This window comes from Pongo pygmaeus, chromosome 22, assembly GCF_028885625.2.
Source record: "Pongo pygmaeus isolate AG05252 chromosome 22, NHGRI_mPonPyg2-v2.0_pri, whole genome shotgun sequence".
In the NCBI taxonomy this organism is placed as follows: domain Eukaryota; kingdom Metazoa; phylum Chordata; class Mammalia; order Primates; family Hominidae; genus Pongo; species Pongo pygmaeus.
Window position 1 is genome coordinate 48,215,362 of NC_072395.2, and position 576,716 is coordinate 48,792,077.

At 40.7% G+C, this 576,716-nt stretch overlaps 1 long non-coding RNA gene and 2 pseudogenes across 1 annotated transcript; 1 reads left to right on the forward strand and 2 right to left on the reverse strand.

The window, feature by feature from the left end:
• Positions 1 to 121,585: 121,585 nt before the first annotated feature.
• LOC134738942 (uncharacterized) lies at positions 121,586 to 470,065 on the reverse strand. Its single transcript, XR_010125231.1, has 4 exons — positions 469,879 to 470,065; positions 307,933 to 307,988; positions 234,179 to 234,448; positions 121,586 to 121,673 (listed from the first exon to the last, which is right to left on the reverse strand). It is a non-coding gene; the product is annotated as an uncharacterized LOC134738942 (long non-coding RNA).
• LOC134738983 (small ribosomal subunit protein uS10-like) lies at positions 377,520 to 377,878 on the reverse strand (annotated as a pseudogene).
• A 71,095-nt stretch (positions 470,066 to 541,160) lies between the features above and the next one.
• On the forward strand, positions 541,161 to 542,286 carry LOC129022617 (protein phosphatase inhibitor 2-like; annotated as a pseudogene).
• Positions 542,287 to 576,716: the final 34,430 nt, after the last annotated feature.

The following is a 576,716-nucleotide window of genomic DNA, read 5'->3' on the forward strand; positions in this document are numbered from 1 at the left end:
AGCTTCTGTGGTTCTGGCGTCCTTGGCTTGTAGCTGCATCACTCCAGTCTCTGCCTCTGTCTCTTCGTGTGTCTGATCTTCCTCAGTCTCTCTCTTATAAGGACCCTTTGTGCTTGGATTTAATACCCACCGGGAAAATCCCTCATGTCAAAATCATTAACTTCATCACATCTGTAAGTCGCTTTTACATTGTAAGGTCACATTTATAGGTTTCAAGGACTCAGACCTGTTATTTTTGGAGCATCATTATTTCATCTGCTGTTTTCCTAATCATTAAAAGATATTTTTTTCTTATGTCTTTTTTGTTCTTTCTTAGAGTAAGTATTGGATAACTTTAGTAAGGGGGATTTATTTTAAGTAGATTATACCAGACGAAGTATGAATTTCTACTTCGTACATGACCTCGTGAGTATTTCTGCCTAAGAGCCAAAAAAGAAATAAACAAAAGTACCAACATGAAAATTGTATTTTCCCTTTAGAGTATTAAAAACCTTGTTCAATATTCAAGACTTTATGTTTAAAAAATAGAGGCATACGATATGATTGATTTTATCAAATACTAGGTTGGATATTATAGAACAAATATATAATTTAGAAAAATCCAAGAAAAAAACAGAGATGAAGATGCCCTAACAGATGACTCCACCTGCAAAAAAAAGGAGCAGAGACGTGTATAATGTGCAAGAAAAAAAGTATCTATTTGCTAGGTAAGTGTGCTTTCAAATTCTGAAAGGTCTTTAATATTAGGAAAAAGATTTTTACCAAAAATGGAATTTTCCATTAAAAAACAGGAACTAAAATAAGTATCCGTTTCAATTCTGAAAAGTGAATGATGAAGAAGGCAAGTCAGAAATTCATTTTAGATGACGAATATGTTACATTTCCAAAAAGAAGGTAAGACACTAGAACAGAGGAAGGTAAAACAGGAAGTCCCCACTTGTTTCCTTATTACTTGTTAGTTTCTGAGTTAGATGTAAGCGGAGATATATGTTTTGGACAGGTTTCTTGTCCTCAAAAACGTGTAGTTCAGTAAGAAAGATATGATTAAGCCGTGTTGAGGTGAAGCGCTATGCAATCAATGACAGGAGAGGCACAAACCAGTTCCTCCAGAACTGGGGGTGGCCAAGCTTCCCCTTGAAACGCAGGGTTTGCAGGATAGACGAAGCTGAGTGAAGAAGACAGGTGAGTAGTCCATTTCTGAAAACACTGGAAGGAATTGAGATGGAAAAGTAGTAGTGTAATACCTAACATTTATCCAGTCATATGCTAGATACGGGGCTAAGATTTTTTTTTTTAATCCATTATCAGGGAGAAAAAACGTTTCCTCTACTCTCTTAAATTTGGTAACTGAGAGCCTGTGAATTAAACTAACAAAAAATAGATTAACAGGGGGGAAGGATACACAATTTTTCTTAATATTTACATGCACAAGAGTTCCCAGAAAAATAGTGAAACTCAAAGAAGCAGACTCAGGGGCTTATACATCCTTTCAACAAAGGGAGAAGAGTTTGGGTTTCAAGGTATGATAAATAGTGGGGAAGTGACTAGGAAATCCAGTGACTCAGGGAAGATAAGGGTTACTTTAGTAAGGTCTGCTTGTGCAAACACATCTTGGCATCAACTCCCTTTCTTCAATGAAAAGAGTCACTCTTCCCTCCTTGTGTAGGAGGTGGGGTCCTCCTCAAAGAGAAACTAAAAATGTATGCCTTGTCCTTAGGCTGTTAATGGTGGGTCGAGGAACTCTTCCTGCACCTGCTGATTCTCAACTGCCTTTAGCCCCAAATAATCTTTATGCCAAAGTGGCACAGTTTAGAGTGGCATCTTCTGATCCCCATCACAATAAATAGGTGTAATACTGATACCACTATGAGACAGGCATAATTGTTGCCTCTTTTCTTAGGTGGGGAAACTGAGGATCTTATGTCCTAGCCAGCATGCCTGACAAAGAAGTAGGTGCTAATGTTGTCAGAAGAGGAGGGCAAGTGGTGTTGGTGTCGCCCAGGCAATTTCAATATGACAAACTGGAAAACTTCTAAATGCACCATCCCCACTTGTTTCAAGTTTCAGAGGAACCAGGTGGATCCCCCATTCTTTAACTGGTTCCTTTTTCCTTTCAAGTTCAAAAACACTCAAGGAATATTTTAATAAATCAATAAAGTGAACACAGCAAGTGAGGAATAGCAAGAAACAAGAGAAAATATTCAAAAGGACCATAACGATGAGAGGAAATTAAAGTTCACGCAGATGCTTTCATGTAACCACACTTATCAAAAAAAGAAAAAAAAAGTCTTATAAAGTTGTATAAAAATAGAGTAGCAGAATAATAATAGTCCTAACTATAATTTCTGATACTATGTAGACTGGGGAAAAACATAACCCAACAGCCTAAGAAGAAAAGAAAGAAAATGTGTTTGCTCAAAGAAAACAAACACAGACATATAAACCTACACCCCTGACGGCTGAACTTCATAGAACTAAGAAGTCAATAGGAAGAAAGTGCAGACAAGCAGGAAGCTCGTTAGATTAGAAATCAAGTTCATGTTCTAGCACTGATGGCCAGCTGACCAGGGCAGTTCACAAGCAGTTCAAGTTCAGGGACCAAAGCGCCCCTGAGTGCCCACTGGATTCTGCACAGCCAAAAAGACACTTGAAAACATCAAGCCCTGTCACCAGTACCTTCTATCAGCCTTGAGAGAGGTGTGATGATATAATAGGGAATCAGAGAAGCCTAAATCTGTACCTGCTTTGGGAAACCCATGTAATGCCTTCACCTGATTCATTAGTATTTGAGAACCTACAAGGCCCCTGTGTTCACAACTCTAGGAAGATGCAAGACTCTAGGTGTCACAGCTCTTGCCTTTAGAAGCATCTTGCTAGTTTTCTATTGCTCTGTAGCACGCTTCCACACACTCAGCAGCTTTAAACAATCCCTTTATCTGTTCACAGCTCTGTGGATTAGAAGTCTGTGGCTGGGTTCTCTATAGTGTCTCAGGAGGCTGACATTAAGGTGTTAGCCAACTGGGTTCTCCTCTGGAGACTGGGGGAAAATCTGCTTTCACACTCATTCAGAGTGTTGTCAGAATTCATTTCTTTGAGGCTGTAGGACGGACATTCCCACTGCCTTTCTTGTTGTCAGCTGTGGGCCACCCTCAGCCCGTAGAGGCCACCCACCTTCCTTACTACACAGCCCCCTCCATTTCTAAAACAAGCAATCAAGAAGTCTCCCTCATGTTGAATGTCTGTCACGCTGTGAATCTCTCTCATGAGGAAGATCCCAGCAGCTTATCTGAGACCTGAATTACATCTACAGCATCCCTCGGCAGAAGCGGCTAGATATGTACTGGGCCACACACCAGCAGGCAGAAATTGTGGGAGCCGTATTGAAATTCTGCTTGCCATAAGCATCGGAAAACTATTTACTAAGTGTTGAATAAATGAGAAAAGAAATGAAAACTTCTGGCCCCTCACTGGAATTATCTCCTCAAGTGAGAGGCAGCATAGCTTTGTTGTAATCCTGTCCATCGCCTGCAAAGAGCCCGTCCTCATGTTAATCACTTCTTCGTTGCTCACGGCAACTCTGTAAGGCAAGTCCACGGGCAAGGCTTATGATTCCTGCTCTCCAGAACTCTGATCCCTTAACTTCTTGCCCAGTGCTCTTTTCACGACAAGAAATTACAGTTTCTTTAAGATTTCCTTGGACAAACTCTTTGGTGACATTGTAACAACGTGAAGAAGAGACACAGGAGAGCATGGAACCCCGCAGAAGACCCGTGAACCAGGGCCGCTTGGGGCTGTGGGCACTGGCTCCTCTGCTGTAACTGAGTCCTTGCCAAGAACCCACTTCTGTGATCTGGCAAGGGGTGGGAGACCTCAGCAGAAGATTTAAAACCAGATGAATCATATCACTGGTAGTCACACAGCGGCCAGTTGTCACTGTTGAGATGACTCCGTAGGTGGCCACAGCCCAATTATCTGCCGGGTATGGAGGTTGCACCCCAAATCCTGTATGGAGTGGCAGTCCTGAAATGAGTGGCTGGTCCTTTGCCATTTTCCCATCACTTGAAGCTGATCGAGGCATCAGTGAATGAAGAGGAGGGTGGGAAAGCAGAGCCTTCCAGGGTCCAAGTCTGAGGATTGATGGGGGAGGCTGGGCTGGGTGACAGAATCTTGATGGCAGACCTCAGTATCACAAAGGGTAAGGTGCTTGGAGGTGAAATGGCCTGAAGTGGGAAAAGAGGCAGATGCTGAGAGGAGGAGAGTCCATGCAAAATTGACAGGGGCTCTTCTGATGGGTCTCACTGCTCCAGGAATCCTGGGTGTTCATGCTTTCTAGGCATCCTGTTGAGTCCTGAAAGAGGAGCCCAGACCAACCAGGAGCTCATTCACCCTGGTTTGAGTCTGGGTACCTCTTTCTCTTAACCAGCTGGGCACTCTTGGCTTAGCTACTTAACATCTAGCGCCTTGTTTTCCTCATCAGTTGAATGCTGAAAGTTGAGCTCTCTGATTTATGGAGCCCCTTCTGGCTATAAATTCTTATCTCATGAGGACATTTTGTGATCTGGACTATATTAAAGAGCCACTCTCTAGGATTAATAACAGTACACAGCAGCCTTTTCATATTCTTTTCTTTTTCTACAGTTACTGCCCAATCAGCACTATAAAATATTCGAATCTTAAAAAATAATTCATTGAATATGTCTTCTTTTAGCACCAGCTGTAACAAAACTACATACATCAGTAGTTAGCTGCTTGCATGTGAAGCAACAGCTACATGCACATGGGAATAAGCTACAGAATGTTATTTTAATAAGATGCTGTCCATCCAAACAAACTGAATTTGAAATGTGGCACCAAACTTGCTATCTGGCTCATTCAAAAATATTTTATGGTCAACCATGTAAATGATAACCTTCAAAAAACATTTATGAAGTAATCAACATGGGAAGACAGAAAGTCAGGCTAGAACTTTATCATCTGTGTTTTGTTGGGAGTATCTAACTGTTCATAGTTCACTGTGAATTCTTTGGATTAGATAGTTCTTTGGAAGAGGAAGATAGTCCGCTCCCAAACAGTTAGATAGTCCTTTGGAAAAGGAATCTTTGGAGGGTGATTTGTCACATTATTTGAAAAGAGCATTGTGGCTGATTCAGACCCACCATTTCCTTAGGTATCAGCTGAATGAATGACATTTTTCAGCTTAATCAGGCTAAAACTCTTGGAGTCATCTTTGACTCTTTTCTTCAACTTCCTGCATTCTTCTTGGTGCTGTCTTCAAAAGATAACCACAATCCAACCACCTCTCACCACCTCCCGCTCCAGCCATGGTCTGAGCCAACAAGGTCTCTCCCTGATGAACATGAGCCCCCCAAAAGATCTCCCTGCCTCTAATTTGGCTCCCCACAGTCTATTCCCAACACATCAGCTACAGTGTTGATCACTTATGTCGGCTCATGTCACTCTTCTGCCTAGATCCTTTGGTGGTTCTCCTTTTTACACAGAATAGCAGTCAAAGTTTACAGAGAGTCCCTCCTTTCTTCTACAACATTCTCTGTCCTCTCTCCCACTGGACACCAGTTGAGCCTGTGCAGTCCAGCCAAGCTCCTGGGTGCTGGGGTGTCCCCTCGTCTTGGAATGCTCTTCTTTGATGCTCTCTTGGCCAACTACTTCACTCCTTCAAGTGTTTGCTCCAATTTCATCTTTCTTAAATTTGCATAGATTTAGGGGGTACAGTGAAGGTTAGTTCATGGATATATTGCTTAGTGGAGAAGTCTGGGCTTTCTGTGTAGCCATCCCCTTAAGAGTGTACAATAAGTGTCCATTGTACCCATTGAGTAACTTATCATCCCTCACCCCCCTCTCAGCCCCTCACCTTTCTGAATCCCCGATGTCTATTATTCCATTCTCTTTGTCATCTCTGTAAGGCTTCACCTGATCTTTCTGTGTAATACTGCAACTTGTCCCTCATCCCCCAGAAACCCGAACCCTCCTTATCCTGATCTTCTCTTATTCATAGCATTTAGCAACTTCAGTATGATGCATTCAGTGATAATGAATGTTTAATTTCTATCTTCTGCTAGAATGCAAGCTCTGTAAGGGAAGGGATCTATATTTTGTTTTCTGATGCATCCTAAACACCTAGAAGAATGCCAGATAAATGAAAGCATCCAAATGAAACTTCATCTCACACTCATGTCAGTTGAAAAAGTCAAATTGAACAATAAATCTTGATTGACTATGATAAACTAAAATGTGTTCATTTAGGCTTTTTTTCCATGATTCATCTTCTAAATTGCCTGGCAACGATCGAGGAATGCCCTCAGTCAAGAAAATGGGATTCTAGCTAATCTCTGAAATATATTTGTACTGATTGCATCAAAAATGCACATATGCTACCTCTCACATTTTAAAAATATAGTAGCCTCCCTATCACCAGATGAGCACTTTATAGACCACAATGATCCCTTACCTCTTCCCTATAATTTAGATGTAAAAATATTTTGGATACAACCCATATACTACTACAATTTAAGGCTACCTCACTGATTCGTCCCAATTCTAGAAGAAACAGACGACCTATTCAAACTAAGATGATCTAAGGATGAAATGGGATGGGCAATGTATATTTCTCAAAGGAGAAACACAGCTTGCTTCAAGTGACTCCACAGAATGGGAGCTGAAGAAATGAAGCCTGACTTCACTTTCCACCCCCTCTCCATTTCCTGCTGGGCCCAACTGAGGACCAGATAACAGGAGGGCCCATTGAGGCAGTCCTCAGAGATTATCCCCCTAGGGCAGAGAGCAGCATGGAGAAGGATGGAGAAGCAGGCTGCAGGGGCAAGGGAAGATAAACACCCCAAAAAAGCTCTGATCTATAGTAAGGGACTATGTGTATCAACCCTACAGGTGGATTTCAGAATTTTAAATATATTTTCCATTGCAACACAGTGGACATATACTTAAGTGTTTTTAATAATCCACTTCTAAAAACCGCCACTTGCCACTTGCAAAAAGCAAATGAATAAAGTATTCTATTCTATTCTATTCTATTCTATTCTATTCTATTCTATTCTTTTCTTCTTTATCTTTCAATGCTGGTTGCAACCCATTAAATTGATTTCACAACCCACAGTTTAAACATCTCTGGCTAAGGCCAATCCCTCCATTTAAAAGATAAGATCACTTAGATCTTACAGGGTTAACTGGCTTGTCCAAATTTAAAGTATATGTAATCATTGCAATGATGTGGGTGTGTACACTCATTGTAAAGAAAAAACTTATTTCATCCACCCAAATGTTCGCTTCCAAACCACATGCATATCAGCATGTTTTGAAAGAAGGATTTTGGTACTGTAGGTGTCAAGAAAGCCTCTATTTAACCATCAGTAAAATAAACAGTCCTCGCCATACTGTGAAAGGGGGACAACTTCAGTACAGTGGAGAGCTGAGGTCATGGCATCCCATACAGGAAGAACTCTTTGGAATCTAGGGCTCACTTATTCAGGAAGGATGGCCTCCTGTGTGTATGTCTTTCACCCCCAGGTAACACAGGTATTTATGATGCCTCATGAAGCATACTTGCTGGACACTAGGATGGTGGCTAATGACAGTCTCTCTGTGCACCAAGGTAGAGAACTATGAGACAGCCAAGGTCCCAGCCTGGCATATACATTGCACAGTCGCACAGGAAGGCACTCTGCTCTGAAATATTTCATCCTGGAGAAGTTGGCTTTGATGATTTTGAAAAGTAGCAGAACTCACCGGTTCTCTCTTTGGCAGGAGTTTGTGCATTTCACTCATTTCAAGTCAGGACTAATAGTTCTAATGATTTTGAAGGGAACCTAAATGATTCCTTTATGCCTGGCTGGGATTGGCCAGGGTTCCGCTTACAACCCACAACATGCTCACACATTCCATAGAAAAATAAATACTGCTGTAACCACGTTGGTGCCACGCCAGTGCAAATGGCCATTTTCTTAAGTACTCATTTTAAAAGCAACTTTATTATTTCAGCATGTGCTTTGAAAGCTGGCTTTTCTATCTCTGGTGTGATGTTTTCATTGCAGGGACAAAAGTAAAACATCAACTCTTTCAACAGTTTGAGGGAGGGTGGATATTTAATACAAAAAACAAAAAAAAATGTAATTGGGGGAAAATGCATCACTCCTGCTTTCTTGGATCTCTGCTGGAGTTTCCACTTGGGTGTGACTCCTTCACCTTCCACCAACCACCCCTTCGGTTAGACTGGGTTGTGGTTCCTTCAAATGTCTTGCCGAAACTTCTGGACAGCTATCAACTGAAGAACTCTGTCCTGGTCAGAAGCTTCAACATCCTCTGCCCGTGATGCTTTTCTGGGTCCAACTACCCTGCCATAATTTTCTTCCTGTGTACCAGAGTTTACGAAGTCCTCCTGCATGTGAGGCCCTGGGCGCAGGTGTGGGCATGTGCAGGTGTGTTCATGTAAACTGCAGAGATCCTGAGGGCAAGACGAAGAAAACACAGCCAGCCCTTTCAGGAATTTATAATTCAGATGCTGAGGTGGGACAGAACAGATGAAAAGCAAAAGCACAATGGAGGGCAGTTACGATTAAATGGATTTCAGAGGGTCATGATGGTGCCAGGCTATCTTGGGTCTCCTCACACTCAATATCAGGCCTCTCCACCTCCTGTTAACTTTCACGCATCAGTGTTAGACTAACATGAGAGATGCTTACAATTTTGCTTCATGATCACTGTAGAAATGAGCATGGTTGTTAGCAACAGCTGCTGTGGGTGTGCAGGTCATGGCGTCTCTCATAGCTGGGAATGCCCAATGAATGCACTTCCCTCTTTCACCTGACCACGGAGGGTCACCTGATGGCATCTGGAAAGTAATGAGAGATCTTTCCACCACGACGTTTTGTGATAAATGGTTTATTTACTTTTTCAAATGTTATTGTTTAATCTTCGAAGAGCTTTAGATTTACAGGGAAGTTGAAAAGATGGTATAAAAGAGTTCCTATAGGTTTCATATTCAGTTTTCCCTAGTGTTAACATCTTACATTGCTATGTACATGTGTTACAGCTAATGAACCAATATTAATACACTATTATGAGTGGAAGGAGTGGAAGTCCATACTTCACATTTCCCTGGAGTTACCTCTTGTCCTTTTTCTGGCATCCCTTCAGGACACCACTTCACATTCAGTCATCACATCTCCTTAAGCTCCTCTTGGCCATGATGCCATGACAGTTTCCTAGACCCTGTACTAAGTTTCCTAGACTGAGTACTGGTCAGATATTTTGTAAAATGCCCCTCAATTTGGATTTGTCCAATCTTTTTTCTTGTAGCTAGACTGGATGACGTATTCACATTTGGGAATGTAAGCATAAATGTTTCCTACATAGGCCAAACGTGTTGTTTTGAAAGCTATGTATGCTCTATGATGTTTGGGCATTGAAAACCAATAGATGCTCCACAGGGAACACATTGATTACATGGGACATATTCATGCAAAGAGTGACTCACAGTAAATTACACTGTATGTGGTTTCTCAGACTCAGATGGAAAGCAGACTTCAGTTACCCTAGGTACATCTCAAAGTTTCCCTGTTTTAGTACACTAAATAAATAAGCATAGTGTTAGCTGTATATATTTTTCAGTTATAGGTTAGTTATCTGCTGTAATTAACAACCTAAAACATTCAGTGACTTAATAAAATGAAAATATATTTCTCTCTCATACCATAAACACAGGATTTCTAGGTGGGGGTATTCTCTTTACAGTGGTGTCATGGCATTCCATCTTTTTCTAAATCTATTATCTCTCAAAGCTTTCTGGTTCTCATCTGTATTAGTTAGGGGACAAGAGAATAAAGCAGGCATGAAGAGCTCAGTTGGAGATTTTTCAGGTCAGATCTAGAAGTGGCATGAATTACTTCTGCCCATGTTTCATTGGCCAATACTCAGTCACTTGACCCACCCAGTTGCAAGAGAGACTGGGAAATGTGGTCTAGCTATTGTAGGAGAAAGAGAAAGAAAGAGACTTTGCGAACACATAGCAGCCTCTGCCACTCTATGAATTTATGTCATACCAAGTTTCCAGTAGATTAAAAACATGATAAAATGACTTGGAAGATGCATGCTATTCTTTTTGCACACATACCCCCTGTTTAGATTTTGCTAGTCTTCTCTAAGGATGCTGCAGAGGGTAGCCTCTACATAGGCACTTCCACAACACTGGTATTTCTTTAAAAGCGAAAGTCTGTCCTTTAAAGCAATGTAGAGGGAGAAGGATAAAGAGGTAGAAACTGGGGAGAATTATCCCAGCAAACAAAATATGCCTTGCACCAAATATATTTACAATTATTAAACCAGATGATTAGAAGTAATAGCTTATCACCTTCACCAATGGGAACACGGACCAACCAACCGGAGACTCATAAAAGGAAGGGGAACATGAAAGCATAATCTCAATCCAGAGTCAAATTCCAATATACACCTTTCTAGAGAAAAATGAACAGACTCTTTCTTTCTCAAATAGGACTACTCTTTCATTTTCTAAATAACCTTCCCCAATCTGAGCTATAGTATGTCTGGATGCTAATTGTCTAGTAGTCTAGACAGTGATGATATTATGACCAAGTTATGCACAGATAACCACTGTGTCACTGTTTCCAAAGCTGCCTACACATATTGCTTCACTGGACACACTTGGCATGTGTGATTATTCTCCTGATATTTATTTTCACCGTGTAAGTAGAGAATGCTTAGAGAATGCTTACTTAATCAAACCATCCAGTGAACTGAGCAGATTTTTTACAATTCAAATGCAATATGAGAGTCTCGAAGCTAAGAAAAAAATTATGTTAATGTAGCCCATACTTTTCTGTATTCTGGGGCAATGAACCCTGTGGCATTTTGCTTGCTTCATTCGCTAGGGATACATCTTGCCCAAGTCCCTCCAGTATTTCCTCTGCAAATCATTCCTACCCAGATGGGTTGGCTTAACCAAAACCATTCTGATCAAGGAGTTCCAGGAATCTCTCCGGAGAGGTCTTTTCTGCAGCCTGGTCCAATGCACAGGTTACAACAAAATGGATGACTATACGGTTCTCTGGCTTTTTCAAAATGACACAATTTGTTTTTAAAAACCACCATCTTAACAAAGTATATGGGCAATGATGTCATGACACCCTTAACCCCACCTGAAGGAGGGAGACTGAAATCAATGCAGAAATGATAAACAATATGGTTTGGAAAGTAGGAGGATATTCCAGACACAGTGGATAACAAAGTTTATTTCTGGCGTGGAAAGAGAAAATGATCAAAGGGATCTGGAAGAAGTTTATTTGGCCAAGGAAAAGGCATAGACGGGAGTAACAGGCAGACAATCGAGCTTGGCAAAAGGGTGGGTGTTGATACAGCACGCCTTTAAGGACAGTTTCAAGGCTCTAGTGTACATTTTATATACTATTTCCACTATTATAATGACCCCTGGAATCACTGTACTACCTAAGGAGACTTGTTAAATCACAATCTATGGCTGGAGGGGTGAAAAATGGAATCTTCCATCACTCCTGTGATATCAGTCTCCTTGGTCTCTCACCAGACATGGAAATGAGACACAACAGATGAATTTAAAATTCACCTGTGCAGCTTCTAAGCTCAGGTGTCTTCCAGAACAGGTGAAGCAGGCCCAAAGGGGAAGGCGGTCAAGTAAGGAGACCGGAAGAGGATTTTATGAACCTACTGGAAGGTGTGGGTGCAGTTCACCAGTAAGAAGTTTGCTTTGCTTTATAATTCTGAGTAAAGCCAGTTCTTCCCAAAGGGGGTGGGTTGAATTGCGGCCACCTCTAAAAGATACGTGGCCTCAGAGCCTGTAAATGTGACCTTATCTGGAAGAAGAAACTTTGCGCATGTAATTAAGTTAACGATATCAAGATAACGTCATCCTGGATTTAGGGTGGGCCTTAAATCCAATGCTAGGTGTCCTTATAAGAAGACGGCAGACAGAGATTTGACACCCAGAGATTCAGGGATACGTGACATGGGAGGCAGGGAATGGGGTGATGCATCTTCAAGCCAAAGTATGGCAATGATTGCCAACAGCCACCCAAAGCCAGGAAGGGGCAAGGAACAGATTCTTCAGCACCTCCAGAAGGAAACAACTGGCACCTGGATTTTGGTGATCTCCAGAACTGTAAGAATATTAACTTCTGTTGTTAGAAGCCACCAAATGCATAGTAATTTGTTACAGAACCAGAGCTAGAAAACTAATACACCAAACAAGAAACACTGAATCATGATCCTATCCCTGTGCTCATCCTGGCCTTTACTCAGAGTATTTTAATTGTAGTAAAATATATATAACATAAAACTTACCATCTTGGCTATTTTAAAGCCTACAGTTCAGTGGCATTAAGTCTACTAACACTGCTGTACAACCATCACTACCATCCATCTCCAGAACTTTATCATCTTCCCAAACAGAAACTTTGTCCCCATGAAACACTAACTCCCCACTTTCCTTCCCCTCAGCCCCTGGGCATCCACAGTTCTATTTTCTGTCTTATAAATTTGACTAATCTAGATGCCTCATATAAGTGGTGAATTCACTATTTGTCCTTGTGCATCTGGCTTCTTTTTTCCACTTGGGCAACGTGTCCTCAAGTCTCAGCCATGTGGTAACATGTGCCAGCACTTCATTCCTTTCTATGGCTGAATAATACTCCATTGTATAGATAGACCACATTTTACTTATCCATTCCTCTGTCAGCGGATGCTAGGGTTCCTTCCATCTTTTGGCTTTTATGGATAATGCTGCTATAACATGGGTATACAGATATCTCCTCATTCTCAAAATATTTATTGGTGACATCTCTTGAACTGCTTCATCTCTTCCTTCCCTCTAGCTAGAATGATCCCTGGTCCAGGTTCCCTCTTATCTTCCTACAACCTCCACCGTTTCACCCTTTTTTATACTTTCCACCCTCAGCAATGCCCTTTTCAGGATAGTTCTTGGCAGTGAGGACTGCAGAGTGTCTGTGTCAATATTTGAGTGGGATTTGGGGACAGAAGCCAATGGCTGGTGGAGGCAGGCAGTGAGCAGGGGCTAGGGGATTTTGTTGATGATGAATTTACACAGCAAACACAATGTTTCTGCTAATAAATGAAATTACAGATCAATAAAAATAGCTAAGTCTTTTAAAGGGGGCTAGTCCTCACATTTTATATAAGACCCTGTTATGGTCTGTCTGCATCCCCACCCAAATCTCATCTTGAATTGTAGCTATCATGACTCCCATGTGTAGTTGGAGGGATGTGGTGGGAGATAATTGAATCATGGGGTGGTTTCCCCCATACTATTCTCATGGTAGTGAGTAAGTCTCCCAAGATCTGATGTTTTTGTATAAGGGGTTTCCCCTTTTGCTTGGCTCTCATTCTCTCTCCTGTCACCCTGTGAATAGATGCCTTCCACCATGATTGTGAGACCTCCCCAGCCATATGAAACTATGAGTCCATTAAATCTCTTGTTCTTTATAATTACTCAGTCTTGGGTATGTCTTTATTAGCAGTGTGAAAACAGACTAAAACAGACCCAGAAAGCATCAACTGCCCATGTCAAAGACTATTACCACTGCCTTTCCTGGAGGAGGCCTGAGTGGTCTTACAGTGTTACAAGAGGCTTAAGCTTGATGCTTCCCCTCCATCCATCATGTGTATCCCAAGTCAAAGATAACCATAAAATGTATCATCCAATAAATGAGGATACTTTTGAGAGTGAGACGGGAGAGGTGTACAGTTACCCCCAAAGACAACTAGCCCAAATTGGGGATTGTCTGGGCAAAGAGATGTGTGCTCACCTGCCAAGGCTCACTTCTACACCTCACCCCGAGACCCTTGTCCCTGCCTGAAGGACTCATGCAGCATTTAGGTTTCCTCCACCTGGGAATTCACAAATAGGATATCATATCTCCAAACATGTATTTAGTGACATAAAATCCCAAGCTACTGAGTAACATGAGATAAACATTGTGCCGAAGCTAAGGATGTATAATGTGAAATGTACTCTAATTATGCATTCTTCCTGGCTTTTTTCCTATGAAAATGACAGAAATAGTTAATGTGAGTCAACATACCTATAAAAAATAATATTGTTTATTATATTACTTGTCAAGAATCAAAAATTGTTTTATTAGCCTATTGTATGTTCTTCTCCTTATTTTTATTTTGGGAGAAACTAGTTTTTCCTGGGCTGAAGAACAATTTCACACAAATAGTACAAGTATTCTCTGCTAGGAATAGCAAACACTTACCTCTGAAGGGGAAAAATTCTAGCTTCTATTTATTTATATTTGTCTTTTCCCCTCAACAATTGCTGTTCTCTATAATTTAAATGTCTGCAAAAATAGTAGTTATATAAACATTAATGCATTAAAAACTATCATTTCAATGTAGCGTGCAAATCCTGGAAGCTGAACATTAAGGAATCATGAGATTTTCCCTCTAAGCAAGGGGAGGGACTTCACAATCTTTTTATCCCTAAAATGTATCCTTCGAAGCTTCTCAAGTTCACATTGTTAAGCAGGCCTGAATTATCATCAGTATTGCATTTTAGTAAATGCTCATTTTCCATCTGCCTCTGCTTAGATGCACCTTTCCTTACCTGTGACAGACTTGATGCTTTTATTTCTATATTTTATTTCAGTGTTAAGTATAGAATCTTTCTTTCCCTTTTAACACAAATATTTCTTTTTCTAACCATAATATAATACATACATGTAACCCAGCAAGCCTGGCTTTGAAAGAAATCACTCAATTATCCCATTGGCTTTCATAAAATCATAGCTATGTGTCCACAGTGGGGGAAAAAAAACTCCCAGGAAAGCTCATTAAATTATGATAAGACTGATATAATTCCAAAAGATGTTGGCCCAACAGAAGAAAACGACAACTGGAGATGTAGGGGTTGGGGTGGTAAGGAAATTGCAAAAGCCAACGAACAGCTAAGATTGGTACCTGTGAGCATCAGGACCCCCACCTGGAGCAGAGATCTCTCATATGTCTGCCTGAATCTAGAATTAGCAACAGCTCACAGGCTGGCCTTGCACTGAAGAATGAAATTTCAGGGATTTCCTCCCTGAAATCCTTGGACTTACATGAAACTTCAAATCTTTAGGATGGGGTCTTCTGAGAATTCCAAATGCTCTCATCTCCTATTCCCCAAGAGCTGCAATGTATTTAAGTAACTTTTTACCTCCTGCATAGTAAGCCCTTGAAACCACGTGACTGAACCCATGGCCCTTGTAACTATAACAATTATAGTAACCATTCATGCCACCTGCATTCATTGAGCTCCTACCATGTGTAAGACACTGTGCTAGACACAATCCTTTACATGTTGAAGACATGCCAACAATAACCAGAGAACCTAACGATAGAGGGGAGAATGAGGCAGCATGTGGAATGAGTGGCAGGGAGGGCTAGTTTTGCTCAGAGAGGTGGAAAGAGCTTCGTAGAAAAGCTACCCTTTGAGTTGGACCTTAAAGGATGAGCAACAAAGCAGCTGGCATAGAAGGCAAGTGGGCAAAGGAATGTGAAGAACACCCCACCCATCCTGGTGGAAAGCCTGAAGGTCTAATCCTTGAACTACTCAAAGACAAGGAAATACTCTTTTGAGACTGGAGCTAAGGGTGCAGTGAACAGGCAGAAACATAATTAGTTCCAGAAAAGATAGGTTGGAGGAAGCAAATGGTAATTTAGACATTTTGCAAGTAAATTAATAAATACTTTTTTAAGAAGATTCTTCCTTCTTGGAAGTATTTAGAAAGGAATGTTTAGTGGTATAAAAGAGATGGCTAATTATTCTGGTGAGTGTTGAGGGTGTTATGTCTCCCCAAAATTCTGATGTTGAAATCCTAACCCCCAGTGTGATGGTATTTGGAGACAGGGCCTTGGGAGATAATTTGTGTTAGATGAGATCATAAGGATGGGGCTCCCAAAAAAGGGATGAATGCCCTTGTAAGACGAGACGCTGTGGGATGTGCTCTCCCTCTTTTTCTTTCTAACATGAGGACACAGCAAGAAGGTGGCTGTCTACAAGACAGGAAAAGAGCCCTCACCAGGAACTGATTCTGCCAGTGCCTTGATCTTCGACGTCCCAGCCTCTGGAACTGTGAGAAAATTTTTGTTGTTTCAGCTACCCAATATATGATATTTTGTCCATGGCAGCTCGAGCAGACTAAGACAGTAGCATTATTTTGTTAACCATATTTTGAAATTGATAATAGTGATTTTGTACTGACAATGTGGGGAGGAAAGTTGCCAAACAGCTATAATATTTCAACAATGAAACAATAGCTTTTCTGAAGATCATAGGATAAGAGATCATATTGCTTGATAGCTTGGAAAACCATTTACAGGAAGAATAAACTTGCTAAAAGAGAACACCAATTTTTGTTTAACTATAAAGTAGATGCTTGAGACATGTGGCTAAATAAATGGACCAAAATATATAAAGAAACAATGACCCATGTTTCTTAGAACATAGCTGTAATTTTCCAATAGACAGTAAAAGGGAAGTGATGAAACTTCACTCAGTATTGGGTTGAATCATATTAAAAGTAACATTTTGGTAGGCAAAGCTGATCTCATAAGAGCCGTTTCATACAGTTTAAGCTAATACTAAATAGTGACGTTGCGGTAATTAATTCTTAACATATGAGTTTTACATAATTTATCACGTTATAGTGTTAGAAAAATAAGTTCTTAACTGAACACAAATTAGTACTTAAAGTAGCTTCTTAGAATTTGTTTTCTTAAGACTGTGATAAACCAGATCACTAGTAATAAAACTGATAATTATGAAATTAACAGAATTTGATCTTTGGCTATATTTTAGGGAACACTTTCTCATAAAAGATAATTAAATATTAGTTGAAATAATGTATTTAATTTCAAGGTTATTGCTTTGTAATTGATTTCCTTTTAAGAGGAAAGTAAACTGAATTTATATTAAAAGTAGACAATTGTATTTTTATGCCCCTTGAAAAAAAATTGTTGTTTTAAATAACCACAGGATCATTAAGTTACATCCTTTGTGGAAGAAGGGTCCCAGGCCAGGATTTTAAAACTCTGTGTACTGGCTGTCTCTTAATACAAGATATTTTGGGAATGTATTTTTATTTTTCCCACAAAAATATTATTTATTTCTCTAACTGAAAATTTATAAAAGCTACACTTTCCTTGGTATATTGGGAGACTAAGGCCCTGAGCCAATCAAATCTAATTCTGTCCATAAGAGAATATTTTAAATACACATACCCTGGCATGAACACCCACACGCACACATACACACACACACACTCAGTAGCAACAACAAATAGCATGCCCTGATAGCCCTTTTTCTGAACAGGAAAAAAAAAAAGAAAAGGAAATCTTTCCTATTAACAAATAACGCTAATTTAACTGCAGTGTTTTCTGTAAGAATTTCTTTTATTTTGATTTTTATTATTTTAAATATTTTATTTTTAAATAGGTAATATGTGCATGTAGGGAAAAAAAAGTAAAAGGCACAAGAGAATAAATGGTAAAAGTTGAATCTCTCTCTCACCCTCCTCAAGTCTCCCAGTTTCTTTCTCCAGAGTTAACTCCTGTGAACTTGTTTTGAAAATCATCCCAGACATATTTGATGACAGCTGAACAGCTATTACAGCACAGCCCAGTGGAACGAAAATGCAATCCACGTAAGCAAGTGAAAATTTTCTAGTAGCTACATTTTAAAAGTAAAAAGAAACAAGTAAAATTAAATGTAATATTTTATTTTATTTAAAGTAATAGAGGCAAGATGTTATTTTGAAATGTAAACAAGACCAAAATATTAATGAGATATTTTACATTCTTTTTCTCTACTAAGATTTTGAAATCCTATGTGCATCTCAATTCAGACCAGCCACATTTCAATGTGAAAAGTGGTCACTGTAGTAGACAGCATGGTTCTATAAAGTTCTATAAAGTATAAGAATCTTTAAAAAGAAAAAAAGTACAAAGAATCTCTTTAAAAATCCTTTCACACAAAATACATTGTTCTTCATCTTCTTACTGTTCCATTGTTTGAGTCATATACCTGTAAGTTCACATATTATAAAAAGATAGAAAATACAGAGAAAAAGTTTTAATCATCTATAGTCCTATTTTAGTGCAAAGCTAGTTCTGAACCTCAAGGAATAAGTATATAATATAAATACATTTCAGTCAAAACACATAGGTCTTTAGTAAGTTGTGTACACCAAACATGTACAGCATTTGTATGTTAATTAGACCTCAATAAAGTGGTTGGTTTTTTTCTTTAAAAAAATGAAATAATTAAAACCACCATTTCCCAAGCAAAAGCAAACAACCCCAAAACTCCTAAGAATGCTGCCCAAGATATCATTCAGTTAAAATTCTTATTGTGAAGTAAGGGACTTCACTAACCAATAATACATGTGTATATTTTTGTTTGAAATGTGAAATCAATCTGTTTCTCTCTCTCTCTCTTGCTCTCTCTCTCTCTCTCTCTTCTCCTGCAAAGAGAGGGCCAATGGCGGGTATCGTCAACAGCAGTTTTGGGGTTTGGATTTATTGTTTTATTCTAGTTGGGGTGGGGGCCCTGTAGTACATTTGATTGAACAAATAGCACGCCTTGCTTTGAAACAAGGGTGAGCAGGCTTATTCTTTGCCTGGAGCCAGTTTGTGCCTTCATACAGCTGTGTTTGGATATGTAGATATGGTACAGAAACTTGGAAAATTACCACGTGAAATTATTGTTTATCTTTTCTTCTCAGGGGAACAAAGTTTTGAATAAGCTTTTCATTGACGAATAAAAATCTCAGTGTCTAGTTAACTACAAAGTATGCAATATAAAATCATGTGATTCTGTGCCATGGAAAGAACACCAGGCCTGGATTCAGGAATGTTCCGTGTCAGTCCTCACTCTCACCTGGGGCAAACTTCTAGTGGGACCTCTAGGAGCCCACTCAGCGGGCAGGCCCCCATCTCCCTGTTCCCTGGATTAGGAGGCGGGACCAGGGATTTGTATAACAATCCTACAATTCTTCTTGCCATAGATCTGCACAATGTTTTCAAAACTTTCCTTTCAAAATAATGATTCTAAATCCTAGTTACAAGAAAATGTGTTATTCACAAAAGTACTATTGGATAAAATTTTTCTAACATCTCCTTATGGTTTACAGCAGGTAATGGCAAACTGCAACCTCCAGAGCTAACTGTTTCTGTATGGCCGTTGAGCTAATAATGGTTTTTATATTTGTAAATGGCTGGAAAAAATCGGAAGAAGAAGAACAAGATGTCATGACACATGAAAATTATATGAAATTCTAATGTTAGTGTCAATAAAGTTTTACTGAAAGCCAGCTACACTTATTCATTAATGTATTAACAGTACTGAGTTAATTAACAGCAACAGAGACTAAAATATTTACCGTGTGACCCTGTACAGAAAAAGTTTGTTGCCTCTTGATTTACAGTGTTTGAAAACAAATGGTAATCTGCAGAAAGAATAGGTAACTTATAGTAAGGCACTTAGAATATGGCAGGCACTGTACTAAGTGATATGGGTGATTTTTAAAAATATGACCATCTTATGAAGAAGGCAGGAGTATCAGCCCCAATTTCATGCATGAGGAAATTCAGGCTTGCCCATATCAGGTACCCTCAGGCTTGCCACATTGCAAAAAAGTGGCAGAACCTGAATTTCACTCCAGGTCAAGCTGCAGAGCCCTTGTCTTCTACCTCTGCTCCAGAGCATGGACCTTCCTCCCCCTCTCACTCAAAAGACAGAGCTGTTTTGGCAATGCAGAAAGGACCAATCTGCCTCGGAACTCCCTGCCAACAAAGGTATTGGTGTCTTTAGGACTATTAAAATGAACTTAAAATTATATATTTCACTTAAATCCATCCATCTACAGAATGTGTAACAACGCAAAAGTAGAAAGTTAAAGTTGTATCTTCAAAATGCATTGCAATATTTCAGAGTGTCCTACTCAGTGTTACCAAAGTGCCAACTAATGGGCTGCTACCATTCCTGATCAAATTGTCACTGATACAAAGTAAAATAATAAAAAGAATAAAGACAATGTACTGAGTTTTTCATGGAACTAACTATTCAGCTTAAAGATAGTCCTGTATTGTGAGATTATATCCTTTCAAATTTTTGGTGTAAAATATAGTCTCCATTATGAATAATCATGCCATACCTTAGGCTTTTTTCTTTAGTGTACTTGCTTGACAAAAGTAAAGCATAAATAACACTATTTTGGGCCTTTATTTGTTTTATTTTATTTGGAAATTTCTTGGTCTGTGGAATCCTAAAGTCTGGGAACCTCTGGTTTGAATGTCTTTCGACCCAGTAATTCAATTTCTAGGAAATTATCCTCTGGAAATAATAAGTGGCATAAAAAACAATCTATAAGCAAAAACATACACTGCCCCATTATTTGCAAACAGCAAAATTTCAAAATAAGATTGTGCAATCCTCAAATTATGATACAGTCATATCATAAAATAACATGTGGCCATTACAAGTCTTTTGTGTAATGTATCTAGTGCCATGGAAAATGCTCACAATGTAATGCTAAGGGGGGTTAAAAAAAGCAACACAATTCTATAGATAAAATATGATTGCAACTTTATGAAAATTAAATGTATAATCATAATATCTTATTAAATGTCTAAATGTAGGCACAGTTACTTTTTTTTTTTCAGATCAAGAATTTTTTTTCAACTTCTTTTCCAATCAGTCTGGGTTTTTTTTTATAAGCAGCCATAATTGCATATGAAATCTGTTTTTTTTTTTTTTGGTGCTTTTGCCTTCCATTTTTTCTCCCATTATTCTCATCTTATTGTCTTTTACTTCTGTGTCCTGGGAGAGCTCTAAATGTTGATGCTATTGTCTGTGGCGTCCATTCCACAGCCAAGGTGTGGAATGAAGCCTTTGATTCTATTTGACATTTGGTTTCTTTTTGATCCTTCTTCTTCCAATCATCATTGTCATCTCTTCACAGTTTCTGCAGCTGTTCCAGAGAGATCATATGTATTTGCATCCTTATTGTCAAATTATTTTCTTCTTGTTACCTTGGTAAATAATGTTTAGAAGGCTTCCACTGAACGGCATTCCTCAGAAGGACATTTCTTTCCTCTTGACCTAGAGCAATTTTTAGTAGGTTGTGTTTGATCTTGTTTATTCTTAATTGAAGAGAGATCTCAGCAGATCCAGTATTTGCTGACAGGGGAGGTAGCCTCCTGCTCCTCTCCTTTCTCCCTGCCTGCATGGGGATGGTCCAACCCCTCTCAGACCCATAGCTGGAGAGTTGGTGGACTTCAAGATCCCTCCCACTGTTCTGCAGTGTGCATCCACTGGACTGAAGCAGGGTTTTCCCCAACACCTTTGGGGTTTCTGCCACTGTGAACAAATAGGGACAACAAGCTCCCCAGGCTGTAGGGTTGTGAGGCCTCTTAGCATCCCTTTTGAACCTCCACCACCCATCCCCACTGTTATGGTTGAATTATATCCCCAGAAATTCTTACTGAAGTCCTAACTTCCAGGACCTCAGAATGTGACCTTGTTTGGGAATAGAGTGTTGCAGTTATAATTTTGTTAAGATGAGGTCATCATGGAGTAGGGTGGGCCCCTGATCAGGTATAACTGGTATCCTTATGAAAAGGGGAAATTTGGGCACAGAAACCCACACGAGGAGAATGCCATGTGAAGACACAGGCAGGGATGGGGGTGATGCCTTTCCACACCAAGGAAGCCCAAGGATGGCCTACAACCACTAAAACCCAGGGGAGAAGCATGGCACAGTTTCTCACAACCTGAAGAAGAAACCAACCCTGCCAGCACCTTGATCTTGGACTTCTGGCCTCAAGAACTGTGAGATAATAAACGTCTGTTCTTAAAGCTGCCCAGTTTGTGGTGCTTTGTTACAGCATCTCTCACAATCTGATACACCTTGCCCTGCTAAAGGATAAGAACTCATCTCTTCTGGCTCCATTCAAGTCAACTAGTGCTCAAGTGACATTAGAGCTGTCTCATGGTTCTTCACACACACTGTGTTTTTTCTCTATCAAGGCAGTTTCCTCTGCCTGGAATTTCCCCCTCATTCCCACCCTAACGATCCATACATACAACCTGCCAACCCACCCTTGCCAACTACCCTTACCCACTCACTTTTACCAACCTATCTTACCCACCCACCCTTACCACCTACCCTTACCCACCCACCCTTGCCAACCTATCTCTTACCTCCAAACCCCTTCAAGCCCACCTCCTTTTTTTTTTTTTTTTTGAGACGAAGTCTAGCTCTGTTGCCAGGCTGGAGCGCAATGGCGCAATCTCAGCTCACTGCAACCTCCGCCTCCTGTGTTCAAGCGATTCTCCTGCTTCAGCCTCCCGAGTAGCTGGGATTACAGACACACACTGCCATGCCCAGCTAATTTTTGTATTTTTAGTACAGACTTTGGCCAAGATGGTCTCAATCTCCTGACCTCGTGATCTGCCCACCTCAGCCTCCCAAAGTGCTGGGATTACAGGCGTGAGCCACCGCGCCCAGCCCCAAGCCCTTCTTGACTTGGAGACTGAGTTCAGAAGTCCAGACTGATCTCCTCCAGAAAGCCCTTTCTGGGTTAGACGGCCTTTCTAGGGTGACGAACTATCTTGGTTTGTCTGGAACTGAGGGGGTTTCTGGGATGCAGGATTTTCCATTCTAAATAAAACCAAGAAAGTCTTAGGCAAGTGGGGACAAATTAGTTGCCCCATCTTTCTCAATCTTCCTGTAACTCCTTGCACATATCTTTCTAAAATTGTTCTTCCTAAATGTATAATAGGATGATCTGATTTGTATTAGGATAATCTGGTTTGATCAGACTCACACTAGACCAGGAGCTCCTTCAGAACAATATTTTTTCCTACCTGTATCTCAACCCTTCCTACATAGTAGGTGCTTACTTAATGTCTTTACTTTTTCTTTTTTGAGATGGAGTTTCACTCTTGTTGCCCAGGCTGGAGTGCAACGGTTCAATCTTGGCTCATTGCAACCTCTGCTCCCTGAGTTCAAGCGATTCTCCTGCCTCAGCCTCCTGAGTAGCTGGGATTACAGGTGCTCACCACCATGCCCAGCTGATTTTTTGTATTTTTAGTAGAAATGGAATTTCACCATGTTGGCCAGGCTGGTCTCGAACTCCTGACCTCAGGTGATCCAAATGAATGAATGATAAGAGCACTGTCAAATTTCTTAAGGGTTACCTTTGCATAAATGCCTTCATCTACTCCACATTCATTCCTGGCCAGCTACATTCTGGGTACTTTGCTCCAATTAATAGCTTTCACGTCCTCTCATCTTAGGAACCAGAAGCCTCAAAGTAACATTACTCTAGAACTGTTGTATGTAATACCTACTGTATTTCACAAACACACCAAAAGTAAACCATAACTGCTCAGCATGCCAACAAAGTAGTTTTCCAAGAATCAAAATTTGACATTCATCAAGTCTCTTGGAAAAATAAATTTCACCTGAAAGTGGTTTGGTTGTTGATTTTTAAAAAATACAGCCTTCATATCAGAAGCTGCTATAAGTCCCCCTTCTTAATTGATAGCATGTAAATAGAAAAGTGATCCATTTAAAGAATACTAAAAAAATTATTTCAAATCCTTCCTAAAAAAATGATTCAAGAGCATCTTGGAGTAACTCTGTATTAAGTGAACAGTGTCAATCTAGTTCTCACGGCTTTTTGAAAACAATGAGATACCTGCTCAGAAAAATATTATTCTGATAAATTTTTAAAAATATATTCTGGATTATATAAATTATATATGTTTAATATTTTTGTTTGTTTGTTTGAGACAGAGTCTCTCTCTGTTGCCCAGGCTGGAATGCTTGGCACAATCTTAGCTCACTGCAACCTCCACCTCCCAGGTTCAAGCAATCCTCCTGCCTCAGCCTCCCAAGTAGCTCGGATTACAGGTGCCCACCACCACACCCAACTAATTTTTGTATTTCTAGTAGAAACGGAGCTTCACTATGTTGGACAGGCTGGTCTCGAACTCCTGACCTCAAGTGATCCACTGGCCTTGGCCTACCAAAGTGCTGGGATTACAGGCATGAGTCACCATGCTTGGCCTGTTTAATTTTTAAAATAAGAAAATATTAATGATTAGAAAGGAAAGAAAAACTAACCCACAATTATACCACTCTTAACACAGTTAAATGAACATCTTTACAATATATAACTATAATTATCCAAAAGAATATTAATATCTATAGTATTTACTGTATAAAAAACAGTTTTCATTATTATTAACAATTCTGTAAGGAATATCATGTTAACCAAATATTTGGTATATCTTTATCCGTTCCCTTAGAATAAATCCTTAAAGGTGGATTTTCAGGTCAAGTTATATTTTGAAATTCTTTTGTTTTAAATGTTTCATATGTTTTTCCTAGTCATATATTTTTGATGTCAATGAAAATACTTATTAGCTATGATCATTTTGTACGGACTTGTATGGCTATTTTTCATTCTTTTCTAATTTTTACAATTCAATTAGAAAGATAATCTTATTGTAGATCAAGAATCTTTTTGATGGCAAAATGTTTACTTTTACCTAAAAGAGAATTATGATGAAGTTATTGCATCTTAAGTTAGGTATAAAAATTATCTCTATATTTACACTGCCTAGGAGAAAAGTAATTTGAAAATGTAGGGTGGAGATGAGTGAGTTAAATGTACCAACAGTATTTTAGCTGTCTCACTGCAGAGACATTCCAAAATCTTGCAGCACAAGAAATACTTTGAAAGTCGGCCTTAAACTTAATCCCATAGGAGTGGGGCTTGGCAAACGAGTCAGCATCTTTCTTGTAACCCTGAGAAGTTCACAGATTCCAGTAAGCTTCCATGCATTTTGCAATCCAGATTCTACTCCATGAATCTTTCTTTTGAGTTTATGAAATTTCCTAATTTTCCTAATACATCCTACAAATGCTCTCACTGCCGTCTGTCTCTCAATCATAGAAGTGCCATATCGATTTATAGTCTCCAAAAGTCAATAAAGCCTCCCCTCCCCAAGTAATGGGGAGAAGGATCCGGAATCACTTTATGAAGTGTACTTAATAATAACATGACAACAACATGCCACGTTATCATAGCTCAAACTAAGCTGAGACAGCCTGGTCAGTACTTGGCTATCTTTGAAACAAAATCACATTCTTCAGGAAGTGGTGTTGGTAACTCAATAAGCAGCAGCTGTTCCTGGGTCTTTGAAAAAAAGTCTCATCATTTGACCAGTATTCAGTATCCAGCATTATGTCCCATTATAACTGATGGCCAACATGGAAAACCTCTGGGCAAATAAATACATGAAAATAAAAATTGCTCTTAATCTGAGGATCCCATCTCAATTTAAATGTACTCTGTTCACATTAATTTCTCTGCAATGTTAATTTGCACTTATTACCCAGAAATTCCATACACATAAAATGATTGCTTCATTCCTTCCAATCTTTATAATGAGCACTCCATCCCTATGCCATTTAAAAGCTTTCTAAAGACCCTTTTAAAAGGAAAGGTGATATCACCGAATGTAATGTTTATTTACAAGATAGTATGATCCCAGACTTCCAGATGCTCAGTATAAATAACCCAGAAACATGCGCTGCATTTAATAGAAATTTGAGCCCATCAATTTTACATGATCCTACCAAGAAGAGTGTAGAATGCTAATGAGAACTTGATGTTGACAGAAGATTCATTTATAAATAAAAATGTCCAGAAAGATTATTACATCAGACAATGGTTTGTCAATACCCACCCCACAGTAGGCCTACCAAGATGATCAACCGCAGTTTCAATAACAATAATAAAAACAATTATGATTCTCTGTACTTATGTAGCACTTTTCATCAGTGGACCGAAAAAGATCTGTATTAAATGATCTTCAGAGCCCTTGACCGCCTGGGCTTGAAGTATCCCCTTGGAGGAAGACTCTAAATCAACATTGTGTTCATTATTATGCTGAAATGGCTTTAGCAATCCTTGCTCAGCCAGTGGCATCTCACACTGTGTGCACCCACACCCACATGACAAACAGAAGAGGCCTCTGGAAAGGAGAGAGGGTGGCAAAATCCAGCTTGTGCTTCCAGTCCGATTCTTTCCTATGTCTTACTTCCCCCAAGGTACCTATGGAGCTGAGACGTTCAGGGTTTATACAGTCCATATATAACTATTAAAATGTATACATTATGCTTTAAAGTTAGTAGGGGTCTCTACTCATTCTTAAGGAAAAACAAAAAGCTATTTTTTTTTAATCGAGCTTGAGTAGTAGAAATACACATGGAAGGACAATTCATAAACTACTGTGTATTCTCTTCTATTTTGACAGGTTACGACTGTCACAAACTTTGGTATGATATTAGAAAAAATTTAATTTATTGCCGCTTGTCATAAAGATGCCAACTCTGCCAGCCTCTGATACAATTTGGATGTAAATATTTAGTGACAGATGAGGAAACTCACTCAGAGAGCTTCCTAGGTCAGATTTTCACCATTCTCCTTTAACAAAGGCAGAGAGGATCTTGGGCAGGCTGATAGGACAGCAAGTAATCCTCTGGCAAGAATGGAAATGAAGACAAGTATGAGGCATGGTTGAAGAAAATGAATAAATAGGGAAAAGGGGACTCAAAGACATAATAACTGCTTCAGGTGTGCAGAGGGCCATGATATGAAAGAAGGAGATGCTTGATCATTACCATCCTGAAGAGGCAGAGCCAAGGCCAGTATGAGGACACCCACTGGTGGACGTTTCACTTCCCAGTGACGAAGCAAAAGTCATGACTATTCAACAAAGTTGAATCATCAGGAACAAGAAAGGAGAGAAGGTATAGGTGTGCTCACTATGTACTCACTAATTCCACAAACATTTGCTAAGCATGTATTCAGTGTTGGGCACCATGCAAGACGCTGTAGATACAATGGTGAGGAAAGACAAATATGGCATGTCTTATCTTGGATCTGGTGGTCTGGTGAGGATTCTGGGCATCACACACATCAATGCAGAGCCCCAGCTTCAGCACATCCTGTTGAGGGGCAGTGGGTGGACTGTGGGGCTGTGAGGCTGACCTAGTGTTGAGTTCAGAGAAGCTTCCCTAAGACAGAAACACTTGATATGAGATCAAACTAAGAGGAGAAATAAGACAAGTTAAAAAGCACAGGGAACAAAAAGGATTCCAGAGAGAGTTAGAAATTCCAGTTGGAGAAAACGGAAGAAACAGGAAGGGGTAAAAGAGCCCTTTCAGGTCACATTTGGGAATTTTGTCTTATTTTAGGAAAAAACATAAAGTCATTAAAGATGGTGCTGTGGTTTGACGGTGTACCCCACAAAGAATGTATTGGAAATGTAATCCCCGATGCAACCATGTTGGGAGATGGGGCCTAGTGGGAGGTGTTTAGGTCGTGAGAACTCCACCCTCATGAATGTATCAAAGCTGAATATACCAGGGCTCAGGGCTGGGAGTTCAATCTCTTGCTATCTCTGGTCACTGTCTTGCCCATCCACCTCCCTCCACGGGATGACAGCACCAAAGCTGGGGAGGCATCTTTTTGAGAAGTAAAGGGGTGGTGACCTGGTCACATTGCTACTTTGAAAAAGTCAAATTAGGTATAGGATGGAAAGTGGATGGAATGGGCCAAGGTCTATCCAAGGAGGCAGAAGGGGTCTGCCCTAATGTCAGATGCTCCTGGATCTAGAATAACTTTTGCTTCATGCACTTACTAATTTAGTCAGTGTTCAACATGTTAAATGATATTTTGAAAGTAGAAATTAGATTTTATGTCATCAAAATAACTTGTTAGTGTCTCTGATATTACTGCTGTGGTTGCCAACAATATTTCCTTTAGACTTCAGGAATATTATTCTGTGTTCTTAGCAATGTCAAGATAATGTAATTGAAATATGTCATAAGTTATTCTATTAATTATCAAAATAATCACAAGGAAAGACAGCATTTATTGATACCATTTATTGTCTTATCCAGTTGTATGCCAGATTTCAGAAAACAGCAGAATGAAGTTAACCTGAAGAATTAGTTGTTTGAAAAACCTGCAAAACTTAGCATGAATTTAAATTTTCTCACCTCTGTAAGTTACATTATTTCTTGTGATGACACGTACTTAATACACAAATGAAGCAAGCCCATGATAGCTTTTACATAGAGTCATGTTACAAATAAATGTGTTTATAAAGATTTTATGGAACAGTGTGGAGAAGTAAAGGAGTTGCTATAACTCAAAGGTATTTTCTATAAGTGTCCAGAAAGCAATGTCAATAATTTCCTAGGGCTGGTTGCTAAATCAGTGTGAGCGAATGTTATTATTCCCTCGTAGAAATATGTTATTCTTTCTACAAAGAACATGTATGCGAAGCTATTCCTAATTATTTATTTATTTTTTAACAGTGGTTTATTTTTTGGCTTAACCCAGTCACTTACAACAAACTAAACAAGCTAAGGATGAGTTTTTGTTTTATATATCCATGTATGTTTACGTGTAGGTTAAGCCTTTGTCGTGGGTGGCGGGTGGGGATATGTGGGAGGAAACTAAAGTAAAGGAACATGATGAATCCCACTTAGAATCAGAAGAAAGGGATGTAAACTTTTAAAGAGGGCTATGGTCAAACAGAATAATACAATGCAGTGTTCTCGTTTTGCATGCGCTTTGCCGTGGTATGAGTCTAGTTTGACATCTGATATTTTGACAAAATGAAAAACAAAAACAAAAATATTAGCCAACAACAAAAACACATACATACGCTACTGGGATTATCCCGTTAGGGGATAAAGCTTTCAATTGTGCAATAGGGATCGAGTGCTTAAGAATGACAGACACACAAGAGCATGGGCATGTTTCCCACCTTCCATCCACACTGTGAGAACAGACACAGAAACACACCTGGAGGCCCCTGGGCTGCAGGGGGAACCCATGAAAGGAGGATACTGTCTTCCTTAGAGATCTCCAAATTGTGCGCTCAAATTCTTCAATCCATTCTCTCATACATTCATTCATCATTTATTTAACAAATATCTATCAATCATCTCCAACATGCCACGTGCTGTTTCAATGATTCTGACACATGCTACGGGGTGAATGAATGAAGCAGGTGGCACTGCGCCCATTTTACAGGTGTGGAAAGGGACAATAAAGGACTGAGGGGTGACAAAGTGGAAACTCAGGCCAGGGTCCTGGGTATCTTGCTCAATATTTGTTTGCTTTGGTTTAGTTTAGAACAGGGATATTTTAACCATGGGTGATTTTGGCTTCCGAGGGGCCGCGGTTTCTGCTACAGTACACAGAACAGCCCCAACAACAAAGAATGATCAAGAGCAAAATGTTGATAGTGCTGCTATTTAGAAACCCTGGTTCAGGGGGACCACTTGGAAACTTCAGTGGATGATCCAGAATTTATTTTTGCCTATCTGGGTAATAGGAAAAGTTAAAAAAAAAAAAAAAAAAGTGAATTTCTTCTAAGCTGTTGACACAGCCATGTGATTCTTTCATAAATGAGTTTCAATCTAAGTTCTAATTTTTGAAAAGAGGTGTTTACTTGGCAAACTTAACTCGCATTTAAAAAAAAATTCTACAGTGTGACTATCCATTGCCACCACAAGCAGCAGCACTTTTACCTGTCAGTGACGGCATTTCAGTGTGTAGTTACAGAATGCACAGAACAGAGGACGTCTCACTGCTGTATCAGGACATTCAATCCATGTGTGGTTTCCCAGGTGAAACTATAGCCCTCCTGCTGTAAAAGTCACCCACTTAATGAGGTGTATTTACCCTGTATTAGTAAGAATCTGTAGTTCAAAAATGCTGTATTTGGGTCAAAAATCAACATCTTTGAATTCAAGTAACCTCACCCCCTCTCTCAGCAAGAAGTTTGTGTGAAGAGACAGCTGGAAATTCTAGCCCTTAAGATGTTAAACAAAAATATAGATAAATTTACTGTGTTTACACGGCATCTTTACTTTCCAAATGTGTTTATTCTAATATCTCTGGGAGATAAACTGCGGCAAGACTTGACATCACTACTTACTGAACCGGGTACAGGGCAGGGTGCTTAGATGTAAAGACAAAGTGGCTTACCTCTACGGCTTCCTGGCCAGGACAACACTGGCTTTGTTATTTACCTCCCTATCAAAGTCATAGTCATGCCCTTAGATCATGACTGTAAGCATTTCAGAAGGCTGAATGGTTCTAAATCCTATAGTTATATAATTTTGAAAATCAGTTCTAGCTATGTTTTTGCTCTTCAAATCTCCTTCATTTAAGTAAAGGCCCCACTGGGAAAGTTTTAGGTTGCATGTTAAGAAAAACCTTGTCCAAGAACAACTGTTCTATCAAAAATCATGATATCAAAGAAAAGTGTAAACGAGAATGTCTTAATTTCTTTCAAGGCATCCAATCTAGTTTTCTCTAAACAACAAAATGGAAAACCTCAGTCTTCAAAAACCTCATGGACTTTTCTCAGCTTTTCCACCAACACACTGGACTCTATTCTCTCTGCTGTCTAATCGAGTCTGATAAACATATTTATGTAGGCAAAGAACGAGCCCATTTGAGTTTCTATCTTTGTTTTCCCACAGGGAGATGCACAAATGTTCGGTCCTTTCCTTCTGAAGGCTGGACAGTTCTGTGTGATGCACACACATATTTCTAAGCGTTTTGCAGCACGGTGACATTGCTTAATGCAACTCACAGTGGTGTGAAGGGCTGAAAAGACCTTTGAGGTGAGTACATGTGATGAAACATCACGGAGAAAAAGTGTAGCAGGCACTAATTTATTTACGGTAAAACAGTTCCTATTTCTTTACCTTCAGTCACTCTAATCATGTTGAAGTGAGGTTCAAAGAGAAAGAACTGGAACCTGGACCACACCATGAGAGCCTGGAAGGAAAGGTGTGGCCCTGAGCTCATCCCCTGCAGAGGGGAACAGGCTTCCCAGGTCAAGGTAGATGACAAGGAGAGCTGGCCTCCACCAGAAACTGCCAAAAGCTCTAAGAAGCTCATATCTGGCTCCAGGCCCTTCATAACCAGAGGTTGATTTAGACCCTAGGAAGAAGACAATGTGATAGGATTCATATAATTTATATAACTAATAATTATGTAATAATTATTATAATTCATGTTATATATTATATTTATACAAGCATATATTATAATTAACTATATATAATAAACTATATAATAATTTATATGATTAAGCATATTAAATATTCATATAAAAATGGGCTTTTAATATATTGAATACATATCAATATACCATTTTGATATCATATATAGATATAAATTATAAATTGCATTGTATAATTATATATTATACTTAATTATATAATTTATATAATTATATTAACTATTAATATAAAAATTGTGCTTTTAGTATATGGATTACATTATCAATATAGCATACTGATATAAAAATTAATCCCTCAATTTAATTCCATTCATTTATCACCCACAATCATTTACTGAGCACCTGCAAGCCTGAGTTGAGTACCTCCATGCACTTACGGAGCACTCAGTCTCTTCCTCGCACCATTCTGTATACTGAGGACATGGAGATGAAAATGCACAACCCCCCACCCCCTGTGCTCTCACAGAGGCTCACAGCCCGTTGCACAGACTGAAGCATAAACAAGTCGTTACAAGGTGAAGGGAGCCACAACACAGGTGTAGGCAGAACGAGACACAGCATAAACAAGGGCCTACAAACTCCACCAAGAAGTGATGGATGACGTTCTCAAGCATGACAATGAGTGCGATATTTGGCGAGGGTGGGTACTCTGGGTGAGCAGAGATAACTTGGAAAAAGGTATCTGAGTCAACTGCACAACAATTTACAAAGGGCCCTCCAGGAAGTATGCTATGCAAAGTATGGAACAAATGAAGAAAGATGTTGCCTCCAGGGGACTTTCTAGCTCCTATTTTTAAAAGGATGTGTGTTTTTAACTCCTTGAGATTAGCAGCATAAGAAATGCACACCAATTACCCATACTTTTGATTGATTGCCTTTAATCCTCCATTCCTCTTATATGTGGTTACAAATCCTGCAAAATATTGATGAAATCTCCTAAAATGATAAAGCAGTGATGCCAACAGATACATAGCCTAATGATATGCAGAAGCAGAAGATAACATAGAATTAGTGAACACAGAAATGGAAAAATCTCAATCTCACTATTAATTAAAAGTATGCATTTAAAAAAACAGTAACTTTCTGTTTATTGTATTATCACATATTTTGCACAGTGATCATGTCTAATCCTGGGAAGCATCGAGTGAATCTATATATTTACATGTGGCAATTGTACTATATGTCTTTAGACCACTGACCTCAAAGGAAAGGAAAAAAGAAAACCTCTATGCACAAAGATGTTCACATCAGTATTATTTATGAAATTAATAACAAAAATAGAGAAGCAAATGAAACTTCCAAAATTAATAAGAGTGTTAAATCACTGTACATTTTTAGACGAGTCATAGTATTATTCTTAATATTAACATTTATAATTATTAAAGCTCTTGTCACATGGAAACACTTTCAACATAATGATTATCAAAAAGTGTCAGAAAATGGCATGTATACTATGGTTTCAACTGTATATTTATTTACATAGATGGGAATCAGAAGGAAATATCAAAATAACAGTTAACATTACATAAACACTTTTTTGTTATCTTGAATACTCAAACTTTCTGCTAATACTTTCTAAGCAGTTCTAATAAGACTAGAATTTGGATCATTTAATAAACCCCATAGTAAGGAAACAATATACGTAGCACTTCTACAAAAGTCTTAGACACACATGCAGACCTTCATATTAAGGTGAAAAATGTACAAGCAAATGAAATTAAGAAAAAATTGTCTCATATGGATGGGAGTGAAGATTCATTCTAAATTTTGCCTTGAGTAGATTTGCAAGTTGTCATTACAGTGCCTTCTCTTATTTATCAGTCTGAGCACAATGGCAGAACATGGTCATCTAAATTATCCATTTACCTTGTATATGGAATTAAGAGCTCTGTGTTAGGGAGCTCCAAATGTCAAGAGGCAGAGTCATGCCGAGGATTGATTCTGTAGATTAGAACATCTCCACCAAGGCATTTGGCCTGTGAGATGTCTAAGTAGATTAATTGAAGTAGAAATGCATTATTTATTATTTAACACTTAGTGAAAGCAGTCAGCAAGCTAGGTTTAATAATGATTTCTTTTAGACACTCACCGATGCATAAGAATTAGGTAAACATGACCCAATCATTACTTGAGAGGTTTATCAGGTTTCAAATCAGAACTTCTTTTTTTTTTAAAGAGGCAATTAGCATTGTGATATTCCTCTTGCCTATTAGAAAAGATAGCTTTATGATATCTATGGGATCTCTAAGAATTAGGCCTATGTAGACAAGGAATGAGAGAGAGAGGACTTTACAATGTTGACAGAGGTCCATTCAGTCACGGCTATGTTTCTGATCCCTGTAGATAAATCTAGAAGACAGGAACACACTAACTGACCTCAACATTCCTAATGGTGACTACTAATTATTTCAGAATTGGAGGAAGACTTGCCTTCCTGTTACAGCTGCCTGGATTGCTGGAGTCTGATTCATACCTAGCCATGTAAGGGAAAGCTGATCTTCTGCCTGGACAGTGTCTTGTCACTCCTGGATGCCTGGCCCCTTGGTGTGTGCTCCCCATAATGCATAAGTTGCATCATATTTCTGGAGTTACTTCACCCAGCATAGACTGATCTGAATCTTCTTCTTTTTCAGTGGAGTCAGCCTTTGACCAGAGAATCCCTAACCCGTGGATTCTTTCTGGCTTTGGAAGATGGGACAGAAGATGTAGATGGTTAACCATCCCCCAAGGATGGAGGATCTCACTACCCTTCACACCCAAGGATGACCTCATCATTAGCTCTAATATGAAGTCTAATGCTTCCAGTTGCATAATTTGGGGTAAAGTACTTACTCTCTCTAGGGTTCACATTTTTCATGGTAAATGACATCTATGATAGAGGGGTTACTGCTGGGATTAAAGACAGAAAACAGGCCAATGGCATTCTCCAGTGGCTTATACACAAGCAGTGCCTGATGTATTTTGGGTCCTCCATATCACTTTTTAAAAAAATTATGGTAAGAACACTTAACATGAGATCTGCCCACTTAACAAATGTCTAAGTGTACAACATAGTATTGTTATCTATAGGTACAATGTTGTACCACAGATCTATAGAACTTACTCATCTTGCCTAACTGCAACTTTATGCCCGTTGAATAGCAACTCATCAATTTCCCCCGACTCCCAACCCCTGGCAACCACCTTTCTACTCTCGCTCCTGTGAGTTTGACTATTTTAGATGCCTCATGCTACATTTGTCTTTCTGTAACTGGCTTATTTCACTAAACACAGTGTCATCCAGGTTCATCCATTCTGCTGCATATTTCATGGCTGCCTTTTTTGTTCAGGCTGAACAATATTCTATTGTATGCATATACATTTTATCCTTTTTTTTTTTAATTTTTTTGTGAGACAGAGCCTCACTCTGTCACCCAGGCTGGAGAGTAGTGGTATGATCTTGGCTCACTGAAACCTCTGCCTCCTGGGTTCAAGCAATTCTCCTGCCTCAGCCTTCTGAGTAGCTGGAACTACAAGTGCACACCACCACATCCAGCTAATTTTTGTATTTTTAGTAGAGATCAGATTTCACCATGTTGGTCAGGCTAGTCTCGAACTCCTGACCTCAGGTGAGCCACCCACCTTGGCCTCCCAAAGTTCTGGAATTACAGGGATGAGCCACCACGCCTGGCTTCTTTCCACTCTTTCAGCAATGGACGTTTAGGTTATCTCTATGCCTTGGCTATTGTTAGGAGTGATGCAATGAACATGGGAAAGCAAATATCTCTCTGAGGTCTTGATTTAGATGATTTTGGATAAATACCCAGAAGTGGGATTGCTTCCATTGGTAGTTCTATTTTTAATTTTTTTCGTTATCCTCCATAGATTTCTCTAACACATGCGTCTAACTTCAAATTTCTTTACTCATAGCACGGATTCCAGTACCCATCCACTCTCGATGCTGCCCATTTCTGTATTTTTCTGACAATTTCCAAGTATTTTATGAATAAGTATCTCTTTTCTTGGCTAATGGATACAATTGAAATTGCTTTATAACTACCAGTGGTGACTTTGATGGGAAGGATGACAGCTGATGCTAAAAGATTAACACTGAACTTCAGAGTGGTAGCAAAAAAATGAAGGTTATTTCAGAAACCACAATTTATAAACAACAGATTTCCTAACAGGCTAGAACAATAAGAAAGTAAAATTGTGGATTCCCATCCTTTCAGTGTTGGTTTGTTTTGTTTCTGTTTTATTATAATTATATAATAAATACTACACTTTCATTTTATACACAGAAATTTGAATATTTAAATTTCATTATAATAGAATATTTAATAAAAGCAACAAATATAGTACACTGTAACAAATACACCTGTCTCAGAAAACACATTGATGGCAATCTCAGAAAGAATATTTACTTATAAGTGCAATCAGTGCCTTCAATTATAGTTGAGTTCCAAAGATATAAAATATAAAATGTAACTATATCATATGTGATGGTTTGATTCCTGTGAAATTCACTCATTAATACCTTAAAGGCCTTCCCGTGATCCTGTTTAATAATATATTCTTAAAAGGGTGTTATTCTCTGCAGCACACATTTTTAATTCTGGATATTTAAAAAGACAAATTCAACATTTTTCTTGGCATTTTTTTGCAAATGAATTGGAGTTCATTCAGACATTCAACTCAGTAAAAACAAAAAACACATACATTTCTGCAGAGTCACAGTTGAAGAGCATGGGATTAGGAGAGCAGACCCCCGGGTCTGGTCCCAGTTCTCCTGCCCCTCCCCAGCTTACTGTGTCACCTTGGCTGTCCCAAGATGTGAGTTCCTCCTTGGAGATGCAGTTCACAGCCAGAGTGATCACTAAGCTTCCTCCCTGCATTAAAATTCTATTATTCTAAGTCTTTCTCACTTCCCTGGAATTTCCCGTGATATGGATGCTTGCAATTATTACACCTCTGACAATTGATGACAATAAAAAAGCATCTACAACATTGGACAATGAATTTCTCATGTTTTTATTCCACACAAAATCATGTAGTTAGGTTCAGAAATAAAATATTCATCACACATTTTGTGGTAGGCTGGTCTTGCTTCATGGGGTGAAAACATATGTCACAAGAGGGAAAAGGTTTGCCTAAGGACCCATACGAACGAATTCTAAAAGAACCTAAACTCCCAACTATGCCTATCTCTCATACATGAGCTTTCTCTCAGTTACCAACCAACGTGAATATCAAAAGTTGGGTCAATGTAGAAGACTTTCACTACACATTGTTCCCACAAACTACTGTGACTCACATGCTTAGGACCCCAAATGCGGTGTTCTCACTTGCATCCACTGGGTACACACACTGGGGAAGTCTCTGGGACCAGGTGGCAAATAAGACTTTTGGAAGTCTTTTCCCTGGAAGAAAGTGATGGCAGGATAGTGGAAGGACTGGAGGCAGACAAAACAACCACAAAAGGCCAGAGAGTACTTGTAGCTTTACAGGCTGATCATTTTTATTATGTGTTATTATATTTAAGAAAGCTCTAAATATTTTTTCAAAAGACAATGTGCTTAAAAGGAGATACTTTTGTTATCCAATTGCTGGTTCTCTGCTCAAAGGACAAACAAATGAAAACATCAGAAATTCTCCAGTAGTGGGAAACAATGCATAAGCAGTCAAACCTCCAGGAAAACTTCTGAAAGTTGAAGTAGGTGTATGAAAAATCAGCTTCATTAAAGCAATCTATGGGAGCTACTTGTCTAGTAATAGCTACTGTATTTTGTGGCATGGACTTGATTCTTAGGGACTCCTGGAAGTTACACTCAAAGGTGCATTTCATACCAGTCACTCCCCCATATCCAATATCTTGTTTTACAGTTTTACAGTCTTGTGGCCGGGTGAGGGGGGGACAAATGAGAAGGAGAGCAAGAGGGAGCACATCAATGAGAAACAATGATGATGAGATAATTACAGTGAGCAATAAAGAATTCATCATAGGGACAGAGGACCAGACCAATGATCAGCAGCCGTATCTATTGCCTTGTCTTTGTTCTTCTCTTTTAGTAAGACCTGAGCATAGAATAGAGTGATGCAGTAGACCAGGATCTTACATGTCCATTCCTCTTCCTTAGGAGGGTCCTCAGATGATCCTCACACAGCGTGACTTATCCTTCAGGACAAGGTTAACTGTTTGGCTGGGGCTTCAGTCCCTGGTCATTTGTCATGAGATTCCAGGTCTTCACAAAGAGGCATAGAGAACCTGCTGAGTGTTTTCCCTTAGGCCTCAGTCTACAGATGAAAGGCTTCCTCCATTAAAAGCCAATTCTTCACCATTTGGGCACCCAAAGTAGACACAAGCTATGCCTAACTCCACCCATTCACTGTGTGATTCCATTCCTGGATACAAAGTACCCAGTATCAGGATCAGTTCTTACAGTGGGCCTGATGGTATGAAAGGCTGGATTATGTCATTGTAGAAGGAATTGAGAGGGTAGAAGTTACTGATTAGGAAAGAGAGAGTCTTCAAAACTTAATAAGCCATGTTTTCAGTAACAGAAAGAGGAAAAAGGATTGGGTTGGATGTTTGTTTTTTCAAAGCTTAACACAGACTATTTTTTAAAAATTTACTAAGCATCTACAATATAATGTAGAAATGGAGATAATGAAATTATAAGTATTCTTTTTTAAAAAAATATTTTTTATTTTAGTTAAATATTTTTAAAGACAGGATCTCGCTTTGTCACCCAGGCTGGAGTGCAGTGGTATAATCATAGCTCACTATAACCTCAAACTTCTGGGCTCAAGAGATCCTCCTGCCTTGGCCTCCCAAGTAGCTGGGACTGCAGTGCTCACTACCATGCCCTGTTAATTTTTTTTTATTTTTTGTAGAAATAGGATCTCACTATGTTTCCCAGGCTGGTACTGAACTCCTGGCCTCAAGCTCTCCTCCCAGCTCAGCCTCCCAAAGCATTGGATTACAGGTGTAAACCACCACACCTAGCCTATAAGCATTCTTAAAGAACTTGAAAGACAGGAGCTAACTAAAAAGCAGACAAAAATGGGGAAATATTCAGCTGAATGCTGAATTATTTTGAATATGCAAAATTTAGCATGGTCAACCCCCAGCAATCATTACAGAACTGGGAAATTGTTTTCCATTTACTTCAGAGATACCTCCATTGATTAAACACATAGTAAATGTGAAGACTTTTCTGGGCATTCTACTTGTATAACTTTATTTAATCCCCAAATCCTCTGAAGTAAATCCTGTTATCAAAGGTTGCCAGTTTTAGCGAATAAAAATACAAAATTCCCAGTTAAATTCGAATTTCAGATGAACAGTAAATATTTGTAATATAACTAGGTCCCATGAAATGTTTGAGACACCGCTACACAAAACATTATTTGCCATTTATCTGAAATACACATTTAACTGGGCATCCTATGTTTTACCTGGCAAAGATATTATTATTATTCCAGTTAAATGATACTTCATCTTCAGGCTACCATGTTGGTCAAACTCTTGTCAGGCATTACTTGGTGTTAGCCAAAGGGTACAATAACTGGATGAAGCCAAGCTTCGCAGAATCTTCAAGACATTTTTAAGGTGGCTTGCAGGCTTAAAAAATGTGGCACCTATACACCATGGAATACTATGCAGCCATAGAAAAGGATGAGTTCATGTCCTTTGCAGGGATATGGATAAAGCTGGAAACCATCATCTTCAGCAAACTAACATAGGAACAGAAAACCAAATACCACATATTCTCACTCATAAGTGGGAGTTGAACAATGAGAACACATGGACACAGGGAGGGGAACATCATACACCGGGACCTGTCACTGGGTGAGGGGCTAGGAGAGGGATAACATTAGGAGAAATGTAGATGACGGGTTGATGAGTGCAGCAAACCACCATGGCATGTGTATACCGATGTAATAAACCTGCACATTCTGCACATGTGTCCCAGAACTTAAAGTATTAAATATATATATTACTTTATTATATATATAAATTATATATGTATAATATATATTAATATACAATAATATATATTAATTTATATATATATAAAATCCTTTCCATTGTCTGTCTTCCCAACTCCCAAAGGTAGGCTGAACTGGGGGCTTGGAGAGAGCTTACATCACTTGCCCAAGACCTGTGCTAAGCTACCTCATGTACCCTTAAAATGAAATATGACATATTATTCTGAGTTTAATACATCTAAAGTCAGGCTACCCTAACAAAACTTCTTGCTTAAAAATTGACCTGTGAGCACAAAAACATGGCAGAGCTGAGACCTGGTTTAAAAGAGTGATGCCTGAGGAAAGCTAGGAGCAGCTAACATTAAACCCTAGGCCCCCAGCCCAACTCTCTCAGGCCTCTCAAGACAGATAATTTTTATTTAACTGATATTTTAGTGCATTTACTGTGCTGGGTGTGGCTCTGTATCTTTTATTCTTCTGAGCTTCATAAAACCCTATGACGTAGATCCTATTTTTATTCCAATGCTACAGAGGAGGAAACCGAGGAATAGAGGGGTTACATAATGTCCCAAGATCACACAGCTAGTAAATGATAAAGCCAGGATTCAAACCTGGGCAGGCACGCTCCAGAATTCATGCTCTGAACCACTAAGCAATGTCAACTTGAATTCTATCTATTATAAAATTTTGGAAACAGATCAAGAATTCTCTGCATGTATGAAAAAGCACATGATCTATTCATCATTTCCAAAACTATTTTACAAACATCATCTCCTTTGGATCTTAGAGCAACTGGATAAGGTGTAAATGACAGGTAATATAGGTATCATTATTGCTATTTTGCAGATGAGATTAAGAGAGAGAAGATTGTGAGCAGTGATGCATGACAGGCTCAACATTAGTAAATTAGTAAACACGGAGTCTTATCTAGACCAGATTCTCTATCCACTCTCCCTAGGCTCAATACAGTAAGCAAAAATGGAACCCAGAAAATGCTAAGAATGATTGTCTTGCTCTGATTTGAAAATCTGGATTTTGCAATGCAGGAATATCTTTAAGTTTGGGATTACAAGAAATCTGAGGCAGGGCTGGGCTTGGTGAAGCAGGATACAAGGAAATGAAAACCATCACTCTGAATTATTTGCTCAGTTGTCTTGGGGTAGCTTGGTAACTATGCCAGAATGGGAAGCTTAGGTGTCATTATAAAGGAAATCCCTACTTTGGAAAGTGACACCAAGTACAGTCATCAACAGAGAGCTAACACCTTTTTTCTGCCAACTGGAGGACTTCTACTACCAAAACTCTGATCTATGCTTAAAGTGCTTAACAGTGTGCCCGGCATGGTGGCTCACACCTGTAATCCCAGCGCTTTGGGAGACTGAGGCGGGTGGATCACCTGAGGTCAGTAGTTCAAGACCAGCCTGGCCAACATGGAGAAACCCCGTCTCTACTAAAAATACAAATAAATTAGCCAGGCGTGGTGGCGGGTGACTGTAATCCCAGCTACTCAGAGGCTGAGGCAGGAGAATCACTGGAACCCGGGAGGCAGAGGTTGCAGTGAGCCGAGATCATGCCAGCGTACTCCAGCCTGGGTGATGAGAGCGAAACTCTGCCTTAAAAAAAAAAAAAGGGCTTATCAGTGAAAAAGGTGATTATAGTTGAATGAACACAAAAGTTGAAATCTGGGTACCTCACTTCCCAAAAGTTAGTTTCCTAGGTACAAAGTTGTATTTCTGGGAAATCGCTGTGGCCTGGTATTAAGTAACAAAATGATGATGGATTCAGATCTAAAGCAAAAATGAGAGAGCTATTAAACAGAAAAAGACATTGGTGTTTATAACGTATATTTTGGAGAAAAAGCAGTCTAAAGCAAAAATGAGAGAGCTATTAAATAGAAAAAGACATTGGTGTTTATAACGCATATTTTGGAGAAAAAGCAATAATGTATGACTTTTCCAGTGGAAAGCAGAAATCAGTTGTGAAAATAGCTACCATTGTTGAACTCGAAGTGAGTCACTGTCTGCAGAACTCTTCTGAAAGAGAAGAATGTGGGCCGCCAGCATCCAGTCGCGGCTGTGATCTCAGAGATGTCAGAGCAGGCAACATGCCTGCTAATGAGACCTCAGAAGTGTCTGATCATCTTTTCTAATTGCCATAAATAATTGGAGAGCTGCATGGCCTGGCCTCTCCTTCCTGAAGACGGTCAGTTCAAATATGCAAATATAAAATTATTTGAATACTGCTCTAATTGGAGTCCAAGCTACCCATTATTTGCTAGAGAACAAAACAATATGACTAAAACATTGACTATCAAATCCTTCATTTTAAGCTTCACTGAGCTCCCCAAATTACCACAGGCAGTCCTGACAGGGACCACTTTACAAGGGAGTTGATGACCCCTAATTAAGACACAAGGCGCTTCTAGTTATGTTAATATTTGAAATTGAAATTGGTTTGACCTACGCAGTTCGATACAATACCACCAAGTGAAACTCAAATCCAGGCACCTTAAGTTGACAAAATGTCTGATAGCCCATTAAACGCATTGCAAATTCAAGTTCCATCCACCCTCCACATCTCCCAAGTTGATTGCATTACAGAACGACAAATCTAAAATATCATACCTGATCGCATGGTTTTCTGTAGAAACTTTATCCAACAGAAGACACTGGACAGGCATTACAAATTCTTTTTCCTACCAGGAGTTGGGATCCACCATGCACACATGTTTAGCCACTCTGCGCTGGAGTGGTCTCTCTCAGTCTCTCTCTACTTGTCTTCTCAGCAATCTCTTCTTTTTTAACACAAGTCTCATCTCTCCTCTCCCTATTCCAGTCTTCATCTTTCATTGTGTTCCAAGGTACCTTCCCCTTCACTGACAGCCCTGCTCACAACTTGAAAATTTGGGTTTTTTTTTTTTTTTTTTTTAACTTTCTAAACCTATTTCTGCATCTACCTCAGCAATATCCAATCCCATTCTACCATAATTTTCTAGATGAAGTTACAAAACACTGCCTTCTCTTTTAATTTGTGTTAATTCCATCTCTTCTTCCTATATCCCATTTCCTCATCCTCAGAAACAAAAGTAAAACTCTCAACTTTTCCCAACTGCACTCAAATTTACTCTCTCCACCCTTCCCATCCGGGCTGTATTTCTTGAAAGAGTAGTTGACACCTCCTGCCTTGACTTCCTCATCACCCAAGAGTTCCTTGTTGTTTTATAATCTGTTATCCAGCCCTACACTAGAGATAAGTTTTTGGAGTTCCTTAAATGTTAAGGAACTCTTGCTTTGGAGTCAGATCCCAAGAGCTGGATCCCCTATTCTCTCAAGGGCTAATGCCTAGCTAGCTACACAATTTGCTTTTCTTCCTTTTGAAATAGGATTCTAATAAATTTCAGTGTCTCACAGAGTTATTGTAATAAGTAAGTGACACAGGTGCTTGACACCACACTGGTCCAATTTTAAGTGGTCAGAAGTGCTGAATTTTGTGTGTTTTCCATTGTTTATGCTGTGAGGCCAAATCCCATGACATTCCTCAATTTTCATCTTCTTTATCTTCTCAGCATCATTTATTTCAAGATTGTTTAAAGTATTTAAATATTCTCCTTACCCATGACAATTACTCATCTAATTCTGCCCTTATCTCTGATGATTTTTCTCCTGTCTTCAGTGGATCCGATTCCTCCCCCACCAAACTCTACACTGTCTTTAGGAGCGTAATCAGCTGATCCTCACCTCCTCCTATTTTCCCTTGTGATCTCCCCATGACCAAAACTCCTATTATCCCTGTCTTATTTATGGGTAACTCCCAAATGTGGAAGGACAGGCTCAGCCTCTCCCACAAACTATCTGCTAAACAAATCCTGATATGCCATCATCTCACATCAGCAAGTTAAAACTAACAAATAAAAACCAAATATCTTTGCCCTCCCTCCTCCATAAGGCCTATTCCACTCTCCCTTATTTCTGCAAAAGTCATTAATTCCCAGGCCCCAGGCTATGAAACTGACAGCCATCTCTAACTCTTCTTCTCATTTGCTCCCAGACTCCAAGAATTACCTTTATCTCTTAGAGAGATACAGAGAATTGTTATGCTGAATCCAAGCAGATGGTTGGAGTAAGAAGAAAGGAAATCTTGGAAGAAAGTGTTGTTTTAGAAGTTGTAATGGCTGCAAAAGAATTAAGGAAAACAAAAGTTTCCTTTAACACCTACCATGTTTCAAAGACCATGTTAGGTCTTTCTTTCCTGATATAATAATGAAAAAGTCATTATTTCAAAAAGAAAGGGAAGTGTGCAAAAATTAATTTCTGATGACAAACTGGGAATATCTTTTATGAGGGAAATCAAGGAGCAATGTCTACAAGGATGAGATGCCCAAGGGTCATCCAGTGGGCTGGGGCTTCTCAAAGTCGAGGAGAGCAGAAGGAGAGAGGAACTCATAACCAGTAATATTATCTTGTAATTAGATTATTGGCAAAGTCTAGAAACATAAGTCTTTAAAAAAATCCCCAAGGCCAAGAAGGAAGGGGTGGATTTTAGTGTTTTACTGCACTGAGAAATAGGTCAATGTATGTCACAGACAATGGAAAGGAACTGAAACTACCTGAGTTCCTATTTGGATTCATCTTTTCTGTTGACAGTCCTCTTCGACCTAAAAAGACTTAGTGCTATGATAAAGCTGAGGCCTGAGTTAGGTGAGAGTTGACATTGATTGTCTAATTACTGTGTGTCATGGACACCTCATTTAATCTTCACAGCCACTCTCTGAATTAGAAAGTTAAGTTTCCAGATAAAGAAAATGAGACCCCACAGGCTGGGCGTGGTGGCTCACACTTGTAATCCCAGCACTTTGGGAGGTTGAGGCAGGTAGATCATGAGGTCAAGAGTTCAAGAACAGAATGGCCAACACAGTGAAACTCCATCTCTACTAAAAATACAAAAATTAGCTGGGTGTGGTGGGGGTACCTCTAATCCCAGCTACTGGAGAGGCTGAGGCAAGAGAATCGCTTGAACCCGGGAGGTGGAGTTTGCAATGAGCAGAGATCATGCCATTGCACTCCAGCCTGGGCGACAGAGCTAGACTCCGTTCCAAAAAAAAAATTAAAAAAATAGAAATTGAGACTGCATAGATGCTCACAGCACTCAGTTATTTAATGGCTGAGCCAAGATTTTTACACTGTGGACTCAGAAAGCCAATGAGTTAATGACTACATGATGCAACTCTTCACGTCTGTTATCTCTATAAAACTAACTTGGGGTCAGGAGATCGAGACCATCCTGGCTAACACGGTGAAACCCCATCTCCACTAAAAATACAAAAAATTAGCCAGGCGCCGTGGCGGGCACCTATAGTCCCAGCTACTCAGGAGGCTGAGGCAGGAGAATGGCGTGAACCCGGGAGGCGCAGCTTGCAGTGAGCCAAGATCGCGCCACTGCACTCCAGCTTGGGCGAAAAGGGCGAGACTCCGTCTCAAAAAAAAAAACAAAAACTAACTTGGGGACTGGGACACTTTATAGGGGTGATCACTGAATCATTGGCAACCTCTGAGGAGATATGGAGGACAGGAAATTTTCAAAAAGAACAACAAGGTCACCTCAGTTTTCAAAAAGAAGAAGGCCAATTCTGCAAAATAATAATTTCTAACATGACTCAATAATCAATTGTTACGTAGATGGTTTGTGAGGACTTAAACAGGACATGGTTAATACTATGGAGCAACGCAGATTCTTAAAAACAGACTAAGTCGGACTTATTGCATTTCCATTTTTTTCTGCTGTACGCTTACAAACGAGGGAGGGAGTCAGCAGATTGATGCATAAACACAGAGTTTCACATTGGTGACGAACTTCAGGGCTGGCTGGCTAATGTTTAAGTTCACATATAACATCCTCACCAAGATGTCACTTGGCCTTGTCAAATCTCTAGTGTATGGAACCCACTGCCTCACTACCTTGCATATTAACACATTTCATTTGTGAAGAGTTGAGACTATTTTGGATAGCTTGGATGAGTCAGCAAGTACTTTCCTATGTTAAGTTGAAATCTAGTGCCATGAAGGTTTCCACCACTTGGTTTTGCTTTAAACACTTGGAGGAAATTCAGCATAGATATGACTTTCTTTCCCCATGGAGAGTGGTTCATACATGAACACAAATAATAGGCCCCTTTCTCTCACCTCCTCACTCTGTTTCTTTAATCAATCTTCCTTGGAGAGGAGTTTTCTAATTACTTCAGTTTCCAATTTGCTACACAGCATGAGAACCACCTAGGGAGATTTTTGATATTTTTAAAGATCTTCTTCAACTGTGAAATCATTCCATCAATCAGACAAAACTACAGAAACTAATACTTGTCTTTAAGTCTATTTTGTTGATATTCATATAGCCACTTCTGTTTTCCTGTGATTACTATTTGCATGTTTTAGCTTGTCTATCCTTTTTGTTTAACCTAGCCATGCCTGTATATTTAAAGTGAATCTCTTGCAAACAACATATAGTTGAGTTTTTTTAAAAAAAAGTCTTATAATTTTTGTATTTTAAGTAAATGCCTTCATATTTAATAAAATGATGTATGGCTGAATCTCCTAACATTCTATTCGTTTTCTTTTGTCTCAGAAGTTCATTGTTTCTTTCTCTCTTTCACATCTCCTTTTGGATTCAATTTGTATTTTGTATTTTATAATATGCTCTTATCTTCCCTTTTGAATTTTTAGAACACCATATATTATTTTTCAGTAGTTGCCCTAAGGATTATGATATTTGTCTTTAGCACAATATAATCTATGTTGAATTAATAACACTTATCATATAAGAAACTAACAAAAGTATAATTTCATTTACCTTCTCCCATCCATTGTGTTACTATTGCCATATATTTTTCTACATAATGTTATAAACCATACAATACATTTTTATCATTTTTATTATTCTTGCTTAAAGAGAAATAAATAATTGAGAAAAGAGCATCTTTTATATTTTTCCACATATTTATAAGGTATGTCCCCCTTCATTTCTTCCTGAATATCCAGATTTCCATCTGGTAACATTTGTCTTCCACTGGCATAATTTCCTTTAACATTCTTTAAAGTGTAGGTCTACTATTGACAGGTTCTCTCAGTTTTGGTTACCTGAAAAATGTTCTCACCTTGCTTTTATTTTCACAGGCTATATCTGCTATATATACAATTCTATGTTAATCTTGTTGTTGCTTCTTCAGCATTGTAGAGATATTATTCCATTGTCTCCTGGTATACATTGTTTTTTCAAGAAGTCTAAAATAATTCTTATCATTCTTCCTATGTATCTAATTTGGTTTTTTTCCTCTGGATGCTTTAAATTTTCTCTTTAGTTTTTATCAATTTTATTATAATGCTCCTAAAAATGACTTTGTTTTGTATTTTTTTTGTCTGGGTTTATCTGAGCTTCCTGAATTTGCAGATTGACATTTTTAGTCAAATTTGGAAATGACTTGATCTTTTATCCTTCCTTTTTTTCTTATCTTCTCCAAACTCTCTCCTTATTTTTTAGGATTTCAATTATAAATATATTAGATCACTTGATATTGTCCCACAGGTCATGAAGCTCTCATCATATTTTTTCAGTCTCCTCCTCTCCTTCTCCTTCTCCTCCATCTCAGCATTTCAGTTTGTGTAGTTTCCATGGACCTCTATGTTAATTTACTCTTTTTTTTCTTACTGCATTTTCCAATCCACTGTTAAGGCCATCCTGGGAAATTTCTATTTCTGCTATTTTATTTTTAAGTTATAGAAATTTTATCTTGTTCTTTTTTTTTTTTTCTTTTATTGTAATTATTATTATTATACTTTAGGTTTTATGGTACATGTGCCCAATGTGCAGGTAAGTTACATATGTATACATGTGCCATGCTGGTGCACTGCACCCACCAACTCGTCATCTAGCATTAGGTATATCTCCCAATGTTATCCCTCCCCCCTCCCCCCAACCCACAACAGTCCCTGAAGTGTGATGTTCCCCTTCCTGTGTCCATGTGTTCTCATTGTTCAATTCCCACCTATGAGTGAGAATATGCGGTGTTTGGTTTTTTGTTCTTGCGATAGTTTACTGAGAATGATGATTTCCAATTTCATCCATGTCCCTACAAAGGACATGAACTCATCATTTCTTATGGCTGCATAGTATTCCATGGTGTAGATGTGCCACATTTTCTTAATCCAGTCTATCATTGTTGGACATTTGGGTTGGTTCCAAGTCTTTGCTATTGTGAATAATGCGGCAATAAACATACGCGTGCATGTGTCTTTATAGCAGCATGATTTATAGTCCTTTGGGTATATACCCAGTAATGGGATGGCTGGGTCGAATGGAATTTCTAGTTCTAGATCCCTGAGGAATCGCCACACTGACTTCCACAAGGGTTGAACTAGTTTACAGTCCCACCAACAGTGTAAAAGTGTTCCTATTTCTCCACATCCTCTCCAGCACCTGTTGTTTCCTGACTTTTTAATGATTGCCATTCTAACTGGTGTGAGATGGTATCTCATTGTGGTTTTGATTTGCATTTCTCTGATGGCCAGTGATGGTGAGCATTTTTTCATGTGTCTTTTGGCTGCATAAATGTCTTGATAGTTTTCATTTATCAGCTGGTAGTTCCCATCTGTTCATTCATTATGTTGATATTTTCCTTTAAAATTGGAACTTCAACTTTGGTTCATTAGCACCCCAACATCCCTTAATACTATGTGTCCTCAGGATTCTCCATTCTCACAGTCCCTAGCAACTATGTTCTGCTTGGCCTCATGGAGTCTTATCTGCCCATACAGAGCTTAGTATGTCACTCAAAACTCCAGGGAATCCCTATGCTGATATATAGAACTCCTTCTCTGTGAGGTTCCCCTCTATCTAGTGCCTCAACCAACAAACTCAGCTACTAACACTGCTCCAGCCTCTGGTCTGTTTCCTCTGCCCAGTGTTGGTTCTGCTTCCTTGTGTCACAGGTTGGAAAGCATACCCAGGCAAAAGACTGAGTTGAATGTGGGGTTCACTTGATGTGTCTCCCTTCTTTTGAGGAGCACAGCCTTGCATTAACTGTAGAGTTTAATATCTGAAAATAGTTGCCTCATGTATTTTCCTTACTTTCATTAATTGGCAACTATGTCTAAAACTCATTAATTCATCATGGCTGCAACTGGACATCTCATTTAGCATTTTATTAATAGTAGTGTAGCTAAAAGGGTATCTATAAATATTCTACTTCATTCAGCTTTTTATTGTAGTAGGTTTCTTTAATTTGGTATTCCAAAGACAATATGATCCTGAAGCTTTCAAATACCATTGTATAGAACAAATGTTTATCAAATGGTCATAAAATAAATTAATGAACAAAAGTAAATGTAATTTTGTTTTATTATTTCTAAAAGCTTTTCACTTTTCATTATTTCCCAAGTGAATTTGCACTTTTAGGTTTGCTTTCTCCTTAGCTTAATCTGTTTCTGTTCTGCTTCTCCTGGTGGAGGCTGGGATAAAGATGTAAGGTCAACACTCATAGAGTTTCCAGTCTAGAGACATAAAGGGACCAATTAAACAATAAGAATATAGTCTGTATCAGTTGGACCACTGAATGAGATCTTATCTCTAAACGATAATAATATTTTTTAAAGTATTTGTAAGATAATCTTATCACTTAGTGAACACTAAACATACAATGAACACTTAACAAATATATACAAGATTGGTCTTTTGCTCCTATTTTAGTTTTAAAACTCAGTTATTGGAAAAGGCATAAGTTCACTAAGGAAAATCAAAGCTTTGTTTTCCTTGTATTTTGCATGCTACATGGAAATTGTCACAATAAGAAATATTTATGAGATTAAATTGACTTAAGAGCAAAGATCCATTGTTTTTTAAGTACCCTATCAAATTATTTTCAGAATATAGACTGGGAATATGCCCTGGAAAAACATCCAACTATTTAAACCTACAGTAATTCATGTTGATTTCTGTTGCCAGCTATTGCTGCTCAATGCTCAACATTACATCCTGTGTTGAGGTGAGTAAGGTAATGAAGCATTAAGTCAGGCCTGGACAGAAGAACAGGCCCCATTTTGGCTGCATGCCCATGAATGAACATACGTTAGAGTGCAGCCAAACTGGCAGTGTCTGGCATTTCTTCCTGGCGGTTGCCACAGCTGACCTTCTTTTTTTTTTTTTTTTTTTTTTGTAATACTGTGAATGTGTGCATGTTCCAATAACTCAGCTTAAGTTATGCCTTGGAGATGCAAGACAGATCTTTGGCTTGTCTCTAGCTGAGCTTTCCTTTCAAAATTTCTGGCATGCTTTAGAATGAAGACTTAGACATAATTTGAGACACATCTTTTATTAGGACCCAACCATCAGTTGGTCAAATATAATAAACTTCCTTCTCCCACAGACAGTAAATGGATCTTCAAGTCTACTAGCACATTTACCAGTCTGATGAGACACGTTTTAAATTTTCCAGGAGAAGGGACCTCTATCTATCAGGCAGCTGTCCTGGGAGCTCTGCCCTGACTCATAAGTACCACGAAACTTACTAAACTCACAGCCTCTCAGAGAGGTTTCCATAAACTGACCTACTTTTTTCAGTCATTTCACAGAAATACTAATGTTTAGGTGGTGATTTTGTATTGTCATCTAGGTGGGCATTTATAAATATACTTTCAATTGTAGGATAAGACCAGGCTCAAGAATAAAGTTGATCAGCTTCCAGCATGTTCCTAAATGTCTAGACATTCACACTTCTTTGTGAAGAAACCCTATATATTAAAAAAAAGTAAGACATAGCAGCCCAATAGGCAGGAGAAGAGAATGATTCTTTTGGGAACCAAAGGATCCAGAAACTTTAATGTCTTCTTTTCTCCTCCACAGATGGCTACAAACACAATTGTAAAGAAAATTGATTTCCAGTGGCATCTGTCTCCTACTTCCAGGCCCTTTCCTCACGCATTGGTTCTGTTTCCCAACTACCTCCTCCATCTTCCCTTCAGCCAGCCTCTGTATTGCCATGCTCCCTTATCTTTTATCAAAACCTTTTCTTAGCCAATGTCATTATATCAGTCATTCACACCTTAGTATGAACTAAAGTAGATGTCTTATCTTGATAATTATATTGTACACCACCTTCCTCCACTAGAAGGAATTTCTAATATCAGAGTATAAAGAGTTATTTAAGATAAAGGAGGAATTTCTTAGCACCACTGAACCTGAAAACTTACTCTCCTAATATGTAAGACCATCTCTGGACTACCCTAACCATTTACTCTTGTATTCAATCTCTTGGCCAATACTTAGGATAAAATTAATTTCTGGGACAACAGTCTTGAGCATGATAAATACGGTATTTGCCATAGGGATTCAGAGGAGGAAGATAGCCCTTCTGGTTGAAAAAATCCTGGAATTCTTTAGGGAGGAATTCAGATTAGTACTGAACCTTGAAATGTACATCCTAGAATCTCCCTCTGTTTCTGCAGCTGTAAAATGTTTGTGGTGAGATTTGACTAGAACAAGGTGCCTAGAAGAACCTGACCAAGATGCTCTACTGGCTGACTGCTGGAGTTTGGAATTTGTAGAGAAGATAGAATCACAGGTCAATTTTGGCCTCACTGTGTCATTTTTAGAGGCCACCTTCAAAATATCCAGCTAAGTGCACTTTTTCTCCTGTTGTTCCATGTGCAGCAATCAACATTTCCTTTGGGGTAAATCCCCTTAAGGCTACCTCTGGGAACTGGGAGAGGCTGTGTAGCCCTCTCTCATTGATCCATCCCTAGACCTGATCCCATAGTTGATGGGCAGACAGTAGCCTGAGAGATGCTAAGAGTTGGGAAAGGTAAATAAATTAACAAAGAGACAGATGATGACAATGTAAAAGCCAGTGCAGACAACGTACGCACATCTATCTATTTATCACATTTTTATTGAGTGCCTCTATGCTGCATGCTGGTGCGATAGTATCTGCTGTGGGTTGAACTGTCATGGGTTCAACAAAATTCCTATGTTGAAAGTCTAACCCCCAGTACCTCAGAATGTGATTAATTTAGAAATGGGGCGATCACAGATGTAATTAGTCCAGATGAGGTCTTGCGACAGGCCCCTAATTCAGTATGACTGGTATCCTTATAAAATGGGGAAATTTGAACACAGAAACACACACACTCAGGGAGAATGCCACATGAAGATAAAGACAGAGATGGGGTGATATATCTAGAATCCAAGAAACACAAAAGATTGCCAGCAGCCTTCAGAAGCTAGGAAAGAGCCTGGAACACATTCTTCCTCACAGCCTTAGAAGAAATCAACCCTCTAATGCTTTAATATCAGACTTCTGACCTCAAGACAATACATTTCCTTTTTTAAGCCACCCAGTTTGTGGTGTGGCAGCCCCAGGAAACTAATCCAGCATCAAAATATAGTTCCTCTCTTGGGGCACTCATAGCCTGAAAAGAGCCAGGAGAACTTTGATAGGGGCTGGAGGAGAGCAGGGAGGTAACTCTACCATGTGGTGTGAGTGTGCCGGAGTTGGGAGGGGGTATCCTGAGGGCCATTTCTGGAAGGTATGGGGGAAGAGCACTGGATGAAGAGTGAAGAGGGCCAAGCTTAGTTCAAGCTTTGCCACTCTCTGGGTGACCTCGGGACGTCACTACTTCCTGGAACTACAGTCTCCTAAAGCAGTAGATAAAAGGTTCCTAAACTAGTGCATTAAAGGTTAGGATAAATGAGGTCATTTCTAAGTTCCTCCAGCTCCACTATTCACCTGGCTCTGTGTCTGTCCCAGGGACACTGCTAAATCTGAGGAGGTTCAAATGGAAGGCAAGAGTTTCCAAAATAATCTCGGAAGCCTTTTTAAAATTCACTGAGGGCTAGCTCTTGGCATATCTTGGGTATGAACATTTCATTGTCCATTGGCTTCATTTTATTACTCTGTTTTGTTGTCTCTGGCTGTGCACGGGACTGAAATTGCTCACTCTGTGAGGCTGGTCTATGGATGTAAAATTCTCTTTAAACAGCATGCAGCACAGCATGCCATGGAACTGGATGTCTTGGAAAGGCCTGTCTGTTGATTATTTTGAAGAATGGCTTCAGACTATCATCTGGTTGGTATTTCTTTTTTTTCTTCTTTTTTTTTTTTTTTTTTTGAGACAGATTCTCACTCTGTCACCCAGGCTGGAGTGCAGTGGCACGATCTCAGCTCACTGCAACCTCCAACTCCCTGGTTCAAGCGATTCTCCTGCCTCAGCCTCCCAAGTAACTGGGATTACAGGCATGTGCCACCACGCCCAGCTAACTTTTGTATTTTTAGTAGAGATGGGGTTTCACTATGTTGGCCAGAATGGTCTCGATCTCCTGATCTCGTGATCTGCCCGCCTCAGCCTCCTAAAGTGCTGGGATTACAGGCGTGAGCCACCGTGCCGGACCAACCTGGTTGGTATTTCTAAGACTTTTGTATTGCTCAAGATCACCCTTGAAAATTACAACTCTCCTTCTAGTCCACCATCCAGCACTCCTTCCCCAGAACATTATCACCCTCTGGCCCATTATATACTGTATCATGTGTGATATTTACTTTCTGTCTCCCTTGCTGATAATGTCAGCTCCAGAAAAGCAGGACTTTTTAGCTGCTTTGATCACTGGTATATCCTCAGTGAGAAATGACTGCTATGGTTTAAATGTCCCCCTCTAAAACTCCTGTTGAAACTTAATTTCCAATGTGGTAGTATTGAGAAATGGGGCCTTTAAGAGGTGATTGGGTCATGAAGGCTCTGCACTCATGAGTGGATTAATCCATCCATGGATTAATGGATTGATGGGTTAATGGATTAATGGCTTATTGTGGGAGTGTGACTGGTGGCCTTCTAAGAAGAGGAAGAGGGACCAAAGCAAGTAGGTGAGCACCCTCAGCTCCCTGGCCACATGAGGCTCTGTGCCACATCAGGACTCTACATAGGGTCCCCAACAGCAAGAAGGCCCTCACCAGATGTGGCCCCTTAACCTTAGACTTCTCAACCTCTATAACTGCAAAAAATAAATTCCTTTTCTTTATAAACTAGTTTCAGGTGTTCTGTTATAAGCAACAGAAAATGGACTAAGACAATGAAAAAGAGGATCTCTTAAACATGCATCTGCAGCTGGAAGAAGTCCCAGTCCCCTGGCACCCAGCCAAGGACTTGGCATTTGATAAATGCTCAGTGACTGTTGAGTGAACACATGATTGCCCGTCACTCCACACAGATTTAGTCTTCACTGAGAATTCCGTATGTACAGACATGGATTAAATAATTGAGAAAGTGAAAGGACTTAATCAAGTTCATGTTAATTAAAGGTGGGAACTTACATTCTCTGTCTTGGTAACCAACCTTCACAGTCTTAAAAAGCAGAACACTAGAAATGCCTTGGTAGAAATTAAGCACAGAAAGAACTACTAAAGAGCATTTGGGCTGAGGGATCTTGGCCCTAGTAGAATGTGGGGCCAGAATTCTAAGATGGTCCCCAAGATACCCTCTCTTGGTGTACGCAAGCCCTATAAAATCCCTTCTTCCAAGTATCAGCAGAACCTTCGAATATGATAAGGTATCAGCCCTGGAATTATATTACATTATATGCAAATGGCAGATTATTTGGGATGAGGCTAAGTCATCAAACAAGGTCTTTAAGAGTGTATACTCCAACTGGTTGCAGAGGAGAAAGTCAGAGAGATGTGCTCTTGTTGGCCTGAGAGAAGCAACTATCATGTGGTAAACCACCTACAGGGGCCACACAGCAAGGAAAAGCAGGCAGCCTCTAGAAGCCAAGAGCCTTCCTGGGCCAACATCTAGTAAGGAAATAAGGACCTCTGCCATACAACCAGAGAGAAATGAATCCCACTAACAGTGAACTTGGAAAAGGATCCTGAGCCTCAGATGAGAACCGTAGCACCTTCAGATGAGAACAGTATGGTAGTCTGTTCAACATCTTAACTGTGGTCTGTGAAACCATCAGCAGAAAGCCCTACCATACCCAGCCTGGACTTCATACCTACAGCAACTGTGAGACCACTGATATGGGTTGTTTACAGCCACTAAATTTGTGGTACTTTGTTATGAAGCAATAGAAAACCAATACACATAGTGAGCTAGCTGAGTTCACTTCTCAATGGTTAAAAAGATGAACAAATAAAGGTTACCAAGGGCTGTTGGGGGTAAGAGGAGCTTTTGTTTAATGTGTACAGAGTTTCTGTTGGCAGCAATGAAAAAGTTTTGGGTATAGATAGTGGTGATGGGTACACAGCACTGTCAATATACTTTAATGCCACTGGGCTATAAACTTATGAACAGTTAAAATGATAAATATTATTTTATACATACATATATATATATATATATATATATATGTTTTTGTTTTTGTTTTTTTTGAGAAGGAGTCTTGGTCTGTCGCCCAGGCTGGAGTGCAGTGACGCGATCTTGGCTCACTGCAAGCTCCGCCTCCCGGGTTCACACCATTCTCCTGCCTCAGCCTCCTGAGTAGCTGGGACTACAGGTGCCCGTATGCTATATATATATATTATCACATTTTTAAAGAGGGAAACATGAATAAATAAAAAGAATATTGGATCACTCTACTTCTTTGATTATGGCCAATGATATTCTTCTCAGGCCCCTAATCTCAGTCCTATTCAAAATTAATTCTAATTGACTCAAAATATCCTTCAACTTAAAAATAAATTTTTTAAAATATTTTAAAAGTATTTAAAAAAATAAGTTCTCTATCAAATGTTGAGTCTTGCTGACTCATGTAGAAGAGGGATTAGAGAAACCAATACAAATCAGTAAGAGTGAAAAATAGCTTGAATCCTATGAATCATCTTGAGCTTTGACAGACAGGAAAGGAAAAGACAGAGTTATATGCCCTGGCAAGATGAGAATGGGTTGGGTCAGAAGAGTAGCACCCATAAAGCAAGATGGAAAACCTTCTGGCATTTTACTTAAGCCCCATGGCTGCTCAGGGTTGACCTAAGCAGGACAAAGAGACCACCAAGTCAGGTGAAGGGCAGGACCCAGACAGGAGGTAGAGAACACCAGCCAAACTGAGGGAAGGGATCGGGGAGAACCCAGCAATGACCAGGAAGTTTTTTGTCTGGGGCCATGAACCTGGGACCCTACCCAGCAGTGACAGCCCAGGTGACCTGTCAGGGAGGAAGGTCCTAGGAATGGTGACAACATGATGCCATGGAGGGCTGGGATGCTCAGGACTGAGACATAAGGATTGCCTCAATGGCACCTTTCTAGAAGGGGAGGATTTTTAAGAGTTTGACTTCAGAATATAGTTCCCTAGACATGGATTGTTGGGCATGGTGAAACATGACCATCTCAGCACAGGCCTATAGTCTGATGAAAATAAGAACTGAGCACTCCTGGAAGGTAGACTTCATGGCTGTGGATTGTGGTCTGGTCAATGTGTCCTCAACAACTCCAGATGGAGCTTCTTGTTTGGTTTCCTAATCTCCCATCCGCACAATATTCACACCCATAAATAACCCTCTGCCCCTCAAACCATTCTGCCTTTTATTTTCTTCTCACATCTTGTACATCACCCTGCTTCTATGGAGGATCCTGCAATTTATTAATAATAATAGTAACAGTGGCAACAATACAAAACCAATATTGCTTATTGGCCATCCACAGTGCACTGAAGCCATGCTAAGCACTCAAGAGACCTTGTCTCCTTCAGTTCTCACAGTAGCTTTAAGAGATGGGGGAGGAAAGAGCTCAGCTCAGAGACAGTAATAACCTGTCCAGTGTCACACAGCCAGTGAGTGGGTTATGGGTTTTAACTTAGGCTCATCTGACTCCAAGACCTGTACTTTCAATTCAGGACGACCCAACTCTCCATTCATTATGATCCTATGAGAAGGAACTTCATAAGAGGTGGGCCATGGTTTCTTTTTTTTGAGACGGAGTCTCACTCTGTTGTCCAGGCTGGAGTGCAGTGGCACGATCTCGGCTCACTGCAAGCTCCGCCTCCCGGGTTCACACCATTCTCCTGCCTCAGCCTCTCGAGTAGCTGGGACTACAGGCGCCAGCCACCACACCCGATTAATTTTTTGTACTTTTAGTAGAGACGGGATTTTGCTATGTTAGCCAGGATGGTCTTGATCTCCTGACCTCGTGATCTGCCTGCCTCAGCCTCCCAAAGTGCTGGGGTTACAGGTGTGAGTCACCGCACCCGGCCGGCCACGGTTTCTTTACGTGGCCTTTCTTGCCAATAGTCTGGAAGCGGCACTCTATGTCAGAGGTAGAAAGGAAGCAGGCATCTGTCCATCAAAAGGAGAAACTGGGGGCAGACACTTGATGACCTATAGGAATTTAAGAAAAAGCATAACACTCATGCATACATTCTAATCAAGCAAAAGATGAAAGGCCTTATGGCAAACAGGATAGAAAATTTCAAAATAATAGAAAATTTGGTTGGTGTGAGGTCTTGTTTAGTGAGCGTCATTTACAACGTTCACTAAACATTAGGAAACAAAACCAACACACTACACAGTCGTCCACAGAAAACAGTCTGGGCAGAACACAGCATTGCTTCTCAAAACATTTGAGAGTATGCATTTTCGCCAGGTGCTCCCTTAACATTTTAAATCTTCTTTCACTGCAGTATCTCTTACTTAAAAAATAAAATAAAATAATGAAAGCTGTCTCTCACTTACACAACACTCCAAATATTTTGAGTACTCACAGTACCAAAAAATATATATATATATATATAATATATAAACACATTTGTAACCCTAGTTCTGCAAAGGTCCTTTATCTCTTGGATATTTTGCAATGGTTTCCATAACCTGGGATACTGCTTGTAAAATTTATCTTGACAAGCTAACAGATTTTCCCGAAGGCTGGCCAAGAATAATTTTAAAGAAATAAAGTGGCTTAACCCAGTTTTCTTGTGTATTCAGGAAAAGACAGGATATACATTTATATCCTTAAGAAGTAAGTAATCCAACTTTCTTTCCAACATGAGTTTAAACATGTTTGGAAGAAGAAAAATAATTAACTTATTAAGTATGCCATTTTATTTTGCTTTGATTGTTCCAGAATTACTTAAAGATAGGGAAGATAGCCCCCAAAATGTAAATTATCAAATAATCATAAAAGTAAAAATATTGTGCTAATTATTTCAAAAATAACAAATCTAATTGGGAATTGACATATTAAGAACAACACTTTCTATGTCTGGAATTTTTGAAGAAAAAGTTACTATAGATTAGATAATGTTTGAATAACTAAAGCCTGATTCTTAGCAGAAAAATCTCTTTTGCTTTGAAGTATTTTAACTTAAATGTTTCTAAAATCTGCCTTAAAAAAAGTATGTTCTATATATCAATTATTGTTCTGAGGTCCAATGAAAAATAAACCCCATGCTACTGACCCAAGTAGGACTTTAATTACCCATTCACAGAATGTTCCCTAAAGACCCCAGGTCTCAAGCTTATACTTGTCCAATTCGTATTCATAATTAACCTTTTCCTTTGTGTTCTCTGTTTATCATGAGAAGCAAGACTGTGGAATAAGTATTTCTTTACCTGAGAGGTAGTTAAGAGCTAAGAGGAGGCTGGCCGGGCACGGTGGCTCATGCCTGCTATCCCAGCACTTTGGGAGGCCGAGGCGGGCGGATCACGAGGTCAGGAGATCGAGACCATCCTGACTAACACGGTGAAACCCTGTGTCTACTAAAAATACAAAAATTTAGCCGGGTGTGGTGGTGGGCACCTGTAGTCCCAGCTACTTGGGAGGCTGAGGCAGGAGAATGGCGTGAACCTGGGAGGCGGAGCTTGCAGTGAGCCAAGATCGTGCCACTGCACTCTAGCCTGAGCGACAGAGTGAGACTCCATCTCAAAAAAAAAAAAAAAAAAAAAGAGCTAAGAGGAGGCCCTTCTGCAATTCTTTTGTTTGTTTGTTTGTTTGTTTGTCAAGAATGCTAGAGTTTTCACTTAGGTTGGGCCCACCTCCAAGTCTCAAGTCTCAGCTCCTCTGGGGTGGAGACTGCCATGCATTTGATGGCTGGCTAGAGAGGAAGAAGGAATAGGGCAGAATGAACATTTTCACTTTGCTCTTTAACAGAGGTTTATCTCCATTCATAGAAAAATGCTGCCTGTGACAAGCAGTTCCAAGAAAATTCCATCAAAAAGTGGTAAGACGGTCCACAGTCCTGGTAGAATAAACTTCATAGCTGCGTGGAAAGGTGCTGTAGACAGAGGGGAATCCAATCATTGACTTTCTGTGGAATGGAACGACTTTCTACAGGGATCAGGAGTAGAAAATAGGGAGGGAGAATGAAAGTCCAAGAAGAAAGGCTGTTCCCTGTAGCCAAAGGTGGGAAAGAAACCAGATTGTCCCCTACAACATTAGGCAGTGATTCAGTGCAAATCCTCTGAAGGCTTGAATTCATTTTGACTATTATGTGGATACTCAAATGGCTAAAATGAAAACACCTCCGTCCTTAGCAATATTTTCAATTTGAGATCTGATTAAAAAGCAATGATACAGTCAGCAAGGGCTGTGAAGACCTCTGAACAAGGTAATGCCGTCAGAAATAATCGGCTTTTTACAGAAATGGACCAAGGTTCCCCTACACACAGACTAAGTGTGTGTATGAGTCACAAGCCAATCAGAAAGAAAAAGAGCAGAAACAGAAGAAGTTGTTTAAGAACATAATACATACTTTCAAAAAATTAAAGTTGGCATGGAAAACAGCAGCAATTTGCTGGACATCCTTACACTTAGTTGGCAGGTCACTGGTGTTTTACTTTTGGATTACAAACAGGCATTACAGGGGCCATGATCATTTTTGTGTGAATGGCCTCTAGACATTTAAAGAACAGCTTGTTCAGAAAGCAGGGAGATAAAACTACGGGAGTGAGTAGACCAAAACCAGCAGCAGAATTAGGGTGAAGAGAGCCAGGCACTCTCCTTGGACACAAAATTTAAAGAGGCAACAAAACAATGGAGGAATCAAAATCAATCATGTTTTAATGTAGTATTTTTTAATAAGCCAAGATCAATGCTAAAAGTCATGATGAACAAAATATCAAAATTTTAAATAAAGATGGAATCAGCGTTCCTGAGCCTTAGGCATGAACAGGCTCAGCTCAGCACTGCTATAAATCCTGTCATTATTTAGACTTTGATAGTTTGTTCATCATAGATTTTTATGCATTAATTTTGATTTTAAAAATATATAGCATTAAAATATTATTTATCCTGATTACAGGCGTTTTTGTGTGTGTGTGTCCCCTTAAATGATATGCCTGACCTCACCCTAGAGAGATTTAGAGAAAGCTCCATGGATAACTGCTCAGGGCAGACAGAATGCCTGAGACATGGTAATTCGCCATCTGTAAAAGCCACCAAGACACCTGCGATGGTTTCTAAAGTCTTCCCACTTGAGTGTTCCTAAATTAGCTCTAAATACTTACTTTTTAATTCAGGAAAGAAAAACAAAAATCATTGGCAAAAGGCATAGAGTTAAAATAATATTGAGAAGGATTTCTAGGTTAATACCTTCACTTCCATTTCAGAGCAAAATTTTAAGTTTTCAAACAGATCCTTTCCATTTCTGAGATTCCTAAACTCTAGCATGTCTGTGAACTCATTAGATACTCAACTTTCTAAATTCACAGAGACTAAGTTTCACTACATATTCTGCTTGTAAATCAATGAAGAGTGATTATTTTAAAATAGCATAAACTAGCATTGTTTTTACTTTTGTTTCTACATGCCAAAAAAAGGAAATATCCTTTAAAATGAAAACAAATTTTCTAGCCACAGGAAGAAGGCAAAATTCAAGTAACTAAATTATACCTATAAATATTTTGGCTGATCGTTCTAGGGCTTGAAGTTTTAATTAATTGGAAATATTTTACACAACGTTCAGCAATAACATCTATAAACATATAAAATGTGCAAAACTTCTAAAATGGCCTGGTCATTAAAGTGTTAAAGTACGTGCTAATGGAAGCATAGCGAGGGAGCTCTGCTGAAGATTTCTCTATATGTCCTCACTTTGCAGCGTAGGAAAGATTGCTCTGCCACCTATTGGCCTTCCTTATGAAATAGATTTAATCTTACCTGGTAGCAAGCATTTACCTGGTCCTGGACTTGGAGAAAGCCTCAACTTAGCAAACTGCAAGCAACTCCATCTGGTCCTCTCTCAGGCTTTTGGTCAAGACTGGGTCCACCATGGAAAATAGCAGGACTCCCGCTGTCACCTCTGTGGACCCACTCTGAGAGGCAGCGGATTACTCCCCTCAACTGCACTTAAGAGAGCCACATATTCACAGCACAGTGGGCCAGAGGCTGTTCAACAAATGCTTGCTGGCCCCACCTGGACACAGCCAGGAATTTGGGCTGAATTAACCTCTCACTCTCTGTACATTGGCCTGAGCACATCAAAAAAGGATGTCCTCCCCCGAGGTGTTTGGTGGACCAGGATGGCAAAGAAATATAGTAATTTAGCTCATGACTGGGTCCCACCCAGGAAATTCTACGAATGTGCGTGAGTTTACTTTGACCAGGTATCTTGACCTGGAATTTCTTGAATTAACTAGAATGAGATGAACCTAGCTGGGATTGGAACATCTAGGACAAAGTGATAATTCTTTTTTATTTTGTTTTTTTTTTGAGACAGGATCTTGCTCTGTCACACAGACTGGAGTATAGTGGTGCAATCACAGCTCACTGCAGCCTCAAACTACTGGGCTCAAGAGATCCTCTCGCCTTGGCCTCTCAAAATGCTGGGATTACAGGCGTGAGCCACTGCACCCAGACAATGATAACTCTTGATTTTCTTTTCTTGTTGATTAAATAGCACCAACCACTAAACTTTAACAAGTTGGGTCAAGTAATCAATAATATTTGTGTTTTTAGCAGGGAAATGACTAACATGTAGCTCTAGGCAGTTGACACAGTCTTCTTGGGTCTGTCTACCTCCTGCCTACCCTCCCTATCCACAATGCCACCATATTTGACAGCTTCAATGACTTCTCCATTGAGCCTCTCTGTTTCTAGTCTCATTCCCCCACCCCAAGATCACCGATTCCTTCTCTAAGCTGCTTCCAGAGTGGTTTTCCAAGATGCAAATCTGGTGACATCATTCCTTTGTTTGAAATTCTTCAGCAGCTCCTCATCCCCCTTCAAAGGAACTTCAGATCTTTATCATGGAATATGTGACCTTCCAAGATTTTACCTTCCTTTCCAGAGTCCTTTCCCACCAATCCCTCATCAGCCTAATCAATAGTATGAGTGGGGTGGAAGGAAGATTAGAACTGGTATAGCAGGAATGCTAAGAGAAAGCATCTTTCACTTGAATATTAAAATGTTCAAGGGAGAATGAAGTTTTAAAGAATCTTTTCGAGTCCATTAACAAAGTTAACAAAACAGGAGAACATTAGATACATGAAAAGTCCATCCATGGTGTTGTGAATCCATCCTATATACTAGAACTACAGAAGGCAGCTGCCTGGCACGTCTTTCAGAATTTTTCAGGACATAGTAAAATTATCTTCATCCTTTTGGTAGCTTCTATTTAAAACACAATTTCAAAGGTCTAATATGACTAACTTCATTTAACAAATCTCTAAACAAGAAAAATAAGGTTTGCAGTACCCTTTTGCAATGGAGAAGTATACAGAAAGATCAAAGTATTTCCAAAAGTATTATGGAGAATTATTTATGTCTTCTAAAAGATTATATCCCTGTGCAGTTTCCTACGATAAGGACCTGGATTAACTTTGTTCTACAAAGAAAGAAAGCCTGATGTATTATATGCCTTTCCACTGCCTCCTTAAGTGGAGCCAAAGAACAAAGCGTTTTCCAGGAGGAATGAAGTTGTATCTGTCCTCAGAGCTGCCTAGAGATCAAAAGAATCTTTCTAGCAGTTTTATTGGAAATTTCAGAGGCCCTTAACTAATATTTAGCTTCATAAATGATGGGTGTTACAGGGTGGGAAAAAAATCCCACTTGTAAACTAATGGGTGGTTGTCAATCATAATTTTTGAAAAATGTTACTTAACTCAAATAAATATATTTCTGATTTCTCCTTGTTAGTATGATGGTTTTCAGTTTGTTTACAGGTAATCTCTCAAACCATTGCTTATTTCTTATCTGCCCAAAGGTAAATAAATTGTGGTAAAGCAGCATTCTATTTTTCAGATGGGAAAAATGTACAAATGAAACTCTGTGAGCCTATTCAACTCCTGGGGCTGCTATAACAAAGGTCCACAAACAGAGTGGCTTAAACAGCAGACATTCACTGTCTTAGAGTTCTGGAGGCTCCAAGTCCACGATCAAGGTGTCAGCAGAGTTGGTTCCCTCTAAGGCTGCGAGGGAGAATGGGTTCCAGCCTCTCCCTGGCTTCTGGAGACGCTGGTGATCCTTGTTCCTCGGCATCACCCCATCTCCGCCTTCGTCTTCTCATGGCACTCCGTGTGTGTGTGTGTGTGTGTGTGTGTGTGAAAATTTCTCCTTTTTATAAAGACACCAGATTAGGGCCCACCATAGTGACCTCATCTTAACAAATTACTCCTGCAACCACCCTATTTTCAAATGAGGTCACATTCTGGGACACTAGGGGTTAGGACTTCAGCATGTGAATGTGGGGGCCACATAATTCAATCCATAACATTCAGGTAACCATGTTTAAGGCCATGTCTAATTTTAAAAAATCAAGAATAATTGGTTGCAGCTGACGATTCCTCATGTGACTCTTGCCTCCTTCAGTTCTTAGAGGCCCATTTAGTCTGGGGTCATCCTGAAAACTGGTGCCAGGCAAGGGAGTCTGCAGCCACAGGAGTCTAACCTCACAGGGCCGCTTTATCTGAACAGTTCATGACACTGGGGCCTGGTGCTTCCTGGGCCTGCTCCTTCAATGGCATTGGCTCACGTGCTGGGGCCACCATCATCCCCTGGTGAGGCTGGCCAGCAATTTCTTCCCGCAGAGCAGCTGGAAGCATCCTGTCCCAGCCCTGCCCTCATTATCAGTCCTGGTCTCTTGGCCTGCAGGTCTTTGTTCAAACTCAAAAAGATGCTTCTGTCTTGAACCAGGTGAATATACACTCACATCAAATACACAGAGAAAAATATTTTGAAGAGTAATGTTACAAAATGTGTAATTCCTAAAGTATACACGTGTCCTTATTAATTGGCATGGTTTTGATCATCTCCACATTATTTTTCCAGGTATCCTCCCAACTTGATCGTATAAACCTCAACGTATTGGAGTTCTGAGCATGCCAGTGTCCTTTCTTCCCTGGAGAGACATTTCTGGCTCTTCCCTAAATGCAACAAGACCCTGTAACTCTACAGAGTTTTTCTTATTAAACTAGGATACGTGCCAGCTGCACTTGCTACTCCGCTAATAGCCACTTGAGTCCCTTTTAGCAACTATGTGATGATCAAGGAGTCACTATCTCACCTCCTCCTATTTCTTCTCAGTCTGTTGGGGTGTCCTGATCTGCCCCGGACTTTCCCATTTCAGCACTGGTGTCCATGTTCTGAGACCCCCTCAATCAGGCACACCTGGACAGTCCCCCTCTTGTTAATTTACTTTCCTATATTTGAATCAACACACAGCCCAAATATTCTTGGCTTGTAGTTAAGCAGAATTTAAACAGATACTATCCCTAAAACAAGCAAAAAAGTTTACACGGAAAATTAGTCACCCCTTCCTCATAATTTTTCTGGAATAATAGAGGGCATCAATAATACTCCAAACAGGTAGTTTCATCCTACCTGGGCCTTGATAGAGCTCCAGTCCTGATTCTGCAGCCGTCTTCTGCACGTCTCTGTTTGTGTATGCCATAGCCCTACTCAAACCCAGGCTGTTTCGACAGCCCCCAAACCTCCTGAGCTCCCTTTGTTTCCACCCGGGGCTCACCTCTTTTCTCCTGCTCTCAGTAAAAAGGCAGTTTCCTTTCTTCTCTCCTTCTCAGTCAGCAAATCATGCTGATTCTTCCTCTCTTAATAACAATAACTTAGTTTATGTGATGCTTCCTGGGTTTACAAAGGGCTCTTGTAACCATTCATTATTAGATCTTCATCGTGACTTAGTGCAGTGAGGTGGTGAATGAGAATTACCTTTATTTTCAGATACAAAGACCAACTCAGCAACACTGAGGCTGGTCAAACTCACATCATTAAGTAGTAAGTAGTAAATACTGTCTCTTGAATGTGGGTCCCCTTTCCTATGTTGTTTCTTCTTTTTGAAAGACTCTGATGTTCTCTGTGTGTGTGTGTGTGTGTGTGTGTTTTCTCACTGCTGACACCCTAGACGAAGCTGTCACCACCCACCACCCAGATCATTTGGCCCTCACTGGATTTCCTGGCTGGAGAGTGTCTTCCCTCCAGCAATCCTATATACTAGAACCATAAAACATGGGTCCCCCCATCATATCCCCTCTGTTATAAACCTCAGTCTCTCGTCACCACACACAGGAGGAAGTCTTCAATCCCTTTCTAGTGGCCAAATGCTTTCAAACCCTGCCCCACTTCCGTTTGGCTTTACCCACTCGGACCCTCAAATATGGACTCCCAATCCAGCCCACCACTGCAGTCTCCAGGAGTGGCACACATCCTCAACTGCACGTCTTTGCTCTCCTTTCGCTGGGACAATCCATGTCCCTTCTCTGAACAATCCAAGACCTTTTATTTCAATTCACGCACTGCTCTGCCTTAAGGTCTCCCTCAACCACTCCAGCCCCCATTTATTTCCACCTTCAACCAAGTCCTGCGGTCGGTTTGCAGACACAAGTGGACTCACTCCTTACCCACTATCATCCCTTCGGTTTGCAGACACAAGTGGACTCACTCCTTACCCACTATCATCCCTTATAGTGCACCTTTATCTGCAAATTTGGTGAAAACTATGTTTTCCATTCTCATTAGCAGCTCAGGTTCTCTCTGGTCAGTAGCTATGTTCTAGGCAGTCACCCAGGGCAGACTTGGAAGGGAGCTCCCTAGGAGCACCCAAGAAACACACACAGCTGTGGCAGGCATGAGGTTTTTCCTGTAATAGTTCCATGCTGTGGGTGGGTGTTCCTCCTGCTGTGTTGCACACAAGCATAGCTCTCTGAACCTCTTTGTATTTCCACAAACTGCCTGACACCCCATAGCTTACAGACCTTCAATGAGCTAGATTGAATTCTGTTGTCCAGAACTAAGAACTCCAAGGATACGCTATAATGCTCCTGCTAATTTTGGTACTCCGTCAAATACCACCTTACATTATACCTTTTTCATTTAAATCTCTAATTGGTCAGATACTCCAGCCCCTAGCAGAAATATGTAGCTCCTTCGGCCTTCAGGTCCACAAGAAGAAACACGGCAATTGTCCCTATTGGGCCACAGTGGCTGAGCAGAGATCTCGGAGGGGAAGGAGGAAGAGTAAACACTAGGACATGAACCTGCAGCACCCACCCCCCGGCCTGGCAATCTGCTTTTCAGTTTCACTGTTGGATTCCCTCCTGACTTGCCTTTCTTGGCAATCCATGTGTCTGGGTCGGAAGAAGATCCTGGAGGTGCCTTCCACTTGGAAGGGGTCTCCAGAATAAATCAAGAGTCAAGTGGCAAACGGAGAAGGGAAGCCAGGTAACCTGCCTCTGGCTTCAAGCCGTGTGCTGGCAAGACACAGATAGGTTTTACACCAGCATGTTAAAAAGCTGGCACAGATGGAAACAAAAACACTCTATTCTTCCATCACAGCAGGTGTTCATATAGAAATGCATTCACTTCTTTTAATCAAGGTAGAGGTATTGAGGGAGGAGGCGGGACATGGTACAGATCAATGTCTATTGTCCATACTGGTTTCTTAATTTACATGTATTTGTTTCTAAAATATAATAAAAATTGCTTTGTCATCCTTCCCCTGTTCCTCAACTGTCTTTTGCACCCATCATAAAACTTGAATCCACTGACTTGTTATCAGGTGACAAATACTTGCAGGCTGGGTCCTTTCCTTTGTTGTGTGTATAGTGTTCATGGCTGGATCAGGGCTTAGGACATATCAGGGCTTAGGACACAGCAGCCACCTGCGCTAAAAAAGAAATTCTCCAGTCCAGTTTAGTTTACCAAGGATTGAATTTCCTTAGAGAGGTTTAACACCAATGCTCTGGACATAATACAGCCCGTGATCTTGCCTGCTCCTGTTCAGTGAGTCTCTCTCTTTCTCTCTATCTTTCTCTCTCTCTCTCTGTCCCTGGAAGGGTTGCAGGAAGCAGAGCAGGGAGTCAAGGATTTGATCCATTCCTGGCTACACATGGTCATAACTAACATAACTAGCCCTTGCCTACAACTGCAGTATAAACCACAGAAGGGCAGGAAGCAGGCTCTGGGCTTCAGCCATCACTTTGTCTGCTATCTGCTAATTGTATAAATACTTGCTGAACAAATGCACTTAACACTTTACACCTTGAAAAATTCGCATGGAATCCATTTTTATTTCTTACTTGATGAGAAGACCCCTTCCAGAGTCATGACTTTAGAAATCTGGAAGTTCAATGTGGCACACATATGCTGAGATCCCAGCATAAGAGAACTAAAAACAAACTGGGGTGATTTTTTAAGTAATAAAAACAACAATAAGAAGTCTAAGCCATATATAAATAACTGATGGGGAAAAAAACTCTTTTTAACAAATTATATCACAGCCAAAAGTAAAATAAAGTAAAATTCAGTGTTATTTTATTATTTTTACTGAATTGTAATTGTGTAATTATTATAAATGGGAGTCACTGCAAAAAAAAAAGTCACTTTAGTCATAGTAGCCCATTGATTAATAAGTTCCACTGAATGTTTAACAATATATAGAACATTTTAAACAAAAAAGAGTTAAGAGTAAAGAATACATACTCCTTGATGTTGGTTTCACTTGTAGCTCTAAATACTGATGGAAAACCTGTTCCCTGTCATAGAAAACTACTTCTGTAAGCACTTGCACTGCACTAATTGATCTTTTAATTGGCTCAGTCAACACTCTAGTCTTTCTACACAACAAGTTCTAATTGCTACATGCAACTGCAGCAACACTCAGATTGTCAAGAAGACAGAGGCATCCTATCAACCTCTGCTTCAAGCAGTGTGCTGGCAAGACACAGATAGGTGTTACATCAGCATGTTAAAAAGCTGGCACAGATGAAAACAAACACACTTTATTCTCCCATCACAGCAAGTGTTCACATAGAAGTGCATTCGCTTCTTTTAATCCAATTAGAAGTATTGAGGGAGGGGGCAAATGGTATAGATCAATGTATATTGTCCAGACTGCTTTCTTAATTCACATGTATTTTTTTCTGAAATAAAATAAAAATGCCTTTGCCATTCTTCCCGTTCCTCAGCTGTCTTTTGCACCCATAAAACCTGAATTTATTTACTTGTTTCCAGGTGACAAGTACTTGCAGGATAAGTCCTTTCCTTTTTTTTGTATCTGTAATGCCCAAGGCTGGATCAGGGCTTAGGACATAGCAGTCACGAGTGCTATGAATGAGTTTACATCTAAAATTCACTCCTGTTTGATGAATGTCTTTTCTAATTAAGTAATAGCAAGCAATCAGTAAAATGTTATAATAAAGCAGGATTTCTTAACGCTGGCACTATTGACATTTGGGGCCAGATCATTCTTCTTTGCTGGGCTGTTCTGTGCACTGCAGGGTATGTGGCAGCATCCCCAGCCTCCACCCACTAGACACCAGTAGTACAGAGTACCCCCCCGCTAAAAATCATTGCTCCTGTTGAGAAGTTGTGGAATAAAGATGCCATATATACACAGATCAGATACTTTCCTACAAAACTACACAATTCAGGCTTATTCATTTCTTTTCGAGAAGTTGTTTTCACTAAAATAACACTCCCTGGATAGGCTCAGAAACGAAACAGAGAAGACGAAGGGAAAAAAGCTGATCTAAAGTGATCTCAAATCAAGCAACTTTAGTGGATTATTAAAAGCAGTCGCAACAAAAAACGAAAACGAAACAAATTAACAAAAAGCCCTTGTAATCCACATCTCTCTGAAGGAATTGTCTGGGGTTATTTAACCCTCCACCCAGCCTTTCTGTGTGTCATTCTCCACCCATCCTTGATGACTTGTGTCCTAAGGAGCTTGTTAGGAGTCCGAATGCAGCCAAGGAGGAGTCAGGTCTCTCACTGACAATGGATTATGCTGGTGTAAAGCATGCTTTCCAATTTACAGACAGAAGAAACTGAATGGAGAATGGTTCTTTAACTCATTGATTCATTTGTGTCCTTATTTCTTCCCTCACACCCTTCCTTCCTTTGTTCCTCTTTGTGTTTCTCGTCTTTCTACTTCTCCTTCTCCTTTTCCTCCTTCTTTTGACTTCTAGACTCTTTCATTTCTCTACATAAACATCAATGTTTTCTATCTAAATGCTGAAATTAACAAATCTTTTTAAAAATAGTTTTGGAATTCATGGCTTTAAAAAAACACATTCAAGGCAGCAATCTTTTTTTAATTATTATTATACTTTAAGTTCTGGGATACATGTGCAGAATGTGCAGATTTGTTACATAGGTATACACGTGCCATGATGGTTTGCTGTACCCATCAACCCATCATCTACATTAGGGATTTCTCCTAATGCCATCCCTCTCCTAGCCCCTCACCACCAACAGGCCCTGGTGTGTGATGTTCCCCTCCCTGTGTCCACCTGTTCTCCTTGTTCAACTCTGGCTTATGAGTGAGAACATGTGGTGTTTGGTTTTCTGTTCCTGTGTTAGTTTGCTGAAAATGATGGTTTCCAGCTTCATCCATGTCCCTACAAAGGACAGAAACTCATCATTTTTTATGGCTACATAGTATTCCATGGTGTATATGTGCCACATTTTCTTTATCCAGTCTGTCATTGATGGGTATTTGGGTTGGTTCCAAGTCTTTGCTATTGTGAATAATGCTGCAATAAACATACGTGTGCATGTGTCTTTACAATAGAATGATTTATAATCCTCTGGGTATATACCCAGTAATGAGGTTCCTGGGTCAAATGGTATTTCTAGTTCTAGATCCTTGAGGAATCAAGGCAGCAATCTTAATAGTGTAGAGTTAAACCTCTTCAATCACGTTTATAAAAATGCAATGCTTCTTCCAAAAAATGGATTTCCATTGTTGGCTCTTTAAATAACGAGATAAAGTCATACACTTACATGCACATACACACATGTGCGCACACACACACACAAGAAAAATGAACTCTGGCCCATCACAGTACTTTATATGTATTTTAAAATATTTTGAACCCAAGCACTAAACACCCTGAACCCTAACTTAGCATTCTGAACTTCACAGATACTGTGGAGTGCTTTCTGTGTAAAATTGATAGCCATTTTAACAGAGTTCCTCCTGAATCAACCCCACTGTGCCTTGCCCTTGTGCTAGCTTCCTGACTGGTGTCCAGCTGCATCTATTGTTAGGCTTCTAAGAAGCAGCACCTCTTTCCTGATCTAGGTGATCCACTTTGCAGACTTTGCTTGGTGAGAGTCCAACTCCGCTTGTGCAGCCTGATAAATTCTCCTGGGCTTCATTTCCCCACATAGAGGGGGGAACTCTCTGTGAACTGAATCCACTGTGCCTTCCCCACAGGATTCCTGGTGAAATTAAAACCAATAATGCATCAGAAGCACATAGCACAGGGCTGGGCACATGGCCGGTGCTCAGAAAATGTTACCTGCTACTGTGCCTTTACTTTCTTATGTTGCCTTCCATTGTTGATCAATTGGATTGTTAGCACCAATACCAGCGTTGTCATCCTGAACACTCAACACTTAACATTTTTGCCATTTAGTCACGCTCAGCCTCTGCCACCTTGCCTTGCTCTTTATACTTAGAGAGCATGCCTTGTGTCCCCAACTTTATCATAAGGTGTTGCAGGATAGAAAGGAAATCATGCCTGGTAGATGCAAAATAACCCTTATAACCAGCGCAGGACAGGGAGAGAGGGTTGCAGACACCTATGTTGTTTGGGTCTCTGTGAAGAGAAGCTTTGCTCACCCTGACATTTACAATGGACGGGAGCTCACTCTGTTTAAACACTGTGTGCAGGAGCTTTCCTGCCTGATCTTGTGTCATCCTCGCAGACCCATTTTATCTGTATTTTGCAGGGATCTGGGGCTGGCTGAGGAGAGGTGCCTGTAAGTGAGAGAGCTAGGGGTGGAAGTGTGCCTTGAACCTACTTCATCTCACTCACTCTTACCTAGTGCCAAGTGCTGCCCTAAATAATTCATATTTAAGTTAATGTCACAACTTAATAATTCATATTAATTAATTCAATCAATTATCTTAATTAATATAATTTAATTAATCAATTCAATTTAATTGATTTAATTGATTTATAATGAATATTAATTAATTAAATATGAATTATTTAAATCCATATTTAAGTTATGTAATGTCACAACTTAATAATTCATATTATGTTATTTTATGTCACAACTGCCACTGGTGGTGGGGCAGGGGGGTTACTGCTTTTATCCCATTTTAAGGATAAGGAAACACCTTCCTTTGTTTCCTTTTTTTTTTTTTTAATTATACTTTAAGTTTTAGGGTACATGTGTACAACGTGCAGGTTTGTTACATATGTATACATGTGCCATGTTGGTGTGTTGCACCCATTAACTCATCATTTAACATTAGGTATATCTCCTAATGCTATCCCTCCCCCCTCCCCCCACCCCACAACAGGCCCCGGTGTGTGATGTTCCCCTTCCTGTGTCCATGTGTTCTCGTTGTTCAATTCCCACCTATGAATGAGAACATGCGGTGTTTGGTTTTTTGTCCTTGCGATAGTTTGCTGAGAATGATGGTTTCCAGCTTCATCCATGTGCCTACAAAGGACATGAACTCATCATTTTTTATGGCTGAATAGTATTCCATGGTATCTTTGTTTCTAATGTCCATGAATTCTAAGTCTCTCCTGCTGGGAAGAACAAGGAAAAGAAGGATCCTGAGAAGAGAAGGAGACGTGGTGCAAATGTCAGGGACAGAGGGAAGGTTTTGGCATGGAGCCACCTGGGGAAAAAGAGAGGAAGCCTAGAGAGGAGGCTCCGAAGCTGAGCCCTGCACCCTCCATGGGAAGAACAGCGCCGCCGCACGTGTGTGGGACAGGGCAATGCCACCTGCGCTGGGTGTGTGTTGGGAATTCAAGAAACAACTGTCAGCTCTAATATAACATAATGATGAACTCAACATGGACTCAAGTCTGTTTTTCCTCCTCCTTTATTTTTAGTTAGGGTAAATGCAAGCTACTCTTGCTCTTTGGATCCATTGCTGAATCTGGAAACCAGTAGTGACCAGCTCTAGAGTAAAAAAATCAGGAAGGGGGCTGGCCACACTGGGTTGGTGAATCAGACTTGGGGATACCATGCTATGAGGTGTGTGGCCTCTGGGCAACAAAGCAACACCAGTTTAGACTCATCTCCTTGAAACAGAAGGAAAAGCCAGGCTTGAAAATGTGGGTTAGAACAAGGAATCTTGGGCTAGGCACGGTGGCTCAGGCCTGTAATCTCAGCACTTTGGGAGGCCGAGGTGGGCAGATCACTTGAGGTCAGAAGTTTGAGACCAGCCTGGCCAACATGGTGAAACCCCGTCTCTACTAAAAATACAAAAATCAGCTGGGTGCGTGGTGGCGCGTGCCGGTAAAACCAGCTACTGGGTAGGCTGAGGCAGAAGAATCACTTGAATTTGGGAGGCAGAGGCTGCAGTGAGCCAAGATCACACCACTGCACTGCAGCCTGGGTGACAGTCTAAAGAAAAACAAAACAAAACAAAAAAAAAAACAAGGAATCATGGATGAATAACTAACTTAGCATGCAGAAGACGTCAACAACACCGTGTCTAACATACCAGCTGTCTTGATTTAGGGCCTTCCAAGAGTTAATTCTCTTTCATTCTACATTCCCTGTGAGGTCTGCGTTTCTCAGGTGTGAGTTAGCTTTAAGGAGAATTCTTAGACACCTAAACCTCACAAAGGAGAGACACCATCCTACAGCCACACGCCATTTAAGCGAACTCATTTGATAGTGTTTCAGGCTTGCATGATTGGAGTGGGTGGGGTGTGGACCCTAGATTCTAAGACAGAACCTTGTGCTTAAGGAATTCAGGGCCAAATTACAAACTGGCTGGAGAAACACCTCAGGTAGCTCTAATAGGCCCACTCAGAAAGCAGAAGAAAGCCGTGTCCCAGGGTGAGCAGATCCTCTGTGGAGGAGGAGGCCCTTTGAGATGAAATGACAAAGGGTGACCAGGGCTGAGTGGAGTGTCTAGACATGGAAAGTGGTAGAAATGATTACGGTACTACAAAAGGATTTACCTCAGCCCTGGTTCAATCCTATCTCCTCCAAAATGTCTTATTTGAGGCTTTTTTTCCCCTCTGAATACACATTTCTAGCTTCATAATAGGAAAGAAGAAGAAAAGTGAATTTATTTCATGGCCAACTTTTTGTGGTGAGAGATAAGAAAAACACACTTTTTAAAAGGTTCACATTTAACATTTGAAGAAATCGAATTCTGAAAAACGTGAATTCCTTACCTAGGTTCACACAGCTCGTTTGGGAGGAAATATGGGTGAAAGTACAAGTCTCTGGCAAAGTTGGAATAATCCACCACTCTTTGTGTAGGAAGTAGGAAGAAGGCACAATAGGAAAACGTGCATATCGGCTTTTTTTTTTTTTTTTTTTTTTTTTGAGACAGTCTCGCTCTGTCACCCAGGCTTGAGTACAGTGGTGAGATCTTGGCTCACTGCAACCTCCACCTCCCGGGCTCAGACTATTCTTCTGCCTCAGCCTCCCAAGTAGCTGGGATTACAGGCATATGCCACAACAGCCAGCTAATTTTTATATTTTTAGTAGAGACAGAGTTTCACCATATTGGCCAGGCTGGTCTTGAACTCCTGACCTCAGGTGATCCACCCACCTCAGCCTCCCAAAGTTCTGGGATTACAGGCTTGAGCCACCACACCTGACCAGCTTACTTTTAAAAAAACAATAAAAATATAGAAAGAGGGAACACCAAAAACAGTAAAATCAGGTAACCTACAATGGGACGTAAGATGCCAGTGATGAGAACATGAAAAAGTGAAGCTTTTCTAAGTAAAACTGTAATATTTTGGTTTTTGAAGACATGTTTAGAGTCCACACATTTTTAGAAAAAAATTAGTAAGAATGAGGAGGAGAAAAAAAAAAAAAACTAAAACCAAAAGCAGACTGAAAAAAAAGAAGATAATTGTATTTCAAATGAGTATCAGACAATGATAAAGGGGAATAAAGAAAGTGAGAAAGCAGGAAAGAGGTACTGGAAAGAAGGGAAGGAGGGAAGAGGGAAGCAGGGGCGGGGAAAAGAAAATCCAAGTAACTTGAAGGAGGGAAAATCCAACAAATTTATGAACACAGTATCTGACTTTAGAACCTCTGTTTTAGGTAGAGTGGAATGGGAACAGGAGAATTGCAAACAAATCCTGACTACTTTTAATAAATAAATAATTAGGTAATAAATTGCATTAATAATCAGATGAATTAAAATTCATCTAATCAAAAGAATTTCTTGTAGTGTATGGGCAAAAAAAAAAAAAAAAAAATCCTGTGACTGTTTTGGATATATCGAAAGAGAAGCAAATATAAAAATGTGCTGATGTTTGAGAACCCTCAGGTTCTCAAACAGGCACTGCAGGGTTCTCACTGCAGAAAAAGGAATATACAAATACGTAATGGAAGAAAGCAAGAAGGGACTCTGTGGGGATAGATTTGAATTCGAGGTACTGGCATGAAGTCATGATTTCTAAAATATGTGTGCTTATATAGATATATTTTGTGTATATTTGCTTGCATGACTATATTGGAAATACACATATACATGTATATATTTCCTCTCTGCTCACTGAAAGGGCCAAGAAATTGTGAGAGGAAAATAAAATCTCAGAACCCCAAACTCCCTATGCCAAACGGAAAGTTAAGCTTAAGAAGTAAGCCTCTCAAAAACCACCTAGCTGTAATTTCACATGCTTACTTTGTCTTATGTAAAATGCAGATTTACTGAGCCCAAGATGAATGCACAATTGACTTTTCCTCCCACTCCTTTCTTTTCACATGTAAAATGTAGATCCACTGAGTGCCAATCAGAGCCTCACAAGCATGGAACCACTTGCCTCATTGCCTACCCTCCCCCTGGCCCTCCTGCTGGTTCTTTCCACTTTAAATATTGAAGCCCTCAAAACCCTCTGGAAAAAGCACAGATCCTACTGTGACTTGTGTTTCTTTTTCCTAGGTGCATCCTCAACGTTGGCAAAAGAAACCTTTGAATCTATTGAGATCTGCCTCGGTCATGTTTAACAAAAACAAAGACATTCAGTAGCTATGAGTACTCCTAGAGCTCAGCTCTTCACAGCAAATGCCATCCCCCACTAAAAGGAACAAGAGCTCTTCAGAGGAATAGCTAATTCCGGGGCTTGGGGCAGGGTAGGTCAGCATGAGCTGGAAAGAAGAAAGTAGCTCATAGAATGAGAGAGCTATGTTGGAAGGACACAGGAGCCACCAACAGAGCTCCCAGTGGCCAAATTGTGGGCAACTGGAATCCCAAAATAATGCAAGTAGAATAATGAACTATTGACAAATAGGAATTCATGAATACACAGGCATAAAAAGTAAGGAGAGAGGGATGGATCCTATAGTAGAATGCCAAAATGTGACTGATAGATGTGGAAAGCATGTTGGAGTTGGAAAATCAGCATTCTGCAATAATCATGGCAAAGACTGGATCAGGCAAGTATTGTCAATGCGTGCATTTAAATCTAAAGGGATTTTTTTTTATGAGAATCAGGATATTTTCAGAGTCTTAAAATGTCATCCCATTGACTGCTTATTCATTGCAAAGGAGAGAAAAATAGTAATTAAACAGTGAAGATATCAAACACCACTTTAACCAAGTGATCAGTATTAACATCACCAAAGAGGGCTGGATGGCCGTTGAGTGTCCCCAGATATGGTACTCTGAGAAGGACACGCCATTCCCTATGTAGTATTTCAGCATGGAGCACATGACCTGAATGTAATCACACACAGAAAAAAATCAGAGAAGTCCACAATGAGAAATGTTCTATTAAAATAAGCAGGGGCGTGGGCTGACTGTATTCTTCAAAATGTTAACATCTAAAACACAAAGAAAGCCTGTGGAAATATTCCTCATTCAACAGGGGAACTAAAAAGACAGGACAATTAAATGCACTACCTGATACCAGAGGGATCCTGTACTGCAGGAAAAACGCTCTAAAGGACATTATTGGGTCAACGGACACAATTGGAACATAAATGGTAGATTAGATAAAACATGTTATCAGTGTTAAAATACCAAAGCTGATAAGTGTACCATGATTACGTAAGAACATATCCTTATTCTTAGGAAATAGCCCAGGAAGAATTTAGGCATAAAAGGGCATGATATACGTAACTTACCCTGAAATAGTTCAGAAAAACAGGTACGTGTGTGTGAACACACGTGTATGCATGTGTGTGCACATGTACATTTGAATGGAGAGCGAAAAAACACAAAGACAAAGTGGTAAAAATGTGTGTGCTAAATGATTCGTGTCTGCTCTTCATGTTATTTTCATTTTTGTAACGTGCCTTTTAGTTAGAAATTATTTTCAAATAAGAAGTTTGAAAATGATGCTTGTACACATTGAATGTATCTACAAATGGCTGTTGTGAAACAGCCCAGCAAGTGTTGCTGAGAGGTCGTTATTAATCAATACATATATATTAATATGTCATTCCTGATGTTTTACATCACATTTTAATTGTCCACTAGAGCTTTGATTTCCAAACCTTGCCCTTTAATGGGTTGTATCTGAATCCCCTAGGATGCTTTTAAATAATACAAATTCCAGGAACCCGGAACCTGATATAGAAGGTCTGAGGGGGGCTCGGAATCTGTTTTTCAAACAACCACTGGAAAGAGAATACAACCATGCATATACTTATGAGCAACATGTTCTTTAAAATTCCACCCAATTTTTGTGTTTGTGAAGTGACATTCCAATCGTGTCAGTCCTTCACACTTGCACTGTACACTTAATCTCTTTTGATTCTTTCCTACAGACCATCACTTCACCCTGGACTGCCCAGGCATCATCCACTGAATATCCCCCGAGGCCAGGTTAAACTTTGGTTCAGGACATTCTATTCCCTACATCCCTCACTCAGTCCTCCTGCTTTCACTGTTCTACAGGCTACCACATGTATCAGCTCTATTCCCCTTCTGATCCTAATCACCCCTGGGATCAAATCTGAGCTATCATCACAACCTCCACGTTTCACCTATTAGAGAAATGATCCTCAGGTAGAAGGGCTTGTTATCCTTTCAGACGTCTCTGTGATTCTCAACCTGCCTGGTCACCTTTCCTGTTTGTGCCTTCTTTTTTATCAAAACATCTTTACATGTTACAGAGAGATATTACCTCGGTTTCAGCACAGCAATTTGTTCATCTGATCGCATCTAACTGAAGTATCTGTCAAGGATGAGATAAACGTGGTTTCACAATGGGGACTATCACCCAACCTGGCAGTCTCACCTCTCAACTGCCTTCTGGGCCTGCCTAGATAAAAGCTGTTGTTCAGTGCTGTAAAATAACAAAATAACGTTGGTGTGTTTTTCCTCCCCACCAAATAGCCCACAGCCATTCTCCTAAAATTGATGACGTTTTCTTTTTTTTGACACCTTCTTTAACTGGTTCAGTTACAAGCTTATCTGATTTTGATATCAATGTCTCAATTCCAGCTTAATCCTTAAATAAGTAATGAATGAAGCAATGACTCAAATGGCATCACCCCGTTTTATGGCCCTGAGCATGTTTCACACAGTGCGCCCACTGCTCGACCTCATGGGCACTGAGTTTTCTGTGTTGTAGTGAACAAGTTTTCAGCTAAAACTAATCAAGGAAAGATCAACAGGCTGCCCTACAAGAATATAAACTAAAAGGAAATTTTATGATGTGTGCATACACTTGTTATCTAAATACTTGTTTAAAAAATAATAGAAGGTTCACTTTTTACCTGCAGTCTCAACATCTTACTGAATCAATAAAAATTCAAAATGCCTGTGTTTTATGAGTGACCAGGAGTGACCTTTCCCCACCTCTTTACCCAAGGCTCCAGGGTAACTTGAAAATGACAGCTCTGGATATAGCAGTGGTTCTCCAGGTGTAGTCCCTGGACAAACAGCATCACCCAGGAACTTGTTAGAAAAGCAAGTTCTTCCTTCCACACGTCCACGTGTTCTCGTCATTTAGCTCCCACTTACAAGTGAGAACATTCGGTATTTGATTTTTCTGTTCCTGCATTAGTTTGCTAAGGATAATGACTTCCAGCTCTATCTATGTTCCTACAAAGAACATAATCTCATTCTTCATGGCTGCACAGTATTCCATGGTGTGTATGTACCACATTTTCTTTATCCAGTCTATCACCAATGGACATTTAGGTCAATTCCATGTCTTTTCTATTGTTACTAATGTTGCAATGAACATACACATGCTTGTGTCTTTATAATAGAATTATTTATATTCCTTTGAGTATATACCCAGTAATGGGATTGCTGGGGTCTATTGGACAGTAGAGGGTGGGAAAAGGGAGAGGACCAAGGAGAATAACTAATAGATCCTAAGCTTAATACATGGGTGATGAAATAATCTATACAACAGATCGCATGACACACGTTTACCTATGTAATGAACTTGCACATGTACCTCTGAACTTAAAAGTTAAAAAAAAAAAAAAGAAAAACAAGTACTCAGGCCCCACCCCTGACCTACTGAATGAAAAAAATCTATTATGAGGCCCAACAATGTTTTAACAAGCCCTCCTCCAAGAGCTACATCATTGTCCAGGTGCTGGAGATCTGAAGGCTGATACTAGCTTCAGGAATTCTTTGACCAAGTGAAATCAAATAGGAAAAGAGAATATACCTAAGTTTTCTAAAGTTTTTCTTAAGCCTAAACTATGTGTTTAACTATCCAATTAAAGTTGAATATTCATTATTTTTCCTGTTTTTTGAAGTTATTATGGAGAACATTTGCTGCATTCTTTATTTGGCTGGAGATGCTTATAGTAACCAAGGCTGAGTTATGGTGCTTGCCTGAGGTGCAAATTCAAAGGCGCAAAACTCATGAATCAAGATGAATATTAATGCAATATTTAAAAAGTCAAAACTAATCCAAAAAATTATGATGAACAAAATAACAAAATTGTAAATGGAGATTAGGCCAGCCCGGAACTTTTATGACTAACCCTCTTACATCACTCTAATCCTGGCCTTGTTAGTGATAACCTCATATTATCATCAATAAATTGTGATAACCTTGGAAGAGGAGTGTATCAGTTGTGCCTCATATATGCTCATTTTTTCCTGAGTGTTTTGCCAATAGCATGGTCATAGATGGCAGCGTACAATGGGAGCAGAGAGGACTGGGGACCAGCTGAGTGGAGCACAGGCAAAGTAATGTTCCAGAAGCCTGGGGAAGGTGCCATCCGGGGGGACCTAAGCCGGGATTTGAGGTAGATGTGGGAGACTAGAAAGACGTGGAAGACTGGAAACAGGTGGGAGTGATGGACATAACTATTTGCCAAATGCCATGATGGGACAGGGATTAAAACAAGTAAAAAGTCATGGTTAAGTCCACACAAATAGCAGGAGACAGAAAAAGCCTGTGAGCCATAAAATTAGGCAAAGCTGAAAGGAGGGAGTTGGCCGTGAGACCAGGAAAGAAAGTGGGCCTGCACTAGAAGAGACAGTCCCAGAAGGTAGCATGACATATATAAAAAGTCAACATGCCAGGCATAGTGGCTCATGCCTATAATTCCAGCACTTTGGGAGTCCGAGGTGGGAGGATCACTTGAGGACAGGAGTTCAAGATCAGCCTGAGCAACATAGCAAGATCTTGTTTCTACATAAAAAAAAAATTTTTTTAATTAGCTAGCTGTGGTGGCTCGGCTCTCACCTGTAGTCCCAGCTACTGGAGAGGCTGAGGCAGGAGGATTGCTTGAGCCCAGGAGTTCAAGGCTGCGGTGAGTTATAATCATGCCACTGTAGCCCAGCCTGGGCAACACAGCAAGAAAACACAAAAATACAAGTCAACAGCCAGGACATCATTGACAACTACGCATACGTATATAGATCTGCAACCAAATTTTTTCAATTAGCAATATATTCAGAGAAAAATTTTGTATCAGAAAATATGGCAGTGCTTCATTTTAAGGCGACGCCATGGTATCTGTATTAGTCAGGACTTTCCAGAGACAGAACCAGTAAGAATGGATGGATAGAGATTTGATACATAGACAACTGACTGATAGGTAGACAGATGATAGATAGATGGTAGATAGATAGATAGATAGGTAGATAGATAGATAGATAGATAGATAGATAGATAGATAGATAGATAGATAGATAATGTGATTTATTTTAAGGAATTTGCTCAGGGGATTGTAGAGCCTGGCAAGTCCTGATTCTACAAGCAGGTTGGCAAGCTGGGTCCCAAGGAAGAGCTGATGCTGTAGCTCTGGTCTGAGGGCAGTCTGGAAGTAGATTTTCTTCTTCCTCTGGGGATCTCAATCTTCTTCTCTTAAGGCCTTCAGCTGATTGGATGAGGCCCACCTATGTTATGGCAGGTAATATGCTTTACTAAAAGTCTACAATTTAAAGTTTAATCATAGCTAAAAAATAGCTTCAGAGTAACATGTAGACTGGTGTTCAAGCAAACACTGTGCACCATGGCCTACCCAGGGCAACACATGAAATTAACCAACATTAACCATGAAATTAACCGTAACCATTACAGTTTAGCCACAGTAATTTCTATAACCAGCTTCTGATTGATAGAGATTTTTCCTGATTTTTCCATTATGAATAACGATACATACAAATAAAAACATTATTTTATATGATAAATGATGATACAGATTTTATATCCATATATGACATGATACTGTTACATGATAATATTGTATTATTTTAACATGATAATATGGATATTTCTGTTGCATACATTCCTCAAAGCGGACCTGCTACTCAGAAGGTATGTGCACTTAAAAAATCATAATGGATACTGTCAAACTGCCTTCCACAAAGCTTCATTCCACAACAGCATGTGAGAAAGCTTGTTTCCCTATGTGCTCTTGGACACTGGGTATTTCCAAGAATCACAATATTTGCCAATACACTTTTCATGAGCATAGCCAAGGGAAGTGGGTGGAAACGGGAGCAAGAGCAGTAGTGGCTGCAGCAGGCAGGCCCTGGGACTTTCTCCACACAGCAAGCATGCTGCCCACCATGAGACATTAGAATGATTCACCAAGGCAGTCAATGTCTTAAAAACGAGAAGCATAAAAGAAAGGCGTTATGTCACTCAGGGAACATTGGCACAATTTTCTTTCTTGAGATCCCAGCTGATCCTGCCTCATCCTTCTGCAGAAATGACAAAAGGAGTCACCTCAGTGGGATTCTCCTTCAAAATGTTCTTTCAAGGACACTTTCCAAAGAGGAAGGGAACTGGATTAGACCACTCTTGCATTTCTATACAGACATACAAGATGGGCAATTTATCAAGAAAAAGAGGTTTAATTGGCTCAGGGTTCTGCAGGCTGTACAGGAAGCATGGTGCTGGCAGCTGCTTGGCTTCTGGGGAGACCCCAGGGAGCTTTTACTAATGGCGGAGGGCAAAGCGGGACACCTTGGTATCCTATGGCCAAAGAGGAAGCAAGAGAGAAAGGAGGGGGATCTAAGTTCCTTGAAACAACCAGCTCTCATGTGAACTAAGCGAGAACTCACTATCATCAAGAGGATGACGCTAAGCCATTCATGAGGGATCTACCCCCATGACCCAATCACCTCCCACCAAACCCCACCTCCAACATTGGGAATCATATTGCAACATGAGATCTGGAGAGGACAAACATTTAAGCCACATCAGGAACCTGCCTGAGCTGCTGGGAACTCACCCTCATCTACCCTCTAGCCAGAAGCTCCATGTGGCAGGCACTGTTCACACACTCTATGTGCATTGACCTAAATGAGTTAAGTAGAATGTTTCTAACATTTTAGAGATGAGGAAACCAAGGCACATGGTATTTAGGTATTGACTACGATCATACAATTGAAAAATTGAGGAGCCAGAATTCAAACCTATATGGATTGACCTGGGGCCTGTGTGAGAGGTTCCACTCACATCTATGTAAGGTTTCCACTGAAGAAAGGGCTCAATGGCCAGAAACATAAGCAAACTGCTGCTCTCAATGGGGCCAGAAGTGACACCCTTGGACTAGGAATTTGAAGAAAAGCTCCAGAGTAACATGCCAGGTACACACACATGCACATAGGTTCATGTTGGTTCATGAAAGCACCCACACTTTTCCCACTCAAACTGCCATAGCATCCAAAGTCTACCATTAGAAATTCATGCCTATTCTTCACTACCCTTTCTTCTTTTAAAATTCAAATTCCACACCATGTCAGATTACAGCAATCATCAGTTTATTTGATCCCTGTGAGAAGATGATCAGATTCAAACTTAGGAATAAAAAGCAGGAAGATGCTGGGTGAACTTAGAAGGGATGGTGCTAAGAGAAACATGGAGTGCTAAAAGAAGACCCACAGATGCATTCCACCACTTTCTGGAGTGTTCAGGCTTGTCTGAGGATGTCTGGCAGAATGGTGGGGTGCAGCTGCCTGGAGTCAATTTGCATGCAGGACCCAGGAACATTCTGGAAAAAAGCATGTGCAGATGCAATACAAAGGTAAGCAGATAAGGCTGGCTTGACCAAGTGCCTGCTTCCTCAACTTTCTGAATGTAGCAGGGTCTGTTTTCACTACAGATTTCCTAAGACATCTGTGCGTAGGTCCTGCCTTGATGATCCTCTCATGGCACACAGTGACCAAGTGGGAGAGAAGCTTCTCCACACTTAAGAAGGCACCTTGGGTGGAGAGGACTCCAGAAAACAGAGTAGCCTTATCACCCCAAGACCCAGAGATGCTGTAGAGTGCTGGTGTGCCAGTGGTCACGGGCAGAAGGAACCAGGGCACAAGTGCTGGTGCCCAGGAGAGCCAGGGTACCTAGCAGAAGAGGCAGAGATCCTCTGTGAACACGCTGGTGGTAACAGAAAGCAGTGTTTGATGGGTGTATTTGAGAGCACCATCATTCACTAGGAAGGTAATGTCATCTAGGGGAGGTGATAGCAAAATGTGGAAAATAATTTCCCTATTATTATGAGTGAATTGTGTCCCCCATCTCCCAAGGTTTGTAGGTTGAAGCTTAGTACCCCAGAATGTGGCCTTACTTTGAAATAAGATCACTGCAGATATAATTAGTTAAGATGAGATCATACTGGCTTAGATCTACTCCAAAATGACTAACGTCCTTATAAAAAGAGGAAATTTGGTGGATGCAGTGGCTCTTTCCTGTAATCCTAGCACTTTGGGAGGCCAAGGTAGGCAGACTGCTTGAGCCCAAGAGTTCAAGACCAGCCTGGGCAATATAGCAAGACCCTGTCTCTACGAAAAATACAAAAATTATCTGGGCATGATGGCACATGCCTGTAGTCCTAGCTACTTAGGAGGCTGAGGTGGGAGAATTGCTTGAGCCCAGAAGGTCAAGGCTGCATTGAGCCATGATTGTGCTACTGGCATTTCAGCCTGTGTGACAAAGCAAGACTGTGTCTTTTTAAAAAGAAAAAAAATGGAAACATAGACATGCACACAGGGAGAACACCATGTGAAGATGAAGGCAGATATCTGGGTGATGCTTCATAAGCCAAAGGAATGCCAGGTTGCCAGAAATCCACCAGAGTCTAGGAGAGAGGCACAGAAGATTCAGCCTACAGCCTCAGAAGAAACCTTCCCTGCTGACACCTTGATCTCAGTCTTCCAGCCTTCAGAGCTAAGAGATAATCAATTCATGTTGTTTAATGCGACCCAATTTGTGGGACTTTGTTACAGCAGCCCTAGGAAATGAACACAAGGAGGAATGTAGCTGCATTTGTACCCACAGGCCAATGTGACCTGGGTCGGCCAACATCTGCAACTAGAAGCTCACCTTGAAAATCGATGCTCCTTAAATTCATCACCAGGACCTAATAATGATACAGTCAGCCAACTAATTACTGCCAAGAATAAGAAATAAAAGTTTTCTGTTTTCACCAGAGTAAGAAGGTCCAGCTGTTCCATTAGGAGCAGTGATTAATCCAGTTTTCAAGAGCTGGGTATTTCCTGTTGAGCTAGGTCTTTCCTCTGGGGAAATTCTTATTTTTCACAACCAAGGAAGAAAGTCTTATTCACTATATGGCAGGAACTCAAGAAACATGGTATTGAGGATTTTGATGACAGAGATGATGGGAGTAATAGTGGTAAAAATAGAAATTAGCCATTTCTTCAATAATCTTCGCTATAAGAGTTGGATGGAGCACAACCATCTTCCATGGAAGTTGTTCCTGTTTCCTCATTTCACCTTCTGACATCACTTGTAAAATGTATATTAAGAGAGCAGCACACTATTTTTTGAAATGAGACACTTAAAATACCTTGAATCAAGTAAAAATATGAAAATCTTTAAATTAATAATAAGGACTTACTGGCCTTTAGAACATTCATTTGAGCTATTTTTGATATGTGAGAAAGTTGTGCAGTCTTGTCTCTTGTAATGTGACTTTCACTAGTGTATTAGAGAATATGTTATTCCAATTTGCAAAAATTACATAACCAAGAATTTATTTGCTGTCTTTCATATGCCAAGCAGTGTGTAATGGAGAATAAAGAAACTCAATACACGTGGTTTCCGCTCTGAAGGACCTTACTTGTTAAGCAGGGCAAGACCTTAAGACAAGAAGCAATAATAGGTGAATAAGGTGAGGTGTTGAATTTTTCAAGACTAAGAAAGCTCGAAGAAGGAAATATGCAGTCCTTGGAGAGACACGACCCAAAGCAACCTTACAAAACCAGTCCTGTTTTGACTGGAGAGTCTGTCTGGCTTAGACAATCCTTTTCATCTTTTGGTTTCTAGTTTGGTACAGGGAAATATGTCCTTGATACTCCAAAGCGTACTCATGAGAAATGTACCAAAATTTTTTAAATGTGCATTTATTTGACGATCAGCAAATGTTAGGTCAATTGTGGTAAAACTTTTTCTGGGTCGGGCAGGGTGGCTCACACCTGTAATCCCAGCACTTTGGGAGGCCAAGGCGGGTGGATCACAAGATCAGGAGATTGAGACCATCCTGGCTAACATGGTGAAACCCCGTCTCTACTAAAAATACAAAAAATTAGCCGGGTGTGGTGGCGGGCGCCTGTAGTCCCAGCTACTTGGGAGCTTGCAGTGAGCCGAGATCGCACCACTGCACTCCAGCCTGGGCGAAAGAGCGAGACTCTGTCTCAAAAAAAACAAACAAACAAACAAAAAAAAACTTTTTCTGACCGAATGGACACCTGTTGGTTTTGCCTACTCAGCACCCATTTCCCTGTTGTTGTTGTTGTTGTGGTTGTTATAATGCAAATATTTTCCTTTAGAAACCACCTCTCACCCACCCTCAGACCAACCACGTTGGCTGGGACTGATCCCACTTATCCCTATTTTCCTATGGGCCCTGACAGCAGCCTGGCCATTCAGAGCAGTCCATACCTCAGGCCAGACTTGGGCTCAAGAATTGGCTTAGCTTTATGTATATGGAGCCAAGACGTCCTTTGAAAAGTACAATGTTGTTTAATAAGTATTTAAGTGCCCTTTTCATCTGCCAATCAATTTATAATAAGGTATTGAATTACTAGTAAAGTCTAAATTGTCATAATATTAAAAATAAAACGAATATGATATTCAAAAATACATCAATGTCTTGAGAGGGTTTTAAACAAGCATTTTAGAAATACTTTAGAAACAATTATCTGGGCCAGACAGATATAGTGCTTTATGGACTGAGTTGTAGGTTTATGATCCTTACATTATCTGAAGCACCTGATAAATCATAGGGCTGTTTCAGCTCTTTCCAATGGTCACTGAAAACTTTGAGTAGATATAATTATCAATGTTATACACATTTTCTACATATTGAAAGCACTGGAAGCTCTTCCTATATAAAGTGTCAAAACATGAAATAGTTTGAAAAATGTGTCAGGCTTCATTTTATTTGATAAAATGCTGTATTTAAATATAATTAAAATAAAAAGTCAAAACCACATTAAAACTGTGTCAATATTTCAGCAAAAGGTGATTTTTTTTCCTCAAAACTCAGAAATCTATCCCATCTCAACTGATGTTCCACGGGCTATACAGTACATTTCATGTATGTAAACAAGTAAAAATAACACCAGCACTTCTCCAGGGCTTCTGTGTCAATATGTTGTCAGAAAATGTCACCTATCTCTCTCCCATCTTGGGCTTATTAAAATGAAATTTGGTAAGTTAAATCAATTAGATGAAAAAATACTTTTTTAAAAAGTTCAATTTTATATGTTAAAATTAGAAGTAAAAAAAATCAAATTGTACTTTTGCTATGTTGAAAGCATTGCTCATTTCTTGATAATGAAGAAAAGGGAAACGTTACATCCAGTTGAGAGGAAAAAAAAAGAGATGCTGATGGTGATGCCGACTTAAAATAAATAATCACAAATAGCCACGCATTTGTAGCCCTGCACTTCCAGACTTTCCCTTCATGAAAGCCCTTGGGATTGGGGCCATTTTTAAAGGCTTTGGAGTGACCAGAACATTAGCTAATTTCAGAGAGTACAAAATGAAATACTATCTATGAATTCCAATAAGTATCGTCTCTAAAGATGACTTCTCAGAACTGCGGAACTCTTTATGGAGATTTTAGCTGGGATGATGGTGCTTGTAAGTAATCTCACCCCAAAGCAGTTCATTTTCAAGAAGACACTTATATCACTAATTGTTCTCACTCAGAGAGCTATTTAATGCTCCCAGATCCTCCAGCCCCTCCCCACTGCTCTCTTGCGTTCCAATGCTGTCTTGTCTCCTAATGAGAGGCCTGCAGCATCTATCGGCTGATATCCTCCTGCATAGGAACGTGTAACTGCAGAAGGGGCTCTGAGTAACAAATGACTCTTCCTTAGTGAGGAACCAGATAGACTAAGAGTTCATGGTAAGAAAGCTCAGAAAGTGTAAACAGAGCACCTTAAAAAACAATGACCAGCAATTTAGTACAGATAAAAGTAACAGCGAGTTAGCAAGCTCTAAAGCAGAACTGTAAACCCCTATTCTTCAAACAGCATAGTACATTCTAAGGAAAAAACTGAATTATCTGAACACTAGAAATCTAAAAAAGACAACTCTAAACCAAACTAAATGTTTCTACCCCAAAGAAAAGACAAATGCTGATCTTGGAGAGTTTACATGCTCCTAGAGATCTTTGAGGTTAAAAATTCCCCAAATGATTCATTTTGACCACCTTGATTTTGGTGAGAAAGGAAGAAGACAGCTTACGATATTGAAATTAATGTGCATGGGGAGTATTCATCCTGCATGGAAATCACGTCAAAGAACACCTTAAGTTGTTAATTTCATAGACTTAAAATATTTTAAGCTTCTTAGCATTCATAGGAAAAATTACTACATTTCGTGATAAGCTGAAACTAAAAATTTTCAAGAATTTTCTTGTATGAAAAGAGGAGGAGATTAAAGGTATCTTTCTTGGGATCATGGAAAGTCATCAAATTGATACAAATTGAGTGTTAACTCTTTTTCTGTTCCTTTTATTGTATATCCCCCAGTCATTTATCCTCTTTGTGGTTCAGCGCCCTTCTTTGTGGAATCAAGCTGTTTTGAAAGTGCTAGATTCTCTACCCAGGAAGATAGTGTACATTCTAGGAATAAGTGAGCCCCCACTGAGAGATGTGTGAATTAGCCCTACTGTGGGGTGGCGGACAATGTGTAAACTCTCCTCCAGTACACATACACCTAGTAATTTAGATAATTCTATTAGCCATATGTTGCTAGAGATTTCCCTTTCCCATAAGCAAATCACAACGAAGGGAAAGGCTGTTTGAGCATCAGCCAAAAAAATAAAAATAAAAAATAAAAAATAAAGAATGTTTATTGATTGCTTTCATTGTGCTAGATTCTGAGACTCCGTGAGATAGGCCATTCCCCCTGGGTTTTACCCGCCGGCCCGGGAGCTACGACACAAAGTCCTGGAGATGAACAAAGCAGCTTCAGCTCAGTGTTGGCTGTGAAGGCGAGCGGCACATGCTCTAGGAATTCCAGAAAGGAGGTGATATGAGGGACCGGGCTGGACAGCAAATAGCATTCTGCAGAAATTATATGACTTTTTTTTAAAAGACCTTTTTATTTGGAAATAATTTCAAACTTACAAAAAATTACAAAATACCACAAAGGGCTCCTTTATGTCTTCACCAGATTTCTCAGTTATTAACATTTTGTTATTTTTGCTCTGTCATTTTCTACCTTATGAATCATTTGAGAGTAAATTACAGACAAGATGCCTCTCTACTAAACACTTCAGTGTGTATGTCCTAAGAAGGATATGCTCTTACATAAGCTCAGTGCAGTTATCACAGTCAGGAAATGATCACTGATACAATACTCTCATCTAACCTTGGAGATGACTTTTTAACTGCCCCTTTTGCACAGTTTCTCCTATTCCATGGGTTTCTGTGTATTCAAAACAATAAAAAACAACCCTCATTTTTATTTGGGTCTTAAGAGATTCCCAACAGGGAGAGACGTGGACCTCAAATCATCCAAACCTCAGTCCAAAGAGTCTCCAATAAGATGGCATTCAACTCTCAAAGGAAACACATTTTCAACTCATCATTTAGCCAGCTTCATTTCTCAAAATTCCCTCCGACAGCAAAAGTTTTAACAGTTAAGTTTCTGCCAGAAGAGTTGTCTAGCAGTTGTTCCCGTCCCCTGTTCCTCTGTGCCAGCTTCCTCCCCCTCCCTGTCTGCCCCATGTCTGACACCGAAGCCACATCAGACGCTGGGAGAAGAAGCAGACACACACCCTGTCAACACATCTTTGGCTGCCCGACTCTCAGCACAGTAGTGGCGGGGGGTCACCAGCAGACAGGATGCTTCCCACACGGGGATGATTTAATCCCCAGCGTTTTCATCCAGTGCAAGAGAGAAGCCCGCTGCTTGTGGGCCAGGTGATGGGAATTAGGCAGGAGCCGTGGTAAGAATAAAGGCGCTCCTGAGTGACAGGCATCACCCCTCCTTCACTGGGGTTTTGCCACAGTAAGGCTCAAAATACCCGACAACAAAAAACTTCAGAAATTAATCTGGGATTTTCATTTTAAAAAGACTTTTTGAGCCCTTTTAGGCAGATGCTGAAATCATTTCAACATGCTCTTCCATAACAAGGTTCAGTGTTATTTTAAAAAATTACTTGGAGCAGGGTGTTCATGCTTGGTAACAGATACATTTTAGGACTTGGCTCCTGGGATGGCCTGTTAACCAAATACAATCATGTGATTATTCTAATGACACGTCTGGGTCCTTCCAGAAATGTGAAAGAATGAACAATCTAATAACCAATTCCTGGAATAAATCACATGTGCTTTTCCAGAACTTTCTCACAACCTAATATAGTTTTCTTCCATTAACAAAAGACATAATATTTAGCATTTTCTCTGGCAAACTAAAAGCATAAAGAACCCACAAAAATTAAAAAAGTAAGTGTAGAGAAATATTTTTACGATCGTTTTATACTTTTATTTATGATTAGTTGAAATGAGAACTTGGGTCTTTTCTTTTTTTTTTTTTTTTTTTGAAACAGGAACTCACTCTCTTGCCCAAACTGCAGTACAGTGGCACAATCTCGGCTCACCGCAATCTCTGCCTCCCAGGTTCAAGCAATTCTCCTGCCTCAGCTTCCTGAGTAGCTGGGACTACAGGCATGCACTACCATGCCCAGCAAATTTTTGTATTTTTAGTAGAAACAAAGTTTTACCATGTTGGCCGGGCTGGTCTTGAACTCCTGACCTCAAGTGATCTGCCTGCCTCGGCCTTCCAAAGTGCTGGGATTACAGGCATGAGCCACCATGGCTGGCCAAAGACTTGGGTCTAGACACTTTGCTCAAAATGCGACCCAAAGATTAGCAACATCAGCATCACCTGGGATTTGTTAAAATTCAGACTCAGGTCCCACCCCAGGACCCCTGCATCAAAATTTGGATTTTAACAGGATGTCTGAGTGATTTGCACACATACTAAACTGCAAGAAGCCATTTTGTAAACAAGTGGGCCATCCAGGCAAGGCTAAAAGAAGTCACCAGAGAGTGAAGAAAATCCCAACAGAGTTCGCAGAAGAGGTGGGGGCCACAGTAAACTTAAGGAGTATGAGTATTTTCCAAAGAACCAAAAACCTAATATCCCACTTAATTTATCCAAAATAGAGTTACCAGATTTAGCAAATAAAAATACAGGGCACCCAGTCAAATTTAAATTTCAGAGCAGCAGTGGACAATTTTTTGGTATGTCCCAAGCAGCATTTGGACACATTTTTACCAAAAAATTATTTGTAGCTTATCAGAAATTCTAATTTAACTGCACATTCTATATTTTACCTAGTAATCCTATTTCAGAGACTCTAGATTAAAAAGCAAATTGCAAATATGTCCTTCTGAATGAAGGTTTCCCTAATAGACTTTGACAAGCTTTGCTAAAAGAACGATAGCCTTTTCTTTCCTTAGTTATTTGTATTTGTTTTTGTCTTTTTCCTTCCTTTCTCCTTCCTTCCTTCCCTTTCCTTTCTTTTCTTTCTTTCCTTTCTTTTCTCCCTTCCCTTCCTTCCTTTCTTTTCTTTTCTCTTTCACTCCTTCCTTCCTTCTTTTATACCTGAAGTTCATCTTATTTCTCATGTGTTCCTGAGACTGTAGCTAACCTATTTTATTCTCTTACCAGAACCCAGGCAAATAAGTGTTAATCTGGAATAGTTCTACTTGTTGTGGCATTAGAACTGCTCACAACTGGAAAAAAATGGTTTTTACTTACTGGGAGCATCCTCGCTAAATTCGTAAACGCGTCCCTCCGTTACCGATAATAAACGATGCAGAACTATACCATCCAAACAGCTACCTTCCAATATTTTAAAGTGCTTAATTATGAAATGACACTTATAAGTAAGAAAACTTAATAAAATGTAGAAAATATACAGTTCAAGAGCAAGATTTTACCTTCTAAGAACAGAATGAAAACAATCAAACAAAAATTGAGGCCCAGTGATTTCACTCAAATGAGAAACACAGAAAACAATGAGTAGGGCCAATGTGCAGTAAAAGGCACATTACATTCATGGAAAAGGAAAGAATTCAAGCGTGTGTTAAAAGGGCAATAAAATAAAAAGGAGAAAAAGATATAAAAGCCTATTAAGCCACAAGAATGTTTCTTTTGATGCTTATTTTTGTATTAAATAGCACAAGGATAATGCCATCAATTAACCATGATCTTCATAATAAAACAGAATATTTTACAGCCAAAAAAAAACTTGGAAAACCCAGCTTTTAGTTCCCATGCAACATCCTAAAATCACTAGAACAAGTGAGTTGCTAATTTTCTTCTCTGTTACAACAACAGAAATACAATCTGGCGAGAACAAAACAGTTACCATACCCACAACCAACATCTCTACGCATCTTTTTTTTTCCAGCTGCTATGCATATCAAGTTTAAGAAGCCACCCCATAAGTCTCCCAGAAGTCTCTGAAAAATAAAAACAGGCAGAAAAGGTGATTACTGAGGACTGTGAGTGGGAAAACCATGTACTCGATTTGTTCCCAAAGTTTTGCAAGAAAGGAAGATGATTGTAATAACATATTTGCACTGATTCCTCTAAAAGGACCACGCACCATAATGAATGCGGAGTAGTGGAGTTGGTGGTGACAGTTGGGGTGGCATTCTTAGACCCAGATGTTCTGAGCCAGCATCAGCCCTGATCTCCCTGACGACCTGCACACTCTTAAGATGCTGGTTTAGAAGATTTTTTGCAGAGTGTAAAATACTGGGGAAGGATGCACAGAGGAGTGCTGAAACCTAAATGCTGTCTTAGGTTGGTCAATTGTACCATCAAAGGAATTGAATTTCTCAGAGGTAAGAGTTTTGTGTACACTATAAGATGACCTTTTCCATTCCTGATCACTAGATGGTGTGAAGGAGTCCAGAATATGCCACCCCAAAATATGCCACTTTAGCATGAGTATTATTTTGAGCTGAAGGCAACTGTGAATCAACAGAAGCAGGGAAAGTTCTCTGCCCTCCCCTTATCTGCCTAAAAACAGGGCATAAATTTCCTCTTGTGAAAGGGTCATATATTCCCCGGTCCCCCTGGACCAGGATGAAAAGAATGACCTTTATCACTGAAGAGATATGATTGACACTGAGATGAGTCTGCAAAAACAAATTTTAAAATTATCCTTAACTTTTGTATTAGTCAGAGGGACAGAACGCTAGAGGGAAAGAACTAATGGAATAGATTAGATTAATAGAAAACTCCATTAATTACCTGACCTCCATAAGCCCCTCCTTTAACTGGAGGACCACAGTGACATCTAAGGTCCCCTGGGATGAACGTCAGTTCACAGCCAGTGTCCAGTAGTCCTCAAAAAGTCTGATCATTTCCCTTTTCCCAATGCACAGTTACCCTGGTAAAAGACTGGAGGTCTCCTTGGGGAAGGATGGGAGAAAGAGTCACTGTATAAATAGTTGGTAATGTAGTGGGGGTCCTTCCTCAAAAGGACCCAGACTCCCCTTCATTCAAGGGGTTCTGGGTCTGTAAACCATCTTAAGTCTGGAAATTGATTGAGGGGCTGTGATTCTCTGTTTTTAGAATTCAAATTAGACTTTCATCCATTTGACCTAGAAGTTTTCTGCTTGTATAAATTAAGTAGGAATGCAGTAGGCTTCCTATCAATTTCACTTCTAGGAACACCATGATTAATTACCCAATGCCAGAGCTCTACACGAGTCAGACTATTCTGATTGCTGCTTTGCCTCTGCTGTTCATTACGGTAGCTACACCCACCTTGTCTTTGGTGGTTGAGTGCTGCCACTTGGCCCCTGCCACCTAAAGATCCAATTATTGCCATTGTATTTAAATTTTGTAGTTGAGTGACTGTGGTTCTCCCTGTTAGATTTGACATACAGAAAAGAGCAATTACAGGCCTCTTCAAAGATGCAGGTGCTGCCCTCACAAATCCATTTTGCAAGGCATTGGTCAAGGGTATATTTTCTGGACCCTCCCAGCTGGGATGAGCAGGTCTAAAGTGACTAATTCACTCCACCATCCCAGTCTCCCTAAGCCTTTGGATCCCTTCCTCTACATTAAACCAAGGGAGATCAGGCAGTTCCACCTTGCTCACAGGGGTTGTTTTTTAATCCAAATTTTAGCTAACCAGGCAAATAAACTATTAGAACCTTTTTTAACTTCCGAGCTGCAGCATTAAATGCAGAGTCCCTACTTAGTGGGCCCAAATCAATAAATTCAGCCTGATCCAACTCTATGTTCCTTCCACCATTATCCCACATCCAGATTTCTGTTTATATAAATTAGAAAACTCAAGCAGTTATTTTTGAGCATAGTGCACCCCCTCATGGGTCACACTCTCAACCTCACCTCTAGGGGCCTGCTTGGACTTTAGTCTAGTTACAAATCTAGAAGCAAACAGGGGTGTTAGGGGTGGCTCCTGAGGAGAATCAACATTATTTTGCCTGGCAACTGCCTCAGAGGAGGCCATCACTGTTGCCTTAGGCAGTGCAGGGTTTATCTCCTCAGACAAAGGGGGAAAGGCTGATGGCCATGATGGCATGGGTTGGGGAGGGGATGTTGCCAACTAATCGGGATGAGGAAGCTGTTTGTTCTGGCAAAAAATGTTCATCCGAGTTTACAAACTCAGTGTCCCCAGCTTCATCAGGGTCCTCCCACACATCTCCATTCCGAGTTGCAGGTTTCCTTTCTTTCCCAATCAGTGCCCTCACTTTAACAGTAGACACCTGGCGAGGCTGTGCATGCACCTTTCATAGGTCAGACGCTCGCATGATAAAAGCTTGTATCTGTTTCTCCACAATTTCAGCTCTTTCTCTACAGGAGATAAGACTCTTACTCAGGGCGATCTTAGCAGATTTAAGGCTCAGTACCTGCTTCTGAAGTTGGGAAATAGAATCCCTGAGTTCATCATTTTATTTCATCACTTTGTCCAGCGAACTTCAGAGCAACCAACCAGCTTCATTATGTTCTTTGGTTCTCCACATATGATCAAATGCATTATGTATAGAGTCACTAAACTCCTTGCTTCTCATGAGTGATAAATCAGGAGTGTCAAATGCATTTATTTTGCATAATTCTCTAAACAGTTCTCACCAAGGACTATCAGTGTTCTCCATACTATTATAAGTAGAGTCCTTAGCATTTTTTGGTCTAATCATATTAAGCAGTCAGCTCCAGAAACCCCAAAACCAATGAAAGAACTCCATCCTTAATATTCTTTTCCTCTAGAACCACTCCTGGTGCCAAAATCTGTATTAGTCAGGGTTTTAGTCAGGGTTCTCTAGAGGGACAAAACTAATGGAATATATATATATTATATATGGAGTTTATTAAATATTAGCTCACATGATCACAAGGTCCCACAATAGGCCATCTGCAGGCTGAGGAGCAAGGAGAGCCAGTCTGAGTTCCAAAACCGAAGAACTTGGAGTATGATGTTCAAGGGCAGGAAGCATCCAGCACAGGAGAAAGATGTAGGCTGGAAGGCTAGGTCAGCCTCTCTTTTCACATTTTTCTGCCTGTTGTATTCTAGCCATGCTGGCAGCTGATTAAATGGTGCCCATGCAGATTAAGGGTGGGTCTACCCTTCCCAGCTCACTGACTCAAATGTTAATCTCCTTTGGCAACACCCTCACTGACATACCCAGGATCAATGCTTTGTATCCTTCAATCCAATCAAGTTGACAGGCAGTACTAACCATCACAACTTTCATTAGTTTTCCCTAGGAATTTCCTAGTTACTTTTCCACAAATTTTCAGTCCTGGAAGCCCAATTCCTCTTTCCTTTGTCCAGGTACTTCTTCACAATTTATTACTCTTTGTTAAAATGGTATATAAGCCCCAGAGTCTAATCACTTCTTTGTGTTGTCAACTCATGTGCACACAAAAATATTAACATCAATAAAATGTATATGCCATTTTCCCTGTTAATCTGTCTTTTGTCAGTTTAATTTCTATGCCCCAGTTACTAAACCTAAAATGGTAGAGGGAAAAGTGGTTTTTTTCCTCCCCTACACGTGGCACAGGGTTGTAAAATATGTTCAAGTTAATTTAATCTGTTTTAAGGTTTAATGAGACTGGTTTTATTTTACAGCACAATGAACTTTGGAACTCTTTCCTCTCAGTTGCCTAGATGCAGGTATGACACATCTGAGAAATTATTCAGGAATTAGCTTTATCACAAGAAGAAAAAGTCAACCACCCGTGATTGTTGCATTCCCAGAAACCAGGGGTGCATCTTAGAATTTCTGCACCTCTGACTTGGCAGAAGTCTCAGCTTCATGAATAGCTGCAGGAGGTAAGTTGATGCAATGGGATGCTGGGCAGGTCTCCCAAACCCAAATCTCCCGCCTCCCCATGTTCCCTGTAATTTCCATAATAGAAGACAACAGTTTTCATTTCACAATTATTGATAGCAATCACAAAACAATACCTGTGAGAAAGGTTACACTAACAATCCCACATTCAGTTTTCAACGGTTAAGAGACAACTTTTCCAGCAAAAGATGTGGATGAGACTGAAAAGGATATCACAGATGGAGGAGAAAAACACTTAAAATGGGGTTTAGCCATGATGGAAATAAATTTCACCTACTTCTGAGCTTGACAGGTCAACCCCTACTAGGCTTCATCCATTGACCCAAAGTAGCTACTCAGATGTTACTTTCCAAGCATTGCTTTTTTTTTTTTTTTTTTTGTAAAAACAAAATAAAACAAAAAAAACCCGAGTTCATCATTTATTTCATTTTTTTGGTAAAACAATTCATTTAATTCTTTCCTTCAAAGAGCTTTTCAACTGGAGGAGGATGTAAAGAAAAATGCATAATTATGTAGAGTAGAAACATAAATATATTCTAGCAATTTACAGTCCTTTAGAGCCTAAAGTTTAGAAATACATACATTTCAACTCATATTCCAAAAATACTTCTGCAAAGAGGCAGCCCTCTTCTACCAATAGCTACTAAAAGAGTCCACCATAATGTCTAGATATAAAAATACATAATCATACAATTAATGAAAACCTATTTTTCACTGTGTAAAATTTCAAATATCTATCAAGGTTGGTTCTATCATTGGTGTGCTTGAATTGGAGGGTGAGCAAGGCTCCTACGTTGCACCTGGGAATGCACCTCTTAAATCTGTTAATACATTATCCTTCTCTTTTTAATTTTCTTAAAATTTGTTTGTTGAAAAACCTAGAGCATATTTTCTACATTTTGCATGTTGCTGACTGTATCCCCATGGTGATTCTTGACAGATTTATTTTTCCCTTGTGTTTTCTACAGCCCTAGTAGTTAGATCTAGAGGCTGGCTAAGATTTAGCTTAGAAGGTTTGAGTGATAATATATCAGGAGATGTGCTGTGTCCTTCCCATTGCATCCAACCAGAGACACATAATATCTGGTTCTCTCTCTTTTTGTGATATTGGCATTGACCATTGGGAGTAGGTGAAGCTAGCTTCATCCAAAGCTTCCCTTCAGCATTTTGTCTAACAGTTTTAGCAGTCATTGATAATCCTTGCCTAGACTCATTGTTTCATTAGTGGTTACAAAGTGGTGGTATTCTAGCTCCTTCTAATGCCTCCTTTGTTTATAAATTCTTTTGAAAAAGAAAAAGTTTATCTCCTCAACTATTTTGGTTATCCCAAGGTACATCGCTTTCTGGAAATTGGGGATAAATGCTTGATTCTTTACCTTTATTTGCCAGTTTTCAGAACAATGAGTTGGTTCCTGGCATCCTACAAGGGGAGTGCAAAGCTTTTAAAATATCACTACAAATACTTGGATTTTGACATATCCTCTATGTTTCAATACATTGTGGATATTATTCTTTGTTTGTGTTGAAATAGGATCTTCTGCTGTTGCCCAGGCTGGAGTACAGTGCTGCAATCACAATTCACTGCAGCCTCGACTTCTTGGGCTCAAGTGATTCTCCCACCTCAGCCTCCTGAGTAGCTGGGACTATAGGCGTGCACCACCACACCCAGCTAATTTTTCATTTTTTATTTTTTGTAGAGACAGGGTATCACTATGTTGTCCAGGCTGGTCTTGAACTCCTGGATATTGTTCTTTTTAGATCCATCTTTGAATATAGTTTTTTCATCTTTGGCCACTAGGAGTCTTTGACCTGTTGGGTCCTGTGTGTTTTGAGTCTTTTGCCATTGCCTAAGCTGTCTTTGAAGGCTTCCTTGCTTTCTGGTATGACAAGATGTTACCAGCTCATCTTGAACATTTCTTGCCCCAGGCTGGAATTAACCTTTTTTTTTTTTTTTCTCAAGGACCCCTGGTTCCTTTCAATAAAAAAGGCATTTGGATACAAAAGCATGGATGCTTGGGAGCTCCTTGTTCTTGGGGGGTTAATCATCGGTTCTAGACCTTTTCAGTGGACACATCCAGAAAATGTTTTTAAATAGAAATACATCAGGAGTTTATACCGATATTTACAATTCAAGTTAAGAGCTACAGATTTTTAAATGTAGTGTCTTCGATTTTCTATTTAATTATCTTAAGTCAAAAAACTTGATTTCTTATGACATAAATATAATTATTTTGTGCTTTTCCTGGTTAATGTAAGAAAAATTTTTAAAAATCCATACCAACATATTATTAACAATATAACTACTGAAGCAATTTAATATTTTGTTGCAGTTCTTTTCGTCCTGAGGACATATCCCACTGCAGATATACAACCAAATAGATAAGAGTGTAAATCACTTCAAATAATTCCTTTCTATGTGGTTAATACTCCGACTGATTTATTTCATTTTGTTTTTGAATTAAGGGATTTTTTTTGTTTTATAATTTTGTCAAATATTTGTATATTTTCAAATGAAGAAAACAAAGCAAATTCAGGAAAACCTCGTTTCCAAATCTGTTGCTTTCACTGTTTCCTCCCTCCTCTAATGAATCACTTTTATTAATTTGTTGTTTACTATCCTACTGTCATTGAATGTGTTAAATATTAAATACACACTCACTTTTCTTAGGCAAAAGGTAGCATAATACACATTCTAATTTTCGTCTTGCTTTTTGCACTTAAGAATATATTCTAAAGATTACCCCTTGGCAGTATGTAAGTTAGTCTTTTATCTCTTTTAGTAGCTACATAGTAGTTCATTGTGTAGATGTAGCATAGTTTATTCAATCAGTCCCCTCCTGGTGAATATTTGGGCTATTGCCATTTCCTTCCACTGCCATCAGTGCCACAATAAATAGGCTTTTGCATTTTTTTTTTCATATTTGGTAGTCTATCTTTGGGATAGATTCCTAGAAGTGGGATTGTTTGGTTAAAAGATAAATAGAGCTATCATGTTGCTGAAATCCCTGCCTAGTGGCTGTACCACTTTGCATTTCCACCAACAATACATAAGAATGTGTGTTTTCCCAAGAGAATGTTTTCAAATTTCAAAGTATTCAATTAGAACACCCACCAAGAAAGATCTTTATTAGGAGAATCAAAATAAAGCTATTGGTACTTAAAATACACCTAATAACAACAATTTTTAAAGCTTTTGACAGGTGCTTTTCATGCATATAGACCTAAGAATTTGACTTAGAAATAACAGAGAAGTTGTACTGAAAAGATAGAACTAGAGAGAGGAGACCCAGTGGAAGAGTAGAAAAGTAGAGAGTCATTGGCTTAAAGAGTTGAAAAATAGATCCTTATCTCAGCCCTGCTGTGAGCTAGGTGTGTAATCTACACGAAATTGCCTGCCACTCTGGGTTTCAGTTGCCTCTGATGCATAAGCAGGAGGTGAGATTTCTTATCTCACCCTGCTGTCAGTTGCCTTCCAGATCTCTCATCTCCTGCCTGCATGCAGAAGGCGAAAGGAATGCTACAGGAAGCCATCAGACCAGGGTGGGAAAAACTGGGGGAAGCCCCGCTTCCACATTAGACCAAAATCAAATCAGAACCCCAGACACTCCCAAGCTGGGTGTTGTTTGCAAAACATTGTTCTCCTGGGACCAAGGCTGGGCAGAGGGTGGAGTCTTCAACATTTACCAAGTTCCTATTTTATGCTGGGCATGCTGTAGCCGCCCGGCATTCGTCAACTTGCTATTGTCCCTGTAATCTGTTTTGCAAATAAAGACACATGGTCTCAGAGAGATTAAGTGGTTTGTCCCAAATCACACAGCTGGCAGCAGAGCTGGGGTGAAAGTCTTCTTATTGCTTTGTACCTGTGAGCCCTACACTGCTGCAGAAATACTACAAACAATCGGTTCTCTCCTAGACGACAGAGGCCATGTACTGAACACAATTAGTTAAACCCTGTGTAAAACTGGAGCCTTCTGGGCATGATAGAGAACTTCCAGCTGTCTTTGAACTGTGTCCCAAGAAAGCTGTCAAATGACTCACTGCCTGATAAGGAATTAGAAAACCATAAAATAATCCTGTCAATCTATTCACTAAAAGTTAGAAGTTCATTTGTTACCAAACTCCTGGCCAAGCAAAAAGGTGTCAAAAGGGAAATTAACACTTAATTGATCCATAACTATGGAGAATGCATTATGTTGGGTAATTTACAGATGCTACTTAATTTAATTTTCATAATAATCCAATAAAATTAGAGTCATCTTTCCATTTTACAGATGAAGCAACTGAAGCTCAGAGAGATAAACTAAATGCTGTAAGTTCTCGCATTTAGTAGTGTTGGGACTACAATTTTACCATGTTTCTTTGTGATTTCAAAGCCCGCTCTCAATTCCCCAAGTTGTATTAAGCCAATGTGACAGGACCGAAGGAGCCCGGCAGTGGACACAGAGCAGGATTTGTTCTTCTCTGGTTTTCTTGGTAACCAGCTATGTGCACATCACATAAAGACTTCGGGGTTCAGTTAATTTTTGTCAACATCTCTTGTTCCCTTCAGGTCACAGCCCACACTCTTAGCATGGCCACTCTGCCCTATGGCCACCATGGCTTATATGACCTCATCCCTGCCTACCCAATAGAAGTCACTCCCACCTACCACACTCTAGCTCCCCTGGACCCACTGAGCTCCTTCAGAGTATCACATCATCCCACCTTGGAGGCTTTGGATACACTGTTCCTTCTGCCTAGGACTCAGTCCTCCTTCTCCCTCTCCCACTCCATCCCTTGGGTAACTCTTATCTATCCTTCAAGGATGAGTTTAGCCATGTTTTCCTCAAAGAAGTTCCTGATCATTCAATCACATAAGATCAGTCTGCTATTTGCCTCCCTAGTATCATAGCCTCCTTTCCCTTTTTCAAATAGCATTTGTTACTTTTAACATGATTTCTTCATTGTATTTTCTATTTCAAAGTTCATCTTCCTTGTAAGCTCTATGATGGTGACAAACACACTACCTGTCTCATTCACTGATATTTCCCCAGGGTCACACACAGCATCTGGCTCCATAAACACATGCTCCCGACTCCGTCCCTCCTGCTTGCCCCTTCCTGTAGCCTGGACAGGAGACTTGGGATTCTTCCAGGAGAGATGCTCTAGAGTGGACAGACTTCATCTATCATTGGCATTTTTTAAAAGACTTGATTAGAAACCAAAGTAACAAGTATGATTAAATGATGGAAATGCTAGATGTTAAAAACCAAGGTTAGAACTCCAGGTTGTGTCTTGTGACCTCAGTTGCCCATGAGTTTGGCAAACTGCAAAACCATGCATAGGAAGGGTTATTGCCTCAATTGTTGTTTTGGATCAGTTTAGTCAGACATGCATATGGCAGAATTTTTTTTTTTTTTTTTTGAGATGGAGTCTCGCTTTGTTGCCCAGGCTGGAGTGCAGTAGTGTGATCTCAGCTCACTGCAACCTCTACCTCCAGGTTTCAAGCGATTCTGCTACCTCAGCCTCCCAAGTAGCTGAGACTGCAGGCGACTGCCACCATGTCCAGCTAATTTTTGTATTTTTAGTAAAGATGGGGTTTCACCATGTTAGCCAGGGTGGTCTCAAACTCCCGACCTCAAGTGATCCATTCACCTGGGCCTACCAAAGTACTGGGATTACAGGCGTAAGCCACTGCGCCCAGCCCAGAAATTTAACATCAGGTATATGTCATCAATTATAAAGCCCTGAGTATGGAGAATTCATCTTTTGCAGAAGGTTCCCCTGTGGCCAATTTACTAGAAAAATACAAAGAAACCACATCAGGAACCAGGAGGTAACACTATCAGCAACATCTTTGCATAAGACAATATCTCCATCTAAACACACTCATTTTTATTTTTACTTAACTATAATTTGCTTGATAAAAATGCAAAATAATCTTCCGTGATAAATTGTAAATATTTTCACTCAATATTACAATTAACCTATATTCCTGAACCCCAAACCATGGCACACTGTCTAAGTGCCTTGTACACACTATTTTGATAAATTCCCACAGTGACTTGAAGGATGGTACTGGTGTTTTCCTTGCAGACAGCCAGGAAAGGGAAGAACAGAGAGATTGAATACTGGTCCCACACAGCATGGGCGGAATCCAAACCCAGGTGGGAAGCTTCTGAGCCCACTAGGAATCCTTCCTGTTTGTAAGCTTGCTTTGTATTAAATGATCAAGCACAGAAACACTTATCCTAAAATGGGGAATACATGCCCTGCTTTTTGATTGAACTTGAATTCTCAGAAGCATTATTTATGGGGGAAAAGTCTTACAAGAAGTCAGCTAGCTTCTCAGTCCAAAATCTACCTAGAGAAATCTTTTATTATTGTCCAATTAAGTTTGGCAAATTGCAAAACCACTCATAGGAAGGATTACTGCCTAAATTGTTGTTTTGGATCAATGTAATCATACATGCATATGGTCGAAATTTAACATTAGGTATGTGTCATCAATTATAAGGCCCTGAGTATAGAGAATTCATTGCATTTTTTATTGTGACAACATTTACCAAGCTGACCATTTTTAAGCATTTACCAAGTCAATCATTTAGCATTCTATAGTTCAAAGGTGATGGGTGTTACATTTAAAGGAAAGATGACATAGTCAACGATGCCACTAGCATAAAGCATCTAATTTCTAGCCTCTCCACTTCCAGTTCTCCTCTGTTAGGCTGGAAGTAACTGCCATGATCTCACCACTAGGAGGGAAAAAGAGAAATCTACCCATCTATGATAGTGAAGAGAAAGCTCAAAGCAAGTGGATCTATGGCACTTGTACTCAGACTTGAGCAGACATCAGAATCCCATGGAGGGCTTGTAAAGATCCAGATCGCAGGCCCACCCCTAGAAGTGGATCTGAGGTGGGGGGGCCCATGATTTTGCATTTCTAGCAAGTTCTCAGGTGATGCTGACACTGCTGGTGCAGGGACCACACTTGAGAACCACCTACCCATGACACTGGTGCACAATGTTTCAAACTCATGCCAACAGCAGACAGGATGCATCTACCCACATCTATACCTGACACACCTGCAACACACAGGAACACCACATACCTGCACAACGTATCACAGGCATACCCATCACACACATACACAACCTTTTTTGCATGTGTATGCCAGAAACACACTATACATCTGCACCACTCATAGGTAATACAAACTGGCATCACACACACAAACACCACATGCCTACATTACACACTGTCGTGCACACACAGCTGCACCACAGGTCTATAACTCACATCATACACATTCACCCCATATGCAGACAGGCACTCACATATACACTGCACATAAATGGTACATACCTACACCACACACTCCTCACACCTGCTCCACACACTCACATGCATGCATATCCCCAATCTACACATCATATGCGCTGTTCATCTGCACCACACATGTGCCCCACAGCTACACACACTCACCCTATTGCAGATTCCAAGCTACCTGCTGCTATTACCTTGCTCTTGAGACATTCCCTCAATCCTTCTCCTCCTTTCCCCCTGCCCTTTGGCCTCATCCTATTTTTCCCCCTGGGTGGCCCAAATACATTTCCTAAAGTGTCCATCCAAGAAGACTCCCACATTGTAGGCATCTCTGTATTTTCTTCCCACTCCCATTTGACTTAGCTACTCTTTGTGAACCAAGTTCTTTATGTTCAACTTCAGTCCAAAATACTTTCATTTCAACTTAAATAAATGCAGCAAATAGTTACAGATCTTTTTCTGTGCAAAGCCTTAAACTAAGCATGTTGAGGAGGAAAAGTGATGGACGAGATGATGCTGGCATTCATTCATTCATTCATTCAATGTATTAGCTAGGTATTGGTGAGCCATGGCCAGCATAGGTAGGAGGTACTTGATAAGTTTCTTCCCAGAACTCTTTAGATTCCAGGGAGTGGGCAGCAGGGTCCTCTTCCCTCTTCTGAGGTGACTTCTGGCCCCTATTATGACTCCAGATGGTTCTCTGAGTATGGAAGAACCATCCATACCAGCAGACAAAAATTAACATTTTTATAATATTAACAATAATACTAGCAGCAAAAAAAAAATTGCCACCTTTTAGTGAGGACAGTATGGATATGTAGGGCATATCTACATACTAAGATATGTAGCACTATGCACTACATATCTTAACTGGTAATTATTCCTCCAGATATTATCAATCCATTTTCCAGGTCAGAAAATAGAACTGTGGGATGAATCTTGCAGGTGGAGAATAGGAGTTTCAATCCAGGTAACTGACATGAGCCAGCAGCTGCTTCCTTTCCATTTCAGCACATGCAGCCCCTTCTCCAAATTCAGACAGAGCTCCCTTGATTGTGCAATCCGAGGCAGCATCAATGCAACTCACAGAAATGGTGGACATCTCTGTCTCACCTGCTCCGTGTCTGTTATCAGGGAGAGCAGTGTCATAAAGTCAAAGGCATTAAAGGTAAAAGCAGGCATTCAAGACAAGCAGATGAAACCACAGTGGGACTTTATTTCTTTTTATCAATTGAAACAAAGCCTTAACTTAGAGTAAACAGGCTTTGGCAAAGAGATGACTTCCACCATGCAAACCATGAATTCCATTCTTATGTTAGGATGGTCTCCCTGTTTGAATGGAGCCACATACCTTTGTGCGGCTGGTTACACAGTGGATATCCAGGTAGTAAGGACTGATTTAATTTCTCCGTGATTCAGGCTTGTCCAGACATTTGTCCTCAAGCTGTATTTGAGGGCAGCAAGGATAAAGAGTCTCTTGGCCAGAAGACACTCCCTCTTTCACCTCCCACTTGCCCTGTCTGCTGACCTCCAAGGAAATTCAGTCCTACAGTTAACATCTGTGGTCCCATCAGCTGGGTTGAAGTAAAAGGTACTTAACGCATGCAGCTCATTTTGCAAGGTTAGAAGGAATCAATAGGAGATGTGTTTAATGTGGTATCACTATCAGGGCTCATCACACTTTTAAAACTGAAATATCCACAGTGCTGTATAATCTTAGTCTCGCTGTAAAGAGAATGGGTTTAGTGTGCTTTAAGATAGATTTCATGCCTATTACAGATGCACACACAAAAAAAAATGGGTGAGTGTCCTCTGGAATTTCACTATTACATATCTTCTTACATATCTTTTTGTTTTCTTTTTTCCCTTTCTCCTTTTCTTCCTTTCAAGCATTCTCTTCTCTCTCTTTTCCCATCTCTCTCTTCTCTCTCTCTTTTTCCCTTGCTTCCTTCCCTCCTTTCTCCTCTCTTTCTTTGTTCTATCTTTCATTCTTCCCTTGAATTTTAGGTGTCTAATTCCCTCCCATGGAAATTTGCCAGAATTTCAGCAAACCACCAAAAAGAGCTAGCTAGGTGATTTCTCTTTGAGTTCCCCGGAGCACACAGGTCTCCTGTAAGATTGAGACTTGAAAACTCTCATCAAGGAGAGGAGCTGATTGGAACCCATAGCCTTGTAACAAACCCGACTTTTCCATAAGCTTTCGTGAAATTATTCTGAAAGAGAAGCCTGTCTGAACAGAGCATAATTAAAGATAGCACATTGCTCTTTTGCTAAGTAGATTGCAAGGTAAAAAATCTTTGTTGATTTTCACGCATCATACATAACACTAGTGGAAAATTAGAAATAGTAAGGTCAAGAGTGTATTATGTGTTTGCGGGGCAATGGAGGTTCTTTTCAATTTCATAATGACCTATGTAGGGAAATCATGGTCCATAACAAAGGGAAGTGTCAGAAGAGATGAAAGAAAGCAAACCTTGGTTAACCAGTCCCTATTAGCACTAGCACAAGGCAAACATATGGATATTCAGCTCTATGAGCATTTGTCTATGGCATTATTAGTACATAGTTCTGATTTAAGAGTAACTCAGCAGTGCAGTCTAATGCTATTCCCCCAGATGACTGTTTAGAGAAGTGATTCAACTGCTTGACTTGGAAACTTACTGATAACTATCACTGGTACAATTTTCAACCAAAATGGCTAAACTGGGAATTAACTTATATTGGTTTGCTAGAGCTGTCATAACAAGTACCACAAACTGGATGACTTCAACAACAGAAATATACATCATTTCTCTCACAGTTCTGGAACTCAGAAGGCCAAGATCAAGGTTGGTAAGGTTGGTTCCTCCCGACGGATGTGAGGAAGAATCTGTTCCAGGCCTCCCTCCTAGCTTCTGGAAGCTTCAGGAACTCTTCAGTTTGTTACATTCTCCCTATGTCTTTACATCACCTTCTATTTATGTGAGTCTGTCTCTGTGTCCAAATTTCCTCTTTTTTACTAGTTTTTCTTGTTTTGTGAGACAAACTTTCACTCTGTTGCCCAGGCTGGAGTGCAGTGGTGCGATCTCCACTCACTGCAACATCTGCCTCCTGGGTTCAAGCAATTATCGTGCCTCAGCCTCCTGAACAGCTGGGATTACAGGCGTGTGCTACCATGCCCAGCTAATTTTGGTATTTTTAGTAGAGATGGGGTTGTGCCATGTTGGCCAGGCTGATCTTGAACTCCTGGCCTCAAAGTGATCCATCCACTTCAGCCTCCCAAAGTGCTGGGATTACAGGCATGAGCCACTACACCTGGCTCAAATTTGCTGTTTTTTTTATAAGGACACCAGTCATATTGGATTAGGACTCACCCTAATGATGTCATTTTAATATGATCATCTACAAGGACCCTATTTCCAAATAAGGTCACATTCATAGCTGGGGGTTAGGACTTCAAATATATATATATACTTTTTTTCGAGATGGAGTTTCGCTCTTGTTGCCCAGGCTGGAGCGCGCAATCTCGGCTCACAGCAACCTCTGCCTCCCGGGTTCAAGCCATTCTCCTGCCTCAGCCTCCAGAGTAGCTGGGATTACAGGCATGCGCCACCAAGCCCAGCTAATTTTGTATTTTTAGTAGAGATAGGGTTTCTCCATGTTGGTCAGGCTGGTCTCGAACTCTGGACCTCAGATGATCCTCCCGCCTTGGCCTCCCAAAGTGCTGGGATTACAGGCATAAGCCATCGTGCCTGGCCAGGACTTCAAATCTTTAGAGGGACACAATCCAATGCATAACAACAGGCATTCGTTTTCATATCCACATGTTCATCACTTAATTATTATCCTTACTGAGTTGTAAATGCACACTGTATGTCACTTTACATATTCACACCAAATTCTCTTTCATATGCCCTACATACCTCTGAATAGAGGGGCTTACATGCCAAAAAGGAAACGAAATTTCACTTATTTTCCCTATTTGACCATCCAGAGAATGAGCCTTTCCAATGGCACAGGACAAAGATGCAACCCACGCCATATGGGAAGGGTTGAGGTCCCAGCCAATCCAAACAGAAGTGTCCATTGTGGAATGAGGGTACCCATTGTCATAGCCACTGTCCTTCCTCCAGCAATTCACCAAAAGTGAGGATGAGGCCTAACTAAGCTAGACTTGGTTATATGAGAGCAGTACTCTGTCTTTCAGGTAAGCAATAAAAACCAGTTCACGACATGGGTAAGCTACACATCAAATTGAGTCTTTTGGCAATATTACATAAAATCTGACATGACTTATGAGGTTGTCCATCCTGTCTCATTAATATCTAAATTACTAAATTTCTTTTGCTGATTTTCCTCCACATGTTTATAACATTAAATATGCAAAAAAGTACTTTTTTACTAATGCCCTTATACCAAGTTCTTCACAATTTATTTATTTTTTTTCTTTTTTGCGAGACAGTGTCTCATTCTGTCATACAGACTCTGATCCATCCATCTACTGCAGTGCTGCGATCTCAGCTCACTGCAACCTCCACCTCTGGAGTTCAAGCGATTCTCCCACCTCAGCCTCCTGAGTAGCTGAGATTACAGGCACGTGCCATCATGCCCATCTAACTTGATGGGGTTTCATCATGTCGGCCAGGCTGGTCTTGAACTCCTGACCTCAAGTGATCCTCCCACCTCAGCTTCCCAAAGTGCTGGGATTACTGGTGTGAGCCACTGGGCCTGGCCAGTCTCCATGGTTTAAATATAATTTCAGTATCAGTGTCAAAAATTTGGTGAACATATAAGTTCAAACAAGTCTACAAATCCTGTGATTATGGCCCCAGGAAGTAACAGGCGATTTCCCTTCAGAGAATCAGCATTTTGCCACTCCAGGCCCCCACTTGAGGAGTAGTATACCTAAAATAGCATAGCTAGAGGTTAGGGCTTCCTTAACTTGATTAACCCAATTTAGGGCCCTACTTGAAGCCACAGCAGATTATACTCAATCTTACTATTTTAAAATGAAGAGTGTATGTGCAAGGTTCCCAGTTTAATAATTTAATAAGCCCACTAAAAAGTGTCTCAGATCTGAGAAACAAGAACTTTTTACAAGAAAAAATTCAAAACTAAAGAACAATCACTTTTAAAGCACAAAAGAAGGACAACTGAAAAAAGGAACTGTGTGTTTGTAAAAGTAAGAATATTTTCCATCTCTTGGATTTATAGTATATTTCATTTTTCCTGAATAAATCACATAGACATTAATGTACCATTTAAGTTTATTTGCAAATCAAGAACTTAATGACCCCTTGAAACTGAAGGTAATTCTGATATCTATAATATTCATTCTTTTTTACCTTTGGTGGACACTGCAATGAAGCAAATGCACGTGATTATTTTCAGTCTCCTGATGTAGATGGATAAAAAGTACTAGATCCCTATGAATGTGTTTTCACATGATTCTCTACATGTAGTATGGCCACTGTCAAAACTTTGGGAAAATTCTGAATTTTGTTATACTCATATAATCTACATAAAGACAAAGACCAGTTATGTGCCTAACCAAGAGCACCTCATGGCCTGATACCGGCAGAGTGAAGAATTGCAGCTGGACCATTCATCCTCCTGACTCTAGCCTCACCCCACTTCCACTCACCTTCTGTGTCCTTTAGTTCTGAGCCACTGAACCTTATAATTCAGCACCTTCCTCTTTCAGGAGGTCATTCCGGCTTTCCTGGTCTGCTTGTGAACATTCTCACATTTACCCATTTATTTCTATCCTAGGAACCTCGTTTCCCATGCTCTCTATCCCAGATGGCTCATAGTCTTAATAATGCACCAAAGGTGAGGGTGGAAAAGCTGAGCAATGGAACATATTGACCTAGGTTCCCCGAGGAACCAGACACTCATGTGACTGGATGAAAACGAAGGCTCTGGAGCATTGGCTTTCTCATCTGTATAATGGATAAACTATTTCCAAAACTACGTTGTGATTGTGAGAGTCTAAGGATCTAGTGAACCTGGTCAGAGTAAGTGCTCAGCAAATGTTAACTATTTTATTATTAGTAATAATAACTAGTTATTATTGTTAATATTTTAGCATCTAGATAGGTATCAATACTTTACCATCTAGATTGTTGGTCAATACTTTACCATCTAGATAGATGTTATCTATTGTTTATCATCATATCATGAATATATTTATATTTTAACAGCAAATGAGACACTCACTGACTTTACCATTCTCATCTAACAGATGGAAGGGAAAGGTGATCTCTACAGCAGCTACTAGCAGAGCCAGGGCTAGGACTCAGCTGCCCCAATTCCCTAATTCCTAACTTGTCCTTGGCACTAGGAAGTTTCTCTCTTGAGTCCTGAGAATCAGAGAATTGATGTTCACCTTATCAAATAAGATCTTTTAAGATTATAAATTCAGCAAGAGAGGAGACTGTTTCATAGTTACAGTCCCAATTTCCTCTTCATTCTCTTCTGCATTTGGGGGAGTGGAATGCTTTGAGATATCCCTCTAAAGCTTCAAGATACTCTCCTGGGAATGCAAGAGCTTGCCCAGGGTCATTTGATGTCAATGACACACCAATGAAAACGATGCTAAAAATAGCATTAGTTAACATTTTCCAGAATCCACATCTTCCTTAATAGACATTAAAAATCTCTAAAAATGCAAAATTATTTTTTCTTCTGGTTGAGTAGACCCTCTCAACTCTATTCTTTCACTATTATGAGAAAAGCACACTGCTTCCCTACACTCTCACACACCACTTCGGATACCATATGTAAGAATAGTGTCACACTATCCACCCGGAGATAGTGCTAGATCCCAGAGCTTAAGAGCTCTGCCCCACAGAACTGCCCCCACTTCATATGCCAATCACAAGCCCCAGGTTGTGGCCTGTGCTTTTGACCCAACGGCTATAACTTAGTAGTTCCCATGACTCCCATCCTTGGGTTTTATAATTTGGTAAGACAGCTCATAGAATGCAGGGAAATACTTTACTATGTTTACCAGTTTGTTATAAAGGATATTACAAAGGCTGTACATGAAAAGCCAGATGAAGAGGTACCAGGAGCAAGATATTGGGTTGAGAGGGGAGAGGGTGGAGCACACAGTTTTCATGACATAAAGCTTTTTCCATGAAAAAGATAATAATATATGTGTATTGATTTCCTAGTACTACTGTAACAAATTACCACAAACCTAGTGGCTTAAAACAACACAAATGTCTCATATAATTCTTAAGGTCAGAAGTCTAAATAGGTGTATTAGGCCATTCTTGCATTGTGATAAAGAAATACCTGAAGCTGGGTAATTTATAAAGAAAAGAGATTGTATTGGCTCAGGGTTCTACAGGCCATGCAAGCATGGCACTGGCATATGCATCTGCCTGGCTTCTGGAGAGGGCTTCAGGGAGCTTTTACTCATGGCAGAAGACAAAGCAGGAGCAGGCAAGACACGTGGCAAAAACAGGAGTAAGAGAGAGCACAGAGGTGCCATGCACTTTTAAACAAGCAGACCTCATGTGAACTCAGAGAAAATCTCATTCACCACCAAGGGCATGGTGCTAAATCATTCATGAGGAATCTGCCCCCATGATCCAATCACCTCCCACTAAGACCCATCACCAGCATGGGGAATCACATTTCAACATGAGATTTGGAGGTGACAGACACTCAAACTATATCACTCAGCGCCATGGCCCCTAAAATGTCATGTCCTTCTCACATTGCAAAATACAATCATCTCTCCCAACAGTTCCCCGAAGACTTAACTCATTCTAGCCCCAATTCAAAAGTCCTAAAGTCCAAAGTCTCGTCTGGAGATGAGTTTCTTCCACCCATGAGCCTGTGAAATCAAAGACAAGTTTCTTACTTTCAAGATACAATGGGGGTACAGGCATTAAGTAAAAATTCTTGTTCCAGAAAAGAGAAATCAGCCAAAAGAAAGGGGCTACAGGCCAGCAGGGCAATCATTAAATCTTAAAGCTCCAAAATAATCTTCTTTGACCCCATGTCCCACATTCAGGGCACACTGGTACAAGGGATGGGCTCCCAAGGTCTTGGGCAGCTCTACCCCTGTGGCTTTGGAGGGTGCAACCCCTGTGGCTGCTCTCACAGGTTGTCGAGTTCCTGTAGCCTTTCCAGACCCCCACATTTCCCCTTGGCATTGCCCTAGTAGAGGTTCTCTGTGATGGCTCCATCCCTGCATCAGGTTCTCCCTGAGTACCCAGACTTTCACATACATCCTCTGAAATCTAGGTACAAGTTGTCAAGCATCCTTTACTCTTGCATTCTGAGCACCTACAGGCTTAACACCATGTGGAAGCCACTAAAGCTTATGGCTTGTGCCCTCCAGAGCCATGGCCCAAGCTACAGCTGGGACCCTTTGAGCCAAGGCTGGAGCCAGAGAAGTGAGGATGCAGGGATCAATTTCCTGGATGGCTTAGGCCATTGGCACCTCGGGCCTGGCCCACAAAACCATTCTTTCCTCCTAGGCCTCTGGACCTGTAATGGGAGGGGCTGCCTTGTAGATCCCTAAAATGCCTTCAGGGCCTTTTTCCAATCGTCTTGGCCATCGGCACTTGGCTCCTTTTTAGTCATGCAAATCTCTCTAGTAAGTTGCTGTTCTGCAGCCCACTTGGATGCTTCCTCTAAAACTGGGCTTTTCTTTTCTACCACATGGCCAGGTTGCAAATTTTTCAAATTTTTATGTTCTGCTTCCCCTTTAAATATAAGTTCCAATCTTAAGTCATTTCTTTGCCCCTATATCTGCCAGTCCACCTCTTAAAGGCTTTATGGCTAAGAAATTTTTTCTGCCAGATACCCTAAATCATCACTCTCAAGTTCAAAGTTCCACAAATCCTTAGGACATGAACACAATGCAGGCAAGTTCTTTGCTAAAGCAGAACAAGGGTGACCTTTGCTTTAGTTCCCAGTAAGTTCCTCATCTTCATCTAAGATCATATCAGCCTGGCCTTCACTGTTCATATCTCTATCAGCATTTTGGTCACAACAATATGACCAGTGTTTAAGAAGTTTCAAATTTTCCTCATCGTCCTGTCTTCTCCTGAGCCCTCCACACTCTTCCAACCTCTGTCTGTTACCCAGTTCCAAAGCTGCTTCCTCATCTACAGATATCTTTATAGCAATGCCCCACTCCTTGGTTCCAATTTTCTGTATTAGGCTGTTCTTGTGTTGTTATAAAGAAACATCTGAGACTGGGTAATTTATAAAGAAAAGAAGTTTAATTGACTCAAAGTTCTGCAGGCTGTGCAAGCACGGCACCAACATCTGCATTTGTTTGGCTTCGAATGAGGCCTCAGGGAGCTTTCACTCATGGTGGAAGGTGAAGTGGGAGCCAGCACATCACGGGAGAGTGGGAACAAAAGAGTGAGGTGGGAAGTGCCACACACTTTGGTGATAAGTGAGTTCTTGCTCAGAGTTTCACGGAAACTCACTGAATTTGCATGAAACTCTGAGCCAGAACTCCCTTATAACCAAGGAGATGGTGCCAAACCTTTCATGAAGAATCTGCCCCCAGAACCAATTACCTTCCACCAGGTCACACCTCTAACATTGGGAATCACATTTTAACTGAGATTTGGAGGGAACAAATATCCAAACCATATCAATGGGTCTCTAGGTTAAAAGCAAGGTGTCCGGAGGGCCGTGTGCCTCCTGAAGTCTTCCGTCTTCTAGAGACTGCTCACTTTCCTTGGCTTGAGGCTCCTTCTACTGTCTTCAAAGCCAGCAATGGTGCCTGGAGACCTTCTTGCACTACAGCTCTCTGACCTCTCCTGCCATGGTGCCTGGAGACCTTCTTGCACTACAGCTCTCTGACCTCTCCTGCCATGGTGCCTGGAGACCTTGCACTACAGCTCTCTGACCTCTCCTGCCTTCCTCTTCCACTTTTATGGACCCCTGTGATTACACTGGACCGAGCAGAATAATTTCAGATATTCTCCTTACTTTAAGGTCAGCTGATTAACAACCTTAATTCCATCTGTAACCTTCATTCTTCTTTGCCATGTGAGGTAATATGGGTTCTGGGGATTAGAATGTGGACATCTTTGGAGGAGCCATTATTCTGTTTTCCATAGGATGTAAAGTACCTGTTTAGTTCTAGTAGTTTTCTGTCATAGAGAATTTATTTTTTCAACTGAAAACACAGACACCCTAATTAAAACTTAATTTAATGCTAATACAGCAAATGAGTTTACCGCTTTGTGTTAAATTGCTTCACCAATTCTGGGCTTCCTGAGAAAATCTTCTCTAACACCCCCATTTCACAGATGAGCACCTGGGGCTCTTTGACTCACATGGCATTTAACAACCAAGACAAAATTGGAATCTGGTATACTGTGAAGTCGTTTCTCCTTATCACATTCCACCATCATGAAGCCCCTTGAAGTTACTGATCCAAAAAATGGTGACTCTCCCCTGATTCAACAGAGTGGACTGACCTACAAGGCAGCCTGCACTGGCTGATCAAAACACCCATGTATATTCCAGACAAAATTCGTGGAAAGCACAATTTTGTTTTAATGCTAGGACAGAAAAAAATTTCATCAGCATTCAGAGTATTTTTTTTTAATTCTGACATGTATACACAAGCATTTCATCCTTTGTATAATCAAAGGCCTTCATACAATAAAACTACTGGGTTGGTGCAAAAGTAATCACAGTTTTGCATCAACCTGATACATCTATCAAGTTTCGAAGGGAAAAGATTTTATTCAAGAATCTTGTCAGCTGAGCACAGTGGTTCATGCCTATAATCCCAACCCTTTCGGAGGCTGAGGCAGGTGGATTGCTTGAGCCCAGGGGTTCAAGACCAGCCTGGGCAACATGGCAAAACCCCGCCACTACAAAAAACACAAAAATTAGACAGGCCTAGTGGCACACACATGTAGTCCCAGTTACTTGGGAGTCTGAGGCAAGAGAATGCATACCCCAGGAAGTTGAGGGTGCAGTGAGCCATGATCATGCCACTGCACTCCAGCCTAGGTGACAGAGCAAGACTTGTCTCAAAAACAAAACAAAAATGCAAATTCTGTGGCCCAAAAAATTGTTGTCTATATGTGAAGGGACCTGAAAGAAGCTTTGAGAAAGCACATAGGCATCCCTGGGCATATTTGTTCAGGATCTACTTCAACTTACTAAGAGAAAAACCCTACAACATAATATGATAAAATTTCTATAACCCCACTCTAAAATCACAGGTGACACCAATAAAAACTGGGAAGTGGGCCTAGATACAATATGGAAACTAAAGACTACTAATCTTCTCACTTTACATAGATGCGAATCAGTATTTAGTGCTTTTATTTTTATGTAGGTAGTTTAATCAACATTAATGTGTTTAAAATACTAATATTATTAAAAGCATTTTGATAACAAAGTATATTACTAGTAGAATTTAAAATAAAATTGCTACAGAAAAGAGCAAAGAAAACATAGTTCATATTTTTTATAAACTTACTAGGGAAATAGCAGGAAAAAAATTTTTTTTAATGAAATAAGATAAAGAAAGGAAGCACAATTACATCAGTAATAATAACATAAACATCTACCCTAAACTGCAAGTAAAAGACAGCCACATGGTTTGATTTGGTTAGTTCAAGTGGTGAGTTAATCAAATTCAACCTAGTATTATTTAAAAGCCCTAACACTTAAAATAAATTGGCACATAAGTGTTATTAAGTGATTAGGCAAAGATGTAACAGCTAAAGGCAAGAAGAAATAAAATAAATATAAGAAGAGAAAATAGAAATTTTCATATTCTTATCAGGCAATGGAGCATTAAAAGAAAAAGCCATCTCCTGAAATGAAGAGAGTTATAGTATTTTGATAATAAAATCCAAAAGGAAAACATGAAAGTCATAAATCTTTATGCTCCAAATAATATTGTTCAAAATATAGTAATCACAAATCATTAGAGGAATAAAGATAAGTTAACAGTAGTGGGACCTTCCTCCATCTTTCACAGTTGAAGTATACAAACATATATACACCTGGGTGGGGTGTAGAGAAAGAAGTTCCAAATAACAATAAGATTTATTAGGTTTACAGAAAGTTTGGTGTCTTAGGAGAGAAAAGGATGATATATTTCCTATCAAGCTTACAAAGAATATTGGCAAATACTAATTATGTAGTATGCTAACTCTTATAAGCCCAAAAAATAGAAAAAAAGACAGTCCAAAATTATCACATCACAAATTATTCTCTACAAAAAAATTGCACCACAGTGGCTCAGGCCTGTAATCCCAGCACTTTGGGAGGCTGAGGTGGGTGGATCACCTGAGGTCGGGGGTTCAAGACCAGCCTGACCAACATGGAGAAATTCCGTCTCTACTAAAAATACAAAATTAGCCAGGCATGGTGGCACATGCCTGTAATCCCAGCTACTCAGGAGGCTGAGGCAGGAGAATTGCTTTAACCCAGGAGGTGGAGGTTACAGTGAGCTGAGATCACCCCATGGCACTCCAGCCTGGGCAACAACAGCAAAACTCCGTCTAAAAACAAAAAAACAAAAAAACAAAAAATAATTGCACTAAAAATCAAGCACACCATTAAGGATTATTTCAACACTAATAAAAGTGAAAACATAATTTATAAAAACGTCTGGAATGCTGAAACAGTTATATACCAAAGCAAATTTATAGCTTGTAAGCCTTTTATCAGGACATCAGAAAGAATGAAAATTACTAAAATAAGTGTTCAATTTTTAAAAATGGAAAAACAAGAACAAAGACAATTTAAGGAAAACAAAAACAGGGAAAAATAACAGCAGAAATTAATGAATTAGAAAATAAATTATAGATAAAATAAACAAATCTAAGAGTGGATTCTTTGTAGAAAAAAAATTTCTGATCAAACATTTAGCAGGCCTAATCAAATAGAAAAGAGAAAAAACACACATACGTAAAACTGGGAATAACAAAGAATATGACCACAGACATAAGTAAAAATTGTGTAATATCATATTCTGACAAATTAAAATTTTAAATTAAACAGATGATTGGTAAAGAAAACATAAAAGATGCCAAAAAGCTTAATGAATAAATAACTAGGGAAGAAAATTTCACAATTTTCTAAAATTTCTTGTAGAGAAAGATGGAAGAATTTTCCATTTTTTTATGCCAATCTCTACAAGAATATTTGAAAAAGTGAAAAACACCAGAAATATAAATCTACGGGCCAATCTTCCTCATAATTATAAATGAAAAAATTCTAAATCAAATATTGACAATTTAATTTGGAAATGAGCCTAAAAATATTATATCATGTTCAAGAATAATTTCCTCTAAGAATGAAAAAATTATTTACTATGGAAATTTCAAAAGAATTCACTGCATTAGGTCAAAAGAGAAGATGCTCAAGGGTATTAATTTATTAGAGACCAAAATGTATTTGACATGTATATAGCATCTGATACTGATTTTCTCAGTCTTTTAATAAAGGTAGACATCCATATGTCTTAAGATGATAAAGACCACTATTGCTCACTGTTAGCCAGTGGTCTTTAATGCTAAAACACTAGAGATATCCATATTAATATCTGAAAAATACATGATACCTTCTATAATCACTATTGTTAAAAATTGTTCTAAATGTTCTGGCATTGCAAAAATACTCTTTAGAGGCAAGTCACAGTCTATAAATATGGTGGAAAAAGAGGCAAGTTATTAGAAAAAGAAAATTACAAAACTTAACTGAGGGATGAAAAAGAACTGGATGAAAGAAGTGACAAATTATATTTTAGAAAAGAAATATATTAAAATTCTTCCCCCAAATAATTAATAGGCATAATTAATTTTGTTTAAATCCAGTAAGATTTTTGGAAACATGGTAATTAAAAGCTAAAGTACATCTGGGAGAATGGAATACTTAATAATTGACCATTCCGTTAGAAAAGCAAGAGATATAGCAGTTGATTTCAGAAAATATATGAAATTTATTAATATGTAGTATAATTATATGTAGAAGCATATATATTATAATATTAGTTAAAATGACAAAAATGAAAACAAATTTGAAGGTGCAATACAATACTCTAAACCTAGAATACTAGGTATAGAAATTATGAAATAACTATATAGAGATTTCAAGGCAGATGTTAAACATCATGCAGAAAAATATTATACCAGTAAGTCCATGTTCACATATTTAAAATGATCCCAATCCTACAAATATATATGCACATAAACTATATATGTAATACATAAAATATATTTGTGCTGTACCCAAAACATTTTTTACTTATTAAAAAAATGCTGCAGTGTGATATCAGCCATAACAATCCACATCAACGATGTGACATTGCTATGCTTATTCTCTCTAAATGACATGTTTTTGGATGACTATTATTTTCTTTTTGTGCTTTTCTGTATTTTTCATATTTTCTGAAAGGAATGTTATAATATCAGAAAAGATATTTTGTATGAATAACACCATACTAGTATTGTGCATAATGTTTTGCATAATTCTAATTTTTTAATCACAGAAATCTTTGAAAATCTTATAAAATTGTTAGCACTTTCTCCAGAAAAAATAAACACATTATATACAAGTAAGCCTCAAATTTTACATAACGTTACAGATTTTATAGGTCCACTGAAGCCCATTCAATGGCTCTAGGTGAGAAACAGACTGTGGAAAAGTTCAAAGAAATTCCTTACGCATTATCTCAATGGAGTCTCATCAAAACTTTGTAGACAGGAATAGCTACTACTTTTGCCAATTTAAGAATGAATAAATGATGTCTCCGAGAGGTAAAGAACACACAGTTGACAGGGACAGAATTCACACCAGTGGCCACGTCCTGTTGCCTTAGCACTGTGAGTTTCATGTCATAGCACAGGGTGGTTTATTATACACGGAACAGGATATTGTCAAATAACAAAACCAGACCTTCAATCCTGATTCACCCGTGAAATTTTGAAAAACCTCCTGACTTTACCATGCCTTGGTTTCATCATCAATAAAGTAGAGATAATAACACTTGCCCTGCATATCCCCCAGAGTTGTTATGGAGATAAAATGTAGGGGGAAGCACTTGCAAACATAATTTATCTTTATTATTATTAATACATAAACGTGTCTATTATGCATCTATTACAACTCAGGCCAGCACTGGGGTAAGTGCTGATGGGACCTAGGTGGGGGAGAAAAAGACAGAGCATCTTACTAAAAGGCAATTAAAATGCACCATTCTAGTTCAAAAAGTCTGTTTCCATGAGTAATTAGCAATCTATTATGCATCTGACAATGGTTTATTGGCTATTACATCAGTTCCGTGTGGCCATCCTGTGAAGTGAATCAACATAGCAGGGAGTTCCCAGCTTTAAAAAATGTTTGCTTTCACAGGTATCTGTCTAATTTATGTCTGTGATTTACTTTTAATGATTAAAATTTTAAGTTAATTTTGAAGTCTACTCTTTTTCCACTGCATTCACCACAGACTTGCTGAAGACTCCAGGACAATTAAGGCACATAAAAGCATAACAAAGCTCCCTCTCCCTATTTGACCCTATCAGGCTTCATATTCTTACTGTCAGAGGTAATTCACATGCCTTGATACCCCGGATACTTTGTTTGCATAAGTAGGCTAGGTCTTTCATAAATGTGAGTTGAGTTGCAGTGTGTGAATAAGATGCTGAGCTAGTGGTCTCTGAGGTGAGAACACTTCATGCAACTCAGTTTTCTCGTCAGTAATCTGGGTATCATGAAGCCTATTTTAATGGGAAAAGTCTCTGTAAATTACAATGGCCCATGAAAGTGGAATAAAACATGATTTTTTGCATTTAGAACTTCCCTGAGCCAGTTCCTTCCAATATCTTCTTCATCACAAATAGTCTATGACATCACCTAATGTACTTAACAGTCTGCCTCTAAAACTGAACTGAGACTCACGACCGATGTTCTTGTTTTGGGTTTTTGCTGCGGATTGCACTCACCTATTTCGATACCCCTTGTCCACTATTCACCAGGGGATGGGCCATCTGGATCCATTATCTGTTTTATTTCTTATGTACCCCACAGAACGGTAGTTAAAGTGAAAAACTTTATGAGCTGATCCTTTCATCCTTAGTCACAACCCTTCTAGAGTTGCTCCAGAGTGACAGTTACAGAGCCTGTAAGTGTGAGATCACTCCAGGCTGCTCTTCTAACCTCTAAATGGAGTCAGTCCTCAGGGATGGATGGAATTTCACTGCATTTTCCCATTTCATTTGTATAATGAAATCATTGTTTGGCCTTTCGTTCTGTACTTTTGCCCTTTTTGGTCTTAAGGTGGACCATTCAGTAGCCCCTTCCTATTTCTCTACGAAAACTAAGAATCATAAATGGATTCTCATCAAATCTCAACAATTTCATGTATTTGTAAAAATATCACATCAAATACATTCCGCCTTCACAGCAGTATCTATTTGTTATATACTTGCATGTATTTATATACACATAGAAGTGAATATGTATATAAATCTATAATGTGCGGACGTGGTAAAACTCAAACCGTCACCAGAAAAATCAGTCGCTTATCATCACTGACTGGGTCAGTTGTGTGATGATATGATCCATGTATGATCGGATTCAACTCCAAAGAGCAGCATGCAATGAAACATTAGCCTTCCCTGGAATCACCTGGGGTACTTGTTAAAATAGAGACAATCATACCTCGCCGCAGAATTACAGGTGGTTATGGAACAGAGATAAAGTTTTTAAAAAATGTATTTGTTGATTTATAGCCAAAATCTCCCCCAATGTTACATGGAGGGCAACAAAAGGGAGAGTTGTTGAGTAAATTACACAATATTCATTTAATGGGAACCCCGCAGTGATTAGCAAGAAGCCTATTAAACAGAAAAATGCATGTGGTATTATGATAAATAAAAAGCCAACATAATAATTGATGGATCAGAGAAAAAGGTCAGCAGTAAATCAACATACTTGGGAAGCTTTAGTTTTGAGCAAAGATGATCATTCAAATCAGTAGGGAAATAATGTATTATCTAAGAAATAGTGGTGAGGCATCTAAGTAGCTACCTAAAAAATTGTAACCTCCTTTACACGTACACCAGCACAAATTCCAGAATGAATGAAAGTAAAGCCATAAAAGCAATAAAGGAGAGCATAGAAAATATTACAATCTCAAAATAAGAGAGTTTTCCAACTATAATATAAAACCCAAAAGACAATAAAACATACTGATCAATCCAACTGTGTCAAGGCCTGTCTTTATATGCTCTTTCTCCCCAAATAAACACCATCAACAAAATAAAAAGACAACATACTGGAGAAAATATTTACAACTCTTAATGTACAGGGCTAATTAATACATGAGTCATTAAAAGTCAATATTTTTAAAATTCCATTAAAAATGGGTAGATGACAGAAAAACATATAGAAAATAAAATATGATAGCTTTTCATCATATACAAAGTTTCTCAACCTTATTCTCAGAAATAGACAACAAAACTTCAGGAAGATACTATATTTCACTTATCAGGTTAACAAAGATCAAAAGCTTGATGACACACTATGTTGTGGAGAAATGAGCACTGCCATTCATTGCTGGTGGGCATGCAAACTGGCAAATCTCTAGTCAATTAAAATATAAAACGCACACACTATTTGACCCAGCACTTCCATTTCCCATGAATTTCTCATGCAGTTGAGAATTTAAATTTTAAAGGAAAATGATAACTCTTTCTTGGTCATAGTCCTAAGGTACCAACAAGTCACTACCACAACTTGCTATAAAGACATCAAAATTGGCCGGGCACAGTGGCTCATGCCTGTAATCCCAGCATTTTGAGAGGCTGAGGCAGGCAGATCATGAGGTCAAGAGATGGAGACTGTCCTGGCCAACACGGTGAATACCTTCTCTACTAAACATACAAAATTAGCTGGGCGTGGTGGTGCACACCTGTAGTCCCAGCTACTCAGGAGGCTGAGGCAAGAGGATCACTTGAACCAGGAAGGCAGAGGTTGCCATGAGCCGAGATCGTGCCATTGCACTCCAGCCTGGCGACAGAGCAAGACTCCGTCTCACAAAAAAAAAAAAAAAAAAAAAGACATCAAAATTGATCTGTGACAATCCGCTTTCATAACATACTTCTGCAAGCTAGCCAAGCAGTCCCAGCCATACTTCCGAAATCCAACTATTAGCAACAGGCACACTCCAAATGCCAAGCTTTCATGGCTAAAGGTCAACTAATTTCTAAACACACTTTCCAGTGTTTTAATTCCTGAACTTAATACTTCCCAAACCCTATATATGATCAGCATTTGCTTTGTTTTGACAGAACTGTGTCCTACAAGCAGTGTTGTCTCTTGTTTAGCAAACAATAAAGTCAGGTTTTTGCTTTACATATTGAGTGGTGGCCTTTTCCTTCCATCCAAGAACTAGAATATAGGAGAGACAGCATATGCATAAAGATGTTCTACTCTTTTTCAAAGCATTGTTTAACATAGCAACAGGTTGCAAACAATGTAAATAATCTCGAAAGACCAGTAAATTAGAAAAACAGAAACATCAGATGTGTCCTGGAAAGGGAAGTAGCTGGCATGGGGCAAAGGAAGGAAGGAGAGACCAATACATTTCATATACACAATTTTGGAGTTCATAACATTTTGCCCCATAGGCAGATATTACATATTAAAAAGCAAGTTATTTAAAGTCAGAATTTTAAATTGTATGTGTAAAAGAAAAAAATACATATGAAGTCGGTAACAAACCAGTAACTGTTGCTATGCTAAATTATCGGTGGAATAGTTGTTTCAATGTCTCTTTCCCTAAACATTTCATAATGTTGTGACATAACTTGTAATTTTAAATGGAAATGATTTATAAATGTCATGCACAATATCAAACCAAAATGCAGCAAATGAGATTATTCCACTGCAAATGAGATATTCCAACTGCAAGTTGGCATATAACCACAATACTGTAGGAGCATAAAGCTAATTTCTCTCATTAGGAGAAATAACCAAGGAGAAAAGAGGAACTAGAGAAGTCCAATTACATTGCATGAGAGAAACTGACAGAACAAAATCTTCCTGTAACATTAAAAGGCTTCAAACAAAGCCCAAAACCTCTGTGAGACTTGGAGCTAACACTTCCATTCCCAACAGCTTGGAGAGCAACACTCTTGTTGCATTGGAACTCAGGTGCAACTACAGACACATGCATTACTTGTCTATTTTTGCAAGTAAATAGTTGCAAAATAGACAAGTAATGCATGTGTATTGCAAACTTTGCAATTACCTGTCTATTTTTAAAAGTTAACCTAGTAAAGAGTAGATACATATTTTGCTTTATTTTAAATTAGTTCTTTCTCCCTGATATGCAAGTCCAGGAAAGATCCCAGCAGCCTCTACTTCCAGAAGACAGCTACATGTACAGCACAATACCAATCAGAAATGACATCTCTCAATATCACATTTGCTGAGTCACTCAAGTACTCAAAAAGAAAAAAAAAATAGACCTTAATTTTCTTACCACTTTGCCGTGTGCTCTTGGAGTTCAGAAGCCAGGTTAAGCTTTCTTCTTTCAACTGGAGAACTCTAAAAGGGGAGAAATAGTAAAATAATTGAAATCATGTTGCTTAAAAGCTATCCTGAGCTGTTGAGCGGGGAATAAAATAGTACATTAAAATGATCCAAAGTATCAAACAGAACTATTTTCATCCATCATTGGATAGTGACACATTACTCAGACTGTGCCGACTTGCAGGGTGAGGTTAAGTTGCAGGGTTTCAGCCACCCATTTATCCTAAGGTAACTCACAAGGCCTATTTGTATTATTCCATCACTCAAGACAACTTTAATCCAGTCCCCCATTCCATTTTCATTTCTAGTCTTGAAATACTTAATACAGGGTAAATTGATTATAGAAAAAAGTAACACCCTTGGCATAGAATTTAATTTTGCAGTTTATTCATTTTAATTGGTGTCTACACTCAAAACGTTTGACAAACAAGAAATCTGAAAGCTCTGATAATTAAATAGTTAATCCAAACTTCCTCCTGTATGAAAAATTGTAATTTTTAGGACTAAAACCAAAAAGCAAACTTTGGATATATTTGTATTTCTTTTCATGTTTGAGAAATCACTTAAATGATCACTCATATCAGTCTTATACATAAAATTTATAGTTCTAAAAGTTTTTTTCAAAGGCTATCATTAGGCGATCTGGCACTATCTAATAAAATTAAAAATACGTAAGGCCAGGCACCATGGCTCATGCCTGTAATCCCAGCCCTTTGGAAGGCCAAGGTGGGGGCACTGCTTGAGCCTAGGAGTTCAAGACAAGCCTAGGCAACATAGAGAGAGACCTAGACTCTAGAAAAAATTTTAAAAATTAACCAGGCATGGGTGTGCATGCCTGTAGTCCCAACTACTTGTGAGGCTGAGGCAGGAAGATTGAGTTCACAAAGTTGAGGCTGAAGTGAGTGGTGATTATGCCACTGCACTCCAGCCTGAGTGACAGAGCAAAACCCTGTCCCAAAAAATAAAATAAAATTCTTATGCTACAATTCCATTTCTGGGGATCTGTAAAGGCACATGTACCATGATACTCATTACAGCATTGCTATTTGGAGGTCAAGAACTAGAAACCGTGTTAATGCCCATAGATGAAAGAATGGTGGGATAAACCCATGGAGCAATGTTATATCCACTGGACAGAACATGAAGCATTCATTAAAAGTAATTAAATAGCATTAATTATATGTTAAAGAATCTTGTCAATGATTTTGATTGGGAAAAGCAGTAGGTAGAAAGAAAACAAAATGGTTACTATACATATATATATATATATATATATACACACACATACATATATAAACAAATTGTAAAACTAAGCCTTCATATCAGTTATTCCCAATCAAGAGTGATATTGCCTGCCAGGGACATTTCGTGATGTCTGGAGACATCAAAGCTGTGGGGAGCATGCTCTTAGCATCTGGTGGGTGGAGGCCAGGGATGCTGCTGAACATGCCTCAGTGCACAGGACAGCCCCCACCACAAAGACTTATCTGGCCCACGTGTCAACAGCACTGAGGCTGAGACATTCCTGTATGTGGACATGATATGATTTTATAATTAAATTACATCAGTATAGAAAATGTGTGGAAGCTCACACACCAGGTTGTCCATGTAGCTCATCTAGCAAGAGATATGAGCAGGGATGAAGGCTGAGATGCTAGTGGAGAGGAAGAAGTAGTAGACGGAGGTGCCCAGGGTAGGGTCAGCTTTATAATACAATCTTATCTCTTATATCTTGTTATGCTTCAGCTCTGTGTCCCCACCCAACTCTCATCTTGTAGCTCTCATAATTCTCACGCACTGTGGGAGGGACCCAGTGGGAGATGATTGAATCATGGGGGCAGGTCTTTCCCATGCTGTTCTTGTGATAGTGAATGCGTTTCATGAAATCTGATGGTTTTAAAAAGGGAAGTTTCCCTGAACAAGCCCTCTCTTTGCCTGCCGTCATCCACATAAGATGTGACTTGCTTGCCTCCCGCCATGATTGTGAGGCCTCCCCATAAATGAAACTGTAAGTCCAATTAAACCTCTTTCTTTTGTAAATTGCCCGGTCTCGGCTATGTCTTTATCAGCAGTGTGAAACAGACTAATACATACCTGTATCAAACTACCCTGAAATAATTACTGTCATGTTTCTTTTTGTTCCTTAGATGCAGCAAAGTAAAGGCATAACTTTAAAATTTCACTAAACCACACTCTTCCCAGATAAAAGAAAAATAAACCCAACTTGGAAGGAAACCCCAACTTAAAGGCCATCAAAGGGAGAGAAATGATAACAGCCAGCCTGGCCTTTGGCCAATCTTTGTACAATATTGCTTCGATTCTCCTAAATAATCTTGTTGATTTCAATTAATTTGAACTGGCCTCACCCTCTTCCACTGTTCATATAAGTAGTTTGGTATTTTTATTACACAATAGTGAATTCAATTTTAAATAGAGCAGAGCACCAAAAATATGAAAAGTCACTCATTAACTTTGCATAGACGTGAGTATGGTTGGTGTCATCGTTCCACTTTTCCTCCTAGCAAATTCACAAGATACACTTCAAAATGAGTATTCTGCCTTATGTCAGATATGAACCACACCTAGTCAATGCCATTTATGAATTAAGAAGTAGTACTTTTTGTCATCTTTCCTAAACTGTTAGTCTTCAGGTGTTTTGTGTAGATTTTAGCAAAATCACAGAGCTTCATTGTATTCTGAGTAAACCCCTCTTTGATGTAAGCCCTTGTGAGGCTTGTATATGGCTATATGGCATTACTGTCAGACATCAGCACCACCAAGAAAAAGTACCTATTCTCACTAAATGCCACATGTCAGGTTACTGCATACACATAAAATGCCAGGATCACAGAGGGTGATATGGGAGGCCAAACCGATCCTCACCATTCAACAGAGGAAAAGAACATTTTTTTTGTACTCCTATTTCTACCTCTTCCCAGGCCCTTGCCCCTTGATTCCATTCATCCTGCTCTTACTGGGGTGATAAATTCTCCTTCTCCCATTTTTTGCTCCCATCAGTTCTTCTCTCACTCCTTCCCCATAATTTTATTTTATTGTGGAACATGTCCTTACTGGCCTGTAATGTTTTGTAATTCTCAGCATAAAGTATTTTTCCACCTGAAGTCTCCTTACCCAAATATCTATCCTCAAGCTATTGTCTGCTTGCACTTCCCATCTCATGAAGATGCTGTCACTAGTCCCGCCTACATATCCATACTCATTTGTGTGCACTAAGTGCTTGTTTTCTGATTACCCCTCTGAGGAGATGACACCACAACCCTTTGATGCCCACTCTGTTCTGATTCTCAAGGTCTATTTTAACTTTCTTGGTTATGTCACAAAACACAGATTATAAGACTATCAGAGTACAGCCGGGAGCACTGGCCCGCAGTAGCCAATAGGTTTCAATTCCCCTGCTAATGCCATTCATTGGAAAGTGTGTTTTTGCAGTGTCCAGAGGAATGCCCCGTGGGGGAGGCCATCATGATGCATCGGCAGTGTTGGCATCGGTAGAAGTGGGTAGTGGCAGTGGACATGGCCAGCATCTGTTCATTGCCCCAAAACCAGTCATAAGGGATCTTTCAATGACAGGGAAAATCTAGGGCATATGTGCCTGTTCTATGTACCTGAAGTGCATTTAAGAGTGTGGATATATACATAGATATGCACACAAACTACATGTGTGTGTCTCCAATGTGGAAAAGACCAAAGGTGTTTGTAAGCTGTAGACAAGATACTAGCAGAGATTTCTTCTTGTTTCTTCCATATTTTCCAGTAAAGTCCAAATTCCTTCCTGACATAAACTTCCTCCCTAGCCTTCTTTTGGGCAACGCTTTGAAGAGCCACCCAGAACATGCTTCTTGCCAGCTCTCATGACTGGTTCCTTCACTGTATGCAAGTGTCTGCTCAAAGGTCACTGTGATGGTTAATATTAGTGTCAACTTGATTGGATTTGAAGGATACCTAGATGGCTAGTATTGTTTTTGTATGTGTCTGTGTGAGTTTGCCAGAGGAGACCGACATTTGAGTAGGTGGAATGGGAGAGGAAGACCCACCCTCAGTATGGGTTGGCACCACCCAACTGGCTGCCAACATGGCTAGAACAAAGCAGACAGAAGGGATTTGCCTTGTCTCGGGTAAGACTTTGGACTTAAGACTTTTGAGTTAATGCTGGAATGAGTTAAGACTTTAAGGGACTGTTAGGAAGGCATGATTGTATTTTGTAATGTTAGAGGGACATGAGATTTGAAGGGGCCAGGGCCAGAATGATACAGTTTGAATCTGTGTCCCCACTAAATCTCACGTGGAATTGTAATCCTCAATGCTGGAGGAAGGACCTGGTGGAAGGTGGTTGGAATATGGAGGCGGAGTTTCCATGAATGGTTTATCACCATCCCCTTAGTGCTATTCTTGTGATAGTGAGTGAGTGAGTTATCACAAGACCTGGTTGTTATACAAGTGTGTGGCACCTCCCTACTGTCTCTTTTCCTCCTGCTCCAGCCATGTAAGACACCTGCTTCCCCATTACCTTCTGCCATGATTGTAAGTATCCTGAGGCCCCCCGCAGAAGCAGAAGCCACTTTGCTTCCTGTACAATCTGCAGAACCATGAGTCAATTAAACCACTTGATATGGTTTGGCTGTGTCCCCACCCAAATCTCATCTTGAATTGTATCTCCCATAATTCCCACATGTTGTGGGAGGGACCCAGTGGGAGATCACTGAATCATGGTGGTGGTTCCCCTATACTGTTCTCATCGTAGTGAATAAGTCTCATGAGATCGGATTGTTTGATAAGGGGAAACCCCTTTCGCTTGGCTCTCACTCTTCTCCTGTCTGCCACCACATGAGATGTGCCTTTCACCTTCCATCATGATTGTGAGGCCTCCCCAGCCATGTGGAACTGTCAGTCCATTAAACCTCTTTCTTTTGTATATTGCCCAGTCTTGGCTATGTCTTTATCAGTGGCATGAAAACAGACTGATACACTTCTTTTCTTACAAATTACCCAGTCTCAGTTATTTCCTTATAGCAGTGTGAGAATGGACTAATACAGTCACCTCCTCAGAGAAGCCATGTCTGACTACTGTATGAACAGGGCCTGGCCCTGCTTCCTGGCTGTTCAGCCCCAGCCTCACTCTATTCCATAAGCCAGCATCATTTTCTTCACAGCATGTGTTCCCTTCTGATGTAACACTATCGATGTTTGCTGGGTTATGTGAGTCTTAACCCTGTATTCATCCCCTGCCCACGCTCACTGTATTGTGATCACCACCATGGGAAGGGCTGGGCTGTCCTCTTGACCAGGCATCTACCACAGGGAAAGACATAAGGTGGACACTGGACAGAGGTTCATGCAATTTCTTAGTTGATCTGTTTTCTGTATAGATGAGGAAGAAAGGCCCAGAGAGGTGATGCGACCCAGCCAAGGTCACTCAGCAAATACTAATAACTGAACATTTCATTTGAGCCCAGAATCCTTTGTCCTCAAGCATTGGCTCAGATTTAATTTACTTTGTTTTGTCTTTCAGAAAAAACTATAAATAACTGATGCAGACTGTTTTTTCCCCAAGGGAAGCCCAGAAAAGTGACTATATTCTATGAAGAACATAAGTATGTTTCAGTCATGAGCCAGACATTTTCAAGTAATTCTCAGGAATTCTCAGTCCTGACCTTCCTCTTCCCATGGTGAACTCAGAGCCACAAAGTCTGCTGCACACAGAGCTTCTATAGATGCAAATCTGAGAACCTGTTGGCTCAAAGGTATCACTGCCGCTTATACTAAGTTGCTTTGCCTCAGCTCCCAAAAAACTCACTGAAAAAGCAGGCTCAAATTCTAATACCTCTTATCCTGAGTCCCTGAGACAAGTCACCTCCTACCCCCAAGGCCCCCATCATCTCCTTCTCCTTCTTCTTCCTCCTCCTCTGCCTCTTTTTCTTCCTCCTATTCTCTCATTTGGCTCTTCATTTGTGTTTTGATTGTTCCTTGTGCCTAGTTCTTTTACAACATCCATGGCACTTCTCACTGTTAGGTATTTGGTTATATACACGGCGAGCATCCTAGATTTTGGAACCAAGCATGTGCCAAGTGCCTTATATGTTACAAAGTTAATTTATTTAATCATCCCAATAAATTTATGCAGCCAATATTTGTATCCCAGTTATAAAGATTAAGGCAACTGGGTCTCAGAAAGATGAATTCACTTGCCCCCTAACAGAGCTCAGAGACAGCCTGTCCCAAAGTCCAGTTCATCTCTTTACATCATTGTAAGTCACTATAATCCCTTTGTGACTTACATGAAACGCAGAATGGGGAGAGACTGTAGGGAGAATGGGAGACAGGCAGGCAGTATAGAAGAGGTAAGAGCTTGGGCTTTGGAGTAGACTTTGTGTTTGAATCTTTATGAACTATGGACAAGTGATGTAACCATTCCAAGCTTCACAATTATCTTAAAAGCTTTGCAAATCTCTCTTTCAAAAAGTAAAGAGAGAATAATATTTTCCTCATAAAACCGATATATGGCCAGGCATGGTGGCTCACGCCTGTAATCCCAGCACTCTGGGAGGCCAAGGCGGGTGGATCACGAGGTCAGGAGATCAAGACCATCCTGGCTAACACAGTGAAACCCCGTCTCTACTAAAAATACAAAAAATTAGCCGGACATAGTGGCGGACACACCTGTAGTCCCAGCTATTCGGGAGGCTGAGGCGGGAGAATGGCCTGAACCCGGGAGGCAGAGCTTGCAGTGAGCTGAGATCACGCCACCACACTCCAGCCTGGACAACAGAGCGAGATTCCATCAAAAAAAAAAAAAGCTGATATAAGATTAAATAAGAAAATATATGAAATGTATATTTGCCCCCGAGTCTAAAGGATAAGTGATGTGTAAATATATTATCTAGGAAACTCCAGAGGGGCGCCAGTGTGTGCATCGGCAGGGCTGAGTATATGGAGGCCCTGGTGTTGGTCCCGGGTGCAGAACCTTAAGGTGTAACAAGATAGGAGTCCTGAGCTGTTCTGACCCTGGAGATGTGGGCTTAACTACAAGTGCATATTCCCATGTCTTTCCCAGCCACTGACAAGCTGGAATGTCTAAGATCGCCTGGCTGCCAGGAACAGCTGGAAGAACACCAGCATGTGATAGGGGACAGAGATCCAGAGCACTTCAGGAGAACCCGGGGAGCAGGCACCATCTTCCACTGAAGGGGAGGCTGTTACTAATCGTGGAAAATAATTGTTCTCAAAATCCTGGTTCTCTTAAAATGCAACTACCATATTTCATTTTTCTAGTGAGTAGAGTCACCAAATTTAGCAAAGAAAAATGCGGTATAGCTAGTTACATTTGAACTTTAGATAAGCAGTGAGTGAATTTTTATTGTATTTCTCATGGAATATTTGGTAACCCTAGCTCTGAGCAATGTTGATTTCTAGGTATCCTTTCTCTAGTTTAACCATCACAGATGTGACTGTGTTTGAAAACATTGGTTCCCAGATGTCATAGGAATGGTTGATAAGGGATGGCTCTTAGAACTCTGAATCAAGGAAAGGCCCAGGAACCCACAAGTATTCTACATCTTAACCACTATCCCAAAACAGCATTACTATTGCTATTGCTGTTCTTAACTCTCTCTGTAGTGGCAATGAAAATCCCACATTCTGCACATGTGAAGTGTCTCTCCACTGTACATTGTTTGTTTCCTTTTAATTTTCAAAATTCATATTCTTCCCATTAAAATACCAGACACTCACATTAAGACAGAGTCTCCGTCTGTGGCTCAGGCAGGAGTGCAGTGGTACAATCATAGCTCTCTGCAGCCTTGACTTTCTGAGCTCAAGCAGTCCTCCCAACTCAGCCTCTTCCCTTGTAGTTGGACTATAAATAAGCATGTGCCACAATGCTCAGCTACTTTTTAAATTTTTTGTACAGACAGGGTCTCGCTATGTTGCCCAGGCTGGCCTCAAACTCCTAAACTCAAGCAACCCACCTACCTCAGCCTCCCAGAATGTTGGAATTACACTGCGCCCAGCTCTTTTTTCTAAATAAATAAACAACACTTCGATTTCTGTTTTTAATCACCCCAGCCCCATACGAGATCACTATTAATCGTGGTTGAAATTTCCCACAAAGCCAGTGTTGTCTTGCTTTGCACTATCAAAAGTTACCCCCGTGACCTACAAAGAATTATCGGGTTGGTGCAAAACTCACTGCGATTTTTGCCATTACTTTCAATGGCAAAAACAGCAGTGACTTTTGTACCAACCTAATACAAATATTTAAAATTTTGATGTGAGTTCTTTAAAAGTTTGAATACCTCAAATGTGTATTTAAAAAACTACTTTGAAACGTTTTAGGTAAGTATCTATGAGTCAAAACATCTGCGAAGGAGGAAAATGACAATTTATCTGTATTTCAAAGATCTATCTCCAACTTTACTGAGGTACAACTCAACTCGCTAAGGGCAGTGAGAGACTGTCGCAGTTTTGAGTCTGGTTTCATGTCTCTATTCTATCCATATGTGGAGGTCATTTGATAAGCATGGGTCCCCCTCATGGCAGGAGCAGTTCCTTATCCATGCTCATGGCCCTAATAGTGATCTTTCACATCATTCCTTGGGCAGAAACACATTTAATTATTGTTATGCAAGAAATATATCCTTGCAAACCATCGAACTTGTCAAAAGGCGGTTTGTAAACATTTCTCATGCAAATAACCCTCTGGTGACTGAGAGCAGTCCCTTCCAGGGCCTCTTTCCTGCAATGCTCATTCAGTGGGGCAGGGGTGGCTGACTCTCAAGGAGGGCCCAGGATCCTGCATTTCTTTGTTTTTTGTTTTTTTATTATTATACTTTAAGTTCTAGGGTACATGTGCACAACGTGCAGGTTAGTTACATATGTACACATGTGCCATGTTGGTGTGCTGCACCCGTTAACTCGTCATTTAACATTAGGTATATCTCCTAATGCTATCCCTCCCCACTCCCCCAACCCCACAACAGGCCCCAGTATGTGATGTTCCCGTTCCTGTGTCCATGTGTTCTCATTGATCCTGCGTTTTTACCACTACCCCAATCTGACCCAAGTGCCGCTGGTTCTCTGAACACACTTCGAAGAATAATGCTGTCCCCTCTATAAACTGCTCACAGATGTAGGAAGATGCCAGCAAAGTGACAGAGAAGGCTTATAGGTTTAAGATCTCAAAAGAACTTCAACTCAGGGTTAAAGAGAAAAGCAAAACTAAAAGTTAAACATCAGAAGGATACCTCAGTCAAATGAGCTTTCCAGGGTTCCTCAATCTTCCCCAGTTCCTGAGCTTGATATTGACCTGGGAAAGGTCAAGCTTTAAAGTTAAATGCCGAACCTTTTAAAAGCTGCCTCTCTGGGGCCGAGGAGGGTACACATGTGGGGCAGGTACACATGTGGGGCAGGACCCAGAGGGCCATGCCATTCCTGTGGCCCCTGCACTCCTGGTCCTGCAGCACCTAGTAACCCAGCCTGGATCGGGCATGACATGTCATGCCACAAAACTCCCCTCTGCATTTGAACATAGTCTTTCTTTCTCAGATACCCTCCATGGCCACTATTTTTCTACCACTGCTCTCTTCTGACCTAAACTAGTAAGTACAGTTTTCCCTTTGTTATGCACTACAGGCATGATCTGCTTTTATCATTCAATGGCAACAATGTCTTGATATGGTTACTTAGTGTCCTGTGAAAATTATTTCTTCTGGGACACAGGTCGCGTTTTTGATACAAATAAAAAAAAAAACTGTTGTCAGGGACAATAAAAGTCTTGGCTTCCTACAAATAGCAAAATTGAGATAAGAAAGCAAAGTTCACGCAACATAGCTGAGTGGACAGGACTCAGCTCAGTGCCCGACCACTTAGGTTTCATAGCTCCATCTCCACCATCTGACTACCCTTGGGTAAGTTAATGAACCTCTCTGTGCCTCTGTGTCCTCATATTTATTGTTTTTTTATGTCTCTTAATTTTTATGACTCCTAAAAAGCTTTATTTTTAATTTAGCTTTCTGCCTCTGTGCTTGTTCCTTCAACACTTTTGACAACAATTTTCTGCTCCTCAATAAGGAAAGCGTGCTTGATCCCTTCACAAGCACATTTAACACACATGGAACCACCATAGGCCCTGCTGACATGTTTCAGTGTTTTGGACAAGCTCATAAGATTTTAGGTCTCACAGCATGAAACCCTTGAACACGCTGAATACAGATTTTGGTGCTTTCTGAAGCTTCTTGGTATAAAGGTAAACAATTTTACTACTTTGGGTTCTGTGGCAGCCGAGTTTAGTGAGAAGCTGTATTGCAGGAAAGCCTATGACGATTTGTCAAACACTGGACCATTCTGAGTGCCTCTAGACATCATCCCCAGAAGAGGAAAAAGCTCATCTATGAATCAAAGAAAACTCCAGCAACAATCTGGTGAGGAATGCTTTGAAGTTTAGATGTCAGTTGATATCAAGTGCATAGAATCCAGTATGCTCAGTAAATATGAGCTCTCATCATCACTAGAAGAGAATGTTCAGAGCATTGATGCCCCCATCGGCTCCATGGACAATCATCATAGTTCCTGTCTTTCTGAGACCTACTCAGTAAGAAACTATTACTGCCACTGGTTAGTTGCATCATTCCATTAGCCACGTTAAGTACATTCATCTCCCCTTTCTTACCTAGAGCATGAACATATATGCAGTCTCTGAGACTCTGTTATCCCTATACTTTTCAAACCTCTGTCAATTATAGATATGTGTGTGTGTGTGTGTGTATGTGTATGTGTATGTGTGTATAACTACAACTTTGAGAGCAATGTTTGTCCCCAAAATAAAACAAGGATTCATTCTCTCTGTCTACCCTTCTCTGATTCTTTCATCTTTCTCATTCTTTCCTCCATCCTGTCTCTCTCAGTCTCCCTCTTCCTCCCTCCATCTCCCTCTCCCTCTCTTTCTTTCTCTCTCTCTCACACACACTCTCCTAAAATAGAAGTATAGTATTAAGAAGAAAATAAGTAACTGCCTAATTTCCTAACATAAACATTTTCATTTTATTTCCTATGGTTCCCCCAGCTACCCGTGTGAACGGAATTGAGAAACTACCCTGGAAAATCAAATGACTAGAAATGAGCTTGCAACAGCCAATCTTTAAATCCCTTCATTCCTTCCCTACCCTTTCTCTTCCTTAGCTATGTACCATTTGCCTGTGAGGCTGGCGTCCTGGCAAATAAGTGAATACATAGATTTGCCCACAGAGAAGTCATGTTTTCTCTGCAACTCAATTGTTATTAAATACTTCAGAGCCAACATTTGGTAAGATGAGCTAATAACCACCCTTCATCCTAACTCCTTTAATTCTTTGCCCTTAAACTGCCAACAGGGAAGAAAAGTTGGAAAGCCCCAAATTCTTTCATTGGGGCTGTACCTGCAAGCATTACACTTCTAAATGAAGCCTCAAAGGCTCATACAATGGAATAGTGAGAAATGTTGCAGAAGAAGTCATCTAAATATGCCATGAGGAGTTGTACAGCTTCAGAATCCAGTGGACTTTTTTCAAAGGGAGAATGCAATTGGGGGAAGAGAAAGTGGAAGACAGAGGATCTGAGATCATGAAGTCTTATTCTGATGAGAACTAAAACATTTTCCTAGAAACCAGAATGGGAAGTCAGTTTTTACAGGTTCTAGCATTTCACAACTTCCGAAGATGTGCAGGTGGCTAAAACTGACTTTTTATTTCTTAAAAAAAAAAAAAAAAACCTACCTGGCATTGCATTTGCAAGAGGGCTCAGGCCTGCTGCTGCTTTGTGTCAGAATAATTAATAATAATAATTATTATTATTATAATTAATAATACCAGAAGTCCATGGTACCACTTTCTCATGAGAAGTACGCAATAGCCAAGCTTTCTGGAAACTTAAAACATCTCAAAATGCACGGTACACTTTTTTTTCACCAAAATTTCCCTAAAATATACTATTTTACAAGGTTAATTCCTAGAATTACACAGGAAAAAAACCCTGAAATTTTGAATTCATGCAGAAGAAATTAACTATAGTAGTTTGTACTTTCTGAAAGCACATTCTGTGACTTTGTTATAAGAGTTCCAGGCTAGGCATGGTGGCTCATGCCTGTAATTCCAACACTAAGGGAGGCTGAGGTGGGAGGATCATTTGAGGCCAGGAGTTTGAGACCAGCCTGGGCAACATATTAACACCTTGTCCCTATAAAAAATTAAAAAATAGCCAGCTGTGGTGGCACATGCTTGTAGTCTTAACTACTTGGAAGCTACAGGAGGATTGCTTGAGCCCAGAATTTCAAGGCTTCAGTGTGAGCTGTGATTGTGCCACTGCACTCCAGCCTGGACAACAGAGCAAGACTCTGTCTCAAAAACAAACAAACAAAAAAATCCAGCATATATAAAATACTTTCTTATTTTTCTGACCAGGGTTTCAAAAAGGAAACAACCCAAATGTGATGTTCTACCTAGTAAATCACAACCATATTCATATCTATAAACTCAAGTTGCTTAACAAAGGCAAATTAGGATTTTTTTCTGTTTAGGTGTTTGTTAACACCTGTAAAGAATGGGACACAGTGGAAACTTGATGCGATATATTTAGTCTAGTACCAATCTGAGTTAAAATGAAGGATGTAACTGAAAGAAAGAAATATGATGTAAAGAGAGATTTATTTGTATATTGTTTCCCTAAGACAGTTTCCTTCTAGACACTTCTAGAAGTTGAATGGCTGTGCAAAAGTATCTTCTTGTTTCTTAACTTGTATTGCCGGGATGCATTGCACTGAAAATGGTAAAGTGAAATGAGACCTCTGCTTTCCTTAGTTACTCTCAAATCAATGGCTGGTTAACAAAAGCCATCTTAGGTATTAGTAGCTCAAAAACCTCTTCTACGTATTACAAAGCCCTACAACAAGTGAGTCCAGGAGGTCAATGAAAATGCAATGTATGGACTTTTCCTATCCAGGCAGGGCTCATTTTCCATTGTTTTATTTCTGAAATGAAGAGCATTTCCAAAGCTGTTTGAGGAAGTTGGGCTGCTTGATGATTGAAGAGGCATGTGATGAACACCCAAGTTCTCCATCTTAGTCACCACATTAGCATCAGGGATGTGATAACAGCTGTACTGTCCTAAATGCATACTTTCCAAAGACTGGCCTTGCTTGTTGCTTTCTGGAAAGGAAGTATCCAATGCATGCCTTTCTTCTTTAGGAACATCCTCCTTTATATGCAGCTTCAGTAAACATCTCCCTTTGGTTTGATTTCCCACTCTTCAGACAATTAATTATACTCTTCAGGCTCCTAAGAGTAAAATCTAAATTCATTACTTTTTTTTTTAATTTATGACTTTAAACAGAAAATTAATGTTACTGGAGTAAACAGAACTTTAGAAATCAAGCCAGTAACTGTATCCCACCCACCCCCTACAAAACAAAACAAAACACAAAATTAAAATAGAAAGTCAAACAAAAATTAAATAGACAAAAATTAGACAAAAATTAAAAGCCAAAAGTGCCATGTGACTGTGTGTACAGTTTATCACCCTGTAAAGATCTAGATGAATTGGTGCAATGCAAATAAGACTTCAAATAAGTACATCAATTTTAAAAAGAAATGAATTCCTTTTCCCCCATAAAATTAGAAAGTGATAGTAGAGAAAATGAGAAAATGTTGAAAAGATAACAGATGTGTTGGGGTTATTCTGTTTCAGACTTTACCCAAGAGAAAGCGATTGGAGAGTTGCCTAATCCTGGTATCATGTTTCCGGCTATGACAGGAAGAGATAGATCATAATAGATAAAAATGGAAAATGTTGTGAAAAAATCAAATATTTCTAAGAAAGACAAAACGCAAGACTCAGCTGTGGTGAGTGTTAAAGGAAATGAGTGTCGCAACTAGATGTAGCTCAAGACATATATTTAAACATGTTCTAATGGTGGAACAGTGAGAAGAACAGTTAAGAATAATGGCCTAAGACAGTCTCAGAAACTCAGGGCTCCGCCCCTGACTCTTTACCCTCAGTGATTCTCCCCATCAAACCCCATGACCTGTCTGGGCAGTCTTATTCTCAACACTTCCCTTGATGGAAGTCTAATCTCAGCTTCTAGATATTCTAACCAGAGGTCTAAATCAATCCTTTCTGAAATTTAATTTCAATTCTTTTTTTAACCTGGCTCTCAAGAGAAAAATTCAGGTACTTTCTATTTCCAATTCCCTTCTCTAAACTGAAACATAATGTAACTTACTTACTCTTCTCCCCATGAAATAGCTTACAACTTTTTGACTTCTACCAATGGAATAACTCTCACACACATACTCCTATGATCAGGCCACTGATAAATATTCAATTATGTTTTCCACTTCTTCCGAGGGAGTTGCATGCAACAGAAACTGCAAATGGCATACGAAAGTTTCCTAATTAAAAAATAAACCATATGAGTGATCATCTGCTTAACGTCTTCCTCCTCACTGGAATACAGGGTTCATAACATCAGAGACCTGTCTCTCATTCTTAGCTGACCCATGGCAAGTACTGAATATGCATTTGCTGTATGTCTGGATCACTGAGCAAGGGAATGAATGGACCAACACAACTCAGGGCAGAATTTGTCTTTTCTCATAACCCCAGACTTTCCCATCTGTTTTGTTAACTTGAGACACAACACTTCCCAGAGAATTGAACAAGCTAGTACTGAGGTCTGGGGGGCCTTCACGGAGAATGCTGGTGTTCTTGGAAAAACACGATAGTGGTCGAAGGAAAAGGAAATGCAGCCATCATTTGTTCCAAGGGAACTAAGCCTAAATCAAACACGTTTGACGACTCAGATGGGCTCCAAAAACAAATACAGAAATATTTATTACCCGAGTCGTTAGGCAGATTTAGAACAAGCAGACTTGTTTAGATCTCCTTTTATAAATAGAGTTAAGTACAATATGCCTTTTCAAAAATATATTTTTTAATTGTAAAGACTCTTGAGATTGTCTGGTAGAAAAAAAATAAATAAACATAGCAACATTCCTTGAAACATACCTTTCTGATTACTCACGAATCTTCATGAAAACATTTTGGGGTAAAAGATATTAGTATTTAGTTTAAAAATAAAATTAGCAAATCCAGGAGAGAGCAGCTTCCCTGAAGATAACTCCCAACACTGATGCTGGGGTTAAAAGGGGTGTGGAATGTTCCATCACCTCACTGACACCCTGGACCACCTGGGAGCCAGCTGCCACTCTCATCTTTAACCCAGACACCAAGTTCACTGTCCTCATCAGGACCATGATCTTAACTTCAGATATGCATCAGAAGTAGAAGAAAAACAAAGCTGTATTCTATAAACAGTAGTAGTATCTTACATTTTGCATAGTACCTTGCCATTTACAATGAGCTTCTATGTATATTATTTCACTTAAAGACCAGGACAATCCTGTGAGGTAGACATGCTAGTACTATGAATCCCTGTTTAATAGATGAGAAAAAGGAATCTGAGAAGGTGAAGTGGGTTGCCCACCATCATGTGTTAGCCAAGTCTAGAGCCTAGGACATCTAAACCTCAAAGGAGTGGGAGTCTTACTACCAACTGGTGGTTAGATGACAGCTACCATTTGCCGTCTATTCAAGACAGATATCACAAATTAGATTCAGAGCCTAGAAAGTAAGCACTCATCTGTTAAAACTTTATTTTTCCATGGTAAAAAGCTAATTGAAAGGAAGCAGTAGAGAGGGAAGTCATGCTTAGTATCTCTGTGTCTCAGTTTTCTCATCTGTAAAATGGGTCTAACTATAGAATCAAATGCACAGAGTTGTTGTGAGATTGTAAAGACCCTGTAAAGTTGCTGACAATGGCTTCTGGATGGTAGCCAGTGCTCAATAAAGCTTAGCTATTACCATAAATGAGATTGTCCAGACAATTGCAATAGGAAACTTATTTTGCATCTCTTCTTTCACAGGATATCTGGCCTGAGGTGAATCCAAACTTTAAAAGGTGGATTAATTATGGCAGTAAGTTAATAAGTCACTATCATGTAGATTATAGGAGTGTTTTCTTTAAATTATAACTAAATTAAAGAGAGTCTGTGCTGGAAGGATAAGCACATGCTTGGAACCAAACAGATGAGGCAGCCCTGAAAATCAATCTCTGCTGCTTCTTTCTGGTGTTGGGTTCAGAGATACTCTGACCTTCTCGTTCTTGATCCATGTCCGCATCCACTGCTCATGCTTAGACATGAGCCTTTCTTACTTCCTTTTATACACAGAAGTGATGCTAAAGCAGGTGCCTTCCTCTTCTGAGAAATCCTGCAATACAGAAACTTGTTAAAATTAGTTTAACCCATCATTTTCCAAACTTATGTAAACACAAAATGTTTTTTTAAGTATTAATGTTCCACAAACATGATCTGGGAAACACTGCATTAGAGTACAGAATGAGCAAAAGTTGGGAACCTCTTGGATACCATTGAAAGTTGACAGTTGAGAGGTATTATCACCTATGAGTAATCCTGTGACGCAAACCCAGAGAATAACTTTTTGGCTGCCCCAGTGAGTTCCCGAGAACATGGATGAACCTCGGTCCCAAGCTTTATACAAAGTTAGTTTTAGAATCTTTCCAGATACTGCTGGTTCTGGCTACATAGTAGACTAAGTTATTATGGAAATCTTAATACTATAAAGCAATAACAATGTTGAGTAAAATAAGTTAAAAATATAACTGTGTACACAAGAAAGAAAGTAAAATCACAGATTCCAGAAATAAAGAGGGAACTGAAAGCAGTGTCTGTAAGCACTGGAACTGAAACTGGTGAGCCTAGGGAGGGAAGAAAAGAAAGGGTTTGGGAGGAAGGAGATTCTAATAGCTTGGGAAGTGAGAATCCCAGAGCTTGGAGACCAGGTTTTTGGCTCACTCAAGGTGGGATGTTGACACTGAGACATTTTCATAAACTCAGAATTTTCAAATGACCCCACCCCAATTCTTCTCTATCCAGCTAGTCAACATTGCAAAGATTTTCTATGCCCAGAGATCTTCATGGAGAAGGAAAAATCCCCATGAAAAATAAAAACCCTATACCAGCATGATGCATAGGTTGAGAGATTGCCATTGTACTATCTCTCTGGTATTCAAATCCTCAGAATGAGAATTTAACATAAAGTTTGCCCGGCCTGGTGAGATGCTGGAAGACTCACATTAGCAAATGCAAAACCACTTCAGAGAGACTCTCCTTAACTCAGGCCACAAAATGTATTTCTCACTGAAAATAAGTGCATAGTAAAAAATATTAAAATACACCAACAAATACTCCATTATCAATAAACTCAAAAACAGAAATACTTGAAATCTAAAGATATCAGGGGAAAAAAATCTGAAAAAAACTATCAATTCAAGATGTTAAAGATATGAAAGAAAGAATAAAGCTCAGTAGGTAAAAATAAGACTACATTTACGAAAAAGTATAAATTTTATAAGAATGAAATAAAACTTCTAGAAATTATAAAATAAGATACTAAAATTAAAACTCAGTAGATGAGTTAGTCAACAAATTAGACAAAGCTGAAGAAAGAAATAGTGAACTGAAAGTCAGTTCTGAGGAAATTATATAGAATGAACAGAAAGACAGAGATTTTAAAAATGGATAAGTTAAGATATGGTAGATAGAATGAGAACAGCTAGCATGAAGCCAATAGGAATTCCAGAAGGAGCAAATAGAATGTGAGAGAAGTAATACTTGAAGAGACAATGGTGAAGAATTTTTTAAAAATCGATGAAAGTTGTAAGTCCTTAGATTAATTGAATTAGTAAATTCTTAGCTGAATGAAAAATAAATTCACACAGACTAAATAAGTGGAACTTCAGAACACCTAAGACAAAGAGAACATGTCTGTAAAAGCTAGTTTAAAAAATTTACAATCTAACAGCCATTAGCTTGTGAAGAACTGATTAGCAACAGTAGAGTCAGGAAGAGAATGAAGTAATATCTTCAAATGGCTAAGGAATATTAGTAAATTAAGAAAAAAATGAGAGCATTTGTACTCTTAGACCTGTACTGAAATAATGATTAAAATATGATCTCTGTAAGGAAGGAAATTGAACTCAGAAAGACGTGGTGAGATTAGAAAAAACAAAAACAATAGTGAGTAGTGAGCGAAGGCATTTATAAACGTAGTTCTATCTCATAAACATGAGCTATAAATATAACAATAATGATGATTTTTATTTATATAAAAGCAAGGAAAAAATAAATATTAGACCACAACATGATAGACTATTTGGGTTTTTTTACAGTTACAAATACCTTCTAAGGTGTTTATATTGTGGAAAAGAAGAATAGAAAAGGGTAGAGATAAAATTGAGTGTTTTTTTTTTTTTAATGTTAAGTTTACTTGTTAACATAACGGTGGATACTGAAAATGGAAATAAAATGCATGCTTCCCAAAGCAGGGAAAAGGTAGGGTAGGGGTCAGGACATAAAGAAAACTCAATCAAATATGAGTATGAAAATCAAATTTTTAAAAAAGAAAGGAAAAGTATAACAAATGCCTCAGTTTTAACAACCAACTGTACATACGAAAAGAGAGAAAATTAACCCTCATCTTGCACTATGTGGAGAAATATGTTCCATATAAATAAATTAAAATCCTAAAAATAAAAAGATATAAGTATAATATACAGTATATATATATACATACATAGAATATTTTTATAAACACATACATCTTTATGTATGTAAATCATATATATATAGTGTATATATATATACATATATGTGTGTGTGTATATATATATATATAGAGCTCTATATATATATATATAGCTAAAATTGCAGGATAGGGTAATGATGTCTTAGAAAACCAACAAAAGCAGCACAAACCAAAAGGAAAATGATTGATACAACTGACTCTATTGTAATTAAAATGTCTGTGTATCAAGAGGGACCATTAAAAACTTGAAACAAGCAAAGACTTGGAGGAATTATTATTACTTTCTGTGGCTGAGAAAATGTTTCAAAGATGGCTGCAGTGATATATTCCATCACATCCCATATGTCTTTCTTACAGTGTGATGTTGACACTCTTCCTACAGAGTGGCAAAGTTCACATCCCATACCTTTGACCCTAGCTGAAACTTCCAGTCTGCCTTGATCAACAGAGTACATGGAAGGCAAGGCTAAGTCAGTTCTGAGGCTGAGCCACAAAAAACATCATGCACTTCTGCTTTGTCTCCTGTGAGGCTTGTTCTCGGAACCCACCACCATACTGCAAGGAAGCCCAGGGCACAGTGGAGAGGCCATGTGTAAATGTCCCAACTGATAGCCTCATCTGAGGTCGAGTCAACCTCCCGCAATAGCTACCAGGTGCATGAGTGAGTGAATGAGCATTTCATTAACCCAAGCCCCAGCCACTATCTGACTCAGCTGCACGAAAAACCCCATGTGAGCCTCCTGGTTAGGTCCAGTCAACCCACAGGACCATGAGAGATAATAATAAAGTTACTGGTATTGTTTGAAGCTACCTAGTTTGGGATAATTTATTGTATAGCAATGCATAACTGACACACTATTCAAAATCAAAAAGAAAACAATAACTCAATAAATAACATGGTGAAAAAAATATGAACAAGTAATTCACAAAAGAGGAAACATGGTTAGATGATAAAGATACAAAAAAAGACTCAACCTCATTTATATATACCAGAAATCAGGTAGATACAAATGAAAGCAACAGCCTAAGACCATTGTACACTTATCTTTTTGTCAAGAACTTAAAACTCTTAATAGCAAATATTGAGAGATGCAATCTACAGTCATGGTTAAGAGGGCAGGCTCAGGGGCCAGGCTGCCAGGCATCTAATTCTAGTTCCACTCACAAACTTTGTGGCCTGGAGCAAATAATATAAACTTTGTATGCCTCAATCTCCTCATCTGCAAAATGGGTTTCTGCCTAGGATTGTTGTGAGAGTTAAATGAGTTAATATGTACAAAGTGCTTAGACTGTGCCTGGCAGAGGAAGCAATGAATAAGTGCTTATAATGACAATAATGATGACAACAATGAGGAAAACCTAGAAGTCTTGGGCAGTTTTGGTAGGACTGGACTGTCAATTGGTATAACCAAGATTTAGAGAGCAATTTTTCAATTCTTTTGTTAAGGTGAAGATGTCAATACCCTTCAACTGAATCATTCCACTTGTAGAAATGTGGCATAGAGAACTGCTAGGACATGCACAGGCAGACACAGGCAAGGATCTTCACTGTGACCTCATTTTCTAATTGCAAATTCTGGAAACAACCTGAAAGTACTCAGAGTGACTAGAAAAAGTGTAGTAATGGGCATTAGCTTGGTTTCTAGGCAAAGGAGCCTCCAACACTGAGGATACCATCTCATTCCTGGGGCTGAAGGCTCAGTCTGATCCATGGAATAATAGTGTGGGAACAGTAGGAAACATTGTCTGCCATCCAGTGTTGGAGTAGAAACATCTCTTACAGTCAGGAGGAGGAGCATGAGGTTGATGGTAAGGGAACCCCCAAGAGCCAGTGTAGAAGGCAGAGCTGATGAGCCAGTTCAGGACAGGATTGATGGCATAGGACAATCGTTTCTGTCCTGTGGGTCTTACCCATCCCACCTTAGCCTTTCTGTGTTTTTTTACTTTGGTACAGAAAGATGAATAAATCACAAGTGTGAATCATCATGGAGGAGCACTTAGAAGCTCCAACTTTAATCCTGTTCCTCTACTCTAAGAGACATGGTGGGGCAGTCTCGGCCAGGGCAGTCAGTCCAATTCAGCTTTCATCAGTAACTAGCAGTGCAGTTGCATGGCCTCTGTGAGTGTAAGTGAAAGTCCTGAGTTCAAATCCCATCAGTGCCATTTAGGAGTTGAGTTTCCTGGAACAGGACACACAATCTTAATGAATCAGCATCTACATCTGTGAATTGGGACTAGTCATATCTCCTTCCAGGGACATTATGAGACTTAAGTGTTTGTTAAAACACCTTATAAGCTCTAACCTCAATGGCAAGATCGACTATTCTGCTTGTGAGTGAAAACTTGGATTTCTGTGATCCAGTAATTCCACACAGTGTAGCTTGGATATCAGAAGTAGCAACAAATCTGGAGATGATTTAATACAACCCTAGAGCTCCCATTATAAAATTTACATAGCCATTTTTTACACATTCCCATTTTTTTTGTACACATAATAAATCGTGGTGTTAGTCATTGGTCTTTTAGGACAAGCTATTAAAGCAATAGAATTCTTAATTAATTTAGTGCAGAGTTTATCAGTTCTGTGTACAAAGCCTACTCAGAGCCCACTACATCACCCAAGTGTGGGGTTGGATAAAGTCAGCTCCCATGGAATAAGCCTTATCTTGTGCCCTGCAGTTTCCAGAAGCAATTCTTCCTAAATTGGAGATTTGTTATCTGCTAGCCCTTTGGTAACGCATTTCCTGGAATAGGTCATGAGTAGTTGAGTCAAAACCTTCTATAGAATTAGCTCAGCACTAATAGAAAAGGGTCACTATGCTGCCATGAGACTCACAAATATCTGAATGTACATGTCAAAACTAGACTTCAAGTGCTCAGAAAGAGACAGAGAATGTTATAAGTAAAAGAAGTTTTCAAAGCATTTTTGATGTTTAAAAACTATAGAGCCAGCAGCATTATATGGTGTGTAACTACAGAAAATAATTTTTCTAAATAATAATCATTCCCATATAATTATTTTTCACCGTGCAGCTTTTCTTCTCAAGTTCATGTGCAAATCTAGTCATAGTAAGTTTAGAATGTACAATACATAAAAGCTTTGACACATCCTGTCATGCCATTTTAGGAAGCATAACGATGTCCCATCACTTTCTCTCTGCAAGGGAACCAGAGTGGGGGATCCTTAATTCATTTCAAACACTTTGACAAATTCTACATATGGAAAAACACCTGTGTCTCATTTTTTACTCGGCCTCTTCCCCTCTACCATCCTTAATTCCCACAACAGACTGTTCTTTGCAGAAAAAAGGGGAGCGAAGATTCTTAAGGGAAGGGTGTTCCCTATTGCTGATTTGTTCAGGAATAAATAAAAGGCAGACTATGATGCATTCATTGCTATATCTGCCCCACACCACCCTCTTCAGGCCCCATCCCACTCTCTCCATGGCCCCATGCTCCTCAGATGACCTCATCTCCCTCTTTACCCAAAACTAGGGGGTATCAAAGACAATTCCCTTGTTCACTTTCCCTCCACCTCTAAACTGATCTTAATCACCCTTCCCTCCCTACTACTCCTCCATAAGACATATCATTTTAGTAGATAACCCCTCCATCTGGGCCCTTGATTTTAACCCTCCCATCTCTTTTGGACTTTTCCCCAGCAATTACTGCCTTTTATCCTGTATCTCTATTCTATGCCTGATGCCTCTACTGGTTCCTTGTCTTTGAATTATAAGCACCAATGGTCTTGTCCATATTACATGTGTATTTTAGATGTATTGTATGTGTGTGTTTCTGCATGTTTGTCTATATTCAAACCCTAAAATTATCTTTTTTCTTGTTGTTGCTTCCACATTTTCCAAACAAGTGAAAATTCCTTCCTGCCTTCCTTAGCATCCTATTGAAGAAACTCTCTAAAAGGCCACCTGTAGCATGAATCCTACCAAATCTCCAGGCCTATTTTCAATCATCATTTGCCTGGAACTCTCTGAGACATTTTCTCCCCAGCATTGCAAAGCCATCGTCTTCCCACTACTCATTAGCTCCCGCTCTTGAAAGCATCTTTCCTAAGCTCAGAATCATCCAGCCTGTCCTCCTTTCTCTTTGACCACTGCTCCTGATTTTCTTTTGCTTGTTTCTCTTCTTTCCATTTTCAAAGTGTTCAAAGACCCTGCCCACCCTCTTCTTTTCTCTCTTCTCCCTCCTCTACAAGTGATATACACGTTTTTGGTTTCAGCTATTGCTGCCCTTTGGATAATGCCGAGGCTTATTTCTGAAGCCTTGACCTCTTCAATGAAGGGCAGGGGGACATTTTCAGCTGTCGTCTCCAGTGTTCACTAGCACTTCAGGCTTCTTTCCTTTCAAAATTGATTCTCTCCTTCCCTTAATCAGCTCCACCTTCTAATGTCCATCCTACTTTTGCTAATGGCAACCTGGCTGGCCAATTAGCCTGGCCTCAAACCGTGGAGAATTTTTTAACCCCTCCCCTTTTGCTTCCTAGATTCAATCAGATATCAGATCTTGATTCTACCTAAGTGGTGTGTATCCTCTTCTTGCCACATTACCTATGTCACCTTCTCTAGTCTCTTCTGTTCTAATCACATTTAAAATTACTCTAAAACTAACATTTGGATGCATGAATCATGTCTCTTCACTAAAATGTTCAATGACGCCTAACTGTTTATAAGAGTAAACTTTATCTCCTGAATTTAGCAAAGACCTTTGGGACTTGACTTCCAACTAAATCTTGAAATCCTATCTCCTATAATCCCCTTCACTACCATGAAACTCTTATCTGTGGCCACCCTGTGTTCCCCTGTAACCATGACTTATCCTATAGTCCTTCTGCTAGAAATGTTCGCCCTCCATCTCCACATGTATGGATCTGTGGTGCCTTTAAAGGTAAGGTCAAATAATTTCTTTTTCTGCAATGCATTTCCTAATCCTTTCAGCTGATTGTAATCTTCCCATCCTTTGCTGCCCAAATTATTTTCCTGCTGCCAATATTACATAATTTGGCCCAACTGCATCCAGTAGGGGGAAGAAACTAGATGCATAGATGAATACTACAATACCATGAATGCGCCTATTTTCTCCTCCATACTTGATTAGAAGGTCCTGGAAACAGAGATCATGCTTGCTTCTCCTCTGTGCACCTCCTTGCAGTGCCCTAGCACAGTACCTTGCACTTAGTAGATGCTCAATAAGTGTTGATGTATGATATGCTGTGGCAGCTAAGAGCCAGGTTTCAGAGTTGAAACCAGAGTCACGGGATTATGATCAAATTAACTCAAGCTCTCTAAGCTTCATTTTACGTATCTGCTAAATGCAAATGACAGCAATACTGCTTCGAAGAATGATTATTGAATTAAAGTGAAAATAATGCATAGAAAACCCTTAACATAGTGCCTGGCACATTTTATGTTGTACTATTAATGGTTATTGTGACAGTACAGAAATGCGGGGGTTTGTTGTTTAAGCGAGTATAAAATGTTGTCATTTTTCTCTGGGCAATTGGACAATGGGTATAATAGCTTTAAAAATTTGATCCTGCAATTCCATTTCTGGGAATGCATCTTAAGGAAATAGAGGCAGCTCAATGCAAAGACTATAATGAGACAGAAATGTGTATAATGCCTAATGAAGGAAAGCAGCACAAATTCCCAACAGGAGGACATTGGTAAACTTTGACACATCTGTAAGAAGAGACATGAGGCAGTTACTATACTTGCTTTGGGAAAAAATGTTTACAATATATTGTAAAGTGCAAAGTACCGGGGGTAAAATAGTTTGTAGAATAAAATTTTCTTCTGGTGAAAGAAGGTGCATGTGTCAGTAGAATTTGTGTATGTGTGAACATATGGGAATATAGGACACAAACAAAAATGTTTGACAGAGGCACTATATGGCATGAAATGATTTTTATTTCTTCCCTGCACTTTTTTTCCTTTTTAAAATTTTCTGTTTTATACTCTGAACGCGTATATTTTTGGTAGCCAGAAACAAATATTCCTATTTGTATGTCTATTTTTTTCCTTTTTCTCTTCAAGCATGCCTAAAAATAAATAATAAAACATTCTGAGTCCTGCAAAACAGAGCACCTCCTCCGCCTCAGCTGTTAAGTGTTCCTCATCTGGACTGAGGGTAAAACAAACTTAGAATGAATAAACCAAGGTTCATTCATGCATTCTTGACAAGGAATGTCAAGGCAAAAATCATGTAAAGAAACTCATCAGAGCCCTCTGTAAACCTTAACGTGTAGAAAGATAGGATGTTTTGTGTCCAGGCCAGGGTTGTGGAGGTGGTTGCAAGTGGCTCCCATTGGCGACTGGTTGTTCTGGGTGGTTCTGTCAAAAGCACAGCCCACTCCCTGTCATCACAGTGGCAGGAACACCGGGCTTTAGCCACACCAGAAGCATTCAACACCACAGGTATGTCCAGAAATGGAGAATTCTTGGAGCTTTTGCTAATTTCAGGAAGGCAGGGTAAAAGAGAGTGGGTAGGGAGGGCAGAAGGTTGCCCCTTCTATAAAACATTTATTGATATTGGTTATCAAATCAAATTGATTATTGGAACTTGAGTTAAAGAATAAAAAGATCTGAAAGTAGTTAAAAGAATTACACAAGGTATAGGTACAAATTATACTACTTTTAAAGTTTGAGCTATTATAAGTCCTAAAATGATAAGTAATTTAAACTGAAGCAGAGTTAAACCATCTCTACTGTGAAAATAAGTTAACTAGCAAATGGCCTGGAAGATGATAACATTTTGTACTCTCTTCCTGCCAATGAACAATAGACATAAATGCTTCTCTTCTTTCAAGATCTCTTCTGAAAAGAAAGCCTAATTCAAAGCAACAAGTTGAATAAAGCTTCTATGAAAATGCAAGCAAAACTCTTAGACTAAATGCAATTCAGGGACCGCCACAGTAATGGATAGTCAGTGCATCTTGCATCCTGTCTCCAGTGATAGTTAATGCATGCAGACTATGAGGGGGAAATACCTAAACCATATCACTTACAATAATGTAATTCTGATGTGAGAACTCATAGGCTTCCTTGACCTCAATGATGAGTATTTGTCATTTGTCAAGCATTAGATTTAATTACCCTTATTTATGTGCTTATCCAGGCTTCCTGGACATGATGGTCCCTTCTCAACACATAGCAAAAGCAGAATGACCAGTCATTGGGAAATATAACTGAAAACCCAACTTGGAGATGTATGTCTCTAGTTTGACAACATCATCTACAGCTGATCACCTGCTGTTCCAAGGGCAGGGTAGCTAGCTCTCCCTTTCAAAATGCACCCCACTATTTGGCTGCCTCTATGGAGGTCAGGAAAAGAAAGTCGTTGGAACATACAGTGGACAGGTGGGCTTCTATGGTTCCTACATATGTTGTCAGAGAGCTGGGGGGAATGGAGACTCCACTGCCCAAGTGCCTTGAGGGCAAAAAGAAGCCTGGCAGGAATAAGGGACCGAGGCAGCAGGCAGGGAGCACCGACATCATATTCTATGCAAGTGTTTTCTTGTTCCTCTTGAGCATTCGAAAATGAGAAAGGGGCATGTGGGTCGAACCCCTGAAAGATCGACTTTTAAGTGCTTTTTCCCCTGGAGAACGTGCGATGGAGAGGAAGAGAAAAGTGAGCTTGTGTTGGAAGCAGGAGCTATTTGAAAAATGATTGCTTGTCTCTGGGTATCTGATGATGTTAGGGAAACAAGAATAAAGGCTCAAGGGCAAATGGAACACTCAACCCCAAGCGAGGCCTCCATGTGGGGCTTTCTCATCTGTCAGAGGGAGGCTTTGGGGATGCTTAATTAAAGAATCAAAGTAGGATTCTAAAATTGCTTTTCTGTATCCACTTTGTCCTATTGGATTTTTTTTCTTATTCAACTATAAAATATACACATTTTTTGCTCTTTATTTGTTTTTTTGTTTGTTTTTTGAGACAGAATCTTGCTTTATCGCCCAGACTGAAGGGCAGTGGCACAATCTTGGGCTCACTGCAACCTCCGCCTCCCAGGTTCAAGCGATTCTCCTGCCTCAGCCTCCCAAGTAGCTGGGATTATAGGTGCCCACCACCACGCCTGGCTAACATTTTAATTACACTAAAATTAATAGATAACATTTCTACTGCTAAGTTTCCATTATTTTCTAGTCTAATTATTTTACCTCCAAACAAAACTAAAATAACTTCTTAAATTTCAAGTGACCTTAAAAACTGTGCTCATGGTTGATCTGGAGATTGACCTTTAATTTGGGAAAATAACCTTATTTATGTCAAGAACCTTTATTTTAAATGAACTTTACGACTCCCCACACAAGTGGACACACAGTGTAGCAACTGAATGCATGTTTGTTGAATGAGCCCGTGAACCAATGATCATGAAGGATGATGATTATTAAAGAAAAAGGTGGAAACCCAAACCATTGTCCAGACATGAAAATGATGGACAGTTTTTGCAAATCATTCCTAATGCAAAATTTCCCAAGGAATTTTCATGTGGTTCTTTCAGCTTTTCTTGTAGATTAAAATCAGCTCAGTCCTGATGTTTTAAATCCTTTCTATAGGAAAGGAGAATAGGAAAAGAAGAAAACCAAATATAACACATGCACAGAAGCAAAACTGCATTGTTGATGGAGTTTAGCTGAGAGGGTAGGGTGTGTTTAGTCCGTTAATAAATTGTTATCTTGTATTGTTGATTAAGGCAGGATACGAATGCCTTGTATTTGCTGCATTTTTGATATCCTTGATGTCCTAAGAGGACATCGCACCCTGGGAAAAAAGAGAGGCTGGCTGGAGCAGCAGGCAGCACACGCCATTAGAGGCAGCACTCGGTAGCAGTGGCCTTTCCGGCAGCTGGCGTCATTATAGGAAGAAATGGTTTCTAATTGTGCTATTGATTTTTCTCCCTCTTTAATGGATTATTCTCCCAACACACTCTAAGTTGAGACACTACCACATACCACAGGCATGTTGCCAGGGATGTATGTAAAACTATGCATTGCATGCACATGGAGCTTTTCCCTGTGTCTTACTCAGCAGGTGGAAAACCCCAGGAAAAGGGATCTGGACAGCCGTGGGTGAGCATGTGCTTACTCCAACTGCAGCCTGGGTGAGTGCTTCACATATCATTTCACTTAGTCCCGAGAATACCCTAATGACGTAGGGTCTACTCATTTTGTAGATGAACAACTGAAGCTCAGAAAGGTAAAGAAACATGACCAGGGGCACACAGCTAGTAAGACACGGACCAAGGATTCCATTCCAGAGGAGTCCAAGTCCCTTTATCTTGGAAGTGGGGACCAGAGGACAGGGTCCCCACAAACATGGGACCTGACAAGGCCCTGCCCTCAGAAGAGCCTGTGCTTGGTTCGATTCTCTGCAGTCACTGTCTTGAAATGCTCAATAATTTTTGGATTAGGAGTCCTACATTTTCATTTTGTATGTGGCACCTGTTATGGCCCCAGGATTCACATGTTGAAGCCCTAACCCCCATGTGATGGGATTTGGAGATAGAGTATTTTGGAGAAAATTAGGGTTACATAGGTCATGCAGATCGGACCCCCATGATAGGATTAGTGGCATTATAAGAAGAAGAAGATAGATTTCTCAATACTCTACTCATATCATGTAAGAACACAGTGGCCGTCTGCAAGCTAGAAAGAGAACCCTTAACAGAACCTGACCATGCCAGCACTCTGACTTTGGACCTCCAGCCTCCAGAACTGTGAGAAATAAATTTCTGCAGTTTAAGCCATCCAGTCTATGATATTTTTGTTATGGCAGCTTGACCTAACTAAGACTCATATCTAGATCAAGTTCACACACATCATAGGAATCCAGCATGGTCTCACCACAATGGTGGGTAACCTTTAACCCACCCACCACCCACACTTCACCTTGACTAACACATGATAGAGGCATTTCATTGGCATGCACTGTATATGGAGTGCAAGCTTTGAGCAAGGCAAAATCAAATCCAAGCAGAATAGATTCCTACTTTTCTGTTACACCAGCAAGAAGAAAATGCATGTAACGAATTGTTCTTACATTACACTTGAAAAAAAAAAAAGTAGACAAGTGATATACCATATTGAGAAACAAATTATTTGTGGCCACTACAGAGTATTTGTACCTGAATCATGTTCAATTGAAGTGAATTCCAATCCTTTGAAAATTGGGAAGCCTTATGGGAGCTATTCTACGGCTTTATTGACTGCAAGTAGTTTATTTGGAAGGTGCAGAAACGGGAGAATGAAACAGGGAAGGAGGAAACGCCAGTGAATGGATGTTACTGAGCTGGAAAGCAATGGAAATCCACTGAGAAACCTTTTAGAAAGTGCCTTGCATGTCCTCTGAAGGATGGGAAACAGGCATCTATCTACCTCTGGCTCCCATCCTCCAGTAATTAAAAAGTACCTTGGAAAGTGTATCTCCCTCACATTTATGGTCTGCTCTGTGATGGATCTTGGCACTCCTGCCTTCATAGAAAGGCCTGAAAGAAGGAAGTCAAGGGATATTGAGGGTTGCCCTTGAGGTGGGATTCTATCAGCCTGCCTGGGAGCTGTCCATTCCCATCACAGCTGAAATCAGAGGGGACTAGAACTTGCGCTGCATGGCACCAAAGCATTTGCTACACCTCTGATCTGTTGACCCAACAGATTCATCTCTCAATGCAATTATTGTTAAATGTGACTACTCTCCTCAAAACCCTTCAGTGGTTCTTTGCTGTCTCCTGCACAAAGAACAAATTCTTCAGCCCAGTTATCAAAGGCTTCAACATTCCAGATAAATTTTCATCCAAATTAGCCTAGTTCTCGTATTCACACACAAACTCTGCTCTAAGAAGCACAGTCTCATGTCCCCCTAAACACTTTCCTCACATCTTCATTCAATTCCTCTCACCTGAAAGAAACTCCTACATCTTACCTATCCTTCCAGAACTAGCTCAAATCTTCCCAACACTGTCCCTATATACCTCTCCACTCCCTGGGAGCTTAACCACACTGTGTGATGTGTATTGTCTGTTATCCCAACAAAATGTATATACCTTCTCAAGAAAATGAATTTTCTTACTCCTCCTTTATCTCCTACAATATCTATACCATTGCATAGTTACACATTACACCACATTAAATACTGTTAAAATGTGTATTCAGGAAACCAGAAAGATGTATGGCCCAGTAGTTGTGTTTTTCTGGTTAATTCTAATTAATTTCTCTCTATTTCAGAGAGTGAGGGTGTTGGGTGCCCAAAGTGGGTTATTATAAGAATAAAAAAATGATCTCATAGGTAGAGAGAGGAACCAAAAGCACAGCTGGTCCACACAACCGGGAAACTCTCAGGAAAAAAAGCCTCCTCATTACTCAACAGCCCTGTGGTCTTCCGTCTTCCTCTATTTCTCACTGTCTCTTGGGATTTTTCCTCTCTGCCTCTTCTGTCTATTCAATGAAGCCAGTGTAGACACCAGTCCTGAGTCTATTAGGTGCAACAGCCATCACCAATTGGAGAGGGTCTCTGTCTCTGTTTAAATTTGTAAGAGAGATACTGATTGGTCACTGGCCAACAAGCTGATTGGTTGGCATTGGGTCAGGTGTCCACTTCTGCTCCAATCGTTTATGGCAAACCTGGTGAGGTAAAGGAGCCAAGCATGGCCACCTGGGCCAACCTCCTCAGAAGGGATTATGAGAACAAGTCCTTAGAAAACAGGTCCAGGAGTCTAGCAGATGCGCTAAAGCATGCCAACAGGTGTGAATCATTAAGAACTTGTTACGACCTTGAAGTTGAATAATGTGTGTGAACTGGGCAGAGCTCATGAAACATGTAATAAGAGACACAATCAGGATTTGCTAAATACTGGTCCTAGGAGAGCACAGTGTGTATGCAGGAGCGTTTCTATACGAGCCGTGCTTTTTCATGCCTGTCCTTCCGTAACTGTGGTATGCCCTTTAGACATCACCCGTCATCAAAGGCCAATTCACTCATCAAAGGCTGGAACCAACGAAGAACTGCTCTGCTTCCCTCCCAGAAATAGTAGCTCCTACAGCAACATGTCTTCATTCATTTTTTTATTCATTCATTTATTCATTTATTTTATTATTTCTTGAGTCCCTTATTCATGCCAAGTCTTCTAGGTTCTGAGGATACAGTTGTGAACAAAACAAAGCCCCTACCCACATACACTTTCCATTCTGTCTGAAGGAGACCATTAAGAAACACTCATCACATAAACACTTGGTCAGCTATGGAGAAAGTACTAAGACAAGTAGCACAGGGTAAGAAAACACTGACAGAAAATGGTATTTAGGGTGGCCAGGAAAGGCCTTTCTTAAGAAGTGGTATTTGAACAGAGACTTGTGCAAAGGTGTAAGGCAGATGAAGACCTGGGAAATATGTTCTAGGCAGAGAAAACAATAAGGGCGAACCTCTTGAGGTGCCATGTTTTGCATCTTAAATGTACAGCAAGAAAGTCAGTGGTGAAGAGAAGGAATGGCTGGAAATGAGATCAGAGAAGCGGCTATGGCCCAGTTTATACACACATTTCCCCAATGCCATCTTCTATTGCAGTATGGCTAATACTGTAAGTAGGGCTGTTTTTATAGACAGGCAATCTTGGAGTTACATAGGGACCCTCGTTCACAATGGTCCCTGAGTTGATTCAATGATGTTATGTCGTCATCATCTTGAAATTCTAAGTTTTTGAGCAAGGGGCTCCACAAATAGGTAGCCAGCCCTGCTGATTATAATTATTTGTATAAATGTTGAATTCTTTTTTTTTTTTTTTTAGATTTTGAGTTCCTGAAAGCAGAGGATGTCTGATTTATTATAAATTTTTATTTGTAAACATTAATTTTAATCATCCTGAAAATTGAGTACCATTCATAGCTGAAAAGCAGTGCACCAAAAGAAACATCAAATGACAAAATTTTTTTTTCAAATATTCAGAACAAATACTACTTTCAAGAGGGAGGTCACCTTGTATTCCACGTAAGTGCAAGAGTGTTTGAAGCGTGAACATGGAGTCTCCATTAATATTTTTATAAAAGCTAAAAATTTAAAATGGAGGTCACCCTTTGGAATAATGAAGAAGATATAATGGGCCTCCTCACCGAATACAAATACAACATATTTAGAGTCACCTTTGTTGTTCCTTTATTTTCCTCAATCTTAACCACCACTGCTGCCTACTTTTATTGTTCCCACTGTAGAAAATGCTGAATATACGCCTTTATAATTAATTTCACAATAAATCTGAATGCATGTGACCTCTGCATGGCATTGACAAGAAAGATGCCCAAGATAAAAATGTAGGGAAAACTATTCACATCCGAGTTTTTCAGTCAATCCAGCCTCCTTATTTATTCACCTTTTATTTCTACTCCCAGACTTCCAGTGTGCCTAGAAATGGTCTCCAAACTACTGCAGAGCTACCTCCCCACAAATATACTGAATTCATCAGAATATATATATTAATACCAATGAATAGTGCTCCATTGGAATTTCCTATTTTAAAAAACATATAAAAGAACTCTCTTCTCTCTCTTTCTCTTCACCACCACATTCCGTTTCTTGACTTGTTCACATTGAGCTAAACAGATGGGTAACTGAGCCTCAGTAGGATCATTCCTTCTTAATGTCAAATGGAAGCAGAAATGAATAAATTTAAGATGGAACCAGGACCACCATTTTGTGTGACTGCAGTGATTTCCAACGAAATATTTCAACGCTCTTCACTGCTGCTGAGATTTTCATAGCTTGGAGCTTTCTAGTCCCAATTTATCTCATGCATTTCTATTCCCTAGAATTTTTTTAAAGTAATATGAAGTATTTAACCCTTTCCCGACCCCACACATCCCTTTCACCTCCTCATCTAAAATGAAAAAAAAAAAAAAAAAAAAAAAAAAAAAAGAAAACCCAGGAAACAGCCAGCATAGAACAAACTCTGTTCTTTTTTTATTATCGAAAACTATCTTACAATTTAGGTTTCCTGCTCTAATTCTATATGCACATTTCCAGCTTTCTGATTAATCTGCATTTGTGGATCAGCTGCCAGCGCCTGATAGTTCAAGTGCTGAAAAACTAACTAATCTTCCTTTTTCACTCCTACCTCTGTTTCAGTTGTATAACCAGCGCTTTCTTACTCTCTCACTCTCTCACTCTCTCTCTCTCTCTCCTCTCTCTCCCTCCCTTTCTACCCCATCTCTCTCTGGTCTTCTTTACCCCCATCTCCCATCCAACACTCTATCAATGGCTAAGTGGTTAGTTCCAAATACATGATATCTCCCTCATGGATCTACCATTTTTATTCCCACTGACAGGCTATGCCCCTGTCTGCTAGGCTAGTGCAGTAACCTCCCAATGGCTAGCCAGCCTGGAGTCCTCCTCAATCTCCTCATCTTCCATTCTGCTGCAAGTGTGAGGATTCTAAGAATGGTATAATCTCAAGCTTTTCCATAGATCCCCTGCTCCCCATACCTTCCCCATACCTACTGTATACAAAGCAACATCCAAATTCATTAACCTGGCACCAGAATCTCTCTAAATTCGTTTTTACTTAATCCGCCATCCTTGCCTTACATATTGTAGTGGATTGATTTGGGTCCCCAGAAACGATATGTTCAAGTCCTACCCCATCAGGTACCATGTGACCTTATTTGGAAATAGGGTCTTTGCAGATGAAATGAAGTTAAAATGAGGTCGTACCTGAGGTGGGGCCTAAATCCAATGACTGGTATCTTTATAAGAGAAAGGGAGGCTGATTTGGAGGCAGAGATATGAAGGAGACCCAGGGAAGAAGGTTGTGTGATGGCAGAGGGAGAGATTGGACTAACGCAGCTACAAGCAAGGGAAGACGCAAGAAAGGACCCTCCCCCAGAGGCTTCTAGCCTCCAGAACGGTAAGAAAATAAATTTCTATTGTTTAAATCACCCAGTCTTTGGTATTTTATTATATTTATGACAGCCCTAGCAAACTAATAAGCCATATTTTAAAAAGGAAAATGAAACAATTGGAATTAATTTTATCAACATATTGGCCCAATATAGCCAATATATTATCATTTTAACATGTAGTCTATACAATAACTATTAGTCAGATATTTTGCATTCTGTTTCTGGTACTGTACAGAATCTTTGAAATCCTTAGGCACCTCCCAAATTCCCTTCCCTTCCCAAGACACTCAGCCTTGTCTCTCTCTGTTTCTCCCAAGTGTCCAACGTTTCAGGCACCCCAGTGAGTGAGATGGAGTCAGTGAGCAACAAAACTTAACATCATGTCGACTTGTGTGGGATTACCTGTAATTTAATGTTTACTTTTTCTAGTAAAGTTTAAGCTCTACAAGGGCAAGAACAAAGTGTGATTATTTTACCAAAGGGGGCATTGATATTTCTCGAATGCAAGAAATAATCATTAAATGAATGAATAAACTTGATCTTTATAGCATCGGGCAGTTAACCTAAACTGCATATTTGACAGATGGCCTGTATCACATTGTAGCATAATAATGGCTTTTCCATAAATGAGTTTCTGAGCTTTCCATTAGAACTTTAAAAACCAGGAAAGAGGATCTCAGGTTAAATTTTTTGGTATCTCTCCCAGCACCTCATGTCATCCAATATGCATAGTAGATGCTCAATAGACTATAAACAAAAAGTATTTGAAGATATGGATTGCAATATTTTTTGTCTATTTTCTCATCCATTTTATTACAAATAGATGTGAGCAAAAATAAAAAAAGAAGGGGAGAAAGAATGGGACTCTAAAATGAAATGGTGGCCACTTACTTCTTGATTTGAGTGGAATTTCTTCCAGACATTCAAATGGCACTTTAACTAAAATCAAAGCCCGTCAAATGTGACTGCGGAGAATCCAGATTATTCCAGGTCTGTGCAGTGCTCACTACTCACATCTGACACCTTCAGACACTTTGTCCCAACTCCACCCAGCAAAAGGCCAGTAATTGCAGACTACCTCCTACCTCCAAAAAGTTTGTCTTTTAAATTAATAGACTTTAATTTTTAAAAAACAGTTTTAGGTTTAGAGAAAAATTGAGCAGAAACTGTAGACAGTTCCCAAAGACTCCCCCCTTGCCCCAAGTTTCTTTTTATTAACATCTTTTATCAGCGTGGTACATTTGATACCGATATTGATACACTACTATTAACTAAATTCCAGAGTTTACATTGGGACTCCTCTTTGTGTCCTGTATTCTATGGGTTTTGACATATGCATGATGTCATGCATCCCCCATGACGGAATAGTATCACTGCCCTAAAATTCCCCTGTGCTGCATTTACTCACGCCTCCGTCTCTCCCTCCAAATCCCTGGCAACCAAGTATGCATTTATGCAACTATAGAAATGCAGGCTTTATGCAAAATGCTATGTAACTACCTTCTAATTTAATATTGACTTTTCCCCGGGAAATCCAAAGTATTGGAGATTTATCATAAGCTGATCTTTTCACTGTCTCTACAGTTTTGCCTTTTCCAGAGTGTCATACAGTTGGAATCATACAGTTGTAGCCTTTTCAGATTGACTGTTTTCACTTGGCAAGAAGCATTTAAGGTTCCTCCATGTCTTTTGTGGCTTGATAGCTCTTATCTTTTTATTGATGAATAACATTCAATCCTATGGATTATTCCAATATATTTCATCACCTACTGAAAGACATCTTGGTTGCTATACATAAGGATGCTATAGACGTTTGTGTGCAGGGTTTTGTGTGGACACAGGTTTTGAGTTCATTTTGGTAAATACCAAGGAGTATCCTTGGTGAGTCTCCTGGTAAAACTATGTTTAGTTCTGTAAGAAACTGCCAAACTCCAAAACGTGGTTTTGACTGCCATTATCATTTTGTCTCCTTTTTTTGGAATAATGATGTTTGAGAGTTAATCCAACCCACACTGGTCGTGTTAAACCCACAAAAATAAAGGCTTCAGGGTAGAAGGAAGGGCAGGGAAAGAGAAAGGAAGAAAGTGCATGTGAGAACATAAGCTTCTCAGGATTTTCAGCCAGCTTGTCAAGGGGGAGGGTTTCCTGTTTTTCTCCTCTGTGTTACAGACCAAACGTTGCTGGTCTCATCATCACAGACAAATTAAAGCAGCTGCCAGCACTGCTGGGAAGTCCTAAGCCCAGCAAGCAGCTTCTCAGTTGCAGAGACACCTTTGGATAAATTCGACTCCTCCAGGGCCTGTTTGGAGGGAATGTGTGAGCTGTTCAGCTCTCGGGGCACAACACATAAACCAGCAACAAGCGTCTTCTCTGCATCGTGGTTGACATGCATTTAACAGGTGAATCTGAACCCACGCCTGCTCATCCCCCTAACACATGCAACATGCTATGACTGTCAATGCCAAAAACCTGAAGTTCCAAAAAGCAGCTCCTGAAAGTTCCTTTCCTCAACAGTCTGAGGCTAAACCCAAAGCATGTGTCCCTTGGTGAGAGAGGAGGAGTGGGCTATACTCTCAGATATGGGGCCATAATCTTAGAAACTTCCCTGCCTCCCACCTCCACCCTCAGCAGCCAACATTAAACAGGAATAACATCGGAAACCATAGGAGCCACCCAGACAAAACACAATTTATAATATTTTAATCACTACTGGGCTAGACAAATGTCTTCCAACACAAACTTCCCACACATCCTCCATTCCTTTCATTTTACTCCCACAAATCCATAAAGTTCCTCCATGGAGATATTGCAAAACCTTTGTACAAATGGGATATAGCTTCCAGCTCTTTGCATGATTTCGTGGGAGCTTTGGTACAAAAGAGTGGTTTAATATCTTGGAAAGGCTCCTTCCAAAGAGAAATGGGATGACATTGCACATTTAAGGTGTCAATCTAAGACTAATTTGCAAGTGACACCTCTGTACAGAGTATGTCAGTGCTAGAAGCGTAGGAACCTGGAACCTGGGTGGGATCTGCAGCTGGCTTCTGCTGAAGCAAAGTGTGTGTAAATTTGGAGAAAAAGCTCAGGGACTGTGCATTTCAGTTCTCTCTTCTCTTGTGAAGGAATTGCCCTAAGTGTTCCTCTGAAGCGTATAATAAACTGAAAAGTTTATTTATTTATTTTTATCAATAGACATCAAAAAGAAGCCTATCCTTTTTATTAGAGTTAAAATTTGTACCTTTCTGTACCTGGAAAAATTCTCCTGATTTTTAAAACAGGTCTCCATACCTTTTATAAGCCACAACAGGGCTTCTTTGGAGGCAAGCCACTGTCTGGTGGTCTCAGACAGAAAGAATACTTGCAGTAAGCCAGGCAAGCAGTACATATCTAACAATATCTATTCCTCCTCTTCTCCCTGACTTAATATTTTTTCTTTTTTTTTTTTTTTGCCAGGAGCAAGTATCAAAGTATAGAGCCTTCAAAAGTGCTCTGGATTCCATTACAAAGAAAATCATGAATAATGCATCCCCACCTCCTGCTTTTATTTAATCTCAATCAGTGAGAGCTAGAAGTGCATTACTGTGTCCAGCTGCATCCCTGGCTCTGGAGGCTGGAACCTGGGGCTGAGGGACCCACAAGCCCCACAGGTGCTGTGCACCGCAGAGCCAGTTAACCAGCAATCCTGCTCAAGCCCCGGGAGACTGTAGCACCAAGGGCTCAACCCTTCCGGATGCCTAGCTTGCCATGGATGGTTCCTATACCTAGGGAGCTGCAGAACCCACTTTGAAACTGACACAGCCTGTGTATCCCGGGGTTACATCTCCCTTTCTCTGTTTTCATAAAGCTGTATTCCTAACAAAAGGAACAAACAGCCTATCCCACATGCTGAAAGATCATGACGAGAAGTCTTCCCAGTCTGTTATGATTCGATGTCCCACAAGCTAAGTCCCTCTGCACTTGTGCACATTGAGCATGAAATATAGGCAAATTGTTATTTCTGTTCATCAAGAGCAAATTATGATGACAGATGGCTTTTGAATGTTAGAAACTATAGTGTTTTTCATTTCTGGGAGCACATCTTGTGTGTCACTATGTGCTATGCCTTTATGTTAAATAACATGTTTATGCTGGGATACAAAACAGTACGATGGCCACATAAAAAAGACTTCATAAGGTACATACATATGTCATATATCAACATAGTTTAATTAGTGTAAGTTCAACTTATAGAAAAAACAGCTACTCTTGGCTGGATGTGGTGGCTGACTCCTGTAATCCCAGCACTTCAGGAGGCCAAGGTGGGTGCATCGCTCGAGCTCAGGAGTTCAAGACCAGCCTGGGCAACATGACGAAACCCCATCTCTATAAAAACAATTAGCCAGGTGTGGCAGTACACGCTTGTACTCCCAGCAAGTCTGGAAGCTGAAGAGAAAGGATCATTTAAGCCCAGAAGGTCAAGGCTGCAGTGAGCCAAGATCACACCACTGCACTCCAGCCTGGGCCCCAGAGTGAGACCCTGTCTCAAAATTAAATAAATAATTAATAAATAAAATAAACAAAAAGAAACAGCTACTTTTTGTAATTTGGAATCAGAAGTTTTATATAAGATAACACTTTTGAAATAATCAGGAATGTAAATTTATGTAAATTTAGCTGGGACTCTGTGTTAACATCTTTTTCATTGTGCCTATTTTTCATGTTTTGCCATGCTAACATTTGCTGTGTGCCCACCCACACACACACACACGTGCAATTCTTTTCTACTCTATTAGCCTCTGGTTCTGTACGTTTCCATCATTAACTGAAGCATTTGCAGAACGAAATGGAGGTTTAGCACTTTGAGAGTTGTTTTATTTTTACAACCTTGGCAAAGCAAGTGTCATTGATTAAATGTCTGAATTCCAGGAGAGAGAAACTTGGCAGATTTTTGCTAGGATGTTGGACTGGTCCCAACTAAAGTAGAGATTCCAAGCGATGGTTCTTATTTTAATGTATGCTAATAGATATCCTGTGGCTTGTCATTGGGTCTCCAAGGGAAAAACAAAAAGAGTATGTGGTGTACTGGGGAGAAGGATAATAGTCTCTGCGTATAGGGTGGAGGGAGGAGGCATCCTGAAGATGAGCAACTGCTTCATTCATTTTTATCTCTTAGAGTGACATGTGCCTGCGTCAGTCCTTAATAACTCTTGTTCCAGAGTGTCCCCAAATCATTATTCACTTGTTTCACTAGTTTTGGTGAAAAATGATGGATCAAGGCTTCATCCTAGCTTGAGATCATTTTTGGATGCTTTTGCTGTTTTGACACCGGTATGTACAGCTGGATCCAAGGAGATACCACCCTTATATAGTTTCACTGCAGCCCACACTTGGTTTTGATTAATTTATTAACCCAAGATGTCCCTGGGGAGAGGGGGGTTACGGGAAACACCTTGAATTCTTTTGTTTTAACATTTCAGCATTGCTATTCATAGAAACTACCAAGCCTTTAAATCCCCTATCTGTTCTTGCCAGCAAAGTAAAATATGTTTTTAAGTGTTTGAAAACAAGGGAGAGTAAATGTGTTTTAAATGTATCTCACACACACACACACACACACGCACACACACACACTTTTGCCCATTATTGTTCCTGGTCACTTCTTACATCCAGAGGCTGAGAACTTAGACCTGCCCTCTGACCTCCTAAATTATCAGGGGTGAAACTCCCTTTTAAGCAAGATCTATATCTTGGAGAGTTTCCTCTCCCTCCTTGCATTCCCCAGGCCCGTCTTTTCTACAAAGTGCTAGAGTGTCAGTTTTATGGGATGTTGAAACCTTCCCAGTATAAATTCTGCCCACATTATTCTTTTCAGGAAGGCTCTGCAAACATTTAATAATAAAAGTGAAGTGGGTGCGACTCTTAGTTAATAAAGACCTCATCTTGTGGGAAACATGAAGCCTTGAGCATAAAACCAAAGCTATCTTTTCATCTGGGCCTGTCCATCATCACAGTGCCCAAGTGCTTAATTTAAACTGCCACTTCGCCAAAAACGCAACTGGGCAGAGGATGCACTGTTCATGCCAACCACTGTAAGGCCAAATTATTCTATTTCTAGCAACAATCACCTTCCTCAGGAATCTATAATTTTCAGCTTATGATAAACCTTCAATACTTTGGATTTCCCTGGGTAAAGTCAATATTAAATTAGAAGGTAATTATATAGCATTTTGCATACAGGCTACATTTTTATAGTTACATAAATGCATACTTTATTCAAAGAGGTGTTAACCATATGTGTCCCAATTCAGTTTCTAACAAATTTCCTTTCACAAAAAAGATAAGAACTTATAATGGTCACGTAATACAGATAGGTTATTTTAAGAGGTATGAAAAATTAAGTTGAACATCTTCTGGATGTGTGCCTGATTTTGTTTGCCCAAGTCTTAGCCTTTGAGCAGATGATGCAAACTATATATTAGTGGCTTAGGAAATAATAGTATTTTATTATAAAATTAATAATTGGTCAGAAAGGAAACATTTGCCAATATCATTCTCCTTCAATGTCCTTCAATTCTGAAAAAATAGATGACATTTTTATTAATACTTAAAAACTGATACTTAAAAAATTTCTTAAAAAAACATAATTACAGTCTGAAATATAATAGATTCTCAAAGAAAAATACACATTCTCCTTTCGTCTTCATTTAGCATCTGTTGTTGGCCAAACAACAGATGATGCCTTGCCTTCAGGGTAAAAATCTAATTTGCATGTAGGAGCTTGAATGAAATTAAGCTCCACAAGGTGTGAATAACAAGGGGTGGCCTGCTCTAGTGACAATAGGCAGCTCTTCTCAAACAAGGACCTTGAAAGCTCGTTAGTACTAAATTGAACTACTTTGCAGCATATATCCCCATCTGGAGGCCGACATCAAATTTGAGAGTCACAAGGAAACGCAAAGGTCATTGTGGCAAACCAGGGCCGTGGCATTGCACAATTCTAGCCAGAGGCCAGACTCCTCAAAGTCTAGATGAATGGTGCCCCCTGGAGCTGTGCAGTGCACAACCTGTGCATCTGGATAGGTCAGTCCTGAGGCCAGCCGACTCATTTTATAAGGCAAGAAACTGCAGCCCAAAGAATATATATGCCTGGTTGGAAGTTAAGCAATGAGGCACATTTCAACTCAATATGAAGAAAACATTTTTGAAACAGGAAGCTGTCAAAGATGATGTTGGTTGACTCAGGAGGTAGTGAGGACCAGTTACAGGACATTTGCAAGCCTAGGCTGCTCTACCATCTGGTATGGACTTTCAGAGGCGGCTTGAAATTAAGGTGTGCGTAGGGGCTGGCTTCCATGGCTGTTAAGGTTTTTCCCAACCCTAAACTAAGGAATCCATTGTTCAAACACAAGTCTTCAGGCTACTGAGCACCAATCAAGGTATGGGGACCCTGAAAGGCAACAGAAATCAAAAGATCTATTTTGAGAGGACTCTAACTTAACGACAGAAGGCAGCAACATTAGTGACTTTCTCAGCTGCTACAAAAAGTAAACCATTGTCAAAGACACAATTTTCCCATTCTCCTCCCTGCACTTGCGTCATACCCAACTTCCCCTTCCCCTCAACATTGCAGAACTTACTGATAACTAAGCCATGTCTACCCCTCTAGGAGTAGTTCAAAAGTCCTGGTAAAGACCTAACAGGAAGTAGAAATTATATATGAGCTGCATGTGTGTGTGCATGTGTGTGCATGTGTATGTGGTGTGTATGTGCGCATGCATGTGTTATGTGTGTATGTACACGTGTGTGTGTGTGCATGCACACACTGCATGGGTGTATTCCCTTAAGCCTGCTTTGCAAAATCTAAAAGTACTTCCAGCATCCACATTAAGGCTGTCCCCAGCACTGCATGCCACTGACATGCTGTAAGTCACATAGAGGATGAAACCCAGGGTCGGGCAGTCAAGAAGGGGCATTTGTAAGGGCTGGTGGCATGATGGCTCCCATCTGTTCTCTCACTTTCTTCAGAAGTGAAAAATTAGCCCTGGATGGTGTTTTATGAGATACTGAAACTAGAATTCCCTTAACCTCATTCATAAAACTCAAAAGGCAGGGGAGCAATTAGAAAGGTCATGGTTTTTTGGATCTTCAGTCCTGAGTTCCAATCCAACCTCTGCCACCTTGTACTGTGAAACTTCACCGAGTCCAACTAAAGTTTCTGAGCATGGATTTCCTCATCGATAGAACAGAGAAAATACCTTCTGCTGCATAGGGTTGTTGTGAGAATGAATGAGATAACACAAAAGAAACTCTGTGCCTGGTACCTTAGAAAGACACAGATGCAGGTGGTCATATTTCAAACCCACAATTCCTTCCTCCCGATGTCAAAGCAAACATAAGCAGAAAGAGTTGTACGTGAAGAGGCATGGCTCTGTCTTTAGTAATTTTCAGCTTATGATAAATCTCCAATACTTTGGATTTCCCGGGGAAAAGTCAATATTAAATTAGAAGGTAGTTACATAGCATTTTGTATAAAGCCTGCATTTTTATAGTTGCATACATGCATACTTTATTCTAAGAGGTATTAACCATATGTGTCCCAATTCATTTCTAAACTACATTCGGTTTGTCGTGGCAGTAGTCCAATAGCATTCCTAGGGCTTGTTCATGAACCAGCTTCACTCAGGCAAGGCTTTTCCATGTTTTGGTTGCCCCCTTTGAACAAAGCAGCCAACTTAGTTACATTATTAATGAAAATATCTGCATTTTTCCCCAAACATCAAACTGTGTGGTTCTTCTGAGATGCACACTGAAGAAATGAAGCAAATTCCTAAGTAATTCAAGCACAAACTGAATGGAAACCTCCAACTTCAGGCAAAGGGAACACCTTAGCATGAATCACATCAAGTAGAATCTTGCAGGCGTAGACAGGCTTATGGCATCCTGTGCCACCTATGTGAAGCAGGAAATGCAAAAGGAGAGGAAAGCCATCACCTCAGAGAAGCAGCTCATTCACAGTACAACGATGAACTCCAAAGCCAAATGAAATAGCATTCCTAAGCTTCCCATGACACAAGATTTCCTATCATATTCCTTTGAGTACCAATGAGGTAAATTCTCCAGGAGAATAAAAGATGCAGGAGTTTGTGGAATGTGCTATCCAGCAGTCCCACCCAGGGGCACTGGGACAGGACCCACAATGGGACTGTCAGGCAAGCTCTTTATCTGTCCAGAAAACAGGACCCCAGTGAGCATGATTTTGGGGAATGATATAGATGGTTTAAATATCAACCAAGTCACGTGACCTCGCTCCTCCCAGACCATTCTACTCCTCTCTCAGCACCCCAGCCTGTAGAGAACAGAAGAGAGAGTCGCAGGAGGAATGAGAATGTATGACAACTTTGAGGACAAGGAAAAAATACCCCAAATAAATGTATGATTGCATGTGGCCAAAAAAGAACAAAAATGTTGAGAATGTTTTGTCATGCATGGTAGGTAGGTTCCATTCATTTACCAGGGCAGGAAAAATGTAAGTCTCTATGATCCCCAGGAATGCTGCTTCTGAATTGAGCCCCTGGGAAATTTTCTGAAAGTGCTCCAGCACGCTGTTTCTCAATCAACTTAGTACGCCCAGTGGTGGTCTCTTTACCTCCCCCAGGAGATCTACAAAGAATAGATAATAGCAATGTTTCACCCTGCCTCGTACCAGATGTGTGGCTGCAGGAAATTTGCATGATCTACCTAAGTCTTAGTTTTTCACATTTGTAAAGTGGGACTGATAATACTTACTTCAGGGCACAGTTGTTGATAGATAGAGGGTGTGGGTGGGCTTGGCCTCCAGAGTATGTCATATATAAATCAGTCTTCATTTAGGGGATTTTTTTTCTCCAGGATCAACTTTACTCTATAATTCTCTTTGCTGTTGTCACCCTGCCCCACCCAGTCCGCCCAATTCTGCAAATAATAGACTTTCTTTTTCTGACTCATGATAGAAAACTTGAGACATACAGGAAACTATGAAGAAGAAAACAAAAACCTATACTCCCACAATCCAAAGGAAACACCAGTAAAATTTTCTTAGGTATACTTCCAGTCTAAAAAAAATTTTACAGCTAAGCTCCTATTACTGATATAACTTTTAGGTTTTTTTCTTTGCCTATCATTTTATTACGACAGTTTTCTCTTGTCTCTATAACTTTTGTTTGTAATGCTATCTGTGGTTTGTGTGTGTGTGATTATAAAAACGATATACTTTGCCTGGAGGCCTTCTTGTTTCATGACAAGAAATGGAGCACCTATAATTGCCCAAACCATGATGGCCAAGAGGAAGGGCCAGCTCCCAGGATAGGAACAATTATAAAATGGGACTTTGGGACTTGGGAAAACCTTTCCTGGTGAAGCCACGTGGCAAGTGTATTAAGGGCTACATAAATGCAATCAGCAAAGACCCACCATCTGAGTCCCCATACCAACTCTGAGATGGGGCATGAATATAGACCTGTAAGTCATTGAGCCCTTGCTACAAAAAAAAAAAAAAAAAGAGAGAGAGAAGCGAGCGAGCTCTGGAAAAGCCATGTAGCCCACTACGAAGCTGAACTGCCTGAAGTATAGCTAAAATGCAGTATTCCTGGTGTACTTATGGTAGGTATGGTTCTGTTATACAGGAAAAAGTATAATTTTAAGGAAAAGATGAAAGGAAAGCAAAGAACATGATCTGCAAGGGCTAGAAGTCTTCTGAATAAATAGGGACTTTAGAAACAGCCAATGGGATAAAATATTCAGAATGTAGAAAAATAATAGTCATGACCAAATTATTTCAGGATAATCCCTGAAAAAAGGATGTATTTTCAATTGTATTTTTCCATACACATTTTAATAAAAGTTTAATCATAAAGCTTATCCAACTTTACTCCTGCTTTTGATTTTGCATGTGACTAAAAATTTCTTACTCACTCCATTAAAATGACTGCAAAATATTCCAGCAAGAGGATGTACCAGAATTTATGTCATTGTGTGTATGGTTGTTGCATAATTATAAACATCTCAGTAATAAATATCTATGCTGAGAGCTTGGTTTTAGCTTCTTGTTATTATACTTCCAAGGAATAGAAGTGAAGAGTATCAACTTTTTAATAAGATTCTTACTATGCAACACCATTTAAGTTTCAGAAAAATCATTTCAATTTCCACCTCCCTTAGCAATGACTGAGCAAGTCTACGTGGGCACACCCTTGCTAACCATGGCTTCACCAGGATGGATCTTTGCTAGTTTGATGTACAAAATGCCATTATGATTTAAATTTGCATTCTTTTTTTTTTTTTTTTTTGAGACGGAGTCTCACTCTGTCGCCCAGGCTGGAGTGCAGTGGCGCGATCTCGGCTCACTGCAAGCTCCGCCTCCCGGGTTCACGCCATTCTCCTGCCTCAGCCTCCCGAGTAGCTGGGACTACAGGCACCCGCCATGACGCCCGGCTAATTTTTTTGTATTTTTTAGTAGACACGGGTTTTCACCGTGTTAGCCAGGATGGTCTCGATCTCCTGACATTGTGATCCGTCCGCTTCGGCCTCCCAAAGTGCTGGGATTACAGGCGTGAGCCACCGAGTCCGACCTAAATTTGCATTCTTTAATGTGATTTCTTTGATTTTGATTTTGATTTACTTGGGATTTGCTTGAGAAACACGTTTTCCCGTTTGCTTACTGCTATTTGAGTTTCTCTTGTGACTTGTCTTCACAGCTTGTCCCTATTTTGCTCCTGGAGTTTCCATGCCTTTCTTGTGAATTGGTAGTTCTTTAAATAAGGATGACTGCTAACCACAATCTATCTGTTATATTTGAAGCAAATAATTTTTCTAGTTCATTTGCCTAGTAATGTTGTTTATAGTATTTGTGACACTCAAATGTCTTTGATTTTTATTATCTAATAGTTTTTGGGTGATTTTTTTCTATTAACTTATGCTTAGAAAAGTCCTAATCTGTTCGCGAGATATTCACTTCTATTTTCTTATGCCATTCTTGAAAATGGTTTCATGGAGTGTTTTGAGAAACACTTTTGAGTTTAAGAATTTCAGAAACCAGAATTTCCATTAGCCACAAAAGCAGTGTTGGAGGAGTGTGACTGTTGCTGCCTGGATTTCAGAAGTATGCGACTGTCATTCATTGGCTTATAGCACATGTGCTCAGATAGTACCATCCAAGGTTGGTCAGGGAGGGCTTAGAACTGGTTCTGGTGACTACATCATCCTCTGTCCAAATAATAATCATTTTCCCTTCTTGAGCGGGAAACATGGAAAATTTGTATTTTCAGTACCCATCCATCTCTACCTCTTCCACATCTCCCCCACTTTCCTCTATTTCTATTCACTTCTCTTTTACATTGCTTTATATATTCTCTATTTTGTATCTATCTACCTTCCCTATTGACCTATTGACCCATCTATCTATCTATCTCTTACCTATCTACTTACCATCTTCCATTGATATCTAACTCTTTAATGTCTATGAGCCAATATTCTATATTTATCTTTCCATTCATCTATATCTATTTCATTATTTCATCTCTTTATATTTCCCACAATAGTCTAAAAAGGTGTCTAGAACTTTTTATTATCATTCAGATTTCTACAGTGTTGATTCTGTAGTTTATCTAAAATGGGTTTTAATCCAACGTTTGCAACTTCTAGTTTCCTTGCAAATCCGCTGCATTTTCTCCACCTCTCATTTCATATTGGCCTGCATCTTAACCAGATATTCCTTTCCAATTCAGTCTGTTACGTTCTCACTTCACGTTTAAATTTTATGTTATGATATTCATATTGTCATATCTTATATTGAGAACACAAAACAGATGCTTTGTAAAGTTTTCCTGCTGGTGATAAAATGTTTTATTTTAATATGCTTTATTTCTGTGCTATGTGTTGAATTGTGCCCCCCTCCCATCCAATTCATGTGTTGAAATCCTACTGTCCTAATGTGCCTCACAATGTGACCTTTTTTGGAGACAGAGCTGCAGATACAGTTAGTTAAGATGAGATCACATTGGAATCAGAGGGATCGCTAATCCAGTATGACCAGTGTCCTTATTAAAAGGGGAAATTGGAACACAGGCACACAAACACAGAGAATGTCATTTGAAGATGGCTGCCACAAGCCAAGGAACTTCCAGAAATGGTCCTTCTCTAGAACCTTCCAAGGGCACATGGCCCTGCTGACAATTCAATCTCAGACTTCTAACACCTCCTGAAGCCCTGGATGTTTCTGGACTACATCCAACTACAAGGCAATAAATATGTCTGTTAATTAAGCCACTCAGTTTGTGGTACTTTGTTAAGGCAGTCCTAGCAATACACCCTGTGTCATCTTTTATGTTTTGAAATTTTATGTTTTGAAATTTGCTTGGTTCGTGCTCATTATTGACCGTCATGGTTCTGTCCCAGGTAGCAGTGATTGTGTCAGTAAACCAGGCTGGATTTTGTTATTGTTGTTGTTGTTTTACTGTCTACTAGGTTGTATGAGGAACGTCCCCTCTCTGATCTAAAGACAAGGATGAACTGATGTCTGTGTCTCCTTCCACACTCACATCCAGCATCCAGCAGTCACTTGATCTGTTATGGCTACGCTTCATTGAGAACATTCTTCTCCTCTACCCTGGGGCCTGATGACCTGAAAATCCCGATTTTCTTAAATATTTTGGTTCAATGTGTTGTTATTGCCTTTCTAATGCAATACATTAACATTACAACCTTCAGAATAGGTGGCTTCCAAGATGTTTTCCTTCCCAGACCATTTGTTTTCCCAACTTCACCTGTCTCTATACAACTCACACCACTTTTCATCTCTGCGCCAGGCTGGATGCATTCCCAGGACTTGCAGTCTCATTAAAATTTGGAGATGTTTGGAAGGGTATGTTTCTCTGGGTGTGACATAACTAAGTGTTCAGAATATCTCCAAATGCAATAGTCAGTTAGGATGCATTGGTACCTCCTTTGTCCCATGGAGGCCCTGAGACCCTGCAGGAGGTATAGCCATGACAGCAGGTGCAGTCTCTCACCTCCATTTCTTTATAGGCATGTGAATATTCCTCCTTAGGTCTGGCAACCATTCATACGTAGCCCTACTTTTTACTCTTGTTGACATCCTCTTTGCACATCTTTTTGGATTTTAATAAGTACTTTAATGTCGCAGGAGGAAAGCACAGAAGGCCTGCCATCGACTCAGAGAAGAAAAATACTGTTTGTCAGAGATATAGACCAATGGAACAGAATAGAGCCCTCAGAAATGATGCCACTTATCTACAACTATCTGATCTTTGACAAACCTAAACAAGAAATGGGGGAAGGATTCCCTATTTAATAATTGGTGCTGGGAAAACTGGCTAGCCATATGTAGAAAGCTGAAACTGGATCCCTTCCTTACACCTTGTACTAAAATTAATTCAAGATGGATTAAAGATTTAAATGTTAGACCTAAAACCATGAAAACCCTAGAAGAAAACCTAGGCAATACCATTCAGGACATAGGCATGGGCAAGGACTTCATGTCTAAAACACCAAAAGCAATGGCAACAAAAGCCAAAATTGACAAATGGGATCTAATTAAAGAGCTTCTGCACAGCAAGACTACCATCAGAGTGAACAGGCAACCTACAGAATGGGAGAAAATTTTTGCAATCTACTCATCCGACAAAGGGCTAATATCCAGAATCTACAAAGAACTCCAACAAATTTACAAGAAAAATCAAACAACTCCATCAACAAGTGGGCGAAGGATATGAACAGACACTTCTCAAAAGAAGACATTTATGCAGCCAAAAGACACATGAAAAAATGCTCATCACTGGCCATCAGAGAAATGCAAATCAAAACCACAATGAGATACCATCTCACACCAGTTAGAATGGCGATCATTAAAAAGTCAGGAAACAACAGGTGCTGGAGAGGACATGGAGAAACAGGAATGCTTTTACACTGTTGCTGGGACTGTAAACTAGTTCAACCCTTGTGGAAGTCAGTGTGGCGATTCCTCAGGATCTAGAACTAGAAATACCATTTGACCTAGCCATCCCATTACTGGGTATATACCCAAAGGACTATAAATCATGCTGCTATAAAGACACATGCACACGTATGTTTATTGTGGCACTATTCACAACAGCAAAGACTTGGAACCAACCTAAATGTCCAACAATGATAGACTGGATTAAGAAAATGTGGCACATATACACCATGGAATACTATGCAGCCATAAAAAAGGATGAGTTCATGTCCTTTGTAGGGACATGGATGAAGCTGGAAACCATCATTCTCAGCAAACTATCGCAAGGACCAAAAACCAAACATCGCATGTTCTCATTCATAGGTGGGAATTGAACAATGAGAACACATGGACACAGGAAGGGGACCATCACACACCGGGGCCTGTTGTGGGGTGGGGGGAGGGGGGAGGGATAGCATTAGGAGATATACCTAATGTTAAATGATGAGTTAATGGGTACAGCACACCAACATGGCACATGTATATATATGTAACAAACCTGCACGTTGTGCACAGGTACCCTAAAACTTAAAGCATAATAAAAAAAAAGAAAAATGCCATTTGTAAAAGCTGCATCACATTCCACCATACAGACATACCCTGTGATTTTTATTTATTCCCCTATTGCTACACTTCACTTTCTTTATATATTTTCTCTACAAAGAACATCCCTACAAACAAATTCTTGCCCACACTGCAGAATATGTCCTGAGAACAGATTTCCAACTTTGTAATTAGTGAGAAAAAGACATGATCACTTTTTTTTTTCTTTTTGAGATGGAGTTTTACTCTTTTTGCCCAGGCTGCAGTGCAATGATGTGATCTCAGCTCACTGCAACCTCCTCCTTCTGGGTTCAAGCGATTCTCTTGCCTCAGCCTCCCAAGTAGCTAGGATTACAGGCACATGCCAGCACACCCAGCCAGTTTTGTATTTTTAGTAGAGATGGGATTTCACCATGTTGGCCAGGCTAGTCTCAAACTCCTGACCTCAGGTGATCCTCCCACCTCGACTTCCCAAAGTGCTGGGATTACAGGTGTGAGCCACCGCACCTGGACAAGATTCTTAAAATATACTGGCAAAGTGTTTTTGAGACATCCTTCCCAATTAAAGTTCTTAACCAACAGTTTATCAAAGTGCCCATTTCACTTGATTTTTGATAACATGATTGAATTTTTTTCTGATCATATTATATTTGAAAAATAACATTTAAAGAGACAAATATGTGGGAGTGGGTATAAGAAAGATTGAAGTGTGCAGACTCTGTGCCTTCCAGAAGTTTATATACCATTTGGAGGAAACGTTGGTACTGCAGATGCCTTGAAGAAGCCAAAGTAAGAAGACAAAGGCTGACGTTCAGAGGTGGCTAGGCAGGACCTCTCTGGGAAGATAATATCTGAGTCCAGGTTGGAGTGGGGAGCCTTATCTCAAGGAAGAGCTTCTTCAGCAGGGGACGCAGCAACACCAAAGCCTAAGGCCAGTAGGAGGTGTTGAGCCTGAGATAAAGAATGCCTGTGAGGCCCCAGTGCAGGGAGCAGACGCACAGGGACTTGTGGAGAGCTTAGATTTTAACTACAAGGAGCCACGCTGGGAGAATTTTGTTTAACAGAGGGATAAGGCGAGGACTAAAGGAGATTCCATTTATAAAAATAAGCCTACTTATGAAGGAAAAAATAGACAGTGAGGGCACGAATGGAGCCCAGGAGCCTGCTGGGAGGTTGCAGCACAGTCCAGAAAAGTGATGAAGGTGTAGGATTGACTTATTAAGATGCGGAGAAGTTGTCAGATGCAGGATACATTTTGGAAGTAATTGATGGAAACTGGCTTATAGGAAACAGAGGCTGAGGTTACTGACCTCTGCCACCGATGGGAAAGACTGAATGGGGCCGGGAACATTAATATTTCTATTGCAGCAATGGAACAAATGGGGACCCATGCTGAAAATGTAGATGTGAGAGTCATCTCTATAATCTGGAATCTTAGCAGAGGAAGCAGAATCTCAGGGAGGGCAGAGAAAATGGCCTTGCCAAGAGCCCCTCGCATAGCATGGCAGATAAAATACAGAAAAATCCATTAAATTTGAATGAATCAACCAGAATAATTTCTTAGAATAAGTATTTCTCGTGCAATATTTGGAACATACTTATGTTAAAAAATTATTGTTTATCTGAAATTAAAATTTGACTGGAGGCCCTGTGATTTTATTTGCCGTATCTGGAATCCCTGCCTGGGGCATTCCAATAATCCTGGTGAAGGAGGATTTGGTTAAGAAGAATCAAATGCAGCATTTGTATAACTGGAAGAAAAACAGGTGCAATGAATGGTTAGTTTTATTTGTCAACTTGGCTGGGCCACAGTGCCCAGATATTTGGTCAAACATTATTCTGGATGTTTCTGTGAGGGTGTTTTAGGATGAAATTAACATTTGAATCAATAGACTTTGAATAAAACTGATTGCTTTCCCTAAGGTGGGTGGGCCTCATTTAATCAGTTGAAAGTCTTAATAGAACAAAGACTGATCTCCCCTTGGCAGGGAGGAATTCTGCAGCCGAGACCTCTGGACTTTGAACTGTAGCATCAGCTCTTCTCTGGGTCTCCAACCTGCCAGCCCACCCTGAAGATCTTGGACTTAACAACCTCTACAATCACATGAGGCAATTCATTAAAATTCTCCCTCTCTTTCTCTCTGTCTCTCTCTCCACACACACACACACACACACAAACACACACACACACCCTGTTGATTCTGCTTCTCTGGAGAACACTGACAAATACACCAGGAGTGTGAGGTGTCCCAGGAAGGCAGAAGTCAAAGAGCTTTGGGGCAAGGGAGAACTGACTTGGCAAACATAGTCCACTGGTGAGCTTAACCTAACTTGTGGCATCTTATTATTTTATTTGTATTTATTTAATCAGGTGTGAGATTCCCTACTTTTTCTTAATGATTACCCATTTCTAAGTTCTTTATAACTACAGCCTTGAAGCATGGAGTAGCGCCTTTCTTTTCTGACATGAGTATCAGTGATTTACTTTTGGCAGATGCTTTTGGTGGCCCACGTGGCAAATAAATATAATTCCAGGTGGTGGTAAGTGCTGTGATAAAAGACAAAATAGCAGAAAAGGGAGAAGCTGGAGCTGCTGTTGTCAACACGGTGGTCAGGGAGGAGAGGACATCAGAGCAGAGACCTGAATAAAGTGGGGGAAAAAGTGAAGCCAGTATCTGGGGGGAGATCATTGCAGACATAGGGAACAGCCCGTGCAGAGGCCCTAGGTGGGAACACACGGTGGTTGGTCTTCCCGCTGGGGACAGGCAGCAAATAGCTATCAGAGAACTTGGGAGTCAGAGTTGGGTACGTTCTTGTCCCAACCCTGCCATTCATCAGCTGCTTCACGTGGGACAATCTCCTTCTCTTCTTTCATTGTCAGCTTCTTGATCTGAAAAGCAATGCAGGTGGATAAGTAATGCCTTATGGTCCTGGTTATCCTTCACATGTAAAGGCAGAGAAGTGTTGTCATCATTTCTTTCCAGCAGAGTGTTATTTTCAGTGACTGCAGTTTTGCATTTCCTATATCTGCCTATTTTGAGTTCACATTCTAACGTGTGTAGAAATCTTTTGTTTAGAGATTTAACATTGGAAGGCGTCTTTGGAGTGAGAGAGCGTGTTTCATCTGTGATGAATGAAAAAGCTTCCTGTCCTCCCATCTTGCTGGAGTTGTGTTTTCACACATCCTGTGAAGGGCAAGACCCAGTGGGACACTGTTTTCCCAGAGAAATGATTAGACTACAAGAAAAAACTGGAGCCATATAATTTATGGCACCATGTTAACAGCGAGCATAGTCAACACGCAAAGCCGACTCTGCCAGATAAGAAGTTGCTTTGGAAACTGGCCCTGCACAAATCACAGACGTAGCAGCGGCACATGGATGGGGACCACATTCTCTTGTGTCATTAGCTAATAAAGAGCTTGCAGAGGAAAAGCAAATATCCCAGTTCTTTTTAATGACTGCCACTCAAAATAAAAGAATACTTCTGTTTTGTTCTTTGTTGAATTTCCTAGAATACCGCAAATACTGTTGAATTTGCTAGAATACTTTTTATTTCACCAAGCCTAAAAAATAAGGAAAATTGGCACCAAAGGAAGTTTCTCACAAACTTATCTTTTTCAGGACAAAGAAGTAATTCAATTAAATGGAGGACAATATGCAAATTCTTAATAAGTGAAAAAGATATTCATACCCTGGGCCCAGCAGGACAGACAGAGGTACAGATGGGAGCAGTCTCCCTTTTCTCTGAGCTAAAAGGCCTGAAGTTATCTGCATCCAAAACCTGGGTATTATGGCTAAGGGAAGGAAACGACCTTTTCAGGTTTCCTCCAGTCTGTTTGCAGGCCTATGGTAAAGACGAGGGTGGGCTGATGGATTCTCAGGCAAGCTCCCCCTGAAACTGTGGGGAGATGATTAAAGGATTAAAATTTGCATGCAAAGCAATAGATATTCAAACCCTTCCTACCCGCCCCCCACCCTCAATGTAACAGAGAAGATAAAAGCTGTTTCCTTTCAAAGCTTCAGGTTAAAGATGGAAGAATTAGCCAATATGTAATTGTATAGCGGGGCACTCAGAAAGGGCTGAGAGGAGAGAAGGCAATGATATCCAAATAGCAATCTGTGCTTAGAAAAAAAAAAATAACCTCTGAAAAGGGAGAAATGTCATTGTCTAAGGTGGTTCTCTAAATGGGGGGAGAGTGATGATTCTTATGCCTTCTCAGGGGACACTTGGCAATAGTACAACTGGGGGTGGGAGGTAGGGGTGCTACTGGCCTCTAATGGGTACAAGGTAGAGGGGATGTTAATGCATAAGGCAGCCTCCCGTAGCAAAGAATGAGCCAGCCCCAGTTGGCAGACGTTGAGATGGAGAGACTGAGAAAGGTTGAGAAACTGTGGTCTAAGGAGAAACCCTGGTCTAAGGATCTATTCTGGTATTTATCCAGTTTATCTGCTCAGGATGTTTCCCAGCCCATCTTGACTATTCCCAAGGAACCTCAACCCGACTCTTAAAGTGAAGCCCCAGGGTTTGCCTTGTTCAGCCTTAGTGCCTGGAACCTCTTGGCCTGTGAAAGCCTTATACCCGGGGAAGTGACTGGAGAGAGGAATCCCTGTCCAGGGCTAATTGATTCCCCCAAGAACTGTGTATCTGCTGTCTTTGCGGTCAAGGAGAGAGGATTTATGAGACACATTAAAACCTATCTGTGTCTTTCTTTGTAAATATATTGTTTAGAGTTCTCAGATTTCAATCTAAATAGTTACAAACTTTATCAGGCTTTGCTGTAGTGTTGTTCAAAATAAGATCCTGCAATTATCACTCAATTGCTGCCTTGGAACTGAGACAGGCAGGCGCCGTGGGCACGGCCCAGGATGGCACACTGCTCAGAGATTCAGATCAGGGAGATGCTTCCACTCCATGTTTCCAACAGAGCACAGGACATTCTTTGTAACACATGTCTGTGTGTCCTGGGAGGGTGGGTGAGGAGCCAGCTGAACTGTCTGCTTCAAATTTATAAGAGCCTTTTTGAAAAGGAGATTGACAGGGGCTTGCAACCCTGGTACTGCCTCTGTCAGCTTCAGGGAAGACAACAGACTATTCACACCTGTGTGCTCCGAGAACCAGGGGATGACATGCCACCACATGCTCAACTTGGGACGACTGGTACAAGGGAGTCTATAAAAAGACTTGGTCTTCCAATTACTTTAATTCATTTTTTTAAAAGCATAGCTGTACTTCAATTTAACAACCATATTCCTAAAAATGTTAAGCCATATAAGCAAACATTTTTGTCCTTTTTTCCATGATCACTCCCACAAAAAAAACAAAAAAAAACCCACCTTTTGGACATTTTTCTGATTGCTTCCCCACCTCCTTGAAATTTGGATATGATACACTATGTATCTGGTTATGTATAATGGTCCTTAGGAAGGCCACACACCTTCATAGTAGCTAGGATCTCACCTTGGGGGCAGTACCAGTCTCTTTGAGCATGCCTGTGCTACACCGCATTTGCCCATTTGATTTGACATTGACAGTAGCCACTATCAAAAAGTATTCCAGAAGCTGGGCACAGTGGCTCATGCCTATAATCCCAGCACTTCGGGAAGCCAAGGTGGGTGGATCACCTGAGGTCAAGAGTTCGTGACCAGCCTGGCCAACATGGTGAAACCCCATCACTACTAAAAATACAAAATTAGCAGGGTGTCGCGGCACATGTCTGTAATCCCAGCTACTCAGGAAGCTGAGGCAGGAGAATCGCTTGAACCTGGGAGGTGGAGGTTGCAGTGAGCCAAGATCGCGCCATTGCACTCCAGCCTGGGTGATGAGAGCGAAACTCAGTTTCAAAAACAAACAAAAAAAACAAAGAAGCATTCAAGAGCCTGTAATTTTTTTTTTCAGTGATTTTTTAAGTCTATTTTTAATGGCTCTTTGTGGGAACAATGGCAAGAAGATTAAAATTATCTGCTAGATAATCAATTAATGTCTGCAGACATTTGTAGACTTTTCTATGAATGGACTTTTTTATAAAACTGATTTATAAACATCCATTGTTTAAACTTACTTTTTATGTATACTTGGAACAATTTTTCATGTAATTACATAAATTTTGGACATCCTTTTTATAGATGTGTAATACGCCATGCTAAGTATGTAGGTTATCAGATTTAAAGAACTAGTTTTGTTGGCTATTTAGGCTAATTCTGATGTGTCTCTATTAGAAAATGCTGCAGAGAACAGATGCAGCTCACCTTCATGATTTTTCGGATGCATTCATATTGTAAAATGTTAGGACTTCTTTTGCCTTTTAATTAAAATGTACTAGCACTTAAATGATCCATTATAAGTAAAAAATCTCCCAATAGATTAAATAAAGCAAAATAGTAACAGATCTTTGCATGTCTGTGTCTGTCTGTGTGCAACTTAGACTTTAATTTGTTATTTAGCTTAAGGCAATGTGTTCCTAAATGCTACTCTAAGAACTTGTACTTACCACCCCTTTTACCAAACACAGAAACCTTCCAGAGGACCCTTGCCCTCCAATGAGATCTCTATCGTCTTATATTAATTTAACCCTGCTGTCCTAGGTATATCAGAAGTCCCATAGAGTAGGCCTGTTTTAGTTTCCCAAGGGACCACATAAAACATTGTACCTGGTGTGCTCAAGTTCAGTGAATTACTATCAGGACTTCTTGGAGTCTTCTTTCCCCTAAGATGCCCCAGTTTCCATGTTGTTGGCACATGTCCAGGTGCAGTATCCCCTCCAAACCTATGACTGGATCACTGACTGGAATTCTCCCTATGGGGCTGCCCCTTCCTTCACATTCTCAGCACCATGCCCTGCCACCCTCTCCTCAAGTAAACAGCTCTTGAGATTTGACCCAGGAAAAGTTAAGTCCAACAGAAACTCCTAGAACATTATACCCCGGCCCCATTTGTTTTGAAAATAGTATGGAAGCTTACAAGTGCTTAATTATTGCTCAGTATCCATTTTATTTCTAGATATTCATTGAATTCCATTCCAATGTCGATATTAGCAATATTAAAAACAGATGGCTGCAATTTTTCTGATTATATAAAGACACACTTTAGGTAATGGTCACATATGACGTGATTAAATTGTTTTGCTATCATTGTGTTAATTGTGTGCCAAAGTAAAACATATTTATCTGCAAATTCAAATCTGCCTGGCTATTACCAGTAATTATGGCAGTAGCAGTCAAATCAGTGTCCTCGTGTGGTCGAGAGAGTGTTTGAGGCTATGGTAAATATCATAAAAATATCATAGTCTATCATGTGTTTGAAATACTATCCTCTGATAAATGACTACTTTTTAATACCTGTTTGCTTTCCTGTGTATGAGGCAAATGGAAAGGAAAATACTTTTTGAATGCGCTTGTTCATTGACTTCAGAAATGGTGGAAACCTTTGCAGTGTCTGCATCCCCTGCTCTGTACTCAGCATGGGGCAGCCACAGAAGGCTCCCGGCCCCTCACCCAGAGATACTGGAAGTACCACAAAAGTTGAGAAGCAGCTGGCGTTTGGCAGCTGAGGCAGAGGATATTATTGTTATTGATTATTGTATCCTGATTATTATCCTTCATGCCATCTTCCTGGTAAGGAGACCCTTAGACAGGTAAGAGCCCATAAGAGTAGTCAGTTTTGATCTTCGTGTTCATCTCTGTGATTTTCTTTCTTAATCTATAAAAAATATCTTTGTTGAAGAAGCAGTTATGTACCAAATGTTTGTGTCCCCCCAAAATTCACATGTTGAAGCACTAACCCTCAAAGTGACTGTACTAGGAGAAAGGGCCTTTACAGAGGTAATTAAGGTTACGTGGAGTCATAAGGGCAGGGCTTAATCCAATAGGATCAGTGTCCTTATAAGAAGAGACAGGAGAGTGCTCAAGCACTCTCTTCACCATGTGAGGACATAGGAGGAAGGCAGCAGTCCACAAGCCAGGAAGAGAGCCCTGACCGGGAACCAAATTGGCTAGCACCTTGATCTTGGACTTCCAGCCTTCAGACCTGGGAGAAAATAAGTTTCAGTCATTTAAGTGGGCCAGTCCATGGTATTATGTTGTCACAGCCCAAGCTGATGAATACAGAAGGGAATGAAAATAATGGGGATTCTGGCTTAGCTTTGGCACCTGGATTGTCTGTCACCTGTAGATCTATTGAGCATCCAGCTAAACATTTTGAACCACCTGAGTGGGTACCTGAGTCTGTGACCAGTGTTGGAGACTCAAAGATCTGTAAGACACAGTTCTCATCGTTGATAACCTACAGGTCACATGTGACAGGCTTCCATCAGGGACGTCTTGTGATTCATGGCCACATCCTGTCCCCGAGTAAAGAAACTTACTGTGAATTCCTCAAATTGTTGATGTACTGATTAATGCATGACCTACTGACATTGAAAAGGACACTGATTTGTTTCTGAATCATGAAGTTTTTCTGATTTGTCTCTGAATCATAAAGTTTTACTGATTGTCTTACACATCCACATTTTAGCCTGTATGTTGCAAGCTGTAGCCAATGATTACAACTTCTGTATTGCACCTTAACAAAAAGGATAACTCTATAGAAGGAGTGGCTCCCTTCCTTCTCAACATTCTTCTAAAAGCCTTCCTACTTGTAACAGACCCTAGAACATGCCAGACTTTGTCAGTGTGTCTTCCCTGATCCATCCTCGCACTTGATTTCCAATAAACCTGTGGAGCCCTGATAAGATTAAGATAAGATGAACCTCACTTGGGAGAGAGCCCCAGGTGGGGAAGAACAATGAGCCATTGTTCTGAGAGCCAGCCAATCACAGACAACCTACAGACATACAACGACCTTATTCCACCTATAGTCCCCTCCAGCTCTGCTGACACCTTGATCTTGGAAGAACCACCTACCAACATGGGTGAAGGCAGAGGACAGGACCTTCCTTTGGGGCAATTGCTCTGGTGCCTCTGTTCAGGGGAGGTGTCACATTCTAAATAGCTGAGCATGGGCAGGAAGCACGGCAAGAGTGCCCAGGTAAACGACAAGTATCTAGATCTGAGGACACAGTTTCCCAATGAGCTTATATCCCAGGACATGGGTTTTGAATCCAAAACTGGGGCTCAGGGTGTGGGAGACATTAGGGAGAAAATGATACTTTTGAGAGTAATGCCCAGAAACACCCATTGAGTGGCTGAGCCAGAAAGCTGTAGATTTGTATGGATATCACCAAACATCAAGCAAAAGGCTTTTCCTCTCTGAAGACCAAAATGACCAATCATAGTGAACGGCCTTGGAAACAAATTAGAAAAGGCTGTGCTTGGGAAGCCGGGAGGTGCGATGATATTTTAGTGCCTTAAATCTGAGTCGGGGTAGAGACAAGATTCTCTGAGTTGAGTCTATGTTATTCCTCTGAGGCTTGTTGACCAAGGGAAAGTTAGAAAGTTACATATGTGTGTGTGTGTGTATGTGTGTGTGTGTGTGTGTGTATATATATGTTTTAAAGTTTTGCTACAACTGGACTACAGTCCAGAGGAGAGATATATATATATATATATATACACACACACACACACACACACACCATATATATACACATATATATAACATATATATATATAATGTATATAAAGTGGTGTAATGGACTATATTTTTATGTCTTCCCAAAATTCATACATTGCCAAGGAGAGGGGCCTCTGGTAAACTAGTCCTACTAACCCCTAAGGTAATAGTATTAGGAGGTGGCACCTCTGGGAGGTGATTAGGTCATGAGGGAGGAGCCTTCAAGAATGGTATCGCTGCTTTTATAAAAGGGATCCCAGAGAGATTATTTGCCCCTTCTACCATGTGGGGGCACAGGGAGAAGACAGCCATCTCTCAGGAACTGGGCCCTCACCAGACACTAAATCTGCCAGTGCCTTGACCTTGGACTTCCCATCCTCCAAAACTGAGAGAAATAAATTTCTTTTGTGTGAAAGCTGCCCAGTCTATGGTATTTTCATTAGAGCAACCCAAACAGGACTGGGAGAAGTAGTATTGCTGGAACAGGGGAAACAATAATGGTAAAATATACAGAGTGGAGGGGCCCTGGTCTTTGGAGACATCACCTTCTTTCTTATCCTTGGGCAGAAGCAGCAGGAAACTAACAAGAACTTCCAGCAGCAGGTGCATGGTGAGCTCATCACTATCACAGTTAAATCAGGCTGCCATTCAGAATACCAAAGATGGGGCAGCTTACACACCAGGCATGACTTTCTCAGTTTTGGAGGCTGTAAGTCCAAAATCAAGGTGGCAGCCAATTCTGTTCCTGGTGAGAGTCCTCTTCCTGTTTTGCAGATGACTGGCTACTCTCTGAATCCTTACATAAGGAAGAGTGCAATCATCTCTCTCGTGTGTCTTCTCCTAAGAGTGCTAATCCCATTCATGAGGGCTCCACCCTCATGACCCATCACCCCCAAAACCCCATCTCCAAATACCATCACTTTAGGGATTAGGACTTCAACAGAGAAATTCAGGGCGGCAGCTACAAACACTCAGTCCATATCAGTAACTCACAACTTCTCTCTTAGTTCCCTGTGGATGTGTGGAAGAATGGGTGTCTGTCAAAAGTTAGACACACCATGAGAAAGGAAAGCCTGGTGATTCTATAGAACCTTCCTTGTACTCCCGTCTCCAATTCAGGATCCAATGGCAGGACAGTGGGCAGCAAAATCCCCTGAGAAGCTCATGAGGTCAGCACGGAAGATGCCATGAGTCTCCTGTGATGTTGGGAAAGGCATCTCTCTCAGTGGACACTGTGGGGGGGAAGGAGGGTCTGGGAAACAATGCCTCTCTTGCCTTTTTAAATCTAAGAATTGCACGTTCAGAGGGGAGTGGGAGTACAGTCATATCATCATCTCCACATTTCATTTGATAAAGGATTGACGGTTTTGAGTCATAGACCTTTAAATATGCATGGGGTGGGGGTGGCATTAGATGAACCCCAGTCTCAAGTTGCTGGGTGAGATGAAGTCAAACAGTATCAAACCCTTTCATTCTGCTAAAAATGAGCCAAGACCATGAGCTGTAGGCATTTGCTCCAAAATGATATATTGCAGTTTTGCAACTTTCCTTTCTATGGCTGCTGCTGTCCAAAATGCCACTTCCCTCTTAAGTTCTTCTATGCACAGTTAGAAAGATAAAGTGTTAAGCAGTTGAAAACGGTTGAAAAAGAAAGATGTAGGTTTAGGTCCGGAGCCTGGCGCACCCGCCCTAATTTGAGTCAGGGACCCTAGGCGCCTGCAGCTCTGGTTCGGGTTGAGTGCCTCCTGTCAGGATGTGAAGCTGCTGTCCCCCCCCGGGGGACCTCCAGCACTGCTGAGGACCCAGCAGTCAGCCTCTCCTCCCACTTGGGCTCATTTACAGAGAGCATCTCTAGGAATCAGTCATGGGGAAAGGGGAAACGCGGAGTGACAACCCAACACGTAGAAAGTTCTCTGCCGCCTCGGTCAGGCTTGTCAGCCTCACAGCCCGTCCTGCTCCTGCGGGAGGAAAAGTGAGCAGAACTCAGCCCGGAGATGAGCCGCAGGCCGGCAGCCCCTGCCTCCGCCCTGTTTGTTGTGATTGCAATGCAAGGCTCTCTGTAGGTGCGGGGGATTCGGGTTAAATGGGTCTCCAGTGGTCCAGCGCTCCCAGCAAAGGCCGACCACAAGAATCAGCGGGCTAGTTATTTACCATAACCATATACAAAACCACAAGCATCAGCATTCCCTCAAATACATCCGAGACGCTGTATATCTCTTTATTAAAGCCTGTCAGGGTTTGTTATTGCACAGCTTGGCCTTGAACCCCAACTAAACCAGTCTGCTTGAGCGAAGAACTAAGCAACGCACGCATTCAGGCAGGATCATTATAACCCTGAGGCCAAAGGCAGAGGCAGGGGGAGGAGACGTCCTCCTCTCCTGCCTCCCTCCTTTCACTTTCACTTTGAATTGATTTTTAACTACATTCGAGCTCACGATGATAGATGGCTGTAAAATATTTTAATCGTTCATAAATAAAGTATTTATCTTGTGTGACTTATCCGGTCTCCTTCACTTTAATGAACACAGCATACATCACGCTAATCCATTACTATCAATCATAGGTTTCAAGGTAGGCAATGTAAAAACTGAGAATTGTTGTCATCCCTTCTAGGCCTTTGGACTAAGATCAGGTTTGGTTGCTATTCTTATCTGTTTGCTTAGTTTTACTTTGCCTCATTCTCAGACATTTTTTTCAAAGCCATGATGTATGCATTCTAGCACATTGATGTCATTTTGAGTTCAAATGCCCCACTGGTTAAGAAAACAGCACAATGTGGAATTTTCAGCTTTCAAAAAGGTCTTTGCTACAAGACAACTCAAAGAATTTAGCAATAGCCAAGACAGAGTGGTGGCGATTAAGTGATGTAATCAAAGGATTGCAATTCCCATTCTAAATAACTCTCTAACTTCAAATTTGACTATGGGGTGACCAACCTATCCGGGTGTGTGTTGAACTTTCTGGGTTTGAGCACTGAAATTTGCATGTCCTGAGAACTCCCTGAGTCCCAGGCAAGCCAGCCTGGCTGGTCATCTAACTATGATAAATTCAGTCTTCGGCATAAGTACATACTGTTAAAACTTCATGTGTTAAGACACAAGAAGGCAACCATCAATCTACGGTGTGAACTAGATGGAGAAGCTCCCCACTGGTGGAACACAAGACAGTCTGTACATAGGGCAAACTCTTGCTAGTTGACTTCTCCTGCCTGTCACCTCTAGATTTTGAGTAGTTGGAAGTGGTCTCTGCAGGTACTTCTGAAGCTACAGGAATCTCTGGGCCATGGGTGTCTTCTTCAGGGCTTTTTCCTCCCCTGGTAGCATTCGCAGGCTTTCTTAAACACAGGGCCTTCCCTTTAAAGGACTAGCAAGATGAAAAGAGCAAGGCTGCCCTAAGGTAGAGCTGTAAACTCCACAGAGAAGAGGACAACTCTGTTATGTCACCACCGCCATCTGTCCTGCTTTGGCTAAAGCTAATGATGACTGGGGAAGGAAAGGTTCCCTATCTTGTGGCCCTGGAGCAGCCCTGGGTCCATCTCTTTGCCTCTTAGGTCCACAAAGCCTCCTGAATTTAGCACAATGCTGACTCCTGGGGTCCCCCTTTGAAGAGCAGGATAGTTGAACTTTGTAGAATGTAAATTACACATACAGTACAACCTCCTGGAAACACAGTGTCTGAATGCCCTTTGACCTCCTGGTTCATGATTCCTTTGTCCTCTACATAAGGAAAACAGAAAATATGTTCTATAAGTAGTTTCTCTTTCACCTTTTTAATACCTTTCAGAAAAAAAGTTGAAAAACTAAAGGGAAAGAAAGAAGAGGAAAAAGAAAGTTTATCAATACCTGTATAACTGAGGAAACCTTTTCCCGTTTCTATTGTATATTGAAAAACCAACTTACGAATCGCCCTTGCTTGCTAAATGATTAACAAAGGTCAGTTATGAGGAACTCCGAGATGCAACCTCAGTTTCACTTGGCAGCTTTACGTGGACATCCTCACATTTGGGAACAAGAAGTGAATTTCATCTCTACACCCCTTAAAACATCCATCAGGTTAAAATAAGGAGCAGTCAATGTAAATGTTTAACAACCAGTTCTCGGTTGGAAGGGCAGAGGGGAAGCTCTGATTTGTAGGGTCTGTGGATTCCCATGATGTAAGTACTCCCACCATGCTGAGTTCAAGTTACCAAGGTGATGTCACTGAACCAGAGTTGGGAAAACGTTCTCTAGGGCTGGGTAAGTGACGGGTAGGCAGGTGTCTTCAGCACAAGAGGAGAAACAGAAGGAAAACTGGCTAGAACAGTGGTTCTCAACCCTGGCTGCACATCAGCATCAACTGTTGAGCTTAAAAAAAAAAAAATCCCAATGCCCAGGCCACACTCCAACCAATAAAGTTGGACTTTCTATGGGTAGGACCCAGGGGTTCCTGTGATTGAAACTCCTGAGGCAATTCTTATGTGCAGCTGAGACTGAGAACCACTGCTCTTTCACGGAGCTTGAATAGTATTCCCTTTTGCAGAAATGCCTCAAATACTTCTGAGACGTTGTATACCTCTTTACAATAGCTTGTCAGGGATTCGCAGTTTGGAAACTGCAAAACCATAAGTAGGATGGCAATCATTCTTGAGTGACACCTTTCGGCAGGGCTATGCTTGCCATGGTCACACAACCATGGGGGATGAAATGAGGACCCAGCTGAAAGAATGTGATAACCCCAACATGCACAAAGTGCTCTGAGGCCTCTCAGCTAAGAGATGGCTGCACTTTTCAGCTTGCTTTGATTGCAATGCAATCTGTAGGTGTGCTGATTTGAGTAATTAGATATCTAGTTATATGTAATATATTCTGTTTTCCTTTTCATTTAGGCCAAGACATTGGTATAAGAGTGAATATTTACCTGAAGCAAGTTAAGGATATTAGTATATATTATGCATGTAGAAAAGGTGAAAAATGCTACAAATAGCACAAAAGCCAGAGAAATGTCATAATATATCTCTTAATGAAGTTTCTGACACATGTCTATGGTGTGTTTAATAACTGTGTATGCTGTATGTTAAGTATGGAGAGAATTCTATCAAGATTGAGAGAACTTTTGTTTAGGCACTGGGGAGAACTGAATCTACCACTTCTGCGTTTTTAAGAAAATGTCCTAATCCTAACACTTTGGGAGTCCGAGGTGGGCAGATCTCTTGAGTCCAGGAGTTCAAGATCAGCCTGAATAACATAGCAAGACATTGTCTCTACAAAAAATTAGCCGGGCATGCTGGCACATGCCTGTAGTCCCAGCTACTGTAGAGGCTGAGGCAGGGGGATCGCTTGTACCCAGGAATTTGAGGCTACAGTGAGCTGTGATTGTATCACTGCTCCAGCCTGAGTGACAGAATGAGACCCGGTCTCCAAAAGAAAAGGAAATAAAAGCAGAGGAAAGAAAGAGAAGAGAAGAAAAGAAAGAAAAGAAAATGTTCTTGTTGAAGTACATGCACACACAGAACAGTGAAAAAATCATAAGTTTATATCTCAGCAAATTTTCTCGGAGTGAATAAATCCACGTAACCCCCATGCCCGATCAGAAGACGGACATCCCAGTACACCAGGACCTTCACTTGGCCCCACCTGGCACTGCCTTCTCCCCTTCATGTAACCACTATCCTGATGGGTCACCACACATCAGCTCCCCTGGTCTTTGAACTTCATACAAATAGAATCATCCAGAATGCACCCTTTTGTATTGGGCTTCTTTTACTCAACATTATTTGTGAGCTTCGTCAATGATGTGACTTGTAGCAGTAATTCATTCATTCTCATTTTTGGACAGTATTCCATTGCATGGATTATGCCCCAATTCATTTATACATTCTGCTATTGATCTAAGTTTTGACACTTACAAATACTTCTCCTATGAACATTCTTGTACATGTCCTTTGGTGCATATGAGTTTATAACGTGTCTTTGTTTTAAATTTCTGTCCAATAAAACTCTGTCCAGTGTCTGGTGAAGCTGAAGTTCACATAGCACTTCAGATTATGACCAAATTGCCACTGATGACCTGTTTTTAATGTTCTTACAGGCAAGGTTGTTATATTTTCAAAGCCAAAAGGTGAAAATGTGAAAAACTGCCTGAATACTTAGCCCCTAGCATGGGATAAAGAACATCTGAAAGGAAGTCAGCAAGTCTGAGTAATTTGAAAAAGTGCAAAAAGAGACCATGTAATCCATCCAAGGTGGTATGGTTTGGCTGTGCTCCCACCCAAACCTCATCTTAAATTGTAGTTCCCATAATCCCCACGTGTCATAGGAGAGACCTGGAGGGATGTAATTGAATCATGGGGTCGGTTACCCTCTTGCCGTTCTTATGATAGTGAGTGAGTTCTCATGCAATCTGATGGCTTTATAAGCGGCTTTTCCCCCTTTGCTCGGCACTACTCTGTCCTGCCACCATGTGAAGAAGGACATGTTTGTTTCCTCTTCCATCATGATTGTAAGTTTTCTAAGGACTCCCCAGCTATGTAGAACTGTGAGTCAATTAAACCCCTTTCCTTTATAAATTACGCAGTTTTGGGTATTTCTTCACAACAGTATGAGAACAAACTAATACAAGAGGGTATTATGTTTGAAAGGAGCCTTAGAGAGGAATGGTTCTCTTTTTTACTGGGTGAGGAAACTGAGACCCAGGAAGATGAAATAACTCATTCAAGATCACATAGGTAGAAATCAGCTGAACTGTGCCAGGGATCTTTTCAACTCCTAGTTGGCTACTTCTATAACATTAAACTGTCTACATTTTTAGAGCTAGACTGATGAATTTTAGAACGTGCCAATGTAAGTCAAAATGTGAAAGAGGAAAACTTGTTTCAAACACCTTAAACTGAATTTCTACCCCAAAAAAGAATTCATAAACACACCTCTCTGTCTCTTGACTTTCCTCTGTCCTCACTCAAGCTGCTTCCCAGTGATACCCAAAATCCAAAATCCACCATGGCCTCCTCCAATTTGTTCTCCAAGTGGACAGCATGGCCTTTGCATATGTAAATCAGATCCCTTTATGCCCTTCTTACACTTGTATTGTTCTTAGGATAAAGGTCCAAATCTTCAGGGTGCCCTAAAAGGACTTAGAGAGTCTCATTCTTTCCATTTCTCTCTTTGGAATGCTCTCCTCCTGTGCTATGCCTCCTTTGACTACACCTCCAACAAACCATGCCCCATGAAGCCTTCTTTCCCTTACAAGCTGGTTTAGTTATCACTTCCTTGGGAATCTTCCCTAAGTTCCTGACTTGGTCCATGTCCCTATTACACCAGGCACCTACTCTTGGCAGCATCCATTGTAGCTGTAATACTACATTTACTTATCTGGTCTGTCGTTCAATTTATGTTGGTCTCCCTTCTTAGACTCCATGAAGGTAGGGTCACATCTGTTTTTGCTCATGATACCTGATCCTCAACAAATATCTGTTTGGTGAACTAATATCTGAATGATTGTTTTCTAGTACTTTCTGTTTCATCATTTGTATTTGTAGACTATCAAAAACAAGTCTGATACATTTATCAGAATTTTACAAATTTACCACTATTTACTTAGATATCAGTAACTATCGATTTAGATGAAGATATGGAAGACAGGCTAACCATATTTTCAGGTAACAAAAAGTTGGAAGGGACAACTGGGTAGAAGAATCAAGATTGTAAAAGTTTAGAATGACAAACTAAATTTGAGCAATCTTACAGCATGCACAGGACAAAATAGCATGTCCATTTTTGAAGTTCCAGAGGTGAATAAGCATGGTTCCTGAATTGAACAAGCTCATATCTGATGGAAATATAAAATGTGAGCATGACCTTACAACAACACTTCACATGCTTCCATCTGGTGTGAAATTATAAGGTCTCTAAATTAGTACTTCTTCCCCAGGGTTAGGCCTGATTATATGGAACTACCAGACATAAGATAGCATATGATGAGTTCAGCTTCATTCTTGCTATTGAACAAATAACTTTTCAACTGCTATGAGGTTTTCAAAAACTTTTAAATGTGATTTGGTGAAATTTTTTATCTCACCAGAAGAGTATCTGGACATTTTTCTCAGTCAACTATGACTTCATCAAAAATATCACGTACATACATTTAAAACGTCTATGACACAGCTATCATTCTGAGTGCACTTCTCCCTGCAACCACACCTGGAAGTCTCAGGGGTTCCTACCTACAGTAACCTAGGGCATAACCTGGCTGGTCCTCACGCCTGGCAGTCACCAAGATCCTATCTAGTTATCTCTTAGTAGATTTCTCCAAAATTGGTGCCAGCTACCAACTTATACACACCCCAGTCCATATACCTCTAGGCCACCATTAATTGTACTGAATTGTCACCTTGATTCATGAAAATACAAAATAAAAAAGCATTTTTTTAAAACAGATTACAGACACAAACTCTGATGTAAGTAGTAATGTAATACCTGGCTGAAATGCTGCCTTTGTCCATGCATGGATTTAGTTAATATAGTCTCTCCCCTCTAGGGTGGACAGAAATATCCAGAGCTGTGCTATGAATTATGTACATGGAAGTTGTTATAGCCTATGTTTGAGAACCCCACTCCATCATCAAAAAGAAAGAAAGAAAAAAAAGACCCACTCTCCATTACAGAGGGAATTGCATAGTTAACCCTGGCCAGGATTCAGGGAGAGAGAATTTTATTTATGCTGGTTTCTTCTTTCCCTCCTTTAGATATTCCCCATTGACTTGGACATGACTAACTTCCTTTCCTCCATATCCCACAATTTGGATAAAATAGGCAAACCCAGCTTTGAAAAGAAATTGACACTAGAAATCAAATTCAAACAGGAAATTCTACGATCAACTTATTTAAAGTATTAAAAATTATGTTCCAATTTTCAATATATGGTCTCCCCAGATAAAGTTGAGGGAATGAGATTTGGTGCCATTAGACTGACAAAATGGAAATTATGTTTGGTGATATGATTTGGCTATGTCCCCATCCAAATCTCATCTTGAATTGTGGTTTCCATATGTCACGGGAGGGAGCTGGTGGGATGTAATTGAATCATGGCAGCCGTTTCCCCCATGTTATTATTGTGATAGTAATTTCTCACGATCTGATGGCTTTATAAGGGGCCTCCCCAGCTGCTCAGTTCTCATTCTTCTCTCTCCTGCTGCCATGTGAAGAAGGACATGTTTGCTTCCCCTTTCATGATTGTACGCTTCCTGAGGCCTCCCCAGCATTGTTGAACTGTAAGTCAATTAAACCTCTTTCCTTAATAAATTACCCAGTCTTGTGTATGTCTTTATTAGCAGCATGAGAACAAACTAATACATTTGGTAAATGTTTTAGGAGCAGACAATAGTCTCTTAAATATATCTGAAAATACTAGAAAGTATAAGGGAAACCAAACCAAAAACTGTGTTGCAGAAATGTCTTGCGGCTCTTATTGCTTAAAAAAAATACAGAGCATTCATTATTCAGATTTGTGTCTGTTCTATTTTAATGTTATCCAATTAGATGTTCCTCCTGACAGGAGTTGGTTCCATCTAATAAATTCATTAAATTATGTCAACACTTATATGACAAGACTTGCAAAATCTTGTTCAGTACTCCCATTACACCTCGTCAGTCCTCATGTAGAAAAGAGAACATCAACAAAAATGGAAAGCCAAAAATCTTCCTCATAAGAAAAAGAAGTTAACGTTTGAAAAGTCAGAAAGATTAATATTTTCTCCTCTTTTGTGGATAGTCTCATACCCTTGGGGCCTCATTTTCAAACTGGCTAAAAATGAAAGGATGAAAGAGTCCACAAATGCATAGCATAATTAGTCTGGATATATTGCAATGAGACATTACAACTTACAGAGACCCTGTCTCTACAACAACAACAACAACAAAAAAAAAATTAGCCAGTATGGTGGCACATGCTTGCAGTCCCAGTTACTGGGGAGGCTGAGGGGGAGGCTGAGGTGGGAGGATCGCTTGAGCCCAGGAGGTCGAGGCTACAGTGAGCTGTGATCATGCCACTGCCCTGTAGCCTGGGTGACAGAGTGACACCATGTCTCAACAAAAAGAAATTATAACAGAGAAGGCACAAAGCCTTCATGCTAGACCAAAGGAGAAGAGGAAACTTTTGGGTCATTGTAACCTCCTAATACAGGAGTCCTAGATGAGGCCTGATGTTGCTCTTTAATGCCCTCCTCGGGGGTCTGGTGACAGTCAGCAGCCGGATGCCATCCAAGAAGGGCTTAGCCCTTTTTATCTGTTTACCTCCACAAAGGACCTACACACACAAGTATTTGCGAATGATGCTGTCTTCCAAAGCCTCCTGTGCTGTATGTTGCTCTACTTGCTTGACCTCAGGTAGATTCAGAACAAAAACTGAGAATTGTTTCTTGACCAGATGGAGGGTTATTCTGAAGGAATTAGGAAGACCCTGCTGCAACATTTAAATGTCTAGCTGACAGAAGATACACAAACAGATCAGAATGTAAAAATGCATGTGGACTGTGTATTTGGTGATCATCACCACATAAACTATGTGCACATATTAAGTAGAAGTAGAAAGCAATTCTGGAGTGCTGGGGTAAAGAGTGTTCCCTTTCCTTTTTTTCCCCCAAATTTTATTTTCTAAAATTATATCAGTTTTCTTAAATATGAAAGAGAAGGCAAGCTTCCCTTCCTTAACAGCTTTTACTTAGACCAGCGCTGTACAATATATATTTTTCATTATTGTATCTCTAAGGAGCCTTTTTAGACATTTTTTAAAAAACAAATCTCCCTCCTTTTTTGAAAATTCAATGCTACATATTCGCTGTGTACTGTATGCATATCTGTGGTTTAGGCATAAAAAGAGTTTTTGCTCCCTCCCACCAAGCACTGTTTTTGTCCTCTTGAGAGTCTAGAATTTGAGTCCAGATGGGCATCAGAGACACGAGTACACGTAACAAAGTAAGGTAGTCTTACCTTTGTTCATTGCCTGGAATAGACAACTAGATATTGGTTTTAGTTGGAGGCAGTAACAAGAGCGCTAAGATTAGGGGATTGCTGCTGATTTGAACGATCTTCCAGGGACCCAATCCATGTGGAATTAACCCAAAAGTTTAGACCCTTTCTGATCCCTCTGATGAGGGTAAAGAGGCCCATGGTCAGCCCGAACACCTCTGATACTGCCCTTGATGCAGTCCCAATTCCCAGTCACCCCATGAATGAGCATTCATGCTCACTGATGAGTGTTTTCCCAGAGAAAACAGCTCAGAATCCACCTTCAATCAGCCACGCTAGAAGCTACCTGGAAGCAGAGGCCCGAAAGATTGGGGCTCAGGGGCTGAGACTTCTTCAGGGAAGTACAGCCTGGATGGCTTTGAAATGACTGTGTCTGGAACCCGCACAACTTACTGTTGCTGTTGCAGAAGAGCTCATCAAACGAGCTTCCTCTGGAGGGAATTATGCACAAACAATACTAAAAGAGGTTTTAAAATAACTTCACTTTTTAGGAGAAGAAAAAGAGCACTTAATTTCTGGACTTTATTGAAAGTCCCTGTCATGTCTTCAGAAATCCCTTGATGGGCTGTTTTATGACTCCATTGGCAGATAACGCTCTTCCCGCTCCACACTAATTGCTAAGCACTATTGCCTAATAATTGTGCCATTAACCTATGTCAGCAGTGTAACTATTGTGATTCCCATGCCATGCTCAGAAGAGCTGTTTCATCTAACCTTTCGAAAGTAGAAAATCATTAGACAGTGGAATCTATTTCTCTTTGAATAGTTGTTAACTTACACTTGCCCAATGATATTAATTTTTGACACATTTCTATTTTGACGTATTTACTTAGCAAAATGGAATATTGAACCTTTCTGCTTTCCTATGTACATGTATTGTTTACTATGTAGTCACCATCAAATTAAAAGTGGAAAAAAATAAAATAACCTCAGTTTTATCTCTTATTAAAAATAGAACATAGATCTTAAGTTATACCCTCTTTGCTGCATACTTTCATCTATTTATTTGCTGTTTATAATAGTAAAGATGGTCACTTTTCCTGGATGTCAATGGCCAATGAGGAATGCATGGCCTTGGGCTGTTTTTCAGATCAACACGGAATTCCCAACCAGGCTCTAATTCCTGCAGAAGCGCCTTGGCCTTGGATGCTTGTGCTTAAATAATCCACACATGACTCTCTTAACCAAGCCAAATGCACTTGTTTCCCATTCTGGACACCAGAGGTAGAGAAGCTCAAATCCTACCCTGTAGTCAAAGGCTGAGGAATAAGGTAATTTAAGACTTCAGTGGTCATTTCAACTTACAGCACCATCTGCAACCCCACTGGAGACCTCAAAACTATCAGGCTCCACAGACAGTGCTAAACTGCACCCTGTGGATGTGACACGAACACAGTTTTTCTTTCAGTGTCACTTAACGTCATGTGTTACAAATGCTTATGATCTAATGCACTGTATTAAATTTTGAAACATTAGAAGCTTAAAAACTCTACAAAACCCTTATCATGACATGTATGTAGGTTGTTTCCATAAAGTCAACAGAAATTAAGGGGAAACTACAAAATGTAAGCGACTAAAAAAAAGTGTTAAATAATACAATTTTACAGCAGGCATAGAAAATTATCACAGGAAGGGATCTTGGAGCTCTGTGGTTCAATTTCTCCCTGTCCAGGTGAGTGCCCAATGGTGCGATGACTTGTAAGGTCATGCATGGGTCTACGGTGTATCCGAGAATTGTACCCAAGGCCCAGAGCTTCATGAGCAGCAGGTCTTCTCATGCCCAGTCTCTCACCGTGGGTGTCCTAACAGAGGCTCCCCTCACTTCTGGACAGAATCATGGCTCTTTCTTTCCATCTGAATGAAGGCTTTTCATCCCATCTCTTTCCCTCTGGGCCCTTCCCCATGACCACTCCCTTCTCCTCTCAGGTATGTTCAAGCACAAACCCATCCCTTGCTCTGAGGATCTCATCCCTGCTGCATGGCATTTCCAGCCATACACCTTCTCTTTAGCTGATGTTTTCTCTAATTCCTTTCTTGACATCCTTCATTATGAGCTTCATCTCAATGAAGGTCGCCTTTTCCCATTTTCACCCTCCTGTGTCTATAACGCCTTCTCCTGAGTTCCCAACTCTTAAATATTCCACATTTTCACATTGAAGCATCAGGGTAGTAGTGCAGTGGTTATAGATATGAGCTCTGATTCCCACATGTACTAGCAGTGTGACCTTATCTAGCCTTTCTACGCCTCAATCTCTTCATATATAAAAAGTGACTAAGAATAGTACCCAGCTCATTAGACTGTCATGAGGACCAAGTGGCAGAATCCACATGAAATCCTTAATGTTCTTCAATTCTTATCGATCAGAAATCACCCAGGGGTGTCAGATATCATCCATGGAGTAGATCCTGCATCCCTTCTATTGTTTTCCCTTCCTCCTATTTCCAGGTTCCAGGGAATTCCCATACACACTACCTGTTTACACTGACCCTCACTATAAAAACTTTTTGTTGGCCGGGTGCAGTGGTTCACGCCTGTAATCCCTGCACTTTGGGTAGGCCAAGGCGGGCAGATTACGAGGTCAGGAGATCGAGACCATCCTGGCTAACACGGTGAAACCCCGTCTCTACTAAAAATAGAAAAAATTAGCCAGGCGTGGTGGCGGGCACCTGTAGTCCGAGCTACTCGGGAGGCTGAGACTGGAGAATGGCATGAATCCGGGAGGCAGAGCTTGCAGTGAGCCGAGATTACGCCACTGCACTCCAGCCTGGGGACAAAGCGAAACTCCGCCTCAAAAAACAAACAAACAAACAAAAAAACAACTTTTTATTGAACCTTGCCTTATCATTAAAATGTGCCTGGTCTGTGATCCATCCTGGGGGAACCAATTACAAGATTATCTTGTTAATTTGAAAAGAACATTTTTAACCTAAAGTGTTAATGCCAGATGTCGGATTACTAATTATTGCAGATCCATGTGAACTAAATAGGGTGAGATGTGTGGGACCAAGGGGGTAGTTACAAGCACCTCACAAGTCATGCCACTTTTCAGTTAAAAGTCTTCCCCACCTGCAGGTCACCAGTCTCGCAGTCTCTGTGCTGACTGGTGCATTTGTCTTGCCTCCCTTAATAAATTTTAAGTTCAAGGGCAGATACCATGGTTAATCCAAATGTTGTTATCCCCCTTCAAATGATGCAATAAGTCATCATGACCATAATTGTCATCATCATCATCATCATCACCATCAGAGAGTCAGTAATAGCAGGCACCCACATTAATCAATAACTAGAATGCAGAAACACTCTAAAATGCAGATAAAGCAAAGGAAAAGATACTATTGCTACCACTAACACCCAGAAAAAAATCTAACTTATCAAGTCTGTCTTGCTCATCTCTGGTTTTATGACATCATGAAGTAGGCAACTCCAAAAACCACATGATGACAAGTAGCAATGCAGAGCATTATTTGTAGTGACATTAGCATCATTCAGTGTTCCACCTGGGTCTTTAATCTGTAAAAATGCATTAACACCAACTAACTGTAGTCCACAGTCCAGCCATAGATGTTTCATTCATGTAAAATACTGACATGTCGACAGACATAATTACTGAGCTTTGTTGACTCAGAGGGCCAGTAGGATTCTCCCAGCGCAGTCTGAACCAACAGTCTGGCTGTGTTTAATAGCCCCTATAAGGAGCTGGTTTCACAAAGAGTGTGATGATTCTGGGCAAAGAGGAAAGCTCATAGGACCTGAGATAGAATCACAGAGACCTGAGATGATGTAGTGGCTTTGATTTTTAGCTAGAGTTTTACGGTTCTTCATAGGGAAAAGAAAATAAGCAATCCATTAAACATTAGCAGCATTATTTCAGAGATTTCACCAAACCCTATCTAAGGCATGTCCTGCCCAGCAAATTGTGCATACTAAGTGCTTGGTAGGGTGCCTAGTACATCATTAGGGCCCAGTCAACGTCTGATGTTGTCATCACTTCTTGTCTCCTCTATCCACATGGAAAAGTCTTTTTCATATGTGATAGCATTTCCCAAAGCAAATATTTGTACCCATGTATAATTAATTATATACTTATTTGTGATATTGTGATATAATAAAAAATATCTATCTGGTCTTCATCCCTGGTTCCTAGCACAAAGCTCCTGTCTTTGTGCAGACTGCTATAACAAATTACCATAATCTGGGTAGCTTAAACAACAAACATTTACTTTTCACCATTGCAAAGGCCAGGAAGTCCAAGACCAAGGTGCCAGCTGATCTGGTGTCTAGTGAGGGCCCTCTTGCTGATTTGCAGACGACTCTCTTCTTGCTGTATCTTCACATGGCAGAGAGAGATTCAGCAAGCCCTCTTCATATAAGAACACTAATCCCATTCCTGAGGATTCTATCCCCTTGACCTAATTACCTTCCAAAGGCCCAACCTCCTAATACAATCACATCAGGAGTTAAGATTTCAATATAAGATTCTGGGGAGGGAACACAAACCTTCAATACATAGTAACTCCTAAAACCCTTATAATTTCCTGAATAGAGTGACAGGAACATCTTTTGTTATAATATTTCATCTCAGTACCCAGTTCCTGACGTTAGAATTTCTAAGACCCTTGGAACCCCCAGAGTGATAAGTGTCCTTTTGAACACTAACTAGAGGACTGGTGGTTGGTGGCTGGTGGCTCCTAGATAACTTCAGGATGGAGGGACAGAAAGACCAAGGCATGATTAAAAAGTTGAAAGGTTGTACGGCCCCCAATCCCCTATCTCCAGAGAGATCAGAGATTAAGTTAATCATCAATGGACAATGATTCAATCAATCATTTCCAAGTAATAAAATGTCCATGAAACTCCTGTAATCTACAGATTTCAGAGAACTTCCAGCTTGTATTCACATGAAGGTGCTGGGAGGATGGTGCACCCAGCATGGGCATGGGAGCTCTGCACCCTTCTCCTCTGTACTTTGTCCAATGTATCTCTTCCATTGACTGATCCTGAGCTGTATCCTTTATATTAAACCTGTAACCATAAATGCAGTGTTCCCCTGAGTTTTGTGAGCCATTCTAGCAAGTTACCAAACTTGAGAAGGAGTTTGTGTGAATCTTCAACTTGCAGCTGATTGATCAAAAGCACAGTTGGAAATCTGGGACTTGCAACTAGTGTCTGAAATGGGGGAAGTCTTATAGGACTCACCCCTTTGCCTGTGGGATCTTCCTCAGATCCAGGTAGTTAGTGTCAGAACTGAACTGAATGGTAGGATACTCAGTTTGTATCCAGGGAGTTGGAGAACTAATTAGTTTGGGGGAAAACAAAGCAGTTCAGACTGTTTGATTTTTACAGCTTAATATCATCATGATAATTACAAAAGCGGCACCTTGGATCACAACGTTCTAATGTAGACATGGCAGTTACAATTAAAATTAGTTCATTCTACACTTATCACCTGCCAAGTTCTATGCTAGATCCATTTAAATAGTTAGTCACCTATATTGGTTAAGGGTTATTAAATTTAAAAGAAAAAAATAAATTTAAACTAAAACATTGTCTGAAACTAAACCAGGTTGGCAACCCCTCTAAGAAACATCACCTGGCTTGGTGCACCCTCTCAGAAAGAGAGCCGTACGGTGAAGTGGAAACACACCCAAAAGCTCTGTAATATTCCTAGAAGCTCTCAAATCTCCTCGTTAACAGAGCTGCAGAAGGGAAACACAGACAGGAAGCACCTGTTTGACTCAGACCGCGGCCCTAATACAGTGCCACTCAGGAGCATTCCCTCATTTGAAGACCCCCCAATTACATGAAATTATCAACCCCATTAAATTCCAGCCACTGCCATTAAATATCATTAGGGCTGAATCAGTTATCTGATCACATCCTGAAATAGTAGATTTCCCGAATAAGGACCTCCCAATTAAGAGAGGCGTCCTATATCAGAAAGCCTAAATTCCCTGAGTAGTCACTTAATTACCATATCTACAAGTTTCTACCGTGCTGATCTCAAGCACAAGTTGCTTGCAAAGCAATGGAATGAAGCCAGCAGACAGGCAGAGAGAGGAGGTGCATTCAGTTATGGGTCTAGGTAATTAACTCTTCAACAAACAACCCTGGCACTCTACAGAGTTGCTCTCACCATGCTCCACCCTTGTTGCAGAATCTGCTCTTGTATGTAGATGGGCATTTAACCTAGGCATGTTTCCATAGGGCATCTTCAAAATCAGTGCAAAGTATAAACCCAACCCCTAGCTTGCTTGTTGGTCTCCACACTTGACACATAACTCATATCGCCTTTTCCAAGCACTGTCCTCTGTGGGTGTGCATTGCTATAAATAATTTCTACACCTAGACATGGTTCTTATATTTACGTTTCTTACAGCACTGAACATAGCGTCTTGCATATAGTAAGCACGCAACACTCTTTATGAGTAACTGAATTATGAAGCTGAATATGAGATTTTAAACCCAAAGATTTAAGAAATGTAAAAGCTAAGTCTTTTTCTGGAGCGGTGTTATACCAAGATGATCCATAAAATGCCAAAGAGTAAGATGAATTTTTGGCAAACACTACAAGTCTATTAGGAAACAGCTTATCATAACAGACTTGGATCTACTTGAGTCTAATCGTATCTCCCTAAATAGAATTACTACAAGCCTAATATAATACAACTAGCTTACAATCCCTGGGTATCCTACAAACAAATCAAACTCAAGTTTCTAAACCAGGACATGTTATTTTTCCTTTCCATTTTGTGTCTCCTGTGTATTTCTAGACTCTGTTAATGGAGTCGCCACTTACCAAGAGTGCCAATGCCAGAATTTTAATTTTATTAAAATTTCTATCATTTCTTCACCTGCCTCTTGCTGGTCCTCCCTAGCTCTCCCATGTCCCATTACATCTATTCCCAGATGTATAAGCGTTGGCAGATCGTTTCTTTCATTGCCACCTCGGAAATGTCCCTCAAGTCCAGCTTGTTCTAGCTTCACAACCACTGTCTCAGCTCAGACCCAAATTATCTTTCCCCAGATGACTGCCAACAGCCCCGCCTCCGTATGTCCCTCAATGACATCATTCTTCCTACTACATCCAGGGTAATCTTCCTCAATTAAAAACAGAGAAAGCCAAAAAGTTGGATCACTTTATTCTCCTGAGTTTTTTTTTTTTTTTTTTAAAAAAAGAAGAAAAAAATCCAGTTATTGCAAGATAAAAATCTACAGTCCTTCATTAATCATCAAAGCTCTTTGCAATCCTACTTGGATGGGCCCAGGTATGTGCCTCATCCTGCAAAATGGAACAATCACGGGTTCTTCCTGTAAGGCACCCTGATCCTGTTTGAGGGGGCCCTTGTCTCTCCACCACTTGTTACAGTAAGCAGAAAGTTTTCCCACATTTAAAAAAATTCCAGTAGGAAACCTTTTCCAGAGGTATGTTTCTAACATGACATTCCATTTCCCTTATTTCTGCATATTTTTTTAATGGCACCTTTGTTGCCTTGGGTGGCTTTTTTCCTAATTGCTCATTCTTAAGCAATTGAAGTCCTCACCAGACCTGACCTTTGATGGCAGACAGGGTGTGTGTATTGCTCTTGGCCCGACTCCTTGCTCACTTGCCCACTGTGTGCTGGATAAATTCTTTTCTTGGATGTGGAGCTCCAGACTGCTGTATAAAGCTCCTGGCCCAAGCCAATGTCCATCAGGTTGTCTTTTCTTCTCTTTGTTTAAGTAAAATGTTTCAAGGTATAATTTACACACCACACATTTTAACATATAGTTTTAAAAATTATTTTTATCAATACCTAATATTTGCACAAATTTATGGAATAGGGTGACGTTTTGTTACATGTATAGAATGTGTAGCAATCAAGTCAGGGTACTTAGGGTACCCATCACCTCAATCATTTACCATTTCTCTGTTTTGGAAACATGTCAAGTCCTCTCTTCTAGCTATTTGGAAATATGCAAACATTATTATTAACTATAGTCACCCTATCATACAATCAAACATTAGAATGTATTCATCTACTTGTATAAGCATAAAGTTTGATGAGTTCTGAGAAATATGTACACCGTGAAACCTACACTCTTATTAAGATATAGAACATTTCCATCACCCCAGAAACTCCCCCTGGGCCTCCTTACATTCAATCCTTCCCATCTCCCATCCCCAGCAATCCTCATCCACTTTCTATCATAGTTTTGCCTCTTCCTCTTCTAGAACTCCTGTGATGGAGTCATTTATGACGTGGTCTTTTGTCCCCAACTTCTTTCTCCCAGTATGTTTTTGAGATCCATCTGCATCACTGTGTGGCTTGCCAGTTCATTCCTTTCATTACTGAGCAGGATTTCAATGTGTGGCTATACCACATTGTTTCTCCATTTACCTATTGATAGATACTGGGATGTTTCCAGTTTGAGGAAACTACATGTTTTTGTAGAAAGAGAAGAATAAATCATGGGTTCATATCAAATTTTGAACTTAAATGAAAAAGTATAGGATTTCTACTTGATTAGTTGATTTTATTTTGTATCTCCAGGATGCAAATCTGATTTTCTAATGTCATTAGCAAAATTACTTATTTCCTTGTCCTACAATACATTTATATGTATATCTGTATAATTGTTTGAAATAACAATACTGATATTATTATAGAATTATTATAGAATGCAGTTTAAGATTTTTCTTTATGTTCTCTCCTTAGGTATGTCCCACATGGAATATACAATTAATTTCTGTGCTGTCATATAGAAATTTCTGTGCTGTCTCTGTATTTTTAAAATTTCATTTTGATGCATAATGTTTAGTTCTATAAAACATTCACCTGATTCCAAAGTCAGATCTACATAGCAAGACCTATTCAGAAAGGTCTAGTGTCTAACCTTGTCCCAACATTTAAAAATAGTTTATTTATCATTCTACTGGTTCTTTTAAAAAATCTAGACATGTGACTATCTACGGGTATTACTCGTTTCTTACACAGAATGCTAAACACATTTATGTGGTTTGGCTGTGTCCCCACCCAAATCTCATCTTGAATTGTAACCCCATAATCCCCATGTGTTGTAAGAGGGACTCAGTGGGAGGTAATTGAATCATGGGGTGGCTCTCCCATACTGTTCTCATGATAGTAAATTCTCATGAGATATGATGGTTTTATAAGACGCTCCCCCCTTCACTTGGCACTTATTCTCTCTCCTGCTGCCCCGTGAAGTGGTGCCTTCTGCAATGATTGTAAGTTTCCTGAGGCCTCCCCAGCCATGTGGAACTGTGCATCAATTAAACCTCTTTCCTCTATAAATTACCCAGTCTCGGGTATGTCCTTACAGCAGCATGAGAATGGACTAATATACACATGCTTCTTCACCTTAAAATATACCTAGAAGATTGCTTCATGAAAACAAATCTTTCTCATTTTTTTACACAGCTGCTTCTATATGGATGTACCACAATTAATTTAACCAATCAACCAATAGCTGATGGACATATGGGTTGTTTCTAGACTTTTGTGTTTATAAACCATGCTTCAATAAATAATCTAGTGCAAATATCATTTTATATTTTGCCAGTATCTTTGGGATTGTCTTCCTGAAATGGTATTGCTGGTTCAAAGGGTAAATCCTTGAGTACTCTTTCTAAATAGTGCCAAATTTCCCTCTACAGAGCTGTGTCATGTTGTACTCCCACTGGCAATGCACAAAGTAACACTTACTCCAGCCTTACCATAGAATGTGCTGTCAAACTTTTTCATGTTTACCAATCCCATAGTTGAGAAACAGTATCTCAGTATAGTTCGAATTTGCATTTTAGCCAGTTGCCCTTTTAATGGGGAACCAAATCATTTTTCCCTCGACATCTGCATTCACATCTACAGATGTTTTCTAATCTCCCTTTGCTGGCACAGTAATTTCTGTTCTCCCCCAAAATCCCCCACCCCCTCAGTCAGGGCCACAGACTAGGTGGAATTTCACCACCTGACTCTCCCTTCCACAGTGGAACCAAGCTTGCCTCAAATGCAGTTCTGGAGCGACAGTATCCTGGGATAGAAGCGATGTGAAAGGCAAAAAATGCAACTTTGCAACTCTTTCCAGAAATATATTTTTCAATAATTATAGATGTCGTTACTTTTACATCACAACTTTCATTTTCCCTTCCTTGCTCACAAAATACCACTGTAATGGATTCAAATATTATGGGAACAAGTTGTTACAAGAGAACACATTATCTTATTCTGCCACCTGGACTTTGAGTTCCGAGGCCCTGGGTTGGTAAACTCTAAAGAAGATAAGCTGGGCTCCTCATCTATGTTAGCTATGCTCACAAGGACATCTGCGGTCACATTCTTTTTGCAGCCATGGATCAGACTTGGGAAAAAAAGATAAGAATAAACCATTGTAAAATTCAGCTACAACTTAACATCATGGTGGCAGAATGAGAAAGAGTCAAAGTGAACCCAATTGCCAAAGCATTACTACGAAATAAAATTCAACCTCTCCTGATATCTCCTGCCATTTCTTTCTGGGAAACTCTGTCCACGTGGCATGGACTTCCTCAGCAGGGGGACTGAGTCCTGGAAACGCATGGAGCTCTCCAGGCACTGACAGGAACTGACCAGGCTAACCAGACCTCCAAGGACTCACCCACAATCCCACCATCGGGCCAGTGCTTTTGTTCTCTGCTCTGTCTCACACTGTTCTCTGGAGAGGTTTAGGCTCTAAAGCCAAAACCCTCACCCTTTCCACAAACAGAGTTTGTAATATTTTAGTATAATTTCACCAAGCATGTTGGGAAATGAAATAGCAGCCCACACCCAGCGGTCTACTTAAAATGTCAGCAAGAAAGGCAAAAATTCACTCCCAGGGTGGCAAAAAGCCATTTCAATCCTAAGAGAACGAGCTCAGACATCTACTGAGAACCAAAAGGAATCATCTGCAGAGGGTAGCTGGGCTAAAGTAGACTGTTTAATCAAAATGGGCACACTAGTTTCAAGAGTATGAAGGTCTAACCTCACATGTGCTTTGGTCGGGAGAAGCAAAAAAGCAGAAGGAACTGGGGGTCACATTTAGATCCAGATTACTGGACAGAAAAGTATAGTCATAAAAACTCAGAATCAGACGGTGGGTTGGCAGCAAATGACTTTTTTCCAATTAAGTAGTTTGTGGGTGGAGGCAGCTCTCCAAATACTTCGTGGCAGTGCCACTGAGTAAAGCATGGTTCGTGCCTCGATTGGTTAATACCAACACTGACACATGCTCCATCCTCCTGTGGAACGAGAAATACTTTCATTGACATTATTTTTGGGTAGATGAGCTGAGACCATTCTTCCTTTCTCTGGTCAAATTATTTAGCATGATACATTAAACTAAAAACTGTCCGCAGAAGTGGCAATACTTAAGTAGTGATGATCTCATTTATTTGAGGTTTGACACAAGCCAGCAGAGTGTTTATGACTCCCAAGCAGCCATCAACAAACCCCAAAGGCTGTTATCAATACTAAGTGTTTGCCTTAACTAGGACATTCCAAGAGTGGCTTCCCATAGCGGTCAAGTGGTAACCTCTGTGGTCAGCTTTACTTGGTGTTACAAGTTATATAAGATAAATACTGGAAGACCTGGTTTAAATTCCATCTACCTGGGCTGATGGTAACTGTGCCAAAGAACACATTGTCATTAGCATGCTCAGTTGAGAATTACATCAGATTGCAATGAGTGTAATGACCTCAAACATTTACAGGTAAGACCAGGTACTTATTATGGTGTGCCACTAATGTAAAGAGACTGTACAACAGTGTCCTTCAAACTTTAAAGTGCATGCAGATCACCCAGGGATCTTGCTAAACTGCAAACTCTGATGCAGTAGGTCTGAGATTCTGGATTTCTAAGAAGCTTCCAGGGAATGCCCCTGTAATTGGGATGTAGTTGGTCCATGGCACCCACTTTGAGTAGCAAAGCTGTAAAAAACACCAAATGTAGAATTCAAATAATTTTTCTCCCTTCAAGGCAGTCCTAGGAATGTAAATTCCAAAATTGCAGCCATTGCTCAAAATGTTCTTTAATATTTCTCTTTTAGGTACAATTTTGCAATGTGTTCTAAAATCAGTTCAGGTATTATCTAGTTACTCGTTCCTTTTGGCTCCTGATAATAATGCTCCATTGGAACGTTCAACTCATCTGCCAGCCTTGGTGCCAAAAAAGGCATGAATTCAAAAGACGGGCTCCTGCGTCCACAGACAAGTAAACATTTTTCAAAGTTGTGTGGAGCAATGGGAATTGTTCTAAAAGGACCTGCAATCGTATGGAAACTAAAGTCAAATTTGCTAGTTAAATACTAGTCTTGATCATTAGCTCTTCCATGCAAAAATAATCAAAAAATAATAATAGTAATAATATAACTAGTACTTAAATGCGTTTTGGTTCGGTTTGCTTTGGTTTTTGAGACAGGATCTCACTCTGTTAAGGTGCATTTAGCCATTGGCTATAAGCATGCTATAACAGTTGTTTGTTTGTTTGTTTTTTTCCCACATCACCTCTGGGCAGCGTCTGGGAACTTTGTGGGACTACGTCAATGCAACGTCAATGAAATAATAATAATAATCTTTATATCATATGGTGATATTATTTACATTTGTATTTGCTATATAAGATTTACTATGTGCCAGGCACATTTCTCAGGGCTGTCTTACATGCATCCACTTATCTGAGCCTCACAGCAACTCTACAATCAAGTCACCCTTCTTACCTCCATGGGCAGGCTAAGACACCTGAGGCACAGAGCAATACAGTAGGGTGGGTGGTTCCACCAAGTTGGTGAAAAATCAAGAGCCCAGGCTCTATCACTCCTGCACCTTGGTGGCTGCTGTCATTAGGAGTTGGTTTGCTTGACCCAGATAGATAAGTGAAAGCCAAAACCCACTATGACTTCTCTGGAGCTTGGACACCCCAACACCCATTTCCCACCTTTGCAGCTGCCTGTGCATGGTGATCATGCCACAGCAGGGAGGTACGGCCTGGCCTTGGCATGCTGAAGTCCAGGAGGAAGCACTGAGTTAAGCTCACAAGTAAGAATCAAGGACATTTGGGTCATCATTTGAAAAACCCTTGTTATAAGTACCAACATCATGAAACATTTTTATTTTGTGCATGAAGGAAGAATTGCTTCATACAGTGGTAAAAAAAAATTCTATGAAACCTCTATATTGGAAATGGCTAAAAATCATTAGGACCAGTTGTAGATCAAGATGTTTTATCAGGTTCCCTTGTGAAGTGGTCTGTTCTGGAGCTCCTAAGACATGCCAGGAGATCCGGCAGTAAGTTAAGAATGACTTCAAAGACAGTCCTGCAAAAATAGATACTAAGCATGGCACCCTGGGTCTGGCTTCAGGTAGTAATCGATGTTTGGGAGGTACACATTTTATTTTAGGAAAGGAACAGATAAGTTTAACATCATCAGATATTTATCTCTCTCTCTCTCTCTCTCTCTCTCTCTCTCTCTCTCTCTCTCCCCCTCCCTCCCTCTCTCTGGAAGTAAAGAGTATGTTTGCTGTGTGTGAATCAATTTAAACTGGTGTGTGATGGAAATATTTCATGGTGAATTGCCCGTGTAACTGAAAAAAATTATAATAATAGCAAACACTTAGACGGTTTATGCTGTTTATAGGTATTAGCTATTTTAATCAACAAATTGATCCTATGAGACAGGTACTGTTATCATTCCTACTTTTCTAATGCAGAAACTCTATAGAGAAGTTCTGTGACTCAACTGAAGGGACAGATGGGGAGTAAGCCACAGGGATAGAATTTCAGTTGGGGTAGCCTGTCCTCAGTGCCACTGTTGCTGCTCTCCAGGAACACTGCCTCTCCATCAAAGTTCCTCTCCTGATCTGACCTCCAGGGACCTCTGCACAGGCTCTTCCCCTTTTCCTGCAACATCAAAATCCTGCCCCTAGTCCTCAAGGAATGACTCCTCTGGAGTCCCTCAGGTTTAGGGTTGCCAGATAAAATGCAGGATCAAATATTGCATAGAACAGCTTGGGCACGGTGGCTCACACTTGTAATCCCAACACTTTAGGAGGCTGACGCAGGAGAATTGCTTGAAGCCAGGAGTTCAAGACCAGGCCAAGACCAGGGCAACACAGTGAGACCCCATCTCTGAAAACAAAATTAGCTGGGCATAGTGGCACATACCTGTAGTCCCAACTACTCAGGAGGCTGAGATGAGAGGATCACTGGAGGCTGAGGCTGCAGTGAGCTATGATCATGCCATTGCACTCCAGCCTGGGTGGCAGAGTGAGACCATCTCTAAATATATACTTATACACACACACAAACTATACACACATACATGTGCACACACACACATATAAACATACACACATATTATATACTGCATAGAACATACTTATACTAAAATTCTATTTGTTGTTTCTCTGAAATTCAAATTTAACTGGTTGTCCTATATTTGTATTTGCTATTAGGTTGGTGTAAAAGTAATTGCAGTTTTTGCCATTACTTTCGATGGCAAAAACTGCAATTACTTTTGCACCAACTTAATGTATTTGACATTCCTACTTAGAGTTTAGCTTCAATATCATCTCCTCAGAGGCCTTTCCATAGACTCAAGAGCACACCCCCTCCCCACATTGCCATTGTCCCCTCACTGTAAATCTCTGCATGGTACTTGAGCACATCTGATTCCTGCTATGAGAATGTCACCCAGTGAAGCAGAAGACAGACATGCTTGTCCATCAGGTCTACCACTCTATAGACTGGATAAAGATAATGTGGCACATATACACCATGGAATACTATGCAGCCATAAAAAAGGATGAGTTCATGTCCTTTGCAGGGACATGGATGAAGCTGGAAACCATGATTCTCAGCAAACTAACCCAAGAACAGAAAAGCAAACACCGCATGTTCTCACTCGTAAGTGGGAGCTGAACAATGAGAACACATGGACACAGGGAGGGGAGCATCACATACCAGGGCCTGTCAGCAGGTGGGGGATTAGGGGAGGGATAGCATTAGGAGAAATACCTAATGTAGATGATGGGCTGATGTACAGCAAACCACCATGGCACGTGTATACCTATGTAACAAACCTGCACGTTCTGTACATGTACCCTGGAACTTAAAGTATAATTTAAAAAGAAAAAAAAAAGCCTAAAAGAGTCTCTGATGAATAATAGGTATGGGATAATAGGATGTGGAAAGAATAAATGAATGTGTGTCACCTGCTGCAAAGACTTCTGGAGGATGTTTCCTTACCTCCAGAGAACACTGAAAAATTCACAAGATATGCTGTACGTCCTTGTCTTTTCCATGCTTTGTGTGAATAACTTGGAATTAAACACACTATACTAATTTCCTACTTCAAGGGCGATGAATTTCCCAGTGCCTGATGATTATTTATATTTTAAAGATTTTGAAAGAAATGTTTCCTTGCAACAAATTAAGTGTATGTTCTTGAAAATGGAGAGCATGATCCCCTCAGCATGCATATGGTAAATGCCCTCAAACACCCAAACAAAGTCCACATCTTTGAAAAACACTTTGAACACAATAACAGCCGGGAAGAAGTGGTCTATTTTTATACAGCAGCCCCCACATAACACAGGAAATCAAACACATTATTTCACTAATTCTTTTTTACCTGTTGCTTCGAGTGAATAAAGTCACAATGTGTGTAGAACAAATGAGTGACCCTTTACAAAGATTCTTGTTCCCACTGGAGATTTCAACGTGGCAAGCAAATAGCTCTAGAGTAGATCATTTTTAACCTAGTGAACAGCCACAATGAAGGTTTGATAAAAGATGAATCCAAATGAAGTAAGAACAGGAAGCTTGAGACTCTCTGCTCTGCTCAGTCCATACCATTTCCAGAATGGGTCAAGCACTCAGAAGTGCCCTGTGGCTGTATGGCAATAGAAACTTGTGGAAGGTAAATTTTTTATGTTTTTTCATTAAAACAGACTAAGAAATTGCCTAAAGGCAAGTTCCATATGTTTGGCTGTTGTTTAAACGTTAGTTTCTTAAATAAATTTGAATAAAACTATGACAGAAGAATCATTGGTTGCTAATTTCTGAAAGAGTAAATATTAGGTAAAGATAAAATGAATTATTGACTTTATTTCATAGTTATAATATCTTAAGTTGGAAAGACTCTTTTACTTTAATCATTGTGGGGAAAAAGTATAAGAAAAATTTTAAGACTATTGGGGTGCAAACCACAGGGTGTAGCCTATATCTACTCCGCATGCACCCTTCTGAAGTTCTTATATCCTAACCTCCTTTTTCATCCAACCTTAAATGATACCACAGAAATGCACTTACCAACCAAGCCTTTTTTTTTTTTAATGTCACAACTTTTCTCAAGGTGAAAAACACCAATAATACACACCCTCCACTTTCCCACAAATCCCTCTTCTTTCCCTATATCTTATCAACTTGTCAACGAATTGATCAACACTTTCCATTAACAAACTTTTAAAGTAAGAAAAATGGATGATGACTGCTTAAAATGAGAATCCTAGTGTAAAAATCACTGATTCTTTATCTGGAAATTCCAAAATGTCACCCAATGTAAAATGAACTGGCTTAATGAGAATTTTATACTAAACAACGTTCTCACAAAACATTATTTTTTAAAAATAGGGAGGAGTGAAAATGAACTTACTGGGAGGTACAGCAAACGACTTATTTTGTATTTGGGGGCCCATGTGTGGAACCATTTAGAGGTACAGAAGCCCTCTCTGAAAGAAAGAAGGATTTGACAATGTTATTTGAAACTTCCCAATGCCAATCTTTTCAAAGTCTAGCTGTTCTATTAGTAACTGAGAGAGGGATATCAAAATCTCCACCTATGGTTGTGGATTTATCTATTTTTTCCTTTAATTTTGTCAGCTTTTGCTGACAAGTCATAGCTCAAATTTGGGAAACACTGTTTCGGGAGACCAGACAGGAGATAAGACCATTGAACCAAATGAACCATGATGTGTAGCTCTCTGAACTGATGTTCACAGAAGTCACTGCCCTACACATTTGGCAATTCTATTTTAAGATATGACCATGTTTTGGTCTATATGCAAATCTTTCCCTGAAGTGCCATTCACCTTTTCCTGGATTGTCATTTTTCTCAAACTGTTGACTAAGGATGAACATCTGTTAAGAAATGCCACCTCCCGTCTGAGAAACATGGAGCATGTAAAGCCACTGTAGGAAAGATAATATGCAATCACTATAATGCACGGGCTTTCCTTTAAGTCAGCTTTGCCATGTAATCTCATCAGCATGCATTAGCTGTGTAGCCATTGGGATGTTTCTTAACTGCTATGAACTCAATTACATCATCTGTAAAATGTCTTTGAAGAAACTATCTCATTAGGTTGAAGGCCATGAGGATTTAATGAGATAAAGTATATATAAACTGCTGTTCATATAGTAGGTGCTCAATAAATGCTAGCTTCCCTTCTGCATTTCCGTTTATATGCTAGCAAGATCAAGAGCAGATGCATAAACAAGACTGAATTTTCTAGTCCGTATTTATAAGATCTTAACTCATGTTCAGTAATTAACACTAGTATACACAAATGAATATAGAACAAAATGACTTATACACACTTTCAGGTGTCTCACACACAAATGCTTTGAATGCCGTTGAAAAGTTTTGGGACCTTTTCAGTCACTTTGAATATTCTGTTCATCGATCTTCCTTTGCCCCCAGGCACCATTTGGGGGTCTCACCACATCCTTCTCTCTGTGACTCCTCTGGTTGGTGCCATGGCTGGCAAAGTCCTAAGGGATGCCAAGAGAATTCCCCTCCATCAGAGCATCTGGAGAAGCACACCACCTACAGAGCTCCTGGGTCAGGTCCAGGAGGTTAACTGTCTGTTTAGAACCATTATCCATTCTCTATTACACACATAGGGGACAGTCCACGACCATTCATTGCATCAAGATCAAAACATAATGTGTTGCAGGTAGGGAAGATACACATCACTTGGCAATTGCACTGCATTTGCTATTCAGGTTCTCAAAGCCTTGAAAGACAGCAAATGTCTACAATTCCCCAGTGCGAGATGATGGGAGATATAAACTAAATGGCAGAGATCGAAATCTCTTCTTTGGCATTCCACAACACGTGAGACAGCTTAGTGCCAAGAGCACCAGATTTAGAGTCTAAAGACCTGGATGTGGACCTGAATTTTAGTTTAGATACTGGTATGTTTCTGAACCTCAAATACAAGACCTGTAAGATGGGGATAATAAAGACTTCCTCCTGGCGTTACTGTTCAAGAATCAGATAAAGCAAACATGTGAGATATTGGGATCATCTTTGCTTACCTTGTAAAAGGCAGACTCTAAATCATTTCTAGGAATTATCAATGTCTATACCTTCAGTGCTGTGACTATTCTCACGTTTTGCCAGTAGCTTTCCTCCAGCTGGAGTAAACTGTAAAATTCCTCACTGTTTAAGGAGATGGTTTAAGGGGATGATGCTGTTTAAGGAGATGGTTTTTCAGATGAGAGCACCAAGGCCAATGTAAATGCCACATACATCAAATTCATGTGTGCTGATTCATAGACTAATAGTCTTTGAGCTCTGCACCTTCTTTGTGACAAAACAAATTTGTCATCAGTAATGAAACTTAAAACTTGGCTGTCGAATCCTTAATGCTCTTTGCCTTTAAAATAAAATTTGAAAAACCTTCAGTTCTATGTATTGACATCTTTACCTCTGATATATTAACAAACCATTAGCAGTTTAAGGGCTGAAAGGCCCAAGTAGTGTTATGCATGACGTCTGGGACATAGCTGAAATTCAAGGGTCTCACACCATAACCTGCGCATTATTTCAACTGAAAGCTCACTCCCGCACCTCGGGCACCCTAGGCACAGGGAATATTCTCAGAAAATGGAATATCAATGGCATTGGAATGTGGAGACAAGACCTTATTAACTAGAATTATCACTCAACTTTGGAAATTACTTTAAAACCGAATGCCATTCTCATGGATAGTAAAATATGACACCCAAGCCGGTTCTCAACACTTTGAGATCATTTGAGTTTGGATTAGACAAAACTCCATAAAATATACACATTTGCATGCACAGAGAAAGATCAAGATTATGTGTACATGTACTTAGCTTACGAATTATAAGTGGATTTTTTGTGTATTTGTACATGGTTTATACCCACATATAGGCATATATAAATATTTACAAAGAAGCCAAAATTTTTTTAAATGTACTCCAAATCAAGTTAAAACTCATTAAGAAAGGAAGAACAAAATACAGCAAATTCTCCATTATTTGTATCAATAAGGTTAAGGCACAGGTTCAGATTTTGCTTTGAAATGTAGAATGTGATGATTTTGCAGCATGCTTATTCATATTAAAATTTTCCCCTCAGGACAGGTGGAGAATAGCTAACTCCACAGCTATGAGAAGTAGCCTGGGGGTGAGTCAAACAACAAAATATACCAGGTGCATGGAATTTTACTTGGAAGTCACAATATTCCCATTTTCCAGGTAAGAAAACTGAGTCTTAAACCACAGTAGCAAGAAAGAAAAAACTGTTCATAATGTGTTAAAGACAGGAAGGAAGACTTTATGCAATGGGAGACTACTGTAACAGGTATAGGGGCCACTGCAATATAATTTTTGAGTGGGAGAGACAGATTGAAACGAATTCCAAATACAGCATGACCAAGTGGAAATTTACAGCCAAGGAACAGGGTAGGGACCAGTGGATGGAAAATTACTAACAGGAAACATCAGAGGTAAGGGGAATGTACTTACTTAATACAGCAAATCAAACACACTATTTCACTAATTCTTTTTTACCTGTTGTTTCAGGTGAATGAAGTCATAATTTGTGTAGAACAAGTGAGTGACCCTTTACAAAGATTCTTAGCAGGATTCTTGCTGAAGACAGGCCAGGGTGATCACCCATTATGAGGGATGGTGAAGGATGAGGAATCTGATCAGACATAGAAGGTGATCGAATATTGAGTGGCGGGGAGTTCTGGGTCAACAGACTTAGCAGGGTTCTTGCCAACACTGGACCATGCATGAGAATCTAAACATCAAGACCTAGTCAGGGAGAGACTTTAGAAGGAGAGAATCTTGGCTGGGTGCAGTGGCTCACACCTGTAATCCCAGCACTTGGGGAGGCCAAGGTGGGTGGATCACGGGGTCAGGAGTTAGAGACCAGCCTGGCCAAGATTGTGAAGCCCCATCTCTACTAAAAATAGAAAAATTAGCCAGGTGCAGTGGCGGGTGCCTGTAATCCCAGTTACTCGGGAGGCTGAGGCAGGAGAATCGCTTGAACCTGGGGGGCAGAGGTTGCAGTGAGCCAAGGTCACACCACTGCACTCTAACCTGGGCGACAGAGCAAGACTCCATCTCAAAAAAAAAAAAAAAAAAAAAACAACAAGGAGAGAATCTCTTTGTCATTTGTCAAAGCATACCACAAAGGCTATTCCCCTTTTTCTTTTGTTTATCTTTAGTTAACAAACACTTAAGTCAGTGTAACTGTGCACCAGGCACTATTGTAAGGAGCTTTATACATCTTAACTCAATTATCCCTCTGGACCACCCATGGAGGCAGTACCATAATTAGCTTTGTTGTACAGGTGAGGAAATTTAGGCCAGAGAGCTTAGTAACTTGCCAAAGATTGCATAGCTGGTAGGTGGAGGAGAAGGGATGGAGTGAATCCAGGTTTTATGGAGCCTGAAACTTACACAATTTGTGGAACTATGTAAGAAAAATAATACAAAATAGGAAATACAAAATTAGTCATGAATGAGAGAATAAATCATAACAAATTACTGATGCCTTGGAGATTCAGGGCCTTTTGAATCTAGTTGGAGTAGGGAAGCTAGTGTGTGGTCAGGAAACATTGCTAGTCAATTGACTATTGATGAGACATCAATATCAACTATTCCACCCAAGAGATATTAACTATTCCATCCAAGAGATATCAACTATTCCATCCAAGAGATATCAACTATTCCATAATTTGCTCCCGGGACATTCCATCTGCACTTCTAACTCATTTGCTTTGTATATTACGTTCTTTGACTTCACCAGGGCCTTCCTTGCCCTTCCACTTCCCCTAATCTTACTCACCCTGCTGTCTGGGATCAAGTTCTATACCATCCTTGACGCCACTAAAAGCCAAGGCCATTCCTCCCTCTGTGGTCTCCCAGAACAGTGTTTCCCAGGCTTTGAGCTGTGACTCATAAGCAAAGGCTGACAAAATTAAAAGAAGAAATAGATAAATCCACAACCATAGGTGGAGACTTTGATATCCCTCTCTAACTGATAGAACAACTAGACTTTGAAAAGATGGGAATTGGGAAGTTTCAAATAACACTGTCAAACAATTTGACTTGTCCAGCTGTAGTAACTAGAAAACTTCAGAATACATGTTCTCTCACATGCACATGAAACAGCCACCAAGGGAACCATATCGTGAGCCATAAATCACATCTCAGTGACCTCCTGGGAATAGAGTATCTTCTCTGACGGCAATAAAATTAAATTAGAAACCAATAGCACTAAGACATCTAGAAAATCTCCAAATATTTGGAAATTAATAACATACTGCTTAATGACTCACGGGCCAAAAAGGAAGTCAAAAATTAGAAAATGTTTGGAGGACCTATCATCCTTTGTTACAGAAAACTAAATGTATTTCCCATCACATGTATAGATATGGAGGGAGAACATCAGATTTTAAGCTTTTTCTAATTTATGCCACATCCTGTGATCAATTAACCCTCAAGTTACTAAGTCAGTAACTTCCAGCTAATGCACATCTCTTGTGATTTTCAAGGACTAAGCAGAAAGAATAAAACTTTGTATTTAGAAAAACACAGAACTTGCAAAATATAAAAATAGCAAGAGGAGGGTGAGTCACTTCTCCTGGAGTGCTTCTGAACTGGTAACCCATTTGAACCTAGCTGCACTCGCAGCTGAGAATCTTAAATCTGCATATGCAATTTGCCACTGGTTCATTTTCTTCTGCAGAAGATGGGAACCTCATTCACATAATTTTTGTACAGTCCCCCATATAATACCTTTCACCGTTGGGTACCATGGAGAGATTGGCAGGATGACCTACTGGATGACAGCAGTGTCTCTCTTGGAGTTGTTTGCCAATGAGCTAGCTGGACTGGAGGCTCTTCTTGCCCAGTAAGAAAGACTAGGCGTAGTCTCGACCTCTCACCTTGCCTCTGCTCAACAGCCGATGTCTCCAACCCAGGTTTGCAACTCCCCAGAGCAACTGGCACTTAAGCTTGATCTGCTTTTCTTCTGACATTTTAGTGGCCTTTTCAAAGAACTCTCTAGAAAAGTAGAGCAACAGGGAGCAGGGTCCCTGAACTGCAACACAACCCTGATGCATCCAACCATTTTTGGCTTAAAATTATTTCTCCCCAGTATCTGAGAAGTGATGCCCATGGTAGTCTGCATCCTTCTGCCTGAAAGTGTTATACTCACTCGATACCCCCCTAGACCCTTTGCTAGACAGGACTGAATGCATTAAAGTGATAACAGCTAGACCATTAACTGGCTCTCTTGGATGGAGCAACATACTAACTCAACACAGAAGATCACAATGGAGCCATCTTGGCACATTCACCCAGAAATACTCATTTTAAAACATCTTAAAGTGGAACTTATGGGATGAAGTCAATAATCCATATTATTACAAGTTTATAAATAACTTTTTCATTGGTAGATAGTTAATATCTCCACAGAGCTATAATTTTTCCACTGAATCCCCTGTATATAAGAACATCTTGCTTAAAAATTAAAAGTTAATAAACTTTTTAAAAAGAATATCTTGTGTGTTTATACAATTGGGTCTACAATTTCTGCATAGAGAATGTGTTCTGTATACATTACAGATGCTTCTGCAACCACCACACATGGCCAAACTTATTTTTTTATTAATAAATATAACATGATGCTATAGAATGTTTCATTGTCCTTTTTATTTAAATAAGTTATCAATGTGCCTGCTGTACCCATCATTAGACCTCTGGGTACATTCATGAGACATATGTGGTTAGCTGATTTTCATGGTAAGATCTAGTTTTCCCTCCATGACTAATTCTAGTGTTTTAGACAAATATCATAAGAAATTCCTATCTTTGGAGCAGACAGATTTTGCAGAACTCTGTGTATCTGTGCTCTGGACCTCTACACTGTAGTTACATCATTCTGAAGAAATTAGTAATATGCACCATATCCTTCCAACACAAGCAAAAACCACCAGGTGGGGATTGGGCAACAAAACAGATTAGCATTCTGATTGCATCTAAAGCAAAAAGTAAAATTTTTAAATAATAACTTTTGACATCCCTGGAAAGTCTGTAGCAGACTATCTTTAATTTTAAAAAAATTAAAAGGTTGTCTCTAACATTTCCCTGACGGTACCTTATACCACCAGTTTCTTAAGCACCTTCCATGGGCCTAATCCCAGCTATAATTCTGGCCCTCACTGGAGTTCCAGGCACATGAAAGCAAGGACTTGCTCATTTTGTCCACTGCTAAACCCTCATGCCTGGCCCAGTGCATGACACATGGAGACAGTCAAGAAGTCTCTGCTGGTGGAGTGTGTCCACTACTGTAAGGGGGCTTAACGCTAGAGGCTCGTTCCAGCAGACACATTTCCTGGTCTGCTTTCATGGAGAGAGGAGAAAGAGAACAATGGAGGGAGGGAGGGAGGGAGAGGAAGAACAAGGAGAAGAGGAAGGGGAAGAGTAGGATGAGGAAGAAGAGGAAGAGGAAGAAAAGGAGGAGAGAGAGGAAGGAGAAGAGGAATCGGAAAAGAAGGTGAGGAGGGGGGAATAGATGATGTCTTGTGCTTTCATTACCCCAAAGCATTTGAGTCAAGAGTTAAGAAGTTATGTACTCAGACAATAAATTAAACATCATTTTCTACCTGATATTTTTAACATCACATGGTTACCACCTTAAGAAATATGAGAAAATGTAATCATATTGGTTAACATGACTTCCCATGTTTTGCTCCATATTCATAGGAGTGTCATTCCTAAAGTAAGCTTTTAGCTAGAACAAAAAAGCAAGAATCCCACTGCTCCATATTCTACTGCTTCCTACCAAGCTCCAACCAATGGACGCATAGGCAGGCCTTCTTTTGTCATGTCTCCTGCCAGTCTTCCTACCTTATCTACAGAAATCATTTTATATAGATCCATAAAGTGTCACACCCAGGACAGTCAAGTGTCATACTCAGGACCATCACTTGTCACAGAAGCAGCCTGCCCCCTTAGCCCACGGGATGCAGCTAATGCCCTTCTGAGACTATTGAGCTATGGTTTCATGGAAATTTCAAGGAAGGTTCTCACTAAGGCCATGATCTTAGCTTGGAGCATGGTCTCTAGGGCTGGATGATCTTTTAATAGTATGGGTTCACCATCCCTTTCCTTCCACCATGTGAGTCTTCTCTCGGGCCTCCACGTCTCTATGGGCTTCAGTACTACATGCAGAAAGCCCCAACTCAGTGTCACTACAAGGAGCCTTGACCTTGACCTCCTATAGGAAAGGCACTGAGAGTTATCCCAAGGATAAAGACCCATCATTTTAGGACCAATACAGAGTCTAAAAGATTACAGCATGAAAAGAGAGATCAGAGCAAAGATTAGCAGAGCAGCACTTCTACTGCCAAGGGCAACAGGTTGCACCTAAAAATATTTCTGTTTTTAAGGAGAAATAGTTCAAATGACTTCTTTAAAACAAATAAGCCTGATTTACTACACTTTACAGATTCCTATTTGTAAGAAAGAAAGTTCTAGACTTAGAAGATAAATAAATGAGTGAATACATAAATAAGTTTCTGACTCCATGGTCCATGCCCAGGACACATTCATTGATGACACGCATTCATAAATCCTCTCTGAGAACTACACAGCTGTGGTTAGTCATATTGTTTCTTGATTAAGTTACTGTAGTTTCATTCAGATCCTTTTAAAAAATACATTTGTAGCATATCTTCCATTTTAAAAATATATTTTCTCATTCTTGCCATTCATGTACTTTGAAATGCTTCCCTAAAGATTGACATCCACAGTGTTGAAAAAGTAAATATTTGGGAACAGGAATGAACCCTAGTGGAATGGGTTCCTGCACCAAAGATCCTATGAATCCATGCTTCATTGTGCAAAGTGAACCCCTACTCTTACGGACCTGCTGCTAGAGCTCTGATAGGTGTTGAATGATCCCAGAACCTGAAGGACCTATTTGAATTCAGATCATTGGTCTTCTTATCATCCTCAGTAGCTATATCTTTGTCAGTCTACAAGTACTAGCCTTGAAGTTTTACGACACTTTATTCTCATAAGGATCATTTTTTTCCATAGCAGACAGACTCTACATACCCCTCAAGAAAACCCTTTCTTGCACTATAGAGTCTACGTCAAGGAATCCTCACTGTGTTTACATTCTGATTTTCAAACATTTCAATTTGTAAGTAAGTGTATGTGTTGCCTTCAGGGCAGTGTAAATAGCTTGCCCAAAAATCTCAGCATAAATTTTCATCTCTCCTTTCAAGGCCTCAATTCTCTTCTCTACCTCTGATGATGTATTGACTTGGGTATTAATCATCTTTAAACATTTAATTACTGTCTGAGTGCCATGTCTCACCTTCAGTGCTGTTCCTCACAAAGCTGGATCCAGTACAATACAGCATCTTTAAACCAATGCACAAATAACAGATTTGTTGCTGCAAAACACTTTTATGCAGCATCAATAAAACCTCTCCAGCAAGCACAGACAGCCAATGGTCAGAGTCCCAGGGGGCCTTCCACACAGGATACGCATCTTGTTACAGAATTCCTCAATGCCTTTTTGCTGTCTCCCTAATGACCAGTTAAATGGTCTCCCTCGAGGATGCCTGAGTCAGCGCCAGCTTGAAAACTGCTGAGGAAACATCCTCTTTTACTGGAAATGATTTCCATCCAACGGCCATGTGCCATATTTAGACTCACGGCTTAGTAACACCCAACAGAAGGGGCTAAGTTTGCAGAAGAGGAGGCCCTGTGCTGTGAGAAAAGAACTTGCTTTTGTCTGGCCAAGTGACCGCAGGGGCTGGAGCTGGTGAGTCTGTGGTGGTCTGGAACCCGAGGGACAGAAACGCTCCATTCTATCTGGAGAGACAGGAGTCTCTTCAGCAGAGCAGCTGGTTCTTCCCATGCTGCTTGTCTTACACATCAGAGACCTGACTGGGGAGGTGGTGATTCAAGTCTAGCCCACGTCTGCCTGGCAGTAAGACATTAAAACTCAACGACTCTCTTTGCCTGCATTCAACAGGCGGGATGGATGGCAGGCAAATCTATCTTCATCTCCCTTTAAAAGTAAGTCACACAAGAATGATATTAACACATATCTTGAGTCATAGAGTAAAATTCTGCTAAAGAGCAGAACCACTGAAATATAGAGCTTTAAAATGTATCTATACATATTAATACTAATAATTTAATATAAACATTTAAGTGTGGATATGATATTTTAAGTGCTCTCTTTTCTCTCTCAGTTTTCCTTGGCCTCTCTATTCTCCCTGCTCCCCAACATCCACCCACATTAACTCATACAATCAACTTAGCTTGCACCCTTCCATGTTCCTCCTCATGTTCATCTAGTTTTATGCAGACACGTATACATATATCCACACAGATACATCCTTTATGTCATTGTTTTCTTAAAAAGTAGAATCCCGTGACAAACACTTCTCTGCATCTTGTTTTTCTCTCCCAAAAAGAGAAAGGAAAACACCTCCACGTCAACCCCTATAGCTGTGACTCAGTCTGTCTAATAGTTGTGTATTCCAGGCTATGGACATTTCATAATTTTTCCATCCATTCCTTTATGGATAAGGCAAAACTTCTTGCAACTCTGTCTTGCTCTATTTCTATAATTTCCAACCGGAAATCAAAACAAAGAATTCTTACACAAATCTTAAATGTATTTTCTTTAACAAAAACCAAGAAAAGTTCTCCCTTAAGCCCTAACACAAGCTCATCTTATTTTCAGTGCAGAGGGCAATGCTGTTTTAAAATGTGGGTTTTATGATTATCCAAGGACTATAAGGCCAACAGCTCAGGAAAGGACTACAATTGCAAAGATGGCTCATGACTCACGGCTCCCCCGAGGAGGAGGCAGACATGTCATGCAGGGTCATATGCGGAAGCACCAGCGTTGGTCACGAGGCTGAGGGAGTGAGTGGAAGGCATGAAAAAGGCTTTATGAGGGATTCCAAGGAAGGAATGAGTATAGCAGGACAAGCAAGCTAAGCAGGTTTAGGGTTAGCTAGCTTGAATAATTCTGCAGGCTCGAGGGTTTAGCAGCTGTCCTGGGTTGTCCAACAACTGCCCTTGGTGTGATTAGGGCAGGTGAATAGTGGCCCAGAGGTGGTTGGCAGGGTATGGGCTTCGGACTGATTGGCTTGCATATGAAAGGTGCTCTTCTAAGTTAGTTGATTGTTATCTTTGGGAATTAGCTAACCCTCTCCCCTCCAAGGGGCAGTCCCTCCTGACCCATGAGACCACAGGTGCCAGGGCTTCAAGAACACAGAAAATAAGAAAGAAGTAAATACAAATGCCTGGACACTCAAGCAATGTTTGATAAATGATAGGCATGCTAATCAAGGAAACACAATACACTCTGCCTCCTGCCCAAAGGCACAGCTCCACAGACTCAGCCAGGTTGTTGCATAGAGCCTTAGTCCCTCAGGGGTGCAAATGAGCTCCTTCCAAGGATGAGGTGGGGAGGAGTACTGTTGGGGCTGAGTGGCTGATAGCTAGCAGGACAGCATAAAGCATGCTGAGCTACAGCTGGGGCAGGGAGGATGATCATAGTTGCTGTTTGTTCTACAAAGCTTGCAGTCCTATCTAGAGACACCTACTTGGCCTCAATTTCCTTGCTCTTTTGGCCAATTGCTGCACACTCTTGAGCAGCAACTGGAATGGCAGAAGCCCCCTCCCTAGAGTTGGGGAGTCTGCTGCCAGTTCTTTGACCATGTTTTCTTCTCCACTGAAGAAGCTCTCTGTTGTTCTGCCTCCAGCACCCCCACATCCCCTGCTCATGGGAGGAAGGATGAAATCAGAATTCTCCTTGCCATGCATGAAGAAGGATCTCATTAGACCTTGTACTGGCGCTTCTTTGCTAGTTATGCCCCTGTCCTACACACACTGGTACATAATCACTCTGTGTTGTATGCATTCATTCCTTGTCATTTTGTCATGCATTTATGAAGAGGATATAGGGTTAGAGATATGTTATTCCTGAAAATAAATATCTGTAAAGGGGATCACGAGTGCAACAAGACAAAAGAAATCAAGGTGTTTGGATTTTTCCTCTTCCTCCCCATCAGCCTTCCTCCCTCTATTCTTCCTCTTCACTGTCTGGCCCTAATGCAGGTGTTGTTGAGTTTGAGTTAATTGAGAAAGAAAAAACTGAGTTTAAAACTAGCCAGTCCAATTTAATTCATTCAATAAGCATGCACTGTGAGTCCATTCTATACTAGGCTTGCAGATGCTACAATGAGCAGCATGGTCCCTGCCTTCAAAACACTTGTTATTTGATAATAAAAAATGATTATATATTGAGCATTGTCAAAAACTGTGAAGGGTCTGAAATTATAACCTACTTGCAAGTTAACAAGTTAGTCCGCCACAATTTCATGGATGCTGGTAGAAGACAGGAGACTCCTGGGTCAGAGACAAAGAACTTCATTACTCACAGCACAGCAGGCAGCATGAAGTTTGCATTTACTTTGGTTTCCCTTACCCCTCAACCCTTGCGGAGGTGAGGAGGAGAAGCCCAAGTGGAGGCTGCATACACAGTGAGTTTGTGTCACAACTGAGGAGCTACAAGCTTAGAAAATTCAAATCTTCATAAAGGGCTGCAAGCAAACCTGCCAAACCCTTTGCCCCAGCAGGATACACTCTCTCTACCATCCAAGGATGTGCACGAAACAAACATCTTGAAAAGATAGTCCAGAAAAAAATGTAGTTACTGTTCTTCTTATAAGACATGCAGAACCATGAGGGACCTTGGGGAATTGTCTCCCTAAAAGCATTTACCACCTGTCAGGAATTGTCTTAAATTCAGGATCTCACTTCATCATCACAGCCACTCCACTTGACATCCCACTTCCTATCCTGCAGTGTAAGAAATGGATGCATGCCTCAACTTCAGGCTCAACAATACATAAATAAAAGTGGCCAAAGAAATTGGATTCAAATCTGATTCCAAGTTGTGACCTGCATCCTCAAGAAGCTTGTCCATCTTCTTATGGGAGGACAGTCAACTGTCCAAAAGATGTATATTTTCCAGGTACATAGGTAGGAGTTTTGTCAAAGACAGGGTGATATTTACCACTCACCTCCTGACACGACCTACCTAAAACAAAACAAAACTCACTCAGGAGGGTCCTGACTATGCACTCAGAGATTACACCCATGCACAGGTAACGATGGAAGTCATGAGACAAATCTCAAACAGATTTAATAAGCTAAACCTCACAGGCAACTCTTTTCCTCCATGAAGGTTTCTATCCTGGTGAAGGCATCAAAATGATCACAGTGTTACTGTAGTATGTATTTATCTGACAGGGTAGAACAATACCTTGAAATTTGCAAATTGAAGTATTGTAAACATAGGCAATTGCGATGTTTAGCTCATGTTTCTCCATTCCAGAAATAATTATTTACAGCCCTCCTAGGGCCAAGCTGATTCTGCCTGCCCTTGCATTGTGGGCATTTTCCATTCACAGCCAGACCTGCCAAAAGCAGAGTATCTGAATGTTTTAACTGTGGGTTTCCTTTTTTTCAAAATCCGGTATATGTTTTTGGCATTTAATACAGCATAATGAATAGCCTTGACTATGATACCGTTCCAAACCTAGACATTTTAATTTCATCATTCCATGTTTAACCTAGGAAACAGTGGCTTGTTTAATGAATGTGCCAGTTTTATGCTTTGTGTTAATGTGACCTAAGCGAAATACAATTAAAATTTAAATTAACATATCCTTATAAAAATAACTTATATCTTTATCTTCTCTAACTCTTCCTCTGAAGAGAAAATTATGCTTCTGCTCAAAAAGTAGCAAGTGGAGTATGTGCCCAACTTCAGACTTGGCAGGGTGGTGTTGCCCTTGGATATCAGGAATATCTGGATGCAGGGACACATTGATAGACTCCATCCCCATCACTACCCTCCACCAAAAAAGAAAAAGAAAATAAACACTGTAGGCTTTTTTCAGTTACCGAAAATGTGTGAATGGTGTTCCATGTCTGGTCTTCATCCTAACTTCAATCCCCACCCTCAACCCCAGGCCACCCCTCCACCTCAATTCCAAAGAACCTCCCTTAAATTCCCCCTTCAGCCAGTGGACAACACTGAGTGTCATTATGGGTTGTATTAGTCAGTTCTCATGCTGCTATAAGGACATACTCAAGACTGGATAATTTATAAAGGAAAAGGGTTTAATTGGCTCACAGTTCAGCATGACTGGGGAGGCCTCAGGAAACTTACAATCATGGTGGAAGGGGAAGCAAACACATCCTTCTTCACATGGCAGCAGTAAAGAGAAGTGCTGAGCAAAAGGGGAAAAGCCCATTATAAAGCCACCAGATCTCGTGAGAACTCACTCACTATCATGAGAACAGCATGGGGGAAAATGACATCCATGATTCAATTACCTCCTACTGGGTTCCTCCCACAACACATCCAGAGATTACAATCTAAGATGAGATCTGGATGGGGACACAAAACCAAACCATATCATAGGTTAAATTGTGTCCCCCTCCCCAAAAATGTGTACATTGAAGTCCTAACCTTCAGTACTCAGAATGTGACATTATTTGGAAATAGGGTCATTGCAGGTGGAGTTAGTTAAGATGAGGTCATTAGGATGAGTCCCTAATCCAATATGACTGGTGCTCTCATAAAAAGGGGAAGTTTGGACACAGAGCCATGCACACGGGTGGGAAGACTCCCAAATGAATGGATAGGCAAAGGGTTGGAGAGATGCATCCACAAGGAACACCAAAGATTGCCAGCAACCCCCAGAAGCTGGAGGAGAGGCCTGGAACAGATTCTCCCTCACAGCCTGAGAGGAACCAAGCCGGCTGACACCTTGATCTCAGGTTACCGGCCTTGAGAACTAAGAGACCCTGGGTTTCTGTTGTTTAAGCCTCTCAGGGTGCAGCACTTTATTATGGAAGCCTGAGCTGACTAATACAGGTGTCTTTATATCTCACTGAGGGAAAGTGACAGGAAAGTAAGAACCATTTATGTCCAAGGCTCAACCAGATTCTGGGGGAAAAGAAGGTACAATGCTGGCCTCTCCATGCAGCCTAGTCCCCAACACTTATAGAGCCCAGGGCAAGATCTAACACACTCCCTCACCTATGTATCTATATGCTGTGACTCAGATAAACTATTAAGCAACATGTGTGTCTTGTCCCTCAACCTGACAATTACACCTTTATAATAGCAACATAGGAAAATAACTGAAACTATGATTTTTAGACAACCAAGTACCAGCAAAATGTAATAATTCCTATTATTAGATATGTTTAAGTGTTCTGCTGGTGGGTCAGCATCTTCGGTAGAGTGATAAAATTAAAATGTATATAATTAATTAAATATTATATGTTTATTCCCTAACATTTATTTCTTTCATTTCTTTTTTCTTTTTTTCAGACAGAGTCTCACTCTGTTGCCCAGGCTGGAGTGCAGTGGCGTGATCTTGGCTCACTGCAACTTCCGCCTCCCAGGTTCAAGCGATTCTCCTGCTTCAGCCTCCCAAGTAGCTGGGATTACAGGTGCACACCACCACGCCCGGCTAATATTTCTGTTTTAAGTAGAGACGGGGTTTCACCAGGCTGGTCAGGCTGGTCTTGAACTCCTGACCTCAGGTGATCCACCTGCCTCGGGCCTCTCAAAGTGCTGGGATTACAGGCATGATCCACCGCACCTGGCCTATTTATTTCATTTCACATGTCTTTATAAGCAAAGCTCTCACATAAAGTGCATTGCATTGACTGTAATACCACCTGAGACAAGACAGTTTTTTTATTAATTTCAATTTCAAAGAAACACTTTGTTCAGGCAGTAGTGAGCAGAATTATCAATAACAGATTTAAAGTAGTACTTAAATTTGGAAACAACACATTAATTTTACATATCATCTTCAAATAGAAAATATTACAAAATATTTTAACTTCATCCTATAGATTGCTATTACTTATATTTCTGTTTTCACCATTTCTTAAAGCAACATCTAAGTAATACATAAATATCTAAGGATATGTGAAAAATCATTTTCATGCTTTATACGTGTTACATCAAACACACCTATACACAAATTCAAGAATAATAGCAATTGTGTAATGTTACAAAATATTTCTCAGGTAACATGAGCTCACCTATTAAGAACACCAAGCTAATTCACTGGTTCATGAGCACTCTTCCAAACCACAAACTGGAACACAAAGAGAAGCAAGAAGATGGATGTTTGGAACTACTGGAAAATGATAATTCATACTGCAAGAATATATTGCCACCATATCTGAAAGACAGGACAAGTTCATTAATTTATTCTTTCTCTTCCTTCTCCTAAGCTGTATCCATCTCTAAGAACAAAAGTAACTAATACTATTGACAGATCAACTATAATATACTTGGGACATACTTATACTAAAAGTATTATTCCTTGTTGATCTGAAATTCCAATTTAATTGGGTATCCCTTGTTTTTATTTGTCAATAATAGACCCACATTCTTTCATGGCATTTGGACTATTATCTTTTGCTTTGAGGAGCAGAAGACAGAGGTGGAGAAGCATTTTCCTGAATGGTGTTAGTCGCTACAGTGGATGTTTTAACATCTCAAGGTGCCTTTGCCTGTGCCCAGTGCTGGGTCCCTGAAGTCAGAAGTGCTCGTCTGTTCTTTAAGGCAGGCTCACTTTCTGCCACCACAAGGAGCAGTCATTATGCATACTCCTGTTGCCAGCTCTCAGTAAACCAATGTCATTCTCTTTTCTTTTATTATTTCATTCATACACATCTATTGTGTACACACCATGAGCCAAGCACTTGGTAAGGCACTTCTGGTGAGAAGGAAGAAGTCAGGACACCATAGATATGAGTGAGAAGGAGGCTACCGGCCCGGCACAGTGGCTTATGCCTATAATCCCAGCACTTTGGGAGGCCAAGGCAGGCAGATCACTTGAGGTCAGGCGTTTGAGACCAGCCTAGCCAACATGGTGAAACCCCGTCTCTACTAAAAAACAAATACAAAAATTAGCCGGGCATGGTGGCACGCACCTGTAGTCCCAGCTACTCGGGAGGCTGAGGCATGAGAACTGCTCGAACCCGGGAGGCGGAGGTTGCAGTAAGCCAAGATTGTGCCACTGCACTCCAGCTTGGGTGACACAGCGAAACTTCAGCTCAAAATAAAAAGGAGCCTACCACACAATTGTTGACAGTCTATCATAGAGAGTAAGAACATCAGCCAAAGGTGGCATCTGCAGAGATCAGACAGGGGTCATCTCAAAAGGGAACAGCCCTTAATTTCACCTTAGATGTAGATGGGTTTGACAGAAAAACAGTAAAACAAAGGACCGTGAATGTCCCATTGGAAGACATACCAGGAAACTGTCATGGAGCAAAATTCACACATCTTAGAGATAAAAGTTGGTAAAGCACAATTGAAGCTATTTCTTGTTAAAGCACAACTGAAGTTATTTCTTGTTTTCTTCAGTAATAGAAAAGTTGGACATTTTTCTTTAAAGAAATCAAACGCAATTATCCCGTGAAGAAACTCAGTAACACCAGTCAAGGATCAGGTTGGTCGCTTTCACGGAGCGGGAGTTTCAGCAGCTCCATTGTTCTAGCATTAGTAATGCATGAGACCTACCCCTGAACACTTCCAGTTAGGGAAGCTCTGCAGAGATCTTGCACTGTGCCATGGATGGCCTCGTACTTCTGGCAATTAAGCTGGAAATGCAAAACACGTTTTGTGGTTCAAATAATCTCCAGGAGACAGTTTCCTGGAAGTTTTAAGTCCTATTTCTCATATCACCTCCATCTAAATTGATGATTTCTATGACCTTTTCATCTAATTACACTAGTATGTTGTATCTATTTTTATTAAATGGTTCCATTACATAAGCCATTATGTGCTAGCTCCTTCTTGTTGCTAACCTCATGAGCCCACTCCGCTACTTCTCTTCACTTTCACATCAAGGACAGCATTCCTCAAGATGAAATTTGTTATGTTATCTTAGATCTATCTAAGATTTTCACAAATCACTTCACTAACACTTAAATATCAGAGACAGACACCCAGAATTCTACCAAAATTGTTGCATACCCTCACATGAAGTGGTGTATAGACTGGTTCACAAGACAAGGAAAAAATGGAAAGCACTAAAAAGCAGGAAGAAAAAACACAACACTCCAGAGGAGAAATTAGGAAAATTTTAAAATGCGTAAAAACTGGGAAAAGGATGGAGAGTGGCTGGAGAATGCCCTCTCGTGCCAACAGTCATTAAAAGACACAGCAGAAGAAGCCATCACGGGCAGCACAAATCAGCCCCCAACCCACTTTTGAACCACAGAGAAGTTTGCAATGTCAAACAATATCCTTCTAATGTGTTATGAGAATTCTATCAGACCCTAGCTAAAGGTAGAAATGAACAGATATTTACGAGAACAGCATCAGGGAGAGAACATGGAGAACTGCATCACTACGTAGTTGTACAAGTGAATTGTCTAATACAATGATTAGAGTATTCCTTTCCGCTAGTTTCTACCCCACCATATTTACTGTATCTGAGTTCTAAACTATTTTTATTTTATTCCCTCCTGTCCAATACTTGGCATTCACCTAAGCAGTCAGGAACATCTGCTGTATTTGTGACCATTATTCAGAAGGTATAAAACAAAATTATATGCAGCATGTAGCAGTGACAATTGATTGCAAGGCAGAGAATCCAACTAGAAATGTTGACGCACTGTGTTACCAAGCATCATGAAAAAGAGGCTGACGTTAGCCGGCGGTAGGCCAGTAATAATATGCCTACACCATATTAATTGCAGATAAACCAAATTGCATTGCTAATTTCATTTGCATTTGCATTATCATTGTGTATTAACTACTAGAGTTAGGCCACCAAAGACTAATATCCAAATCTGACAGCACCAGTTCCCTGGATACATTTTGTAGTTGCTGAATGATTATTGTTCAACAGTTTGCTGCTTTTGACAAACACAAAGCAACACAGGCTTCCCAGCCCTGAAAGAATGAAGGAATCAATGAAAAAATATCAGGCATGGACTGATGCAGAGTTCCATTCCGGCTCCAGGCATACGGTCTTTGCTCAAAGATAAAACAGGCATGTTTCCCAGGACTTTCCCTGTTAATGTGTGCTGTTTGAAAAGAGGTCAGAGTCAACTAGGTATGGGAAATACCAGGCTAAACAAACGTGGGCCCTACTGCAGACCTTCTTAGAGCCTTTAATATGTTATTCTACATTGTGACTCTCAGAGACGGAACAGAGTTTGCAGTGTTCCCTAACACTTACTTGACCATCTAGTCCTTTTTCTCACTGCAAATCTTCTGGAGTCATTATTTCCCAGGAATGTGCTTTTGAAAAAGCTGAATTTGCATAATATAACTGTAACCAGAACCATGGGCATTCCATAAAAGTAAACATAAGTTATATGCTAGAAACATTCTACTGTACTTAACAGAAACTCATAGTCACCAGTCCACAATATCCAGATAATCCTCCTGTCTACATTGTGAGTCTAATGTTCCCAGGATTTCTGCAAATTATTGGGGACTTTCATTCTCCCGGACACTTCTGGCCAAAAGCCCCAGGTTCCAGTGAGCTAGGAATCTATGGAACATCTCTTCTTCCAGTGCACACTATCTCCTTCCAACCCATGTTAAGCCAAGTATGCAATCCTCCTCCATTCCTAGATTTCCACCAAAACCGAGCAACTAAACAAATCCTTTCATAAGGCTTGCTCAATTCTGCAGAGCATTTGGAGGTTATACTGCAGCAATGCAAGCAACCTGAAATTGTGTATCAGACACACTTGTGCTTTCTTCTTTCAATGCTTTATTGAAATATAATTTACATGTCATAAAATTCACCTGTCTAAAGTAGACAACTGAGTGGTTGTTAGTAAATTTACAATGTTGAAACACTCCTGTTCTTAACTTCCTCTATAATTTCTGACAGATTGGGCTCCAGTTTTCTTCCTCTCTTTCTCTGTATCTCTGTAACCCTCAAATTCAATTTCTTTTTTTTTTTTAATTTCCATAGGTTTTTGGGGAACAGATAGTGATTGGTTACCTGAGTAAGTTCTTTAGTGGTGATTTGTGAGATTTGGTGCACCCATCACCAAGTATATATATGCCTTTGCACCCTCAAAGGCATATATATATATACACACACACATATATATACACATATATATACACACATATATACACATATATACACATATACACATATACACACATATACACACACACATATACACACACACATCTATATATACACACATATATACATATATACACATATACACATATATACACATATACACACATATACATATATACACATATGCATGCACATATATACACGTATACACATATATACACGTATACACATATATACACGTATACACATATATGTATATACACGTATACACATATATACACGTATACACATATATGTATATACACGTATACACATATATGTATATATATAATGACAATAAGGCAAATAATTGACACTATTTGAGAAGCAAGGTTAACAAAGACACACACACACACACACATATATATATATATGCCTTTGAGAGTGCAAAGGCATAAGAATGACACAATGTATGGACTTGGGGGAAAGGGTGAGAGGGGAGTGAGGGATAACGGACTACACATTGACTATATACATATATCTATATGACTACTATTCAAATTCAATTTCTTTCTTTTGTAACCCTTTGGCTTTCTTGTCTGCAGCCAAACCCATGCCCTTTGAATCCCATCTCAACTCCAAACAGCTTGCCCGGGTAACTTTCTAAATAAAGACAGAGCTCTTCCTGAGAGACATTCAGATGTCAGACATTAAAATTAAAAAAACAAACAAGACAAAAACAAAAATAAGAATAAGGACTTCCTTGCACTGGCCTCTCCCCTATGGAAGCCTCTCCATGACTTCGACCAAATCGCTTCTGGCCTCTGCATTAGCAGCCCAATGCCCTGCGGGGAGTCCCTGATTGCTGCTGCCCTTGCTCATCCTTGATGCAGGTGGTCATTTCACCCCTCCCTCCCTTTGTGAGTGTCTTTATACAGTGCTCCTGACCAGAATGCAGCAATATAGCTGCTTCTCACTGCCTGCCACTGCTCAGTCCATCCCTTCCACCTAGTTATGTCCTTCAGATAAAGTTTCCATAAGACCCCAACAGAAAGCCTGGTTCAGACTCCACAGTGACATCATTCTGGCCTCTATCCCAACAAGCAGGGAAGATGCCATCCATCATTCAAGCATGAGTAACCAATTCCATAGAGCAGGCAAGTTCAGTGTTTCCATTTGTTTAAAGCCATGGCCATCTCAACAGCCATGGCCCAAACATTTTAAAACAAAGTAGGGAAGGAGGAAAAGACATCAGAGGAGAAACAGTAATGGGGTTCAGGATGCTGCACAATGGGCTTTGGACAGGCCAGGTCAGATGTGGGGTGGAGGTAAGAGGAGAGCCTCAAACTCTTCAACAGTCACAGAAGCTAAAGAAAGCACAGGAAGACCTGTCCTTCAGCCCCCTCCCTAGGGATTTCCATTGGTGGTGAGTAAACGGCTGAATTGCAAGATGTAATTATGAGTTCACTGTTCAGGAGACACCTAGAATTCTTTCCAGAAAGGCAACTCTGCCAAGATTTTACCCCCATGTTATTACCACCATCATACTAAGCTATCCACATTTGCATTTGACCCACAGGCTCCCTGTATTGTGTGTGTGTTCAATTCCTGCATGTTCTGCAGAGGCCATCTAAAACTAGGTTTTATTCACTTCCCACCTTGCAGCATTTGGTTTAAGGAACTTCAGCTTTCTTGCATGTTTCATCACAAATCTTCATGGTTTAGATCCTAGGAAAATCTCCCTTCAACGCTAAGATCAAATAGGTGGAAGTTGTCGACATGCAGTAAAGTGGCATTGAGAGGAAGCCAAGGTGGTGTGAAGGAGTTCCTGGTAAATCCACAGTGTATGTACATCATGGCCTCACTTCTCAGAACACAACAATAAGGCAAATAATTGACACTATTTGAGAAGCAAAGTTAACCAAGACACGGGAGTTGGAAAGGCGCCTGTACAGATACTGCTGGCCCCCCACAATAATTCCATATTTGACGGGCACGCGGCAGTCCAGAAAACAAGCACATTTTCTTCTTTACAGCTGGGTGGCTGATTTGCAAATGGGCCTTTATATCTCCAAATAATGAAATAAACACGTGTTTGGATTTTAAGGCAATGCCATATTGTTATAAAACATTCTAAGTGCTTGACTCTCAATTTCTGAGCTTATCTTAGAGCAGATGGTCCCATAGAATGTGAAAGGAAGAAATGTATAAAACTTACAGGTCATGCCCCAAAAGGGGAGCCCATGTTCTCCCTTGCTCCATGTTCTCCCTTGCTCCTTCACACTCCCCTTCTTGTTGACTAGAAAGCAGCTTGGCCATGAGCCACCACGGACCACGCAAGTGTGACCAACATGCTAGGATGATGGACAAACAAGACAGAAGGATCTTGGGCTCCACTGACTTCACTGAGCAAATCTGCCACACCAGCTTGAACTTCTGCACTTCTATCTGGTTTGGGAGACTGTTACACTGGTCACAAGGGCAAACCTATATTCTCAGCAATATGTGAACTCTGGATCAAACTATTTCAGGCAGTATCTGTACAGACATGGATGTCTGAGCATACACACCAGCACTAAAAGTATATCAAAGTCCAAACTGACTCTATGTCTCAACATTTGGGCAACGCACTTTTGAAATCCTGATTGGTTTGGTACCTTTTTAAAAACAGAGTGAAAAATTGACTGTCTTTCTCTCAATGTGGGGACAGGCCAATGTCTCCCCTGAGCTCTGCCAGCCATTTCACAAAGATACACCTCAGTCATAAAAACATATGTGATTATATGTATCCTAGAAAACAGTGTCCAGTAATAAAGTGGCATAAAGGAGCATATGTTTTTTAGGGATTTAGAAGGAATTTCATAATAATGCTTATACAAAATAGTGAAGCAAATTTAGAGAAAACAGCACCTTTGCAAATGTTTCCACCACTGGCACACTGATCATTGACAAGATTCAAAAATGTGTTAGATTCGGACTGGACAAACATTGAAGTTAATTTAAAAGCACTTTTTTTTTTTGGTATTTCAAAACAGTGAGCTGTTTAAAAAAAAGTCTTTAAAAAAGAACCCTATTACATTGACAATTTAATAAGCTCATTCGTTTACAACTGGTTGTTTTGTTTTCTTTTTCAATCCCCAATGTGTTTAAGTGATATCTCATTTATTTTAAGCATGGAATAGAGCTTTCTCTGCATTTGAGCAGTCCAGGATGGAGCTACTGAAAGAAAGGTCTGTGAACAGTGAGATCCAGGAACTATTTGTAACCAGTCTGCATCAAGATAAGCACAGAGACTGGAAGTTAAGTACTTAGAAAGTTTTACAGCAATATAATATCACCATGACATCCAAATGCATGACTGACTTTCTAATCATTAGTTTTCATTGTATTTTTCCAAAGCATCAGTTCTCAACAGATTTGAATTTTTTTAAAATGGCCCTTCACCAAGATAGCAATGGTCTAGTAACCAACTTGCAGATATAAAGACCCATTTACAAATTTGCCTGCAGCTTTCTATGCCTCCAATCACACACAACTGACATCAAAACTTCTTACATACACAAGCACATTGCACGAGCTAGTGCCCACAATAAAAACAAAGCGAGAACTTATTCACATATTATTGCCACCTAACCATACAGCAAGACTGTTTCAACAGACACATTTGCAAATCATAGTTTTATAATAACATAAGAATTGGGCAGTAATTATTTTTATAAGAGAAAACAACTTGTATTTGTGTGTGTGCATGAGTGTGAGTATGTGTCTCCATCATACAAACAATAATCGCCCCCATGTCTTCTCCATTTTGTCTTCAATTCTGGTTCTTAGGATTTTCTCCAGGTGTTAGTAGCTACACCTCTGGAAAGGGTCTTTTGTTAATACCAAAAGCATTTTGACTTATTTCTTTGGGAAAAAAAAAAAAAAAAACAGAAATGAAAGCAAGCCCTCTTTTAAACTGGAAAGCTTTATTTTGCCCCTGGAGAAAAGCAGCCTGGTTAAATGTCTGAACTTATTGTTATTATTACTTTATTGAGCAATAAACTAAAGTGTGATTGAGCCACCAGTGACTCGGATATATTGTTAAGCTTGGAATCACATGGTTGAATGACTGGCTGGCCCAGAACGTGGGCGATTCAAATGATTCAGAAGACAAATGAGGCAGGAGCAAGAATGTCTCACACCAATACAAACCCAATTAACGTCAACAAAATCCTGCAAAATTTATTGTTGCTTGGCCTCTGAAAATGGTGGAACCAACTCTTTTCCTGTGCCTGCAGGGCAAATTCATTAGATGGAAAACGGCATTTTGTTAACCATGAAGTTCAGTAACATAAACAAGAAGTCAACGCCATGGTCCTTGAGACACCTGCAGAGGGTCAACCGCAAAGGAGGGAAGGAAGAGAGAGATGCTGATCTTGCTCTACAATGCCCATGAGTAGTGACACAGTAGGTGTTTCATAAATAATGTCTTCTTAAAGTCACAGTCCAGGATAAAAATGATATATCTGATTGTCATTCAGTTCGTTAAATAATGATCATATATAAAAAGTGAAAGAGAGAGAAGAGAGAGGAAGGGAGGAAAAAGAGATTGATATTTTGCCTGCAAGTTCACCAAAGGCTACCATGTTGGTTTGTGCTTGTTTTTTTGTTTCAGTTTCTTAAGTAAGAGTGATTCACTTGTGCTGATTCAACTTGAACCATGTTTACATCAGATGCTCTTATGCCCACAATTGACAAATCTAACAATGGTCATGAAACAAAACAGACCTCACTCGCCCCAAAGTCATCGAATCTACAATTTTGACCTTTATGCCATGTGCCCACAGAACTGGACGACACTGCTGAATTCATGTAACCCTAAGCGCTGTGAAACGCTCCGTCACTGTGCTATTTGACAGCAAGGATGGCGCCACTTCTGAGATAACTCATGCCGCAGAGCTCAACAACATACCCCTTGTTCAAAGTAGAGATGACGGGCGTTGAAAGGGCCATGACACAGAGGGCTTTTGTGTGATCAGACTTACTCTGTGTGGGGTAACAGGAGTGTCGTCTGAAGAGTGGTTTGGCTGGATAAGACCACGAAAAAAAAAAAGTACCAAACAGTCAAAAAGCTTAATCATGGATTATCAAGAAGACCATTTTCCCACCCACATTTGATTCTGAATTCAATCAAATCCTTAATGACTCATATGAGGATTTCAGGGTGTTCTATCAAAAATCTGCTGAAATAGACCCAAAACACTGCAAAATATTCAGGTGAAATATTATCAGTACCAGAAATATTATCAATACCAGAAAAAGTATTGAGGATACTTTTTCTCAGTTTTCAGTTTCTTATGATTATGATGATGTTCATTTGTGCTGATTCAACTTGAACCATATTCATATCAGATGCTCTTATGCCCACAGTTAACAAATCTAAGAGTGATCATGAAACAAAACGGAATTCAGAAAGCAGGAAAGTATCTCCAATACTTTTTCTCTTATAAACAACATACCATTTGTTGGGTAAGCTACTGAAGCTAGATGTAGCCCACTATGGAAGCAGGAAAAAAATCTACTTAGTCACTGAATCAACACTTACCATGTGCCTGGCATGGTGCAAGGCTCATGCGGTGGAATTTATTTCTTCATGCTTTTATTTTGTTTCCATCTTTAATAGTGATCAGAGCTATGAAGAAAATCTTGGAGGGTAATGAAACAGAATCACAGAGGGGAATTTTGTTTCATTTAGAACTGGGAACAGCCTATTTGAGGGAGGGCAGTCACGTGAGATTTAAAAGATAGTGTTTGAGCTACTGTGACTCCCAGTGTCTTTTAACTTTGTATTTTTACTGAGACCCACAAAAGAAATTCATAGGTGACTGCTGGTCCTGGATTTTTAGGGACAACCAAGATTGACATATGATTAATTTTCTGAAGACAACTAGATTCTGGCCATGACAAGGGGCTTCTGGGATGAAAAGCTAGGACCACAGAGGGCCAGGGGGGAAAGTGGGAATGAGACCAAAAACACCAAGAGAACCAAGAATCAGTGAGGACAGAGCAAGGGAGAAAGGATGGTCAGAGAGCAGGCAACATGGCCTCCAAGAAGTTCAGGTGCAGAACGAAGGACATTGGGGGAATATCTGTCCATTAACCTGCCTGGAGCCCTCTTCGTATTCTCCTAGACACCTGAAACTATTCTGCAGCGTTTTTCTTTGCTGATTTAGATGTTACAAAAAATGTAGAGTTTCATTGCTGATTTTTCTCCAGACCATTTGTGCATTCTTGCTCTGAGCACCCCAATCCATAATCGTTGCCAGCTGAGACCAAACTAGCTGCTAAACTACTTACCAATGTATTCAGTCTCCACAGCATCGATTCCAGCAGAAATGCAGATCAGCTTTTCCAGGGCGAACCTCCCTCCTGAAGAAGTGAGTCTAGGCCAGCAACTGCCGCCTGGAGGAATCCTGAAGTGCCCCCTAGATGTGTAGGGTCTTGGTTGTCACATAGTGCATTTGACACATCACAGTCAGGGGTCCGTAATCTGCTGCCTTCAGCAGTAAGATAATGATGTTGTAGTTTCTCTTCTCTTCCTCTTGCCCACTAGAATTTACTTGGATCCTAGCGAATAAAGACAGGAGAAGGGAGATCAGTCCTGCCCATCACCTGCTAGCATCTACCACCATTTTGGGATAGCTGGGCTCTGCAGCTGTGTAGATGACAAGGTACATACCAGTGCCACATAAGCCATGTTTCAGGACCAGCCAATGGTCAGGGCACACAGTGTAAAGTGAGAGAGAGGAACCAAGGCTGGAGGGATCAGGGCACATGACCCAAAACTACAGACACTAAAGGGATTGGAGCCCTGTTAAATAAAGCGAACCCTCTTTTCCACAATTTCTTTCTCTTTCTATCAGCCTTGGCAATTGTCCCCACGACAAGAAGGAGCCTAGCTGGGGCCACTCTGCAAATTCATGAGGCAGGGGAGACATCCAAGCTGGGCATATGCATGATTATTACAGGAAGAGGAAAACATCTGAACTATTTAGCATCTCACAGTTCAAATGGGGCGATTGCTGAGACACTGGTGTGGAAGAGACAAATGGGGTGGGGAAAATTTTCTAATCTTAATAAAATCTTTTTGCTTTTTCCAGTAAGTAAAGGAGTGAGTGATGACGTGTCTGACCCTTCTTTAATATCGTCAACTGGAGCGAGAAAGACTTGAAAGAAAATATTTAGAAAAAGAGTGTTCATATTATGCCTTGCCTGTGCTATGCCTTAATAAATTCTCTCATTAGCAATAAGCCAATTCTATATAAACAATGTTTTCTCAGCAGGCAACAGCAAGTTAATAAGGTACTCTTAACACTCATTAAAGCTCACATGCTTCAAGAACATGCTTAGAAATATTGTGGGTTTCCTAGCTCTCGGCACACATTTCAATGGGGAATAAATGGGTGCATGGAACACAGTGAAGAGCAAGTTCCTTCAACAAGTTCTGTCTTTTCTTGCCACTGCTCAGTAACAAAGGAAGCAGTGAGCAAAACAATTATTTGGGCTTTACCTGGAAACAGGAAAAGACCAGACAATCTAAAATTGGAGAAAATGTACATGTCAGAAGCTAATTCAGAATTTTTAAATGACTTTTTTTGTTACTCTGGGAAGATGTTTTAAGTTTTTATTGTAAACAAATGTCACTTTTGAGGCAGATGGAAAAGTAATCTAAATTTAGAAAATGTAAGTCATTATTAATTGACCTTAGTTATCAGAGAAAGTTTTTTTCAAAGATCTGCTAACTTCAACTGCAAACTGGACACAACTGCTTCCTGTAACTTACTTCCTTTAACTCCTTAATCAGCTACAGTAACTCATATTTGAGATTGATTTTATTTGCCTTTAACCAAAACTTGTTAGAAACAGCCTGCACAATTATTTCTCTTTCCTCATCCTATTTGTTTTTGGTACTTCTGTGGGAAACTGTGACCAGTGTTTGCAAAACAACACAAGAAACACCTCTCAATTGTTTTCTGGCATTATTAACTTGTTATTGTTACCAGCAACTCTGCATCTCCACAACTATCAATAGAGTTTATTGCTTGTTTCTTTACTTAGATTGATTGACATTAATAGGGTGAAATGTAATGACTTACAGTCAGTATTTTGGAATAATAAAAATGACTAATTTGGAAGTTCTTTGCAATATTCTATATAGTTCAAAAGCCAACATCTAAAAATGTATACTGCATGGAGAAATATAACAATTTAGTTTCAATTATAAATTAAATACATGTAAACTCCTTAAATCATTCTTATAATTGGCAACTGTAAATCAGTTACCAGGATCTTTCAAGAATATTATTTAAAGCCATATAGTATAGAAATGTTTTCTATTGATTAAAAATAGATGTAGATAGAGATTCCATACTAGATGCTTACTCACATCTTCATTTACCTACTTTTTCTTTCTCTTATGAAGCAAAACTGATTTACAAAATAGGATTGTTACTCCCAGGCTCCCCTAATGACTCATTATGATCAAAATGACAAACCTAGTAGCTTTAACTTTAATTGGTTTGGTACAATCAATGCTTTAAGTTGGTAAGTAGATTCACTTCTCCATATATTTCACATGTTAAAAGGTTACTTTTATTTTTAATAAAAATAAAATAATTGTTAGTTTCAATAAAATTACTTCCTTTTTCCTTTTCAACTTCTGCATTCCTTCTTTCATTTGATGTTATGTACACTTCCAGTGTTGCCAACATTTTACAGTTTCAGTGCCCTACTGTGAACATACTTATTTTTAATTTGAAGCAAATTGAAACACATTTTAAGAGTTGAAAGTTCACATCCTTCTTTCAAAAAACTCAGTGCACTTCAGTGTGTCACAAACTCAGAGCTGATTACCACTGAGTTAGAGGTCAAATTATATGTATCCAAATTAGGATTTCTCATCTTTCTTTCTAAAAATTGTCTGTATTCTGAAGTTTTTAATAGGAAAAAAAAATCTTATTTTTATGATTCTGTTTCTGGCAATTAAATAATTTTTGAGAAAAAGGGATACTTTGGCTCCAAAACTATTTTAAGAATAAGAAAATCAAGCTCTAGTACACATAATTCATCATGTGGCAAACAAGAAAAATATAATACTGAATTAATTGACAATTAACTCATTAACAATATTCCTTTGTTCAGTGTCTGTTATGTTGTTATTGGGAATCCAGATCTATTCAAAAAGTCTATTGAATAGAATTTTTAAGAAAAAAAGTTAAGTTTCATATTATACTCTGAGATGTTCTGGCTGTACTGTCACCTGTTCTAACTGAAACAAGGGTATTTAACATCACTTTTACTATAAATACATTTCATTGACATTTAAGTTATTATCAAGCTGCTGAAGGGCCTAAGAGTTGATATTCCTTTACTTCAAAAGAGAACATTCCCGGTGATGATGTGCCCAGCAACCACACTCATGTGGTTTTGATTTTTATTCCCTTCTTGTCTTTGTAATTTTTACTTTGATTTCTTTCATATGGACACAGAATGACTTAGCAGTGTGACTTTTTTTCTAATTCATTCATTTGGCCATTCTAAATCTTTCATTAAGCACCTGATATATAGTCATGTCGTTTATTTAAATAAATAGGCAGTAGTGCAGGACAGATACTGAAATTAATCCCAGCTGCGTCACTACTTAGCTGAGTGACCTTGACTTTGACCTTGCTTAACCTCAATTACCTCACCTGAAAATGGGGACAATGATGATTATATAGGATTATTCAGAAGGCGACATGAGATAAACATAATTAAAGCACATTGCCCTGTGCCTAGCGTATTGTAAACTCTCAAGAAATAGTAGCCACTATGAAAGATAAAAGCAAGTTACTAAAAAGCTATAAAATTATATGAATTTAATTGTAGAACTTACTAGAAAGGCATTCATTATGTAAAAGAAATCTTAGAATGGAAAAAGGAGCCTCAAATATTAACATGAGTTAAGACAAGAGGGACTGTTTCAATATGGCCAGAGTAATACTGACGTGGAGTCAGTATACTGATATTTATGACATAAAGCCCTTCTTGTCCCACCAGAATTCTGGGCAGCTCTCTGGGATTGAAATACATTCTAGAACTTTCTAAATGAGCTGATAGGCCCCACAGTCAAGTTACCTTTGAATCCTTAGTTGTGAAAAACTTGGTGTTGGGGCTCCCAGACTGTATAGTTTAGTTAATCCCTCCCCTATTTTGCTGTAGTATTTTTTTCTGAGTTATTTGTGCTTTGTTACTTTCCAATCACATACAACTATGTTTATTTTACTCCTCCCAATGGATGTGCCATGATACAGTATTTCTTTACTAACAAGCTTTACATCTTAAACACTTTTAGGGTACTAATTACCAAAAGAAAGGAGTACTTTCCACTCATTTGCCTTTTAGCATTTAAGTTTTCTTCTTAGCCATACATCAAGTAAGAGCATTTGGTATATCCCAAGCCCCAGAACAGGTAATGAGTTCTTTTATTTATTTAAAATATTTGCTGCATTTGTTTAAATATCAAATTTAGTGTTCATTACATATTTAAACCAAGAAGAAAAAGAAAAACAAGTGTGATCATATTGTGAGGTTTATATGATAAAGAGTAAACTGAACTCTTGATTTACCATAGAGGAGTACTGTACAGAAAGCATGATCATCCATCTCCGTGGGTAAGTTTTTTGAGTGTTCATAAAATTTGCCAAGCTTTCCTCACATCATTAAGGTAAGAGTCAAATTCTAATGCAAGAAATCATTTGTTTTCACCTCAACAATTTTATTTTGACTTTTATTTATAGCCATGTGAATGTCTTCCAGTCCCTACGTCTCTCCTCAACCAGATTAAAAAAGAAACAGAGAGAGAAAGAAAAAAAAATATCCCTTTCATTGCATCCCCATAAAGTAACTCATGAAGTTCATCAACTGTGAAGGACAGAAAAGGCAAATTAACAGTCAGACTGAAAAGGGAACAGGCAGCATCTTGACGTCTCACAGAAGAAGTTTTGGATGTGCTTCCTTTCGTGGTTCCCAGGCCCAAGTGAAGGTTCCCAAGCACCTTCTTAAGCAAGTTTCATGTTGGCAAAGTTTGTTACAAGTCATGTTTATTATGTCAGTAGATTTTTTTAAGCCTAAGCAAAATTAATAGCATCATGCATGACTTACAACAAACCCTAATGAAACGTTCAGAACTGTTTAAAAAGCTGTAGCAGGTTTTTAAGGAAACCGGTTGCCTGTATTTACTCTTTGAATTAAGTGTTAAAGGAAAACAGAATAATAATATATAAAACCCGGGTTTCCTGTAACAACAATAATTATGATAACTAACATCTGTATATGGCTTTACAGTTTGCAAAGTGCTTTCTCATACATTACCTCATTTAGCAGAGTGGAAATGTTTAACGATCCCAGTTCCAAACTGCCTTTCATTAGTAGTATATATATTATATTAATAAGCACATTCAGAAGAAACTATCTTCATAAGCACTCTGCTAAGTGTGAACAAAAGGCTGATAAGGAGGTGCTGAAATCCAATATCAACCCCATAAATCAAATAAACATCAAATAAAATCTGTCAAACACTTCATAACATTGTGTGCGTGTCATCAAACTCAAGGCAAATCCTGCTGTGTCACCTCGAAATGATGAAGAGAACTAAGGTGTGAGAGCATGCTGTTAGAAGTTTCATTAAAGCCTTATTTACTAGTTCAGAACGAATTTACATTGATCTTTTAAACTATTGCTAACCACAAGTGCATTAAACCTAAACAGTCTTCATTTACTGAGAAATAAATGTGTCAGCAGAACCATGACTTTTGTCCAATGTTGTTCCGGCATTTAAGGCATTTAATTCACAAAGGCTCAGTGTTAAGCTTTTTATTGCTTGTTGTGCTAAAGCATGTTCGTTTAATTGCAAATATATTTCCTTCCTGCATCATTATCAAAATTGTTATCTTAAGGAAATATTGTTTTTAAATAATCTGCTGGAAAACCAGTGTGGTACGTGGGCTTATTCAGAATAATTGTTTCCTGCTACAGATGGGTTAGCAATTAAGTGGTAACATTGCTTAAACAATTTTAAAAGGAGGTGAGGATAAAAGGAGTCGGATTGTGCTGATCCGAGTCCTAAGAAGCTCTGGCATTTTTGTGGAGTCAACACGCACTTGTGGCTGATTTAATCAATACCTCACTGTTTACATTTTAAAGAACTTTGTTATTGGTTCCAGGGCCTAATCTAATAAATAAGCAATTGCAATGTGTTGTATAATTTTGTGAGATGTAAATTATGTCAAAAGTCACCTTAGTCTTTCTGTCTTTGAAATGGAGACAAAAGTCTTGAATTTGACTTTGACCTTGACCTTTTCCTATATTAACTTAGGAAAAAGACTTGAATTCAGGCTTCAGATTTTTAAAATCCCAGTAACACTATTATGAGGACACCCATACTAAAGACAGAAAATTAGGGACACTATTTTAAATAAGAAAAGAAACAGCAATACCTGACTTCAGATACTCCAGGGATTACATGCATTTCTTAAAATTGTTTTTCAGTAGCTAAATACAACAGACATGAGGTTTCCATTTCAGTGGGTGAAAAATTACTGACAGTACTCCCACTAAACCCACACTAAATAAGTTGCTTCATGTTGTCCATTACGTGGGACTTTAAAAAATGCTCACTAAAAGATAAATCCTTTGCTTAATCGTATTTAAATTCAAGAAAAGAGCAACTCTTTACTGAGGAGATGAGCATAAAGGCACTTTTACGAGTATTCATTATTCCTGGAGCTACTTACATTGATAACTAGAAAGCAAACCACAACAAGCCAAGCTTCCAATGGGAAGCAACCAAGGTAACCCACATTTCAATATCACTGTCCAGCTAAAAAAAAATCCCAGAAACTGACTAGATATTGTTCTATTTCAAAAGAAGTGAGGACTCCTTCTTGTCTCTATTATGACATGGACTTGTGTCTCAGTTTATTTCAGGGGAGAAATAATTTGAAAATGAATAGCAGTGTGAGACTCAAAATGGGTGGGCCCCTGCAGGAGACCAGTGAGCAATTAGCCACATCCTGCACGGCCAGACTGAGTGACACGGACAACACAAGGTTTGGATAAGTGAGAGACAGAGACAGGTAACCACTCCCTGCCTTCATCCACCAGTCTGTGCTCTCAGAGAAATGCCCCCTCTGCCATGGGGATCGGGGTGCTGGCAAGGGGAAGCATGGCATTCCGAAGGTACAGATGGGACCCACCCCAAACTTCAATGATGCATCTTAAACCTGGACTGCCATGCAGCCAAGAGGGCATCCGACTTGTCTAGGGCATTTTCTATTCTTTCCCTGCAGAGCTAATGGGGCCAGGGGGGTCCAGCAATGGGATGGAAATGGATAGCAGCCATTAAATAGGTACAAGAAAGGGATGTCCGTGTTGGGAAGTCGGCTGCATCTCTGAATCCTTTCTCTCAAAGAATGACGGTGTTACCTTGACACGATATGGACATCCTCCCAAGGCTTTGCACGCATGAATCTTTTAACATGTTCTTCTCTCGCCGCAACCTTTTCCCGTTGTCACCCTCCTCCTCTCACAGGTCCCTCATCGTTGTAAGTATTGCAATTCTGGAGCACTTGTGTGCCCTTCCAGCGGCTTCAGGGCTCCTCTCTCTTCCCTTACCTTCACACACCTCCCACCACTTTCTTTTTGAGCAAACACTACCTGTGGTTTTCTAGCAGTTTCCACCATCCATTTAGGTACTCCAAAGTGTTGGGTTATTGTTTTAAATGCCTTCTTGAAATCAAGACCAAATTCCTTTCTGAGGTCAAAGCTCAGCTTTATTCTTGGCCACAGTGACCTAATACTCAGCAGTCTTCTGCCCTCCATAAAAGCAAATGGCATGCACTAAATTGTGCTGCATCGTAGCAACCCTTCGCTGCTCCAGAACTGCAGAAATGCTCAGCTGGGTTTACCCTCTTTTGGTCTGTTCTTACCTTAGCTTTTATAAGACACCAAGTACAGTCACCCCTCAGTATCCATATGGGATTGGTTCCAGGACCCTGAGGATTATCTGCAAATGCTCAAATCCCTTATATAAAATGGCACAGTATTTGCATATAACCTACACACATCTTCTATGCAGTCAAGTGTTACTTAACAACTGGGATGCTTCTGAGGGATTTATCGTTAGTTGGTTTTGTCAATGGATGAACATCACACTGTACTTACACAAACCTAGATGATATAGCCTACCACACAACTAGGCTGGATGGTACAGCCTATTGCTCCTAAGCTACAAACCTGTACAGCATGCTACTGTACTGAATGCTGTAGGCAACTGTAGCAAAATGCTAAGTATTTGGGCATCTAAGCATATCTAAACGTAGATAAAGTACAGAAAAAATAAGATAACACAATCTTAAGGGACCACCTTTATACATGTAGTCAGTTGTTGATCAAAAAGTCATTATGGAGTACATGACTCCACTTTAAATCATCTCTAGATTACTTGTAATGCCTAATACAATGCAAATGCTATGTAAATACTTGTTATACTATATATTTAAATTTTTAATTATTTTTTACTACATCATTTTTTTCTAAATATTTTTGATCTTCAGTTGATTGCATCCGTGGATACAGAACCCACAAATATGGAGAGCTGACTGTATATGCATTTTTTTAAGTTTGCATTCCCTGAAAATTCAGACACATTGCTTCTTTATATCACCTTCTATCTAATTCTTCTTCTAAGAAAAACTTTGTTCAACGAAAATGTAGGGTCTCCTGGAGATGTTAGAGGGCAGAAAAATATCTGAGTACTTTCAAAAGTACAGTAAAGTTTCATTAGAAAACCTAAAACATCGTATGCATTCTTTTTATGAAAGGCAACATCGATGCTGATGTTCAAGTTTCTGTCTTGATATCAACACAAAAGTCTTGGACTTATAGCTGGCAGAACAAATCAGACTGGTAAATGTGTTTTACTTAGCACACGCAGCCTTCTTTATTTTTTTCAGTGGATTTTTGACTGCCACACTTGAAAACCTGCTGGCCTGACAACAGCAACCACATTCCCAGAGAATGACTGAGCAGTCATTGTCCTCCACAGACTCAACATGTGCTTTCCAGGTTTTCAGAATCCTAGCCCACTTACCTTGAATACAGAACCCATGCAACCCCTCAGGGCACTTTTCAATCCTTCATCAATCAACTTTTTAATAAATTAATACATTATTTGATGAACCAAAAAAATACATTTTTACTCATAAAGGGTTCTAATGTTCTAATTTTTCAATGTGCTTTTGTATACATTTTCTTAATTATTCCAACCATCTCACAATCCAACGACTATACCTATTTGCTGTTTTTGATAGATGAGGAAACAGGGTTGGCTCCATTGCAGACCTGGCATATGACAGAAACCATGAGCATCCATCCAGGGCATTGAATGCTAACCTCATTCAAGTTTTGCAAGTCAAGGGCTGAAGAGTCATGAACGAACCCAACTGTTCACAAACAGTGCCCTTGTCCTGAAGATTATGGCATGTGGTTTAAGCACAAGGAACTACTAGCAGCAGCATCTTTAAATATTTACAAGCCTCTAATATATGTATGTGTTTATGTTTTGGTCAGTTTGTCTAATTGGTGGGAGCTTGGTTTTTATAAATTCAGGATGCCTTCAATGCATGGGCTTTTTATTCACAACAAGAATTAGATATAGTCCCAGCTACTTGAGGGCTGGGGCAGGAGAATAGCCTGAACCCAGGAGCGTGAGACTGCAGTGAGCTATGATCGTGCCACTGTTTGACAAAGTGAGACTCCAACTCTCTTAAGCACACATACACTGTGGAATACTATGCAGCCATAAAAAAGGATGAGTTCATGTCCTTTGCAGGGACATGGATGAAGCTGGAAACCATCACTCTTAGCAAACTAACACAGGAACAGAAAATCAAACACCCCATGTTCTCATTCATAAGTGGGAGTTGAACAATGAGAACACATGGACACAGGGAGGGGAACATCACAAACTGGGGCATGTTGGGGGGTGGGGGGCTAGGGGAGGGATAGCATTAGAAGAAATACCTAATGTAGATGACAAGTCAATAGGTGCAGCAAACCACCACGGCACATGTATATCTATGTAACAAACCTGCATGTTCTGCACATGTATCCCAGAACTTAAATAAAAATATATATATATACAGAGAGAAATATAGACATTTTTCAGCTATAACCTTATCCAGCCTCTTTACCTAGTATGAATTATAATGATTATAGTAACCATTTCATTCATACTGAGCAGTAAGTGGAACAGATCCCACTAGAAAAAAACTAAAAGAGAAGAAGAAGACCAAAATTATACATTATAATGGCATCATTTCAGGAGCATATGTAAGGAATAAGCCATTCACCAATGAGCATAAACCATATTTATACATTAAGTAATTCTCATCTTCAATGCATTGTTCTATTTTTTCTTTCAATATTTTATTTTCCCCTGGTCTTCCTTTACTCCTCAGGAGGACTCACTGGAAAAGGCATGTTCTTTGCTAAAACAAGGTCAATAATATTGTCATTTTCAACTGTGCTATCATTTTCACAGGTCCAAGTTGAAATGAAATCAATTATGAGAACAAATAGCATAGTTCTATCACTAATGAATGGATTTAGCATTGTTTCCCATATTCCTACCACTTAAAATGGAAGAAACAGAGCAAATGTGGTGTACGGAAAGCTCAAATAGTCCATGCTAATGGTGGAAATGCTTAAGTATCATCCGTATACAGCTAATATAAACCAAAGTGGTTTATTGCCATGGTTTTGTGATTTATGACTCACATTATGACTTTATTTTGAAATGGTTGCATGAAATATTAATGTGTGGTGAAAGAACACACAACAAGGAGTAGAGATCACATTTTATCAGATGTACGGGTGCTCAGTGATTTCTTCCTCGTAAGACACTGAGCTCCAATCTCAGGATCCTATTTGTCCCCTTACTGTAATCAGCCCCTCATAATCAAACTTTCCAAGGTGAGGCAGCTCTACTTTTGCTCCTAGATTATAGGTTATGTACCGTTAATTTTTAAAAGGATGGAGTAGTTTATAACAAATATGAATAATTTATAGCAAATGTTCTCAGCATTGATTAATGTCCTTTTGAAAAAGAACGTCTTCTTGATATGCATCATTTCTCTAATGCCTTATGAAAAGTCAGAAAACCTGTTACTGCACTGCTTAATGGACAAATCAAGTTTAATTTTAATCATATATAATATGAAAGATAAGTCCCTATGTTTTTCCCTGTTTGGAATTTGCCAGGCATTAACACTAAGCATTAGCTCAAAGCAATCTAAAGAGAAGTTAACAATAGGAGAGTTGCCTCTCCCTTGAAATTTACATTTTATCTGGTTTCTACAACTCTTGAATCTATGGTTTCTGTAGTTGTTTACTGTGCTGCCTCTTAGGTCATTCCTCACCCCACTTTGCAAAGCTCCAATCTGCGGCCTTGTTTAAGTAACAGATTCTATAACAACAACTTTACTGCACAGTAAATCAATTTACACTGAGTTCCTTACTTCATTTTAATTTGATCAACTATATCTGATGCATAAAAAATGGAATATCTTTTTGAATCATCATGAAAGTTATGTTTGATTTCTATTGTATTGAAGTCCCCAATCATAATTTTATTCTACTTTTAGGCATTTTTAAATGTCAATTGCTATAAATAAAAATAACATAAAATAATAGCTAATACTGCACTTTCTATGTGCATGATGTACACTGTCTAAGAGCTTTGCATATATTAACTCACTGTATTCTCTCAATAACCTGGAAATAAGTACTGTTCTAATGCTTATTATACAAAGAGGAAACTGACGCACAGAATTGGTAAGCAACTTGCCCTGGTAACACCACCAGTAGCTGCAGAGCTGGAATGAAGAACTGAGCTGGCTTGCCTTCAGAGTCCATGCTCTAACCACTATACTATCATTTCTATTGTCCTTTGCCCAGAAACATTTGGTTTCAAAGTTCTTTGTAAAAAAAAAAAAAAACAGAAAATGATAAAGATCTTATGATTTGGGATTGCAGGATACAAACCTAACTTTACAAAGATCCAGTGTTAATAATAGATGAGTCCTTCAATATCTATGGTCATCCAAATGGCAGAATGGCTCCTCCCATTCTCTGCAAGGGCTCCCTGAAGCAAATCCTCCTCCAAAATCCTCCCAGAATAGTAAAATGCAAAGCAAAGCGTGCTTTGGTCAAGGAGAGCTTGCATATAAATGCAAACTAAACCACTTCCTACCTGGGTAATCCGGGGACTGTTACTGAACCTCTCTGAGCCAAGATTTTTATTTCCAAACTGAGATAATAACACTCACCAGTAGTACAGTTGTAATCATTAGAGATAATGTTTGTAAAGTGTTTGGCATCGAGTATGCTTTCACTGTGATATATAATAGCTGTTACCACTGTTTTTGTTCTATCATTGTTATTCTTTCTGCAAGCCTATCCTCGGAATGAGTCACTGCATGAATGCAGGGAACGCAGCCCTTGGTAACATTAACCCTTAAGATCTTTAGCTAACTCCCCTTCCCCTTTCTAGGACCACTCAAACTTTTCTTAGAACGCATTGAGTTAAATCCATATGCATTCTTAGCCTCAAACAGCCAATGAGGAAATCCAGACAAGAGACACCGAAAATGCAGGTGAGGGTGTGACGGTTCCACATAAACATCACTGCTAAGGAAAAGTCCTTTCAGGGAAAACACCTCACTCTCACCTGTGTGGTTCGATTATAAATACTTGACCTCCAGGATTCCTTGTCTGTTAATGATGAGTCTGTTCGTACTTGGGTAACGGCTTCACTGAAGAAACAGAACAAAAAGCAGGTAGGAAAGAACACAAGAATCCCTATGATTTGGGAAAAGATGACAAAGGGAAACAGACAGGAGAGAGAAAGTAAGAAAGAAGAGAGAGGGAGAAAAACTGTCTTCCAGAGAGAAAGCAAATCGATAGTAGACACTCTGTGGGGAATAATTGTGGTAGAAATAGAATGGAAACTGAGCCAGGGTCATTTATTGTTTTGTGCATTCAGTTATAGGAAAGAGCATGAATAACAAAGAAAACTGTCCACAGACATGGAACTCCCCCACAACAGAACAGGCCAATTCCAATGCTATGGGTTTGGTTTTGTTTTTTCTATTTTTACTTTCTAAAATGAAATAGCACAATACATTCTAATGGCTGCTTAGGTTTGTAGCTTAGTTGTCACTGGACAAGAGGAGGAGGTCTAACTGCTCCTCCCAGCCTCACTGGAGGTGGACGAAAATGCAGCTCTTTCTCTGCCTAAAGGCATCATTCTCAAATATGTGATTTTTAAAGTTGCCTCCATCTCCTAAGATATACTCATGAGGTAAGAATTGTCCCTGCGTAGAGCAATTATCAAAATGCTGCTTAATTTTTTTCTTTATATTTATCGTGAGTATTTATACCTTTCTTTTTACCCTCTTGTGTCACAGGGACCATGACCACTTTTTCCTCTCTTTTTTTTTTTCCTTTTTTTGAGGGAGGGTGTCACTCTGTCACCCAGTCTGGAGTGCAGTGGCATGATCTCAGCTCACTGCTACCTCTGCCTCCTGGGTTCAGGTGATTCTCCTACCTCAGCCTCCCTAGTAGCTGGGATTACAGGCATGTGCCACCACGCACGGCTAATTTTCGTATTTTTAGTAGAGATGGGGTTTTACCATGTTGGCCAGGCTGGTCTCAAACTCCTGACCTCAGGTGATCCGCCCACCTGGGCTTCCCAAAACACCAGGATTACAGTCATTAGCCACCACGCCCGACTCATGACCACTTTTAAAAAACTTTTCTGCCTCCTTTCTCTCATCTTTCTGTCCCAATTTTAATCTTCCCCTGAGTACAGCTCAGAACCCAACCCCTATGACAGGACTTCAGTCTAGCACCCTGCATCTCTCCTTTCAATGACCCAATTGCTTGGTTGAAATGAGTAAATGCCATAGGAATGAGATCTATATCAATAACTATCAACGTATGCTCTATATTAAACATTCTTAAAAGCCAAAAGGACTATTTTGTAGGTGCTACCACACTAATTAGAAGGCAAGCTCTTTTTAAATACAACTGCTCATGTATACTAAACGCAATCACTCTCGAATACTGTTTCACATATTGTGGTTCTAGTGTTGTTGAAAAGTAGATTATTAAGCAAACCAGTTCATTCATGGATTACCCACACACATTAAAAAGCAGAATTTGGCAAATGTAAACAAGCTATTTGGGCTTATCAAAGCTATGTTTAGACCACTGCTTTTTGGTTATTAAAAAAAGAAATTCTCTTTGTAGCAATTGTGAATGGAAGTTCATTCATGATTTGGCTCTCTGCTTGTCTATTGTTGGTAGAAAATGTGGTACATACACACCATGGAATACTATGTAGCCATAAAAAGGAACAAGATCATGTCCCATGGAACTGAAAGCCATCATCCTCAGCAAACTAACACAGGAACAGAAAACCAACCACCACATGTTCTCACTCATAAGTGGGAGATGAACAATGAGAACACAGGGAGGGAAACAACACACACGGGGGCCTGTTGGTGGGTGGGAGGAGAGAAAGCATCAGGATAAAGAGATACTGCATGCTGGGCTGAATACCTAGGTGATAGGTTGATAAGAGCAGCAAACTACCATGGCACACAATTACCTATGTAACAAACCTGCACATTTTGCACATGTATCCCAGAACCTAAAAGAAAATAAAATTTAAAAAAAAGAAATTGACTTTTGTAGGAGAGAAGAGTTCCCAGGATATTTGGAATATCATGCATTCCAGACTCTGAAAGGAATTATAAGATCCAGTTTCAACTAAAATTTTTTCCCTCAATAGTTAATTTCAAAAAAAGAAAAAGGTAAGATGTGTATGCCATTTTCATGAGAAGAAAACAAGACCTAAAACAAACAAACAAAAAAACCAATCAGGCCTTAAACCTTATATGAAGGTAAAGAAAGGTCATCCTCAATCTCAGTTTACTTTACATATTCTTTGAGAGGTAACTGTGTCTTATCTCCCCCCAAAATTCCTTTTAAAAGGAAATTTCCAAAGATGCTTTATTCTGTGAATAAAGCATTGTGCCACAGCTGAGAGGATCCAGCAATGAACATGAGATTGCCCTTGATTCATGAGGTTTACAAGCTAGTAAGGATACAGAACACTTTAAAATAAAAAAAAATAGTTTTTGGTATAATTATAGTATCATTCTCATATATGTATTTCATATTTTGAAGAATATGCAGAAAATAATCAAGCTTCCAAATAAACATTTTTTTTAAGAACTGCAATAGTGAGAATTTAGGAGAACAGAAGATCAGAGGGCTGCAGGGGCTAAACTAGACAATGAGCCCGTGCAAGTAAGTTAAGAGGAGAAGCGGGTAAGTATGCACCTGCTTTGTCTAGGTAACCAGCAAGCATTTAGCAATAGTCTTTTCAAAACAACGGCTCCTTATATTGCCAAATCTCAAGAAGTGATATTTATGGTTAAAAAAATCTCAGACCCAATAGAAAATCCATAAGGGAGATGGCTTGGGAAAGGCAGAATTTTCAGCTATGATATCCTTTGATAAACAAGCAGATACTTTCCCCAAATATAATTCAATGCCTCAGTCTACCTCCTGCTGAAACCACTAACACCACCACTAAAGCTTGACTATATGGGAAAATTTAATGGCCACTTTCAAAATATGTCCTAGCATAAAGGCAATTAAAAAATGTAAAGCACCAAAGATGCAAAAGAAACATAAATGAATAAAATATCTGGCACTAAAGTTTTCAAAAGCTTGGGAATCTGATCTAAAAAAAAATAAAATCAGCCAAGCAGTGTTAGTAGGTTAGCCAATCAAGTTTCAAGAAGACAGAAAGACAAAATCAACATCACCGGCATTTGATACCGCTACTGGGGGAAGAAAGGGGGATGGAGTTTTGTTTATGGCCTTTTTAAAAATGCCATTACTTGGACAAGAGTCATAACAGAGAAGCACTGCTTATTTCAGTTCTGTGAACTGTAAATATCAGAGCCAACACCCAGAAAAAGTTCATCATTGGCCAATTGGTTTTGCCTGGCTAATTGGAGATGGTAAGAGGCCTGCTATGGATGACACTCCTTCTGATATAAGTTGTTTCTTGCTTTTTCTCCCTCTCTACTGTATGTCTTTAAATTCTTTATAACATTCCTTTCTCACTACTATTCAATTAGCTTTCAGATGAGTGAGGAGCACCTACGTACCAAGATTGCCACTGTACCAAGTATCATCACAAGAGTTCACAACCAGCTGCTTAAAAGTAATTGGCATCATAATGTGCAGAAAAAAATACTTTTCTAATGGTTGCCTGGAAGATTTATATCACTAAAATGTAATTAAAAAGTAGATTTAGAAATATACTCAGCAACCAAAAAGATTAAATATTAATGTGAAGTGTAATTAATAAATTATACATCTCTTGATTACTAATGGCTTATTGACTGTAAAAGCATAACATTATGGAATATTAGGGCAAACAAAGGCTTTTGGGGAATATTGTTCAGCTTCAAGGATGCTGCTGCTGCTCTTGAATTTCCAGAAGAAATCCTGATTTTTGCAGAGAAAATAAAAATTTGCCTAATTATTTCCATTATCATTCTTTACTCCTTCTATATGTCACTGAGTCTGTCGTTCTTTACAAAATGAAAACTTGGTAGTTTCCTGAATCTTTTTTTATTGCACTAAGACAATTTCTGCTGCACGTTCTACTGGCTATCCAGTTGAAATTAAGTTTTACATTTAAAAGTAGTACTGAACCTCTTATACAAAAATAAGGTGTCTAATACCACTGGCAGTGACATCAGTATAGAGAAATATCTGGAATGAGGTGGGTGTGTGACGGGTAATGCTTGCAGGGCAATGCAGTCTGCAGAGTAAGATAAAATCATGAATAGAAATAGGGGGCCATCCAGATATCAATAAACGTATGTAAACTGCAATCACCTCATACTCTTTTGAAAAATTTTCAGGCCAAGTGCAGGGGCTCATGCCTGTAATTTTAACACTAGGAGGCCAAGGCAGGAGGATCATTTGACCCCAGGAGTTCAAGTCCTGCCTGGGCGATATAGTGAGATCTTGTCTCTACAATTAAAAAAAAAAATAGCCTGGCATGGGGTCGCATACCCGTAGTCCCAGCTACTTGGAAGGTGGAGGCGGGAGGATTGCTTGAGCCCAGGAGGTGGAGGCTGCAGTGAACCATGATCTTGCCACTGCACTTAAGCCTGGGCAACAGAGCAAGACCCTGTTTCAAAAAAAAAATTCAAGATATTCATCAAAATCTTAGAATGTGAGAGTTATAGAAAGTGCCTTGGGGGTTATGTAGCCTACCAGCTTCATTTTATATAAGAATTTGGAATTCTCGTATGCAACGCGGTCACATGACTTAAGCTTTCAAGGATACTCAATGGCAGAGTGGGAGCAATAGCTCAGGTTTCCTCACACTGATAGCAATAGGAAGCCAACAAATTCTTAGGCAGACAGGGATGGGTCCCTGGTGAAACTCGAACTTCAAGCCAAGGACAGTCTGAAGCCCTCAAACTACCAGTTCTGGATAGAGTCCACAGACTGCAGTGAAAGCTTCCATTCCCATTGGGTAAAATCAGCCCCTGATTGGTCCCAGGCCAGGGTTCTGGGCCAAGCCTTCACTTCAGCCCCCAGTTTGTCCCAGGCCAAACTTTCACTTCAGTCCCTGATTGCTTCTTTACACTATCGTACCACTTTCTGAATGAGACAGCCCTGGGAAAGGGCAGGAAAGTGACTACAGACAGACACAGTGACTACACCTAAGAGAGTGCTCCGGGACTGTGGGCAAAGCACAGTCAGTCATCCCAAGTGATCATCTAGAAATAGGGACCTGATCAGTTTCTCCTCTTGCTTAAAGCCTGGGAGGTTCCCCTCTTGGAGGGCATGGGGCTTGTAGAGAGGAAGTCACCTTTGTCTGAAGAGAAGATGTCCCTTAATTGTGGTGCACATGGCCCCAGGTGCGACATGGTTAGGGGAGGGCAAACAGCCTGGATTCCTGCCTCCTCTGTAAGGCAGCCTAACCAGCACAGCCTCACGTCTGCATGATGCAGAGACAGGCAACAGGATTCTGGAGCCCCTCCTAATCTAGCCCTCTCCTCCCTCCTTGCAGCCTGGCTTCTGTGCCTGCTCCACAGGGCAGCCTAACCTCCACAGCCCCGCCATCTGCATGATGCAGGGACAGGCAACAGGACTCTTTGTCATTTTGTTGCTTCTTTTCTTTGACCACCAATTCAGTAGCTGACAACAACAAAACCACCTGGAAACTATGTGGACAAATTAACACGGACTCCAAGTCTCCAAAATACGAACTCATTTGCTCAACTCTAATAGAAATTATATCACTGGAAATTACTTTTCTAATGATAAATAATAACATAATCAACAAATCCTTATGATGCTATATTTCTACAGGCAAACAATGTTCAACGTCACCAGCAACACTACTTATTTAACAATGAAAATTTTTAAACTGCTTAACAAATCATCAGTGGTTTAGAAATTTCATAAAATTTCTCATTTCAAAAACGAGAAAATTAAGGCCTTGCTGGGTTGAATTGTTATTAAGTAATCAGTCGGCTCGCTGCCCAGTGTGGACACTGGCCAATATTATGGCACCAGCCTTTGAGAAAAGGAAAGCTTTATTTTGAATCCATCTCCCTGACCTGGGGTTTGGGCTGGGTTTTATAAGCATAGGGTGACAGGCAAGTTCAATCTGATTGCATCCTGGATCCTGTCATGGGGAATCTGTTCCTAAATCATTCCCTGATCCTTGGTCAGAGCGCACTCTTAGGTTCCCGCTGCAGTTAAACACCTGGTTCATCTGGGCATACTAAGGTTATGACTTTCAACCTGGGAGTCCACAGCAACTGAAAAAACTCAAAACTTCTTTAAGTAAAAGTTGAGTCTGAAGCTGAGGCAGCTGTTTCAGAGAGGAGGGGGAGGAGGTAGCAGATGTCAAGGGATTTCCATTTTTCTTTCAATGCCAACATACTTCAGGGCATCAGTCTGGCTGTATCTGTAATCAAAAAACAGTTCTTCGCCAGTCTGGACGGCTCTCCTGGCAAAAATACCTATCCTGTGATCCTCGTTAACCATCATAACTTTTGCATAGCAGTTTGGATTTACCGAATGATTTGCAAAATGAATTTTGTTACCCTTGCAGGTTGGATCCACCACAAAATCATTGTTCAAGTTGAACAGAAAGCTGCACATGTATTTATCGTACACTTTCCCTCTTCTGTCAGCTTAGCTTCAGGAACCTTGAGTACTGTGGGCAATTTAGAAAAAGAAAATGCAGTTTGAAATTCTGAATTGCAAAGTACTATAAGAATAATTTATAGCAATGAGTTTAAAACTCAACTTTGTATTGCCTTCTCACCAGCTGCGAAGTGTTTTGTACCAGTGAATTTTTGCAATAATGCAGTATGGTACATTTTTTCAACTCTGAATAAAGAATACTTGAAATTGAAAAAAAAAAGTTGAGTCTGATGGGTCTAGTGTGTTTATAAAATGACTTAAGATCCCACAGTTATTTTAAAGTAATACATTACTCAACTGGTATTCATTTTGATGCCATTATTTTATTTTATAAAACTAGTCATCCTTGCAGAAGTGTACCTGATTAACTCTTGACAACTACTTTGCCTATTTTATTAACAGCTGCATTTAACCCATGTGGCAGGATAACTAATTTCTATTGTTTTTGTATTTTTGCCTCCTCCTTCCAAGATAGCAGTAGAGTACTGTGTTAAATCTTGCTTCAGAAGAGCTTGTTTAAAATAGTTATAAAGAAAGTAAAATACATAGAAAAACACGTTATAATTTTAAATTTAAAAAAAGAAAAAAGATGTCTACTCTGAATAAATTATGCATACATATAAGGTCTGAAAAAAAACATGAAAAGATGTGCTCTGAGTATCAATTTTAAAAATTTCTACCAGTATATTACTTACTCAAACAAAAATTAAAATTTAATATAATTAAGTACATACTCCAAGACAACAAATGGAGGTTGACTGTTAATTCTGGGAAAGATTCCAAATACTTTGACCAGTAGTGCCTAAAAGTATAAAATTCATTATGTGGCATTTTATCAGACATGTTGTGGTTATTTAATGAGACTCACTTTTGCAGTTTCTGTTGGTAACACAAACATTTTGGACTTTCATTGTTTACATCCACAATCCCTTATGACAATGTCAAGATCCAAAAATTTCTGGAAACTGAAATTTTTGTGCTAATTCATCTGGGGGCAAATCCTGTCCTGAAGAGACATACAACTATTAATAGTCCTTATCCCACTAATGGGACTTCTGATACTTTTGACTATAGAAATAGTAACAATTTTGATTGTGGAGCGATGCTGCAAACCCTGCCAGGGCTGTTACAGGGTGTGTGATGCAGGTATCATATGACCTTCCAAAATTCGGAAAACCTCCAAATTTCAAACTTCGGTTCAAGAGAGAGATGTTGGGCCTGTATTCTGTCCTTTTTCACTGTGGAATGTCGTCATCCTCTAAGGAACAGCATCCAAATCCCTTTGCTGTGCTTCCTCTCTTGATCACAAGCCACACATAACCCAAACTTGAGCAGCTCTTGGTGTCAATCACCTGAAAACTTCCCAGCAAAATGAGTCAAGGAAAACCATCCTTGGCACTAGCAGATGGCTTGTTGGAAACCCACAAAGATAGACTTGGGATCATGGGCTATAGAAGTGGTGACAAGTGAAATCTAACATATGCTATTTTCAATACTCATCTGCCTAATATATTCTGGAAGCTCTCAAGAATGTAAGACACTAATATCTCTAAAATGTTTTCTATTTTAAAATGAATAACAATAAGGGTCTGTGATTTGGTTTTGAAAGAAAATTATTTCCCAGTAATTTAAGCACCAAAAATATAGAATAATATAGTATTTTACATTTATGCAGAGGTGCTCTGGAAGCGGAAAAATAAGAAGAACCATTAAGCTTTGAATATTTCAACTTTTAAATAATTTTTAATATTTGGAAAAAGAGGTCATTAAATGTTCAAATCCATGTGGACTCACATACCTGTTACACAAAAGCATCTTAGTATCCAAGTTGACTTTTTCTTGAAATAAGCCGTATTTTCTATCACTTTATAACCAAATCTTAGTCTATGTCTTCCTGTGTAAATTCATCAAATTTACAAAATGAACAGGCAGCACAAAGAGAGCCACTGAACCCTCGATGAGTAAAGTACTCCATGGATAAGTCATATTTTGGGTAACATATTAACTCTTTGGAGTCTGCTCAGGGGCTGTTTAGCATATTTAAACCATGAATAAGAAAATCAACATCAATTAATATTGTCCCAGTGCCCAGAGGGTACTTGGCACTGTCTATTGGACTCATGTGGAAACAGTCATTAACTGTCTCTGTTCTCAAAGGGCACTTTCCAAACATACGATAACACCCATCTGGTTCTTTCCCCAAACATCAAAAAACCAACAGAAAATGTAATTTTAGCAAATTAAGAGACTTTGTTTTTTAATGGATACTGTACATTAGCTGGCTTAAATCTGTGTCTTTGAGGTGGTAGAGGAAGGACTGGGAGAAATAAAGGTATGAGGCAGAGAACTGATGACAAGAACAAAGAAAGTAGCAAAGGCTGGAGAGGAGGCTCTGGTTCCTTGGGCTGGGTGTCCACAGAGTATCCCCTTCCCCAGGGCACACAGTTTATCCCTGCATTCACTCATTCATTCATCTCTGTATCCCCAGAGCTTGTTCTGTGGCAAACATTGTCCTGGGTTCTGGGGACAAAAGAGAGAATAAAGTAACCCTTGCCCTCAAATATACAGTGGGGACAGTAGTGGTCCCTACATCTTTGGGTTATTGTGAAGATTAAATGAGCCATCAGAATAAGGCCCAGAGCATATCTTACAAGGCACAAATGCCCTAATATTTTTAAATAAAAAACTAAAACAGTCTAGTTTGGAAATGGACACATAGACATTTTAAGTGCAGTATGATGAGGGAAAACAGAGGATACTGCGGAAGCAGAGAATCCAGGCTGCAGGAGGGAGGAGAGGGGAAGGTTAGGAGGGGCTCCAGAGTCCTGTTGCCTGTCCCTGCATCATGCAGCCGGCAGGGCTGTCAAGTTAGGCTGCCCTATGGAGCAGGCAGAGAAGCCAGGCTGCAAGGAGGGAGGAGAGGGGAAGGTTAGGAGGGGCTCCAGAATCCTGTTCCCTGCCTCTGCATCATGCAAATGGCAGAGTTGTGCTGGTTACGCTACCCTATGGAGGAGGCAGGAATCCAGTCTGTGTGCTCTCCCCTAACCATGTCGCACCTGGGGCCATGTGCACCACAATTAAGGGACATCTTCTCTTCAGACAAAGGTGACTTCCTCTCTGCAAGCCCCATGCCCTCCAAGAGGGGAACCTCCCAGGCTTTAAGCAAGAGGAGAAACTGATCAGGTCCCTCTTTCTGGATGATCACTCGGGATGACTGACTATGCTTTGCCCACAGTCCCGGAGCACTCTCTTAGGTGTAGTCACTGTGTCCGGGCTCTGTGTGTGGCATTTTCCTCCCCTTTCCCAGGGCTGTCTCAGAGGTTGAAAGAAGGGCCAGACTCTCTAGCAGACCCTGACACCACCTAGAAAAGCCACCTGCATGGTCCCCCCAGTCGGGGGTGCTGAGACTGCCTACTTAGTTGCCAGCACATCCAGGTGTGGGCCAGCCTGTGGGCCATGTGTCTTCAATAAAGACGGGGACACTGGAAACCGTCTAGTACCACATAGGGCTGAATGCAGCTGCTGCTGGGGTTCATGTTCTATCAGTTAAAGTCTACAAAGAAAGAGAGAAGGAGTGCGATCCCAAATACCCCACCTGGAGATGGCAGCATGAAATCCCTGGCAGATGACACAACAGGGATGCAGCAGGAGGTGAAGGTCATGTTCGAGGTGGTTTCTGCATCTGTTGAATGAGCCTTGGGAGCCTGCTGTGTGCGAGGCCCTGAGCCAGGGCACTGGGGACTCAAAAGTGAATAGAACACAGCTCCATGGTGCATATTCAGCTGCAGCGGACAGATGCACAAATACTTGAAGTAAATGGTTTGAGGGATGGTGCTATCAGCATACAAGACTCCACACAGGCCAGAGAGAGAGCAGGGGGCTAGTTCTATATGGCAGAGACTCAGAAAAGGGTTTTCTGAAGGAAGCGAGCTGTGGACTAAGATTGAAGCTAAGGGGCAGGGGTGGGGTGCAGTTCTAGGTGGACCCTTTGCCACACAAGCAAAGAGAAAGAACCTGGAAACAGCCTGGAGCCTCTAGGAAATTCAGGGACTTTAGTATAACTGGAACGGGGTCAAGTGGAGGCTCTACCAAGACAGGAGGCAAAAGGGAGGCTGGTCCAGGCCAGAGACTTGAGGCACTGGAATGCCAAGTGAAGGAATCTGGTGTCCTTTGGGTAAGAGTAAGCAAGGGCCCCTGAACTTGGGTAGTAATAGGAGATGTTGCAGAGGAAACATCAGCAGGATTTGGCAGCATATTGCCAGAAAGAGGTGAAGTAGCCCAGTAGGCTAAGGAGGGCTCCAGACAATAACAAGGATGGAAGCAATAATGCCAGTGCCACACACCAGCCCTTCCTGTGCACAGAATACACGGTCCCATCCATGCCCAGGGGCTTGGCACTGGTAGTGGCAGGGCTAGATTGTCACTGATGCCCCACGACTGGCTCCACTGGGCCAGGCTGAGCTTTCTGCGGGGAGGGAGCTAGGGCCAGGTGATGTAGGTGCACCCTGGAGAAGATGAGGGGCTCTAGTCCCAGGCTCCTTTTTAATTTCCTGGCCTTCCCTTGTGATTGTTTCCCTCCCTTTTACTATCAAGTCACCCTGCATACTCCACTGTAGGAGCAGATCATAGGATCTGCCTTCAAATCTGCTCTTGAGAACCCCAGGTAAACACATACTCCTCCTTCTCAAGAGGCTTCTCAGTTCCATGTCCAAATGCACTTGCTCCATCATCCAAGGCCTGTGCTCTAAGAAAGAGATCACTGTTTTTAGGTAGAGTTAGAGCTGGCAGACAATGCCCAATATCCCCACCAATTGCTTAGAGCATTTATCAGTCAGGGAGCAGGCTGTCCTGGGGAGTCATCTGCATCAGCTCAGGCCCTGGGCCTCACAGGGCCTCTCACAATATCATCCTCCAGGCCCATGGCCTCTACCCCGCCCATCTGTGGTAAAGGCTAACTATGGCACCCCTCAAAGAAAGGGGTCCTGAGTTAAACCCCAAACTCCAGAGTCCCTTATCCCATCTGTTTCCTCAGTCCATCCCACCCCCCATTCCAAGGTCTTGCTTCTCCACATTTAAACCTTCAAGGAAACCAGAAATAACTCAATACGTAGCTCAGGGCTTGGGGAAGCTACCTTCAATACCTTAGAGGATTATATTGGAAGTGAAAACAAAACAAAGCAACCATGACTCAATCTCTCTGCCATTTATAAATTATGAAAATAAATATTCACTTAATTCACAGAGGTGGTGTGGATCAACCTTTGGCTTTGAACTTTCAAAGTTTCAGAAGTTCCTAAAATTCGGTAGGTCTCTCTGCCATATAAATGATTGTTTCTACTGTTAAAAAGAAAGACATGAGGATAATTTTTTGCCCACAAATTGGGAACCTGGATAATGCTGTGACGCCATGGAGTTTATTTCAATTCTTTAGTTATGTATATAATAAAGATAAATTATGAATTTACAGAAACTTGAAAAAAAATGAAAGACATTCCTGGTGCACGTTAGTCAAACTTCTGTTTCCTGAGTAAACTAGGGACCCTTGGATGAGACTTCTAATTCCAAATCCTAATAAAGTACTACATAGGTAACACTGGAAGTTATCTAGTGCCTGTGACCTTTATTTTGCTCATTTATAGAAAGGGGATAAATGAAACCCACCCTTCTTGTGTGGGCTCAAAAGTGACAGCATGGATGTGAGCATTCAGGACACTGAGAAGCTGGGTGCGCCCATTCTTTCCTAATGGATGAAATACACAGCATGAGACCATAAAAGCCAGAGTCCTTGTACATTATGGTCTGATGATTTGCCTGCTTAGAAACATCAGAGACCAAATTATTCAAAAAAGGGAAAAGCCAAAAGTAAGGCTCAAAATCTTATGAAGCAAACATCTTGGGGCTTTAGGGGATGTCAGGGTTAATTCACTGCTTGCTGTCCCCCTGGTTTACTCTTCCCCTCATAGACCCCGTTTTTCGAGGTCAGACCTGGACAATTCTCTGAAGACACAGAGCAGCAAACAGGAGTTAAGGGCAGAGTGAGCTGGGTTCAGCAGTAGGGAGAGGAGAATTTCTCAGCATTGTTTTCAAGCTCAGGTGAATGTCAGGAAAAGAATTCACATCATTTCCAACTGGGATCTAATGAGAATTCACTGAGCACCAACTATCAGCTAGAAGTGTGCTGAACACTCTAAATGCTTTACCTGAATCTCATCCACTCCTCTTAGAAAGTAAGCATTTCAAAATCATACTTCTTTAAGTTCTTAAAGGGAACAACAAAGAAATGTGCAATGTGACTCATTGACATAAGCCGTGGTTTAAGCCTGTCTGAGCTTTTCGAGAGTAATCATATGTACCATTTAGTAAGCCCCTGCTACGTACCAGACACTGTGCCAGGTGCTCCGTATGTATTCTTTCTAGTATTCCTCCCCAGATCCTACGTCAGAGATTATTATTATTCCCATTTTATAGATGAGAAAACTGACTTTCAGAAAAGTAAAGTTACTTGCTCAAGGGCACAGAGCATGTGGGATTTAAAGCCAGAATTCATCTTTCTCTCTGGTCTATTTCCTCAGGATTAAAGGCTCACACTTTAAGCACTGATGAGGCAGGATATTACTGAAATAACGCGTTTCTGATCTATATAGACTTTGGAAATATCTCAGGGTAGCCACTTCCTGGCCTACAGAACACTAATTTTGTTCAGGCAGTAACATGTCATCCTGGCTGAATTATTTGTTCTAGGAAAATCATGAAAACCCCAATTGTCTTAGCCAGTGACTGGTTTAGTGATTGCTATGTGACTCTCTTCTGACCAAAGAGATGAAAAAAAGCCTGTTCTTTACTTCCGGGAAAGACTTTCCTCCCTGACTGAGAAGACCTGTGGAAGAGAAAGCCCTTTTGTGGCAGCTCCTCCTGCTGTCTGGAACATTATCATGTGAGGACATAATGGTTGGAACAGGGGCAGCTGTCTTGTGCGCATGAGTGGAAGGCAGTAGGCATTGCTCATACTCTAAGGATATCGGAATGAAGAAGAAAAACTTTAGAAGCTTGGTGTCCTTGTAACCCCTCAAGCCTACCCTGAGACCACTTACTTCCATAATTTTTGTAACATCAATAAGTGTTCTTATGGCTTAAGCCACTGTCAACAAATTTTCTATTACTCCAAATGCATCCCAGCTGACATAGTTATAAAGTAGAATCAAATCATAATTTATATTTATTCTGAAAATGAAATTTGAGTGTTTTTGGTGGCTGAGTTGCTGACTCTGAATATGGCTCTACTTCTCAAAGTCACCTAAAAGGACTATTAATGACTTGGAGATTTGAACCAACTCTAGTTCTTTCTTTGCTTCTGTAGGAGAGGCAAAACTTTTCCTCAACCCTCTTAGGTTCTGCAGCAGAGGTGTGCAAGTTCAACTAACGAAAGCCAGATTAGCAGGAGAAACGCATACAGATTATATTTGATGTTAATTTTTTTACATGACACATGGGACTTCGTAGAGAAGAAGTGAAAACCTGAAAGGAACAGGTAGAATTGAGGGCTTATATACCATTTTAACAAACAGTGATAAATTTGTGGAGAAGTGACAAGATAAAGAGGTTTGGGACAATACATTGTGGGAAAATGACTAGAAAATATACTGGGGTAACCAATGAAACAAAAAGGTTATTTTAGGAAGGTTTATTTGTGCAGACTCATCTTGGTATCATCTCGCCATCTCTGATGATACAAATATTCTCTTCTTCCTGGTACCAGACTACCTTTCTCATAGGAAATTTATGCCCTCCTTTTAGGCAGAAAAGTAGGGGGCAGATAGCCCTTCCCATATCTGCTTTTCATAATTGCCTTCAGCTCAAAATAATCAATATGCCAAAGCAGCATATTTTGGAGTGACATATTCTGATCACTTTTACTCCAAAATAAATATCTATGATTTTACCTTTCTATTTAAAATATAATGTATCTTTTATAGTTAAATAATTTATATTTAAGTTTTAAATATAGATAAAATTAAAACATTAATTTTATAATATTGTCATAATATTACTAAATCGCCTACTAACATTTAATCACAATGCTTACTGCATTTTGCATTTAAACTTTTTAAATTAGTATGTAATTATTATAACTTAACCATTAAAGAAACGCATAAAGCAAAAGTGAAGGCTATCCCAGAATTAAACTGTACTAAAACTTCTTTTACTAATTATAAAATGAATTTACATTGTATTTGATCTTCACCCATGTTGTGTGTATGAATAGCTTAATTCCTTTTAAATGAGCAGTATTCCACTACACAGACATACCAGAGTGTAATTATTGATTCTCCTATTGATAAACATTTAGATTATTTCCACTTTGAAACTATTATGAATAATGCTGGTATTAACATCCTTGTACATGTTTTTTTTAGTAGACCTTTTTTGTTTTCATTTCTCTGGGCTGGAGAGCAAGCAAAACTAAGTTGTAAGGCTGGAAAACAGAACAATGGTTGCTGCTAAGGGTGGCACAAGGGGGTTTCTGAGGTCATGGAAATGCTCTATGCCCTGACTGGTATGGTGATTGTGCAGGTATATACGTTTATCAAAACTTATAAAACTTTAAGCCTTAATGTGTGTAAATTATACTCTATTTATAAGAATCATAAAAAAGAAAACTGTCCAAAAAGAATATAAGATTATGGTAGGTGTAGAGAATCGGCGGTTGGCATTCCTTCCAGCCATGCCTCTTGCATGCCTTCCAAACTGCAGATGCTGGAAAGCTGAGAACCACATTTCTCAGATTTCCTTGAATCAAAGGGAAGGAGACAGTTTGATCTTCACCCATGTTGTGTGTATCAATAGTTTAATTCCTTTTTAATGAGCAGTATTCCATTGCACAGACATTGGAGTCAAACTGGCTTCTTCAAACTATATACATTCATGTAAGATTTGAAAGGAGAAGCAAACAGGGGCAGAAGTGGAGGCCATCATCCCATGAGCTGGAAGGCAGCAGGGATCTCCTGCAGTTCCTTTCCCATACCAATGGCCAGGGCAGCTGGACCCCTGGCAAGGCCAAATCACCATCCCAGTGTCCACTTCCCAGCCTCATATATGCTGAGGGGCAGTAAGAGCAGCAGCAGCTACAGAGAGAAGCTACAAGTCTAGTTTTTTTTTTTTTTTTTTTAACCAGGAACCTTTCAGGGCATGAATAATAGTTGACAGTATTATATAGTGAATACACATATATCTATCACCCAGATTCTACAATTGTTAACATCGTGTTAGATTTGCTGTATCATGTATCCACCATATATTCATCCATTATTCGGTCTTATTTTCTGATTCACTGATGGTCTGTATTTTACCTCAGCAATTCCATTGGTGGCCTCCCGCTCCCATCCTGTCGAAGGTAGTGGCTTCTCTAGAGCACCAGTGCCCAGACTTGTTCTTGGAGTCCTCCTGGGAGCCAACCAGGCCTTCCAATGATTGTGTAGGTTCCTCATTCATCATCCCTGCTACAGTTTGTTATACTACAATGCATCTTTCAAAGGCTCCAAGATAGTTCATGTAGAATTAGGAGTTAGGAGGTGATGTCTCTTTAACATGACAAGTGTGTTGGTTCATACATGTTTCTTAGCAAGAGAAGCAGGAAAAGAAAAATCTTCAGCTTGGCTACAAAATAATTCCTAGCTCTATCCCAGGAAAATTAAACCTGATCACCAACAGCAGAGGTGCCCCTAAACTTGAAGGCTCTTGCAAGGGGCTGGTTGCTCTTTCTCTTGTGCTAAGAGCTTCCATCTGCATTTCCTCAATCCACAAGCCAGCATTTTGCTTTAATTTTTCATTTTTAACATTCTTGAGGCTAAGTCCAATCATCACAGTTCATGCCTCCATTGCCCAATTGTCCCCAAAGTTACAAGCATCATGTCTACCAATACTGTGGATGCAAAGTGACGTAGGTTTTGGTGGTCTGCACTGAACCTGTATAACTGTGTTAATAATTTTGAAGAGCACAGGTTTTTCAGGAATATATATATATATATATATATATATATATATATATAATGTTATAGAAGAAATAACTGTATTAAATCAATTTCTGGTTAAAACAGCTAGAGTAACTCTGCCACCTGCAATTGAAATCCGACTGATACAGAAATAAAGTCAAGCATCCCGCCCTACCCCAGATCCCAGCTCTATCCCAGCAATAACCATCAAAGACAGATTTTTGGATCCTTTCACCTAAGCGACTATATTGCAGATGCCTCCCTATACTGGGCTGCACTTATCCACATTAGCTGAGCAGTCTCTCCAACACCAGGGCACGTAGTTCTCCCTCATTATCTGGGGTTTGCTGTAATTTCTTTAAACAATCTTCCTCCTCTTTTCACCTATGGAAACTTAGGATGTTTCAACAATTCATTACAAGGAATGGTATAGTTGGCATCTTTCAAGATACCACTTTACCTAAGAGACTGAACATGGGTTCAGGGTGCTTCCTGAGAGAATGCACATGGTTTGTTGTTGTCCCACAAAAGGGATGTCCTATCACACTCCCATTGAACTGATGGACACACAAGTACCATCACCGGCCAATTTTAAATTCATTTTTGTCATTGGCCATTTGATGGATTAGAAAAAATGGCATCTTGTCTTAATTTGAGTTTCTTAATATTGAGAAGGGTTGAAGAGTTTTTGTTTATTAGCCATTTACCTTTTCCCCCCTATGGATTGCTTGCTTTTTTATTTTAAATTGATCTGTAAATATTTTGTAAGTCAATGAAATTCACTCTTTGTCCAGTGTATTTGAAAATGTTTGGGCTCACCATTTGCCTTTTGGTTTTACTTATTTAATTTTTTTGTCATGCAGAAATTTTCAACTTTTTAGTAACTAAAATCACCAATCTTTCCCGTTATTTTACCTCTGATTATTATGTCATGTTTACAAACTTCTCACCCTTTCCAAAAATATATACAGTCTTTCCCTCAGTATCCTTGAGAGCTTTGGTCCAGGACCTCCCACAGACACCAAAATAGTGGATGCCCAAGTCCCTGATAGAAAAAATTGCATAGTATCTGCATATCACCTATGCAATCCTCCTGTACACTTTAAATTATTCCTACATTATTTATAATACCTCATACAATGTAAATGCCATGTAAATTGTTGTTACACTGTATTGTTTAGGGAATAAGGACAAGAAAAATGTCTGTACTTGTTCAGACACACAGTTTTTTTTTTCCCAGACATTTTTGATCCAAGGTTGGTTGAATCCACATGTGCGAAACCCATAGATACGGAGGGCTGACTGTATATATAATTATTTATTTGCTAGTAATACAATGTTTTCTATGGTTAACTCTTTGGTCCCCCTGAAATTATTCTGGTATTGAGAGTGGGGTTTTTAATCCACATGGGTAGTAAGTTGGATTGACATAATTTATTGAATTATCTTTATTTGTGAATGAATGGGCTATGAATTTTGAGCTATTTCTGGAACATTCTGCTCAATCCATATGTCTGCTGTTACTCCAGGTCCAAATGTTTTGATAGTGTAGGTAATATAAGAAAACATTCAATATATGGTATAAATTGGCTCCCCTCTTAATACTCTCCTCAAATGTCATATTTTTTAGAACCTGTGGTCAGAAGCCAGAAGCAGGCACTTCTAAGGAGGAGCAAAAAGAGCAGGAATTTATTCTGAGCAGGGTGGCCAAATATACGTATTCAATAAGCTACAGGATGAGACATGAATATTTATGAGAAGAGATACATGTGCATGTGCAATTGAGCTTCCTCTCCGTGTGACCCATGTACAAAAAATGGTGGTACTAGCATGATCCCAGGGTGGAATTTCCAGTCCTTTGAAGTCTAAACATGAAGCAGAGGACATGCAAACCCTTACTGCACATTCTTTACAGACTATCCAGAATCATTTCATGGTTGGTGATCTCTTATCAGGCAAAAAGGAAGGAGCATTGCAGTTGCTTAATGTCAGTGGTGGAGTCTTTTGAAAGGGCTTGTTTCTGTTTAGCTCTTAGGGAAGAAAGCCTAATTTTGGTGAGTGAGGGAGGGGGCTGTATTAGTCAGAGTTCTCTAGAGGGACAGAACTAATAGGATAGATGTATATATAAAGGGGAGTTTATTAAAGAGTATTGACTCACACAATCACAAGGTGAGGTCCCACAATAAGTTGTCTGCAAGCTGAGGAGCAAGGAAGCCTGTCCGTCCCAAAACCTCAAAAGTAGGGAAGCCGACAGTGCAGCCTTCAGTCTGTGATCGAAGGTCCAAGGGTCCCAACGTTAAAGAACTTGGAGTCAGATGTTCAAGGGCAGGAAGCATCCAGCATGGGAGAAAGATGAAGGCAGGAAGACTCAGCCAGTCTTGTCCTTCCATGTTTTCCTGTCTGCTTTTATCCTGGCTGCGCTGGCAGCTGATTAGATGGTGCCCACCCAGATTGAGGGTCTGGGTCTGCTTTTCCCAGTCCGCTGACTCAAATATTAGTCTCCTTTGGCAACACCCTCACAGACACACCCAGGATCAATACTTTACATCCTTTAATCCAATCAAGTTGACACTCAATATTAACCATCATAGAGATATAATGAGGCATGTCCAACCTCCCAACCCCTCGAGGATGAGAACTCAGTTTTCAAGGTTACTCTGGAGCCCTCTTAGCCAAGAGAATCTCCATTCAATCAGTTGAGGGGACTTCAAATTTTATTTTTGGTTTATGGGTGGAAGACTCAGAGCCCATCAGGAAAGCAAGAAGAAAGCAAACTAAAAGAGAGAAGGTGGTGGACACTTGGAATAATAAAAAAACAATCTTCTTAGAATTGTGTTTTCCTAAACTTTGGGAAAGTTAAAAAAACAACTCTCTGCTTTCAAACACTAACTTGGGAGAAACAAAGTCTGACTGTCTGCTGGTGACGGATTATCAACACCAAGTGCAGTAAACCTCATTAATTTTCCCTAATTGGGCAGAAAGTTTTGGAAAAGTCTGAAGTAGAGAAACAAATTCAGCTTAATTTCAAGTTCATATGGTAACAAGGATGACAGGGCCTCAGGAAGGGAGAGAGCAGAATGTCTCAGAGAATTTTTTAAGGGTTTCAATAATAGATATTTTTAAGTCATTAGGAATTAGAACACTCCCTGATTCACAGAAGCATTTAAATACAAAATGGTTTTACATATGTTTAGAAAACTTTGTTGGCCTCCAACCTTAAGAAGACTAAATATTTCCCTTGTTTATACTTTTAATTTGCTTGGCAAACCCTTCCCCCCACTTCAGGCCCTAATATATCAATGCACTTCACCAGCATTTTAAATTTATCCCCGATTCTGAATTGGTGGACTTCTCACTGGCCAAGATTGCATGGGTTTTTTTTTTCCTCAAAATCCTCAATACTTTTATGCTCCCAGGAAATGCACCTGTCAATATGTCATGTGCATTCTCTCATTTTCTTAAAAGCAGGAACTAAGTTTCATTTTTCACCCTGGATTCTAAAGCAGTTGGAGAGCTTGAAAGTGAAGGGACTGTCAGAGAGGGAGGAAATACATTTAACCATGGTGAAAAGGTGATGAAAGACTTGTGCCTACATTTCCTCAATTTGTTCTTAAAATAATTGTTGACACACGCTGATTGAGGACCAACTCCGGATTTTCCAAGGCTTAGGTCACAGAGATTGGGAACAAAAGACACAGTTATTTTAAAACACAAATGTGAGCAATTAGTTCCCACTTTTTCCTCTTAATATTTTCACAGATATTAATAAGTAGGTAAGTTGACTTCTTTGAATTTGGTATTTTGCTCCTTCCCCCTGCCCATTCTCTTACAGGTATGCAGTTGGACAGTGAGCTAGTTAAGAGGAATGACATGAAGAAAATTTGAAAATATCACACAGGCTATGTAAGGTCTATGGGCATTTCTAACAGACCAAACAAATCAACAGTGGATTTAAAGCGGAAAAAGATATGTGTGGTATTGGGAGGGTATCTTAGTTTGTTCTCACACTGCTATAAAGAAATATCTGAGACTGGGCAATTTATAAAGAAAAGAGGTTTAACTGGCTAATGGTTCTGCAGGCTGTACAGGAAGCATAGAAGCTTCTGATTCTGGGGAGGCCTCAGGAAACTTACAACAATGGTGGAAGCCACAGGGGAAACAAGGTACTTTGCATGGCCAAAGTAGGAAGAAGAGAGAGAAGGCAGAGGTGCTACACACTTTTAAACCACAGGATCTCATAATTCCCGCACTCACTATCACAAGAATAGCACCTAGAAGATTGTGCTAAACCATGAGAGAAACTGCTCCTGCGATCCGATCATTTCCCACCAGGCCCCACCTCCAGCATTGGGGATTACAATTTGACAGGATTTGGGCAGGGACACAAATGCAAACCATATCATTCCATCCCTGGCCCCTCCCAAATGTCATGTCCTTCTCTTACTGCAACAGAGGGGAGGAGACTAAAACTGGGGAGTGTGGCAGATAGCATCAGTGTTACAACAGTGTCCCCAGGCACTCACGGTCCATATCGCAGTCAGACATGATACTCTTTACCTGCTATATAAACACAGACAACTCCCAACCTCCTCCCTCATGGAGTTCACCCTTACAGTGTACCACTGGGAGGCTGGAGGTGCTGAAAAGTTAATGTCCCTGGAGCAGCTCTCAGGCCAGAATGAGTGGGAGTTGGAGGACAAATATTCAGCTTTTCTCCCCTTAGGGCAGGACAGCTCTGAAAGCATATTCTAACCTATCGTTCAATGACACATCTTGCAAATGAGTCACTGACCAGCCTTTGCTCTGGACTACCTTGTCAAGGATGTCTGTATAGAAAAACAGCTTTGGAACATAGAGATAACACCTCTCTCTGGAATGAAGAGCAGGCATGCTTACTGCCCATTATATGAGATTTGGGTTCCCTAAGTACAAAGTTCCCACCCACTGATTGTGTAGGCAAAATCTAGGCCCCCTTGTACCATGCCCATGGGAGTAGGGGAACAAGGAGAACCAACACAGTAATGCTCGTGCTGCCTGTTGTGCTGAAAGGAATAGAGGCCTTTGTCTCTGATATAATGGTCTCACACCATCCGCCAGCATCCATGGCATGTGGCAGGCCAACTCATTAGCTTCTAAGTATGGGAAAGATCTCAATCCATCACAGTTCTTAATTAAACTCATTGACCTCACATCACGGAAAGCAGCCAATTGCAGGATGAAATTTTAATTTGGTTTACATTAAAAGAATAATTTTCTAAGAAAGTTTATTTTAAAACTTTATTATATTGTTCAGATAGGATCAGAATTAAAATTGAATATTTTGAGAAATGGATCTCCTGTGTTCTTGTAGCCACAAAATTTGAAGTTGAACCACTCAAGTACCCAGCAAGTGGCAGACATACCATGAGCAATAGAATTAATACAATGATTATCTCAGATCATGTTGTTGTTTAAAGATTCAGGAGACAAGTCCAGCTCCTCTTCATGAGAATGAATGCAGCCCACAGGAATGAGGAACTGCGAACTTCTGGGGTATATAGTAATGGGTATATACACAGTGTACATAGTAACAGCCAAATACAATAAGTTCATAACTTTTGCTTCTCACTTGTGACCCTATAGGTCAATATTTATATTTTATTTGCTTATTCATTTATTTATTACAGTATAAAAAAGTCTATCTTATTAAACATATGCCTTAAAATGATGAATGAAGGAAAAATATAATTAATGATGGAAAAGAGAAAAGTTGTTGAGACACGTAATCTTTTGCAAGTTGAACAGGAAGAGCAAACACACGTCTGGCACTGGGATTGGCAATGGGCTTCAAGTCCGAAGCATTTTCATACTTATTCATAGGTGACCAGACCATGTGCAGAACAGAAAGAGGAAGCATTAGGAGGTTCATCATCTCTGCAGCCCCATGGAAAGCGGTTACCTCTATTTCACAGATCATTGAAAACAAATCAGATCCCAGTATGGCTTAAGAACCTTGGTTTTGCTTTCACTAAAAGTTCTCATACATGTTAATAAAAAGTATTTCAGAAAAAGCTCTTTCTAGACTGCCCATAAAAAAGGGCTTATTTTACTATCACTGGTGCTCTCTATACTTAAAGTTTCTCAATCACACACAGCACAAAGTTAGGACAACATTGAAAAAGTTAGTTATGTAAGCTTCACTGTGGGCAAAATAAGCTTCACTTCGGGCACAATAAGCTTCACTTCAAATCAGCCAGGGAAATAATTTCACCCTTGCTTAATACGCTTTTCAGATTAATCTCAGAATGACACCAAAAGGCCAAGATAAGAAATGCAGGCAGTGAATACAAGCAAAGAGCATTTACTATTAGAAGCTTACATATTGTGTAAGTGATAAAATAGTAGGTATTAACAGTGTTCTCAAACACCTTAATTTTTCATCATTTTGCTTGTTTGTTTAAGAACTTTCAGTTTCAAACAGAAATAAAATTCGTTTTCTCCCTTGAAAATAGGATATTCATTGCCTGGCCTGATTTTGACACCGATGTTGTAAGTAATTTGGACAACAAACATCCTCAAACACACAGTCGCTTACTAAGTACCTGTGCCACACCAGACATTGTGCTCGATGTTAGGAATTCAAAGAGGAATAAACAGGGCCTATGCTCGTGAGAGCTTGAATTCTGATAGTGACATTTTTTCCCAAGATAAAAAAATGAATACGAGACTTAGTTTTCTTCTTTTAATAGGCTCTGAAAATTGGATTTTTTTCCCAAATTTTCTGCAAAATGGAAACCCAGGGAAAAATGAAGACAAGGTTTTATTCAGCAGGTTAATTACATCTTATAACTATGGTAGGAGCTTCCAATTTCCCTACTGGGGTGGGTAGAAAATACACATCAAAATCTCTTACGTCCATGTATGTTTTTTACGTTACCTCTCACTTTAGTTACTTGGTTTCTTGAAATTCCTTCAACCAGAACAATGAAATGGTCTTAAGTCTGTGTTTGATTGGGCCTTGATGGGGCAATGGAGCCTAAGGCCAAGAGCATCTGCAAAAAGGTGAAAAACGGGATCCTCATAGCCCAACCTAGATCCCAAAGACAGAAGATCAGCTGTGGATTGAGGACCAAGCCTCCACTGATAATACAGCAGGTTCCTTGGCCCATCCTGTCCTTAACACTAAAGACAGAGTGTGAAGAACCAAATAACGTTGCAGGTATATTCCACAAACTGTTCTCTTTTACACAAATTATTCCAGGGAAAGCTCCCTACCTCAATTTATGACGCTGATATAACCTAGGAACCAAAACAAGGACATTAAAAGAAAAATTTACTATAGGCTAATAATCTATCTTATGACTAGAAATGCAAAAACCCTAAATAAAATATTGGTAACCTAAATCCATAAGACTTAAATAAATACATGATGGCCATGTATGATTTATCTCAGCAATACAGGATTAGATTAACATTAGAAAAATCTCCAAATATAATTCGCAGCCCATTACAGGAGAAAAGATATATGATCACCACAATAGATGCAAAAAAAGCACAAAGGCAAAATTCAGCATCTTGCATGGTAACAAAACAAGTATCTTAAACAAGTTAAGAACGGAAAGAATTCACTTAATATGATGGATGGAATCTATCCAAATTTTACAAAATAGTCAAGAATTAGAAGCATTCTCCTAAAGGGAACAAAGCAAGTCAGGAACGAAACGAGAATGCCTACTCTAGCTGTTTCTATTTAACAATGTACCAGAAGGTCAAGATGAGAAGATCACTTGAGCTCATCAGTTCGAGACCAGACTGGGTAATACAGGGAGATCTCGTCTCTATTAAAAAAAATAAAACTAAATGACATTGTTCCAGAGATCCTGGCCAGCATGACAAGGCATGGCAAAAAAATAATTGATATACTCATTAGAAAGGAAGAAATAAAATTGTCATTATTTGTAGGCTATATGATTATTTACTTAGAAAATTCAAGAGAACCTACAACTTATTAGAGCAAAGAAATAGAGGTAAAGAAATAGCTCAGATGAACTGATTAGAGAGATTAACAACAGACCAACATACGCATGTGCATTTCACATATGACAGAAGGTAATATAAACCAGTGGGGAAAGAATGAACTATTCAAAAAATGGTTCTGGGTTGACTGACTATCCATTTGGAAAAAAACAACTTTCTTTCATTCCAGTTACAAAAAAATAAATTCCAGATGAATTTGAAAAGGTTTTCTAAATTTAACATTTATGGAAGAAAAATAGAGATTTGTTTTAGAACTCCAAGGCAGAGAATCATTTCTAAACCAAGGCACAAAAATGACACATAATAAAGAAAAGAGTGATACATTTTTTTGCTATATTAAAATTTGAAATCTCTGTGTGGCACCATAAACAGAGTGAAATCTAGAAGCCAAATACTGGAGAAGACATGGGCAACACAAATAGCTACAAAAGAGACTTTCTTTTAGGTCTTCTTGGTCAGAAATAGGTCTGGGGAAGCAAGGAATAGGGAGAGATTTGTTGAAGGACACAAAATTACAGCTAGATAGGAGAAACAAGTTCTAGTGTTCTATACCCCTGTAGGATGACTATAGTTGACAATAATATATAGTTTCAAATAACTAGAAGGAGGATATTGAAAGAAATGATAACTGTTTGAGATGATGGATATGCTAATTACCCTGATCTGATGATTATATATGCATTGAAACATCACTATGTGCCTCATGGATATGTACAATTATTATTTGTCAATTAAAAAATAAAATAAATGAGTCTGATGACCATCAATCATTGTTCATCCACAATGAGGAAGACCTGTCTTCTTTTCTTAACACATTGTCTCTTCACACTTTAACTAAATTGGGTCACTTTTCACAAAAATGAAAGGAGAAAAGTGTTGGCTAAATAAACTATAGCATCTGGCAAAGGCAGTTCATGGGCAATTGACAAAAGAGCAAACCAGAATGGCTGATAAACAAATGAAAAGTTGTGAACCTCACTAGTAGTTGGAAGAATATAATTTAAGAGAGAGAGAGGTCACCATACAACCAGCATACTGAAGCATTCTAAATCATCTAATAACACCAACTTATTGGGGTTTTATGAAGCCCATCTCTGCTTGCCTGTCTTACAAGCCTCTGAAATTCAATGTGTTCAAAAGCGAACCACTTCCTCCAAACCCTTTCTTCTTCTCTATCCAGTAAATGCTACCACCAAGAACTCAAGGGAAAGACTTGAGTCATCCTTACAACTGTCATAGCCTCAACCCTCTTATCCAGTCACCCTGACAATATCTGTAAACCCTCTGGGTCTGTCTCCACACCTCTACTGCCTGGGAGATGTCGTCATCATTTCCTGCATGGATAACCTTTACATCCACTTAACCAGTCTTTCTTCCTCCTTAGCTCACTGCCTGCCAACCATTATTCAGTGAGCAGTGCGACTGACTCTTCCACAATTAAAAACATTCTACAGCCTTTGCTACAAAGATCAATTTGAAATCCCAAATGGGATGGCCCTTAACAATTTGCCTGTTCCTCTTACAGGCTCATCTACAGTTTCCCCTGTATTTCTCATTGTTACCGTGTTTCTTCTCCGTAAGTATAATACACTCATTAGAGTTATTTCAGTGAGGATCTAGTAGCAGTAGATTCATCTAATATTTGTTTGAAATCTTCTCTTATTTTGCTTTCATTCTGGAATGATTGTTTATTCCAGGATAATGGCTATTTAAGCAACAGGAGTTTAATGGCCTCCTTCTAACTTTTGTCTGAGATTATCCTCACTTATTAAACAAAGTCTGCTTCACAAAAGAGATTCACTACTCTAATTACCTTCTTTCCTTTGTTTATTTCTGACCACACTGATGCTCCTGCAAGAAACCCAGCAATGGGGACAACACTCATGTCTATCCAGCTTTGCTGGGTAATACAAGCTCAAAAATATTCATGTACCTTGTCATCATTTAAGGCAAAGTCAGACTGTTATGCTTAGCTTCCTATGATTAAAAAAAAAAATCTGTAAGTGATAAATGTTTGAGATGATGGATATGCCAATTACTCTGATCTGATTACATACAGTATATGTATCAAAACATCACTTTGTACCCCATGAATATGTATATTTATTATTTGTCAATTTAAAAATAAAATTTTAAAAACTGTAAGTTAAATAACTATTTTAAACTTTCTATTTTAGTCCTACATGTAAAAGCCAGACATGAGACTTAATGTTCAGAACACTGAGACTAACTTATTTTGTAAAACAGATCATTTCCTATCAGCTGGCCAGTTTAGATAAATGCATGTTATTAATTAGATTACTTGTACCCTCACATTGGCACAACTGAGTAACATGTATTCATTTCTAAAACACTAATATTTGTGTTTACACAAATATTACACCAAAAATATGTGTTTACACAAATATTACACCAAAAATATTTCTGTAATACATTTATTGATTTATAGCAAAGATACAGGTTAAAGTTGTTTTGAGTTTTATTGCATCACAAAACTATTAAGTTAGTGCTCAGAAGAGAAAGACATGTTTTGAGAAAATAGAAAAGATTCCAGAAGTCTATTGGCCAAAAGGAAAACATGCCAAGTAGTAACATACACATACAGCCACATGCTTCTAAGAGTGTGTGCTATGGTTTGACTGTGTCCCCACCCAAATCTCATCTTGAAATGTAGTTCCCATAATCCCCACATGTCATGAGAGGGACCCAGTGGGAGGTAATTGAATCATGGGGGCAGTTACTCCCATGTTGTTCTCATGATAGTGAGTGAGTTCTTGTGATAGTGAGTGATGGTTTTATAAGGGGCTTCCCTGGTCACCTGGTTCTCATTCTTCTCCTTACTGCAGTAATGTGAAGAAAGACCTGTTTGCTTCCCCTTTTGCCATGATTATGTTTCCAGAGGCCTCCCCAGCCATGCTGAACTCTGAGGTAATTAAACCTCTTTGCGTTACAAATAACCCAGTCTTGGGTACATCTTTATTAGCAATGTAAGAATGGACTAATACAGTGTATGAATTTATATCAAATTTCCTTGAGTGAGGTAGACATACTTATTTTGTGCAAGGGATATATTTGACCTAAACCTGCATAAAACATAGATATTCACTTTTAAACCACCAAAAAATATTACTAATTCCTCCTCCTTAATTTGCATTTCTTTTGTTGTTCATATATGAAATCTAAATCCTCCATTAACTCTTGGCATAAATTCAGTCACATATTTGATCTCTTGAAATTTGAATGTGTATAAGAATTGTCTCAATGTAAAAAGGCTGTAAGATATTTGGGGGCAAGGACAATGATTTTCATTGTTGTTATTTGTCATTCTTTTCTAATTAATAGATTTGAGTTCCCCAAATGCCACACTTCATTTTACCACCAGGCCTTTGCATGTAGTGTTCCCCCTGCCTGAAGCAGACAGTTCCTGCCTCCCATTCTCCAAGAAATTGAACTTCAAATATGGTAAAAGGATATTATGAGAAACTCTATACCAATAAATGTGACAATTTAGGTGAAATAAACACATTCCTTGACAATCACATCTTACCAAAACTGACACAAGAAGAAAGAGAAAATATAAATAGCTTCATATTTATCTTGGAAATTGAATCTATCAATATAAATATAAACAAAAATATAAATTTTCCCACAAAGAAAACTTCAGGTTCAAATGACTTCACCTGTGAGCTTTTCTTAATGTAAAGAAGAAATAATGTCAATGCTACAAGAACCCTCTAGAGATAAGACAAAATTCAGCTTAACCTTGATACTAAAATCTGCAAGAGCATTACAAGATGAGGAATTATAACAAAATTCATTTCTTAGATTACAAAATTCAGAGCAAATTATTTGCAAACTGAATCTAGTAATGTATAGAAAAGGAAATCACATTATGATAAATTTGAATTTATCCTAGGAATGCAAAGTTGGAATAATATTAGAACATCAATTAATATGATTAACCACATCAACAGATTAAAGGTAAAATAATCATATAGTAAAGGTAAATATATATATATACAACGTGTATGTGTGTATATATATATATATAGAGAGAGAGAGAGAGAGAGAGAGAGAGAGAGTCCTTCCAATAGATGCAGAAAAACAATTAGATAAAATTCAATGTTCATTCACATTAAAAAAAAAAAAAAAGACTTTTAACCAACTGGGAATAAAAAGGGCTCTTCTGAACCTATTAAAAAAACTATAGTAACTATAGTACTTCATGGTAAAACACTGAAAGATTTTCTTGGGAAATCAGGAAAAAGATTCAGGTGCATTATTACTTCTGTCAACATTATAGTGGATATTCTAGCAAGTGACAGAAAAAGTGCAAAGAAAATAAAGTAAATAAATAAAAATTATTACCAAAAAAGCACAATTTTTATTATTCCCAGGTCATATGTTATGTATGATTTGAGCATCTACATTCATGAGTAAATTTGGGATGGAACTTTCCTTTCTCATTCTTGTTAGATCTAGTATCAAGTTTATAATAGCTAACTTTTTCAATTCTCTGGAATAGTTTATGTCTATATTAACCATGTCTCTCATTTTCTGTGTCCTGATGTTTTGACATCTGAGGCTTTGCTAAGCCTGGAGGGACTGCTCCTCCCCAAATTTGTCTATTCCTAGAGATAGTAAACAAGGCACCCATGAGATTGCCTTTCAAATGCAAACCAACAAATCCAGAGCCCATAACCCTCAACCACTGCTGCCTTGGCTGGGCTCTCATGCTCTAGGCCACTATCCATCTCCCCTGATCAACCCAGAGCTAAGCACCAAACAAGTAGGGAAGTCCCCATGCTTCAGAGCCCACTGAAATTATTCAAACTTGCCAGTTCTAAACCTGTTCACCCTGCCTCACCCATTACTTTTTACAGAAGCCACAAAAGGTTCTTGCTGAAGTTTCTCCCTCTTCCTCTGCCTCCTGACCAACCCCATGCTTCCCTGTGTGGCCCCCAACAGTGTGGCATGCCCCCTTCTCTTGAGATCTGTGAGTAATAAAGTATCTGTTCAATGGCAGTCACCTCCTAACCTGTTGACCTTGCCATACCTAAATAATAATAAAAACTCTATCTCAAGACAATGTAAAATTAAAATTATTTGTAGAACTTACCAATAAGTTCTACAAATAACCTGAAGATTTTCTGCATAAGAAGATTTTTCACATCAGCTTTTTATGTTTATAGAATTATTTATAATTAAGTATTATGTCTTCCTGAGACAACAGTAAGTAATACTGTTCTAGTGATATGCTGCTTGAGCTGCCTTCCTCAAGTTTTATGATGGAGTATTTTTGTTTTCTAAATACTTTAATTTTCCAGCATTTTCTTTGTTTCATTTTCTAACCCTTTGATTTTGTAAACATTTTTTTAATTTCCATAATTATTCGTTTACACTCTCATCTGAAGAAATCTCATCCAACGCCCTCATTTTAAACACCAACTAAAGGCCAATAATCCCTAATTTTATACCCTCAGCTCCTGAGCTCTAGATATGTAAATCAAACATCCTACTTAATATTTGCATCCAAAAGCCTAATAAGTATTCACAGACTTCATGGCAAGCAGCATGCCTGATTTCTATTCAAAAGGTCCTTTCCCTCAGGCTACTTCTTTCCAATTACCCATTTGTCAAAAATGTGGAGCCATAATTAATTTTTCCTTTCTCCTTCATCCTTACAACGTACAACTCACAAGTCCTGTCACCTCCAGCCCTACAGCATCTCCCTGGCCAGTTCACCCTCCTTCCCCTCCACTGTGGTCATCCTGGTCTAAACACCTGTCAACTCTTACCAACACACCTGCCTTGCCTCCCAGCTAGAGTCCCTGCCTCTCCCTTTACCACACACCACTCATTCTCCCCACAGTGGGTAGAATCATCCAGACCCTATCTCTGCCCTGTTTAAAACCTCCAAGTGTAGCCCATCAAACCCCTTTACCAACACCCATTAGAACTGGCCCTTGTCTCCCTCACCTTGCATGATTTTTCTCTTTTAGACTTCGGCCACATTGGCCTTTTCATTTTAATACAAATCCTTTAGGGCCTTTTATGCTCAAATTTCTCTTGGCCTAGAAGGTTCTTACCCAAACATTTTTCCTTTATCTGCATCTCAGACAGGTATTCCCTGGTCATTCAGTCTAAAATGAACTCCTTTCCTGCAGTCCCTCATTGTTTTAGAGATGGGTATATTGCCAACACTGGCCTTGAACTCCTGGGCTCAAGCAATCCTTATGCCTCAGCCTCCAAAATAGCTGGGATGACAGGCATGTGCCACTGCACCTGATCTGCATCTCCTTTTTTCATTACATCACTGTTATATTTTATATTTTTTTCTATTGTACTTATTGCAACCCCAAATTATCCTATTTCTTTTTGTTGTACTTTCCTATAACTTGTTTCCATGAGAGCCAAAAGTCTTGACTAATTTTTCACTGCTTTAGCTTAGGATGATACCTGGCACACAATAGATGCTCACTATAATGGCTTGAATGAAGAATTAATAAATGGACATGAGAATATACTCATGATGGGCCGTGACAGGTGTTTGAGAAAATAGTTTGAGACCATGTGCTGTAGAGCCTGTGTCGGTTAAGGGATGGCGAGAAACAGGTGGGTGCCTAACTACTCAACAAAAGAGTCAGGCAGGAAGGAACATGGACACTGTCATTACCTTTGACTTCTCCAGCCCTTGAGCTAAGATTCCTTGTCAGGCTGAAGGCTTGCAGTGCAGTTGCCTCTTGTTTGAAATTTAGTCACCAGTACCATGAGAGTCAAATAAGCGGTGGGGAATATTGTAATAAGTGACTATTCTAAACTCTAGGGACATCCAAAAACGGAATTCAAGTCTTCCTTAAAAGAAAAGAGGACATCTTAGGAAATGAGGTCTTTAAGATAAATATCACTAAGCATCAATTTGGGCATTATCCGAATTCTGACATCACAAGTGAAAACAATTTCGACTCCACTTAAAGAGATGTCAGATTCAGGCAGTTTTACAACAGGAAATGGAAAAAGGTTAAGGCTTTAACTTGATTCAGATGTCATTTGATATATATACATAGGAAATTAGGTCACTGAAAATAATTTTTTCAATCGAGAAATTTACAGCCCAGAATAAAATGATGTTTTAATCCATTTTAGCCAGTGTTCCTTATCATTTAGCTGGTGATGTGTTAACCTGCACTGACTACTTAAAAGCTACAAACAATGGAAAATTCGAAAAAGATCGCTATGCTTGTTTCTCTTACTAGCATTTTAATGACAGTAAATTTAAGCTATTGAGCACAGCTATTTTCATGAAAAAAAATTGGTGACTGCCATCCATTAAGACATGGGTGACCAAGACTTTGAGAACAGCCTGGGCAACATAGCAAGACCCCATCTCTACAAAAAATAAAAATAAAAATTAGCAGGGCATGGTGGCACATGCCTATAGTCCCAGCTACTTGGGAGGCTGAATCAGGAGAATTGCTTGAGGCCAGGAGTTTGAGACTGCCGTGAGCTGTGATCACACCACTGCATTCCAGCCTGGGTGACAGAGCAAGACTGTCTATAAAAAATAAAATAAAATAAAGACTTCATGGGTGACTACAATAATGCAGGAAATATTCATTAATGTCAAAGTCACTCAGTTTATGAAGCAAACTACCTCTGGGGAAGCAAGCCAAAAAAGTGTAGATGAACCCCTATATCTACACAAGCAATCAAGATCCAACTCAAATATCACCTTCTATGTGAACACTTGCCACTCCTCTTAAGAAGGATTATCATTCCTCCCTCTGTTTATCAATGTATAAATCTCTATTCTTATACACACTTCATTAGATAATAAATCAGTCTCCCACATTCAACTGTCAGCTTCTTAAAAACAGAAATCCTTTTTTAATCAACTTTGAATCCCCAGCTCCCAATAGTGTCAAGCATTCAAGAAAGATTTACTGAAAAAGCAAAGTAAACAAGTATTTAAGTGAGGATCTCCTATGTAACAAGTGTTGATCATTGTCTCATTAGTAATAATTTTTTTAATCCAATCTATTCCTGCCCTTAAATACCTTATGCTCTGGTTCTGGGTTCTAAAGGGGAGAGGGCCTGCTTTCCATTTATGACCCTGCCTTCACCCACCTCACTTTGTCAGGAGCATAATAGCAACCTGCCTGTATTTTCTCTGGCAGAAGTTGCTTATATTCCAAGTCAACATACACAGTCCTAATAATAAAGAATCAAGTAATTGTGTCACATCATCTCAAAACTTGACTATTCCTAAAGTCCTTTTTAAAATTAAAGAAAATGTCCATGAAATTCCAAACCGTTTTCTAAAGCAAGAATCTGATTCAAGTAATGCTAAAGAACAGGCTTGCAACATTTTTTAAAGAAAGGAAAATTTTAAATATAACATGTGCAAGTCACTATACTAATTTACTTAGGAAATATGTCTAGTAAAGAGTGGCTTCTAGCATAACTTATACATTTAATATGTCCAGCTATAAATCAAAACCACTCACCACAGGGTTTTTCTATAGAAATTGTCCCACTCCCCGTTAATTTTGCTGACTCGAATTTCAGTGGAAGATTAAGCAGTTAATTTTTCAAGTAGTAGCACAAGCTCTCTTTTCTCTTAATGGAAGATGGTGAGAGAACAGTGTTTTCCACATTTCTGGCCTATATGTGGAGAAGAAACAGTCTGGTTTTACCAGGTTGCAAAAATAATGCTCCTATTTGGATAGGTTTTCTTTATTTACCATATCCATTGTGTAGAAATTGAGAATTTTCTTATTCAATGGAATTATAAAATACATATTTTACATGTATTTTATTTATGGGAATACATATAAATACATATTTTATATGTATTTTATTATGTATTTATATATAGGGAAAATCTGCTATACTAGAGATATGTAAGTCATACCATCTTAATTGTGTGAAATAGTTATGATTTGAAATATTATGTTCCATTTTCCCCACAAGAATACTCAGACCTGTCACACATTGAGTTTTGGTATTTGCTTTGGATAATAAGGACCCTGTAATGATCACACTGTGTCACCCAAAGTGACATACAATAAATGGGTGTTACAACACAACCTTCCTCTTGGGAGTTAGTTCTATTCTTTAACTCTGATTTTATAAGCAGCCTCACTCTACTTTAACTCTTTTAAAAAGCTACTTAACCAGATATTTCCCACCAGGCAGTCTTAAAGATTATTGTGAGCTTGCCTACAATATAAAATTCTGTGGTAGTGTTGATAGATATTTCCTAACCCCAATAATCAGCAAGTGCCTCTTAAACACCTTATGCTAAATATTATGTCTTGTATTAATATTAATGCCGATTTTTCTAAATTGTTTTCCTAAATCATGTGACAAGCATTGCAAAAAGGATGTCTTGCAGAAAGAGAACACAGAAGTACAGCTTACAAAGAAAATAAAGAAATATGTAGATTCTGCTTTCAATTTATTCAAAATATACTGTTCTTTCCAGTTAAAGAAGAAAATGATTACACATTCCATTATCTTGAAATAATTAAAAGGTCATCAATTTTCTGTCATAGATGTGGTATGGTTTAATTACATTCTATAAATGTATTGACCAGGCCATCAGGGGAAACCATCTTGCTGAGAGGTTATTATCTTAACAACAAACTGATGTCCATTGAGTGGGCTAGAAGTACGTATATAGAAATTTGTGTACATGTGTGGATTCAAAAATGACTGAGAAACTGGGAATGACAGAGTTGGCTGGAACCAAAGAGAGCATGAGATTTACTCATGTTTTCCTAAGATAAAATATTTATTCATAGAAATACAGAATTTCCTTACATTAATAAATTTTTCCCTGTACAAGAACTTTTATCCATATCAGACTAACTATTGAAACTGAGCAAAGAAAATGGCAGACAAAAATGCAATTAAATAGAACATCTCTCAAAGTAATCACATTTTCAATTTCCCCTATTCTATTTTAAAACAGTTAGAAGAAACAAGTTTCCACGTGTATTGGAAAGCTAAAGGATTCGTGCTGGTATCACCCAATCATGTGTCCCCACCAGCTAGGAAAGCCCTACATACGAAGTCGCTTGGAAAAAACAGAAATGGTAGCTTCCACCATGCCTCTATTTACTCCAGGATTCTATCCAATAAGCACTACTGCAAAAAAGAGGGTGGACTACAAAGTCCATGCATCCTGCATTAGGCCGGCACCCACACTGGCTGCTCCCTGAAGCTGCATGAATGCAGGTATTCAGTTCCACTTATGTGTTGCAAGCTTCTTCCTCTTGCTTATCTGATCTTATCTGATCCCAACAGATTCCAGCTTCTGCACACAGCCATAGTGATTCCCACAGTCTAGGGTGGCACCCATATTAGAGTATATTTTGAAAGCTCCTAGGGATTATTCTGAAGTGCAATAAAGTTGAAAACCATAGCATTCCACGCTGCTGACTCCAGCCTTTCTGGAATCCTTACATGCCTCTCCCTAAGTGAGCCCCTCTCCAAGTGTATTATAATTGTTTGTTCCCTAGTTTGCATATCCTGCTTTCTGCAACACTTTTCAAGGCTGAGACTGAGTCTCATCTATCTTTAAATCACTACAAACTTAGCCCAGCCTTTTGCAGACCATCAATATCCTGATAAATAAATAAACGGGTAAGATGTTGAATAAATGGCTCCACATTACTAATCTTCTGTTTTCTATTCAGAAAAGTGAATATATTCTCCTCCTACCCACAAAGATATTGGAAAAGTAAATTGAGTTTAAGGAAAGCATTTTTTCAAACAAATGTATGCCATATAGAGCAATAGTATTGTTAACTTCTAAGAAGATATGTTCACTTTCATGTGATCGAATAGGAAAGCTGCAGATAGGATGTTTAGTAAAAACTTTTATCAATTTACTCATTCAAGCCTCTCTCATGAACTCATTTCTTTTCAATGTATGGCTTTCAGCCATCATCCTGGAAGTAACTTCTATAAAGTAGAATTCTTGGCTGTAGCGATTTTGAATTTCTCTCACAGAGACAGATAAATGATGAGCTAAATTTCATTTCACTTATGAATGAGACTGGAACGTGAAGATGTGGACCCAGAGGGTCACATAAAAGATTATGTGAGAATTCAGTCCTGCTCCTAGATCCTGAGCTGGATCAAACTCTGAAGAGCAAAACAAAATCAGAAGCCACTGTTGATACTAACTCAGCAGCCAAGGCAAAACCCAGACTGCCTCAAAAGAGAGAATACTGTATACCGTGCTTGAAGGGTGCTCTGGCTAACCATGCTATTGCCATTAGGATATGGAAAATAGCAGTATTCCCTTCCAATTGCAGCTGTAACAAATGACCACAAATTTAGTGGCCAAAAAAAAAAAAAAACAACCCAGAACGTAAACATCCCAGAGATTAATTCCCTTACAGTCCTAGATATCAGAAGCCCAATGTAAGTCTCAGGTAGCTCACATTGAGATGTCAGCAGAGCTGGCTCTTTCTGAAAGATCCAGGGGAGAATTTGTTCCTTGCTTCTGCCAGCAACTGAGGGCAGCAGGCAGTCCTGAGCTCCTAGCCACATGGCTCCAATCTCTGCCTCCGTGGTCACATGGCCTTCTCCTCTCCTGTAGTCAAGTCTCCCTTTGCCTCCCCCTTGCAAGGACCTTTAGGATTGCACTCAGGGCCCGCCCCGATAATCCAGGATAATTTCTCCTTTTCAAGATCCTTAGCTTAATCACATCTGCAAAATCCCAAGTCCCTATTGCCATGCAAGGTAATATACATGGGTCCTCAAGATTAGGTGTAGACATCTTTCACGGCCATTATTCAGCCAACTACAGACACATCATCAGACAAAAATAAGGTGTGGCCACAAATAACTATAACACAAGGCTGCAAGTAAAGATGTTCTAAGAGAAGTACAGATGGAATCACGTGGAAGTGAGAGAGGGGATGAGTCTTTCCCACCAAGAAGGGTCAGGGAAGGCTCTGAGGGCTACAGGACATCATCTGGTTTTGAGAGACTGGAAGAATTCAGAAAGATTACAACTCAAAACATTAAGTAAAAAAATCGATAGTCAATACTCACCCCTCCCATGAGGCACACACACCCAAAATAAAACAAAACAGCTTTTTAAAAAGAATGATGTTGGGAGAATTGTGGACTTGTCAGCCAGTAACCAATGGTGCAAATTGACAGTAAGTAAGATGCTCTAATTCTGGAATCAACGGAACAAAATAATCAAGAAATAAGGTATCTTATAAATAAAAAATAATGTATGGTTTTTATTTATTTTTAAGAAATATTTCAAATGAATAAAAAAGGGGTAAACCATTTCATAAACAGCCTTGGAGTGGGCAACTGATTAGTGTGTATGTGTGTGTGTGTGTATATATATGTGTATATATATATGTATATATATGTGTATATATGTACATATATGTGTATATATGTACATATGTGTGTATATATGTATATATATGTGTGTGTATATATGTGTGTATATACACGTATATATGTGTATATACACGTATATATGTGTATATATGTATATATGTGTATATATACACACATATATACGCGTATATATGTATATACGCGTATATATGTATATATGTGTATATACACACACACGTGTATATATATATACACACACACACACACACATATGCACACATATATATATATTTAGATTAGAATCAATCACCAAAATAAGTTCCAAGGGAATTTAAAAATTAAATGTGAAACATCAACATATAAGAAATCAAGAAAAAATAGATATAAATGTTTACCATCACTGGAGGAGGTACAATTTATTAAACTTAGAATAAAACATTAACATATTTAACTGTGTTATAAATGCAAGCTTCTGTTCTTCCAAAAATAAATAGAAGCAAATTAAAAGGCATCTTATTTGGGGGGAAACAGAGGAGATATTACATAGACAAAGTACTAATATTCTTAAAACGCTTAATCAGATTGAGTTTTAAAATACTGAGGCCTCAATAGATACATTGGCAAACGATGTGAATAGGCAATTTCCAAAAAGGAAACTCTAAACAATCAGCAAATGTGTGGAAAACACTTTCCTTCACTAGCAATCAAAGAATGACACATTAAAATAAAAATGAAGTAACATTTGACCTCTATCAAATTAACCAGATATTTTTTTAGAAAGATAATGATCACCACCACTGCTGAGGGCACTGTGAAAGGGTACTCTACAATATTGCTAATATTTTGGTATAATCCTTTCGGAAAGCAATTTGGCAAAGAGCCTTATGATGTTTATTTTCTCCAATGCAGTACTTATACTTTTGAGAATGGAGCCCAAGAAAATAATCCTGAGTATTGAGAGGCATTATTTTTAATAGCAAAAAAATTCAGAAGTAATCTAAATCCCAGACAAAAAAGTAATAGCTACACAAATCACATATGTTCACTCCATTAGTTATTATTTAACTTTAAAAAAAGTATATTTAGAAAGAATGTGCAAATATGGAAAATATATGTCAATGTTAAATTAAAAAGCAAGAAAAAATATTTTATTCATAACATTTCTACTTAGATTTTTTTTTGTAAAAGAGAGTAAATATTAGAAGGACACATAAGAAAATACTGTGTTATGTCTCTCTCTAGATAGTGAAACCATGAATGATTATATAAATACTACAAATGCTTTTTAAATTCTTATTTTTTAATTCAAAGGCTTTATCCTTTTGTTGTCATTGTCAAATGCTTACAGTATGTCACATAAAGCTTTATCTAAAACTACATTTTTAAATGACCAAAATTAAAGTTTTTCCTTCTGTAAGATGTTCAAGAAATAATTTTTTATTTCTTTTTTGTAAATAATAACTGGGTTTTGTATTTACTTTTTTGTTGCTGGTATGTAATAATGCAAGAATTATAGATTTGAGATTTCTCTCAAGAGAAAATCCAGACCTCCTTTCTTCTAAGAAAATTGTTATCTACTACAGCATTTTAAATCTGCATTGATTATATCACAGCCATCATAAAGTGTTTCTACTTGCTCATAATATCCCCCATAAACTTTAAGTTTCAAATAAGAAATGATGTGGTTTTGTAAAAAATCTAATCATGCTTTTTGGCAGATACGTATCTCGAGATAAATGCTAAGTTGATTTCACGATTTTTAAAAGACTCCCCAATATTAATATCATCTACGAGTATAATCTTATTAGCAATTAGCTTTTAAACTGTTTGCTCTTTGAAGGTAACATTTGCAAATCATTTTAAGAAATTCATCAAATGACTCTCCACCATTGGATTTGGCAAAAATGGAGTTTAAAGTTGAGGGAAGGGGCATCCCATCAATTTGGGAACCAAAAACCAAAGGAGAAATTCCAGAAGGAGGTGCCAAGGCATACCCTAAGTCCTAGATCCTGAATCAGGGAGCCAGTTGGTGTTGAGAACCAAATGAAGCATTCTGTCCTGGAAACCAGACATGGAATATAGCTCAGAATGAGGTTTGCTTGGGGGATTTTAAGAAAAGGAACCCACTTTTGTTCCCTGGTGATGTCCAGTCCTGCACGCTTTCCCTTCTGCTGGGCAAGAGCCACCCTGGTTGTATCTTCTACAAGAGTGCTGTGCAGCGAAACTTTCCATCATGGTGGGAATGATCTGTATCTGTGCTGTCCAATGCAGAGCCCCTAGCCACCTGTGGCTCAACTTGGAATATGGCTTGTGCAACTGAGAAACTGAATTGAAAGCCGTCTTGCCCACTGAAGGAGCCCCATTCCCATACAGCAGGAAGGCTGCCCCGGTCAAACATGCTATTGCCTTTAGGATGTAGGGGAGCCTTTGAATAGCTTCTTTCACTTCTCTTGCCTGGTTTGTAGCTGTGCTGGATCAGGGGGAGGCTGTGGCCTCCTGATACACTGTGACATCCTAAACAACATTACCAGGCTTTACCTCACCACAAACACCTCAACATTCTAGAACAGCAATGACCAGTGCTGGAACCAATAGCCACATGTAGCTGTTTAACTTTAAATTTAAATAAATTAAATTTAAATAAAATTAAAAATTCAATTTCTCAGTTGCACAAGCCATATTTCAAGCTGAGCACAGGTGGCTTGGGGCTCCGCATTGGACAGCACAGATACAGACCATTTCTTCCATAATGGAACATTTCCCTGCACAGCACTCTTGTAGAAGGTACCTGGTCTAGCAGATGCTGAGTGGGCCTAGTTTCCTCCTTTTCTAAGACACAGAAACATAGAGGGTCTGACTTAAAGAACCCCCAGGGAAGAGGCCTAAGTGCTGTTAGCATTTAATTAATTAATTAAAATTTGCCTTCAGCCTCGTGTAAGATAGACCCCCTGACTGTGGTCAGCAGTTGCACACAGACTTTGTCATTTTGCTTACTGACCACACATTCTCATGGATCAATTCTAAATTGGATTATTGTTAGTTTTAAAAGCGCCTGAGCAGCAGAAAGCAGCTGCGATGGCAGGCCAAGGGGAGATTGATAGCAGAATAAACAGGGAAAGTGACAAGATCCGAGGCTGAATTGATCACTGTCAGCGCGTCCGTGGTCAGCTGTCTGCCCTTTAGTGCCCAAAGTAAACATCAGAATAATGTTTAGACAAACACATTTGATTTTTGAGGTAATGGGTATGTCAACTAATGACAAACCTTAGAAAGGTCAAAGGGATATCCATTTTTCAGACTTTTTCAACCATTAATCGTTGATTTTGGTAGCAGTGCACTTCTAGGCAGAGCATAGAGGGAACTTTGGCGTGGGTGGGGACCAGGACAAACCTTCCTAGGATTCACCTGGCCATCAACATTTTCCTCTATAATAAAATTTTGTTGGAAGCAGAGAGTTCATTCTTTAAAAATGGAAGCTTCACTGGATGCAGAATTTCAGTTGTCTAAAGAAAATCTGCAACAATCTTCTCAATCCTCCAAAGGGACATCGTCCATTAGCACCCACTAGAATTACATGGACTTGCCTGTTACCAAAAACAAAACAAAGCATGGAAAATTGCTTTATCAGCAGCAGTTTACCAATGAGGAACTTACACTATTGTTCCAAAAATAAGATATCGTTGGTGAATCACGGGTACCCAAAATTACAGTTTGGGTGCAATTTATCATTGGTGGGGTCATTTTTAATGGGATTTTTTTTTCTTTACACTACCATCCATTAACTGTGACTTGGGAGGCCAATCAGGATTGATGGCAACTATACTGAGAGCTCCAAAATTAACGTGGTTTTTCTGATCGTGTAAGGCATTTTTCTTTTGCCCGCAGAGATGTGGCAGATGAAACCAGACGGGAATGGAATGTGGTCTAGAAATCAGCTTGCCTCTAGAAGGAGCTGAGTAGTACAACTCTGCTTCCCACAGAATATCATGGTGTGCGGGCATTTGCTTTGTTCGTATCATAATCAATCAATCTGTTTCAATAATGACACTTACCAAAATGCTGGGACTCTCTAAAGTTCCTCAAGCACAGAAATGCACCCTGGAAGTCAGAGAAATGTGAAGAATGTATTTGGGTTGTACCTGTAAAACATGTGTAGGATGTACATCCCTCAGAGAAAATAGCGTGATGGGAGAGAAAGCACAAAAACATATGGACAGCTGTTTCCTTAGCTGTGTACAATCCCAGCAAACTTACTGCGGAAGGTGGGTACGTAGGAAATAAGTGTACATTTGAATACATTTGCAGGGTGGGTGGTGTCGGCTCAGGCTGCCATAACAAAACACCCTAGACTGCACGGCGTAAACAACAGACAGTTATTTTCTCAGTTCTGGAGGCTGGAAGTCCAAGATTGAGGTGCCAGCATTGCTGAGTTTGAGTTCTAGTGAGGGCTGTCTTCCTAGCTTGTAAACAGATACTTACTTGATGTAGGGGAAAGGAGGGAGTGAGATCTCCCTAAAGTCTCCTCTTCTAAAGGCAATAATCCCATCATGAAGGCCCCACCTTCATGACCGCAATCTAAACCTTTGACTTTCCAAAGACCCCATCTCCAAATACCATTGCATTGGGAGTTAGGTCTTCAGCACATGAATTGACAGTCAGAGGGACACAGTTTGGCCCATATTGGGAGGCATGTGGTTATCAGTTTTTGGAGGTGATTGTTACTGATGTTCACCAATTTCCAGTTCTTGTCTATTTCTGGTGAAGTGCTGGTTACATTTCTTCACTCCCTTGAAATTAAGCTTGGCTATGTGATTAGCCATGGTTCATGAAATATGAGGTGTGTCACTTTTGGCATTTCATGACTGTTACTCAGCTCTCCTCCCGTGTCTTCCCCTGTTAGCAAGCCCCAAAGCCCCTTAGGGAGGTCATGATGCCATAAAATGATAATCTAGTTACTATTGCTTCAAAAGAACTAAATGGCGTAAAATAATCATTAACTTATGCTCGTGGAAGATGGGTATCTGTAGATAAATCAGGGTCTGTGAGTCCTGAGTCAGCAGTAGAATATGCTGCAATTAAAAACTTGATGTAAGCATATTATTTGGCCAAAAAGAAAAGGAAGGTGTACTGATCCATGCCACAGCATGGATGAATGTTGAGAACACTATGCTAAGTGAAAGAAGCCAAGCCCAAATGGTCACATATTGTATGATTCTGTTTATATGAAATAACCAGAATAGACAAACCTATAGAGACAGAATACAGATTAGGGATTGCCAGAAGATGGAGGGATGGGGAACAGGAAATGATTGATTAATAAATATGGGGTTTCTGTTTGGGATGACAAAAAAGTTCTAGAACTACATAGTACATAGTGGTGATTATTCCACATTATACATGGACTTAATGTTACTGAATTTTATATGCTACAGTGGTTAAAATGGTAAATTTTACCTCAAAAATAAAACTAATATGATATCCAAACATATTACAGAAAAATAGCATACAAAATCAAAGAACTAACTTCCTCCTTACACTCAGAATTTAAAGCCCTTATTGGATTACTGGGTGGAGTGTGGATCTGTCACATTAAAAATGATTGAGTGAGAAATTAACGAGCAATAGAAATAATAAAAAGCCTATAAAGAGATGCTGTGCCAAAAAGTGACTAACACTGAACAAGAGGCAGCACTAATATTTAAGGATAGGAGGGTTTATCTAAGATTGTTTGACCTACCCATAGAGGTTGTATTAGGATAACGACAAAATAGTGTTTCTGCATAATTCCCTACCATAATTCATTTAGGTAAAAAAGTCCTATCCCAGAACCACTAGAGTGCTTAATGCCAACTTTTAATAAACTTGGTAGATAGAAATCCATTTTTATTATCTTCCCAAATTTCAATGTGTGGTGAAATTCAAATTTTTGTGTAATATTTTCCCCACAAATAGGGAAAGCTGACAGTTTTGCCATTTAGAAGACAGAGCATGAATTGGTGCCTATCGGAGAAGGAAGGTAAAAGACGCCTTTATCTAAGTAGATGGCTCATGTTATGTTGATGTCCATTCCAGTTACTATTACTGCAAAAAAACTAAATGGCATAAAATAACCATTGACTTATGCTCACAGAAAACAGGGACCTACTATGGCAGGTTGTCAGCCAGAACCAATGAGCAGAGTGGCAGCTGTGACCTGAGAGGTAATTCTCTGAATGAGAAAAGCCCTTTATTTGGGAGGAAAACTACATTGATAAGGTCAACTAACAAGCTACGGCCAGAATGCATAGCTAAGATGACCCAGAGAGTAAGGGAAAAGCCCAGACAGGTACGGTCAGGCTCACTTCCTAGTTAAAGTTGATATTTAGCACCATAAGAATGTATTTTGTTTAGGTGTTTCTAACACAGTCATTTTGAAATTCGTAGACTAGCAGGCAGTAATAATTTCATAAATCAAACTGCCCAAATCCAATGATGAATGTCTCATGTACAGTGGCAGCATCTCGGAGTGAGGGTAGACTTGGAGGAAGGACTGGAAAAATTCCATCTGGAACACTAGCCTTAAGCATAAAAATATAATAAATGATTCGGAAATGACTTTCACAGATAGACACATGTTGCCCTATGAGCGTCTTCAGGAATCTTCTTCAGAGAGGGCTTATTGTACACCATGGGTTAGAATTGCAAATCAGCGTCTAAAGAGGGAGAAAGGGGTAAATTTAAAAAGCAGATTTCCACAGAGAGACACAAAGGAAGTCAAACAACAGGGAGAAAGAAACAAAAATGGGAAGTGAGAAAGTGGGATCAAAGGAGGGATCAAAGGAGATGAAAATGAGAAAGATGCCAAGAGAGAAAGACTCACTTCATCCCTTGAAATGTTCTGCTGCCCAATGGAGCAATGGGAGATTCTGTCATAGGTGGACGCCTAAGAGGAAAGGAGGGAGGACATGGTTGGCTTTTCATTTTGTCCTGCCCCTTGGCTTGTTCTTTCTGATCCGACACAGCGGAGTCTGCTTGTTCACTGGCCAAATGTCAACAAGTCACCATAAGGGGCTGGCAAGGAAAATGACCAGGAACACAGAGCATGCTGGAGTCACTCATCTAATCTGCCCCATTGACATAAATTGCACAAAAGGACACTCTGTCACCATGAAAGGAGAAAGATGTGTACTTGGATGATCTTGAGCTTGACCTACTTACCAAGGACTTGGGAAACTAGGAGACCAGCCAAGTCTCCATCTCCCCCGGCCCCAGGGTATATCATTTATACCTCCATCCACTCACCTATATCTGAATGTCCAAATATTCTGCAAACCTTTACAAATAATAGAACTGTGTGGAATGCAGTTTATACTCTCAGGAAGAGAGGAGGTATTTTTGTTGTTGTTGTTTGTTTGTTTTGTTGTTTCCACGTGTTTTCAGGTCTGCAGCACTCTTCAGAACGAAATCAGTACTTTCTCTATACTGTGACTAGGAACCTGTCTTTTCCCCAGGTCTCCTGCAAAATTTCTAGCACCTTCCTCACACAAGTTGCAGGAAGCATAGAGCTTTGAAATTATAATGATGGAAAAGGAAATGGAAAGAAAGGCCCAACTTTTAGTCTTCTTGGTCTCCAGATCATATTTATGTGTTCAAAACAGTAACTTTCTCCTAGAAAAGGGGGATGCACCACCATTCTACACACTGGGTGGACCTTTTCTTAGCTGGTGCTGCATTTGCTACAAGCCCACAGGGCCCTGGCAGAAACCCCCTTTGATATCTACCACTGTCCTTTTTAAACGCAGCAATAGCCAAAGTCTACTCTCTCCCTGCATTGCATCTGTTTCATTTGCATCCCAGGTTTCTGCAATAAAGCAAACCCCCAATTTATTAATTTTTTTGAAAAGATAACTTAAGTCTAAGAAGGTTACCAAATGTCTTCAGCTAACCAAAAATTTAAAGACCAGCAAGGATTTAGAATTCCCTATACTAGTCCCCTGATCAGTAATCAGGTGGTGTGTTGTTTGTTTGTTCATCTGTTTGTTTTCCAGGCATATTATGATGTGAGGTTCTTTAGCTACATGTATGTATCCCCTTAAGTGGTCTCAGTGATTTCCAGTTTTGCAGGATATCACCTGGAGATAGAATGATGCAAACAGAAATTTAAGATTTAAAAAAAATTCAAATATAAAAAATTAAAAATAAACCCTAGATTCAGAACTTTCCAAGAGCCAAATGCTCTGAGGGCCAGTCCCAGCCGCTTTCCAGCTGTGTGAGCTGAGGTCATTTACCTAAACTTCCCGTGCATTAGTTTCCTGCATCGACAAAGCTCTGGTAAGGATTTCTGCCCTACATAGCTCACAATACTAAAATGAGAAAACAGGACAGTGCTAAGAATTATAAAGCATTCAAATACGAAGTCTTATTACTGCTAACACAGACTTCTCCTGCCCACAATAATCACTGGAATACTTACGGGTTATGTATGTTCAAGTCACCTATAAAGTAACAAATCAGCAACTTCCTATCCAATCTACTACATAGCTTCCTCCCATAACCTAACCATGTGTGTGCTAATAGCCTACCTACAGATGGATTTCTCTCTATGATATTTAACACCCATTAATATTTATGCAGCTGTGTCCGGGTTAAAAAATAAGTCAAGCTAAGGTAAGAGGCATTTTTAAAAAATTATTTTATAAGTTAAACAGTAAAATTGACTTTTTTCCCTTTTGGTGTAGAGTTCTATAAATTTTAATACAGCTGTGGGTTTGTATAACCACCACCACAATCAGGATACAGAACAGTTCCATCACCCTAAAAAAATTCCCTATGACTCTTCCTTTATAGTCCCACTGTTTCCCCTGCCCCAGCTCCAAAAACCATTGATCTGTTCTCTAGATCTATTCTGATATTTTCAAAATAGGTCAGATAAATTGAATTATACAGTATACAGCCTTTTGAACCTGCCTTTTTCCATTCAGCATAATGCCTTTGAAAATCATCCAAGTTATCACACGTATCATCTGTTCTTGTTTATTGCTGAATAGTATTCCATGGTATGGATATACCAGTTTGTTTAATCATTCAACTGTTGAAGGACATCTGGTTTATTTCCAGATCTTGGCAATTTTAAATACAACAGCTATAAACATTTATGTATCAGTTGTTGTGTGATCATAAGTTTTCGTTGCTCCAGGATAAACCCCAAGAGTGGGATTGCTATTAAACAGTGACTTGTAAATATCAACATCACACTAAACATCCAGATTTTATTCAAGTCATCCTCATAATATAAGAGACTGATATCCCTATTAATCAATACTCAAAAACTAATATGCCTCAACCCCTTTGAAAATTTGAGTTGTTTCATCTACAGCCATACCACTCTGAACACACCCCATCTCATCTGAAAATCTGAGTTGTTTTGATGTATTTTGTGGTATTACTATTTTGCATAAATGTTAATGAAAAATATCATTTTAACAATTGTAAAAACATTGCAGTGATGCTTTCAAGAGTTCTTCCTATTGACTTAGAAATACTCATTCAATTTCCCAAAATAAAGTAAAATTTAAAATCTAAGTAGACAGGAACCACCACATCAGAGTCTGAGTTAACACAAACTTGGTCTGGCATAATTGAAAAATCACTATGCTAAACTTTGTAAAGAATACACCACCACTCCCCCACCCCCCATGAAGTACACCCTAGAGTGTTTGAAGATTATATTATGAGTGGCCCAAATGCCTGTGTTTGGCATTTGTTAAACAATCCTAGAGGAGCTGCCGTCCTTGGGGTTCTGTGGGTTCATCCGTGGCTGACACCTCTCATCCTGAATCCCTTGGGTCTCACAGGCCCTGGAACAATCTATATTCTCCCCGTTGAAGATGATAGCATAATGTCAGTGTACTTAAAATTCAATTTCATTCTTCCTAATCTATGCACCATTATGCAGGTCTTTGAAATAGTCTCCAAAGAAGGTAAGTCTATATTGATTCCATTCCCTTACATAGCAACTGGTGTGTAGCAACCCATAGTATAATATGAGGGGGAGAAAATATTGATTCTGGGAAACTTAATATTATTAAAAGACAGTTGTATTAAATCTCTTTCCTGGATTTAGCTGAGCGCTTTTTTTTTTTCATTTTCCCATTTTCAAAAAAATCAATGAAGCTAATACTCTTGTTAGTTTTAGAGTTTCTACGACAGCAGTTTCATGTCATCATAGAACCTACGGGAGGTTTGTAGGCTCAGCACTTGAGGCTTGGAGTCCTCTGCTGACTGATGAGCATAACATTTCTCTCTTCAGTTATTCCGGCCACTCAGAGCGGGCAAATAGTATTTAAATTTTATTTTCCATGGTATCTGTTTTCCTTGGTGTGTAAAAGTCTCCAGATATGGCTTAGCCTTAGTTATAAACACCTAAGTGCATGTGATGAAGCTCATTACACACATGCAATTTTCAGTTTGAGAGAAGTCTAAAGAAATAAAATCAACGTGGGGTGGGGGGAGGTTTTTTTGATGGAAAACACCTGCCAGTTGAAAAAAATCCCAGAATCTGCTATTTAAGATTGTAAGTCACATTTTCTTTTTTGAGGACCATCCAAACTTGAGGTATTTTTTTCTTTCTTTCTTTCTTTTTAACAAAAAAGGAACAGCTGCTTCTGATTTGTGACAAGATTAAAGCATTTTGGAATCTCTCTCCAGATATCCAAGTTCTGATAGAATGTCTGTTGTGTCATTATCAAATATAACAAGACCGTAACATGGCTCCAGAGTCAATGAACCAAACACTGGAATCTTCTTCTAATTATATAATATAAAACTACTTATAATTCTGATGCCATGAGTTTGGAATTCGTGATTAAGATGGGTTAGGCTTTTGCTAAGCAAGCGTTTTCTTCATAGATACTGCAAACCATATTTTAAAAATAAGATGGCAAGAATAATGCTGAAAATATGTGAAAAACAAACCATTTCCAAATCCCTGAAAGACTCTAGAAGCCACAATTAGCATGAAAATATTTGTGGTGTTTTAATAGTTATTTTATATCTCTGTCTCTGGCTTCTCTGGAGAGTGGTGCTCTCAGCTGCCAGGAGAACAACTAAGTCCACCTGGATATTCCAGACCCCATAAATGCATATGCTCCAGACTGGATTTGATTTTTGTACTCCTGCTAATTGTTCCTGCTGTTTTCCCATTTTCCCATCTTCACTGCCATCTACAAAAGAAATTCAAAAACCGACCAAAGATCGTTGGCTTGGTGGACACAGCTTAGGAAATTTCAGTCTAATTTGCCTCCTCTCCCCTAGAATCCAGCTTGCTGCCTCCTCCTTGCTCACCTGGACCATGGCAACGGCCTCCTGAAGGGCTTCCAACCAGTATCTCTTCCCCAGCCTCTGCAATCAGAGGGAGCCTCCAGGGAAAAAAAGAAAAAAGGTGTCAAATGATATGGAAAACCACCATGGGCTTGACACCGCCTGTTGGATAAAACAGTCATCAGCACTGAGTACCAGCGAGGCTTTACATGGAGAGATGAGGAAGAAGAGCCCAGGCAGGCAGCAAAGAAGAAATACCTACGTCATACTTGGGTCATGGTAAGAAGATCAAATTAGCTCGAATAGGGATTTTTTATAAGTGATGGTTATAGAAGATAACTACAAAGAAGTGAAGGGGGTCCAGATCAGTGAAGACTTGAAAGGCTCAGCCTGAGACTTTCTGACTTTATCCCTCATGCCATGGGGACCCATAGAATGTTCATGAGCAGAACAGGCAGATAAAAGCACAGTCCAGTTGGAATCACCCATCACTCCCCCAATAGCACACACACCATTGAATGTCATTAGGCTACTAATTATTTTTCCTAGTGACCACCCCCATTGTCTTTCACTAAGAAAAAACAATTTATTGACAGGTAATTCTTTAGGTGCTTCCCTTTCACATATTTTCTATTTTTAATAACACTTTATACTGGCCTAACAAACATAAATGTCATTCTAGAGATTTACAATATATTAGTATAATATTAGTGTACGATTTAACGTGTTGGCTCTTTCTCCAGAGACGAAAAAAAAGCATAATACATCATCAGATAAAATATTAACATACTAATGAAAAGACTTCATTTCTCTGAACCAAAGAAAACAAAAACAATGATAAAGAATGCATTAATGAGGGTTTTAAGCATAAATGACAGAAATTCTAATGCCATTTCCAAATATGCTAATTTACTTAAAATTAGAATAAAATGTATCAATACTTACAGATTATCAGAGTCACCTTCTATCCTGACCAGTATGTCACAGGCCCCTAAGCTGACCAGTTGTCACTTCCAAGATATCTCTAAAGCAGCTCAAATTTACCATGGCCAAAGCTGAATGCATTATTATCTTCCCCAAATCTTCTCAGTCTCTGTTAAGGGAGTAAGTGTCCACCTGTTCCCCTAAGCTATAAATGTTGTAATCATCTCTGTCTCCTTTTTCTCTCCCTAAACTCCTGCAATGGTTCCCTAATAGTCATCACTTTTATCTACAAAATGTCTGTCTGAATCAGGCTCACTCAGCATTCTCACCATCAATGCCTTACCATCAATCAACCTCCCAAAAGATTTCATTTGCCTCCTAAACAGTCTTTTACCAATACTCCAACAGCCAGCTGGTCTCTTCTAATCTGAACATTCCTGGAATCCCCTTTCCCCCTCCTCCACCTGACAAACCTCTCTTACCCTTCCAGCCTGAACTCCAATGTCACTTCCCTTGCATTCTCATCATCTCCCACTTCCTTCCCAAAAGAAGGAACAGTTTCCTCCTCTAGATTCCCTCTATGTGTTCTTTCTTGATTACAACACTCATCTCATTTCTACTGTGACTCAATGCTTAAGAATCTGTGCCCTTGGCTGAGCTTGGTGGTTCACACCTGTAGTCCCAGCACTTTAAGAGGCCAAGGCGGGTGGATCACAAGGTCAGGAGTTCGAGACCAGCCTGGCCAACATGGTGAAACCCCATCTCTACTAAAAATACAAAAATTAGCCGGGCATGGTGCCAGGCACCTATAATCACAGCTACTCGGGAGGCTGAAGCAGGAGAGTTGCTTGAACTCAGGAGGTGGATGTTGTGGTGAGCCGAGATCGCGCCACTACACTCCAGCCTGGGTGACAGTGCAAGACTCCATCTTGAAAACAAAAAACAAAAAACAAACAAAAAAAACAATCCATGTCCTCTGACATACTTGTGCATTTATTGGGGTTCAGGACCGCGCATTACTCTTCTTCAAGTTTCTGGTGAGTGGGGGTTCATGCCACCCTCACCACGCTCTCCTTTGAGTAAAGTGATGCATCTCATCCAAAATGTCATCATTTGCAATTTAAGCTTTTAAAATTTTCATAGCTGCACATCTTGCCTCATGTAAATTACCTTTGCCCAACCTTCTTTTGTAGGTGTTTCTATTTGGTCTTCTTAAGAATGGACCACTTACATGCAGAGTTTGGTACAAGATTTTACCCCTGGCTGGATGCCTAAATGACATACAGAGGAAAGGGTGGATAGAGTAAAAGATCTATATGTACTTCGGCACGTACCTCGATAGCCCACAACCCAACCCTGGCATTGGCTTCTAGAGAAAACAGCTATGCAGAGAGAACCTAGCCCACAACCCAACCCTGGCATTGGCTTCTAGAGAAAACAGCTATGCAGAGAGAACCACCTGTACTCCCAAAGTAGAGACTAGAATGTTCTATGATTGAATCATCTGTGGGCAAAAGCAACAGCATGGCCTCTGAAGCAATCACTCCTCATGCCAACTAAATGGCTTTCTCAGCCCACACCTGCCCTGAACTAGTCAATTACCAACGTTGAGAAAGCAGGAAATGAATGGCTCATGATTTTAAGCATCAATAATTTAAATAAAAAAGTCATAAAGAGTCATCCTTCTTCCTGAGAGTGTAAATGAATGTGATTCTAAGTGTATGGTAAAGACATGATAATTGCCAGCAAATTAACTCCCAATGAAGATACAGAGGGATATCTGTCTCCTTTGACTCTTGGACAATTTCTTTCCAAAGGGATTTTATTGTCCCACATTAGGAGTGAGAACTCAACTCAACTCAGTACAGGCCGTGCTTCTGTGTTGAAGAATGATCACCAGGCAGTCACATAGGAGCAGCTTCAGCCAGCGACATTGGTATCCCCACTTGGGGCTGACAAGGTTACGTACTCTGCAACTAGTGTTCTGCAAATCCAGTCATGAGTTGGTCCAGAGTTGTTTTTAGATAAAGAGAAGGCAGTTCTTCTCTCACCCAGATCCTCTCTGGTACACTGACCTTTGAGAATAAGAAGTGTGCGTGTTTTAATTCTATGCTCAGCAATGTAGTGTTGTATTTAGTCAGAGGCTGCATAAGAATAATTTTCTAGAACTCAAACTGGTGTCAGATCTCTGTTAAATTGCAGGTGGCTTCCCCACCTTTTTTGCCTTCATCATCTCTCTCTAGTTTGAGAGTCTTCTCTACCCTGCAATTTTCACCAGTCTGTTTAATACAAAGTAACTAACTTTGTGAGACAACCTCATTAAAACTAAGGTATTGGAGGTCCTATGTGTTATCTCCTCCACTGGAGGAGATCACTTAAAAATCATTTGGAAGTTTCTTTTGATGTGCAGAAGCTCTTTAGTTTGATTAGATCCCATCTGTCAATTTTGGCTTTTGTTGCCATTGCTTTTGGTGTTTTAGTCATGAAGTCTTTGCTGATGCCTATGTCCTGAATAGTATTGCCTAGGTTTTCTTCTAGGGTTTTTATGGTTTTAGGTCTTACATATAAGTCTTTAATCCATCTTGAGTTAATTTTTGTATAAGGTGTAAGGAAGGGGTCCAGTTTCAGTTTTCTGCATATGGCTAGCTAGTTTTCCCAACATCATTTATTAAATAGGGAATCCTTTCCCTGTTGCTTGTTTTTGTCAGGTTTGTTAAAGATCAGATGGTTGTAGATATGTGGCATTATGTCTGAGGCTTCTGTTCTTTTCCATCGGTCTATCTCTCTGTTTTGGTACCAGTACCATGATGTTTTGTTTACTGCAGCCTTGTAGAATAGTTTGAAGTCAAGTAGCGTGATGCCTCCAGCTTTGTTCTTTTTGCTTAGGATTGTCTTCGCTATACAGGCTCTTTTTTGATTCCATTAGGGAGTTGAACAATGAGAACACATGGACACAGGGAGGGGAACATCACACACCAGGACCTGTCAGTGGGTGGGGGGCTAGGGGAGAGATAGCATTAGGAGAAATACCTAATGTAGGTGACAGGTTGATGGGTGCAGCAAACCACCATGGCACGTGTATACCTATGTAACAAACCTGCACGTTCTGCACATGTATCCCAGAACTTAAAGTATAATTTTTAAAATCATCTGGAAAGGATTTGGTATGTACATACCACAATTTGTCTATCCATTCATAAACTGGTGGACATGAAGGACTGACCCACGGGACAACGTAAATGAGCCTTGAAAACATGACATTAAGTGAAAGGAGCCAGACACAAAAGACGATGTGCTGTATGATTCCATTTATATGAAATGCCCAGAATAGGCTAATCCACAGAGATAGATGCAGATTGGTTGCTACCAGGGGTTACAGAAAGGGGAAATGAGAAGTGACTGCTCAGTGACTATGGGATTTCCTTTTGGGGTGATGAAAATGTTTTGGAACTACATAAGGGTGATGGTTTCACAACATTGTGATTGTACTTAATGCCACTGACTTATTGACTTTAAATGCTTGACTTTATGTTATTCAAATTTCACTTCAATTTTAAAAGGTGGGGGAAGTGGGGGAATCTATACTTGACCATGTATGAGTCTTTGATGGTGAAATTTCAGAAGTAGTGGGAATAGAAAAGAAGTTTCCTATTAAGAAGCTTTCACACGGTCTCTAAATCGCAGGTATGCCTGCCTCCGATGTTTCACCTTTGTTGGGGCCCTTCTGGAAAGCCCAGTTAGTGCAAAAGAAACCAAGCCAGGTTGGCCTCAGCCTTTCACTGGATGTATCCATCTTGTGTGAAGAAAAATAAAAAGATTATATAATAAGCAACTAATGCTAACTGGTATTATTATTATTGTCAATATTCTCTGCTGACCTTCTGTTTTCTGTGGCCTAAAATTAGATCGTGTATTGTTTATGAAACTTTCACTTGGGAATGTTTTTTAGGTTGCATGGGTTTTCTGCTGCTGTGGCAGCAGGACCAAGCCAAGGCAAAAGGCCCGGTGTTACTCACAGTTGGCTTTATGATTTCACCCAAGGACAGGGACCAAGGCACGCAGCTGAAAAAGCAACATTGGTTTCTGGTCTCTGATGACACATGTGTTTCTTCTTTCTTTCTCATGCTCCCAGCAAAACAGAGTCCCACCCAGTGCCTTCCCCAAGGAGACCCTTGTTGTTGAGACTCTAGACTACAGCGTCTGGAAGTCTGAGGCTTGAAGCCCATCTCACTCAATTCCTGCTGGGTCTCTGATATGAACATCAGCCCTTCTCAGGGTAGGAATTTGACATTGCGAGAGGGAAAAATAAAGAAATGAGCTTTGGGCATGTACAGTTTTTCTGTCCTGCTTTTTTTAAATTTGAGAAGTAGTATGTTCAACATTGTCTTTCTACAATAAAACCAGAAACATGGTATATCTCTCAGCGTCCAGTCAGGAGGCAGCCATCACTCCAGCTATTTTAACAAGGAAAATGTAACACAAATAACTGTTAACTATTAAAGGTGGTTAACTACTGATATGGTCTGTCTGGGTCCCCACCCAAGTCTCATCTCGAATTATAGCTCCCATAACCCCCACATCATGGGAGGAAACCAGTGGGAGGTAACTGAATCATGGGGTGGGTTTTTCTTGTGCTGTTCTTGTGATAGTGAATAAGTCTCATGAGATCTGATGGTTTTATAAATGGCAGTTCCCCTGCACATGCTTTCTTGCCTGCTACCATGTAAGATGCACCTTTGCTTCTCCTTCACCTTCCGCCATGATTGTAAGGCCCCCCCAGCCATATGGAACTGTGAGTCCATTAAGCCTCTTTTTCTTTATAAATTACCCAGTCTCAGGAATTTCTTTTTCTTTTTTTTTTTTGTGATGGAGTCTTGCTCTATTGCCCAGGCTGGAGTGCAGTGGCGCAATCTTGGCTCACTGCAACCTCCACCTCTTGGGTTCAAGTGATTCTCCTGCCTCAGCCTCCCAAATAGCCAGGATTACAGGCACCCACCACCACACCCAGCTAATTTTTGTATTTTTAGTAGAAATGGGGTTTCACCATCTTGGCCAGGCTGGTCTTGAACTCCTGACCTTGTGATCCATCCAACTTAGCCTCCCAAAGTGCTGGAATTACAGGTGTGAGCCACTGTGCCCGGCCCTCGGGTATTTCTTTATAGCAGTATGAAAATGGACTAATACAACTACTAAAAGGAACTTTAAAAGGATCTTAAGGAAGTAGCAAAGAGCAGCTATTACCTCTAGGCTGAAGGACAGTGAAAAATTAAAGGAACCAAGAACGGGCAGAGGGACCTTCTACCTCCACTGAGGCTGAGGTTCAGATCTCTTCAGAGATTTTTGCCAAATGTTATTCTTGTTTATGCCAAGCCTGCTTTGTGGGAATGAATAAGACAGATCACCATTCCCGTCCCTTATTACAGATCAGTTAGATTGCATGGCACAAAGGTCAGTATCCTTGGTGTCTGCAAAGTGTTTCTTTCCCCCTGCATCGTGAGGGAGGGGGCCACACGACACAACTGTAAGAGTTGAACTCCAAGGAGAAGACTCTTGGTAAACTCATTATTAGAGACTTTTATTTAAAATTTTTTTGCTATTTTTTTTTGCCAAATTTTTTTTGGGCCAACATTTTTTCCTAATTTTTATTTGCTGCCACAGGAACTCACAAATTGCTGGTAGAGAAGCTTTCTGGAAAGCAAAGGCATGGGGTAGTCTGCAGAAGCAGGCCATCTGTTGTTGTAGGAGGCTGTGGGCAGGAAGGAGCTTCTGAGAAGTGACCAGTGCTGGGGAGAGCATGGCCTGAGGCAGAGCTGGGGCTCAGGTGCATGTGCCAGGTGCTACTGCATTGAATGATAATAACTAGCCAAGTCCAGAACTCAGCAGGGACGTTCCTGGCACTACACCACTCTGGCACCCTCTACTGATGACATTTACATTCACCCAGCTGACTAAGAAGAAATGTTTACAGGGTCCAGTTCCAATATCACAAAGCAGAGCAGGGAAGGATGAATTTGAAGCTGAGAGACAATAAATTGACACCTGCCATAGATGGGGATTCCCATTCTCCATCTGATCTCACTTCCAGTGTAGGTAAACCCTTCACACCAGTGAGCTGTTATCAGAATGTCTTCACCCATGAATGGAACATGGACAGCCTGCTTCACCCAACTCCAGCTGCCAGTACTCAAGGGTATTTCCAGGCAGGTCAAAGAACATCACTAAACTTTCTAAATCGGTAAAATAAATATTTTCACAATGTCTTAGGTAAAGGAAAAAAGTCAAGAGGAGGATGTTCGTAAAGTTAGGTGTGCTCAAAATGGCTACATTTTCCATTGAACTCAATTTTCCTTTCCTCTTGAGCACTCAGACTTTCTATCTTCCTTTCACAGTTAAAGTAGACCCACATGACTGGGTTCTAGCCAATGGAAGATAAACAAAAATAATCTATCCCACTTCCAGGTCTGTCCCCTAGAAGACCTCTGGCACGATCCCTCCTGCCTTCTCTTTTCCTGGACCCACACACTGACTGCAGAGCAGATCTCAGGAAAGAGCAGAGCATCTAGGAAAGTAGCCTGTTTCTGAGTCACCACCTGGAGGAGGGCTGCCCTGAAGAGTTGCCCAGCTGGAAATATTCTAATTGGATTGTGAGGAGAGGAAGCAATAGCCCTTCGTGCCCTGGTTCTGAAAACGTGATTTCCAGACCAGTGGCACAAGCATCACCTGGAAACTTGTCAAAAATGAAAATTCTCAGGCCCCACCTCAGACTTAACCAGAAACTCTGGGAATGAGGGGCCCAGCAGTTAGGTGATTTGGGTGTTCTAAAGTTCAATAATCACTGCCTTATTGTGTAAAAACACTAAATTTGGAGGGTTTTTTCCTTAAGGCACATAGACAACCAACTCACATAAAACTCAAACTAAACCCTCATCATAAAAACCTTAAACGAAGAACTTAATAACCAGTTAAAATGTGTCTGCCCAGTAACAGCCCTTTCCCAAAGCAGACCTCCTCCTTGCCTGGGGACTAGACTGCCTTTGTAGGACTAACATTAGCCAGAAGCTTAGAAATTATGGCTTAGGAGTCATGCAGCACAGGCTACCAGATTCTGACTCTCCCTAAATTGCTCCTAAGATCAGTGCTTGAGATAGTTTGCAGACCCTGCACTTGATGGATCAGCTGGCCCCACCCAGATCAATAAACTGGCTCATCTGATCTTGTGGCTCCCACTCAGGGACTGACTGAGTACAAGAAGACAGCTCCAACTCCCTATGATTTCATCACTGACCAATCAGCACTCCTGGCTCACTGGCTTCCCCCCACCCACCAAGTTATTCTTAAAAACTCTGCTCCCTGAATGCTTGGGGAGACTGATTTGAGTAATAATAAAGCTCTGGTCTCCCACAAAAATAAATAAATAAATAAATAAATAGGCTGGTCATAATGGCTCACGCCTGTAATCCCAGCATTTTGGGAGGCTAAGGCCGGCAGATCACTTGAGGTCAGGAGTTCGAGACCAGCCTGACCAACATGGTGAAACCCCATCTCTACTAAAAAATATCAAAAATTAGTCGGGCATAGTGGCAGGTACCTGTAATCTCAGCTACCCGGGAGACCGAGATAGGAGAATCGTTTGAACCTGGGAGGCAGAGGTTGCAGTGAGCCGAGAGTGCGCCATTACTCCAGCCTGGGCAACAAGAGCAAAACTCCATCTCAAAATAAACAAACAAACAAATAAATAAATAAATAAATAAAAATGTGTCTGCCACCTCACCAGGGATTGTTGTCATGGCTCCATCATCCTCAACACCCCTGAAGAGTCCGTACATCCACAAGACCCCTGAATAGACCAGACAGAGGTAGCACTGGTGTTGCAGACTTCATGCTTTTCGATGTTTCACTGTTTTACTGCCCATACTACCTATTTCGGATCCGCACATTTGTTCTAAGCCTGAATCAAGCTGATTAGGTTGCTATAAGGTTGAAGGTTTATTAACCTCAGATACCACCTGTGACATTTGACTGGAAGCCAGAAAACAAGGGCTGTGTTCATTAATTGAGTTACTTTAGACAAGTGACTTAACCTGTTCACTTTTATTGCTTTCTCTGAAAAGTCAAATAATCCCTGACAGACCTGCTTTAAAATCACCTACAGGAAAAAATCTCAAAAAAGAATAAGACAATAGATTGCATTTCCATATTTAGAGATATTCCATATGATCGTTTTTACATTCATCAAAGTTTAAACAACAGAAAACACCAAGTGCTTCCTCTTCCACTCCTTACAACAGAAAACACCAAGTGGTTCCTCTTCCACTCCTTACAACAGCTGTATACAGGAGACTTTGAAGAAACTAAGTAAACTCATATTCAATGTAGAACTATCCAAATGCAAAGTTTTCTACTTCAGTTATTGATTTAAACATAACGTCACTTCTAGAAAAGTGTGGGTTGTTTAATTTCTCAAATATAAAGCCCAAATTTGAAAAATTTTCTGAGAAAAAAATAATCATTTAAGGAAAATAGGAAGAAATAGGAGCATCTGATGTCAAAGGGATATTTTTAGTGAGCCACGTCGGTAAACCAGTCCTGCCAGGAATGTGGTGCTTCAAAGGAGAGTCCTAGCATTTAGCTCAGCTCCACACAAAGCCACATCTTCAGCACTTAGTTCAGAAGTAATTACCATCTAACTGGCACTACGGTGGAAGGAGAAAAGAACTATATTCATCTTGTGATTAAATGGCAATTAGCAACTAAGTGCCCTGCAATAATGTGGCACTCATGACCTCTTCACAGCAGCTTCCCCTGCCAATACCACCAGCCTTCTTGGTATCAAAGCCCAATACATCAGGGCTAGGACCCCAGGGAATCCCAAGGCTGACCTGCACACCAGCTAACATAGGTTGGGTGGAGGCACAAATTAGTGGTTAAGAGCATGGACTCTATAGCCAAGCTGCCTGGATTCCAAACACAGCTCCACCACTAGCAGTCTGCCAACTTGGTCAAATTACCTAAACCTTCCTGATCATCAGTGTCCTCATCTGAAAACTGGGGGAAATAGTTGTTTCTAAGATATAGCTTGATTGTGAGGCTTAAGTGAGTCAAAAATGCAGAGCATTGGCCGGGCACGGTGGCTCACGTTTGTAATCCCAGCATTTTGGGAGGCTGAGGCAGGCGATCACCTGAGGTCGGGAGTTCGAAACCAGCCTGACCAACACAGAGAAATCCCGTCTCTACTAAAAATACAAAGTTAGCCAGGCATGGTGACGCATGCCTGTAATCCCAGCTACTTGGGAGCCTGAGGCAGGAGAGTCACTTGAACCCGGGAGGCGGAAGTTGCGGTGAGCCGAGATCACGCCATTGGACTCCAGCCTGGGCAACAAGAGTGAAACTCCGTCTCAAAAAAAAAAAGGCAAAGCATTTAAGAGAGTTCCTAATACATGGTGAAGCCCCAATCAAAAAAGGCTAATGTTTCCCTAGGCTTCAGTAGGTTCCCCTCCACAAGCCTGGGATAGATTAACTCTTTTCTACCAATGCATTGTTTAATGCTAAATATAATATTTAAATGTATTATACTGCTCCAAACAAAAACTAAACAAAACAAACATCTTTTCAGTCATGAATCCTGGTTCATCCTATTCCCAAGGGTCCACCTTCAGTTGTTCCAAGTTATGAAACAAATAGAAGCAAGTTTTAGGAAGCCCTGGACAGTAACTATTGCCCAAGAATAAGCCTGTGGATCTGGACCAGAGATTGAGAAGTCCCACTTCTCCAGCAGAAGTAAATGAGGATGGACCAACGTCATGCCAAAGGGAAGACACACATGATCAGCTCTTGATGATCTACAACAAGGTAGCTTCTTAGGCTGGCATCTCCTCTTGTCAAAGTGATTGTGAATTTGATGCACAAACTATTTCCAAAATTAGTTTTAAAACATAAGTAGAGGATGAATCTGTTGCAAACCATAGCACTTCTTTAAGGCTATTCCTCTGTAGCAGCAGGTGTCTATTTGCTCTCCCAGTTCTTGCCAGATTTTGCTCTGTGTCACAGAAACCTTCATTCCCCATACTCCTTGCTCTCTGGCTTCTAAGTAGTTTTAGCCAATAGGAGGCAATGGTAAGACTGGAGAGTCTTATGCTACATAGAACAGGACCCCCAACAGTGCCCACATCTCCTCTGTGGGCTGAGCTCCCACCAGAGAGCCCTTCACTCTGGGTTCTCAACTCCAGCCAGGCAGCCCCTACTCTGGGGCAGGGCGACCCCACACTGAGGAGTCCCCTAGTTTTGATATCTCATCCTTCCATTGTTCCCCCAGTCCAAGGGGTGGCAGTAGAATATTCTTATTGCGAATTACTGATTGCCTGGTTGTTCTCTGGTGGTTTATCAGCTCTTACATCACCTGTATAACCAATTCCCTTTATTAAATTCCCTGTTTGAAAAGCCTAGGCTGGATTTTTGTTTCCTGAAGGGTTGGGGTCTCTGAATAATAAGCCATTAATTGTATGTATGTGTCATTCTCCCTCCATGATTTCAGTGTTAAAAGCACTGGAGTAGGAGTCAGGAGTCCTGAGTTCTGGTCCCAGGTCTGCCCCTAATTGACTGTGTGACCATAAGCATGCTTCTCTGTGCCTCAGTTTCCTGAGGTGGTTCAAGCACATTCACGGGCAAGCCACTTTACATTAACAGCAGAATCAGGACAAGGTGATCCAATCTGTTTTGGGGATGAGGGAGGAACTGCACGGGGGCTTGGGTCATTGCTGCGTATGTGTTTGTATGTCTTACATGAGCTTGTAATTTCCCAGGGAACTCATAGGTACATAATTTCCTCTGTACTCATGATTTTCACCCTAATTTTTCACATTTAGAATTAAAAAGAGTTTAGCACATTAACATTGCAAAATAAGGATTGGTGAGGCTAATACTATCCATATTAATACCCCAACCAAATTAGTATAAAAATACTGGATAATAAACATGAAAATATGGTAAATTCAGGGCCTCAGAAAGTAGATTTGTGTTTTCTTTCTCTTTTCTAAACTAGCAGTTCCAGTATGACTAGTTATGGGCCACACAGGAGCACAGCCATGTAAAATTTCCAGTGTGCTGTCTGTAACCTGATCTTTTTAACTTTTTCTAATAATTAATAATTTTGAATAATTATTATTTGATATTAATGTCCATAACAGCTGTACTATTAGCCTTTCATTGATTTTAACCCAGAGTTGCAATCAGCACATACTTTTTTTTGGAGATGGAATCTCACTCTGTTGCCTAGGCTGGTATTGAACTCATGGGTTCAAGAGATCCTCCTGCCTCAGGCTCCCAAGTAGCTGAGATTATACATGTGCACCATCATGCCCAGCTGCAATCAGTACATACTTAAGTCAGTTATCAATTCATGCCCTTTATTGAAAGAACATTTAAACATAAGACTATTTTTATATGCATGGGTCTCGTACATCACACACACACTCACACACACACACAAACATGCACTCAACTTTGAAAATATTTCTACAATGAAAACTATCATAAATTCTTTCTTCTCAGGCAACACAGTCCTAAACTTCACCCAAAATATTCTATTTTCTTTTAACTCCTCACTGCCTCTTAAAAAAATTGATCTCTCTCTCTTATCAAAAGCAAAAGCCAATCCTGAACTATTCATGTGTACCTTCCATGACCACTATGGTAGCACCAAACACACGTAGCCACTGGGTACTTGAAATGTGGCTATTCCAAATAGCATTGTGCCAGAAATGTAAAAAATACACCACATTTTGCACCCTCAATGTGAAAAAAGCATAAATTATATCATTAATAATTTTATGTTAATTGCACATTGAAAGTATAATATTTTGGATAAGCTGGGATATACTGTTAAAATTAATTTCATCTGTCTCTTTTACTACAAAATTTAAAGTTGCATTGCATCACATTTCTACTGGACAGCACTGAGTCTACAAGTTAAGGAAAGGAAAAGGCACTTCTACCATTCTCTGCCTTTTTACGAGAATCTTAATGAAGAGGAGCAGTATTGACACATTGATGGGGTGGGGGTGGGGGAATGGCAGAACTTACACGAAAGATGGATGTGCCTGAGTTTTAACTTGCTGACACCCAAATCAAGCTTCGGCCTATAGAGAAAATAACAAAGGCCCAATTAATAGTGCTGTACACTGGAAACAACATTATTGTGTTAATAGCTTGTGCTGCCTTCAAATGTCCAAGACAGAAGAGCTTAAAGCATTTTATTCTAATTGACTGAAGGCTGAAGGAAGTAAGGACCTCAGAATTAAAGTTTCAGAGAACTGAATTGGCCCTTTGCTTCCCCATTTGATGATCATTCAAAAAAGTGTACATGTAAAATATGTCTTACAAATATACAGAAGGCTAAAGCCTTAGTACATTCAGAGGAAAAGATTACATATATATTCTACCTTACATCTAAATAATTCCATTCATCATCTAAATCCATGGGCTTGGCATGGACCCTGGTACACAGTGGGTGCTTAATGTTTGTGGAACCGAACTAAACGCACAACCTAACAAGCTTTACAATTACTGGAACTCGGGATCCAGTCATGCCGTTTAAAACAAGGAAGCAAAGACACAGCTCCAGAAATTCAGAAATACAGTTGCAGAAATTACCAAAAACATGCCAAAGCTGGCCGGGCGTGGTGGCTCACGCCTGTAATCCCAGCACTTTGGGAGGCCGAGGTGGGCAGATCATGAGGTCAGGAGATTGAGACCATCTTGGCTAACATGGTGAAACCCTGTCTCTACTAAAGATACAAAAAATTAGCCAGGCGTGGTGGCGGGCACCTGTAGTCCCAGCTACTGGGGAGGCTAAGGCAGGAGAATGGCAAGAACCCGGGAGGCGGAGCTTGCAGTGAGCGGAGCTTGCAGTGAGCAGAGATCGCGCCACTGCACTCCAGCCTGGGCGACAGAGCAAGACTCCGTCTCAAAAAAAAAAAAAAAAAAAACATGCCAAAGCTATTAAAAGGATGGAAAGCTGAATCAAACATATTTGGAGAGCCACAGAGTGCCACGATGCCTTTCTAATAACTAATTAGGACCTTGCTTTTCTACAGGGTGGTATAATAACCATTTGGCTAGTACTTTAAGGGGGAAAAAGTCTCTTCACCACCACAGTCTGTATTCATTTGCATTCTTTTATCTAGGCATTTTACACTTACAAATATATATATAATATATATATATATATATATACATATTTAAAGAGTATATTCTTTTTTCCTTGAATGAATCATGTGGGCACTGGGGTGGACCTCCAGGGATTTTGGGTGGATGAGACCAATACAGGAATTGCTAATGTGGTTTCTATTGAATGTGATGGATTCATTAGGTAGAATCATTTGCTAAACTAAGAGTACTATATTTTTCCTCCATTCGTCTTTGTCTTTTGGATTCCGGGGGTGACTCTGCCGACAGTGCCACTGTGAGCTGAATGAGCAGCCTTGCTTGAAGAAGGTGGCTTCAGGAACAAATGTTGCTATTCCTTGACTCGTGAGCTCCTGCATTTCAGCCCTGGCCCCTCACCTTGAAGTCACTCTGAAGCTACGCTTCACAGGTGTGCTCTCATTTTCTCAGAGAATTAAAGGGATGAACTCCAAGGCTTTGGGAGTTTCATCTTCTCCCTGTCACACAGTATGTAACCTGGATGCAACCATCATGGTCTTTAAAAATCCCAGGGACTGTTACTTATCAGGTGTGCTAAGCTGAATAGCGACCCCCAAAAGGATATGTTTATGTCCAAACCCCTCAGCACCTGTGAATGTGGCCTTATCTGAGAAAAGCATTTTTGCACATAATTAAGGATTTCAAGATGAGATCATCCTGGATTTAGGATGGGCCCTAAATCTAATGACGGGTGTCCTTATAAGGGAAAGACAGAGGGAGTTTTGACACTGCTATGGTTTGGATATGGTTTGGATATGGTTTGTCTCCATGGAAACTCATGTTGAAACTTGATTCCTAATGTGGCAGTGTTGGGAGGTGGGGCCTAGTGGGCACATTTGGGTCCCCTTCCCACATGCCAAATTCCCCTTTGACTTCCACCATGTTATGGTGAAGCTCAAAAGCCCTCACCAGAAGCCGAGCAGATGTCAGAGCCATTCTTTGAACTTCACAGCCTGCAGAACCGTGAGCTAAATTAACCTTCTTTCTTTAAAAGTTTCCCAGTCTTAGGTATTCAGTTAATAGCAACACAAAATGGATTAAAAACAGAAGCTCAGTTCCTTTTCAAGTAGGACCAGAAAAGTTGTCTAGTATAATTCTAACATAGTGCTGGAATCCGGTTCCCACCTCCATTCTTCCAAATACACACACATTCACACACGCTCCTTGTCTGTACCCATGAACCTCTAGGGAGTTCACCTCCTCTTACAATGGCATCCGCCTATGGGTTCCCCTGCGAGTCTTTGGAGAGCAAGAACTGTGTTCTCAACCTCCAAGTGGTCCCAGCACCTAGGGCCATATCCAGCACACACAGGGGCTTAATACATGTTTGCTAAGTGAACAAACAGAAATAATCTACGATTAAAAATGAACTCCCAGTAATACTTGTGTCTCAGTCCTAGTTCTTTCCTCAAGAGTCTACTGATTGTGCTTCTCCAGTGCCAACATGACATCTGGGCATCGAGTCCATCATCTGACTTATATAGACTTCATCACATAGACCACTGTTGAGCAGAGGCACGGACAGACAAGACCATGACCTCTTATGTGCATTTGCACGTACCTTCTTTGTTCAAACTCCCACTCCTTCAAACCTCAACTCAAATGCAATGACCACTGGGAATCCTTTCTGAATTTCCCTATGCAGGTTTTACCTCCTTCTCTCATTGTATTACGGAAAACTCTTGGCATTGAAATCTAGTAGACACTCAGTAAACAAAGGTCACTATGGCATTTTTGTTGGTGGTGAAGGATGTAGTGGTTTCAATATGATTCCCTCTGCTTGAAGTATTTCCCCTATTTATACCAATTATCTTGATTTATTGTAATTTATTTGCATGTCTTCCTTTCCCTCTACACTAGATGCTCCAAGGGGTGGAAGCCAAGTTTTCCCCTTGAAATCCTGAGTATCCATTAGGCAGAAGACACTGTAATAATAATAGTCTCAAAGAAAAATATGGTCTGCGCGTACTGTCCACCAAACCAGGCAACAGCAGAGTTTGGCCTGTGTACTAAATCCAACCATGGTCTGGCTTTGTACAGTGTGCTGAGAGAATTAGAGAGATGTTAAGAGAGGAACTGGAGGTGGCCCCACAAAACCCAAAGCACTTACTATCTGGCCTGCTACAGAAAAAGTATGCTGAACTGGACACTAAACACAGAAGCATCTGGTTTGTAATTTAACTGTGGCTTTAATTTCTTATATGATGACCTCACATTCACTTACCCAGAAATTCTACCAAGGGCTCAGAAATGGCTTGGACCCTAGATTGGGCCTGGAGATCCCTGATGGGACTAATACATCCACACACCAAAAGGAGGCAGTTTTGTGTTTTAAAAGCATCTGCTAGTACTTCAGATTTTAAACATTTCCTCTCCAGTCACTGTAAGTTGAGTCTCTAATTTTTAAAACATTATGAGTCAGGAGGAAGGAGGACTGTCTTCAGTTGCTTGTGGGGGCCAAGCCTTCACCAAAACCACTTCAGAAAGCAAGTTCCTTAAAAAGGAACCAGTAACCAGACTGAGTTGGGGTAGGAAGTGGAGCTGCAACACTAGGGTGAGAACACAGCACCGTTCGGTCAGAAAAAAGATGGAAGTCTGCCCAAACCAGAAACCCAAAGCGTAACATGCATGTGTACTCGCGAGGAATGTAACTGGACACCGCTGGTGGGCCTACACTGCGTTCTAGGGCAAGTTGCTGTTGTTTTCCTACTTAGGGAAAAATTTGGTTTCCATGGGCCCTTTAAACTGGCATAGCTTTGTGTTTTTGTTGCTTTACTGTTACTTCTTTTTTATGAGTAAAACTTTCCTCTGATAATGACTGCATCTTTCTAAAAGCTTCTTCTGAGTTGTTATTTTCAAAGAAGCCGAATCCATCTTAATATTTTCCTGCCATAATTGCCCCAGGCCAATTTCTTATAAAGGAATTAAAAATGCAAATCTAATATTCTAATTGCATAATAGGATAATCTTGGCAGCTAGATCAATACTATCTCCCACTGTCAATAATACAGCCGGGATGTGTGTATGTCAAAGCCCACCGGTCTCACTTTATCACTGGCCCCATGGCCCATCCACATCTATAAGATGTGACATTTTATTAGTGGCCTTCCATCAATCACCTCTAATTTGTGCATCAGAGAGAGGCATGTTGTCATCTCAGCATCCACGTTGCCCTGGGCACCAGACAACACAGAGTTGAAGCCTCATGTTTCCAAGGACTAAGTTAAATGGCAGGAAAAGGGTGGATGACAGCTCCACAAAGGATTTCTTCCTGGCGGCCATCCAATGAATTAAGAAGCAAAGAACGTACAACAAGTCATCTCAAAGAGGAAGCCTCCAGAAAATAAGAATGTGGACAGCTCCCAAACCTGTCAGTGCAGCTACAAACCATTGCAGGCAGCACAGGCCTGGAGTCAGGAGACCTGGCTGTGAGGTCTGGCTTGGCCATTCCATGCTGGGTCACCTAGCCTCTATCTGCCTCATTTTCCTCTCTTGTAAAGTAAGAGTGTTGACCTAGGTTGTTCCAACCTAAAACTTATTTGACTTCAAGCATAGTAAAGATTGTACTCTGGCTGGGCACAGTGGCTCACGCTTGTAATCCCAGCATTTTGGGAGGCCAAGGTGGGTGGATCACAAGATCAAGAGATCGAGACCATCCTGGCCAACATGGTGAAACCCTGTCTCTACTAAAAATATAAAAATTAGCTGTGCGTGGTGGCACGTGCCTGTAGTCCCAGCTACTCTGGAGGCTGAGGCAGGAGAATCACTTGAACCTGGGAGGCAGAGGTTGCAGTGAGTAGAGATTGCACCACTGCACTCCAGCCTGGAGACAGAGTGAGACTCCATCTCAAAAAAAAAAAAAAAAAAAAAAAAAAAAATTGTACCCTGAGTAGCATGGGTGAAGATGTCTGTCAGTTTGATAGCAGAGACATCGTTGGTACTTCTGGGCAATTTGCCAATTAACAGTAGAAACATCATAATTAACGCTTATCATCCAAACTGTGTTTCCATTAAGAAGTGTTTTTCCAATAGCTCTCCTTCACCTTTTACATGTTCTCAGCCAGGCACAGTGGCTGACGCCTCTAATCTCAGCACTCTGGGAAGCCGAGGTGGGAGCAGCACTTGAGCCCCGGAGTTTGTTGAGACCAGCCTGGGCAACATGGTGAAACCTCATTTCTACGAAAACTACACACACAGAAATTAGCTGGGCATGGTGGCATGCATCTGCAGTCCCAGCTACTTGGGAGACTGAGGTGGGAGGGTCACTTGAGCCCAGGAGGTCGAGGCTGCAGTGAGCCATGATTGTGCCACTTCACTCCAGCCTGGGTGATAGAGTGAGACCCTGTCTCAAAAAAAAGTAAATGAAACATAAATATTCTCTCTGCAGCTGAAATTATTTTTCAGGTCTCAGATACCATACTATTTGGTTTAAAATATTTTGGTTCAAAATATTTGGCTCAAAAAAATCTGCTTCAATTTACCCACCTTAACCAGAAAAAAAAAAAAAACTTGCATAAACTGTGTTTAAAAAATCATAAATGTCCTTAAATATAATTAAGCAATAGGGTATAACAAAACTTTAGGTTCTTATTAAATCTGATTTTAGGGAAGGCTAATTTTAAAGAGACAATCAGAACAAAGACTTAAATTCTTTGATGAACAAAATACCTTTCCAAATTTATGACAGCATACAATGTAATTCAAAATGCAATTTATTTGACTTAGGAGAAAAATGCTCTGTATGTATTTTACCTGTAACTGTAGTAAGATTTCTTGTTGATATGGTTCTTTGCAGTTTATTCAAATAACAATTATCCACTACATGCTGGGTATTGTGTAAGAGGCTTTCATACATATTTTTAAATTTGGTTCTTATAGTGACATTGGGGATTAGTTGAGACTGGCATTATTGTCCCCGAAGGAGAAAATGAAGGCTAGAAAACAGTAAGAAACGTTCCCAGAAATTATCAGCAATGTGAAAAGTAACAGAAGACTCAAGGATGAGTTAAAAAAAAAAGAAGAAATATTCCTGAAAATTTGAGGCAGGCAAATTTTCCAAGAGGAGTAAGAGAAGGGTTTGGAGACGGAAAGGGAGCCGGGGCAGAGGAAGACATACAAGCCCTCTGTGAAATACAAACCAGGGGGCTTAGTATTGATCCTTGGGAGAACACGAGAACTAATCATTGCAGGTTGATCTTTGTGAGCTCTGGGACGAGAAAACAGTGACTGCCAAGAGGCTCTTCCATAGTCACCCGATTGAATCTCATTTCCTCTCCTGATAGGGTTATCAGGCGGGGGGGATCATGGATCTGGATTTCAGCAAGGCACTTGACAGAGCTGCTCAGGATATTCTTATAGACAAGGTGGAGAAATGGGGATGGGAGTAGGACACAGCTAAGTGGATTTGCAGCTGGCTGAACAAATGCATCAAAGTGTTGAATAATAGAATGATGTTAGCCTGGAAGGAAAATGAGCCTTGTGCTACAGGGCTCTGTTTTGGGCCCTGTTCTGTTCAGCAAGCTCATGGGTGGCTTCAACAGAGTGGTAGGAGGAATGCCTGTTAGGACAGTGAATGACATCCGTATGGGAGGAACTGCTAACACATTAAACAAAAGAGTCAGGATCCAAAATGTTCTCATCCTGCTAGACCAATGACCCCAAACCATCGAGAAGAAATGTAATCGGAATGAATGTAAAGTCCTTTAATTGATTCCAAAATCAATAACACAAAAAAGGATGTGAGATTCTTGGCTTAGGAGCAGTTCATGGAGCGAAGACCTAGCCCCCTGGCACAACATGCTCCCATATGTTGCAGCCAATAACAGAACCTAAGGGATTTTGGACTGCACTAGTAGGAGCCCAGGGCCTCCTCCAGAAGTAGTTATAATTCCACTACAAGATGGACTGGTAAACACCCGGGTTCAGGTGAGGTGCTGCATTTTAAGACAAACAGAAAATTCAGAGAAGGGAAAAAATACTAGAGAAGATACGGCTTTAATACAAGGTGAGAAACAGTTCATGTGATTGGTGACATTTAGCCAAGGAGAGGCAAGGTGGCAATCTTCTAATATTTGGAGAGCTGACATAGGAAGAATGAGAAAACAAAATCATCACTGCTCTACATGGATTAAGAGTTACACAATTGTGGAGTAAGTCTCAGGGCAACCTAAACATGCAGTTACCACACAAGCGACTGAGTTCCCAGCACTGAGGGGATTCACAGGCTGGGCTGGTGGGAGAAGCATTTCTTTTCAGGGTGAGAAGTTGTTTTGCCTAATTCTACAGGACAAAATAATTTTGATATGTGCAGAAGTGTTGACAATGAAATTGCCATAAGTACTGCCTGCTGATTAAATCCAACACATATGCCTTAGCCAATTATGATTTCAAGGTACTTTGTATACATAAGGAAGGTGTAACGAAAAAGTAAAAATAACCACATCACATTGTGTTCCCTGGAGGAGCTTAAAAATCTAAAGACATATAAGTAATTTTGTTTAAATAAAAGACAAAATAAAATAGATTATTATATTTTATTATAACAGATTATAATAAAATAAATTATAATAAAGAAAGAGATGCCACGCATGGTGGCTCATGCCTGTAATCCCAGAATTTCGGGATGCCGAGGCTGGGATATTTCTTGAGGCCAGGAGTCCATGACCAGCCTGGGTAATATAGTGACACCTCATCTCTATAAAAATAATAAAAAATTTAAAAATTAGCCAGGCATGGTGGCACACACCTATAGTTCCAGCTACTCAGGAGGCTGAGGTGGGAGGATTGCCTGAGCCCAGGAGTTCAAAGCTTCAGTGAGCTATGATGGCACCACTGCACTACAGCCTGGGTGACAGAGTGAGACCCTGTCTCTAAAAGAAAGAAAAAGAAAGAAAGAGCTATAGGATAAAGAAAGGGTAAGAATTAATTTTAAGTTGAGTTAGAGGCTGATCAAAGAATGCTTCACAAAACAGGTAGCATTCAACCTGAATGCATATTTGGTTTCCAGCTCAAGCATCCAGGCAGCTCAGGTACAGCCCTGGTGAGGCCTAAATGTGGCCACCCTGCATCTTTTCCTGTATTTAGCCATTTGAACGGCCATCTTGTCTGTGCTGTTATTTCAAAGAGATTTTGTTCTCTGCCCATACCTGGCAACTTGACAGTTTAGATCTCCTTTGCTTCCTGCCTTCCCTGTCACCCTCACTGTTATGAGGGACTAGCCTTCAATTCTTCTGCCCATGGTCACCTGTAGACACAGCCCTGGCACAGGAGTCGCATTCCATCAGTTTTACCATGTAAGGTAACCTGATCACAGGAAGGCCATTCCCTCACCATTGCCGTATTTTTGGTTAGAGCAATGCAGAGGTCAGAGGCCTCTTTCAGGTCTGTCTGCTACAGGTGTCAGGTGGGGGTCAGTTAGACACTTGGAACAAGAAGGTGGAAAGACAGGGCAGGTGTGAAGCAGGTGGGCACTTCAGAACTGGGCACTCAACCTCGGGGATGCCTTCAGGGGTGCAGTTATGTGCCTCTCTCCTCTTGCCTAGACAAATGGCTTGTCATCCTTGGTCATGAAAAAGACACTTTACCTTTCAGGCACAGGTGCACATCCCACACAGCAAGGTGAGCTAAGATGATACCATCTGCCGCCCTCCTTGAGCTCTCCCCCTTCAATTTTGTGAGGATCCCTCCTAGCCCTTGAGGTAGTAATCCACACAGCAGTGGTTGCTGACATCACCGGGAATGACAGGTCTCGGCCATCACACAGGCTCCCAGCCTAAGGCTAAGTAACATTATCCCCCAAGCTGTGTGTCTATGTGGGGCACTTCCCAGACATTACCAGCTGCTTAGACGTACAGTTCACTTCCAGTGGTTTAAACCCCAACCAGGACTCAGAGATTGTTGCTGCACCTCTGTCTGTCCTCTATCATAATGCCAGCTGTGGCCTCCCCTGAGAGCCGACTATTTAAAAATTAATCACCATGTTTCATTCCACATAGAAGATCCTGTTCTATTTATTTCTCCTTCTTCTTCAGATCCTCTCCTGGAAATCTGATGGAAAGAGCCATATGACTTGTCATTTTCTTCCTCTATAAAGTGGTGTGAAAATTACACAGAAGGTCATCAGGAGGCACTTCCAGTCCAAGACATCTCCTCCACCCACAGAAGGAGAGGGGGTGTTTCCAACAGTGGCTAACTGCTGTAAATCTGATGCTCTTTGGGGCATTGACTAATGGTAAGAGTAGGTAGACTTCTAAATGGCCTCAATCCTTCACTCTTCCATCTGTAGTCATACCCTTTGCAATATGACTTTGTGCCTCTTCCCATCAAGATGTGGAGTCTATTTCTCCATACCCTGAATCTAGCTTATTGTTATAATTTGCTTTAGGCAAGAGAATGAAGTGGGAGTGAAAGTCTGCCAGTTTGAGGCCTAGGTATTAAGAGTCCCTGAATGTTTCTACCTCACTCTCTTCGAATGTACTCAGCCTCCCTAAGAATAAACCCAGGCTAGCTTGCTGGAGGAGGAGAGACTGCTTGGAACAGAGACCTGCCATCCCATCATACTCTATCCATCATTCGCCATCCCAGCATAGCCAGCCCCCAGCTGACTCAGAAGGTGAATACAAACACATGAATGAAGTCACCTGAGACAAGAAAAACCACCGAGCTAAGCCCAGTCCACACTGCCAACCCACAGACTCATGAGTGAAACAAACGGCTATTGTTTTAAGCTACTCTACATTGGGGTAGTTTGTTACGCAGTATGATCTGATGCAGGCTCCATGGTTTATCAGTATAAACTTCCTCATCGCCAGCTTCAAAAAAGCCACCACCTGATTCATCTCAAACATTCAGCAGGGTGATGGTGTCCCCATTTTTTTTTCCTTCACTTGATCTTCTGGAACCATTTTCTTGAGTCTCCAGGACCTAACGTTGAAACTGGAAGGAAAGGGTCCTGGGGGATGGGTTGAGTTGCCATATGTTTTTTTCACAAAAGTCCTTGCAAAGCATATTTCTTTTATTTCATCCTTGGATGACTGCCTTCACTTCCTTTGTTTCATAAGCTTCTCTTCTCCCAAAGAGCCGCGACAGCATTGATTTCAACCTATGATTGCCAGTGAAATATTAAACCCTATTGATTTGAAACTCAGGATTAGTTGCAAGTTGGATACTCTGCATATTTTGAAGATGGGCAATTTTATTTCTTCTACTTGAAGAGTAATCACAGCCTCCTGGTATTCTCGTTTTTTGATGTAGAACTTCAAATCCGATTTCTTATTTGGTTCCCTAAAATTGTGAAATGCATTATGTTCACTAACTAATCACTTTACTCTTTCAAATGAAGCCTTCATACTTCTAAGTGTGCCAGTGTGAAAATACATATTCTCTCCATTATCTATACATTGAATACTGTCATTATGATTCCTCCACCTCCCCAAACATCAACAAAAATCTTACTGGCTATAAGTAAAGATGGCGTATTCTGAGTAGGCATTCAGTAGAATCACTTTTCTTTCACTAAGCAGAGTTTATCATTAGTTTGATGTCTACTGAAAGCATACCACTACATCTAAGACTCCCATTAGCTTGAAGCTCACCCCAGTACATGGCTACTACTGAAAATCCTTGTCCTAAAGTGCCCTCCAAGAATAGAGCATCAGACTGCTGAAATAAAACTTCTCTGGATAACTCAAGACGGGATCTGCAATGGGTTGTCTGAAAACCAAGTTCATCTGAAGATGCAAAAGGCTAAAGACGTGGCGATCAATTGTCTCCCAATTCTTAATTCATAGCTGCATTAATCATAAGCCTCTCCAAAATAAAAACAGTTAAACATTTTGAAACAAAAGACATTTCAAAAAATGTACACACTGGCAAACATTTTTACTTAATAGATATATATCTATATAATAGCTATATTCAACTTTAAAAGCTGTTACCCTACTGTGTACTAAATAGAGCCCAGAAACACAAGGTCCCCCTCCCTCACGCTTCACCAGAGGTCTCCCCAAACCCTGACCCACATTCCTTACCCCTCCCTAGTGTTCATCCAGGAGGGGGCCCAGTGGCAGAGCCAGCTGTCCCAGTAGCATAGCGGTAGGATGGAGTGAGAGTAAAGCCCCGGGGGAAGCCACAGCCCCGCCAACCTCAGACTGTGTTTCCCTCTGTCTCCCACACCACCATTCTGACCTTCCTCCTCCTTCACACCAAGCTTTGACATTACTTCTAAGATAAGATGTCTAGAAAGTGGAGCTGCAGGGGTCCCTTTTGAAATGTAGGTGAGATGCCCTAAGAACCTATTCCCAATGTATTCTTTGATCTATCCCTTCCTTTCTCAAGCAGCACTCAAAGGACCAGTCTGACATCTGCAAGCCACGGCAGACAGAGATATAAACCTGTGATCCTAAGAGTCTTCAAGGGAAGTCCTGCTCAACTTAGCCTTTCCCAACAGGCTCACAGATAAAAAATGAGCAGGTGAAGAGCAGACAAGCCCACTCACCATTGTTTGTGTCGCTATCAACTTGAGCAAATTAACAAAATATTAAATTAAAAGTAATGGCAAAACCCACAATTACTTTTGCACCAATCTAATAACCATTAAATTAAAGAAAGAACTCGGGACTGTAAGCAGTTCATCAAGGAGTCTTACAACACTGGGTTACAAACACAAAATGCTTCTATTTCTCCTAATTACTTCCCCCTGCCCTTTGCTCTGTTGAGTCTTCTTTTTATACTCCTTAATAGTGTCTTGGGTGGATTCTGTACCTTTCTAGTTGTTTAAAATGTGAAAGTGATACAGCAATTAATGATGGGCCATTGCAAACTTTCAGTCTCAATCTTGTTTTCAGTCGCACGCCCTCTGTGCAGACTTGAGTAGGACCTTAAATGCTGAAGGGTGGGGCGGTGAGGCAAACTCTGCTGCAATGCCCACTGTCTACTCCCAGTTGGGCTCCTCCAGTTGACAGGAATGGGCCGTGTCTCTATTCACTTATGTGACTTCTGATGGCATTCTCTCTCAGATGATTCCTGCAGCTGTACTGGCTGGTTGACTTGCTACTTCTCTGAGGGGCAGCATCTAAGCACTGTCTCTCTTATGGGAATAAGTTTGAATTCTCCAGCAGGCTCTGAAGGCTCTGTCATCTCCCTTCCCTATCTCCACTTACTGCACAATTCTGTGACACAGAATTCCTGGTTCTGGCTTGACCTCTCCAACCCCTTCTCCATAGCTCCCTTTACCAGGTGCAAATCCCATAGCCTTCTACTGCTAGGTTCCCTGTGCCCAGTGAACATCCCTCCTTGTTGGGTATGAGCAAGATGACTCAAACCCAGCTGTCATTCCAGGGTGTCCACTGACCCACAGGAAACCCAGCCATCCTTGCCATGTGGTTGGTATGTGGGCTTCCAACCCCTACCCATCCTGCTCCCCCCTCCATTTCCCTCCAATAGACAAATCAGCAAGTCTATCACCTAAGCCAATGTCCAGCTTAGAAAGGCAAGACTCCCTTCCTTTCCCCCAAGGGCACCCTCAATTTCTTAGTACTACTTCTCCAGGTATCATCCCACTTGTCTTCATGGTGAGACTTCATTATAAAGACAGGAAGAGGTGCTGGGTGGTGGCTGGTGGCAGCATTGTTGGTTCCACGAAGGTCTCTGTGGTGCAGATCTTGATGCCGTCTCTAGAATGTGGGCGTTCTTGACGGCTTTTGTTTCAAGTCAAGCCTGTATTTGCTAGTTATGGGACAACCTAAAGAGTCTCACTAAGCTTCTTTGTATTTGTTTCTTAAAGCTTACATCACAGATAATGACAAACAGGGTAGTTAAACAACAGAAGTTTATCCTTTCCTGGTTCTGGAGGCCAGAAGTCTGAAATCAAGCTGTCGGCAGGTCCATGCTCCTTTTGAAGGCTCCAGGAGATGATCCTTCATAGCCTCTTGCAGCTTCTGGTGACCCCAGATATTCTTTGGCTTGTAGGTGCCACACCCACGCTCTGCCCCCATCCTCACATGGCCTCTTCTCTTTGCCTCTGTGTCCTCTCCTTTTCTCATAAGGACACAAGTAACGGAACAGACGGCCCACCCTAATCCAATACAACCTTATTGTCATCCAGTACATCTGCATAAACCCTGTTTGTCATTTATTTGGCAATAAAACTCATGCATATTATTGGCTCAGAAAGGTGTCCCTAGATTCTTCAATTACCCTGGACCCAGGAATACCCAGCATCTCACTCCTCAGGCCCTGACTCTCCACGCCCTCCAGCTACCATGTTGTAGGTGCAGGGACCCTGAAGGCCACCCTGGCTTTCATAACCAGCACCTAGCAGGGGGAGGAGAAGCTTTCTCCTGTCTCTGAAAAGAGAAGCTATTTGTCTAGACACAGTGACATTCTCAGTATATTTTCCCACAAAGTCAGTGTTCCATTGGTCTTACATCTTCTGACCCTGTTGGTATTACAGGACATGGCTCAGCCGGGCTTTAGTTAGCTGTCCTGGGATCCTGCCCTTCTTTCTTTGAGAAAGAACATTCTAATGCCCAAAATAACTTCTAAATGTGCCTTTCCATAAGGTGGGGATTCCCTCTATTACTACTATTGGGGAAAGATTTTTTGTATAATAAACAAATAAACACAGACATGTCCAACTTGACGTATCAAGCCAGAGGAGGTGTATTAAAGCTTGAGGAGCTCATATAAGAAAACTATTATTCGTCATTTATTCATCATTAAATATAAATTGTCATCAAAAATGTTTTAATATTTTTATTGTGTATTTTTAAGGTGTACAACAGGATGTTGATATACACATATTTAGTGAAATGATTACCACAGGTAAGCAAATTAATGTATCACCTTTCATAGTATATTTATTCATTTTTGTCTTCAGAACATCTAAAATATATTCTCTTAGCAAATGTCCAGTATATGATACAATAATTACCTACAGTCCTCCTGCCGCACATTAGCTCTCTCTCCAGATGTATTCACCCTGTATATAACTACACGTTTGTACCATTTGATTCACATCTCCCCATTTCCACCGTTCTACTCTGATTTTATATATTCAACTTTTTCTTAGATTCCTCATATAAGTGAGGTCATATGGTATTTGTCTTTCTTACCTAGCTTTTTTTCACTTAGCACAATGTCTCCTGGTTCATTGATGCGGTCACATATGGCAAGATTGCCTTATTTTATTTTAATTTTTGTGGTTACATAGTTGGTGTATATATTTTATATATTTATGGAGTACATGAGATATTTTGATACAGGCATGCAATGCACAATTAACACATCATGGAAAATGGGGTATCCATCCCCTCAAGTATTTATCTTTTGTGTTACAAACAATCCAATTATATTTTAGTTATTTTTAAATGTACAACTAAATTATTATTGACTATAGTCACCCTGTTGTGCTATCAAATACTAGGTCTTATTCATTCTTTCTATTTTCTTTGTACTCATTAACCATCTCCACATCCCTCTAAAGGCTGCCTTATTTTTAAAGGCTGAATAATATTCTTCATTCATTCATCCATCAATGGACACTTAGGCTGTTTCCACATCTTGGCTATTGTGAATTATGATGCAATGAACATGGGAGTGCAGATATCTCTATGAGCTGCTGATTTCATTTCTTTGAGTATATACCCAGGAGAGGAATTGCTGGATCATATGGCAGTTCTATTTTTAATTTTTTGAGTAATTCCATATTGTTTTCCATAATAGCTGTGCAAATTTACATTTCCACCAAGAGTGTACGAGGGTTCCCTTTTTTCCACGTCCTCACCAACACTTGTTATCATGTGTCTTTTTGATAATATCCATCCTGATAGGTGTGAGGTGATAGCTCTTCATGATTTTTTTGCACCTCCCTGGTGTTGAGCACTTTTTCATCTACGTGTTAGCCATTTTTATGTCTTCTTTGAAAAATTTCTACTCAGTTCCTTTGACTATTTTAAAATCAGATTTTTTTTTCTTTGTTATTGAGTTGTATGAGTTCCTTATATATATTGGAAATACACACAAAAAATTAAAACTTAGTTTATACCCATCCCCCAAAATATTGATGAATATTTTTGACACTATATCACCAGCTATTAAAACTAATTAAGATAATGCATCATATTCAAGAATTAAAAATGAAAATTGTATTTAGCAGTTTTTTATAGCTTGGAGAAATATTATTGAGGCTGAATTCCACTGAAATGAGATAATGTCTTACAAGTGACATACATATAATTATTAATAAATATAGAACGCTTTCTAAAATAAATAGACATAAAAGTAAATTTTCAAAAAGTAACCAAAGTAGAAACACAGAACGTGAAATTTCAGGCACAAATAGTACTTTGACACAGTCTCATTCTTTCTGTTGACGTTTGGTTGTACATTATTCAAAGATGCTACAGAAAGTTGCTAATAACTGGCTGCCAGAGATCAAAAATCTTGTTTAAAGAGACAAAAAATATTCACACATACAAAAAAGGTTTTTAAAATACTCAGGAACTTTTAAAAGACATCTCATCATCAAACTGTAAGGTCCCCAATGACAAGAAGCACATGTGTTTTATTTTCTAATATACACCACTGGACACAGTGACTGGCACATAGGTGGCCTCAAGATATTGTTCTAGTTGAAAACATTTGGGCACAGATGATAGGCAACTCTTTAACCTGAGCATCTGAATTTGGGCATTTATTTTTAAAAATCTGACGAAGTATATAATCAATATTTCTGATGAGAACTCAGTCTTGCTTTTATATTTTTCATGTCTTATCAATTTTTTAACTTTTAACATTTAATACCTCAAGGCTCACTGATACCTTATACACCTTAGCATCATCATAATACTAGACCAGTGTAAATGCCAGGAGTCTAAATAATCCATTTTTCAATTAACTCGTTTAGAAATTTCCAAGATTGAGTGAAATAAATAAAGGGAGAATTTTTTTTCTTTTTTTTTTTTGAGACAGAGTCTCACTCTGTCACCCAGGCTGGAGTGCAGTGGTGCAATATCGGCTTACTACAACCTCCGCCTCCCAGGTTCAAGCAATTCTCCTGCCTCAGCCTCCCAAGTAGCTGTAGCTGGGACTACAGGCGCACGCTGCCACGCCCAGCTAATTTTTTGTATTTTAGTAAAGACAGGGTTTCACTGACTTGCCCAGGCTGGTAGCGAACTCCTGAGCTCAGGCAATCCGCCCGACTCAGCCTCCCAAAGTGCTGGGATTACAGGCGTGAGCCACTGCAAGGCAGAAATATTTATTCCTGATTTGCCTGGCCTGTGCAGAGAGCTCTTCTGAACTCATGCTGTGCTAGGTCATTCCCTGTAGGAGAAACCAGACCGGGCAATGGAACACTCATCTTTCCTATCTTCCAGCAGTTGTCAATCTATAATGGCCAGCGTTCAGTGAGACTCCTATGACATGAAACTTACAGCTTTTTTCACCAGGAATTGACTTTGGTCAATTTCAGCAAAGTGTGGGGTTTAGTAGAAGGAAACTCACAGAGTCAGGAGGGGTCTTCAAAAGGAGAGGCCCAGTCCTGGGACCCCAGCAGGAGATGTTGGAACCTTCTCTCAGGCATTGTGGGATGTTGACTCATCTCTGGCTTGGCTTCTATCACAGCGTGATAAAAGTTTCCATATTCTTGAGAGAATGTGGAAATCATTCTTCAACCTATAGGTACCATTAACCTATAGGTACATGTACTTATAGGTACTACAGGGTCACATGTCCACTTACCAGTGAGATAGAGCCCAGGGAAAAAAAAATCTCCCCCACCTAAGAAACTCACATTGTCCCTAGAAGAATGTGCTAGGAGACTGAGCCCAAGTCACCTGTCATCAGGGTCAAACAGGTGCTGGTTTAGGGTATACCCATGTGCAAAATGGACACTGAGACTAGCAATGATGTTATTATTACTGCTAACATTTATCAAGTGCTTATTATGTACCAGTTGCCCTTCTCATCTTAACGGCTATCTATTAACTCCTATTTTTCACTACGACCTGTGAAGTCATTCTTTTTCAAATAGAAACATCTGGAACCCAGATGTTCCAGAAATAGCTCATCTGAGAGACTCTCTCTGAAGAAGACCTTAAATTGGCTGAGCCTAGGAGACAGACACTGTGGTTAGCAGGGTTCTAAGATGGTTCTCTGCTCCTCTCCCGAGATGCAATGCCTCATATAATCACCTGCCATTGAAGTATAGAGGTCTATGACTCCTTTTTGCCAGCATAGCTACAGAGATCCCTGCTGGCCTTGCAGGAGCTAACTACCATGCTGCAACCTACCTATGGAGAGGGCCATGTGTCCAGGAATGGTGGGGGCCTCTCAGAGCTGAGGGCCTCAGTCCTACAAACACAACAACCTGAATTCTTCCAACCACCAGTGGGCTTGGAAGAGGACCCTGGTCTCAGATGAGATGGGCACTGCAGCCAACACTTTGATTGCCACCTTTGAGACCCTAAGCAGAGAACCAGGTAATCCAGGTCTAGGCCCCTGCACCACGACAACTGTGAGATAGTAAATATGTATTGTTTTAAGCCACTAAGTTTGGTCAGTTTGTTATACAGTAAGGGAACCTAGTGTAGCCACTGTTAAATTAAAATGGAGACTGAGCCTGAAGACTCCCTAAGTAGACAAAGCCTTAACTTTCATTGATTTGCAAACATAAGCAAAACTGAATTAAAGCTATTTCTTGTAAATGCCTATATTAAAGAAAAACAGAACTTAAGCCCAACCAATCAGAAAAAGCTAACAAACTTGTAAGAAGAGGGACTTTCTAGTGGGATAGATCAAATAAGGCAACTGTATAACTGTAGCCAATCAAATGTTTTTTCTTTGCTTTACTTCTGTGTTCATCTTTAAAAGCCTCCCCCATCTGAGAACGGTAGCTCGCACCTGTAATCCCAGCACTTTGGAAGGCCGAGATGGGTGGATCACTTGAGGTCAGGAGTTCAAGACCAGCCTGGCCAACATGCTGAAACCCCGACTCTATGAAAAATAAATACATCAATAATACAAATGTTAGCTGGGTGTGGTGGCACGCGCCTGTAGTCCCTGCTACTGAGGAGGCTGAGGCAGGAGAATCACTTGAACCCAGGAGGAAGAGGTTGCAGTGAGCAGAGATTGCACCACTGCACTCCAGCCTGGATGACAGAGCAAGACTCTGTCTCAAAAAAAAAAAAAAAAAAAAGCCTTCTCCATCTTCCCTCATGGGAGCTCATGAACCACCTCTGGTTTGGTTGCTCTTTGCTCAATGAATTGCTGTTTGCTCAATAAGTGCTTTAAAATTTTACTGTGCCTCAGTTTACATGCTTAATGACACCAACAGGGACAGGACTTGCACAGAGCATGAACAGCCCTGATTGGACAGACAGTTCCTGTGGAGTGGGTCGGAGGAGAGAAGAATCTACCAAAACAGGACCACCACACACCCTGCCAAACAAAGGGCTTATTTTGCAGCTAACCAAGCCTATGGGGGCAAATCTGATCTGGCTCCCATTGTGCCAGGAAACCCGATATCTTCTTTAGCCTTTGCATAGACTTAAGAACACTGGGGAATGCCTCCGAAAAACGCACAGATGGGCAGTATTGTGTACACTTCAGGCAGATTTCAGGCCCCTGAAATTTCCCCTTGTGTCCTCTGCTTCCATACCCAGGAACCCCCACTCTGGATCATGCTTTCCCAAGGTGAGGCCCTATGGTACCCAAGGAAATGAGAAGCGGTTTTGAGGGGGAAGATAAAAATATCTTATTCTCTTTATGCATGTAGCACAGATATACATAGGATACACAAACAGACAGTATATCTGTGGTGTTATAATTTCATGGGAGACAAGAAAACAATGTCTTAAAAAGCTTAAAACAGGGAGAAGATAATGAAAAAAGGTGAAGAAACACTGGTGTAGACAATAATAGTTCATGGTCAAAACAGAGAGAGGCTTTGAGACACTGATAATACTCTACGTCTTGTCCTGGCTGGTGGTTACATTGATGTGTTTGCCTTCTGAAAATCCACAAGCACATGCTAAAGATCTGTACGCTTTATGTAAGGAACACTTCATCAAGAGGAACGTTTAGCAACAATTGGAAAAGCAGAATCCAATGTTCTGACACTTGTAGCTAAAGACGCTGTCATGCTGGAGTGAAACGCACAGACTCCGGGCAGATATCGGGGCCCTGTCTCAGTTCCTTCTTTTCTTCGTGTGCGACCTTGGCTAAATAACACACTTTCGAGCCTCAGTGTTCTCAATGGGAAAATGGGTTTAATAATACAATCTGCCTCAAAGGGTTGTGGTGAGATTAAATGAGTTTATACATGTAGAGTACTTAGGACAGTGTGTGAAACAGCACACGCTACAGAAGTTCTGCTAGTTCTGCTGTCCTGTTTTGTTGTTGTTGTTGTTGTTGTTGTTATTGTTTGTTTGAGACAGGGTTTCCCTCTGTTGCCCAGGCTGGAGTGCAGTGGCACAATCTCGGTTCACTGCAACCCCTGCTTCCCGGGTTCAAGCAATTCTCATGCCTCAGCCTCCTTAGTAGCTGGGATTACAGGTGCGCACCACCACTCCAGGCTAATTTTTGTATGTTTTTAGTAGAGACGTGGTTTCACCATGTTGGCCAGGCTGGTCTCGAACTCCTGGCCTCAGGTGATCCACCGGCCTGAGCCTCCCAAAGTGTTGGGATTACAGGCATGTGCCACCGCACCTGCACATCCTGGTTTTATTGAAGCTCTTTCTGCTTTGTCCTTTCTCTATCAATTTTAAGTTCCTGAAGAACAGGAAAAACCACCAGCGGTTATCTTTCCCCAGCCCACAGTGTGATGCTTTGCAAAAGCTAGATGCTCACAGTGTTGTGGTTGAAGTTGTGGAATCATTTACTTTCTTGTGGCATTTTGATACAGTTCAGAATTATTGATCTTGGTTTCTGGAAACAATATGGTTACATATTAGATACTTTCAGATCAAATTCTGTTTTCTCCTTTAAAAATAAGGTAAAGGGTCACAGCTCCCCAGTCTTGACATAGACGAATGACCAACTGCGAGTCAGGAGCCCAGGGCTCTCTTTCCATCTCTGCTGGCCACTGGCTGAGGGATCTTTAATAAAAAATTATTTCTCCCACACACACAGGCCTGGGTTTTCTCATCTGGACAATGAGACAGCTGGATCAGACAACCTCTAAGGTTCTTCCTGTGTGGTTATGTAGTTAATAAGAATCACAACAATAACAGCAGCAGGAACTTGACCTTTAACGTGTGCCAGACAGGAGTCAGAGTGTATTACTCACCCCTTCAGTCCCCACGATATATGTGCTCTCATTATCCCCATTTTACAGATGGAGAAACTGAGACATAGTGGCCCCCCCCCCGCCCCCGCTGGTAAATGACAGAACCAATATCTGGCTCCAGAGCCTGTGTTGTTAACCATTACCAGGTACTGCCACCTCCAAGTTCATAAAGACATAAAACATAAAGAAATTATTCACATACTTCCCCTAGCAAACAGTGTATAGAGCCAGCACCCTCAGGCCTCTGTGACATCGTCCCTCAATTCACCTTTCAAGAAGCAACTCTACATCCACTATTTCCTGAAACTTCTCTCAGTCAGCACCAACAGCCACACCCCCTACTTTTGCATGCATCCCAATCTGGGGCTCTAGGTGATAGTCACAGTGTTTTGTGTTGGTCCCTGTTATTTTATTCAATTGTCCCATCTCCCCAAGTAAATGACTACCCTTCTGAGGTCAGAGACTATTTTCATCTATTGATATCCTCCTTCAGGAGCACATAGTAGAATTCAATAAATATTACAACCAGAGCACCACTTACATATACAGTCATCTCTCGGATTCCAAGGGAAATTAGTTCCAGGACACCCTGAGGATACCAAAACCCGAGGATGCTCAAGTCCTAAAGCTGGCCCCCTGGAACACAAGGATATGAAAAGCCAGCCTTTTATATCAGTGGGTTCCACGTCCTGCAAATACAGTACTATAGTTTCCATGTGCGGTTGTTTGAATCCATGAATGCGGAATGTAGGGATACAGACGGGCACCTGCAGTGCATCCTACTCTGATATAATCTATTGATTTAGCTGACAGAATGTGGTATGAGGACAAACAGAAGGCTCGACTCCTGAGTTCATGGTTGTGGGTGGATGGTGGCATGGTGAACCAAGACAGGCCCTAGAGGAGGAGTGCCCTTGGACAGGAAAGACGAGGGTAGGAAACAGAATGTGTTTATTTCTACAACACAGTGTGAGAACTGAGCACCAGATACGCACCAAGTTGCCATAGGAACTTCCTGAGGAGCCCTGAACTCTTCACTCCTGGCCTCACAAGAGTGACCCTGGAAGAGCAATGCATCATTGCAATGTCATTTCCATGTTCACCTTTTTGAATATTAATGACCCTGGCTGGCCTTTGTTCTGCTGGCTGTACCTGTCCCTAGAGGAGGTAGAGGCAGAGCAGATGAACTCAGGGTTTGGGATTGAAATTCCATCAGGCCTTTGGATCAATGGAAATCTTTTATGCTATGACAGTGACACAGGCTCATGTCTTCTTTCACTGAATTCCAGAAGCTGAGTGACAGTCGTGTTCATGAGACAGAATTCCATGTAAGCTCTAACCCCAAACCCTGTGGCTGTGGGGCCAGAAAGCACACGAGCAGAATCGGGGGTCTGTGTTGAATAGACCACTCACCGCAAGTGGCTGTAGCTACAAGTGCCATGTCCTGATCCCAATGGATTCCCAACCCTGCTGTCTGGGGGAAAAGCTAATTTTAAGATTTATACTAGGAATGCACACAAGAAAAGAGGATTTGATCTTTTTTGGCATATCTGGTTTGCAGCTGTGTGTCTGCACTGGATTGTTAATAATATCAGAAACCTATCTGAACCACCTAGAGATGTGTCTCTGTTGTCAACACTGTCTGGAAATAGCTGTCAGGCCCACACTAAACAAGGCTCTCAAAGAAGGGAGCAAGGAGAGGTTAAGTGTTCTAATAGAAGTTATAAAAACCTATCAGTTCAGGAAGAAAGACCAAGCTGCAAAGACAGGGTTGGAAAATGTGCCGTCACTGCTTGAGTACTGGCCAAAATACCTGGAAACCTGAGAGAAGCAGGTCAGGGCCAGTGCACAGTCCAAAGTAGTGATGGCGAATATGCATCCAAACTTGCAGTATTTGTTTACCCGTATCCTGCCTACTGCCTGACTATCATCTACAGCTGGGGGCTCTGTGTGATTAAAGGCCACGAAATGCAATCCCCATCTGAGGCTAACACACACCTACACTCACACATAAACTGCAGTAGACACAACAAGTGCCCATCCATATTCCTTTGAACCTTCTCTTTTCAGTGCTTCTGGCCCCAATTCCAAATTCCAGCACCTGCACCTCTGTCAAAAGGCTTTTCTCTAGCCACCAGAGCCTGATCTTCTCATAGATATTGTGGGTTGGAACTGACAGGAAATTAATGCCTCCAGGGCCAAACCTTACCCAGTGACTGATGGGAGTTGGTAGGTAAATACACCCTGAGGTGGAAAAAAATCTGACATTCATGTTCACCACTGTTTACCACAGTCCCCTGGGGGAATGAGGCTCTAGTTTCCCACAAAAATACTTGCTGAGCTTGAATCCTTGTCCCAAAATCTGTTTCTGGGGAAACCTAAACTTGGATACCTGGATGTATATTACACACACATGAACACACACAGTACTCTACTATTCATAGAAAGTTTTAAATTGTACAACATCCTTTATTTATACCATCTTATATTTACGTCAACTTTGTTATTGTTCCTATCATTCCATTTTTTATAATGAGGAAACCATCTCACAGAGGTGAATATAGATCACCAAAAGTCATATAGAAGGCTCAAAGCCACTACCTGCTACTATCAATGCTTTTGGCTTTTCTACTGCATCTATGCTACCCCAGTGGAGGATAAATCAACAAAAGGACACACTTTCAAAGAACTCACTTATAGTCAGAATGTCTCTTGGTAAAAGCTAAAATTGCTGGAATGGCAGAGCCATGTAATCCTTGGAGTTACTACTCATCTCCCACAAAGTCTCCCTTATTATCTCCTGGTACATGCTACAAACAATAGTAGGTGTTCAATAGCTACATGATAGATAGAAAGATAAATGGATGGATGGATGATGAATGGGTGGATGGATGAATGCATAGGGATGGATGGATGGATTAATGAATGGATGGATTAATGGATGGGGATAAATTAATGTATGAATGATAAATGGGTAGACGGATGAAATAATAAGTGGATAGATGGATGGATGAATTAATGGATGGGGATAAACAAATGGATGTATGATAAATGGGTGGATGGATGAATGAATGGATGCAAGGAGGAATGGATGGATGAAAGGATGGATGAAAGGATGGATGGATGGATGGATGGATGGATGGATGGATGATGAATGGATCGACGACCATATCAGTCCACAATGAATGTCTGAGCCTATTGTAGCCTTAGCCTTAGCAAGAATAAGGCTGAAGTTACAACTTAAATGTGACTTGCATGTAACTTTTGCTTATTTTATTGTCTATTCACCAGCACCAAACACATCTGAGATGGTGTGTATGAAAATGTCATCTACTAATGATGTCACAACAGAAAGAGTTTGAGAAAAACAAGTGTCAATTACTCACCAGAGGCGGGGTTTATTCTTATGCTTTAGGGAGAATAAAAACCACCTAGGAAGCTTATAAGCTTGTTAAAAATACTAATTTCCCTACCATTAATAGAAGAGTCTAATTCAGTGGAACTCCCAGGAATCATGTAATATCCTTGGGTAATTCACAGGGATTGTGATATGCTAAGCTGAGATGAAGGCATCCCCTTCAAATAGGCATTTTCTTCCCTCCTCTAGATTATTGTCAGGATTCATCTTATTGTATCAGCATCACAAGTACACATGTTGCTTGAAGAGGGAGTCAGAAGCGGGATGTAAAAGGCATTAACCCCACCCTGGATATGCACTGAAAGTGTTATGGGCAAAATAAAATAAACATCCTAGACTGGGAGGAGAAGTTAGGGGCCTAAAAATTGAACCCCACCCCCAGCGTATACCTCTTTTCTAATGCAGGCAACAGAAGGCTGTTCTCATCTTTGCTTGAACACATTATGTTACGGGAAGTTCTTTACCTCCTGTAACTGTTCATTCATTTTCGAATAGTTTGGTTACAAAGTTCTTAGTGGTTCCATTTCTGTTCACTGATGCTGTAAGAATTAGGTAAAATCCCCATGTACCATGATACCCAGTGGAATATATAGGGATAAATGGCATGTCAGTTCTAAGATAAGCACCCTTATTTCTTCAAGTGTCCATGTATAGGGTTTGATGAACTGTTAAGCATCTGGGTTGACATCCTCTCGACCTATCATTGTTTATCAATGTTTCTCTGAGAATGTGGTACTAAATTTATCCTTCCAGCTGTGCTCTGATAAAAGTAGAGATGGCCCATCACACCCTTTATTATGGACAATCTACCTCCATCATTGCCTTCTAGAATCACATTAGCTGATCTGGTAGCCACATCCTATTAAGCCAAAACTCAATTAAAACCTCTGGAGTCTTTTGTCACTGGAAACCTCTCTGTGTGTGGCCATTGATCCAGTTATCAGCACTCTGAATAAAGCCACTCAACCATGTTGTGAATTATCTGACTATTCAGCCTGCATTTTGGCAACTCTCCATGTACTCCACGTAGAAAGAAATGCATTGCGTCTTCAGCCTTCCTCTGTTCACTGGACCTGGGTAGAGCTATCAAAATCAATTGTCTGACCCCTGCTCCTGGAGGCATACCACCATGATATTAGAGGAGAGACACTGGTATGGGATGTGATAATACCCTCGTAAAGACACACCAGATAACACTTTCCTTCCAGAAAGTAGATATATAAATAATTGTTCTCATCATTTCAAAAATGACCACTTCCTATGCTGGTTCAGGATAACGAAGAAACACAGGGCTCTCTCAGCATACTCAAGAAATGAAACTTTAGTCTGAAAGTCTGCTGTTTTTTAAAAAAGTACTTTACTCCATTTACATTTATTCTGATTACTGATCATTTATTTGGATATATTTTTGCTATAATTTTCCTTACTTTTCTGTTTTATTCTTTCTTTTTCCTTTCCTGCCTTCTGCTCTATTTTGGGATATATTTTTGCTATAATTTTCCTTTCTTTTCTGTTTTTTTCTTTCTTTTTCCTTACCTGCCTTCTGCTCTGTTTTTTTTTTAATTCCTTTTTTCTTACTCTTCTTTTGGAATTATTTATCCATACTTCTATACTTTCACGAATATATATTAAGCATAATTTACTATTATTTTTTATATTCTGAAACTAATAAATATCTCTACTATCTTTACAAGGTAAAGATCTTAGACCTCTTTAACTTGCCCCCAAATTCTGCTTTCCTATCATCTTTGATATTATTGTTCAGTGTCATATTTTCATTTTTAAAAACTCTTAAAATATTATTGATATTAATATTATTCTTATAGTAGATTTGCAAAATGTTTTCCCCAGTTTCTTAACTGCCTTTGCTCCTTGCTGTCCACTGGATCCTTCCAGCTTCCATCTCCTTCTTTTAACATTGCATTATTGCATTTGACCTTACAGGTAGTTAGTCTCTTAGTCTTTGTATGTCTAAAAGTATCTTTATTTTACCTTCATTCATTATAGAGCAAGGAGCGAAACTGTTTTATTGAGAGGTTTCTGAGGGGACTGAAAAGAGGGGAAATGATGAGGTTCTTTGCCAGAATCTCTTCAGGCAGCTCAGGCTCCTATCTGCTGGGGAAAGCTCTACTCCCTCTTGAGTGATCATTTAACTGAATAGGGATGTGAAATTGATAGTTTTTTTCCCTTACCATTTAGAAAATAATATTCAATTACCATCTAACATTTGTCATTGCCAATGAGAAGTGTGCTGTCGGTCTGAATACTGCTCCTTTTTTAGGTACGCTTTTTAAAGATTTTTATATCATCTTGCATATTCTGCAGTTTCACTACAATGTGTTAGGTGTGGATTAATAATATGTATCCTTCTCAAGGTTCAGGGCGCTACTGCAAACTGGTCTAATTATTTTTAACTATGGAAATTCTCCACTAATTTTTAAAAATATTGTCCCCAGCACTTTGGGAGGCCAAGGCAGGTGGATCACGAGGTCAAGAGATCAAGACCATTTTGGCCAACATGGTGAAACCCAGTCAATACTGAAAATACAAAAATGAGCTGGGCGTGGTGGCAGGCGCCTGTAGTACCAGCTACTCGGAGGCTGAGGCAGGAGAATCGCTTGAACCCCAGAGGCAGAGGTTGCAGTGAGCCGAGATTGCGCCATTGCACTCCAGCCTGGTGATAGAGCAAGACACCATCTAAATATACATATATGGTATTTATATAGTATCTCCCACTCATTCCATAAATTCCTTCTGGAAATCCTGTTAGCCATATTTTGGAGCTTCTTGTTTTACTTTTACCAGCTCAATTTATAATTTGTATTTGTATCTTTTTACCTTTTGGAGCTGTATTCTAAGTGGATTTTTCAGCTCCATCTTCAGAAATGTTTCTCCAATTGCATCAGCAATCTTTTGTATCTTTTGCAAATCCACCTGCTTTTCTTTCGTCTTATGTTATAAAAGCTATTCCTCACATGGTCACTTTGGACATTTAAATCATGCTTATTTTCAGCGCCGTGGACTTTACTCTCATCTGCAGTTCTTTGTGAACACTCTCATTTGTTGTATCTGTAGGCTGTCTCTCTCAGCAGTAAATGCCTTTGTGTGTTTGTAATGCTGATGGTTACTTGAGGGAAATAAGAATGTACCACTTAGCTCAGTGTGCATGATGTAAGCTTGTCTTTGTTGTATGTTGGCTCCTGAAGAAATTCCACCCATGTACCCTGGTTTATGAGGGTGATCCCATGGGGTAGTTTAACTTTGGCTTCTGCAGACACCCTGGGGTCCACCAGCTCCACGTTTTTTTTTTTCTTTACATCATCTCTGTGCTAAGCTGGTTTTTGTTTTGTTTTGTTTTGTTTTGTTTTCATTTTTTTGAGACAGAGTCTTGCTCTGTTGCCCAGGTTGGAGTGTAGTGGTACGATCTCGGCTCACTGCAGCGACCACCTCCCAGGTTCAAGCAATTCTCCTGCCTCAGTCTCCCGAGTAGCTTACAGGCGCACACCACCATGTCCAGCTGATTTTTGTATTTATAGTAGAGATGGGGTTTCACCGTGTTGGCCAGGCTGGTCTCAAACTCCTGACCTCAGGTAATCTGCCTGCCTCGGCCTCCCAAAGTGCTGGAATTACAGGCGTGAGCCACTGCCTGGCCTAAATTGGTTTTTAATGAGATTTCTTGGCTTGAGTCTGGCTGTGTGCATTTAGTCTCATGCTCACACATTGTGGAAGCTTGTGCATTCTGATTTCCCTCAAGTAACTCTTTTTCTACCCAAGATGTCGAACACAAAGCCCACATCTGGGGCTGGTGGGTGGAACTTTTAATTCCCATCTCAATGACAGGACAATCTTTAGTGCTGGAAGTTCAGTCCCATCTTCTGCCACCCAAGAATCTTGCAGCTTAGACTCCCTCCCAGTACAGTTATAGCCCAGATTCATGATAGATGCCTTAACCCAAATTCCCCAGGCCTTCTGCTCTAACTCTGGCCTCTTGTTTCAGCACCTAGAGATCTTCCTTTTCCAGCCCTCCAGCTCATCTGTGGACTTTCCTGTTTTTGTTATTTTTGTAGTAGAAGGGGACTTTCCCAATTATCTCTGTTGGCCATCTTTACCAGAAGTCTACAGGAACTTTGGAACTTTAGAGGAAATAATTCACAGGCAATGCTTTCCCCTCAGCCTTTAATTGGATGTTTTTCCAGCCATACATCTCTGCATCCAAGTCCTACAAGAGCAAGCAAGTGCCTTTGTAACAAGACAAAAAAAAAAACGACAAAATATTCACTAAAGCAAAAGCCAAACCTTACAGAAACTACTCTGAAAGAGAAAGCAACATGTGAATAAGCAAGTTTCAATGTGCTCAGTGAACACTAGTCTTGGTATCTTCTACATGTTCATCAAAGGTAAGATGTTGGTTAAGCAAAAGGAAAGTTTCTGCCTTTGTGTCCTTGGCCCAAAAGCAAAAGAACTCAGATTATAGGAAGCATCATTTTTCTTGTAAATATAATCTGGAGAAGAGGATTCTTTCTTTGCAATTCCTCCCCTTCACCCCAACTCTGGTCAGAAACTCTGAGCAGTTGTGTGTGTTTGCAAAGCTGAATGAGCCTGAAGTTGAGCTGTTCAATAAGGTACAATAGAAATGTTAACTGCCGTATGGATTTTTTATTATGTTTGTATTGCCTGTTTAATTTTATTTTCCTTGCAGGAAATTTTTTAATCAAAAATCCAGTTATTGAAGAGCCCCATAAGCCAACCGATGTGGTGAGACTGGAGGAAGCATAGGCATTAAGCCTCTCCTGGTTATTCCCTCTTCCACCTTCACCCACTCCCAGTGAAAGTTCAAAACTGAAAGCTCCTCCAACTGAGAGTAAATGCATGCGACCTTCAGTTCCACAGAGGTTAACCTACTCTGATTAACTTTTCCATGTTATTCCATTAAATAAAAACAGTTTTGACACCCAGAGACTAAAGCATCCTAGAGATAATACAATAACCCTATGCAATCATTTCAAATTGGATTGTAATAATTCATTTAGGTGACCATACATATTTGTTATATGTAATATGAAACATCGCAAAATGAAATCAATAGAAATGTTTCTTGTTAATGAAGATATACTGGGCTGTTATGTGTGGGTTGTGGACTCAATACTCACAGAAATCTTATTTGTATTATAAATTTCAGGGTATCCTGAGAGTTACAAATGAAGATAGCATTTCTTAAAGAAGCGATGGCTGGTCATTTAGAAAATTATATCATAAATTTTATGTCATTTCTTGGTCTTTCAAGGTCTTTGCCCAGCAACATAGTCTTGTGATTTAGGTAAAAATTCTGGCTGAGTGATTACATTCAACTATTTGCAAATGGACTTTTGCCCAAACTTTTATTTTTACATTCCAGATTTAAAAATAACTTAACTTTGGTAAGTCTGAAGATTTTACCTTATAATATTTTAATACAAATTGTAGAATATTTTATTCCTCAACATAAAAACTGAAGACACAGAGGCAGCGATAGATAGGTATAGGTTATAGATATAGGTATAGGTATAAATATATAACTATATACATAGGTACAAGCCAATTAATGAGACTATGATAGGGTTTCACTGGAATGTTACCTTTAACTTCACATATGAAATATAACATAATATATAGTAGAGTGTATATGTTTATATATAAATAAAATAAGATTTTTAAATTTTGCATTAAGTAAACTCATAGTGTTTTAGAGGCACATTTTAATAAGTTCTTCTGCATTTTGAATGATATCACAGTGAGATTTCACTATGGTAAATATCTGCAGCAGGAACAAAGAATTAATGAATTCGTGAACTATATGAATTTATTTATACTTCTGTTGTCAAAGCTCATATTCTTTACTTCTAGTGAGACCTTACTTACATCTTGAATAAGACCCATCAGATGACCCTTACCTCTAGTGAGAATGCAGAATTATAAAATGCAAATACAGTTATTTGCAATAAATAAGTGGTCATCCTAGAAAATACAAATTTAAAACAAGTTCATAACAAATAACAGTAAGCATTTTTCTTCATCTATTACCTGTTTTCTTGGTGCTACTCTCTCTCTTTTCTGCCATACCTCTGGAATCCTCAATTTTAAATAACTGCAAATTTGCTTTTAAATAAAGCCAATTCTTAACCTTCCTTAACTGATTCAATAATTTTAATCTGAAATCTGGTTCTACCAGCCTCCCTCATGAGCCTGTTGGATTTGGGTGGTGCCCATTCCACATCCACTAAAGGGTTGTCCACATGGAGAAAGGCTGGGCTTGCCTTTGTCTCTACCTCCTGATTTCTCCGTCTCTTAAATATCTTGAGACTCAGGCCTTCAGGCTCTGTTGCCCTCTAACTTTCCTCTGCAGTGTTTTCTACCCTCCTCTCCTTAACTCACCCACATGCACTTCAGACCTTGGTTTTGGTGTTTGGATCCTTAAGTGTCCACATGTACAAGTCACTGTTCCTTGAGGTTCTTTACACTCTTTCTACAAACCACACCTGACACTTTCACCAACAGGAACTGCTCTGCCTCTGAAACTGGAAACTCTGAGATTTTGTTTTCATACTCTACTTCACTGGCTCTCACTTGTGCTTCCAATCTGTTATGGGGGGTCTTCAAAAAGTTCATAGAAAATGCATACTATGAGGAAACTATGCATAGATTTCAAACCATATTTTGTACTGAAATAAATGCGTACTAACTTATTACAGCACGTCTGAACAGAATCAAGTTTGAGACACTAAGAATAAGACATCATTTGGAAAAAAGCCCCTTTTAGAACAATGTGAATTCTGCTAAAATGGACCCAAGAACAAACATTAAATTTATAGTGAACCTCTGTGGAAGAATGGTGAAATCACTGATGCTTTACAAAATGGAGACGATGCCACCAAAGAAATCAGCAGTTTACATATGGATAACTTGTTTTTTAAGAAGGGATGAGACCGCATTGAAGATGAAACCCATAGCAGCAAATCATTCACATCAAATTGCAAAAAAAGTTAAATTAAATTAATCTTATTCAGGCCCTAACTGCAAAGAAGTGATCATTAACAGCAGAAACAATAGGCAACACTATAGACAAATCAACTGGTTCCGTTTTGAACAAAAATAAATAAATTTTGTTCAAAAATTTGAACAAAAAGTTAAATATAAGCAAGCTTTCCAGTCCAGTCAATGAGTGCCAAAACTATTGTGCTCAGCTCAGCTGCAGACCAGCACAGAGCTTTCAATGGAAATTTTAAACAAGTGGGATCAAGATCTTGGAACATTTCTTCAAAGAACTGTAACAGAAGATGAAACATGGCTTATCAGTACAATCCTGAATGCAGAGCACAATCAAAGCAATGGCTATCAACAAGTGGACATTGTCCAGTTAAAGCAAGAGTGGACCAGTCAAGAACAAAGGTCATGGCAACAGTTTTCTGGGATGCTCAAGGCATTCTGCTTGTTGACTTTCTGGAGGATCGAAGAACAATAACCTCTGCTTATTATGAGAGTGTTTTGAGAAAGTTAGCCAAAGCTTTAGCAAGAAATAAAAATAAAAATCAGAGAAAGCTTCACCAGACAGTCCTTCTCCACCACAACAATGCTCCTGCTCATCAAACACGGGAAATTTGGGGAGAGTTTCAATGGGAAATCATTAGGCATCACCTTACAATCCTGATTTGGCTCCTTCTGGCTTTTGTTTTCTAATCTTGAACATATCTGTAAAAGGCACCCATTTATCTTCAGTTAATAATGTAAAATATGGTGCATAAACATGGATAAATTCCCAGGACCCACAGTTCTTTAGAGATGGACTGAATGGCTGGTATCATCACTTACAAAAGTGTCTTGAACCTGATGGAGCTTATGTTGAGAAATAAAAATTTTAGTTTTATTTTTATCTTTTAATTCCATTTTTCACGACCTTTTTGAAGTTCCCTCATATTTCCACCTCTTCAAGGGCTATTTTGCATCATCACAGATATCCAGAATCTCACCCTTTCTCCTGGGTCTGCCCTCATCCTGATAACACGTCCAAGCTCTACCTACCTTTAAAAAAACAAAGGCAATTCCCCGGGCTCCCATTTCCTCTCTAGTGCTTATCTCTCTCCTGCCCTTCTCAGTGAAATTTCTTGAAGGGATAGCTTACACTTCTCTCTGCTTCTGCCCTTCCCTCTCACTGCTCAATTTTACCACCACATAAAACTTCTCTGGCCAAGGTCCCCAGTGCCCCATTAATTTCCAAATCCTATTGAATACGTCGTCTGTATTTATCTCTATCCCCTGTGGCTATGAATTCTCATTTTTGTAACATTTTCATTCCATGAACTCCCAACTCCATGAAAGGTTTCTCTTTTTGACATCTGTTCTTTTTTTGATTTTATTTTGATTTTAAATGAACTATTTCAAATATTCACAAAAGCACAGAGAACAGTATGTCCATCTTTCTCTTATTTTCTCACCCTCTATAATTGCCTTTGGTGACCTTGTCCATTGTTTTGTCCCCCTTACCCCCAACAGTGTTCACTGCAAGACCATCCCCACATCTCCCGATCTGTAAGTCTCTCTGTCCTGCTCCTTCTTGCCACCCCCACTAGATGTGCCACTGGCTGCTCAACACAGCTGACCTTTTTGCCACTCACCAGCCTGCTCTCCTCCTTCATTGTTTCTGCCAACCAGGTCAGAAACATATGCACCCTTCTGGCAAAATTCTGTTATTGGATCTTGGAAATGTCTTTATACTCTGTCCCCTTCTCCTACCTGTCCCTCCGTATCCCCCTGAACATGGCTTTAATTCAGGTTTTGTCCTCCTCATTGTATTTGGTGTAAGTCTCCTCATTAGCCTGCTCTCTGCAGTCTTACCCCAGCACCCTCCAATCCATTCTCTACCCATCTACTACACACATCTTTTTTCTTTTTACAATTAAAATCCTATCATGTCACTTCTGTACTTGGAAGGCATTGGGGACCCTTCCTCAACTCACCATAAGATCTAGACTGTAACATGGGATACTAGCTCCTGCTCAATTCTTGGCTCCCACTCACAAACCCTCTGCTGTTCCAAGCTAGACCACCTGTCCTTCCCAGAATGCCACGCCCTGGGTTCTTCCTTGGCCACAGGGCTAACTCTGTCTTCCATCAGGGCTGCTCTAGTGTGCTTCCTTGTCTGAGTGGCTTTGCCTGCATCTCAGGTCCGGGATGATACCGCCCCTCAGCACACATCTTTGCCATTGCTCTTACCACGCTGCGGCTACTGTTGGCATATTTGTCTCCCTGACCCATCTGCACAAGCCCAGAAAGCAGGGACTGTTCTGTCCAGGATTTACTGCATTTCCTGCATCTAGTAGCTGCTCAATAAGTACCCAACATATCCTGACTCACACACTTGTTCATATGCATAGAGACGGTACACTGGGACTTACTAGAAAATCAATAACACGGCGAAGGACTGTAAAAACCCTAGTAAGGGCACAGTGTTCATGATAACTTAAACAAACATTTAAATTGAAAAGCCATACTTTCAGTTGCTTTAAAGCAAGTCAAATGAAGTTAGCATCATAAAATACTCCCATGTCCTCTAAAGCTATTACTTGGTAACCCATAGGCATATAATCAAATGCTCACTCAAAAGGTTGAATCCTTGCCTAGCACAGAAAACTGAAGCCTGATTTCTATGCATGAGGTGATGCACCAATGACAAAACTTTACACCAGAGCACGACTCTGAAATTGTTCACATTGTGTTGCTGTGTGACTATGGGCAGAAATGCAGACCTGCCTATTTAGAGGAGAAAGAGGAAGAAGGGCAGGATCTACATCTAAGAGTCCGTGCCCCCAATTGGCTAAGAATCAGAATTAAACCAAGTGCCTTATCCCTAGGGTCTGGGGAGGCAAAGGCTTGTCTTCCTCTCATCAAATAATATATATTTACATTCCCTTACTAACTTGCCGATTAGAGTAACTGGATCACACTAAGAAAACTTATTTCCTTTTCTTCGATTAATAAGCTCAAGATTATAATGTATTGAAAGTGAATATATTATTGTATATTCTCCAGAGGTAGATTCCCATGCAATCTGGTTATTCTCTCTTTGTTCCCCCAACAAGTCAAATTCTCTGGTCTTTTCTTCCATGTTTGATGTCCCAGGAGTCTGGCCCTATAAATGTCACCAATGAGCCTCCTTACTCTGAGGCTTCTGCTTGGGCTCAGCCAAAGGGAGGCACTGTCAGGAGATTGGGGTTGGAGGAGAGAAAGGCCAGGACACTTATTCCTGCCACATCCTCTGTGCCAACCCTCAGTTTTGCACCTGGCTGCGCTCCTCTGCCTGTAACCCCAAGCCCCATCAGGAGAGGCCTTCCCCATAGATCTCATCTACTCGCCCTGTCCCTTCAGGTCCCAGGGCACTAACAGATTTCACTGATGCTCCCCACTGGGTGCACCACTGCCTTGATTCCTTTACCCCTTGACCTCTGAAATAGCTTCTTCAATGAACTCCTGAAATGGGCCATCTCTTTCCTGCCAGGAATCTGCTGGGGAAACCCTCCTATGTGACTTCCCATTCCATGAGCCTCACTGTAGAAGCCACACACACGTGGCAAGACAGTAGCTCTTTGTGCTATGGTCCACAGACAAGCAGATCTTTACCATGGTCAGTATTAACCCCTAATCCCTTCCCAGAGTTCCCCAGAGAAAGAAAAACCAATAGCATAGTTTAAGAAATTGGCTTATGCAATTGTGGGGGCTGGCAAATCTAAAATCCATAAGGCAAGCCAACAGGCTGAGGTAAGAGTCGATGTTGCAGTCTTGAGTTCAAATGCTAGAAACTCAGGCAGAATTTCAACGTTGCAGTCAGGAGACAGAATTTCTTCTTCTTCAGGGAATCTTGGTCTTTGTTCTTATGAACAAAGACATGTTATAGAAGGAAATGTGCTTTACCTAAAGTCAATTGATGTAAATGTTAATTATATCTAAAATAAACCTTCACAGCAACATCTGGAGTAGTGTTTAACCAAATAACTGTTCTCTAGCCAGTTGACACATAAAATTAACGATTACATCCATCCACCATATGGATTCAGTTTCCTTTGGGGCAAGGTGGTTTCTCTTTACTTCAAAAGCTATAAGGGCTCAGAACTCACTTATGTCCTCTGATTCACTTGTGTTCTCTGATACAGGAATAAGGAAAATAAATGCCTAATTAAACAACAAAAATAACCACCTTCCTACCACCGAAGGAAACCATCCAAAAAGCCATCAGAGCCTGCACAGAGTATGACCCTGTCTTTTTCTTTTTTTTTTTTTTTTCTTTTTTTCTTATTGACACTGATTGGCTTGTGCTTGAAACTGCCCAAGATATTTAGAAATATAGGCAATAGAATTAGAAGGAGTTTGAACTGTGACCCCAGAGATCAAACCCTGACAAGTCGGTATGTTAAACTGTATTAAAATGTATGGCTTTGAAGGGAGGGATCAATATGTTTTTCTCTGTTTGTGAAAAGCCTGCACTAAATGATAGTGAGAAACAAGCAGCCCCAGAACACAGATGCAGCTGAAGGATTTCTATGGCTTGTGCTCACTCAACTTGGCTATCTTGATGCAAAGGGAAAATGTGAAGGGCTTCCAGAAAGAACAGCTGAGATATTTGCTCATTGGTTTATCTGCAAACCAAGAAAGCAGTTTTCAGTTGTGTATGACTTTAACAACCACATCACTGCCTCTTTGGGCCTGACCCAAGACACTATTTTAACTTACAGTGAAATATGACTGAAAACCAGCTTCTCAGCCTGTGTTCCATGGGAGATCCAGTAGGAGGTTGAAGGGTTTTGCAATGGCTGTTGTCCTCTGCTTGTTGCCACAACCCCCATCAAGACCCCTCTCCCCAAGGTACACCCTTCCTCTCCCACCCCTTCAGAACTAAGGGAGGCAACAACTTCCCAAAAGCTCATGGCTGCATTTCCATCCCTTCTTATGAAACCTAATCAACCGTTCTATAGATAATTTTTGGGATAAACATAGAAATTGACCATTGTGGTCTTAAAGCTGGAAATTTACATTTGTTTTATCTGAGTTCCTTCTTCAGAAAATGACCTTCAAGCCTCTCAAAGAAGTATCAAACGGCCAGGCGTGGTGGCTCATGCCTGTAATCTCAGCACTTTCAGAGGCCAAATGGGTCACTTGAGGCCAGGAGTTCAAGACCAGCCTGGCCAACATGGCGAAACCCTGTCTCTACTGAAAATATAAAAATTAGCCAGGTGTGGTGGCGCATGCCTGTAATCCCAACTACTCTGGAGGATGAGGCATGAGAATCGCTTGAGCCTGGGAGGCAGAGGTTGCAGTGAGCTGAGATCACACCATTGTACTTGTCTGGGTAACAGAGCGAGATTCTGCCTCCAAAAAAAAGTATCAAAGAACTGAAACTCAGCAGATCACCACATCCAGACAATGAGATGTGGGGGCCCTCATTCATCATGATTGCTTCCTTGCCCCTCCCTCATTTCTATTTTCTTACACATTGTTTGGTTTCTTTCAATTTTTCTCTGCTATATAAACCCCTAGCTTCAGTCCCTCAGGGAGACGAATTTGAGGCTGAGCTCCCATCTCCTCAGCTGCAGCACCTGATTAAAGCTTTCTTTCTTGGCAATACTTGTCATCTCAGTGATTGGCTTTCTGTGCGGTGAGCAGCAGGACCTAGACCAAACCCCTTGTATTTCGGTAACATTTACAACCAACAGATGAGGAACCACATGCCGAAAATGAAAAACCATTGAAGTCCTGGGAGAAAAAATCAGTGCCATTAATCCCAGAAATCTTTGTACCACCTCCCAACAAGAATTATTCTTTAAAACAAGTTCACAAAGGAGTTATGGGGTGGCTTTTTCACAATGTCCTCTCCAAATCATGGTGTCATTTCCTTTTCACTTGCTCTTGTTCCTGCCTGCATTATTTTCTGTCTTTCTTTTTTTGAAGACTGCTTTCTGCCTCTGTGGTCATCTTCCTTTTTTTCTTTTAACCATTCTATCAGTTTTCATTCATTATGATCTTAAGAAGCCTCAGTGTGGGCTGTAGTCTCTCTCTCTTTCTCTCTCTCTCTCTCTCTCTCTCTCCAGAAATGGAATGGAAAAGTCTATTCAAATGCAGAGGACCTCTTTACCACGTGCATCTGTTGCAATATCACCAACTGGAGTATCCAATTATATTAAAAGGAATTCAACAGAACTATTATCCTAATAGATGGAACACTCCTCCAATAATCATCCACATGAGCTGAAGACCCAGATTCTCTCATCCATGCACTAAAACAAAGGACTTTTTTAATAAGAAGCAAACATAAAGGAGCTGCAAGACATATTAAATGCAAGTGGTTTGCTTTCGTGCTATAATTCCTTAGATAAATAGAGCTCAAAACTTACTTCTGGAACTCCAGAGCTTTCCTTCCTTTGTGTAAGTTTTTCTTTTGTTATTAAGATGGCTTTGCATGGTTTCAGCTTGCACAGTCATTTTCATGGTTTCACACCACCAGGCAAAGCGAGGACAGCCTATACCTACAGTGTTGGAGCTACCATGAGAACAAGATGGACTTTTCTTTCTTCCCTTTGTGAAATCTCTGCAACTACTTGCTAGAAAGGAGCCAACAGGAAAGAGATGTCAGAAACACAGGGAGAAATGCTAAAGAGCACTTTGGAACAGATACTTTCCCTTCTCTTCATGCAGAGAAGCCATCCACTGGACATGGCCAGATAATGGCTCTTATGGAACTCCCCATCACTGCCAAGGGCGTGGCTACTGGGTCCACGTGCCTTAGATGCAGCCAGCAGGATGCACAGATTAATATTTTTCTTTCCCAAAGAGGGGACTGGGGCTTTGATAAGGGATTTCTCCAGCGATACACAGCTGGTGAGGACAGTCAGTAGCTGGCACACCTCTCTCAAGACCTGACAGCGGTGTGAGTTAGGGACCCCCCCTCTGCCCCGGATGTCAGTCATTCTTGGGTTGCAGCTTACCCACTCCACACTGACATGGTTGGTTTATTCTCTGCCTGCCCGTCCAGGCTGTGAGCCACCAAAGTGGGAGCAGGTACACCCTTCTCTCCTGAGGACCCTTGGGCCTACTGCAGGGCCTGGCTCAGCAAAGGCAAAAGTGAGTAGTCCAGGAGTGGGTCCCTGCCCCGGCTGAGTCTGGGCATCTGTCTGACCCTGTACCCATGACCTCTGTAAGCCAAAGGCGTCTGTAGATCCCTCTGTTCCCTGTCCCCTCCAAATCTGGCTGCTTAAGGACTGTCTTTCTTGCTAAACCCCTACAGTGTGCTCTTGGCTGGATCACTGCTCCTGGGGCATTCCTTCCATTCTCAGCGGCCAGCATGCCTTCCTTGTGGCTCATTCCACGCCTGCCTCGACCCCTCAGAGGGGAGGCTCAGCCACAGCCACGGCTGAAGTGAGGAAGTTTCAAGACCATCCGGGCATGCTTCTCACACTCACACATCACAGATGGATGCCTTCTTTGGGTACCCTGTGCCATCAGCCTCATACTCACTCTGTCCCGTGCCCTTGCTCTTTTAGCATTTGGGACATACAGTAGCTTTGGAGCTGCTTTGCCTCCTCCTTTCCCTTCTACCCTGGTTCAGGTCTATAATGATCTTCTCATGTATTTCCCACAAATGCCAGTCAAGGGCACCTTGGGCACAGGGCACACTCCATCCCAGAGTCCCCCAAGGTTCTGCTTCCTGATTCATTTTTTTTTTCTAATCACTTAGTTCTACCTGGAGCATTTAATAACATTCTGTACAGAGCATTTACTTTTCCAGTGTTACTGCTTCTCTCAGCACCTGTCAAGGGAAGCCCTTCTCCATTGGCCCACAGCTGAGCAAATCCCTGAGCAAAGACTTTATCTGACTTGCCAAGAACCACCGAGCCATTCAGTGACACTCAAACATAGAGATGCTACGCTAAAATCTCCTGTCTCTCAACTATGGGCACCTTCTCTGGTCTCATGGAAACAAGGACAGCCTTGGTTGGAAGAACAACATTACATAGCAGGGGCACATTGTGTGGCATATATGTATAGTTTGATGCTTAAAAGTACTGTCACTAGAGTTAGACTGACCTCGTTTCAATCCAGTTCACCTGTGTTTTAGCTGCATCACTTTGTGCAGGTTAGTTAACCTCTCAGGGTCCTAGTTTCCTTATCTGTTGCATGGGAATATCACCTTGCAAAACTGAGAAGATAAATAACAAAAAGCTTAATGCAAGGTCCAGCATAAATGAAGTGGCAATTATCACGATTAATTTAAAGAAAATAACCATATGACTGAATTGACCTAATTAAAACAAAAACAGGAATTGGAAGACAGGTAGAGCAAAAGCTGCCTCTTCCCCATCATCCCTCCGGGAGCCCCACGTCTTTTTCCTCTGCTCTTCCCCTTGGCACAGCTCCTCTAAGACTCCCTCCCACCTGCAGCCTCTGCAACTTCTCCCATATTTACTTCCTTGAGGAGCTCAAGTGCTTCAAAGTTTCGACTCTTCTTGTTGTCATTGCTGATTAAATTGCACATATACGATCTCCTTCCTCTTCCCAGTTTCTAGGTTCTTCCTGTCTATGTCAATGTTTCCCAAAATTGTCTGATCATAAAACTCATGGGGGTAGGCAGAGGACTTGTTTTAAAATCTCTGAATCCCAGGTTTGCTACGAGTGCAGGAATCTGCAAGTTTAACAGGTCTCCTAGAGCGAGCCCACCACCAGGCAAGGCTGAGATTAATCATCTTGTTGATCCCAGCAATCATGGTCTCCAAACCCCAAACCAAGTTGCATGACTTACAAAGGAATTTGCACTGTTTTCTTTTGTAACAGCAAAAGCAGAGTGGACGAAAATGTGAAGCCCAAAATGCCAGAATGTCATATTTCTATAGCTTATGAAGACAGCAGGACACTTTAGAGCTTTAGAAATATGGGATCTTTAGAAATACGTGATGTTCGTATGGCCACCATATCTGCAGGACACTTCTACTGAGAATCACAAGATTTAACACTAAATGTGTTTATTATTAGTTAGAACTCCTTTGGCTATGACTGGTATGCTATAACAATATAGACACTGCCACTCATTTAGCAAGATGTCTAAAAGTAGGTGGTCCCAGGAGAGTGTGGGGCAGCTCAGCAGTGCCATGGATGGAGGACCTAGCATCTTGTGATCTTTCTGCCCTGTGCTTCTCAGCACGCTGGCTTTTCAACTCAAGGCTGCAACACAGATGGGAGATGCGGTTCCAGCATCATCCCATCATTTCACAAACATTTTCAATTCAGGAAGAAGTGCCAAGCCAACTTGCCATATTCTCTTTTATAAAACACTTGACAGGCAGGGAGGGGGGCAGATTCTCCCTAAAAGCACTTGCCCTTATGCCTTAGTGGGTAGAACTGAGTCACAGGCCCACCACTGCAACACTCACTAGCAAAAGAGAATGGGATTATTTAGTTTGCTTTAACCTAATCATGGTTTATCCCTGAAGCTCATCTCCACTGAGCTTACTTCTAGAATAAACACAGAAAGGGGGGAAAAATGACTCTTAAATAGGAAACCAGTGGATTTAGGAAAATGCACAATATCACAGAGCCAGAACTCAAACTTTTGTAAATCTCAGTTTCCAGAGCCTTTATGCCAACTGATTCCAGCCACATCCAACTTCACTTCCAAACAAACCCCTGTATGCTTGCTGGCCTTCCATCAAAGCAAAGTTATTCTTACATTTGTACTAGATTGCTATGTTACATCCAGACTCTTAATAAAAACAAACTAAACCCAAACACCTACTATTGCCACACAGAGCACCCAGTGGCCTCAGGGTTTGGCAGGGTGGCAGTGAGGAGTTCTAGCAAAGCTTCTCCCACCCAAGTGTGGACCCTCAGCTGAGGAGGCTGGTCTTGGCTGTGCTGTTCCATTTGTATGAAGATCCTGACAGACTCCTCCATCTTTAGATTGCAGCAGCTGGGGGTTATCATAGATTTTCTCTCCCAAAAATTTAAAAAAAAATTACCCTAAAAAAAAGCATTTAATAGTTATGAGATACATCATAAAAAATACTCTCTATATGTTATTGAATAAATGTTTATATAATTAACTTATCTCCTATCCCCTTCAACAAGTGATTTGGAGAAGCTCTTAAAAATATAGTCAATCTGAATAAGATTGTATCAATGTCAGTTTCCTGGTTGTGATATTGTATCATACTTATACAAGATAGTATCATTGGGGGACCCTGGGTAAAAGATACAGTGGATCTCTCTGTATTATTTCTTACCACCTAATGTGAATCTACAACTGTCTTAAAATAAGTAAGCTAAACCTTAAAAAATAAATATAATCAAAAGAGTAAAATATATTCCTCATCTCAAACATACATCATTTCTTTGTGTTGGGAACACTCAATATCTTAATTCTAGCTATTAGAAACTATATAATGTATTACTGTTAACTGTAGTAGGAATCCTACAATGGGATAGAACACTAAAACTTACCCCTTCTATCTAGATGGATATGCCAATTACCCTGATCCGATCTCTGTAACATTACATATATTGAAACATCACTATGTACCCCATAGGTACAATTATTATATGTCAATTTAAAACTAATTTTTAAAATGTTGTAATTAAAAAAATTAAATACTAAACTATAAATAACTAAGCATATCACAGCAAAGGGGAAAGTGGGTAGCAAAATGGTAAATCTAGGAGTTAGAGAAAAGCAGACATGCAAGCCCACAGCTCTCCGCAGTTGCTAGCAGTGATCTGAAAGTTTAATCTAAGCTTTCTACCCTGGTGGGCAAAGAGGGAATCAGTTACAAGGATCTCAGTGTTCCTAAGATATTTTTTAAGCCAGGGTCGGTGCAGGTGGCTGCAGTTCTGATACTGGAGGAATTTGTTCCTTAGATCCCTTTGCAGTTCTGTTGTATAACTTATGCAGCAACACTCCTACAAGAGATAACAAAGAAAAATTCACAGAACTATTTTTTAAGTGTTCTTGAATATATATATAGATAGTGGAACTCCTTGGCATAAATTTCAGTGGGGAAAAAAGGCAATTTTCTAAAGGGCCAGTTAATTTCATTGGTAGGTAATGAAAGAAAGTGTTGTGATGTAATTTGGTCACCTTTCTGCTATCATTACCTGATGATCACTGATGAACATGTTCATCCTGACCCTGAAATACACGTCCTTCAGGACCAGTGCGCAAAGGCATCTCTTGAATACATTTTCTGGTGTCTTCCTTTTAAGCAAAAATCAACTACTTGCAGGCAACTCCCAACCCCTCCCCTTCCTCTCCCTCAATGCCATGCCCAACGCCGCTCCCTGGCTGCATGACCCCAAATGCAACTTACACGAGGGACCAGTCACAACACTGGGAGAACCTCTACAAGTGCCTGACCCAAGGAACCACTCCAGAGAGCACGCACCGAGCAGCTGAGGCCACAGTGGTTCTGGGCTCACTGCCAAGCTCTCTCACTTGTCAGCAAAAGCAAAATTGGGATTTTTTTTTTTTTTAAACAGTCCCTGGCCAAGTGTTTCTGCGCTGGGTGTTACTTTGCTTCAGATAGGCACAAATCCAACCTCTCCTCTGGAGCACAAGCTAGAGAAATCAAAGTTTAAGAAATACCTTAAATGGCTCCATACACTCAAACCATGCTGGTTGGTGCAGCTCAAAAGGCAAAGAATTCAAACATGTGGTCCCTAACCTCACAGAGCTGATTATCTGTCCAAGGCCAAGGGTAGATAAAGTTCTTGGAGAAGCAGCACAGAACCGAATCAAATGAAAAGCAAAATGCTATAAACTCAAGGTTTAAGTGCTGGGTTTGAGGGAACGATCTGGGAAATATACCCAGGAAGTGGGCTTTAAATTGGTCTTGGAAAGAGGACTTCTACAGATTGTCAGAGAAGAGAGAGTGTTCCTCACGTGAACCACAGCTGGGAAAAGAAACGTGATGGTGGAGATTTAAATTCACCCTTGGGGGACAGGGCATTGATTGACATGGTTGGCACAGCAAGGCCACAGTGGGAATAAATGCGAGAGAAAGTTAGAGAGGGAGGACCAGCTAATAAAAATCTTTGAATACTACACTGTGGCATTTAGAGGATGCACAAAGAATGACTTCAGCAGGTACATGCTAGCCAGCCTAACCAAAAGCAAAGACAACAGAATGTCTCATGCATAAAACGTTCTCTGCCTAAATTATTTTTGATCTACTGGCACATCTTTTATGATCTACTAAAAAATTAAATTTTTCATTCATCTATTGTATTCAACAAGCAAAAGCTGCAAGCCCAGATTATTAATGATGTCAGATCTTGTATTCCTAAAACAAATGCACAACAGTTCCATTTCTGATGACAAAAAGAGAGTCATTTGTTTCAATCATGGAGGACAATCTTATTAAACATCGCCAACCTACTGCCAAGCTGGCTGCTCACCAATGCACAGCTACAGAACAAATGGAATCCGGAGGACTGTCAATCTTCAGATAGTGTCACTGCCCCCAAAATAATAAACTTAGGGGGAGATAAATCTGTTATGACTTGAACACTTTTGCTTCTTAACTCTGGAGTCTTCAAGTTCAGCAATTTCATAATTCTTTCATGTGGCAATAAGGCTGTTTGGCAAATGCTAGTGAGGATGGCTAAACAGAGCTTACCTGCATATAAACCTTATACACACTCATATCAACTGACTTACCCTTTCAGGAAAGTAACTTAGTAAGGGTAATAATAAGCCTTAATAATATGCATGCCTTTTCATCTAATAAGTCTGTTTCTCAGTCTAAGGAAATAATACAGACTACAGAAAAGACGTTGCACTTAAGAATGTCCATACATTGTTGTTTCTAATGGCCAAAAAATAAAAATAAACATTGAGCCAACCCATTTTCCAATAGAAGGGGCATGATTTAATAATGCTCCAGGCCTGGAAATAAATGTTTATGGTGTAATGTTACATATATACTATGCCCTATATAGTATGATTTCAAGTATATGAATAAGATTCCCAGAATGAAGAATAATCAAGAAAAGCACCAAAATTTTGACAATAGTTTTTTGAGTATTGAGATTTTATGTAGCTGTTTATGTTCTTCTTTGTTTTTTGCTATATTTTCAAAACTTTCTCAATGATCATGTTATCACTTTTAAAAGCAAGTAGAGCACAAGAACAGAAAAACCAAACACTGCATGTTCTCACTCATAACTGGGAGTTCAACAATGAGAACACATGGACACAGAAAGGGGAACATCACACACCAGGGCCTGTCGGGGTGGTGGGGAACTAGCGGAGGGATAGCATTAGGAGAAATACCTAATGTATATGACAGATTGATGGGTGCAGCAAACCACCATGGCACGTGTATACCTATGTAACAAACCTGCACTTTTCGAACATATACCCCAGAACTTAAAGCATAATTAAAAAAAAAACTATCAAAACATTTCTGAACAAGTTCCTCCTAGAAGGTCTATGAGCTGGGAGGCACCAGGAGCAATGAAGGGCAAGGGTAAGGAGGGAAAACAAGAAGCGAGGGAAGTTCCTGTTGCCCCAGAAGGAGAAGCATGTTCCAGGATTACCAAAAGGAGGGATTTTCGAGGGAATGAGGCCAGGGTTAGGGTGTTTGCAGGGTCCCAGAATAGGCCCAGCTCCCACCCAGATGCCCTTGAGGTAGGAGACATTAAATTAAACACACACACACACACACACACACACACACCACTGGGTTTAGAAGGACCCAAGAAGAAGAAAGGTTTATGTTCCAATTCTTACTTAGAATTCTGGGAGACCACTTGGGGGTGGTGCCCAAAGGTAACATGAGGTGATCCCAGTAAAGTAGAAATGTTAGAGTAGGATCTGGAGGCCCCGAAACAGCCACCACCCCAGATGTCCACAGCCTGAGCAGCAAGGCATAGAAAGATCCAGAAGTTGCCATGAGCCTCAGTGGTGAACAGGTCAATGGACTGAAGAGGCATAGAGTGCAGACAAGGAGGGACCAAGTGATAACACTAATGACCAAGTAGCCTACAGGAACCTCAGACAAGGCCAGCAGATGCTGCAACATACCCAAGACCAGAAGGGTCTACTATGTTTTGTTCAGTTTACCCCCAGAGCCTCAAGCACGCAGAGTTAAGTAAATTATACTCCTAGCTAACAGCTAAGGACATACCGTCAGTTAATGGTGCAATCTCCTCATTAGTTTCTGATTGGTTAATTGCCTTTTATTCCCGTTCCCATAACCATCTCTCTCTCCTGCCATGGGCATGCACTCCATTGTGTTTTACTAATTTGGATATATTCTTGAGATTTATGTAGTTTTCATTTGAATAAATGGTAATATGCTAAGCAATGATGTTCTGTTCTGTTTTTTTTTTTTTTTTTTTTTTTGTGAGATGAAGTCTCACTCTGTCACCCAGGCTGGAGTGCAGTGGTGCAATCTCAGCTCACTGCAAGCTCCGCCTCCTGGGTTCACGCCATTCTCCTCCCTCAGCCTCCTGAGTAGCTGGGACAACAGGCGCCCACCACCACACCCAGCTAATTTTTTGAATTTTTAGTAGAGACGGGGTTTCACCGTGTTAGCCAGGATGGTCTCAATCTCCTGACCTCGTGATCCGCCCAACTCGGCCTCCCAAAGTGCTGGGATTACAGGCGTGAGCCACCGCGCCTGGCCCCTGATGTTCTTTTCTTCCTTTCTCCACTCAGCACTCTGTTTTTAAGGTCTAGTCATTCTGATGTGCGTATGCCTACTTTGGTTTCTGCCTATTTTTTCTTGATTTATGAAACTTTCCCCACAGCAACAAACACCTCAGATTCAGTCAACTCCAGCACAGGCACTTCTGCAATAGATATTCTTTTGCATGTTGTGTTATGGACCCCTATGAGAATCTCTCTGATATTTATCACCTGGACTGGAACTTAAGGGACACACCTGCTCAACCTAAGGCTTGTTTCTTGCCTTTAAACATGGTTCATAAGTCTTCACTTCTATCAACAATGCTTGAAAGTTGCAGTTTTCCCAAATCCACACCCATGCACACACACATATATACACACCCCTGTGAGAGACACAGAGTGCATTGCCCAGGTGCCACTTCAAGGAAGGACTTGCTGCCCAGCTGCAGGGAGTGTGGTCAACAGGCAGCCTCCAGCTGTCAGCAACTGCAGGGTCTGCCTTAACTGCAGAACACATAGTCTTTAACCTCCTGGAGTTGATTATCTGACCAATGGCAAATACAGATTGGCCCCAGGTCTCACCCCTCCCAGGGCAGCTTGCTGCTGGGGGTATAAAGGGCCAGCTATTTCAGACAGGTGCCCGCAACCCTGAAGAGCAACCTCCACTCCAGCTCCTTCTGGGTTGAGTGAGACGTTGTCCTGCTACATCACATCGCTACTTCTCCTGCCAGTCTTGCATCCTCCCCACTCTCTTCTCACCTCATTCCAAATAAACACCTTAAGCCAAACCTTGATTCAGTGTCAGCTCAGTATGCGCTCTGGGAGAGCCCAGGCTACAATAGCACTGCTCAACTTCTTAATTTTGCCAATCCACTGTGTAGAAAATGGCATCTCATTGTATTAATTTTCATTTCACTGCTTCCTAATAATTTGGAACACTTATTAATATAAACGTTGGTTGTTCAGTGATCCCTTCCTCTGAATTTATTCATTATAGCCATTTTCTTAGATTCTGTGGCATTTTCTTAATATGCCTTGATTCCTTGATCATCCTACATAAGTTTTTTGTTTTTTTGTTTTGTTTTGTTTTTGAGACAGAGTCTCGCTCTGTCACCCAGGCTGAAGAGCAGTGGCGCAATCTCAGCTCACCGCAAGCTCCGCCTCCTGGGTTCACGTCATTCTCCTGCCTCAGCCTCCCGAGTAGCTGGGACTACAGGTGCCCACCACCATGCCCAGCTAATTTTTTTTTCGTATTTTTAGTAGAGACAGGGTTTTACCATGTTAGCCAGGATGGTCTCAGTCTCCTGAACTCGTGAACCACCTGCCTCGGCCTCCCAAAGCGCTGCGATTACAGGCATGAGCCACTGCGCCCAGCCTCTATAAGTATCTTTTATACACATATACCAAGTGACGTGATTACGACAGTCAAGCAAATTAACACTATATAAGACTTCCTGGTTTAAGATGTTGCAAATATCTACTCCCAACGTGCAGGCTATTAACTTTGTCTATATGAGGTCTAACAATGAATCAAAATTCTTAGCTTTGATGTGATAAAATCTACCAGGCTTTTATTTTTTTTTTGTAATATTGAAGTCTTTTTCTCTTTTTTTGAGATGGAGTTTTGCTCTGTCACCCAGGCTGGAACGCAGTGGCAAGATCTCAGATCACTGCAACCTCTATCTCCTGAGTTCAAGCGATTCTCCTGCCTCAGCCTCTCCAGTAGCTGGGACTACAGGCGCACACTGTCATGCCTGGCTAATTTTTGTATTTTTAGTAGAGACAGGGTTTCACTATGTTGGCCAGGTTTGTCTCGAACTCCTGACCTCATGATCTGCCCGCCTCGGCCACCCGAAGTGCTGGGATTACAGGCGTGAGCCACCACGCCCGGCCTAATATTGAAGTCTTATATAATTATTCTCTTACCCCTAACTCACAAAGATGATATTCTACATTTTTTTCTATTACCTTTACAGTACTACATTTTATATTTAGGTTTTTAATTTATCTGGAGCTCAGCCTTGTATATGGTAGTGAATACAACTGGGATGCAGTTTTATTTACATTCATATGGAGAGGAAGTTTTCTTAGTAGAAAATAAAGGAAAAAATAATGATACCACCAAATGGAGAGGGGAGAGGTAGGCAAGGGGAATAACAACTACTGGCAGAGGCATATTATTTAAAGATAGGGAATTAACCACCAGAAGTAACTAATAACAGCTAAAAACAGAAGCGGTTAAAGGTAAAGGCCTCCAGGGATGGAGGAGGGTCGGAAGTTAGGCAAAGGGGGAGGCAGGGGCTGGAACATCCTTGTTTCTCTTGTATTACCTCAGTAATTTTTTATTATTCTTACTTAAGTTAAACTTTTAAAAAATCACACTTGTTATGAATCCTTCCCAAGGGATCTCTGATTTCCTGAGTCAGAGAATCATCCAAGTCCTACTTATTATTCCCCACCCATCCATTACATGCATTCCTTTTTGAATGACTCCCCAAATGCATACATCAGCATAGACACACTTTATGACACCTCAGGGATGGGAATCAGCCCAACTGAGATAGTGAGCAGAGGGTCCCCAGCGGGTGATGAAGCCACAAGGCCAGTGGAGACAGGGTTTGCAAAGAGTCTGTGGGTCCCTTTCATTTTCCCACAGCAGATGTTTTCTTGCTGAAAAGAGAAGGGCATAGCCCTGAGTTATTCCGCAGTAAGGTATCTGTCTGCGAGTATATACCACTCTCATCCCCCCTCTAAAGATAGTTTAAAATAGCACTGTCTACTGTCCGGCAAGTTCAAATTACCCAGAGCCACCGTATACAACTGTTAGGTTCTAGATGTGAAGGCCCTAAAAATGCCCTAAAGCTGTGTTTCTGGATGAGGCATCATTGTGCTTTGCAAACAGCACTGGACTGGGAATCAGGGAGCTGCATTTTGTCCACTGGCTTTGACCTTGAACCAGTCCCTCCACCTCTATGAGCTTCAATTTCCTCTAAGAAAATGGGTTACCAGATAGTAGTTTCTAATACCCCATACCATTTTAACCACCTATGATTCAAACACATGATTATATTCCTGGAGAATCCCATGGTTCCAAAATATTTAAGAAACATGTTTTGAATCCAACAAGTATATTCCACTGAAATTGATGACAAGGCAAAAATCTTTATTTGCACATTAATTGTCCTTTTAAAATATGTCCTTTAAATGAATTAATTGGTTAGTAAATAACTAAAATAATTTCACAGTCTAATAAGTGCCCGTTAGGATCCAACACAGCTTCTGAGTGTTCTACTTAAGAAAGATGAAGCCTTAACATTATGATTCTTAGACATTTATAATATTGCCAGTTCATTAGATGAATATATTGCCATACTTCATGACTGCTCAAAGTTTTGTTATCAGCCCAAATATTTGACATTCTGGAAAGTGAGAGACATCTCTCTGGGCTAACCTTCCTTCTTGTGTTTACACAGCATTTCATCAGACCTATATAAAAAAATTGGCAAGGCATTGTGGTTTATGCCTATAACCCCAGCAATTTGGGAGGCCGAGATGAGAGCACCGTTTGAGGCCAGGAGTTTGAGACCAGCCTGGACAACATAACAAGACCCTGTCTCTACAAAAACAAAAAAAATTAAAAATCAGCCTGGCATGGTGGCATACGCCTTTAGTCCTAGCTACTTGTGAGGCTGAGGTGGGAGATCACTTGAGCCCAGAAGTTTGAGACTGCAATGAGCTATGATCGTGAACTCCAACCTGTGCAACACAGAGAGAACCTATAAGAAAAAAAGAAAAAAGGAAGAAATAGGAAAGGAAGGAATGAAGGAAGGAAGGAAGAGAGAGAGAGAGACAGACAGAAAGAAAGGAGGAGGGGAGGGAAGGAAAAGAAAGGAAGAGAGGGAGAGAAAGAAGAAAGAAAAAGAAAGGAAGGAAAGAAAGAAAGAGAAAGGGAAAGAAAGGAAAAAGAAGAGAGAGACACAGAGACAGAGAGGAAGGAAGGAAGGAAAGAAGGAAGAAAGGGAGGGAGGGAGGGAAAAGAAAAGCAAAGAAGGAGAAAAGAGAAGGAAGGAAGGAAGGAAGGAAGAAAGAAATAAAGGAAAAGAAAAGAAAGAAAGAGAAAGAAAGGAAGGAAGGAGGGAGGGAGGGAAAAGAGAAAGGATGGAGGGAGGGAAAAGAGAAAGGATGGAGGGAAGGAAGGGAGGGAGGGAAAGAAAGAGAAAAGAGAAAGAAAGAAGGAGAGAGAAAGAAAGAAAAGAAAAGAGAGAAAGAAAGAATGAGAAAGGAAAGAAGGAAGGAAGGGGGAGGGACGGAGGGAAGAAGGAAGAAAGGAAGGAAGGGGGAGGGAGGGAGGGAAGAAGGAAGGAAAGAAGGAAGGAAAAGAAAAAGGAAAGAAGGAGGGAAGGAAGGAAGGGAGGGAGGGAGGGAAAGAAAGAGAAAGAAGAAAGAGACAGAAAGAGACACAGACAGAGAGAGGAAGGAAGGAGAAGGAAGGCAGGAAGGAAAGATGGAGAAAGAAGGAAGGAAGGAAGGAAAGAAGGAAGGGGGGAGGGAGGAAGGAGAAAAGGAAGGAAGAAAGGGGAAGGAAGGAAGGAAGGAAAGGAGGGAGGGCGGGAAAAGAAAAGAAAAGAAGGAAGGAAGGAAGGAGAACAGAAAGAAAGAAAGAAAAGAAAGAAAGAAAAGAAATCTTCCATATTTCCTATAGTGTAAGCCAGGTAACAGCTTCCCTAAGCCCTTCTAATCATTTGTCAAATGCACCTGGAAAAATCCCACACCTTGATGACTGAATTTTCCATTCCTGGCTAAAGAAGTCAGGAGATCCAATGTTTGTTTTTTCTACTGTTTGTAGAAAAAAAAAAGTGTATGGCTTTTTCCACCCCTCAATGCTCCCTGTTATGGCATGTGGTTGGTGTCCCAGTGTACATTTGAACAAATGATTGGTTATTTTATATGTATCAGTATATTTTTTCTACAAAAAAAGGAAAGCATTACAATATGAATTACTGAACATATCTAATTAAGCAATCTACCAGTTGTTGGACATTTAGGTCATTCCAGCTTTTCCTTTCTGAACAACCCAACGATGAGAGACCCAAAAGCTTAATTCAAATACAGTCAGAAGGAAAATTCTTTCAGTTGAAGGAATGAACATTTTACCCCATCATAATATGTAACAAATTTTAGTTCTATAGCAAAAATAGAAAATTGGAGTTCTTTGCTGATGATGGGAAAGAACAAAAAGACAACATCCCCTTGTGGTTCAGAGTGAGACTGAAACCTGAAAAGGGAAGGAGAATCCCCTAAAAATGGGTGCAGGAATCCTTATCCTCCCTTTCTCTCCTCTTGTTCATTCCCCTTCTTGGCCTCCTCTGCCTAAGCCAGAGTCAGGGACTTGTGTGTTCCCCACAGAGACTTGCACCAGGCTGCCATCTGGCCCTGGCCCTGGCCCTGGCCCAGTGGGCACTAATTATCCTCAGTCAGCAGATCTGGCATCTCCATCTTGACATGTGTCCCCTCAGTCCCTGCGCGGTAATTAATGATGTGGACCACACTTTTCTTCTGAAATTGCGCCCTCCTCTTCTGGCTTCTAGGATAACTCTTTCTAAGACCACTCTCTGTTCTTCCCATCATCAAATGCTGCTCTTCACCACGGTGCTTTCCCTGACTTTCTTGAGAGCTTTTCCAGGGGAAATTCTATCTTTCATAGGGCCAAACCTTAGCTACGTGATGATGACTCCAACTGAATTCTCTATAGAGTTCCAGGACAAAATTTTCAGTTTCTAATTGTATCTTCTCCATCTTGCATTTTAAAAATTTAAAGACATTCATTTCCCTCCCGATTCCACTAAAAAGAAAAAAAAAATTGATCCCTTTGCCAAGTTCTTTCAATTAATGTTACCATATTATCCCATTCATTTGGGTTTGAAATCTCATAGCTATCTTTAACTCTTCTTTATTCCTATATCTAATCAGCCACCATCTCCTGTCAGTTCTATTTCCCCAAAAGGCTCACATTTTGATTACTTGAGGCTGAATTAAACATGATTGAGGCTGAGCAGTGAGTTGGGACCCCTTTACCTCTCCAGCTGAGAGCATTTGTTGGCCAACTGTCAAGTGCAGAAGCAAGAACTCTGAAAGCAGAAGAGCTGCCTTTGCTGTAAGCAGGTAAGAGAGATCAGAACTCTGTTTGGCCTCCCTTTCTCAGCCTCCTGCCTCCACCCCAAGTCACATATACTCCCAAGACTTGACCCATTCTCAAAGTGAATGATCAGCATTCATCCACTAACCAGAAGCATGTCCCAGCTCTCTTCTGTGTCCCACCATTAGAAAATCAAAAGCTGACTGTAGCTTTGATTTAGTTGCAATTAGGAATTAATATCTTCTTCTTCACTACCAATTTATCCCAGTTAATGGAATATGAATGGTAATTCCAGAATCTTTTATCTCCTTTCTCACTACCATAGCCCCTATTCAAATCTTCAGCATCTCACATCTAGATGATTGTAGAAATAGCCTACTGGTCTTCTCTGCTTAGAGTCACATTCCAATTCAGCTCCCACCTTGCATTAGTCTAATATATACCCTTGATCATATTGTGTCTCGATCAAAAGCTTCAATGGTCAAGTACTGAACACTGCTTATATATCATTGACATTGCTAGTATTCCTGCTATAACAAGTTCTCCCTTATTCAGAATCCACTTAAAATGTAGTGCAAAACACACACAAACTGACAGTAACCTAAGTGCCCACCAATAAGGAATTGTTAAATAAATTCTAGTACATCCATGACATAAGATAATAGGATGTCATCCGTCATACGGAATAACAGGAAGTCATTTGAAAGAACGAGATGATGGCAGCCGGGCACAGTAGCTCATGCCTATAATCCCAGCACTCTGGGAGACCAAGGTGGGTGGATCACGAGGTCAGCAGATTGAGACCATCCTGGCTAACCCTGTGAAACCCCATCTCTACTAAAAATACAAAAAATTAGCCTGGTGTGGTGGCGGGTGCCTGTAGTCCCAGCTACTTGGGAGGCTGAGGCAGGAGAATCTCTTGAACCTGGGAAGCAGAGGTTGCAGTGAGCTGAGATTGTGCCACTGCACTCCAGCCTGGGTGACAGAACAAAACTCCATCTCAAAAAAAAAAAAAAAAAAGAATGAGATGATGGCATACAAATATATCTACCACATATATTCTTTGTTTTTATGTTTTATAGGCAAACAAACATTTAGCAAGAACACATATCAAACAGTTATAACCCGTAGCTACCTGAGGAGTGAGATTAAGGGGAAAAGAGGGCTTCAGTGTTTATTTTGTCATTGTTTTATAAGCATCTGTGTTCTTAAGATGGGTTACAGCATATGCAGGTGTTATTTTTAAATATCTAAAGCCAATAAAGGTTTACAAATGCATTTGTTATCTAAGAGCTTCATTTAGAAATTATCATTATATTTTTATTTGGGGTACATTAACATATGTGTATGTATAAACCTAAGATTTAATAATATAATGTACTCAATAGACTGTGTGCATTAAGGGCAGAGTTAGTATAGTCAATTTGCTTTTGTATTTTCCCAGAATGCTTCTCAGAATTTGTATAGTGCCTCGCATATTAGAAGAGACGTGAGTGTGTGTGTGTGTGTGTGTAAGATTTGCTACAAATTTCTCTAACTTCATAGAATATGATGGAACATGTACTGTGATTCTAGAATCATTTCTCTATTGCTGTACACAAGCCATATATATGACAGTTTTGCATATTTGCAAATGCAAACATATACACAACCAAATGGGAGAATGATCTGCATATTGTCATTGTGCTGACAAACCTGTCCTGATCACTGCTACAGGGACTCCAAATCACCGAGTGCTTCGAAAAGGACAAGAGCAATTCCATACGGAATAGGCAATTAGGTTTTGGAACAATGTGCACAGGCTGGCGTTAACTGGTTCCCGTGAGTCAGAGCCATTCCATTTTGGGGATTAAACACATCAGCAGGATGCCCCTTTCTCTGCAGCTGACAAGGCGGAGTTCCACCCCATACACTGAGGGAGAGGGTCCCCAGAATCTTCTGGGGAGTGAGGAAACAAATTCCAAACCCCAAACAACCTGATTGGAAAGGGAGTGTTTTCATATACACACGTCTCCAAAATCCAGCCAGCAAATGATAAACATTAGCTGGTGTTTAGCTAAATGTTAAAAATCTTATTGAGGCAAAAGCAATGCTGGAAAGGAACAACAACCAAAAAAGCCAGCTCAGCCTCTGCCCAATGGCCTCGATTTCTCTCCCAAACCCCAGGTAGCTGAGAGGTGGAAAGTCTAGAAACAGAATCGAACATGTCTAATCTCTTTTACAACAATGTTCTTATTTTAACCCATGTCATCAGGGGAAATGGCTGAAAATAGTGACAAATACAACATCAATAAACATAATAATAATTGATTTCCCAGAGATGAAAAATTTGAAATTAGTGGCCATTTCCCCCTAGAGCATTGGTTGATTAATTTAAATTTCATCTTAGTCTTTCAAAGACATCCTCTTATGCTGATCTGCTCTGCCAGACTTTGTGATGTGTTTTGTGGTTTAGGGCCCAGTGGTTAAAGTATATTGCACAGTTCTGCAGTTTGAAAGAGAATTCTGATAGTTTAAGGATGACTGTAGCCAACAACAGCAACAACAAAAGTTAAGACACATCAAGCAATTAAATTTCCAGAGATTGGAACTGGAGTTTTTCATACACGATATAAGTTCAGTGGCTGTACTACTCAGTTTTACTAGCTTAAGTATCCAAGAAACAGATTTTGAGAGGTACAACTTCTATTCCCCAAGAGCACCCACCTTTCACTTAATTAATTCAGAATCTCAACACAGAGCAAGGTGAATTTCAAGTAACTATTTTCCTTCCTCTCTCCCTTCTTTCTTTCCCTTTTCCCCTTCCTTTCTTTCTTACTCATGTTTCTCCCCTACCCTCTCTCTCCCTCATTTCCTTCTTCCTTTCTTTCTTCCTTCTCATCTTTAAACCACTTCAAAGTTTGATGTTTGTATTTATCCTGAGAGACAAGTGAAATAAGCATTATTATCCTTTTTTACAGATAAATGAAGTGAGACACAGAGGTTCAGTGACTTTCTCAGACTTTCTTGTGATTGAATAAACAGCCCAGGGAAAGAAGTTTTGAACCTCTTGAGTTCCAGGTTAGCATTTTTTCTTTTCATTTTTTATTATACTTTAAGTTCTGGGGTACATACGCAGAATGTGCAGTTTGTTACATAGGTACACACGTGCCATGGTGGTTCACTGCACCCATCAACCCGTCACCTACATTAGGAATTTCTCCTAATACTATCCCTCCCCTAGCCCCCCACCCCCCAACACACCCCAGTATGTGATGTTCCCCTCCCTGTGTCCATGTGTTCTCATTGTTCAATTCCCACTTATGCATAAGAATATGTGGTGTTTGGTTTTCTGTTTTTGGGTTAGTTTGCTGAGAATGAGGGTTTCCAGTTTCATCCATGTCCCTGCAAAGGACAAGAACTCATCCTTTTTTATGGCTGCATAGTATTCCATGGTGTATATGTGCCACATTTTCTTTATCTAGTCTATCATTGATGGACATTTGGGCTGGTTCCAAGTCTCTACAAGTACTGGCCCCCGAGCATGTCAGGGAGAACTCCAGCCAATCCCATCAATCACAGCTCCATCCATCATCCCTGTGAGCACAGATTGACTCTTGCATGGAGTCAGCATCTGGGTGTGCAGAGGCACTTTCACCTCTTGTCCCTTCCCAAATGCCACATCACTAGAAGTATCTACTTTATCATTTTGAACATGTAAGAGTAAACTGGCTTCCACATTCTTAGGAACGAGGAATGCATCAGACCTCTTTATCAGACCTCATCTGCACAGGTGAGCCTAAACCCCTTGTTTTGGAAATGTTTGATATGGCTCCTGGCACTGGGTGCCTGGTCCCTTCCCTTTAGGGTTTCCCTTACTTTTCCTGGGACCATTGCTATGCAGTGTAATTTCTCCTGTCTTGAGACCCTAAGACACTCGGCCTAGTATCCTTGTCCCCATAAATCTACCGGAGGACGGTGATTTCCACTGTCTCAAATGCATGCACTTTGACCTCACACTCATTTTTCTGCACCATCTCAGGACCCCTACAATTGTACCCAGGAGGTATAAAAAACCTTCTGTGAAAACATATGTAGCCTTCAATTAAAGCATTTGTAATTATTTCCCAGGACAGTTATTCATCTACAAACTCATTGTCAGTGGATTTACCTAAGGAAAGTAAACAACAGGAGGTAAATTAGGGACTTTCATGAATGCAAACAGTCTTCCCTGTGACATCTTGCACAGAATAACTCTCCCTAAACAAGGGTCAAGGTGAGATGGCAGCACTGTTAAGTCATCTAAAGGCCAAGCTTCCTAGGTCATGTCAGTATCAGGCATCAATAAAGGACTCTGGGAAGTAAATGAAGCCATTTCTCTAAGGAATAAAAATAAATCATCACTTTTAAATGCTTAAGAATGCATTTTGTCAACATTTTTTCATTAAGACACAGCTTTCTGAAACATATCAGAAACAAAGGGAAGAAAATCTCTTCCTTTCCTTTCCAAACTTCTGCCTTCCAGAGCAGTTGAGGCAGAGCGATGCTGGGAATATAAGAAACTCACAGAAACAGTGGGGAGGGCAGAGCTGGGGAATCGAGTTAGAGCAGCAGACGCAGCCTGTGTCACTGAGCCATGGTCCCCTGCACAGGCCCCATTTATAACCTGGTCTTTAACTTTGTTTATCTTTGTGGACATTCGCAGAAGCATCTTACTTTCCAGAAGTTGGGGCCCTATAATCATTATTTGTCTTTGGAGAAAATGGGATTATGTGCATTTAATTGCTCTTCTCAGAAAGTCGATGTTGTAATAGATCACTCTTCACTGACCCTCTTCTCCAGGTGGGGCTTCTGGGTTTTCACGTTTTCCCCTTGGCGTTGGTGTTGTTAAAAAAAAAAAAAAAAAAAAAAACAGTAAAGGTGGGCTCCTTGGTACCAAACCTCAACCACAAGCAGAAAGGAAGTGGAGAAGGCTTACCTTCTTCTTTAGTGTTTGAGATTGAAAACCCCCAGCTGTCCTAAGAATGAGCACCTGTTTATGGAAGTGAATGCAAATTGTAGAGGTTTCCAACTTGTGCGCATCTGCTACGGCCACCATAACAAAGTACCACAGACTGGGCAGCCCTAACCACAGACTTTCATTTCTCACCGTCCCGGAGGCTGGAAGTCTGAGATCCAGGTGTTGGCAGGGTTAGTTCCTTGTGAGGCTGTGTGGGAAGGCTCTGTTCCAGGCCTCTGTCCTGGGCTTGTAGATGCCATCCTCTCCCTGTGTTTTCACACTGTCTTCCCTCTGTACATGTCTGTCTCTGTGTCCAAATTTCCCCTTTTACCTTTTAGTGAGGACACCAATCACTAGGTTAGGGCTCACCTTATAGACATCCTTTTAACTTGATGACCTCTGTAAATATCCTATTTCCAAATAAGGTTACATTTCGAGGTACTAGGAATTAGGCCTTCCAATGTGTGAATTTGACAGGGAATCATTCAACCCGCAACACAGCTCAATTAAATCATCCCAGGTTTCAGACAGAGGATGGTTTGGGGTGAAGAGGACCGTCTCCCCCAGTTTGCAGCAGCTGTGGTTTTCCTGTCCTTCCCTTGTGTGTGATTTCACCTCCGCAGTCAGCTTTCAGCTCTGAAGGGCAATGACTGAGGGCTCTTTGGGTACACAGAGGTGAGTCGTTCTGATAAGATTGGAGAAGATCCAAGAAGACCCCTGGATGTGCCAGTGGACTCTGAATGTTTTGCTTGGCTAAGTTCTGATGTGACGTCCCTGACTGCAGGTGTGGCATGGCAGAAACCAAGGGGTGAGTACAGAAGGGAGTGGTCAACAAAGACATCCACTGGGACAGCAATTAAGACTCAGAGAGGCCAGGCATGGTGGCTCACACCTGTTATTCCAGCGCTTTGGGAAGCTGAGGCAGGTGGATCACCTGAGGTCAGGAGTTCAAGACCAGACTGGCCAACATGGTGAAACCCTGTCTCTACTAAAAATACAAAAACTAGCCAGGTGTGGTGGCATGTGCGTAGTCCCAGCTACTCAGGGGGCTGAGGCAGGAGAATCGCTTGAACCCGGGAGGTGGAGGTTGCAGTGAGCCAAGATCAGGCCAGGGTGACAGAGCAAGACTCCACCAAAAAAAAACTCAGAGACAGCCAGCTAAGGCTCCAGCCTTTCATCTAATACCATGCTTGGCTAACACTACCCTCCCTACTTCTCCCCAGACCACAGTTTTTCCTTCTTAGCTGTACACATTTACCAGACTTCCTGATATTCTGGCCTAAGCTGTGTCTCAGTGCTTTCCTAAGTGTAAAAGTTTCTTACGGCTGCTGCACCAAATTACCACAAAATTAGTTACTTAAAACAATACAAATTTATTGTAGTATAGTTTCAGCACCCAGAAGTCTGAAATGGGTCTCACTGGGCTAAAATCATATTGTCATCAGGGCTGCATTCCTTTCTGGAAGCTTTAAGGGAGTCCCTATTTCCTTGCCTCTTCCAGCTTCTAAAGGCTACCTGAATTCCTTGGCTTGTGGTCCTTTCTTCCATCTGCAGTGCCAGCAGCGTGGCATCCTCACATGTGTCTCTCTAACACTGACCTCCTTCTTCCACTTATGAGGGCCCCTATGACAACTTCCATCTGCAACTTGAATTCCCCCCTTCCTATGTAACATAAAACAGATTCTAGGATTAGGATGTGGACATCTTTTTAGAAGGCAGAGGGGAGCATTATTCCGCCAACCATACTAAGCGAGACAAATTCCTTCCTACAAGGAATTCCAGTGACAATTGTTATGAGAATAAGGTGTTTATGTCATGACATAAGGACTGAACGTTTCCACTGGGGTTTTGTTTGTCGTTATTGTTTTTGTTTTGGTTTGGTTTTTTGAAAAGGGGTCTCGCTCTGTCATCCAGGCTGGAGTGCAGTGGTGCGAATTTGGCTCACTGCAACCTCCGCCTCCCAGGATCAAGTGATCCTCCCACCTCAGCCTCCCGAGTACCTGGGACTACAGATGCACACCACCATGACTGGCTAATTTTTGTATTTTTTGTAGAGATGGGGTTTCACCATGTTGCCCAGGCTGGTCTCAAACTCCTGGGGTTTGAGAACCCCATCTGGGGTTTTTGAACAAAAACAGAACCTGGGTAAGGACAGTTTGGAATTCAGTGAGCCAAAACATGAAGGAAGAATCAGTGAGTGAGAAAGTAAATACAGACAATACGTGTAAGTGTGTCAACAGTTTTTAGGGAAGTACACAGGTTATTAATCTTAGAGAGGAGAGCAAGCACCAGGGAGGGGTGAGCGCATTTAAGTCTTAATTATAGATTGTGCAATCTCCACGTCCAAGGAATCAAAATTCTTAGCTCCATGGATCCTCTTTCCAGTCCACTTGCCAATCAGCTTTCTGGAGCAATTTGGCACAGGAAGGAGTGGGAGAGTGATGAGCAGCCCAGACCCCACCGCTAGCCACGTTGCACAGTCCCCGGAGGGTCCTTCCAGGGAGCTGGGTCTCTATAGAGTACTCCCAAATCAATCAACTCCCTTTAGCCAATCTCTATGCTGAGCCCCATAGTACAGCACCCTTGGGATCCAGCCTATGCATACTCTCCAGGCCCTGCTGGTTCACGCTACCTGGGCTTTACAGTGCTTTACCTTCAATTATGGGGCCCAGCACAGCCTCCATTGGGGCATGCTGTGCTATAACCACAGTGATAGGTCTAAGGGTCAAAAGGGGTGGGGTAGGCACAGACTGAGGAGACGATTCTTGTTATCTTGCAGAGGAGAGAGGTCTCTGTACTATCTCCAGGCTAGAGGGGAGTTCTAGCTCTTCCCAGGAGGTGTGGGCTCCTTTTGCAACTTAGAGGGCTCAGGAGAACCCAGGGATTCAATATTTCAATGGCATCAACACAGATTCCTCTACCCGAGCAGAGCTGGGGATGAGGTGAGGTGAGGGAGGCATCTAGGGGACAAAATTTCAGGACTCGCATACTCCCCGCACATGCACGGACCTGAGAGTCAACACCTCCTTAAATTTTGCACCATGGGCCCCTTGCTTGCCTCACCCTAGCTGCTGCCCTGCATCTAAGTGTCAGGTCCTGTTCCCTTCCAACCAGGAACCTGACTTTGGCATAGAACACTGACCTTGCTTGGTATTTAACCTACTTCAGCAAGGACCCGAGAAGACTGCATAAATTGGCTATTAGGATGGAGCCTCAAAGCATGAGAAAAGTGATGTCTGAACTTAGTGAGGTTCCGATGCCAGAGATGCTGGGAGCAACTGCAGGGAACAAGCTGGAAAGGAGATATGACAGAAGACTCCCAGAAAACCCACCAGATCATCACATTCCATAGGAAGTCCCCTGCAGAAACTGTCTGGATCCTGGAGGATGATGGTAGACCACTCAAACTCAACTAAGCAGCAGCCATTTTTTCCTTCAATTCCTGACATGACATCTTTGTTGGAGAGATGAATAATGTCTCAGGTACATTCTACACAGCCACTGATATGGTGAAGCCATTCCTTTCTAATTCTATCAAAAAAGAAGATCAGAAGCTATTTGCAATGAAATCGAAAGAATAAAAAATATTCCTTTACAGTTTTGCCCCAGGACTATGTTAACTCTTGCACCTTTGGTCATATTATAGTCTGTGGAGATCTGGACATGTCTACACCTAGGCATTCCATAGAATGTCACACTGATATGCGATATAGATGACATCATTCTACTCAGGCCAAATGAGCAAGAATTGACTAGTACATTGCAGACCTTAGTAAGATACACATCTTCCAGAGGATGACAGATAAAGCCCATGAAGATTCAGAGGCTTGCTACATCAATAAAATGTTTAGGAGTCCAATGGTCAAGGGGTATGCCAGGGCACTTCATTCAAACTAAAGGATCAAATACTGCATCTTGCATCTCCCCCCATGAAGAGGAAAGCCCAAAGGTGAATCCAAGGACCAACTTATAATATTCTCCACTAGCAATGATCATTCTACCATTAGCAGGAGAGGGGATTACCAACAGTGCTAGGTTTTCTGTATAAATAAACATTTGTTGAGGCTCTCCAAAGAACATTCGCAACAAGAAAGAACAGACAACACACAACTTAATCAAATTTCCAAGCTAGTACATCAGTTAGCTATTCCTGCATAACAAATCTAAAACTTAAGCCACTAAAACTTAGTGGCTTAAGACAACCACCATTTGCTTAGCTTGTGATTCAGTCAGCAACTTGATCCGGGCTCATTTGGATGGGTACCATGATTTTGCCTGGGCTCATTCATACATCTTTGCTCAGCTGAGGAGTCAGCTAAGGATTGGCTAGTTTGGGGTGGCCTCAGCTAGAACATCTTACCTTTGCTTTATGTGTTTGCTCATCCCCAGCAAGCTACTCTGTCTCGTCTTATTCATAAAATATCTGGGCAGGGTTCTAAGAAAGAATAGCCACATGTAAGACCTCTTGAGTTCTCATGCTAGGCTCAGAAAGGGCACATCATGACTTCTGCTGAATTCTATTAGCCAATGCAAGTCATGGGCCAGTAACAGATTCAAAGATAGAGGAAATAGACTCCACCTCTTGAAGGAAGAGTTGCAAAGTCACATTACAAGGAACATGGATACAGGGGAAAGTGAAGCGTTATGGCAGTTTTTGCAGTCTATTAATCTGCTGGATTCTGTATGAATTAACATTTATGAGAGCTCCCAAAGAAGAGCAGCCTGTAAGAGGGTGAGAGAAGTAAGAGCCTGATCAAATTTCTAGACCAGTCTTTTCAAGGCAAGAGTCAGAAATTTCTAAACAGATTTGATGACCCTCCTTAGAAACGCAGCAGGAAAATGTGGCCCCACTCAATCCCTGACCTTTCTCTGTATTCAATCCTACCCTCTGAAGTGACCTCTGTGTGTCCCCGTCCTCTTTTATAGTCAACTTAGAAATGACTCTATCACTTCTGCCTTCAGAACACAGCAAATTTGTAAACATACTGAAAAAGGTGGACAATGTGTTCAAAAAATTGGAACAAATTTCTATAATCTGCCTGTCACCCTCCTGCATGATTTTTAATGACATTCTTTGCTTCAAAGGAAAATAAAAATAAGGAAGTAATCTGACATATAAACTGCACTTAAATGCTAGTAAGTCTTCACACACAAAGAAAGAAACAATAAGAAAAGAGAAAACCCTAAAAATATTGAGGTCGGGAGCCAAATGCAGCATGTTTTTGAGAATCTAATCCTTCCAGTGAATCTCCCAGACAGCTGTCAGAGTGAGTTCGGTGGTGGGGTGGATGAGGTGATAAGACGTGGTACTGCGTAAAGCTCCACCCTAGGCTTCATCGTTGGAGTGTCAGCCATCATCCTTCTCCTTTGCAAATTGCCATTTAATGAAACAAAGCACAATTTCTTAAATCCCAAATCCTATTTTTACTTCTATTTGCCAAATTATTTTCTCTGCTCTTACTTTTCCTGATTTTCCTTTGTCTACTCTTTTTTTTTTCTTTTTCCTTCCCCATTAAGGAACAAGGATTTTCAAGCTTTGCTTCCTTATCAAGCTAAAAGTCCAAAGAATCAGACCTTTTGGTTTCCCTTTTCCATTTCAAGATATGATGAGGTCAAGTAGATTTGCAGGGTAGCAGAGGTACTCTAAGTTTACTCAATCATGGCTCCAAGAACAGGAATGCGGAAGAAAAAAAAAAGGAAGTAATAAGGCCTCTCCCTGTTCCAATCCCTTTAAAATGTAGATTTAAGAAAAGGTGCTAGGGAGTCAAGCAGGAGGAACTAAAAGAGCTTTTTGATTTCAAACACTGAGCTCAGAGCTTGAAGAGAATTTAGAGACCTTCTAGCTGCAAACCAATCTGATCTCTCTAAATTTAAGCACATCCCTTCCTGGGCTCAAGAAAACATTGTCCACAAGAGCACCTACCCTGAGGAGAAGTCTTGGATAGGGATCAATAAGATACTCCAAATCAAACTTGCCCTAATGAGTTTTATCTATTAAAAAAAAAAAAGGACCAAACAATGGGAGGCAGCATAGCATGGTGGTTAAGAGCACAGACCCAAGACATCATGGGTTTGAATCCTGGCTCTACCAGTGTTATGGGTTGAATGTGTTCTCACCCTCCAAAATCCACATGTTGAAGTCCTAATCCCTAGCACCTCAGAATGTGACATTATTTGGAGATAGAGTCTTTATAGAAGGTAATCAAATAAAAATGAGGTGATTAGGGTGGGCCTTAATTCAATATAACTGGTGTTCTTATATAAAAAAAAGGAATCTGGACACATAAACAAGCACACAGGGAGACTGCCCTGTGAAGATAAAGACAGAGATTGGGGTGATGTGTCTAAAAGCCAAGGAATGCGAAAGATTGCAGCAACTCCCAGAAGCTGGGGGAGAGCCAGGAACAGATCCTCCCTCACAGCCTCAGAAGGAACCATACCTGCTGACCCCTTGATCTTGGACTTCTGGCCTCCGGAGCTGTGAGAGAATAAATTTCTGTTGTTTAAAGCACCTAGTCCGTGCTACTTTGTCTGGGCAGCCCTGGCGAGGTCACGCAGCCAGTCACCATCTATCTGTGTGACTCTGGCATGGCTTCTCCTTGCCCTGTCTGTCACATGTAGATGACAATAAATGTCTAAGTCAGAGGGTCGTTAGGAGCACCACTTAAATAAATTAACATGTGCAAGTGTTTCAAATAGAAGTTGATGCAAAGAAAGAGGTATATGAATTTATTAGTCCATTCTCACGCTGCTATAAGGACATACCAGAGACTGGGTAATTTACAAAGGAAAGAGGTTTAATTGACTCACAGTTCCACAGGGCTGAGGAGGCCTCAGGAAACTTACAATCATGGTGGAAGGGGAAGCAAACATGTCCTTTTTTAAATGGCGGTAGCAAAGAGAAGTGTAGAGCAAAAGGGGTAAAAGCCCCTTATAAAACCAACAGATCTCGCGAGAACTCACTCACTATCACAAGAAAAGCAACATGGGGATAACCGCCCCCATGATTAAATTACCTCCCACCAGGTCCCTCCCATCCATGACATGTGGGGATTATGGGAACTACAATTCAAGATGAGATGTGGGTGGGGACACAGACCAACCATATCAATGAATATTTCTTAAATAAAAAAAATTAAAACCAACATCTGCATGAGTCATTATAGGTATTATTAGTGAATTTGCTTGACTCTTCAGTCAGTGTGGTATTAGAGGGAAAATAAGAAATCCTTTGGAAAGCCAAAATGCCATTGCTTATTCCAAGCATTGTCTACAAATTGTTATAATCAGAGCTATGTTGTTTTCTTTGTTTTTCTTTAAATTGTTCAGATCTGGCAGTGCCCAGGCCTTTAGGTTTCTAATAAATTATTAATCTAGGAGTTAATAATTCATGTTAATTGGTGGTATAAGCCACTTTCTCTGGCAAATGTGAGCAAAGGTCACAACTTTTTAACAGCAAGGGTGAAACCTTTTCTGAGGTTTTTTCCCTCCCCCATGGTCTATCATGGAAATATTAAGATATGAAAGAAAAATTTTAACCAGAGCTGGGAAAGCAAGATAATTCCAAGGATAAAAGTATAGACTGTCAGCCATACTTCCTGGCCAAGCACTGCCTCCATAGCCCTGCTGGAAGAAAACGAGGTCTCCAGGGAATTCAGGGGACTCCAGCCCCACAGGAGCCCACCCAAGAAGGACACAGCCATGCAGGTTTGTAAACCTTTGACAAGACAACTTATAATCATTAAACATGTTGACTCGTTGATCAAAAAAGTTTTTTTTTGTTGTTTTTTTTTTTTCAGAAAATAAAAGAAGGCATTTGAGAGATTAGCTCACCAATGGGATTTTTCACATAGAATGATAATTTTCCTAAATTACAAGGCACAGGCTTAAGAATAGAGAACATCCATTCATACTGGGTGACAGCCATAGAATGCTAAGCAAACCCCTTCCACCACTGACTTCTTTGATTTTAATTAATGTATATATGCTCCGCCTTTTTGTTTCCAGAAAGAATTTCAGGTAATTCCTGATTGCAGGCCACAGAAGCCAAGAAATAAAAGACTTCTTACCCGAACTAATGTGCCTTTACTTTCCAGCTCATGGATTTGCCCCCAGATCTGTGAAGCAGCCACAAGTGGCCTAGATGTTCTGGGTGTTTTATACCTTTTTTGGCCTTAATGCTTATTTGCAAGGTTCATGTCAAGTTACAGGCTGATGTGATGAAATGACTTTTTCCCATTTGGAAAATAAGACTATTCTTAGTAGCTTGTTTCAGTCTTGATTAAAAGACAGATGTAAAATATGCAAAGAATGATGTCTGAAGACTTAAAGATAAAATTTACATGGAAGCCACTCATTTAAAGAGATTCAGTCAGCTCCTCCAGCTCTTGTTTTTCTAAAGAAAATTTGAATAGCATATGCTTTTCATTGTGCTCTTTTTCAGCCATTTACATATTGGGGAAATACATATTTGGCAACTGGTCCTATTTTTAGGAGTCCTTGAAACTTGCCCTTTGAAAATGTTTTCATTTTTGGCACATATGTGTGTCTTAAGCAGAATGAAAACACAAAGCAAAAAAGAAAAATATGTACAAAAAGGAATGATTTTTCCAGCCCCATGTAGCACAATAAGAAAGCAATCATTCAGTTGTGACTTTAAAAAATGGATTCTTGCCTGGATTTTCCAACGATTTCCTTCTAAATGAGCGTTTCTCTGCAGAACTGAACTAATGTAAAGAGACAGTTTGTTCCAGTGCCAGAAATGAACCAGCAAAAAAAAAAGGACGGAGGCTCTATTTTCATAGGAGGAAGTTAACAAAATAATACCCACTCTGTTTCTCTGCAGCCTCTTGTGTCAATTCAGAAGAAAGTGCCATATGCCCATTGCGTGATTTGAAGCGTGTTTTCCCAGCCTGACTCTTGGTCACCACTCGTTCTGTTATTTGCAGTCAGTAACAAAGATTCATCCTTGTGTCCATCACGCAGCAAGGAGAATCCTTGTCACTTAGTGTAATTAATAGCTGGACCTCGCAAGGGAAGGTGGGAGAAGGAAGCTGTTCATGCATAGACCTGGATAAATTCGGAACAGACTTTGGGGATCCTTGCTGCCTTTTGACCAATTAAGATGCCAGAGCCCCAGCAGAAGAGGAAATAAGGTAAACAAAGTGTTTTCTCTGAGGCTGTGTGTGTTATAACCCCAAGCTCTGTAACTGTGGTTCAGGAGAGCTCTCTAACTTTCCCTATCAAGCCAGATGACCATCAAGGACTCCCCTCTACGTCTATGTCCTATTTCAGTGTATCCTTCCCACTCTTCTTCCACCACACTGTCTTCACCAGCCTCTAGATAGATACCACTATAGGATAAAAATCAAAAAGAGAGGCCTAATGTTTGATGAGTGCCTCCCCTAGACTATGTGGTTAAATCACTTAGCAAGCTTTCAGTGAATGTGTAATGGGCCCTGTTTTCAAAATGAGAGGACTGAAAAGAGGTTTGGAGAGGCCACCGCTGAGGTTAGGCTCAGGGAACAGACAGAAATAGCCGAATCAGGACCACATCAAGGGCTCTCTAATGCCAGGATTCTTAGCTCACTTTTCCCTGTATTGTGATCTTTTCTTTCACTTTCTTTTTTTGTTTTAATAGAGATGGGGTCTTGTTATGTTTCCCAGGCTGGTCTTGAACTCCTGGCCTCAAGCAATCCTCCTGTCTTGGCCTCCCAAAGTGCTGAGGTTGCAGGCGTGAGCCACTGCATCCAGCCTCCTTAACTTTCTGAACTCCTACTTATTTATTTTTGTGACCCTACTTCTTTTATCTTTCTCCTCCTATACAAAAATGGCTGGATGGATTCCACTTGTCCCTGAGCCTTTAAATTCCTGCCCTCCATACCTGAAGAAATCCAATTTATCTCTCAAAGTTTCAGAGATCTCCTAAATACTAATAGTTCCTCACCATCATCTCACTTGCAATCCGTGCATCTCAGAGTTCCCTTCCCAGAGGCCATTTTTTTTGCCTTTAATTCGCAAATGCATACAATTCTAGGATCCATGAGATTTTTTTCCTGCTATTTCTGCCCAAGGAGAAAGCAAACACATACTGCTGCATTTGCCATCCCCGGTCCATAATCTCTCTGATCTTTCTTCACCTTTAAAAATCTCACCTCATGTATCTTTTCTTAGGCTCATCCCACAAATATTCAGGTTATTTTCCCCAGGCTTCCTCTCACCTCTCTCCTTGTGGCTACATTGGCGAGGAGTGTCCAGCCTCATTCATGAGGGGGTCGGGTCTCCTTTCCCTGCCCTGTTGCTTTCCACGGTGGAACCAGCATCCTCCCTGACTCCCTGCCCCTCCTCAGGAACCACGACTCCCTATCGCCCTCCTCTGAACAGGACTGTTCTCCATCCATCCTCCTCCCTGCTCAGACCTCTATCCATAGCACTGTTTCTAAACCTCCAGCTCCCTCTCCCTCATCCCATCTGTGTTAGTCTGTTTTCACACTGCTGATAAAGACATACCTGAAACTGGGCAATTTACAAAAGGAAGATGTTTAATTGGACTCACAGTTCCACGTAGCTGGGGAGGCCTCACAATCATGATGGAAGGCAAAGAGGAGCAAGACACATCTTACTCCACGGATGGCAGCAGGCAAACAGAGAGCTTGTGCAGAGAAACTCCTGTTTTTAAAACCATCAGACCTTGTCAGACTCATTCACTGCCATGAGAACAGCACAGGAAAGACTGGCCCCCTTAATACAATCACCTCCCACTGGGGTCCTCCCATGACGTGTGGGAATTGTGAGAGTTACAATTCAAGATGAGATTTGGGTGGGGACACAGCCAAACCATAGCACCATCTTTTCAAGGATCCTTTTCCACACATCTCACAGGGTCTGCTCCTGTCCTAGCCGGCTGAACAGTCATCCTAGGCCTCCAAAGTATTGCCAGTCAATGTTCATAGCTCTCTTTAACCAATTTGGGAACTCGTCACTGCCCCTGAAACCCACCTGCTTCATGATAGGCTGCAGCAATGACAATTTTGGAGACCCAGCCCCTCCATGAGTTTGTTCTGATTTGGGGTGTGCCCATTTGTGCTCTACCTAAGCTCCTAAGGATAGGGACTCCTGTTAGTCTTAGTGACTCTATGTGTATAATAAATTATAATGCTACAAATGGGCTTAAATTCTAATTTTTTTTTTTTTTTTGAGACTGAGTCTTGCTCTGACGCCAGCCTGGAGTGCAGTGGTGAGATCTTGGCTCACTGCAGCCTCCATCTCCTGGGTTCAAGCGATTCTCATGCCTCAGGTTCCCAAGTAGCTGGGATTACAGGCACACACCACCACGCCTGACTAATTTTTGTATTTTCAGTAGAGACGGGGTTTCACCATATTGGCCAGGATGGTCTCTATCTCCTGACCTCGTTATCTGCGCACCTCAGCCTCCCAAAGTGCTGGGATTACAGGCATGAGCCACCGCACCCAGCCTAAATTCTAATTCTTTAGATATGTAGAAAGCATAGTCATTCCTTCCAAGTCCATGAAAGTGCCTTGCCCACAACATGTGTGTTATTTTTCAATCCAAGGTACTCTGCTGAAAGTTCAGACCAGCATGGCAAGCTGTGCGAGCACAATTTAAATTCCTACCACATCACAGCATTTTGGCTGATGTGTTCCTAAGTATTTAAGTCACTGAACATTCCCGTCTTCCCACACGACACCACCAATTTTGCCTTAAGGGAAACCTAAATGCAGATTCCTGTGACCTGGAGTGGACAAGATAGAGAGTTAGTTCCTGCTGTGATCCTACTATCTTCCATCTACCAGAAATCTACCAGAAAGTAAGCTAAAACTTAGGAGCAGTGGGAAATGAAGCAAGGCTGCCCTCAAGCCCATTTGTCTGGCCAAGACCTCTCTGCAAGTCCTAGACTGAACTGCCTTCCAGATGTCCACCAAGATAAAAAATGTCACTACTTCAGGCCAATTTCTTTGCTTCCTCCCCACAGGTGAAACCAGAGACCTGGGAGTTACCCTGGACTCCTTCCCTTAAATGATCCCTCCCGCACAGTCCAAGTCCTGTCCATCTCTTGCTGAACAGATCACCTAAAGTCACCTGAGCCTGTCCTCTGCTCTCTGTCCCCATCACATCCTCTTCAGTATAGAATTGGGAATGGGATTGCAGTCCCTTCACTGCCTTTTACCTGCACCCTAGGAGTATTTACCCTTCACCAACTCTCTGTCGCTTACACCATCAACTTGTGGAGAGCTCTGGGCCTGAGAGATGGATGTAGGGGTGACTAGAACCTCAGTTCTCACTCAGCCCCTTTGTCACTCACTCTCTGCCTCAGCTTTCACAGCTTAACAAAGACCGATGCAGCCTTCCGGTAGACCCATAAATGGAAGCTATCAGGACCATGGCAGAAGCTGATTCACATTCCATGGGGGCATGCAAGGTTTTCCAAGACCCAGCCTCCTCTGCGTTTTAATTTGTAGAAATACTGGACTGTCTGTAGTTCCCCAAACTCACCAGCCTTTGCACGTGTGCTCCCAGCACAAAGCTGCTTCCCACATCCCCTCAGCTCCATAAAACCCCTCCGCATTACTCATAGAGGAAAATCTATTTACAGATTTTGCTTGCTCAGATGCAACAGCCCCTAGGATGGCCTTCTGATTTCAACTACCTCCTCCTTATCCCTGTCTTAGTCTGCTCCAGCTGCCATAGCAAATACTACAGACCCAATCGCTTAAACATCTGAGATTTATCTTCTCACAGTTCTGGAGGTCGGAAGTCTAAGAGCAGGTTCCTGGTAATGGCTCTCTTTCTGGCTTGTAAATGGCAAGTCCTCACCATGTCCTCAGGTAACCTTTCCTCAGGGCCTGTCTACACAGACAGAGAGAGATCTCTGGTGTATCTTTCTCTTCTTTGTTTTTTTAACTGGTAACCAATTTATTAAAATAGTTGACTTAAATATCTGCAATGATGGCTTCAACCTCAAGTCCTCGCTCAATACTGATGGAAGTCATCCACTCAACAATCTCAGAAGGGCTGTGCAAGTCAATGAGTGGCTTGTGGATTCTCACCTGGAAATGATCCCATGTCTTAGAACCTTCACCTCAAGGAGTTTTTCTTGTAGTATTTCTCAAAGTCTTGGTAGGCATTCTAACCGATCCTTTCACTTTGGGATTCTTTTCCTTTGCTCCTCTGTTCAAGTCAGCACACATTTCTCCAGAGATTTTATGTGGCAGCTCATTAGCGTGATTCAAATTCAGCAAATCACCACCTCCAGCTCCATGGGTGCTTTTCCGGGATCTTTAAAAGCCATGGCTGCAGCACAGCTTCTTGACTGACTTGTTTGTTGGCAAGAGTGAACAGTGGTGAATCAGGAGCAAAAAGCTATTCTTTTTTTTCCCCCCACAGGTTATTGGGGAACAGGTGGTGGTAGGTTACATGAGTAAGTTATTTAGTGGTGATTTGTGAGATTTTGATACACCCATCACCCAAGCAGTATACACTGCATTCAGTTTGTAGTCTTTTATCCCTCACCCCTTTCCCACCCTTTCCCCACTGAGTCCTCAAAGTCTACTGTGTCATTCTCATGCCTCTGCATCCTCATAGCTCAGCTCCCACTTATGAGTGAGATCATATGATGTTTGGTTTTCTGCTCCTGAGTTATTTCACTTTTAGTCTCTAATCTCACCCAGGTTGCAGCAAATACCACTAATTCATTCCTTTTCATGGCTGAGTAATATTCTTTCTCTTCTTAGAAGGCCACCAATCCTATCAGAGTAGGACCCCACCCTTATGACCGCATTAAACCTTAACCTCCTAAAAGCCCTACATCCAAATACAGTAATTCACAGCTTCGAGAGAGGAATTCTGAAGAACACAATTTGGTCCATAGCAACCCATACTCCAAATTCTCTGATAGAACAAAACACATTACCTACATACAGAAGAAAAATGACTTTCCTTGACTTGAGTACTCTACAAATTAGTTTGTTTAGTGTTTTATTATAAAAGTTATTATTTGCAATCTATCTTACTATAATTGCACTATGTTCCATTATTATTTTTTGATAAGTAGAAATGCAATATGTTTGCATGTATGTGTTTTAATTGGTAACTTATGAAACTAGTAATAGCTGGCTATTTTTTACCTAAATATGTCCATTTTGTAGAGTTAAATCTAATATATGTATGTAATTTATCTTTATACATTGATCAACCAGATAAACTTGTAAATTAACTTTTATTTGCTACGTGCATTATTCATTCCAAAAATTCTAACAAAAAAGGTCAAAACAATCCACATGATTATGTAAACATCAAACTATATTTTATGAAACTACAGAAGTTTCACTGTTGCCATCAATCTGTGAGTCACAGCAGGAAAAGGAATTGATGGGCTGATAAGGGTCCACTTTACCTGCTTTTGAAGGAACCACACCTCTTCTCTTTCATGAATTATTAAAATCGAGATATAAAAGTTGCCATTCTGGAAATGGATGGATGCTGTTAGCTGTCATGTGACAAGTAAGGTTTTATTTATTTTTAGCTCACAATTCCCTCTCACATACATACTGAGAGACTGAAAAAAATGCTGGGGATCATTAAACATGACTGGTTTTATGGTATCTAACTATATCTTCAATGTTTACTAAGACTAAAATTTAATCTTTAATCTCAATTATATTACACATCATGAATAATGTGGACCTGTATTCCAGCTCCTGATTTCTTATGAAGTCAGTCTACAAAATAATCAAATTAATTTATAGAAGTTACCCAGGAAAAATGGTTTGATGACTATGGTTACATCTCACTTGCTTAACTTATTCAGTGTTAAGCTTAATTTCCACAAGAGGTTGGAGCTACTAAGAGTTGTTTGTTAAGAAGCTGTGAAAAGAGCATACTTAGGTGGTCCCACACCAAACCAGACTGTGAGCCCCAGAAATGGACATGAGAGGCCTTACCAGACCTTCTTCTCCTTTACGGCCATTTCCTAAAGCAAAAATCAAAAGTCTGCATTACCCATGAGTTGAACCATCCTGTGCATACAAAATGGCCACTCAGAAGGATTACGTAAAAGCTGCCATTCCTTTCTAATAGAAATGATTTTGTGCACTGATGAGTCAGCAATTCATCCACATTATATCCCAGAGGACTAATTTCTGCAGCTAGAGAACTGGAAAACCTCAGCATTTTTCAGGGAGTCCAGAAACACTATCCTATAGCTCTCCCTGCACCATCCTATCCTCCTCCTTGCCCAGAGCCACTGACGAGTCAGTGATAAAAGACTCCGTCTTCACCTCAACTTGGATTTCATTTTTACTCTCCACTCCCTTAGACTTGAGGTTCTAGAACATTCCTTGCTTTTCAGATTACCTTCAACTTGATCCAAGATTCAAACACCAGTTTCCCTGGTGTTTTTCTTATTCTCAGAAACATATTCTCTGCTAGACTATATAACCATTAACTCCACACATTCTAAATTCTCAAAAAAAAAAAAAAAAAAAGAGACAGGGTCTCTGTTGCCCAGGCTGGACTTGAACCCTAGGCCCAAGTGATCATTCCACCTAAGCTTCCCAAGTAGCTGGAACTATAGGTGACTCCACGCATTCTGAAGAGGAAGCTAGCATCCTCCCTACACAGCCCATTTTTGGTCCTATTATAGTTCTACCTTTTTTATAAATGATAAACTGATAACAGCTTCAAGAAACAAGTAAACTTTGAAAGATTGCAAAGGAACCCTTCCCTTAACCCTCCTCCATCTCCCCTCCATACATTCACCTTATTTTCCAGAGCCTGCTCTCCTCAACTACCTCACTCCAATTTACCACACGTTGGCTTCTGAAGAAAGCCAATGTGTGGAAGCCAATGTGTGGTAAATTGCTCATTGCTAACTGAGGTGTATTTAAGTTTGCATAGTAACAATTATGAGCAGTATTTCATACATTCTTAGTAGTCAGAGAAGCCTTCCTGCGAATGACCATCACTCTTCTACCTCTTTTTCCCCTCCTCTCCCACCCATGCACACATCACTTTCTGTTTATGGAACTCATAAAAACATGTAGCAAGCTGAATCTAAAAAGTCCCTGGTCCCTCCTAAAGAGGTCTGTTATAAAGAATGGAAGAAACAGCCAAAGAAGCTATTGCCAATGAAAAGAGAGACCTCAAACCTTAATATTGTTTCCCATTTCTTTGCTCAACACATTGGAAGAGATTTTATGGGTTTTGTTTTTCCAGTACAGTTGACTCTTGCACAATATGGATATGAACTATGCAGGTTCATTTATACAGACTCTTTTTCAGTAAAAGTTACACTGAACAAGCCTCCTCTCCTGACTCTCCTTCCACCTCCTCCATCTCTGCTGCCTCTGCCCCTCTTGAGACAGCAAGGCCAACCCCTCCATTTCCTCCTCATCAGCCTACTCAACATGAACATGATGAAGATGAAGACCTTTATGATGATCCACTTCCACTCAATTAATAGTAAATGTATTTCATCTACCTTTTTCTTAATAACATTTTCTTTTCTCTAGCTTACTTTATTGTGAGAATGCAGTATATAATATATATATATAACATATAAAATATGTGCTAATTGACTGTCTGTGTTATCAGCAAGGCTTCCAGCCAACAGTAAGCTATTGGTTAAGTTTTTGAGGAGCTGGCTATTGGTGAAGTTATACATGGATTTTCAACTGCATTGGTAGGGGGGTGGGGGTCAGCATCCCTAACCACTACATTGTTCAAGGATCAATTATAATTTCTTTGCTGTGCCCAAAATTTGAGAGGTACTTAAAACTGCTAGTAGAATTTTTCCTGTGTAAAAATACGTGGCATTTGTCTGAGAAAACCAAACCTGGGAAAGCACAGGTTCAATCTGACTTCCAAAAGGGTGTGCTTTCCCATCTGTACACTAAAAGATTTCCCTGTAATTCCATTTGCTGGTGCCTGCACATTTTTCAAATTAAACTTGAGGAAGGAAGAGAACACTTGTCCTTGAGAAGTTTATAGCAACAGAAGCACCAGAATAGAAACTTTAGATAACTTAGAAAAATTAAACACCTCTAAACAGCACCCCAAAAAAGTTAGCCATTTTTAAGATATGAACATTTTATTTTTTCTTAATTACAGCATTGAATATCATAAGTAGATCAAGTGTGTTTGCTCCTGTTATTAAGAACAAGAAAGGAAGATTGGCCAGGCACGGTAGCTCATGCCTGTAATCCCAACATTTTGAGAGGCCGAGACGGGTGGATCACTTGAGGTCAAGAGTTCAAGGCCAGCCTGACCAACATGGTGAAACCCCGTTTCTACTAAAAACACAAAAATTAGCTGGGCATGGTGGCAGGCACCTGTAATCGCAGCTACTCGGGAGGCTGAGGCAGGAGAATCACTTGAACCGGGGAGGCGGAGGTTGCAGTGAGCCAAGATCGCGCCATTGCACTCCAGCCTGGGCCACAGAGCAAGACTTTGTCTCAAAAAAAAAAAAAAAAAGATTATCCTTCTAGTGCTTGAAAGTGCTCTGCCCTTTAAAAAATATACCTTACAGAGACTAGAGACATATAACTAAATGCAATGTTAGACTGAGTCCTTATTGAAGGAAAAAAAAGTGTTATAAGTACATTGTTGGGTCAATTAACAAAACTGGAATATGGACAGTAGATTAGAGTATTATATTGATGCAAAATTTACCAAAGTTGATAAGTGCACTACAGCTGTGCAAAAAAATAAATATTCCTAGTCTTAGGAAATACACACTGAGGGATTTAGGGGTAAAGGGTCATGGTGTATGCAACTTGCTTGCAAAGGAGACAAATATATTGTTTCTATGTTATGCATACATGTATATGTGTATGTATGGAAAGAGAGAGCAAATGATAAAGCCAATGGAATAAAATGTCCACAACAGGTGATTCTGGATAAAGGGTATTTGTTGTGCTTCTCAATATTTTTACTATTGCATTTTTCTGTAATTTGAAATGAGTTCCACACTAAAAGTTTAACAAATATACATCTTACAGTTTGAAATTATGTTTTAAAGAAAAGTTGGAAAGCAGAGAGAAAAAAGGGGGAAAAAACAGGTAAAAAATTAATTTTGGGAAAATAATTATCCACACATCTAGGTGGCTTCTTCGCATCTTCTGAGACAGGTCAGCATCATAGATGCCTACTGTACTCCAGTCCACAGCCTCATTCTTATCTCTCCAGTCTTCCTGATCAGGAAACAGCTTCAAAGGGCAGTCAGGTTGGCTCAAAAAATCCACAGAAAAAATGGGTGAAAATGAGTATTTTGGAAATGGTGTGTTGCATCCTCTTGGTCTTGAGCACTCCGCCTCCTCGTGCTGCTCCTGGAGCCGCCACTGAATCAGGCAAACACATTTCTTTTCTTTCATTTTTTTTTTTGTTTTGTTTTGGTTTGGTTTTTGATTTTTGTTTTTTGTTTTTTCTTTTTGTTTTTGTTTTTTTTTTTTGAGACGGAGACTTGCTCTGTTGCCCAGGCTGGAGTGCCATGGTGTGATCTTGGCTCACTGCAACCTCTGCCTCCAGAGTTCAAGTGATTCTCCTGCCTCAGCCTCCCAAGTCACCGGGCTAAAGGTGCCCACCACCACGCCTGGCTAACTGTTGTGTTTTTAGTAGAAACTAGGTTTACCAAGGCTGGTCTCGAACTCCTGACCTCAGGTGATCCGCCCGCTTCAGACTCCCAAAGTGCTGGAATTACAGGTGAGGCAAACACATTTCTTTGCCAGACCTCTAGGGGGAACTCCTTGGGATTGAAGCTCAAAGGCATGAAGCTTTGAATTTCTCTGTCAATGTTACAAAACTTAAAACCCCCTTCGAAATAGATAGCTATGCTGCAGACCAAGGTACTAAACAATATTTTGTTATAACAATAATCATTAGTTATGTCAATTGATAAAAATGACGATACAAGTCTCAATCATTTTAGGAAGTTTATTTACCAAAGGTAAGAATGCTAGCCTGGGAGACAGGTCTATGCCTTTCTCCAAAGATGATTCTGATGGCTCCAAATTTAAAGGGGAAAGGGCAGGATATTGTGAAGTACCCCATTTTCATGTAAGAGGGAGCTAGGAAAAATTAGTCATTCGTGCCTTTGTCTGGCTCAATAAATCTGCATTTTTTTAATGTAAGATGACATAGACAAATGAGGCAGAGGGAAAAGGCAGGCAATCTGCATTTTACAGAAGATAACATAGACAAAATGGGGCAGGGAAATAATCAGATAGGCATTTGGGTCAGGTGAGCAGGAGGATGGCTGCACCTGTAAAGATAAGCTATCAATTTGCATTGCCATGGTGAAATTTTAACAGAAACACCTTAGAGTAAAGATCTTGCAGCTCACCAGGAATTTACTTGTAGGCAAAATATGGGGGAGACATGTAGCTTTTCATCTTGTAGCCATCTTATTTAGGAACGAAAAATGGGGAGGTAGGTTTGGGTGACCCCATTCCTAGCTCCACTTTTCCCTTTGGCTTAATGAGTTTGGGGTCCCAAGATTTAATTTCCTTACACAATATCATTCTATTCTAAGCCACTGAAATGTGTTAACTCATTTAATCCTCAGAACAACCTTGTAAGAGAAGTATATGATTACTTCCAATTTATAATACAAATGAAGAAATCAAAGCCCAGACAGAATAAGTAACTTGCCCAAGGTCATGCAACTGGTAAGCCACTGAATTTGAACCCAGGAAATTTGACTTCAAAGACCACATTCTTAATTACCACACTCAGCTTCTCAACTGCACCATCCTAAGACCCAGACATCAACCTTCATCTGTTAGCCAGTTAGAACAATTCAAATTATTCCGGTTGAGCAGCCTAGATGTCACTACAGATGCAATATTGCCTTTGTTTACAATCCCATTGTCTAAGCTTCATAAGGCAAACCCCTATTGAAAAGTCAAGTTTACTCCATGGTTGCTATTAAATTTCTAGGGCCATGTTCAGCATTTGTTCTTTTCACCCCCGTCAAATGAACTGGATAGACTAAGCAACTAATTGATTTTCTCCATAAAATCTTCAACAATTTTCTCATAACCCAAAATGATCTCTCCCCTCTAAATCCATTATGAATCATCAGGTGGTGTTCGGCTTCCATAACAATAGAAAATGTGCCATTTCCTTGCACATAATCCCTGGGTGGCAGGACCTAAGATTTGTTCGGTTCGCTTAGCTCATACTTCACATAGATTCTGATCAAGAAACCTATTTTCCCCTCTCTGGGAAGCAGGAGATCCATGGCTGGCTTTCATGGAAAACAAGCAACCACTTATCTCATGGGCGTTCTAGTCTCAAAAGAAAGCCCCACAGCTATAATAGGGAGGGTGCTGTAGTAGAGATTATAGAAGTAGTAGTAGTAATAGTCTCATAGCACCAGTAATAGGAGTAGTGGCTAACATTTCACCAAGTATCAGGTCCGACTTTAAATGCTTTACCTCATCACATCCCTATGATGTAAGTACTGTCGTATCCCATTTTATAGATAAGGCTGAGGCACAAAATAAGGCAGGTATACTGGCCATTGCAAAGTCAGATTTTGCAGCCACCTTGTATTGGTCAGATAGTCTTACCACTGTAGCAAACAACCCCACTTCTCAGTAGTGCCACCTAATGAAGATTTATGCCCCACTCATAGCACAGTCTGATGAAATACTCAGCAGCATCCTTCCACAAGGTGATTCAGAAGCCCTGGGCCCTCCCTCCTAGAGGCTCCATCATCCTCTGGTCTTTGGAGTTCTCCGTGGATCATGTCCAGTTGACAGAGAATAAGGAGGCCTGAAATATGGTCTCCTGTGTGATCAAGAGAAAAATGAACAGATTGATGAACACGTGGCATGTTCTCAGAGCAATCTTAGAAGCGTGGGTCACTTAGGGACAGAGGATAGAGAGCAAGAGAAGAATGCTGGCCCCGACCACCTCTCCAGTGTGAATGCCACCTTCCCTCCCTCACCGTTCCCCAAGCAGAGAACCAACATTCACACAAATTGGATTGTGACCTCTTGTGTTTTCAAGAACAGTCAGTCCTCTGAGTCTTCCAGGCCAGAGTCTCCCTTCACAACTAAACGCAGAAGTGGGGTGGAATAAAGGCCAGAGGTAAGTGAACTTTCCCTGACTCACCTGGGCTTTGGCTGGAAATAAGCAAAGTGCTGATACCTGACGTAGCCGTGCCCTGGGCAAGGTATTGTTTCACATGATCCTGTTCCTGAGTGCTTAGGCAAGGCTCGACCAGCCTGAGTCTCACTCTGGTTCCCACCACACCTTGTTTATTAAGTCACAAAACTTTCATGAAGTTAAGCCAGGCATAGCGGGGCTCATCTGACTACAGTTACAAGCCTCCAGAAGAGCGCTGGCACTAAGACAGACATTTGTCGAAGGGTGACTACCTCTCTGCTTGCCATTCAATTATGTCCTGTTTGTTATAAATTTTATTTGATTCCTCCATCAGAATTTCCTTTCCAGTTACGGACAGTGAAGAGATATCTTATCAAACATCAGATCCAGGACATTCAGACTTCCATGTGTCCAGAAGACAAACCCTCGTGTTGCCTTTAAAATACCTCTCGGCCGGGCACGGTGGCTCACACCTGTAATCCCAGCACTTTGGGAGGCCGAGGTGGGCAGATCACCTCCTCACCTGAGGTCAGGAGTACGAGACCAGCCTGGCCAACTTGGTGAAACCCTATCTCTACTAAAAATACAAAAATTAGCCAGGCACCCAGGTGGTGGGTGCCTGTAATCCCAGCTACTCAGGAGGCTGAGGCAGGAGAATCGCTCGAACCCTGGAGGTGGAGGGTGCAGTGAGCCAAGATCATGCCATCGCGCTCCAGCCTGGCCAAGAAGAGTGAGACTACATCTAAAATAAATAAATAAATAAAATACCTCTCAAAGATCTCAACTTTGCCTATTTTTATTGTTTCAGGAGACATGTATATAGTAATGCCACTACCCAAAGATATCTTCAATGATGTCGCATCATTGTTCAATGTTTTCTTTTTTAAAAAAAACTTTTGAGTCAACATAACTTTTTCCCTGACCATTTTGTTCCTTGATGGTCTTATCTTTACCTGGTGTCAAAACCCATCTGCGAGCACAGTTAGATAAGTCTTCTCATTGTTCTCTGGGTGCATAAAATCCCTCTCCCTCCCTTCCTTCTCTCCCTCTCCCTATGCCTTTCTCTGGCTCTCTCTTTTTCTGCCTACCTCATCTCTACCCTTCCTCCTTCCAGAAGTTTTCAAATACAAACTGAGAAAGAAAAAAACTTCCCAAATAAAACTATAGAAGCAAATCCATTCAGCATAATATCTGTGTCATTCTGTATGAAAATCACTAGGTAAGTGTGACCTGAGAGAATTAGAGAAAATAAATAGGAGCAACTAGAAACCAATGCACCTGGTATAGCTAATAAAGAAAACATGAGATTTTTAGTGGAAGGAGTTAAATAAGACCACTGAAAGTTGATGTGATAGGAACTACATCAGGACTAACCACCTTTTAAATAAATTAATCCTGAACTTTCGGAAATCAAAACTACAGCTGGCGGTATCCAGTTCACATCACTGTGCTGAGTGCCTACCAAAATGAGGTTTTGTGTTCCCATGTATATCCCACTCACAATAGCAAAGATATGGAACCACCCTAAATGTCTACCAACACATGAATGGATAAACAAACGGTGGTATATGTACAAATTGGAACACTATTTGGCCACGAAAAAGAAAAAAATCCTGTCATTTGCAGTAACATGGATGGAACTGGAAGTCATTAGGTTAAGTGAAATAACCCAGGCTCAGAAAGACGAATATTGAATGTTCCCACTCATAGGTGGGAGCTAAGAAAAGGTGAGCACATGGAGGTAGAGAGTGGAATGATAGATACCAGAGACTGGGAAGGGTGTGTGGGTGGGAGGCAGGGGCATGAAGAGGGGTAGGTTAATGGGTACAAACATACAGTTAGATAGAAGGAATAAGTGCTAGTGTTCCATAGCAGAGTAGGGTGGCTACAGTTAACAACAGTATATTGTATATTTCAAAATCACTAGAAGGGAGAACTTAAAATGTTCCCAACACGCAGAAATGAGAAATACTTGGGTGATGAATATACTAAAAACCCCGACTTGATCATTTCACATTTATGCATGTCATAACATTTCACATGCACCCCATAAATATGTACAAATATAATATATTGATAACATAAAATGAGTGCTATGTTACACACTGGGGTTGGAGGGCTAAATCAGAAGTGATCTCTGCCCTTGAGGAGGGAGTCAGACTAAGGGTTCCCCTACAAGATGGTCAGCGTGATGACAGACGTGCAGGAAGAACAGAGGACTGGACTTCAATGTCCTGGGGACAGGGATGGGATCTGGCATATGTAAGAGGAAACAGCCAACCTCAGGTGTAAGCAGAGTAGAAGACAAGAAAGAAATAATTAGCAGAAGGTTTGCCAAGATGTCACGGGGGAAGTGTGTGGATAGAACAAAGGCCGGGGGAACGGGGGAATGTGTGGAAGAAGAGTCTGGCCTGATGTAACTCAGAGGCCACGCAAGAGGCATGGAGCAGGCGAACTTTCACCTGCAGACTGTTCTAGAAAGCAGCACATCTGATGCGTTCTTCACTCTCCTTGGTGATAACTTCCTCTATCCGAATGTAGAGGAGAACATGAGAAATGCTACCTAGGACGAAGTTCTGATTAACCAAGATAAACCATCTCTGGGAGAGTAGAAGTGGCAGAAATACAGAAGAAAGCTTCTACCATCACCTTGGAGTTTTACAGCCAGGCAGGAGAGTGAATTTGAAAAAGCCTAAAAAAAGCTCAGAAAAAAAATTACGGCCAGGTGTGATGGCTCACGCCTGTAACCCCAGAACTTTGGGAGGCCGAGGCGGGCAGATCACTTGAGATCAGGAATTGGATACCAGCCTGGCCAACCATGGTGAAACCCCCCCCCCTACTAAAAATACAAAAATTAGCTGGGTGTGGTGGCATGCACTTGTAATCCCTAGCTACTCGGGAGGCTAAGGCATGAGAGTTGCTTGAAACTGGGAGGTGGAGGTTGCAGGAAGCTGAGATAACGCCACTGCACTCCAGTCTGGGTGACAGAGTGAGACTCCGTCTCCAAAAAAAAAAAAAAAAAAAAAAGCCGGGCACGGTGGCTGACTCCTGTAATCCCAGCACTTTGGGAGGCCAAGGTGGGTAGATCACGAGATCAGGAGATCGAGACCATCCTGGCTAACATGGTGAAACCCCATCTCTCTAAAAATTTTAAAAAATTAGCCAGGTGTGGTGGTGGGCGCCTGTAATCCCAGCTACTCGGGAGGCTAACACAGGAGAATGGCATGAACCCAGGGACGAAGCTTGCAGTGAGCGCAGATCATGCCACTGCACTCCAGCCTGGGTGACAGAGCAAAACTCCGTCTCAAAGAAAGAAAAAAAAAATTACATAGACTTCCATGGGCAAAGTCATGAGAAACGAAGACAATTCAAGAGGAATTCAAGGCTCTAGAAAAGTAAAATTGGTTGTAGTGATACAGTCAGAAATAATGCCTGTATGACTACTTAAAAATATCTTGTATTAAAAACATTTTAGAAATTATTAATAGAAAAAGTTATAAAAATGAAATTAAAATCACTCATAATTTCATTAACCAGAAATTTTTTCGCCAATAAATACACTTAAATTGGAAAATAGTATAAACAGTACATCCTACTTTTCTTTCACTTAGTGTAAGAGTATCTGCCATTAATTTAGCTTTCTTTGAAAAATGTGACTTTTCCAAAAAATAACAGATCCTGGCGAGGTTGTGGAAAAAACGGAAACTTATACACTGTTGTTGGTAATTTAAATTAGTTCAACCATTGTAGAAAGCAGTATGGCGATTCCTCAAAGAGCTAAAAGTGGAACTACCATTCACCCCAGCAATCCCATTACTGGGAATACACCCAGAGGAATATAAAGCATTCTACCATAAAGACACATGCATGCCAGTGTTCACTGCAGCACTGTTCACAATAGCAAACATGGAATCAACCTAAATGCCCGTCAATAACAGACTGGATAAAGAAAATGTGGTACATATCCACCATGGAATATTATGCAGCCATAAAAAAGAGTAAGATCATGTCTTTTGCAGGAACATGGATGAAGCTGGAGGCTATTATCCTTAGCGAACCAACACGGAACAGAAAAGCAAATACTGCATGTTCTCACTTATAAGTGGGAGCTAAATGACAAGAAGTTGTGAACACAGAGAAGGAAACAACAGACACTGGGGTCTACCTGATGGGGAGGGTGCGAGGAGGAACAGGAGCAGAAAAGATAACTATTGGGTACTGGGCTTAATACCTGGGTGACATAATAATATGTACAATAAACCCCCATGACACATGTTTACCTATGTAACAAACCTTCACATGTGCCCCCAAACCTAAAATAAAAATTAAAAAATAAAATGTGTCTTTTCATAGCTGTGAATGGTGTCCATTATATGGATGTTAGACAATGATTTTAGCACTTCCTTATTGCTGGAAAGAGGTCATTAATAATTTATTGACATGATAAATAACACCATGATGAACATCTTCAAGGCCTTTGCTATTCCTTCACAACAGGGTGGGCTCTTCCTCAGCTTCTATGTGAATATGGATTGCTGATGTTCTTACTTGGACTGCTGTGAAAATATTCCTGGCTAGCTAAGGCACTTGTCTAAGGAAAACACTACAGAGCTTACTTTTCAGTTATCCTTGATAATAGAGGGAAAAGGAGATGAAAACAGGGGCTATTTCATCTACTTTCTGCTTGGCCTAAAAATGCATAGGAACAGTTCCAGAGAATTCCCAGACACCGTGGGTGGCTCTGAGGGGCTATTTTTACAATAACTAATTTTGTTCGTTTTCTTTTGTGCCAATCAGAAGTTTGGCTAGTGAATCCTCCCCCACCCTCCTCATTCTAGTCTCTATAAAACAGATTACTTTTTCTTTATACATTCCCATGTGGGAAGGGAGAAATACACAAGAAATGGAAATGCAACTAACTTTGTCTGGGCTCTGCAAGTTGTTCATGAAATTACAAAGCCAAGGGAAAAAATAAAAACACTGTTGGAAGAGAAGCCAGAACTCTGAGCTGAAGCATTGGCTTGTGTGTTACAGCAGGAGCCTGCATGTGGTCAACGGTTAGAGAAGACAGTAGCCATGAGGTCAAGAGGACAGATGGGCATGGGCAATCCAGGAAGCCTAGCCTGTGGTCAGTGGCCTGTGGGGAAGCTGAGACTCTTTTTGTCCACAGTTGAGTAAATTTGCTGTTAGAAGAAACTCCTTTGAGGCAGCTTGAGGCCTTCATGAAAAATGCAGCCTAACCTCTAAGGAACAATGTCTATGATGGTTCTCATGAAATCTGCAATGAATTGTTGAGCATCTTTAAAGGCTGGTGTCCTGCACTGCCTGCCAAGGGTAAAGCCAGTGGACCTGTGTATCTCACAAATCTCAGAAAAAGCTGGTTCTTTAGAGCCTTGTTCAAATGAAAATACTCCCAGAGGTCTTGCGACTAGGCTGCATTGCTCACCACTCAGATGGGAGCCTTCCATGAGCAAAGGAGAGACACAGCTTTACAATGGCTCCAGCTGCGAGGAACTGCATTTGTTTGAGAGCCAGATGTGTTTCTCCAGATAACACACCGTCCTCCCTACTGGAAGCTCCAGAGAACTCCAGGAGGAGAAGGAAGAAGAGGCTTTAAAAATGTCTAGCCATGCAGTGAGTCACCAAGCAGCTCTTCGCCTTGTGGTTCTCTCTTTCCCAATGTCAGTAAGGTCACCTCTGAACAGAAGAACACCCTTCGGGGGCCCATGGAGGAGAGAGTGTCCTGGGGAGCGCAAGTAGGCTTCTGGCTGCAGCCGGGGAAGAAGAGGGCGGTGAAACGAACAGGCTCAAGTAGCAGCCTGCTCTTGGCAGGAGCTGCTGCTAATTTTCCTTGGCTGGCTCTGACTACCTGTCTGAAAGCAATGCAATGCAGGAAGGAAATTTTTCAAGAGATTAAACTATTATTGTTTCCTGTGTGGCTGTCTTCACTGGTGTATGAAAAAAGAAAAAAAAAAAAAAAGGCTTTAAGGGCACTTGAAAAGAGATTTGTCTGAATAGCAGGGTGGTTGTGATTCATCCCCCACCTCCAGTCGGGATTTGGCCAATTTCCTCAGGAAAGTGGTTGATTAGGACCCATGGATTTATCCGTGGCCTAAATATAAGATGTCATAAAGGTGATTAATGGTAAGCTCACCATCAGAGGGAGTTAAGAGTTTATAAAAGCTATTTTTAACGGGTTGGAAGGCGAAAAAAACTCATTTGTCCTGTTGCCAACATGTTTCAATGGTTAAAAACCTCTTTGTAGGCCCTGATAATTCATGCTACCAACTGTTAAAGGTCGTTATATTTTCTGATTTTACAAGTTTGTTTGAAAAATTGATTCACTGTGTTTGGCTATTTATATAAAAGCAATGAGGGGGAAGGAAAAGACCACGTTATTTCCACCATGATTAGCGATTGCTGCGCGTGGTGACACTTCAGTACAAGAGCCTTATTTCTTCTTTGCACCCTGCCTCAGGGGAGAAAAGGGGCCTTTCTGTTTATGCTCCTACCACATAAATAGCAATTGATGGAGGGTGTCCCGAGACGGTTTTCAGAGCCCAAACAAAATTAGCCTGAGGTTCCCAAATCAGGGAAAATTGCAGTAGTTCAAAAAATGGAAGATGGCATTGATGGCTCCTAGCAGTGTCCAGTGTGGTTCCTTTGGGTCACATCACACAGAGATGCTCCAAAATGTTACTTCATTCTGATGGTAATTCCATAAACAAAGCATCCCTTTAAAATATGACATCTTCTTCCCAGTCACAAACTAATCACCTTTGTTTAAAGGAACATATCTGATCTACCTCTTCATAGGAAAGCTGAATTTCCTATAAAGTACCTACCAAATTATCTAAAATGAGCATTTAACATTGGCAGAAGAACATGGTCATACATTAATGAATAGTTGCTGAATACAAAAGGTTGTCACTGATGTCTAGATATTTGGATGTTTCACAGATGGTAGAAACATAAAGTCCATTCTTCAAAGCGTATGGCATGGGGTGGGATGTGGGGAAGGGCTAATTATTGAAATACAATCAATTGCTATCAACAATTTTGAGTTACTGGCAAAAATACATAAAATACTTTTTTTTTTTTTTTTTTTTTAAAGAAACAGGGTTATGCTCCACCTCCCAGGCTGGAGTGCAGTGGCACAATCATCACTCACTGCAGCCTCAAACTCCTGGGCTCAAGTGATCCTTTCACCTTGGCCTCCCAAAGTGCTGAGATTACAGGCATGAGCCACCGTGCTAGCAAAGGTAAGATACTTTCTTATGATTCTTGCAATATTTTGAAAGATGACACCAATCAACATGATGCAGTACAGGGTATTCCTTGATTCATTCATAAACATTATAGGACACTCTGATGTGCCAAGTATACTCAGGACTAGAGAGGCAAATATGAATAAGACTTCAATGAGCTCCACAGGAAGCCTGGCAGATAAAGAAGGCTCTTACAACAGAGGGAAATAAGAGATATGATCATATGTATATATGTACTCCTTCCCTGGGAGTCAGAGAGAGGCAAAATTTTTTCTCCTAGATTGCTAAAAGTAGAGATAATAAGAGCAATAATAGCTAACTAGAAGCTTCTGTTTTAGGGCACAACACAAAAGCTCCAGGAGTGGCTTTTTCTCATATCTCATTGTCCTGAATTTACTCTGACCACCACACCTAGCTGCAAAGGAGGCAGGAAAATGTAGTTTCTCTCTGAACAGCCATTGCCACCTGAAGGACAGAGTTTCTATTACCAAAAGGAAGAAAGGAAAGACAACTCTGGGGAACAGGTAGCAGGTTTTCCACATATTATTTTAAACTATCGCCATGTAGGAGTCGAAAAGGAACCATAACATCAGAAAATAGCCATCAGCACAACCGTTTCTGTTGAGCGTGCAAGGCATAAGGCCGTGTACTGTACAGTCTGCAACAAAAGGTAAGGCATTTTCTCATTATTTTTCATCAAAATTGTTTATAATCATTTAATATTTTATAAAATAAATATTTATAATAATGTTTCATTTATTTTCTCATCAAAAGAGAGAGCAATACAAGCTGTATGAGTTTTGTTCAAAAAGTAGTAGAGAATTTAAGAGCAAGGAGAAGGAAAGGAGATGAAATAAGCTTTGAGTCAGAAGACTCATGGAAAGATAGCAAAAGCAAGGAAGATTATCCCAAATCAGAGTTAGCTGCTGTGATGGGCTGCTTCCTCAGTCATCTGTGAGCCTTGCCAGAGGAGGTTGTGTTTTATTTATCTTTGTGTCCTGAGCGCCCAGTAGGGCTCATTTCCTGGCATTTGATTAATGTTAAAGTGAGGGAAAGAACACTTTATTTGGCCTTTAAATAATGAATAGAATGCACTAAGGGCTATCACAGAAGAGCCATTTGACCTTGACCTAACAATCGCAGGGTCTCAAATTTTAACTTTCAAGACACTTATATGACATATACAGATGACACGCATAGTTGAAAGATGATGATATTCATCATATAACTTTGATTTCCTATGTTATTACCAGGCCACACCACGTGTTACACACAATAAATAGGTTTTTATAAACCCTATAAATATCTTGTGCCCAACACCATTATCCTGAGTTGAACAGTTTGTCTTTAGGTTAAAAAGAATTTGTTTGGGTCAGGTGCAGTGGCTCACATCTGTTATCTCAACACGTTGGGTGGATCACTTGAGATCAGGAGTCCAAGACCAGCCTGGCTACCAAAAATTACCCAGGCGTGGTGGTGGGCACCTGTAATTCCTGTTACTTGGAAGGCTGAAGCAGGAGAACAGCTTGAACCCAGGAGGCAGAGGTTGCAGTGAGCTGAGATCGTGCCACTGCACTCCAGCCTGGGCGACAGGCAGAGACTCCATATCAAAAATAGTAATAATGTGTTTGTTAAATGTAAACTCAGATAGTCCAGAATGCTTGAAAGGTTATTTTGGCTTTTTTTTCTTCATCTTTTTTAAAAATGGGCTTTTGTTTATTTCTTTATACCTAGGATCTCAGAAAAACTTGAAGTATCCCAGGCTTTTCTCAAGCTCTTTAAGTATTCTAAGGTCATTCAGTTCCTCTATACTTTTTTTTTTTTCCAGACAGTTTCATTCTTGCTGCACAGGCTGGAGTGCAATGGCGCTATCTCGGCTCACTGCAATCTCCGCCTCCTGGGTTCAAGCGATTCTCCTTCCTCAGCCTCCCGAGTAGCTGGGATTACAGGCATGCGCCACCATGCCCTGCTAATTTTTTTTTGTATTTTTAGTAGAGATGGGATTTCACCATGCTGGCCAGGCTGGTCTCAAACTCCTGACCTCAGGTGATCCACCTGCCTCAGCCTCCCAAAGTGCTGGGATTACAAGCATGAGCCACTGCACCAGGCCACATCATCTGTACTCTTAAATGCAGGTACCCTGAAAGCCCTCTCTTCATGTGTCCCATTTAGATTTGTGAACTGGGCTTCCCTCCCTTTCCCAGGTGAAGTCACTAGGTTCAGGCAATTCCCTGGCCCTTTCCATCCTTCATAATTGCTACTCTTAGGCTCAGTACTCTCACTGGGCCTCAAGATAGTCAGGCCGGGACCCTAGCTTCTGGCTCAAAAGCAGGTAAACAAGGAAACAAACAAAGAAAATTCAGATGGACACAGTCCCCAGTTTCCTCCCTCCCCCAGGAGTGCCTATTTGGACATTACAGTGTTTGGGAGCACCTACAACACTCCCCATTCAAACTTGATAAATGTACACCTAACTAGATCCAAATCCCAAATCTTATACAAAGAACTTAAATGCAAGCAACCTCTAAATGGATTTACTAAAAACATGTGATTTTTTGTTTCATCCTAACCCCCAGGGTTCATTCTAATTAGAAAGGTCTATAAAAACAATACAATGACAGATGGGCACGGTGGCTCACACCTGTAATCCCAGCACTTTGGGAGGCTGAGGCGGGTGGATCATGAAGTCAAGAGATCGAGACCATCCTGGCCAACATGGTGAAACCCTGTCTCTACTAAAAACAAAAAAATTAGTTGGGCATGGTGGCATGTGCCTGTAGTCCCAGCTACTCACAAGGCTGAGGCAGGAGAATCACTTGAACCCAGGAGGCGGAGGTTGCAGAGAGCTGAGATCGCGCCACTGTACTCCAGCCTGGGCGACAGAGTGAGACTCTGTCTCGAAAAAAGAAAAAAAAAAAAAACACAATGGCAAAAACAATAACCCTTTTTCAAGCCTAAGTTTCACATATATCAGTAATAATGGCATAAGAAGCAGATTTTGTAAAACTGTGATTCAGTTTTACAAAATCTAGGCTCTCTCACCTTTCCCAACTATACTTTTCCTCTCCATGAAAATGTCTACATCTGTGACTTCCATTAACAACTGCTGAGATGCAGGGTTGACCTCCAGATCTTCAATTCCAGCCTCAACCTCTCTCCTGGGCCTGCAAGTCATATGCCACTGCCTGTGACGAGTTGACACTTGGGTATCTCAAACTTGGGCACTTCAACCTCAGCCCATTCAAACCTATGCTCATTATCTCACTCCAGACCTGCTCTTCCTTCAAGTTCTCCTGGTCGGTTAGAGACATTACCACCTTTCTTGGTGCTCCAGCTAAACATCAGGGCATCACCAACCCCATATCTGATCACCCTCCAAATCTCATTGATTCTGTCTCCTGTGTTCTCAAATCCACACACTGATATTACCTCATCCAGCCAACTCTGAGTCCTCTTTTGCACAATAACTTTCTAACTGGCCCCTCTGCATCCATTCTTGTCCCTGAATTACCCATTCTTCCCTCTGCAGCCAGAAGTACTTAAATATCCTTTTCCTTATTCATTCGACAAATATTTATGAAGTATCTATCACAAGTTAGGGCACCATGCCAAGTACAGTATATAGTGGTGAGCAAAAGAGCTGTAGCTCCCATCTTCATGAAGTAGACATGCATCCGATTGTCATCTCCGTGCTTAGTATCTGCGGCTTGCAGAAGACAGCCCCCAAAGATGTCCATGTCCTCACGGAACGGGGGCACAAGCTAAAACATGCAAGCAGCCACCAAAAGCTGGAAAAGGCAAGAAAAAGTATCCTCCTGTAAAGCTTTCTGAAAGAACATAGCACTGCCAACACCTTGATCCTAGCCCAGTGAGACCCAGTTTGGACTTAGACTCTCTAGAACTATGCTGTTTTAAGCCACAAAGTATATGATAATTTATTAGGACAGCCATAGAAAACTAATATGTTGGTTTCCTAATATTCATAGTATCAAAACAGCACAGTATCCTTCAATAGCTACCCAGTGCCTTTGGGATAAAGCAGAATCCTTAACAAGGATGGCAAGGCTCTTGTGCCCTGCCAGCCACAGCCTCACCCGGCCACTCTCATTTCCTCTGTCCACCACCAGAAAGCTAAACTGCTTCCAGCTCTCAAAGGAGCTCTTCTTTCTGAGCCTGGAACAAACTCTTCCCACTTCCTGGAACCCTCCCTCCCTTCCTCCCTGCTTTATCTGCTGCACACCTACTTCTAACTTCAACCTTCAAGTTAAAGACCCTCAGCCTGTTCGTGTTAGAGGTGCCCATGCTCCCTGTACTTACATGTTCACACGTCTCTGTGTGTTTTAATGTCTCTAATCCCCACTTAATTAAAAACTAGAGGGCAGAGTCTAGGCTTCTCTTATTCACCATTGTGAATGCCTACCATGGTGGGCACTCAACACAAATTTTCAAAATGAATGAATGCACCAATAAGGGACAAAAGGTAAGTTTCTCTTTCATCTAAAGCATAGTTCCCATTGTGTACATCTGGCCACTTGTCACACTCAAACAGCTGCTTTATCATCCAAAATCATTTTGACATCTTAAATTTTGATTGCTTTACCTAAACACACACACACACACACACACAAAAACCCTCCACTGTTATGCATCTTCTTATTTTTTACACATTGCACTTTTGAGTTTTTATCTGGTGACATTTTCTCACCTTCTAGCATCACCTACAAGGTGCAGCTACACTTCCTGGGACCCTGTATTCATTCATTCCAAGCAGATCACCAATCATCAAACACAATATGACCAGTCATGGGCAATATCTAAAATAGCCATTAGCCAATGGCCCCTCAGAATCACTTTACCCCTCTAGGAAGATGGCGCTTCCAACCTCCCATGGCCAAGTGTTCACATGGAGCATCTGCTGTGGTGGAGAAAAGTGCGTACAAGGAAGTGGACTCCTCCCATTGTGTCCACTCAGCACCTCCTCCAGTAGGAACCTCATCTCCTTTCTGAGGACTCTTCTCCCTTCCCCCACTATACCTCTGAATACAAGGTGAGGCACATTTGTGGCCACATTTCAGGCCAACTACAACAGCTCTCTGGAAAATTTAAAACTGAGAAAGAGATGCTGCTCTCTCCCATTTCCGACAATGTGCAACAAAGAAGCTAAAAGAAGCAGCTAAAGTCCAGAAGGAAGTGAGAGAGGGAGGAATAAACCAAGGCAGAGAAAGAGAGGATTATTTCTGAGGGTCACTCCTAACCTGAGGTTAGGACTCCTAACCTCAGGTTAGGAGTGACCCAATCTCATCCTTGGGTTCCATGAGGCAGCCCAACATCCATTTAGCACATTCTCTTTTTTTGCCTTAGCTATTTAAGTTGTGTTTTCATCACTTACAACTAATGTGTTGTAAACCTTTGTAAACCCTTATAAACCACAGCAAAAAGTGAGTCCATCTATGGCTGTATAGAAGCTGGCATCATATGCAAAGTGAACCATTTGCCAGGTAGCAGCATACTCTCTCTCAGAGAATGTAAGATCATCATTCATCCGTCTTACTGTAGTAAGTGCAGACCTTACTACAAGAGACTCTAACCCCACTTGGTGTTCCCAGTTCTTGACACCACAGCGAGAAAGAATCCAGGGATGAGTCAGAATGAATGAAAGGCAAGAGGCTTTTATTGCAAAGCGAAACTACACACTCAACAGTGGGCGTGCAAGCGTTCTCAGGAGACTGAGTCATGTACAACACAGGTGGGGTTTCACATTTCTAATTTTACGAGCTCTTCTAATTAGAGGTGGAATAGTCATGACGTTTTCTAGGAAAAGGTGGGGATTTTTTAGAATTGAGGTCCCACCCTTTTTTTTTTTTTTTTTTTGGAGTGCAGTGGCGCCATCTCGGCTCACAGCTACCTCTGCCTCCAGCGTTCAAGCGATTCTCCTACCTCAGCCTCCCGAGTAGCTGGGATTAGAGGCACACGCCACCATGCCTGGCTAATTTTTGTATTTTCAGTAGAGATGGGGTTTTGTCATGTTGGCCAGGCTGGTCTCGAACTCCTGACCTCAGGTGATCCACCCTCCCACAATGCTGGATTACAGGAGTGAGCCACCGGGCCCCATTACCATTCTCTTTTTTGTTTTTTTTCCTTGAGACAGAGTCTCACTCTCTCTCCCAGTCTGGAGTGCAATGGTGCGATCTCGGCTCACTGCAAGTTCCACCTCCCAGGTTCACGCCATTCTCCTGCCTTGGCCTCCCGAGTAGCTGGGACTACAGGCGCCCGCCACCATGCCTGGCTAATTTTTTGTATTTTTAGTAGAGATGGGGTTTCACCGTGTTAGCCAGGATGGTCTCGATCTCCTGACCTCGTGATCCACCCACCTCGGCCTCCCAAAGTGCTGGGATTACAGGCGTGAGCCACCGCACCTGGCCCGTCACCACCCATTTTTATACTAAATATGGGTATGCTTGGCCCTTCGTCATGTTCGCTAGTGGATGTGTGACTTAGTGCGGTAATGAGCATATAATTAGGTGTGAGGTAGGGCACAGGGGCAAATCCAATGCCATGTTGGATCTAGCCAGGTTCAACCAGCTTAGCCCTCACCCTGTTTGTGAGGGTCTTATCAGCCCAAGCTCGTCCTTGTCCTTGTAGCTAATTCTAATAGCTCCTTTCTTGCTGCTGTGTGAAATTTCTGTTTGATATTTTCCCGCTTCTCCGGTGACCACAGAGCATTCCTATTTTATGGGTGTTTCTTTAGTTAGGAAGTGGAATAATCATGAGATATTCTGGAAAAAGAGGGAATTTCAGGGACCTCTGTTTACCAACCCCTTTCTCCTTTATTTGGATTTGCCTAGAAGAGTCAGGGACCTATAACCCTGACCAGGGTTTTGGCCATTTTCTCTCCCTTATTTTGGGTTTTCTGTTCTCCTGCAGCTTATTTGGCTATTAGACATGTGTTTCAACAGCCTAAACTAGAACTAAGTATAACGTGATAATGCCCCAAAAGTAGAGTGTTGGGGATGGAGAAGACAGATGCAAATAATAATAACCTTAATGATAAATTAGTGGTGTATAAGTATAACAGACACATCTAAACTGAGTTAATGTGGAGACAAGATAGAGAGATGATGCCTCCAGGCTTGAAGCCCATCCAGCCAGTTTCTGTTGCAAAAAAAGTCCTCAGTCAAGTTAAATGAAGGAATGAAAATGAGATGAGAAGAGAGATGGTAGCACCAATTCTCCTCCTTCTTCTCTTCTAGTCTTAACATTCTGCACCCCATGCCTTGTTATTTATTTTCAAGGAAAACTTGAAGTAATTTTGAATAGCCAAGTTTTCTTCGCTTACCATACACATTAGGGTATGACCCTGGGCAGCCCAGGACAATAGCTCTGAATCCCGTGCTTTCCAGTGCCTTAGAGAAACACACACTGGATCACCATGGATACGATGGCAAAACAGCAGGATTGAGAGCAGGTCCAGACTGCCATAGTCTCAAGGCTCTGCTTCTAAGATGTGCAGAATCACACAGGGAAACACTATGGGACCCTAAGGCTTCATGATACTCCTGACCGGGAAGCCAAACTCTCCTCCTCATCAGACTCAGGTCACTTCCTGTAGCCACTCTCGGCATTCCAGTCCAATTCCCACTACAGAAGCACACCTCACTAGAGCAACAGAGAACTTAGCCCTTCCCAGAACACAAGAATCGGAGGAAAAGTTCACTCCTCAGATGTGTGGATCTAAGGCAAAACATTGTCTGTGCACCCCTCAATGCACACTCCTCACCACCATCTCATTTTTTATTTTGGTGTGTCTCAAAGAAAAATTTAACCTCAATGGCACCTGTGAAGAAGAAGAAAAGTCACAAGTGGAAGGAGTGGACGTAGGAAAAAATTGGAATAGAAATGGAAGCTCATAGATGCATGAATGAACCCTAAATTAATTTTCACATTAGCTGGAGCACCATGCATTTATAGAGTTACAACCCATCCACCAGCAGCAACATGGGGCTCCACTGCCTCCCCAGGGTAAAAACATCTATTTACCATGACAAAAAGATCTATCTCAAACAAGGAGCTAGTTTGGATGTTAGTCACTTCCAAATATCAGTTTGATAGCATTACAATGGACTAAGTGTTGATTTCAGCTCATTGGTAAACCCAACACTTCATAGAGTCATTTGAAACAGAAAAATTAAGCAGATAAATGTTGGGATAGAAAAAAATATTAACAAAACTTCAAGTGGGAAATGCATTTATTAAATTAATTGTGTAGGAAAATGATAGAAATGGTAGGAAGAGAGAAAGGACATTTCCCTAGACACAAAATGTCTTAGAGGCCTGGAGCAGGACACTGAAGCCTAAAATAACTCTCGATTCCTTAGGTTCCATGTCTTTTAGCAGAAGCTAACTTTTCTGGCTCAGAGTGTATAACTGAACTCCAGTGTGAAATATTGAAAGAAAATGACTACAGAGGACCTATTTAGACCTTCCTGGCAAGAGCCAGGTTAGAGGAGAGGAGGGAAAGGGCTGTTTATCTTGACAGAGGATTTCCTTACCAGAACATGGAAAACATTCTTTTTGTCAAATATGGTTAATAGTCACCCAGTAACACAAAGAGTAGTTTCAGTAGCTTAACATCAACATGGGGTGACTGGGAAAGCTGACCGTACCCCAGCAGATGGAACATGTGCTAACTCACAGCCATGTCTTGGATGGGAACAGTGTTGTTGATGAGTGCATAGGAAAAATATCATTACCTAGTACATTTTCCACCAAGGAAAATGTTGTCACCTACTTAGTAGGTAATGTAGACATGCCCAACCAAAAATGAGGCAAGCAGCAATATTAACACATCCTCAGAATGCCTTGACAGACCCGGCTGCCTTTTCAAATAGGAAGAACAGAGGATGCCCTCACACGTACAACTTCCCCATTCTGATGGGAATGACTGACTTTTTGCAGCATTGCAACCAACTCCCTCGCTAAGCTCTGTGGGTATTTCCCCTGGAGGTTGAGGCCTCTGAACAGAACATCTGTGATGAGAACAGTACGGAGTAATGGAAACATCTTGGATTTTAGATTTGGTTATGTAGCTTCTAGCCCTGAGTCTGTCACTAACTGGGTTTCCTGAAACAATTCAGAGTCTCTCTGGGCCACAATTTCCTAAAAACCTTCTCAATTCCAACACGTAAAAAGACAGCCACAGAGACAGAAACCCTCTTAAAGGTTATGCATATTAGAGATAAAGCCCTGAGCTAACCCTCTAGTTTCAAGTCAAATATCAATATTAAGGTTTGGTTTTGTTTTCAAAGACATCCAACATTTTTGTTTCATTCTTCAGGTTTCAGAATTAGCTCAAGGAACTTTTATATGTGGTTCATCGTATTTGCTCTTTCCTCCATCCACATCTCTTAAGGCACAGTTTTCTGTATCTTCTCTCTACATGACCCCAAATTAAATAAATAAATAAATATGAATTTTGTTCTCAAATTATTTGACATTCTAATTATCTAAAATGCTCTTCTTTTATACCTGAGGTTTTTTTTTTTCTTTTTTAAAAAGGGTCATTACTACTTCTTACTTGAGAATTATGTAAATTTGGGGGGAGATTTTATATTTTTTTCTGCAAATAAGAATAAGAATATTATGATGTGTGTAGTGTGCTTATTTCCCTGAGAATCTGAGCAATTATTAGTTCATTTTGAGTTTTTTCATTCAAATAACAAAAGCTGGAAGCACTAAACTCTAAAACCAGAAAAGTACTTGGGAATATCACGTGCTTGTGTTTGGTTTAGTAGATTGCAATATGGTCAATATACTTTGTATCTGTTCCCATCAAGAGACTCAGTCTACATCCCCATCTCTAAAATCTAGCCATCTGTCTTGCTCTCGCAAATAAAAGGCAGCAGAAGTGCTATTTGGCCACTTCTCATGGGAACTTCTCAGCTTTGTCCTCTAGAGGTCTTGTAGATACTGTCTGATGCTTTAAGAATCCTGCCACCACCTGAACAAGCCCCTAATAGCTTACTGAAAGATGAGAGACCTTTGGCAGTCACTCCCTCACCTCAGCCTCTAACCAACCAACTACCAATCAAGTGAATGAAGCTATTGGGATTGGACAGCACAAGCTGACCCACAAAATGACCACGCACTCACAAGCAAGCCCAACCAAGACCAGCTGAGCTCAAATCAGACCAAAGGAACCACCTAGCAGAATCATAAGCTAACCAAATGGTTGTTGTTTGAAGCCGTTTGATTTTGGGATTGTTTCTTATGCAGCAAATACTAACTGATACACCCAGTTTGTTTTTAACAAAGGCTAATCTAAGCATCATTCTGCATTATGTTTTATTTATTTATTTAGAGATAGGGTCTTGCTATCTGGGCAATAGCCCAGCGTGGTCTTGAAATGCTGATCTCAAGCCAGCCTCCTACCTCAACCTCCTGCAGTATAAGATTACAGAGAAGTCACCACACCCAGCCTGCATTATGTTTTAGATAATATAAAGTAGTTACTGTTCTCAGTAACCCCCTTTTATCTTGCCTTTTCTTTGCCCTCGGCACACACCACTCTCTCCAGATACTGCCATTTTCTGCCATCCTCAGTATTCCTGTCCCAAGAGAAACTATTTAATAAAATCGATTTGAGCAAATACATGAACAGAAAGAGCATTTTCAGATGCATTATCTCATTATATTTCATTTTATTTTCACAACAACCCATGAAGTGATAAACATCATTCCCATTTTACAGATAAGGAAACCGCAGCTCAGAAAGGAAAAAGCTTGTCCATGGCCACTAAACTAGTAAGCAGTCTCTCACCTCCAAACCTTATATTTCCCTACCCACCACACCTCCACCTCAAGTTTCTCTCCATCTAAGATACTGGCATTTCAAAAGAAAAGAATTTGCATTCCTGGAGGAGAGGCTCCTTGCCACCAACCCTATTGAAAATTCATACATTAATAGTAGATTACAGAAAACATTTTGGAGAGGTCATTCCTGATGTTCCTCAAATTACAATTTATATTCCTCAAATGTAAAAGAGTGCAAGCTCCTCCTCTGTCAGAGACCCAAAGAAAGGAATCCATTTAAGCAGTATGTCCTTTAGTTACAGACTCAGAATATGATTGTGCACCACTGTTTGACTGAAGGATAACTTAAGGACATTTCTTTAAGGATGTCATTATTGCCTCCATTTAATGACTGTTAGCCTAAGCCTGTGGTTCTCAAAGGGTGGATCTAGGACCAACAGCATCAGCTCCACCTGGAAACTGTTGAAACTACAAGTTCTAAGGCCCCACCCCAGGCCCACTGAATCAAACCTCTGGAGATGGGGTTGAGCTATGTGTTTTTTAACAAGCCCTCCACATTACTAGGATGCATACTTAGAAGTGAGGAGTGAGAACTCCATGACAATTGCTCAATCCACTGACTTCGTAGAGTAGGGGCTGGTAAACTGCAGCCCGTGGGCCAAGTCCAGCCAGCCACCTGTTTTTTGTAAATAAAGTTTTATTGGAACACAGAAGTCAGTTTGCTTCCATATTGCTTATGACTGCTTCCACACCACAAGAGCAAAGTTAAGAAGTTGAGACTGAGACCATATGGTCCACAAAACCAAAAATAGTTACAATCTGGCCCTTTACAGAAAGAGTTTATCAACTGCTGTCCTGGGGGTTGACTACATTCAGGTGCAATGGATAAGAACATAGGTTTTATATTCAGACAATATAAGGTTTAATACCAATCTTCACCATTTACTAAGTGGGCTACCATGAGAAGTTTCTTAATTGCTCTAAGTAGGACTGCATTTCTTCCTCCTCTATACACTGGAGACAGTAAACTTGTAAGGTTATTGAAAAGATGAAATGATATTGTGTATATGAAGTGCTGAACAAGGAACATACTGCAGATTCAATGAGTGGCTTTGCACTCATCTCTGTAAATAAATACAGTGTCTATCTATCTCCTTAAGGCATCATGTGAACAACTGGAAAGCTGTGCATTTGGAGTGGATGCTAGGATGCACCCACCTCAGATCCCCTTCAATAAAGGACTGGTAGTCCCAGCTGCAGTCAGCATCCACAGAAGCCTTCAGCTCCCAGGGCCTGCAGGAGTGGCCTCAGAGGCCTCAGTCATGCCCTTCCTGATTGACTGGGAAGGAGCATAAAAGCCTGCCATCTTAGCTCCAGTCAGAACTCTGAGGTTCATTTGAGCTCCAGAGTCCCCTGTGGGGTTGACTGAGGCTGCAACTCAACTTCTTTCCTGCCCACTCCTGCCCCCATCCAACAGGTGTTGCTTCCATCCCGAGGACTCTCCCCAGTGAACATGCTGCATGCCAAGGTCTGCCCTCTTAGTGAGCCCAACCATGACATCTCAAGACTTGGAGAAAATGTCCAGAACTGCCTGACATAAAATACCATGATATTCCCATGGCAATAAGCCTCGAAGATGAAGGTCTAGGCAAGTGGGGAGAGGTTTTTGAGAATTTCCACTGGAGGGTGCTGTCTTTAGTGGACAAAGTTATATTTCCATGGTGGCAGTAGTTGCAATAAGAAAAACCTGAGTTCCCTGGTGCACCGATTACAGAGATGTTTAAACTCATCTTTATAGCTCAGTGCCCTGGGCAGCTACCCAGCTGGCCTATCCCATAACCCATCTCTGATTCCAAAAGCTCCTTCAAATCTTGGTAGATAGGAAACAGGGCATCAAAATGACACCTAAGTCCAGCCCAAGGAAAACACTAGGTTGTTGCAGAGAAGTAGCAACCAGGGTAGATGCTGAGTAAAGACCCTCTGATGTGTAACCAGGCTTATCCCCAGAAAGGACCATCACACTAGTGCCCACCTGGGTGGACTTTCGGTAGACAATCTCCATTTTAAAAAAGAAGAAAAAGAAGGAGAAGAAGAGGAAAAAGGAAGAGGAGTACCAGGAGAAGGAAAAGAAGAAGAAATGGAGACAAGGAAGAAAAAAAGAAGGAAAAGAGGAAGGAACTAGGAAGGGAAGGTGGGGAAAAGGAAGAAAGGGGAAAGGTAGGGAAGGAGGGAGAGAAGACGTGAGGGAATGGGGAGAGAGGAAAAAAAGTAGAGCTTCTATTCATAACGGTCAAACTATCAAAATGCCCATCAACAACAGAATGTAAACTTAATCAAGCTGTACACTTAGGATATATCCATGGCCACTTTTCTGTATTGTGTTATATATCAACTGAAACTGCTAAAAGAAGAGTTCTCACTGGCTCCGTATGCCCCAAAAACAGCAAGTAAAAGCTGAGGCTTACGGAAATTAATCCTGAAATTAGACCTCCAGGATAATTCATGGGGTAAAAAGAAAACAGAAAAATGCTTCAAAAACACCTAATTGAAGCCTGGTGACTTTGTCTACAAAGAAACACACTATTTTCATCACTAGAAGTAAGCTTTTATTCCAGATTCTTTCAATATGCACATTTGCAAAACTGTGGCTTATTTCTCCAAAGGCCTTACTAAATGCCCCACTGTTTACTAAAGAGCCAGTCTTGAAGAGCAAGGGAAAGTTTGCAAGCTGCTAATGAGGGCTTAGCACCCTGGGAAGGACAAATAGCTCCACTCAGCAGCTCCAAAGAGGGAAATGAGCCCCTGTGCCTGACAGGTGCCAGCCAGGAAGTGCAGTCCTGCATTGATTGCTAGGTAGCTAGAGCAGAAGGAGGTCTGGGTGAATTATCATTTCATTGACTCAGTGCAAAAGGTATGCTGAGCTTAGGTCACTGGGTTCTCCACAAGCCAAGGCAGATAATAAGAAAACAACACACCATAGTAATAGCTTGATTATAACTGCTCTATGCCACTTTTCCTTTTGACTTAAGGGAAATTGTCTTTGCAGGGAAATTAAGGGGAAGGGACACAAGGAAGACTGAGTCCCATTTATTTGCTTGTTTCACACATTCAGCTAACAAAATTTTTATCAAGTACCAACTTTGCACCAGACACGCCTATAAATGCTGCATTTGCAACACTGAACAAGATCTTCAAAGTCCTTTCCCACGTGGAGTTGATATTCTGGTGGGTGAAACCAAAACACAAATAATCAAATAAATACCTAGTATAACATCAGGTGGGAATAAGAGATAGATCTGGTTGGGAGCTGTTGCTTTACAAAAGGGTGTCTCATAAATCTCTCTCAAAGGAGGGAGCATTTGCTATATAGGCCAGAATAATACATCCCTATTTTTTCTTACATTATTGAAAATTATTGGAAGGCTATAAGCAATGGAACGATATCATCTGATTATGCTTGTGAAGACTCACTCTGGCTGCCTGTAGATGCATTTTAGGACAAGAGTAGAAGCCTAGAGCTATGGGGAAAAGAGATGGTAGAGATCAGAGAAGTATATACAGATTTGCAATGTTTTAGAGGCTGAAGCAAAACGATCACTAACAGCTTGAGTAGAGGTTTTGAGGGAGAGAAGGAAATCAAGGAGAATGGTCACTTTTTGGCTTGAGCTGAAGTGATTAGCGGTGCCATTTACTAGAACATTCCTGCCTCTTGATCCCCATGATAAAAAGAACCTTTCGTCTATGGAATGTCTCTGTCTCTACTGTCTAGAGAAGACAGAACTGGCTTGGACATATTCCTAAGAAGCAAGAAATGGCAGCCTCGTTATTTTATTTCAGCCCTTGTAGGCTGTAACTTTGGGAGCACACAATTCATAAATAAATTCCAAGTACCTTATTTATCTCTTTTTTTCCACTTGATTGAAATCCTGGGCATTTACTTCTACTAGGATGATGAATTTGGCTAGAACTTTGTCACATTAATTCAAGACTAATATGGTGTTATCTAGTACAAGAAACAGATGAGAAATCATTCCTGTAGGACTGAAGCTCAGACACGGCGCAAAGGAAACACATGAGACATAAGGAAATCATTGGAACACAGACATTAGACAGTCTTGTGCTGAATTAGACAATGTCTTAGTTCACCCAAAATGTAGTATTTATAGGCATGGCAAGGAATTGGGAATTAACTTGGGCCCACAGTGGTTGTGTTTCAAAGGCGAATTTTCTTAGCACCATTCAAGAGCACTGAACTTTGCATAAGCAACTAATCAACCTAGGAAAAGCATCCAGCCAACAAGTATTTTTTGAGACATTTTTGTCTTCCAAGTACCAAGAAGAGTACAGTGGGGATCCAAATAAACCAGCTCAGCTCCTTGATGAACCAGGGGTCTAAAGGGAAAGTTAGCACTGGCAAGGTGATTCTAAATCATGAAATACTTGCAAGGAGAAGTACAGAATACTATGGGAGCGCATACCAGGAGACCAACCCAGTACAGGGAGTCGTGCTGAGATAGGACAGGTGTCAACAAGGCAAAGAGAAAGCAGACACCTCAAATAGAGCCAACAGTCAGGAAGCGGAAAAGAGTGTGGCGAGGAACTCTGAGGAGTGGGGCATAGTTATCTAGAGGAGAGGGCTTAGGAGAGAAGGAAGGACAAAGAGGCAGGAGAGGCCAGCAAGAGCGGGATCAGGTGGCTAAGGCCTGATAAACCACACCTGTTGTTTATTCTAAAAGCAGTAAGAAGCCACTAAGTGGTCATAAGTAGAGGAATCAAGGGCTGGGTTTTTAAAGATCACTCTAGCAGCAGGATAGGAAGGGATGGCCTAGGACAAGTGTGTTCATGGCAAGAGAGGGAGGAGGCTTGATGAGGCAGGAGCAGGGGTGGGGAACTGCAAGAGTTGCTTGGGCAGTAGCATGATGGATAGGCGTGTGCCACGCACAGAGCGGGGCAGAGGTGGGAGCTGTGGCAGGCAAGGAGGCGGCAGGGTCACCAGGATTCCCGGGTTTCAAGCCAGAGCATTTTACTAACATGGAAAACTCCAGAAGTTTGCATGAGTCTGTCCATTCAGTTCCAGTTTCCACCCTAGGTAATAAGAATGCAGTCTAGAAGGAAATGTAGAATGAAAGTCGAAGGCACCAAAGGAACAAAGAGAGGACCCAAGAGCCTAATAGAAACAGAAAGTAAGAGAGAAGGGAAAACATGTAACCAAAAACATATATAATTAAGCCCCCCGCAACACCCCCGCCACCTGACAAAAGGAGAGGAATTGACAGCATATAGGACTCAGTAGGGTTGAGAGAAGCAAGTGCAGCAACTGCCTGGCCTGTGATTTCTGGATGGCTAGAAGGTACAGAGTTATTCTAGCTTGGGGCCCACAAAGATAAGGCAAAGGCCAGTAGAGAAAAAAAGGTATCAACTGTGTGGAGATGGAAAGGAATCTTCCACCCCATGGAGTGAAGTCTTAAACCATGCATGAGAAGGCTGGATATAGAAGCCATAACACCACATTTGTACCCTCTCTTGCCCATTGTTGGACAGAAATGAAAATATCAATGATTGGCCCTGAAATGAAAAGGTTTTGTAAAAAAGGATGGTGTCCAGGGAATCTCAGTGCACAGTTAAAGGCTTCTTGTTTAATGGCTGACATGTAAGATGTCTAATATTTTCTGCTCACTTAACCCCTTATTCTGAGAATGGACCGATTGTCCAAGATTGCAGACATGCTCGGGAGTGCTGGCAAAGGGCTAAAATATGTCTTCTGTAAGACTCCATGGAACTATTTCCCAGGAGAATTCATGAAAAATGTTACAGATGATGTGTTACACCTCGAATGAACCTCTTTGTCCCACAAGTGTGTTTCTCTACTGCTTTGGAGAATCTCCCAGATGGAGAGAAAATAGGAATTAATTTATTCCAAGAAACCCTATTGTTTAATGACACATACAGTAAGAGATCAAGAATCACAATCACCCAAACCATGCAAGCAATGGCAAGTGCTCAAAAGAAAGATGGGGACATCCAAATGATAGGTAAAGCTTTTCAGCAAAGACACTGGAGAAGGGAACGCAATGAACTAAAACTCTGCAATGTTAACTGAGGGTTTCCCTTTGCATTTCTGAGAACGATGGAAATTCTCCCTGCCTTCCCCAACTCAAAGAGTCAGTAATATGCAGTCATTGAGTCAGGGAAGGAACATTACAGTAGGAAAATGAGAAAAAAAATAGTTTTGAATGAAACTTTGAATATGGCTTTCCTTGTTCAGAATCACAGCCTTCATCTTTCCAGAGACTAAGATTTTGAGCTTGAATCGCCCACGTTCTAAATCTTTCAGGAAATAAAGCCCAGTTTGGTTATTTCTCTGGGTCCCAGGCAGAGAAATCAAGTGAATCCTGCTTCTCAGTTCTTAGCTGTTTATTGCCAGCATCAGCCTGTGCAAAACTCCTCTCTGGTTTTATTTTTTCCCCTTTTATCCCTAATCCCCACTCTATTCCCTAGAGTCCTGCAGGTGACCCACTCTGGAGGGTCTGTTTATCCCTAAATATGCATATGTCCTGGTAAAATATCCAGAGCCATTATGTATATGTTTAATTAATTACTCATAAATTAAGTTATCAATAATAATCTATCCACATTGCCATGTTTACATCTATATTGTGGCTGCTCTCTGCAACCACACACACACAAAAATAAACACTCAGGGCATCAGATTTATACAACAAACAAGATTGGGGATAAAAATGAATTATGAGCTATGAGCCAGATTGTCTTGTCCCAGATAGGACATCCCTTCTGTGTGCTACCAGTGCCTTTCTCTGTTCTGGGAGAAGGGAACACAAGAATCCAAGGGGAAGAAAACAGTTAAGACATCAATGAGAGTCCTGAGAGAGAAGCTCCTTGCCCTGTCTCCAAGAGCAAGACCGGGGGGTTCACAAGAGAATTCCAGGTAGGTCCAGAGAATGAGAGGTCCTTTTCCATGTATGAAGTTTGTGAAAAAGGAGCAAGACCTCAAAGTTTTCTCATGCCTCACTCAGTATAGCAATGGGAAGAATGTCTGCATGCGATGCCTTGGACCCCCTGAGCCCCAATGTCCATGCAGGATGCAGCCTGCTGGGACTTTGCCTTCACTGGGCCAGCCTTGCAGGTTGGGTGGGGCGGGCAGATGTAGCATCAAACACCTGACAATGACCCTGGCCCAGCGGCTTCGTGCCTATGGTGTCTTGGCTCTCTGTAGCCCCCAGGATGAGGATGAAGCCACAGGGAAAAAGGGAAAGACCATGAATTCACAGAAATTTAGTTTCTAACATCCAGCAGAATGGGGAGTCAGTAAAAATTAGGTCATAATAGAAATATGAAAAGGTTACATTTTGTGCACAACTGATTTGTTTTGTACCTACTACACACCTCCCTCCTTCCCCAGGATCATGGGGTTTTTTGTTTTAATTAGAAAATTCAAAAATATTCTAAATCTGGAACAGTGCAGGTCCTAGAAGTTCTGGATACGTGATCTTCCCTATACCATAAAATATAAGTTTAAAGGAAGTAATTCTCTTCCTCAAAAAACTAAAGACAGAACTACCATTTCATCCAGCAATCGCACCACTGGGTGTTTATCCAAAAGACAGGAAATCAGTATATCAGAGATACTTGCACCCCCATGTTTATTGTAGTACTATTTACAATAACCAAAATATGGAATAAACTTAAATGTTTGTCGACAGATGAATGGATAAGTGTGGTATACACACAATAGAATATTATTCCCCCATAAAAAAGAATGAAATTTTGTCATTTGCAGCAACACAGATGGAACTGGAGGTCATTATATTAAGTGAAGCAAGGCAGGCACAAAAGACAAATGTCACATGTTCTCACTCACGGAACTCACCGAGGTAGAGAGTAGAATGGTGGTTACCAGAGGCTGGGAAGGGAAGAGGGGAAAGGGAGATGAAGAGAAGGTGGCTAAAGGGCACAAAAACTCAGAAGAAATAAGTTCTAGTATTTGGAAGTACCGTAGGAAAATTATAGTTAATAATTTATGAATGTTTCAAAATAGAAGAGAAGAATTATAATGTTCCCAAAACAAAGAAAAGATAAATGTTTGAGGCGATGGATGTCCCAGTTACCCTGATTTGGTCATTACACATTGTATACAGGTATCAAAATATTACATGTACCCCAAAATTTATACAACGCTTATATATCAATAAATCAAATTAAGTTAAATAAACAGGAAGCACCAGGAGGAACTCCTGATGCATTTTATGCTTAAAACAAAAAATCCTAGGTCTTTCCATAGATAAACCTAAGAATGATGATAAATATGGTGGAAACAAGGTCTCTTGGTGCTCCAAATATCGTTTCCCAAAACAAAGGAACAGGACATCCCAGAGTAATGGCTGGCTCTGGGCCTGAAACAGGGTATGTAGAAGAGGGACCTTCAATGCACCGTCACACTGGAAAGCAAGGAAGCCATCAAAGACAGCCAGAGTGCTTCAAAGGACTCAGAAATCAACTTATGAGGCCCCACTGGTCAAGGATGGCACAAGGTGAGCATGAGTAAGGACACTAACTATAACAGATGGAAACATACCAAATAGATTTCATCCAAAATTTCACAACAACACTGAAAAATCATTGATTGCCTTTGGAGAAGACTAGTAAACCAATTTGTTATTTTGAGAACTGATGAGTAAAGAGAAAGAGTCAAGCACATACCCTGCATTTCCTACACAAAGAGAAAAACCAGACATTATGTCCCCCACAGAAGAACCAACCCCACCTGTAAAATAACTTGGCTGAAAAGTGTGAACCTTAGTCCATTTGAGCATTTGGATCTAATACCAGCTCTTAGGAAATCCAGGTAACAGAAGAACATGTTAAATGATACCACAGGTGTCTACAACTGGGGAAGCATCAGCAAAATACAAACTAGGGGGAGCCCTTAAGGTTGAAAGGTAAAGAGCAAGGGAAAACATAGATTAAAAAAGACGTAAGAGGCATGTTAGCAAATCACAGTATATGGGTCTTAGTTGATACTTTTTCAAATAAATAAAAGGTTAAAAATTACAGTACAATCAGGGAAATTTAAACACTCGCTGGATACTTAGTGATGTTGAGGGAATATTAAAGTGAGATAATATTGTATTTTTATTTAAAATGGGGAGCCTATGTCTTTAGAAATATGTTTAGATAAAATATGATGCTTGAGATTTGCCTCAAAATTACCTGGAGGGGAGGTGCTATGTGTTGCTTCTGTGTTGCTGCTCAAATCTCATGTCAAATTGTAACCCCCAGTGTTGGAGATGGGGCCCGGTGGGAGGTGATTGGATCATGGGGACAGATTTTCCCCTTGGTACTGTCCTAGAGATAGTGAGTTCGCATGAGATCTGGTTATTTAAAAGCGTGTGGTACCTCCCCCACTTCCCTTCTTCCTCCTGCTCTGGCCACGTGAGATATCTCACTCCCCCTTTGCCTTCTGCCATGATTGGAAGCTTCCAGAGGCCCCTCCAGAAGCAGAAGTTGCTATGCTTCCTGTACAACCTGCAGAACTGAGTCAATTAAACTTCTTTTGTTTATAGATTACCCAGTCTCAGGTATTTCTTTATAGCAATGTGAGAACAGACTAATACAGGAGGTGCTGGAGGTACAGAGAATATGAGATTGTCCGTAAGTTGGTTGTTGTTAAAGCAAATTGGTGGAAACATGGGAGCTCATTATACTGTACTGTTGTACATAAGTATTTGAATTTTTCCATAATAAAAAGTTTGTGCAAAAAAAGATTTTTTAGTATGGGAAGTCATTTTTCAAGTTACAAGATAATCACTCTTACTCTCCTGAGTGAAGAAGCTATATTAGTCAGGGTCCTCCAAAGAAAGAGAAGCAGTAGAAATACAGAGTTATACAAAAGGGATTTATTATAGGAATCAGCTCATGTGATTATGGAGACCAAGAAGTCCACCACCTGCTGTCTGCAAGCTGGAGACTCAGGAAATCCGGTGGTACAAATCAATTTGAATCCAAAGCCCGAGAATCAGGAGTCCTGATGTCCAAAAAGCAGGAGAAGATGAGATGTTCCAGCTCAAAAAGAAAGATTGAATTCACCCTTCCTCTACCTTTTCATAATATTTGAGCCCTCAACAGGTTGATAATCCCCACCCATATCAATGACGACAATCTTCTTTACCCTGTCTACTAATTCAAATACTGATCTCTTCCAGAACACCCTCATAGACACACTCAGAAATAATTTTTTATCAGCTATCTGGGTATCCCTTAACCCAGTCAAGTTGACATATAAAATTAACCATCACAGAAGCCTAATGAAAACACGAGGGAGACACATCCTTGGTTGCTCTGTGTGTTCTATAACCAAGGCTGTTTGGGGGGTCTGAGGCAGGAACCCCACTTCAAAGCTTTGCTGTCAGAACTACAAGACCCAGACACATCCAAAAGTCAGCTCTGACTACCAACCTTCTTCCATGACAGCCAGGGTCAGATTCAGCAAGGATGACAGTCCAGGGAGGTTATTTCTTATAGTAACAATTTTTTTTTTGTTAAGAAACTGCAATATATATAGTCTGCTCACTCATATATATATATATATTATTTATCAAAATAGTAATATTTTCTTAAGTTTTAAAAATTAAATCTCTGATCTCTGAGTGACATGTAAATTCCTAGGTCTAATAGATAAGGATTGCAGAATAAAGTATAGTGGAACTTCTTTTTTAATCCAAAAGAAAACAATTAAGAAGTAAATATCAACCAAAAGTCAAAGGAGAAAAGAATAAGCCCTAAGTTCATGGATAGAACTTATATTTTCTTCAACCATATCATCAGGGTATAAAAAGATTGATGAGCAGCTTAACGTCTACTGAGAAGAAAAATAATTGGAAAGTTCTTGAGTTATACATATGTTTGCTCTTCCATTCTCAACTTTCATTGGCTTTTTACCAAATTCCAGGGAACCATACCTTGGTAGCATCTCCTTAAATTAGTGAAAAGAAATATAAGACAGACTATTTGAAAATTAAAATAAATAAGAGCAAAGTCTGTCTTATGCATTTGGTGAGTAGGTTTATGGAATTCAGTATTCCCAGGAGGAGGGAGAGCTGTGAGGCCATTCGCAGATGACAGAATCATAAAGAATTATTGAGAAAGATTTTGACTGGGCCAGTCTTTGTCCTGAGTTTGATATCATAGCCTCCAAGAAAAATGACATTAGACTTCACCTACAGTAACAATCTGACTATAACTTCTTCTGAGAGAGTTGGTTCTAAAGAAAGATCCAGTGCCAAATAAAGATATCATTATATATCATTCCATCACAGATAGAGTCACCTTCCATCACAGTTAGAGTCACCTTGCATCCATCCTGTCAGAAAAGATATTTCTGGAGCATCACAGACCACATTAACATGGCCAGATAAGAATATGATCCCAAGAGATTCCTCCTAACCACTCCTACCAATAACCAGTCTAATATGCTTTCCCTAAAGGGTCTTCCAACAAGGAGTTCACATGCTCCAGAAGCAGCCCATCCTGCCCATCGTAGCTCCCACAGCTCCCTGTTTCTGTTCTATTTCCAATCACTGCGCTGGACACATGAGCCCTTCTGTAGACTATCAGAGAGAGTTCAACCCCTTCTTCCAGGTGTCATTTACATCAGGCAAGAAGGCACAGCAAATGGGTCATTCACATCTAACTCCAACAAAGTACACAACAAAAAGCAGGGGTTGTCAATGCCATTTGTATGTAGAAAGTCCAAAATATCTACTCAAACTGTGGGGACCTTCGTTGATGTCAAAATTCTTTCTGAATGACTATGAGGTCTGCCCATATAGTTTATACCCATATAATAGTGAAGGCTCACTCTCCACATTTTCTGTGAAATTAAAAACTTTGAGAACTTGCAATCTACCAGCATTCCCAGCTGTAGGTAATAGATAGGATGTCTTATTTATTTAGTAGTCTTTATGCTAGCCATCAAATCTCTTTTTAAAAAAGAAATGCTTCTAAAACTAATATTTACTTGTTCCTCCAGAATACTTTAATTGCCTTTGTGAAATCAATGGTTCCCTTGATAATTGATAAAAGAGTCTCTCTTTTCCCTGTCCTGGCAATATCTTGCTTTAAATAACAGGACAGATCATTCTTTCACAAATATGAAAAAAAGATTTTCGGAAACAAGCTTATTTTATTAAGCCATGTTATTTAATTTTATCTGACATTTGCAAGTCATTTTTGCTAGTAAGCACTCTACATTAATACCTTGAGTTCACATAGAGTTTAACAATATGAATTTCCTATCAGAGAAAAGTACAATATATGTTTGGCAGAAGCCAAAGTCATGAAGAATTAACAGTTATCAAATCCCAAAGGGGAAACAAATTCTCCTTGCTCCTCTCTTGCCAGCTGTCATGAATCCAAATTGCACTTTCAAAATTCTGCCTGTTATCCAGATTCGGGAACGAGAGGACTAGTAACTTAGCATACTTGTGCCCAACCATACCAAATCCAAACATTTACACACAACCCAATTGTCAACAAGGTAGAAAAAGGGTATCAGCTTAAATGATTTTTATATCAAACATATCTAGAATGTACCACAGAGTAAGTTATTTTCATACGCTTAAGTAGATGTGACAAAAACCAATCTCAAATTATAAATTAAATGGATTCCTGAAAAACTGTACTACATGAAAATCTACTTTCCCATTGACATTATTTTACTTTATTTTGAGATGAGGTCTCATTCTGTCACCCAAGCTGGAGTGCAGTGGCATGATCTCGGCTCACTGCAACCTCCAACTCTCAGACTCAGGCAATCCTCCCATCTCAGCCTCCCGAGTAGCTGGGAACATACGCATGTGACACCACGCACAGCTAATTTTTGTTTTTTGTTTTGTTGTTGGTGGTGGTTGTGGTGGTGGTGGTGGTGGTGGTTGTTGTGATTAGAGTCAGGGTTTCGCCATGTTACCGAGGCTGGTCTCGAACTCCAGAGCTCAGGCGATCCACCCGCCTTGGCCTCCCAAAGTGCTAGGATTACAGGTGGGAGGCACCCCACCTGGCCCGTTGACATGTATTTTTAAATACATAAAACAAGATTCAAAGTTTTAAAATGCAGGAATCAAGTAGTAATACAAACAGCAAATATCAAACAATCATAGATTTTAAGGAAGAGTGTTCTTTCTTATAAGCATAACTCATGTGAAAATACACTTTGTGCGGGCCTTCAAATCTCCACAACTTTTCTGGGCCTTCAGAAACACAGTTTCATCTGCATAGAGCCACGCCCACATGGGAAATTCCTACTCAACCATAAAGGCACAATCCAAATATCACTGCATCTACAGATCCAGGTTTTCCTGCCCTGTGATCCCTTAAGAAAAAAATGTCAACACCTTTCCATGAACCCCAAGGCAGAATGAGGGCTTTCCTTTCTCTGCTGGCCCCTGAGAATTCCTCCTTGGTAGCCCTGAGCACAAGCACAGGTTGTTGTCATCATTGCTGAAAGCTGTTATCTTTCAGGACCACGTATACCCTTCGGGAGGAGATATATAATGCACTTTGGGGCTCAGTGCCTACATCCGTGCCTGGCATCTCACTGGTGCTAAGAAAACACTTATAAAATGAGTGACCAAAGAAAATGAAGAAATTAAATGTTAAATGGTATCTTGAATTCTTAAAAGCTTATCATAGATACCCCATAAATTGGCCTCAATGGCCAATTCAGAAACATTTCCAGTTAGCAGGTTCCTTAGATCTCCTGGCATCAATACAGGGGGGTATTTTTAGTTTGGTCGCTCTTAGTAAACCCTGAGCTCTCTGATTTCAGAAAGGATCCACAGACTTTCAAGACCCTGAGGTGCTCATCAGTTTACTTCAGGGTGACTCAACAAGAAGCTAGAGCCCAGGGACACCCCACTTAAGAATATCTTAATTGGCAGGCTTTTTAAACTGCTCTCTCAGCTGATTAATGAGTACTACCAGAGGGATTACGTAATTTACAGAGCAGGAACAGCTCTGGAACTGAAGGTTGCCAATTAAAGGTATGTGCAACATCCCAACAGCAAATTCAGAAAGGCACGGTGGCTCATGCCTATAATCCAAGCACTTTGGGAAGCCCAGGCTGAAGGATTGCTTGAGCCCAGGAGTTCAAGACCAGCCTGTATAACATAGTCAAACCCCAACTCTATAAAAAATATTTTTTAAAAAACACTAGCCAGACATGGTGGCATGTGCCTGTAGTGCCAGCTACTTGGGAAGATCTCTTGAGCCAAAGAGGACAAGGCTGCAGTGAGCCGTGATTGTGCCACTGCACCCCAACAGCAAATTCTAAAGAAATGCAAAGAAGACTGCATATCAAGGGCCAACACATCCTCCCAAGCAGGCCATGTGGTGCCCACGTCACATGCTCATGCTGGGGGAGCTCTCCCCTGCAGTCTTTAGAGAGCTGTTTAGACAGATGGCAGAGCATGTACCAGCTTTTAGAGTCTCCCTGATAAAGAGCTTAGGGTTAATATCTACAGGACTGACATAGTTCTTAAGCTCCACAACTCTCAAGGAACAAAAGAAACCTTAGGATATCAAAGGGCTGTTAGGTGTTCTGAGGCAGAGCAGTGAGTCAGGTAGTGGGCAAAACTAGCCAAGGAAAATGACCCACAATGCTTTTCTGTAGGCTTATATCATGGAAAATTAAAATCCACTTAAAGCTACACCGTGTATTGATGGAATTCCAACCAACATAACAACAGAGGTTCAATGTTTTCAATAGGTGAAGACAAGATAAGGCCATACTGGAAATAAATTACCAGCAGGCCTCACAAGGGGGTGGGAAATTGGAAAATTCTCTAATGAATATTAGATGGCAGACAGAGAAGGTATTTTTCCTTTTGCATATTTTAGTTTGCAAATTATGAACCTAAAAGCTTGATAACCTAGAGTCCATATTCTGCCTGTCAACCTTCAGCCTACAAAAGGGCTGTTATATTATCCAACATTCTGATATCTGCTTAATGCAACCACCATAACTCATAGAGGATGAAGTCACAGATTGGCTTGAACTGAAACAACCTCAGGAAGGTATAACGTAAGACAGGCACATGAGGTACTCAGTTGCTAAAAGCTCTTGACGTCGGTGGGTGCCCTTCCTGGACAGTCAAGTATGCAACTGAAGCACAACATTTTTCTAGTACCCTTAGAATAACTATGTGGCAAAACTTGTTTACAGAATTTATTCCAATATATCTTAAGAATTCCTAATTCAGCTGAATCAAAAGTTCAATTGCTCTTTCTTCTGACTTTCTGCCTCTATAGTCATATTTTGCTATCAATCTGTTTTCATTTATTCAAACTGCTATACAGCTCTGCAGTGTTCACCATTGCCAAGAATTACTGCCACTTTATTTATTTATTTATTTACTGAGACGAAGTCCTGCTCTGTCGCCCAGGCTGGAGTGCAGTGGCATGATCTCGACTCACTGCAATCTCCGCCTACTGGAGCTCAAGCGATTTTCTCTTGCCTCAGCCTCCCCAGTAGCTGGGATTACAGGCACACACTACCATGCCCAGCTAATTCTTTTGTATTTTTAGTAGAGTCAGGGTTTTACCATGTTGGCCAGGCTGATCTTGAACTCCCAACCTCAGGTGATCCACCTGCCTCAGCCTCCCAAAGTGCTGGGACTACAGGCATGACCCACTGCACCTAGCCTATTGCCACTTTCTAATAGCAAGGTCCAGATTTTGAAAATCTGAAGAGTTTACGGTACCTGTGGAAGCACTCAACAAAGTCGGTACCAAAGAGATGTTTACAGCTGCTTTTATTAATTTTCTTTATTCTACGGTTTCAGCCAACGCACAGAACTAAAAACTGATATATAAGCTACTAGGTTTTGAATCTGTAATTTCTAATTATTGTTAACAAACTCTCCCAGAGAAAATTATGAAGACACATGTATTAGTCCGTTTTCATGTTGCTAGAAAGAACTGCCCAAGGCTGGGTAATTTATAAAGGAAAGAGGTTTAACCAACTCACAGTTCAGCATGGCTAGGGAGGCCTCAGGAAACTTACAATCATGGTGGAAGTGAAGGGGAAGCAAGGCACCTTCTTCATAATGCAGCAGGAAGGAGAAGTGCCGAGCGAAGGGTCGGGGGGAGCGGGGAAGAGTCCTTATAAAACCATCAGATCTCGTGAGAACTCACTCACTATCATGAGAACAGCAGAGAGGAAACCTCCCTCATGATTCAATTACCTCCACCTGGTCCCTCCCTTGACACGTGGGGATTATGGGGATTACAAAATGAGATTTTGGTGGGGACAAAAAGTCTAATCATATCAACAGTCTTCTACTTTCATACAAAATAAACATCCATCCTTGTGTACATATGTTTGGAATTGCAGAAAGCAAATAAATTTGAGTACAACTTAAATAACATATTTCTCATGATGACAGGATTCCCAAATGTATGTAAGATGTCCTTAAATTTACTTCACCTTTAGATATATCCTTCAAAAATTTGTTTCTAGTATTTCAATCATTCCTCTTAATATTTTGTTTGCTTTCCACACATGAACACACAATTGACAAGATTTAAAGTCATGCACGCCTAAGGGTAACTCACCAAGAAATTTTCCATTTTTCCTCCAGTTGTATGAATTTTTTAACCTACACTTCTTATCACAGTTATTAGCATTTGAATATTAGCATTTTTCACTTATTTCTATAAATTAAAGCCAAAATTCTAGAAATAAACAATTGTTCAAACACTGCCTTTCAGTCAAAGATAGCAAAGTGACTACAGGTGAAAGTTCTTGTCAAAGGCAACACCGCACACATGGCTCATTCAGCAGCTGACATCCGAAGTCTGCCTTGAAATCATCAATATCTCCAAGTGTGAGTAAATTTAAATCCAGAGACCATCTGTACTTCCAGGTGATGGTAGGACAGAGTGACCCAAATCACTGGGCCCGTTCTCTCCTGTAGCCACACTGGGACATTCTCAGTTACTCACAAAGACCATGCTCTCTCAAATTCCAGCTTTCACACAAGCAGCTTCCTCAGCCTAGAACAACCTTTTCCCACCCATCTTCTCCAATTTTCTTCTAGGGCATTCCTGCTCTTCAGTTCTCAGCTTAAATGTAACCTTCCATGAACCTCTACATCAGACTCTGCATCCTCCAACATCACTCTGCACCTGAGGCTCAGCAACAGTCCCAGGCTTGTAATGATGCTTGGTGGCTACCTTCCTGAAATGACCAACAGCTCTACATGCACAATCTGGAAACCCCTTTCCTCTGTCCAGCCCATTCCCATTGCCAGGCACATAACACACACCCATCTTTGAAGAAATAGATTAAATCAAGTTTAATGAAAAGCTCAGTGAACAGAATTTTTTTCTGAATTAGTAACTTTCCTTTTGTCATGCTTAAGGAGAAGAGAGAGAGAGAAAGAGAGATAGAGAGAGACATTTGTGTCTGCATCAGGGTGAAGCAATACAACTGGGCCATGGAGGTTGTTTACATGGCATTCCAGTGGGACAAGTCTTCTTTCTTACAGACAGGTTTCCAAGGCCAAGCAAAGCAAACCAAGGCATGCTTTGGCCAAACATCTGCGATATTTTGATCGTCATCCATTTCTTCACACCAACAGAGATCTGGCCTCTCTGTGTAGCAGCATCAATGTTCTCTAATATTCTGTGTTGGCCACATGCTCCCCCAAAGCCAAGGAAACAATCCTGTCTTCAGCGGGGAGCTGGAGAGTTGATTCAAATGTAAAGCAGAAAGCCCAGGTTCCAAAATGAGAGCCACAGTGAGTCCTGTGATTTTCAGTTTTGAAGAAAGGGCAATATAACAAGGACTGATTCTCTGTGATCACCAATGGCCCCTGTGTTAGTCTGTTATGCTGCTATAAAGAACTGCCTGAGACTAGGTAAATTATAAAGGAAAGAGGTTTAATTGACTCACAGTTCAGGGAGGGGGCTGGGGAGACTGCAGGAAACTTACAATCATGGTGGAAGGGGAAGCAAACACATCCCTCTTCATATGGCGGCAGGAAGGAGACAAATGAGAGCGAAAGAGGGAAAAGCCCCTTATAAAACCATCAGATCTCATGAGAACTCACTATCACAAGAACAGCATGAGGGTAACTGCCCCCTTGATCCCATCACCTCCCACCAGGGCCCTCCCACAACACATGCGGATTATGGAAGCTACAATTCAAGATGAGATTTGGGTGGGGACACCTCCCAACCATATCAGCCCCTTCTCAAGTCCCAGATACACAAAGCAAACAATCAAAACCACAGGTAAGGAATTCCATATGCTTTATCTTAAACAATAAAGAAAAAATTTGAAATTTTTATTTAAATAAATATTATATTTAATTATACAAATAATTATTTATATAATTATATTTATATTTACATATTTATATTTATATATTATATATTTATATTTATATAGTTATATATATTTCATATATAATATATAATATATAATATAGTTCATATATAATATATAATATATAATATATAATATATAATATATAATATATAATATAATATAATATAATATATATTATATTATATATTACATAATATATATTAATTATATTATATATTATATATTAAAATATATATTTATATATTATATATTATATATATTTATATTTATATATTATATAATATATATTTATATATTTATTTATATTTATATATAACATATATTTATATTTATATATTTATATAATTATATATAATATACATTTATTTATATTATTTATATAATCGTATATAATATACAAATTATATTTATATAATCATATAATTATATGTATCATAAATAATAATATTTATTATTTCCCAAGTTAGAAATAAAAAAGGGAGGAGTAATAAAAGAAATATGAGGTCCAGGCAAGGTGGCTCACTCCTGTAATCCTAGCACTTTGGAGGGTGGAGTTGGGAGGATTCCTTGAGGCCAGGAGTTCAAGACCAGCCTGGGAAACAAGGCAGGACCCTGTCTCTACAGAAAACTTTAAAAATTAGCCTGCGTGGTACCATGCAACTGAAGTCTCAGCTACTTGAGAGGCTGAGGCAGGGGGATCACTTGAGCCTAGGGTTTTGAGGCTGCAGTGAGCAATGACCATACCACTATACTCCAGCCCAGGAGACAGAGCAAGACCCTCTCTAAAAAGAAAAAATAAAGAAAGAAATATAAACTTGCTTCTAAGATAATAATATTAACAATGAGCTTTTTAAACAAATATTTTTTAAAATACATCGTTCAGCAAATCCTTTTTTATCAAAATTTTTCTACTGAAAGCTAACTTGATATTGTTGCAGAGGTTCTGCAGCTTGGCTCTTTGCCTCCAATTAGGGGTCATTGTACCTTAGTCACCAGCAGGTACGGGAATACCAACAGGCCTCTGCCTCAATGCGGTAACATAAAGCAATACAGAAACAATTTTTGGCTTTGCTGCAAATGTGCATAATGGAAAGCAAATATTATTAAAAAGACAATCATTTTTAGTGATTAAAATAATCCAAGGCAGAAAAAATTTCTCCCATAAGTTTCTAAGTTCTCATTTATCATCGTTTTGCTGCAAGAAGCCAGAGTAATTTTATTTTTCCTGACTTCTATTAAAAAGATCAATACATATGATTCCAAAGAGTCTCGGCTCATGAAAAGATGGAGCAGGCCTGTAATCACATATGAAAGTATTGGTTGTCATTAGCAGAAAGATTGATCTGAAAAGACAGCCGGCCCAGAGTGAAAGGACTTAAAAATTTCCATCGGACTGCCCAGCAACTTTCACCTTCCAGATAATTAAATACAGATAACAGATTACCATATTAGAGGAAAGAATTGGATTGGGGATATTCAGTGGATACCCACTGTAGCAAAGCAATACCAAATTTTTCAATAATAATTTTGTCTGATGCAAAAAAAAAATTAATGCTGCCTGACAGTACAAAGTTATTGTTCAAGGTACACTTAAGTCAAAGTTGTTGGATGAAATTCTTATAGTTACCTGTGGCTTCAGAGGCTCTAATGAATGCACATGTTCAGTTGACTTTTTAAAACGGAGTTAAGGAACATATTCAGACAAATTCCGTGGGCTTATTCCATGAACAGAGCTTCTTTCCACTGTCTTCAGTGAGTTATTGACATGACCCTTGATGATGATTGTACAAAACTCACAAGAACTGAACTCACAGCCGTGTAAAGGGCTTTCTTCACTCCATAGCTCTTCTTTCCAGAAATCTACTTATGGTATAGTAAAAATGCTAGCTATAAAACAAGATGGAATTTTTATGGGACCTTGAAAGGGCGTGGTAAACTTGGAAATTCAGAGTTGTGGTCCAAGGACATTGTAAACTAGAGGTCAGTGTTTTTAATATCTTCATCCTTGTCCTACATATGTGCAATATTGACAAACCTCAGGATGATGTTCTCATGCTCCAGAGTTGAGAGAAAAGATGCAGGAGAGGCTGAGACCAGGAGCAAGAGGGATGCTCTTAACAAAATGCTGGCCTGTACATTTTCAAGACTTCTGAATATTTCATCACTCTTCAATCCTTTTACTTACTTAGCTGCCAGCAAATGAATACCTGGGAATCTCACAGTATTCAGAACTGTTCATAATTATCAACCACTGATCATTTGTAATGACCTAAAGATTGGTATTGAAAAAAGATGCCAACATCCATTCCCTAGAACAATAATATTAAGAGTAAGTGTGCATTGCATTTGTTAAGTACCATTGTTTGTAATGGACTTCAAAAGTGTTTGAGATATTTTATATAAGTGCAATACTCTATCACACTTCTACAAATTCCTAAATGCCTTCATTATCTAAGTTTTACACAAAATCTCATTGTCATGGTATCTACTGGACACTTCACTGCATAGAAAGCAAAACTGTTTTCCTCCATGTCTAAATTAAACAAAACATAAACACTTGTTTTTTATGAAAATACCAGAAAACATTCATGCTTTTGGAATTTCCTGTAATAATAGTATCAGGAGTAAATTCCTCTAAATACAGAAGACAGGAATAAGACTAGCCAGAAATTATTTTTAGTTTTCCAAACTTAGTAAATTCTTCCCCATTTTAAGCTGAAAGGATTATTTTCTTTTCTTGCAACTAAGAAAACTTCTCCATTTTACTAATTAAGTCAATATTTTTAAGATAGAGAGAAATGTAATTTTTCCCATGCTTTGTGTAAGATTCTGTGTAAGTATAAATGTGCATGGTCATATTCCAGGCTGGTAATGAAGACACATCTTTTTAAAGCCAATTATCTTTTTAGGACTATCAAGATAATAATCACTGAAGGGGATTACTGCCTTAAAAGTAGAGCATGATGGTTCTCCAAGACTAGAGAGGGCTATAGAAACTGCCCATCCTGGACCTAATGAAGGGTTCTCAGAAGGTGACTCTTCAGTCATCAGACACCACAATGGACAGACAGTCTGTGATGTAGCCGTAAGTGCTCAGTGACAAGAGCATCTGTTGCCAGGTCCCTGTCCCTTCTCTGCCCTGCTCTGTCTTGTGCATGTCTTGAGGGAAGGTCTATGATATGACATCCTGGGTTGACAACGCATCCCAAGGAAGATGGCATAGCTTGTACAATGTTCCAAGACACGGGGCTCTGATTTGCACTGGGCTGGGTTGATGGCAAGGTGTATAAGTTATATCACATTCCTGTCCTCTGTGCAGAGTCTGACAAATAAAAAGTGGCTGAGGCACAAACCATGAGCTAAATAGGACCTCAAGCATTCTACTTTTCCAAACACCATGGAAATTATAGCATTAAAAAAACCAAGAGCTAGGAAAAGCTATAGTGTAGCTGTATTACTCACAGATCTCCAGAGAAACAGAAGCAATAGAGGTAGAGAGAGAAAGTGATTTAGTATAAGGACTTGGCTCACATAATTATACAGACTGACAAGCCCCAAGATCTGTAGGGTGAGTTGGGAAGCTGCAGACCCAAGACAGCCAATGGTGCAGTTCCATTCTGGGTCCAAAGGCCTGAGAACCAGGTGAGCAGGTGGTGTGAATTCCAGTCCAAAGGCTGGTAGGCTGAAGACCCAGGAAGAACCAACATTTCAGTTCAAGTCTGAAGGCAGGAAAAAGCCCATGTTCCAGCTTGACGGACAGTAGGCAAAAGAAATTCTTTCTTACTTGGGGGAGGTTCAGCCTTTTGTTCTACTCAGGCTTTTGATTAATTGGATGTGGCCCACTCACATTAGAGACAGCCATTTGCTTTACTCAGTATACCAATTTAAGTGTGACTCTCATCCAAAAACACCCTCACAGAAACACGCAGAATAATGTTAACCAAATATCTAGGCATCCCATGGACCATCACAGTAACCATGTCAAATGCTATGCAAATACTTTTCCTTTTATTTGTTTGTCTTAATACAAGCGAAACTTTTGTTTATTCCTTTTTTTATTATTCCTTTTGTCCATCTGGTTTAGTATAAACAAATATTTCTTTTGAACTTCAACAAATAAGCAATAGATGACCAGTAAAACTGCACAGAAAACTCTTTTCCTTCCAGCTAAAGCAATTTCAAAATACATTTATTTGATAAAATAAAGAATCAATAAAATTTTAATTTTAAGCAGTCAGATTCAATGCCAAGTTGTCCTGGAAAGAAATTTGATAGGAATGCATGCTCTTTCTTTTCTTTGTTCAGAAATATAAAATTAAAAGCAGAATTAATTTAATAATCATCATACTGGTTGGCTTCATGATGATAAGTTTGACTGAGAAACACACATCTAGCTTCTATTCCTTTGAAACTGCATTTTCTAACTCTATTACACCCTTGTGGAACCTCAAAGGGAGTTCTACTGACAGCAGCATTTGCATCACCTGAAAGTTTGTTAACAAATCAGCATTGTTAAAAATGCTGATCTGGGGCTCAATCCCAAGCCCACAAAATCAGAATACCTGGAGGTGGGGCATAGGAATCTGTGTTTTAAGAAGCTCTTCAGCGTGTTAATTGTATTAAATTAGCATTTTTAGTAGAGATGGGGTTGTATTGAATGTATTAATACATTCAATACTTGTATTAAATGTATTAATACATTCAATACTTGTATTAAATGTATTAATACATTCAATACTTGTATTAAATGTATTAATACATTCAATACTTGTATTAAATGTATTAATACATTCAATACTTGTATTAAATGTATTAATACATTCAATACTTGTATTAAATGATACTTTATCCAGTTCACAGAATCAGATATACCACGGGTTAAACCTCAATGAGAGAAACTTAGTACAATCTTCCAGGAAAAACTGAATTTACCAGCCAAGTAAGCACACACTCCAATTTGACTATTGAGAATTCTATGCTTAACTGTGTTTGCTTATTTCCTCTAAATTTTGAACAACTATATTCATTTTGATAAAGTTGGAGGAATTACAGGATATCAATGCATTGGATTATTAAAATTTCAAGTTTTCATATTAAATTAATGTTAAAATAGTGCATTTGCTTTGCATTTTCCTCTACCATCTTGACATAACTACCTCTCAGAAAACATTTCAAATGGTGTCATTTCTCTATTCATATTTCTTTTTTTTTTTTTTTTTGGAGAGACGAAGTCTTGCTCTGTTGCCCAGGCTGGAGTGCAGTGGCATGATCTCGGCTCACTGCAACTTCCACCTCCCGGGTTCAAGCAGCCTGGCTATTATCTTTTGTATTTTAGTAGATACGGGATTTCACCATGTTGCCCAGGCTGGTCTCGAACTCCTGAGCTGAGGCAATCCACCTGCCTCAGCCTCCCAAAGTGCTAGGATTACAAGCATGACATATTTTCAATCAAAATTTAGGCACTGATCAATAGGAATGAGCAAGGTGTTGGCTAAGAGGGCCAGCACAGAGAAGCCCTGGATTAACAGGGTTGGCCTATTTACTGTGGATCACCTGTTAATTTTGCCTCCTCATTCCAGACTTCAAAGAGCTTCTTGCCTATTTATAGCCTTTAATCAGCCCAAACCCCCTCTTTGCAACAAATACATTGAAAGAGCCCACATTTTGAAATAGCAGAGGCCAGGTATGGTGGCTCATGCCTGTAAACCCAACACTTTGGGAGGCCGAAGCAGGTGGATCACCTGAGGTCAGGAGTTCGAGACCAGCCTGGCCAACATGGCAAAACCCCATTTCTACTAAAAATACAAAAAAATTAGCCGGGTGTGGTGGTGTGCACCTGTAATCCCAGCTACTTGGGAGGCTGAAGCAGAAGAATCACTTGAACCTGGGAGGTGGAAGCTGCAGTGAGTCAAGATCGTGCCACTGCATTCCAACCTGGGTGACAGAGCGAGACTCCATCTCAAAATAAATAAATAAATATATATATAAACAAATAAATAAATAAATGAAATAGTAGAGTTTTCTTTCTCTTCCCTGGCCTCCATTCACAATGTCTTCTTCTTGCCCCTTCTACACAGCAATCATTCTCCATCAAGACATTCATCGTCTTTATGTTGGCCTCTGCTGCCTGTGGAGCCCTTCTTGCATGATGGCGCGTCCCCATGGGGCGCCTCCCCAAGACCAACCTCACTAACAAAGCCCTGCTCTCCAGAACTCTCTTTTCTCCCCTTCCCAATAAAAATGTTCTGTATAATTTCCCATTCTCTGCTTTCAACTACCTATACATTCAAAAATCTGTCTGACACTGTTCCCTTTAGGATAATAATAATCATGAACAATATGTAGCACATGTCAGGTTACAATCTGGTGCAAAGAAAGATGTGGAGCTGCAAAACTAGAGTCCCAGATCCAGCCATAATGATGTAACCTTGGGAAAGATTTTGCTCTCAAATAACTCATAATTTGATAAAGTGGATAAGACAAACAAAAAAGACAGTAGACTGGTAACTACCTAAGGAAGGTGCAAAGTACTGGGGGAATCAAGAACAGAAGAGCCCCCATCCAGATGGACATGAGCTTCACAAACAGTCTGTCAGAGGAAACCACCCTGATTTACAGTAAACTCACCCCTTTCTGGGGTCACACTTGAAACAGAATAGCTATACCCACAACCACTCCATCCAGGGACAAGAACTGTGTTCATGCAAACTCATGCAACATTGTTTTTTCTCTCGGCTCTGCTCAGAGTGAAGTTCATCGTGCAGCAATGAGAAAAGCCCCCATAAAGTCATTCTGACATAAGTATCTGTAGACAAGAACTGTCATCATTGTCCTTGCGAACTCGTCTTGAAGAAGTATTGCAAGATGTGTGCAAGGGGTGTATGCCTGTGCCTGAATGAGGACAAGCAGGTGTGCAGCTCTTCTATGATTCTTGCCTCAAACTAACTAGATAGCTTTCCTATCAGTAAATAAGGGCATACTGAGTATTTGCTGTGAACCAGGCTCCCTCATGAGGCTGTAAACAATGCACTCAGATCCTGTCCTCCAGGAGCTTGGAGTCCAGATGGTCATAGAGTATCAAACAAATAATGACAAGTACAGACATAAAGTATAGTTACAAGTTTAAAACTAAAGCCTACACAGCTGCCATACAGTGACTCTACCTCTGTTCTATGATTCTAGGATCTACTGCTGCAAAGAAAAGGATTATTACTCTTGTCCTTGTATTGGGTTGTGTTGCAAATGCCTGTCTCAGCTCCCTGAAGACAGTCCTGTGGTCTCAGCACGGAGTCCTCACTCAGACCCTGGGACCACTGTACTAAGCAGTGGTTCGCAGCCTGTATGAGCAAAAGGATCACCTGGGGTACTAGAGGGTAGATACCTGGCCTCACTCTCCCAGAAATTCTGATTCTGTGGATCTATGCTGTATTTGAAAAAGCCACCTGAGTATTTGAAAACCCACTTCACATAACAGCAGACAGTATATGAACTACCCCAAGAAACCCTGTGACCTAGAGACCAATCAACTAAAGCCTCCAATTTTCCTTATCCAGACAAATTAAAAATGTAATTTCATTGACATGCTACATTCGTTTCAGAATATCTCAAAAAACATACACAAATATTCACAAAATAGAATACCTTTTCCTGCCTTCAAAAGACAGTGAGTTGCAAATGATTACATTCTGAAAATAGAGGAATGTTCACAATCCTGATATTTAAGCTCTTTGTAATGAGGTTTTTTGTTTAGTATATAACTTTAATATGTGCTCCAAATGAATAAAAAGATTATTCATTTATCGTTCAGTTTTTTTAAATATTCACTGGTAAATCCCTCTTTTAGGAGGCATAAATAAATATCTAAGTGTAAAAAATATGCTAAACCAAATACTAAATACTGCCAACAATTCATAATGGAAATAAAATCAGCTTCAAAATCCAAGCTAAACCACAGATTAAACAGAGGGTTTTCATGTGACCTCGAAATCAATTCTTTTGTTTTCTTTTGCCATTTTTAATAACAAACAACTGAATTTTTTTAAAAAACATATTTTCATAAAATTGAATGTTGTTCTTTCACATAACATTGATTCTAAGGCAATGTCATCAATAGTCACAAGAAAAGGAACCTCCAAAGCCATAAATTTGATTGGAACTGAGATACCAAGTTTGTGAGTAAAGATCTGCAAACAATTTTTTAATAAGATATTAAGACTTGAGATAAGCCCAGAATGACACAAACTTAAACAGACAGGCAGGAAGAGTAGGAACAGGAAAAATGTGTTTCCCAACATGTCATTGAGGGTTATTATTAATTCAGAAAAAGGAAATTTTGCGTAAAAAATTTCAAAACAATGAACATTAAAACTGCTCAGCTGCAAGGTCAGCATTGAAAATAAATAGAAATGGAATCATTCTTTCAATTAGTGAACAGTTATCACGTAGATGCCCCAGTTCTGATACAGAGATCTATGTTAGAGACATAGGGTAAGTAATACATGCACTCACCACCTAGCCTGCAAAGTGACAGACAGATGTGCAGTTCATGTTGTGGCAAGATGTCTATTGCACTGGTCCTATGAAGCAGCGATTCAGAAACAGTAAAGAAGGCGTGGCGACTTCTTCCTGGGGAGTATAATTAGGATGGCCTCACAGAGGTGAGTGTGTTACAGACTTTGGGTTGGGCAAGTCTCTGGGTCAAAGTATCATTAGCTTGGGGCAGTTGCTTGTTTAATTTGCTTGGAGTTCCTTCTTTGGACTTCATCTTGATTTTCATTACAAATTCTTCCTGGGGCGTCCTACACATCCATGTGTTCAGCTATCATCCATATGTTTATGACTCCCAAAACTATGTCCTGAAACAAAAACCTCCTTCCTGTGATTAAAAATCACAGCCAAATTGCCTTCTGGATAAAGTACAGGCCTCTCAAATTTGACACTTCTAAATCGAAATTCATCAACTTTTCCCCTATCCCTGCCCTCAACCCAAACCTCTGTTACTTGCTTTTTCAATGACTCGCACAGCCCCTCAACTAGTGCCTAAGACAGAAATCATACATAATCTCAGACTCCTTCCTCTTCTCACCATATCCCAGCCACCAAGCCTGGCCTCTCCCACTTAAATCTCATATTCCTCTTATTCTTCCACAGTTACAATCATAATTGATGCTCTCAGCCTGGTTTACCTGGTATCTCTGTCTCCAGTCTCATTCCCTTGCAATCCACCCTTGGCACTTCTGCCATGATGGACGGTAATTGACAGCTGATGATTTTGTTTCTCTTATTAAAATCCCCCAGTAGTGCCTCAGGATAAATTCTGTACTCTTTACAAATAAATTCTGCACCTTTCATGAACTGAGGCCTCTCATCCACCATCCTTTTTTCCCACTGCCCCAAGCAGGCACTCAAGAGCTCTTCCCATACAACACTACTTCCCATGCCTTGGCATACACCGTCTTCTCTCCCTTTCTATCAACAGACCACCTTCTTGGCCAGCCCAACTTCTGCCCAGCTCAGTGACTTCCTCCTTTGGGGAGCCACCTCTGACATCCCCAGGCTGTGTCAGGTCACCCTCTTTTCCCCCTGCTTCCTGTGGCTGTCACTATTGAACACACTTTCCAGGGTTGGTAGTACTAGGACTCTTCGTCCACCTCTTGCAAGCTGACATGTGAAGCTTGAGGGCAGAACTGTGTTCTGTTCTTTTTTTTTTTTTTTTTCACTTTAAGTTCTGGGATACATGTGCAGAACGTGCAGGTTTGTTACGTAGGTATACATGTGCCATGGTGGTTTGCTGCACTGATCAACCCGTTGTCTAGGTTTTAAAGCCTGCATGCATTAGGTATTTGTCCTAATGCTCTCCCTCCCCTTGCCCCCTACTCCCGGCAGGCCCCGGTGTGTGATGTTCTCCCTCCCCGTGTCCATGTGTTCTCATTGTTCAACTCCCACTTATGAGTGAGAACATGCAGTGTTTGGTTTTCTGTTACTGTGTTAGTTTGCTGAGAATAATGGCTTCCAGCTTCATCCATGTCCCTGCAAAGGACATGAACTAATTCTTTTTTATGGCTGCATAGTACTCCATGGTGTATATGTGCCACATTTTCTTTATCCAGCCTGTTCATCTTTATAGTCCTTGTGCCTACCACAAAGCTTAACACATAAGAATACTTCAACTGTTTGTGGATTATCTTAATTAAACAATGCCATTCACTGAATTTCATGATTATTCCCATTCAAAAGGAAGAGTTTTAAAACCTCAGGAAGCATGTGACTATCCAACAAATTATACCCCTCGAAAACAAACTACCAACAGCAAAAATCCACACTTTCAACTCATATAACTATCATACAAAAGCAACTGATTAGTATGGAACATTTGGGTCAATCAGTTGTTTTTTTCTACATTGTGCCAAACACTTGATTTGGTGGTGGTGGTGGTTGTTTAAGTGTTGCTTAAACCATTATATTATCTTGGGCTTGCAAGGCAGCTGAGTCAATGGAGCAGTTGTTTAAGTATCACGTGGACTCAGTCTGTGCAGCTTTGGCAGATATTACTGAGTTACTGCAACCAATTCTCACCAGTGCTTTTTTGAGCATCTACTTCACAGCAGATGAATCCATAGACCCTACCTCCATGTTTCTCAGAATCTTAGCCCCTGGACCACCTTTATCCAAATCACCTGAGAGTCTTGCTGGAAATGCAGATTCTGGCACCCTACCCAAAATATCCTAAACCAGAACCTCCAGAGGTAGGGCCTGGCCATGTGCATTTTAAGAAGGTCTATCCTACTGATATCATCCAAACTCAAGTGTGAGTGGCACTGGTCTACTCTTCAGTCAGTCCTACAAAAAGTGGAAAGAAAGGATAAAGTGGGGTGATGAGGGAGTGAGGGGAGCCAAGCAGGAGAGTGACATGGTAGAACACTGGAACAGCTACTCACAAAAAGATCCAATACAGTAATGGTATACACAAAAAGAGTTTATTTCTGTTTCACATAAAAGTCTGGGTGTATTTGGTCCTGGGCTGATACAGAGGTATCACGGTGTCAAGGACTCAGAATTCTTCTATTTCTTCTATTAGCGCTTTTCTTCTATTAGATCTTCTAATACTTTGTGGTTCTGCCATCCTTAGAGTCTTTCTCTTAATCTATATAGTCTAAGATTGTTCATTATCACCTCCTCATTTCAACCAGACAGAAGGAAAGGAAGAGGGTCCCTTCCCCTTAAAAGCACTAGCCAGAAGGTACCCTCGCCATGGCTGTTCATATTCCACAGTTTACCCGCGTATCTCCATCCAACTACAAAGAGAGGGAGAAATGTACTGGGGAAAGGAGAAGCCCATGTGCCCAGCTAAAATGTGAGTTCTGTAACAATGGAGGGGAAAGAAAAATAGATAATGGAGTCAACTTGCTGTCTCTGTCACCTGAGAGGAGAAGGGGAAGCAGGAGGGGAAGAGTTGGAAGGGGAGGTAAAAGGGAATGAAAAATAATATAAAATTTACTATTGTCCATTTTTCAAAAGCCCCTACCCCTGCCCCCCAGCCTCCACACATCTATTCTAGTCTGCTGTTCCTGATTTTCTAAGCTTCTTTAATCAAGCCTGTTGCATTCACTTTCACTCACACCCCTCTAGCCTTGGCCTTGGACATTGACTTTGATTGGAAAACAATCTGCTGCCAATTCTTCCAATATTATCAGCATAATGGGCTGCAAGCACAATCTGTTTCTCAAAGTTCTCTGCTTTATGTTAAAAGTCAGGGGCCCGAGGATGAATTTTAAACAGTGCAGTTGCCTTATTTGCAGTTCGAGATGGTTGGTCAGTCAGCCCTATCCCAGTACTCTTTGTAGGTGAATGGTGTGGGCAGTGTTGCAGACCTGTGCTTGATGAACTGAATCTCCACGTGCATAATCACCCTGACTTTCAGGTGAAAACTGCCCTTTGGTTTATAGTCTGGCTGCTGAAGAAAGTCTAAAGCGTGAAGGAACAGGTAGCCTCAGTGTTATCCAGGCACTCTAGCTACCTTCCTGTGGAGTAAGGATTCCTGTGGCCTCATGCCCAAAATGCTGATGTCTGAAGAACAACCCCCTCCAGCCTTTCACTGACCCAAGATGAACCACGTGACATTCATTCCATGGATCAGACATCAGGTCAGACATTAATGCTTTTGGACAGCAGCCATTACATGATTTACAGAGCAAAGGATAGGTACGATACAAACCTCAGAGTACGGGACAAAGTTAGAGGGTATTTCTAAGCATGAAAATATGCAACATTTCAGGAGTAATGTCATCAAAAGAGGGATCAGACCAATAGATCACTGTCTCCATTAACTGTAATCTCTAAAAATAACTTTAGCTCTCATTTCTGAGTCAGAGAGAAACTTTAGAAGTTACATTCATGCTTTTCGGAGGCAATATGTAACCCAACTTCTCCAAAACTGAACTTAAATATAATCTAAGTCAGAATTCAATCCCCCAAGGACATTTCAGTATAGATTCAGATTCACAAAGCAGAGGAAGAGATAATGTGGTTTTATTCTAAAGCGTAGACTTAAACACATGGCAACCCTCATCATTCTCAAAGTTCCCAATTGCTTCATTTGCTCCCAAGAGTCAAGTGGCTTCTATAAGAAAATTACATGCGGTCAGAAAATTACAGGAGGCCTGGTTCTTTGGGAGTAATGATCCATTCATTTGATAATTTGCTAAATGCTTACTCTTTCTGCTCATCATTTTTTCCTCCTGGTTAGTACATCGTGCATATGGTGACAAGAGATAAAGAAATGGACAAGCTCCCAGAAAAAAACAGACAAGAAATGGGACCAAAAAAAAAGATATAAAATGTCTTTTAAAATAAACTTAATATTTTGAAAAATGCCTTTTATGAAAAATACCAGTGGAATAATTTAGATGTATCCTTGTAGCCTTACAGATGCTGATTTTTCAGATGGTGGTGCCACATACCCCCACCACTGGCATAGATCCCACTGAAAAGGGCCTCTGGGGACATCCAAGCACAACCCCGAATAGACATCTGGCCATAGACAAATCCTCCTTGTCTCCAGAGACTTCTATAGGATTCCAACTCTAGTTTTTAAAACGTGAGTATATGAGACACACGTGTCTGTAGGCTCTGGTTTTAGAGGTGAATCCTTCACATTAATGATTCTGAGGTTGATTTTCTCCTTTGTTGGCCCTTCTTGACCATTTTTACCTTCTCAGTGACCACGTTTCAGTGCTCACTAGGACCTGGACCGGGGGCAGGGTAAACCGAGGTAAGTAGCTCTGTGTTACTGCCTGCTGCTATGCCCACGGATGTGTGGTGATGAGAAGGGTAAAACTAAAAGCCAGAATTCCTTTTCAGGATGAAATAAATGCAAGATAAGCACAGGGAGCTGCTCAGGTGCCTGAGGAAGGTGGCCAACTCCAGATGTCCACAAAGTGTCCATGTCAGGTGACCTAGAGGTGCAAAAAACAGGCAGATTGCTCCTGTGCCCAGTAGCAAGAATATCAAGTACGTCAGCTCTTTTTGGTGTGACTTAATACAGCCTACTTAAAAGGAAAAATAGAAAATCTATGTGAACAGTTTCCAGCTGCCGGCTCTAATCTCCCATGATAGCCCATGACAAGGAGTGCACAGTGTTATTGATCAGTCATGACATTAGCAGAAAAGGGCTGAATGGAGTTTGCTCTCACTCTTTTCTTTCTCTTTGCTCTTTGTCAGTGTCCTTAGGAAATGTATCTAATTCTTAGGCTTCTCCAGCCAAGCAGGATGGGCAAGAAGACATTTATACTGGATGGCTTCTAAAAACATGTTATACCAGTTTCAATATTTTAGGAAAATAACTGTACAATAATCCAATATTAACAGAAGAAAGAAAATATTCCTTCAAAAATGCCTATATGCTCATGTCCTATGTATTTCATGTCTTGGACCAAAATATTCTGTTCTTCTCATGAAACCACTTATAGTTACCAAGCTGAAAAATCAAACAGACATTATGTTTCAGCAAATTTCTTCATTTCCCTTTTGAGTTCTTTGGGAAGAAGAGAACAAAGTGCAGAGAAATACTTATTCTCTAGGCCATAAAATCAGGAGGGCAGACCTGTGATCTATTCAATGTTGAGCACCAAGCTCAGTACCTGGCACATAATAGTTGCTCAATAAATTTTGTTACCACATGCTGAATGACTCTTTCCAACAAGTAATTAGATTTTTCTGCCACTCCCCTCTATTCAAAGCTCTAACAAAGAACTTTTTAAAGGTGTGAGGCCATGGTCTCTATTAAAGAGTTTTCCATTGCAACTTTTCTTCTTCTAACTAGTAGCTTTCTCTTGTATACTCAAAAGTCACCTTGTTTAGCTTAGTAATGGAGCATAGAGGTTTGAAGTCATGCAAACATGGATTCAGCTACCTGGTTCTGCCACTTGCTAGTGTCATTACAACTTCAGCAAGTTGCCTAATTTCTCTAAGCCTCATTTTTCCCACCTATAAAGCATCATAATATTTCCACAAGGCTATCTATGGATTAAGTGAATAATATGTACAAAACAGCTCACAAAGTGCCTGATAATAGTCTATTTATGATGACCACTTTATTTTAAATATTATTATAATCATTATCATCACTGTTATCTACTTGAAGCTTTAGAATAATCCTATAGTATGCTTTATAATTAAAACACTGTTACGTATCTAATTAAGAAAGTTTTCTTGCTCATACATTTATAAGCTGTTCTTTTGTACTGTATGATACCAAAGGAAAGTTACCTATAGTTTTTGTGATGTTCAGGGACAGACAACATTCAAGTATGCAAATTCTTGAATGCAAATTTCTTTAGTGCTTTCTTTAGTAGTCTATACAATACTTTAATATATATGTGTGTATATATTATATATAATATATACAATATATAATATGTGTATTATATATACACATATGTTGAATATATTATATATTATAAATTACATTATATAATTAAAGATAATATATTAAAATATGTAATCTATAATTATCTAATAAATCATTATATATCTTATATAGGTCATGTGCAGTGGTTCATGCCTGTAATCCCAGAGCTTTGGGAGGCTGAAGCAAGAGGATCCTTTGAGCCCAGGTGTTCAATCCCAGCCTAGGCAACACAGTGAGACCCAGTCTCTAAAAATAAATACATAAAATAAATAAAAAATAAAATTATACATATATTATATATATACATACATATTATATACATACACATATATATATAATTTGCCATTATAAGCTAGCTGTAACTTTCCCAAGGTCAACAGCCTGTCATTGGCCACAAAACACAAAGGAGAAAGTAGTATACATCTACACATCCTCCAAAGTCTAAGGCTGCAAATAGCCGGCAAAGAAAACATCCAGTCCTACTGTACCTGAATACTCCCTCTAGAAGGCTCTTAGAATGAATCAAAGGTGAAAGAGGGCATAGATGGAAGCCACTGATCAGCCCCCAACTCCATACATACTGCACTCCATCCTTTAGAGGCAGAATAATTGGTTCATTCCTACTTTCAATTCAGAAATATTAATTGAGCATCTGCAATGTGCTAAACACTGCTTTGCTTTCAATGATGGAGATGAAGTGGTAAGCAAAACAAGAAAAGTGCCTGCCCTCATGGAGCTTGCATTCCAGAGTAATTTGTTTCTTGGTAGCAAAAACAAGGAGGCTGAGTAATAGACCTTACAGTTGGTGTATGATATATTTTTCAATCTTTCTAAAAGTTTTTAATTATCTGCTGTCTAACTTCTAAGCCAAATTTCATTCCTTCTGTGCAGAATGACATGGCCAGTCTGACCACCAAATACGATGGGGCTTTCTTAACTATTCAAATACACTGTTGGCAAAAGATAGTGGGCTATTCAAAATGACACGCCGAAACATGTAGGGTGATTTTAATCAATTATTTTGGCCAATTTCAAAGGTATTTATCACAAAGGAACACAGTCTTGCTAAAATAGTTCTTTAAACACAGAGTTCTTTGTTCCTAAACCTTTAAGAAGTAAAGGGAGTATCCAGACACTGTACTTGTTTTGTAAGTTAAAGTGAAAACATACTGCACTGAAACTTATAGTTGATATCTCTTCAGAAGAGAAATTCATCAGCAAGGTAATAATTCCCAGTAGCTACACAAAGAAACCACAGTCTTCAGAAAAACCACATAACAGAGAATGGAATACTGTGAGCAGCCCACATAATTACTCATGATAGATAAGTGTATTAAAAATTAAATATAAATTATTGCAGGCATTATAGTTTTGGCACAAGATGAAAAAAGTGCTTTATGTTACTTAAAAGTTTTAATAACTGCCTTAAATTTGGCTCAGTTGAAAATAAGCTTATCCTGAGAGTAAATATAAAGCATTTATTATTTGAAGTATTGCTTTCAATACAATTGTAGGTTTAAAAAAAAACAACCTCTTTAATTTTCTAAAGGTTGCTATGTGGCATTGATCTTTTTTTAAAAGTACTAAAAAGAGATACAAATAGGTGAATTTTAAAAAGGGTTGTTCTAAGGAGGATTACTTTAACATATGAAAATCTCTTACTAAAACTCTGCTAAATCCTAAAATCAAACCCAGATGATTTTGAATCTAAATATGAGAGGGGAAAAAATAAATCTTTTGAAGAAAAACATAAGAGAGTATCTTCATGACCTTGGAGTAGGCAAAGAGTCCTTAAATAACACAAAAAGCACTAACCTTCAAACAAAAAAGATAGATTATATTAAAATTAAGAATTTCTGTTTATCAGTACTAAGAGAGTGAAAAGAAACCCACAGAGTAGAAAAAGATGCTTGCAATACATGTCTCCAACGAAGAACTGAAACCCAGAACATATAAAGAATTCCTGGCCTGGTGCCGTGGCTCATACCTGTAATCAGCACTTTGGGAGGCCGAAGCTGGAGGATCACTTAAGCCCAAAAGTTTGAGATCAGCCTGGGTAGCATAGTGAGAACTTGTCCCTACTAAAAAAAATTTCTTAAATTTAGCTGGGTACAGTGGCATGCACCTGTAGTCCCAGCTACTTGGGAGGCTGAAGCAGGAGATCACTTGAGCACAGGAGGTCAAAGCTGCAATGAGCTATGATCACTCTATGCACTATAGCCTGGGCGACAGAGCAAGTCCCTATCTAAGAAGAAGAAGAAAGAAGAAGAGAAGAAGAGGAGGAGGAGGAGGAAGTAGAAGAAAATGAAGAAGAATTTCTACAACTCAATTCAATAAGAAAAAGAAAGACAACACTAGAAAAATGAGCAAAGGACTCTAATACCTACTTCACATAGAACGATATCCTCCAGCCAATAAATATATGGCAAGGAGCTCACCTTCATTTGTCGTCACTGAAATGCAAACTAAAACCACAAGGACAGACATTATACTTCCATCTAACTGGCTGAAATTTTAAAAAGAGGCAAATACCCAATAGAGCAACTGACATTCACATATACTGCTGGTGGGGATGTAAATCGGTACAAATACTTTAGAAAACGGTTTGGCAGTATCTGCTAAGCAGAGGTCTTCAAAATGTGGTCCCTGGACCAGTAGCAAAAGCATCGCCTGGAATTTGCCAGAAGCCCACATTCTTGGGTCCTACTCCATACCTACTGAATCAGAAACACTCCAGGTGTTTCCCAGACATCTGTGTTTTAACAAACCCTCCAGGTGGTTCTGATGCGTGTGCAATCTTGAGAACCACTATGCTAAAGCTCAGCATATGCACAGCCTCTAACTCAGCAACTGTACTCTTAGGAATGTCTACCAGAGATGTGTATGAGCTTTCATCAAAATACATGTACAAGACTGTTTGCAGTAGCACTACTCAAAATAGCCAAAAACTGGAAACTATCTGATATGGTTTAGCTGTGTCCCCACTGAAATCTCATCTTGAATTGTAGCTCCCATGATCCCCATGTGTTGTGGGACAGACCCAGTTGGAGGTAACTGAATCATGGGGGCAGGTTTTTCCCGTGGTGTTCTCATGATAGTAAGTGTCTCACGAGATCTGATGGTTTTATAAAGGGCAGTTCCCCTGCACACGCTCTCTTGTGTGCCACCAGGTAAGACATGCCACCAGGTAAGACACCTTCTACCATGTTTATGAGGCCTCCCCAGCCATGTGGAACTGTGAGTCCACTTAACCTCTTTTTCTTTATAAATTACCCAGTCTCGGGTACAGCAGCATGAGAAGGAACTAATACATTACCTAAATGCCATCAGTAGGAAGGACAAATAAATCATGCTATAGTCACTAAGTAGAAGTCTACACAGCAATGAGGCTGCACAATCTGTAATTTTATGCAATAGTGTAGGTGAACCTCACATACATAATGATAGACAAAAAAAGCCAATCACAAAGCTACACATCTTGTAGGATTCCATTTGCAGAAAGTACAAAAACAGGCAAAACCTGACTCTGCTATTACAAGTCAGGATATGGTTATGTTGGGAGAGACCAGTAGGTGAAGACTGCAAGGGCTCTAAGGAAGGTTTCTGGATGTTCCCACCATTTTTTTTTTCTTGAGCTGGGGTTGGTTACAGTAATGATCTGTTTATGAAAATGCATTGTGCTGTATGCTTATAATGTGAGCACTTTTCTGCCAGTATACATCAATGAAAAGGTTTTCTTAAAACTTGATTAAAATAATTCTTTTCAAATTGTATGATAAGTGTGAATTACTTTAGGTAGAATATTTGCATTGGAAAAAGTTTAGGACATTAAAGAGTATGTCCTAATATTCCACTCTAGGGAATTGTCATCAATATGGCAGAAGAAGAAAAAAGCTTACAAGATCAAATACCAATGAAATCTTCCCTGAATGACTGCATCAAGGTACTAAAAATGGTCCCTGGGGTCAGATTAAACAATAGAAACCCACCAGTGGGCATAGTTCGTCAGTAAATCTGTGCTTTAATAATTAAAATGTAAGCACTATATTTATATACCACTTAATTCCATAAGAATTTTCAGTGGTTGTAACTGCATTAACCTACTCATCAGTCAGGTTAAGCAGCCATCAGCGGACCATGAGAAGCAAAGGGGAAGGTCAGGCACATTAACTAGCTGATGTTTGCTTCTCATTAAAGTTGGCTTATTTATTTATTTATTTATTTATTTTGCCAGCAGAGTCAGTGAATTTTTAAAAAGACAATGATTGTCATTTCATCTCTGTCATCAGCAAAGCCCTCATTCCACCTTGAGCTCCCTTTTGAGTAGCCAGGGCTCTGGGTTAGACATGGGCTCATTCTGCTTTTACCGACAAGGATGCTGTATTAGTCCATTTTCACGATGCTGATAAAGACATACCTGAGACTGGGTAATTATAACAAACTGTCTCTCAGACCACAGTGCAATCAAACTAGAACTCAGGATAAAGAAACTCCCTCAAAACCGCTCAACTACATGAAAACTGAACAATCTGCTCCTGAATGACTACTGGGCACATAACGAAATGAAGGCAGAAATAAAGATGTTCTTTGAAACCAACGAGAACAAAGACACAACATACCAGAATCTCTGGGACACATTCAAAGCAGTGTGTAGAGGGAAATTTATAGCACTAAATGCCCACAAGAGAAAGCAGGAAAGATAAAAAATTGACACCCTAACATCACAATTAAAAGAACTAGAGAAGCAAGAGCAAATACATTCAAAAGCTAGCAGAAGGCAAGAAATAACTAAGATCAGAGCAGAACTGAAGGAAATAGAGACACAAAAAACCCTTCAAAAAATCAATGAATCCAGGAGCTGGGTTTTTGAAAAGATCAACAAAATTGATAGACCGCTAGCAAGATTAATAAAGAAGAAAAGAGAGAAGAATCAAATAGACGCAATCAAAAATGATAAAGGGGATATCACCACCGATCCCACAGAAATACAAACTACTATCAGAGAATACTATAAACACCTCTACACAAATAAACTAGAAAATCTAGAAGAAATAGATAAATTCCTCGACACATACACCCTCCCAAGACTAAACCAGGAAGAAGTTGAATCTCTGAATAGACCAATAACTGGCTCTGAAATTGAGGCAATAATTAATAGCTTACCAACCAAAAAACGTCCAAGACCAGATGGATTCACCGCCGAATTCTACCAGAGGTACAAGGAGGAGCTGGTACCATTCCTTCTGAAACTATTCCAATCAACAGAAAAAGAGGGAATTCTCCCTAACTCATTTTATGAGGCCAGCATCATCCTGATACCAAAGCCTGGCAGAGACACAACCAAAAAAGAGAATTTTAGACCAATATCCTTGATGAACATCGATGCAAAAATCCTCAATAAAATACTGGCAAACAGAATCCAGCAGCACATCAAAAAGCTTATCCACCATGATCAAGTGGGCTTCATCCCTGGGATGCCAGGCTGGTTCAACATATGCAAATCAATAAACGTAATCCAGCATATAAACAGAACCAATGACAAAAACCATATGATTATCTCAATAGATGCAGAAAAGGCCTTTGACAAAATTCAACAGCCCTTCATGCTAAAAACTCTCAATAAATTAGGTACTGATGGGACGTATCTCAAAATAATAAGAGCTATCTATGACAAACCCACAGCCAATATCATACTGAATGGGCAAAAACTGGAAGCATTCCCTTTGAAATCTGGCACAAGACAGGGATGCCCTCTCTCACCACTCCTATTCAACATAGTGTTGGAAGTTCTGGCCAGGGCAATCAGGCAGGAGAAGGAAATAAAGGGTATTCAATTAGGAAAAGAGGAAGTCAAATTGTCCCTGTTTGCAGATGACATGATTGTATATCTAGAAAACACCATTGTCTCAGCCCAAAATCTTCTTAAGCTGATAAGCAACTTCAGCAAAGTCTCAGGATACAAAATCAATGTACAAAAATCACAAGCATTCTTATACACCAATAACAGACAAACAGAGAGCCAAATCATGAGTGAACTCCCATTCACAATTGCTGCAAAGAGAATGAAATACCTAGGAATCCAACTTACAAGGGATGTGAAGGACCTCTTCAAGGAGAACTACAAACCTCAATGAAATAAAAGAAGATACAAACAAATGGAAGAACATTCCATGCTCATGGGTAGGAAGAATCAATATCGTGAAAATGGCCATACTGCCCAAGGTAATTTATAGATTCAATGCCATCCCCATCAAGCTACCAATGACTTTCTTCACAGAATTGGAAAAAACTACTTTAAAGTTCATATGGAACCAAAACAGAGCCCGCATTGCCAAGTCAATCCTAAGCCAAAAGAACAAAGCTGGAGGCATCATGCTACATGACTTCAAACTATACTACAAGGCTATGGTAACCAAAACAGCATGGTACTGGTACCAAAACAGAGATATAGACCAATGGAACAGAACAGAGCCCTCAGAAATAATGCCACATATCTACAACCATCAGATCTTTGACAAACCTGACAAAAACAAGAAATGGGGAAACGATTCCCTATTTAATAAATGGTGCTGGGAAAACTGGCTAGCCATATGTAGAAAGCTGAAACTGGATCCCTTCCTTACACCTTATACAAAAATTAATTCAAGATGGATTAAAGACTTCAATGTTAGACCTAAAACCATAAAAACCCTAGAAGAAAACCTAGGCAATACCATTCAGGACATAGGCATGGGCAAGGACTTCATGTCTAAAACACCAAAAGCAATGGCAACAAAAGCCGAAATTGAGAAACGGGATCTAATTAAACTAAAGAGCTTCTGCACAGCAAAAGAGACTACCGTCAGAGTGAACAGGCAACCTACAGAATGGGAGAAAATTTTTGCAATCTACTCATCTGACAAAGGGCTAATATCCAGAATCTACAAAGAACTCCAACAAATTTACAAGAAAAAAACAAACAACCCCATCAAAAAGTGGGCAAAGGATATAAACAGACGCTTCTCAAAAGAAGACATTTATGTAGCAAAAAGACACATGAAAAAATGCTCATCATCACTGGCCATCAGAGAAATGCAAATCAAAACCACAATGAGATACCATCTCACACCAGTTAGAATGGCGATCATTAAAAAGTCAGGAAACAGCAAGGTGCTGGAGAGGACGTGGAGAAATAGGAACACTTTTACACTGTTGGTTGGACTGTAGGCTAGTTCAACCATTGTGGAAGACAGTGTGGCAATTTCTCAGGGATCTAGAACTAGAAATACCATTTGACCCAGCCATCCCATTACTGGGTATATACCCAAAGGATTATAAATCATGCTGCTATAAAGACACACGCACATGTATGTTTATTGCGGCACTATTCACAATAGCAAAGACTTGGAACCAAGCCAAATGTCCAACAACGATAGACTGGATTAAGAAAATGTGGCACATATACACCATGGAATACTATGCAGCCACAAAAAATGATGAGTTCACATCCTCTGTAGGGACATGGATGAAGCTGGGAACCATCATTCTCAGCAAATTATCGCAAGGACAAAAAACCAAATACCACATGTTCTCACTCACAGGTGGGAACTGAACAATGAGAACACATGGACACAGGAAGAGGGACATCTCATTTTATTGTTAAATGCTTTAGTTTGAAAAAATCTAGACCTACAGAAAACTTGCAAGAATATTACATCGAACCACTTATAATAATGTCTTTAGCATTGCAAACTAGTGACCATTTTACGTGCAGGGATACATCATTTGCAATGAATTCTAAGAAAGCAAGAGGACCTAGCTATTTGAAGGAGTTTGGTTTTTTGTTTTGTTTGTTTGTTTGTTTTTTAATGCATCCAAAAAGAAAGCAAAAACTACAGTGGGGGATGTTGAGAGTCTTAGCAACAGCCAGCCCCCACAGCTGCCCTGCATGTCTGCGGTCTCTCAAGCTGGCAGACAGAACAGGGTAGTGGGAACATTTTCTATAAAGAACCAGATACTATATACTTTAGGCTTTGCCATCCACACAGTCTCAGTCACCACTACTCAACTCCATTCTTGTAGCATGAGAAAAGTCATAGACACCACATAAACAACAATGCATGTGACTGTGTTCCACATCGTTTACGAAACTATCTACAAAAACAAGCAGAGGGCTGGGTTTGATCTGCTGGCCATAGTTTGCCAATGCCTACTCTTTGAGTTGATATGAACATTACTCCTTTTAAAGGAGACCAGACTCTAGACTCACTCCAAATGCAGGGAAATATTTTCAGCTATCCAAAATCAATCACGGGCGCTAGTTGCTGGCCTCTGACCTAAATCATTTCAGGTCTGCACTGCTAATAGGTGTCAGGTTCAGAAGCTGGCATGGGCGCTGTTCTTGAATGGTCCTGAGTACACCCACCCATGTGAGCAGGGCAAATAAGTCCCCTTGAAGGCAGGCACCTGAGGAAGCCTACAGGTCTAAGTGCGCATGAGTGTAGGTGTGAAAACACATTATCTCACTCAGCAGAAAGTACAGCTGGGATTGCCCAAGTGATGTGGTCCCTATGATGTAAAATATGAAAATGTCTTCCAACTAGTTTCATCAATGAAATCTTTGTGGGTGATTTCTTTTAAGCCATTACTTATGCCTTTTGAATCACATGTTTGATTTCACTGGGTAATTATTTCCCTAGATATAAATGACCCTGTCAGAATATCTTTACTGACTAAAAACAAGCTATGCTTTTGGTGCCCTGGAAACATATAACAATACTATATAATATTAACTAAGCCAAGGCTTAGCTGGGAAGTAACTGGATCTCCTGTTCCTTTTCAACACTGTTTTTGCCCCTTCTCATCGTCATCCTTCTCACTCTTCCCTCTTTCCAACCATGTTTTATGTTTCTGTCCCTCTTTCTCTTGCCTTAAACCAATCAAAACTAAACAAATAAAAGGAAGTAGAGAGCAGCAAGACTTCATACTGAAAACGTCCTTAAAGGAAACGGCTTTGATATTTATCATTTTTTTCATTATTTTGAGTCAGTTTTTGAGAGCAAGAACATACACCTTTACTATATTAAAAATCAGAGTCACTCTAACCATGTAATAAACCCAGAACACGTATTCATAGTAACTATACCTCCAGTGGTTTATGATTTAAACTCAGAAAGTTTCTTTAATTAATCTCTGCTATGGGTTTGATATCAATGTTAATTAAAAGCAGCACATGAGGACCCTTATGCAATGAGATAAGAATAAGAAAACTGGGAGGCTGAGGCAGGAGAATGAGGCGAACCTGGGAGGCGGAGCTTGCAGTGAGCCGAGATCGCGCCACTGCACTCCAGCCTGGGCGACAGAGCGAGATTCCGTCTCAAAAAAATAAGAAGAAGAAGAAGAAAACACTAATATATTGGTCTGACATAGAATATGCAAATTTGTTCATTATAAAAATATGTCTGTTGAAAGGCTGGCAAATAACCAACCAATGGCTCACTGATAATACCCTCTAATCCCAAGAAAAAAACAGACCAAAATAAAAAGAAAATAAACTTCGTATAAAGATGAGAAAGCAAAGTGTCCTCTTGTTACGTAAGATTAGAATGCTCTCTCATACCTACGGTTGCTTTCGTTCTATGTCAGATGAAATTACGCTGCCCACCTGCAGGTGCTGGGAGGAACAAGTTAGAGGCTCCATGGAAAAGCATCTTGAAAATAGCCGAGTGCTCTGCAAATGCAGGTCGTTATTTATCCAAAAAAAAAAAAAAAAAAAAAAAAAGGCAGGAGGAAATCCGTCTGTTCTAAAACCTCTCTCCTTAATATGCTTCCTTATTATCTACAAGACTTAAAGATGGGTTTATCAAATTCGTGTTTACAATTATGTGATGTGGGTTAAAATAATCACACACACACAATCAGAACCCATGGCTGACTACTTACAACATTTCCTTTGTCATTCTGTCTAGGATGAGATTTTGTTCTGCTATTGAACCATAAAAAATGTCATTAACCCTTGGTTCATTGTTAATTCTTAGAAAACTAGAATCCTTTTTGTGTCTTTGGAATCCCTTTCACACACAGCCAGTTGGATAGAAAATAGAAGGTACTTGAGAGGTGAGGAACTGTTGGTGAATTGATGTGGAAGCTTCTAAAGGCATTGCTCCTGAAATGCCAAGTTTCAGCAGGAATAGAAGCTGAGGGCCTTCCCACCACAGATGGCCAGATTGGGTGCCTTCTGGGCCCACTGTCTAGCTCAAGCCCTAGCCTGTCGATCCTGAAAATACCAGCAAGTACTGTCCTCCTGCTAGTAGTATTATATATAGTGTGTCTCACAAGGACCCAGAGGGGTCAGACGAATAACAGCTTAAAGTAATTCGCACACTCCTGAGCCAACAGTCCTGGGCTCCAACCCCCAGGCCATCACTTAAGGCTCTGAGACCCCAGGATGGCACTCAGCATCCAGGCGCTTCACATCCTGTGAACATCTGTCATGCTTTGGACAAACACACGCAGACATACACCAACACTTCTTAAACACTCTGCCTGTGTTTAGGGCTTTCTCTCCCTTATGGGTCCTCCCTCCCCTAGAAATAAGCCAGAACCTCATTTCCCAAGACTTCCTTGCATCTAGGTTGCTGATATGTGATCCAGGCTTTGTGGATCTGACACACTCCCAAGAGACTTTAAAGCAGTTGAGAGCAATGTGGACAAGCATGAGTGCCCTACAATTTTTTTCTGTTGTGAGTGAGGAAATAGAAGCCTCCAGCTTTGGAGAACATCAGCAAAAAGGTCTCCACATTAGTGATAAAAGCTGTGGTATCTCTGCCCTGTGAAGGCGGCAGAAGGTCATCACAGATGACCTTTCCACACTTACAAGAGTCTGAAGTACCCAATACATCCTATACGAAGTTCCATGTATACTTAAGCAAATTAGAGTATGTCCCGCTGCTGAACAAACTCGGTTGTTCCACTTATCAAATGGAAATAATAAGAGATGCATCAAAAAATGTTAAGAATCACCAGGAGCACCCAGCTCAAAGCATCTAGAACATAGGCAAAAAGCACACATCAAATGTGAGTTCTTCCCTTACTTTTTGATAATCAAATACTTTTATTTTTCTATTTATTTTCTTACTATTAACATATTATGTCTTCTTTTACTACCTTTTTAATTAATGGTTAACCTGAAGATTACAACATGCCTTTTTTTTTTTTTTTTTTTTGAGATGGAGTTTCACTCTTGTCACCCAGGCTAGAGTGCAATGTTGCGATCTCGGCTCACTGCAACCTCTCCCTCCCGGGTTCAAGTGATTCTCCTGCCTCAGCCTCCTGCGTAACTGGGATTACAGGTGCCCACCACCATGCCCAGCAAATTTTTATATTTTCAGTAGAGACAGGGTTGTACCACTTTGGCCAGGCTGGTCTCGAACTCCTGACCTCAAGTGATTTACTCGCCTCGGCCTCCCAAAGTGCTGGAATTACAGGTGTGAGCCACCGCGCCGGGCCACAGCATGTTTTCTTGATTTATCACAGTCATATACGCAGCATCGTTTTATCACCAATTTTACTAGAACTTTAGAGCTGTCTGACTCCATTTACCTCGCCACCTCTTTTGCTTTACTACTATTGTACACCTAATTTATTGCATCAGTTTTAAACTTCATGAGACATTATAATTATTGCTTTGTACAATCAATAATTACTTCTATTTAGCCTCTTGCTTATTCATCCTAGTATATTCATTTCTTCGTGCAACCATTTGAAATTGTTTTCCTTCTGCCTGAAGAAAAAAAGGTTTTCTTTCAGTACAGACCTGCTAGCCATGAATTCCCTCTGTTGTTATTTGTCTAAAAGCACCTTCCCTTCACTTTCACTATTGAAAATATTCTTCACTCTATTTCTGTGGTGGGTTTTCTTTTTCTTCACTTGAAACATGTTTTATTGTCCTCTGGATGCCACTGTGTCTCATGAGCATTCAGCTGTCAGTTTTGCCATGGCTTTTTAAAGGGTAATGTGTCTTTTTCTCAAGTTGTTTTGGTTTGTTTCTGTTTTGTAAGTTCTGGGATACATGTGCAGAACATGCAGGTTTGTTACATAAGTATATGTGTGCCATGGTGGTTTGCTGCACCTATCAACCCGTCATCTAGGTTTTAAGCCCCGCATGCATTAGATATTTGTCCTGATGCTCTCCCTTCCATTCCCCCGATCCCGCAACAGGTCCCGGTGTGGGATGTTCCTCTCCCTGTGTCCATGTGTTCTCATTGTTCAACTCCCACTTATGAGTGAGTACATGCGGTGTTTGGTTTTCTGTTCCTGTGTTAGTTTGCTGAGAATGATGGTGGGAGTGTAAATTAGTTCAACCACTGTGGAAGACAGTGTGGCGATTCCTCAAGGATCTAAAAAGAGAAATACCATTTGACCTAGCAATCCCATTACTGGGTATATATCCAAAGGATCAGAAATCATTCTACTATAAAGACACATGCACATGCATGTTTATTGCAGCACTATTTACAATAGCAAAGACCTGGAACCAACCCAAATGTCCATCAATGAGAGACTGGATAAAGAAAATGTGGCACATATATGCCATGGAATACTATGCAGCCATAAGAAAGAATGAGATCATGTCCTTTGGAGGGACATGGATGAAGCTCAAGTTGTTTTTAAGGTTTGATTTTTTTACTTTGGCCTTCAGCAGTTTTACTATGATGTTTCTAGGTATGTTTTTGTTTGTTTTTCTATCATTCAAAATCCCATGTGCTTCCTTTTTTTTCCTTTGAGACAGGATCTCTGTCACCCAGGCTGGAATGCAGTGGCGTGATCTCGACTGACTACAGTCTCCACCTCCTGGGCTCAAGCAATCTTCCCTCCTCAGCCCCCCGAGTAGCAGGGACTACAAATGCGCCACCACGCCTGGCTAATTTTCTGTATTTTTGGAGAGACGGAGTTTCACTATATTGCCCAGGCTGGTCTTGAACTCCTGGGCTCAGGCAATCCACCTGCCTTGGCCTCCCAAAATCCTGGGATTACAGGGATGAGCCACTGCACCTGGCCTCCAAGTGCTTCTTGAATCTAAGGGTTCAGTTTGGTGAAATTCTCAGCCATTATCACTAAAAATTGTTTCAGCTACATTTTCTTCCTCCATTCACTCAGGGAATTCAATTTTGTATATATTCAACCTTTTCAGCATATTTGGCATGGGTCTTACACACCTATTTTTTTTAAATCTGGCACTATGTGTTCATTGGTCCTGTGTTCTGCTGTGTCCAATTAACTGCTAAGCTCAATATATTCCTAATTTCAGATATTGTATTTTTCCCATTACAGAATATCCATTTGATTTCTTACAGACTTTTAGTATGTGGCAAAAGTCTATCCTTTTATCTGTTTTGTCCATTTTCTCTATTTTTGAGCATATTAATCATAGTTAGCTTTAAGTCCTTATCTATTATTTTTATTTTTATTTTTATGAAACAGGGTCTTGTTCTGTCACTCAGGATGGACTGCACTCATGTGATCACAGCTCACTACAACCTCAATCTCCTGGGCTCAAGTGACCCTACTGCCTCAGCCTCCCACATAGCTGGGACTATAGGCACACATCACCATGCCCAGCTAATTTTTTAATTTTTTTGTGGAGATGGGGGTCTCACTATGTTGCCCAGGATGGTTCTGCTAATTTTAATATTTGATCATCTGTGGGTCTTTTTATCTGTTTTTCTCTTGCAGCCAAATTATAAAACATGCAAAAGTCAAACTTGGGAGGCTGAAGCGGATCACTTGAGCCTAGAAGGTCAAGGCTGCAATGAGCTATGATCATTCTACTGCACTCCAGCCTGGGCAACAGAGCAAGGCTCTATCACAAAAATCAAGACTTTTGCATGTCTGATAATTTTCTATTGTATTCTAGACATTAAAAACTGCAAACACTCCAGGTGACTTTATCATCCACTAAGGAGAATTTTCTTTCCTCTATTAAGTGGATATTGCAAAGGACTGATCATTTCAATCCAATCATGGGTTAAGCTGAAAATGGGCTAGGTTTTGGTTTTTGTAAGACTCATTGTACCTCTGCTTTTCCTCCATTTCTATGATATGGGAATCCTAGGGTTCGTGGTGATGCTGGTGGGGTCTTTGGCTCTTCAGCCATGAAAGATCCCAGGAGTTTCAGCTTTGCCCTTCAGAGATGTTGACCTCAGCTCTCTGACTTCCCACTAGTGCGCCAAAAATGTCTTGATGGGGAGACTATCCAACTGTTTGTTTCTCATTCTATAGCCAGAATTGGTCAGTGACCCCAGAGGGGTGGGGAATAGTTGGTAATTGCCAGTTCATCCTAAAAGGATTCCCTCCTTGCTTTCTTAGATCTCTGTGCCTACAAAAATATGCTTTTTGTAAATTTAAATTTTATCTATTTTCTCCCAATTGTTGCAGCAACAGCACTGGCCAGGACCTTCCACATCCTGGCAGGAGGTCCCCCTGCCCTCCTTTGTAACAAATTATATAACTGGTGACTCGATTCTTATTAAGCACCCTGAAATTTTTCATTAATAACAGAAGAAATTGGAATAAAAGGAGATCCCAAACAACTTGATTGTTGGGTTTTAAGAAACATTTAAAATGGTGTTTGTTTCATTCTCAGATCTGAAGAACATTTTATTTGGAATAAGAACCACTTTTTACAGACAGACCAGGTTGACAGAATTTAAATCACAATTTCCAGTTCAGATTCAATTTAATCATTCCATTTAAACAAACCACAAATCAAAATAAAACCATTGTGACAGAGGAGAACCGTTTTGCCTATAAATTTTATCCCTGTGATTAAGACACGCTTGTAATAAATTATTTGTTTTTTGTTAAAACAATATTGATTCACGTTACCCCACCCTCAGTCAGAATAAGCTTCACACTGACATAACAGAAAAAGAAATGATTGTTAAAAACCTGGAAAGCAGCCAAATTTACAATAGATTGCTCCTCCTATTTATAAAAAGCTGCTATGTCTGATTATTGCAAAAAAATTCCTCCAAGCAATGCATGCACAAGTTGCTGCCTTGAGAAATACGGAAAGTTAGAAATTAGAACTTTACCTGTAGTATATAAATCTAATCAGTGCAAGGAATGTGAGTGCTGGGAACCCACCAAGTACTGTAGGGAAGACTTCTTGCATGGCCCTTTATTCTTAGGAGTACAATGACTCTTGGAGGGGATCAGTGGTGCTTCCGGCTTAAAAATGCAACAGGGGCTTGTCATATTTAGGTGACGAACTACGTGATGTTTGTGTTAATTTCTGACCCTTTCCCATTTCCATGGCTATTTGCCCTTTTCAGAACTCCTCCACAACCACCTAATTGGTGTCTTCTTTCGCCCTAAATTCCTGAGGCCCTTGCTAAGTCCTATCCTTTTAAAGTTATACCACTTCACCTTCCTAAACTTACCACCGCCCTCCCCTTCCACCATGCTGCTGCTGCTACCTGTGCCTTCCTTGGAGGAGACTTGCAAGGAGAGTAGAATGGAAATTCAGAAAATAAGCATTTTAAGGCCCTTCTATCTTAACAGGGAGGCACAGCCCGCCTTATGTAATGCACAGGGCCAGTCCTGGCCAGATTAATTGAGGAAATGGGTGGTTGTTCTTGCAGAATGAGCTGGGAGAAGAATGCTAACATTAACTGTTCACAGTTTCCAGCCCTTCCTTTGGTTGTGCCTTCTCTATCCTGTCATAGCTGGTAAAAAATTCAAAGGCCACTTTTATTTTTTCAATCAACAGCTTGACAGGATCTAATAAAAATGCAATCCCTTTAATGGACAGGTTAATGCACTGGCGAATTGAGGTCTAGGGCCCCTATACCTGGCACACACACAATCTTTTTCCTGAAACAGCTCTTCCCTTCCCATCAAAGGGTATGAATTATTTGTTCAAACAATCTCCCACTCTAAACTTAATATAAAAGCTTGGTTGGTGTTGAAATTTGGGTGGGGCCCACCGAATCTAAAGCTCTTTAGTTCAGGGAAAAAAATTAGGCGCATAGTATTCTAGAATATCAAATGAAACCAAAACACTCTACCTGCCAAGCATTTCCAGCAGCCAAATACCAATGTTAGATTCAGGTGGATGGTTCAAATCTAACAAGGTGAAAGAGGTGCTGCTTAAAGAGCTTTCAATATTGTTTGTTCAACAAATGGCCTGTTTCCTTGTTCTTTCATCAAGCAGAGTTTTTTCCAAAGTTTCAAGGTCTCAAAATGTGTAAGTCGTTTTTTCCATATTTTGTTTCGACATAAATATATTTATTTATAATTATTTAAGTTACTTTTACATATTCGGGAAAATATACATCTTTTTCAAAACACATTATATATGCTTTTACTGTCCTTAAAAGACGGCACATGGGGCCGGGTGCCGTGGCTCACGCCTGTAATCCCAGCACTTTGGGAGGCCAAGGCGGGAGATCACGAGGTCAGGAGATAGAGACCATCCTAGCTAACACGGTGAAACCCTGTCTCTACAAAAATACAAAAAAAATTAGCCGGGCATGGTGGCGGGCACCTGTAGTCGCAGCTACTTGGGAGGCTGAGGCAGGAGAATGGCAGGAACCCAACCCAGAAGGCGGAGCTTGCAGTGAGCCAAGATTGCGCCACTGTACTCCAGCCTGGGCAACAAAGTAAGACTCCATCTGAAAAAAAAAAAAAGATGGCACCTGGGCCAGGCATGATGGCTGAAGCCTGTAATCCCAACATTTTTGGAGTCCAAGGTGGGTGGATCCCTTGAGTTCAGGAGTTCGAGACTAGCCTGGACAACATGGCAAAACCCCATCTCTACAAAAAAATACAAAAATTAGTCAGGCATAATGGGCCCGCCTGTAGTCCCAGCAACTTGGAAAGCTGAGGTGGGAGGATCTCGTGAGACCAAGAGGCACAGGTTGCAGGGAGCTGAGATTGTGCCACTGCACTCCTGCCTGGGTGACAGAGCAGGACCCTGTCTCATAGGAAAGATAGTACATTTGCATATTTTTGCTCATACAGGTGAATGACCAGACTACTGAGATGATGACTAAATGATAGCCCATCTTCTTTGGTATGTCCATCTCTGCCAGGAATTCCACCACTTCTGAGGCACCCAAAACCAGTTTAATTTCAACAAAGAATTCCACTGAACCAAGAATATTTTCATCTCTCAGTCATCCAACCTACAAACCTGACTCTTGTCCCTTATTTCAACCTTGAGCCATACCCAAAAACTTCATGCACATTTTGAGATATCTTCCTTTACAAAACACCTAAAATCTGCAATCCCCTGCCAGTTCTTGGTGTCATAATCTTTACCCATGGCTGCATCGACTTGTTGGCTATTGTGTCTCTAACTCAATAACACATGGATTCAGAGAGACTATGAGTCAAATCATATCCCATCCAAACATAACTACATACAGAAAAGTCCCGCATGACACAGTATGTAGGGTGGATATTAGTTTGGGCTCCCTTCTCTGACTTCAAAAAATGAACCCACCATGAAATAACAATAGTTAACTTCACAGATCAGCACAATTTTACAAAGCACTTTCACCACCATTATCTCATCTGGGCCCCACAAGAACTCTATGAAGTCGACAAAGCAGGCATTATCCTTATTTTAAAGATTACGAAATTAGGATCCAGAAAGGTTAATTACCTTCCCAACAGCTCCTAGCTGGTAAGCGGCAGAGTCCCAGTGGCACAATGGTTCCAGCCCATCACACAGCCTCAGAAAAACTCTACTTAATGTAGTCTTAGCACAAAGTACAGGACCTATTCGAGCATTATAATCAGCAATCATTGGGATAAATATCTCTTAAAATTAACACTTCTGAATGTGATGCCAAGTTATTAGAAAGCTCTAGCACCTTGAGACAGTGTTTCACATTGTAGCACTTAAACTTCTCTCCTCTCTTTCTACAAGTTCACTAGGCTCTTCGTCCCTTCTCTGCTGCATATTTTAAATGTTACAAATATCCTATTATGTTAAAACGGTTGGGAAGTATGACTTTATTGTTCAATTAGTGATGTGACATTATCCCAATAGCAATGTAACTACTTTTTAGGATCCACTTTGCACTTATACAACTCCCCTCCCCCACCCTGTCAGATCCTGTCTTTATTTAACATTTTAATATTTTGTTCATCATGGATTTTTGTATTTTTTATTTAAAAAATATATTACTGAGCCAGTTGCAGTGGCTCACATCTGTAATTTCAGCACTTTGTGAGGCTAAGGCAGAAGGATCACTTGGCAGAATAAAACCGAAAATCAACTCCAAAAGGAAGTGTCAAAATTCTACAAATACATGGAAATTGAATATAATCTTCTCTTGAATGATCTTTGGGTTAACAATGAAATCAGGATGGAAATAGAAAAATTCTTCGAAATAAATGATTACAGTGACACAACTTATCAAAACCTCTGGGGAGATGATCATTATGGCAGACGAGAGGCAGGACTAGATTGCAGCTCCAATTCAGATGGACAGAGCAGTGTGCAGAGGCTTGCATCACGAATTTTGGCTCCAGAACGACTGCAAGAACAAACCAGGAACCCCAAGAGGGCCCACAGACCCTCTGAAGGAAGTGGACTGCTCCTGCAGGACCTGGGAGACACTCCAAATACTGCGATTGCTCAAACCACAGAAGTGGGAAAGGGAGATCCTCCACTCCTGAGCACACATCCCCACTGGTGAAACTGAAGGTTTAGTTTGCAGGACAAGTTTCCGACCTTACCTGGAGCTGAGTCAATTTAGAGAGCCAAGCAAAATACAGGGGTAGAGGAAGCAGCAGGAAAGGCCTTGGGAGCTCGCTGTGTCCCCAAGCAGGCCATTCCTGCCTGGCACCACGGAGATCCTTTGGGAAGGCGGCCAGAGGCACAGAAGAAAATGCCACAGGGAGAAGGAAGTCTTCAGCTGAACTTTGTAACAATTTGAACCAGACAAGAAGCCTACTGGCCAGAACTCGGGGGAGGGCATGAATCCAGCATTGCAGACTTTACAGAGAGGGGAAGAACCATGCCCTTTTCTTTCGCAGCTGGGAGGCAAGTAGCCCAGGGCAAGTTCTCAAGCCCGGCTCACCCACTGCCTGGAAACAGACTTGGGCCTGTTAGTGGGGGCACAGTGGGAGTGAGACTGACCCTTCAGTCTGCATGGGAGCTGGGTGAGGCCTGTGACTGCTGGCTTTCCCTGACTTCCCTGACAACCTGCATGACTCAGCAGAGGCAGCCATAATCCTCCTAGGTACACAACTCCATTGACCTGGGAACCTCACCCCCATTCCCTACAGCAGCTGCAGCAAGACCCTCCCAAGTAGAGTCTGAGCTCAGACACGCCTAGCCCTGCCCCCACCTGATGGGCCTTCTACTCACCCTGGTAGCTGAAGACAAAGGGCATGTACTCTGGGGAGTTCTAGGGCCCCAATTACCAGTGTTTCCTCTCCACACTACCACAGCTGATGCTCTCTAGAAAACGCCACCTCCCAGCAGGTGGCCAACCAGCACAAAAATAGAGCATTAAACCACCACAGCTAAGAACCCTCATAGAGCCCATTTCGCCCCCCTGCCACCTCCACTGCAACAGGTGCTGGTATCCACGACTGAGAGACCCATAGATGGTTCACATTACAGGACTCTGTGCAGACAACCCCCAGTACCAACCCGAAGCCAGGTAAACATGATGGGTGGCTAGACCCAGAAGAGAGATGATAATCACTGCAGGTCGGTTCACAGGAAGCCACATCCACAGGAAAAGGGGGAAAGCACTACATCAAGGGAACACCCAGTGGGACAAAATAATCTGAACAACAGCCTTCAGCCCTAGACCTTCCCTCTGACAGAGCCTACCCAAATGAGAAGGAACCAGAAAACCAACTCTGCTAATATGACAAAACAAGGCTCTTTAACACCCCCAAAGCACCAGCAATGGATCCAAACCAAGAAGAAATCCCTGATTTACCTGAAAAAGAATTCAGGTTAGTTATTAAGCTAATCAGATAGGCACCAGAGAAAGGCGAAGCCCAGTGCAAGGAAATCCAAAAAGTGATACAAGAAGTGAAGACAGAAATATGCAAGGAAATAGATAACAACAAGAAAAAACAATCAAAACTTCAGGAAACATTGGACACACTTACAGAAATGCAAAATGCTATGGAAAGCCTCAGCAATAGAATTGAACAAGTAGAAGAAAGAAATGCAGAGCTTGAAGTCAAGGTCTTTGAATTAACCCAATCCAAACAAAGGCAGAAAAAAGAATAAGAAAATATGAACAAAGCCTCCAAGAAGTCTGGGATTATGTTAAACAACCAAACCAAAAATAATCAATGTTCCTGAGGAAGAAGAGAAATCTAAAAGTTTGGAAAACATATTTGGGGGAATAATTGAGGAAAACTTCCCTGGCCTTGCTAGAGACCTAGACATCCAAATACAAGAAGCACAAAGAACACCTGGGAAATTCGTCACAAAAAGATCATCGCCAAGGCACATCGTTATCAAGTTATCTAAAGTTAAGATTAGGGAAAGAATCTTAAGAGCTGTGAGACAAAAGAACCAGGTAACTTGGAAAACCTATCAGATTAACAGCAGATTTCTCAGCAGAAACCCTACAATCTAGAAGGGATTGGGGCCCTATCTTCAGCCTCCTCAAACAAAACAATTATCAGTCAAGAATTTTGTATCCAGCAAAACTAAGCATCATATATGAAGGAAAGATACAGTCTTTTTCAGACAAACACATGCTGAGAGAATTTGACACTATCAAGCCACCACTACAAGAACTGCAAAAAGGAGCTCTAAATCTTGAAGCAAATCCTGGAAACACATCAAAACAGAAACTCTTTAAAACATAAATCACACAGGACCTACAAAACAAAACTACAATTTAAATAATAAAAACAAAAAAATCAAGGTACACAGGCAACAAATAGCATGATGAATGCAATGGTGCCTCACATCTCAATACTAGCACTGAAAGTAAATGACCTAAATGTTCCACTTTAAAGATACAGAACTGCAGAATGGATAAGAACTCACCAACCAACTACCTGCTGCCTTCAGGAGACTCACCTAACACATAAGGACTCACATAAACTTAAAGTAAAGGGGTGGAAAAAGTCATTTCATGCAAATGGACACCAAAAGTGAGCAGGGGTAGCTATTCTTATTTCAGACAAAACAAACTTTAAAGCAACAGCAGTTAAAATAGACAAAGAGAGGCACTATATAATGGTAAAAGGCCTGGTCCAACAGGAAAATATCACAACCCTAAACATATGTGGACCTAACACTGGAGCTCCCGAATTTATTTTAAAAATTACTAATAGACCTAAGAAATGAGGTAGACAGCAACACAATAATAGTGAGGGACTTCAATACTCCACTGACAGCAATAGACAGGTCATCAAGACAGAAAGTCAACAAAGAAACAATGAATTTAAACTATACCTTGGAACAAATAAACTTAACAGATATATACCGAACATTTCATCCAACAACAACAGAATACACATTCAATTCAACAGCGCATGGAACTTTCTCCAAGATAAACCATATAATAGGCCACAAAATGAGCCTTAATAAATTTAAGAAAACTGAAATTATATCAAGCACTCTCTCAGACCACAGTGGAATAAAACTGGAAATCAACTCCAAAATGAACATTCAAAACCATGCAAATACATGGAAATTAAATAACCTGCTCCTGAATGATGATTGGGTCAAAAATGAAATCAAGATGGAAAAATAAAAATTCTTTGAACTGAATGACAATAATGACACAACCTATCAAAACCTCTGAGATACAGCAAAGGCAATGCTAAGAGGAAAGTTCATAGCCCTAAACGTCCACATCAAAAAAACTGAAAGAGCACAAACTGACATTCTAAGGTCACAACTCAAGGAACTAGAGAAACAAGAACAAACCAAACCCAAACCCAGCAGAAGAAAGGAACTAATTAAGATCAGAGCAGAATTAAATGAAATTGAAACCAAAAAAAGATAAATAAAACAAAAATGCTGGTTATTTGAAAAGATAAATAAAATTGATAGGCCATTAGGAAGACTAACCAAGAAAAGAAGAGAGAAAATCCAAATAACCTCATTAAGAAATGAAACAGGAGATATTACAACGGACACCATGGAAATACAAAAGATCTTTCAAGGCTACTATGAACACCTTTACGGACATAAACTAGAAAACCTAAAAGAGATGGATAAATTCCTGGAAAAATACAACCCTCCTAGCCTAAATCAGGAAGAATTAGATACCCCAAACAGACTAGTAACAAGCAGTGAGATTGAAATGGTAATTTAAAAATTACCCACAAAGAAAGCCCAGGGCCAGATGTATTCACTGTGGAATTCTACCAGACATTCGAAGAAGAATTGGTACCAATCCTTTTGACACTATTCCACAAGGTAGAGAAAGAAGGAATCCTCCTTAATTCATTCTATGAAGCTAGCATCACCCTCATATCAAAACCAGGAAAGGACATAACCAAAAAAGAAAACTAGAGACCAATATCCCTGATGTATATTGTATTAGTCTGTTTTCACACTGCTGATAAAGACATACCTGAGACTGGGAAGAAAAAGAGGTTTAATTGGACCTACAGTTCCACATGGCTGGAGAGCCCTCAGAATCATGGTGGGAGGCAAAAGGCACTTCTTACCATGGCAGCGGCAAGAGAAAATGAGGAAGAAGCAAAAGTGGAAACCCCTGATAAACCCATCAGATCTCATGAGACTTACTCACTATCACAAGAACAGCACAGGAAAGACCAGCTCCCATGATTCAATTACCTCCCCCTGGGTCCCTCCCACAACATGGGAGAATTCTGGGAGATATAATTCACGTTGAGATTTGGGTGGGGACACAGTCAAACCATATCAAACGTAGATGCTAATACCCTTACCAAAATACTAGCTAACTGAATCCAACAACCTATCAAAAAGATAATCCACAATGATCAAGTGGGTTTTATACCAGGGATGCAGGGATGGTTTAACATACGCAAGTCAATAAATGTGATAATCACAAGAACAAAATTAAAAACAAAAACCATATGATCATCTCAACAGATGCAGAAAAAGCATTCGACAAAAGCCAGCATCGCTTTATGATTAAAACTCTCAGCAAAATCAGCATACAAGGGACATACCTCAATGCAATAAAAGCCATCGATGCTAAATCCACAGTCAACATAGTACTAGATGGGGAAAAGTTGAAAACATTCCCTCCGAGAACTGGAACAAGAGAAGGATGCCCACTCTCACCACTCCTCTTCAACATAGTACTGGAAATCCTAGCCAGAGCAATCAGGCAAGAGCATGGAAATGCATCCCATGCTTTTTAATAGTCAACTGTTGATCCTGGATTCGACTTTTGCTATCCAGTATCATATCAACATCATCACTCTCGAGTTTTACGATGTGTAAAGCAACACTCTCTCTGCATCTTCCTGTCTATCAGCTGCTATTTTGGATGAATGTTTGGTCTTACATTCTTCACCTCAAGGGTCTCACATCTTCAAATGGTCCATTATCGATGGTGCTGATGATCCCTGTAAGTCCTCTAGACCAGAGGTCAGCAAACTTTGTAAAAAGTGGGACAGTAAATGTTTTAAGTTTTGTGGGTCAGAGAATCTCTGTTTCACTACTCACTTCTGCTCATTGTAATACAAAAGCAGCCATATAAAAGGCATAAATAAACTGGCATGGCTGTGCTCCAATAAAACTTTATTTACAAAAGCAGATGGTACACTGGATATGGCCCATGGGCCCTAATATATTGATCCCTACTCTGTACAGCAGCCGTGTTCTATTTGTTGGGTTTTTTTCAATAGAAATTGAAAGGATGAAACGATGTCTTCATACTTGCAAGATGCCTGATCATTATCAACTTAATGGAAAGGGTACACTCGGAGAGTAGAGAAAGACATAGATGACCTGCAAAGCCAGAACCAGAGGTCCCCTCCCAGAGCCACTCTACACAGAAACTCCCATAATGCCATTAACAGGTCCTAAGTGCCTGGCAGAGAGGAGATGATCAATAAAGCCTGGTACATTATTATTATCAGGACTAGATTAGTACAGCATATGTTACTGAAGTTGTTAAACTATCAACTAAAGAAAGACAAAAATGTTTTTTAATCAACCTCATCTCATAGTTCATGGAACAGGAATTGCCAGCTTCCTTTTCAAGGGAAGAAACTGAGGCCTTGGTGGTTAAAAACAGAACCAGAAATTCCAAGTAAAAGGAGGAGATGGTAAAACCAGGTTTGAAACCCTTGCCAAGCACAGACACATGTAGGCACCACTCATGGCCGTTTTCTTGAGCAAAATGGCCCACAAACTATTATGCTTGCAGATTTAGTCCATTTTGCCCAATAAGAATTAATTTTATTGCAGCAACTTGAGGCTCCAATTATCCCTAAACTTTGAAACTCTGCCAGTTCACTGAGAAACTTTTTGTTGTTGTTTTGTTTGGTTGGTTGGTTGGTTTGGTTTGGTTTGGTTTTTAAGATGAAGCTTCAGTCTTGTTGCCCAGGCTGGAGTGCAATGGTGCAATCTCAGCTCACCGCAACCTCCGCCTTCCGGGTTCAAGCGATTCCCCTGCCTCAGCCTCCCAAGTAGCTGGGATTACAGGCATGTGCCACCACGCCCGGCTAATTTTATATTTTTAGTGGAGACAGGGTTTCTCCATGTTGGTCAGGCTGGTCTCGAACTCCCAACCTCAGGTGATCCACCCGCCTCAGCCTCCCAAAGTGCTGGGATTACAGGCATGAGCCACCGCGACCGGCCCACTGAGAGGTTTTATATGTGGAGGCAGCCAGATGTTGGTGGAAAGGGCATGCCATGAGTTGGAGAGCCTCGGAGGTTTGGGTTCAAGTCCTTGCTTTGGTTTCTCTGTGTTTTAGTTCACTCACCTAATGAAACATGGATCATAATACCTACTGAGTGAGTGTTATGGATTGAATTCTGTCCCCTCAAAAAATGTGTTAGAGTTCTAACTTGTAGTACCTATTAATGTGACGTTATTTGGAGATGGAATCTTTACAGAATTAATCGAGTAAAGACAAGGTCATTGAGGTGAGCTCTAATCCAATATGACTGGTGTCCTATAAAAATAAGGGGAAAATTTGGGCCCCAAAACAAATATGTACACAGAAAACACAAAGTGAAGATGGAGGCAGAGATTGGAATTCTGCTGCCACAAACCAAGGACTGTCTGGAACTACCAGAAAAGCTGGAAGAGGCAAGGAAAGATTTTTCCCCTAAAGGCTTCAGAGAGACCAGGACTCTCCCAACACTTTGCCTTTTTACTTCCTCTGGATTTTTTACTAGCCTCCAGAACTGTCAAACAATACACTCTGTTGTTCTAAGCCATCTAGTTTGTGGTACTTTGTTACCATAGCCCTAGCCAAGTAACCTTGTGAAGACTCAATGAGATAATGGAAACAAGTGCATCACTCCATGGCCAACGCATGATGTATGCTCCAGAATGTTTGTGGAAGACATAAATGTTCTTTTAAATGTCTAGTTTCCATTTAGCAAACCCCTAGTGTGTGGTTGTTAGTCAGTTTTGCATTACTATAAAGGAATGCCTGAGGCTGGGTAATTTATAAAGCATAGAGATTTTATTTTGGCTCATGGTTCTGAAAATGGTACAGGAAGCATGGTGCTGGCATTAGCTTCTAATGGGGCCTCAGGAAGCTTCCAATCATAGTGGAAGGCAAAGGGGGAGCAGGTGTGTCACACGGTGAGTGAGCTAGCAAGAGGGAGAAGGGGGAGGTCCCGCATTCCTTTAAGCCATCAGTTCTCACATGAACTAATGGAGTGAGACTCACTGATTACCACGAGGACACCACTAAGTTATTCATGAGAGATCTGCATGCCCCAAACCCCTCCCACCAGGCCCCACATCTAACATCAGGGATCACATGAGATTTAGAGGTGACAGACATGCAAACCATATCAGTGGCATACTAGGATACTTCATGTATGTTCTCGTCAGTAATTCTTGCAATAATGCTATGAAATATGGGGGTTATCAGTCTCACCCACATTATAAATGACGAGACTGGAGCCCAAGGAGGTTAAGTGACTTGTGCAAAGTGACACAGCTGGGAAGTGGTCACTGCGTGGCACTGACTCATTTAGGGTAAGTCACCAAGGTATCCTGAATGCAGCAATGACATTAGAGGAATCAAGTGGTCAGAGTTGTTCAAAAGCATGTTCCACATGAATATGTAACATAAGGGATCCATAACATTTGAAAGCCTATTCTATGCAATTTCAGTGGCACACGTCATACTGTAGACCTTGAGAAGTATTATGTAATTTAATTCCACAAAAGGATATGAAATCCAGAGGATACAGTGGACATGGAGATGTGCTGCCTACACAGATCCTCCTTCAAAGAAGGGCTTGCAATCAAAACCACAATGAGATACCATCTCACATCAGTCAGGATGGCCATCATTAAAAAGTGAAAAACAACAGATGCAGGGAGGTTGTGGAGAAAAAAGAACACATATACACTGTTTGTGGGAGTATAAATTATTTCAACCATTGTGGAAAGCGGTATGGCGATTCCTTGAAGAGCTAAAAACAGAACTACCATTTGACTCAGCAATCCTATTACTGGGAATATACCCAAAGGAATATAAATCATTCTACCATAAACACACATGCATGTGAATGTTCACTGTGGCACCATTCACAGCAGCAAAGACATGGAATCAACCTAAATGCCCATCAATGACAGATTGGATAAAGAACATATGGTACATATACACCACGGAATACTATGCAGGCATAACAAAAGAACTAAATCATGTCTTTTGTAGGAACATAGATGGAGCTGGAGGCCATTATCCTTAGCAAACTAAACAGGAACAGAAAACCAAATACCACATGGTCTCACTTATAAGTGGGAATTAAATGAAGAGAACACATGGACACAAAGAAGGGAACAACAGACACTGGGGTCTACTTGAAGGTGGAGGGTGGGAGGAGGGAGAGAAGCAGAAAAGATAACTACTGGGTACTAGGTTTAATACCTGGGTGATGAAATAATCTGCACAATAAACCGCGATGACATGAGTTTACCTATGTAACCTTCACATGGACCCCTGCACCTAAAATAAAAGTTTTTAAAAAAAAAAGAAGAGCTTGCTGCCCAAGCTGTCAACTCCTTTAGTGTTGCTTGAGCTATAGAAAGACCTCGCCCAATGTCATGGTCTTCTGGTGCAGTCTACACCGAGTGACTGAATGAGAGTACCAGCTACTTCAGAATTTCAGTGCTGAAGGGTCATGCTCACTGTAGAGCTCCCCACTTCTAGGCTGGCAGCAGTGTTGTCAGGCCTGTGTTATGGGTGGGCATCTCCCTCCTCAGCCTACTCTCTCTGCCCTACTTTCTTCATTAGACATTGTTTCCTATTGATATGCTGCACACCGAACTCCATCTCTATGTCTGCTTCAGAGAACCCAGGTTTTGCACCTTCCTTCAGCTGGCAAGAAACAATACTGGCCCAGATATGAAGCTGATAAAATATCCAGGGAGAGAAAAGATCCTAAAATCTAGGCCCTTGTAACTTGAGTCCAGAAGGACAAAATGCAGTGAGGTGTGAAGGAAGGGCGTAAGTGCCTGTAAAAAAAAAGCTCCAGCCCAGTCTATGGACAGATGTGAGGTCCCATTGCCTTAAAACCCAAAGAAAGAATCTCCATGAAATAACACTAAAATGCAAGAGTTCATCTTCCCTGCAGAGTTCAGAAATAGTCCTTCTATTATCTGTAGAATCAAATCTGTAAGACCAGATAACTGTATTTTAAAGGAATCCATGATAAGAACATTGGAACTTGATATTTCAAATTCAATGGATCAATTCCCAAAAACGCACATGTATGGCTATGAAAAGCCTACTCAAATAAATGGCATTTTAGATTCTCAAAGTTATTGAAAAAAAGATTTTGAAAGTCTTATGATGCGGGCAAAAACCCCGTGGCTGACAAGTAATTGTTTCCTATGTATATATATTCACATGTCCACTTAAGGTCAAGATCAAAAGAAGCTAAGTAAGAACAGAGGAGAGGAAGGACTAAATTGTTCCTTGAGAATTTTTGAGCTGATTAAAAATTTACAGAGAAAAGAATTCATTCCAAACATTCACCTCGGAAATCCCATGTGAAGGGAACCTGGTACTTCAGTGCTAAACCCTGCCTTTCAAGTGATCTGATTACCCCTTATCAGGGACCATTAGTGTCTGACAGTAGCAACCAATCCACTGTTCGGCCTTAATTTCCTTAAAGAAAAACCTTCTTTGGCATGCAACTCCTCCTCTGGTTCACCCCATGGACTATCCAAGGAATAAAGACACACTGAAATATCCGGCACCAAAAAGTCAAGTCACTTCCTGCTGACTCTAACACACCATTCCACACTCCCACCACAAGCTTTGCTGAGCAACAGAAAGACGAAATGGCATGCAATGTCGAATACGATGATTACGAAATATGTAGCAGGTCAGAGTCAATGAGACTGTGAGAGCTTTCAGCCCTGCCTCTTCCGTTTATGGGTCAGGAACCAGAAACCCAGTCACATGGGGCAGTAGAAGTCTAGATTTCCGAATTCAAACCAGGCTTATTTCCACTACAAAGCGTCACCACCCACATCACATTTTTCTCCCACAGCATGACTTAAGGAGAAAACAAACCCTTCAGGCTGATTTGATCTAGGAATGTCATCTCTCCTTTGTTATTAATTCATGTGGCATTATAGACATTTTAAAGATAATTCGGGAAAAGTGAGATCCACCACCAAAGAATAATGGCTAGGGAAGAAGAACCCATTTTGAATTAAAATCCCGTGCATATTGGTCTCATTTTAAAATGTGGTCTCTCCCTAGTTTCCAAAAGATACAGAAAAGAAGATATAGAAAAAGGGGGAACCCTACAAGAACAGTGAAACTATGACTGGGCAGGCAAACTTTTACCAGAATGTCGAAGGAGATGCCGCTAATTACAAAGATAAATCCAACAGCGGCCCCTCTGGAGCTCTGATTTTCATCCGTCACCATGCTCAGAATCGCAGGTCTGTATGCACAGAAAAACAGCTCAGCCATTCCCATAGGGTGTGGGTGTGGGTTTGTCGATAGTTAGAGTCCCTTCGGAGCCTGACTTTCTACTTTTATCTCAAAGAGGAAACTAACTAAATGACATAGTGACCGGGAGAGAGGGGTGACCAAGGAGGGTGTTGCAGGGTTGGTGGGCGGCTCCAAGCTCTTGAGTGAGCCCAGAGCCTCAGGAGGTGGAGAGGTGATGCGGGGGCAGGGTGCAGGCTTTGTCATGCGTGCCACCAGTTCAGGGTCAGGAAAGCAAATGGCAAAGGGAGAATCAGGGGTCACATGTAAATTAAGTGGTTGAAATTTAAAGGGTTGCTGGTGAGACCAGGAAGAACGGCAAGAAAACATTTGTCATCATAAAGTATATCTCTGCTTTCTGGCTGGTTAAGGAAAAAGAAAACAGATTTGATTATACAGAAGACAAACCCGAAATTTGTAGGAAAAGTTAGTTGCTCAGGATGAGTGGGAGGAGATATGGAGGTAAAAATGAAGACCAAGAAACTAACAGATACCCAGAATGACTTAAATACCGTGAATTCTTGAGGAGGAAACAAGAGAGGCTGAAAAGAGAGCTTTGATTTAAAATCATTCATGAGGTCAGGCACCCACCGTGGCTCACACCTGTAATCTCAGCACTTTGGGAGGCCAAGGCAGGCAGATCACCTGAGGTCAGGAGTTCAAGACAGGCCTGGCCAACATGGTGAAAGCCCGTCTCTACTAAAAATACAAAAATTAGCCAGGCGTGGTGGTGCATGCCTGTAATCCCAGCTACTCGAGGGGCTGAGGCAGGAGAATTGCTTGAACCTGGGAGGCAGAGGTTTCCCTGAGCCCAGATCGCACCACTGCACTCCAGCCTGGGGGACAGAGCAAGACTCCACCTCAAAAAATAAAAAAATTAAATCATTCATGAAAACTTTAAAGAGTTAAAAAATAACCAATATGTGGAGGAAAATGTTTATTTACCATGTTCCAACCTAAACCGATGAGAGAAGCCCCCAGTGAAAGGTGTTCTAACAACTCCTAAGTTATATGAATGGATTCAAAAGGCATATAAGTATTCAACCAGAGGGAAAAAGAAGTCATCTACAACAGAACAAAAAGGGAACACCTTCAGTTGCTCCTTCTATAACACTGAAAACTAAGGGAAAATGCAACTACAATTTTGGTTAAATTTAAACTTAAGAAAAGATTATTAAGAGATGGCCGAGTGTGGTGGCTTACGCCTGTAATCCCAGCACTTCGGGAGGCCGAAGTGGGTGGATCACGAGGTCAGGAGTTTGAGTCCAGCCTGACCAACATGGTGAAACCCCATCTCTACTAAAAATACAAAAATTAGCCGGGCATGGTTGGCACGTGCCTGTAATCCCAGCTACTCAGGAGGCTGAGGCGAGAGAATCGCTTGAATCTGGGAGGCAGAGGTTGCAGTGAGCTGAGATCATGCCATTGCACTCCAGCCTGGGCGACATCACGAGATTCCATCTCAAAGAAAAAAAAAAAAGAGAGAGAGAGATACACCAAATGGTCAAAAGATGACTCAAAAACAATAGGCCTTCGTGATATAAAAGGACTGGTGATGAACATTAAAATTCGTTAAACAAGGTCTAAATAAATGTTATAAAAATGCTGACCATATTAAATATAAATGTAAAACACCTCCCAAAACAATGTATTAAAAAAATTATTTAATAGCAATAATCTGAATCCTGAAGCCTAGTTTATATTTTTAAAATCTTAGAAATAATTGTATGACTATGTCAAAACAGCTCATGTACTCCATAAATATACACACCTATATATCCACAAAAATTAAAAATAAAAAATTATGTAAAAAAAACTTAGAAATAGGAAAGTAGAGTTAAAACACATTAAGCCGCTTGCTTGATATAGAAAACTTTTTAAAAATTATCTCATTCTTCATTTTATTATAGGAATACATATTTTAAATGTTTTTATAAATTTAAAGAGCCACTAGTAAAGTTAAAACTAAAGTACATTGACTCAATCTCAGGAGAGTGTAAAGGTTAAAAATAAGTAAGTACACATTTTGTAAAAACTAAAACATTAGAAAGAGGAAGAAAACATTTTTTAAAAGTAGAAACTTTCTCACAAAAATAAATAAAAACATTAAAAGATGATCAGACTGAATTTTTTAAATCAAATATATTTTGCTCTCAAGAGATATTTTGAAAATAAAATGACTAGGAAAACTTTTTTTTAATGAACAAAGATTTGTTAGACAAATTTTTAAGTGGATATAAAAATAGCAAAGTGTAGCAATATTTATTTCTGACAAAGTTGAATTTCAGGTAGAATACTGAACAGTATAGGGACTGAAAATTTATATCAATAAAGATAGAATTTAAAATGCATACATAATAATAAACCTTTCCTGAATAGCATATCAAATATATGAAGCAAAAATTATTTCAGATAAATAATATTTAAAGGATAGAAACCATTACATAGAAATTAATACACATGCCTAAATAACCTTTGATTTAAAAATTAAAACAAACCAATAAACAAAGTATTTTTAAGTGTGTAAAATTTTAAAATATATAATCAAAACTCTAGAGATAGGAAAGTTGACATTTCAATTCTCTTAGTATTAAAAAGGAAACAAAAAAAAAATGAACTAAGCCCACAATCCAAAAAGGAAATAAATCTAAAGAAGGCAGAAAATACTTTTTTACAAAACTATTGTCATTCAACAAATTATATAATTAATTGATAAGTCCTGGAGCTGATTCTTCAGAAAACATGTACATAAAGACACATACATTTCTAGCACTTAAGAAAATAAAATCAGAAAATAAAAATATACCTGTGTAAATGAAGTAGAAATGATCACAAATAAAAAGATTATGTTATAAAACATATTTTTATAGACCTATGCTAATAATATATTCACAAAATGACAGAGTCCTCCAAGAAAATGTTCATTATCAAAACAACAGCAAAAGCATCTCATGTGGACAAGCCAAAAACTATGGAAAATTTTTCAAAAGTTACCCAAAATTCATCTCCAAGAGACTACAGACCATAACATGTTTTTAGGTAAGCTCTTTTATAAAAGGAATAGATTATTTTTATGTTATATAAATCACTTCAGAGCATAGAAAATATAGAAAGCCTACCAGCACAGTTTACATAATTTGCCCAATCCTGAAACCAAAACCAGAGAAGAGGAAATCCAAAGGAAAAAAATCCTATTATAGACCAATCTCACAACAATAGACACAAAAATTCTACATAAAATACCACAAAGTGAATTTCATATTATTTTAGAAGAATGGCCCACCATAATCAGATTTGCACAAGGAATGCTGGGCTCTTTAATATTAGGCATTGTATTAATATAATATGACACATTTGGGCCAATTAGGGAAACAGCATGACACTCTTCAGCTAGATAAAAAGAGTTGTTAGAGTCAGCTGTTCACATACTAAATAGATATCAGAGAAAAAATAAGTTTCCAGATATCCACATAATTCTTTAAGAAGAAAAGGATCAAAGTGTAAATTATCCAGAAGTCTGAGATTAAAATATTCATTAGTTCAAACAGAATGTCCTCTGAGAAAGAGAAATAGAACTCTAGAAGCCATCTCCTTCTTATTACAAGCAATAGGAATGCCCCATTCCTAAAGAAGGCCATCCAGAACGCCAACCTTACTGCAATTTGGTGCAGGCCATTGGCCCTCTGTTAGGTCATGGATTCTCTCTTGCTCTGCTCAGTGTCTAGCCTCAGCTCAAGTTCCACTTCATCCCCTCCAGGAAGCTCCTGCTAACACTCTCTTCTCTTCCTTCCCGCCTGACCTCTGGGACAAAACTCTCTGGGAACACTCCGTCCTGTTCACTATTTCCTTGTCTGTCTCTCCTGAGACCACAAACTCCTGCAGGCCCTGGTTTGTGTCATATAATTTCATTATCCAACCCTGCAACACACAGTAAGCACTCAATTAGTGTTCTTTGTTTAATTAATCAATATACCAAAAATTTTCAAGTACATATCTGTATTAATTTCTGTGCAGCAAAACAATTCTAAATTAATAATGGAGTCATGTTTTCCTCCAACAAATCAGTCCAAAACCCTAACGCAGGCATGCACATAGGTACACTCTGAGCAAGTTTCAAGTCATTTCCTGATTCCAGCCCCGGCACTTGAGCTTTTAGAGCTTGCCACACAAATCTAGAGAACAAAAGCTAAAAAGCATTCCGCTGTCATTTTTCTTCCTGGTTCTGTTTCATCTGTGTAGACAGTGAGAAAGCACAACTAGGTCAATCCAGGTTTCCCATTTCAATTACCTGCTGGTAAAGGGTAATCTTCAAATGAAACTTTAAACCAAAGAATTTACCTTACTCAGCTAATGGCCCAAATGTCTCCTTTGGCAAAACCCAAGAGAATCTCCCTCTTTTTTAAAAGGCAACTTTCTGTTTTTTCACATTGCCTGTACCAAGTTACACTAATCAAGACCACACTAATGTGGCCACCTTCCATCCCTTAACCAATTGGCCAAGCTTCATGGGAATAAAAATTGCTCCAAAAACTGAGACTCCTAAGTACTGCATGTACTAACTGGGGTGGGGAAAGCCTGTTCTGCTTCATTACTCCCACACTGGAATTATAACATAGATTTAAAAAACCCTGGAATCCACCAAGAAATTGACTGACATTAATATTTGAGGAAATGGCAAAGGAAAGTTGCTCGATTTTTGTGTGCCTTGTTGCATTTTGGGCTTAGGGTTTGCTGCTCTATTTTCTTATTAGGTCTTGAAATGGATTTTTTTTTTCAAGAGATAGGATCTAGCACTGTCGCCCAGGCTGGAGAGCAGTGGCACAATCACAGCTCACCGCAGTCTCAAACTCTTAGGCTCAAATGATCCTGCCACTTCAGCCTCCTGAGTAGCTGGGACTCTAGGGACACCCCACCACACCCGGTTAATTTTTTTTTATTATTATTATCTTTATGGAGATGGGGTCTTAATATGTTGCCCAGGCTTCAAGGAGTTTTGTTTGTTTGTTTTGTGGGTTTTTTTGGGTTTTCTTGAGACAGAGTTTCTCTCTTGTTGCCCAGGCTGGAGTGTAATAGCGTGATCTCAGTTCACTGCAACTTCCACCTCTCAGATTTAAGCAATTCTCCTGCCTCAGCCTCCCAAGTAGCTGGGATTACAGGCATGTGCTACCACACTCAGCTAATTTTGCATTTTTAGTAGAGATGCAGTTTCACCATGTTGGTTAGGCTGGTCTCAAACTCCTGACCTCAGGTGACCCTCCTGCCTCGGCCTCCCAAAGTGCTGGGATTACAGGTGTGAGTCACCATGCCCGGCCTCAAGTAGTTTTTTTAAAGAATCACGACAGTCTTAAACGTTCAGTTAAACAGAAGGGGGAAGGTACAGCCTAGGAGGGTGCTAGTGGATTGTCTGAAGAAAGCAAACAGCAGACAGACAAGATTAGCATTAACAGCAAGACCACATCCGCATCACGCAAAAGGAAGGGGAGGCTGGCAGGAATCCAGGAAACCTTAGCGATGAAGTCAGCACACCCAAATTATTCCATACAAATCTCCATTTTCCAAAAGATGGGCCAGGTCCATAAATATATCCACAAGCCCATCGGCTAAACTTGTAGATGCCTACCTAAATATTTCAGATGTGGGAGTAGAGCATTTACTGTGTTAAAAAGCCATTTTTACCCATCTCTTTATATCACAAAGCAATTATTGCTCACCTGCCACTTTAATTTGTACTGACAACCTAATGTCGGATACTACCAAAGAAAACAAATGAAAAATAGAAAGAATAGTTAGTCTCCAATATGACATATGTTTATGCCAAAAAGATTAGTTAAAAATCCATCTTCCTCTACCTGAATTTAGAGGATGTTTGAGGGAACTGTCAGGAAAATCATTACTAATGAAGTACCAGACTATGTGAAACAATGGTTACAAAGGAAATTTAAAAGACAAATGCAATTGCAGATGTCACAGACTTTTCATTAGCAAAGGAAGATGCTGGGAAACTTTATGTTTTTGGAAGAGTCTGTGATAATTACAAGAGCGCTATATCTTATCCAATCCTGTATTCCCATCCAACTCTCAGCCTTTTCTCTCTACTCAGACTCCTCCTACTATGTCTGGGTACTTGACCTCTCCTATAAAAACTGGAAAGGAAATTACTGCGATCCTCCATCCCTGCCAACCAAATGCCAGACCTACTTTTTGGCTAGCACTGCCTATGATATTAATAAACCATCCATCCTTGAATTACCCATTCGAAGTGACCTACAAATACGCAAACCAGCATAACTCACCCAGCTCCCTGAGGCGTCCCAATATCCCACCCAGGAGCCCACAAGAAGATAGCTTTGCCCATGAAAGGGATGGGGCTCAGTCTAAAGATATATACCCAACTATGCCTGTGGCCACTGGGTTCTCGCACGGGGAGTAGGGAGCAGTGAAAATCACAAAGAGGGGATGAGAAAGACAAAGAGCAGGAGTGGGGGCCCAAGGGTGGTAGTTTGTGAAGTGGGCTCAAATGATTCATCTCTCCACACCGATAGGCCCTCCGTGCCCTTTGTCTAGTAACTTGATCTTTTTAATGAAAAAGCCTGGCTATGCAAACAAGGAATAATGGGAAGATATCGCAGCAAGAAGAAAAGAGCAAGAATTCACCATCCTCAGACTTCTCCTAGAACATTTTCATCTCAGTTTCTTTTTACTGCCCATGTCAACTTGAGAAACCAGACTTGCAGTGGCTTGGCCCATCCCAGACTTTTCTTCCTCCCAAAGTTCACGCATTGGCCAACGTTGTCATTCCCCATTTGCTTGGTGCTAATAAAAAGAGCAATTGTATCTCACGCTTGCATTGGCAAATGAATGAGTGACTGGGAATGTGGCTCCATGACTACTATTTCTATAAAATTTGTTTTAAAAAAACATTCAACAAAAATACTAATAAAAACCTTTATGGTGAAGGACTATAAATCTATGAAGTGGCTCAGAGTCCAATTTCCCTTTTTTACATACATCAAATACCAAGAATCAGACTCACAACAGTTGTGAGATGGCTTAGTGAGACCCCAAAGATGTACCAATCCCACAGGTTGGGATTCACCTCTGAATCCACATAAATAATATTCCCATTGTATCGAGTGTGGTTTTAGTTAGAAAAACTCTAGTTCTTATATCAGGGACAGGTAATTAGGATTATTTTGCTTTGAGCAAAACCCATGAAGCTGAAAAAGTCAACTCATTTGTGCAGAGGGGAGGGAACTCTGCCAAGTCCTGAGATATAAACCTGGACCTGGACCTCAGCCTGTGCAGGAGATAGGAGGACAGCCAAGGCTTTTGACTCTACACTCCTCCAGGAATCCAGCCTGTGCAGCGCCAGGGGGCCTGAGAGCCCATGGAGACAGAAGGATGCAACAGTCAGGGTGACAGCATCCTCTCCTAGCCAGGGGCAGGGCAGGGCTCCAATCTCTGTGGGAAATTAGTGTGCAGACTCGGGGCTGACGAAGAAGTCTCTCCTAGGGACTGCTCACCCAAGGTCTCAGGAGAGATGAGGGTGCGACGTTTTCAGATGGGGTAGGCAGCACACCTGGGGCTCACCAGACTTACAGTAGAAGAGAATGGAAGTCACTGCAGATCCCATTCACCCGTGGAAATGGGCTGCCCTATACACCAGTTGGAATAGGCTGAAGAACTGAGCAGGACTGAACCTGCAGGTCGATGGGCTTTCTACCCACAACTGGGCCAGGCTGGGATGGACACAGCCATGGTGAAAAAGATACCTAGAGGCAAGATGGGCAGCAGCCCAGGTCCATTTCACATCAGTGAGGAAGCACTGCAGCCCTTGTGACTAGAAACAGTACTTTTATTACAGGTGCTGCTGATGGGCTGAGTCAAGTGTTAAACGATGCGTTTGCTGTTGAATAGAAATCACTCCTAAAGCCTGTACTCTGTTCATTTCTCAAGCATTTACTGAGCACGAGCAAGATGTTGGCATCTGAAGATGAGCAAGTGGTAAATGCGAACACATCAATCCTCGCCACGTGTTAAGGGACCACAGAACGTTTCAGACCCCACTCGTAAGCTACTGCCTTTTTTTTTTTTTTTGAGACGGAGTATTGCTCTGTCACCCAGGCTGGAGTGCCGTGGCGCAATCTTGGCTCACTGCAACCTCTGCCTCCGGGGTTCAAGCGATTCTCCTGTCTCAGCCTCCCGAGTAGCTGGGATTACAGGCCTGTGCCACCACACCTGATTAATTTTTATATTCTTAGTAGAGACAGGGTTTTCCCATGTTGGCCAGGCTGGTCTCGAATTCCTGACCTCAGGTGATCTGCCCACCTCGGCCTCCTAAGGTGCTGGGATTACAGGCGTGAGCCACTACGCCCGGTGCTGCTTCTTTACTTCGTATTCAACAAGGGAATCCTTGCTTAGGAGTCAAGTTTTACATTGACAACAGCCTTTCTGAGTTTCGTTATTTGTTTGTTTGCTTTTTTTTTTTTAACGAAGTTTTAGCTCCACGGCTTTTTAAAAAATATGAAATTCACTTTACATGTTTTTTCTAAGTGGATTTTATAATGTATGCAATATGGATAGTGTTAAGACTGTGTAGCAGGTTTCAGGATCTAATGACTTTTTAACTTAGCACTTTGGAAGCTATAGAATTAATAAGAACCTTTTGTTTTTTACTTAACACTTGGTGCCATTTTCACATCACCAATATATGATACACAAATGCAGCTAAGGAAGACACTTTATACTTTCTCATTGTTTCTGTGAATAGCATAGGGCAGTCGTCCATTAAGTTGAGTAATACATGGACCCTTTTTATAAGAAACCAATTTCACACACTTACCTCTACTCATCTTTAGACCCTACCTGCTCAGTAAGTTTGAGGGTGGAGTAGAGGATGTGCCTGTGGTGGTACATTTCCTATGTCAACCTGACCGGCCACGGGGGTGCTCTGATTAAGCATTATTTTGGGGTGTGTCTGACAGGGTGTTTCAGCTGACAGCAGCATTTGAATTGGTGGATTCATAAAGTAAATGGCTCTCCCATTGTGGGTGGGCACCATCTCATCTGTTGAGAACCTGCACAGAACAAAAGGCAGGGGAAGGAGGAATTGATCCTTTTGGCTTCCTGCCCACCCACCTGAGCTGGTACAGCTCATCTGATCTCCTGCCCTTAGACTGGGAGCTACACCACCAGCTTCCCTGCTTCTCAGGGCTTCAAACTTCTCCTAAATTATACCACTGGCTTTCCTGGGTCTCCAGCTTGCAGAAGGCACAGCATGGACTTCTCCTCTTCTGTAATGGAGTGAGCCAATTCCTGACAATAGGTCTGTGTGTGTGTGTGTGTGTGTGTGTGCGCGCGCACGCATGTATATGTAAAGGGTTTGTTTTATTGGTTCTGTTTCTCTGGAGAACCCTAATAGGGTGCTCTTGGAGTGATTTCTATTCAATACCAAATGTATCAGATCATCAGCATGGGCAACTTGTTTTAAACTGTAATATTTCTTAAACATGAATGATCGAAAACTAGAAATAAACTCCTTCTGATTAGAGCACTGCTGCAACTATAAAATTAAAATAATATCTAAAATAAACACAATCAAAACAGTAAAAAGTCACACAATTTCAAGTTAATATATCTATGCTAACATGGCAGGTGGTGATGTGACTATACCTGTGACTGCTGAGGCACCTGTGGTCTGGGTCTGGCCTGTGCCATGACCATGAGTGCCATGAGCTATGTGTTTTCCCAACACTTCTCTCCACTCACACCATGGTGAGTCTTTGCTTAGACAGCACTTAGGTGATAATCTAGACCCTTCACATGGAGAGAAATCTCACTGTTTATATCCTAGGTCTACCTCGATTCCTTTTTGCATCGGCATGTGACAAAAATATGAGTCTCTGCTGCTTTGCTACGCCAGGGTGTCTTTAACACAGCATGCCCACGGAGTGCTTATCACTGTCTGCTTAATCAATTTCACAATGGAGCATCTCCTCACTGTCTCTAACTTCAGTCCCTCTTCTTTTCAGAGGCAGGTGCTGAAATGCCTCCCAAAATCAGACTTGGAATGATAGTCCCAGATTGTGCCAGGTTCCAAGAATCCACGTAGAGTTTAGGTTCTAAAACAATCAACCAAGGCAAAAATATTAAAGTTTAAATTATGCTTGAAATTTTCCTAAATTGCTAATCAAGTATAAGATACATGGCTTTATCTACACAGACCTCTACAGTAATTATTTTGCTCGCTTAAGTTTAAGAACCACTGAAACAGACTGCTACAGACTGAATGTTTGCATCCCCTCAAAATGTATATGTTGACAGGCTGGGCATGGTAGCTCACACTTGTAATTCCAACACTTTGGAAGGTGAAGACTGAAGGATCACTTGAGGCCAGGAGTTCAGACCAGCCTGGCAAATATAGCAAGACCTCAACTCTACAAAAAATTTAAAAATTAGCCAGGTATGGTGGCACATGGCTGTAGTACCAGCTACTCAGGAGGCTGAGGCAGGAGGATCTCTGGAGCACAGGAGTTCGAGGCAGCAGTGAGCCATGATCATTCCCACTGCACTCCAGCCTGAGCGGTAGAATGAGACCCAGTTTCTCTCTATATATAAAAATATGTGTGTGTAATATATATGCACTTTATCACACAGATATTTTGCATATGTAATGCAATTCTGTAAATTCAGTGTTGCATTGAGAATTAATTGTCCTTCCATATATATATATGGAAATCCTAATCCTTAATGTGATGGTATTTGAAGGTGGGGGCCTTTGAAAGGTAATCAGGTCACCTCATGAATGGGATTAGTGCCCTTATACAAGAGACCTCAGAGAGCTCCCTCACCACATCTACCATATGAGAACTCAGTGAAGACTGTATGCTATGAATCAGGAAGTTGGCCCTCACCAGACATCAAATCTGCCAGCTCCTTGATTTTGGACTTCCCAGCCTCCAAAACCATGAGAAATAAAAGTCTATTGTTTATAAAAGCCACCCAAGCTATGGTACTTTACTATAGCAGCTCAAACTGACTAAGCCACAGGCTTAAAAAATGAACAAAAGGGAATTTTCTCCATAGAAGTCTGGGTATCTAAACCATCCCCATGTTAGACAACTATAGTCCCTGGGTTGAATGGGACAGCAGTAGAGAATTCTAAAGTGTTCTTGCTTGCCGGAATTTACTCCCTTAGTTTCTAATATTGGGCATCTAAACTTAACCTGTGTTAGTAGATGCAGTCATGTTGTGAAATCTAAACAAGAAAATTGTGGAGTCTCATCCCAGGACAAGTATATAAAGTAAGCTGTTAAAAGTGCATGCAATGCAATTCTGTAAATACAACGTTGCATTGAAAAATTAATTGTCCTTCCTTGTTTAGTCCTATAATCAATTCATCAAAAGATATTTCCCTAAAATCTTTTTGCAAATAAGGTTAATTTTGTTGAAATATCCAATTCTGTATGTATTTACTGAAGAAAAAAATGAATCTTATTAAAAATCAAGGATAGTATACTGTGCCCAAAATATCAGATTTTCACTGGGCTGAGAATCAGGAGAAATACATGTGGCACATAAAGGTGCCACCTGAGAAGAAGCAAAAGGAATGCTTGGTTGTTAAGACAGAGAGGCTGAAATATGATGACAGATCTCGTACCCTAAATCAAACCAAACCCACAATCAGAATATCTGGTCTGCATAATTTTCCCAAAAACATTTCAACTTGGTGCATTTAGGCCCTCTTAAAGCAATATAGTCTCTGTAAATATTCCATTAAAAGAATCAAAATGATTAAGATAATTTAAAACTTGTTTAAATGTAAAAATAACATTTAAAATTAAATAAATGCATAAAAATAATCCACATGATTGATTGTGTTCAATTGTTCCCTGGTTGTCCCCACTCAACTCTGGTCTCCTATCATCAAGAGGAACTTTTTTTTCTATATTAATTGCCTTTGTTCATTCTACAGCCACTTGGCTCTGATCATATCACTTCCAATCCCTCTGGTTATCCCACTAAGAAACCTGGAAGTCATTCTTAATGCTTTCCCTCTCCCTTACCTCCATATTTAAGCAACTGCAAGCCCTGATAGTTACTCTGGGTAAACCCCAAACTATCCCCTCTTCACCTGTGCTGCCACATCCAGTCCAGACAATCAGCATCTCCCACCTGCTCTATTGAAGCATTCTTCTAATTTTGCATCCACTCTTTCTTCCTGCTGAGCTCTTCTCCGCTCAGCAGCCAGAATGACCTTCTGAAAAAGCAAATCTATCATGAACCTTGACTTGATCCTTTTACTTACTGCCCATTTCTCCTGGAATCATGGCTGAATCCCTCCCAACCTGCCAGGCATGTTCCCCATGACCTGGCCCCTGCCACCCTCTCCAGCCTCAGCAGGGGCTGCTCTCCCCAACTCACTCCATCAGGTCTCTGTGGCCTTGCAAGGGCTTCACGCATCCTCAGCCTGGGATGACGCCTGTTCCTCCCCATCCATCTGGCCAACTCCACCACCCTCAATGTCCTTTCATCCTAGGAAGCCTGAACCCCCTATCTCTCTAGACCACTCCCCTTGTTACACCTTCTCGGGACGAGGTAGGCGGGATGACCCCCAATGATGTCCACGCCCTGATCCTTAAAACCTATGGATATGTTACTTTACCTGAGAAAAAGGAGTGCAGATGTGATTCAGCTAAGAGTCTTGAGATGGGGTGCATACCCTGGGTTATCCAGGTGGGCCTAGTGTCATCGAAAGAGTCCTTAGAAGCAGAGAACCTTCCTCGCCTGCAATCAGAAGGCGATGGGAGGACAGAAGACAGAGGATGGGTCAGAGAAGTGACATTGCTGGCTTTGCAGATGGAGGAAGGGGCCATGAGTCAAGGAATGTGGGTGCCTCCAGAAGGCGATGGGAGGACAGAAGACAGAGGATGGGTCAGAGAAGTGACATTGCTGGTTTTGCAGATGGAAGAAGGGGCCATGAGTCAAGGAATGTGGGTGCCTCCAGAAGGGGGAAATGTCAAGGACATGGATTTCCCCCCAGAGCCTCTAGAAGGAACACAGTCATGGCAACAGCTTGGTGTTAGCCTGGTGAGATCTATGGCAGATCTGACTCAGGGAACTGTAAGAAAAGAAATTGGTGTTGTTTTAAGCCACTAAGTTTGTGGTAATTTGTTATACAGCAATAGGAAAGCAGCACATACGGTGTTTGCGGTATTTGTCATCACTGTAATATTGGTAATTACTGAAATCATGTGATGGTTAAAAAACACAGACCCTGGAGCCAGACAGACTGGGTCAACCTCCCACCATCCCACTCACTAGCCAAGCTCCTTGGGACAAGTTAACATAAGAGACTCACTAAGTTTCCATCCCCTCATCTGTAAGAAGATGATCATCATGCTTACCCCCAGGGTTGCATTGAGAATAACATGAAATAATATGAGGAAAGTATTTAGCACAGGGGCTGGCACAGAGGGGGCCTTCAGTACAGGTGAGCCCCAGTGAGTATTATCATTGTTACTTGTGGGATTATTTGTTTTCCCCTTGAGGTTATAAGCTCCGTGAAGACAGATACCATGACTTTATTGCTCATGGCTATATTTCCAGGAATAAGCACAGAGCTTATCAGAGCAGGTATTCAAGGAAGAAATGAATGAATGGGTCTATCTGTGAACTACTGACCCAGTGTGCCCCACGAAATATGCTGGGCAGCTGCTACCTATGCAGGCATTATGCCAAGTGCTGACCAATAGAAAAGGGGAGGGGAGCGTCTCTTATTTTCTATGAGCTTTCAGCAGCCCAGGGTTTCCAACACGTATATACAGGGTGACAACACAAGACAGCATGGACCAAATGGTACAAGAATGTCAAAGTAGGGGGCACTCTAGAGGTAAGAAGATGAAATGGTGACATTATCTTGGATGGTCTAGGAAGCTTTCCTGGAGGTATGAGATGTGAGTGGGTCTTTGACTCTATGTGAAGTTTCTATTGAATGGGAACAAAGAAGACAAAACATTCTGGGGGTCAGTAAGTGGCATTAGCAAATGTACAGAGACAGGCAGTTTAAAGATCCTCGAAAGTGTCATTTTGACTTAGATTAAGAATTAAGGCCAAGGACTAGGAGACATGAGCCTGTAAGAGAACATTTGGGTTGGTTTTTAGATGGTCCTGGATGCCAGCTAAGGATGATGGATTGCCCCCTAAACAGAAACGAGTGTCAGTGAAGATATCTGATCCAGGGTGTGTAACAAACTGCAACAAGTCTACAGCGTAATGGCAGCACTGGGCCAAAGAGCTGTCTGTGATGGTGAATACTGAATGTCAACTTAATTGGATTGAATGATGCAAAGTATTGTTCTGGGTGTACCTGTGAAGGTGTTGCCAAAGGAGATTAACATTTGAGCCAGTGGACTGGGAAAGTCAGACCCACCCTCAATCTGGGTAGGCACCATCTAATCAGCTGCCAGCACGGCCAGAATAAAAGCAGGCAGAAGAACATGGAAAGACTAGACTGGTTTAGTCTTCTGGCCTCCATCTTTCTCCCATGCTGGATGCTTCCTGCCCTCAAACATTGGACTCCAAGTTCTTAAGCTTTAAGACTTGGACTGGCTTCCTTTCTCCTCAGCTTGCAGATGGCCTATTGTGGGACCTCACCCTTGTGACTGTGTGAGTCAACACACCTTAATAAACTCTCCTCTCTATATACATCTATCCTATTAGTTCTGTCCCTCTAGAGAACCCTGACTAACATGCTATCCTAACACATCATGTGCTGATTATTCCTCGTTTTAAAAAATTGGAGAACAAAATGATCAGATGCTGATCTTCATTTTGAAAACCTCTTTTGAATGTGCTGCCTCCCTGGTATGATCTGGGTGCTTCCCAGGGTGGTCTGGAGACCTCAGACTGTTTGCTCTCCAAGGAAAAATCATGGTCACCCACTGACTTCCTCTTTTCTCACAAATGGAGGACAAGGTAGTTCTTCCGTTGTAGGTTTCATCAGGAATTTATTAATCTCCCTTCCAGGGGTGTTAGCATTTCAGTCTTGTGCTCAGCCATCTTGCAGTATTGAGAGTGGAATACAGGGTAAGTCATATCCTCAACAGTCCTTGCCAAGAACACCAAAATCTTAGCCTGTGGGTGATAACCCTTTCCATCTAAACATAATACCAGCCTCTCTAAAAAAAGGCAAGCTGGCCTGGTGTGATGGCTCACGCCTGTAATCCCAGCACTTCAGAAGGCCGAGGTGGGCAGATCACCTGAGGCCAGGAGTTCAAGACCAGCCTGGCCAATATAGTGAAACCCTGTCTCTACCAAAAATACAAAAAATTAGCCGGGCATGGTGGCGGGTGCCTGTAATTCCAGCTACTCAGGAGGCTGAGGCAAGAGAATTGCTTGAACCCAGGAGGTGGAGGTTGCAGTAAGCCGAGATCACGCCACTGCACTCTAGCCTGGGAACAGGAGTGAAACTCCATCTCACAGAAGAAAAAAAGCAAGTTTTGTCCCATCAGGGGCTGACACAGACACGGGGACCAAAGCCCAGCCACCTCCTGGGACTCTCTGCTGTCAAACAGGAAGGTACAGATCTTTCTCCACCCATGCTCTGCGATGCCAAACTCTATTATAAAACATTTACTGGAGAAAGGTATCAAACAGGAATTTATTTCTATCACAAATAGCACCCAAATATTTCCCAGAGAGTTTGTGCAATCAGTCGCATGCACCTTTGCAAAGTTTTAAATGTTTCCAAACTTTTTGGAAATGTATAGTGATTGATACAGGCCTTTAAGTTTAGTATTACTGCTCATGCCACATTTGCACCTGATTTCCAGCCTTTTGTGGTATTCTTGATTGGTAAGTCATTTGATTTTATCTTTTATTAAAGGCCTTTGAATTTAGCACAATGCTGAAATGATTCATCAATCATAATAAAAGACTTCAAAGGGATACAAGCTAAACTTCAGGATTCTGAGGAGCATACCGGACAGTGAACTTCTTGTATTTCAACTTTAGGACAATAAGCCTAGTGGAGGATTTTGCTCTAAAGACATAATGAATATGTTAGTCACATCTAAAAATCATCTGCTGTCCACATGTTCAGATTCATATATGTATATGAATATATATATAATATACACACATATGTGTGTGTGCATTTCATCTGACATTCACTTATTCTGTAGCAAGATATGTTTTCGGCTATTCTTTTCTACTGATCCATTCCCTGAGCATCAGAGATCACTGTAAAAGAAAAACAAAGTGAATTCCCTTGGGTGGGAGCCATGCTTGGCCAAATCCAGAAAAACTGTGTGGTGCTTAATTCCAGCTTAGTCTACATAGGCCCTAGTTTGAAACATAAAGTTGAAATCCATCAAGCAATTGTTTTCAAATCAACGTTTCAGAAACATTTTTCAGTCATACTTACATGAATTCAAAATGTTTTCAAAGTATTGAGTGTTTTGCTGTATTACATTTATAAAAAGGCAAAAGATAATCAGTGTGTGTTGATAATGTTAATAGAGATTTTAGAAATGATGATAGTGAAGTTTTAAAAAGGAACACCAACCAAACATAAAGAACTCTCTTTTCAAAATATCAATTTAAAATACAGGATCTCCCATGGCTTACAATGGACTCAGTAGTGAGGCGCACAAACAGCAGTAAAACACACCTCTAAGGCATACAGAAGAAAATAGATAACTAAATATCCATAATGCTGGCCAGACTGTGATACATAGCAAAATAGAAGTATTTATTCTGTAGCAAGAAATGGAGGCTGCAAAGGAAAATGCACTCTGTTCTCACTAGGGGAATCTGGAGGCTCTATACATGGTAGTTTCAATTTTTTTTTTTAAACACCAGGCTCAAGTGACCCACCCATATTTGATTTTATCTTTTATTGAGGGCCTTTGAATTCAGCACAATGCTGAAATGACTCATCAATCACAACAAAAGACTTTAAAGGGAACCAAGGTAAACTTCAGGATTCTGAAGAGCATACGGGACAGTTTCTTGTATTAGACTCCATCTCCAGCCTCCCCAAGTGTTGGGATTACAGGCATGAGCCACCACGCCTGGCCAGTAGTTCTATTTAAATTAGATCATAAAAGGTAGGTAAGATTTCAAAAACCAGGGAAGAAGACCTCAGTCAAGAACAACATGGCCATAGACTAAAGGCATGAGACTGGATGGCACAGCTCTGAGACAGGGTGTCTGGGGACTGAGAGCACCTGTTGCTAAGGTGATAAATTAAGATCAGATTGTAAAGAGCTCCAAATGCCATGCTAAAGAGTTAGAACGTTTCTCTGCAGGACATGGGTCCGGAGAAGGTTTTGAACAAAGCACTTTAGACAGATGAATCTGAGGGTAACCCTAAAGACAACATGGAAGCTGGAGAAAGAGGAGGAAAGATTCTCTAAGAGATAAGTGCACTGGCTTACACAAAAAGCAGGTGGGCTTACACCTGGAAGGTAATGATGGAAACAAAAAAGAATAATCAAAATTCAGTAGTATGTCAATATCTGCTAACTGACACCATCTGGAATGAGGGGAAATGATTCAAGACTTTCCAACTGGGACAGGTGGAGAGAGAGGGGTGTAATCTAGGAAGATGGAAAATGCAAGAGAAAATCAGATTCTGAAAACAATTAAGTAATTCCTGATTCCTTTCAAATAAAAGGTGAGGCCTGATGTGAGTCTTAAAGTCTTAAAGTTCGCTGGTTAAAGAGAAAACAGTGGGGGAGGGAAGCGCAGTCCAGCAGGATGCAAACAGGTGAGCAAAGCCACAGGTTAGAACATGCAAGCTGTTGAGGAAGGCAAGAAAAGGGGAAAGGGGCATAAAGCTGGGCCACGTGCCAGGAACAGTGAGAGGGTGACCATGAAAAATCAACAACAAGATCAGTGACCACTTAGACGTCGAGGATAGAGGTGTGGGGGCAGGGTGGACCGAGAAAGTCTCTCAGGTTTCAAGCTTAAGTGACTCCGTGGCTTTTGTGCCCACATTTAAAATGGAGAATAGATGTGAACAATCAAGGAAAAATGACTGATGCTGAGTTTAAGGCACCTGGGAGACAGGGGGGATAATTGCTTCCCAGAGACAGAGGTGCAGTGCCAAATCTGGGGAAAGGAAGACCCAGTTTAAAGATAAAAGGGTTGTTACCCTTTAGACAGCAAATAAAACCATGTGTGTAGGTGGTATCGCTTTGAAAAAGCAAAGAGAAGGAAAGCCCACAGATCTCTCTACAGACAAGACAACCAAAGACTAAAAACCATTTAGATTAAAAGAAAAGAAAGAATCTTACAGTAGTGTTGTAAAGAGGTATTAATATGAAAAGACTAAATAGAACTAACATCAACAGCAGAAAGGACAATTTACAGCCTTATTCATTAGCATGCTGCTTACTGTTCCACTGACAATTTTAACCACCTGGTTAAGCAAAATCTTTGCCTTCTTTTTTTTTTTTTTGAGACAGAGTCTCACTATGTCACCCAGGCTGGAGGGCAGTGGCACGATCTCGGCTCACGACCTCCCAGGTTCAAGCAATTCTCCTGCCTCAGCCTCCCGAGTAGCTAGGATTACAGGTATGCACCACCACGCCCAGCTAATTTTTGTATTTGTAGTAGAGACGAGGTTTCACCATGTTGGCCAGGCTGGTCTCGAACTCCTGACCTCAGGTGATCCACCTGCCTTGGCTTCGCAAAGTGCTAGGATTACAGGTGTGAGCCACCATGCCCAGCCAATCTTTGCCTTTCATTAAAGTCATGAATTTCCTGCCATCAATGGAAATGTCTCTTGATGACCACAGGGATATCAGGAGCGATACATCCTGCTTTCTGTCCCCAAGTTCCAGTGCAATCAATGTTTTACACATCGAACATTCCAGTGGAGAACGAAACTCACAGAACAAATTAGAACAAATTAGAAAATATTCATCTAATGCTCTATCCAAAGATAAGCAAGGTCTTGATCCTACAATTTTGTTAAATTCTGTTAAATAAAGTTTAAGAGTGTAGGTGTCCTTTATTAACAAAATCCTTACCTTTGGAAAATGGTCTTTTTTGTTTTTGTTTTTGTTTGTTTGTTTTTTGTTTTTTTACAGAGCTGGTGAAATGCACCAGGCTAACTTCTTGTCACCAGGATTCATCCATAAAACTTTTGTGGGTTCCCCCTGAGCAGCCCTTGGAGCTCTCTTCTTGAGACTCTCATAAACATAGAAAGTGTTCTCATTGTTCAACTCCCACTTACGAGTGAGAACATGCAGTGTTTGGTTTTCTGTTCTTGTGTTAGTTTGCCAAGGATGACATATATACCATGGAATACTATGATATTCCATAGTCCCTGCAAAGCACATGATCTCATTCCTTCTTATGGCTGCACAGTATTCCATGTGTATATGTACCACATTTTCTTTATCCAGTCTATCACTAATGGGCATTTGGGTTGGTTCCATGTCTTTGCTATTATGAATAGTGCTGCAGTGAGAGCATCAGGACAAATAGCTAATGCATGTGGGGCTTATAACCTAGGTGACGGGTTGATAGGTACAGCAAACCACCATGGCACACATATACCTATGTAACAAACCTGCATGTTCTGCACATGTACCCCAGAACTTAAAGTAAAATAAGAGAAGGAAAATGGTAAAAGGAAGAAAAAAAAAAGAGGCTGGGCACAGTGGCTCACGCCTGTAATCCCAGCACTTTGGAAGGCCGAGGCAGGCGAATCACGAGGTCAGGAGTTCAAGACCAGCCTGGCCAATATGGTGAAAGCCCATCTCTACTAAAAATACAAAAATTAGCCAGGCATGGTGGTGCATGCCTGTAATCCCAGCTGCTCAGGAGGCTGAGGCAGGAGAATCACTTGAACCCGGGAGGCGGAGGTTGCAGTGAGCCGAGACTGTGCGATTACACTCCAGCCTGGGCAACAGAGCAAGACTCCATCTCAAAAAAAAAAAAAAGAAAGTGAATGACACTGCCTTACATGGGTGCTCTCTGAGGAGCCAAAACCACATTTAGCAGAAGCCTGAGAAATGCAGCACCTCAGTCAACTCCAAGAAGCACAGCAGCCCAGCAAGACCTGCCAAGAGCTCTCCCTCCTGAAGCTCCACGCAACAATGCACAGCTAGAAACTTTTGGTCTTCAGTTATCAAATGGAGCAACCAGTGTAACCAAAGTCAAATAACCTCATGGGCATGCTGACCACCCTTGGTGAAAGACATGCCCAATGGTCCAAACCAGTCACACTGATGGGGCTCAAAGGCAGACAAGAGTCCCAGCCCAGATGAACCCTTCACACTGGGCGAGAGCAGCTCACTCACAGCTTCCCACCCCGAGTTTTCTACCTCCTCTCTCTCTCTCTCTCTCTCTCCGCCTGCTGCCCCCCACCCACCCCGGTCCCCAGGGAGGCTGTGTCCTTCTTTCATTTCTTGTGTCAGGTTTCGGGCTGACACGTGGTAATTGATTCTGTGGCTGGTTAGACGGGCGTTAAGTGGGAGGGATGAAGTTTCACTGAAAACAAATAGCACTTCATGGGTCTGACCTTTCCTCTTGGAAGCTTTTGTTGTGGTCGACTCTAGGCTGTGCAGTCCAAACCTGTGTGAGCTAGTTGTGTCTATGTCGGCAGTTCCCCAATTCACCTTCACCAGCTCCCAGTGTGCAGTGACAGCTAGATTGTCTCATTGTCACTTCTGGCATGATGACAGCCCAGCGTCAGGTGGAGGCAATGATTCACACCTGAGAATTAGTGTCCCAGAGACTGAGACGGCTGAGTATAGCCTAAGCCTTCAGAAAAGCATGACTTCACGGAAGAGACTTGCATTCAGAGAAAAAAAAACAAACAATCCCATCAAAAAGTGGGCTAGGGACATGAATAGACAATTCTCAAAAGAAGATGTACAAATGGCCAACAAGCATATGAAAAAATGCTCAACATCACTAACGATCAGGGAAATGCAAATCAAAATCACAATGCAATACCACCTTATTCCTGCAAGAATGGCCATAATCAAAAAATCAAAAAATAATAGATGTTGGTGAGGATGCAGTGAAAAGGGAACACTTTTACACTGTTGGTGAGAATGTAAACTAGTACAACCACTATGGAAAACAATGTAGAGATTCCTTAAAGAACTAAAAGTAGATCTACTGTTTGATCCAGCAATCCCACTACTAGGTATCTACCCAGAGGAAAATAAGTCATTATACGAAAAGGATACTTGCACATGCATGTTTATAGCAGCACAACTGCAATTGCAAAAATATGGAACCACCTAAATGCCCATCAATGAGTGGATAAAGAAAATGTAGTGTGTATATACATATATATGTGTGTGTGTGTATATATGTGTGTGTATACATATATGTGTGTATACGTGTGTGTGTGTGTGTGTGTGTGTGTATATATATTTATGATGGAATACTACTCAGCCATAAAAAGGAACAAAATAATGACATTTGCAGCAACCTGGATGGAACTGGAGACTATTATTCTAAGTGCAGTAACTCAGGAATGGAAAACCAAACATCATATGTCCTCACTGATGTGTGGGAGCTAAGCTATGGGGATGCAAAGGCATAAGAATGACACAATAAACTTTGTGAACTTGGGGGAAAGGATGAGCGGTGGCAAGGGATAAAACACTACACATTGGGTACAGTGTACACTGCTGAGGTGATGGGTGCACCAGAATCTCAGAAATCACTGCTAAAGAACTTACTCACGTAACCAAACACCACCTGTTCCCCAAAAAACCTATTGAAATAAAAAATAAAAAATATTTTTTAAAAAAGGACTTGCATTCAATAAATAAGATGGCTAAATCTTGGATAATACACTTTGTCCAAGTGCAACTTCCAGTTTAGGGCACAATTTCAGTTCCAGCCACCCAAAGGAGGCATCAGCACTAAGCTTTACCCACGTGAAGTTCAAGGTTCCCCCAACGAAACCTTTGGGTTACAGTCATGCCTGTTCTCTGCATTCCCCACATCCTCCTTCAGAACTAAAGGATGCCTTTTCCCAGGGCTGAGAGGGATGTCAGTGGCAGCTTTCAGCTGTCTATCCTCTGTAGATGCTGCCTTTGGCTGAAGGGAGCCACCTTACCCAGGATTACACCCTCTTCCTGTGACAGCCAGTGTCCAATGAGCAATAGACCAGGAGCATGATGGTCTGAGCCTCCAGCCCCAGCTCAGCATGACTCTGAAGGCCACGCCAGCTTCCCATAGGATGACAGTGGCACTATCAAATTCTTATCTGTCACCTCCTGCTTCCTTTTCTCCTTGATCACAGGAGTGGCCCCAAACAAACTTTCAGCAGTCTAGTCTCCCCCAGGGGTCTGCCTCCTGGAAACCCAGGCTAGGATTTTGGAGCCATATCGCCCACTCCCTAGCCAGCAATGACGACCCCATCACATAGCCCCTCACTCAAAGTAGCAGTGGACACTTTGGGAGGCCAAGGTGAGAGGATCACTAGAGGCCAGGAGTTCAAGACCCGCCTGAGCAACATAGTGACATGCCATCTCTACAAAAAAACTTTAAAATTAGCCACATGTGGTGGCACATGTCTGTAGTCCCAACTACTTGGGAGGCTGAGGCACGGGGATTGCTTGAGCCCAGTAGTTCAAGGCTGTAGTAAATTGTGATTGTGCCACTGCACTCCAGACTGGGTGAGACCTTGTCTCTAAAATAAATAAAATTAAATAAAAAAGTAACAGTGGAATTGTTAAGACTTTCACCAGAGTGAACTGGGGGACGGTTACCAGGGAGAGGAAATGCAGGAGCCTGTGCTGAGTTGAGCATCAGCTGTTTGAGAAATACATACAGGAAAGAGGAGTGATAAAGTCAATGAGATTGCCTGGCTGTTGCTGAAGACAAGTGATGTTTGGGGGACTGACAAGAAAAGGCTGAGGACACTGACCATGAATTAAAGGCTATGAGTGAAAGCCTGTGAGTGACCAGCATGTGAAGGGACTCTGTTACTCATACTCGAGAGGCAGAAAAAGCTAAGGATGGGGCTTAGAATTTAGTTACAAAAACAGCAGAATGTCACAGAATTTTAACCCCCAACTAGACAAGTCAAGTCTGCTATGGCCAAAATCAGAGCTCCCACTGGGAAGGAATGATATCTTGATATAGGGGACCTTGAATCCCTGGAACCCCTGAACTCTCTGAGGCTCCAGAACAGGCTCACCCAGGGGAGGGCTTGCACCTCCCTCTTGCTGGAAGACACTCTACAGAGACCTCTGCCTACAAGACAGCACATACCCAGGATCTATCCCCTCTTCCTCTTCTAAGTCTACCCACAAGACATTTTACACCCAAGATCAATCTCCTCTTCCTCTTCTGGCCCCCAGGCCAATGTCAAGAGGATAGACCCTGAAGGATCTGCAAGCCCCACAAATGTGCTGGTGGGAGCCAGGAGAGGGTGGTGGGACTCGGTCCTCAGGGCTCTAGGTCAAGGGGGTAGAACACAAAGTCAGATAAGGGAGTTTATTACACTGGAACATTCTCCCATGATATAGGATGTAATACCTGCATTCGTCTGCCAGGGCTGCCGCAACAAAGTACCACAAACTATGGGCTTAAAACAACAGACATTTATTGTCTCATGGTCCTGGAAGCTAGATGTCTGAGATAAAGGTTATTAGTCACAGTTCTCCAGAGAAACAAAACCAAGAGAGATAGACAGACAGATAGATAGATAATATATAGATAGTTGATAAATAATAGGTTAGATAGATAGATGACAGGTAGATAATAGATAGATGACAGATAAGTAGATAGATAATAGATGGAGATGACAGATAGATGATAGATAACAGATAGATGATAGATAATAGAGATAGATTAGATAGATAATATAGATAGAATGGATAGATAATAGATAAGTAGATAGAGATAATAGATAAATAGATAACAGACAGATGATAGATAATAGAGAGATGATAGATAATAGAGATAGATTAGACAGATAGACAATAGAGAAAGAGAGAGAATAAATGAAGACATTTATTTGGGAGAAAGCTCACATGATTATGGAGGCTGAGAAGTCCCACAATCTGCTGTCTGCAAGCTGGAGACCAGGAGAGTTGTTGGTGTAACTCAGTCCAAATCCAAAGGTCTGAGAACCAGGGTAAGTGCTGGTGTAAGTCCCCAAGTTCAAAGGATTGAGATCCAGTAGGTTTGATGTCCAAGGTCAGCAGAAGATGGATGTCCCAGCTCAAGAAGAGAGAGAGACTTCTCCCTTCTTCCAGCCTTTTGTTCTACTCAGGCCCTCAGTGCCTTCCCAGTGGGATGCTGCCTGGTCACCACTGAGGGCAGATCTTTTTTACTCAGTCTCCTGATTCAAATGCTGATCTCTTCCAGAAACACCCTCACAGGCACACCCAGAAATAACATATTACCAGATATCTGGACATCCCTCAGCCCAGGTCAGTTGGTACATACAACTAACCATCACAGAAGGCAGGGTTGGTGTTTTATTTATTTATTTATTTTTTATTTTTTTTTTTTTGAGAGGGAGTCTCACTCTATCGTCCAGGTGGAGTGCACTGGCGCAATTTCGGCTCACTGCAACCCCTCCTCCCAGGTTCAAGTGATTCTGCCTCAGCCTCCCAAGTAGCTGGGATTACAGTCATGTACCACCACGCCCAGCTAATTTTTGTATTTTTAGTAGAGATGGGGTTTCAGCCTGTTGGCCAGGCTGGTCTCTGATCTCGAACTCCTGACCTCAGATGATCCGCCCACCTCGGCCTCCCAAAGTGCTGAGATTACAGGAGTGAGCCACCGCACCCGGCCAGGGTTGGTGTTTTCTGAGACCTCTCTCTCTGGCTTAGAGGTGGCCACCTTCTCCCTGTGTCCTCACATGGTCATCCCCCATTCCTCTGTAACTGGGTCCAAATTTTTTCTTCTTATAAGGACACCAGTCATTGGATTACAACCCTCTCATATGACTTCATTTAACCTCTTTAAAGACCTATCTCCAAATATAGTCACACTGAGCTACTGAAGGTTAGGACTTCAACATATAAATGGAGACTGGGGGTGTAGAGAGGACACAATATCTCAACAAAAATTATGAGGTATCAGCATGATGCTGGGATGGTTCTTGGAAGCCGGGAGCAAGCAATAGCCATACTAAGTGAAGCAGGAATGGCAGAATTATCATGGCAGACGCGGGGGAAAAGTCAAAACACTCAGAGTGGACAGCTACAGTGGGCACACCTCTTAAGGCCAGAAAATGTACCAGAGGCTGTTCTGTGGGAGGGTCCAGCGGGTATATCACTTACCAAAGTACAAAGAAGTGTGCCAATAAGAGGTGCCAGCATTACTGAAAACCTCAGTGGTTGCCATTCTCTGTGGGCCAGGAATGATGGTAGGAGACATCTAACAATGGGGATGATAGGATCTCCAAATATCAGAAACCAGGCAGCTATGCACAACTATCAGAAGCCAGACAGATAATAATCCTGAGCGTCAAGGTCAGAGTGCTACCCTCTGCGAGTCATCAGGCATAGTTAAGAAAAGATTGTTAGAGAATTGCATCCCTTAGAGGCCAGGGAGAGCAGCAACCCAAGTATCACTCAATCTACAGCATCAGAAGAATTCACGTTTGGTGGTCAGGAAGCTGAAGACCACTGGCCCAATAATAAACCAGGGTTCTCAGCCTAGTTTCCGGATCTGAATGAATTTCAGACCCAGAATGGTTGACATTGATACACAGAGACTTGAAGCATCCTCATGGCCTCCCTATGATATGCCTTTGCCTCCCAGGTAGTAAGTAACAACCAGAACCAGTTCTGGTTCATAGTAGGGCACTGGGGCACTGCCTAGTGGAGCTGTGAGAAGAGGGTCACCATCCTCCAGACCCCAGAATGGTAGATCCACCAACACCTTGCACCATGTGCCTGGAAAAGCAGTGGACACTCAACAACAGCCCGTGAAAGCAGCCGGAAGGGAGGCTGTACCCTGCAAAGCCACTGAGGCAGAGCTGCCCACGACCACAGGAACCCACCTCTTGCATCAATGTGACCTGGTTGTGAGACATGGAGTCAAAGGAAATCATTTTGGAGCTTTAAGATTTGACTGCCCTGCTGGATTTCAGACTTGCATGGGGCCCAGAGCCCCTTGGTTTTGGCTAATTTCTCCCATTTGGAATGGCTGTATTTCCCCAATGCCTGTACCCCCATTGTATCAGGAAGTAACTAAATTACTTTTGATTTTACAGGCTCATAGGCAGAAGGGACTTCCTTATCTCAGAAGAGACTTTGGACTTGGACTTTTGGGTTAAAGCTGGAATGAGTTAAGACTCTGGGGGACTGTTGGGAAGGCATGATTGGTTTTGAAATGTGAGGACATAAGATTTGGGAGGGGCCAGGGCAGAATGACATGGTTTGGTTCTGTGTCCCCACCCAAATCTCACCTTGAATTGCAATAATCCCCATGTATCAAGGGCAAGACCAGGTGGAGATAATTGAATCATGGAGGTAGTTACCCCTGTACTGTTCTCATGACAGTGAGTGAGTTCTCACGAGATCTGATGGTTTTACAAGTGTCTGCCATTTCCCCTGCTGGTACTTCTTCTCCTGCTTGCCACCACATAAGACGTGACTTTCACCTTCCACCATGATTGTGAGGCCTCCCCAGCCACGTGGAACTGTGAGTCCATTAAACCTCTTTTTCTTTATAAATTACCCAGACTCAGGTATGTCTTTATCAGTAGCATGAAAACAAACTAATAGAGGGTGTTAGCAACTCTCCACCTCCACAGATTTCTTGGTGTGTGAGATAAGAGCTATCAGTGAGAAAGGACAAGGGAGAGTTTCTAAAACTGTCCACCCCAGCCAAAATAGTAAATCAAAAATAATAGTACATTCTGGGGTAGGGGTTAGGGGAGGTTTGGATCTTAAAGCTTAGAACTATCCTTAAAGACCTTAAGGGTGCAGGGGTATGCCCCCTCTCATATCACCATTTAATTAATTTGGTCCCTGCAGAAACCAGACAGGTCCTGGAGGATGACAGACTCCTAGTAAACTCAAACAAGTAGCAGCCCACAGCTGGCTCTGAAGCTTCCTTGCCATATGTTGTATCTTCACTAAAGCACAGGCCCCAGGTACCTGCTGTGCAGACTTTGACCTGGGGACTGTGTTCTTTTCATCTCTATCAGAAAGGAGGATCAGAAACAGTTCACAGTCATTCAGAACACACAACACTATTCACTTAAGAGCACTGACCCAGGGCTATGTTAACTCTCCATAACGTGTCATCATATTGTCTGAGGACACCTGGCCCACATGGACCTCTGCAGAACATCATCGTGGTGATGACACTTGTAAACCAGACCCAATGAACAAGAAGTGGCAAGTGTGCTGGGACCTTTGCAAGTCAGACTCATGCAATAAAGAAAGAGGCAGGAAAAATTCTATGAAGCTTCAGGGGCCTGCCACATTAGTACACTTTTAAAAGTCCAGGATCTGCAGCATGCCAGGATATCTTGGCCAAAGAAAAGAACAAATTCTACATCTTACTCCTCCTAAAACAAAGAATGTAACACAACACTCTTTGGATTCTGGAAATATTAATTCCACAATTGGGAATATTGATCACACCCACATAGCAAGGGACCCAAAAGGCTGCCAGTTTTGAATGGGAACCAAAACAGCAAAAGGTCCAAGCTGCAAGGCAACTGGCCCCATAGCTTGGCCAAAGGACCCAGTAGTTTCTAAGGCATTAGAGGTAGTGGTGACAGAAAAAGATACCCTGTCGTGTCTGGCAATCCACATTGGCAAATCACAACTCAGACACTTAGAGTTCTAGAGCAACACTGTGCCAACTATAGCAAGAACAATATAACTTTGAAAAGAATAGCTCCTAGCATGCTGTTGAGCCCTGGAAGACATGGCATATCTGACCATGGGACACCAAGTATCAGTCATTCATGATGAGCCAGGTCCTGTCACACCCACAAAGCCACACAGCTGGGCAAGTGCAGCAGTAATTGATGGAAAGATGGAAGCGGTATATCCAGATCACGGCGTAGCAAGCTATGCAAGCAGGTATCTCAGACCCCGCATTATTCATCATTATTGCATCAGTGCCTCTCTTGAGCTCACACCTATGGCCACATGGGAGGTCCCTCACGACCAGCCCATGGAGGAGGAAAATACCCAAGATTAAATCAATAAGTCAGAGTATTATTGACCCATAAGTCAGCTGAGTTTGAGGATACAAGCCAAAAATAGCCAGTGACTGCAGTACTGCCTCATTCAGGAGCTGGCCTTGAATGACAGTGGAGAGAGGAAATCTAGGGGACAGAGCTTTGGACTATGCACACAACACATTGAAGGGGAATTGGAAATTGCTAGTGTGTAAATATTATTAGCGTCACACACTTTGATTGAACTTGGGTAGACAACAATATCCCCAAATCTAGCTGAGCCTTAGAATCAACTGAGAAGCTGTTGAAGAATGTGCATACCTAAGACCTACCCCAAAATGACTGAAATAGATGCTCCAGATATAGAGCTCAGAAACTGACATCTTAAATAAGATCCTTAGGTGATTCTGATTTTGCTGGTCCTTGGACTGGTACCAGGAAACATTTGTCTAGGCGATTAGCAATGCCATAACAAAAACAAAAACATTAATAATAAATGCAAACACATATAACATTATGTGCTTAATATATACTTACCTTTAAATTCTCAGAACCACTTCAGGAGGTATCTATTATTATTAATCCCATTGCAGATGAGAAAATTGAAGTTAAGTGACTTACCCAAGGTCACAGAGCAAGTGAATGACAGAGCCAGTGTTTTAAATTAGTCTTACTCTACAGTTTTTCTGCTTAACCATAATGCCATAGGGGAAAAGACAGTCAATAAAGGAGAAGGGAGCTGAAAAATCTGTAATCCAAAAAGCACATACAGTATATAGGGCCAATTTCTGCATTTACCTAAAATGAAGACAAAGTGTTTTTCCAAATAATTTAACTCCAATAGCTGAATCCATTTACAATAGCATGTGAGCACCACCTAGTGGCTCTGTAGGGCTGCTTGAATAGTAAGCGCTCTCAAGTACAATCAGCTCAACAGAAAAGTTATTAAAATTTAGTAGATGCAAGTTTCCAATTCCAGAAGGACAAATTCTATGACTTCAAAAATGTTTAAAGACATAGTGAGACTATACAAATTACGGAAAAGATCAAAACAGGTGAAGTCAAAAATAGCAATAGAACTGATTACATATTAGGGTTTTTTTTTAGTGAAAATACAATAAAACATGAAAGAGAAAAAGCCATATGCAAATCATTTTTAAGTTTAAATTCTGATAATGAATTTACTTCAGGTATACACTAAAAACTTTTTTTTTTTTTTTAGATAGGGTCTCACTCTGTCACCCAGGCTGCAGTGCAGTGGCACAATCTTGACTCACTGCAACCTCTAAAGTGATTCTTGTGCCTGCCTCCCAAGTAGTGGGAACTGCAGATGTGCACCACCATGCCCAGCTAATATATTTTTTTTTTTTTTGTAGAGATGGGGTTTTGCCAAGTTGCCCAGGCTGGTCTCAAACTCCTGGGCTAAAGTAATCTACCCGCCCCAGCCTCCCAAGGTGCTGGTAAAAACCTTTTGACTCATCACCTTTTCTAGGAATGATCCTAATTCAGCATCTTCTTCCTGCCCAGGCATTAAGACACCATCTGCTCCTGCCTCTCTCCCACGAGACCTCAAAGCAACCCAACGAAATAAAAAGGGCTGGAGATTTAGAGGTCCACTTCCAGTCTTCTCTTCTTCTCTCTGATTTCTGTGAGGTTCATTTTCTCTCAAGATCTATTGAATCCAAATATACAGAGCCAAGGCAAGGCAACCTCAGTGACAGGCAGCGTCAGTTCTGAGTACACACCATGGGGGCCAATCTGGGAGGTGAGAAGCAAAGGCTGGAAAGAAAGCAGCAAGGGCCAGGAGAAAGAGATGATGTTGAGGTCCCAGGAATCTAATTCAGAGCCAACACCAGGACATAGCAGAGTGAGAAGACAGAGTGTGGTTCCATGAACAGAACCTGGCCTCCATAGCCTCTGGTGAGATCTTTCCAGGGCCTAGAAGGCATCAGCGTTTCTTGGGGTTTGTTTTGTTTTGTTTTGTTTTGTTTTTTGTTTTTGAGACAGGGTCTCACTCTGTCTCCCAGGCTGGAGTGCAGTGGCACAATCTCAGCTCACTACAGCCTCCACCTCCTGAGTTCAAGCCATTCTACTGCCTCAGCCTCTCAAGTAGCTGGGACCACAGAGACGCCCCACCATGTCTGGCTAATTTTTGTATTTTTAGTAGAGACAGGGTTTCGCCATGTTGGCCAGGCTGGTCTTGAACTCCTGACCTCAGGTGATCCATCTGCCTCCGCCTCCCAAAGTGCTGGGATTACAGGCGTGAGCCACCGCACCCGGCCATCAGCGTTTCTTAAAGCTCCTACTCAAACTGATATGGTTTGGCTGTGTCCCCACCCAAATCTCATCTTGAATTGTAGCTCCCATAATCCCCACGTGTGGAGGGAGAGACTTGGTAGGAAGAAATTGAATCATGGGGGCAGGTTTTTCCTGCTCTGTTCTTGCAGTAGTGAAAAACTCTCAGGAGATTTGACAGTTTTATAAAGGGCAGTTCTTATGAGCTGATGGTTTTATAAAGGGCAGTTCCCCTGCACACGCTCTCTTGCCTGCCACCATGTAAGAAGTCTCTTTGCTCTTCCTTCGTCTTCCATCATGCTTGTGAGGCCTCCCCAGCCCTGTGAAACTGAGTCCATTAAACCTCTTTTTCTTTATAAATTAGCCAGTCTCGGATATTTCTTCATAGCAGTATGAAAATGGGCTAATATATCAGCATTAAACAGAAGAAAAGCTCTTCCGCAGGATTTACATGTGGATGAACCTCGAAAACACGACGCTAAGTGAAAGAAGTTGGATACAAAAAATGACACGTTGTATGGTTCCATTTATATGAGCTATTCATAAATCCACAGAGATAGAAAACAGATTGGTGCCTGTAGGAGCTGAGGGGGAGGAGGGAACGGGGAGAAATTGCTTGATGGGTCTGGGGTTTTACTTTGGAGTGATGGAAATGTTTCAAACTAAACAGAAGTGTTGGCCATACCACATTGTGAATGCAATCAATGCCACTAGTTTGTTCATTTTAAGATGGTTAATTCTATGTTATTTGAATTTCACCTTAATAAATGTGTGTGTGTGTGTGTGTGTGTGTGTACACTTCCTTCTGTGGCCAATGTCAGATATATAACAAATAAAAAATTCTATCTTATGTCTTAGGATTTTAGACCAGGATATTTTAAAGTTTGAATATTATGATGGTTGACTTTGAGTGTCAACCCCTCTTCTGCTGAAAAGGAAACCCACATGGTTTGGCATTTGACTAGAATAACTGGGCTGCCCCAGCTGTGTCTGTGAGGTGTTTCCAGAGAAGACTGGCATTTGAGCCCATGGACTGAGAGGGAAGACCCCCTTGGTGTGGGTGGGCACCATCTGATCAGCTGGGGACTCTGATGGAACAGGAGGCAGAGGAAGGGCAAATTTGAGCTTTCTTCCAAAGCCAAGACATCTTTCTTCTCCCACCCATGGACATCAGAACTGCAGGTTCCCCAGCCTCAGGACTCTAGGACTTGCACCAGTGTCCCCCAGTCTCTTAGGCCTTCATCCTGGAATTAAGAGTTACAACATTGGCTTCCTTGCTTCTGAGACCAAGGAACTTGAACTGAGCCATGTCACTGGCTTGCCTGGTTTCCCAGCTTGCAGATGGCCTATCATGGGACTCTGTAACCTCCATGATCAAGTGAGCCAATTCTCCTAATAAATCCCCTCTTATATCTCTCTATGGATAGACAGGTAGATAGATAATTGATATATATTAGATAGATAGATAGATAGATAGACAGATAGATAATAGGATAAATAAGATAGGCAGACAGATATGGATGGATGGATGGATGGATGGATGGATGGATGGATGGATGGATGGACGGACCACAGCCAGCTGTGGGCTGCTACTTGTTTGAGTTTGCAGGAGTCTATCATCTTCCAGGACCTGTCTGGTTTCTGCCGGGACCAAATTAATTAAATGGTGATATGAGAGGGGCCATATTCCTGTATCCTATAGGTCTTTAAGGATCGTTCTAAGATTCAACATCCAAAAGATAGATTGATGGAGAGATAGATAGATAGATAGATAGATAGATAGATAGATAGATAGATAAATGGATGGATAGATGGATAGAGAGATAAAGACAGATCAGATAGACAGACAGATATACAGATAGATAGACAGATCCATCTTCTAGAGAACTCTGACTAAAACCAATACTTTGTGAGAATCCTTTATAAAATGTAGCTAGTGATCTTGGACAACCCTCTAAAGTAAGAAGGTCATGAGCCTTCTCTGCAAACAGGTTTTGACAGTGAGAAGGGAAAGAAAATAGTGACACCTGGACTCCTGGGAAGGAAAAGAAAACTCGTTTTTAGCAATGAAGTTGCTAAAAGAAGCAACTAGAAAACAAGCTACTCCAACTTCAGATCTTTGCTTGGTAAAGCCTCTACTTTCAGGTGAGTGGGGTGGGTTTTCTGATGAGAATCAAGAAGGCCAGCCTCTCTCTCTGGGAAGCTCCCAGCTTCATGATCCTGTGGCAGAAGAAACCCAAGTCTGGAAGAATCCAGGGCCTCATCTGAGCCTTTCTCTCCAGCATCAGAAGGAAATCCACAATTGGCTGACAAGCCCGCATTCCAAACACACACCCAGTTAATGAAAACCACACACACACACAAACGAGAGATAGGTTCTACCTGCCTGCGACAATCTGGAATAGAAAAAGCAGATGGAAAATAGCCTTGGGACTTTATCCTGAATACTCTGCACCTAAGGAGGAATTGAGTTTCTCAAAAATAAAGGCTTTCTGTTTACAAACATGCTGTTTTTGCCAAAGAGAATTCTTTATTTTAGGTGCTTTGGGAAAACTGCAGAGTCCTCGGGTTTGTGGCCAAAGACGCCCAAATGTTGCAATCCTAAACCTTTGGCAGCGACAAAAACATGTTGGCAAGTGGAAAGTTTTCAGCATGGGACTTTTCATGTTGTTTTGTTTGGGCGTGTGTTTGTTTATTTGCTTGGTGCCAAAGGGTTTCCTCCACATCTTCCCAGAACCAGAGAGCATGTTGGAGCTCCACTTGGGATGCTGGCCCCAAACCACCTGCACTCCTATTGTACGTCCTGTATGGTTTCAGGCCCCCAAAAAACAGCCTTTGAGCTCAGGGAGACACCTCTTTCCTACCTCCAAACCCTAAGTGAAGCCTCGGACAATCAGAGGGGATGACATGAAGCATTTGGCCTCCGTGGCTGTGGACTTCATGAGGGCTGAGTGCATTTCTGAATTTCGGTCTCTGATCAACCCACAGTTCTGTTGTTCCCCGTATCTCGCCCTAGCTGGCCTCATTTCTAACTCCATCTCCCTGGCTGCTACCTGTGCTGCGGTAGTCGTTTGATATATGAACTATGGTTTCCCGCCTGTTAAAACTAGACATTCAAAGACCAGCCTAGCAGAATGTGGACACAAAGAGCATGGAATTCCCAGATAGATCTTTACATTGTAACAGAGCAGGGATGATCATCTTGAAAATCAAGGCTTTTGATTAACAAGACTTGAGTACTTTGTAACTCAGGAGGCTAAGCCTTGCCCTGGGGTCTGAAGTTCTAGCCATGAGAGAACAGAGGAGGGTCCAAGTGCCCCGCCCAGACCCTGAACAGGCCGAAAAGGGAGGAAATGCTGGGGAGAGGACCTAAGCTGGATGCAGGACCGAGAGGGTCAGCATGGAGAGAGCCAGTCAGTGCTCAACCCTGTCTGTCACCACCTCCAGATGGGGAGCTGAGAGGGAACAGAACCTGCACCCCCATTCAGTCCTGTGGACGGTCCAGGTAGCCAAGATGGCCCCTTGAGCTCAGGGCTGTTGGAGTCTCGCCTGCTAACAGTGCTGCATGAGGCCCATCCCACCTCTATGTGTGTGTATCTCATCAGCACCTCGCACTCAGGAAACCCACAGCTGAGGGCCACTGCCTCTCTCCCCTCCTCCCCCACCTCCCCCTACTCCAACCCAGGTCCCCTTCCTAACTGGCTTTTCATGAGAGCTGCACCTTTTGAGTCATCGGAGATTCCTTGCATCGGCTTTGCAGTCTCTGTCCCCTCTGAGGCTCACTGATGGTCAGATGCTGAGCCTGGCACCTTTTCCATCCACCAATGGTGCCACTGCCTGGCTCAAGTATCTCATTTTATGTCTCTAAATGAAAACAATTCAATATTCCCCTAATTGATACCTCACCCTCAGTCTCCCCACATGAATCCTCATAACCTCCTCTCCTTGTTTCTACTCTGGCTCCTGTTTCTGTCTGCTGGCCTTTTCCCTCTCTATTCTTCCTCCTTCTTTCCCATTTTCATATGTGTCGCCAGCCCCATGTAGTGCCAGACAGGCTACATTTTTTCAGTGTCTCAAAGGCAAGGGTGACAGTCTCACTCCTTCAAGCCTTCACAGATGTTGTTCTCTCTGCCTAGAACATGTTAACCCCTTTCTCCCTTTTCTCCTTCTCATCTTTCAGATGTCCTGGGTGCCACTTCCTCCAGGAAGGCCATCATGCTTTCACCAATAGGTAGCAGAAGCACTGATTCCCATGGGCTGAAACTATAAGGAAACATATTCATGTCATTTAACAGGAGCCCAGAGGCAGCATGGGCATCAGTGGTGCTGCACCATCATCAAGGACCCTGTCTCTTTCCCTCTTGTTTCTTTGTCACCCCCAGTGCTGGCTTCATCTTCAAGCTGTAGTAAGATGTCTGCCCCAGTTCTAGACACCACATTCAGACACTTGGTATCTGGAGGGTGAAGGCAGTTTCTCTTTCTGTACCTGCTGTCAGGCATGAGGGGACATTTCCAAGACAATGCCCTCTTTCCTCCCCCTAACCAGAACTCCCTTTACATTTCGTTGGCCAAAATTTAGTTAACATGTCTGTCACTCCGCCAACCACCGGTGAGGGGAGTGGCAATAATCTTGTGAATAATTCGCTGTTGGGCCACCTCTCAGGCTGAGTGGGCTTAGCTTTCCCCAAGGCGCTGGCTGTGCTGAAAGCGTGGGGACTTGATCAAAACCCACATTCTGGCTCACACCTGGAATCCCAGTGCTTTGGGAGGGTGAGGTGAGAGGATCGCTTAAGGCCAGGAGTTTGAGAGTAGCCTGGGCAACATAGCAAGACCCTACCTCTACAAAAAAAAAAATGCTTTTAAATAATGCAGATTCTATTTGGAAAGAAGTGGAAGGCAACAGGCCATCCCGCAGCATTTGTTCTCCTTTGCATTTGGCTCTAAGTTCCTTTCGGAGTCTCCTCTTCCTCCTGCATACTCTAACCTGAAGGTGAGAGTGCACTGCCCCCACCCCTGCCCCCTGCCTGGCCCCTCCTCCCCATCATCTCTTCACGCTGAAACTCCATCTCTTAAAGCCCAACCTTGAAGGCCAATTCCAAAATGAGCCTTTTCTGATCCTTCCACCCACACATACTCATCCTGAGTATGTAGACTGATGCTCTCCAATGAAACCACCAAGCACCCTTTCCCACTGTTTTCTGAATATGGGGCTCCTTTGGAAGTTCCTTAACAGCCCAGCTGATGTGACTGACAGCTGCACTCCCTCTCGCACCTGGCCCCTGATTCGCACATGTTGGGTGTTGTGAATTCGCACATGTTGGGTGGGCTAATATTGAGTGTCAACTTAATGGGATTGAAACATGCAAAGTATTGTTCCTGGGGGTGTCTGTGAGGGTGTTTGCCAAAGGAGATTAACATTTGAATCAGTGGACTGGGAAAGACAGACCCACCCTCAATGTGAGTGGGTGCAATCCAATCAGCTGCCAGTGAGGCCAGAATAAAAGCAGGCAGAAGAACATGGAAAGACTAGACTGGCTAAGTCTTCTGGCCTCTATCTTTCTCTTGTGCTGGATGCTTCCTGCCCTCAAACATCAGACTCCAAGTTCTTCAGCTTTGGGAAATGGACTGGCTTCCTTTCTCCTTGGCTTGCTGATGGCCTATTGTGGGACCTCACCTTGTGATCGTGAGACTCAATACTCCTTAACAATCTCCCCTTTATATCTATCCTGTTAATTCTGTCCCTCCCTCCAAAGAACCCTGACTACTACAGGTGTGCTATAAATGGTTGTGAGTGGGTGGGCAGAGCACTGAGCCCAGAGTCCACAGCCAAGCATTTAGCCTGCACTCAGCTGTGCACCTACTGTGTGTACTTGGGCAAGTTACCAGGCCTCTCAAATATAAAATAAGGCTCTTAGATCAGATTTCTCTGAGACCCTTGACAATTCCGCGTTTGTTACTTAGGGCTGCTGCTGCAACAAATTACCAGAAACTGGGCAACTTAAAACATCAGAAATCTATCCTCTCCCCCATTCCAAAGGCCAGAAGTCAGGTGTCAACAGATGTGGTTACCTCCTGGAGGCTCTGAGGGAGAATGTGCTCCATGCTCTCTCCTGGTTTCTGGGGGCAGCTGGCAGCCCTTGGCATTCAGGGCTTGGAGATGCATCACTCTATGCCCTGCCTCCATTTTTTACATTGCCTACTCTGCTGTGTGTCTCTGGGTCTCAAATCTCCTTCTCATTTCTCTTACAGTGACACCAGTCGTTGGATTTAGGGCTCACCCTAAATCCAGGATGATTTCATCCTGTGATCTTTAATTTGCTGTTATCTGCAAAGACACTATTTCCAAATAAAGGCACATTCACAGGTACCAGGTCTTAGGCCTTCAACATATCTTTTGGGGGAACGTAATTCTACCCACTATAAGCTGTAGGCCTGGCTAGATATTGTACAGAAGACACAACTAAGGACTACTCAAGGCTGAAATGTTTCCTTTTTTTTTGAGACAGAGTCTTGCTCGGTCACCCAGGCTGGAGTACAGCGGCATGATCACTGCAACCTCCGCCTCCCAGGTTCAAGCAATTCTCCTGCCTCCGCCTCCCAAATAGCTGGGACTACACACATGCACCATCACACCTGGCCAATTTTTTTTTTTTTTTCTTGTATTTTTAGTAGAGACAGGTTTCACCAAGTTGACCAGACTGGTCTTTAACTCCTGACCTCAGGTGATCCACCCGCCTTGGTCTCCCAAAGTGCTGGGATTATAGGCATGAGCCACCGTGCCCAACCGTTTCTTTCTTTTTTTTTTTCTTTTTTTTTTTTTTAATTACCTGTAGATCCATTTGTGGATTATTCAACTACCCTTAACTTGAAAGTTGAGTGATCTTTTTAACGTTTTTCTCTTTTCATTTCTTAAAATACTGGCAGTGAGTCAGTCTCCAAGTTTCAGATACTGATATTGAACACTACCTCCATGCTACAAGATCATTTATTCTGGTTTCTGTTACTGATTCCTGGCCTCCAAGTCCCTAGAAGCACAGCCACAGAGGCCATGTATGGGTCCCAGCTGCCTTTTCACTCCTCAATGCCTTAAGTCCTGACGATGAAGGCAAGGATCCTTAGAAGAATCACACGGAGGCCTCCACGTTTCCTGAGCTCTGTTTAGAAAGAATCAAATCAGTCTCATATAGGCCACAAGGAGACCAGCAGTACCACATAACCTCAGACATGACACAAAGTGTCCCCAGCACATCCCATGAAAGCATTCTTTTTTAAATGCATTTGCAGTAGGGAAAAGTACTTCTGATACTTCTATATCTAGTTGTACCAAATAATGCATTTGTGCTGTTGATGGATGAGGTGAACAAAAGCAATCCTTTTGCTTCCTTGACGAATGTAGCTCTGCAGGCTTCATGGCTGGCAAACCAATTCTATAGAACCCAATGCTTGGAGACAGAGCTCCACCAGGAAACAAGGCCAAGCTGTGTGCTGCTCTTACGTTATGTCTATTTTAGAAGTTGACTTTGGCAGAGGTGTTGACCACTGACACAATCTATCTACTTCCAGAAAAGATAAGCGGGGAGGGAATCAAACATGGAATTGTCTTTAAATTCTCACTTGGAAACAGACGCCTTGGCTTGAAAAGGGGAGTAGAATACTAGCTTCAATGATGATGAACAAGTTGGAACAAATTATAAAGAAAATATTGAAGCTATAAAGAATTTATTTTTAAAGAACCTGTGTGCTAAAATATCTCCTGACTAGGAAATTCTAAAGAATGTAAATCTCCAGATTATAGTCTATCTGAGGCAATGTTTTTCCAGAACTATTGGAATGTGTCTACATAATAAACTCAACAATCTTTTGAAGAGTTCACTGTTAAGAGGACTCCTAGGACACGAGGAGCAACTGGATGATCACACACTCATGGTTGTACCTTCAAGTAAAGAAAAATGAGATCTTTAAATCATCCAAGATGAGGAAGCTCTGTTGCCAGACTGCTCGCATTCAAATCACCAGGAATGTTTCAATCTGATGCCAGCTTTCTCAACAGTGAATGGATAAAAAGGGAAAACTCAAAAGGGATATTCACAGCGCCTTCTAGTTCCCATCTCAGTCCTATCTCAAAATACCTGAAAATTCTGCCACAGCCCTTTTTCCTTTACTCTAGAACGAAATGACAAAATTAAACTTTATAAAAGTTTATGAAACTAAACCTTACAAAACCTGTTATTGAGGTTCAACGATATATTTTTAAACTAATAATGTGAATTTTTCCATGCTGAAGAGTCATGTAATTGGGTCACCAAACAAAAAAAGACACAGCTGTAATAGAAACCATTTTGGGGGGGGGGGGGGAAAGTCCTGACTAATCACAAAGTGATGCAAATTCAAAAGGAAATACTTAGATTGTATTTTTACCCAGCTGAGTAGTCAGATGTTTGGAAATGCCCTGGATTTTTCGAAATATTTCCAGTTGTTAATAGCAAAACGGCTCAGATGCTTCAGAAAGAACACACACTGAAACCTTTTTTTTTTCCTGTGTACTTTTCTTAATTACAGCTGCTCCCTTCCAACTGCAAGAGGGGATCTAAGTGTAAAGATGTTAAAGCTTAGATGTCCACCCTGAGCTCCACACGGATTTACTTTTATGAAAATGACTGAGAAGTGCAAGTCTGGGAATACGCAGAGAACTTCAAACAAGAGGCTGGAAAAAGTAGGAGGTGATGAAGGAGTTAGCACATTTTCAGTTTGTTTCTCTTACAACCTGTGAGAGAACCCAGACAGTTGATGGGCTCCCGGAGAAAACTCAGGTAGCTGCACTCCAGAGAGTCTGGCGAGGCCCCAGCCAGCACCGGAGACCTGTGGTGAGCTGGCCTCCAGGAGAGAGGGTGGTGACAGCGGCAGCCGAGTTACATGGCGCCAGATCCCAGAGGACGAGCTCTGGCAACCGCCTGTACACTCCCCTGCAGCCTCTTCTTCAAAAGTGAAGATGAGGGAGTCTGGTCAACCACAGGTGAGGTGGCAACTCAGAGGGAAGCCTGCACACTGTCAGCTCAGCCAACCCTAATGAGGACCAGACACCCAGAAATATTTGCAGACTCAGCAGGGGCGGGAGTGAGAAGTGGAGTTGGCTGGCCTCAAACCACCACTGGCTGAGCAGGGCTCCTCAGCCAGGGTGTGTCTTCTGGGACTCCCGGGGCAAAAGGTGGCATTAGAGATGCAAATTCAAAACAGGCTGAGGGCTCTGGGGCCAGGTTTTGTCCTGGGTGACTGCTTGGCACTTTCCCCAAAACAGCACACGGAACCTGTGAAAAATGTGCTCTGGTCCCCTTCAACCTCGACCCTGAGGATTGAGGGTGGGAACTGCGGTGGGTTTGCTCAAAGTCCTTATCACCACTCACTGGCATGTGTTCCCTGGCTCAGAGCCTGTCCCTAAGAAATGGGAAGAAAATACACAGCTCCCAAGGAGCTGCTAGCAGTAGAACCCAGAGAGTTCCACACCAGGACCCTCTGAGGCCAGCCTCTCTGGGGACGGCACATGCAAAGGAGTCCATGAGAAGGCTTAACTTTCTGAAGATGTCATACTCAGCTCTTCCTAGGTAAAGATTTTTTTTTTTTTTTTTTTTTTGAGATAGAGTCTCACTCTGTCACCAGCCTGGAGTGCAGCGGCACAATCTCTGCCCACTGCAACCTCCACCTCCCAGGTTCAAGCGATTCTCCCACCTCAGCCTCCCAAGTAGCTGGGATTACAGGCATGCACCACCACACCCAGCTAATTTTTATATTTTTAGGAGACGGGGTTTCACCATGTTGGCCAGGCTGATCTCGAACTCCTGGCCTCAAGTGATCCACCCGCCTTGGCCTTCCAAAGTGCTGGGATTACAGGTGTGAGCCACCACACCTGGCCAAGATTACTTTTTTAGATTGCTAATCTGGCCATCTTAGATTAGAAGTGAGGTCAATACATAATATGTTCCAATCATATTCTGCAACATAATTTTTCAGTGTTCTTAAGGAAACCCTACCCATGAGCAAAATGGCATTAAGGGCAATTGGTCATTCTTTTTTATTTATTTTGGAAGGAGGGAGAGAAATGAGGGGACTTCATTGTTCCCACTTCAAGACCAGCCCACAGGTTACAAAGCAGGAGAAAGGCAGGGGCGCTCCCAGGAGCCCAGGGCCGTTGTTATGGGCTAAATTGCTCCCTACCGCCACCAAATTCACTGCTGAAATCCTAACCCCCAGGACCTCAGAATGTGAGCTTATTTGGAAACAGGGTTGTTGCAGATGTAATGACTTAAGAGGAGGTCATACTGACACAGGTGAACCCCTAACCCAACATGACTTGACTTCTTGTATAAAAGAATGCTATGTGAAAAGACAAACACATAGACAGAGAGAAGGTGATGTAAAGACACAGGGAAGAGGTGGCCATCTGCAAACCAGGGGGTGCCTTCTTGAGACCACCAGCTACTAGGAGAGAGGCCTGGAACAGACTCCCCCTCATGACCCATAGAAGGAACCCACCCTACTGGCACCTTGATCTTGGACTTCCAGCCCCAGAACCAAGAGATAATAAATGCCTGTTATTTAAGCCACTCAGTCTTTGGAACGTTGTCCCAGCATACCCAGGAAACTAAGGTGGCCACATATGACTTTCATGGGCCCCCGGCACTTTTGTCTTTGTGGGCCCCATTCTCCGTAAAAAAAATCCAGAATGGCTCCACAACTGTGTTGGTATACAGGCAAATAAAATCCAGGCTGGAGCATGTTCATTTTTTCTTCCGATTTTAGAAGAAATGAAAACATTTTCATGGGTCTCTAGAAGTCCCACAGGCCCTTGGCTCTGTGCCTTTCACACCTCATGGAGAAGTCCACCCTGTAGGAAGAGTCACTGAGGTCCCCAGATTGGGTCAGACACCTCCCCGGCCTTTCTCTATTTTGGCACCACATGGAAATTACCTGTTATTGTGTCTAACAGCTCCCTCTCCCCACCCCTGGCTCACACTCCAGCAAAAAGACACGTCTCATTTATCTTTGCAGCCCTGGCACACCTTAAATGCTCAATAAATAGCTGCTGCACCAACTTGAACTGAACAGATAGAGACCTAAGTAACTCAAGGTCATTAGTGAAACATGAAGCAAGAAAAGAGCAAAAGAAGGAGGTTTTGGCAAGAATGGAGCTTTAATAGCTGGAGCCTCAGCCCCTGGTAGCAGAGTGAGGATCTGGGAGCTCAGCCCAGGAAAGTTTCTGAAACTGCAGTAAAACGAGTGTTTTATAACCACCTATTCTGTTCCATTTTTTTCTCTGTCATCTTTAAATTTTTTTTCACAGTCCAGAGCTTTGTGGGGTTTATTAATACTTATATCAGTTATACTTTGCCTTTCTTCAAATGAGAGTTTCTCAAATTCTGACTTTTCCACTGAGATTTTCTGACAGTAGATTTGGCCTTTCTAGACCCAACCTCACTTATGGTTCATGACAAGTTTATAACTCGTTCTCATCTTGGGACAATTTCTACTTTTCCTGCTGACCATGCTTCATCTTTGCCATATCTCAGCATGAAAAAAGTTATTTTCTCCACCAGAAACTCACATGAGCGAACAGGAAACCCTTTGTTAGCCCTTCTGCCACCACATAAAATTTTTAAAAAGAAAGAAACAGTCATTCTTCTGGACACTGGGGAGAGATAAACACAAAAACATACAGTATGATTGGGAAGATAAGACTTCTACGTTTCTAATCATGTGTCATAAACTTTCAGAAGAACGTTCCACAAAAAGCACTCAATAGGAGACTAATAGTGTCACACAAGTGGAAGATTCTAAGGACATAAATTTGGGAGGTGCAGGATTAAAAAGGCAAAGACAGTTTCTATAATGCAGAACTTCTGAAATCCTTCAAAGTGCTAACATGCTAGATGAATCTCCATGAGGCAGATCAAATACAGGCACTTCCTAGATTGACTTGACCATGGAATCCTCCTACGGGGGGAGTGGGGTACAGAGAGAGGTGTGTGGGGAGAGGGATACATGTTCCAAAATTAATCTGGAAAACACTAGACTAGCAATAGATCTGTCAAGTTTCAAAGTTGAACATTCTATTTTCACAAGAACTTTCTGGCATAAGGACCATTCACTGTGACTATTCGCATGAGGAATATTCACTGTGAGCTGAAGCCATTGGAGAGGGTGTCTTAATAGTAGTGTGATTCGTATTCAGGTTCAAAACACAGCCAGATGGGCCTTCCTTAGTGAGAGAGGAGTGTGAGGAGGATGTATTGGCTGGGAAAATCGCCTCAGCAAGGAAAAAAATTTACAAGCTGTGTTTGAAGAGCACCAGAAGACTGGTGTGGAAGGGTTACCACTGATGAAACCAGAAAGAGGAGGAGACATGGGTGGGAAGGAGTGTTCGAACCTGACCATGAGTGAGAGTCTCACCCTGTGGGATGCGTAGGAAACAAGGACTCAACCTCAAGGGAAAGCACAGCCCATGGGTGTTGGAAGAGCATCACCAAATTAGGCTCCAAAGGATAAAAATGCTGCTTCCTGTCTGCTTGGCGGGGGGGAAGGCAGTGCCAGTGAGCAGGAGTGTGGACCTGGCATCTGGTGGAGCACCACAGCATAGGGGCAAGAGCCCCAGGCGCATCAGGAAAGTCACGCTCCACACCCAGTGCTCCCGTGACTTCCAATAAGCAATTTAACCTCCCAGGGACTCAATGCCCTCACCTGTAAAATAAAAGGAAATGACACCCTAAGGTTTTCCCACTCTAACACCCTGTCGGTCCATGATGATGTGAACTTCCCATCTATCCAGCGCCAGGCAGAGGTACAGGTAATGGGCATTTTGAGGCCAGACACCACACTCCATTCTCTCACTGTCAGCTTCACACAGATGGTGCTGGGCCCACAAACCATCTCTCACACAGATGGGGAAGGCAGCCGACCCCATCTGGGCAGCTGTGCAGCCAAATACAGCTGCCTGTACAACGGTGGGGGTCTCCTTTGCACCCAAGAGGCACAAATTCTGAAAAAACTAAGAGACAGTATACTGGGGAGCCAGAGGAATTTCATGGGGTGTCCTCTCCGCTTTTGAAATCAGGCAAGATTATGGCTATGCTGTCTTGAATCTTAAACAACAGAATCAATCAGGTTTATGTTTCCTTAGCTACTTCCCGAACTACAGAGAATCAATTAATAGTTCCTGAATCTGTAAAATTAAGAAATTAGTGATAGCTTCATAGAGTTTCAGAATGAATTGAATGGCATAGACGATACGAAACACGAAACTGCCCAGCCCAGAGTGACAAGTCAATCAACATTCTGGGCTTTGGTGTCTATGCCTGTTGTGCTCAAACCTAATCATTTCCCAGGGTGCATCACTGATATGCTGTGCCCTCTGTCTCCCACCACCTGCCTTGCATCTAATGCTGCTCCCTGCGTCTCAGTGGGACTTGGCTGCAGCCACTCAGGGTTCCTTTATTCCAGTGCCAAAATGGACATCAAGAGGACTAAGAAAATGTAGACCCATTTGGGCATCTTAAACTCTTAAACTTACAGCTGACGCTATAATTTTAGCTGAAATATTGGAAAATTTTTGTTTCCCATTATCAGCATGATTCTTACTTACTAAGATGAAATATGGTTTCCTTTGGTTAAAAAAAAATACCCAATATGTTTTAAAAGATGAAGTAATGCTTAGTAACCTTGGTTGTTTTTTAAAACCCCTTCCTATTAACTGCTCAAGGGACAGGTTGTAATGTTGATGCATGCCACAGTGTATTTGCTTCACTTCCTGCTTCTGGCTGACTCTTTAATAGGAAAATTAATAGGGAACATGAGTCAATTAATCAGAATGCATAGTTATTTTTATGAACTCTATTGCCAGTGCATTAATTCATGACATGTGTTTCAAAAATTGCAAGAATGGCAAAAATATAAGTATAGATTGCTTATGATATATGATCCCAAAAGTCAGAAACCGTGAGTCATTCATCCATTCATTCATTCATTCAGGAAGTGTTCATTAAGTACCTACTAAGAGCTAGTCACCATTCCAAGCATTGGAGGTAATCGATGAATCAAGTAAAAGAGGCACAATAGGCATGAAACAAACCCTTACACATAGATTTATGATGGAGATGTGGAAAGGGTGGGATAGCACACAAACTAGGGGCCACATCAGAGGTCTGGCCAAGGTTTAAGAGGCACCAAGTTGCAGCCAGAAGGCTGATTAGGGACTCCCTTGATGGACAGATGGGGAGAGAGGACATAGTGACAGAAAGGCACTCTAGGGAGTAGAAATTTCCTATGAAAATGCTCTACGGCTCCAGGGAGGAGAGTGACTGAAAATAGCCAGAATATAAGGTCCACAGGCAGGGGGAAAATGAGCAGGGGTTAGATGGAGGAACAGCCAGAACTTAGAAGACCTGAGTGCCACACAAAGGAGGTGGGCTTCATCCTCAGGCAGTGCAGAATTTCTGTAGGGGCACTGTGGTCACACGTCTAAAATGTCACCCTGGAGACAGTGAGGTTGATGGGAAGGGCAAGCCTGGTGGGAAGGAGACTCACTTGGAAGCTGCTATAAAGGCTCAAGAGAGGAACAATGAGGGTCTGGGGTGAGACAGTGGCACCAGAGAGAAAAAGCAGAGTGCATTTCAGGGGTATTTGGTAGCACACCTCAGCAGGGTTTGTTCATGGATAGAGGTGGGCTGAGAAGAAAGGCCTGGGGTGGTCACTGGAGGGAAGGCAGCTCCATCGCAGGACATTATGTTAAGTGAAATAAGCTAGACACAGAAAGACAAACATCACATGTTCTCACTTATTTGTGGGCGCTAAAAAGTAAAACACCTGAACTCATGGAGATGGAGAGTAGAAGGAAGGCTGGGAAGGGTAGTGGGGAGGTCGAGGTGAAGTGGGGATAGTTAATGGGTACAAAAAATAATTAGAACAAATGAGTAACACCTAGTATTTGCAAGCCACAATGGGGTGAATATAGTAAAAAAAAAATCGTACATATTAAAATAACTAAAAGAGTATAATTGGATCATTTGTACCCTGATGTGATTATTACACATTGCATGCCTGTATCAAAATACCTCATGTAATCCATAAATATAGGCCACAAAAATAAAAAAATTAATTTTAAAAAAATAAACAAGAAAAAAAAAAGAGGCAACTCCACCAACTCAAGTATAGGATGGAGGACGAGAACCAGTGCTGGGGAAAGATTATGTGCTCCATTCAGCCATGTGGACTTGAGGGGTCCATGTGCCACTCAAAAGGTAGGTGCTTGACAAGCTGCTGTGTATGTGGGTCCGAAGCTCAAGAAGTAAGTCTGGGCTGGTGAAAGACATTTGGAAATCATCACTGCTATCACCATGGAAAACAAGAGAGGTCATGCAACTGATTACCCAGGAGGGGCCAGTGGAAAAGGAGGAGTCCAGGAAAGAGATAAGGAGCAGCCCAAGAATGATGCAGGGAGACAGAAGATGATAAAGAGAAAGAGCTTTGCACATGGAAAGCACCAGAGTACAGCATTTACAGAATGTGAAGCTTATATTGCTAAATGAAGCAAGGAGGGAGGCAGGATGATCCCTGAAGCGTCAGTGCTTGCAAATTTCAACTCTGATGAGCTCGACATATGGCACTGAGCATCCACCATGAACAAGGAGATGCCAGCTCATATAAGGCGTCTTGTGGCTCATGCCCATAATCCCAGCACTTTGGGAGGCTGAGGTGGGAAGATCGCTTGAGGCCAGGAGTTTGACGCCAGGCTGGGTAACATGGCAAGACCCTGTGTCTGCAAAAAATTTAAAAATTATCCAGGTTTGATGGTATACACCTGTAAGTGCTACTCAGAAGTCTAAAGTGGGAGGGTCCTTTGAGCCCAGGAGTTCGAGGCTACAGTGACTTCTGTTGATGCCACTGCACTCAGCCTAGGCAACAGAGTGAGACCCATCTCAAAAGAAACAAAGAGACAGAAAAAACCCAATGGCTCTCTCATTTGAATATGTGTCAGAAATACCTGAGGGGTTTATTTAACTACAGATCCGTGGGCCCACCTCAGAGATTTCGGTACAGTGGGAGACCCCAGGAACCTGCACACTTCACAAGCACCCAAGGGGTTCTCTGAGGACAGTTAGGAAATCCACTCTTAGAAATACCGTGAAAGTGCTGCCCTTATGTCAAAACTAGGGACTTTTCTTAAAAGTATTTCTCAGAAGTCCCTAGTATCAGCTTCTCTTCCACTCAGAAAAATCCAGGAGACTTCAGGATTGATTTCATCTTCCAAGTGACTTCAACGTTGTAGCCTTTGGTGTCCTCAAAATGGAATCAGCAGTTCTCATTGTTAGAAGAACAACCTGGGTGTTTAAGAAAACATATCTGCAATTTTCTGCTTCCACCCTGCCTCCTGAATCAGGCTCCCAGAGATGGAGCCCAGCAATCCAGAAATTTCTGAGGTCTCCCCAGTAGATTCTATGTTTCAGCCAGGTTTGGAAACAACTGAATAGATCATCTCTAATCCAATGTCAACCCCTAAGAGTCCCTGTATTCAATAAGCACCTGCAAGAGGAATAGTGTTTGGGCTGCCAAAATAAGGCCCTAACAAACCTCCCTGTCAAAAAGGAAGTTTAAGATTCCTTGATGTCAGCAGAGCCTGCAAGAGAAACTTTAGTCCAACTGTGAGTTTTCAGAGTAAATATTATTACAATGATGTAGAATTTTAGCTGGCCTGATTAATTATGCAGTGGCAGCACTTCAATGGGTTGTGGGCCTAATATAAGCACTCCGTTCTGTCATTGTTACTATCAAGTTCAACAGCCTCCTCAAATCAGTCAGTGAGGATTTAGCATTGTTGTTACAACAACAAGAGGAACCCAGGGAAGAATGAGTGCTTTCGTCAGCTCTAAAATAGAAAACTTCAGTAAGCATACGTTTAAGTCAGTGCCAAACAACAGATTATCTGGCTAATAAGGATTATTAAGGGAAGTGAGATGCCTAATACAGAGCATAAATGGGACCATCATTTTAAAAGTCCCATTTCATCAGAGGTAAAGGTGACAGATGGTTGCAGACGTGCAGGTTGCGTCCCCTACCCTTTTCTTCTCTCCTGCTGTGGTGATCTCTATCCAGTGCTAGTAATGGCCTGTGTCCTCAGATCAGGCCTTGCTGAAAAAGAAGGGGAATGCAGAGGCAGCGGACACATGGCAGATGTTACTTCCTCTTATGATAACCCCAGGGAGGCTACATGGTAGCACGCATCAGCAGGGTTTGCTCATGGATACAGGTGGAGTGAGAAGAAAGGCCTGGGGTGGTCACTGGAGGAAAGGCAGCTCCTTCGGAGGACATCATGTTAAGTGAAATAAGCCAGGCACACAAAGATAAATATCGCATGTTCTCACTCATTTGTGGGAACTAAACATTGATTGAATTCATGAAGATGGAGAGTAGAAGGATGGTTACCAGAGGCTGGGAAGGGCAATATGGAGGTCGGGGGGAAGTGAGGATGGTTAATGGAAACAAAAAGGAGCTAGAACAAATGAATAAGACCCAGTATTTGCAAGCACAACAGGGTGAATATAGTCAAAAATAACTTAACTGTACATTTTTAAATAGCTAAAAGTATAATTGGATTATTTGTAACACAAAGATAAATCCTTGAGGGAGTGGATATCCCATTTACCCTGATGTGATTATTACACATTGCATGCCTGTATCAGAACAGCTCATGTAACCCATAAATATAGGCACCTACAGCTTCCTACAAAACAGAGGAGAATTCCTCTGTTTAAAAACCTCAGTAGGATTCCCAGTGCCTACATAATAAAACCCAAATTGTTTAGAGAGGTGACCAAGAGCATTTTCTATCCAGCCTTTGCTCCTACCCACCCTTTCTTTCCCTCACTCCCCCACAGCCCTACGTACCCACCATTCCACGAACAGTCAACTTCCACCCTTCACAACTCAGGGCCTTTCTCTGCATGTTCCGCTGTCTCCAGAGCAGCATGCTTCCTGCTCCCTTTCCTCACCTGGCAAACATCTCTCGGGTGGGGAGGCCATCCTGGATGACTCTAAACATAGCTGATCCACCCTTGGTGCTCTGGAGCTTTTTTAAAACTCTTTTAACATTAAATACTGTGCTAAATGATTATTTCTCTAACTACCCATCCAACTCTTCCACTGGGGCATGAGTTGCTCAAGGCCAAGCCCATGATAGATTCTCAAAAACATCTGTTGGATGGATAGAAAGAAGGAAGGAAGAGAGGGAGGAAAGAAGGAGGGAGGGAAAAGAGAGGGAAGGAGGGAGGGAAAAGAGAGGGAGGGAGGGAGGGAAAAGAGAGGGAGGGAGGGAGGGAAAAGAGAGGGAGGGAGGGAGGATAGAAAAGACAGAAAAGGGAAAGGAAAGGAAGGAAGAGAAAGGAGACCTGGACTGGTGTCAGGAGACTGATATTTCTCCATCTATTCATACAACAAGCATTCATTGGAAGTAACTATTAAGTTCAAGGCAATGTTCTAGTATACTGAGATAAATAAGACATAACTTTGACCCCCACTTAAGAGCTCATAAATCAGCAAGGAACAAGTTAGATAAGCAAGCAGATAATTACATTAAACACTATAAAGTCCAATAGCGGTACCTGCAAGGTGCTATGATATCAAAAAGAATAATCAGCCACACAGCCCAGGGGAATGGAATTGAAAGCTGAATCCTAAAGCACAAGTGGGACTGAAAGCAACTTACACTTTCAGTAGAGGGTCAGGGTGTGCAAAGGCATGAAAATAAAGGAAACCCTGGACAAATTTTTAAAAAAGAATGCTGAAGGTATGTTAGCTAGCAGGTAGGAGAGGCGAGGCTGGGGAGACAAGCAGGGTGTGGCCATGAAGGTGTTTAGAGGAAGTGTGGACCTGAGTGTAGCCAGAGAGGACACTCTGGCTGAAACCCAGGCCTTCGCATGCACCATCCCTTCTTGGAACATTCTCAGGCTCCCCCACAGCCTGATCCTGACATCCTTCAGTTAGAGGTTCCAGGCACCCTACCCTTTCCCACCGTGACACTCATCAAAATTCATTAAACAATTCTTATATCTGGCTGTTCCAGCAAACTGGAAGATTCACCAGGGCAGGCATTGTATCTGTCTTGTTTATCACTGTATCCTATACACCTAGAAAGTACCTGCCCTAGAGTGAGCCTTCCATAGATATTGGTTAAATGAATGCAGTAAATGCACGCTCTTCTTGGCCAAACCTTTTCATCATGGAATCTGTGAAATAACAGAGTCCCACCTGAGGTGGAAACAATCCTGGAAGAGAGCTGGTTCTCAGTCAGCCTCTGACACCCAGACACGATGTGCTTCCAGCAAGACATGTCAGCTCACCAAGCCTTGGTTTCTTATTTATCAAATGGAGCTATTGGCCTGAACGAACTCTAAGGATGCCTCTAACTCCTAAAGTTGACGATTTTTACCTGATAGTCGCTCCAGATCCATAGTGTTCTATGGAGAGCAGTTCTTTGCTGATACGAAGATGGAGAAAAGAACTCAGTGCCACTCACTTCCAGGACTGTGTCCTCATTGAATTTGTCCTGAGGAAAACAGGTGCCAAGTTCCATCTTGACTTTATTAGATGTGAAAACATAGTCAGAGATGAAAGGAAAGGTCACCTCTCCTGGGCAAATAAACTTTCTTTCAGTAAGTCCCCAGGAGATGGATGTGGAGAGCCCAAGGTTTTCCACTTTCAAGTTTAAAATTCCCAGAAAGAGACACTATCCCTAAAGCCAAACCCAGGAGACGGGCTCGAGGTGCCTCCGAAGGCAAAGGCCAGTGGTCTCCTCCATGCCCATGAGATTCAGGGGCTAGAAACAAATGAAAGCCATGATTAAAGTAATTTCATCTATGTGTTTCCAGAGACTAATTATATTTATTGCATCTGACACCAGTCAGGGATAGCAAACATCTTTTGTGAGCCTTACGACAAAAGTTGAAAAGCATTACTCATAATGGCTGATTTTGTTTTATTATATCTGACTCAAAGCCAAAGGTAGACAGCACTTAGGGCTCTCTGTGGACATTAATGTTTGAATGCAATACAGATAGCTTCCCTCTCTGGCTTTCCACCAGCACCCACACATGCTGCCCTCCTGCTCTCAGTATGTATGCAAGTGGTTGTGGAATAGAGAGGCAGTTAAATAGCTCCAGAATTTGTTGTGCAGCCACCATATCCCAAGCACATTGCTAGGCACTGATCCTCATAGGTCGATAAGACAAGAGACCCTGCCCTCTAGGGATGCGCTGGGCTGGACAACAGCCCACCAAACACTACCCTGTAAAGGCAGTATTACGTGCCATAAGACAGATAACGTAAGAGTGGGATGGGAAGATATCAAGAAGGAAAGAGTGAGCTCTAGCTGGGAAAAATCAGAAAAGGGGGTGGCATATGAAATAAGCCAGCAAAGAAGAGGTTATGTATTAGGCAGCCACAAACGGGAACTAAATTCTTGGTGCCAAGGACAGCAAGCAAGGTGAGAAACTGAGGAGGGTAGGACATGTTCAACTAAAGCTTAAGATGGCATGTGTTCACGTGGGGAAATAGCACACAGTGGCACAGGAATGACGAAGCATGTGGCTGATGGCCTTGAACACTACCCGAAGAGTGGGCATCTGTTTGAGAGTAAGGAGCATTCATGACCTTGAGCACAGGAGTAAGGTGCAAAGAGCCACACTCTAAGTAGGTTAGTGCAGGAGTGGTGTGAGGTACCCAGGCCAGCAGGGCTTTTAAGAAATTGACTTCAATGGCCTGGTTGAGAACCACTGTTCCAGAACACAGTCACGCCTGGTGCTAGGGTCTATAGTATTGCTTCAGTGCTACCAAAATGAATATGGTAGGCTTGGTAAGTGTTAATCTGCTGCCCTGAGAACCTATCATAGGTCCATAGATAAATGCAGTTTCAAGCCAGTGCCTTATAAACAACCTTTGAAGACAACCCATTTGTGAGTTATATACTGCCTTCCAAATGATGAAGATTTGCTTCATCTCTTTAAGGGGTGTTTCCACTTTTAAAGAGAACTTGCAATCTATTAGAAAAGATGGCAGAATTGTAGACAAAGGATCCAGAAGCTCCACACATGAAAGTATTTATGTCTACTTGCTCCCATGACATAAGGACAAGACCATAACTCACCATGGAGGTCCCCGCTGCTACACAGCAGCCTGTCTATAAGAGCCTTACACACATACACACACAAAGTGATATGTCTTTAAAATCCATAAAATCTTTACAGAGTTAATTTTACTGGAAAACTGTTCTGTCTTTTTAGAACTTTAGTCCCTAAGGACAGACTACAGGGAGAAAAAACTGTTTTTATAAGCTTGCCTAAGAAAATTATTACACCCCAAAGTCCATCATGGTTATGAAATTCCATTGCATCCGTCTCTTGTTTATTTACTTTGAAACCAACATTCTAAATCTACTTGGGACACTCAATGCAAAATAATACTAGTTCTGTTTATTTTTATTTGGCTTTAAAGGAAAAAAGTAGGGGAAGAAGAGGGATGAGGTCTCAGTTAATGATCAAGAAAATATGGCAGAAGTTGACAGCTACCTGAGATAAATTAAGATCAAATCTTTGTATCTCTTCATTGTCAATGGATCCTTTCTTCTTCCCAAACAAGACATTTATGTCTTTCTAGATTGATAATTAATATCCCATATTAGTTAGGCTCATGCCTATAATCCCAGCATTTTGGGAGGCTGAGGCAGGAAGATCACTTGAACCCAGAAGCTGGGGATGAGCCTAGGCAACAAGGGGAGACCCTGGATCTACAAAAAAATAAAAAATTAACCAGGCATGGTGGCACACAACTGTAGTCCCACCTACTCAGGAGGCTGAGGCAGGAGGATTGCTTGAGCCCAGGAGGTCAAGGCTACAGTGAGCCAAAATCACACCACTGCACTCCAGCCAGGGTGAGAGAACAAGACCCCCTGTCTCAAAAAAAAAAAAAAAAAAAAAGACTCAACAGCCACTGGTCAAAGTGGCTCAACCTGAAGATCTCCCTCTGGTCAAGGATGGGGCAATTTGAACTCTCATAAAGCTGAGAATTGCAATGGATTAAAACTGATCAAATAAGTTTAAACCCATGAGTTCATAAAGATATTTTTTCAAACCTACTAGATAAACTTTTGAAAGTCAACAGCATTATCTTGAAAACTTAGTAAATACAAGGAAAATGTAAAACATTTATTTTAGATTCCTTTATGAACTAAGCCACTAAATAACCAACTAGTAGATGAAAGGACGAATTTTCTAATAAAATCATTACAGCTAATAAATCAAAGCAGAGTGACAGAATCAGAAATCACCAGTCTGCACCCTGCAGTGAATGAATGGATCTAGGCAATGTGCATCACATCTGCCAACATCAAAAACAAGGAGCCAACAGGCATGTGAAAGAACACAGTCTCACCTACAATCCACCAGCCCAGGAGGCTGAACCCGAGGCTGTTGAAGCTTCTGGATCCAGCTGCCAACTTCTAGGAGGGCAGAAAACCAAGAAGCATGTTAACCTGCAACATGAGTGCCCAATCAGCCAAATCCAGATTGAGAACCACTCCGTGGGTCAAACGGCCCAGGTTCTTCAATAAATAAACTGTAAGAAAAATAAATAGATGGAGGAAAGCTAAGAGAGAGCAGACAGACAGCAAGACATATATAAAATTATGTATTAAAATTTTACACACACACATATAGGCTTTTTTAATGGGAAAAACTACAGCATTTAGAGCTACGTGTTTTTAATTAATCCAAAAAGATGCAAAGGATTTATTAATACAATAGCCAGGATAGTGATTACTTTGGGCAAAAGCAAGGAAATTTCTAGAGTAACTGACAAAATTCTAGTAAAATAAAATGGTCTAAAAATGAATTTAAAACTAAAATAATTGTTATTTTATTATTATTATACTTTAAGTTCTAGGGTACATGTGCAGAACGTGCAGGTTTGTTACATAGGTATACATGTGCCATGGTGGTTTGCTGCATCCATCAACTTGTCATTTACATTAGGTATTTCTCCTAATGCTATCCCTCCCCCAAGCCCCCTACCCCCGACAGGCCCTGGTGTGTGATGTTCCCTACCCTGCGTCCATGTGTTCTTGTTGTTCAACTCCCACCTATGATGAGAACATGTGGTGTTTGGTTTTCTGTACTTGTGATAGTTTGCTTAGAATTATGGTTTCCAGCTTCATTCACATCCCTGCAAAGGACATGAACTCATCCTTTTTTATGGTTGCATGGTATTCCATGGTGTATATGTGCCACATTTTCTTAATCCAGTCTATCATTGATGGACATTTAGGTTGGTTCCAAGTCTTTGTTATTGTGAATAGTGCCGCAATAAGCATACGTGTGCATGTGTCTTTATACTAGCATGATTTATAATCCTTTGGGTATATACCCAGTAATGGGATCGCTGGGTCATATAGTATTTCTAGTTCTAGATCCCTGAGGAATCGCCGCACTGTCTTCCACAATGGTTGAACTAATTTACACTCCCACCAACAGTGTAAAAGCATTCCTATTTTTCCATTTCCTGACTTTTAATGATTGCCATTCTAACTGGCATGAGACGGTATCTCATTATGGTTTTGATTTGCATTTCTCTGATGGCCAGTGATGATGAACATTTTTTCATGTCTGTTGGCTACATAAATGTCTTCTTTTGAGAAGTGTCTGTTCATACCCTTTGCCCACTTTTTGATGGAGTTTTTTTTTCAAAAATGATAAAAATGGAAAAAAATGTTATTTTTAAAAGATTTTCAAAAAAGTGAATCCGTTACGATTAGAGATATGACATGGTGAAACCCTTATGATAGACAACTATGAAAAGAAACGTCTAGAAGTCTTGAAACTTTCATACCAAACCACCAACTCTGAATGGTGGGTGGCACTGAGGGGTCAGGAGTAAGAGGTGGAGGGAATCAGGAGACTCAGTACAGGAGCAGGTTTACATTTTGCTCAATATATTTTTGTTCTGTTTGCATTTATACAAGCAACTTTTCATGTATTATTCATATAGATCAAATGACTCAATCAATCTAGGAGTGAGTGAGCTATCAATTGCCCAAGCAAGTGAGTGAGTGAGTGGGCAAATGAACGGAGAAAGAAAAAAGTATCCCAGTATCATAGGCAGGTCCTAATAGCAAAGTCTTCATAAAATCATGTACACTAAACTACAAAGAAAAAAACAGATCATGCAAAATCTGATCAACTCAGACATTTTAGAGCCTGTATATGTGAAGACACTTAAGTCCCTAGTCACAGATTCAATGAGATTATATGCTAAAATTTTACAAATGAAAATTTTACAAGGTAACTTGTTGATCGACCAGTCAAATGAGAGTTCAGAACCAGATACCATCTTAAATGATCCCTGTGCCCATCCTAATACCATCCTTCCTGCCCTCCAGGGACCCTCCAATCATGAGACCCTAACTAAGAAGTCTTGCTGCCCAAGCTGGGCACGGGGACTCCCGCCTGTAATCTCAGCCCTTTGGGAGGCCTTCAAGGGAGGATTCCTTGAAGCCAAAAGTTAACACCAGCCCTGGCAACACTGGGAGACCCTGTTTCTGTAAAAAATTTAAAAATTAGCCAGGTGTGGTGGTACACACCTGTGGTCCCAGCTACTCAGGAGGCGGAGGTGGGAGGATCGACTGAGCCCAGGAGATTGAAACTGCAGTAAGCCATGATCACACCACTGCACTCTAGCCTGAGTGACAGAGCAAGACCCTGTCTAAAAAAAGAAAAAAGAAAAGAAAAAAAAAAAAAAAAAGTCTTGCTGCCCCTTTAAATTTCATGATCCCCAGAGTATTTGAAAGAACATTTCTGAATCCACCCAGAATTACTTCTTTACAAACATTCCTAAAAAAAAAAAAAAAAAGACGGGGCGTGGTAGCTCACGCCTATAATACCAGCACTTTGGGAGGCCGAGGCGGGCAGATCACCTGAGGTCAGGGTCAGGAGTTCGAGACTAGCCTGGCCAACATGATGAAACCCCGTCTATACTAAAAATACAAAAAGTAGCTGGGTATGGTGGCAGTCGCCTGTAATCCCAGCTACTCGGGAGGCTGAGGCAGGAGAATCGCTTGAACCCGGGAGGCAGAGGTTGCAGTGAGCCGAGATCGTGCCATTGCACTCCACCCTGGGTGACAAGAGCAAAACTCCATCTCAAAAAATAAAAACCAGAACCAAAGCCTCTGACTCACTTACCAACCAGTGTCCAAATTCAGAGTAAAGCAGCATTCTTTCAAAATTGAAGCAATTGAAAACAAAACAAAAACAACTCTACCTCCAACCAAAAATCATATGTAACTCTGAGAATCCAAGTTTTCAGATGCTTGTTGGAGAGAGAATGTGTTGCTTAACTTCTCTCAGCCTCAGTCAGGGTCCTCATCTATAAAATGGGAGGATAAGCATCCCCTGCCTCACCAAGGAGTTATGAGGATTTCACGAAATCCTGGGAAACCTTTAGCACATTGCTAGGCACACAGCAAATGCTCAGCAGATGTTTGTTGTGGTCTTAATTTTTTTATTGAGGCATGTTTTAACTGTATTACCTTGGGTAAAGTCTGGTAAGGCCAGATGCAGAACAGGAGAGATAAACTGGAAAGAATTTTACAGATCTGCTACTCGCAGCCCTGTGGGGAGAATGCAGTGGGCCACACTGGGCCACTCTGGGAAGTGTTGGCTACCAGGGTCGACAGAAGCAGAGAGTAGGAACAGGGAAAGCATCTTCATTGAGAAGAAGCAGGGAGGTGGGGGGAGGCTGGGTAAGCAGGCTTAGCATTGGCTAGTCTGAATCATTTCAGTGGACTCCCAGCCATAGGGGCTGTCCTGAGTTAGCTGGTATCTGCCCCTGGGATGATTATGGCAGGTGGATAGTGGCTCCAAGTTTGAGACGTTAATTGTATTAGTCCATTTTCACCCTGCTGATAAAGACATACCTGAGACTGGGTAATTTATAAAGAAAAAGAGGTTTAATGGACTCACAGTTCCACATGACCAGGGAGGCCTCCTGATCACGGCAGAAGGTGAAAGGCACGTCTTACATGGCTGCGGCAAGAGAGAATGAGAACCAAGCGAAAGGAGTTTCCCCTTATAAAACCATCAGATCTAATGAGACTGATTCACTACCACAAGAACAGTATGAGGGAAACCGCCCCCATGATTCAATTACCTCCCACCACACGTGGGAATTATGGGAGCTACAATTCAAGATGAGATTTGGGTGGGGACACAGAGCCAAACCATTATCACTAATGCAAGAGGTAGCTGGAAATACTGACGTCATCAGCTGCTCAAGAAGGGGAGCTGACGGCTTCTAGCCAAGTCCTCAAAACTGGGCCAAAGCAGCATTATAAAAACTATATTACAAGGTAAAAGTCACACTACATAAAATCAGCCATTTTAAAATAAAACATTCAATGGCATTTGGTATACTCACAATGTTGTGCAACCAACCACCACTTCTGTCTAGTTCCAAAACACTGTCATCATCCCAAAAGAAACTCTGGACTCATTAAGCAGTTACTCTCCATTCTCCCACTGCTACCACCTCGTTTCCAGTCCTGCCAGATCCTGGCAATGACCAATCTGCCTTCTGTCTCTATGGGCTTACCTATTCCAGATATATGATACAAATTTAATCATACAAAGTGTGACTATCATGGGCTGAATTACGCCTCCCTAAAATTCACATGTTGAAGCTCTCAATTCCCAATGAGACCATATTTGGAGATGGGGCTTTTTAAGAGGTAATTAAGGTTACATGAGATCATAAGGGTGGGGCCCTAATCCAATAGGCGTGGTGTCCTTATCAGAAGAGGAACACACGCCAGGGATGTGAATGCACAGAGGAAAGGCCGTGTGAGGACACAACAAGAAGGCAGCCATCTGCACGCCAAGGAGAAAAGCCTTGGGAGAAAACTAACCTGCCAACACCTTGATCTTAAACTTCTAGCTTCTGGGAGAAATCAATTTCTGTTCTTCAAGCTGCCCAGTCTGTGATATTTCACAATGGCAGCCTGAGCAGATTAACACAGTGGCTTTTTGTGTCATGTAGCATAAAGTTTTCAATGCATTGTAGGAGGCGTCAGTACTTCATTCCTTTTTCATGGCTGAATAATATTCCATTACATGTACATACCACAATTTTTTTACCCATTCATCCATTAATGGATATTTGGGTTATTTCTGCCTTTTGGGTATTGTGAATAATGCTGCCATAAACGTTCACATCCATCCATTTGTCTGAGTAACTGTTTTCAATTCTTTCAAGTACATAGGAATGAAATTGCTGGGCCATATGGTAATTCTATATTTAACTTTTCAGGAACCAGCAAGCTTGTTATTTTTAAAGCATTCACTTCGGTGCCTATCACATATAGGCCCTGTTTCACAGAGTGGGTGGAAATATCTATGAGCCATCATCCCTGCCCTACTGCCTCTGTAGGTTCTGTCTGTGAGAACCATTCCTCCAAAAGAAAAGCAGTAGCTATAATTTTCCATGGGATCTTAGTTTTATTCAAAATGAGTACCTGGGCAAACTCATGACAATTGAACCTCAAATGTCAAAGTAGCCTTTGTTTTCCAAATATTTATATTTCAAATGTTTATGGGTAAATAGACCTATTCTCTTAATTAATGCTGATATCCTCTAAGTGGGCCAAACTTGACCTTCTGTAGCATCAGATAAAATATATTTCTAGGCCTCCGATCATACACATCCATGCATGAATGGATACAAAATGGCAGAAAGGTCAGAGAGACAAAGACTGCCAAACAGGAGAGGGATCAATTAACAGAGTTCACAGAAACACAGACAGGAAGAAAACATAGCAGACCTCAGAGAACCTAAGCCAGGGCAGAGATTCAACGAGGAGAACACCACAAGAATGCCAGGATGCAGAGAAGATCTACCAGTTTTGGAAGGAGGCAGGGTTAAGAGATGACAGAGGAATGTTAGTTCCGTGCCCTTGCCAATATCTTTCATGGCTAATTACACCCTGACAACCTATAAATTCCTCTAATAGTTTTCACTGGAGAAACTATTCTTCTACCCACTCCTACAAATATGAAGCAGGGTCGCTGGTCCAGACTAGCTTCCAGAATCACCCAAGTGGTGCTGATTATCAATGGTGGGTGTGGACAACGGAGAAAACAAGAAGGCATTTTTCTGAGAGCTCTTTTGGCAAAAATCACCATGTATGGTAAATACCAGATTCCACACATCAAGTGTCCTTATTTCTTAACTGAAAGAAATAACTAAGGAGTTTCTCTCTTTCTTGCCCTCTTCTCTCTCTCTCTCTCTCTCCTCTTCTTACTCTCCCCACTCTCCCCAACCCCTGACCTGAGGATCCACACAATAGCTAACGGCTCTAACCAATCAACTCTCAAAGTCTATTTTTCAGAGACATGGGATTTCTCTTTCTCACCATGGAAGGGTTCTGATTCCACATATGTCACCTAAGAGACAAAAATTGAGTGTTTCAGAGAAAACAAGCTCACTCGTCTCCAACCAGCACTTTTTCCCATGGTTCCAGATGAAGACCATAATGTTAAGCACTTCTACAGTACCTTTCATCTTCCAGTACTTTTCACACACAGTTCAGCAAAGGAGGGAGCGGCGGTAGGCTGACACATCACCTCCAAAACCCTAGACCACTGTTTTTCAGGTGGCTAGTCTATACTGTGACTGTTTAAATAAAGCAGAAACCAGATAAAAGCTCATTCAAAGGGACCAGTTACAGAAAGAGAGTGAACTATCTACGGGGCAAAAGAAAGTAATAAAATGTTCAAGTCCCCAAACATAAGGCTCATCTCTGCTGAGGGTGACTGACTGTGGAGTCAGGCACGCCTGTTTCAAATTCTTATCCTGCCACTTACTACCTCCATATCCTCTGAAAGCATTAATATTCTCATTGGGAAAAAAAATGGGAGAAATTACCTACCAAACAGGTTTAAGTGAATTAACGTCTATCCTAATGATCAGTAATGGTGGTGGTAGTAATAACAATATGCCACACATCAATGACCCATGTTTTAGAGTATAATTTATTACGTTATAGAGCTAAATTTGTCTAAAATATTAAATAGTTTGGAGACCCTTGAAAGTGTTGAAAAAGTAATGTGTTTTCACTTTTGAGCAATTTGCAGGTTGGTTTTTTAACGGTTTTAAAGCCTCTGCAGCTGACAGCAGAGCATTATTCATGCAGCACCAGTGGGTAAACCTAGGCCCTTCCATGCTTGTGTAAGGATATCTGGGTGTGAGAGATGCACCAAGTTATAACCATACAGGCTTCTTCTCCAATCCATCACCATGTTCACTGCCACTATTTCCTTTCTGGGCAAAGACTTGGAGGTGGCATCATTTGTAGAAGGAATTTCTCCAGGACACAGAAAGACTTCCCAAGAAGTACTGATTTAAGGCTAAAAATTGTTAGTAACTTTTATGAGTGAAGGCAGGAGTGAAGAATGTGGAGGCTTACAATTGCTTTCTCATCAACAGATAACTTAGATATGCGAAATAATTTTTTTACCTTGTAGATTTGGGACAACATCTCCCCTTGAATACAACTAATCAAACTCAGCTTGCTAGGAGAATTTTGAATGTCCAACTGCATGTTCACTGATGGCTTTAAAATCCTTATCTCCAGCACAGATCTTGCCTATGAATTCCCAAACCATCAATTCCACCTGGACATCTCAAATTCCACATGTCCAAGTCTGACCTTATCTCCTTCTCAAATCTCAGCCCCTCTTCCCCACCTCCTTTGAATCTCTCTCAGTGCATCTTCCTGGATCTGGTCTCGCTGGGTAGAAACTGAGGGGTCATTCTTGGCACCATTTTCTCCATCTCTGCAACACGCATGACAGGCAACCCATCACCAACTCTTGTCCATTTGCACTGCAAATAACCATCAGGTCTCACTGCTTTTCTCCAATTCCATGGCCACCAACCTACAGACCCAGGAGACCAATATTTGTTGCATGAACTAGCCCTCCAGCATCTGCCTTGGCCCTGTCCTATTCTCTTCCTCACAGTGACCAGAAAAATCTTCTCAAAGTTCTACCTTAAAACCCATCTGGACTTCCCACTGTCCTTGAGTAAAGGAGAAGATCCTGAGCATGGCCTAGAATGCTCACCATGCTCTGACCTCACAGACTTCCCTACCCTGAGCTCCAGCCAGAGAACTTCAATTATACACCCGCTCATGCCAAAGGGTATTTGCCCATCCATGTTCTTCCCCTCTCAGAGGCTCTCTTTCTCCTAACTCCCTCTTCCATCTGAACAATTCCTACTTTCCCTTCAAATCTTCATGCAAAAATCACTTCCCAAAAAAACTCTTTTGGTCAGGTTCATTGGTTCCATATGGTCCCATGTGCTCATGGAACTGTATCTCTTTCTTTCATTGCTCTCCTTTCAGTCCACCTTGATTCCCTTACTGTTGTGCCCGTGTGTAGCTGTGTGTCCCCTGCTAGACTGTAAGGTCAGTAAGAACAGGGACAATGTCTGGTTTGCCCATGATTATAACCTCACTGCCAAGCCCAGTGCCTGGTAAAAAGAAGGCACTTGGTGAAAATAGATGTTGAATGAATGAGTGAACGAATGTAAAGAGGTATATGACACATCTAATAGGAGGATGGAGGAAATTTGAGTGTAACCTTAAAAAGAGTTCTTCTATAAGGCCAGGTACAGTGGCATGCACCTGTAGTCACTGCTCAAGAAACTGAGGCAAGAGGATAGCTTGAGCCCAGGAGACGCATGCTGTGGTGTGCTATGATCATGCCCATGGACAGGACTATATTCCAACCTGCGCAACATAGCCAGATCCCATCTATTTTTAAACAAAGGTTCTGTAGGACAAAATCTCAGAGCATGGCAGAGGAAGGGCAGAAGGGATATCGTTTCCCAGGAAAATACTCCAGCAAATTTGTAGGAAGAAAGGGTGCAAACACTTGGGTATCCTCTCCTCATGACACCCCTTGGAATCTCAGCTTTCCAACGGAGGAAGTAGGGGTGGAAGTGCTTGGAAGAAAGGAGGAAAATGTTGCAAAACATTCTAAAGCTATCAGGACAAAATGTATACGTGCCAGAGAACATGAGGTAGAAACTGTACTTATCTATAGTTTTCGAAAGTGAGCAAGGAGGCTGGGCGCAGTGGCTCACATCTGTAATCCCAGCACTTTGCCAGGCCGAGGCGGGTGGATTGCTTGAGGTCAGGAGTTCAAGAACAGCCTGGCCAACATGGTGAAACCCTGTCTCTACTAAAAAATACAAAAATTAGCAGGGCATGGTGGTACATGCTTGTAGTCCCAGCTACTCAGGAGGCTGAGGCAGGAGAATCCCTTGTACCCAGGAGGTGGAGGTTGCAGTGAGCCGAGATCACACCACTGCACTCGTGCTTGGGTGACAGAGTGAGACTCCATCTCACAAAAAAAAGAAAAGAAAAGAAAATGAGCAAAGAGATTTCAAAAAAAAATCCATGCATTTTATATCCCTTACAAATCACATAGCTCCATCCCCATCTTAAAACCCACTGAAAATTTCTAATGAATGAGGAGAAATAGTCCTCAGCCCTCCTTCAAGATATCCAAGGGAGTGAGACCAGGCAAAGGTTTTGTATGTCACAAAAGTCACATTGTGTTCCAAAAGGAAGATAAGTAGAGATCTGTCCCACCCACCAACAAAGAATTCCTCAGCACAGAGCAGAAACTGATCTGCTTCCAAGCTGAGACTGCAGGAGGATGTTTGCCCAAATGCTGCAATGACTTCCAGTCATACCTTTGTTTGGTTTCGGTAATTACTTGTTCATTTAAAAAGAAAAAGAAATACATGAAAATGAACATTTCTCTCACATGTCTGCCTACATTTCAAATAAAGGTTTCATGTGGCATCTTGAAGGAACTGAAACCCTAGTAACGCAAGCAGAAAACTGTCCTGCAGAAAAACTGGCACCCCCCCAAAACAGCTATCATTCTGTTCTTTCCAGCACGAAAAGGGAAAGTTTATTTCTTTGTTTACCTTTAAATTTTCAACTTTAAAGCAATGTCAACAATAACCTGACATTGCATTTCAAGCAGAACAACAGCATTCTAAACTCCGGCATTATAGAAAAGTAAAAAATGGATATGCGGCTGGTTTCTCTTGCCCCGGCTCGTAAGATGGAGAAAATGTTTGAAAAGTAAATCCCATGAATTACAGGTGGTGTTGTCGCACATTCAGCCTTCTCTTATCCCACCTGTCTTACTCCAGCGTCTCTACCTGAGCTACCTCCAAGCCAACACAGAGCCCTTTTCTTCTAAGTTTGCTAAACTTTCATCTTTACCTCTGACATTTTCTTGCCTTGGCAAAATTCCTAAAGCTTTCAGGGTGGTTAACAAACAGTAGGTGTCAGCCTAAGGGTTAAGAATTCATGTTCCCAGATGATAATCATCAGTAGATTATTCTGGAAAATTAAATACACCTGGGCCAAGTTTCTTAAGGCTGTACTCTTTGGAGATGTTTCAATTTATTTTTTAAAAAAAGAAGAAACAGTTCAAGAATGTGAACTTCGTTTCTCACATATATTTTCCTAGGCTTCTTTTCTTTCCTTTTTTCTTTTGGAGGGGTGGGTATTTCACTATGTGCTTTGGCTTTTCCCCAGATTTTTACCCACCCTTGTCCTCTCTGACATATGAAAAATGTTCTTGCACTCTGCCACCTTAGCAAGGGCATCGAATGACAAAAGAAACTGTTCATTCCAGAAGTCCCGATGGCACTATCGTTAGATTCAGACTCACCTATCTGCACAGACTTCCAGAGGCAAGGACAAACAGCACATGGCTCACTCGATAGGTGGGGCATTCATTCAGAGATGCTCACTTAGTGCCTGCTATGCACCAAACATTGTGCTTGCAGTGAGGCTCCAAGAAACTAATGGGGATATTCTAGTTCTCCAGAAATTCCCCTCTGTTGTGCGTGATGGACTAGAATAGAAGTAGGCACAGGCTGTACCAGAAGAGCAGACACTTGCTATAGAAGGAAGGCCAGGAACACTGCTTGTGATGTGGCTACTGCTTCACTGGACAGTGAAGGTGCCTAACAGCCATTCCAGAGAGAAAGGCCAGCAGAGACAAAGGCACAGAACACGAAAGGACAGAGGGTAATGGAGACACAGGTGTTTCTAGGTGGCCAGACCAGATCACAGCAAGAGTGGCAAAAATGAAGCCTATAAATATCATTGAAAATAGATTATAATGGGAGGAAAATTTTGCAATCTACCCATCTGACAAAGGGCTAATATCCAGAATCTATAAGGAACTTAAATGAGTTTACAGGAAAAAAAAAAAAACCCCATCAAAAAGTGGGCAAAGGATATGAACAGACACTTCTCAAAAGAATACATTTATGCAGACAAAAAACATGAAAAAAAGCTCATCATCACTGGTCATTACAGAAATGCAAATCAAAACCACAATGAGATGCCGTCTCACACCAGTTAGAATGGTAATCATTAAAAAGTCTGGAAACAACAGATGTTGGAGAGGATGTGGAGAAATAGGAATGCTTTTACACTTGGTGGGAGTGTAAATTAGTTCAACCACTGTGGAAGACAGTATGGTGATTCCTCAAGGATCTAGAACCAGAAATACTATTACTGGGTATATACCTAAAGGATTATAAATCATTCTACTATAAAGACACATGCACACATGTTTATTGCAGCACTATTTACAATAGCAAAGACTTGGAACCAACCCAAATGCCCTTCAATGATAGACTGGATAAAGAAAATGTTGTACATATACATCATGGAATATTATGCAGCCATAAAAAAGAATGACTTCATGTCCTTGGCAGGGACATGGATGAAGCTGGAAACCATCAACCTCAGCAAACTAACACCAGAATAGAAAACCAAACAATGCATGCTCTCACTCATAAGTGGGAGTTGAACAATGAGAACATATGGACACAGGGAGGGAAACATCTCACACCTGGCCTGTTAGTGGGTAGGAGGAAAGGGGAGGGACAGCATTAGGACAAATACCTAATGCATGCAAGACTTAAAACCCAGATGACATGTTGATAGGTGCAGCAAACCACCATGGCACATGTATACCTATGTAGCAAACATGCACATTCAACAGATGTATCCCAGAACTTAAAGTAAAATAAAGAAAATATATTTTGAGAGTTTTGGAGTGCCATGCTAAGAAGGTTGGATTCATCCTGCATTAAGAGGGGAAAATACAAAGTGAGCTTTCCATCTAGCAAGGAGTTCAACCAGGAGCTCTACTAGAAAACATAATGCACTGTGTTTCCCCTGTGGCTGGAGGAGAAGTGTGCATTGGGAGAGTAGAAAGGAAGGCGAAATACCTTCCAACTGACGGCAATTTGGTGAGGACTTCACAAACAAGGTGGCATCTGAGCAACACCTTGAAGGATGAGCAGAACTGAGCCCATGAGAGATGGTGGTGAGGAAGGGTGTCCAGCTGAGAGCAGAGGCACAGGTTGGTGAGTGGGCTTGTCTTATTCAGGAAAGAGCCTGGGGTCTTCTAGGGTTGGCCTATGGCTGTTAGAGGTTTGGAGCAGGAGAAAATCTGGACAGTTACTCTGAGAACCCACTGCAGAGGCCTTTGAATGCCTTGTTAAGGATGTTGTCCTGAAGGCAACAGGAGATCTGCAGGATTAGGATTTAGAAGTTAACTCTGGCAACATGGATTGGATAAGGAGTGAGACCAGGCAAGGACACTAGTCCAGAGGCCACTGCAAAAAAACAGGCAAGAGATGAGAAGAGCCTTGAGGCTGAGGCTGGGTGTGCTGGTGGCTCATGCTGCCCAGCCTCCCTTGAAGCTGGGTGTGGCCCTGTGGAAGATGAGCGGGAGGGGCATGCCCGACTACCAGACCTACCAATCAATGCTCCCAGAGGGCCTCTTCATTACCTTTTTCCTTCCAGCTGGCAGGCATAAAGCTGACCTCAGGGTGGCCCTGGAAGCCCAATAAACACAGCTGAGCCTTCAGCAGCCTGAATCCCTGAATGACTGCATGGACAGGGCCACACTGGTGGCCAGCTGACTCACCCAGTACTGTTATATGACCAAAAACTAACCTTCTATTGGTTCTGTGACATTTTTTACTTTGGGATCTATTTATTGTACCAGCAATGCATACGCTACCTAACATTGATGGTTAGATGGTACAGTGGAGATGGAAAGAGACCGTCAAAAGACATTGTACAGGTTAGTCCTCAAGACTTGGCTACCCATTTTAAGTGGAAGGTAAGAGTGAAGAGTGAAAGATGGCACCAACATTTGCAGCCTGGATGAAGGGGCAGGTGGTGAGGCCATTAATCTGAAAGAGTGACCATGGGAGAAGAAGGCTTAGAGGAAGGCAATGAGATTCACCTGGGACCTGCAGAAGTTGGGGTATCTGTGGGGAGACCGGGGTGGGACTGTGCAGTGAGCAGTTAGGACTACAGGCATGGAGCCTAATCATAGAGGCCAGTAAAGCTGCCCAGTCGCCTCCAGAACAGCCCAGGCTGCCCAGAAGGCCTCCCTTTGTACTTTCCTCACACTACAAAAAAAAAAAAAATGTAGCAAATGTCAAAGACACACAGATTGTATTAATTAATTATTTAAAATATCATTGACAACAATAGGTGAACTCTGAATGGGTTACAGGTGATAAATTATTCTGGGTTTTAAAAATCCCCACTCTGTGCCTCACTAGCATAGCAGGAAACTTAGTCTCTCAGGGCCTCTGTTTTCTTCCTGTGTAAAATGGATGCCTCTGTCCTTGCTGTGTGGCTGGGAGGAACAAATGGGGTGATGTAGTCACCAGCCCACTACACAGGGCTCAGATAATCACTGGTATGTGTGATTACCATAAGGCATTCTTCTAATATTGATAACAATAGCTGACAGATTGAATTATTCTTAGTGTTCTACCTGATCTACCCATTTAATCTTGATAACTCCTCGAGGTAAGTACCCCCATTTTCCCCACTCTATAGATGAGGAAATAGACCAGAGAGGTTAGGTAGCTTGCTCCAGGTGATACAGCTAACAGCAAAGCTGGGCTATGGCCCCGGCAGGTAGTCTGGTTCACGGGCTCCTTCCTGCCACATGCCACATCCATGGCAGGAGACAGAGTCCTCTCGGGAGCACGGTGTCTCCTTCCTCCTCTAGGAAGGAGACCCTGACCTAGGATGCGTCTCCAATGACTGCAAGCACTTGCTCATCATTTTTGTGGAGGATTCAGCAACCGAGCTGGCAGTTCTCAGGAGGGTCTAAGTGGTTATGAGAACCTCGACTCATTCTTGAAGACCAGTTTCATAATAACAGGAAAAAGTCAAGAATTCCAGAGAAATAAATGCCGGTTGGGCAAAATAACCCTGGGGCTTATACAATGCTCTTAATTTTTCAAAGCATGTCCACAGGCTGCATCCCATTTCCAAAGGGTATTGGATACAAGCCCTTCAAAGGTCCAGGGAGGGAACTAGGGTACCCTGGCAGAGAATATGGAAGCTGTCATGCTCGAAAGACAGCTTCACTGCACCTGGCCCTCCTCTTTCTCATGCTGAACCTTCATGAACCAGGAAGATGAGTACGATGGGAGAGAAGACAGAGATGGGTCACTGAAGCTGCTCTGGCCCTCGCGTCAATTGCAGGACCCATCCCATTTGGAAATATCACTGCTGGGAAGAACCCTCTCGAGAGGCTGCTACCACTGTCATTGCCACTGGTCTCTCTCTTTCAGGCGGTCCTATTACTTGTTTCAGTCTAGGAACAAGGGCAGACTGGGGTGTAGGCTCTGCTACAATGTACTGAATGTTTAAGTACCAAAAGGCTAAAACCAGAGCAGCAGGATGATGCTTGGGAATACTCCAGGGCTTGGGATGGCTCAGCTCTCAGTGCTCTGACTGATGGAGTGTAAATTCCCAAACGGGAGACCCTGGATGCTGTGCTGCCTCCATGTTACCAATAGGATGCCCAGGCAGTTTCAAAACTGAAGAGTGTGGAGCCTTTCTGTAGGGGAGGGGGTCTCTGACCCTGTCTGCGGGACCCTCTCCAGGACTCAAGCTGCCATGGGCATCGTGGCCAGTCCTCGGCCACCTCCCCAGCTCTCACCACTGGCATGCAAGGGGAGCTGTGTGTGCTGAGGCCTTTTTTCCATGCACAGATGGCCTCAGGCCCTTCTCAAGATTCTGCAGAGCTGGTAGACGTCCCTCTCCCAGCCAGAATCCTGATTGCCAGGCTTCAGCGCCCATGAAACCCCACCCTCATCTTCTTCACACAGACTGAGAATTGCATTCGCGATGGGTTTACCCATTCACAAGTCTAACAGAGCACTTTCACCACAGGCATTTTTAAAAACTGCCCAGGGGGTCTAAGAGGCAACACCTTAATCCATAAGACCCACTGATTCAAGCTCTTCCGTTTGCTGATGAGGACGCCAGGCCCAGGATGTGAAGAGATTTCCCTAAAGTCACATAGCTATGAAGGAAACCTGGTCACCCTCCAGCATGACACAGATGCTGAAACAACTTTAATATTTTCTCTAGGTCTAGAGAAGGGACATCACCTCTTTCGGGAGGAGGAGTAAATTGTCTTTATTTACTTACACATAATATACATTTTAATGCTGAACATTCTATGGACTCTATAAGCTACTAGAAGTAATAAATGAGTTACCACAGGATAAAAAAGTAATATACAAAATATTTCTAAATACTGTATTTCTAAATACTAGCAACAAACATCAAAAATAGACATTTAAAAAACAAAACCACTTACAATAGCATTAAATTTTTTGATACTTAGGGATAAATCTGACAAAAAGAATGTTCATCTATACACTAAAAACTATAAAACATTGCTGACAGAAATTTAAAAATCTATTAAAAATGGGGAGAAATACCATGTCTATGAGTTGAAAGACTCAGGATTGTTAAAATGTCAAATTAATCTATAGATTCAATGCAATTTCAAACAAAATGCCAGCAATATATTTGTAGATATTTATAAGCTAATTCTAAAATAAGTATGGCAAGCAAAGGGCCTATTATAGCCAGAACAATTTTGAAAAAGAAATAAGGTGAAGAATTACACCTTATTTAATTGTGTTTGGGGCTTATGGCTTTTTAAATTTTTTAATTAACGGATAATCATTGCATATATTAATGAAGTACAATGTGATGTTTAATATATGTATACATTGTGGAATGATTAAATCAACCTAATTAATATATCCATCACCTCACCTATTTATCATTTCTTGTGATGACAACTTTTAAAATGTACTCTTTGCAATTTTGAAATGTGCCCTACGTTATTACTAGCTGTAGTCACAATGCTGTGCAATGCATCACTAAAACTTACTTCTTTTTTTTTTTTTTGAGACAGAGTCTCACTCTGTTGCCCAGGCAGGAGTGCAGTGGCACAATCTCGGCTCACTGGAACCTCCACCTCCCAGGTTCAAGCGATTCTTGTGCCTCAGCCTCCCAAGTAGCTGGGACTACAGGCGCACGCCACCACACCCAGCTAATTTTTGTATTTTTAGTAGAGATGGGGTTTCACCATGTTGGCCAGACTGGTCTCAAACTCCTGATCTCAAATGATCCACCCACCTCAGCCTCTTCTCCTATCTATTAATAATGGAAATTGTACATCCTTTGACCAACATCTTTCCTTCCCCCCTCTTCTCCACCAGACTCTGCCTCTGCTTTTTCTGCTTGTTTCAATGTGAATATTTTTCTCAGTTGTTCAGTATGCAGGAGTCTTTCACGTAGTTTTTGCTTCCTCTCAGGGAGTATTGATCCACATGTAGGTGTTCATTAGGTGCATCTGTCAGAAAAGGGATAGTCAGGACCCTCCCTATTCCACCATGTTGCTAATTTAACATCACCTCTTGATTTTAATCCTCCTTAGTGAACAATCACCTAGCTCTCATTGGTAACAGCAACTTCTCCCCTTAGCAAAGCAGACTTCATAGCAGGGAGTACTTAGGCTCAAAGAAGGAGCAGCATTTGGTGATAAACAGGTGCTGGAGAATATTCAGAGCAGCAAGAGCAGAGGTGTGGATGCGGGACCTCCTGAGACCCATAACAGGGACCCGGAATAAATTGTTCAATGGGATGGAGCATAAGGTGGTGAAACAGAAAGGTGAGAGGCAGATTTAAATGATGTATATCCTTGTAACTATTCTTCAAAACTAACTTCCAATTACATTAATATGCTGTATGGTAAACACATCTGAGAGCAATAATGTAGACTCCCTGAGACTGACCCTGTATGGCAGACACATCTAAATGTGTGCTCTGAGCTAGGAAATCTGACAGCGCCAAACACATAGATTTGTTCCTTTTCTCTGAGGAACATCTGAGCTCCGAGCCTGGCCCATGGAACACAGGCCATACTGGGGATCAAGGCCCTTTGTTTTGGGGTAAGTGAAAGTTGCCAGTTGAAGACTGTTAGAGGGAGGGTGCTAAGAGAAAATGTGATATAAGCTGCATGCCTTTTGCAAGCAGTTGCAGTTACAATGCTCAGCCTGCCACCACTAGGCCACGCAGTTCTCTTGTCTAGCCTACTACCACTGGACCCTCTCCCTTGCATGTAAGTCCCCAGTAAAACCCATGTCTCGTTTGCTGGCTCTGGGTCTCTTCTTCAGCCTCTTGCATCCAGTACCATCCCCACTGGAGTCGATACAGATTCGACACAACACATGCATACAGAGATTTAAGTCCCACTATGTGTAATTCTATCTTATAGCAGTTTCAAGAAGCCTGTACCCCAGGAGCATTGAAGGGGGATCAAATCTTACTAATCGTAGGAAATAGCTTCATCTAAAGAAGAATTTCCCAATTGTTGGAGCTTTTCTTAAAAGGCATGGGCTACTGACAAAGTAAGGAGCTCCCTGTTGCTCAATGCATTCAAGCAACTAGATGCATTCAAGATGGGCTGGACTTTAAAAATCAATATCCTTATAACTATTCTTCAAATATAATCACTAATTATATTAATTATATTAATACTTATACAGAAGTGTAAGTCTCGTCTATCTTATTAGATAGAATTCCAATGTGAATCCACCTTCAACCCTTTGAACAGCACTTCTGGTGAGGGAGGGTAGAAATTCACACAGGGGACCCTTCCTGTGTTTCCACCCTGGCTCCCAGATGCCGCATTTTTCAGAGAAGTTTGCCTTGAACTTCCATGCACCTCCTCCTACCCCCTGCAAATTTACACACAGAGCACCTTTGTGAGCCGAAGACTGGGCACCGGCAGAGCACAGAGAGGGCTTGTCAAAGTAAACGAGTTGATTCATGTGCAAAAATCCCCCAACTGCGTTTACAGATTAAATTGGAAAAACTTTCAGCTGCTTTTGGTTGAAAATTCCACTCAAATATTTCATTGGATGCCTGTGCCTTCGGCACATGGAGTTCCAGTGCTTGCACAATAGTCTGCACGTGCAAACACAAAGCTCGGTGGTCTGTGAGTGGCATGTGGCTTCAAAAGGTCTGTGTCATCTGATGGCCAATGGTTTCCTGCGTATTTGCTGTATAAACACATCCCTGTCCACGGATGTGATAGTGATAAGCCCACAAAGCTTAACAAAGTTCAGGTGGAGGGCTCTTGAATTTTGAACTTCACAGCACTAGATGCTTGAATGAATCTAGCAACAGTGAATTCATTACTTTGTTGGCAGCTTGTGCCTCTTAATAAAGAGCTCCACTGATTAGGAAGAGACAGCTGTAGATCTGCACTGTTCCATATAACAGCCACCAACCACTGTGGCCTTTGAACATTTAAAATGTGGCTAATCCAAACCAAGATGCGCTGTACAGGACCTGAACTCAGCTCTGGGTCAAGCAGACCTGATAGGTATGTACAGAACTCTCCACCCAAAACAACAGAATATACATTCTTCTCATTGCCACATGGCACTTACTCTAAAATTGATCACATAATCAGAAGTAAAACACTCCTCAGCAAATGCAAAAAGAACTAAAATCATAATAGTCTCTCAGATCACAGTGCAATCAAATTAGAACTCAAGATTAAGAAATTCACTCAAAACCACACAACTACATGGAAATTGAACAACCTGCTCCTGAATGACTCCTGGGTAAATAATGAAAGTAAGGCAGAAATCAAGAAGTTCTTGAAAACCAGCACAAGACAAGTTCTGGCCAGGGCAATCAGGCAAAAGAAAGAAATAAGAAGTACTAAAATAGAAAAAGAAGTAGTCAAATTATCTTTGTCTGCAGATGACATGATCCTATATCTAGAAAACCCCATTACCTCAGCCCAAAAGCTTCTTAAGCTGATAAGCAACCTCAGCTAAGTTTCAGGATACAAAATCAATATGCAAAAATCACTAGCATTCTTATACATCAACAACAGGCAAGCAGAGAGCCAAATCAGGAATGAACTCCTATTCACAATTGCTACAAATAGAATAAAATACCTAAGAATACAGCTAACAAGGGAAGTGAACCACCTCTTCAAAGAGAACTACAAACCACTGCTCAAGGAAATCAGAGAGGACACAAACAAATGGAAAAACATTTCATGCTCATGGATAGGAAGAATCAAGATTGTGAAAATGGCCATACTGCCCAAAGTAATTCAATGCTAGTCCCATTAAACTACCACTGACATTCTCTGCAGAATTAGAAGAAACTATTTTAAAATTCAGATGAAACCAAAAAGCCCGAATAGCCAAGACAATTCTAAGCAAAAACAACAAAGCTGAAGGCATCACGCTACCCAACTTCAAATTATACTACAGTAACCAAAACAGTATAGTACTGGTACAAACACAAACACATAGACCAATGCAACAGAACAGAGAACTCAGAAATAAGATTGCACACCTACAACCATCTGCCCTTCAACAAACCTGACAGAAACAAGCAATGGGGAAAGGATTCCGTTTAATAAACGGTGCTGGGAGAACTGGCTAGCCATATGCAGAAAGTTGAAACTGGACTCCTTCTTTACACCACATACAAAAATTAACTCAAGATAGATTAAAGACTTCAATGTAAAACGCCAAACTATAAAAACCCTAGAAGAAAATCTAGTCAATAACATTCAGGACATAGGCACGGGCAAAAATTTCATGATGAAAATGCCAAAAACAATTGCACCAAAGCAAAAATTGACAAATGGGATCTAATTAAACTAAAGAGCTTCTGCACAGCAAAACAAACTATCATCAGAGTAAACAGAAAACCTACAGAATGGGAGAATCATTTTGCAATCCATCCATCTGACAAAGGTCTAATATCCACAGTCTACAAGGAACTTAAACAAATTTACAAGAAGAAAATATTAAAAAGTGGGCAAAGGACATGAACAGACACTTCTCCAAAGAAGACATACATGTGGCCAAAAAGCATATGAAAAAAGGCTCAACATCACTGATCATTAGAGAAATGCAAATCAAAACCACAATGAGATACCATCTCATACCAGTCAGAATGGTGATTATTAAAAAATCTAAAAACAACAGATGCTGGTGACGTTGTGGAGAAATAGGAATGCTTTTACACTATTGGTGCGAATGCAAATTAGTTCAACCATTGTGGAAGACAGTGTGGCAATTCCTCAAAGATCTGGAGGCAGAAATACCATTGGACCCAGCAATCTCATTACTGAGTACATACCCAAAGGAATAGAAATCATTCTATTTTAAAAATACACGCACATATATGTTCACTGCGGCACTATTCACAATAGCAAAGACATGGAACCAACCCAAATGCCCATCAATGATAAATTGGATAAAGAAAATGTGGTACATATACACCATGGAATATACTATGCAGCCATAAAAAGGATCATGCCCTTTGAAGGGACATGGATGGAGCTGGAAGCCATAATTCTAAGTGAAGTAATTCAGGAACAGAAAACAAAACACTGCATGTTCTCACTTATTATTGTGAGCTGAATGATGAGAACCCATAAACACATGGTGGGGAACAACACACACTGGGGCCTGTTGGGGGTAGGGGGAGGGAGAACATCAGGAAGAATGGCTCAAAATAAACAAATAAATAAATTAGATGTGTTGTAAAATACACACCAAATTTCAAAGACTTAGTACCCCAAAAAAGTCAACTAACTCATTAATAACTTTTTATAGTGATTATATGTTAAAATTTGGCTACATTGGATTAAAACATATTACTAAACTTTTATTTGTTTTCTTTTACCTTTGTCATAGGGCTACTAGAAAAATTTAAATTACCCATATAGCTCACATTATATTTTAATTATATAATCTTAACCCAGAGTATTCATGAAAACGAGAATCTCATAGAGGTAGCCCAGGAATCTGCATGGTTAACAAGCATCCAAGTGAGTAAGGTCATTGCTATTTGAAAACCCCTGACCCAGCAGTGACCTGAAGCATGAGTCAAGACACTTGAATTCTAAACATCATTCAGTTCTTTTTCTTACCTGGGCCTCAGTCTCCTCATCAATAGCATGAAGGGCTTGGATTAGACCTGGAAAGTTGTCTGATTTAAGGCTTCCGATTCCATTACCCACTGATTGTTTGTCCATCAACCCATAAACCTAGGCCAGCAGATGTCCCCAGAGATTGAATGTACCCAGATGGATACCAGATTCAGGCAGGTGTGACCTTAGGGAGGCTTTCCTGGTTTTCACATCCTCCGGAGGACTCTGAAAGAATGGTCACCTGGGGGCTTCCCAGAGGAGTACAGCTAACTCCAGGGGAACCACATGGAACGTTGTCTGCATCAACATCCTTATCACGACCAACTGCCCAAGGACTGCTACGTACAGCACAGCCTCTCGATATGTCCCAGAGCAGACTCACACCCTTAGGCTGCCCTAAAAATGGCCAAGACTCCATGGATCAAACAGCAGAAGAATGCAGCCCATCCCAAGGAAGGTCACTCGACTCAACCTACCAACCTATTCAGCCAGAAGAATTCCTTTTCAGAAGCAGATTGGGAAACCAATTTTTTCCCCCTGTGGAACCATCAATTTCACCTTTCCAAGAGGACTCTGACGAAAGTTGCTAACCCACTCTTCAGAACCTCTGAAATTCATCTTCCTAATTGAATGGAGGTTTTCCAGTGGGGAAAAAAACGGCTCATTCGAAATAGGAGTAAATGTGTTCGGCGTCGGCGTCGCTCCGCGCGGGGGCTCCAGGCCGAAGTCTCGCCGCGAGCTGCGAGTCAAGTGCCGGTGGTTAAGGGCGCTTGAGAAGCCTCTACCCGTTTGGCGTTGGCTCTGGCGTCTGGGTCGTTGTGTCCTGACAACCCCTCAGGTAACCGTTTCCTAGACAGCGGGTGCGGCTGCTTTAGCCGTGAGCGGGCTCCGCGGCTGCCTGCGGGTCTCAGCTAGTGTCCGACCCTTCTCTTCACGGACTCCACGCCGAGCAGCCACCCTGAGCCAAGAGCCGGAACTCCCGGCAATGGCGGCCTGGACAGCCTCGCACCGGCCAATCAAGGGGATCCTCAAGAACAACTTCCTCTATGACTTCCTCTACGGCGGTGTCGGCCTAACGGCTCCACGGCAGTGTGGACGAGGAACTGAGCAAAAAAATTCCAGAAGTGAGATGAAATGAACATCCTGGCGACATATCATCCAGCAGACAAAGACTATGGTTTATGAAAATAGATGAACCAAGCACTTCTTCCCATCGTATTATAGGTGATGATGAAGATGCATGTAGTGATACAGTGATACCACTGAAACCATGGAACCAGATATCTTAGCTAAGAAATTAGCTGCTGCTGAAGGCTCGGAGCCAAAGTATCGGGTTCAGGAATAAGATAGCAGTGGAGAGGAGGATAGTGACCTCTCACCTGAAGAACAAGAAAAAAAGCGACAATTTGAAATGAAAAGGAAGTTTCACTACAATGAAGGACTCAATATCATCAAACTAGCTAGACAATTTCAAAAGACCTAAATGATGACGAAGATGAAGAAATGTTAGAGACTGCAGTTGCAGAAAGCATGAATACGGAAAAATCAAATCAAGGATCTACTGCAAGTGACCAACGGCAAAAGAAATCACGAAGTTCATAGAAGAGATTGGTTCAACGCTGCAATTGTTTGTTAGATATAAACCCTGTTACTATAATACATTGCTTCTTGTTCTCCACAATTCATGACTTAAGTACCAAAATGCATACCAGTTATTATATATTGCCAAGAATTAAATGATAACCTTATAGAGACTGATAATGCCTAAAATATATTCTTGTGCATAGTACTTTACCACAAATACAGTGTAATATCATCAGTCCAAAACTGCATTACTTTTGTAAAAACACTGGTTAATTTGTATAAGATATCATATAACTTTTTATGCTTTAGCGGTTAAACAATATCTTTGGGGGGGAACATTATTGTCATCACTCTAAATGTGGTGGTAGCTCTTATAAAGTTTGTTGTTGTTTTAATCAAAAGCCAACTGAACAGGATATAAAGACTGATAAATATTCAGGCTGAATAGTATTTTAACGCTTGTCTTCAACTTGATTTGTCTGTTTAATTGAAAAGGGTTATAAGAGTTACCGTTGCATTTTCTGGCCTACTACCTTTAAAATTCCTGTTGTGTTTGTTTGTATTTACAAGGAAAGGACTGAACTTTTTCTCGTCAAAACTAGCTTTTTTCCCACAAATAAATTATCAGGTTAAACTTGCACTAATGTCTCCTCTGTTTTTTGTTTTTTGCTTTGGTTTTTTCTATTTTATGTTTTTGGTACACTGGGCAGACTTCAGAGCAGCTTTTTTTCAATAAATATTCTAATGTAGCTATCTCGGCTTTCCCTTTAAATACCTGTCTTAACCTCCTGCTTTTATTTCTTACCCCTTTCCTCACATACGCACACAATCCTTTACCTTTTAAAGGATCATTAAGATTGTCACAACGTTAGGAATTCTTTCTCTCACTCTTCTGTCATTTGCTGCAATATTGAAATTCTTATTTTGACCATCAATGCCTATGAATTCTTGTAATACACGAAGAAAATAGATTAAGTAGCAGCAGTACTATAGGCAGGAAATACAGTTTAACTGCTGAATTTCTATACCTCTCTCATTTACAGCTTGCTAATTAAATTGTTATTATCAGTTTGTTTGGCTTAGTTAGACTTAAGAAAACAACTAACTGAGGGTTTTTTTGTTTTTTGGGTTTTTTTTTTTTTGCATGAGGAGAGAATTGTGTGTAACCAGTGATATGATTATTACTGAATGTACAGACAGAAGTAAGCCTGGACATTGTTTAATTTAAATACTTTAAATAGTCCCTGCTTTAAGGGAATATGATAATGTATACTATGACAAATGTACTTTATTCTTCTAACACAGTAAGAATTACTTGGAATTTTTTCCTGAAATGAAGTGCAGGAAAGCCCTGTGTGTCTTGGGTTAGTGATGGTTTCATTTCTAGCCAATTATTTGTATCTTAATTTTTTGTTAGTACCAAAATAATCTGTTATATGAACAGACTTTTAAAATAATTTCTGTATATTATATATTATAAGAAAGCTTTTATTGAACAGCTTATCTTCCACTTGCAAGTTTATGGAAATATCAGTATGTCAAAATAAATAAAAAGTGGGAGAATTATTTGGTATTAGAAGAATGTGCTTATTATTTTGATTTTTTTAATGGGATATAATCAAAGTACTGCTGAACTATAGGTGCAGTATTCTACTAAACATTTCAGCTAGTAATACCACTGATTTAGAAACAAAACTGTTTATCTCTGCTTTCTGAATTTAGAATGTTGAGATTACCTGTTTAAATCTGTTTTGGGGGATGTAGACATTAAGTCTGTGCATACATGTGTACATATATTCATGCACTTTCTGATTTTGGTTTTCTCGTTTTTGAGTTCTTAGAAAGTATTCACATACTCTTTTTTCTGGGAGAAGGAGCTGTTGTACAACGAAGAAAAGGATAACACTTTAAACAGTTGATTCTGTTTGTGTTTTCTCCAAATTATTTTTTGAAATTTACCTTACAAGCAAACTCATTTTCTGGTTTTCAGAAATAGGTGATTATTTCAGAGCAGTAAGACATGACAAACAGCATGCCCAGGAGGATTTTAGGTAGTCAAATTCAGCTGAGAAAAGGTATTTTCAAGTCATAAGTTGCTCATTGATATGGTATGAACTAGCGAAAATATGAACCATTATAATTCAAGTTAGATTTTCTTCTGGAGAGACAGATCTGAATGTTCAGTTCTAGCCACAGCAGATTTTACTTTCAACTTTTTAATCAATATCACTTTCTGTGCTTAACTCCTTAGTGTTGCTTTGTCCGTTTTCATTCATCTAAAACTCTGCAGGGATGACTAAAATTTGACCTAATGGTATAAATGGATTGTTAAGAATAACTTTAAGTTGAAGATTAAAGCAAGATGCCATTTTCCCCATGACTTTGATTTTGTTTACATTTTTTTCCTTTAAGTTAGTATATACCACACATACATAAAATACAATAATATGACAACAAAAGGAATAAATGTTCTTATTTTATAGAATAATAAAATGTCTGATATTGGGATATGACTTGTCGTGTTATATTCATAATTGTTGTAATAAAATTAGTAACTCCTAAAATTAATGAAATACCTGCGAAGCATAATGAGAAAATTGTAAGAGGCTCGTGCGTGTGCTAAATTTCCAACTAAAGCTGCTTATCCTGTCCCAACGCCAGCTTCTGCTAGTAAAGGGCAAGCAGAAGTCAAAACGATGGTGAAAAAAGTCAGAGGCTTATATTGTTTATAAGAGAATGCTGTATCTGCGCTCAGTCATTTAGGGAGCTAATCAGTTACCAAGTCCTCTTATTTTAATTGGCATATCTATTAAAAGATTATTACAAATGCATGGGCAGTTATAATGACATAAATTTGATCATTGCCTAATAGGGCTCTTGGTTAACCCAGTTTGGCTCATATTAAGAGATTTATGTCAGTTCCTACTATTCTGGCCCAAGCACCGAATACTATAATGTGCCAATATCTTTGTGTTTGTTGAAAATAATCAACAATGAATCAATATAGGTAGAAGAGTGAAATGGCTGAGGAAGCCTTAATCCGTAAATCTAAAGACAGAGGTTGAACCCTCTTTTTACTGTGCCTCAAGGTGAATAGTCACATCAAATTGCAAACTCAAAGATGCAGCTTCAATTCTGCCAGGGCTTCCCCTGCCCTTTCCTCTCAACAGCAGAAGTAGACTGAAGACAGGTGATTAGGGTATTTCACTGTTAATGAAATTTTCTTGAGATTGGATACTACCAATCTAATGAGGATTTAGTTTAATTAAAATGTTTGATTTGCATTCAATTGATGTAAGATAGAGAGTGTTGCAGTCCTTAATTTTTCAGGAATAAAATATAAAATATTGCTTAGGGCTTTGAAGGCTTTTGGTCTGCCTAACCTAAATTCCTAATCCAATGTTGAGAATACTGGTTTAAGTGGGAAGAAAAAGGCTGATAACAAAATAAGGAAAGGAAGGAAGAATGTTTATTTTATATTTTCAAATTGTCATTTTGTTTTTGTTATTGGTTTTGGGGAACGTCATTAATGATGTAGAACGGATTAATCTCATATAAAAATATAAGTTGAGTAGTGCTATGATGGTGATAAATGTTAGTATAATAACGCTGTTATTTTTTCTTAATTCTTGGCGAATAAGTCATTTGGTAAAAATCGTGTAAGTGGAGGTAGATCTTTTGAAGATAATAGAAATATAAAGATATGGAAGTTATTAGTGATAACTTACCCCATGTATGTAATAATGATAATGTATGGGAGTTATATTTAAGTTAAATAAATATGAATACAGTGATTATTAATATTTTGTAATTAGTAGATGTAACATTATTGTAGAAAGGTTGTAGGTTAGAATGGACATTATTTAGTCTATATGTGCAATTGATAAATAGGCCAGAATTTTGTGTAGTTATGCCTGATTTAGTCTTCCTCATTCTCCTACCAGAATTGATAATATAGCAATAATTAATATTACGTTTGGGTTAATTGATGATACTTGGAACTGAGATTAGTGCCAGTTTTTGTCATGTTAATAAGATTATGCCTGATGTTATTGGAATTCCTTGTCTTACTTCTGGGACTCAGAAATGGAATGGAGAAAGCCCACTTTTTATAATTAGTGTTATAGTGACTATTACAGATGCTATTGGGTTGGGAATTTTTATGATTGTTCACTACCCAGAATATGATATATAAAGACACCTACTATTAGGAGTGTAGATGCAGTTGTGTTAAGAAATATTTAGTAGCTGCTTCTTTGGATCATGAATTTAATTTTTTATTAAAATAAGAATAATGGCTAGTACATTTATTTCTAGTCCTATTCAGATTATTAATCAGTGCAAGCTAAATATTGTAACTATAGTTCCTGTAAAGTTCTGACTCACGGTTCACATCACTCTCTGTTATATAGTATACAGAGACATACATATTATATATATATGATATCTTTCTAAAAATAATCAATGAAGTTGCTTTAGTAAGCATTGCCATGTCATTTTTGGAGGGAGAAAGATAGGGAGCAAAGAAGGAAATGGGTAAGATGGGCCCCAATCTAAACCTCAGGTGTGCTTCCCACAAAAGGCTCCAGAGAGTCTCTGGATTCCCCACAACCAGAGAGCAACAGCAGGTGGAGTTAGATTGGAGATGAAAGCATTTCAGATAAATGTTTGTTGACTCACATGTAAAGAGAAAATTTACTAGACTGCCTAAGAGGAAAAGATCTTGGCCCAAACCTTTTCCTTAATCAATGGAAGAATCCCCATTTTCCCCCACTAAAAAGAAAGGAGCAAAGAGCCAGCCACGAGGTGGTCAATCTGCATCTGCTCAGACATGAGTGCGAGGACCTTCTATGGCTTGGAATCTTCAACGCACATGAAAAGGGCTTTTTCTATCCTTAAATGGTAATGATCTATAACAATAGGGCTGTGACACTGGAAGATATCAATTCCTACATCTCGCTGTGCTGAGGACACTCACGGTTTTAGCCTCAGGCCTTCCTAGATTACATTTTAGTTTTAGTTCATATTCTCTTGTTTGTCCTAAATGTCAGCTTCTGATAAAGCTCATTAAACAGAGCCTGGCCCTTCCCACAGGGGGCTTATTATCTCAGCCAGACAATTCTTGCCAGTAGGCAAGAGGAAGAAGATAAGCAAACTTATAAGAGTTGTAAAGAATGGAACTGGGACCCAAATTATGAGCTAAGGCCTTGAGTAAACATATACAGAGGTTCCAGGTAAATGGTGATTCTGTTTACAGTGGAACAGGGCCTTCTTTTCCAGGACTTCTCCTCCTAGCTGATCTGATTAGCAGCTCCTTATTCATATCTCCTGCTCCAAAGTTTTCCATTGCCACATATACAGGTAATGGTATTTTGCACAAGAAGATAAGCATGATTCAATAGAGGCAGGAGGGTCTGGTAATCAGCTACAACATCAATTGTCATATATGATCGCTAGTAACATTCCCAACAGGTGTGGCCCCACCTCTTCCTCTGCATGGAAAACAATTAATGGTATCTTTTTTGCTATCCTTGGATTGTGACTAAAGTATGAGGTGCTTTCGTCATAATTAGAGGTGCTGCGTCACCAGGAATCTATGTTAATGAGCAACCAGAACTTCCTGGAAGACAATAGCCCAAGAAGCAACCCACTGTCATCAGTGAAGAAGTGACTCTGGGAAGACCTTGGTGCTTGGTTGGTCTCCTGAGCCCCGCCCAGCCCAATCTGCAATGTGTAGAGAGTGTAACTGAAAAGGGAGGTTGTTTCCACTAATGATATCTAAGGCACTGAGGAACGGGCGGCTCTGCTTCAGTGACCTTTCAAGAAGTACACACCAGGTGAAAAGGGGAATTTGCTCCACAAAAAACTACACAGCTGTGGCTCCTAAGGGCTCCAAGCATCATCAGCACAAGCAGAGGAGATGACACCCAGGGCAGCAGCAGTGAGGCCTGGAGGGCAGGTGTCGCTCACCCCAGGGGTGGCAGATGGTCTCAGGTAGACCTGGATGACAACGGAGGAGTCTTTACTGGCACCTTCCCAGGCATCGAGGAAATAAAACGGCAGCTGCCACATGGTAACTAAGCCCTTGAACCATTTAGGAGAAAGGATTCTGAGGGCCAATGTCCCAAAGCAGCTAGAAAAATAAGGTCATCAATACTGGTGTGAACCTCTTTTAAGCCCCATGAGTTGTAAGATCTTAACCACAGTCTACAACTTCAAACTTTTTCTAGGATGTAAAAATTGTGGCCTGGCGGCACGGTGGCTCACACCTGTAATCCCAACACTTTGGGAGGCTGAGGTGGGTGGATCACAAGGTCAGGAAATCGAGACCATCCTGGCCAAAATGGTGAAACCTCGTCTCTACTAAAATACAAAAAATTAGTCGAGTGTGGTGGCACATGCCTGTAATCCCAGCTACTCGGGTGGCTGAGGCAGGGGAATCACTTGAACCTGGGAGATGGAGATTGCAGTGAGCCAAGATCATGCCACCGTACTCCAGCCGGGCAACAGAGCAAGACTCCATCTCAAAAAAAAAAAAAAAAAAAAAAATTGCAGACACACAGAAAGCTTGTGGGTTCCTCCAAAGGGCAGCTCAGAGATTCCTTCTTCTCTGATCTGTCTGCAGAATCAGGTTTCATCAGCTTAACCTGAGACTTAAAGGTGCTGAAAAATGAAGGTTTCAGGTGAATAAATGGGAACTGCAGAACAGAGATTGGCAGCTATCATTATAACCTAGTGCCAAAGGGGTTAGACCTGTGGGTTCCACCTGTCTGGTGAATAATCACCTTCACGAAGAAGATGGTCATCTACCAGTTATGACCTCACATCCTACTCAATGCCTTCAAGTAGGAGAGTATAAAGAGTATAAAGAGGACTAGCTATCACTTCTCAGCTTTCGGCTAAGAACAAGTGAAGGGCACCAGCTTTGGAATCATAAAGATATGAATTCAATCCCAGTTCTTCTATTTGCTCATAGTATGAATTTTAACAAATTAGGTGACCTCTCTGCATCTTGGATGCCTCAGCTATCAGATAGAGTATATCTAATGGGATATCTTGCAGGACTATTTTTCAGGGTTAAATTAAACATGTCAAGCTCCTAACAGAATGCCTGACATATAGTAGTTGCCTTAAAAAAAAAAAAAAAGTAGCTACTGCTATTAACTAGCCAACTTTCAACAGCTCCCCTTATACATAAAGTGGGCACTAAGGCAAATTAGAGCTGGATCCTACTAATGGGGGACCAGGAACAGTAAATGTGTTTGGAAAGCCATAGGATTTGAGAGAGAAAATCTCACAGATGGCATGATCCAATTCTATCATTTTTTAGTTATAGAACAGAAGCTAAGTGTCAAAATCAGGCCATGCAGTCAATGAGGGACAGAACAGAACACAAATCCATGCTTGGCTATGGTTATGGGTTGAATTGTGTGTTCCAGAATAAGACATGTTGGAGTCCTACCCCAAGAAGCTCCAAATGTGGCCTTACTTAGTAGGATCTTTACAGAGGTCATCAAGTGAAAAGGAGGTCCTTCGTATCATTCTCTTGCCTTTGCATTCTCATAGCTTAGTTCCCACTTATGAATGAGAACATGCAATGTTCGGTTTTCCATTTCCCTGGGGGAAAGGGTGGGAGGGGGTTGAGGGATAAAGGACTACAAATTTAGTTCGTGTATACTGCTCGGGTGATGGGCTCACCAAAATCTCACAAGTTACCCCCAAAGAACTTACTCTTGAAACTACATACCACCATTTCCCCAAAAACCTATGGAAATAAAAAAATAATAAATAAATAAAAGGAGGTCCTCAGGAAGGGCTCTAATCCAATATGCCTGGTGTCTTTATCAAAAGGAGAAATTTGGACACAGAGACATGCACACAGGGAGGACACCCTGTGAAGACTGGAGTTACACTGCTACAGTCGAGGAATTCCAGCAGGTAGAAGAGAGGTCTGGAGTGGATCTTCCCCTGGTACCTTCACAGGGGACCTGGCCCTGCAGATACCTTGATCTCAGACTGCTGGCCTCCAGAAGTCTGATCTAATACATTTCTGTGGTTTAACCACTCTGGTTTTGGTATTTTGTTTAGGCAGCCTTAACAAACTAAAATAACTACTTCCCAGTCCACTAAGCCACCATACCAGTAGTTTTCCAATTCTGTTCCGTTGGCCCCTAGGGTTCTGGGTAGATGTTTAATAAGTGGCTCTCAGGAGGGGGTGTGGGAGACCTGATGTGTGGTTGCTGCCAATTTCCATGATGTAAACACTCCCACTATGGCCAATTTCAAGCTCCCAGTGTGTGGTCACTGAATGCAGAGCTGGGAATTGCTGCACACAGTCACTCTTATGACCAGGAGGTGACACCAGGAGGTACCTCAGGGCTGGCATGGGGTAAGGGGAGGACCAAAGAAGCAGGATGCCAGCATTGCCACCAGCCCAAACTGAGCACTGTATGTATGAGAGCAACACAACTGAAACTGTGAGCTCCATTGCAGTAGCCCAAGACCATCAAGGCAACAAACCCGCTTCTTTTTCAACCTGAAGTTTTTTGTATCTGTTACATGCCTAGACCTCTGGAACCCCAGGCCACTGTCTGTAAAGATCCAGCAGTTTTAGAGGTCACTCAGGGGCTCTTAGTGGAGGTCACCCTCCTCATCCCTGGCCTCTGTTTCTTGCTCATTAAAGATCACGCTGCTTTTCACTCACCTAGAGATAAATTTCAAAAAGAATGTCTTTCTTTCACATTCAGCAGGAGATCAAATTCCCCCCCCTCAAAAAACACTCTTTAGGAAAAGAATTCCAGAAGAATCTACCCACAGATTCTGAGTCCTTAATCTAGCTATCCAATGTGACACAGAACTCAGACACTGTGAGAAGGTTTTGCTTTTACTGGGCCTGTTCTCCAGGTCTGTGCTTTCTAATTATAAAGTTGATGTTTCAGTCCTCCTTTGATCAGTTCAACTAAGAGGACTTGGTGTTTATGGCAATTGAATTGCTTCTTTGTCAAGATGTCAGATTCATCCCACCGTTCAACTACCTCTAACACACGAATTGTATCAACTAAGCACATCAAACAGTAATGGTAAAAGGGAGACGGACTAGTGCAGTGGATCTCAACTGGGGGCAATTTTTCCCCCCAGGAGACGTTTGGTGGTGTTCGGACACATTTTTGATGGGCACAGCCAGAGAAAGGGATGCTACTGGCATCTGGTACGTAGAGGCCAGGGTTGCTGCTACTTATTGTACAAGGAATAGAGCAGCCCCACAAGATAAAGAATTATCTAGTCTAACTATCAATAGTGAGAGGTTGAAAAACCCTAAATTCATGAAATGGGGAGCCCAGAACACATTGACTGGGATAGATTTGGTCATTATCCTATCACCGTACTGGGGTGCTGGCCAGTAAGATGGTCTAAAGATAGAGGCATATCTTATACATATGACACACGAAGAAGAAACTCTATACAACTAAATTATTTTCAATAATAATTATGTAATAATAAGCAATAACCATTATTTTCTTTAATTTTGCAGCAATTTAAAAAGTTAAAAATACATTTCTATTTTAAAAATTTTATTCAAATTCAAGAAAATACTTAATGTATGAACTAAACTTTGCACTTACCAAACAAAAACATTTTACCTTGCAGCTCTCATTGTTTTATTTTTAAATTCATGTTAAGCAATGGAGAAAAGATTCCCTATTTAATAAATGGTGCTGGGAGAATTGGCTAGCCATATGCAGAAGATTGAAACTGGATCCCTTCCTTACACCTTACACACAAGTTAACTCAAGATGGATTAAAGACTTAAATGTAAAACCCAAAATTATAAAAACCCTAGAAGAAAATCTAGGCAATACCATTCAGGACATAGGCATGGGCAAAGATTTTTATAATGAAATTGCCAAAAGGAATTGCGACAAAAGCCAAAATTGACAAATGTGGTCTAATTAAACTAAAGAGCTTCTGCACAGTAAACGAAACTATCATCAGAGTGAACAGAAAACCTACAGAATGGAAGAAAATTTTTGCAATCTATCCATCTGACAAAGGTCTAATATCCAGAATCTACAAGAAACTTAAGAAAATTAACAAGAAAAAAACATTAAAAAGTAGACAAATGATATGGACAGACACTTCTCAAAAAAAAAAAAGACAGACATGAGGCCAACAAACATATGAAAAATAGCTCAACATCACTAATCATTAGAGAAATGCAAATCAAAACCACAATGAGATGCCATCTCACGCCAGTCAGAATGGCGATTATTAAAATGTCAAGAAACAAAAGATGCTGGTGAGGTTGTGGAGAAATAGGAATGCTTTTACACTGTTGGTGGGAATGTAAATTAGAATCAACTATTGTGGAAGACAGTGTGGTGATTCCTCAAAGATCTGGAGGCAGAAATACCATGGACCAAGCAATCTCATTACTGGGTATACACCCAAAGGAATGTAAATCATTCTATTATAAAGATACATGTACGTGCCTGGTGCGGTTGCTCACGCCTGTAATCCCAGCACTTTGGGAGGCCGAGGCAGGCAGATCACGAGGTCAGGAGATCAAGACCATCCTGGTTGACACGGTGAAACCCCGTCTCTACTAAAAATACAAAAAATTAGCTGGGCTTGGTGGCGGGTGCCTGTAGTCCCAGCTACTTGGGAGGCTGAGGCAGGAGAATGGCATGAACCCAGGAGGCAGAGCTTGCAGTGAGCCGAGATCGCACCACTGCACTCCAGCCTGGGTGACAGAGCCAGACTCTGTCTCAAAAAATAAATAAATAAAGATACATGCACATGTATGTTCATTGCAGCACTATTCACAAGAGCAAAGACATGGAATCAACCCAAATGCCCATCAATGATAGACTGGATAAAGAAAATGTGGTACATATACACCATGGAATACTATGCAGCCACAAAAAGGAATGAGATCATGTCCTTTGCAGGGATACGGTTAAAGCTAGAAGCCATTATCCTCAGCAAACTAATGCAAGAACAGAAAACCAAACACCACATGTTCTCACTTGTAAGTGGGAGCTGAACAATATGGACACAGGAAGGGCAACAACACACATTGGGGCCTGTCATGGGAGAGCTGGGAGGGGAGAGCATTAGGGAAAAGAGCTAATGCATGCTGAGCTTAATACCTAGGTGATAGGTCGACAGGTGCAGCACACCACCATGGCACGTCTTTACCTGTGTAACAAACCTGCACATCCTGCACATGTACCCTAGAACTTTAAAAATATATATTATTTAAAAATGGAATAAGATAAAATTCATGTTAAATTTTAAGCACAAAAACTCCAAATGTTCACACAGAATAACAGAATTAGAGTAACTCAAGTCTTGTTTCTTCATCTTTACAATCACTGTGCTAATGTTGTTTGTTTGCAATCCACTGTTTAAAGGCAGGAATGTGTACTACTATGGGTTTGGAGGCACAAACTAAACCCCAAGTGAGCTCAAATGGTTCTAAATATTTTTGAACTTCATTTCAAATGAACACTGAGTCCACAGGTTGAGGGGCAGGGAGGGAACTGCCTGTATAACCAAATTGTAATTGTAACTTCCATGTGAAATAGAGCTTATCTATGAGCCTTGGAGTCAAATATCACCATGTTTTCTATGTTCTAGTGGTCACCCAGGCCAGCTGCTTCAACCTGGATAGGGGCTACACAGGACATGAATATCACGAGAAGGTGAGGATCACTGAGGAACATCTTGGAGGCTAGCTACCACATTTAAATTTCAAGATGGTCTTCAGTTTGGAATTCACTGTTGGTCATTAGTTTGCTTAGTGGAGACCTACTACACAATACCAAGCGAAATATTTGTTTCTCTGCTTTAATGAAGGGCATAGATAATGCACCAAGAGGACTTTTTTATTACAGCACTGGATATTTTCAATGCCTTGTTCATATTCCTGTTGCTTCACTCATGGCCAGCCCTGTTCTCACAAGAGGCAAGCTGAGCTGCCAAGCTAGCCAAGCACAGTTATTATGAACAATATATTATGACCATCTTGGACAGCTCCAATTAGCAAGAAATATGAGCAGTAACTGGTTCTGAATTGGAGCAAACACTTAGAGGGAAGCATTATTTTGATAAATTATCAAGATCTTTCAAACCTCAAATTCACTGCCTGAAATAACTCAGTACCACATTATGCCACGTCTGTTCCAATTCAGTCACTCATTCACTCATTTTACCTTTCTCCCTTTGCATGCAGCATTTAGAAGCTCACAAATACTCACTGAATAAACAATACTAACAACAAGTAAAGGCTTGTAATAATTTGACAGTTTCATTCTAAATTTAGCATAGAAAAAAATTAAATACTAAAACATCCACTTAAAAATTATACAAGCTCAAAATTATATATCACTGTCATAAATGTTGATGAAGATTAAATAACATGAGGAAACAACTGTACCAAAGCAGAAAATAAAAATTGTTTTGACAGTATTTTTCAAACTGAAAAAAGCAGGGAACCCTCTTAGCATAGCTGGCAGCACGTCAATCTCACAAACTGGAAAAAGCAGCTATTATAGAAAATATATTCTGGATAAATATATAATAAATTTACATATTAGTTGTGTTTTAATGTTAGAATGAAATTGATATATATTTCTTTTTCTACTTTTTCGAATTTCTATTTTCTCATAAAGTTTTCAGCAGTACGATTTTATGGGGCATGATCTTTAGTTAACAATGTACTATTACGTAATGCAAGAAGTAAAATAGCCTAGTAGAAACGCATAGTAGAAAGAATGCTGGCCTAATGAGAAATCCTGGGAATAAGCACCTGCCATTGCCAATGAGCAGGATGACATCTCTTCACTTCTCAACCTCTTTATCTGTGAAAGATAAGAACAGGAAATACTACTCACTTTATGCCAGTGAAATACAAAAATTTATTAAGAGAGTAGATCTCATGTTTTCTTACTACAAAAACAAACAAACAAACAAAGAGACACCAGGAACCTTGGGAGGTGTGGGATATGTCTGTTAATATGTCTATTACCTTAATTGTGGTGATGAAATCATGGTGTTTGCATATGTCCAAACTCATCAAATTGTTTACATTAAATGAGTATGGTTTTTGCATATCAATATACCTCAATAAAATTGTTTTTTAAAAGGTATGAGACAGATTTCAGTGTTTCAGAGTTGCTACCTTTGTAAAAAGCAAGCTAAGAAAAATACAATTCCAAACACATTGACTTTTTTTATTGTTTAGCTGAACAGATGATAGCCCAATCATTTCTGCTTAAAGATAAATGTTTTAAGCTGATAAACAACGTCAGCAAAGTCTCAGGATACAAAATCAATGTGCAAAAATCACAAATATTCCTATACACCAATAATAGACAAACAGAGAGCCAAATCATGAGTGAACTCCCATTCACGATTGCTGCAAAGAGAATAAAATACCTAGGAATACAACTTATAAGGGATGTGAAGGACCTCTTCAAGGAGAACTACAAATCACTGCTCAAGGAAATAAGAGAGGACACAAACAAATGGAAAAAAATTCCACGCTCATGGATAGGAAGAATCAATATCGTGAAAATGGCCATACTACCCAAAGTAATTTATAGATTCAATGCTATCCCCATCAAGCTACCATTGACTTTCTTCACAGAATTGGAAAAAACTACTTTAAGTTTCATATGGAACCAAAAAAGAGCCCATATAGCCAAGACAATCCTAAGCAAAAAGAGCAAAGCTGGAGGCATCATGCTACCTGACTTCAAACTATACTACAAGGTTACAGCAACCAAAACCACGTGGTACTGGTACCAAAACAGACACCTAGACCAATGGAACAGAACAGAGACCACAGAAATAATGCTACACATCTACAACCAACTGATCTTTGACAAACCTGACAAAAACAAGTGATGGGGAAAGGATTCACTGTTTAATAAATGGTATTGGGAAAACTGGCTAGCCATATGCAGCAAACTGACACTGGACCCCTTCCTTACACCTCATACAAAAATTAACTCAAGATGGATTAAAGACTTAAATGTAAGACCTAAAACAATAAAAACCCTAAAAGAAAACCTAGGCAATACCATTCAGGACATAGGCATGGGCAAAGACTTCATGACTAAAACACCAAAAGCAATGGCAACAAAAGGCAAAATTGATCTAATTAAATGATCTAATTAATGGGATCTAATTAAACTAAAGAGCTTCTGCACAGCAAAAGAAACTATTATCAGAGTGAACAGGCAACTTACAGAATGGGAGAAAATTTTTGCAATCTATCCATCTGACAAAGAGCTAATATCCAGAATCTACAAGGATATTTAAACAAATTTACAAGAAAAAAACAAACCACCCCATCAAAAAATGGGTGAAGGATATGAACAGACACTTCTCAAAGGAAGATATCTATGCGGCCAACAAACATATGAAAAAAAGTTCATCATCACTTGTCATTAGAGAAATGCAAATCAAAACCACAATGAGATACCATCTCACGCCAGTTAGACTGGTGATCATTAAAAAGTCAGGAAACAACAGATGCTGGAGAGCATGTGGAGAAATAGGAATGCTTTTACAGTGTTGGTGGGAGTGTAAATTAGTTCAACCATTGTGGAAGACAGTGTGGTGATTCCTCAAGGATCTAGAACCAGAAATATCATTTGACCCAGCAATCCCATTACTGGGTATATACCCAAAGGATTATAAATCATTCTACTATAAAGACACATGCACACGTATGTTTATTGCAGCACTATTCACAATAGCAAAGCCTTGGAACCAACCCAAATGCCCATCAATGATAGACTAGATAAAGAAAATGTGGCACATATACACCATAGAATACTAAGCAGCCATAAAAAAGAATGAGTTCATGTCCTTTGCAGGGACATAGATGAAGCTGGAAACCACCATTCTCAGCAAACTAACACAGGAACAGAAAACCAAACACTGCATGTTCTCACTCATAAGTGGGAGCTGAACAATGAGAACACATGGACACAGAGAGGGGAACATCACACACCAGGGCCTGTTGAGGGATGGGGGAATAGGAGAGGGATAGCATTAGGAGAAATAGCTAATGTAGATGACAGGTTGATGGGTGCAGCAAACCACCATGGCCCACGTATACCTATGTAACAAACCTGCAAGTTCTGCACATGTATCTCAGAACTTAAGGTATAATTAAAATATACATATATAAATGTTTTATTTAAGAGGATCATTCTGACCATCATGCCTGCCACCACGCCTACACTAGCTCTGTCATATCTTGGTTTGTTAATGCATCAGACACCTCAGGTGATAGCCCATCACAGTCACCTACAGCTCAGGACCCAGGGGTGAACACCAAAATGGACAACAGAATGTGTAGAGAAAGCTCCAGAAGAAGCAGGAACCCATGTCTCTTCCCAGTTGATCTATTCTTGTTGTGTGTGTATGTGTTCATGTGTGTGCAAGTGTCTATGTGTGTGTTTCTCCCAAGTTACCTCAAGAAAACTTGATCACCAACGAATCCAGCAGGCTGGACTTCTTGCTGCAGAGAAACAACTCTGGTGAGTAGGTTTTCTTTGTTTTCCTACAAGGAAAGACTAAAGATGGCAGGGTTCAGGAATGTATCAATATAGGATGTTGTTGTTTAAAAAAGGAAAAAGAGTCTAAGTTTCTCTGTTTCAGGGAATGGAGGAATAACAAGATGAAAGCAGTAGGAAAAATGAACTGGCACGAAAGAGTTGGCTCCAGGAACTTCTCCTATGCCTCTTCAACTCTAAAATCAGAAAGGTAAAACTGAAAAGCCACTGAAGCATGGAGGGTAGGTTTCCGAGCTGCACGCTTACAGCTGCACATGAATTCCCCAAAAGAGTAAAGGTGGAGGCCTTAGAAGACACGGTGAGGACTCCAGGAGGGGAAGAAGAGGACGAACACTCAGGAACAAAAGCAGCAAAGGTTACAGATGCCAAAGAGGAAAAAAGGAGAACAAATTCCCATCAAAGCAGGAGGGTGTTTTGATAAAGAATGGGTAGTCAACTGCGCTAAATGTTGGAAAGAGATTACGAGGAAGGCAAGAGGACAGAGACACAAAGCTTTTTCAGTAAGGTAGCCATTGGTGTCTTTGGGTGGCATATTTGTAATAGAATGGTGGGGACAATCACCAATAATTACACCTCGCATTACCTCACCAGTAAGCAGAGGCCGCACATGAGGAGACAGACCAGCAAAACTAGGACAGAGAAAGTATATGGTAGGAAGATTGAACACAACCAAGTGTGAGATTTGGGCATAGGAAATGTATAGGTAATGACTGGGTAATGGCAATAGGATGGAAGAGATGCAAAAGGGCCTAACCTAGAACATGAAGGATCCACTGGGGTGGGGATAGGGTGGACCAGCCTTGAAATCATTTCAGCAAGCAGAGCCCGATGTGCAAAGGGGTTGCCAGCAACTACCCAGCAGTCACCCAGGCAGGCAGCCAGCATGGGGCAGGGGAGAGAGGAGAACGCCTTTGCATCATGGTGAACCGTGATGTTTTCCAACAAGTAAACTGAATCAGAAACAGGAAGAAGCCGGAACAAGAAATATTCTAGGAAGTCAGCTGAAAGGCAGCCAAGCCGCATTAGAGAATCAGTGGCGATAACCGGGCTCCCATCAACAGACTGTGTGGTTCAGGGGCAAGACTCCAGCCCCCGGGGAGAGCTGGCAAGGGCAAGCAGAAAGGGCTGTATCCATGGAGGAGTGGAGGAGCAGGCTCCCAAAGACAGATCAGGTTCTTGAGACTTTGTGAGCCAGTGAGCAGACCTGGGTTCAAAGCAGGACTGAAAGGGCCAAAAGAATGAGTCATTGCAACCCAGAGCACTGGGCCAGAACTCCTCAGCCCGTTCCATGAGCAGGGCAGAGAAGGCCTGGGCAGTAGCGTGCTTGGCTCAAAGACTCCCAGCAGAAGAGGACTGCAAAGGCTGAGAATCAGGCAGGAGTCAAAGAAGGGGTGCTTTAAGGTAAGGGGATGGCTTAAACAGAAAAAGCAGAAGGCAGGGTAAGAAAGAGTTCAGAGACAGGGTCATAAGCATTTTGTAAGGCTAAGGCCAAGGAGGAAGTGGGAAGGCATAAAATACCCAGCAAATACTTGGCCTTGCTCTCCTCAGATCTAACCAGTTGCAGACCTAGAGCCACTCTAGAATAATTGTGAATTGAATGTGATGTACCCTGAAAGGCACCCAATCAGAAGATTTGAGATTGATCTGCTGTGTGAGGACCAAGGAAGAATTTCTCGATTGCGAGGACGGACAAACACCCATGCAAGTCCCTACAAGAGGTTATGAACATTTTCTTCTTTCGAAATTACTTTTTAGCCGTGCAGATTTTCATACTCTGAGATACTTGGTGAGTATGGTTCTAACTGAAGGCCAAGCAACAAGTTCAATAACCCCACAGGGAACTCAGCAGCCCCACTCCTTGTCTTCCAAAGCTGCCCAGCTCCTCCTCCCAGCGGCTGGTTTTCAGTTTTGCAACTCTTGAAATTCAGATTTATAACTTGGGCACCCTTTTAGTGGAGATGGCTGAAAAAGTAAATTTCTTCTTAGCCAAACAAAGGCTTCAAAAGCATCTCTTACAATTTTAAGCTTTTCAAATGGCTTCAAAATTCACAAGTACCAATAACAGCTTCTTAAAACTTTGTGACTTTAGACCGACACCCAGAAAATTGTATGCTGGGTTTTCCCTTAAGGAGAGAACATTTTGGATTTGCTTTTGTTAGTTTTGAATGAATGACCTCACCATTGGATTAATACCTAAACCAAAAGGATGAATGGCTTGTGCTACTTCAGCTGGGGAGTCCAGGAACCCGGGGGATGCTGCGGAGCCATTCAGAGGGATCTTGGCTTGTAGTATCTTCTCAAAACTTGGAAGCAGCAATGACAACGAGAAGAAGGAGGAGGCAGAGGAAGCAGTAGAGGCTCTAATGAAATTCATTGCCTGAATATTAAAAGTATTCAAAAATGGGTTCAAATCAATCCATTGATGGTGCATCCCAAAACAGCTATAAAGGAAAGCTAGGGATATTTGTGCTATGTCATCATATATAGTGTTGAAGGTTAACACTATGAATAACAGCCTACCCTTCTTTACTAAATATGTTGGCGCCACTTAGAATCCTGAGAATCTTAGGGGTATTTTTCAACTGAAATGTGTATTTTTAACTAGAAACTCAAGTGGTCTGTGGCCACAAATTGAGAAGACCTGGCCTAGTGAACCATTTTGGCATATATTCTGCCTATGCGTATGAAATAATAGATGCTCAAGGCATCGTTTCACATCGTAATAGTAGAAATCTAGTTCTTCCAGGGCTAAAGCAGAAGGAGGTAAGGGTCTGATGCTCTGACTTGAGACACAGCCACAGAACCTGGTGGAGAGAATGATTCACACGTGTGTATCTTAAACAGTACTCACTGCCCCCATGCAACTCTTGACCTGTCTTCTGTCAAGGTTAAGAGCACTAACGAGGCCAGGCAGTGGCTCATGCCTGTAATCCCAGCACTTTGGGAGACCAAGGCAGGCGGATTACCTGAAGCCAGGAGTTCAAGACCAACCTGGCCAACATGGTGAAACCCCATCTCTACTAAAAATACAAAAATTAGCTGGGCATGGTGGTGGGCAGCTGTAATCCCAGCTACTTGGGAGGCTGAGACATGAGAACTGCTTGAACCCGGGAGGCAGAAGTTGCAGTTAGCTGAGATCGCACCACTGTACTCCGGCCTGAGAACAGAGTGAGACTCCATCTCTAAAAAAAAAAAAAAAAAGCACTAACAAGTGACAGAAAGGCAGGCTGGCTGTCTCCTTTCCTAAATAAAAATAGATCCATGTGCTTTGGATTTCTCAAACACAGATGTATAGTTAGCTTTTAAATTTTTTAAATGTTATGAATTTAAGAACCTTTCTCTGTCTGTGGGAGTAACAACTGCAGATACAGAATGCACTCAGATCTCACTTTGGATTTACTCAGGTCCCAGTAATGAGCTCCTGTGCAATGCCCAGGGCTATGCTCTGAAGATGCAGGAAGGGGAGATCTTAAACTACACGATTTTGGAAGGCAAATGTAGATAGCCACCAATCTCTACTACAATGCTGCTTTATGTGGTCCCCAAGAACTTCTGACTTGATGAGTACTGATGGGCCCCCAAAATAAACTCGGGGCTAATGTCGAGCAGGAAACAAAGTGCATTAACCTGTTGGGTAGAATTAATTAATAATTATCTCTCTCAACACGAAAGAAGCTCTGCTAGGAATTTTTATTTCATTATTTTTTTGGAGACAGAGGCTTACTCTGTCACCCAGGCTGGAGTGCAGTGGCATGATCTCAGCTCACTGCAGCTCCCAGGTTCAAGTGAGTCTCGTGCCTTAGCCTCCGAAGTAGGTGGGATTACAGGCACCCACCACCACACCCAGTTAATTTTTGTATTTTTAGTGAAGACGGGTTTTCACCATGTTGGCCAGGCTGGTCTTGAACTCCTGACCACAAGTGATCTGCCTGCCTCGGCTTCCTAAAGTGTTAGGATTACAGGCATGAGCCACTGTGCCCAGTACTGCTAGGAATTATCTTGGCTGTCTTTCTGACATTCATTTGTTGTGAGAAATAGGCTCACTTGTCCAAACCCAAAGAATGGACTCAGAGACCTGGAAGACAGCGAAAGCGAGACTTTTAATGACAGTCTTGGAAGATCGAGTGTCTGATGGGAAGGCACACCCAGCACAGTTACAACAAGCAATTTATCCCCTAGTGCGCAGGTCCCTCCCCCAGTTCCTCATAGGCTGAGAACTATGGGGTCACAATCTTCCCAGACGTCGCCTATTGGTTGTTGGGTTGGGGCTTTAGGTGGTTTCTTTAAGGTTGTCTTGCAGACCACAACGCATTACAATCTTAGTCAGCTCAGGGGCTCTTTAAGTATCTGACTTATGTCCTAAGTAGCTGGGCAGCTCATAAGAACAGACAAAGCGAGCTATTTTGCAGGCTAGTAAACTTTCATCTTAGACTAAACTTTTTTGGATTAGGTGAAGGCAACTAAGGGACGGGGTGGGGGGGTGCCAACAAGCAGGCATCAGCTATCTGAGCAGGGGCCTAGTATATCCTGTTTTTTTCTGTAGTTTGCTGACCTAAGCCAATTTAAGGCACTTTGTCTTAGAAATGGTCCACTATATACATTATTTTCTTCATTTGTGAGGAGATATTATTATTACAAATAGAAATTGCTAATATTTATTGACCACTGACCTTCTGCACTGCACCAATCTTACATATATTAACTCACTTAAATTCTCAACAATCTAGTGAGGATTTACTATTTTGCATCCTAGATAATTAAGGGACACAGAAGTTAAATTCCTTGCTCAAAATCTTATAGGTGACAGAACAAAGATTGAAACCCAAGCACTCTGGATCCTGGGCATAAACTCTTAACCACCCCTCTCATTTCCTCTGAAAAATTAACAGATTCACTCATAGTGGGCCTACTTCTATTTTTAAGTGTAAACATTTTTGTCCTCAGATATTTTGACCCTCATAAGTTAACCATGTTAGGATTTTCTTGTTTCATCTTTCAGAGCAAGGACACAGGCTCATTCAATGTTTTAGTACACTGCTACCTAAAATCAAAGAAATAAGATCTTATTTGTTCTAACAAAAGATCTGCTTCACAATAGAAATAAAAATGGTCTCTTTGTTCATTTACTGAACAAACCCAAAAACATATGTTTTTGGGACAAACCCAAAAACATAGCTCAGTCTAGTAAATTTCTCCAAAATATGCATGTTATACATTTTTGAGATACCTCTTGTGTTATGTATCTGGTGGGGAAAAAAGGGAGCTTTGATCATAGTACATGCATCAACAAAAAATTTTCACTCTAAACCTCAGTTTGAATATGGTTTAAAAGAAAATTGTAAAGAGTTTCCTCTCCCAGTGTTAACCAAATAGAGATTGTTGGAAAAACAATCCTGGGAACTGGGTGTGGGTCTGGGCCCTGAAACTAGATTGCACTAGCACCAATTTACATGAAAGATTACATAAAGTTTTGGACATGGTACTGAGCAATTTTGCCAGTTTCAACTATCCAGCATCTTAACCTCATTTCCATATTTGGGGACTTCTGACACATACTACCCACCATGAAAGCCTATCACTACAGCAGCTGAAATGCCAGGGCCCTGGGTAGAAGGTTGGTCACATGACCTCTCATGGCCAATCAGGTTCCCTGGCTGGGACTTTGACTCTGGGCTGAGAGCCCCAGCTTTAATTTTCACTATATTTATCATTTCATCTATCGCATTTCCTCCACAGACAAATGTAAGGCTCCATGAGGGCAGTCAACTTTGTTCACTGCTGTATTCCTAGTGCCTAAAATAATGTCTGACTTATAACAAGAAAATATGTACAAATACATATTTCTTGAATGAATAAAATATGTCTTGTTATCTGAATCAATTTTTTTAATTTCTAAGATCTCAAATTCTCTTGTATAATAGCTGATTCCTAATTTATGGATATGGTAGCCACGCTTATTTCCAAAACATGATATTTACATTAATGATCTTCTATTAGCTGTATGAGCTCTGATGTGGCTTTGCTGTGTCCCCACCCAAATGTCATCTTGAATTGTAGCTTTCATAATCCCCATGTGTCTTGGGAGGGAGCCTGTGGGAGGTAATTGAATCACGGGGGCAGTTTCCCCCATACTGTTCTCATGTTAGTGAACAAGTCTCACAAGATCTGATAGTTTTTTAAAGGGGAGTTCATCTGCACGCGCTCTCTTGCCTGCCACCATATAAGACGTGCCTCTGCTCCTCCTTCACCTTCTGCCATGATTGTGAGGCCTCCCCAGCCATGTGGAACTATGAGTCCATAAAACCTGTTTTTCTTTATAAATTACCCAGTTTGGGGTATGTCTTTATTAGCAGAGTGAGAACAGACTAATATAAGCTCTGTTTCCTTGGGTATTATTTCTTCTTCACTGTGACTTTGTGCCTCTCTTTCCTAAAATCTTTGCTTCTTTGTTGTCAGAGAGGGGATAGATGGATGCATGTGCAAAGCAAGGCTAACTGACTACAACATTTCTCCCAGAATTATGCATAATAAAGATGTTCATTCATTCATTCTTTCATCCAACCATTGTTATTAAGAGAAAGACACAATGGAGCAAAACAAGAATATTTTATTGTTTTGTGGGAGAATGTGTTCACCCCTTCCATTTTGCAACTTGTTCTCCTGAGCAAAACTCTACATATTCTTTCCCATAGCATAACTTAAAAGGATTTTTATTTAGAGAGTAGATTATCACCGTTTTGAAGATGGGAACTTCCAAACTCCAAAAAAAAGAAAATAGTACAAAATTTTCCAGACATATAGGATTATCAACCACTGCAGATCACCTTACAGAACAAGAAGTGTTCAAATATTGCCCCAATATTTAAAAAGGGTGGGGAGACTCATACAATAGAACACAATGCTTAATATTAACCCCCTAAAATCTAGAGCAAATTAACAAAGAGCTATTATAAAGTCTGGATAATTTGACACATATATACCCATATCCCACTTTACATTTTACTCTTTAGGCAGAAAATCCCTGGTTGCTTCTACAATAACCCTTGACATCACCATCATAGATGTCCTCCACTTGAAACTCCAGTCTGTCTGTCTGCCTGTTATAAATTGCAATATTCAGAACCAGAAATAGTATTCCAGGCCACATGAGAGTATGGAACCACTAATCACTATTTGGATATCAATTCGTGTCTACCAAAATAGCCTGTGATTTCATTTCTTTTTTACCAACCTCTACACACTGCACATTGGAACTGCTCCTGAGCCAACCATTCCACATTCTTTCCACATATTTCATGAAAAGGTAAAGACACATGACCCAGATGGCAAGCTTAGTATACTCACCTAGCTCTTTTCCTACTCCACACCCTTAGAAATGACAGGAGAGATGTTTTATTACATACTGAAACCATAAGAACTGTGCCAAACAAGGAACAGTACCCAACATTAACCAGAAATTTTGAGACAAAAAGCAGAAAGATACAAGGCAGGTAGGATCAACTGATTGGAGAAAATGAAAGCCAAACACTTGTACACTTGTAGCAGGAGAGGCCTGCCAGAGAGAGAAGTGGTTACAGAGTACTCCAAGCTCTCAGGGGATAGGTCCGAGAAGCGAGAAGGCAAATGGGGAAAAAACAATAGGAGATTAACAGGGTCACTGCATTTAGAGCAGCCACATCTCTTGGCTCCTCCTTCCTCCCCCTCTTGAATTGAGTGGTGACCAACAGCAGCATATTGCACAGGCTAAAGTGATGAGTGGGGCACTTAAGTCTAAGAGGCGTCATTCTAACTGAACCTATGCAACCTATGGCAGAAACTGGCCTTATGCTCACCAGGCTTATCTTCCTTTCCCTGGGCACACAGAAAGACTGTATTTGCCAGTTTTCTTTCAGTTATGTTGAGATCATATAACTAGTTTCCAGCCAATGGATAGCAGTGAAATGTACCCCTTCCAGGCATGGCCATACAATGCCCCATTTTATGCTCCTTGTTCTTCCCTCTCTAAAAGTAAAGGATCTGTATCAGTCCATTCTTGCATTGCTATAAAGAAATATCTGAGACTGGGTAATTTTATAAAAGAGGTTTAACTGGCTGACGGTTCTGCAGGCTGTATGGGACGCATAGTGGCATCTGCTTCCAGGGAGGCCTCAGAGAGCTTTTACTCATAGCAGAAGGCAAAGTGGGAACAGGCACTTCACAGACCAAAAACAGGAGCGAGGGTAGGGGAGAGCTGCCACACTTTTCAACAACCAGATCTTGCAAGAACCCACCCAGTATCACGAAAACAGTACCAAGAGAATGGTGCTAAACTATTCATGAGAAATCCACCTCTATGACCTAATTATCTTCCACTAGGCCCCGCCTCCAATATTGAGGATTACAATGCAATATAGGATGTGGTAGGGACAGCATCCAAACTAGATCAGGATCCAATTAAGATTTGTGAGGAGCCCTTGGAAGAGGACAATGCCCCAAGATAGAAACAGCCAGGATCCTAAGAGTAATCGAGAGAAAAATAAATCTTTATTGAGCTACTCAGATTTTTGCATTATTTCTTACACCTGACAAATTATCCAACAAATATTATAGCCAAGGAAGCCCTGAGAGGATATGGAGGAACCACAAGAGAAAACACTTATGCAGCATCTCCATCATCTCAGTCAAGGTATTGACAGGAAATTGATGGCATGCTTGAAGGTTTAACTAAAGAGAAATTTACAAATGGACTATTTCCAGAGGTAAAGATGGGGCTGAGGAAACCATCAAGGGATGATAAAGCTCCCAGAAGTTAGCAGTAGTGGAAAACCATGACCTCCCTCAGTCCTGAAGGGAGAGGAGTAGGAGCAGTTACCAGAAACCAGGGAGGATAGTAGCCACAATAGAGAGTGTCCCAGCAGGAGTTCTGGCTGTAGATTAGAAAATACCACCACTGCCTAGTCCAGGGCAGGGAAGAAAGGAAGAGCAATACTCCAACCTTTCTTCCTATCCTCCAGCTTCAGTGGGAGTCTCCCTTTGACTGGACCAGTTGGAAGGCTCAGGGCAAGGGAAGCCCAGTGATGCAGAGATCAGCCTCCTGGGGCCCAGAAGAAAGCAAATTGGGACAGAGCTTGGACCTGGAAGACAAACTGAAAAAAACCAGAACATCCTCCCACCAGATCATTATGCCCAACCCCCAGTCACCAGAGATAAACACCTGTGGTCAGCACTGGCTTCCACAGAGGGGCAGATAGTGTTCCAAAAGCAAAATTGAGCAGACAACAGGGAATCAAAGACTTAAGGAAAGAGAGGCATAAAAGTCACTATGAAGAAGAAATAATACCAAAGGAAACATAGCTCATAGAGCAGACAGAAGAGGATTGCTGTGTCATGTTTTGAAAATACAAGCATGGCTATCACATCCATAAATTAGGAAACAGCTATTATACAAGAGAAGTAAAATTAGAAATTAAAAATTTTTAAACAGACAATAAAACATTCATTGGATAAACAGAAATACAAAAAGTTCATAGTTAAATGGTAACTTGTTGATCTGGAAAATCAAGCCAAGGGATTATTTATGAATATGTAATCAAAAGGGAAAAACGGACAATATTTTTTAATAAAATTTCAATATCTACCTAATGAAAATACTAGAAATAGAAAAAATAAAATTTTAGAAATGGAAAAGAAGAAGTAATTAAGAAACAAAAAGAAAATTTTCCAAGACCAAAGAAACATTTGAATTAAAAATGCTCATCACTTTCAAAAATACCTGCCCTTTGACATACAGTTGTAAATTTTAAAAGTTCAGAGCTAGATAGAAAATTCTAAATGCCTCCTGAGAAAATAAGCAGCCTACCTGAAATGGATGAGTGTCTGACCAGCACCAAATTTCTCTTTGACAATACTTGAGGCTAAAAGACAATACAGTAATACCTTAAAAGTTCAAAAGAATTACTTTGAATCTAAATCCTGATTCTTATTCAAGTCAACATTCAAAAAGAAAAACAAAGTAAAGACATTTTCATAAACCTTTAAAGATTCTGAAAGTTAACCTTTCATACACAGACCTTCTCTAACAGATTTAATCAAGCAAAAGAGAATTCAAAAAGGGGAAAATGTTGGGCCCAAGAACTAACAGTATACAGAGAAACCAGTGAAGTACACTTTGGAAATATATTTTACAATTTTTAACAACAATCTGCAACTAAACCAAAATATCTCAGCATGAGAGGTGGTGGTGTTGGAGGAATAAAGAGGATGAAGTGAAAACATGGTAAGGTTCTAGTTTTGTTTGGGGTGTGCAGTAGAAATAGATACCCACTGATTCAAAATTAATTAATAACCTAGCAATGAGAAAAGAGATAAAACTCTCAATATAAGATCTTATACATAAAAGCAAATAAGTACTATATTAAAAATAAATGTGACCATCTCAACAAATGTGCGATTTTCTACAAAAATGTAAATTAATCAAAATTGATCCCAAAAAAGATAGAAAATGTGAACAGACTGATAGACTGTTGACAAAAAGAGTCAAACTCTAAAATATTTGAAGAACCAAATATGTGTGACCAATGGCCTGTGACACAGCCCCATGAGATGCTGAGAACACGTGCCCAAAGTGTTCAGGCTACAGCTTGGTTTTATACATTTTGGGGAGACATAAGACATCAATTGATACATGTAAGATATACATTGGTTCAGTCCAGAAAGGTATGACAACTGCAAGCGGGGGTCATAGGTGGAATAAAAGATTTTCTGATTGGCAATTCGTTGAAAGAGTTATTATCTAAAGATAATGTCTGGTTAAGGGGTTGTGGAGACCAAGGCTTCATCATGCAAATGAAGCCTCCAGGTAGCAAGCTTCAGAGAGAATAGATTGTAAATGTTTCTTTTCAGACTCAAAGAGACTATTCTATTCAGTCTTTATGTCTTTGTGCTGACATTAGTGTTGGTCAGCTGTGCCTGAATTCCAAAAGGGAGGAGGGTATAATGAAGCATGTTCAACTGCCCCTTCTCATCATGGCCTGAACTCATTTTTCAGGTTAACTTTGGAATGCCATTGGCCAAGAGGAGGGTTCATCAGTCAGTTGGGGGGCTTACAATTTTATTTTTGGTTTACAATACACTTATAAAAATTGAAAATATAGTCAAAGCTCTAATCCATTAAGAAACAGGTACCAATTCCAGATACTTTTATGGAGATTTCTACTCCTTGAAGCAAGTATATTAGTTTGTTCTCATGCTGCTAGTAAAGACATACACAAGACTAGGTAATTTATAAAGGAAAGAGGTTTAATTGACTCACAGTTCTGCAGGGCTGGGAAGGCCTCAGGAAGCTTACAATCATGGCAAAGGGGAAGCAAACATGTCCTTCTTCACATGGTGGCAGGAAGGAAAAGAATGAGTGCCCAGCAAAGGGGAAAGCCACTTATAAAACCCTCAGATCTTGTGAGAACTAACTCTCTATCATGAGAACAAGATGGGGGGAACAGCCCCCATGATTTAATTATCTCCACCTGGTTCCTCCCACAACATGTAGGGATTATGGGAACCAAAATTCAAGATGAGATTTGGGTGGAGACAGAGCCCAACCATATCAGCTAGTGATAATCTTAAATTACATGTGTCTGAAAGTACACAAAGATAACTTCTAGACTCTATCTGGATAGCATCATTCTATACAGCTAGCATCACCTTGATTCCAAAACCTGACAAAATTATCACCAAAAAAGTGAGGCCATTGGTCAAGGTTACCATGAACATAGATTTAAAATTCTAAAAAATATATTAGCAAATCACATTTTGTAATATTTCACTATTTTTTAACCCTGGTCAAGCAAAATTTACCTAGAAATGCAAAGTGGTTCAATATTGGGAAATTTCTGACATAGTTGACTATATTAATGGCTTTAAGGGCAAAAACATTTTGCTCATCTCAATGTATGCCAAAAATTCATTTGATAAATTAACACCCTTTCTGGAATTTTTTTAAAGCTCTTAGTAGACTAAGAAAGGGTGTAAAATCATGTAGCCTAGGGGAAAATTCATAGAAAATATTATATTTAATAATGAAAGATTAGAAATGTTGTATTAAGGTCAAAAACAAGACAATCATACCTATCAACACAGCTACCATCTGTCATGTCCTATAGGTCCTATCTAAAAAGGGATAAAAGTAAAGTAAATAAGAGGTATAAAATGTAGACAAAAATATAAAAATTTTTCTATTTCTAGGCAAATTGTTACCCCAAGAGAATTGACTGAAATACTATTTAAAATAATAAGATCAGATACAAAATCAGTAGCTTTCTAACACATAAGCAATAATAAATTGAATACCTCTCATATTTTCTTCTAATACTTTTAGAGTTTTGTTTTTTATATTTAGTTCTTTAATTCATCTGGAATTCACTTTGGCATAAGGTATAAAGTAGGAATCTAAGTTGAACTTTTAGAACTTTTAGGAATATTATTAATAATAACAATAAATGTATATGTAACACACCTAGAAATAAGCCTAATGAAAAATGTTCCAGAACTAAATTAAAAAAAAAAAAAGAAAACCTATACAGGAGTGGTTTTGTTCCCTGGGTGCATATTGGAATCACTATAAGACTAATTAAATCAGAGACTCTAGGGAGGAGATCTAGGCATGAATATGTGCAGCCAGGATTTTAAATCTCTGTTATAAATTGTAATGATGTTATTTTTTAATAATGCAAATGCAGTAATTTTGGATGTAAAAACAAAAAATTTGAAACAGGTCAGTTCTCTCCAAATTAATCTGTAAATCCTATGCGATCTGAATCAACATTCAACAGATTTTTTATGGAGCTGGCAAGTTGAGTTTAAAGTAGTTCATCAGGAAGAGGAAGTACATAAGAACGGTCAAATGCTTTGAAAAAATTAAAGGAAACTCCTATTAAATATCAGAACATACTTTAAATCTGCATTATATGTCTCATAAATCTGCTAAAATAGAAAGAGACAAATCAATGAAATAAAACAGTACAGAAACAGTCCCCGACATATATTTCATTTTTATAAGTCTTCAATTCAGTGGGAAAAGGATGGGTCACTAAATAAGTTGTGTTGATACAATTATATATTTTGTAAGAGAAATTAAGTTAGACTTTACTCCCTCATAAGCATACTCCAAAACAAATCCCGGATGGATTGAGGAGCTAAAAAATTTTTTTAAACTATAAACATTAGGAGAAAATACAGAGAATTTATAACCTATGAACAAGTGTTCCTAACCACACCCAAACCAGAAGCTCCAAAAGCAAAAATTGAAAGATGTTCTCATGAAATTTTAAAGCCTCCATAAGAAAAGACTCCTAAAGAAAAATTAAATGCAAGCAACAGCCTTGAAGAAAGTATTTGCAACAATTAACAGGAGTGGTATCTAGAATATTTAAAGAATTCATGCAAATTTATAAGAAAAAAATATATATATATATTTTGAGCTAAGGCCTCTCTCCATCACCCAGGCTGGAGTGAGGTAGCGCAATTTTGGCTCACTGCAACTTCTGCCTCCCAGGCTTCAAGTGATCCTCCCACCCCAGCCTACCAAGTAGCTGGGACTACAGGTACACATCACCATGCCCAGCCATGTAGAGACAGGGTTCTGTCATATTGCCCAGGCTGGTCTAGAACTCCTGGGCTTAAGCTATCTGGCTTCCCAAAGTGCTGAGATTACAGATGTGAGCCACTGTGCCCAGCCAAGAAAAAAAAAATTAAGCAGGAAAAAAATGTTTACCAGAAAGTCTTGAAAATATATATAGAGATATATATATCACACACAAATATATATACCCACCCATACACACACATATGCACACACACACACACATATATACACACACACATATACACACATACATACTCATAGGGCCAAAAGCAAATGAAATTATCTGATAACCAGGAAATTGAAAATTAAAACAGCAATAACACAATAGTCTCCTATCAATATGGTAAAAACTTAACAGACTGATAAAAAAGCAGCGTTCATAGGGATGAAGAAGTGGAGAAATTTGCCCTTTCATGCATTCTTGGTAGAAGCACAAATTGGTAAAGCTTTTCTGGCAATAATTTTTTTTAAATCACAATCATAACCTTTGAGTCAATAATTTCTAAAGAAATGTACGTATGTATGTGCTGTTTATATAAAGATAAACATGCTTACTCAACACTATGGGCAATAGAAAAAAATTAAAAACATCTAAGAGAGCAGTTTAAAAAACTTTGATCATCAATTTAAAATATTGGGCTCTTATATATGATGGAAAAAAATAAATCATAGAATATTTATAGTACACTATCACTTGTTTATTAAAACATGTATATAAGTACAATCTATACATCTCTGCAGGTGCAAAATCTGCAGAGAAAGAACTGGAAGTGTAGTCACATCCTTTCACTTTGGCTGTCAGGAATGTAACATACAAACGTTTTAGCATATGTCAAACTGAACTGTATTTATTTGTTTTCATGTATGCCCCCCTCTAAGCTACCACTTTTTGACAGACTATGTTTTTTTCTTCACAGGCAGTGCTCTATAGATGTCCGATAAATGGCTGCATGGTTTTCTTGCCCTTGGACCTGTCCCACTCAACATTTTAGAGGTTCAAAGAATGATACAATGTCCAGTTTGAAACCCATTATTGCCATTTACTACTTGTATGACCTTGGGCTGTTAGTTAAACTCATTGAGCCTTAGTTTTCCCATCTATTAGGAGAAGAAAATAATGCCTAAGTCATAGCATCACTTGAAGGATTAAATAATCAACTATATAAAAAGTTGCTAGCACAGTGCCTGGCACTGCTATGGATTCGAAACAAACCCTTCTAAACTTAGTGGCTTAACACCATGGCTATGATTTAACATGCATCTAAATCTGACTTTGGGCAGGGCTCATCAGGGACAGCTCATCTCGCCTCTACTGCTATAAGCTGGGACAGCTGGATTGGGGTGAAGGATCACTCCTAAGGTGGCTCCCTCACATGGCTGGCAAGTTGTTCTGGGTGTTGGACCCTCCCCATGAGAGCCTCTCCACAAAACAGCTTGGGCTTCCTCTCAACATGGTGGCTGGATTCCAAGAATAAGCCTCTCAAGAGATATTAATAAAGTAGATGCTACCAGCTTCTTAAAACTAAGGCCTGGAAAATGACACAATGTCACTTCACCATATGCTATTGGTCAAGCAGTTAGAGAGTCCAGATCCAATCTGCCTCTGGACACCAATTATTGACATCCCTCTAGCGTGCAAAATGCATTTATCCCTCCCAGGATCCTGCAAACATCTCAACCCTTTAAATCCTGTCCAAGTGGAAATGAACCTCCCTGAGAGTGGCTCTTTGGGTACAACACATTGAGTACTGTTCATCACCATCTGACTATTAGGAACTAAAGAGGCAAGTTACCTTTACTGACCACCACCCCCCAGACACACACAAATACACACACACACACACACACACACACTCCACATACGATAGTGGAACAAGCAGAGGATAACCACAAGAGACACTCCCATTAAAAGGGGGAAAGAGAAGGCACAGAGCCAGCAATGGCCCCCAGAGCACTTCTGCAATCCAGCTCCATAGGTGTTGCAAATTGCTCTCTAGAGCCTAGTACTCCCCAATACTCTTGGTTGTACCCTCTGGTCTCCTGTTTCTGCTCCTGAATATCTTCCTCTTCTATAAGAATACCAAGTTGGTGATTTTGTAGGATTTTCAGTCTATTTCCTGCTTCTAGAGGTTGGAGCTCCATCTCTGTCTCTTTCAATTCAATCAGGTGGTGCTTGCAGTCAATAGAGGCTATTATTATTGTGATTAATAACATGAATAAAAATATAAGATGCCTTACCCAATAGGTAATACTTACCAATATTTTTGGAGGACAGAATTAAATTGGTTAAACCCAACAAGACGAAATTGGGTAAGAGTAAATAAAAGTCCTGCATTTAGACTTTAAAAATCAATTTCATAATTACAGGATGAGGAGGCTTTGGCTTACTGGCATGCTTACCTCCCAGACTAAGCTGTAAGCTTTTAGTGGGAGAAAATTGGGGGGATTTAGCTGACAGCAATCTCACAATGAAACAAAAGCATGAAGAGACACACACTGTAAGTGGCATCCTGACAAAGCTGCTTGTGCTCAGGATGGTGAAGGAAATAAAACCACATCATAGGAGTAACTGTGGACAAAATGAGTGGCTTCACCTGGAGAAGAGAAAGCCTTAGGGAAGTGGTGGAGCAAGTTATCAACTTCACGTGTTTGAAAGGCTGTCACATAAAAGAAGGAATGGACTTTGCTCCAGAGGACAGAACCAGCATGGCTAGGTGGTGGTTTCAGAAAAGCTGACTTTCATCAGAATAAAAAAGCATTTCCCAACACCCAGAGTCCTTGTGCTCAACCTCAGTTGTCCTATTGGCATCATCTGAAGAATGTTAAATAATATTGATGCTCAAAGACCTAAAAACAGAAATATCATTTGATCCAGCAATCCCATTACTGGGTATATACCCAAACGAATATACATTGTTCTATTATAAAGACACATGCACCCGTATGTTTATTGCAGCACTATTCACAATAGCAAAGACATGGAACCAACCCAAATGCCCATCAGTGATAGACTGGATAAAGAAAATGTGGTATATATACACCATGGAATACTATGCAGCCATAAAAAAGAATGAGATCATGTCCTTTGCAAGGACATGGATAGAGCTGGAGGCCGTTATCCTTAGCAAACTAACACAGGAACAGAAAACCAAATACCACATATTCTCACTCATAAGTGGGAGCTACATGATGAGAACACATGGACACACAGAGGGGAACAACACACACTGGGGCCTGTAGGAAGGTGGAGGGTGGGAGGAGGGAGAGGATCAGGAAAAATAACTAATGGGTACTAGGCATAATAACTGGGTGATTAAATAATCTATACAACAAACCCCCATGACACAAGTTTACCTATGCAACAAACGTGCACATGTAACTTAAACAAAAGTTTAATAATAATAATAAACTTCACTTAAGACAAAAGTCTAATAATAATATTGATGCCAGCAGCTTCCCCAGGACAATTCTATCAGAGTCACTGAGGATGGGTTGCAAGCAGTAAGATTTTATTAAATGGATCAGGTGATGACATTGTACTGCCAGGATTATGTACATTGAAAGGATCTAAAGCAAATATCAATAAATGATCTACTCACAAAGAAGTGACTTAGCCAACCGCAAAAAGGTTTAAGCAAGTCTGAGTGGCTGTCAGTATTGTTACTATAGAGAAGTCCTGTATCAAGTGATAGGGCAGATGAGCTTTAGATTCCAGGGTAGAGAATGAGTAAATTCCACTGAACAACAGAAACGGCCCAGAGATTCCTAATGCAGAGGGAGCTGTGCCATGTTCAGACCATATTTCTTCCCTCCACCCCATGCCAACTCAGTCTCCTGGAATAAAAAGATGGATCCAGTCCTCAGAGTGGACTTCTTTGTCCAAATGGACAGTTTGAGTCAGGGAACCATTTGCTTAGAATGGCTAAGAAAACTGAAAGTTTAGGGTAGAGCGACAGGGGAAAGGGGTACCCCAAGCCCATGACATGGGTATTTTCATTTGAAGTTCTAAGACCTTATTTCTGCAAGGAGGCTCTTCTATCTCCCTGACTTCTACCCATTGAGTCCCCAACCCAACTCTAGCTCTTATATCAAGGCAAATTATTCTCTTTCTCATCACATTCTGTTCAACTGTGTGCAGATAGCTCGTGTTTCCCACCATTTGCTGTTGCTAAGTCAAAGTCCACATGAGGTATTTAGTTCTTATGAATATACATCAGAGCCTGCAGCATCAAATACCAGATTCTCTGCCCTGCTCTGACCTCTCTCCAGCTCTGTTTCTACACCTTTCTGTTACTGAAGTCCCACAAATGTGTTAAAATATCCCAGCTGTGTTACCAGCAGCCCAGAACACGGAATAAACCATACTGATCTTACTCTTGAAAAAATTGTATTTCACAAACAGAATTCTTCCTCACTGTTTTATATTTTAACTCTCATTATGAGAGAAGACACCACTGCAGCCCCACATCCCGTGATCCAAGGGCAGATACCTAGCACATATCAGGTGAATATCTTGTTTCTCCATGTTAAATTGTGTTTAATTGTTTTTCTATTTGCAAACATAGGTCTCCTTCATACTGGGCATTGGCTACAATGGGTGGCCAAAGAGAGAGAAGATTTTCTTGAATATGAATACAGATTTAAGAGGGAGAAATTGTTATAAATCATGGCACTGTCTTCCAAAGGCCGAGTGCACAGCATAAAACTTTCCCGGTTCATTTCAAGCCACTATTGAGTTCATCAATGCTTTATTTGTGAAAGTAAATTCTTAGCCTTACAAAACATCTATTCAAACATCAATGACTCAGAATTCTGGGACTTTCCTGCTAGTCTGGAAATCATGTTTATGATACAAGTGCCTAGTTAATAAAAGCCTGCCTTCCATGCGTCAAAGACCTTTATGATCTTAAAGAAAGAAAAAGTGGAGATGCTGCACTGGCTGCTTTCCTTTGTCCTTCTTTTGCTATGTCGATGATGTTTGTGAGGTTTTGTTGCACTTAAAATTAATTGGTGGATATTTGGGGCAGCGAAACTACGCTGCATGAGACTGTAATTGTGGATCCGTGTCTTTCTTTGTACGTTTGTCCAAACCCATGGAATGTACAATGTGGAGGGTGAACCTTAAAGTAAACCATGGGCTCTGGGCGATGGAGATGTAGCAATGCGGGTTCATCAATTGGAATAAATGCACCACTCTGGTGAGGGATGTTTCTAGTTGGGGAAGCCATGAATGTGTGGGGCCTGAGGTGTGTGGGAAATCTCTGCACCTTCTTCTTGGTTTTGCTGTGTGCTTAAACTGGTCTGAAAAATAAGGTCTATTAATAAATAGATAAGTAACCAATCCTGTTGGAAGCTGGCCTTGCTACTGCACTCACAGGCTCTTAAAAATTTGGGGGAGAATGTTTCCCTTCAAAACACAGGAAAAGTGCGGGTAGGAGCATCGTGGAAGGCTGCCTTTGGAGGCTGGAGATTTCTGGAGAGGTTCCTCCTCCCTTAGGATGTTTATACCTGCTGTTCTCCTTACCTGGAAATCTCTTTCCACAGGTTTTGAGTGGCTGATTCTTTCCTGTCATGCAGAACTCAACTTATTTATTTTTTTTCTTTCTGAGAAGAGTCTTACTCTGTCACCCAGTCTGGAGTGCAGTGGCGCAATCTCGGCTCACTGCAACCTCCGCTTCCTGGGTTCAAGCCGTTCTCCTGCCTCAGCCTCCCAAGTAACTGGGACTACAGGCTCACACCACCACAC